We start from the raw sequence: 576,716 nt of genomic DNA, 5'->3' as shown, positions 1-576,716 counted from the left end.
ACGGGCTCTCAAGAGTCATCTCCACCACAGCAGTTCAGAAGCATCAATTCTTCTGTGCTCAGCTTTCTTTATAGTCCAACTCTCACATCCATACATGACTACCGGAAAAACCATAGCCTTGACTAGACGGACCTTTGTTGGTAAAGTAATGTCTCTGCTTTTTAATATGCTGTCTAGGTTGGTCATAACTTTCCTTCCAAGGTGTAATCTTTTAATTTCATGGCTGCAATCACCAGCTGCAGTGATTTTGGAGCCCAAAAAAAGTAAAGTCCTATCACTTCATGGCAAATAGATGGGGAAACAGTGGAAACAGGGCTTTTGTATAGTCACTCCAAATCTACAGTTCTCTAGACATAGCGTTAGTCGCTCAGTCCTGTCTGACTCTTTGCAACCCCGTGGACTGTAGCCTGCCAGGCTCCTCTGTCCATAGGATTCTCCAGGCAAGAATACTGGAGTGGGTAGCCATTCCCTTCTTCAAGAGATCTTCCTCAACCAGGGATTGAACCCGGGTCTCCTTCATCACAGGCAGATTCTTTTCCGCCTGAGCCACCAGGGAAACCCACAGTTCTCTAGGGCTTTTGATAAATACCTGACAGTAGAGAGTTCAAGGTCCCTCTCTCAAACTCTGTCCCGTCCACTCTGGTCTTCCCCTGTCCACTTCTATCTCAGAACATTTTCCTTCACCTTTCCCATTGTTTGGACTATTCTTTGCCTATCTTTGCCTAGATTTACATGGCTGGCTTTTTCTCATCTTTCAGGGTTCAGCTAAAATGCCATCTCTTTAGAGGTGTCTCTCTTAACAACCATATCTGATGTTATATCCAGAGTGTCTCAGTCTGTACTGGGTGTATGGATCACCTGGAGATCTTGTTACAGTGGAGACTATCAGTGGTTCCGGGATGTGCACTGAAGTTCTGCCTTTCAAGGAGTCGCCCAGGAGATATAAACCTGATATTTACAAGACACTTTGAATAGCAGCCAACTTCTCCTTCTCTGTCACATCATTTGTTTCATTTTCTTCATGTTATATCTCACTATTCGAAATTATATATATATATATACATATGTATATGTTTGTATATTGGATTGTTTGTTGATTGTTTACTAAATGTAAATTCTATGAGAGCAGGGACTTTGACAAGTTGGTTCAACTTTGTATTCCCAGCACTTAACACAGTACCTGGCACATCTGTGGATGCTCTTTCAATGTTGCTGGATGAATGATATTATTCAAGATTCACCGATTTCTTTATCTCTTCAGTGTCCATGTATCAACTACTTCAGTGACTGTTTATTTACACACCAGGAACTAGATTATAAATGGAAAAAAGGCAGTGCTTCTCAGGTACCAGTAAGTGAACTGTTAGTTACTGGTCCAAACTGAGATAAGAAACTTGAACTAGAATGTAAATCTGATCTGTCACTAAGGACAATGTTTAGTTAGGATAACATTTTCTTTTCTTTATAGCAAGACTTTACTGATGAAGCAAGCAATGAGTTGTTTTCCCTTCTGGGGCAAGTTCCTCTTCTCATCCTAGTAACTGTCAGAATTGGCACCTGGTGGTAGGACACATTTTGAGTAGTATTGATATAGAGGAGAGAAATATATAGTATGTTATAGAAAACATATGATTTTTCCATCTTCAGAAAATTCATAGGCGGGTAGAAATATACATTTAAAGATAGAAGATTTTTAGTTACTTGTTGTAATAAACAATTGTGTGAGAGAACAGAGACTTGTGAGAGAGAATGAACACATTTTTAGGAGAAAGAATTGCCCAATTTAGGAGAAAATGGGCAATTGTGGAACAGAACAGAAAATTGTGAGAAAAAGGGATAATTATAGAAGAGAATGGAGAAGTGTGGGAGACAATGGGGAATTTTGTAAGTAAAGGAAGAATTGTGGGAGAAAAATAATTATTTGATAGAATAATGAGAGAAAGAACTCTGGGAGGGAGTGAAAGTTTGTGAACAAGAACAGAGAACTGTAGGAGAGACAAGAAATTTGGGGAAACAAGGCGTAATAGTTAAGTTTATGTGTCACTTTGTTGGGCTACAATGCTCAGTGTCACTCAAACATTATTCTGGATGCTTCTGTGAAGGTGGGTTGTGGAGGGATGATATTAACGTTAACATCAGTAGACTCTGAGTAAAGTATCAGTCAGTTCAGTCACCCAGTCATGTCCGACTCTTTGTGATCCCATGGACTGTAGCCCACCAGGCTCCTCCATCCATGGGGATTCTCCAGGCAAGAATACTGGAGTGGGTAGCCATGCCCTCCTCCAGGGGATCTTCCCAACCCAGGGATCGAACCCAGGTCTCCTGCATTGCAGGTGGATTCTTTACCAGCTGAGCTACCAAGGAAACCCCACATGCCACTGCTGCTGCTGCTGCTGCTGTCTTCAGTCGTGTCCAACTCTGTGTGACCCCATAGATGGCAGCCCACCAGGCTCCCCCATCCCTGGGATTCTCCAGGCAAGAACACTGGAGTAGGTTGCCATTTCCTTCTCCGCTAGGCATGGCCAAAAAAAAAAAAGAAGAATTTTGTCCTGGAAAAACAAGCATTATAGGCCAAGACCATGAAAAACTTTCAATATAACATCCAAGAAGCAGTGTAGATAATTGAACATCTAAGAGAAAATATCAGAAGACTTAGTCCATCCTTGCTTTTACTGCATGGTACTTAATATAATTGATTTGTCTTAATTCACAGACACACAAGTACACATGCACCCCTTTCAAGAAAATGTTCTTTAGAACCCCACTTTAGGAATACAACTTGGGCAAAATTACAGTTACTCAGTTTGTCTAGTTTTAATTTCCCAGCAGTAGTGATTAACTTTCACTGAAATAAAATAATGTTAGTCTGTGAAAAATAAGTCAAAGTTCATAATGGTTGTGATTGTTAACCTGTAAAATCTGATGAGTCTTTTGAATATCCTAGGATTGAATATCATGAGATTTTCTCATCTTAAAGTAGAGCACAGAATATAAGGATAAAGACAAACATAATTTTAAAGTCTTGTTTATAATAAATGCTATCATAAAGTTGGTTTTCATTTTACCTATCTACGAAGTTTTTTTCTTCTATCTAGGAATGAGAAAAAAAATGATTATGCACCCAAAACACTTCATTTCCAACAGTTTCGGGCTTAGAAATCCAGTTTATGATAAGAATCAGTCAGTTCAGCAGTCAAATATTCATGGACCATGAGAAATGGGAAAAAAAAAGAACCAAATATAGTTCTTGCCCTCTAGGAAGTTTCAGTTTTGTAGGATACAAAAGTAAATCATGTTGGCTATAGCTGCATGTATGAATGTGAACAAAATACTATGAGAATACAGGGGGAAAGGATGAAAAGTTAGATGGACTATTAGAAAACTTTACCCAGAAAAGGATAAGAAAGGTTTCTCAAAGAAAGTGATAGTAGAGGTAGACCTGGAACAATGGCTAAGACATGTAAAGGTTAAAAAAAAAGAAAGAAAAATTTCATAGCATTCAAGTTAAAAATATAGTATACACGAAGAACAAAGGTCGCTGGTACTGGCTAGTAGAATGACTCAGAGCGGGGGTGATAGTGTAGGTGCCATCTGACTACTGGGTTCAGATCTCAGAGGCCAGAGAGTTTGGGTTCTCTGTCACAGGCCCTGGGGTGCTAATGAAGATTTCGATGTGGAAATGTTGTTGTTTACTCGCTCAGTCATGTTGGACTCTTTACGACCCCATGAACTATAGCCCACCAAGCTCCTCTGTTCATGGGGTTCCCCAGGCGAGAATACTAGGGTGGGTTGCCATTTCCTTTTCCAGGGGATCTTCCCTACCTAGGGATCAAACCCGTGTCTCCTGCATTGGCAGGAGGATTCTTTACCGTTGACCCACCAGGGAAGCCCGATGACATCAATATAAACGACAAGAAGGAGAACAAGGAAGGTAGAACAGGACTCATGACTGAGTTTTTTGTGTGCAGGTTTGTTTTTTTTAGTGTGGCAGCTCATAGTGCCTCTAACAACCAGGGGGCGCCAGTGAGGCTCTGTAGGGAGGCAAAAAAGGACAAGAATTAGTAGAACAAATGAGTGAAAAGCGGAAGCAGGAGAAGGGGAGTTTGAGCATAATAGGTGACCTTGACTTTATCCCACCCTCTCTGGACCTGAGTTATTGTTTCCACTTGTAAAGTGACACCCTGGACTGAAGTATATATTAGTTTTCATTCAGGTTTACTAATTCTGCAGTGTTCTGTGGTATTTTAAATTATGAGCAGATGTGGGAAAGGAAGCCAATGGGGTTGAGGTAGGTGATATGTAATTGGAAAAACCAGTTCCTGAGCTAAGTGATGTGACCAGAAAAGCCCAGAAAAAGAAAGCTTTCTCAGGATAGGAGTAAGGAGGAGGTGGTGGTTGCCCTGGTGGAGGATCAGATCCACAGGGTCTTAATCCAGGGGACTTTGGAAACAAGTTTTGACTTAGAACATGTAAGTGGATTCCAAGACCACAAGGAACAGAAGAGCTGAGCACATCAGCTGCCTCCTTGCTCCTCATTGTAGGTCTCTCAACCTTAATGAACCTCCTGCTGACCTCACTCTCTCCTTCCTTCCTGCCCCTTCTGAATTCTGTGAGCAGGGTAGCACTGTTTCCTTCTACTCAGTTTTCCCAGGCTAGACATCCCTGTGGTTCTTGACTGCCTTCACATCCACACTCTCCGTAATCAGTCATAATCAGTGACTGTGAGGCCCTGTAGTTTCCGCCTCCTAAAGGTCTCTTGCATCTGTCCCCACTTCTCCACACCAATTGGCACTGTCATCACTAATGCACCAACACTTCCTCCCTGACTTGTTACAGCCGGCTTATGGCTGGCATCTTGACACTGGTCTCTCCCACACCATGCACCATACTGGTCCTATAGGCAGATCTGAGCATGTCTCTACTAACCTAAGCACAGTAACTTGCTTTTCGGTAGCCACCAGATGAAGTCCACACTCCTTGGTAGAGTCTGTAAAAGCACTTATTACCTGGTCCCAACCCTTCCCTCCAGCTTCCCACAACCCATCCATGCCATCCATGCACATACAGACATTCTGCCCTGTGTCTCCACACAGGACCTTCTCTCTCTGGGTTCTTTCTACTCTCTGATGCTGATCTGTTGTACAAGGCTCAGCCTGAACATCGCCTCCTCCAGAAACTTTCACCAAAGCTCCAAAAATCATTATAGCACTGCATTTTTGTGTGTCCTTTTGTCAGTTTACAACTTTTTAAAAAGCAAAAAACTAGTATTGTCCTTCCTTACTTGTCAATTCCATACTTTATGCTTCTCAAGGACATTCGCCATCTCTGACTGCAGTACTGCTGACCGTATAGCTGATGCTCAATGAATATTTGATTAAGATCAAATCCAGTTCACTTGTGTAAAATTCCTAGCAAGTGCCAGACATCATGTCAGAGTCAATAATGGAAGTTCAGCAAGAGTTCAGTGACTCCTAAAGCAGTAAATGCTTCAGAATATGATGAATCAGTCAGCCTTCATCATGATGGTTTACAAAAGGAAAAGCCTAACTCTGTTTGCTGTACTTAGTTTGTAACTCTGGGCATTTTTCCCCACACGTCGAAAAGTAGTTCTTGCATTCTGAATATATCCCTGACTTTAGTGAAGAGGCCAAAATTGAAGCAGCTGGAAAGAAGGGAAGAGATTAACCCATATCTTGGTCCCAAGATTACTGTTTCAGAAAAGAGGGCTGCCTGTTTGTTTGGGTTCTAGCAGCAGTGTACTATCTGTGGTGGGATAACAGGAACCTGCTCTTCGGGGGTCATACCCTGGATTAGTTTCCTTATGTGTATCCACATTGTTAGCCCAGATTCCTGTGCCTTCATATTTTAAATGCCAATTGGAAATTTTCAGTTGCCGAGTTTGTCTTTTATATCTACCCCTCACCAACATTTGCTCCATTTTTTCCTCAAAATGTGAACATGTTATATAATTTATTATTAATAGTATAGTTAGCATTGATTGAATGACTACTCTATGGCAGGAATTGTTTAAGCATAAAGCATACAGATGTTATTTGACAGTCACAAAAGCTTATAAGATAAGTACTATTAATTAACTAAGTGAAATTTGGAAAGAGGGCTAGTCCTTAGCTTACTTCACTTCAGTTCAGTTCAGTTGGTCAGTTGTGTCTGACTCTTTGCGATCCCATGGACTACAGCACGCCAGGCCTCCCTGTCCATCACCAAATCCCAGAATGTTCTCAAACTCATGCCCATTGAGTCAGTGATGCCATCCAACCATCTCATCCTTTGTCAGCCCCTTCTCCTCCCGCCTTCAATCTTTCCCAGCATCAGGGTCTTTTCCAATGAGAAGCTCTTCTCATCAGATGGCCAAAGTATTGGAGTTTCAGCTTCAACATCAGTCTTTCCAATGAACACCCAGGACTGATTTCCTTTAGGATGGACTGCTTTGAGCTCCTTTCAGTCCAAGGGACTCTCAAGAGTCTTCTCCAACACCGCAGTTCAAAAGCATCAATTCTTTGGCGCTCAGCTTTCTTCACCGTCCAACTCTCACATCCATACGTGACTACTGGGAAAACCATAGCCTTGACTAGACGGACCTTTGTTGGCAAAGTAATGTCTCTGCTTTTTAATGTGCTATCTAGGTTGATCATAACTTTCCTTCCAAGGAGTAAGTGTCTTTTAATTTCATGGCTGCAATCACCATCTGCAGTCATTTTGGAGTCCCCCAAAATAAAGTCTGACACTGTTTCCACTGTTTCTCCATCTATTTACCATGAAGTGATGGGACTGGATGCCATGATCTTTGTTTTCTGAATGTTGAGCTTTAAGCCAACTTTTTCACTTTCCTCTTTCACTTTCATCAAGAGGCTCCTTAGTTCTTCTTCACTTTCTGCCATAAGGGTGGTGTCATCTGCATATCTGAGGTTATTGATATTTCTCCTGGCAGTCTTGATTCCAGCTTGTGGTTCATTCAGCCATGTTTCTCAAGATGTACTCTGCATATAAGCTTACTTGGATGAGGCCAAAACGAAGAGCCCTATGCCCAGATGCCACTAACTCACAAGGTTATCCTGATGGCTCTTGAATGGCAAGTCCATTCCTTAAATTAAAATTTTATGTCACCCAGCCTTTAATACGTTTAACAAGTGTTGTCATTGCTTGTATCTTGCTTAAAATAAAAAGTGATTAGGAAGACCTCAACTCATTTATTACTACTAAGTTTTAAAATTCCATAATTCATTATTCTTATTTCCCAGCTAAATCTTATAGAATCATTCAATACATCCAAAGCTATACACAGACTCCACCTTTCCATCAAAAATCTGTAGTTTAGCATTATTATTAAAACCAACCTTTGAGTAATTATTAAATTCACGGGCCAAGCATTAGGTATGAGTGCAAGATGGTACATGAAATGCACAGTGATACTGGCAGTGATCATGAGTTTTAGTTAAAGGTGTTTTTGACCAAGTTCCAAGGTAATAAACTGGAGGATGTTATGGAAAGTGAGGGCCTACAGGACCCCAATGGGGACACAGGGAGGGGAGAGGTGGCTTCCTCCTCAGACACCATTTGTTGGAATCAACTCACTGTTCTCCAGAGGAAGATGCTGCCAGCACGTGGTCTCTTCTTATAAAGTATTTTCAATCTTGTTACTTAATATTAACAGTTAAATGTTTATTCAAGGAGGGGATATTTCAAAGGAACAAAATCTAGCCACAAAATACATACTAAAAATTGAAGCATGATTTTTCCCCATAAGCCTTATATAGAAAAATAAAATGAAATTTTAGTTAGGCAAGTCAGATAAAGTAGGTGAGGTAAGGTAAAATTAATCAGTTATAGTAACAATGATATTAACTGATGTTTAATTAGAAATAAAGATCACAGGTTTTACTCTTCTACATTCTCATTAGCCATCTTAATAAGATAAATGAGCTTATTGAAATAGTAAATTCAGAATATAGAGCAAGTGCTAAATCATAATCTTATAGTGCATATGATGAAAAAATTATATAATATATATTATATAAAATGAGAGGTATATAATTATATATTATAATACATATTATATGTTATATAAAATGAGATACCAGTATCCCATAAATTTGTGAAATGATAATCTTTAAAGAAATATTATTTAGGTCTTTAACTGGTTCTTTTTTCCTACTTATTAGTTATGTTAATGGAATAACCCCAAATAAAAAGTATGGGAGTTAGTAAAATTGATAAGTCAGGCTGATGATAATATGAGGTTGTGGGGAGGCTTCATTAGAATATAACAAAATACTACGGTCACCACAGAGGAAAACAGAGTTTTAAAAGAGGAAAGGTTCAAGTCTAAGTAAAAGCTCATCTGCACAAGCAATGTAAAAAGTTAAATGCAAATTCTGCATTCTTTTCCACATAAGACTGGCATGTCCAAGTTGAGAGCTCTTTAAAGTAGACTGTGCACTCCTACGAAGCAGTTTCTACAGAGCAGTCAAGGCTGAACCCAATCATTGAACCTGATCTCATATCTAAGCAGATAATGAGAAAACAGACTACATATACAGCTAGGAGGTTTTCCTCAGAATATGAAATATAACTTATTTATTTGTATAGTAAACAATAAAAGTAATGATGCCAGTTACCAAGGTGTCAGTGCCAAATATTGTCTCCAATATACTAGAGCCTAAGTTGCTGTTTCTGATATGATAGTTAGGAAGGAATGCATGGTCCATTACCCAAAAGCATCTACACATGAAAGTGGCATCATTAGGTTAAAACAGGGTTCCTCAGCCTTGCATTATTGACATTTGGGGCCAGATAACTCTTTGTTATGGAGTGGGGTGGAGGAGGGAGGAGGCTGTCCTGTGCATTGCAGGATGTTTAAGAGCATCCCTGGTCCCTACCTACCCATTCAATGCCATAAAACTATCTATCCCTGCCCACCCCCCCCACATTTGTAACAACTGAAAATAACTCCAGATATTTCCAAATGTTCTCTGGGGGAAAAATCACCCCTGATTGAGAACCACTGAGTTAAAAGATAATAGATTTGCACAGAGGGAAAAATCTCTTACTTCCATATGTATCTTAACCCAATGATGGCTTTTTTTGGTCACCTTTCTCATTATTCTGAAAATATTTTGTAATTATTAGAAACTTCTTGAAATTCCTTATTATACAGAAATATCAATTTCACTCTAATTTAACTATGAAGGATCACATTTGATTAAAAATGTACAACTTCTATTCTAGAAAGTGGGTGACTCTAAATGTAATTGAGATGCTAATTTTAAAAGTGTAGAGTTTTTTCTTACAAAAGATTTCCATAATCCGTGATTAAAGGTTTCATTTGGTTTCTTTCAAATGTGGCACAGCCAGATACATTATGCAAAAACCACTAAAAATGTATAAAGTAATGTATTTTAAATGGTTTTACAGTTTGCTATAGTAGATTTAGGTACTCTAGGTTTAGTAAATTTGTGACAATAAAGCAGAAAAATCAGGGTCAAAATTCAAAAGGGACATTGGCCCCCTACTACCTCTTGTTTTATTGCAGGTAAATGGAGCATATATGCGCCAAATGTATTTACATCTCTGATGATCTTTGGAAAGCTTTCTTATCTCTCCTTGCTATTCTTTGGAACTCTGCATTCATATGCTCACAGCTATTTGTAAGGCCTCCTCAGACAGCCATTTTGCTTTTTTGCATTTCTTTTCCATGGGGATGGTCTTGGTCCCTGTCTCCTGTACAATGTCACAAACCTCCATCCAGAGTTCATCAGGCACTCTATCTATCAGATCTAGACCCTTAAATCTATTTCTTACTTCCACTGTATAATCATAAGGGATTTGATTTAGGTCATTCCCTACTTTCTTCAATTTAAGTCTGAATTTGGCAATAAGGAGTTCATGATCTGAGCCACAGTCAGCTCCTGGTCTTGTTTTTGCTAACTGTATAGAGCTTCTCCATCTTTGGCTGCAAAGAATATAATCAATCTGATTTCAGTGTTGACCATCTGGTGATGTCCATGTGTAGAGTCTTCTCTTGTGTTGTTGGAAGAGGGTGTTTGCTATGACCAGCGCATTCTCTTGGCAAAACTTTATTAGCCTTTGCCCTGCTTCATTTCGTGCTCCAAGGCCAAATTTGCCTGTTACTCCAGGTGTTTCTTGACTTCCTACTTTTGCATTCCAGTCCCCTATAATGAAAAGGACATCTTTTTTGGGTGTTAGTTCTAAACGGTCTTGTAGGTCTTCATAGAACTGTTTAACTTCAGCTTCTTCAGCATTACTGGTTGGGGCATAGACTTGGATTACTGTAATATTGAATGGTTTGCCTTGGAAACGAACAGAAATCATTCTGTCGTTTTTAAGATTGCATCCAAGTACTGCATTTCTGACTCTTTTGTTGACCATGATGGCTACTCCATTTCTTCTAAGGGATTCCTACCCACAGTAGTAGATATAATGGTCAGGAAGCAACAGTTAGAACTGGATGTGGAACAACAGACTGGTTCCAAATAGGAAAAGGAGTGCGTCAAGGTTGTATATTGTCACCCTGCTTATTTAACTTATATGCAGAGTACATCATGAGGAAGCTGGGCTGGAAGAAGCACAAGCTGGAATCAAGATTGCCAGGAGAAATATCAATAACCTCAGATATGCAGATGACACCACCCTCATGGCAGAAAGTGAAGAGGAACTCAAAAGCCTCTTGATGAAAGTGAAAGAGGAGAGTGAAAAGGTTGGCTTGAAGCTCAACATTCAGAAAACAAAGATCATGGCATCTGGTCCCATCACTTCATGGGAAATAGATGGGGAAACAGTGGAAACAGTATCAGACTTTATTTTTTGGGGCTCCAAAATCACTGCAGATGCTGATTGCAGCCATGAAATTAAAAGACGCTTACTCCTTGGAAGGAAAGTGATGACCAACCTAGATAGCATATTAAAAAGCAGAGACATTTCTTTGCCAACCAAGGTCCGTCTAGTCAAGGCTATGGTTTTTCCCGTGCTCATGTATGGATGTGAGAGTTGGACTGTGAAGAAAGCTGATCACCGAAGAACTGATGCTTTTGAACTGTGGTGCTGGAGAAGACTCTTGAGAGTCCCTTGTACTGCAAGAAGATCCAACCTGTCCATTCTAAAGATCAATCCTGGGTGTTCATTGGAAGGACTGATGCTAAAGCTGAAACTGCAATACTTTGGCCATCTCATGCGACGAGTTGACTCACTGGAAAAGACTCTGATGCTGGGAAAGGTTGGGGGTGGGAGGAGACGGGGACGACAGAGAATGAGATGGCTGGATGGCATCACCGACTCGATGGACATGAGTTTGAGTGAACTCCGGGAGTTAGTGATGGACAGGGAGGCCTGGCGTGCTGTGATTCATGGGGTTGCAAAGAGTCGGACACGACTGAACGACTGAACTGAACTGATGAACTTTATAAAAGGCATCTTATGTGAGTCAAAAGACCAACTCATGTGTTTTCTTTTTGTGTGATCTCATATTTAATTCAGCCTCCAGAGTAGTACATCAATAGTTACGTGCTGAGAAACTGCTTTCCATTAGTGTTGTGGAGTATGAAAAGCACGGAGAAACCAATTTCTCTTTCCTGTCTCAGGAGACTCAGTGCCTTTTGTTATCGCTCAACTTTTTATCTGCATTCTCCAAACTCTAAACACCGGCAGTAATAGGACCATATTCTGAATGTTTGAAAGTGCTTTGTCATCATTACCACTGTTACTATTAAGTTATTAGGGTGCTATATGTGGAATTGCTGAAATGAGCACTGTATGAAGCAAGTTATATAAAAATGAGTCATCTGGAAGTTCATTACTTAAAATTTGCACATCAAAACAAACCCAAACTTTGTGTAAGATTTTGAGAAGTGTAAGAAAGTAAAGACAATATGTTGAGAGGCAAGAATTCTAGTATTTAATTCTGTTTTCTATTTGATTGAAATCTTCATCAAACTATTTAATCATTTATTTTTAGTACTTTCTATGTGATGTGTAACTTGTGGTGTCTTTCGATTTGGAGTGGAGTTACTGACAGTGTCTCATAATAGTTACTTGAGCTTTTGTCTTTCTATTCACCTGACAGGATCTATAAAAGTCAATTTATTTTCAATCATGTCATTTGGGGCCACACATCTACTTATTCCTTTTTGCTAATATCAAACAAATCTAAACATATGAGCGCATCAGCTCATAGTCAGGAATTTGCTTGATCCTGATATAAAAATCTTACTAGCTTAAGAAATTTCCCTTTTCATAGCATTTTAATATTTTTATATATTTGCTTTAAAACAATATGAAATAGTTACCTATGATACTTTATTGTAGAAAGGGAAATTTACTCAGTACAGTGTTCTCACAATTCCTTTAAAAAGAATATTGTTAGATGCTCGTTTGAAGTTATTAATGAAATATCCTTGGCTACTAATGGATCAATTTTAAGACTTTCTTTTATAAATCCTAAGATTAAAAAAGTGTTAATGTACTTGAGATTGACAAGAATACTATTTAAAATATCACATATACATATATGCTGCTGCTGCTGCTGCTGCTGCTAAGTCGCTTCAGTCGTGTCCGATTCTGTGTGACCCCATAGACGGCAGCCCACCAGGCTCCCCATCCCTGGGATTCTCCAGGCAAGAACATTGGAGTGGGTTGCCATTTCCTCCTCCAGTGCATGAAAGGAAAAATGAAAGTGAAGTTGCTCAGTTGTGTCCGACTCTTAGCGACCCCATGGACTGCAGCCTACCAGGCTCCTTGGTCCATGGGATTTTCCAGGCGAGAGTACTGGAGTGGGTTGCCATTGCCTTCTCCGATATACATAGATACTTATAGTTAAATCTGAGAAAGAGTTAGAAATATAGAAAACACTTTTCAAAATAATTACTGGGTTATAGAATAAATGAAACTATGATTATAATTTCCCTGGTAGCTCAGCTGGTAAAGAATCTGCCTGCAATGCAGGAGACCCTGCTTTGATTCCTGGGTCGGGAAGATCCCCTGGAAAAGGGATAGGCTAGCCACTCCAGTATTCTTGGGCTTCCCTGGTGGCTCAGCTGGTAAAAAATCCACCTGCAATGTGGGAGACCTGGGTTTGATCCCTGGGTTGGGAAGATCCCCTGGAGAAGGGAGCAGCTACCCACTCCACTATTCTGGCCTGGAGAATTCCATGGACTGTATAGTCCATGGGGTTGCAAAGAGTCGGACACAACTGAGTGACTTTCACTTTCATCCTTTCATTTTTCATGATTATAACTATTTTGAGAATTAATCATAATGATGCCACTGTACATCTACACTTCTTATGTCATGTGGCCAGAGCAGTACTCAGAGTAAAATTCATAGTCATAGATGTTTTCATTGTCAACTAAGAATAAAAATAAATGAGCTTATTAGTCAATTCAAGAGTTATAAAAAGAACAGCAAAACAAGTATAACAAATAGAAGAAGGACTTAATAAATGTAAATGAGATGGATAAGTCAGAAAACAGGAAGAAGAGAAAAAAAATTAAGAACATGATCTTTGAAAAAGATAACAAAACTTCTGGCAAGTTTAATGGAAAAATGAGAAGAAAATTAATGTATTCTGTATCAAATATGTAGGAAGCATAGTAACAAATATAGATATTTTATGGAAAATTTTCTATAAAGCTCAAGAGAGTTACTAGAAAATCTGAAAGAATGAATTTCTTTTCTTAGAAATTGTAAGGAACCTAAATTGATTCAGAAAAAAGTATGAAATCTTGAATAACTAACAATGGAAGAAATGGAAAGTTTTCAGAGAACTCCTTGTGCCAAATATGTATGTATGGTCCAGATTATTTACCTGTAATATTTTAATTTCTTATGCTTTTAAAGTCTTTCTATACATAGAAAACGTTGGAAATATTTCTGTGTTTTTCAAGATGGCAATATAATGACCAAAAAAGACTCTTCGAGAATGAGCACCAGAAAAGGAACTCACATGCTTTTCTTCTTATGAAAGTAAGTCTAAAAATCCAAGGGGAAAAGAAGCAAAGTCAGTTAATTTCAGTCCAGTCACTCAGTCATGTCTGACTCTTTGTGATCCCATGGACTGCAGCACGCCAGGCCTCCCTGTCCATCACCAACTCCCGCAGCTTGCTCAAACTCATGTCCCTCGTGTCAGTGATGCCATCCAACCATCTCATCCTCTGTCGGCCCCTTCTCCTCCCACCTTCAATCTTTCCCAGAATCAGGGTCTTTTCCAATGAGTCAGTTCTTCACATCAGGAGACCAAGGTATTGGAGTTTCAGCTTCAGCATCAGTCCTTCCAATGAATATTCAGGACTCATTTTCTTTTGGATGGACTGCTTGGATCTTCTTGCAGTCCAAGAGACTCTCAAGAGTCTTCTCCAACACCACAGTTCAAAAGCATCAATTATTTGGCATTCAGCTTTCTTTACAGTCCAACTCTCACATCCATACATGACTACTGGAAAAACCACAGCCTTGACTAGACAGACCTTTGTCGGCAAAATAATGTCTCTGCTTTTTAATATGCTGTCTAGGTTGGTCATAGCTTTTCTTCCAAGGAACAAGTGTCTTTTAATTTCGTGGCTACAGTCACCATCTACAGTGATTTTGGAGCCCAAGAAAATAAAGTTTGTCACTGTTTCCATTGTTTCCCCATCTATTTGCCATGAAGTGATGGGACTAGATGCCATGACCTTAGTTTGCTGAGTGTTGAGTTTTAAGCCAGCTTTTTCCCTCTCCTCTTTCACTTTCATCAAGAGGCTCTTTAGTTCCTCTTCGCTTTCTACCATAAGGGTGGTGTCATCTGCATATCTGAGGTTATTGATATTTCTCCCAGCAATCTTGATTCCAGCTTGTGCTTCCTCCAGCCCAGCATTTCACATGATGTACTCTGCATATAAGTTAAATAAGCAGGGTGATAATATACAGCCTTGACATACTCCTTTCCCAATTTGGAACCAGTCTATTGTTCCATGTCTGGTTCTAACTGTTGCTTCTTGACCTGCATACAGATTGCTCAGGAGGCAGGTCAGGTGGTCTGGTATTCCCATCTCTTGAAGAATTTTCCACAGTTTGTTCTGATCTACATGAAGGCTTTGGTGTAATCAATAAAGCAGAAGTAGGTGTTTTTCTGGAATTCTCTTGCTTTTTGTGTGATCCATCGGATATTGTCAATTTGATCTCTGGTTCCTCTGGCTTTTCTAAATCCAGCTTCAACATCTGGAACTTCATGTACTGTTGGAGCCTGGCTTGGAGAATTTTGAGCATTACTTTGCTAGCGTGTGAGAAGAGTGCAATTGTGTGGTAGATTGAACATTCTTTGGCATTGCCCTTCTTAGGGATTGGAATGAAAACTGACCTTTTCCAGTCCTGTGGCCACTGCTGAGTTTTCCAAATTTGCTGGCATATTGAGTGCAGCACTTTCACAGCATCAACTTTCAGGATTTGAAATAGCTCAACTGGAATTCCATCACCTCCACTAACTTTGTTTGTAGTGATGCTTCCTAAGGCCCTTAGTCACTGATGCTTCCTTACTTACTAAAGTAAGTTCAGTACCATGTTAAATATAATCAACTGAGTTTATCTAAGGATTGGATTAATGTGCAGAAATTTACTAGTATAATGCACCAAGTGGTAAAACCCCAATAATAGATGCTGAAAAGAGTTGATAAAATTCAACAATTATCATTAAAAGGAATTTTCTGTAAACTAGGAATAAAAAGGATACTTTTATCTCTATGGCAAAACAGGATCAACAGCTAAGTATTACTGTTGAAAAGTAAGAGAAAAATTTTAAATCATGTTTCCGTCCGTCCGTTCCGTCCGGTCGCTCAGTCGTGTCCGACTCTTTGCGACCCCGTGGACTGTAGCCTAACCAGGCTTCTCCGTCCATGGGATTCTCCAGGCAAGAATACTGGAGTGGGTTACCGTTTCCTTCTCCAGGGGATCTTCCCGACCCAGGGATCCAACCCGGGTCTCCCGCATTGGAGGCAGACGCAAATCATGTTTAGATGACATGAAATATAGGATTGCTTCCTGGAAAATGCAAGAGAATAGGAATAGACTAAATGAAAGGGGGGAACTAACAACTGACAATGTCTATGAGCACATAATTCATACCAAAAAAATTTGAGAAAAGTGAACACTTTGGCAGTAAAAGTGGCAGAGGATGAAATAAGCAATTTATTAAAAAAAAGAAATACAAATGGCCATTCAACATATAAAACTTAAGCTTTACTATGAAACAAAGAATTGCAAATCAAAGCAGTATTTATGTACTGCTGTAGCATTTGTTTTGCCAAGAGTTTTGAGCACTGTAATATCTGGTTGACTCACTGGAAAAGACTCTGATGCTGGGAAAGGTTGGGGGCGGGAGGAGAAGGGGACGACAGAGAATGAGATGGCTGGATGGCATCACCGACTCTGTGGACATGAGTTTGAGTGTACTCCGGGAGTTGGTGATGGACAGGGAGGCCTGGCGTGCTGTGATTCATGGGGTTGCGGAGAGTCGGACACGACTGAGCGACTGAACTGAACTGAACTGAATATCTGGTTCAGGATACTAGAAAATGAACACGTAAATACTGCAAAAAAATATGTACACTGACATATACTTTTGAAAGGAAATTAGCATGTATAAAAACCTTACATTTTTGCATAACTTTTAAAAACTTGAAGTATAGTTGATTTACAATATTTTATTAGTCTAGGTATACAGTATAGTGACTGTATTCAGTATTTCATTATTATACTCCATTAAAGTTATTATAAGATAATGGCTATAATTACATGTACTATACAATATATCTTTGTTGCTTATCTATTTTACACATATTAGTTTGTAAATTTTTTAATTGAAGTATAGTTGATTTACAGTATTAGTTTATTTTTATATAACGTTTAACTTCAAAATTTTAATTTTAATAATTTATACCAAAGATATTATTACAAATAAGCAAAAATTGTTAGCTTATAGAATATTTATTACATTTTATATTATAGTAAAAAAGAAAAGAAGAAATTACATTGAAGAGCGTATGACATTTCTATAAAATGAATGCAGTATTAAACCATCATTAAAAACTGTGTTAATAAAGAAGACTTAATGATGTGGAAGTACATTCAAAATAAACTGTTAAATTCAAGAAACAAGGTGACAAAGCCTAATAATAGTATAATCCCAGGTTTTTTTGAGACATAGTTCACAAGTCATTAAATTTAAGGTTGATCTGATACAATTTTATGCTACAATGTGATTACCACTATAGCATTAGCTAATACCTCTCTCTCATTATGTGCTGAGAATAATTAAGATCTAATATCTTAGCAGCTTTGAATTTTATAAGGCAGTATTGTTGACTATCATCACTATGCTGTGCATTAGATCTCTGGAACTTATTTATCTATTAGTTGCAACTTTGTACCCTTCAACATCTCCTTAATTCCCCCACCTCCTGATAACCGCCTTTCTACTCCCGGTTTTGTTTCTAGGAAGAAATGAATCTATATTTACACACACACACCCATACACAGTAAGACCCGAAACTAAGAAAGATATGTTCCAAATATTTAGAAAACATTACCAATGCTCATTGATGCTGGTGGAATTACAGGTGACTTCTACTTTTCTCTTTTGACTTCTCTATTATTTTCTATAGAGAACTTGTATTGCTCTTTTTTCTATCTTTAAAAAAATGATAAAATGAAGATTGCGAAATCATAATTCAAAAGAGAAGAGATTTTCTTCTCTTTTCTAATGAGTAACTTGACACTGACAAAACCTCAGCATTTTACTGTCTTTAATCTTCATCGAGCTTCCCTGGTGGCTCAGATGGTAAAGCATCTGCCTCCAATGCGGGAGACCTGGGTTCGATCCCTGGGTTGGGAAGATCTCCTGGAGAAGGAAACGGCAACCCACTCCAGTACTCTTGTCTGGAGAATCCCATGGACGGAGGAGCCTGGTAGGCTACAGTCCGTGGGGTCGCAAAGAGTCAGACACAACTGAGTGACTTCACTACTTAATCTTCATCACATAAGTGACTAAGTAAAAACAAAAGAGAGACATTTGATACTTTTATAGTTTTAAGGCTAAAAGAAAGCTGAATCAGATTTTTGTCTTTTAACTCAGCTTTGTTCCTTGATGCAAATAATTAACTTTGTTATAATCTCTATTTATTGTCTCCCCCATCCCCACCTGCCATGATGCTTTTATAAGGCATAACTAAGATAAGCTCATCTAGTCTGACTTTGTTTTCAGGGGTTAGTTCTGCAGGCCCTTCCCTCTAGGAAATTTCCATTTCCCCTAATAGTGAAATTGCTGGAATGACTGGGTTAACTTTTGGCCACGTCTCTCTCTGGTACAACTTTTCCCGACTCTGTGCCCTGGCAACCGAGGTGAAGTAGATGAAGAAAAGCTCCTTAAGTGGAGTTAGCTGACAGCAGTGGGTCCTCTATACTAAACTAGCACCCTAACCAGGAAGGGGAAGTGAGAAGTGTAGTTGTTGATATTTTTCTTGTTGTTTCTTTAAAAATCCAAATTTTCTCTTTAACAGTGGGGTCATCCAATCTGATTTTTCCATTCATGGTTTTTAAGCGACAAGGTAGAATTTGGGGACTGAACTCATGCAGAGGCTGCGTGGTAGAGAGGAAGGCCTGCTGGGGGCTTGATTGGCATTCGTAGAATGCCCACGAGGGGCCAGTTCTTCTCTACTCACTGCCGTAGTCCTCAGAGCATCTCAGATTTTGTTATAATGTCCGTTTTGACCAGTGATGACTCAAGACACAGTCCAGTTCAGCATGGTGGAGATAGGGCTCAGGTGTAAGTCATCCAGGCTGGTGAAGCGACACCCATTCCACTCCTGCGCCACCAGTGCCTTAAACACTGGATCCCTGGTTTTCTCGTATGTGAGATGATTATAACACAGCAATGCAGGGTGCTGTTTTGAGGATTAGAGGAATAGTCCAGCGAAGCTAGTTCATGGTGAAAGTGAAAGTTGCTCAGTTGTGTCCGACTCTTTGCAACCCCATGGACTATACAGTCCGTGGAATTCTCCAGGCCAGAATACTGGAGTGGGCAGCCTTTCCCTTCTCCAGGGGCTCTTCCCAACCTGAACCCAGGTCTCCCACATGGCAGGCGGATTCTTTAGCAACTGAGCTATCAGGGAAGCCCCAGTTCATGGTAGGTAGTTGCTAATTACTGTTGTATAACTGCATTGACCATCGTAGTCACTAGCCACGTATTTTTACATTACATTAACAAAAATTCAGTTTCTCAGCAGCAGTAGCCCCATTTCGGGTGCTCAACAGCCACCTGTGCCTAGTGGCTAGTACATTATATGTGATGTATGCATACTATACATTGCAGATATAGGACATTTCCATCATCACAGAATATTCCATTGGGGAGCACTGCTCCGTGTCATTAACTTTAATTTTACACAACTGCCAGGCCTTAGTGCTGACCAAAAGCATTCTCTTTGATTTGGAGGCTCTCCTGAATGTTTACCTGTGGAGGTGAGAGTCAGATGAAGCCAGTCTTAGAAGGGTGTCCTTTGTTCACCAGAGATAGAAAGGAGTGATGTTTGTTTCCTAAATTAAGATAGACTATCTATAAGCCAGATACTTCAGCCCTGAAAAGACAGAGAGTTCACATTGTAAAGCTCCAGAAAGGACTAATTCTTTCCACTGTGCATTTAACCAGGCAACAGAAGAAAGGGCCGGGGAGGATTCCAACTTCTGAGTCAGCAGAGAAAACATTCTTTGGAGGTAGAGTTTGGGAAGGACAGCTAATCTGTTTTCCAAACAGATTTTCATAAATAACTGACAGGAGATGGGCTGCTTCTATCAAAGTATTAACCCAAATGTTGGGGGTTAATCATTAAACCTTTTAGGTGGTGGCTTGCCTCTTTGTTTCATATTCTAATCCGGGTCACAGAATGGCTAAGGCAGCTTTAAGTGGAAGGTGGAGTTTTTCTTCTTCTTTCCCTCCCCTGCTTTTTCTGTTTGTAATATTCGATTCTGAAACTATGTTGTGGCCTCCTTTCCCTGGTGACAACTATTCATGTTGAACTGTGAATCAGGTATGGTCACCTTGGAAATTAAACATTGATAAAATTTTCTGTTGTCCAATTGACAAGTCTCTGATGTAAAGAACTCAGTATTTTTCTGGTTTTGCAGATGTATCAAGGCTTGAAAGGTGAATCCCTGAATGAGTTTGGGAAAAAACAATTAAGCCATATGATGACTGAGGCTAAACTTTTGGGAATATTTGGGGTCGAATATTTTATGTCTCTTTTCAGGTCATGCCAGTGGCATTAAGTATTAGGACTTACCAGGCCCTGTTTGGCACTTTTTGTCATCATATGCTGCTCTATCAAGGGCTCAGCAGCCACTTATGTGTTGTGACTGCTTATAGGACAGCACAAGTACAGAACATTTGCATCACTGCAGAATGGTGCTCAACGACACTGTTCTACATCATTAACTTTAATGTTACACAACTACCAGACCTCAGGGCTGGCCAAAGCCATTCTCTTTGCAAGAAAATGCTTTTAAAATGAAATTAGTTTTAGTATTAGGTCAGCTTCGGAGATATAGCCATCAGTGGAGCATCTGCATGTTCATTCTCAAACTTTATTTTCTACTAACTCTGTGCCTTCTTTAGTAATGGGCCCTTCTGCAGAGTTACCTTAAGCTTGAGTAAATTATTCCAAAGACCTCAATCTCTTGTTTTGTTAAAGTAATAATGGATTCAAATGGAAATTCTTAATAAAACCATTTTGCATGTAGTATTTATCATCTAGACTAAAAATCCAAACCAATGAATAAATATATGCAGCAAATGTGTGTTGCTTGATCTGGTAAGTCCCATATGAGAGATGAAGATGGGTTCAATTCACTTTCACCCATTTATTGAACACCTATTATATGTCAGGTACATGGACAGTTCAGTTCAGTCGCTCCATTGTGTCCGACTCTTTGCGACCCCTTGGACTGCAGCACGCCAGGCTACGCTGTCCATCGCCAACTCCCGGAGCTTGCTCAAACTCATGTCTATCAAGTCAGCGATGCCATCCAACCATCTCATCCTCTGTTGTCCTCTTCTCCTCCTGCCTTCAATCTTTCCCAGCATCAGGGTCTTTTCCAAGGAGTCAATTCTTCACATCAGGTGGCCAAAGTATTGGAGTTTCAGCTTCAGCATCAGTCCTTCCAATGAACATTCAGGACTGATTTAAGTCCGTCCAATGAATATTCAGGACTGATTCAGGTACATGCACAGCAGGCAGCTAAACTGCCAGGAACATTCTCATTAGTGTATTTTCCATATGTTTTCTTTTTCCTGAGTATTTACCACAGAGGGAAATTGCAGGTCATAGCATATACCTGTGATTAGCTTTAGCCACCTTTTCCTTACCGTCCTCTCTTAAGTTGTACATTTTGATTCCTTTTATGCATGAAGCTTATCTCTTTGAAATGTTTTGAATGCCCTAGTAAAAATGTGTTACATCCAACGCACAAGCTTTCAGTCCTTTAACACTTACCCAAGACAAGTGGTTCAGTTGGTGGAAGCACACTGACTGAAACTGCCCACCCTGGCCAGGCACCATAGTACCATTTGCAATTATTGTGACTTATTTTGCAATAGGAAGTCCTGGTAAGGAACACGAAACTAATAAGGAATCACCAACTGGAAGAGTTGGGGAAAGGTCAAAAGGACGCACCATGTGTCCTACTGCCTCCCAGAATCCTTCTCGCTGGCATCCATGTTGGATGAGCAATGTGTGTGCCACTAGAAAGCACTCTGAATCAGAATGACTGGCCAAAGAAAATCCGAAAGTGACTCTATCACCATAAAAGCAGAGACTTCAAGCTACGTGGCAGAGCAGTCCTCCTGGGTTTCCTTAACCTACTGCTCTCCGCCTGGGCGCCCTTTCCTAGTAGTCTCTTGCTTTGTCAGCTTGTGTGTCTCCTCGGACAATTCATTTCCAAGTGTTAGACAAGAGCCCCATTTTGGGCCCTGGAAGGGATCCTGTTTCTTGCAACAGTTCCATTGGCAAGATACTTAATCTAGAACTACATCAATCCTGTTCAAATCTAAATAGCTTGAGGCTTTGTTTTCTGACCAAAACTTAATTCATCACCAGCCAGCTCATGCTCTTGAGTTAAGGGGAAGCAACAAAAGGACAGGAGACCAGGTCAAATTATACCCAACACCTGAAAAACAACTTAGATTCATGCTCTGAGGAGAGCTGGCTAGCATCTTCAGTTTCATCTGCTACCCCGAGCTTACCATCCACATTCAAACTTGGGCAGACTTATCACCATCTCATTCTGTCGACAGGTCTTCCTTGTCTGAACAGTGTTTGTGTTGATCCCTGATCAATAATGATCTTTCTTGATTTTTAAACTTGCAGGCATGAAATCTTTCTACACTTTACCTCTTTAAGCAGGGAGAATGAAACTCTAGCTCATTTTCCCTAATATTTATGAAAGTCATTTTGAGGAAAAAGGATCTTAACATTATTCACTGAAATGAAGTTATTTATTTATTTAATTCATTAGGAGGGAATTTTATTTTAAAAGGTTTATCTTAAACTGCAAGGATGTGTATTAAACATCACAATTAAACATCCCAAAGGTGAAGCTATGTTGTCAAAACTCCGATTTCATCCACCCAGACATCTCAAATCCACCCTTTGTTGATCTCTTATAGCCCCATTTTTTGTTAAAGTTTCTTTTTCTTTTTTTAAACAAGAGAAAGTAGACAGATACATGTCAGTAAATGGTAACTGTCCATACTCACATAGAGACACAGTGTAATCTCTGAACCTAATATACAGAGAAAGGAGGACAAAAGCTAGGATACTGTATGCTACAACACTGGGGCCTAGCACCCTCCAGCTTCCATCAGAGCTAAGGGAGCAGAAGGTTTTCTTTTTTCCCAAAGAGAATGGTAGTGTTGATTCTGTAAAGGTTTTGTTGGGACAGGAAGAGATAAAAATGAATTTGAACAGAAAGGAGTACAGATTCTTTCCCACTGAATTCTGCTTAAAGTCTTTCCCCCAAAATAAGTTCTGAACCATACTATAAAGGAGAAAGTGAAATGAAAGTATTAGTCACTCAGTCGTGTCCAACTCTTTGTGACCCCTGTACTGTAGCCCACCAGGCTCCTCTGTCCATGGGATTCTCCAAGTAAGAACACTGGAGTGGGTTGCCATTCCCTTCTCCAGGGGATCTCCCTGACCCAGGGATTGAACCCGGGTATCCTGCATTGGAGGCGGATTCTTTACTGTCTGAGCCACCAGGGAAGGGCATAAAGGACAAAAGAGATCTCTAAAACAGGGAAACTGAGCACAAGGGGAGAGGAAAAAAAAGACTGCAACTTGCCCCCAGGGACTGGAGAAATTAAAAAAGGAAGGTTGGAATTCATCAATGTTCCATTAGTCATCTTTTCCTTCATCTTCTTCTCCTTCCTCCCCCTCATTATCATCTTGGTCACTTCATCCTCATCCTCTTCTTCATCAATATCTTCCAATCCTCTTCCTCTTGATCATCATCATCTTCTTCTTCTCCTTCCCCTTCCCCATCATCCATGACAGGAATCAAGTCATGGATTTGGTAAAATATCATCTTTGATGACCTCTCCTAACTCATCTGCATCAGAATGATCAGTAAACCAGGTGAAGAAGCTCTCTGGTCCCTCGTGCTATCTCTTCCTGCTGACTTCATTCTGTGTTGGACTTGAATTTTCAGTCATGAAGATTTAGATTTTATTTTTATTTCAACACCTCATTCTTTTGTTGTGTGAAGTTATCATGGATATACAGGGAGCCTATCCAAAGCCAGTTCTTCCTTCATCATGTTCAGAGAGTTGTTTAACTACAATGTACATTAGTTTAAAAAATCCAGCCTTTGAGCAAAAGAGCCGTTACTGACATCTGAGGTGTTCCCTCTGGGTTTCAGTCAATAAAAATAACTCAGACCCAGTGATGGCTTAACAGTTTGTCTACTGATGGGTAGGGAGGCTATAAGGGACTTGTGTTGAAATTGCATTTTGACAGTGAGCTCCTCTTTCCCTGAGACCTTACATTTATATAGCGTGGCTGTGAAAGAGGTACTGATGGAAATTATCACAGGCTAAAGTCCAGTGGTCATGTATGGATGTGAGAGTTGGACTGTGAAGAAAGCTGATCGCTGAAGAATTGATGCTTTTGAACTGTGGTGTTGGAGAACACTCTTGAGAGTCCCTTGGACTGCAAGGAGATCCAACCAGTCCATCCTAAAGGAGATCAGTTCTGGGTGTTCATTGGAAGGACTGATGCTCAAGCTGAAACTCCAATACTTTGGCCACCTCATGTGAAAAGTTGACTCACTGGAAAAGACTCTGATGCTGGGAGGGATTGGGGGTGGGAGGAGAAGGGGACGACAGAGAATGAGATGGCTGGATGGCATCACTGACTCCATGGACATGAGTTGGAGTGAACTCCGGGAGTTGGTGATGGACAGGGAGGCCTGGTGTGCTGCGATTCATGGGGTCGCAAAGAGTCGGACATGACTGAGCAACTGAACTGAACTGAACTGAAAGTCCCCCTAGATCATTACCTGGGGCCACTACTGTTTACATACATATACCAGTTCAGTTCAGTTGCTCAGTCGTGTCTGACTCTTTTGTGACCCCATGGACTGCAGCACGCCAGGCTTCCCTGTCCATCACCAACTCCCGGAGTTTACTCAAACTCGTGTCCATCAGGTCGGTGATGCCATCCAACCATCTCATCCTCTGTTGTCCCCTTCTCCTCCTGCTTCAATTTTTCCCAGCATCAGGGTCTTTTCAAATGAGTCAGTTCTTCGCATCAGGTGGCCGACGTATTGGAGTTTCAGCTTCAGCATCAGTACGTCTGTAAAATTGCATGAAAAAGCAGCATCATCGCAGCACTGTTTATAATAGCCAGGACATGGAAGCAACCTAGATGTCCATCTGCAGACGAATGGATAAGAAAGCTTTGGTACATATAGACAATGGAGTATTATTCAGCCATTAAAAAGAATACATTTGAATCAGTTCTAATGAGGTGGGTGAAACTGGAGCCTGTTATACAGAGTGAAGTAAGCCAGAAAGAAAAACACCAATACAGTATACTAACGCATATATATGGAATTTAGAAAGATGCAAATGATAACCCTGTATACGAGACAGCAAAAGAGACACAGATGTATAGAACAGTCTTTGGGACTCTGTGGGAGAGGGTGAGGGTGGGATGATTTGGGAGAATGGCATTGAAACACATATGTTGTCATATGTGAAACGAATCACTAGTTCAGGGTTGATGCATGTTACAGGATGCTCGGGGCTGGTGTGGGGGGATGACCCAGAGGGAGGATAAGGGGAGGAGGGAGGTGGGAGGGGGGTTCAGGAGGGGGAACTTATGTAAACCTGGGGCGAATTCATGTCAATATATGGCAAAGCCAACCAATATAATATTGTAAAATAATTTGCCTCCAAAAAAAAATTAAATAATTACTTAAAAAAAAAAGAAAAAGCAGCAATATATTGCAGGTCACAAGTGACATATCTGAAAGCTGTTCCTAGGTCTAAGATGTTCCAAATTGCCCAAACCAAATTGGGTAACATGGTTATCCACTGAGCGTCCTTAGGAAATGCTCTTCATGCTGTCTGTAGACCAACAGAGAGACTGGTGGTTAAACAGGTATTATGAAGTAAAAGAACTGACTACCTTTATAACAATCAGGCAAGGTGGGGACTTCCTTATTTTGAGTAATCAGGGGAAGGACTCCCTGAAGAGATGCCATGTAAGCTAAGACTGGATTAACAAAAAGGAACATGCAAGCGGAAAATTGTTCTAGGCAGGAGGAAATAGCCCTTGCAGGACACCCTGGATGGAGGGATGGGCCACACTCCCGCCAGGCAGCTTGAGTCCCAGCAGTACTGCTGTCAGAAGGCTGAGTGCTGAGGGCTGCCTAATGAACCAGGATGTGTTTAAGATGCAGTACAGGTGCTGGGCCCAATTCTCCATGCGCTGCCCTAAAGGTGGCTGCATCTTTACATGAGCAGGTGACCCCTCTGGGAGAAGGGACCACATGATGCGGTAGGTGAATGGGAGACACCAGTAGTTTGGCCAGTGGTTTAGGTTTTAAGCCTTTTGCCTTTCAGAGGTCTTTTGGCATCTATGTGGGACAGAATAAATCCTGGAAGGTAGCTGTTATGGGATGAATTGTGTCTCGTCAAAATTCATATGTTGAACTTACTAATGCCCAGTACCTCAGCATGTAACTGTATTTAGAGACATGGTCTTTAAAGAGGTAATCAATGTAAGGTACTATAGGACACCAATATGAATGGTGTCCTTATAAAAAGAGATTAGAACAAAGACTTGCACAGAGCAAAGACCAGGTGAAAACAGAAGAAGATAGCCATCCACAGGTCAAAGAAGGAGGCCTTAAAGAAATCAGTCCTATCCACTGGCTAATCTTGGACTTCTAGCCTCCAGAAGTGAGAGAAAATACAATTCCGTTGAAGCCACCCAGTTTGCAATATTTGTTACAGCAACCCTAACAGGAAATAAGTAGCCAATATCCTTTTCCAGGATAGCTTCGGGGATCCAGATCTTGGATATTTGCTGTTGATTTATGTGGTTTTTTGCCTCATTACTTATTCTATGGATAAAACAGAAAATTGAGAGATGCTGAGGTGCACTGGATGGAAAATGCAATGAGTAATTCACTGAAGATAGTAAAGTAATAAACAGAGTAATGAAGACTCTCAATTTCATCCCAGCTTTTACCCAGTCCTAACTACAGTATCTCTTATATCAAGCATGATCACCACCATGACACAGGGCTAGTGTCTCCTCTGCATGTTTGGGAACCTATGAGCGGCCTACCCTTGACCCAGTAGAACCTGGATGGACTCTGCAGGAGGGTGTTCCTTCTAGAGTGAGGTCCTGGCCGCCTCCATGCAGGACTTACGTCCAGTCACCATGACCCCATGCAGGCAGTGGGAGAGAAGGTCAGGGGTCCCAGAGGCAGAGGTGTGGGCCCGCAGAGAGGGGCAGGGTGTCTCCACCCACCTCCCGGGAGGACGGGTGGCATGGGTGGCAGCAGTCTCACTCACAGCCCACAGGGAGCAGACAGCTGGTTCATATGAAGAGCTGGTTCCCAGGCCACACTGGTGCCAACCTTGCCTGCTCCCCTGCCCACCTGACGTCACACAGAGCCGCCAGTAGACAGAGGAGTCGTCTGTGAGAGGACAGATGGGCACGTCGCTTCCCGACTTCCACACATTCCGAGGAGTAGCACCAGAGTAGCAGCGCCTAGAGCTCTGGACACCATGGGAGTGTATCCAGGCACTGAGACCGTCCTGTGGGTGGAATAGAGACTGGTGCCTGCCTCTCAGCTGGAGAAAGCTGAAGGCGAAGGCAGCTCGAGCCTGCATGAGAGAGAGAGGGCGGCTTTGCCAGCAGTCTGCCCTCGGATGGATGCTGGGGCCAAGTGGAGGCCACTGAAGGGAGCTGCGCGGGCCTGTGGGGCCCAAGATCCAAGTGCAGGGCCCAGGGAAGGCGGAGAGCGGGCAGGCAGGGCGAGGCGGAAGTCATCGTCTGTGCCAGGGGAAGGGCCAGTGCAGAGGTCGCCATACCTTCTCCGAAGGTCCCAGGTGCACTCTGGAGGGACAGGAGGGCCCGCCATGATGAGGCCACCAACAGGCAGAGGGTGCACGGGGAGCCCACCTGGGGAACCAAAGCTGGCCTCTTCCTCTCCTGCAGGTTCCTGCCCCTGCCCTGTCCCTTTTCCATCCTCAGTGAGCAGGAGTGGGGGAGCTCAGGGGCTATGGGCAGGAGGAGTGGAGCCTGGAGGGCAGAATGCATCCTGCACAGGCCAGCCCAGTGGGGAGGGAAGCTGGGTGTTAGAGGTGGGAAGACAGTTGATCTAGGTTTTCATCAGACTGGCCTGAGCTCTTCAACAGCCAGAAATGACACGCCAGCTCCATCAGTCCCTCCAGATGCTGCAGGGAGGAAACGAGAGAAAGAGCTGACAGAGCACCCAAGGCGATGGTGTGAGAAGCAGAAGACTCTTCTGCACCAGGCTCTCCTGAGGCTGCATGTGCTGCACTGCTGGGTGGGAGCCAGAGAAATTGGTAGCTACTAGCAGAAGCCTCCTGTGTAAGCTGCTATATAGGCCCTGAGATTTCAATGATGGATAAATCCAGGGCCCACAAAGGACGTTGCCAAGCAGCTGGCCCAGGGAGACATGGAAGGTGAATGAAATGTGACAGAACCAATTCTTTGGAAATCATTGCTTATAGATCTTGATATCAGGTGGTTTTCTTGCTCTTCCATGAGTTTTCTTAAAAGTAGAATGGATGATGCAAGTAAAAGACTTAAGGGGTAGAAAGTTCTGCTTTTATTAGATCAGGTTACATTAAGTTTTCTTGGGACTTTGAAGATAATAAACAGGTGTTTTCAAGGTTTTGTTGTAAAGTTTAGTCCAGATTTTTGAAAATATTTTCACAGGAAGTTTTAAATGTTGAAAGTATTATCTCAGCAAATTATGATGAAATTTTAGTTCATTTTCCAGGTCAGCTGAGAAAATTCTCCTCCTCCTTTACTCAAATAATATTTTTATAGGATAATTTACTGTTTATAGCAGAGAAGTAGAAGTGTAAGTCAAGCACAGTGTTCTCTTTCTGAGTAAACTGATGTAGGGCACAGAATGAATTTCTTCCTCTGTCTAATTAGGGATAAGCCTTGTGATCTAAGAAGGAACAGCATGCTCTTGTATCCATGGTAAGGGGATTAACAGTCTTGTGCTTGTAAAGTAGCAGCCCAGCTCCTATTCAGTCCTTTGATTTGAAGAAACAAGAGCCCGATTCTTCTCTGCCCAGTTGGCCCTGTCTGGTGCCATTGAAGAGAAATGGCAGTGGAGCCACTTCTTAGACAGTTACCTTCAGTCCAGGGCTCCCCACACTTTAGGAAAGGGACTGGACATTTCTATCTTTTTAGTGGTTTGCTGACAGAAGCAATTGTTTAAGTATTACTGTTTCTGACACAGTTTGACAAAATTATTATTCAAGTGAATATGAAGAATTCCATCACACCCATGTATATTTACAAATTTTGAAAATGTATGTTTTCTAATTAGCTGTGCTAGTGCAGTTTCACTCATTGTTTATTTTTATTGAAGTGTGATAGATCCCATTATGTGAGCTGCAAGTGTAAAACATAGTGACTTGATATTTGTGTGTATTGTGAAATGATCACCCCAATAAGTATGGTTAACATCTGTCACCAGACATTGTAATAAGATTTTTTTTCTTGTGATGAGAACTTTTAAAGATTTAGGTATTTCAGTTTCTTTATTACATCAAAACGTGCTTTAAAAGACACGTTTAGTTCAATAAGTGCTGTTGCCTGATTTTTCATTTCATGCAAACCCTAGAGGACATTCACTGTGGTCACTTTGGGAAGAAAGGCTGTGGGAGAAGTCATGCTGGTTGGACATGATGCATAAATGGAAGGAATTTGCATCTTTTGGTCGCTAAGTAAATTATCTCTTGAAATCTGTAAATCAGTCTTCATGTTACTTACTTTAGCACCAACTCTCTTTACACGTACAATTCCTCTTGGCTATTTCTGTCTGCGCCATATTCAGGAGTCTTCATATACTAGAGAGTCCTCTGTGTTACGTTGTCTGAATATTTGTGACTGGGGAACAAAGGTTTGGGGAAGAATCTCCCTCCTTTCCTTTATTCCTTTTCTATTATTGCTATGCTACCCTCAACTTAGTTTCTCTGTTACTCTGTTTTTGGGATAATGTAGAAACAGTGAATAAGACAGTGGAGCTCATTTCTCCATTCTGCTAGTTCATCCATCCGTCCATTCATTTCACAGCCCCTGATGGTCCACATGGACGGCTCTTTTGGAATACAGGTTTACACAGTGAAGGGTAGACCTGGGCCTTGGCCTCAGGCCCCAGGCCCGGAGAAGTCTTGTGTTGCTGATGGACAGCATGTCTGATAAGCTCCCAGGAGACATCAGATGATAAAATTTAAATGGCATTCAACGCTCAGTCTATGAAGTTCTCCTGTGGGTAAAAATTAGAACCCCTCCTGACAAAGACTGTGGACAAGCCACATGGAACTCAGAAGTCCTGCCCTCCCCACAATCATGGGTCAATTCTCAGATGGAGCGTGGAGATTGTGGGTAGATTCTGGCAACTTGGGAGTTTTGGCTCCCGTATTGGATTTAATCTTTGTTAGGCTCATACTGTGAACTTGATCTTCAAGAGTCTTTTAAAAAAAAGTTTATGTATTTTTTAATTGAAGGATAATTGCTTTACAGAATTGTTTTCTGTCAAACCTCAACTTGAATCAGGCATAACTATACACATGCCACCTCCCACTTGAACCTCCCTCCATCTTCCTCCCCATCCCACCCCTCTGGGTTGATACTGAGCTCCTGTTTGAGTTCATAATTCCCCTGAGTCATACAGCAAATTCCCATTGGCTACCTATTTTACTGGCGTAAAGCTGGCTTAAAACTCAATATTCAGAAAACTAAGATCATGGCATCCGGTCCCATCCCTCCATGGCAAATAGATGGGGAAACAATGGAAACAGTGACAGACTTTATTTTCTTAGGCACCAGAATCACTGGAGATGGTAACTGCAGCCAAGAAATTAAAAGACGCTTGCTCCTTGGAAGAAAAGCTATGACCAACCTAGACAGCATATTGAAAAGCAGAGACATTACTTTGCCGACAAAGGTCTGTCTAATCAAAGCTACAGTTTTTCCATTAGTCATGTATGGATGTGAGAGTTGGACTATAAAGAAAGCTGAGTGCCGAAGAATTGATGCTTTTGAACTGTAGTGTTGAAGAAGACTCTCAAGAGTCCCTTGGACTGCAAGGAGATCAAACTAGTCACCCTAACCCTAACCCTAACCCAAAGAAAGGGAATGCCAAAGAATGCTCAAACTACCGCACAATTGCACTCATCTCACACGCTAGTAAAGTCATGCTCAAAATTCTCCAAGCCAGGCTTCAGCAATATGTGAACCGTGAACTCCCAGATGTTCAAGCAGCTTTTAGAAAAGGCAGAGGCACCAGAGATCAAATTGCCAACATCCACTGGATCATGGAGAAAGCAAGAGAGTTCCAGAAAAACATCTATTTCTGCTTCATTGACTATGCCAAAGCCTTTGACTGTGTGGATCACAATAAACTGTGGAACATTCTGAAAGAGATGGGAATCCCAGACCACCTGACCTGCCTCTTGAGAAACCTGTATACAGGTCAGGAAGCAACAGTCAGAACTTTACATGGAACAACAGACTGGTTCCAAATAGGAAAAGGAGTGCGTCAAGGCTGTATATTGTCACCTTGCTTATTTAACTTATATGCAGAGTACATCATGAGGAATGCTGGGCTGGAAGAAGCACAAGCTGGAATCAGGATTGCCGGGAGAAATATCAATAATCTCAGATATGCAGATGACACTACCCTTATGGCAGAAAGTGAAGAGGAACTAAAAAGCCTCTTGATGAAAGTGAAAGAGGAGAGTGAAAAGGTTGGCTTGAAGCTCAACATTCAGAAAACAAAGATCATGGCATCTGGTCCCATCACTTCATGGGAAATAGATGGAAAAACAGTGGAAACAGTGTCAGACTTTATTTTCTGGGGCTCCAAAATCACTGCAGATGCTGATTGCAGCCATGAAATTAAAAGACGCTTACTCCTTGGAAGGAAAGTTATGATCAACCTTGATAATATATTAAAAAGCAGAGACATTACTTTGCCAACAAAGGTCCATCTAGTCAAGGCTATGGTTTTTCCCGTGGTCATGTATGGATGTGAGAGTTGGACTGTGAAGAAAGCTGATAGCCGAAGAATTGATGCTTTTGAACTGTGGTGTTGGAGAAGACTCTTGAGAGTCCCTTGTACCGCAAGGAGATCCAACCAGTGCATTCTAAGGGAGATCGATCCTGGGTGTTCATTGGAAGGACTGATGCTAAAGCTGAAACTGCAATACTTTGGCCACCTCATGCGACGAGTTGACTCACTGGAAAAGACTCTGATGCTGGGAAGGGTTGGGGGCAGGAGGAGAAGGGGACGACCGAGAATTAGATGGCTGGATGGCATTACCGACTCTGTGGACATGAGTTTGGGTGAACTCCGGGAGTTGGTGATGGACAGGGAGGCCTGGTGTGCTGTGATTCATGGGGTCGTGGAGAGTCGGACACGACTGAGGGACTGAACTGAACTGAACTGAAAGGAGATCAGTCCTTCCAATGGACTGATGCTGAAGTTGAAGCTCCAATACTTTGGCCACCTGATGTGAAGAGCTGACTCATTGGAAAAGACCCTGATGCTGGGAAAGATTGAAGGCAGGAGGAGAAGGGGACAACAGAGAATGAGACGGTTGGATGGCATCACCAACTCAATGCACATGAGTTTGAGGAAGCTCCAGGAGTTGCTGATGGACAGGGAGGCCTGACATGCAGTCCATGTGGTCGCAAGAGTCGGACACGACTCAGCGACTGAACTGAACTGAACTGACCTCTTTTACATATGGTAATGTAAGTTTCCCTATTACTGTCTCCATACATCTCATCCTCTCCAAGAGGGCGCTAAATGCCGTTGCAGTTGAAGTCTTCTCCCAACCCTACCTAACCATAGTGGCCCATCACTGTTAGCTCGTAGTGAGCATCTGTGAGTGAATGAAGGCTGCTTAACACCCTGGCTCTTAACCCAGGGGCCCATCTCCTGGGCTACAGTGGATGAGGAGACGGTGTCCCACCCCCACGTGCACCTGACTGCCCTGGGCGGATACTCCCTCGGTGGTGTACGTAGTGGGGATGGTCCCAGCAGGAGGAGCTCTCCCTGCCTGTGCTTTATCTCGTGCTGGGTCAGTGTCTTACCCCTGTGGGAACCAAGACAGTGGTTAGTTTCTCAAAGGATCTTCCAAACCAGGAGGCAACCCCAGCCCACTGGGGCATCTCCATCTTCACATGCAGCCTCTGCTTTGCAGCTGCCCCCAGGAGCAGGGGTGTGCTTTCCCCTGGCCCTTTCTCCACTACCTTGCTACTCTAGGAAGTAGGCTTACTCCATCCTCGGTCAACTGCTTCAATCCGAACAAGATGGAAACACATCTCTGTAATTCTATTTCTGTAGTTGTTATTCGTGGAGCACAAGCTTACTGGTGTGTTTGCTTAAAACCTTAGGCTTACTTTTTGTGGCCAAACCATCATGTAGGAGGAATACTTACATGTTCTTCTACTGAGGAAGACCCAAGCAGCTAAAACTAATCACCTATTTCCTCATATCAATTTTGGAGAAATGATGCTTCCTAAGACATAATAGATTGGGAGATATCCTAATAAATACTTGGTCCATTTGAGTATATAAGAGAAATACTATTAAAAAATTTTGCGTAATTATTAAGGCCACTCTTATACGGATGAACTCAATATCTTTCGGTTGAATTCAGCTAATTTTCAAAGTACATTTGTATTTGTTATGTGGTTATCAATGAAGCCAGTTAGAACTGTTACTTTTCCATTGCCTTCTTTTATTCTTAGAGATCATTTTACTATGCCCAGGTAGCTTTAAAAATCACTGCTTTGCTCCTCTGTTTCTATGAATATGTGTAAATTTCTCCTCTATTTCTTTTAGTATGTTTATGTGTTTGTGTAAATTTGACAAAGATATCTCTATCTATGTGTGTGTGTGTATATATATATATATATATACTTACAAAAGAGTTGCAAAGTACTACCGAACTCCTGTGTACCAGGGGCCCTCCACCTGGGGGGACTTCATCCTTCCATTGCTCCCAAGGATATGTGGAAATGTCTGGAGCATTTTGGTTTTCACAGTTGGATGTGCCACTGGCAAGAGTTATTTAGCTTAAAATGTTAACAGTCCTGAGGTTGAGAAGCTCTGCTCTATACCCGTTTCCTAATGGGTTAAGTCACCATGACAGATATATGAAAATTAAGAAATCAACGTGAATTCAATATTATTAAACTATGGAATTTTTTATTTCCCTTTTTAAAACCTGTGTCCTTTTTTTTCTGTTCCCAGAGCACCCCTTTTTAGTCTGACCCATTCTGGGACACCATCTGCAGCTTGCTCTGTTTTTCATGACCTTGGCACTTTAGAAGCGATTTCCTAGTGTCTCTCACCTGCATGTGGCACATACTACCTCCAGATAGCCCCTCCAGGTGGCGTGTGGAACCGCGGCGTGTCTTGGGGGCATGCCGATCTGGAGATGCCCTGGCTTTGAGCCGGTGGAGAGGATAGATAATCAGCGCGGTGCTGAGCTCAGGAGAGCCGCACATCAGGAGGAATTTCCCCAAAATGTCAACGGCAGCGTCACCGATGCTCAAAGGTCCCAATCCCTTTCTAGTAAGTGATGCAGAGTGAAATGCCTTGTCTCAAGTCTAGCAAAGGGCGGGTAGTAAAAACTTCAGAATAAAAGCTTGATTTATTGAGTTTCAGCCCAGGACATTTGCTGTGCAACAGTAACTGTCACCATTGAACATGTTGGCTTTAGCAAGGGTAGGAACAGTTTTAATGATTCGGAAATCTTTATTTCTGAGTAGATAACAGCTTTTCCTTTAATTTGCTGAGGTGCTGTGTTTAGCCAGAGTTGCATCTGGTGGAAACTCTGAATGAGGAGTTGGAATTCATGGGCAGGGGCAGTGGAGCTTCCTGGTGATGGGGCAGGAAGCGTTTGTGGCCCCAGTGTGTGGGTGGAGTTGTGTGCATCCCTTCCCCTGCCTTGTTTCTCTTCAAAGCATGCCTCCCCACCTGTCAGTGTGCACATTCATCTATGTGTTTACCTTCTGTCTCTGCCCTCTTAGAAAACGTACTCAGTGGGATGGAGAAGGGACTTTGCTCTGTATAGCTTATCTTCCGACTCTCTGAAAGGGAATATTTTGAAATTCATGTTTGAACGGTATTTAAAATGCTTCAGATGGAAGGAATAATACAGGCAAAGTGTCCAGATGACCCCTTACTTGGTTCTGGCCTCCTCTATTATGCCAGCTTGTTACTTTGTATTTACTTAATTGATACGAATGGCTTGTGCTGCCCATAATGTGCCACTCCCCATCTTTTTCATTTGACAGGGTAGTTTTGAGTTTGTACCTTAAAAAAAAATGTAATTCTAGGTCAGTAGTTTTCAACTAGGGGTCATTTCTATCCTTCAGGGAATGTTTGCCAGTGTCTGGAGACATGTTTGATTGTTTATTGTCCTGCTCATACCTAGTCCATAGAGGCCTGGTATGCTGCTAAACCTCCTGCAACCCACAGGGCGTCCACAGCATAGAATTCTTGGGCCCAAACCCAGCCGTGGAGGAAACCCTGGGCTCTTTCCTTCCTTAAATCTGTGGAATATCCGTCCCTTGGTAGCAATACCATATTGACTTTATCCCTTCCTCTTTTAGTGGACATTTTGTGCTTCCATTTCTCTCAGCGGACTAAGGGGGCTGGCAAGAACCGCCTCACCATCTGTGTGTGTGTGTTGGGTGGGGTGTGAGTGGGTGGAAGAGTGTTCCTCCTGGCCCTACTTCGTTCAAGGAAAAGCTTCTAAATGCCGCTTCAGAAGGGCTGGACCCATTGATGCCCACAGCACTGCCTGGGATTCCAATTCTCTGCATCCTTCCCAGTATTTGACATTAGTCACCTTTATGAGTTTTGCCAACCTGCAGATGTTAAACGAATAGCTCCTTTTAAAAATTCCATTGTCTGATTGTTATGTGCTCTGTGTTTCGTCATGTCTGACTTTTTGTCACTGCATGGACTGTCACCTGGCAGGCTTCTCTGTCCATGGGGATTCTCCAGGCAAGAAATCTGGAGTGGGTTGCCATGCCTTCCTCCAGGGGATCTTCCCAATTCAGGATTGAACCCAGGTCACCTGCATTGCAGGTGGATTCTTCAGCATCTGAGCCACCAGAGAAGCCAAAGAATACTGGGGTGGGTAGCCTATCCCTTCTCCAGAGCATCCTGCCAACCCATGAATCAAACCGGGGTCTCCAGTTAATAAGGCCCAAAACATGAGTCATTCGCATCACAAGCATTCTACAAATTGGGGGATGTTATTGTCTAGCACAGAGCATTTCATTCTCTTCACCTCTGTGACTTTGGAAATGGCATGTGTTGGGAGATCAGGCTTGACTGTTCCTTCCAGTAGAGGTCACTGTCCCTCAGTGGTCCTCCACCAGTGTCATTCTGCACCATACCCCCACCCCACCGGCAATATCTGGCAGTGACTGGAGACAGGTTTGATTTTCACAAAGTAGGTTATGTGCTGTCACCTAGAGGAGAGGTACCAGAAAGTGAGTGAAAGTCGCTCAGTCGTGTCCGACTCCTTGCGACTGCATGGACTGTAGCCTGCCAAGGCTCCTCTGTCCATGAAATTCTCCAGGCCAGAATACTGGAGTGGGTACCTGTTCCTTTCTCCAGCAGATCTTTCGAACCCAGGAATGGAACCCAGGTCTCCCGCATTGCAGGCAGGTTCTTTACCAACTGAGCCACCAGGAAAACCCAGAGGGGAGATACCAAGGTTTTTGCTAAAACCCTATGATGCCAAGGTCTGCACCCCACAGAGAACTGTCTGCTCCCAACAGAGCCAAGGTGGAGAAAACATACTGTGGATAAAATCCTAATATTTGAATCTTTGAAAGGAAGACAATGACAATCTTCATACTAATAATGAGACTTTTTATTATTATTTAAAAGAAGAGCAACCTTTAACCTCTATAAAGGTTATAGAGGGAAAAGCACACCTTCCTGAGAAGGGTCTTCTTGGGGGAAAAGGCAGCAAGGCGTGAAGGCTTGGGAATTAGCGGTGCCCCTTCAGTGTGGGCTCTGCAGGCTGGAGGGGTGGCTCGGGGGCTGGGCTGACATGCTGGCTGGGGTGGAGGGAGGTGGCTTGGCGATATATGTGACTCAGGCAGGGGTAGGGCAGGGCTCAGCTGGGTGAAAAGAACTGTGGGTGGGAGTTTCACGGGGAGGTGGTGGCCAGGCCCTGTCTCTCTGGACACAAGGGGGACATCAGGCTGCAGGAGGCCCAGGAGAGAGTGCTGGTCTGCTCCCATCTCTGCAGGGAGGCTCTGTGACTCTGCCCTGGGGGTTGGGGGTGGCAGATGGGGGGAGTAGGGGGGTGGGGGGTGCTGGCCTTGGAGCAGGGTGGGCTGCAGACAGGGAAGGCTCAGGCGGGGCCGGAGGTCTGGTTCTCAGACACTGTTGGACCCGCATTAGAAGCTACTTATCAGAGGCCCCGGCTTGGGCACAAAGGCAGGGACCACTCCGTTCCTCCACACGGGCTGGAAGGCTGACAGCCTGGGATCCGGGCTCTGCCTCCTTCTCTTGGTCTCAGAACAGTCAAACAAGCGAGGCTCGTCTAAGCTCCTTTTTCTTTCTGATGGGCCTCAGTCGGGTCTCACTGGCACAGAGGTCCGGTTGCTCCGGGCTGGGCAGACACGTGTAGAAGCTGCCGGTGCGCTCAGGGAGGGTGATCTGGATGGTCACCAGGCTCCGTCTGCGGCGGGGGTGGCGGCCGTTCCACGGGCGAGTCTTCCTGAAAGTCTTGCGGTGGCGGGAAAAGCGCAGCCCCATGAAGTGGTGGAGGAGCAGCCAGTTGGGAAAGCACCTCCAGGCCTGGGACACCAAGGCCCTGCGGGTCAGACTACGGTACAAGGCGGGCGAGTTGTCCTGGAGCCGGCTGCTGCGGGCCCGGGCCCGGCGGCTGCGGGCCCGGCGGCTGCGGGCCCGGGGCGAGCGGTGGACGGACAGGACTTGGCCTGGGTCCTGGCCCTGCGGGAGGCGGGCAGGCCAAGGCCGTGGGAGGGGCTGCGCGGCCTTGTCTGTGCCCAACCACCAGCCCAGGTACCTGCTCAGGAAGCTGCCCATGCTGGTCGGGCGGCGGGTGGGATCTTCGAGCTGCTTTGGCTTCTAGGCGTGCGAGGTCGGCAGACGTGAAGCTCAAGAGGCTCAGGCGACCGTTGGCGTTGGGCTGGCGCGTGTGGCGGTGGCACCTCGGGGTCCTCTGGACTCGGGGTCCTGTGCACGCTAGGACTGTGCCCCCCGACGCAGGACCTCAGCGGCTGCCCTTGGTCTCTGAGCAGAGTGGTTCCTCCAAGCTTCCTGCAGGCTCTGGGTCTTGGCTCTGGGCAGATCAGCCTAGGAGTGCCTGAAATCTTTGCGCTTTATATTTGAAGGGACAAAAATGAAACAGTGTACAAGTTTTTGTATTCTGTCTTTTGACGTGAAACAGCAACTGAAAAGATAATAATTGGGCAATGTGAAGATATAGAAACAAAGAGTAGCTTTTGGGCTCGGGACCTGGTAACAGTTTAGACTGTAATTCGGCTACATAGCAGAATCCCTTGACTCCCAGTTCCCTGAAAGATGTAGATTAAGGCCTGAAACACATTCCTAAATTGTTTTTACAGGAGGCTGATCCCCCAGCCCTCAGGGCTTCCTGGGTGTCTCTGGTAAAAAAAAAAAAAAATCTGCCTGCCAATGCAGGAGATGCCGGAAACCCAAGTTCGATCCCTGCATTGGGAAGGTCCCCTGCAGAAGGGAATGGCAAACCCCTCCAGTATTCTTGCCTGGGAAATCCCATGGACAGAGGATCCTGGTGGGGTGCAGCCCATGGTATCCCAGAATCAGACACGACTGAATGACTGAGCTGGCAAGAGCACAACTCCCTCCAGTTGAAGAAAACTGCAGATCACAAGAACGTAGATCCTAGACTGGTTGAAATTGAAAATTAATGATGCTTGAAACTTCACCTTGATGCCACCAATTCAAGAATTGTTCATGAGGTCATCATGCCCTGCTCCTTGAACACTATGAAACTCTTCACTACCCCCTCCAGAGTGGGTCACACAATCTTAAGGGCATTAGCCCACTGTGGCCCCCTCTGCCTGACAAAGCTGTAAAAGCTACTCTTGTATACTTCACCCAAAACTTTCTCTGTGTTTCTGTTCAGCACTGTTGAACAGAGACCAAATTTAGGCAACAAAAACATAATCTGTTCCAGGTCTCAAAAACTAGAGAAAATTGACAGAAGGACATTCTCTTTCATTATGTAAAAAAGAACACAATGCACTTGAATGCTCCTTTAAGGGAAAAGAGTGAAGTTCCTTGTATCCGTAGAGGCTGTGTTTCTTCTAGTGAAAGTGAAAGTCACTCAGTTGTGTCTGACTCTTTGCGACCCCATGAACTTATTCCATGGAATTCTCCAGGCAAGAATACTGGAATGGGTAGCCTTTCCCTTCTCCAGGGGCTCTTCCCAACCCAGGGATCAAACCCAGGTCTCCCACTTTGCAGGCGGATTCTTTACAAGCTGAGCCACAAGGAAGCCCATGAATATTGGAGTGGGTAGCCAATCCCTTCTCCAGCAGATCGAACTGGAGTCTCCTGCGTTGCAGGCAGATTCTTTACCAAGTGAGCTATGAGGGAATGGTTGCTGATGTCACTTTTGGAAATTTTATTCTTGAGAACTGGAGAAACCCATTCAGGGTTCATTTTTTAACCCTGACAATGTTGGTTTAATGTGAACTGTCCTGTGATTTTCTACCTTCATGGATTTCATGCATTCATATATAGATTGTATATAAACACCAATGCCATTTCTTTCTTGTGAAAGAAGAAATGATCCAGGTATACAGGATAGAGTGAGGCACATTTCCAGTTTACACTTGGAAGCTGATTCCTACAAAAACAGTGTTCAAAGCCTGCTTGCAAAGATTAGAGCACTTCAGTCCAGAGGTCTGTTTCTGGGCCAACCCCAATACTGGAGTAAGAGAAGAGCAGAGACAGTGGCCAAGAGAGGCAGCAAGTAGTGGATCAACAAATTTGTCTGGTTCTGAGAGGTGGAGGGCTGAATGAGGAGGACACGAGAAATTATTAGGGAAATTAGAGAAAGTATTAGGGAAGCCAGGCAAAGTGCTGAGGAAACGGATGCTGTCAGCTAACAAGTGATGGAGGTTGCAATTCTTGCTGCCTTCCACTGAGTCATTCCTTTTGTTTTTTGGGTTTGTTTTACTCTTGGTAAATTTGTTATTTAAGAAAGATCCCCAAGCCTATGATTTTGAAATAAAGGAAATTTCCTATATTATTTTATTGTTAATTGAGACAAGTCTTCATAATAGTAGAAATGGGTTAATTCATAGCTAAGATACCGCTTAAGATGGTCATAATACCAAAGTGGAATTACAGTGCAATTTGGTATTGTTTACTTATAATGTATTTTTTTTCTTCTCATCAACTGCAGAATTTTCCACGTCCTACTTTGCAATGTAACCCAGCGAGTGTCGTTCTGGTTTGTGGTTACCAATCCTTCAAGAAATCACACCCTTCCTGCTGTTGAGGTACAGTCAGCCATCAGGTAATCACTGTTAAGTATGCCTTCTCCTGGGAAATCAACTTGTTGATTAATTCAGCGGTTTTCATAGATTTTGAAGACTTCTCTCTCCGCTTCACAATGATTTGTTTATTAAGATGTCAGTGATTTTGCTGTAGTGGGCCAGAGGCCACCAGCATGGAGTGGGCAGAGGTTTGGGATGCTAGTTAACATCCTCCAGTGCCCAGGACAACACTTCCCAGTAAAGAACTGTTCAACCCCAAGTGTCAGTCATGCTGTGGTTGAGAAGCTCTGCTTTACACATTAGCTAAGAAGGTTTCATTCTGTCTTCTTTTGGCAAGAACACCTTGTAAGGCACTATTGTGTGATAGTTCATCAAATGCATTCTTGAGCCTGAATGCTCAGGTTTTGAATAGTCATTTTGCCTCTTGATAGCTATTAGAATACAGACAAATGACTTCCCCTCTTTTTGCTTTCCTCTTATCATCTATAAAACAGAAATAATTATGGTACGCTCCTCTGGGAGTTGTTGAGTAGATTAAATGCAAAGCATTTCGAGGGGCAAGTCATACCTTTGACTTTTATTTAGAAGTCCAGGAAACTATTCACATTTCTTGGGTTTCTAAGGACTTACCTTCTTGAGTTAATGTACAGTCCTTACCTTTAAAGCATACTTTTTGGGGTAAAAAAAAGGTAAAATCTTGCCTCTTATATAAATGAAAAATAAATGCTATCAAAGAATTTGGGCTTTACTGGTGGCTCAGGTGGTAAAGAATCCACCTGCAATGTGGGAGACCTGGGTTTGATCCCTGGGTTAGGAAGATTCCTTGAAGAAGGCAACGGCTACCCATTCCAGTATTCTGGCTTGGAGAATTCCATGGAATATATCCATGGGGTTGGAAAGAGTCAGACACCGCTGATTGACTTTCACTTTCATCAAAGATTTTATTATCTTATGAGTTAATGAGGGAACTAGTAAGATGTTAAACCAGTTTAATGGAGACTTCAAGGCAGCATGCAAATATAGGAATTGAAGATTTGTGGTGTTTATTTACTAAAAGATACGCCAGTCTATCCATTGGCAGTGCTCCACCAGACACAATTCACCTGATTTTCTGTGGACAAGAATCATTTACATTATATCAGTTTTCTCAAACTTAAAAATCTGAAAAATAGTTCAAAGACAGTAAAAGGTGGAAATTGTTCAGAAGGGTAGACTGGCCAGACACTCAGTCATATTTTTCACCCATTTGAAGTTTTACCCATTTTTTTTTCTGACAGTTCCCCTCCTCCTCTCCTTGGGATTAGAATAAACTTTCAAAAGTGAAATATATTCCTTTCTGCACAGAAGCAGAGGATGCAGTTTATATTTCAATTAGTGTGCAATTTATGTGTGTGAAAACTTCAGATCCCACACATGATTGGTGTTGGGCAAATTGATTTAGAAATCAAGAAAGATATACACATTTCTTGGGTTTCTAAGGATTTACCTTCTCGAGTTAATGTACAGGCCTTAGCTTTAAAACATAATTTTTATGGAAAGAGGGTAAAATCTTGACTCTCATATAAATGAAAAATAAATACTGTCAAAGACTTTGGGCTTCCCTTGTGGCACAGCTAGAGAATGAGTTACCAATATAATCTTGATCCTGAGAAAGAAAGATTGAAACAAAGTTCACTCTCCTTACAAAGGGATTTACAGGTTATTGAAATGCACATTTTTCTCTTTGCTGCTAAGTCACTTCAGTCGTGTCCGACTCTGTGCGACCTCACAGACGGCAGCCCACCAGGCTCCCCTGTCCCTGGGATTCTCCAGGCAAGAATACTGGAGTGGGTTGCCATTTCCTTCTCCAATGCATGAAAGTGAAAAGTGAAAGTGAAGTCAGTCAGTTGTGTTCAACTCGTAGTGACCCCATGGACTGCAGCCCACCAGGCTCCTCCGCCCATGGGATTTTCCAGGCAAGAGTACTAGAGTGGGGTGCCATTGCCTTCTCCGTTTTTCTCTTTATATCTAGTGAAAGAACTCATTTGCTCTTTGTAAAATGTTAGCATTTAAGGTTCAGTTCAGTTCAGTTCAGTCGCTCAGTCGTGTCCGACTCTCCACGACCCCATGAATCACAGCATGCCAGGCCTCCCTGTCCATCACCAACTCCCGGAGTTCACTCAAAGTCATGTCCACAGAGTCGGTGATGCCATCCAGCCATCTCATTCTCCGTCGTCCCCTTCTCCTCCCGCCCCCAACCTTTCCCAGCATCAGAGTCTTTTCCAGTGAGTCAACTCGCCGCATGAGGTGGCCAAAGTATTGCAGTTTCAGCTTTAGCATCAGTCCTTCCAATGAACACCCAGGATCGATCTCCCTTAGAATGGACTGGTTGGATCTCCTTGCGGTACAAGGGACTCTCAAGAGTCTTCTCCAACACCACAGTTCAAAAGCATCAATTCTTCGGCGATCAGCTTTCTTCACAGTCCAACTCTCACATCCATACATGATCAAGGGATTCGAATGCCAAATGTTTTTGTGCGAACAACCATCTGTTTCCCTTGCTGAAGTGAAGGCACTGCGGCTCTGTACCAGTGGAAAAAGGTTTAAGAAGAAGGTTTGAATTAAATTATTTCTGCACTTTGCCACTAAGAATACTGCTGAGAGCCAGTACTTAGGGAGTAAAAATTAGGAATATTGTATTTGTGAGAAAAGGGATTTTATTCAAGCCCTGTGATCAGGGAGGACTCAAGGAAAATGAGGACACTGTGGTTAAACTAGGCTTCAGTTATTGTGAGGAGGAATGAGTGCTTAGGGTGAAGGTCGAGGATGGAGATGAATATGTTCACAACAAAATGTCTGTTTCAAAGGCCCCAGTAGGAAGGGCTGTTTAGTGGATGATGGCCAGTAGAATGGGAATTTATGTCAGGGTATGGATAGGGCTCATCAGGAGTGTATGAAATTAAAGGAAACAATACCAGGAGGGCAGGACAGAGTGAAAAGAAAGATGATACATAGAAGGCAGCTAATAGGAATTTCAAGGCTGAAGAATCAATGTCATTGGGCAAAATGATACTGGTTCCACCTAATGCTTGCTTAATATTTTCTGGTTCACAAGGCATATTCTGATGCATCTTTGGCTTTTAGTATCAACACCAGTCATTTCTGAGTTATTATTGTTGTCCTTGCTTTATAAATGAGAAAACTGAGGCTCGGGGAGATTAATTGATTTTCCCAGGTCACCATGTGAGAAAAATAAAGAGTGATGACTTGAACGCAGGCACCCTGCCTTTGCATCGGTGATCCACACCTCCCCCCAACAGAGTATCCACACCTATGGAATTAGGTGAGGGATGAACGTTCAGTTCTAAGAGGTCTGTTTTTCATCTGTTATGAGGACCTGGCTTTATTCAAGGCCAATTTTGACTAGAAAGTATCCATGGTGATTGACGCCTCCTGGGGAGTTCAGTGGTGGATGGAGATACAGTTTGTATTGAACTAGAACTTCTGATCAGCCTGACTGCTAAGCAACAAAGTAGACAGAGTGAGAACACAGAGCAACTTTTCATTTTACTGTTATCTGTTGCTGGAGGGGCTCATCATTTATGGAAAGTTTTGTACTATCAAAATTAGGTTACAAAAAAAGAAATCCTTCCATCGTTTCATTAAAATTGCATTGATTGTCCTGTGCTGCAGATTACCTGGCTAGGATTCTCCTTCACATGAGTAATCAGGCGTCCTGTAGATTTTCATTGCTAAGGGTGGTCTTTCCTGACACCCTGGTACTGGTCTGCAGAGATTCTGAAGCTATTACTGTCTGGTTCAAGAAGTGCACCGTCCAGTACAGAACTCAGCAGCCTCACGTGGCTCTCAAGAACTCGAAATGTATCTAATCCAAGATTAGATATGCTCTGTCAAGTACACACCAAATTTCAAGGACTCTGCCCAGAATAAAATGTGAACAAACTTACTATTGATTACATGTTGAAATTATATTTTCTTGGATATATTGGGCAAATATATATTATATTAAAATCAATTTTGCCTATTACTATATTTTTAATGCAGTTCCTAGAAAATTTGACATCACAGATACTTTTGTGATGTCTTTACATTCCCTCCCTTTGGACGCTCTTCCCTTGAGTCCTGTGATTTTATATAGACCCATGTTCTTCACAGTGGCCTTTGAATCATCTCCCTGTATCAGAATCACCTGGAACACTTGTTGAACATGTAGGTTCCTTTGCTCTACAACAGAGCCACTAAAGTTCATTCTCTGAAGGAGATACATTCTTTTTTTTGAAACTTAGTTGATGTACAATTGAAAGAGATATGTCTTAACGAATATCCAGCTAATTCACTTTTTTGAGGGCTTCCAATTTAGCTACTTACATTTCGATTACCACTGATGGAGTTCATTTAGCTGAATTCTGGGGCACATGCAAGCTTTGCTGTCTAAATTATTGATATTACTTCCAGAGAGAATTTCTGACTGGTGAAAGAGTTACTAAGGTAGGGAGGAAACAAAACTTTCACAATGAAAGGAGAAAATAATCTTGTTTACAAGCACCTCTGATTCAGAGGGCAAGTGGAGAGAGTCCTCAGCTCTACTTTGATGCTTCTAAGCCTTCCCTTCTGACACCAAGGAAGAGGAATTCTATGAAGTGGGCATCACAGGGACACACACTGGTTTTCAAAAGCGTTGGTGCCCATGTGGGGCATGCAGGTTGTGTTTGGCCAAGTTTGTGTTTGAGTCAATGTTTCTGCTGAGAATTTCCACTTTCCATATGGTTCACGCTGGTTATTAGCAGAAGGTAATCATTTTAAATTTGTGGCTTTGCAATTTTTTTTCACAAATGATCAGTGAAATGCCATGGAATGAATGTGATCTATGTCGCTGAATTAAACTTAAGGATTAAGATCAAGTTGTAATTGCTTGATTTTCTGCTCTTGGCATGGCATGTAATGCTGAGAGACTTGATGCAAATTATTAATTTGTTTTCTTTTGCTTTCTAGAATATTAAGATATATTCTGTTGCAGCATTTCCATGCCTGTGTTTAATAGCTTTAAGGTTTATATTAATCCTGAAATGCTAGGATTCCGTGCTTTCCAGCAGTTGTAACCTTCATGAATTCACTTCATCCCCTTGTTTCCCAATTTCCTCACTAGTGTGCCGTGGTGTAGGTGGTGGAAGAATGGGCTTTGGAGATGGACTACTTGGATTCAAAGTATTTATTGGCTAGACTCTGCTCTTGGATGTAATGCATGAACTGTATGGCTCTCAGGAAGCACAGGCAATGAGTCAGGGAAGCCAAGCTGAAGAGAACATGGTTTGTGGTGCTGGAGTCAAGTTGGTTAAATGTTTCTTTACTATCTGTGCATAGATAACTTTGCTCAGGGGACAGTGAGCTGTATTAGAAAGAATTAATTTGTTGGAATCAAACGTTAATAGAGTAGCATTCTCGAAGGAGTGCCTGGCACATAGCAAGTGCTCAGTAAGTGTTATCTCTTAGTGTTATTTTGTTATCCTGCTGATGCTGGTCTTTCAGTTCATTTGTACTGGGATCAGCTATCTTCCTTCTGAGCAAACTCTCCAGTAATATAATAATTGGGCGTGCAGCATCATAATCTGTTGCTTGGGAGAAGTGACCCTGTTACTACAACCTTGCCTTCACAAATTTAGTTCATGTTCAAACCAGGAAAACAGATGGCCAAATCTCCTGTGTCAACCTGGAGAGCATCAATAATTAGCAAATAGAGACAGGACAGTCATGATAACCTTCTGAAGAGAAATTGATTTGTTAGGTTTTCCACTTGATATGGAAAAATTTGGGTTTCTCTTAGGAACAGCATTGCTTCAAAAGTGGGGAGAGGGTGCAGTTTGAAGTGGGAGGAGCTCTGATCTTTGTGATGAAAGTTTTGTCTGTTTGTCGAAAAGATAGAAGTTGCCCTCAAAAGCCTTTAGTGTTGAGGAAGACACAGATTTGTTCAAGAATGCCATCCACAGGTTAGATAGTAATGAACATAGTTTGTGTGATAGAACATCTGAAACCTAGAAGATCAGAGTGACCACGGGGTCATCTGAATCAGCCTTCTACTTCTACAGAGAAGAGTGCCAGTGTCATCTAAGACATGTGCATCTTTTAAGTTACCTTTGGGAAAATTCTCAAGTGAAGCTTTAACTCTTCTGTTGGCCATGTCAATAACAGCATTCCATTGATTGTTCAGAACCTCTGGGTGGAAAGTGTGCAGTCACTGTGGCCCAAACTAGGTGAACTGAAATACTAGCTATACCTGTTAGCTGAGTGAGGTTTGTTGCATCATCAGATTTCTCCATCTGTACGAGGGAGGTAATGTCTCACAGGGCCTCCATGAAGATTGGGTGAGAGAAATGTGTATCAAGTATAATATGTGCTAAATAAATAGTAAGTGTGATCCAAGATGAGCTTAACCCATTTCTGTGATGAAAGAATGCTGGAAAAGATTTTCCAGATATTGGCACATCCAGATATTGGCACAGTACTGCAGAAGCTTCTGCAATTCATTGGCCTATTGCTTGAGATTTTATTAGTTAACAAACACCTATTTTAAAAAGCCAGACGTCTTGTTAGGTCAGCTGTTTAGTGTCATGTGGTGAACTGGCTAATCAGCCTTCTCTCTGAAAAAACAATACCCTGATTCGTAGCATTTGCTGATTTCCTATCCACTCTGAAATTTCTGAATATTTAACAGTCTCCTCTTGCAAGCCTGAACCAGCGGCTTCAGCATGTCATCACAACTGCTGCCTCTTCGGGAAGTAAATTTGAGGAGATTGCTTCCTTTCTCTATTACCATCTAGTTGAGAATAGCAGTTTGTGAAATAAGAGGTTTGTGGAAGGAAAAGAGTTAGAAAAGTGATTTTTTTCTGTTAGAGAACGATTAGGAAGTTGGGTAGGTGGAAAGGCAAGCAAGACAAACTGCATATACTTGACACTGACATCTGTACTAGATCTGTGTCTAGCCCCAGGCTGGAAGTGGATATGTTAGCTCTTTGGTCAACTTTATGACGATGGTGATGATGGTGGTGGTGACAGTGATGGTGGATGATGGTGATGGCTTTAATGGTGGGGATGATGTGATAATGGTAATGATGATGAAGTTGATGATGTGATGTGTGTTTTAGTTGAAAGAACACTGAATCGATACTCTTGGTTTTGGGTCCCCGTCTTAGGCCCTAGCATTTATTGGCTGAGTGACTTGATGCGGTCACATACAGAAAATGAGGATCAGTTCAGTTCAGTCGCTCAGTCGTGTCCGACTCTCCGCGACCCCATGAATCACAGCACGCCAGGCCTCCCTGTCCATCACCAACTCCCGGAGTTCACTCAAACTCATGTCCACAGAGTCGGTGATGCCATCCAGCCATCTCATTCTCGGTCGTCCCCTTCTCCTCCCGCCCCCAACCTTTCCCAGCATCAGAGTCTTTTCCAGTGAGTCAACTCGTCGCATGAGGTGGCCAAAGTATTGCAGTTTCAGCTTTAGCATCAGTCCCTCCAATGAACACCCAGGATTGATCTCCTTTAGAATGGACTGGTTGGAGTCTTCTCCAACACCACAGTTCAAAAGCATCGATTCTTCGGCTATCAGCTTTCTTCACAGTCCCACTCTCACATCCATACATGACCACGGGAAAAACCATTGCCTTGACTAGACGGACCTTGGTTGGCAAAGTAATGTCTCTGCTTTTTAATATGCTATCAAGGTTGGTCATAACTTTCCTTCTAAGGAGCAAGCGTCTTTTAATTTCATGGCTGCAATCAGCATCTGCAGTGATTTTGGAGCCCAAAAAAATAAAGTCTGACACTGTTTCCACTGTTTTTCCATCTATTTCCCATGATGTGATTGGACCAGATGCCATGACCTTTGTTTTCTGAATGTTGAGCTTCAAGCCAACCTTTTCACTCTCCTCTTTCACTTTCATCAAGAGGATTTTGAGTTCCTCTTCACTTTCTGCCATAAGGGTAGTGTCATCTGCATATCTGAGGTTATTGATATTTCTCCCAGCAATCTTGATTCCAGCTTGTGCTTCTTCCAGCCCAGCGTTCCTCATGATGTACTCTGCATAGAAGTTAAATAAGCAAGGTGACAATATACAACCTTGATGTACACCTTTTCCTATTTGGAACCAGTCTGTTGTTCCATGTCCAGTTCTAACTGTTGCTTCCTGACCTGCATACAGGTTTCTCAAGAGGCAGGTCAGGTGGTCTGGGATTCCCATCTCTTTCAGAATGTTCCACAGTTTATTGTGATCGACACAGTCAAAGGCTTTGGCATAGTCAATGAGGCAGAAATAGATGTTTTTCTGAAACTCTCTTGCTTTCTCCATGATCCAGCAGATGTTGGCAATTTAATCTCTGGTTCCTCTGCCTTTTCTAAAACCTGCTTGAACATCTGGGAGTTCACGGTTTACATACTGCTGAAGCCTGGCTTGGAGAATTTTGAGCATGTCTTTACTAGCGTGTGAGATGAGTGCAATTGTGCGGTAGTTTGAGCATTCTTTGGCATTGCCTTTCTTTGGGATTGGAATGAAGACTGACCTCTTCCAGTCCTGTGGCCACTGCTGAGTTTTCCAAATCTGCTGGCATATTGAGTGCAGCACTTTTACAGCATCATCTTTCAAGACTTGAAATAGCTCAACTGGAATTCCATCACCTCCACTAGCTTTGTTCGTAGTGATGCTTTCTAAGGCCCACTTGACTTCACATTCCAAGATGTCTGGCTCTAGGTCAGTGATCACGTTATCGTGACTATCTTGGTCATGAAGACCTTTTTTGTACAGTTCTTCTGTGTATTCCTGCCACCTCTTCTTAATATCTTCTGCTTCTGTTAGGTCCATACCATTTCTGTCCTTTATCGAGCCCATCTTTGCATGAAGTGTTCCCTTAGAATCTCTAATTTTCTTGAAGAGGTCTCTTCTTTTTCCTATTCTGTTGTTTTCCTCTATTTCTTTGCATTGATCACTGAGGAAGGCTTTCATATCTCTCCTTGCTATTCTTTGGAACTCTGCATTCAGATGCTTATATCTTTCCTTTTCTCCTTTGCTTTTCACCTCTCTTCTTTTCACAGCTATTTGTAAGGCCTCCTCAGACAGCCATTTCGCTCTTCTGCAGTTCTTTTCCATGGGGATGGTCTTGGTCCCTGTCTCCTGTACAATGTCACGAACCTCCGTCCAGAGTTCATCAGGCACTCTATAAATCAGATCTAGTCCCTTAAATCTATTTCTCACTTCCACTGTATAATCATAAGGGATTTGATTTAGGTCATATCTGAATGGTCTGGTGGTTTTCCCTACTTTCTTCAATTTAAGTCTGAATTTAGCAATAAGGAGTTCATGATCTGAGCCACAGTCAGCTCCTGGTCTTGTTTTTGCTAACTGTATACAGCTTCTCCATCTTTGGCTGCAAAGAATATAATCAATCTGATTTCGGTGTTGACCATCTGGTGATGTCCATGTGTAGAGTCTTCTCTTGTGTTGTTGGAAGAAGGTGTTTGCTATGACCAGTGCGTTCTCTTGACAAAACTCTATTAGCCTTTGCCCTGCTTCATTTCGTGCTCCAAGGCCAAATTTGCCTGTTACTCCAGGTGTTTCTTGACTTCCTACTTTTGCATTCCAGTCCCCTATAATGAAAAGGAGATCTTTTTTGGGTGTTAGTTCTAAAAGGTCTTGTAGGTCTTCATAGAACCGATTAACTTTGGCTTCTTCAGCATTACTGGTTGGGGCATAGGCCTGGATTACTGTAATATTGAATGGTTTGCCTTGGAAACGAACAGAAATCATGGCGGCCGAGAGGAGCTACCCCACGTCCAACAGGCGGTGGCTGCGTGGGCACAGGAGGGCCGAGAGGAGCTACTCCGCGTTCAAGGTCAGGAGGGGCGGCCTTGAGGAGATACCCCTCGTCCAAGGTAAGGTATAGTGGCTGCACTTTGCTGGAGCGGCTGTGAAGAGATTTTCCACGACCAAGGTAAGAGAAACCCAAATAAGATGGTAGGTATTGCGAGGGGGCATCAGAGGGCAGACACACTGAAATCATAATCACAGGAAACTAGCCGATCTGATCACATGGACCACAGCCGAATGTGGTCCACTGGAGAAGGGAATGGCAAACCACTTCAGTATACTTGCCTTGAGAACCCCATGAACAGTAACAAAGGGCAAAATGATAGGATACTGAATGAGGAATTCCCCAGGTCGGTAGGTGCCCAGTATGCTACTGGAGCTCAGTGGAGAAATAACTATAGAAGGAATGAAGGGATGGAGCAAAAGCAAAACCAATACCCAGTTGTGGATGTGACCAGTGATAGAAGCAAGGTCCGGTGCTGTAAAGAGCAATATTGCATAGGAACCTGGAATGTGAGGTCCATGAATCAAGGCAAATTGGAAGTGGTCAAACAGGAGATGGCAAGAGTGAACGTCAACATTCTAGGAATCAGTGAATTAAAATGGACTGGAATGGGTGAATTTAACTCAGATGACCATTATATCTACTACTGTGGGCAGGAATCCCTTAGAAGAAATGGAGTAGCCATCATGGTCAACAAATGAGGATAGTATCTTCTTAAATAGTTATGCGATGGGAAGACAAAATTAGAGAATACATACAAGTGCTTTAGACACTGGGCAATGCTGTTTCAATGTAAAGAAGCATCACCATCAAAAAGCAGTTACAAACTGCTAACTCTATGCAAACTGGCATTTTGGGCTATAAAAGCAAAGTCACAGACACAGCACAATTTCACACTTGTATGTATATAATAGAATTGATTCATGAATCTTTTATATAAATGGACTGTTGTAATGTTGTTATCTTAGGAAGGGACCTTAAACAATGATCTGTATCCATTTTTCCAGATGCCAAGGCCCAGAGAGGTAAAAATATCTTATTCCATTCCTTTATTGACCATGCGTTCTGTGATAGGAACTCTAGAATGTATTGTGGAAGAGATGTACAGAGATAACATGGGTGGCCCTTGCCTGTAAGGAGATGATAATCTTGTAGTTGTAACAAAGCCAGGTCAAGGACTCAGGACACTGAACCCTAGCCAATGTTTATAGTTGACTAGTGAGTGAAGTGAGTGAAATTCGCTCAGTCGTGTCCAACTCTTTGTGACCCCATGGACTATACAGTCCATGGAATTCTCCAGGCCAGAATACTGGCGTGGGTCGCATTTCCCGTGGTGCAAGTCCACGACAGTTGACTAGAGTCACTAATAAATTCACTTGATTCTTTCTGGTTATATTTCTCTTCCCCCCCCCAAAAAATTTCTCTTCCCATAAGGTCAATAGTAAAGAAAAGTGTATTTGAGTTTCTATGAAGTTTTTCACAAGGCGCTGGGGCTCAGCCAGCGTTTTCACATCCTGAAACTTCACGTTCTTATAAAGTCTCAATCAAATGAGTGAACTGTCTTGAAAACAGAAATGTAAATGAACTGAGAAATGTTAGAGCTAATAATTGTTTTACTTTGCTGATCTTAAATGTACACACTCAATAGGAATCAAATATGTGTTTTGAGCAAAGTGTGGGAAGATGAAGTAAGTTCCAGGTCCACTCCTTTCACCAGTCTTGTCCCATCCTGAAGGACAAGTTCCTCTCCATGTTTGAGTCTCAGTTACTTCATTTGAAGAACAGAGATGATAATAAAATCTCCATAGTATTACAGTAGAAATTGGATAAGATGATGTATACAAAGCAGTCTTCTTTGTAATAGACACTAATTCTTATTGTTTCTGCTATCACATGACAGATAAAAAAGAGACCAGTTAGAAAGTAAGGGCACAAGTATTTAAACCAGATGTCCTTGATGCCAAAGCCCACCAGTCTCACGATGCTGCAATGCCCACTAAAATTGTTCCAGCAATTCTGCAGTTTTCCCAGGGCTAATCTACACTGATTAGATGACAGTTGCAATTCCCCAATCATCAACTCTGTCCCGTTTTGAAATATTTGTGTGTCCTTTGTTGTTTTTCTGGCTGTTCTTGATCCTTGCTTTTCAACCTTATCTTGTTTGAAGGGAGACAGAAATACTCTTTCTGGTTTTAGCTGCCACTAGTTTATCTTGAGCAAACTCTGCTCCTCAACACCCCCTTGCCACGTGGGCCACCCAATACAAGCAGACCTCCTTTTCTTGTGCTTCACTTTATTGCGTGTTTTTTACAAATTGAGGTTTTATGGGAGTTTTTTACAGATTGAAGTTTTATGGCATCCCGCATCAAGCAAGTCTATCAGCACCATTTTTCCAACAGCATTTGTTCACTTTGCGTCTCTGTGTCACATTTGGTAATTCTTGCAATGTGTCAGTCATTTTCATTATTTTTGTATTTGTTATGGTGATCTGTGATCAGTGATCTTTGATGTTACTGTTGGAATTTGGGGTGTGAGCTCCATAGACCATGCCCATATAAGATGGCAAACTTAATGGTGAATATTGTGTGTTCTGACTGCTCCACCAACCAGCTTTTACCCATCTCTCTCCCTCTCCTCAGGCCTTCTATTTCCTGAGACAAGAATATTGAAATCAGGCTAATTAATAACCCTACAGTGGCTTCTAAGTGTTCAAGTGAAAGAAAGAGTCATGTATCTCACTTTAAATCAAAAGCTAGAACTGATTGAGCTTAGTGAAGAAAGCATGTTGAGAGCTGAGACAGGCTGAAAGCTAGGCCTCTTAGACCAATCAGTTAGCCAAGTTGTGAATGTGAGGGAAAGGCTCTTGAAGGAAATAAATAATTCAGTGAATACACAAATGATAAGAAAGTGAAACAGCCTTATTGCAGATGTGGAGAAAGTTTCAGTGGTCTGGATAGAATATCAAACCAGCCACAGCATTCCCCTAAAACCAAAGCTTAATCCAAGTAAGGCCCTGATTCTAATTTGTGGAGGCTGAGAGAAGTGAGGAAGCTGCAGAAGAAAAGTCTGAAATTAGCAGAGGTTGGTTCATGAGGTCTGAGGACAGAAGCCATATGTGTAACATAAAAGTGCAAAGTGAAGGAACAAATGCTGATGTAGAATCTATAGCAAGTTCTCCAGAAGACCTAAGATAATTAATGATGGTGGCTATACTAAAGAACAGATTTTCAGTGTATATGCAACAATCTTTTATTGGAAGAACATGCCACCCAGGACTTCCATAACTAGAGAGGAGAAGGCAGTCCCTGCCTTCAAAGTTTCAGAGCACAGACTGACTTGTTAGTAACTAATTAACTGGTGACTCAAAGTTGAAGCTAGTGCTCATTTATCATTCTGAAAATTCCAAGGCCCTTAGAACAAAGCCTGCATAATAGCACATCTTTTTACAACATGGTTCACTGGATATTTTTTAAGCCTACTCTTGAGGCCTGCTGCTCAGGAAAAGATTCCTTTCAAAGTATTACTGCCCATTGACAATGCACCTGGTCACCCAAGAGCTCTGATGGAGATCTATAACAAGATTAATGTTGTTCTTATGGCTGTTAACACAGCATCCATTCTGCAGCCCATGGATCAAGGAGTAATTTAGACTTTCAAGTTCTGTTATTTAAGAAATACACTTCATCAGGCTATAGCTGCCATAGTGATTGCTCTGATGGATCTGGGTATAGTCAGTCAAAACCTTCTGGGAAGGAGTCACCATTTAGATGCCATTAAGAACATTCATGATTCATGGGAAGAAGTCCAAATATCAACATTCACAGGAATTTGGCAGTTGATTCCAATCATCAGGGATAACTTTGAGAGGTTCTTTGCTTAAGTGGAGGAAGCAGCTGCAGATGTGGTAGAAAAAGCAAGAGAACTAGAATTAAAAGGTGACAAAGGAGGCTTTGAAGAACTGCCTCACCATCTGTGTGTGTTTGTGGTGGGTGGGTGGAAGAGTGTTTCTGGTGGCCCTAGTATGTTCAAGGAAACACTACCAAATGCTGCTTTAGAAGGGCTGGACCCATTGATACTCACAGCACTGTCTTGGATTCCAATTCTATGCATCCTTCCCAACAAAGAGCCTCCAACAATCCATGGTTTTCTGTTAGTGAGCTAGAGGTACTTATAAGTGAATCACTCACATGCTTTTACTGGTAAATCAACATGTTGATTAATTAAATCCAATTTCGTAGACTTCGAATATGTTTCTTTCAGGCACCAAGTGGTAAAGGATTTCATTGGTCAGTTAATATTGGAGATTAGCATATATCAGTGGTGCTTAACCAGGGTTGAGTTTGCAGTGGACATTAGAGAAACTCTGCAGACATTTTTGGTTGTCAGTACTTGGGGCTATTACTGGCATCCAGTGAGTAGAGGCCAGGGATTATGCTAAACATCCTACAGTGCACAGGACAGCCTCCCATAATGTTACTGTTGGTATATTTATTGGGACCACATAAAATTAATGGAAAACAAACAATTTATCAAGAATAACCATTTAAGGAGAAGTGACATCAAAGGTGTCTTTATGATGTCTTCCTAGTCAATAAAATGGTATGGATTGTATTAGTTCAAGTTTTTTTGTGTGCCTTAGGAATGTTTTACAGTTGTTTTGGTTAACATTTTATGTTAAATTCATTGCAAGGTATTTTAGTTTTTTAGTTTGCATTGTAAGTAGGGTTCTTTCTTCCATTATGTCTTCTGTGATTTTATATGTCAAAGGAATTGACTTCTATAAATTAATATGGCACTCCACTAATTTTTTTTGTGATTTCCTTTATATTTTTTGATCTGACTTTATTGGCTACTACCAGAATTTAATTCAATTTAATATTTAGTATGCTAATAATAGTGTCATTAGTAGATATCCTTTCCACATTAGGCATACTATTTACTTTTGAGCTGATATTAATCTACTTTATTAGGCTAGGGAGTTCTTTCATTTCTGATTTATTTTTTAAAAAATAGTGATTTTGTCTAATGTGTTTTTGGAATCTCCAAATACATGTCCAAACTGAGACAAGGTGTTAGCATATTTTTTTTTAAATGTAGAAGCATTATAAGATGTTAAAAAGTGATGTCAAAGTTTGAGCCCAGCCTTGTGTTAAAGGGGCAGACTAGAATTTCTTAATATAGAAATGTAAGAAGAACATACCTGTTCATGATCTACCTCTTATGGGCTGCTTCCAGGTGACAGATTCTGAGAGTGGCAGGTTAGTCAGGGACCCTGATTAGGTCCAGTAATCCAGGCAGGTGAGCATCAGGCAGGAAGAATCAAATAATCCACAAGGGCATCTCTTTGTGGTGAAAACCACTCAGGAACTGGATGATGAGCTGATGGTATCAGGGGAATCTGGGGAACCAGCAGTGGTCTAGAGGAGCTCCAGTTACCTGCGGACACCTTAGGACAGCATCATGCCCATGCTTTGCTCCTGTAATTAGCTACGTATCTCTCTTTTTAAATTTTAGATATAACTGACTTTTTTTTTAAAAAAATTGAGACATAACTGACACTTGTTTAGTCCTCAGTGGGAGGCGTTAGGTGGTAGCTGGTGCATAAATAAGAAGGCCTCTCTTGGTAGGGACAGAGATCCATCCCAGGAAGGGCGTCTTAAAAAGAGAGAAGTTTCGAAACACCAGGAAACACTCTCACTAGCGAGTCTGTGGCGAGCCTTGGAACCTCAGAGGGCAACATACCTGGGAGGGAAAATAAGTAAATAATTAAAACCCACAGATTACATGCCCAGTGGTAACTCCCAGCGGAGAAGCAGCGCAGACGCCTGCATCCGCCACTAGCAAGCGGGGGCTGCGAAGGGAGGCATGGGCTGTATAGCTTAGAGTAAGGACCAGGCCTGAATGCCCCGAGGGCAATCTGAGGGAGCTAACTTGAGATAGCAAAGCAGACTGTGGGATAGCTACCCTGTGGAAAGGCAAAAAGCCCTAACCTAAGACACCACCAGAACCTCTCACAGAACAAAGGACTGAGCAGAGCTAGCCGGCTGCAGACGGCCCATCCCCTGCTGAGACAGGCAGAGGAGGGCAGCCAGAGCCGGAAAGGGGCAATCGCAGCCCCAGAGAGGCATCATCTACCAAACTGCAAGCAGGCTTCATTGCTAACCAAGACTTCTTGGGATTCTGGATGGTCGACATCCACCTGAGAAGGTGCGCCAGCTGTACATCCAGAAAACTGAGCGGGAGAGACCAGGGAGGTGATAAGTCGCAGCGACCGCACTCGCCAAACACCTGGTCACCTGAGCTGCTCAGACTGGGGAAGGGCACAAAACGCAGGCCCAACCAAGTCTGCGCCTTTGTGGAGTACCCGAGTACCTGAACCTGAGCGGCTTTGACCTGAGAAGTGCATGCAACCCAGGGCCCGCCTCTGACAGTTCCAGGCAGAGCAACCTAGAGCCTGAGCAGTATAGACAGGGAAAGCACACATGCAGTGAGTGGGGCAAACCCAGTGTGGCAGAGACATTGCGAGCACTCCCCACAGATGCCAGTGATATTTGTTTGCAGCGTTCCTCCCTCCCCACAGCACGACTGAACAAGTTAGCCTAAAAAAGTGTCGACCACCGCCCCCTTGTGTCAGGGCGGAAATTAGACACTGAAGAGACCAGCAAACAGAAGAAGCTAAAACAGAGGGAACCACCTTGGAAGTGACAGATGGAGAAGTCTTGAGGCTACTGCAAGAATAAGACTGAAAACCAAAGGCAGGAGGCTTAAGTCCAAATCCTGAGAACAGCAGAGAACTCCTGACTTCAGGGAATATTAATCGATAGGAGGTCATCAAATGCCTCCATACCTACACTGAACCAAGCACCACCCAAGGGTTCAACAAGTTCCAGAGCAAAACATACCATGCAAATTCTCCAGCAACACAGGAACATAGCCCTGAGCTTCAATATACAGGCTGCCCAAAGTCACTCCAAACCCATTGACTCATTACTGGACACTTCATTGCACTCCAGAGAGAAGAAATCCAGCTCCACCCACCAGAACACCAACACACCAACACAAGCTTCCCTAACCAGGAAACCTTGACAAGGCACCCGTCTAACCCCACCCACAGTGAGGAAACTCCACAATAAAGAGAACTCCACAAACTGCCAGAATACGTAAAGGCCACCCCAAACACAGCAATATAAGCAAGATAAAGAGGCAGAGAAATACCCAGCAGGTAAAGGAACAGGATAAATGCCCACCAACCCAAACAAAAGAGGAAGAGATAGGGAATCTACCTGATAAAGAATTCTGAATAATGATGGTAAAAACGATCCAAAATCTTGAAAACAAAATGGAGTTACAGATAAATAACCTGGAGACAAGGATTGAAAAGATGCAAGAAAGGTTTAACAAGGACCTAGAAGAAATAAAAAAGAGTCAATATATAATGAATAATGCAGTAAGTGAGATCAAAAACACTCTGGAGGGAACCAACAGTAGACTAACGGAGGCAGAAGATAGGATAAGTGAGCTAGAAGATAGAATGGTAGAAATAAATGAAACAGAGAGGAAAAAAGAAAAACTAATTAAAAGAAATGAGGACAATCTCAGAGACCTCTGGGACAATGTTAAATGCCCCAACATTCAAATCATAGGAGTCCCAGAAGAAGATGACAAAAAGAAAGACCACTTGAGGAGATAATAGTTGAAAATTTCCCTAAAATGGGGAAGGAAATAATCACCCAAGTCCAAGAAAGCCAGAGAGTCCCAAACAGGATAAACCCAAGGCAAAATACTCCAAGACACATAGTAATCAAATTAACAAAGATCAAACACAAAGAACAAATATTAAAAGCAGAAAGGGAAAAGCAACAAATAACACACAAGCGGATTCCCATAAGGATAACAGCTGATCTTTCAACAGAAACTCTTCAGGCCAGGAGGGAATGTCAGGACATACTTAAGGTGATGAAAGAAAATAACCTACTGCTCAGATTACTGTACCCAGCAAGGATCTCATTCAAATATGAAGGAGAAATCAAAAGCTTTACAGACAAGCAAAAGCTGAGAGAATTCAGCATCACCAAACCAGCTCTCCAACAAATGCTAAAGGACCTTCTCTAGACAGGAAACACAGAAAGGGTGTATAAACTCAAACCCAAAACAATAAAGTAAATGGCAACGGGATTATACTTATCAATAATTACCTTAAATGTAAATGGATTGAATGCCCCAACCAAAAGACAAAGGCTGGCTGAATGGATACAAAAACAAGACCCCTATATATGTTGTCTACAAGAGACCCACCTCAAAATGTGGGACACATACAGACTGAAAGTGAAGGGCTGGAAAAAGATATTCCACGCAAATAGAGACCAAAAGAAAGCAGGAGTAGCAATACTCATATCAGATAAAATAGACTTTAAAACAAAGGCTGGGAAAAGAGACAAAGAAGGACACTACATAATGATCAAAGGATCAATCCGAGAAGATATAACAATTATAAATATTTAAGCACCCAACATAGGAGCACCGTAATATGTAAGACAATTACTAACAAGTATGAAAGGGGAAATTAACAATAACAAAGTAATAGTGGGAGACTTTAATACCCCACTCACACCTATGGATAGATCAACTAAACAGAAAATTAACAAGGAAACACAAACATTAAATGATACAATAGACCAGTTAGACCTAATAGATATCTGTAGGACATTTCACCCCAAAACAATGAATTTCACCTTCTTCTCAAGCGCACATGGAACCTTCTCCTGGATAGATCACATCCTGGGCCATAAATCTAGCCTTGGTAAATTCAAAAAAATTTAAATCATTCCAAGCATCTTTTCTGACCACAATGCAATAAGACTAGATCTCAATTACAGGAGAAAAACTATTAAAAATGCCAACATATGGAGGCTGAACAATATGCTGCTGAATACCCAACAAATCATAGAAGAAATCAAAAAAGAAATAAAAATCTGCATAGAAACGAATGAAAATGAAAACAAAACAACCCAAAATCTGTGGGACACTGTTAAAGGAGTGCTAAGGGGAAGGTTCATAGCAATACAGGCACACCTCAAGAAACAAGAAAAAAGTCAACTAAATAACCTAACTCTACACCTAAAGCAACTAGAAAAGGAAGAAATGAAGAACCCCAGGGAAGGAAAGAAATCTTAAAAATTAGGGCAGAAATAAATACAAAAGAAACAAAAGAGACCATAGCAAAAATCAACAAAACCAAAAGCTGGTTCTTTAAGAGGGTAAATAAAATTGACAAACCACTAGCCAGACTCATCAAGAAACAAAGGGAGAAAAGCCAAATCAATAAAATTAGAAATGAAAATGGAGAGATCACAACCGACAACACAGAAATACAAAGGATCATAAGAGACTGCTGTTAGCAATTATATGCCAATAAAATGGACAACTTGGAAGAAATGGACAAGTTCTTAGAAAAGTACAACTTTCTAAAACTGAACCAGGAAGAAATAGAAAATTTTAACAGACCCATCACAAGCACGGAAATTGAAACTGTAATCAGAAATCTTCCAGCAAACAAAAGTCCAGGTCCAGACGGCTTCATAGCTGAATTCTACCAAAAATTTAGATAAGAGCTAACACCTATCCTACTCAAAGTCTTCCACAAAATTTCGGAGGAAGGTAAACTTCCAAACTCATTCTATGAGGCCATCATCACCCTAATACCAAAACCTGACAAAGATACCACCAAAAAAGAGAACTACAGACCAATATCACTGATGAATAGATGCAAAAGTCCTTAACAAAATTCTAGCAATCAGAATCCAACAGCACATTAAAAAGATCATACATCATGACCAAGTGGGTTTTATCCCAGGGATGCAAGGATTCTTCAATATCCAGAAATCAATCAATGTAATACACCACATTAACAAACTGAAAAATAAAAACCATATGATTATCTCAATAGATGCAGAGAAGCCTTTGACAAAATTCAACATCCATTTATGATAAAAACCCTCCAGAAGGCGGGAATATAAGGAACATACCTCAACATAATAAAAGCTATATACGACAAACCCACAGCAAACATTATCCTCAGTGGTGAAAAATTGAAAGCATTTCCCCTAAAATCAGGAACAAGACAAGGGTGCCCACTCTCACCACTACTATTCAAGATAGTTTTGGAAGTTTTGGCCACAGCAATCACAGCAGAAAAAGACATAAAAGGAATCCAAATTGTAAAAGAAGAAGTAAAATTCTCACTGTTTGCAGATGACATGATCCTCTACACAGAAAACCCTAAAGACTCTACCAGAAAATTACTGGAGTTAATCAATGAATATAGTAAAGTTTCAGGATATAAAATCAACACACAGAAATCCCTTGCATTCCTATACACTAATAATGAGAAAATAGAGAAATTAAGGAAAGTATTCTATTCACCATTGCAATGAAAAGAATAAAATAATTAGGAATATATCTACCTAAAGAAACAAAAGACCTATATATAGAAAACTATAAAACACTGGTGAAAGAAATCAGAGAGGACACTAATAGAAGGAGAAATATACTGTGTTCATGGATTGGAATAATTAATATATTGAAAATGAGTATACTACCCAAAGTAATCTATAGATTCAATGCAATCCCTATCAAGATACCAACGGTATTTTTCACAGAGCTAGAACAAATAATTTCACAATTTGTATGGAAATACAAAAAACCTCGAATAGCCAAAGCAATCTTGAGAAAGAAAAATGGAACTGGGGAAATCAACTTGCCAGACTTCAGGCTCTACTACAAAGCCACAGTCATCAAGACAGTATGGTACTGGCACAAAGACAGAAATATAGATCAATGGAACAAAATAGAAAGCCCAGAGATAAATCCACGCACCTGTGGACACCTTATCTTTGACAAAAGAGGCAAGAATATTCAATGGAGAAAAGATAATCTCTTTAACAAGTGGTGCTGGGAAAACTGGTCAGCCACTTGTAAAAGAATGAAGCTAGAACACTTTCTAACACCATACACAAAAATAAACTCAAAATGGATTAAAGATCTAAATGTAAGGCCAGAAACTATAAAATTCCTAGAGGAGAACGTAGGCAAAACACTCTCCGACATAAATCACAGCAGGATCCTCCATGACCCACCTCCCAGAATATTGGAAATAAAAGCAAAAATAAACAAGTGGGACCTAATTAAAATTAAAAGCTTCTGCACAGCAAAGGAAACTATAAGCAAGGTGAAAAGACAGCCTTCAGAATGGGAGAAAATAATAGCAAATGAAACAACTGACAAAGAATTAACAAAATATACAAGCAGCTCCTGCAGCTCAATTCCAGAAAAATAAACGACCCAATCAAAAAATGGGCCAAATAACTAAATAGACATTTCTCCAAAGAAGACATAAAGATGGCTAACAAACACACAAAAAAAATGCTCAACATCCCTCATAATCAGAGAAATGCAAATCAAAACCACAATGAGATACCATTTCACACCAGTCAGAATGGCTGCTATCCAAAAGTCTACATGCAATAAATGCTGGAGAAGGTGTGGAGAAAAGGGAAACCTCTTACACTGTTGGTGGGAATACAAACTAGTACAGCCACTATGGAGAAGAGTGTGGAGATTCCTTAAAAAACTACTGCCATATGATCCAGCAATCGCACTCCTGGGTATACACACCGAGGAAACCAGAATTGAAAGAAACACATGTACTCCAATGTTCATTGCAGCACTGTTTATAATAGTGAGGACATGGAAGCAACCTAGATGTCCATCTGCAGACAAATGGATAAGAAAGCTTTGGTACATATACACAATGGAGTATTACTCAGTCATTAAAAAGAATACATTTGAATCAGTTCTAATGAGGTGGATGAAACTGGAGCCTATTATACAGAGTGAAGTAAGCCAGAAAGAAAAACACCAATACAGTATACTAACGCATATATATGGAATTTAGAAAGATGGTAATGATAACCCTGTATACGAGACAGCAAAAGAGACACAGAACAGTCTTTTGGACTCTGTGGGAGAGGGTGAGGGTGGGATGATTTGGGAGAATGGCATTGAAACATGTATATTATCATATGTGAAACGAATCACCAGTCCAGGTTCGACGCATGAGGCAGGGTGCTTGGGGCTGTTGCACGGGGATGACCCGGAGGGAGGATAAGGAGAGGAGGGAGGTGGGAGGGGGGTTCAAAAAGGGGAACACTTGTACAGCCGGGGCGGATTCATGTCAATGTATGGCAAAACCAACCAATATAATATTGTAAAGTAATTAGCCTCCAATAAAAAAAAAGAATACATTTGAATCAGTTCTAATGAGGTGGATTCAGAAAACGAAGATCATGGCATCTGGTCCCATCACTTCATGGGAAATAGATGGGGAAACAGTGGAAACAGTGTCAGACTTTATTTTGGGGGGCTCCAAAATCACTGCAGATGCTGATTGCAGCCAGGAAATTAAAAGACGCTTACTCCTTGGAAGGAAAGTGATGACCAACCTAGATAGCATATTAAAAAGCAGAGACATTACTTTGCCAACGAAGGTCCGTCTAGTCAAGGCTATGGTTTTTCCTGATGTATGGATGTGAGAGTTGGACTGTGAAGAAAGCTGATCGCCGAAGAATTGATGCTTTTGAACTGTGGTGTTGGAGAAGACTCTTGAGAGTCCCTTGGACTGCAAGGAGATCCAACCAGTCCATTCTAAAGGAGATCATTCCTGGGTGTTCATTGGAAGGACTGATGCTAAAGCTGAAACTCCAATACTTTGGCCACCTCATGTGACGAGTTGACTCACTGGAAAAGAGTCATGCTGGGAGGAATTGGGGGTGGGAGGAGACGGGGACGACAGAGAATGAGATGGCTGGATGGCATCACCGACTCGATGGACATGAGTTTGAGTGAACTGCGGGAGTTGGTGATGGACAGGGAGGCCTGGCATGCTGTGATTCATGGGGTTGGAAAGAGTTGGACACGACTGAGCGACTGAACTGAACTGAACTGAATGAGGTGGATGAAACTGTAGCCTGTTATGCAGAGTGAATAAGCCAGAAAGAAAAACACCAATACAGTATACTAACGCATATATATGCAATTTAGAAAGATGATAACAATAACCCTGTATATGAGACAGCAAAAGAGACACAGATGTATAGAACAGTCTTTTGGACTCTGTGGGAGAGGGCAAAGGTGGGATGATTTGGGAGAATGGCATTGAAACATGTATATTATCATATGTGAAACGAATTGCCAGTCCAGGTTCTATGCATGATACAGGATGCTTCGGGCTGGTGCACTGTGATGACCCAGAGGGATGGGATGGGCAGGGAGGTGGGAGGGGGGTTCAACATGGGGAACACATGTACAGCCGGGGCGGATTCATGTCAATGTATGGCAAAACCAATACAATAATGTAAAGTAATTAGCCCCCCAATTAAAATTAAAAAAAAAAAAAAACTAAAGACAAAAAAATAAAAATAAAAAAAAAGAAGGCCTCTCTTTTTCAAGAGAGACTAATGGGATTCTCATTTCTAAAATGCAATGTAAATTAATCTTTGGGGTGGACAGAGGTATCCACCCTGAATAATGTGGGCAATTGTTCTGTAAAGCTGGACAAGCAACGTTTCTGTCAAACTTTTCTCTGCTCCCCGCCTGTGGGAGGTTAGCTAGATTCCAGAAGGCTGCCCTGAGGGTTTGCACAAGGACTGAGAAGGAGCAGGGGTTGGGGCCGAGAAGGGGACTCATTGTGTTCCTGAGTTCCTGAGTCCCTGAGTGCTCAGTGGCGTGGCAGCCAAAGCAGAGCCGTCCATGCCCACCAACAGGATCACTTCTGTCCCCTGCAGAGTGTCCCAGGGCCAGAGGCTCTCTCAACAGAAGCATTATAAATGGCAAGTTGTCTTAAGGGGCGACTTTCAAAGAGAACCTCAGTTACACTGAGGTGAGTTACATTTCCCAATTCAAAATGCCCTGTTATTGTCTCCACTCTGAGATTGAAACATAAACTATATCTCAAGTGATTTAGAGGGGAAAAGATTACCTTGTGCTTAATTGATGGCAAAATATTCACCAGTTTCTGTAGCTCTTTATGTTTGCCTAACTAAAGAACAATGAATGAGAAAATATTAAAAACAACTGACATCTCATTCTAGAATTGTTACAGAATGTAAATTAAAATCAGATTGGTAATTACCTAAAAGCAATCCACAGTACTGGAACTGCAATTAAACTGATAATTTATTTATCTTTTTTACATTTTATATGGTGGTTTTTTTTTTTAAACTTTTTATTTTGTATTGGAGTATAGCCAATTAACAATGTTGTGATAGTTTCAGGTGTACATCAAAGGGACTCAGCCATACAATTTAGAATGTTATAAACATCACTGAATGCAAGTAGACAAAACAAATGAGCAGGCTGTTTGTTGATAGGCTGGAACCCATAGTCTGGGAAAAGGAAAAGGTATCCTTTTACTCCATCAGCTTCCCTCTCTGGGTCTCACTGGTGCTTGGCACACAGGGGCTCAGGAGGCAGAAGCTCTCAGGGCAAACCAGAGCATAGGAAGGCGCAACTTTCAGTTCAGGTCCCTGAGTCCTGAGAAGCCTTAGTGCAATAACCATGTTTTCCAGTTTCTATATTTTGTGCTTTGATAGCTGAGGCCTTGATAATGCTAGAGGAATCGCCTCTGCCGGAGTTAGTCAGTTGCTAGAGAGAACAACAGGGAGCACACCTTTCATATGCAAACCAGCCAGTCAGACCCGAACTACTTTCTTTTTGGGGTTCTTACACTGTAAGTCACTATTCCTTTACCCTAATAACCCTAGGGCCACATACCAGACAACGGGGGAAAGCCTCAATGCCCAGAGCCTGCTGAAATTATCCAAAGTGGCCAATCCTAAGCCTGCTTATGTTGTCTTACCCATTCCTTCCCATGGAAACCACAACAGACGTTCTGTCCATGTATTCCCCTGCTCTCTCTGCCTCCTGACCACCCCTGGAGATTCCCCATGTGTCCCCACATGGTATGCCATGTCTCTTCTTTTTAGGTATTTGTGAGTATAATAAAATTCTTCCTCTATGATAGCCATTTCCATATCTGTGTGTTTTACCATACCTGATTAAAATAAAACCTGGGTACCCTTTAAACACTTAGCATCCACAGTGGACTAAGGCAGGGAGCTTGCAGGAGGCCTGCACCTGTGGAACCTGTAGGAGCTCAGAGATCCTGTGTAGAGTATGGTCCACAGAGCTCCAATCCAGTTCTCCAGTTGCTGAGTGACCTGGCAGGAAAGCACTTAACTTCACTGAGCTTTACTTTCTTCATCTAAAACATGGAGATGAGGGTCTGCCAGAGAGCCTTCTATGGGAGATAAACGAAGCACTCAGCAACTGTCGTAAATGTTAGTTCCCTTCCTGATCATTTCTCATAGCTGTTTGCCTTTATCTTTTTACTCCATTTAAAATATATTAACAAATTTCACACTTTAACTGGTATTTATTATTATCTGCTTTTATCCTTTTATAACAGTGCCTAAAAATAAAAATATAATGCAAACCACAGAGGTAATTTTAAAGTTTCTAGAAGTCGTACTAAAAAAGTTAAAAAAGAAACAAAACACAGGTGAACTTAATTTTAATACAGACAACACATGTGAATTTGTATGCTAAATTTTCATCAGGAATACTTGATTTGTATATTTTACACTTGAGTTGTATATTTTACACTTGAAAATGTATATAATATACCCAAGCTGTTCCAAACATATTAAAGTTTTCCAATAACTGAATTCTCAGTTCCTAAATTTAAATGACAATTGATTAAAATAAAATTTAAAATTCATTTCCTCACTTACAGTAGCCACATTTTAAGTGCTCAACAGACATACGTGACCTGTGGCTACCATATTGGACAGCCTAGTTTTATACCATTTGAAATATATTCTTAACAATCTTTTAACCATTGTTTATCATACTAATATATTGATCCCCATGTTCTTAAAGTAAATAACAATATTCTAATGTTCTATTTTTTCATTCTAGAATGCAACACATCATTTAAACTTGGTAAGATTTTTTTACCTTTAAAAATATTCCTACCATAGCCAAACCATCTTCTTCGAGTTGCTGCACCCTCAGACCTTTCAAATTGGATTGCATTCTGATGTACCAAGTGCAGCTGAAACACCATTAAACGGATTAGTGCCTGATCATATAGGATCACTCCAAAATAAGTTGGTAGCCTTATTCAGCCTACACTATTTAAACATGTTTCCTCACCTAAAATAAAGCCACTGGTAAAAATATGACAATCTGATGCAAAATGAGATAGAAACAAAGAATAGGAAGAAACTTATGCAATTAATGGAGCAGCAATTAATATTACTTTGAATAAAGGATTTATCTGGGGAGAAACATTTTAAAAATAATACAGTAAAATGAGTAACATTTCAGTGAGGGATCAGTGTTTATTCATTCTCATCTTGATCTGCAGGAAATACTAAAATCCCAAAATCCATTTGCATCAAAAGGAGAGAAGATGCTTATTTTGAGAGAAACAGATTCTTCCTATGGGAATTACATAGGAGTTGAAGACACATTCCTTTTTTGAGGCATAACCAGTTGAAATGTGTTTTTATTTTTAATGTAACATTTAAAATAAATTAGCATAAAAGTTGTAAGAAGAAATTTGATTTTCTTACATGCTCCCTATTTTTCCCTACAAATTATTCGTTGTCCATCATTCATGAACTTTCTGGCATTGCCATCCCAGAGCCTCCCAAGTGAGACACCACAGGATCATGGTTAACTTTGCCTTCTTCTCATTTGAAGAAGACTCCAGGTTCTTTTATTTTTATTTTTTGCTTTTATTTTTAAAATGCTTGTTAAAACTTGCTTTCTCTCTTTTGATTGCCACAGGCTCCCATCATCTCCCATGTAGATTAATCTTGTACTGTTGCCTGGGTTAACCTCAAAAAATAAAGCAACTGACCAATTATTTAGATGATATCATGCTATACCATTCTCTTGTTTAAAAATAACCAGTGTCTCAGAAGACTGCCTTCCATGTACCCTCTTAATCTTCAGTGGTCACCATTCTTCCGGCTTCTCCCCACAGCATATGCTCTCATGTTGGCCACATTGGGTTTTGGACACTTCCTTAACATCTGTTTCTGCACATGATTTTCCTTCAGTCTGGAATGCCCTTCTAATCCTCTTGGCAAATGCCTATTCATCCTTCAATACCCAACACAAATGTCCCATCCTTAGTGAAATCACTATACACTCCTCTGAACAGTCTATATCACACCCTCCTCTGTGGTCCCACAGTATTTTTAGAAACTCTTTTTCAAATCATATTTGCTGTATAATTCTAATTTACTGTGTGTTTCTCTCACTAGTCTTTGAATTCTGGGAGGCCAAGAATCGAGTTGTTATTCCTAGCACTTAGTGCCATGTCTGGCACATGATTGGCATTTAGTAAATGTTGAATCAAAAAATAAATCAATGAATGACAAAATACATGCATGTTGCTGGGTGACCAAATCATTTTCTTGCCTGACTAGCCTTTTGCTCTGTACAGTTGACCTTTGAATAACACAGAGGTTAGGGGTGCCAACCACCTCAAAGTTGAAAATCAGCATATTTAATTTTACAGTTGGTTTTCCTCATCCTTGGTTCCACATCCATAGATTCAACCAACAACGGATGGTATAGTACTGTAGTTTGTATTTACTTTTTTAAAAAACCCATGCATAAATCTGACTAAGTAGTATTGCTATTTAATATAAACATTATTTGTCAAGTCAGTTAGCAGAGGATTACCACATATTCAACACAACACAGGAAATAAATTTCTAGCAAAGTTTAAACTTCATGCCCTATCTTCCACATCAGTAATACAATCTATACACAGATATATGTATTAACAGAAAGTACTACTTATTCTAGTAGATGGAAATATGCGTAAAAATGAGAAGAGAAACTTATCGTACACTCAAAAAAGTCCAAGGAGGATCCAGCAATCCTACTTCTGGGTATATACTCAAAATAATTGAAAACAGCATCTTGAAAAGATATTTGTACACCCATGTTCATAGCAGCATTATTTACAATAGCCAAAAGGCAGCTGCCACAAATAGATGAAGAGATAAACAAAATGTGGTATATACAGCTGACCCTTAAACATCATGGGTTTGAATTGCACAGGTCCACTTATACATGGATTTTTTTCCCCTTAAGTAAATATTCCAGTACTACATAATCTGCAGCTGTGTGACTCCGCAGATACAGAGGAACTGCAGATATGGAGGGCTGGCTTTAAGGTACACTTGGATTCTCAATTTTGTAGATGGTTGGGGCTCCTGACCTCTGTGTTGTCTAAGGATTAACTGTACATACAATGGAATATTATTTCTCTTTAAAAGGAATGAAATTCTGACACATGTTACAATATGAATGAACCTTGAAACATTTTGCTCAATGAAATCATCCACTCATAAAAAGACAAATACTGTATGATTCCATTTAAATGAGGCACCCAATAGTCAAAATTCATAGAAACAGAAGTAAAATGTTCATTGCCAGGGGCTGGAGGGAGGGGAAAAATAAGTAGTTATTATTTAATAGGTACAGAGATATAAGGATGGATGGTGGTGATGGTCGTACAACAGTGTGAATGTAGTTAATACTACTGAACTGTACACTTAAAAAAAAGCTAACATGGTAAATTTCATGTTATGTGTATTTCACATTGAAAGAAAGAAGTAAGTCCAATGAGTCCCAAACCACTGTAACCAAGAGACTTCCCGGGGCTGTGCGATGTGGCCTGTGCTGACATGAAGCTGTCCCTTTAACTCCAGATGAGACCACAGGTCTGGCTCTCACCTGATTTATCTGCAGAATCTTCAAATTCCACGAGGAACGAGTACCCGTTGTTCCAGACATGAAGGCAGGTGGTCGGGTCATAAGAGATGGTGAGCGGCTGTAAGCCAGGATCGTAGACACTGTCCCTCCACCGGATGTTGATGGGCGACTGGCGCTCCCCCGCCGGGGCCAGGTCCACTTTCTCCCAGAGGGGGTGCACTAGGAGAAAGCACATCAGGGCTGTCATCGAGAGGCCCACTAGCTGGAATCCTCACTGCGGGGATCATATGGGCCTGCATAGGTGTGTCCTCTGAGTTCACCTCTTATGGGAGCCAGCTGTGAGGATTAGGCAGACATCCTGCAAAGCCTGGCCAGACGTTAGCATTGCTAAGGTCCCTGGAGTTCTGTCTGTCACATGCGTAGCTATGACACTGTAAGTTCAGGGGTACATGCACACTCTGTCTCACACGGCATCACCGGTGCTGATTTTTCTACCAGAGTCAAGAGCCAGGTCTTTGTGGCAAGTCCCTGATAAATCTCAGCAAATTTCTTATAACAAAGAGAGCTATGCACACGTGATGGACAGACTTCACGTGTATAATTCGGGTTGTCCAGGTGTCTGTCCTTTAGAAGCAGCATGGATGGGCAGAACCAAGACCAACAGGAAAACCAGACAAAATATGAATCGAGATAAATCATGAGCAGTGCCCCTCTGTCCCTCATCCCACTGCTGAGAACGAGCCTGAGGATTTGAGAAAGTGACAAGGCAGCTGCTGCCCAGTCAAACCCCTCTGTGCATGGCAAGGTCACTGGTACTCCACTTGTCAGAAGAAAAACAAGCTTGCCTCTGGTTTCCTCTTACACGGGAGATGGCTCTCTTCCTGAGATAGCTGCCCCAAGCGGATCCTACAAGTGGCCCGCAGTATAGACACAGAGCGGGCCAAGGCAGTTTCTAGACCAGTGGTTCTCACGGGAGGGGGCCATTGGCAATGTCTGGAGACACTTTGGCTTGTCCAGCTGGAGGAGGGTGCTACTGACATCTAGTGGGTAGAGGCCAGAGATGCAGCTAAACATCCTACACGGTAGCAGGACTGGCTTTCACAAGAATTCAGTTCAGTTCAGTCACTCAGTATTCAGTTCAGTTCAGTCACTCAGTCGTGTCCGACTCTTTGCGACCCCATGAGTCACAGCACGCCAGGCCTCCCTGTCCGTCACCAACTCCCGGAGTTCACCCAAACTCATGTCCATCGAGTTGGTGATGCCATCCAGCCATCTCATTCTCTGTCGTCCCCTTCTCCTGCCCCCAATCCCTCTCAGCATCAGTCTTTTCCAGTAAGTCAACTCGTCGCATGAGGTGGCCAAAGTATTGGAGTTTCAGCTTCAGCGTCAGTCCTTCCAATGAACACCCAGGACTAATCTCCTTTAGAATGGACTGGCTGGATCTCCTTGCAGTCCAAGGGCCTCTCAAGAGTCTTCTCCAACACCACAGTTCAAAAGCATCAATTCTTCGGCACTCAGCTTTCTTCACAGTCCAACTCTCACATCCATACATGACCACTGGAAAAACCATAGCCTTGACTAGACGGACCGTGGTTGGCAAAGTAATGTCTCTGTTTTTAATATGCTATCTAGGTTGGTCATAATTTTCCTTCCAAGGAGTAAGCGTCTTTCAATTTCATGGCTGCAGTCAGCATCCGCAGTGAATTTGGAGCCCCCAAAAAATAAAGTCTGACACTGTTTCCACTGTTTCCCCATCTATTTCCCATGAGTTGATGGGACCGGATGCCATGATCTTAGTTTTCTGAATGTTGAGCTTCAAGCCAACTTTTTCACTCTCCTCTTTCACTTTCATCAAGAGGCTTTTTAGTTCCTCTTCACTTTCTGCCGTAAGGGTGGTGTCATGTGCCTATCTGAGGTTATTGATATTTCTCCCGGCAATCTTGATTCCAGCTTGTGCTTCTTCCAGCCAAGCATTCCTCATGATGTACTCTGCATAGAAGGTAAATAATCACTGTTTAAAAAAAAACAAAAGGTGACTTCCCAAATAGGAGGGCCGGGTTCCATCCCAGGGTCGTGAAAATTGTCCACTTCATTTGCTCAGTTGTGTCCAACCGGCTTTCTTATCCATCACTAACTCCTGGGGCATGCTCAAACTCATGTCCACCGAGTCAGTGATGCTATCTAAGCGTTTTACCCAATGTCGTCCCTTTCTCCCCCTGTCTTGGGTCTTTCCCGGAACCAGAAAACTCTCCTGGAAAACCCATTCACGATTATGAGACCCTCACTGACCAAAGACCGATCAATCTTACTGACCAATCAACCTGACCTGCCCCCCTGAGAAATCTGTATGGAGGTCAAGAAGCAATGGTTAGAACGGAACATGGAACAACAGACTGGTTCCGAATCGGGACAGGAGAACATCAAGGCTGCATATTGTCACCCTGCTATTTTAACTTATATGCAGAGTGCATCATGAGGAATGCTGGGCTGGTTGAAGCACAGGCGGCAATCAAGATTACCAGGAGAAACATCAATAACCTCAGATATGCAGATGACACCACCCTTATGGCAGAAAGAGAAGAACTGAAGAGCCTCTTGATGAAAGTGAAAGAGGAGAGCCAAAAATTTGGCTTAAAACTCAACACTTGGCTACCTACTTTGGCCACCTGATGAGAAAAACTGACTCAGTGGAAAAGACCCTGATGCTGGGAAAGAGTGAAGGCTTGAGGAGAAGGGGACAGCAGAGAAGGAGATAGCTGGATGGCATCACCGACTCGAAGGCCATGAGTTTGAGTGAACTCCGGGAGTTGGTGATGGATAAGGGAGACTTGGTGTGCTGTGATTCATGGGGTCTCAAAGAGTCGGACACGACTCAGCGACCAAAGTGAACCATAGAAAGCTTCAGGAGTCTCAAAGAACCAGCTGAAATCAGTTATTTTCCAAGTTCTATTTTTCTGCACAACATTATTGGTCTTGTTTAGTCTCACAAGACCTCCAAAAATTAGCAGGTAAAAATTTTTTGCTTGGTTCTGGTTGACTTAGTCTGCACGGTAATGCCGGAGACTAAGATCAAGCAGAAGCAAGCTGAGGAGCATGGATACCGTGCGTGGGCACAGACCATTGAGACAAAGCGCACTCCTAATGCACTGAGGATGAGACAAAAAAAACACAGTAAGCACGGTGAAAAGGTTGTGGCAGATCTTTTCACGTTAGTGGACGAAGGCTCATTCTTCGAAATGCTATGTTTAAAGGAAATCTACGATAAATTCCAATAATAAGTTGAACACACTGCGCGCAGTGCATGCTGGTTATGCAAATGAACGCTGAGTCCCCGCCCCCGAGATTCTCGCCTCTCCCCGCAACGGCTCCCACGAAGCCCGCTTCCAGTCCATTGTCCCCAGGACCCTGGCTCCATGTTTTCTCCTCCTCGACACTCTGGGTCGGATTTCTTTTGAATAAGGCTTTTCTTGACGGCTTAAGATAATAATATATGGGCGATGCATTTGACACACAGAAAGCCTCACGGGATCCGGTGCAGGGAGAGGCGAGAATCTCGGGGGCGGGGACTCAGCGTTCATTTGCATAACCAGCATGCACTGCGCGCAGTGTGTTCAACGTATTATTGGAATTTATCGTAGATTTCCTTTAAACATAGCATTTTGAAGAATGAGCCTTCGTCCACTAACGTGAAATCATCTGCCACAACGTTTTCACCGTGTCTTACTGTTTTTTTTTTGTCTCATCCTCAGTGTATTAGGAGTGCGCTTCCTCTCAATAGTCCGCACCCACGCACGGCCTGGTATCCATGCTCCTCATCTTGGTTTTGCTTGATCTTAGTCTTCGGCATTACCGTGCAAACTAAGTCAACCAGAACCAAACAAAAAAACTTGACCCGCTAATTTTTGGAGGTCTCGTGAGACTAAACAAGACCAATAATGTTGTGTAGGCAAATAGAACTTGGAAAATAACTGAATTCGGCTGGTTCTTTTAGACTCCTGAAGCTTTCTATGGTTCAGTTCAGTTGCTCAGTCTTGTCTGATTCTTTGTGACCCCATGAATCACAGCACGCCAGCCCCCCTTGTCCATCACCAACTCCTGGAGTTCACTCAAACTCATGTCCATCGAGTTGGTGATGCCATCCAGCCATCTCCTTCTCTGTCGGATCCCCTTCTCCTCCCACCCCCAATCCCTCCCAGCATCAGACTCTTTTCCTTTGAGTCAACTCTTTGTATGAGGTGGCCAAAGTATTGGAGTTTCAGCTTCAGCATCAGTCCTTCCAATGAACACCCTGGACTGATCTCCTTTAGAATGGACTGGTTGGATCTCCTTGCAGTCCAAGGGACTCTAGAGTCTTCTCCAGCACCACAGTTCAAAATTATGTGGCCCCAAATATCAGTAATGCCAAAGTTGAGAAATCTTGGTCTAGAGCCAAAAGCAATAGGCAAACTCAAGGTATTCCCTTTTTTCTGCTCAGCTTTTCACATACTACAGATCATCTCTTCTCTAGAGAGGTTTGAACCCAATGTTTTGGGTTCTTTCCCTCGGTATAAAATAACTTCTGAAGAACAAGAACTTACTTGAGAGAAGGAGAACTTTCTGCTTCAGAAATCTAGAGTGAAAAATGGGGAAACTGGCACCATGTAATCATATTATTATTGGAGTGGAATGCAGATTCCTTGCAGGCAGGAGCCATGTCTTTCTCCCCCTTTATTGTGCCCTGTAGCTCCTAATTTGTTATTTAATCTGAACATGGATTATCCAAATGCTATTGTTGGGTTAAAAAGCTGTATTTGGTTAGTTTTTAGTTTGGTATTTTAAAGCTTCCAGAAACCCCCAGAACAGTCCTGATTCAGTCTTAAAGCTGACCGCCAGCAGAGACCTGAGATGCCCAGAGGGAGGCTGAGGCTTTGAGCATTCACACCCTTCAAAACCAGTTGGTGAGGGTCTGTTTCCCATGGAGACTAGGGAAGACAGGAATGATGAGCAGATGCCTAAGACGAGGCCCTGTTTCACCTTTAATCGGCCCCCACTTTGTTCAGGAAATGCCTAGAATCTGCTCCCTCACCCACACAAACAGCAGCCTGAGGAAACCAGGCCTGTTCCTTCAGTGGCTCTTTTATGGTCATAACACTCCTATCAGTTCACAGGTTTAGCTTCCAGGCTTTCCCCACTCACCTCCTCCTTTAGGAAACCAGGCTATCCCCCCACAACTATCAGGGAGCCCTTGGTCACTGTCCTCTTAGTGAAGCCAGCTTTTGCCCAGGATTTGTTTTGCTAAAGATAAATTCACATTTTTGTTCTCTTCTCTCTTCCTCCATTCTAACAAAGTACAAGTTAAAACGATTTCTTGGTAGTTGCTCAGACTTTCCCTCCAAGTAGGAAGGTGATTATATGCTCTAATGGAGCCTGTGTTTCCAGCTTCTTTTGTGGGGAAAATGAAATAAACAGAGCTAGTGATTCTGTCAACCAAGGTTTAAGGGGTGACACCATACTGTCATTAGGAAGTGTTCACTAATGTAATGTGCTAAGAGCAACACAATCCCTCCAGATTCCATAGTGAAGATGTGCTTGCCTTTAGTCCTCATGTAACTCACTGGTCTTGGCTTTGGTTTACTTTGTCCTTGTGTCACCTTCAGCTCCTGCCTCTGAGATGTCTGTCTTTCAGCATCATCCCTGCCTTAGCCCCTTAATTCCTATTCCTCCTCAGAAATCAATTTCCCCTCATTCAGTTCAGCTTTGGCTCCTATTTTTGGCTTCTCACCTCTTCAGCAAGTGTCACTTCCGTACCTCTCTGATTATCCTCTTAAACAATCCCCTCTTATTAATCACTGCATTCTGATCTTTTCCTTCAAAACTGTTTATTACACAGGTATAATGACAATTATATGCATGTATGCATACTTATTGGAGAAGGAAATAGCAACCCACTCCAGTGTTCTTGCCTGGAGAATCCCAGGGACAGGGGAGCCTGGTGGGCTGCCATCTATGGGGTCACACAGAGTCGGACACGACTGAAGTGACTTAGCAGCAGCAGCAGCATGCATACTTATCTGCTGCCCCTCTAGTTCCTCCCTGCTGCTGCTAAGTTGCTTCAGTCGTGTCTGACTCTGTGCAACCCCATAGACGGCAGCCCACCAGGCTCCCCCGTCCCTGGGATTCTCCAGGCAAAAACACTGGAGTGGGTTGCCATTTCCTTCTCCAATGCATGAAAGTGAAAAGTGAAAGTGAAGTCGCTCAGTCATGCCCGACTCTTAGCGACCCCATGGACTGCAGCCTACCAGGCTCCTCCGTCCATGGGATTTTCCAGGCAAGAGTACTGGAGTGGGTTACCATTGCCTTCTCCGAGTTCCCCTCTAGCTGGCTTTTAATCACTGCTTGTGGACTGAATGTACAAAATAAACACCATTCTGGGAAGGGTTTGACAGGACAACAGGCAGGAAGACTAGGGGCCCCCAAACGGAGGAAATAGGCTGCAAGTGTCAGACATTTTTTTCCTCTCTCTTAAGCAGCAGGAGGAAACAAACTATAAGAGATTTTTTTCCCTTCTCTATACGAAATTAAAAGGTGGTTTCCTTTAAAATTCTTTGTTGCCATGACAATACCTGGTTCCATCAGAACTTAACTTTTCTCAAACCTTGAGCTAACCAATGCGTTTTTCTTATGGAAATGTTTTTCTTAAGCTATGTTAATGAACAATGTATTTACCTTAGACTCCATTTTTATTCAGGTCTATTCTGTTTAAGACTCAGAACAGACTTGACAAACCAGTTTGTTTTACTCATGCAAATGTTCTCTTAAGCTGCATTAATGAGACTATGTATTTACTTGGAGACTTGCCTTTCTTCAAGATTCATGTCAGTCATTTTAGGGCCCAGGATGACTCATCTTGTGCTAATGTTATCTCAAAATGGATGTTGTGGGTGAGGGGTCTGATGCTACTCTCTGAGTTTTGAGACATTTCCTTTCTCTATTAGCAGCCTGCTAATAAGTATATAACTTCCTGCTAAAGACTAGCAGCGCGGCACTCTTTCTGCATCCTTCTGATGTCTCCATCAGAAGCTTTCTCTATCTCTCTTATGCGTTAATAAAACTTTATTACACAAAAGCTCCGAGTGGTCAAGTCACTGACCCCGGATTAAATTCTCCTCTGGAGGCCAAGAATCCTGGCGTCTTTCAAGGCTCAGCAACAACCTTTCAGGTTCATTCCTGTTTTACCTTTATTTCCTTTTACTCTACTGAGCACATTGTTTTTTCCTTAAGGATCTTTGAGGCTTATCTCTTCTTTGCCCAGCCCATGACCACCAGCCTAGTTTAGACCCCTACACCATATACTTTTCTTTCCTCGAGGAAAAGTCCTTTTGCTCACTTTTCCTGCTCTCTTACTACCCTCTACTATGTTTTGCCATGCATCAATTTTCCTAAATTGCCACCTTCATCATGTTGCTCCCATGTTAAAGGCTATGTGAAGTTCAAACTTCTGTGTCCAGGCACCAAGGTTTTCATATTAGGAACCCACCATGCCCATGTAATTTTATTTCTCATCCTTCCCAAACTCTGGTCTTGCCACGCTATTCCAGAACCTGGCCAGGTTACTCCCATTGGTCAGTCAGTGAGATGTGCTGCAAATGTAGGGTATAGGATACCCCACTGGGCTTTGAAGACTTACTCATGTAAACCACCTCACTAATAATTTTTATAGTGATTACATGTTACAGTCATGATATTCTGGATATACCGACTATATTATGCACATGAGTGCATGCTCAGTTGTGTCTCTTTGCGACACCATGGACTGAAGCCCACCATACACCTCTGTCCATGGAATTTTCCCGGTAAGAATACTGGAGTGGGTTGCCATTTCCTACTCCAGAGGGTTCTTTCCTGGGACCAAACCTGTATCTCTTGTGGCTCCTACATTGGCAGGCAGATTCTTTACCACTGTGCCACCTCAGAATTTGACCTGTTTCTTTACCCCTCACTTAGTGTGACTATTAAATCAGAAGAGTACATGTAGCTTGCATTATATATCTTTTGGACATTACTGCTCTATACCGTCATTAACCTCTTCTCCTGTACCTGTGATTTTGTGTTGACCATCCTCAACAAAGTCACATGAAAGGTCCCTGCGTATACCCTCACTGTGTTAGGGGAAGCACATTGATTGAAACTGCCCACCCTGGCCAGGCACCATAGTAACCATTTGCATGAGTTGTTTTATGACAGGAGATCCTGATAAGGAATACAGAACTAATAAGCCACCACCAACCAACCAGTACCTTGCCCTGTACTGTCCTTTTTCGTGAGATATGCTGTTTCCTTATCAAAATGAATGCCATCTTAGGGGGCCTTGGGCTACTGCAGTTGTTGCAGGAAAGGGGACCCCTTCCAGGGCCCAAAACTGGGCTCTTGTCTAACACTTGGAAAAGAATTGTCCAAGGAGACACACGCTGAGAAAGCAAGAGATTTTATTGAGAAGGGCACCCAGGTGGAGAGCAGTAGGGTAAGGGAACCCAGAACAGCTCTGCCGCGTGGCTCACAGTCTTGGGTTTTATGGTGGTGGGATTAGCTTCCGGGTGGTCTTTGGCCAATCGTTTTAATTCAGAGTCTTTCATGGTGGCACACGCATCGCTCAGCCAAGATGGATGCTAGTCAGAGGGATTCTGGGAAGTGGACGGACACCGGGTGTCTCCTTTCGACCTTTCTCGAACTCTTCTGGTTGGTTGGTGGTGGCTTATTAGTTCTGTATTCCTTATCAGAATCTCCTGTCATAAAACAACTCATGCAAATGGTTACTATGGTGCCTGGCCAGGGTGGGCAGTTTCAATCAATGTGCTTCCCCTAACAGTGAGGGTATACACAGGGACCTTTCATGTGACTTTGTTGAGGATGGTCAACACAAAATCACAGAATCACAAACTGCCTTGTTAGAGCATCAGGGCTGTAAGAGGCACTTTGACACTGAGCCCAGGTAACCACAGCATCACACGCAGTTACCACCACAGCAGACTAAGGCCCACGTTTCCTGGTGGTCACTTTAGGGCTATTTGCTAGTGCACTGTAGCTGCAGATACCCCTGAGGCTGTTAATTAAATCCAAAAGGTTCTTAATGCGTCCATTGTTTCTCAAGATGATTTGAAAGTTAATGGAAAACAATATAGTCTGGGTATCCCAGTCCATATTATCAGGGGAATAATGGAATTCTTTGTGAAGACACTGCAAAACAAGCTTTTCAATACTGTTCTCCAGGCTTTATTAGTGTTCTTCAAAATTAATTAGAGAAATAATAGAACAGTTTTCTAACATAGATCAGTTATAATATAGACCAGTCCTGTCAAATAGAAGTTTCTCTGCTAATGGAAATTTCCACATGTGCCATACAATCTGAATACATTATTTACATGTAAATACATACATGAGGCCAATAGCTACATTTTATACATTGCTATTCTATTTCAGTTTGTTTTAAAAATAACTGTTCCTCTTCTGTCTAAAACTAGGGAGATCAAGAATGTTAAGAATCAGTAGAATAGTAACAAATCTGTACCATTTCCATTCTTCTAGATGACATTCTTTATATTTCATTATATTAAAAATTAGTATTATTAAACCTATTTCCCAATGGTCTAAGATCTCATACCTAAATGTTTTTTATCAGACAAGAAGTTAGGCTAAATTTCACTCAATGATACATGAAATGTAATTGATTTTCTTTTCATTTTGGGTAATTGGTGCAGGCTTTTCTCTTTATTTTATCGTATTACCAGTCCGCAGGGTTAGGACTGTCAACATTTACTGTCTGTAACTGAGATCACAGCAAAGAGCAGTTTGAGTTGACACCAGTGCTGCCTGGGGATGACGGGGAGTGAAGGTAGAGCACAGGGCACAGGCCCAAGCGAAATGCTGCTTCTCAAGCTGCCATGCCCTCCTCCTTCAGTCAGTCCTTGCTGTGCTCCCCAGATCCTAACACGGTCAGACATCCGAGGGACGTGCTGAGCAGATGACATGATGATGGTGGTGATGACCTAACAACTGTGGTACTGGAGGCAGCTGCCAACACCAAGTTCTCACTGTGTGGCAGGCGCTCGCTAAGGACTTTGAACATTAACTAACCCCTAGTGGTCTTGGGTCACAAGTGTATTGGGCCTTCCTCTGGGGTACTGAGCTTCCAAAATCAATGAGTATTGTCTTCCTAACCAAATCATGAGGGACGAGGAAATCCAAACAGGACATGCTCAGTGGCCCAGGGCAGCAAAGACCAATATTCTCCTGGGTGAAACAAGGAGGGACAATGTAATATGTGAAAACCACAATCAAACAGTGAGTCTCACCTGTTTCTTCTAGTAAGTAACAAATGAGAACATTTCATCTGATGTGGGAAATTAACCAAAAGAAGTCCCCCTGGGACTTCCCTGGTGGTCCAGTGGCTAAGATCCTGCATTTCCAATTTCCAACTAGATCCCATATGCTGCTCAAAAAGGATCCCATGTGTTGCAACCAAAGATTCCGAGTGCTGCAAATAAAACCCAAATAAACAAATATAAATATAAAAAATGTTTATTAAAAAACAGAGAGAATCCCCCACCTACCTAAGCCACTACGTTTGGGGTTTTGTCAGCACTAAAAGGAGCAAACTATCCTAAAGACATGAGCATACTTGATTTACTTTCATCATTGTGTAAATACAAAAAGTAAATACTTTTCTGTAAATATAAACAAACAAGAAAATAGGGAACGCCCTCACACACAAGATTTAGTAACTAGATAAATATGACTACTTTTTTTCCATTTTTAGCCTTAGACCGCAAAGTGCCAGTGTTGAGAAGAAGCCATTCTGGGGAGGATGTGGGCTTGCTGGTAGGAAGCCACACCCAGCAACCAGAAATTTATTATGAATCAGGTCAGTTCAGTTTAATAACACAGTTAGTGATGGAAGAAACAAAATAAACTTACAATAAAAATATATTTATGAAGCAGTTTCAAGGCAATGGATTTCGCTAGATTGGCATTGCTCATAAATTCCTTTTTTAATGTGCAAATAAGGTCAGAGAGAATAAGCCCAAGGAAGAAAAGTTGAGAAACCTACAATCTGGAAGCAAACCAACATTGGAAAGCTGTGTGAATTCACTGTGAATGGTGGAAAATATAGAAATTAACTATTTGGCACATACACTTAACCAGTGCATTAAACTCATGTCTCCACCATCACACACATCATCCTCTCCTATCATCCCAGGGGCTCTGCGCCAGCGTCACGTTGCCTCCAGGGGACCTTTAGGGAGGTCTTGAGACAGTTAGGGATGCTATGCAACATCTGTAGCACACACTCCAGCCCCAGCAGCACAGGATGACTCACCCCCATGGCAGCAGTACCGTGGAGTCAGGGAAGACCATCTGCCACCTCACCTGATCTGGCGGGGTCCCAGAACACACATGGGCCAGTTGGTCAGCTCCAAGCAACTCTTCTGCAATTTCTAATGAGGGGTGGAATGTTCCAGAGTACATCATCATGATGTGTACCTCAGACTTAGGTCAGCTGTAGCTCAATAAAGTTAGGGGGGAAATTTCCCATATTTTAACAAACAGAGAAATAATGGTGTATTCTCCTCAAGGCATCTAATTCCAGTCTGGAATGCCACTGACATCAGAGCTGCACACACTCAACACACGTGACTCTTAGGAAACAACCAGGCTTCCGCTGTCCAGGCAGCCGTGTACTCACAGACTTGGTTCCGGGATTTTAAGTGCAGGTGTAGAGGCTGCAAGGCCTTGCAGGCATGGACCTCGGAATCTGGAACCTTCTCCAGTGTCTTGCATGGAGAGGCTTGAAGAATGGCCCTCAGGTGACTCATCATCGCCATCTTTAGCTTAAAATCTTGATCAGCTCCCCAGCAGCTTGCAGGAACCTAATAACCTAGAGGCAGGACAGAAGAGGCAAATCCATAAATAATAGAGGTCCCGATCATGTGGAAAACATCATTCAGATTGTTTCTATGGGGAAGGGGGAGGTAAATATGTAGGAGTGGAGTAAACCAGGAGGAGGGTGGTAGGATGAGGTCCGGAGGTAGTGGATGCTGTGTCAAGGAGACTTCTAGGCCATTGTAAAGGTTCTTTCTCAGCTAAGGCATTGTTGACATTTTTGACTAGATAAGTCTGTTGTAAAGAACTGGTCTTTGCACTGTAGCACGTTTAGAAGCATCCTTTGTCTCTACCTACTAGATATCAGTGGTACCCTCCATCCAACTGTGACAACCCAAAATATCCTCAGGCATTGCAGATGTCCCCTGGAGAACAGGAGTCACCTCTGATTGGGAACTACTGCTCTATGCAAAATAGGAACACAATGAGGTTTTTGGAGTAGAGGAGGAATTTAATCTGATCTACATTTTAAAAATGTCATTCAGGGTTCCCTATTGGAAAATGACCAGAATGGAAAAAAGCAGGGACCCCATTCAGGATAATCCAGGGGCTGCAACTGAGGATGCTGCAGTGGACATGGTGGGAAGTGGCTGGGCATTGGCTCCATCTTGGGGACATAGCCTGTAAGATGGGAAAGAAAGCAGTCAAGGAAGACTGGCAGATTACTGGCCTAAACAACTACAAGGATGGAGTTGCCATGAACTGAGATGGGAAGGCTGTGTGTAGAAAAGGTTTTGGGTAGGAAATACGTAGATCAGATTTGGGTATGTGGAGTTTGAAATGAAATTCCAATAATTCAAGTGAGAGAATACGGTAGAATAGTCTATGTCGTGGTAGAACGAGGATGAATCCCTGAACAGAGAAACAGAACCTGGTGCAGGAGCAGGCGAGGAGGGAAAGATGGTGCTCTTATTGCTAATCCTACTGGATTTGAGGTGCTGGGGCGGGGGCAGGCGAGAGGAAAGGTCTAGGGAGAGTTGGCAATGCAGCCCTCGTGCTCAGGAGATGTTGTGAGGCTAGAAGAAGGAAAATCCCCTCCCCCAGGGGTAACAGGCGTCATTTTGTTGTCTTTTTGTTTAATCACTAAGTCGCGTCTGACTCTTGTGACCCCATGGATTTCCAGGCAAGAATATTGGAGTCGGTTACCATTTCCTTCTCCACGGTATCTTCCTGAGCTAGGGATGGAACCCACGTCTCCTGAATTGCAGGCAGATTTGTTACAACTGAGTCACTAGGGAAGCCCAACAGGTGCCTGCTGCTGCTGCTAAGTCGCTTCAGTCATGTCCGACTCTGTTCGACCCTATAGTTGGCAGCCCACCAGGCTCCGCCGTCCTGGGATTCTCCAAGCAAGAACACTGGAGTGGGTTGCCATTTCCTTCTCTAATGCATGAAAGTAAAAAGTGAAAGTGAAGTTACTCAGTCCTGTACGACTCTTAGCGACCCCATGGACTGCTGCCTACCAGGCTCCTCTGTCCATGGGATTTTCCAGGCAAGAGTACTGGAGTGGGGTGCCATTGCCTTCTCCTCAACAGGTGCCTGCTCTGCTAAGTCACTTCAGTCGTGTCCGACTCTGTGTGACCCCATAGACGGATGCCCACCAGGCTCCGCCGTCCTGGGATTCTCCAGGCAAGAACACTGGAGTGGGTTGCCATTTCCTTCTCCAATGTGTGAAAGTGAAAAGTGAAAGTGAAGTCACTCAGTCATGTCCGACCCTTAGCAACCCCACGGACTGCAGCCCACCAGGCTCCTCCATCCGTGGGATTTTCTAGGCAAGAGTACTGGAGTGGCTTGCCATTGCCTTCTCCCAACAGGTGCCTAGAGACTAACAAAACGGAGTGAATAGGGAGGCGAGAGAGCAAGAACAGTCAAAGGTAATCAAGGAAGGAACAGAGCACAAAAGGTCAGGGGCCAGGAGGGTTCCAGGGAAATCCCAATAGAAAATTTAACTAATGCTAGGGCGTCCCTCGGAGAAGGCAATGGCAAACCACTCCAGTACTCTTGCCTGGAGAATCCCAGGGATGGAGGAGCCTGGTGGCCTGCCGTCTATGGGGTCGCACAGAGTCAGACACGACTGAAGCGACTTAGCAGCAGCAGCAGCAGGGCGTCCCTGGTGGCTCAGACGGTAAAGAATCAGCCTGCAATGCAGGAGACCTGGGTTCGATCCCTGGGTTGGGAAGATCCCTTGGAGGAAGGAATGGCAACCCAGTCCAGTATTCTTGCCTGGAGAATCCCCAAGGACAGAAGAGCCTGGTAGGCTGCAGTCCATGGGGTCGTAATGAGTCAGACACAACTGAGTGACTAAGCACAGCACAGGCTACAATACCTGTAACAATACAAGAGATTATTTATGTCAAGATATATGCTTCAGAAAGATCCTTATCAGAAAAATGTTTATGAATTTGCACCTAGAGTATAAACTGCAAAATTTAGCGTTAAAAGTAAACTAATACTCATTATTAAGTAGGCCACGGGTGAATCCTGGAATATATAAATGTACAGGATTCTCAAGCTGTATTTTGTTATACAGGCACAGGAAAGATGTGCTCATGACGTGGATGGACCCCAGGGAAGGTAAGCTTTCTGTGCTACATCCCCTTTGCTATCATTGATTATTTATATATGTTCTTAGATTTTATTTACACCTTCCTTATCTGCTGTTTTGCAGAGAGAAATCCATGAATGAAAACAGATTCCAAAAGCCTTTTAAAATAATTTGTAGATTATTTATTAAATGCCTTGGCTCTCGAACTCTGCCTGATTAAGCCATTTATACTTTGCAAAAAGAAAAAACCAAACTAAAGGTTATAATTACGTTGAAAACAAATTTCTTGATTCTTATCAAATGGACTGTTGACTTTTTGCCTTCTGATTTAGAAAGGAAGATAGCCTTTTCCAATTCCCTCAAATTTTAATTGTATGTTTCCTTATCTTGACTGAGAAAGATCTGCTTCCTTCTCTCACTCCTTTCAGAGTATGATCCCAATATGGGGTTATTAAAGGTTAAGTTTATAATTGTTTAGTGCACCGCAACTAATTGCTCCAGTGGAATTTCCCTCTTTCCATCAGATGTCCTCAATATTCATATTTAGTCAAAAGGAACTCAACTCTTATTGTACTCCAAGTATAAGTGGTGGCAGCCTTTTGCCTTGCTCCAGGAACATCAGGGCAGATGTGCACAAGCACAGCAATGGTGCTCTTGCTTCTTTCAGCCTTTAGATGAATTTTAGACCTGGTACTGAGTTTAAATTTCTGAGTAAAGTAGGAAAGCCTTAGAAAGTTGAAAGGTTTTCATTTCCAAAATACTCAGGAACAGTGTAGCTCTTTATTAGGGCCCAGAAGGGAGACTAAGCAGGGAGCGGGGAAAGCAGGAGATGAATGAACTTTGGTAAGCTGTGGACTTCAATGCAGGCTGAGAATAGAGACCGTTCTGAGGGATGTGCAGGGGCAGCTTATGGGTAGGGTGACAGCTTTCACCAGATTCCCGATTTCTCTCCATATTCCATCAAGAATTTTAAACAGCACAGTGGAGATGACCAGGTTGTCAGCAAAGGAAAAAGGGGAAGCAGAAAGCAATGTGGTTTACAGTGGTTGACAGAAAATGAATCCTACTCAACATACATGAACACATCTTTGTTATCTCCCCATGTTTTTCAAGTTTTTCAGCAAAAATAAACAAGAGAAAATTACATTAATAACAAGGACTTTCCATCATCCTTAGAGCAGTAGCTTTTACTTTATTTTTTGGCCTCCCTGCACGTTAGTTTCCAGACTAGGGATCGAACCCGTAGCCCCCTGCAATGGAGGCTTGGAGTTTTAACCACTGGACCACAAGAGAAGTCTGAGAGCAGTGGCTCTTAACTCATGCCACAAAGAATCACAGCCACCACCAACATGTGTATACTCTTCCCCTCTAGCTCCAGGACTGGACACAAAAGAAAAACAAAAGAAGAGCTGAGGAGTAGAGAAGGCTTAGATATGGCCACAAGACATAGCTGCTGATCCTCTGCTCTGCGGGTGGTTGTGAATCCGTCCATAGCCCTTGGCATAGTCAGGGAGAAGATCAACAATGCAGATATGACTGAATCCCAGTTTGCTAGGACTCGATCACTGAAACTGCAACCCCCTCACTTCCCAAACTCTCTTGGACACCTATTCTACTTTTAAATGCACAAAACTCTAAGGGGGGGGTGTAGTTTTCTGGCGACTCTCATAGCGGAGGAACAGGATTAGAGGAGGGAAGAAGTGATTTCCTGCTTCTTCCCCCTCCATCCTACAGAGCCCCGCCAGGACTGGCCATCTCTAGAGGGGCCAACAGCTGTCCCGGGTCCGAAGCCCACTGCAGCGCATGGTAATGTGTGAAGAGGATCCCTGCTCTCGCTGCTAGGTAACGCTCCCGTGCGCCCACGCTCCACTTAACCGCCCGACCTTATCCGAAGATTTCCCAGAGAGGAAACCCCCGTTTGACACTGGGAGGCGCGGGTCATGCGTGCGGCCATCTTGTCTACGCCCCCTTTCGCCTAGATACGCCCCTCACGCCGCAACACGTCATTTCGCTTATCCCACGTCACGGCCCCGCGCGCTCCGCCCACGTCCCGAGGAAGCCGGCAGTCCTCCCCCGCCCCCCCGTCCGCCCCCGGCCCCACTCCCCATGTTGGAGCCCGAAAGTCTTCTCCCCCCAGCCCTCCACCTGCTTTTCTCCCTGACTGTACCGCTGCTGCCATCGCTCCGGGCTTCCAGCCGCGGTAATGAGCCTGCGCGATAAGTTGGTTCCGCCTCTGGCCTCCGCCTGGACCCACCCTTCCTTGGAGCTGGACCATCTTTGGCGCACTCCCTAGAGCTTCAAAGCCACGCCCCCACGGACCATCCACGGCCACGTTCACGGTACGTCCTTACGCTGCGACTACACCAGGGCCCGCCTTTCTGTTACGTCACTTGCGTCTCGTACGCCACGCCTCACCACCGACACTGATCACAATCCTTTCACATTCTCTTTAACCTTCGGGTCATGTTTGTTGAGCTGACACCATGCCACTCCCTTTGTGCTTGTGTCTCTGCCTCCACTCTGATAGTTTATCTGCTATCTGCCTGAGCTCACACCCCGCGGGCTCGACCAACTCTGTCGCGCTTAGGAGCGACTATGCCACGCCCTTCACGTGTCGATTGAGTCCAACATTTTCCCATCAAGCCTCTGCGCACGCCCCTCCCGACGTGGCCGTCACTGACGCTCCTTCCCACGGTGTCCAGGCAGATCCCACAGTTTCTTGCCGCACCACATGATCCTGAGGTGTTCGTTGATCACACTAACTCCGCGCACGCGCGTTTCCTTGTATTTCGTCGTGGCCACTCCCTGGATTCCCAGGACAACCACTTCTGGTTACACTCTTGGTAGATCCACGCCCCCTGCTCTCCCCTTCTTGGCCGAGCCTGATCTTGAGAAGCCTCAGAGAAGCGGGCAGAGCTTACGAATTTCTGGATGAAATCGTCCAGGTCTCAGAGCTAGATGTTGGCGGCTTTTATAGGGTGAAACGAACTTGTCGGTTTCTGCTTCTCGCCTAAAAATAGGTTTGTTTCGTATTTCTCCGGGTTACAAACACCACAACTCCAAGAGCAGAAACCGGGTAGGAAAGGACCAACTGAAACTATGTTCCTACCAGCTCACCAACTGAGTTTAAATAGCGGGCTGCATGGATTAAGCACACTCCTCTACTTCCTAATGTCTCCTTCGACGACTGTTTAAGGTACCTAGTGCCCTCCTGCTGTGTAGAGCCTGTGAAGATAACAGCACACTTAGATTTCTGCTTGTGGACCCATTCTTGGAGAGGTCTTTACTGTCTCGATTAACAATTCTGGGTCCACAGAGACCAGCTTTTTTTTTTTTCTTCTTCCTGTCCAGAAATCTTTGGGCACTTCTAGGGGAAGGGCACTTTCCATTAGCCATTCAGTTATTCATGTACTGAAATCATATTTATGGAGTACTATGTTCCAGTGCCAAGAGAGACTTCAAAGAGCTTATAGCCTGAGGTTTCCCAGCTCGGGTTTGGATGGGATAAGAATTGAAGAGAAAATTAGCTAAGATGTGGTAAGGGAGGTGGTTACAGGTGGAAAAGGACTTGGTAAATGCCTCTCTTTTTAAAAGTGAGGTTTAATTGACATATTACAATATATTGGTCTCAGGGGTACACATAATGATTCAGTATTGATACAATTGTGAAATGATCACCACAGTATATCTAGTAAACATCCACACATAGTTACAAATTTTTTCTTGTGATGAGACCTTTTAAGAGTCACTCTCTTTGCAACTTGCAGATATACAACATAATATTGTTAACTGTAGTCACCTTTCTGTACATTACATCCCTATGGCTTATTTATTTTATAAATAAGTTTGTAGCTTTTCATTCAGTTGAATTCAGTTGCTCAGTCCTGTCTCTTTGTAACCCCATGGACTGCAGCACACCAGGCTTTCCTGTCCATCACCAACTCCAGGAGCTTGCTGGAACTCACGTCGAGTCCGTGATGCCATCCAACCATCTCATCCTCTGTCATTCACTTCTCCTGCCTTCACTCTTTCCCAGCATCAGGGTCTTTTCCAGTGAGTCAATTCTTTGCATCAGGTGGCCAAAGTATTGGAGCTTCAGCTTCAGCACAGTCCTTCCAGTGAATATTCAGGACTGATTGGATCTCCTTGCAGTCCAAGGGACTCTCAAGGGTCTTCTCCAACACCACAGTTCAAAAGCAGCATTTTTTATGGTCCAACTGTTACAGCCATACATGACTGCTGGAAAAACCATAGCTTTGATTAGACAGACCTAATGTCTCTGCTTTTTAATATACTGTCTAGGTTGGTCATAGCTTTTCTTTCAAGGAGCAAGCCTCTTTTAATTTCATGGCTGCAGTCACCATCTGCAGTGATTTTGGAGCCCCCCCAAAATAAAATCTCTCACTGTTTTCATTGTTTCCCTGTTTGCCATGAAGTGATGGGATTGGATGCCATGATCTTAGTTTTTTGAATATTGAGCTTTAAGCCAGCTTTTCCCCCTTTCCTCTTTCACTTTTATCAAGAGGCTCTTTAGTTCCTTTTTGCTTTCTGCCATAAGGGCGGTGTCACCTGCACATCTGAGATTATTGATATTTGTCCTGGCAATCTTGATTCCAGCTTGTGCTTCATCCAGCCCAGCATTTCTCATGATGTACTCTGCATAGAAGTTAAATAAGCAGGGTGACAACATACAGCCTTGACGCACTTCTTTCCCAACCAGTCTGTTGGAACCAGTCTGTTCCGTGTCCAGTTCTAACTGTTGCTTCTTGACCTGCATACAGATTTCTCAGAAGGTAGGGGAGGTGGTCTGGTATTCCCGTCTCTTGAAGAATTTTCCACAGTTTGTTGTGATCCACACAGTCAAAGGCTTTGGTGTAGTCAATAAAGTAGAAGTAGATGTTTTTCTGGAATTCTCTTGCTTTTTCTGTAACCCAGCAGATGTTGGTAATTTGATCTCTGGTTCCTCTGCCTTTTCTGAATCAAACTTGGAACATCTGGAAGTTTTCGGTTCATGTACTGTTGAAGCCTAACTTGGAGTACTTTCACTCATTTTACCCACCCCTGCCTTTGGCAACCCCCAATCTGTTCTCTGAAGAAGGAAATGGCAACCCACTCCAGTACTCTTGCTTGGAAAATCCCATGGACGGAGGAGCCTGGTAGGCTGCAGTCCATGGGATCGCTAGGAGTCGGACACGACTGAGCGACTTCACTTTCACTTTCATGCATTGGAGAAGGAAATGGCAACCCACTCCAGTGTTCTTGCCTGGAGAATCCCAGGGACGAGGGAGCCTGCTGGGCTGCTGTCTGTGGGGTCGCACAGAGTCGGACACGACTGAAGTGACTTGGCAGCACTTGGCAGCAATCTGTTCTCTGAATCTGTGAGTTCAGGTTTGTGTGTGTGTGTTTTTAGATTCCATGGATAAGTGAGATCTTAAGGTATTTGTTTCCTCTGTCTGGCTTATTTCATTTAGCATAATGCCCTGCAGGTTCATTTGTTTGTTTTTGAGATGCACAGTTTTTCTTGATGTTTAGTCCCAAGGGAAATCCGAATTCCTCATTATAATGGTGTTATGAACTAAGAAGGAAGCAAGTGTCTTAAAGAATTTCATACAGATCCCCTCAATGTAAACTGTTGCCACAGTAACAAAGCACAGTTCATTTAATCAATTCTGTGAGCCACCCACACTTTCCTGTTTATTTGAGATCCCAGACTCTTAATGGTATGGCTTAGTCAGGGCAGCGTTAAGATCATTATTCCCCACGATGGCAAGTAAGTTTCAACTCACATGTCGACTGACTAAATAACTGCATTGGAGTTTTGTGATTGAGTCCAGGCTTAGAAGTAAAACGTTCTATAATTAGCAATGTCTTTTGTGGGTTCAAGATGGATGAGTGGTTGCAAAAACTTATCTGGCATCACCGATTTGCAGTAATAGAGGTCTTACATGCATGTCTTTTAGGCAGTCTTCAAAAACATTTCTTACTGTAAGTTTTTGATGATTTCATACAGTAGAAAGATCAAGATCATTGTCACTGGCCACAACTTAAGGGCAAAAACTTTGATCTTTTGATTACTTCATGTGCTTTGTGTATCAACCAGAATGAGCGTAGCTTCAGTTCAGTTCAGTTCAGTTCAGTCACTCAGGTGTGTCTGACTCTTTGCGACCCCATGAACCACAGCACGCCAGGCCTCCCTGTCCATCACCAACTCCCAGAGTTCACTCAAACTCATGTCCATCGAGTCGGTGATGCCATCCAGCCATCTCATTCTCTGCCGTCCCCGTCTCCTCCTACCCCCAATCCCTCCTAGCATCAGACTCTTTTCCAGTGAGTCAACTCGTCGCATGAGGTGGCCAAAGTATTGGAGTTTCAGCTTTAGCATCAGTCCTTCCAATGAACACCCAGGATTGATCTCTTTTAGAATGGACTGGTTGGATTTCCTTGCAGTCCAAGGGACTCTCAAGAGTCTTCTCCAGCACCACAGTTCAAAAGCATCAATTCTTCGGCGATCAGCTTTCTTCACAGTCCAACTCTCACATCCATACATGACCACGGGAAAAACCATAGCCTTGACTAGACGGACCTTGGTTGGCAAAGTAATGTCTCTGCTTTTTAATATGCTATCTAGGCTGGTCATAACTTTCCTTCCAAGGAGCAAGTGTCTTTTAATTTCATGGTGCAGTCAGCATCTGAAGTGATTTTGGAGCCCCAAAAAATAAAGACTGACACTGTTTCCACTGTTTCCTCATCTATTTCCCATGAAGTGATGGGACCAGATGCCATGATCTTAGTTTTCTGAATGTTGAGCTTCAAGCCAACCTTTTCACTCTCCTCTTTCACTTTCATCAAGAGGCTTTTGAGTTCCTCTTCACTTTCTGCCATGAGGGTGGTGTCATCTGCATATCTGAGGTTATTGATATTTCTTTCTCCCGGCAATCTTGATTCCAGCTTGTGCTTCTTCCAGCCCAGCGTTCCTCATGATGTACTCTGCATATAAGTTAAATAAGCAGGGTGTAGCTTAAGCTTCTGTTATGAAAATGAGAGCATCTAACCTAAAAGATATAGGGCCCCTCTACCTCTCTGTGTGTGTATACTCGGTCACTTACTTGGGTCCAACTCTTTGCAGCTCCATGGACTGTAGCCCACCAGGCTTCTCTGTCCATGGAATTTTCTAGGCAAGAATACTGGAATGGGTTGCCATTTCCTGCTCCAGGGGATCGTCCCAGCTCAGGGGTAGAACCCACGTCTCTTGCGTCTCTTGCATTGGCAAGTGGATTCTTTGCCTCTGTGCCGCTTGGGAAGCCCTCTACCTCTTTATGGAGGTTGGTAACAGCCGAATCTAGTGGCAGGGCTAAATGTGATCGGGTAACACTAACTGGCAGTCACATGCAAGATTTAAGGATGGAAAATAGTACTCCATAGAGCGTGGTTACAGTAATTTTTACCCAGAAAAAAATACCATGACTTGTTGAAACCATGAGAAAACTCTTAATACAATACTCAAGCAGCGTTGGAAATGTCAGTAAAATCTTGTTTTTATTGCATAAGACTCATTTTTTAAAAATTCTTATTTAAAAAATTTTATTTATTTTCATTGAAGTGTAATTGGTTTACAATAGTGTGTTAGTTTCAGATGTACAGCAAAGTGATTCAGTTATATATATATATGTTTTTCATATTATTTTCCTTTATAGGTTATTATAAAATACTGAATATAGTTCTCTGGAATAGCAGTAAATCCTTGTTGCTTATCCATCCCCTCTCTTCTTTGGTAGCCATAAATTTCTATGTCTATGAGTAGTTTTGTTTTATTTAAAGATTCATTTGTAATATATTTTAGATTCTACATAAAAGTGATATCATATCATGTTTGTCTTTCTCTGTCTCACTTCACATAGTATGATAGTCTATAGGTCCATCCATGTTGCTGCAAATGACTTTATTTCATTCTTTTTTATGGTTAATATCCCATTGTGTATCTATACTACATCGTCTTAAGCCAGTTGCCTGTTGATGGGCATTCAGGTTGCTTCCATGTCTTGGCTATTGTAAATAGTGCTGCTCTGAAAAGTAGGAAGTCAAGAAACACCTGGAGTAACGGGCAAATTTGGCCTTGGAGCACGGAATGAAGCAGGGCAAAGGCTAATAGAGTTCTGTCAAGAGAACGCACTGGTCATAGCAAACACCCTCTTTCAACAACACAAGAGAAGACTCTACACATGGACATCACCAGATGGTCAACACCGAAATCAGATTGATTATATTCTTTGCAGCCAAAGATGGAGAAGCTGTATACAGTTAGCAAAAACAAGACCAGGAGCTGACTGTGGCTCAGATCATGAACTCCTTATTGCGAAGTTCAGACTTAAATTGAAGAAAGTAGGGAAAACCACTAGACCATTCAGATATGACCTCAATCAAATCCCTTATGATTATACAGTGGAAGTGAGAAATAGATTTAAGGGACTAGATCTGATAGATAGAGTGCCTGATGAACTCTGGACGGAGGTTCGTGACATTGTACAGGAGACAGGGACCAAGACCATCCCCATGGAAAAGAAATGCAAAAGAGCGAAATGGCTGTCTGAGGAGGCCTTACAAATAGCTGTGAAAAGAAGAGAGGCGAAAAGCAAAGGAGAAAAGGAAAGATATAAGCATCTGAATGCAGAGTTCCAAAGAATAGCAAGGAGAGATATGAAAGCCTTCCTCAGTGATCAATGCAAAGAAATAGAGGAAAACAACAGAATAGGAAAAACAAGAGACCTCTTCAAGAAAATTAGAGATTCCAAGGGAACATTTCATGCAAAGATGGGCTCGATAAAGGACAGAAATGGTATGGACCTAACAGAAGCAGAAGATATTAAGAAGAGGTGGCAAGAATACACAGAAGAACTGTACAAAAAAGATCTTCCCGACCAAGATAGTCACGATAACGTGATCACTGACCTAGAGCCAGACATCTTGGAATGTGAAGTCAGGTGGGCCTTAGAAAGCATCACTACTAACAAAGCTAGTGGAGGTGATGGAATTCCAGCTGAGCTATTTCAAGTCTTGAAAGATGATGCTGTGAAAGTGCTGCACTCAATATGCCAGCAGATTTGGAAAACTCAGCAGTGGCCACAGGACTGGAAGAGGTCAGTCTTCATTCCAATCCCAAAGAAAGGCAATGCCAAAGAATGCTCAAACTACCGGACAATTGCCCTCATCTCACACGCTAGCAAAGTCATGCTCAAAATTCTCCAAGCCAGGCTTCAGCAATATGTAAACCGTGAACTCCCAGATGTTCAAGCAGGTTTTAGAAAAGGCAGAGGCACCAGAGATCAAATTGCCAACATCCGCTGGATCATGGAGAAAGCAAGAGAGTTTCAGAAAAACATCTATTTCTGCTTCATTGACTATGCCAAAGCCTTTGACTGTGTGGATCACAATAAACTGTGGAACATTCTGAAAGAGATGGGAATCCCAGACCACCTGACCTGCCTCTTGAGAAACCTGTATTCAGGTCAGGAAGCAACAGTTAGAACTGGACATGGAACAACAGACTGGTTCCAAATAGGAAAAGGTGTACGTCAAGGTTGTATATTGTCACCTTGCTTATTTAACTTCTATGCAGAGTACATCATGAGGAACGCTGGGCTGGAAGAAGCACAAGCTGGAATCAAGATTGCTGGGAGAAATATCAATAACCTCAGATATGCAGATGACACTACCCTTATGGCAGAAAGTGAAGAGGAACTCAAAAGCCTCTTGATGAAAGTGAAAGAGGAGAGTGAAAAGGTTGGTTTGAAGCTCAACATTCAGAAAACAAAGATCATGGCATCTGGTCCCATCACTTCATGGGAAATAGATGGAAAAACAGTGGAAACAGTGTCAGACTTTGTTTTTTTGGGCTCCAAAATCACTGCAGATGCTGATTGCAGCCATGAAATTAAAAGACGCTTACTCCTTGGAAGGAAAGTTATGACCAACCTTGATAGTATATTAAAAAGCAGAGACATTACTTTGCCAACCAAGGTCCGTCTAGTCAAGGCAATGGTTTTTCCCGTGGTCATGTATGGATGTGAGAGTTGGACTGTGAAGAAGGCTGATTGCCGAAGAATCGATGCTTTTGAACTGTGGTGTTGGAGAAGACTCTTGAGAGTCCCTTATACTGCAAGGAGATCCAACCAGTCCATTCTAAAGGAGATCAATCCTGGATGTTCATTGGAGGGACTGATGCTAAAGCTGAAACTCCAATACTTTGGCCACCTCATGCGACGAGTTGACTCACTGGAAAAGACTCTGATGCTGGGAAAGGTTGGGGGCGGGAGGAGAAGGGGACGACGGAGAATGAGATGGCTGGATGGCATCACCGACTCTGTGGACATGAGTTTGAGTGAACTCCGGGAGTTGGTGATGGACAGGGAGGCCTGGCGTGCTGTGATTCATGGGGTCGCGGAGAGTCGGACACGACTGAGCGACTGAACTGAACTGAACTGAACTGAATATTGGGGTTCATGTATCTTTTCAAATTAGAGTTTTCATCTTTCTTTTTTCTTTAGTTTTCTTAAGGAATCTGCATCCTGTTTTCCATAGTAGCTGCAACAATTTACATTCTACGTGGGACTCATTTGAATGTATTGGTCTTCATGGACAAGATGAGACACTCAGTCACATATGCATTATGTTTATGAAAGTGTTCTTTAAATTGCTACCTTAGGAATATAAAATTGGCAGAATTATACTCACTTAGTTTGTCTGAATTAATCTTTATTTCTAAAGATTAGTGATTAACTTTCTCTGAAGCTGAAAATTGTTACCCTGTGGGGGTGAAAAGGTAAGGTTCATAAAGTTACAGTTGTTGATTAACCTACAAAATTTGACTAGCCTTCGAATATTGTAGCTTTGGATTTTTTGTCTCATCTAAAGAGGTCATAAGGTATGGGAGTGGAGACAGAAGTTTTCCAAAGCCCAGGATTCCTGATTTGTCAAAGTACTGGGAATTGTCTTTCTCTGGTGGAGATGATCAAAAAAATTGCAGTGTACTTCATGATACTTCATTTCCATGGTCTTAAGTGCCTTCGAATGCCTATTTATGATTGAAGTAAGTTAGTTCAGTTTTATTATCAAATATTCATGGGTCATGAGAAATGCAAATGGAACCAAATATAATCCCTGCCCTCCAGGAACTTAAAATTTGAAGGATCCAGAAGCAAATCATGTTGGCAATAAATCCATATGCAAATGTGAACAAAATGCTGTGGAAACACAGGAGAGAGAATGAAAAGTTAGCAGAGTGGACAAGTCCACAACAAACAACAGCTAAGAATCTATAACAAAAAGAAAAGATTTCTCAAAGGAGGTGATCATTGAGATAGACCTGTAATGGTGGTTAAAATATTTAAAGATACAAAATGAAAGCTCACAGTATTCAGGTTATTCTAGGTTTGCAAATTACCCGATTGTGACAGTGAAGCAGAGCAGTCAGTGAAAATTCCATAGCTGCATTAGTCCTCCATACTGCATCCTGCTTTATCGCAGGTCAGCAGAGCATACATATCCCCCACATGCATTTACAGCTCTGATGAACTTTGAAAGGCATCTTATGTGAGTCAAAAGACCAACTCATGTGTTTTTTGTGCGTGTGATCTCATATTTAATTCATTCTCCAGATCAGTAGTTACTGAAACTGCTTTCCAGTAGTGTTGTGGAGTATGAAAAAGCACGGAGAAATCAATTTCTCTTTCCTGTCTCAGGAGACTCAGTGCCTTTTGTATTGCTCATGGCAATAGTAGTCTCAACTTTTTATCTGCATTCTTGAAATTCTAAACATTGCCAGTAATAGGGCCATATTCAGAATGTCTGAAACCACTTTAGTTGTCATCATTACCACTGTTACTGATAAATTATTAAGCTCCTGTTTGTAAAATTGCTGAAATGAGCATTGTATGGAACAAGTTTGATATGAGAGGTTTAATACTTACAATTGTGCATGAAAATAAAGACTTAAGTATGTGCAAGATTTTGAAAAGTGGAAGAAAAAGCCCCATTATGTTGAGAGTCAAGAACAATAGCATCTAGTTCTGGGTTCACCACTTTTACTGAACTCTCAAGCCTTTTGGTTGTTTAAATCTTTTTTAGTACATTTCAACTGATCCAGACCTTGTAAGGAAGAGTCTTCATGTTTTAAGTCAAGTTATTGACAGTATCTCATTTTATCATTAAATGTTTTATTTTTCTATTCATCTTACAGGACCTATAAAAGGCAATATTTTTAATCATTTTGTTTTTGGCTGCTGTTTCTTTTGCTAATACTTTTCTAATTTTCTAATACTTTTCTAAATACTAGGATATAGAAAATTTAAAACTGTAATTGCTAGACTATTTAGAAAATAGAATGAGATCGCTGTACATTTGTACTTGTTATGTCATGTGGCAAGAACAATATTCCAAGGAAAATTCATAGTCACAAGTATTTTCATATTAACTGGGAAAGATTAAAAATAAATAAGCCTATTAGCCAGTTCAAGAGTTATAAAAAGAACAAGAAAACCAGTATGATGGCGAGAGTAAAGAATAACTGTAAAGCTGGATGAATCAGGAAGCAGAGGAATTAAAAATTAAATGCAAGGTCTTCTTTGATTAACCAACAAAAAGAGTAGGTAAATCTCTGGAAAGAACAGTGGAAAAATGAGGAAAAAATTAATATGTAACTGGGAAATATAAAGGGAATATAACAATGAATGGAGTATTTTATGAGATATATATTGTATACAGTCTATGAGAAGACTGGAAAATCTTAATGAAATGAATGCTTCTGTTGGATATTGTAAACAGTAAAAAGGGAAAGAAATAAGAAACCTGCAATTAATGACATTAAAAGAAAGTTTTAAAATTAAGAACTCTTCCTCTAAAATATATATAGTCCAGATTCTTCAACTCTGAATATTTAATTTCTTCTGCAATTTTCAAGTATTTGTAAATGTAGATAATGTTACAAATCGTTCTGTACCATTTTTCAAGGTGGTGCTGTAAGGACTGGAAAAATGAATCAGCACTTGAATAGGAACCTAAATGGTATTCTATGAAAATGGATTTTAAAAGCTAAGGAAAACAAACACAGCAAGTAAGTCCAGAAGCAGGTTAGAAGTAATCAAGCTAAGCTTATCTAAGGATTGGATCAACCTAAAGAAATTTTTTAATATAACATGCCAAGTGGTAAAAATTCTAGGATCGTATTAAGAGATATTGAAAAGGCAGGTGATAAAGCTCAATGTCAGTTATTGACAAAAGGAAGTTTTCAGTAAGTTAGGAATAAAAGGTGCTTTTACCTTACGATATATCAAATTTAAAGTGACTCACTGGGGGATTCCCTGGCTGTCCAGTAGTTGAGACTCCGTGCTTTCATTGTCGAGGGCATGGGTTCAATCCCTGGTCAGGGAACTAAGATGCCACAAGCCACACTGCACAGCCAAAATAAATAATTATATTTAAAAAAGTGAAATGACTCACCAGGCCCTGTGGGGAGCAGCATTCCCGTTAGGGTGAGGAAGACACGGGCCCGTGTGATTCCCACTGTGATGCTGCCCTGTTCTCACGGGGCCACTACAATGAGATCAAACGACAATAGCGTCACAAGAGAACACACAAGAAGATCCAAGGCTAAGGAACATGTGTTTCAACTATTAAAATATATTCACACTGGTCATCCGTATGTGTGGTATTATCGGTATTTTGTACTTTTCTCTTTTTGCTTCTCTTTATGTTCTGTACAGAACTTCTGTTGCCCTTTTCTCTGTTGATTTTTAAAATGAGGCAACAAACATTGAGAAATCATAATTCAAAAGAGAAGAGAGTTTCTTCTCTTTTCAAAGGAATGGCTTAAATACATTTCACTGTTTTACTGTCTGCAGTCCTCGTAAGTAAAAGCAAAAGAGATACTTGATATTTTTATGAAGTCTTAAGGCTAAAGTGAAGTGAAGTGAAGTCGCTCAGTCGTGTCCGACTCTTTGCGACCCCATGGACTGTAGTCTATCAGGCTCCTCCGTCCATGGGATTCTCCAGGCAATCGTACTGGAGTGGGTTGCCATTTCCTTCTCCAGGGTATCTTCCCGACCCGGGGATCGAACCCGGATCTCCCTCATTGTAGACAGACACTTTACCGTCTGAGCTAAAGCAAGTCTAAATCAGATTCCTATCTCTCCAAGGCTTTACTATATGCAAATAATGAGTTTTGTTACAATCTCTTATCTATTCCCTGCCACTCTCCTCCCCGCAGGATGCCGATATCTGGTCTAACATTTCCTAAGATAAGCTCATCTAGTCTAACTTTGTTTTCAGGGGTTAGTTCTGCAGGCCCTTCCTTCTAGGAAATCTTCATTTCCCCTAATAGTGAAATTGCTGGAATGACTGGGTTAACTTTTGGCCACGTCTCTCTCTGGTACAACTTTTCCCGACTCTGTGCCCTGGCAACCGAGGTGAAGTAGATGAAGAAGAGCTCCTTAAGTGGAGTTAGCTGACAGCAGTGGGTCATCTATAATAAACTAGCACCCTAACCAGGAAGGGGAAATGAGAAGTGTAGTTGTTGATATTTTTCTTGTTGTTTCTTTAAAAATCCAAATTTTCTATTTCACAGTGGGGTCATCCAATCTGATTTTTCCATTCATGGTTTTTAAGCGACAAGGTAGAATTTGGGGACTGAACTCATGCAGAGGCTGCGTGGTGGAGAGGAAGGCCTGCTGGGGGCTTGATTGGCATTCGTAGAATGCCCACGAGGGGCCGGTTCTTCTCTACTCACTGCCGTAGTCCTCAGAGCATCTCAGATTTTGTTACAATGTCCGTTTTGACCAGTGATGACCCAAGACACAGTCCAGTTCAGCATGGTGGAGATAGGGCTCAGGTATAAGTCATCCAGGCTGGTGAAGCGACACCCATTCCACTCCTGCGCCACCAGTGCCTTAAACACTGGATCCCTGGTTTTCTCGTATGTGAGATGATTATAACACAGCAATGCAGGGTGCTGTTTTGAGGATTAGAGGAATAGTCCAGCGAAGCTAGTTCATGGTGAAAGTGAAAGTTGCTCAGTTGTGTCTGACTCTTTGCAACCCCATGGACTATACAGTCCGTGGAATTCTCCAGACCAGAATACTGGAGTGGGCAGCCTTTCCCTTCTCCAGGGGCTCTTCCCAACCCAGGGATTGAACCCAGGTCTCCCACATTGCAGGCGGATTCTTTAGCAACTGAGCTATCAGGGAAGCCCCAGTTCATGGTAGGTAGTTGCTAATTACTGTTGTATAACTGCACTGACCATCGTAGTCACTAGCCACATATTTTTACATTAAATTAACAAAAATTCAGTTTCTCAGCAGCAGTAGCCCCATTTTGGGTGCTCAACAGCCACCTGTGCCTAGTGGCTAGTACATTATATGTGATGTATGCATACTATACATTGCAGATATAGGACATTTCCATCATCACAGAATATTCCATTGGGGAGCACTGCTCCATGTCATTAACTTTAATTTTACACAACTGCCAGACCTTAGTGCTGACCAAAAGCATTCTCTTTGATTTGGAGGCTCTCCTGAATGTTTACCTGTGGAGGTGAGAGTCAGATGAAGCCAGTCTTAGAAGGGTGTCCTTTGTTCACCAGAGATAGAAAGGAGTGATGTTTGTTTCCTAAATTAAGATAGACTATCTATAAGCCAGATACTTCAGCCCTGAAAAGACAGAGAGTTCACATTGTAAACCTCCAGAAAGGACTAATTCTTTCCACTGTGCATTTAACCAGACAACAGAAGAAAGGGCCGGGGAGGATTCCAACTTCTGAGTCAGGAGAGAAAACATTCTTTGGAGGTAGAGTTTGGGAAGGACAGCTAATCTGTTTTCCAAACAGATTTTCATAAATAACTGACAGGAGATGGGCTGCTTCTATCAAAGTATTAACCCAAATGATGGGGGTTAATCATTAAACCTTTTAGGTGGTGGCTTGCCTCTTTGTTTCATATTCTAATCCGGGTCACAGAATGGCTAAGACAGCTTTAAGTGAAGGGTGAATTTTTTTTCCCTCCGTTTGCCTTGTGTTTTCCACTCTGAAAGAATGTTGTGGCTGCTCTTTTTTCTAGTAACTGCTATTCGTGCTGATCTCTGTCAACCAGGTATGTAAGCCTTGAAACTTCAAAATAGATTAACAGTTTTCTGAATGATTGACAAGTCTCTGACTGAAAGACTTCTTTATTTTTCTAAATCTGCTGATGTGTTGTGGCTTGAAACTTGAGCCTGTGAATGTTTTATGAGTTTGAAAAAAAAATTTCAACCATCTAAGATGATTGCAGTTAAACTTTCAGAAGTTTTGGGGACAGTTTAATTGCAATCTGTTTTCTGTTGATTTGAGAAAAAAAAAAGTGAAAGTCGCTCAATCGTGTCCGACTCTTTGCGACCCCATGGCCTGTACAGTCCGTGGAATTCTCTAGGCCAGAATACTGGAGTGGGTAGCCTTTCCCTTCTCCAGGGGATCTTCCCAACCCAGGGATCAAATCCAGGTCTCCCGCATTGCAGGTGGATTCTTTATCAGCTGAGCCACCAGGGAAGCTCAGGAATACTGGAGTGGGTAGCCTATCCCTTCTCCAGAGGATCTTCTTAACCTAGGAATTGAACCAGGGTCTATTGATTTGAGTTGCATTAAATATTAGGATTTATCAGGCTCCATTTTGACGGATTTTATCATCATGTACTGCTCTCTTTTTTCTCTCTGGCAGATGCAGAAAATGCTTTTAAAGTGAGACTTAGTATCAGAACAGCCCTGGGAGATAAAGCCGTAAGTGCAGATCCTGCATGTTCCTTTAAAATTTTGTTTGCTAATAACACTGCTTTCTCTGATAATGAGCCTCTGTGCATAGTTATCTTAAACTTGCACAAACTACTTCTAAAGATGTCAAATCTGATATTTTCTTAAAGCAAAAAGATTTGTAGTAAAATAGAAATTGTTAATAAAGTGATTTTGCCTGAAGTATTTAATCTACGGTGTATGCTGGAAAATATGCAAAGTTCTGTACTACCCAAAACAGGCCTGGTTTGGGCTCTGCTCCTCACCGTGGTGGTCATTCGAATTTTGTCAGTCACTTTTCTCATCATTGAAAAGAGCATGTTTCATCCACGTAAGATCTTTCATGGCACAAAATGTTCCACTTCTATGGTCACTTGTTTTCAGTTATCAAATATCAAGATAGCAGCATGAAATATATGTTTATGAAATTTAACTTAAAAAAACACTCATGGGGCTGTGGTAGCTATAGGAACAGTGAAGCTGCTGTTGCTGTTCAGTTGCTTCAGTCGCGTCTGACTCTGTGCGACCCCATAGACAGCAGCCCACCAGACTCCCCCGCCCCTGGGATTCTCCAGGCAAGAACACTGGAGTGGGTTGCCATTGTCTTCTCCAGTGCATGAAAGTGAAAAGTGAAAGTGAAGTCACTCAGTCGTGTCCGACTCTGTGCGACCCCATAGACGGCAGCCCACCAGGCTCCCCCGCCCCTGGGATTCTGCAGGCAAGAACACTGGAGTGGGGTGCCATTGCCTTCTCCGATAGGAACAGTAAAGACGCTCGAATTAATGAGATGGAGTTGTGTCATTCTAGTTTCAGTTTGCCAGTGTGGTCTGTGAAAATTTTCCCCAATAGAAGGTAAGAGTAAGATGCCTCAGGCTAGAGATGATAAAAAGAAATGCTGAAGAAACTTGGACATATTCGGTTTGCAAGGCAATCCACCATTTTGTTCACTCAGTGAGTAATAATCATTCTAACACCAGCATTCCTTGAGAACTTAGCTTACTTTCTACCTGGGACCCTTCTAATCACTTTGCCCACATTAGTTCATTTAGCTCTCACAATAACCTTTTGAGGAAGATGACATGGGTATTCCTATTCTCATTAGGTGGATGAGAAAACAGAGGTGCAAAGACAATAAGTGACCTACTTATGATCTCAAGTCAGCAGGGGGTAGTGGTCAGGTTTGATGGCCGAATCCACCATCTCGGCTAGTGCGTAGGATTGCTTTTCCCAGAATCCTCTGAGGGCAGGCACCACGCTGGATGCTTGGGATGCGGTACAGCTAAAACCAGACTTATTCTTGCCCCTTGGGGAGCTTATAGTCATGGGATTGGTTGCATATCCAATGAACCAAATGCAAGTGTGCAATCTTGACATGCATTTCAGGAAAGAGAAGTCCACAGGGACTTTGGCCTCATTAGAGGCCACGGGACCTGGCATTTACTGTGAGGTCTAAAACACTAGCAGAAGTGAACCTGGGGAATACAAGGAAAGAGGGTGAAGGGACTAGCACATGCAAAGGCTTATTACAAGGGAGGAACATGGGAAGAGTGAAGGGTGGAAGGATGGCCAAGGTGTTTGGAACTGGAGCAGTGAAGAGGAGCATCGCATGAAATAAGCTTCGAGAGAAAGGAGGGGTCAGGCCAAAGAATGTATGGATTGTGTTGAGTTTTGGTATTATTTCTAAAGCAAGTGGGAGTTCTGTGGAAAGGGTGTCATGACAGAATGTGTGTTTGTAAGACACTTTGGCCACAGAGTAGAGGACAGACTCAAAGAGACTAGAGTAGACAGAAGGAACCAGTTGGGAGGTGATTGGAGCAGTACGGGTGAGAGATGATGGCCATTTGGAGTCCGGTGTGTTGATGGAGAGAGGGGCAGTGGAAGGATTTGAGAGCCATGGGGTGGGATGACAAGGGAGGGAAGAGGATAGGTCCAGGATGAGCAACTAGATGGATGATGGCCCCTTTATGACTCCGGGAACTGAGAATAGATAAGAAAACCATGGCTTTTGGACTTACTGAGTCTGAGGCATTATTGAACTGGCTTGAGATACCCATTCCCTTGTCTCTTGCACTGAGGTGATGGTGACAGTGCTGATGAAGAAGGTGGAGGATGGCCAGAGGAGAGGCGCTGGCCTTGAGCTTTGTGATTCTTAAAGCCCTTGCAGAGGAGGGGGAACTTGCAAAGGAGGCAGAGGGACAGCAGGAAAACCAGGAGGATGCTGTGTCAGGAAAGGGAAGAGAGTGCTTTCAGATGAAGGGAGTGTTCAAGAGTGTTGAGTGCTGTTGAGGGGCCAGGCGAGGGGAGACTGAAAACTGCTCATTGTGTTGAGCAATGTGAAGATCATTGGTAATGTGAGAGAGCTGCCTTGTGGAGTGCAGGGACTGGAAGGCAGGTGGAGGAGGTTCAGTATTCGTGGTCAGTGACCAGGTGCAGACAGAAGGATGGGCAACTCCTTCAAGAAATTTGGTTGTGAAGGGCAGGAGAGAAACGACAGTTGGTAGAAGGAGGACTGAATAAAGCAATTTGGTTTTGTTATTTTAATGGGAAAGACTTAAGCATAGTTCAAAGTCAATGAACAGCCTCCAGTCAGCATTGACTGCACAGAGGGAAACTGATATAGTTTAGATGCAGAGAAGGGCCAAATGGAAGCATTCCTAATAGAGGTGGACGGAACAGCCTTTGACCGGAGGAGAAACACCACATGTGGCCCTTGGGGGAGGATGTGGATAAGGCATGTGCCTGTGGAAGAAGTTTTGTACTTGGTGTCAGGAGGGCAGGAGGTGGGACATGTGTCAGTGCATGACTTGAGATGTATCTATTGCTGAAGAAACAAGAGTGCCTAGTGGAAGTGAGGAATGAGGGAAAGCAGGGAGATGTGGGGGTGCGGTGAGGGCTGAAGGAAATGTGAAACAATCATTGTGAGCCATGCGGGAGAGAAAACTGATGGAGACCCCTAAGGGGATGCCAGGCAATTTGGGAGTAGGTCACCATGAATTGAGTTAAGCCATACTGTTTTGTGCTTGCACACCTAAAATATGTGGTCAGCTAGATTACACTCCTAAAATGGGTCAGCCACCTTAGTTTGCTAGGGCTGCTGTAATAGTACCACAGACTCGGTGGCTTAAACGATGGAAATTTGTTTCCTCTCATGCTGGAGGCTGGAAGTCCAAGATCAAGGTGTCAGCAGGGTTGATTCCTTTTGAGTTCTGTGAGGGAAGGATGTGTTCCAGACCCATCTCCTTGGCTTTTAGGTGGCTGTGTTCACATGTTTTCCCTCTGGGTCTGTGTCCAAATTTCCTGTTCTTACAATGACACCCATCATATTGGATTAGGACCCACCATAATGATATGATTTTAACCTAATCACCTGGGTAAAGACACTGTCTTCCATATATGGTTACATTTTGAGGTACTGGGGGTTAGGATTTTAATACACAAATTTCTTTGTGGGAGAATACAATTCAGCCCATCACACGCACATATGCTCAAGTTTTCAGCTAAGAAAATGAAAACTTGTACTGGTATTAATACAAGAAAGGAAGCTGAGATGGGGAGTCAGTTTATGAGGGAAGAGAGAAAGGATGAAAAGGAATCAACTGTTTACGTACAGGATGAGATGTCCAAATGCCCTGTTTGTTGACTGGTTACTAATACTGCAGATTTTGAAGAAGAGTATGCAGTGGGAAACACACCACGCTTGCAGTGATAGAATAACCAGGAGATTCTATCCTAAATGTTATAGTGACATGATTTATCATGGTCCCCAGTCTTTTTTTGTATAAGATGAAAGAGAGAGACAGACAGACACACACACCACCACCACTGTGGCCACAGTTGCAACCCAGTGGATCAGTTTTTATTCCATGCCTCTCTACTTTGCTTTCTCTGTGTTACTTCTCTTTCAGTATGCCTGGGATACAAATGAAGAGTATCTCTTCAAAGCAATGGTGGCTTTCTCCATGAGAAAAGTTCCCAACAGAGAAACAACTGAGTAAGTAAACAATGAAAAGTCTTAATTGATTGTTTGCAGTATTATTTGAGATAGAATTAATTCAGAACTCAATCTTGAAAATAATTTATTTAAATAAATTAATTAAATATAATTTTTAAGGGACCCACATTTTAACATTAAAAAAACCTTTATAATCTAGGTCAGCTTATAGTTTATATCATGTTCAAATAATGCTCTTCATTCAATAGGCACTATGGAGATAAATATAAAAATTTGTAGTTATATGTCATAAGCTTTCTACATTTCTGTTTTATGTATATTTTTCTTGTTGATACGATAGATAGATGGAAAGAAAAGAGTTCTGTCCTCATTGGTCTGCTCTGGCTGCCCTAACAAAATACCATAGATGGGGTGACTTAAACAATATAAATTTATTTCTAACCATTCTGGCAGCTGAGGGAGTTGAAGAATAAGATGCTGACAAGGTAGGTTTCAATCTGAGGCCTCTTCTTTCAGCTTGCAGGTGCCACCAAATCTTTGTGCGCTCACATGATCTCTTCTTGCTTGAAGGAGAACTGGCAGGGGAGAGAATGAGCACTCTGGAGTCTTTTTCTGGAGTCAGGAGGGGGGACATGTGTCAGTGCATGACTTGAGATGTATCTATTGCTGAAGAAACAAGAGTGCCTAGTGGAAGTGAGGAATAAGGGAAAGCAGGGAGATGTGGGGGTGCGGTGGGGGCTGAAGGAAATGTGAAACAATCATTGTGAGCCATGCGGGAGAGATGAGGGTGCTAATCCTTTCTATCAGTTAAATGACATCTCATTTAACTCTGATTGTCTCCTTATAGGCCCTGTCTCCAAATGCATTCACATTTAGGGTTAGAGCTTCAACATATGAATTTGGGGAGGAGGATAAATCCATAACACTCATTTTGAAAATAATTTACATATGTATAGGTTCATCGTACTGTTGGTATCTGTCATAGCACCTTGTTTATTTTCATAAAAGTTTGGCGTGCTGTGATTCATGGGGTCACAAAGAGTCGGACACGACTGAGCGACTGAACTGAACTGAACAGTTTTATATTTTTGTCTTTTCTTCTGGAGGAATCTTCCCTATTTGTGATGTTTCTCTTCATCTCTCTTTGTGATTAGGGTAACACTCCTGGTTTCTCTCTACCCTCTTCCTTCACTTTTCCCCTTGAGAGGTGAAATGACTGGACTGATCTGATTAATGGGCTGGAAGGGGAAGCTGGCGTGCTCTCAGCACACATTTTTCTGTGCTGCTCCTCACACTAAATACAGAATCAGGCCCTGCCTGGGTAGGCTCACACACCCTCATGGCTGTTTGTGCTGTCTGCAGCTATGGACTGTTTAGATTAGTAGGTACCAGATCCTAAGGTGTTGAATATCTTGCCTTTTACTCCAGTATGTGGTGATAGCTGGTTCAGTTCAGCTCTACCTGGGTCATTAGAGATGAATTTATCTCATTTCAGAATTTTTTTTACAATTCGGAAGGAAATGTACCTGCTGATGAAAGTTATATCCTCCAATGAAGTCTTCTGTTTTGGTCTGCTGTTTGCTTCTTCTTTTGTCTTCTGTTAAAAACCTAGCAAAGAGGGTTTCTATTTATTGTTCCTACTTAAAGCCACAATGTATTATGCGTGAGCTGTGAATATAAGGAATAAACAGAAGAGTAACATTTGGAGGAACAAACATACAATATATGGATTTTTGTGTTCACACACATATGTATTTTAAAATATGTAACATATTCACATGATTCAAAAAATTAAAAGAAGGGGGTGTAAGGTAAAAGAAAAATGCCGTAAGTGAACTCTACTCCTATTTTATAGATTTTTAGAAAAGATATATTTGCTTTTATCTTATGCCTTTAAACTGAAGCATTCTTTCTGAAATGATATTAATATCCTTTTTAAAATAAAAAAAGTAGAAGATTGCCTTCTAAAAAATCAAAAAGGAAAAATATAAGGAGGAAAGGGAACCCTAGTACTCTGTTGGTTGGGATGTAAATTGGTGCAGCTACTGTGGAAAACAGTATGGAGTTTCCTCAAAAAACTAAAAATATGTGTAAGGGCGTAAATGTATTTATTATGTTTGTGAACATTCATTCTATACAATTGCAGACCAAGGTTGCTCTTCTGTAATTTATGGGATATTATGTTTTAAAGACCATCTTGGAATACAATTAGAGAACTTAGTATTTTGATGTACTATGACCTATTTTAAGTTTAACATTTTACCTCTGTAAAAACTTTAAAGATGCTATTTTCAAAAAGTTAAAAAAAACCCCTAAAAATAGAATTACCATATGACCCAGCAGACCGTTCCTGGTTATATATCAGAAAAAAGAAACATGCTAATTCAAAAAGATACATATATCCCAATGTTCATAGCAATGTTATTTACATTAGCTAAGCTACAGAAGCAGCCTAAGTGCCCATCAACAGATGAACAGATATAGAAGATAGTGTATACACACACACAGAATACTACTCTGCCAGAAAAAAGAGTGAAATTTTACCATTTGCAACAATGTGGATGTACTTTGGAGGGTATTATGTTTAGTGAAATTAAGTCAGACACATACTGTATGTTATCACTTCTGTGTGAAATCTAAAAAATAAAGCAGACTTGTGAATATTACAAAAAGAAACAGACTCAGATATAGAGAACAATCTAGTGACTACCAAAGGGGGGAGGGAAGGGGGAAGGACAAGACAGGGGGCATGGGATTAAGAGGTAGAGTTTGCTGTGTGTAAAATAAATAAAATATAAGAATATATTGTATAGCACAGAAAATATAGCCAATATTTTATAACTGTAAATGGAGTATAGGCTTTAAAATTATGAATCAATATGTTGTACCCCTGAAATTTATATAATATTGTACATAAACTATACCTCAATTTAAAAAAAGAAAAACATAAGAAAAAAAGCCATTGGTCATCTCACAATGCTAAAACCCCTCAACTAGTCTCTTTTAATCTTACTGTTATTCTTAATCAGCAGAATTTATACATACTGTTTTTTATTATACTCTTACTTCCTCTGAGTGCAAAATTTCATCTTGTGACTATTTTAAATCATGCTTCCATTCTTAGGAAAAGTTAATTTAAATTCATAATATTTTAGATTAATTTTGAGAAATTCACTTTCGAAATGTTTTATTTTCCCAATCCTGCATCTTGTAGGAGTCTGTGAATATATGATCTGGCTTATTTGCTGAGATGTTTTAACTGGGTGCATAGGCCATATATAGTAGCTTTTGTTGCAAATATCAGTTGAAAAAAATTGAAAAGTGCACAACTAGATTGGGGTTCAACAAATTTTTCCTGGTAAATGCTCAGCTTGAGTCTCAGCAGTACTGCTGTCAGAAGGCTGAGTGATAAGGGCTGCCTAATGAATCAGGATGTGTTTAAGATGCAGTACAGGTGCTGCCCTAAAGGTGGCTGCATCTTTACATGAGCAGGTGGCCCTCTGGGAAAGGGGACCACACAACACAAGATGGATTGAAAACAACTTCCCAGTCAGACTGCCTCTCCCAAGTGTGACAGGTAACAGAAAAACACCAGTAGCTTGGCAAATGGATCAGATTTTAAATCTGCCTTTCAGAGGTCTTTTCATGCCAGTGTCAAGCAGATTGAATTCTAGAGGGGTGGGATGTATCCCTTTGAGGATGGCTTCAGGGATTCAAATTGTGAACATTTGCCAGTTTTTAAAAAATTATTTTTCCTATCAAATCATTGCTTATTCTATGGATTTTGCAGAAAACTTAGAGATACTGAGGTGTACTGGATGGAAAATGTAAAGAACAACTCACTAATGAGGGCTTCCCTTGTGGCTCAGTGGTAAAGAACCTGCCTGCCCTTGCCGGAGACCCTGAAGACACAGGTTCGATACCTGGGTCAGGAAGATCCGCTGGAGGAAAGCATGGCAACAAACTCCAGTATTCTTGTCTGCAGAATCCCATGAACAGAGGAGCCTGGAGGGCTGTAGTCCATGAGGTCACAAAGAGTCAGAGATGACTTAGCAACTCAACAGCAACTCACTAAATATAGCAATTAACAGGGTAATGAAGACTCTCAATTTCATCCCAGCTTTTACCCAGTCCTAACTACAGTATCTCTTATATCAAGCATGAACACCTCCATGACACAGGGCTAGTGTCTCCTCTGCATGTTTGGGAACCTATGAGCGGCCTACCCTTGACCCAGTAGAACCTGGATGGACTCTGCAGGAGGGTGTTCCTTCTAGAGTGAGGTCCTGGCCGCCTCCATGCAGGACTTACGTCCAGTCACCATGACCCCATGCAGGCAGTGGGAGAGAAGGTCAGGGGTCCCAGAGGCAGAGGTGTGGGCCCGCAGAGAGGGGCAGGGTGTCTCCACCCCCCTCCCGGGAGGACGGGTGGCATGGGTGACAGCAGTCTCACTCACAGCCCACAGGGAGCAGACAGCTGGGTCATGTGAAGAGCTGGTTCCCAGGCCACACTGGTGCCAATCTTGCCTGCTCCCCTGCCCACCTGACGTCACACAGAGCCGCCAGTAGACAGAGGAGTCGTCTGTGAGAGGAGAGATGGGCACGTCGCTCCCCGACTTCCGCACATTCTGAGGAGTAGCACCAGAGTAGCAGCGCCTAGAGCTCTGGACACCATGGGAGTGTGTCCAGGCACTGAGACCGTCCTGTGGGTGGAATAGAGACTGGTGCCTGCCTCTCAGCTGGAGAAAGCTGAAGGCGAAGGCAGCTCGAGCCTGCATGAGAGAGAGAGGGCGGCTTTGCCAGCAGTCTGCCCTCGGATGGATGCTGGGGCCAAGTGGAGGCCACTGAAGGGAGCTGCGCGGGCCTGTGGGGCCCAAGATCCAAGTGCAGGGCCCAGGGAAGGCGGAGAGTGGGCAGGCAGGGCGAGGCGGAAGTCATCGTCTGTGCCAGGGGAAGGGCCAGTGCAGAGGTCGCCATACCTTCTCCGAAGGCCCCAGGTGCACTCTGGAGGGACAGGAGGGCCCGCCACGATGAGGCCACCAACAGGCAGGGGGTGCACGGGGAGCCCACCTGGGGAACCAAAGCTGGCCTCTTCCTCTCCTGCAGGTCCCCGCCCCTGCCCTGTCCCTTTTCCATCCTCAGTGAGCAGGAGTGGGGGAGCTCAGGGGCTATGGGCGGGAGGAGTGGAGCCTGGAGGGCAGAATGCATCCTGCACAGGCCAGCCCAGTGGGGAGGGAAGCTGGGTGTTAGAGGTGGGAAGACAGTTGATCTAGGTTTTCATCAGACTGGCCTGAGCTCTTCAACAGCCAGAAATGACACGCCAGCTCCATCAGTCCCTCCAGATGCTGCAGGGAGGAAACGAGAGAAAGAGCTGACAGAGCACCCAAGGCGATGGTGTGAGAAGCAGAAGACTCTTCTGCACCAGGCTCTCCTGAGGCTGCATGTGCTGCACTGCTGGGTGGGAGCCAGAGAAATTGGTAGCTACTAGCAGAAGCCTCCTGTGTAAGCTGCTATATAGGCCCTGAGATTTCAATGATGGATAAATCCAGGGCCCACAAAGGACGTTGCCAAGCAGCTGGCCCAGGGAGACATGGAAGGTGAATGAAATGTGACGGAACCAATTCTTTGGAAATCATTGCTTATAGATCTTGATATCAGGTGGTTTTCTTGCTCTTCCATGAGTTTTCTTAAAAGTAGAATGGATGATGCAAGTAAAAGACTTAAGGGGTAGAAAGTTCTGCTTTTATTAGATCAGGTTACATTAAGTTTTCTTGGGACTTTGAAGATAATAAACAGGTGTTTTCAAGGTTTTGTTGTAAAGTTTAGTCCAGATTTTTGAAAATATTTTCACAGGAAGTTTTAAATGTTGAAAGTATTATCTCAGCAAATTATGATGAAATTTTAGTTCATTTTCCAGGTCAGCTGAGAAAATTCTCCTCCTCCTTTACTCAAATAATATTTTTATAGGATAATTTACTGTTTATAGCAGAGAAGTAGAAGTGTAAGTCAAGCACAGTGTTCTCTTTCTGAGTAAACTGATGTAGGGCACGGAATGAATTTCTTCCTCTGTCTAATTAGGGATAAGCCTTGTGATCTAAGAAGGAACAGTATGCTCTTATATCCATGGTAAGGGGATTAACAGTCTTGTGCTTGTAAAATAGCAGCCTAGCTCCTATTCAGTCCTTTGATTTGAAGAAACAAGAGCCTGATTCTTCTCTGCCCAGTTGGCCCTGTCTGGTGCCATTGAAGAGAAATGGCAGTGGAGCCACTTCTTAGACAGTTACCTTCAGTCCAGGGCTCCCCACACTTTAGGAAAGGGACTGGACATTTCTATCTTTTTAGTGGTTTGCTGACAGAAGCAATTGTTTAAGTATTACTGTTTCTGACACAGTTTGACAAAATTATTATTCAAGTGAATACGAAGAATTCCATCACACCCATGTATATTTACAAATTTTGAAAATGTATGTTTTCTAATTAGCTGTGCTAGTGCAGTTTCACTCATTGTTTATTTTTATTGAAGTGTAATAGATCCCATTTTGTGAACTGCAAGTGTAAAACATAGTGACTTGATATTTGTGTGTATTGTGAAATGATCACCCCAATAAGTATGGTTAACATCTGTCACCAGACATTGTAATAAGATTTTTTTTCTTGTGATGAGAACTTTTAAAGATTTAGGTATTTCAGTTTCTTTATTACATCAAAACATGCTTTAAAAGACACGTTTAGTTCAATAAGTGCTGTTGCCTGATTTTTCATTTCATGCAAACCCTAGAGGACATTCACTGTGGTCACTTTGGGAAGAAAGGCTGTGGGAGAAGTCATGCTGGTTGGACATGATGCATAAATGGAAGGAATTTGCATCTTTTGGTCGCTAAGTAAATTATCTCTTGAAATCTGTAAATCAGTCTTCATGTTACTTACTTTAGCACCAACTCTCTTTACACGTACAGTCCCTCTTGGCTATTTCTATCTGCGCCATATTCAGGAGTCTTCGTATACTAGAGAGTCCTCTGTGTTACGTTGTCTGAATATTTGTGACTGGGGAACAAAGGTTTGGGGAAGAATCTCCCTCCTTTCCTTTATTCCTTTTCTATTATTGCTATGCTACCCCCAACTTAGTTTCTCTGTTACTCTGTTTTTGGGATAATGTAGAAACAGTGAATAAGACAGTGGAGCTCATTTCTCCATTCTGCTAGTTCATCCATCCGTCCATTCATTTCACAGTCCCTGAGTGTCCACATGGACGGCTCTTTAGGAATACAGGTTTACACAGTGAAGGGTAGACCTGGGCCTTGGCCTCAGGCCCCAGGCCCGGAGAAGTCTTGAGTTGCTGATGGACAGCGTGTCTGATAGGCTCCCAGGAGACGTCATATGATAAAATTGAAAATCGTGTTCAACGCTTAGTCTATGAAATTCTCCTGTGGGTAAAAATTAGAACCCCTCCTGACAAAGACTGTGGACAAGCCACATGGAACTCAGAAGTCCTGCCCTCTCCACAATCCTGGGTCAATTCTCAGATGGAGCATGGAGATTGTGGGTAGATTCTGGCAACTTGGGAGTTTTGGCTCCCGTGTTGGATTTAATGTTTGTTAGGCTCACATTGTGAACTTGATCTTCAAGAGTCTTTTAAAAAATTTTTTATGTATTTTTTTAATTGAAGGATAATTGCTTTACAGAATTTAGTTGTTTTCTGTCAAACCTCAACTTGAATAAGGCATAACTATACACATGCCACCTCCCACTTGAACCTCCCTCCATCTTCCTCCCCATCCCACCCCTCTAGGTTGATACCAAGCTCCTGTTTGAGTTCATAATTCCCCCAAGTCATACAGCAAATTCCCATTGGCTCCCTATTTTCCTGGCTTAAAGCTGGCTTAAAACTGAACATTCAGAAAACTAAGATCATGGCATCTGGTCCCATCCCTCCATGGCAAATAGATGGAGAAACAATGGAAACAGTGACAGATTTTATTTTCTTTGGCTCCAGAATCACTGGAGATGGTGACTGCAGCCATGAAATTAAAAGACGCTTGCTCCTAAGCTATGACCAACCTAGACAGCATATTGAAAAGCAGAGACATTACTTTGCCAACAAAGGTCTGTCTAATCAAAGCTACAGTTTTTCCAGTAGTCATGTATGGATGTGAGAATTGGACTATAAAGAAAACTGAGTGCCGAATAATTGATGCTTTTGAACTGTGGTGTTGGAGAAGACTCTTGAGAGTCCCTTGGACTGTAAGGAGATCAAACTAGGCAGTCCTAAATGAGATCAGTCCTTCCAATAGATTGATGCTGAAGTTGAAGCTCCAATACTTTGGCCACCTGATGTGAAGAGCTGACTCATTGGAAAAGACCCTGATGCTGGGAAAGATTGAAGGCAGGAGGAGAAGGGGACAACAGAGAATGAGATGGTTGGATGGCATCACCGACTCAATGCACATGAGTTTGAGGAAGCTCTAGGAGTTGGTGATGGACAGGGAGGCCTGACATGCAGTCCATGTGGTCGCAAGAGTCGGACACGACTCAGCGACTGAACTGAACTGAACTGACCTCTTTTACATATGGTAATGTAAGTTTCCCTATTACTCTCTCCATACATCTCATCCTCTCCAAGAGGGCGCTAAATGCCCTTGCAGTTGAAGTCTTCTCCCCACCCTCCCTAACCATAGTGGCCCATCACTGTTAGCTCGTAGTGAGCATCTGTGAGTGAATGAAGGCTGCTTAACACCCTGGCTCTTAACCCGGGGGCCCATCTCCTGGGCTACAGTGGATGAGGAGACGGTGTCCCACCCCCACGTTCTCCCTCTTGTTGCACCTGACTGCCCTGGGCGGATACTCCCTCGGTGGTGTACGTAGTGGGGATGGTCCCAGCAGGAGGAGCTCTCCCTGCCTGTGCTTTATCTCGTGCTGGGTCAGTGTCTTACCCCTGTGGGAACCAAGACAGTGGTTAGTTTCTCAAAGGATCTTCCAAACCAGGAGGCAACCCCAGCCCACTGGGGCATCTCCATCTTCACATGCAGCCTCTGCTTTGCAGCTGCCCCCAGGAGCAGGGGTGTGCTTTCCCCTGGCCCTTTCTCCACTACCTTACTACTCTAGGAAGTAGGCTTACTCCATCCTTGGTCAACTGCTTCAATCCGAACAAGATGGAAACACATCTCTGTAATTCTATTTCTGTAGTTGTTATTCGTGGAGCACAAGCTTACTGGTGTGTTTGCTTAAAACCTTAGGCTTACTTTTTGTGGCCAAACCATCATGTAGGAGGAATACTTACATATTCTTCTATTGAGGAAGACCCAAGCAGCTAAAACTAATCACCTTTTTGCTCATATCAATTTTGGAGAAATGATGCTTCTTAAGACATAGTAGATTGGGAGATATCCTAATAAATACTTGGTCCATTTGAGTACATAAAAGAACTACTATTAAAAATTTTTTTCCATAATTATTAAGGCCACTCTTATACGGATGAACTCAATATCTTTTGGTTGAATTCAGCTAATTTTCAAAGTACATTTGTATTTGTTATGTGGTTATCAATGAAGCCAGTTAGAACTGTTACTTTTCCATTGCCTTCTTTTATTCTTAGAGATCATTTTACTATGCCCAGGTAGCTTTAAAAATCACTGCTTTGCTCCTCTGTTTCTATGAATATGTGTAAATTTCTCCTCTATTTCTTTTAGTATGTTTATGTGTTTGTGTAAATCTGAGAAAGATATCTCTATGTGTGTATATATATATATATATATATATATATATATATATATATATATGCATATATACTTATAAAAAAGTTGCAAAGTACTACCGAACTCCTGTGTACCAGGGGCCCTCCACCTGGGTAGACTTCATCCTTCCATTGCTCCCAAGGATATGTGGAAATGTCTGGAGCATTTTGGTTTTCACAGTTGGATGTGCCACTGGCAAGAGTTATTTAGCTTAAAATGTTAACAGTCCTGAGGTTGAGAAGCTCTGCTCTAGACCCGTTTCCTAATGGGTTAAGTCACCATGACAGATATATGAAAATTAAGAAATCAACGTGAATTCAATATTATTAAACTATGGAATTTTTTATTTCCCTTTTTAAAACCTGTGTCCTTTTTTTTCTGTTCCCAGAGCACCCCTTTTTAGTCTGACCCATTCTGGGACACCATCTGCAGCTTGCTCTGTTTTTCATGACCTTGGCACTTTAGAAGCGATTTCCTAGTGTCTCTCACCTGCATGTGGCACATACTACCTCCAGATAGCCCCTCCAGGTGGCGTGTGGAACCGCGGCGTGTCTTGGGGGCATGCCGATCTGGAGATGCCCTGGCTTTGAGCCGGTGGAGAGGATAGATAATCAGCGCGGTGCTGAGCTCAGGAGAGCCGCACATCAGGAGGAATTTCCCCAAAATGTCAACGGCAGCGTCACCGATGCTCAAAGGTCCCAATCCCTTTCTAGTAAGTGATGCAGAGTGAAATGCCTTGTCTCAAGTCTAGCAAAGGGCGGGTAGTAAAAACTTCAGAATAAAAGCTTGATTTATTGAGTTTCAGCCCAGGACATTTGCTGTGCAACAGTAACTGTCACCATTGAACATGTTGGCTTTAGCAAGGGTAGGAACAGTTTTAATGATTCGGAAATCTTTATTTCTGAGTAGATAACAGCTTTTCCTTTTATTTGCTGAGGTGCTGTGTTTAGCCAGAGTTGCATCTGGTGGAAACTCTGAATGAGGAGTTGGAATTCATGGGCAGGGGCAGTGGAGCTTCCTGGTGATGGGGCAGGAAGCGTTTGTGGCCCCAGTGTGTGGGTGGAGTTGTGTGCATCCCTTCCCCTGCCTTGTTTCTCTTCAAAGCATGCCTCCCCACCTGTCAGTGTGCACATTCATCTATGTGTTTACCTTCTGTCTCTGCCCTCTTAGAAAACGTACTCAGTGGGATGGAGAAGGGACTTTGCTCTGTATAGCTTATCTTCCGACTCTCTGAAGGGAAATATTTTGAAATTCATGTTTGAACGGTATTTAAAATGCTTCAGATGGAAGGAATAATACAGGCAAAGTGTCCAGATGACCCCTTACTTGGTTCTGGCCTCCTCTATTATGCCAGCTTGTTACTTTGTATTTACTTAATTGATACGAATGGCTTGTGCTGCCCATAATGTGCCACTCCCCATCTTTTTCATTTGACAGGGTAGTTTTGAGTTTGTACCTTAAAAAAAAATGTAATTCTAGGTCAGTAGTTTTCAACTAGGGGTCATTTCTATCCTTCAGGGAATGTTTGCCAGTGTCTGGAGACATGTTTGATTGTTATTACTGGAGGATGTCCTGCTCATACCTAGTCCATAGAGGCCTGGTATGCTGCTAAACCTCCTGCAACCCACAGGGCGTCCACAGCATAGAATTCTTGGGCCCAAACCCAGCCGTGGAGGAAACCCTGGGCTCTTTCCTTCCTTAAATCTGTGGAATATCCGTCCCTTGGTAGCAATACCATATTGACTTAATCCCTTCCTCTTTTAGTGGACATTTAGGTTCTTCCATTTCTCTCAGCAGACTAAGGGGGCTGGCAAGAACCGCCTCACCATCTGTGTGTGTGTGTTGGGTGGGGTGTGAGTGGGTGGAAGAGTGTTCCTCCTGGCCCTACTTCGTTCAAGGAAAAGCTTCTAAATGCCGCTTCAGAAGGGCTGGACCCATTGATACCCACAGCATTGCCTGGGATTCTAATTTTCTGCATCCTTCCAAGCATTTTATATTAGTCACATTTTTGATTTTTGCCAACCTGAAGATGATAAATGAGTAGCTCCTTTTTAAAAATTGCATTGTCTGATTGTTATGTGCTGTGTTCTTAGTCATGTCCGACCTTTTGCCACTGCATGGACTGTCACCCGCCAGGCTCCTCTGTCCGTGGGGATTCTCCAGGCAAGAAATCTAGATTGGGTTGCTATGCCTTCTCCTGGGGAACTTCCCGACCCAGGAATCGAAACGGGGTCTCCTGTTAATAAGGCCCCAAACATGAGTCATTCGCACCCTAAGCATTCTACAAATTGGGGGATATGTTATTGTCTAGCACAGAGCATTTCATTTTCTTCACCTCTGTGACTTTGGAAATGGCATGTGTTGGGAGACCAGGCTTGACTGTTCCTTCCAGTAGAGGTCACTGTCCCTCAGTGATTCTCCACCAGTGTTATTCTGCACCATACCCCCACCCCACCGGCAATATCTGGCAGTGGCTGGAGACAGGTTTGATTTTCACAAAGTAGGTTATGTGCTGTCACCTTGAGGAAAGGTACCAGAGAGTGAGTGAAAGTCGCTCTGTCATGTCCAATTCTCTGGGACCCCATGGACTGTAGCCTGCCAGGCTCCTCTGTCCATGGGGATTCTCCAGGCAAGAAATCTGGAGTGGGTTGACATGACTTCCTCCAGGGGATCTTCAGGGATTGAACCCAGGTCCCCTGCATTGCAGGCGGATTCTTTACCGTCTAAGCAACCAGAGAAGCCCAGGAATACTGGAGTGGGTAGCCCATCCCTTCTCCTGGGGCTCTTCCTAGTCCAGGAATCGAACCGGGGTCTCCTGATAATAAGGCCCAATGCATGAGTCATTTGTACACCAAGTATTCTACAAGTTGGGGGATACGTTATTGTCCAGCACACACCATATCATTTTCTTCAGCTCTGCTTTTAAAAATGGCATGTGTTGGGAGACCAGGCTTGACAGTTCCTGCCAGCAGAGGTCACTGTCCCTCAGTGGTTCTCCACCAGTGTCATTCTGCACCATCCCCCCCACCCCTCCTCCCCCAGCAATATCTGGCAGTGACTGGAGACAGGTTTGATTTTCACAAAGTAGGTTATGTGCTGTCACCTAGAGGAGAGGTACCAGAGAGTGAGTGAAAGTCGCTCAGTCGTGTCTGACTCCTTGCGACTGCATGGACTGTAGCCTGCCAGGCTCCTCGGTCCATGAAATTCTCCAGGCCAGAATACTGGAGTGGGTACCTGTTCCTTTCTCCAGCAGATCTTTCAAACCCAGGAACCGAACCCAGGTCTCCCGCATTGCAGGCAGGTTCTTTACCAACTGAGCCACCAGGAAAACCCAAAGGGGAGATACCAAGGTTTCTGCTAAAACCCTATGATGCCAAGGTCTGCACCCCACAGAGAACTGTCTGCTCCCAACAGAGCCAAGGTGGAGAAAACATACTGTGGATAAAATCCTAATATTTGAATCTTTGAAAGGAAGACAATGACAATCTTCATACTAATAATGAGACTTTTTATTATTATTTAAAAGAAGAGCAACCTTTAACCTCTATAAAGGTTATAGAGGGAAAAGCACACCTTCCTGAGAAGGGTCTTCTTGGGGGAAAAGGCAGCAAGGCATGAAGGCTTGGGAATTAGCGGTGCCCCTTCAGTGTGGGCTCTGCAGGCTGGAGGGGTGGCTCGGGGGCTGGGCTGACATGCTGGCTGGGGTGGAGGGAGGTGGCTTGGCGATATATGTGACTCAGGCAGGGGTAGGGCAGGGCTCAGCTGGGTGAAAAGAACTGTGGGTGGGAGTTTCATGGGGAGGTGGTGGCCAGGCCCTGTCTCTCTGGACACAAGGGGGACATCAGGCTGCAGGAGGCCCAGGAGAGAGTGCTGGTCTGCTCCCATCTCTGCAGGGAGGCTCTGTGACTCTGCCCTGGGGGTTGGGGGTGGCAGATGGGGGGAGTAGGGGGCTGGGGGTGCTGGCCTTGGAGCAGGGTGGGCTGCGGACAGGGAAGGCACAGGCAGGGCCGGAGGTCTGATTCTCAGACGCTGTTGGACCCGCAGCAAAAGCTGCTTCTCAGAGGCCCCGGCTTGGGCACAAAGGCAGGGACCACTCCGTTCCTCCACACGGGCTGGAAGGCCGACAGCCTGGGCTCTGGGCTCTGCCTCCTTCTCTTGGTCTCAGAACAGTCAATCAAATGAGGCTCGTCGAAGCTCCTTTTTCCTTTCTGGCATTGAATGAGGGGCCTCAGTTGGGTCTCATTGGCACAGAGGTCTGGTTGCTCCGGGCTGGGCAGACACGTGTAGAAGCTGCCGGTGCGCTCAGGGAGGGTGATCTGGATGGTCACCAGGCTCCGTCTGCGGCGGGGGTGGCGGCCGTTCCACGGGCGAGTCTTCCTGAAAGTCTTGCGGTGGCGGGAAAAGCGCAGCCCCATGAAGTGGTGGAGGAGCAGCCAGTTGGGAAAGCACCTCCAGGCCTGGGACACCAAGGCCCTGCGGGTCAGACTACGGTACAAGGCGGGCGAGTTGTCCTGGAGCCGGCTGCTGCGGGCCCGGGCCTGGCGGCTGCGGGCCCGGAGCGAGCGGTGGACGGACAGGACTTGGCCTGGGTCCTGGCCCTGCGGGAGGCGGGCAGGCCAAGGCCGTGGGAGGGGCTGCGCGGCCTTGTCTGTGCCCAACCACCAGCCCAGGTACCTGCTCAGGAAGCTGCCCATGCTGCTCAGGCGGCGGGTGGGATCTTCGAGCTGCTTTGGCTTCTAGGCGTGCGAGGTCGGCAGACGTGAAGCGCAAGAGGGTCTGGCGACCGTTGGCGTTGGGCTGGCGTGTGTGGCGGTGGCACCTCGAGGTCCTCTGGACTCGGGGTCCTGCGCACGCTAGGGCTGTGCCCCCGGACGCAGGACCTCAGCGGCTGCCCCTGGCCTCTGAGCAGAGTGGTTCCTCCAAGCTTCCTGCAGGCTCTGGGTCTTGGCTCTGGGCAGATCAGCCTAGGAGTGCCTGAAATCTTTGCGCTTTATATTTGAAGGGACAAAAATGAAACAGTGTACAAGTTTTTGTATTCTGTCTTTTGACGTGAAACAGCGACTGAAAAGATAATGATTGGGCAACGTGAAGATATAGAAACAAAGAATAGCTTTTGGGCTCGGGACCTGGTAACAGTTTAGACTGTAATTCGGCTACATAGCAGAATCCCTTGACTCCCTGTTCCCTGAAAGATGTAGATTAAGGCCTGAAACACATTCCTAAATTGTTTTTACAGGAGGCTGACCCCCCAGCCCTCAGGGCTTCCTGGGTGTCTCTGGTAAAAAAAAAAAAATCTGCCTGCCAGTGCAGGAGATGCCGGAAACCCAGGTTCGATCCCTGCATTGGGAAGGTCCCCTGCAGAAGGGAATGGCAAACCCCTCCAGTATTCTTGCCTGGGAAATCCCATGGACAGAGGATCCTGGTGGGGTGCAGCCCATGGTATCCCAGAATCAGACACGACTGAATGACTGAGCTGGCAAGAGCACAACTCCCTCCAGTTGAAGAAAACTGCAGATCACAAGAACGTAGATCCTAGACTGGTTGAAATTGAAAATTAATGATGCTTGAAACTTCACCTTGATGCCACCAATTCAAGAATTGTTCATGAGGTCATCATGCCCTGCTCCTTGAACACTATGAAACTCTCCACTACCCCCTCCAGAGTGGGTCACACAATCTTGAGGGCTTTAGCCCACTGTGGCCCCCTCTGCCTGACAAGCAGTAAAAGCTACTCTTGTATACTTCACCCAAAACTTTTCTCTGTGTTTCTGTTCGGCACGGTTGAACAGAGACGAAGTTCGGCAACAAAAACATAATCTTTCCAGGTCTTGAAACCTAGAGAAAATTGACAGAAGGGCATTCTCTTTCATTATGTAAAAAAGAACACAATGCACTTGAATGCTATTTTAAGGAAAAAGTGTGAATTTCCTTCTATCTGTAGAGGCTGTGTGTTTCTTCTAGAATGGTTGCTAATGTCACTTTTGGAAATTTTATTTTTAAGGACTGGAGAAAGTCATTCAGGATTTTTTTTTAACCCTGACAATGTTGGTATAGTGTGGACTCTCCTGTGATTTTCTACCTTCATACATTTCATCCATTCCTGTATAGATTGTCTCTAATCTAAACACCAATGCCATTTCTTTCTTGTGAAAGAAGAAATGATCCAGGTATACAGGGTAGAGTGAGGCACATTTCCAGTTTACACTTGGAAGCTGGTCCCTACAAAAACAGTGTTCAAAGCCTGCTTGCAAAGATTAGAGTACTTCAGTCCAGAGGTTTGTTTCTGGGCCGACCCCAATACTGGAGTAAGAGAAGGGCAGAGACAGTGGCCAAGAGAGGCAGCAAGTAGTGGATCAACAGATTTGTCTGGTTCTGAGAGGTGGAGGGCTGAATGAGGAGGACACTGGAAAGATCTCGATGAGGAAACAGAAAAGACTTCAGTATTAGGGAAGCCAGGCAAAGTGTTGAGGAAACGGATGCTGTCAGCTAACAAGTGATGGAAGTTGCAATTCCTGCCGCCTTCCACTGAGTCATTCCTTTTGTTTTTTGGGTTTGTTTTACTCTGGGTAAATTTGTTATTTAAGAAAGATCCCCAAGCCTATGATTTTGAAATAAAGGAAATTTCCTATATTATTTTATTGTTAATTGAGACAAGTCTTCATAATAGTAGAAATGTTAATTCATAACTAAGATACTGCTTAAGATGGTCATAATACCAAAGTGGAATTACAATGCAATTTGGTATTGTTTGCTTATAATGTATTTTTTTTCTTCTCATCAACTGCAGAATTTCCCACGTCCTACTTTGCAATGTAACCCAGCGAGTGTCGTTCTGGTTTGTGGTTACCGATCCTTCAAGAAATCACACCCTTCCTGCTGTTGAGGTACAGTCAGCCATCAGGTAATCACTGTTAAGTATGCCTTCTCCTGGGAAATCAACTTGTTGATTAATTCAGCGGTTTTCATAGATTTTGAAGACTTCTCTCTCCGCTTCACAATGATTTGTTTATTAAGATGTCAGTGATTTTGCTGTGGTGGGCCAGAGGCCACCAGCATGGAGTGGGCAGAGGTTTGGGATGCTAGTTAACATCCTCCAGTGCCCAGGACAGCACTTCCCAGCAAAGAACTGTTCAACCCCAAGTGTCAGTCATGCTGTGGTTGAGAAGCTCTGCTTTACACATTAGCTAAGAAGGTTTCATTCTGTCTTCTTTTGGCAAGAACACCTTGTAAGGCACTATTGTGTGATGGTTCATCACATGCATTCTTGAGCCTGAATGCTCAGGTTTTGAATAGTCGTTTTGCCTCTTGATAGCTATTAGAATACAGACAAATGACTTCCCCTCTTTTTGCTTTCCTCTTATCATCTATAAAACAGAAATAATTATGGTACGCTCCTCTGGGAGTTGTTGAGTAGATTAAATGCAAAGCATTTCGAGGGGCAAGTCATACCTTTGACTTTTATTTAGAAGTCCAGGAAACTATTCACATTTCTTGGGTTTCTAAGGACTTACCTTCTTGAGTTAATGTACAGTCCTTACCTTTATAACGTACTTTTTGGGGGTAAAAAGGTAAAATCTTGCCTCTTATATAAATGAAAAATAAATGCTATCAAAGAATTTGGGTTTCCTTTGTGGCTCAGCTGGAAGAATGAGTTCCCCAAATAATCTCAATCCTGAGAAAGAAAGATTGAAACAAAGTTCACTCTCCTTACAAAGGGATTTACAGGTTATTGAAATGCACATTTTTCTCATTATCTAGTGAAAGAACTCATTTGCTCTTTGTTAAATGTTAGCATTTAAGGCAATATGTGTTTAATCGAATGCCAAATGTTTTTGTGCCAACAACCATCTGTTTCCCTTGCTGAAGTGAAGGCATTGCGGCTCTGTACCAGTGGAAGATGGTTTAAGAAGGTTTGAATTAAATTGTTTCTGCACTTTGCCACTAAGAATACTGCTGAGAGCCACTACTTAGGGAGTAAAAATTAGGAATATTGTATTTGTGAGAAAAGGGATTTTATTCAAGCCCTGTGATCAGGGAGGACTACGGGGAAAATGAGGGCACTGTGGTTAAACCAGGCTTCAGATACTGTGAGGAGGAGTGAGTGCTTAGGGTGAAGGTCGAGAATGGAGATGAATATGTTCACAACAAAATGTCTGTTTCAAAGGCCCCAGTAGGAAGGGCTGTTTAGTGGATGATGGATAGTAGAATGGAAATTTATGTCAGGGTATGGATAGGGCTCATCAGGAGTGTATGAAATTAAAGGAAACAATACCAGGAGGGCAGGACAGAGTGAAAAGAAAGGAGATGATACATAGAAGGCAGCTAATAGGAATTTCAAGGCTGAAGAATCTATGTCATTGGGCAAGATGATACTGGTTCCACCTAATGCTTGCTTAATATTTTCTGGTTCACAGGGCATATTCTGATGCATCTTTGGCTTTTAGTATCAACACCAGTCATTTCTGAGTTATTATTGTTATCCTTGCTTTATAAATGAGAAAACTGAGGCTCGGGGAGATTAATTGATTTTCCCAGGTCACCATGTGAGAAAAATAAAGAGTGATGATTTGAACGCAGGCACCCTGCCTTTGCATCGGTGATCCACACCTCCCCCCAACAGAGTATCCACACCTATGGAATTAGGTGAGGGATAAAAGTTCAGTTCTAAGAGGTCTATTTTTCATCTGTTTTGAGGACCTGGCTTTATTCAAGGCCAGTTTTGACTAGAAAGTATCCATGGTGATTGACGCCTCCTGGGGAGTTCAGTGGTGGATGGAGATACAGTTTGTATTGAACTAGAACTTCTGATCAGCCTGACTGCTAAGCAACAAAGTAGACAGAGTGAGAACACAGAGCAGCTTTTCGTTTTACTGTTATCTGTTGCTGGAGGGGCTCATCATTTATGGAAAGTTTTGTACTATCAAAATTAGGTTACAAAAAAAGAAATCCTTCCATCGTTTCATTAAAATTGCATTGATTGTCCTGTGCTGCAGATTACCTGGCTAGGATTCTCCTTCACATGAATAATCAGGCGTCCTGTAGATTTTCATTTGCTAAGGGTGGTCTTTCCTGACACCTTGGTACTGGTCTGCAGAGACTCTGAAGTTATTACTGTCTGGTTCAAGAAGTGCACCGTCCAGTACAGAACTCAGCAGCCTCACGTGGCTCTCAAGAACTCGAAATGTATCTAATCCAAGATTAGATATGCTCTGTCAAGTACACACTGAATTTCAAGGACTCTGCCCAGAATAAAATGTGAACAAACTTACTATTGATTACATGTTGAAATTATATTTTCTTGGATATATTGGGCAAATATATATTATATTAAAGTCAGTTTTGCCTATTACTATTTTTTTAATGCAGCTCCTAGAAAATTTGACATCACCTAGGGTTCACATATTCTGGTTTTCAGTTCTGCTCTAGAGCTTGTTGAAATCAGCTCGTCTAGTGTAAATTCAGAAAAGGCCATACAGTATCTCCAAGAAATCGCACCTGATTTGCAAATTCCAGCTAGAAATTTAGTTTTGGTCAAATAAGTTTTTGCTACCATCCCCTCCCTAACGGTTACCACCACCCAAAATGCAGATTTTCCCCAGGGAACGTAATATATTTACCTTCGTGTTTTTCTAAACTTTTGGACTCCTAAAGCACCATTTACTTTAGTCATATGGAACTACTTGCAGGTGATGAAACAAATCATACTGTATACTGGGTCTCCAATTCCTGTGCTGACTACAGGTCTGAAGTGAGTACTTTGGGTCTGAAGTATTCTACTTGCCCCTCAAAGCACAGCTCAAAACTTGTCTTCCTAGGAAACCAGCTCTAAATTCTTACTGTGATGACACCTCTGCTGTATTCCCACTGTGCCCATTTTGAGCTCTTTCGTAGAACTTTTTGTACTGCACTGTGATTGTGGAGGGACTGGTGAGCTGTTGTTCTAGACTGTAAGCTACTTGGGTATTTTATTTTTTACCATTTGTATCTCTAGCACCTAGCAGAGGATCTGGTACTTAGTAAGTTTTCAGCAACTGTTTGTTGAATTGAATGGAAAAAAAGAAAACAGATCTAATTGATGGATTTGCAGCTCCTTCTGGCTTCATGTTTTCTTTCTGTTCCTGATTTTCTTTTATTCTTATGTTTATCACCCACTTTTTACATAGTAGTTTGTGTTCTCAGGCTGTTGGTGTTTATGTCAGCCACATAAATAGAGTTCCGTCATTTTAATCTAGACGCTGCCTCTCAGGAAATAAAATGTGGTGGGCAGAGCTCAAAACTCAGGACTTCCCTTGACTTCTAGAACATTCATGACAATGGAGGGCAGTACTGCATAGACCGAAGAAGGCAATGGCAAGCCACTCCAGTACTCTTGCCTAGAAAATCCCATGGATGGAGGAGCGTGGTAGGCTGCAGTCCGTGGGGTCGCTAAGCACGACTGAGCGACTTCACTTTCACTTTTCACCTTCACACATTGGAGAAGGAAATGGCAACCCACTCCAGTGTTCTTGCCTGGAGTATCCCAGGGAAGGGGGATCCTGGTGGGCTTCCGTCTATGGGGTCACACAGAGTCGGACACGACTGAAGTGACTTAGCAGCAGCAGCAGCAGTGCATAGACAACGCCTCTCTGGCAGCTAGCACCACCACTTACCAACAGAAAACCACAGCACGATTGCCCTCATCAGACTGTCTGTTCGACCAGAAGTCTTTTGCTGGGGCGATGCTCTGTTTACAGAGGGTGGTAATCCCGGGGACACGGGGCTCTGCCTTTGGTTTCTCATGTTTCTTCTCTCTTGTTGGTTCTTAATCATCCTTGTGTTTTAGAATGAATAGAAACCGGATCAACAATGCCTTCTTTTTGAATGACCAGACTCTGGAATTTGTAAGAATCCCTTCCACTCTTGCACCACCTCCTGACCCAACTGTGCCCATCTGGATTATTATATTTGGTGTGATATTCTGCATCGTCCTTGTGGCAACCATGCTACTGATTTTATCAGGAATCCAGCAACATAGAAGGTAAGATATTTATAAAGGGAGAGATTGAAAGAGCATTTTCCTGTTCCCTCATGACTTGGAAAAATAAGGAGAGGATTTTCCCCTACCTGAAGCGAATCCTTTATATTGTAAACTGAAAAAATGGGCAGTTTTCAAAATATCACTTATGCTTTTGTTTTTGGACACATTTTGGAGTCCAGAGTGCCTTACTTAACCATGACTACTTCTATCGCCATCTTTCTTTCTTTTCTACACCATGTGAATGTTTCACACCTAGAGTTGTTTTTAACATCTGGGTTATGACTTTTTACACTGGATATACAGAGCTCTTGCCTAGAAAATCCCATGGACAGAGGAGCCTGGTAGGCTGCAGTCCATGGGGTCGCTACGAGTTGGACACGACTGAGCGACTTCACTTTCACTTTTCACTTTCACACATTGGAGAAGGAAATGGCAACCCACTCCAGTGTTCCTGCCTGGAGAATCCCAGGGACGGGGGAGCCTGGTGGGCTTCCGTCTATGGGGTCACACAGAGTCGGACACGACTGAAGTGACTTAGCAGCAGCAGCAGCATACAGAGCTTAGCAGGCTTTTTGGATAGGCAGAGTTAATCTTTGGTTTTCACCCACCTCCGAATACTACTTCTTCCACCATTGTTTTCCTACCCTCCTTGGCCTGCCTATTCCAGTACCTATAGCCACCATCTTGTACCAGATACTTTTGTGATGTCTTTACATTCCCTTCCTTTGGACGCTCTTCCCTTGAGTCCTGTGATTTTATATAGACCCATGTTCTTCACAGTGGCCTTTGAATCATCTCCCTGTATCAGAATCACCTGGAACACTTGTTGAACATGTAGGTTCCTTTGCTCTACAACAGAGCCACTAAAGTTCATTCTCTGAAGGAGATACATTCTTTTTTTTGAAACTTAGTTGATGTACAATTGAAAGAGATATGTCTTAACGAATATCCAGCTAATTCACTTTTTTGAGGGCTTCCAATTTAGCTACTTACATTTCGATTACCACTGATGGAGTTCATTTAGCTGAATTCTGGGGCACATGCAAGCTTTGCTGTCTAAATTATTGATATTACTTCCAGAGAGAATTTCTGACTGGTGAAAGAGTTACTAAGGTAGGGAGGAAACAAAACTTTCACAATGAAAGGAGAAAATAATCTTGTTTACAAGCACCTCTGATTCAGAGGGCAAGTGGAGAGAGTCCTCAGCTCTACTTTGATGCTTCTAAACCTTCCCTTCTGACACCAAGGAAGAGGAATTCTATGAAGTGGGCATCACAGGGACACACACTGGTTTTCAAAAGCGTTGGTGCCCATGTGGGGCATGCAGGTTGTGTTTGGCCAAGTTTGTGTTTGAGTCAATGTTTCTGCTGAGAATTTCCACTTTCCATATGGTTCACGCTGGTTATTAGCAGAAGGTAATCATTTTAAATTTGTGGCTTTGCAATTTTTTTTCACAAATGATCAGTGAAATGCCATGGAATGAATGCGATCTATGTCTAGTCCCTGAATTAAACTTAAGGATTAAGATCAAGTTGTAATTGCTTGATTTTCTTGCTGTTGGCATGGCATGTAATGCTGAGAGACTTGATGCAAATTATTAATTTGTTTTCTTTTGCTTTCTAGAATATTAAGATATATTCTGTTGCGGTATTTCCATGCCTGTGTTTAATAGCTTTAAGGTTTATGTTAATCCTGAAATGCTAGGATTCCGTGCTTTCCAGCAGTTGTAACCTTCATGAATTCACTTCATCCCCTTGTTTCCCAATTTCCTCACTAGTGTGCCGTGGTGTAGGTGGTGGAAGAATGGGCTTTGGAGATGGACTACTTGGATTCAAAGTATTTATTGGCTAGACTCTGCTCTTGGATGTAATGCATGAACTGTATGGCTCTCAGGAAGCACAGGCAATGAGTCAGGGAAGCCAAGCTGAAGAGAACATGGTTTGTGGTGCTGGAGTCAAGTTGGTTAAATGTTTCTTTACTATCTGTGCATAGATAACTTTGCTCGGAGGACAGCGAGGTGTATTAGAAAGAATTTGTTGGAATCAAACGTTAATAGAGTAGCATTCTCGAAGGAGCGCCTGGCACATAGCAAGTGCTCAGTAAGTGTTATCTCTTCATTTCAGTTCAGTTCAGTTCAGTTCAGTCTCTCAGTCGTGTCCGACTCTCCGCTACCCCATGAATCACAGCACGCCAGGCCTCCCTGTCCTTCACCAACTCCCGGAGTTCACTTAGTGTTATTTTATTATCCTGCTGTTGCTGGTCTTTCAGTTCATTTGTACTGGGATCAGCTATCTTCCTTCTGAGCAAACTCTCCAGTAATATAATAATTGGGCGTGCAGCATCATAATCTGTTGCTTGGGAGAAGTGACCCTGTTACTACAACCTTGCCTTCACAAATTTAGTTCATGTTCAGACCAGGAAAACAGATGGCCAAACCTCCTGTGTCAACCTGGAGAGCATCAATAATTAGCAAATAGAGACAGGACAGTCATGATAACCTTCTGAAGAGAAATTGATTTGTTAGGTTTTCCACTTGATATGGAAAAATTTGGGTTTCTCTTAGGAACAGCATTGCTTCAAAAGTGGGGAGAGGGTGCAGTTTGAAGTGGGAGGAGCTCTGATCTTTGTGATGAAAGTTTTGTCTGTTTGTCGAAAAGATAGAAGTTGCCCTCAAAAGCCTTTAGTGTTGAGGAAGACACAGATTTGTTCAAGAATGCCATCCACAGGTTAGATAGTAATGAACATAGTTTGTGTGATAGAACATCTGAAACCTAGAAGATCAGAGTGACCACGGGGTCATCTGAATCAGCCTTCTACTTCTACAGAGAAGAGTGCCAGTGTCATCTAAGACATGTGCATCTTTTAAGTTACCTTTGGGAAAATTCTCAAGTGAAGCTTTAACTCTTCTGTTGGCCATGTCAATAACAGCATTCCATTGATTGTTCAGAACCTCTGGGTGGAAAGTGTGCAGTCACTGTGGCCCAAACTAGGTGAACTCAAATACTAGCTATACCTGTTAGCTGAGTGAGGTTTGTTGCATCATCAGATTTCTCCATCTGTACGAGGGAGGTAATGTCTCACAGGGCCTCCATGAAGATTGGGTGAGAGAACTGTGTATCAAGTATAATATGTGCTAAATAAATAGTAAGTGTGATCCAAGATGAGCTTAACCCATTTCTGTGATGAAAGAATGCTGGAAAAGATTTTCCAGATATTGGCACATCCAGATATTGGCACAGTACTGCAGAAGCTTCTGCAATTCATTGGCCTATTGCTTGAGATTTTATTAGTTAACAAACACCTATTTTAAAAAGCCAGACGTCTTGTTAGGTCAGCTGTTTAGTGTCATGTGGTGAACTGGCTAATCAGCCTTCTCTCTGAAAAAACAATACCCTGATTCGTAGCATTTGCTGATTTCCTATCCACTCTGAAATTTCTGAATATTTAACAGTCTCCTCTTGCAAGCCTGAACCAGCGGTTTCAGCATGTCATCACAACTGCTGCCTCTTCGGGAAGTAAATTTGAGGAGATTGCTTCCTTTCTCTATTACCATCTAGTTGAGAATAGCAGTTTGTGAAATAAGAGGTTTGTGGAAGGAAAAGAGTTAGAAAAGTGATTTTTTTCTGTTAGAGAACGATTAGGAAGTTGGGTAGGTGGAAAGGCAAGCAAGACAAACTGCATATACTTGACACTGACGTCTGTACTAGATCTGTGTCTAGCCCCAGGCTGGAAGTGGATATGTTAGCTCTTTGGTCAACTTTATGACGATGGTGATGATGGTGGTGGTGACAGTGATGGTGGATGATGGTGATGGCTTTAATGGTGGGGATGATGTGATGATGGTAACGATGATGAAGTTGATGATGTGATGTGTGTTTTAGTTGAAAGAACTAAATACTCTTGGTTTTGGGTCCCAGTCTTAGGCCCTAGCATTTATTGGCTGAGTGACTTGATGCGGTCACATACAGAAAATGAGGATAGTATCTTCTTAAATAGTTATGCGATGGGAAGACAAAATTAGAGAATACATACAAGTGCTTTAGACACTGGGCAATGCTGTTTCAATGTAAAGAAGCATCACCATCAAAAAGCAGTTACAAACTGCTAACTCTATGCAAACTGGCATTTTGGGCTATAAAAGCAAAGTCACAGACACAGCGCAGTTTCACACTTGTATGTATATAATAGAATTGATTCATGAATCTTTTATATAAATGGACTGTTGTAATGTTGTTATCTTAGGAAGGGACCTTAAACAATGATCTGTATCCATTTCTCCAGATGCCAAGCCCAGAGAGGTAAAAATATCTTATTCCATTCCTTTATTGACCATGCGTTCTGTGATTGGAACTCTAGAATGTATTGTGGAAGAGATGTACAGAGATAACATGGGTGGCCCTTGCCTGTAAGGAGATGATAATCTTGTAGTTGTAACAAAGCCAGGCCAAGGACTCAGTACATTGAACCCTAGCTAATGGTCACAGTTGAGTAGAGTCACTAGTAAATTCACTTGATTTCCTTCTGGTTTTATTTCTCTTCCTATAAGGTCAATAGTAAAGAAAAGTGAATTTGGGTTTGCATGAATTTTTTCAGACAGGATACTGGGGCTCAGCCAATGTTTTCACATACTAAAGCTTCACATTCTTATACAGTCTCAATCAAATGAGTGAACTGTCTTGAAAATAGAAATGTAAATGAACTGAGAAATGTTAGTGCTAATAATTGTTTTACTTTGCTGATCTTAAATGTACACACTCAATAGGAATCAAATATGTATTTTGAGGAAAGTGTGGGAAGATGAAGTAAGTTCCAGGTCCACTCCTTTCACCAGTCTTGTCTGTTCTGAAAGAAAAGTTGCTCTCCATGTTTGAGTCTCTGTTCTTTCAAAAGCAGATGATAATGAAATCTGAACAGTATTACAGTAGGAATTAGATAAGATGATGTATACAAAGCAGTGTTCTTTGTAATAGACACTAATTCTTCTTGTTTTTGCTATCACATGGCAGATAAAAAGAGACCTGCCTCCACACATAGTATTAGAATGTAACGGTACTAGTATTTAAACCAGATGTCATTGATGCCAAAGCCCACCAGTCTCACGATGCTGCAATGCCCACTAAAGTTGTTCCAGCAACGCTGTAGTTTCCCCAGGGCTCTTCTACACTGATTAGATGACAGTTGCAATTCCCCAATCATTAACTCTGGCCCATTTTGAAATCATATTTGTGTGTTCTTTGTTGTTTTTCCGGATGTTCTTGGGCCTTGGCTTTTCAACCTTATCTTGTTTGAAGGGAGACAGAAATACTCTTCTGGTTTTAGCTGCCACTAGTTTATCTTGAGCAAACTCAACACCGCTTTGCCTCGTGGGCCACCCAATACAAGCAGACCTCCTTTTCTTGTGCTTCACTTTATTTCGTGTTTTTTACAAATTGAGGTTTTATGGGAGTTTTTTACAGATTGAAGTTTTATGGCAGCCCGCATCAAGCAAGTCTATCAGCACCATTTTTCCAACAGCATTTGTTCACTTTGCGTCTCTGTGTCACATTTGGTAATTCTTGCAATGTGTCGGTCATTTTCATTATTTTTGTATTTGTTATGGTGATCTGTGATCAGTGATCTTTGATGTTACTGTTGGAATTTGGGGTGTGAGCTCCATAGACCATGCCCATATAAGATGGCAAACTTAATGGTGAATATTGTGTATTCTGACTGCTCCACCAACCAGCTTTTACCCATCTCTCTCCCTCTCCTCAGGCCTTCTATTTCCTGAGACAATCAGGCTAATTAATAACCCTACAGTGGCTTCTAAGTGTTCGAGTGAAAGAAAGAGTCATGTATCTCACTTTTAATCAAAAGCTAGAACTGATTGAGTTTAGTGAGGAAAGCATGTTGAGAGCTGAGACAGGCTGAAAGCTAGGCCTCTTAGACCAATCAGTTAGCCAAGTTGTGAATGTGAGGGAAAAGCTCTTGAAGGAAATAGAAAGTGCTAATTCAGTGAATACACAAATGATAAGAAAGTGAAATAGCTTTATTGCTGATGTGGAGAAAGTTTCAGTGGTCTGGATAGGTGTAACGGAAACAGAAAATCACCATATAATAATAATAATTGATTCTGAAGAGGCTTCTCAATGGATACTATCACTGAGTAGAAGTTGATTCAGTTCAGTTCAGTTCAATCGCTCAGTCGTGTCCGACTCTTTGGGACCCCATGAATCACAGCACACCAGGCCTCCCTGTCCATCACCAACTCCCGGAGTTCACTCAAACTCATGTCCATCGAGTCGGTGATGCCATCCAGCCATCTCATCCTCTGTCGTCCCCTTCTCCTCCTGCCCCCAATCCCTCCCGGCATCAGAGTCTTTTCCAGTGAAGTTGATTAGAGAATAGGATACTCACAAGGTCTCAACGTAACACTCCTATGAGCAATGTACTGATTATACAGAGATATTTGTATTTTGTAAAGAGAGAAATTTGGTGAATATCACCAACAATGACACAAAATGACAAGTGCCTCCAGATATGATGCACTGAGAAGATACATTTTTTAAAAACAAACTTCTCTGTTCTGTGTTCCTGCCCAACTCCATCACCATTTTTTTTTTAACCTGAATCTCTCAGGGGGAACTAGTCTGACACAAATTAAAAGACATTTTGTAAAAACAGTTGCACTGCTGCTGCTGCTGCTAAGTCACTTCAGTCGTGTTCGACTCTGTGCGACCCCATGGACAGCAGCCCACAAGCTTCCCCCATCCCTGGGATTCTCCAGGCAAGAACACTGGAATGGGTTGCCATTGCCTTCTCCAATGCATGAAAGTGAAAAGTGAAAGTGAAGTCGCTCAGTCGCGTCCGACTCTTAGCGACCCCATGGACTGCAGCCCACCAGGCTCCTCCGTTCATGGGATTTTCCAGGCAAGAGTACTGGAGTGGGGTGCCATCGCCTTCTCCATCAGCACAAAATAGACACTTCACCAGTGTGCTTAGAGCTGGATGGACAGACGTGAGTGTCTGGCTATTGAGAAGGACAGATAAATGGATATATCAATGAAAGCAGATCAATGACTGGCTGGCTGGATAATAAACTAATAGATGGATGGATGTGTGGGTGGATGGATAGATGATTAAAGAGTAACTGGGTGATGAAACAAACAATTGGATGGATGAATGCTCTACACAAAGTTACTCAGACAGTAAACCAAGGCAGATTTTGAATAGGATCTACCAGAAGAAAGAGAAAAAAGAGGGAAAGAAGGAAAAGAGGAAGGGAGGAGGGAAATACACACATGTGATGTTTCTTATATTTCTTGAAGAGTTATGTTTCCAAATGCATGGAGGAAAATACTCATTTTCATACCTTAGGAATTAGAAGTGGTATAGCTTTTTGCCAGGCTTCACTGATGGTTTATTAATTTCGAATAGGTGGAGTTCATAACATTCAAGTAGCATTCCAACACCATAGATGTCACTGTAATCACTTGAAACTATTTTGCCATTGTAGATGCTACTGTCAGAGGTCAAAATGTGCCATTATAGGCCCAATGCGGGGAATGAAAGTTGGTGGGTTGTAGTCCCAGAGAGGTAAGGACAGGCTGCTGTGTTTTTACTTCCTTAGGGTGAAGATACTCCACCGTCCATTCCAAGCATCAGCGATCAACAATCAGTGCCACTTTGGGTGGGCGTACGATTTCCTGTGATGAGAAGGTCCTCCAGCCAGGTGAAATCACCTACCAGAGGACTAGAATTCTTTGGCCTCTCCTCCTGTAGACATGGGTATCTTATCACTTTCCACGTTGTCCAAAGAGCAAAGACAGCTGACATTCTGTAACCATCGAGCACATCATGTCCATTCATAGTACCCAACGCTCGTTCAGTACCTATGTTCTGAGTGCCTATCATGCATTGGAAGAGACACAGTTCTTGTCCTAAAGTGAACAGAAAGAGCTCAATAAAAAAGAAAAACTCCAAAGTTCACTCATCCTTCTCTCCCTTTTTATGGATTTTAAAAGACAAAAGTGATGGTTCAGTAGGAATGATACCCTAGTAACAAATTTATATTTATAAATTATCATAAAAAATGCCTATGCTGTGCTGTGCTTAGTCACTCCATCATGTCCAATTCTTTGTGACCCCATAGACTATAACCTGCCAGGCTCCACTGTCCATGGGGATTCTCCAGGCAAGAATACTGGAGGGGATTGCCATGCCCTCCTGCAGAAGATCTTCCCAAACCAGGGATTGAACCCAGGTCTCCCGCATTGCAGGCAGATTCTTTACCATCTGAGCCACCAGGAAAGCCCTAGGTCATGCAATTTCTCCCTATATCACTCTTCATCAGGCTTGGAGTGAGTAATACTTCTTCACAACAATAAATAGGTTTTTAACATTCAAGTTTTACCCTGAAATTTGTGTATGTAAGTATGAAACCCATATTACAAAAATCTTAATGGATGGAGCATTCTGAAATAAGTAGCAATGCAATCAATGGTAGTCTTAGAAGTAATGACTGCTAGTGTTCATTTGCCAGTTTCTTCAATTAAAAAATGTTTTTTATGGAATTAGAAGAAAAATCGCAGAGGGCAGGACACTTGTAGATCATGGCAAGAAACCTTCCCTCTCTCAGTCACAAAGGGAAAATGATCCACCAGGCATCAAAAGGAATGGGAAAGAACGAAAAAGGAAGTAGATGAATGAGGACAAGTTTCTCTTCTTTAGAAGAAGGATTTCTTCATCAAAAAGATTCTGAGCGAAATTGCTGTGGATATGTATCAAAGTGGGAGGTGTGTTCATGGCAAAGTATGCACATATTATTCTTTTGTGACTTTAGATCCAGTTGTTCAGAGTCTCGACATTGTGGCCTTCACAAACTGCAGAGTCAGTAACTCGCTGGCTGACGGACATGATAAGAAGCTCAAAGGTTATCTAACAGTAATACAGCCCTTTGTCACATTTCGCAGTATGTCCTGTAATAAACTGATTCACTGCCCGTGCATTGCTCTAAGTATAATAAAACTTATCTTTCTGGATCATTCCTATTTGATGTTCTGCTAAAAACATGAATTCTTTTTCCTGAAAAATAAAATTGAGTGTTAGTGACTTCCGCTCTTCCTGCATCGTCAGGTGGGTCAGGAAGAGGATTTAAAAATAAAAGAAAGCAACCTGTGACTAAAACACCTGAAAGTAGCTCTTAGGAGCCTTCCAGTGGCTATTTGTCATAAATCCAGACAGAAAATGGGCAAAAGAGGTAATGAAAAAAGTACAGGCATACCTCAGAGATGTAGCAGGCTTCATTAGACTGCAATAAAGTGATCCACATGACGTTTTTGGTTTCCCAGGGCATTTAAAAGCTATGTTTACATTATACTGTAGACTGTGAACTGTGCAATAGCATTATGTCTTTAAAAAAATCACTGTACATACCTTAATTTAAAAATATTTTGGAGATAAAAAATGCTAACCATCATCTGAGCCTTCAGCGAATTATAACCTTTCTATTAGAGAAGGGTCTTGCCTTAATGCCAATAGCTGCTGACTGAACAGGGTGGTAGTTGCTGAAGGCTGGGTGGCTGTGGCAATTTTTGAAAATAAGACAGCAAAGTTTTCCACATTGATTGATTCTTCCTTTCATGAAGCATTTGTCTGTAACATGCAATGCTGTTTGGTATGATTTTTACCCATAATAGAACTGCTTTCAAAATTGCAGTTAATCCTTTCAAAGCTGCGTTATCAAAGTTTATGCAATATTTTAAATTCCTGGTTGACATTTCATCATCTTCACAGCAGTTTCACCAAGAGTAGATTCCATCTCAAGAAACCACTTTTTTGGCTCATCCATAAAAAGCAATTTATTATTCTGTTAAAGTTTTGTTACAGGATTGCAACAATTCAGTCACATTCTCAGGCTCCACTTTTAATTCTAGTTCTCTTGCTTTTTCTACCACATCTGCAGCTGCTTCCTCCACTTAAACCTTGAACCCCTCCAAGTTATCCCTGACGATTGGAATCAACTTTTTCCAAACTCCTGTGAATGTTGATATTTGGACTTCTTCCCATGAATCATGAATGTTCTAAATGGAATCTAGAATGGTGACTCCTTCCCAGAAGGTTTTGCCTGACTATGCCCAGATCCACCAGAGCAATCACTGTGGCAGCTATAGCCTGATGAAGTGTATTTCTTAAATAATATGACTTGAAAGTCTAAATTACTCCTTGATCCATGGGCTGCAGAATGGACGCTGTGTTAACAGCCATAAGAACAACATTAATCTTGTTATATATCTCCATCAGAGCTCTTGGGTGACCAGGTGCATTGTCAATGGGCAGTAATACTTTGAAAGGAATCTTCCTGAGCAGTAGGCCTCAAGAGTAGGCTTAAAAATATCCAGTGAACCATGTAAAAAGATGTACCATTATGCAGGCTTTGTTCTAAGGGCCTTGGAATTTTCAGAATGATAAATGAGCACTGGCTTCAACTTTGAGTCACCAGCTAATTAGCCACTAACAAGAAAGTCAGTCTGTGCTCTGAAATTTGAAGGCAGGGACTGACTTCTCCTCTCTAGCTATGGAAGTCCTGGGTGGCATGTTCTTCCAATAAAAGGCTGTTGCATCTACACTGAAAATCTGTTGTTTAGCATAGCCACCATCATTGATTATAGTTGTCATTATTTTGTAAACAAGAGCTCTCTCGTTCTCTCTTTTCTCTGCCTTCCTTCACCATGTTCTTTAAAGCACTTTGAAAATGAACTCTCATGTAGCACTGATAGACCTTGGTCATCACTGGGGCATCTTCATCACTTCGTCACCCACTGGAGACTCACTAAGGTTCTAAGGGATTCTCATAGTGGTGGGAGTCCATTCTGGTCACCACAGCAATGTCCACCATCCCAGCCATGTGATCTACTCAGGTCTGCCTCTTTGGAGTTTCCACAGATTTCTGGGACAAGAGAATCTTTGACAGGTCTGGAAGCCTCATGCCTAACATCGTGCCTCCATAGTGCCCCAACAACCTATGATAATCCTCAGAGAAACTCTTCTGCTCTCTGGTTGCCTAGAGGTACTCACATCTCTCTTCTCCACTTTCCTCTGTGATATCCAGCACAATTGGCTCAGCGTCTTGGCCTTTCACAAAAGACAGAAAGAATCTTTAAATTCAAGGATATATTTTTCCACACCCCAGGGAAATATTAAGGGACTGGTTACCACTTGGGTTGAGATATCAGGTTTTTCAAAGGGTCTGAGAATGAGTAACTTAAAATTTTATCCTGTTAAATTGAATTTTTTGAAATGACCTGGGATTATAGCTATGAATTGTAATTAGTAAAATGTGTTCTGAGTTCCAAAAACGTGACTTACAAATGAATGCAACTATTTTGTAATGAGTAGAGGCAAGGAATGATACCTACAGTTTATAATGATTACATCCTTCTACAAGTAATGTGAGTTTGCTTCTTGATATTTCATTTCAATCTGATTATACATTTCCCTCACATTCCTTCATGCAATTTGTGTGTGTGAATGTACATATGAATATATGTGTGTATACAGACATACTCATTTGTATAAATATATATATTCTTTCGTATATATATAATCCACGGAGACTTCTGATCTTGATACCATCTTTTCACTTCATCAACTTTTTATGATCCTTGACATTTATTTGAAAATACACAATGTCACCCATTTTTCCAATCATTCTAAGGTTCCTCTTCCCTTTCCTGATCTCCATGTTGGAACAGAAGACCATGCTTTCTCTTCCTAGATCTAGATCCCAATCATTCTTTTTATGTGCATTTAGGAAGAACAAAGGACCATCTGAAATGGAAGACACTGAAGATAAGTGTGAAAACGTGATCACAATTGAAAATGGCATCCCCTGTGATCCCCTGGACATGAAAGGAGGGCATATTAACGATACTTTTGTGACAGAAGATGAGCGGCTCACCCCTCTCTGAAGGGCTACTGTTTTGCTCCCTCCGTGAAACTCAACACTTGTGTCTGTGCAGTTGCTGAACATCACAATTTATCGAGGCAAGACTATATATTTTGTTTTCATCATTCTTCTTTTGTAAGAATTTTGAATGTGCATGAAATGAAAAGGCAATGAATTATACCCATGAAGACCATTGGGATCATAAGCTGCTGACTACTCAAAATATTCTAGACTATTTCCCTGACAACACAGTGTATAAGTGTAGTCATGTGGCATTTGCAGTTATTGATTTTAAAAATATATTAGTATTTAAGCATTTCTAGTCATAAAGTCAGGCCAGCATATATATATATATATATATATATATCACACTTTTGAAGACCTAAAAAAAATTTTTTTCCAGTGGAGAATGCCTATAATATGGTATCTAAATCATTGAAAGTGGATCCTTTTAAATATCATATCACTCTGTATATGACTAGATAAGGAAGAATAACAAATAATTACTGTAAATTGGATGGATAAAAATGGGAGTGTTGAAATACAATGTGGAACTTGATCCTGTTATCATACCAACAATTGCTTATATATTTTTTCTATCAGTCTCTAAAAGGGCAGCTCTGCAGTTTGTAAAAGTACAGTCTATGCTAACTTAATAAAATACTAATCATCTCTTTTTGATTAACTAACTGACTGTTGTCTGCAATTTGTTTACACACTGTGGGACACAGTAAGTCTAATTTTTATGCTATGTTTAATTTGCTCTCCAGTCCTAGAAATAAATTACTTTTGTTGTATGTATCCCTGCTTGAAGATTGTAGTTTTTAGACTTGATTTTACCCTCAGAGTGAGAGAAAATAATAGCAAATGAAACAACTGACAAAGGATTAATCTCTAAAATATACAAGCAGCTCATACAACTCAATACCAGAAAAACAAACAACCCAATCAAAAAGTGGGCAGAAGACCTAAACAAACATTTCTCCAAAGAAGACATCCGTTCCGTTCCGTCACTCAGTCGTGTCCGACTCTTTGCGACCCCGTAGACTGTAGCCTACCAGGCTTCTCTGTCCATGGGATTCTCCAGGCAAGAATACTGGAGTGGGTTACCATTTCCTTCTCCAGGGGATCTTATACAGATGGCTAATAAACACATGAAAAGATGCTCAACATCACTCATTATTAGAGAAATGCAAATCAAAATAACAATGAGGTATCACCTCACACTGGTCAGAATGGCTATCATCAAAAAATCTATAAACAATAAATGCTGGAGAGGGTGTGGAGAAAAGGGAACCCTCTTGCACTGTTGATGGGAATGTAAATTGATACAGCCACTATGGAGAACAGTGTGGAGATTCCTTAAAAAACTAGGAATAAAACTACCATATGACCCAGGAATCCCACTACTGGGCATATACCCTGAGAAAACCAGAATTGAAAAAGACACATGTAACCCAATGTTCATTACAGCTCAATTTACAATACCTAGGACATGGAAGCAACCTAGATGTCCATTGACATATGAATGGATAAAAATGTTGTGGTACATATACACAATGGAATATTACTCAGCCATTAAAAGGAGCACATTTGAGTCAGTTCTAATGAGGTGGATGAACCTAGAGCCTATTATACAGAGTGAAGTAACTCAGAAAGAGAAAAACAAATATCATATATTAATGCGTATATATGGAATCTAGAAAGATGGTACTGATGAACCTATTTGCAGGTAGCAATGAAGATGCAGACATAGAAAACAGACTTTTTCTGTGTGGACACAGTAGGAGGGAAAGAGACGAGTTGAAAGAGTAACATTGAAACATTTATATTACCATATGTAAAATAGATAGCCAGTGGGAATGTGCTGTATGATGCAGGGAACTCAAACCGGTGCTCTGTGACAACCTAGAGGGTGGGATGGGGTGGGAGGTGGGAAGGAGGTTCTACAGGGAGGGCACATATGTATAACTATGGCTGATTTATGTTGATGTATGGCAGAAACTAACACAATATTGTAAAGCAATTATCCTCCAATTAAAAGAATCATACTAATAGACTTGATTTTACTTCCAGATGGGTATCATTCTAAATTCTAATAATAATTATTATACATGTACTGGGGAAGATTGAGGGCAGGAGGAGAAGGGGACGACAGAGGATGAGATGGTTGGATGGCATCACCAACTCAATGGACATGGGTTTGGATGGACTCCCGGAGTTGGTGATGGACAGGGAGGCCTGGCGTGCTGCAGTTCACGGGGTTGCAAAGAGTTGGACACAACTGAGCAACTGAGCTGAACTGAACTGAATTGATAGAAAATTTGCAGCTCAGTCTCCCACTGCCATCACCAACAGTTGGTGTTATAGCAGTAGTCTCTAACTCGCTTCCCATATCCCTTTTTATTTTGAAGGCATGGGATGGACCAATTTGATAACTAGATCATTTTCTTCACTGTTTATTGTGAAGCTGAGGGGATTTGTTCCACTTGCAAAGGTCTGTTCCACTGAATATCCTTGCTGAGGAAGTTTTCTTTACTAGCAGAAATGCGCTGTAAAATTGACCATCAACATAACAGCAAAATAGAGCTTATGTCTCCTGCACTGGCTTTGACAAACATTGCGGGTAATTAGACAGCAGTCAATCATCAACCATACCTTTCATTTTAAAAATAATGATCCTGTAATGTCCCACAAAGGAACACATTGTGAGGTGATAGGTAGTGGAAATAAAATGTTGTAAATTGAGCAGAAATATGGCTGTCACTCTCGTCTCCCGGTCCTTAGCAAAAACTGTGATGAAATTGGAAAGACAGAAGCATGTGAAAACCAAGTCACTGCAGAAAAAATGAGCTGACATGGTGATATTTGGATTTGTTTCCCAGAAGAAATGTAAATGCAGGTCGATTTTGGGTTTTGGGGTGTAGTTTCATCTACCATATTTTCCATAAGGACTAAGCAATGCAAAACATCACTATATAAAAGAATGCAGTGGACTCTTGAATCTAGAATGATATATGATCAGATATTAATATCATCAAGTGAAGTATACACATTTTTCATCCCTGGATAAGGAACACGGAATAGGAGAGAACACAGGTGAAGAACCAAAAAGAGTGTAAAATCCCTCAAACTCCAGATTCCCAGTCCTTATTGCAAAAGTCAATGGGTCCCTTAACTTAGTATTTTACTTCCCATCTTGCACCTTGTTTTTTATTTATTTTTACTCTTTGAATTTTGCATCTTGTTTTCTTTCAGTTACATAAGCAGATGCATGGATGTTTTCTTTCCTTCTTTCCTACTAACCTTCCTTTGACCCTTCCTCCGTTCATTCCTCCATCCCTCTCTCCCTGCCTCAAGAATTTATTGAATGGAGACACTCTGTGTAAGATAAGATGCTAGGTTCAGGAAATATAAACAGAGAGAGGATTTCCTAGAAGGGATTTGTTCATTATTTATGACCAGATTCAGTTTATTGCTGAGAATACCATTCTTTTTAAGGAAATTTTAGTTTGAATGAAGGAATAATGTCTAGTTGTTATATAATGAGTTATTTTGCTCCTTATTTTCACAGCATTGTTTGAAACAAATTTTATATTAGTTATGGGCAGAGACTATGAACCAATTTATAAAGCACAGCATTAGTCTCATAACACATTAAGGAACAGTAGTAGGAGGCATATAATTGGTACAAGTCTTTATCATGGTACTGGACAGTAGGCGAGAGTTTGGCTAGTAAACAGATGACAACTGTGTCCCTGGATGTAATTTTTCCATAGTTACTCCTTGATGTTGCTTATACTTTTTTGAAAATTAGTAAACATATGACAGTAATATGGGCATGGGGATATGGGGTGTAGGATGGAGACATTTAATCAGATGCAGAGAAAGAGATTCTAGGGTTTTTTTTTTCCCAAGTGTCTGATGTCTTTTGGCCCAATCTGAAAGTAGATTCCAGAACAACATGGCTAGGTCATATCCAAGACCATTGGAAAGGGTGGCACAAGAGCTCCTGGGCATGGTGTAGAACCAAGGTGAGCACTAGCCACATGGGCAGGCAAGCCTAGAAGGTGCCATGGTCAAGTGTCTTGCTGCACTGAACAAGTGGCCCCTTTTGCAAAACTTAGCAAAAGTTCAGTTAAGACTCATGTGTTCATCACTCCTGGATTCCATCTGTCCTCCTCCACTATTAGTTCATCAGTTCAGTTCAGTTGCTCAGTCGTGTCCGACTCTTTGCGACCCCATGAATCAGAACGCCAGGCCTCCCTGTCTATCACCAACTCCCGGAGTTCACTCAAACTCATGTCCATCGAGTCATAGTCCACCATAATTAGTGAACTAATATGACAATAGTGTTTATATCAAGGTTGCATTTGTAAACTTAGGAGGTTGAACCAGATCAAATTGCTGCTATGAGGTCATTTTTGACCTACAAAAATGACAGTTAACCTATGTTTCAAGCTGTTAGTTCTCTAGTCAGTTCTTTGAAGTTTAGGAATGATGTTCCCCATGTAAATAGGTCATACATAGCAAGGCAGCCTTCAGGCCAGTTCACAGGAGCATATTAACCCATGGTGTAGCAGAAATATTGTATATTTATGTTGTAAAATATTAGATGACAAACTGTTGTAATGCCAGCAGTTTAATGAAAACAAACAAAAAGAAGACAGTGTAATAAAAACCAGCTTTGGTTGTGTTTTATTGTCAGTGCTTGAGGTAAAGCAGATTTTAATGGAAGAGTGAGGAAGTGCATGGAACTGGCAAAAGGAACTAAACTCTGAAGACCTTCAACAGTTGTTAATCCTGGCTGATTAAAAATTAGGTCTATATTTATTGTCTTGGCTTCACCAACACCCACATGCTCTCTAACTCTGTGCCTTCTGGGGTCCATTCCCATGCGTGTGTGCTAAGTTGCTTCAGTCGTGTCTGACTCTGTGAGACCCCATGGACTGTAGCCCACCAGGCTTCTCTGTCCATGGGCGTCTCCAAGCAAGAATACTGGAGTGGTTTGCCATGCCCTCCTCCAGGGGATCTTCCCGACCCAGGGATCGAACCTGTATCCCTTACATGTGTTTCCTGCTTTGGCAGGCAGGTTCTTTACCACTAGCGCCACCTGGGAAGCCCTCCATTCCCATAACGCTGAAGAAACTGTTCCCTCAAAGGTCACTAGTGAATTGCTGGTTGTCAGGGTCACAGTGTCTTGGGCCTCAACTTCCTGAATCTTTTTGACCCTTTTGACAGTGTAGGGTGCTCTGCTCCCCACCTTTTGACACTCTCCCTTCTTGACTTTTCTGTGATATGATCCTATCATTTTACTCATTCCCTCTCTCTAACCTTTTTTTTTTGGCCACCCTGTGCAGCATCCAGGATCTTACTTCCCAGCAATCAGGGATTGAATTTGTGCCCCCTGCATTGGAAACATGGAGTCTTAACCACTGGACCACCGGGGAAGTCCCTCTAACTGTTCTTAAAGAATCCAGAGAAGAAACTGAAAGGGAGATAAAGATACCAATGATGAAAAATTAAGAGATGTTGTGTCAAGTATGGTTTGAGCTCTCAGTAGTGAAAGAAAAGAGTTGCCTCTTGTGCATAATGAAGGTGGTGGAGAAAATGCTTGGACTGAATGGTTCTCTCTGCTGACCACCAATAGGTTGCTTGCTATTCAGAGAAAGCTGGGAATAAGAGATAAAATGTGCATTAAGTAGTCATTGTATATTAAATGATGAGTGCTTCACACAGTGCTGGAGAGAGAGCACCAAGGCTAAGAGAACACACTTTCATAATCTTGCAACTCCAAAATCCAAAACCCTCTAAAAACCGTTTGACAGCAACCCCTGACCCAGACAGATATAGTACTCTTTATGATCTATATTTATTGTACTCAATGGTCTTTATTTATTGTACTTAATATTATTGAATGCAGAAATAGTCAAGTATTTACTGATAGGATGCCCCAGATCTCACAGAGTATAGATTAATTCATGGTATATATGTACAGTATTACCTCTATTCCTGAGTCATTTTTAAAATATATTTGGCTGCATCGTCTTAGTTGCAGCATGTGGGGTTTTCCTTGCAGCATATAGGATCTTTTTAGTTGCAGCATGGGAACTCTTAGTTACAGCATGTGGGATCTAGTTCCCTGATCAGGGATTGAACCTGGACTCCCTGCATTGGGAGCACAGAGTCTTAGCCACTGGACCACCAGAGAAGTCCCTATATTGCCTGAGTTCTAATCCTAACACAACCATATAGTAAGTGGGTGGCCCCAGGTGAGTAGGGGTTCATAGAGAGGAAGCAGTCCAGTTATTTCCATTTGATGTAAATAGACTAGCTTTAAAAAGGAAATAATACTTGCCCTATCTGCCCAAAGAGCTATTGGAAGAACAGAATGAAATAAAGAATAAAAACAGCAGGATTAATAAAGAAAATGTGCACCGTGAATGCAATTTTTACTTATTAAAATTGATAGTGAAACTTTTCAACTTGAGGCCATAAAAAGTAATAAAGATTTATTTAAGGAAAATATTTTGCTGTATGAATAATTCATAAGTATACTGGCTTAATCTCAAAAGTAGATAGCCTGCCCGCCTAGGAAGACACAACTACACATAGATGAAATATGTATTTGAATTTTCAGCCCAGAGGTATTAATTAAAACCCACAAAACTCCGCTAGTGTAATTGCAAAGAAAAAAAAATCCAAGTCCGTACACATTAATTCTAACCACCATGATTCCTCATTTCCCCCCCATTGACTATAATCCTATATAACCCCTGAAGAGACAGACAGAGCAGCTTGTGGTAACTCAGCTAATTATTCCAGTAATAACTTTAATTCAATTAGGTAACGATGATTATGTTTTTAAATGATTTTTTTTATTCTGATTTATCATTGAACCAGTTGATATTTGTTGAATCAACTGGCTTACCTATTAATTCAGTTAAAAAATCTTATCTGACTGGATGGACAAGCTGTTTTGTTGGATTGACAAGTTAATTCACAGTAGAACTTTGTGCATCCAGTTAAATTCTGATGATACTCAGATTCTCCTATATCGAGGATTGGTACCTGTGACTTGTCTGCCAGGTATGTGGGAATGAGTCACCCATCCCTGTTTCTTCATTACTTGGGGCTGTTACTAGCAAAGACTCAAAGGTCCCAGGAAGACAGGGCCACAAGACAGCAGTAGAACAATTAATTCATGTGATAAGCCTTTTTGGTTTTTATTTAGCAGAATACCAGGTAATCTAACATGCTTTCTGAAGAACTAAAGAAAATTTAAATCTATAAATGCAAGAACTAAAATCTACTTGCTCACAAGTGACAGAGGCTTGCCAATGTTAATATCTTTGCCATCATTCCAAGGGTGACTGAGGCTCATATTAAATTCTCATCACATATTATAGTATTACCTGCTAGATTATCATCTGCTTAGCTATAAAGGGGAATACCAAGGTTCATTTTAGTAGTACAATGATTGCTGAAAACCTCAGGTACAGTTTCAAATACAGTGCTTTGACACAGCACATTCCAATAGATCAAGGGAAAAAAAACCATTTAGAAAACCTCCCAAAGGATTATACAGGTGTCTCTTGAGAATTGAGGGTGTGGGGGGCTAGAAATTGGGGTACCTGGCAATTTTTTGCAGAGTTTTGTATCATACTTTTTTATTTGTGTTGAGAATCCAAATAGATGCCTTACATATCTCTGTACTTCCTTTCATCACCTCCCTCCCAGAGCTATGTTTCTTTCCAGATAGATAGGCTATCCTGCTTAAGATTTAGTCATTGTAGATTTGCATAGCCATGTAAAAATTTTTCCCTAAACGAATCCTGTTTTCTTTTCTTTGTGAACTCGAGTAGTTTAATACTACTTTTTATAAAGAATATATAGGTTTTATTCACAAGGTTAATTTAATTCATGAATTTTTACTGCTTCATATTATTTTATTCAGAAGGAATTATTACTAGTCCTACTTAAGGAAAGTAGAAACAGCTGAGTGAATTTAAATATCTTGCCCCAAATCAAGCAGCATTTAAAAATGTTCACGTGTTGTTAGAGGGTTGAGCACTCATTCTTTTAGTTTTCATATTTTAACTATATTTTTCTACATTTAGCTCTATTCCGCTTATAAAGGACTTTGTCATCAATTCATCTTCCTAGAGTAACTTGAACGTGTCATCTATGCCATGCTAGATGTGTCCTCAGTGGAGGACAAGAGCTGGGATTGGCGTGCCAGAAACCCCACAACTGGGTAATGTGCAGGGTGGTTGCCAGGATTATTCTTGGTCCAAACTGAATACATTACCGTGGGTAGTGGCATACAGAGAAATCAGAATCTGAAACAGATTGAACATGTTTCACAACTGGAAAATTTTGAAACTGTGGATATTTTTGCTTCAGCATTTGTATAGCTCTTTGGATTGTTGGCCATTCCTGTGCTATGCTTGATTTCGGTCATTTTCTCTTTATACTTGGCTTGGGAGTAATGAAGGGCAAATTTTAGAGACTCTGGTAAAATTGCAATCAAAACTGCAAATTTCCTCATCCTATATGGAGTCAGATTTAAATGGAGGAAGGAAGCCTTGACATATCCTGTTAAAATGGAAAGCCAGGGAATTCCCTGATGGTCCAGTGGTGAGGACTCTGCGCTGTCACTGCCAAGGGCCTGAGTTCAATCCCTGGTTGGGGAACTAAAATCTCACAAACTACACAACACAGAAATAGCAAACACCCAAATGGAAAGTCAGACGATATCATTCCTTTGCTTAAACCTCTCTCCTCTCTACCCATCTCTTTCCGGGTAGAACCCAACCTCTCACGATCTACCCTCAGCCCCTGTATAAAGGTAAAAAGTAAAGTGAAGTTGCTCAGTCGTGTCCACCTCTTTGCAACCCCACAGACTGTAGCTTACCATGCTCCTCCGTCCATGGGATTCTCCAGGCAAGAGTACTGGAGTGGGTTGCCATTTCCTTCTCCAGAGGATCTTCCCAACCCAGGGATCAAACCCAGGTATCCTGGTATACCTCCTGATATTTTTTATTATAAACATTATCATGCATAAAGAAAGGTTGAAGAATAGTATAATGAACACCCACTTATCTACCACCTAGATCTAACCATTCAAAACTGAAATTATAAAGGGCTGGGAGGTCCTGAGAGGGTTGGTAATGAAAGAGAACCCACTGGGTCAGGCTGTTAAAGCTGTCATGGAGGATGGGCTAGGCTGCCTATGGAGCCAAGGTCCTCACACAGGGAGTGGGAGGTGGGGATGGGGAGGCGGGTGAGGAAGAAGCCACATCTGGACTGTGGTTGGGCTCTTTCCTAGGGCAGCATTTGGTTTCATTTGTTTGTTTGCCAGCTTTATAGAGATACATCAGTAACTGACATATAATGTTGTGTAAATTTAAGGTGTACAATGTGTTGATTTGATATAGATTGTAAAATGATGGCCACCATAGTGTTAACTAACACCTGCATTACATCACATAATTGCAATCTCCTTTTTTTGTGATAAGAACATTTAAGATTTACTCTCAGCAACTTGCAAGTATTTAGCATAGAGTCATTAATTATAATCACCATGTTTTACATTAACTCTCCAGAACTTGTCTTATAACCAGGAGTTTGTACCCTTTGACCAACATCTCCCATTTTTCCCACTCCCAGCCCCTGGCAACCACCCTGTACCCTCTGTTTTTCTGAACTCAACTTTTTTAGTTTCCACATATGTGAGATCATACAGTATTCATCTTTCTCTGTTTGACTTATTTTGCTTAGCATAATGCCCTCAAGGTCAATCCACATTGTCATGAATGGCAGAATATTTTTTCTCATGGCTAATAATAGTCTAATATGAATATGATATATATATAACACATACATAGCTATTTTATATATGTATATATATAACACATCTTTTTTCCAGCTTCAATATCTCAATTATATCCATGGAGATATAACTGACATATAACATGGTGTGAGTTTAAGGTATGCAATGTAATGATATTTTATATGTATATTCCCTTCCGTCGCTCAGTCGTGTCCGACTCTTTGCGACCCCATGGACTGTAGCCTACCAGGCTTCTCCGTCCATGGGATTCTCCAGGCAAGAATACTGGAGTGGGTTACCGTTTCCTTCTCCACTATATGTATATACTGCAAAATAATTACCACAATAAAGTTAGTTAACACACCTATCCCTCATATAGTTACAATTTTTCTTTTTGTGATGAGAACTTATAAAATCTACTCTCTTACCAGCTTTCAAATATACAATACAGTATTGTTAACTATAGTCACCATACTGTACGCTACATTTCCAGAACTTCTTCATCCATTCGTACACGGACAGACACTTAAGATGTTTCCATATCCTACCTATTGTGACTAATGCTGCAGTAGACACAGGAGTGCAGATATCTCTGAGAACCTGTTTTCATTTTCTTTGGATATATACCCAGAAGTGCGGTTGCTGGACCATATGGTAGTTGTGTTCTTTAATTTTTTGAGGAACCTCCATATTGATTTCCATAGTGGCTGTACCAATTTACATTCCCAGCAACAGTGAGCAAGGGTTCCTTTTCTTCATCCTCATCAGTACCACCTTTTGCCTTTTGATGATACCCATTTAAAAAGGTGTGAGGTGATATCTCATAGTGGTTTTGATTTGCATTTTCCTGATAGTTATGTTGAGAACCTTTTCATGTACCTGTTGGTCATTTGTATGTTTTTTTGGGGGGTGGGGAATGTCTTTTAGAAGAGAATGATGTGTTGTGTTTCCATTGTCATTTGTTTCAAGATTTTTTTCTATTTTTATTTATTTGACTTATTGGTTGTTCAGGAATGTGTTGTTTAGTTCCCACATATTTATGAATTTTCCATAAATTGAATTTATTTATGGAATAACAAATTCCATAAACTGTTATTGAATCGTAGTTTAATACCACTGTTCCTGGAAAAGATATGTTGGTATGATTTCCATCTTCTAAAGCTTGCCAAGACTTGTTATATGACCTGTCATATGATATATCCTGGAGAGTGATCCATGTGTGCTTGAGAAGAATGTGTATTCTGCTTCTGTTGGATGGAATGTTTTATATGTCTGTTTGGTTCACTTGATCTAAACTATGGTTCAAGTCTAATGTTTCCGTATTGATCTTCTGCCTGGATGATCTATCATTGCTGAAAGTGGGGTATTGAAGTCCCTACTATAATTACATTGTTGTCTCTTTCTTCAGATCTGTATTTGCTTAATATATTTAGATACTCCAGTGTTGGGTTCACATATATTTACAATTGTCATATCTTCTTGATTAATTGACTCTTATTATTATATAATGACCTTCTTTGTCTGTTATTACCATTTTTTACTTACAGTCAATTTTTTTCTAATATAATTGTAACCACCCTTACTCTCTTTTGGCTTCCACTTGAGTGACTTATTTCTTTTCATCTCTTTGTTTTGTGTGCCCTTGAAGCTGAAGTGCATCTCTTGTAGGCAGCATATAGTTGGGTCTTGTTTTTAGCTGTCTTTTGATTGGAGCATTCAATTTATTTACATTTAGAGTAATTATTGATAGGTAAAGACTTACTAATGCCATCTTTTTAATGGCCTCTTATTCATTGTTTTCTGTTTTGTAGTTCTCTTGTTCCTTTCTTCCACTCTTGCTGTATCCCATTATGAAGTGATCATTTTCCATGTGATATGCTTTGACTCCCTTCACTTTATCTTTTGTGAATCTACTGTAGGTTTTTGTTTTGTGGTTACCACGAGGCTCACATAAAACATCATATGGCTATAACAGAATATTTTACACTGATAGCAATTTAACTTTGATCACATGTAAAAAACTCTCTCCTTTTATGGTTTTGATGTCAGAATTTACATCTTTTTATATTGTGTATGCATAACCAAATTCTTGTAGTTATAGCTATTTTAACTAATTTTGTCCTTTAAACTTTATGCTAGAGTTAAGTATTAACACACCACCATATTACACTATTAGAGTATTCTAAATTCTTTACCAGTGTGTTATATATTATGCTACTAATTAGCACTCATACATTTCAGCTTGAGGAGTTCCTTTCAGCATTTCCAGTAAGACAGGTCTAGTGGTAATGAACTCCTTCAACTTTTGTTTGTTAGAGAATCTGTATCTCAACTCCATTTTTTCCTCTACTTTTTTCACCTCCATTTTTGAAGGACAGCTTTGCTAGTTACGGTATTCTTGGCTAATAGTTTTGTTTTTTTTTTTTCCTTTTAGCACGTTGAATACATCATCCCATTTTCTCTCCAAGCTTACAAGGTTTTTGCTGAAAAATATGGTTATACCCTTATTGGGGGGTTCCCTTGTACAAGAGAACATTTTTCTCCTTGCTGTTTAAAAAATTCTCTCTTTGGCTTTGATTTAGTTTTATTATCATGTGTCTTGGAAAAGACTGTTTGGGATTGAAATTTTGGGGGTGACCTATTAGCTTTGAGAACTTGGATGTCCAAATCTTTCCCCAGGTTTGGGAAGTTCTCAACCAATTTTTCTTTAAACAGTCTTTCTACCATTTTGCCCCTCTCTTCTCCTTCTGGAATTTCAATGATACAGACATTATTTCTCTTAATGGTGTCCCATTAGTCCCATAGGCATTCTTCATTCCCTTTATTTTTTGTTTTTCCCAGAGCTGCATTTGACTAGAGCTCTGATCATCCAGCTTTGACCTCTGTCAAGATCAAATTTAAACCCTCCTAAACCTTCCTCAGCCTATGAAACCTTCCAGAGACAAAGATTCAATAGTCTATGTGAGTGTTGACAACTGTCAAGCAATTCTCCCTTAGGACTAAACTTGAACTCTTGCCATCATGTCCTCTCAACCCATTTCCTTCTATCCTTTTCTTGGGAGAAACAGAACTGTCTGGATTATATCTCCTACACATTGACGTCAACAAATTTCAAGACAGAAGTACAGGATCATTTTCATCTATTTTTAAAAATTATAATTATCTTCTTCTTCTTCAATAATCTTACTGGCACTTTTGAACTGAACATCCCATGGAAAGAGACAGGAACTGAAATGGAAAACACCCTGGCAGGTTTACCCTGGTTCTCTTACTGGGTTGTATAGAGCTAGTTACTGATCATGCTGAGTGTTTAGAAGTAACAGTTTACACAAACGTAGATTGTGAACACTCCACAAGGTGATCTATAGTAAATGCTTTAAATGTTAGTTTCTCCCCTGTCATTTTAAACTCAGGCCTAATTATTTGTACTGATATTTTATTTTATTTTTTCCTGCTTTCTCCTATTTGTTATTGAGACTAGTGCAAATGCAGACATATAAATGTCTAAACAGGGTTAGTTATTGCTCAAATGTCTTAGCAGCTTTGCTATTGGGATTAGGCAATTTACTATTCTGCTTGGCCCTGATTGAGATGTAGGGAGGTGGAATCATGTGTGCATGATTCTTTAGAGTACTGTGTTCATAGCATTATCTATTAATACGTCAGGGTCCCTTAACCTCAGCACTTGACATAGGGGCCAAATAATTCTTGTTTGTAGGGGAGTTGTCCTAGGCATTGTACAATGTTTAGCAGCATCCCTGAGCTCTACCCACTAGGTGCAGTAGCACCCTCTTCCAAGTGGTGACAACTCCAAATGTTTCTAGGCATTGTCATGAGACGAAATCATCCTGGTTGAGAACGACTGTTCTCTATTACGGACATAGATTTGCTTTTAAGAGAACAAAATGACTGCCGTGCCATCTGAGGTTGTTGTCTGTGAATCTATGATCTCTAATTACTCTCCATTCCTGAACATTCTAACTATACTGAGAAAAACATAGCTTTTCACCAAAAGAGGTAGAGCACCAATGGTCTCCCTTCAGTGAAAATTGTGAAGATGAATGCAGTAAAAGGAGTGTAAGGAAGGAGCTGTGTTTGTAACTTGTGCAAATTTGCTGTCATCCTGGGACCATTTTTCCAGCTGTCCAGCTATACCTGTTATACTTCGTTATGCCTTGACTGTCCTTCTCGTCCATGCTTGCAACAGGAATTCTTTCAAAAAGCCCTTTCTAACCACAGTCTGGGCATGAATTTGAACTGCTGAGGTTCCAACCCCAGTTCCATTGCTTTCCGGCTTTGTGATCTCGATGGCATGCCTTTGATTTCCTCATTTAGAAAATATGGATGGTGCTATCACTTACCTCATGGGGCCATTGTGAGGATTAAATGCAAGGGCACATGAAAAGTAGCTGCATTCTGCCTGCCACATAATAAGCACTCATCAGAATTTGCATATTATTGTTTTTATTGTTAGCATTATTGTAGTATTGGTTTCTAAGATTCAGAGTCTCATCTTTGTAAAGCCTTTCTGGCTGACTCCTTGGGGTCATTCTGACCTCATATTTCTCTGAAATCATGAAAAGTCTTATATTCTTACAAATCAGAGTTTGTTCCATCATCTTTTATCTGTGTCTTCTGAGTAAAATTTCCCAACAACACAGGATGTAATGAGCCACAGTTTGTGTGTTCTACAGGATTTGCATTCTCTCATCCATCTCATTTATTGGATAAGTAGTTAACACTGTTGTTAACGCTGTTGTGGGGATCTATATCCCTGGAAAAAATTAGGTAGTCATTTGGGAAAATACCTTTTCTTTCCTATTAGGACTTTCTCCTCCTCTTGCCCACTCTATCGGTTATATCATATATAGTCACTGGGTAGAGACATCAAGATGATATTGACACTAATCTGGAAACTCCCTCCAGACCAAGGCACAATTCAGGAAGATCTCACAAGCTCTGTCTTCTGTCCTGATATTCATAAGAACCCACACTCATGGTTGGAGTGAAATCTCTACAGAAAATGTCCCAGAAATAGCGTGACCTAGATTAAGTATGTGAAAGGCATTCCCTCCTACTCTCTTAAGACACAGCCATGTTTAGCTAGAGGTCTACCATTTTCCAGCATGAATCAGATGTAAACCTTGATTAATCTAAGCCAGTTATGCTAGTCCTCTGAGAAAGCTTTCCTTAGTCCTAAAAAAAGTCATTAAAAAAAGAGAGATTCACAAGAAGAAACTATTCTTTTTCCATATTGTCATTTCTAGATGTGACACTTGAAATGAGTATAGCCATCCTGTGACCCCAAGGGGAGCTTTAATTGGAACAGAGGCCAATATGCCAAGGGTGCACAGTGGAAAGATGCAAGAAACCTGGGTCTTTGATGATATGAATAAGGCACTAAATTAACTAACTCTGGATTTAACACATCATAGTCTTTCATTTGCATGAAAGTTAATATGTTTTCCTTGTTGTTACTTCCCTGGTGGCTCAGATGGTAAAGCGTCTGTCTACAATGAGGGAGATCCGGGTTTGATCCCTGGGTCGGGAAGATACCCTGGAGAAGGAAATGGTACCCCACTCCAGTACTATTGCCTGGAAAATCCCATGGATGGAGGAGCCTGATAGACTACAGTCCATGGGGTCGCAAAGAGTTGGACACGACTCAGCGACTTCACTCACTTTACTAATATGTTTTCCTTGTTTAAAGCCAGTTGAGTAAGAGTGTCTTCATACTTGCAATCCAAGAGCAGCATAACTGAATAGATAATTTGGAAAGACCTTGGTGAAGTTATTGAGAAGTTGTATGGGTTAGCTTTTGCTACACAAAAAGCCACCCTAAAACTCCATGGCTTGAAATGGTAGTTTGTGATTCTATGGGCTGGTAAGTTTTTTCTGGGCTCACCTGAGAAGTTCTTCTGGTTTTAGTTGCTCTCACTGGTGCATCTGCAGTCATTTGCCAGGGAGGCTGGGGGCTGGCTGGTCTAGGATGACCTCAGCTTGGTTGTCTTATCTGCTCCATTGGTCCCTCTCTCTGCAGGACTTTAGGTCAGGCTGTTCACTTGGTAGCTACTCAGCCTTCAGAAAAAGAGAGAGAGAGAGAAAGAATGGAGTGGCCCACTTTCACTTCTATCACATTCTATTGGCCAAAGCAGGGAATAAGAAGGGAAGAAGGGAAATAGACTATATGTCTTGATGGGAGAAACTGCACAGTCACATTATAAAGGGTGTTGAAGAAGTAGTTTTGCAGTCTACTGCAAATATCTTGTAGTGAATATTTACAAAGCCCTCGCCCTGATTAGTTGAGCATCATGGTAAATAAATGGGTTAAAATGTGGCACCTCTACTTGTTAAACAGACTTGGGCTCTTTAGTTAACCTCTTTAAATCTTCATTCATGATCCTATTAGGTGGAAATCATCATGATTCCTTACCTACAGGGTAACAGTGAGGATTCAAGAAGATACTTCCTCTAAAGTGCTTAACACAGCCCCTGTCTTATAAATGTTAATCATGATTTGTAATCTGTAAAGACAGGCCTGTGTGCTATCTAGTTGATGCCCTAGCATTCTCTTTCCCTCTTTCTCATTTCCCCCATTCTCTTCTCCTCTCTTAGTTAAACAAAACTCTGAGTAATTTCTTACCTGTTCTTACCCTTTGCCCTATGGCTATTCTAGTCGGCAGCTGGATCACAGCATCTCCATATCTGTCAGAGGCTCGTGCCCCCAGTGAAGCTCTTTAGGATACTGGCTTGCCAATGCCTAATGCTCACTGATGGGTGCACTGGGGCCTGGCCTAAGGCCTTCCCTTGTCTTGGGCCTTGTTACTTCTGGGTTTTGATTACCAGCAGCTTCCTCTTTAGGAGAGTGCCAGGTTGAAATCTCAACTGAGTAATACGTGGAGATTTTGGCCCTCTCCTACCACTTCTCCAAGTTTTCCAAGGATTGTGTTACTTGTAGGCATAGATCTACACTACGAAAAATGTCTCTCAAGTGCCCCATGCTCCCAGACACCCTAGATCTTCCAGAAACATCGTATGGAAGAGTTGGAGCTGTCCCCAAATTTCAGGTTCATGTTGAATTTGTATGGGACTTGGGCATAAAGACTTCTTGGCCAAATAAATTCACAGAGGATTCTGAATCAGCGTTGAAAGAAGATCAAGCATCCCAGCAAGCTATAACTGACTCCTGCTCCCCAGCTAATTTTAGGGAAATTCCAGTTTTACAATAGGAGGGGCAAAAAAGCTTGTGACAATACCAATCAGAAAATCCAGGGGAAAGACTAAACAGAGAAAGACACTCTATGAGAGTTCCTCCAAGTGTATTCTCAAATTTTCAATATTCACAATTGCTTAGTGATTTTATTCTTGCACAAATCACTGAGGCTTTGCCTAACCTTATATAAAGCAATGTCAAAATATCAGGAATATCTGAGATCCAAAATTAACATCTTATAACATAATGGCATGATCCAAGTTCCAAGGTCCTAAGGCCTTGATTCTTTTCTGTGTGGAATCCAAATGAATATTATTAATATCTACCACATTCTGACTGTCCTAGAAAAAAATGCAAGGCTATCCTGGGATATATGTTATATACTTTCTGTTTCTAGGCATATTTCATCTGACATATTTCTCAGCCAAAGAAGATTCCTAATGAAACTGATGACAGGCCGGCAAACCTTGGGAGGGTCTTTAATGACAAAGAATGAGATAGTTGTAAAGCTCTTACCCAGCTGAGCTTCTAGCTTTTATGTATTTGTGGTGACATTTCATCAAAAGCCAAGATATTTTTATTTAAAAAATGGTAGATTTTGAAGTCTCAGAAAAGTTCTTATCATTTCAAGTGCTTGTATCCATGTGGACAAGAGATTGAAGCTTTTACCATCCAACTCTTGACTTTTAGACTGATCCTCCTTGAACCTCAGATGTTAGGCCCTTGAGGATTTATAATGTGATTTATCTACTCCACATCTCTCTGATCTGGCCAAGGTAACTAGCCCTGGCCAAGCCACACTGATGACCCAGACAAGATACATCCCTTAGAAGAGGAGGTAGGAAGGGTACAATGTCTCCAAGATAAACCTACTAGACTTCAAAAAGATGACTACTGTTGGACATTTCTAGCTGGATCAGAAAATATGGCTCTTATACTCAATCTACAGACTACAGTAGAGGTCAGTAGGGATGAAGGCTTATCCTAAGATATTTAGTTGGTGATGGACAGGGAAGCCTGGCATGCTCGAGTCCATGGGGTCGCAAAGAGTCAGACATGACTGAGCAACTGAACTGAACTGAGGAAATATTAACCGAAGTGTAAAGGTCTTCAGTCACCCTCAGATTCCAGCTGACAGGTAGGAGCTAGCTGCAAATGGAGTCTCCTATGCTTTGAATGCCCATCAGTGTTTCAGCATTGACCTGGACTAGGTCTAAGCTACTTGGCTTTGACTATGTGTCAGGTCAGCTGCCTTCTCTGCACCTGCACCTTGCTTCAACTCAACCATCCTGTGCTCCTGAGATGAGTCTACTCTTCTCTAAACCAGTTGAGAAATGTGATGCTCTGGTCAAGTTCCTAAAACTCCCTTTTATCACTTCCCTGCACAGTCCACAGATGGCTCCCCTAGGGAAGGTTATTTGAAGTAACTGTTTTCCTTCTTATTCCATCTCATTTTCCTCCTGATGTCTGGACTAAGTCATACTTGCCAGCACACTGGAATCCTGAATAAGTAAGACCCCTTCCTCTTTGTCTTAACAGAAAAGACTTATTTGACTAACCATCTCTAGATAACAACTCTCAAATTTTATATCTTCATCCCTGACTTCACTGCCAAACTGCAGGCTTGCATATCTAGTTGCCTTTTCAGCACCCTCACTTGGATTTCTCATGACCTCAACTAAACTCCTAGTCTTCCCTCCAAACCATTTTACCTGCAACCATCCCATTTAAATTGATGTCACTCATCCTTCTAGTTGTTTAGTCCAAAAGCCCTGGGATAATCCTTGACTCTCTCGATCTTTCACAGCCTATATCTAATTCCCCAGAGAATCCTGCTGGTTTGCTTTCAAATTGTATTCAAAATATAGCCACCTGTTCTCCATATTGCAGCCAGAGTGATTCTTTCATATATAAATGATATGGTGTCACTCCTCCGTTCAAACTCTACCATAGATTCCCATTTCACTTAGGATAAAGGTTCGAGTTTTGCTTCTAAGGCCCTAGATATAAGTTTATACTAGTGGCTCTACTGTTACCTGCTATTTTGTACAGTTTGGGTGTGGGAATAAATTTGGGTTGCATGACAAGCACTGTACTATCATAAATTCAGACAAATAATCAGTATAACCTTCAATGGAATCCACAGTTTAACTTTTACAACTTGAACTCTGTCTGTTGAAAACATTTGTCAATTTGGTTAATGAAGATTATCTTTGCTCTATCTGTAAGAAAAAGGGACAGCTATGCAACTAGAAATGTAAACAGGAAAGAGCTTTAGCTTTTCCTTTGGGTTAAAGAGTCAACTTATTGTTTATTTTAAGTAAAGTACTTATAAATTCATTTTGTGTGATAAATATGTGGTTGAAACCAATTGGATTAAAGGCAAATCATTCTTGATCATGTACAGTTTTAAATTCTGTCTGCTTTATATTCCTGATATCCTTTCTTATTTCTATTAGAAGCATTACTCTATCAATTTTAAGATAAGAAATTATGCAAAACATCCTTTTTGCTCTGACCAAAGTTATCCTCCCAACTTGGAGAACTAGAGGAAGTTTATGCTATAGCTATTTAGAGACCTCACCGTTTATTACTCAGTTGGAAGTGGATAGAAAGCTGAGCAGTAAGGGAAATATGGATCTCAAAGTCTATGCACTTTGCTCGAGCAGGATGAAGACCCACCCTCAGGTCCAAGCCTATGAAGAGGGAGCGTTCTAATTGAACTCCATGGTTATCTGGTTCTTGCTTAGTTCTCAGCATACAGCACATCAAACACAGGGAAGGAATTTGCAATGGGCAGGACCACTCAAAGTGCATTCTTCAAGAAGTGGCGCCGAATTCAGAGCCTGCAGAGACAGCAAAGTTAATAGCAATAAAGCTGTTTGGAGCCATTTAATGTGCAGCCCCAAAGATGTCATATTGTAGCCTAGTCAGTGAATCTGTCCAAGATGATGACACTGAGTCACCTGGAAAGAAAAAAAGGATGCATAAAATAATGTTCAGGCAACATTCTGATTAGGATGGAATATACTGTAGGAAAATACCTACCTTAAATGGTTAAAAATGCAAAACTAGTAAGAATCAGAGCAGTACCTTTTCATTTTGCCCACATGTGCATACTTATTCTCAGAATATGACAGTTTTCCTTCAGAACTCTTATGGTTGAATCTCCCATCTCCCTCACTTCTCAATGTCCTCTAATTATTCCATAGCTTTGCACACTTTGAGTGACTTTTATTCCTAGGCTCCTGGCATTTTTCTCTGTGTTCTCATGTATTCATTCATAGAACACGTACAATGTCCCTGTGAGAGCGCTATAATATTATTATAAGCTTTGAAATAAGGAAATTAAGTATGAGGGAAATATTAAGTATTATCTGCCCCAAGTCATACAGCTAATTAGTGGAAGAGTCAATCCGTTAAGCTACCCAAGTCTTCTAAATGACAGTCCTGTGACAGAGGAGAGCAGTCTTTGCTGGGTCTCCTTTCTCATGTATGCACTGTGCTTCAGATGACGTTATTTTAGTTTTACTTATTGCAGAATCTCATGGACAGAGGAGCCTGGTGGGTTACCCTTCCCATAGGGCCACAGAAAATCAGACCCAACTGAGCAGCTAACAGGTTTCTTGCTCTCACTCTCTTCTTTATTTTCCTCTGAATACTCTCTCTCTCTAAAATTGTGGGCCTCAGAAATTAGCACAATGCTCTGAATTGTTTTGTATCAAATACTTCTAGTAACAAAGACTTAAGTCCAGGACAGGTTTACCTTCTGGTGGCAGCCATGTTGGACTGGTAGCTCATGTTAAGCTTCTATTCAACCTAGCTTGACATGGTATCTACAGTAGCTCCCTGGCTGACCTCCTTGCTTCTGCTGTTCTCCCTCAGTGTCTGCTCTCTAACCAGCAGTGAGAGTGATCCTGTTAAAACATTTGCCGGATCACTTCTCTGCTGGAGGCCCTCCAATGTCTTCCCACATTTCTCAAGAGTAGAAGCCAAAGTCCTCCAATTGTGTTTAAGGCCCTCCTTACAGCTTCCTATCCATCTTCACCTCCTGCCACATTCCCCATGCACTTTGGGCTCCAGCCACAAAGGCCTCTGACGTTCTTGAGACCTTTGCACTTGCAGTTCACTCTGCCTACAACAGACTCCCCTCAGATATCCACGTGGCTTTCATCTCTTCCTTCAGGTCTTTGCTCAAATGTCATCCTCTCATCCCCACCCCATCATTTACCATCCTCCTTTTCTGCTTATTATAAAGCCATGGCATTTACCACCAGCTATTTGTTTCTTCCTGCTACCTCACCTCATATATTATCCATGGAACTTTTCTTGTCTTATTCATTAATGTGTATCCAGTATTTAGAATAGTGCCTTGCATATAGCACATAGCCAATAAATAATTGTTAAATCAAGATTCTTTTTTAAAAATTGAAGTGTAGTTGATTTACAATGTTGTGTTAGTTTCTAGTGTATAGCACAGTGATTCAGTTTTATACACACACACACACATATCTGGACTTCCCTGGTGGCTTAGATGGTAAAGAATTCACCTGCAGTGTGGGAGACCTGGGCTCAATCCCTGAGTCGGGAAGATCCCCTGGAGGAGGGCATGGCTACCCACTCCAGTATTCTTTCCTGGAGAATCCCCATGGACAGAGCAGCCTACTGGGCTGCAGTCCATGGGGTAGAAAAGAGTCAGACACAAGTGAGCAACTAAGCACAGCACGTGCGCATGCGCGCGCACGCACACACACACACACACACACACACACACACACACATATTCTTTTTCAGATTCTTTTTCATTATAGGTTATTTTAAGATATTGAATATACTTCCCTATACTTCCCTATACAATACATCCTTGTTGCTTATCCATTTTATATATGTAACTCAAGACTTTTGTTGTCTTCAACATGAACTGTTGTTGATCAGAGGACTGCTTAATTCTGTGCTATGTGGTTCTTTTGGGGACATTTAGATCTAGTTGTAGAACTTCACATTTTGTTAAATCTCTTATTGAAATGGAAAATACAAAGGTAATGAGGCAGGCAGCATCTCATTTGTTCCTAGTGAATCCCTAGATATATATTTGAGATTAAAGATATATATATTTTCCAAGTACAAACCACATTCTAAAAAATGATATTTTATAGTTTTGTCAGGTGTCACAATCAAACTCGCCCTCTATCCTTTTGAAAAGCAGAGCAAGTTTCCTCAATCTCCATTCTACTATTTTTCTAGTTCTTCATTCTTTAACAAAGAGTCTGTTCATCTGGCAAGTTGTTTTTCTGGTCCCATCCTCTGGGTCTTTAGTGGATTCTTTCCATTCTCAGAGTGGGCTGAGAGAGCACTTCTGGGGAGCTAGCAGAACATGAGTATCTTCTCAGTAGGAAGTCAACAAAAATGTCAATATTTAGTCACTGCTTACAGTTGGCCATTGCGAGCTAGTTTTCCTACATAATTATTGTGAGAAAATTCTCCCATTTCCCTCACTCCTCAAAATTTCCTGGCTACCAGAATTTTCCTGCCTCAGTGTTATCTTAGGCTCCTTCTTCATCTATTTTTAGCTTTCTGATTTCATATCCTACTTTCTCTGTTTCAATTCGATTGCATTCACCTGACTTTCTGCCTCAATGTGTTGAAGTTGGACTACTCCCATTTTTTTTTTTCTGAATCTGAGAGCTTCATTCAGGAAGCAACCTGAGTAGACTTGTATTTCAGCTTTTGTTAAAGTGACATCCGCCTCTTTGTGCAGAGCCTCACACACTGCCCCCTTTGCTCTTGATCGATTTTTCTCTTAATGCTGTGAGAAGCAACTGGATCGCAGCTTCCTTGAATGTGGGAGGAGTTTGACTGAAACTGCATTGATCCCTGCCAGCTCACTTTGTTTTAACCTTCTTCATCATAATTGCTTAAATGTGTCAATTACTTTACGTCTTAGAAAGATGATGTCTTTTGATTCATATCAAGGGTAGTAAGAATCCACCTCTTTTTGATGTGACCGAACCAGACCCGTCATCATCCTCGAAGGTTCACGTCCCTGTGCTGCTCAATCTGTACCTGCGTCTTTGCTGTTAGACTATTGACAGCGCCTGAGGCCTATACTGCACGCGCAAACGGCATACTGTCATATCCTGGCTCTGCCATTTTCTGTGTGAGTGAGGTTTGGACATTTATTTACGTTCTCTGAGCCTCAGTTTCATAATCTGTATAATGGCAATAAAAATGTTTGCCTCTAGGTTTGCTTCAATGAGATATTATAATGCAAAGCACTTTAAACAGTTACTTATTATTCTTTGCTCTTCAACAATAATATGTACAATGTTAGAATAAGGGGAAGTAGTGGAAAGTTTGCTTTAAAGGCCTAGTTACTGCCATTTCACCTGGACCTGGAAGACTTGTTTTTCTGGGTGAAGAAGTGTTTTCCCTGTGTGAAAGTTTCATAATCACAGCCAAGCAGTCCCACAAGCCCCGCCATTTAAAGCGGCTCGTCTCTTTTATCTGTAACACTTTTATCTATAGCCTGGGAATGAGGATACTGGTCCAACTCCGGATATTCTGCAGGATAACCACTGAAATCTCTCTGGATTCGATGCCATGACTGGACATGGACACTATCTGAATTTCATACCCTGTGGTGGCATTCTGATTTCCTTGTGAGCTTGACTGAGTTTTGAACAGGTAAGTGAAAGGGATGGAGGCAAACAGTGATCATCTGAGAGAGAAAAAAAAGACCCTTTTAAAGATTTTCCAAGTTAAATCAGGAGAGTCAACTTGTGGAGTGAAGGGTAGTTTTATAATTCAAAAAAATGGCCCTGGAAATGAAAATTTACCAGAAAAAAAAAATGAATTCTATAAAGACAAGGGCAAAGTTGTTTACTTAGGAAAGGAAAGTATTATCCAAGTGGAGAGTTTTTGTGAATGTGAGCTTCAAATAAAAAGGAAGGAGAGATAAGTGATTATTAATGGACTTGTCTGTAAAACATCTAAGTCTCCAACATTAGCCCTAAGATTCCTAATACAAGAGTTCATTGGTCACTGTAAAATCCTAATATCTTCAGTGTATCTTTAACAGATTTTAAAGAACATATTAACCAAATGTACAAGTTTTGATTTGGCTATAAAAATGCGAGAAGAGCTGTGATTCTCTAGGATTAATGAATAACATTTGTTTATTTGATTTGCTGTAAGAAATCATTCTAAAATCTGTTTACATATCTGGCTTCTCCAGGATGAATTTTATGTTGGTTCAGCAGATTGTTTACAGTTTTTTCTTCTTCTTCCTTTTTTTTTTCATCTTCCCTGCTCAGTGCCCAACCCAAGGTCAAAGGCTGATAGAGAGAAAATCTCATGAGGAGGTTTTACTCTAGGGAAGTTGTTCAGTGGATGGGATCTTGGCGTACAGAGAAAGATGACAGGCTTTTTCTGGCTCCTTCTCAGCCTTGTTGCTCTAACTGCTGCTCAATCCACCACTGAAGAACAGGCCAAGACATTTTTGGAGAAGTTTAACCATGAAGCCGAAGACCTGTCTTATCAAAGTTCACTTGCTTCTTGGAACTATAACACCAATATTACCGATGAGAATGTCCAAAAGATGGTGAGTCCTCATGGCTACAGAGGGGTATTGGTTGCTTCTTAAAAATCAGCTTACTGCCCAGGAAACTGAAAAGGGAAATCAAACAAATACTCTGAGCTGTGAGATTGGATGTTTGCCTCAGTATTTCTGATTCTGGAGTCCCAGATGACTGAAAAATTGACCTTTGAGTTTATTTGAAAAAATGTTACAAAATAATTCACTGGTCTCAGTCCAGATTCTTGGAAACCAGTGAACATGCTTTAGAAATTTGCCACCATAATTCTTGTCATAGTCAGGCTTTCAAAGCATGTCACAGAAATGCCATAAGTTATTCAGTTAATAATTTCCTCAAGCCTACAATGTCAACAGGAATATCTAAAGACTCGATACAAATCATCTATTAACTGAAAAAATATGCAGCTGGAGGCTTAGTGAAAGAACTCGCTAGTAATTAAGATTACCAGGGGTCGGGTGAGGCTAGACTTGGAAATTCCTTCCTTAATTGTCATGGAGTTCTGAGGGACTTCCAGAGCATACGGGATCCACAGAGCCCGCCAAGAAAACCCGTAATCAAACCAGTTCTGACAAATCTCAGAATGCTCTAGGAAAGCAAGATGTACTATTTGACAAGTGCACGGATTTAGGAAGTTTCTTCCCTCACATATCTCAAAGCAGTGCTGGAAATGGAGTGACATTATTTAAGCAAAGCTTTTGTGACACTTGTCCAGCAATGCATTCTTTCAAAAACGTAGTTCAAATCTTATTTTTTCAAATAGTGGGTTACAGGGTTAAGTTAAATCACTGCCACTCACTGGACAGATTCTATATTCTGGACAGATTCAGTCTGAGATCTGCTGCTTCATATGAATTCCCCAGGAGATCCCCCCCACCCTCAGTTTTTCTAAAGCTTTAATAAATCCAGGAGATTTTGACAGCTCAGTGTTGTCATAGGAGACCATTTTTTTTCCTTGTCCCATATTTTGGTCTTACCTTTCTTCATCTCTTCCTGGTTACTTTTTGCTCACGTTTTATTTGATCTTGATGTGCACTGTGCATTTGTTTTCATTCTCAGTCAAATGGTCCATAGGTGGTATTGAAGGTAGACCAGCATTGTGCCTAAGAGCTCTGGAGTCAAACTGCCGAGGTCCAAATCCTGGCTCCACCAGTTTCTACCTGGGTGAACTTGAGCTACGTAATGAACATTTCTGTGCCTTAGTTTTTCTGCCTGTGAAAAGCCACCTAATACTCATATTTGCTTCATAGGGTTGCTGTGACAACAGTTAATACACAAAACCACCAGAATTGTGCTCAATGCTTGTGAGCCTGGGAGAACAATACGGTACCATTGCTGGGAATGTGAGAGGGAATTCTGATTGCTGAAAAAATGTGTAACAGTTCTGTTCAGTGCCCAGATACTGAGAAGGCATTTTACAGAAGGAGATGTGGCGACGTTTGTTGAAATCATCTCTGGATCATTAAGTGCTATCACTTTTGAATTGCACTGGTTGATTAGAGGAAAGGCAAAAATGAAAGGGCATAAGTCCACGAAGGGTAGTCAAAGTGCAGACAGTATGGGCCCTTTAAAGAAAAGTGAAAACATGCAAATACAAGAAGCAAGCAGGGGACCCAGTATCTCCTTCCTCCTGCAGCGGTGAAGGGCAAGTTAGCGCATTAGTGCATCTGTGTGGATTTACCTGGGGAGGAGGCAATAGACAGGGAGGACATTGGCTCATATGTTCTCTTATAACATTTATTGAGATCCCCTAATGAAATGGGAACTGCAGTTGGTACTACAAGAGGTACCAAGGTGAATAGGAAGCTGAGATAATGGTCCACTGCTGATGGTCATGCTTATAGAAAGAATTGGAGAAATGAGAATGTTTTCCAAGAAAAGAGCCACTGGAGTGTTTGACGGGGATGTGAGAGAGTTAGAAGGGAAAACAGAATTAGCTCTACAAAGCCTAAATCAAAAAGAAAAAAAAAAACATGAGTCTGAGATGGAAGAAGAAAGGATAGAATGTTCCCAGTTGTATTGGCCAACTCTCTTCATATTAGAAAGGTGAAAGCTCAAAAGAGATAAATTTACAATAAATAGGACAAGGTGCTGTTTCTATTACAGGTAGTAAAACTGTTAAGACTTGTAAATCTAGAAAATTCTTTAATCTGAAAAAGTGAAACATTGAAAACTATAAGTAGGTTTTGGAAATATTTAAGCGAATATAAGGACTGTAGATCCACTGTGGGTGAGACATGCATTTATGAACCCAGTTCTTTACTTTCCTCAGTATCAATGCCCAAGGCTGTCACTTTGCAGTGCCCTCTCACTGAAGGTGACATGACTACGTCCTTTGCCATGTGACTTACTTTGACCAATGGGTTGTTAGCAGATGTCTTACAAGTAGAGGCGTGGAAGGACTTGAACGATGGGACTTTTCCTTTGCACCTTTGCCTTTGCCATGAGGACATGCCTGGATTGACCAGGTAAAGAATGAGAGATGTGTGGAATAGTTGTCCTGGCAGAAACTAATCCCCCAGGGTTTTAAGAAGATCCAGCCAAGATTAGCAGAGTTGCCTGGCAACACTCAGTGATTCTAGGCACACAAACAATGAACACTTATGCAGTTGAGATTTTGGGTTGTCTGTTTTGTAGTAATAGATAACTAATATAGAAAGAGAAATTTGGGCTGTATGACATGTGTATGTTCATATCCTATCATGGTCACATTGTTGAGGGCAATCTGTCATTTCATAATTATCCCTTGGTATAACATTCAGAGTCAGAATATTGGGCTTATCAGCCAATCGACCTAGTGTGGCAATTCTTAGATCAAGTCATGAGAATAGTTTAAAATAATAGAGGGCACTAGAATTTGATCAGTATAGTGTCCCCCAAAGCTCCCTGTTTAGGAGAGGTCCATCAGATAGATATAAGGAAAAAAACTTTGTTCAAAACAGATTTCCACATAGTTCAGAAATTCAATGAAAATTAATTACCAGACACTTGCTTTAGAGCAAATACAATTTCTCATGTTTGAGATCAAACATTCACTGTTTAAACTGTAATTCTCTTCTCAGTAAAATGACATTACTTTTTTGCATTTATTGTTGGTTTGATTTTTGCAAGAGTCCTTTGTAAGTCAAAGGATTTTTTTTTTTTTCCCGCAAAGTCAGAAGCTCTTTGGCAACATGGGAGGTCCCTGGACAATTTTTTTTTCCCTGGAAGAGAGTGAAAGGATCCTGCCATTGGCAGGGGCATCCTGGTTCTCTGTTTCAGTGTTTGGCAGTAGCTACTACAGCTGCCCGCAGCTCCTGCGGACACAACTGTGAAAGGAGCATTGAAGACTGTCCTGTTGGAGCCCCAGAGGTCTCAGAACACTTCATGAATATTTCTTGTTGAGTTATCAGAAGCTGTGAAGAGACAGCAGAAGGCCCACACTTACCCTTTGGGTGGTCAGGGCCCCTAGAGTCCTTGGGCACACCTGCTTCCTAGACCTTTTCCTCTGTCTTTAGGGTGGGGGGCACAGTGAACCCAGAGCAGGGTCATTTTAAACTGCTATTCTGTACCCAAGGAGAGAACGTAGAGTTCAACCCTGTCTGCAATGAGTCTATCCCACACTCCCCAAGATATGTAAGTACCTACACATAGTTACAGGGGTGGGGAAAGGTCAGTGTGATGCAGATATGATGGAATTCAGGAAATCTGATGCTATCCTGATTCTGCTAAGCTGGCTGTGATGCCTTGGGCAAGTCACTTACTTTTTATCTCATAAATGTAAGATAGTAGATGGGCCCAGTCAAGATTTTTCAGCGGATAACTGCAGTGAGTGGATAAGTTCCACATGTGGAGGATTAACAGGAGTCAAGTGCATTGAAGGCATTGTTCATACTAGTTTTCCTTTGTCATGAAAACTTGATAATGCCCCAGTTGAGTGATGTAATTTGGTAAAATTGAACTTGAGCAATTCAAAATGACATGTTTCATGCCATCCAGATTTGACACACTCATTGATCTGAGCACTCTGACAGGACACCAGGTGGCCACCAGCTACACCCAGGGAGGGCAGCCTAGTAGTCAGGTAACTGGGCAAAAGAGAAAACATTTAATTTTGGCTAAATCCTTTTTTTTTGGAGCAGTTCCATGGAGGTTTCAGATCTAGTTATAGGACCTAGGGAATAAAGTGGGTTTTCTTTTTCTTTACTTTTACTATTGAGGGCTTTTATAACAACAGCTTTATTGAGACATAATTGTGTGCTAAGTCGCTTCAGTCATGTCCAACTCTTTGTGACTCCATGGACTGTAGCCTGCCAGGCTCCTCTGTCCATGGGATTCTCCAGGCAAGAACACTGGAGTGGGTTGCCATTCCCTTCTCCAGAGGATCTTCCTGACCCAGGGATCGAACCTGTGTCTCTTACATCTCCTGCATTGGCATTGACAGGTAGGTTCTTTACCACTAGCACCACCTGGGTTATGTACCATAAAATTCACCAATTTAAAGTATACAATTCAATGCTTTTTAGTATATTTACAGAATTATGCAACTATCATCACTATCTCATCTTAGAACATTTTCATCACTCCAAAAAGAAAGCGTATGCTTATTAGCAATCACTCTTCTTCCCCTAACCCCCCAGCTCTCAGCAACCACTAATCTACTTTCTGTCTATAGATTTGCCTGTTCTGGACATTTCATATAAATGGAATTATACACTAGGTGGTCTTTTGTGATTGGCTTCTTTCACTTTGCATACCGTAGCATGTATCATTATTTTGTCCCATTTTACTGCCAAATAGTATTCCATTATATGGATTTTACTTTACTTTTCATTGTAAAAATTTTCAAGCACATATACAAGAAGAAAGACTAATATGTTGACTCTCATACCCATCACCCAGCTTCAGCAATTATCAACACTTCGGCCAATCTTGTTTTATTTTTCTACCCAACGCCATGTTTACTGGATTATTTTGAAGGAATAAGTATATGTTTTATGTAATAAATGTTTCCTCTTGTAGCTCTCAATGTAAGAATTTTTAAATAACCTTAATAGCAGTTTCATGTCAAAGACTTAACAATAATTCCTCAATATAATCAACTACCTAGGCAATATACGACTGTATCCTAATATCTCATTTAAAAAATTCAGCTGGTTTGTTTTAATCAGGATCTAACAAAGTCTTGATCATTTTGGCAGATGTACTTTAAGTCTCAGTCTATAGAGCCCTTCCTCATGTTTTTTTTTTTTTGTAATTTATTTGCAGAAAAATTGAGTTGTTGCTCCTAGAGAAACTCCCATATTCTGGATTGGCTGATTGTGTTCCCATAATGTTGCTTAACATGCTCTTTTGACCCTTGTATTTTCTACAAATGTATAGATCTGGTACAGAGGTCAGCACACTTTTTTCTGTAAAAGGCCAAGTAATAAATATTTCAGGCTTTTTGAGCCCTACAGTCCCTATTCAACCCTGCCATTGTAGACCAGTCAACTCTGCCATTGTAACACAAAAACAGGCATAGACAATACATAAATAGGTGTGAATATGAAAACTTTATTTATAAAAACAGATGGTAGGCAGAGTCCTGCTCTAGAGACTTGATCAAAATCAGGTTTCCCCTGTGAGGTTTTTTAATAGGTGTGGAAATTGAATTTATACTACTAGCAGGGTGCAGGAATATTGAGCCAAAAAATTAACCAAAAATTAATTCAGGTTCCTAGAGCTCTGGAAAAAAGAAGCAAATTAAAAAATCTGTAGGGACCCTTTTTTGATCCAAAGCTCAAGGCATTTCTACTTTATGCAATAGAAACAAATAAATTTAAGACAGACCAAAAATTAAATAGGAAAAGCAAGTCAAGTTTTTATAAGAAAATATAGGTGACTTTTGGTTCAGTTCAGTTCAGTTCAGTTCAGTCGCTCAGTCGTGTCCGACTCTCCGCGACCCCATGAATCACAGCACGCCAGGCCTCCCTGTCCATCACCAACTCCCGGAGTACACTCAAACTCATGTCCACAGAGTCGGTGATGCCATCCAGCCATCTCATTCTCCGTCGTCCCCTTCTCCTCCCGCCCCCAACCTTTCCCAGCATCAGAGTCTTTTCCAGTGAGTCAACTCGTCTCATGAGGTGGCCAAAGTATTGGAGTTTCAGCTTTAGCATCAGTCCCTCCAATGAACATCCAGGATTGATCTCCTTTAGAATGGACTGGTTGGATCTCCTTGCAGTATAAGGGACTCTCAAGAGTCTTCTCCAACACCACAGTTCAAAAGCATCGATTCTTCGGCGATCAGCTTTCTTCACAGTCCAACTCTCACATCCATACATGACCACGGGAAAAACCATTGCCTTGACTAGACGGACCTTGGTCGGCAAAGTAATGTCTCTGCTTTTTAATATAGGAATGGTTTATTAAGTGAGTCTTGGTTGGGAATGCTTTATTAAGTGAGTTTTAATTGATAATGGTTTATTAAATAAAAGACAAAAAGATCAATCTATAAGGGAAAAGACTGAGCAAATAAATTTCATTAGAATTAAAAACAAACTTTTGTGCATCAAAAGACATCATAAACACATACACACACAAGACAAGAAGCAGAGCTTGAGAAAACATTTTGATACATATAATTAACAAAAGATTGACAACCAAGATATATAAAGAAATTTTACTAAATGATAAAGACAAAAATTCACTGAAAAATGGGGGAAAGATATGAGCAACAAATGCATAGAAGAAGAAATTCAAATAAATAAATATATATATATATATACCTCATATATATGTTTAACCTGACTAATAATCAGGAAAACATTATTTTAATAGTGAAACACCAAATTGACATAAAATCATATTTGCCAAAATATGATATCTGTAGAAGTTGAAACTTGTTTTAACACATCAGTTCCACTTCCAAGAATTCCACCTGGAGAAGCTCGCCTGTGTACTCAAGAAACTTTATATATTTGCAGGCTTCAATTAAATATTAGCAATTTTATATGATTTAACCTAATACAAGGATGTATATGGTTAAAAAAAACAGTGTTACTTAAAGACAGGAAACGTTCGTAGATGAGAAATTATTAAATAAATTTGAATTTGGTCATATACTTAAATATTATACAGCAGTTAAGATGAATAAGGAATATATACTTGAAAAGCTGGAAAAAATAAGTAATGCTAAGTGAGAAAAGCAGAGAGATTTTCTTTTTTTCTCAACTTTATTGAGATTTAACTGACATATAACATTGTGTAAGTTTAAGGTGTACAAACTGTTGATTCGATACACTGATATATTGCAAAATGATTACCATGGTAGCAGTAGTCTTAACTAACACCTGCATTACATCACATGATTACCATTTGAGAACATTTAAGATGTATTCTTTTAGCAACTTTTGAGTATATAATATGATATTATTGACTCTAAACACTAAATAAATATGTCTGAAGCAACTATTATAAAGTGTTAACATTTTAAAAACCTGAGTAGAGGTTTTTGTGACATTTTCTCTGTTATTTGTACTATATTTTTATTATGAAATATATCAAATATATATCTGGTGAGCCACTTTCTGGCAGGACCCAATTTCAGGAGTGAGTTTTTTTTTTCCCTATGAACTAAAATTAAAAAAAAATGTTTGAAAGCCACATTGCTTCCTCCCATCTGGAAAAATAAAAAATTAAATTTTGATTCTCAAGACAAAGCAATGGAATCCATATTCTTATAATTTAGATTCCTTACTTTGTTGAATAGAATAAATGTTTTTAAAAATATGCACGTATCTGGGCCTATTTGAAAAGTAATCAAGGCAGTTTTCATCTTTAAATCTGATGTGGTTTTGAGAGCTATGTCTGGATACTGGGCCAACACGTGGGGCCTTAGGGTGGAGGATTCCCTGGGAACTTGTTGGGCACCAAGTCATTGCCTAGATGTTAAGATTCCTTTCAGTTTTTCATCTTCTGTCTTCAGGAGACTCTCATACCTACAGGGAAATAAGTGGTTTAGAGACTGCTGAAAGAATAGCCTAGGAGCTGATAGTGAGGCATAGAAAAAAGGAAGATGAAATTTTAATTTTTGCATTTCAAATAACTTCTCACAAAAGCATTTTAATTGTTTAAATAAAACTATCATAATTTGGGTAGAGACCACAAGACCTATGACTTAAGATGAAGCTCATATGAAAACATGTAAAAGCGTAATGAGATCATATTTAACTTGCATATTATTAGGGCCAAAAAGAACAGGATATCTTTTGGAATGGAAGGAAATGGCAAGCTGCTTCAGTATTCTTGCCTGGAGAATCCCACGGACAGAGTAGCCTAGTGGGCTATACAGTCCATGTGGTCGCAAAGAGTTGAACACGACTAAGCCACCTCATGCGAAGAGTGGACTCACTGGAAAAGACTCTGATGCTGGGAGGGATTGGGGGCAGGAGGAGAAGGGGACGACAGAGAATGAGATGGCTGGATGGCATCACCGACTCGATGGACATGAGTTTGAGTGAAGTCTGGGAGTTGGTGATGGACAGGGAGGCCTGGCGTGCTGTGATTTATGGGGTTGCAAAGAGTCGGACACGACTGAGCGACTGAACTGAACTGACTGAACTGAAGCAACTAACAGACAAACAGAGTGTAATTTAGGATTTTATATTTTCAGTCCTTGAAATGACAAAGGATCTCTCAATAGGATGAGAATATGGTATCCACTACAGTTATACATAGCGGGTCAGAGAGGGTTTTAACTTCCTGTGATTGTACTGAGTAATGTGTATCTTGACCCCAAGCCCCCATCAATGACTGCAGAAACGTTTGCTATGTTAATTGCTGGTTTTCTGTCTTTGTACAGAGGCAGTATGGGATGCTGTTTATTTGACCTGTAATAGTTCTTTTTGAACCCTGTAGCTATGTGAGTAACTGTATATGCTTCAATTCATTCATCATTCAAGTCCAAAAATTACATATAGCTGTCAAGCATTATCCAAGTGACTTGGTTGGTATGTATGAACTGACTTTGATTCTCTGTGTAACTGCTTAGCTGTCAGTTTTATTTAGGCATAGGAACCTTATAGTATGAATATGGAATAAATTGTAAATAAGATTAAAAAGAACAGCTTGAGATGGAACAGTGTATCCTCAGGGGCCAAAATTCAAGACAACATAATGTTTTTGTGATACAAAGTATAGCACTTCTAGTATGATAATGATAAATAAAACAGTTATCTTCAAAGTTCCCACAGACATTATCATTTTTAAAAATGTTTTAAGACTGAGGCCTTTTGGGGATTCTGGGTTGTCTCCCAGGGAGACTGAAAATAAAAGAATGCTCTTAATCTGGGATCAAATTTTACCAGAAATTTTGCTGTAAATCATCCTGGATTGGATGAAAAAGGGTAGGGGCTGAGAGGTGGGTGGTGGGTTATGTAAATGAATCTGTGCTGTAGACCAGACTCCTCTTTCCACAGCTCATTCCTTCTCATTCAGGCATGGTACAAAGAAGACTAGAATATGTTGAATCCCATCTACAGCCAGTGGTTAAGAGCACTGAGCTTTAGAGGCAAACATATCTGTGTTGATGCCCTGATTCTTCCAGTTACCAGCTGTGTGACCTAGTCAAAATTACTTATCTGCTCTGTGCCTCATTTCCCTCATTTGTGAATTGGACACAATCACAACTACCTCACAAGATCGTGCAGATTCATTGAGCACTAGTTCCTAAGGGGTTGTGTGTGCTCAATAAAGAGAAATCATTTTCCGTTTCACTGTGACTGTTCTGATCATCTCTGCATGATCCATTGCTGTACCTTTCATGAACCACTTTCATCAGGTCACACACCTGCTTGCAACCCCTAAGTGACTCCCTAGATTCACAGGATAAAAGTACAATTTCTTAATCTAGAAAATGCAGTCAAGCCTGGAGTCCTGCTTTGGAATCTCTACTATTTATCTATTGTGTAAAAGATTACCACAAAAGATTATCTATTGAGTAAAAGATTACCAGATTAAAACAACACACATTTATTATCTCCGGGCATAGTTTAGCTGGATCTGCTTCTGAGTCTTACAAGATTACAGTCAAGGTCCTGGCTAGAGCTGTGGTCTCATCTGTGACTTGACTAGGGATGAATCCACTTCCAAGCTAATGTGGTTAGTGGTAGCATTCAGATCCTCGTATGCTCCTTAGGATGTCAGTCAGAGGCCATCTTGAATTCCCTACCATGTGGCCCTAGCCATGGGATAGCTCACAACATAGCATCTTGCTGCATCACCATTAGCAAGGGAGATTCTTCTAACAAGATAAAAATGATAGCCTTGGAAATTCCTTGGCTGTCCAGTGGTTAGGGCTCTGTGCTTCCCCTGCAGGAGGGAACGAGTTTGATCTCTGGTTAGGGAACTAAGATCCCACAAGCTGTGTGGCTAAAAACAAACAAACAAAACAATCTTATCTAACATAAACATGTATATCGTTCATTTCTGCTGTGTTCTCCTTGTTAGAAGTGAGTCATAGGTCCTGCTCACACTCAAGGGAAGGGAAACATGAGGGTATACCACCAGGAAGTAAGGGTCATGGGAACCATCCTAGAGCCTGCCCACATCAGGATCCAGGATTCAGATACTGGCAATTAGTTGCCAGCTCTACTGTTTATTTTTCTTAGCCCCTTTCTTCACATACGAAAAATGGAAATATAGTAATTTTCTATCTCTTGGGATTGTTAAGAAAATCAAATGAGGTAAATTATTTTGCAAAGTACTGTACAGCAATCTATTTTCTGCCTACTTTAAGATCTGTCTTAAGTTCCGCCTCCTCCAGGAGTCCTTGCCAAATCTGGTCCCTATAACAGGAACTGCTTGGCCCCACTCATAGTTTATATGGAATCATAGGCTTTTATGTTTCAGTAATGAAACATTCATGATGCATATCTTATCTGCTTGATAAAACAATAAGCAGCTTAATGACAAGGACTTTTTTTTCTATAAGTGATAAAGTAGCTACCATTTTTTAGTGCTTAGGATGTATCAGGGACTCTGAGAGGCATTTTATTATTTGTTAAATTTTCTTGTCCTTTCAACAACCCTTTGAGGTGAGTTCTACTATTACTCTCATTTTATGGATAAGGTAACATGACTCAGGCTAAGTAATTTGCTCCAGGTCACACAGCTAGTTAGAGGTGTCTGACTCGAGGAATGGAGTTCTTACGTGCCTCATATGCTACGTCTTTTTTATAGTCTAGAGAAGTACAGTGTAGAAAGTGGTTGCTTGTTTTAGCCTTTGATAAATGGAAGTGAGCTTGTACACTGAGAGAAGACTGCACTGGATACATATGGAGAAGTCAAGAGAGGGGGCAAGTGAACCCTGGTATCACTACCTGCTTCTTGGTTTCTCTGGTGGGTGGATAATCACCGTGGCTACCAAATGGCCATGTTCAGGGCAGTCTTGAACTGGGGATCAAAATTCAAGATCAGAATCTCTGGCAAATCCCAGTACTATGAAGTTTCCTGCAAACTGGTTATTTCTCGTGGTTCCCATCACCAGGAGAAGCTGTATTCTCAGGAAATCCACTCTGAGCTCTGCTGGGCTTTCCCTTTAAAGCGTTTATCATTGGATCCTTGAGCGACTCACCCACGACACAGTGCTAAGGCCATACATTCCAGGACCCCACAACATTCTGTGAGAATTCACTTCAAGTTCTGGTGACAGGACCCTTGGGAAAACGAAGCAAAAGGCCAGGAAGAGAGAGTGACCAAGAGTGGCTTGGTCACGCTTAACCTAAACCTTGACCTTCAGCAAAGTAGAGAATTAAATAACTCAGGAAATATTAGATGTTCCACCAGATGTTCTTTGGCCTGTATCTTCTGTCTATTTGAACAGTCCCATTCTAACTTCAGCTTCATTTTTTTGTTGTCATTTCAGAATGAAGCCAGGGCCAAATGGTCTGCCTTTTATGAAGAACAGTCCCGGATGGCCAAAACTTACTCACTCGAAGAAATTCAGAATCTCACACTCAGGCGTCAATTGAAGGCCCTTCAGCAGAGTGGGACCTCAGTGCTCTCGGCAGAGAAGAGCAAACGAGTACGTGACATGCTAGCACTGACCCCAAGAGTGGAAATACTGGGGAAATCTTAAACATTAATATCACTCAGGGCTGCTTACTTTATCTGCAAACCTAGCAATGCTCGCAATAGAAAGTGCTGTGCCTTGGTGGGGTGGTCACATAATTTATCCTCCAAATTGGGATCCTTTGAGAGTGAAGGGGGATGCTGGAATGTTAGGACACATTGTTAAACTAGGGTTGTCAGGGCTCTGCAGTCCATAGATACAGTGACAGAGGTCGCCTTCCTTAGGACCAGGCACTTAGTCCACGTCTGTGGTTCTCAACTGCGAGTGATTTTGCCCACCAGGGCCGTTTGACAATGTCTGGAGATATTTTTGGTTGTCACAACTGTTGAAGGGTGTTATTGGCCTCTAGTGAGGAGGGATGTTGCTAAACACTCTGCAAAGCACAAGGAAGCCCCCAGTGACAGTTGTCTGGTCTAAAATATCAGCAGTCCAAGGTTTGAGAAGCCCGATATGTCATCTCATCCTCCCCCACCCTTTCATTCTTGACTGTCTTCTGCAACTTCTTTAAAATGTGGCTAAACCACCCCAGCTCAGACTACTTTAGGGATAGGCGAGTCACTTCTTTCTAAAACATCATTTCCATATGTGGGTCCCTCTAAGTAATGGCAAGACTCTTCCTCCATTGAGCATAAAGCGATTTACCTCCACTTTCTACCACCTTCTGGAGCCAAATGGCTGTCTCCTATAATAGTCTTCAAATAAAGGAAGGCAGATTTTTTTTTTTTTTAACTATTTGAGGCTTTTTTCTGTAGCCTAAAATATCCTTCCATCTGTTGATTTTTTTCTTATACGATGGTTTCAAGTTCCCTAAGCAGTCCTGGTTGCTGGCTTCATATTGTCAGTATCCTTGGACTGAATGCAGCCCTCCAGGTGGGTTCATGTCTGCATGAAAGTGAGCAGGGGTATGATCCTGCTTTTCCAAGACATAGCTCTAATGTACCCCCTCTCTGAAGCCATTCCTGAATTTCCAACCACTCCTCCATACTGCCACATCACTTTTTGGTGACAGCTGTAGCATCTGTCACTCTGTTATGAAATCAATGATTTCATGACTCACTGTAGCATGTTTGTGGGGTTCTTAAAGACCAGTGACTTGTTCACGTCCTAATTATCTGAGTGTAGGACATAGTAGATTTTCAGTAAATGTGCACTCAGTGAAGCCTGAATGGGACAAGGAATGCACTACCCTGTGCATGTGTAGGTGAGAAGCATTCTTGGGATTTTGGTAGATCTGTTTTTTATTTCCAGTCACTCCACATGTATTTATCATATGCTTATAAGGGCAGTCTGTACTAGTTGATGATGGGAAAGTTTAGCTGAGATATTCCAACGCTACATAAAAGAAGATACTTGGCCAAGAAGATATGAACTTCTTGAGGCATAAAAAATTGCATGATTGAAAAGACATCTCTGCATTACCATTCTCTTTTGTATATCTTCCATTTTTAATGTTGTTTATTATCTTTGATTTGTAGTTGACCACAATTCTAAATAAAATGAGCACCATCTACAGCACGGGGAAAGTTTTGGACCCAGATACACAGGAGTGCTTGGCACTTGAACCAGGTGGGCTATTCATCTTGAGCAGTGATTATAAAATTTACTTTTTTTTATTCCAAGCTTTAAAAATGAGATTAACATCAGATGATGATGTTGTGCCTTTCAGATGGACAATCCAAAAAGGGAAAAATTCCAAATGTATGTGTTTTAGCACACGGATGCTCTTTTAAGTTTTAACAAAACTTCACTATAAATCCTGTCACACTCAAGTGGTTTAATTAAGTTAGTAGTTCAATGATCTCAGTGGTTTATTTTCTCTGCAGAATTATTTTGAAGCTCTTATAAGGGTGAGGACACAAAATGGATTAAAGATCTAAACGTAAGACCAGAAACTATAAAACTCCTAGAGGAAAACATAGGCAAAACACTCTCCAACATAAATCACAGCAGGATCCTCTATGACGCACCTCCCAGAGTAATGGAAATAAAAGCAAAAATAAACAAATGGGACCTAATTAAATTTAAAAGCTTTTGCACAACGAAGGAAACTATAAGCAAGATGAAAAGACAGCCTTCAGAATGGGAGAAAATAATAACAAACGAAGCAACTGACAAAAAATCAATCTCCAAAATATACAAGCAACTCCTGCAGCTCAATTCCAGAAAAATAAATGACCCAATCAAAAAATGGGCCAAAGAGCTAAACAGATATTTCTCCAAAGAAGACATACAGATGGCTAACAAACACATGAAAAGATGCTCAACATCACTCATTATCAGAGAAATGCAAATCAAAACCACAATGAGGTACCATCTCACGCCAGTCAGAATGGCTGCTATCCAAAAGTCTACATGCAATAAATGCTGGAGAGGGTGTGGAGAAAAGGAAACCCTCTTACACTGTTGGTGGGAATGCAAACTAGTACAGCCACTATGGAGAACAGTGTGGAGATTCCTCAAAAAACTGGAAATAGAACTGCCATATGATCCAGCAATTGCACTCCTGGGCATACACACCGAGGAAACCAGAATTGAAATAGATGCATGTACCCCAATGTTCATTGCAGCACTATTTACAATAGCCAGGACATGGAAGCAACCTAGATGTCCATCAGCAGACAAATGGATAAGAAAACTGTAGTATATTTACACAATGGAATATTACTCAGCCATTAAAAAGAATACATTTGAATCAGTTCGAATGAGGTGGATGAAACTGGAGCCTATCATACAGAGTGAAGTAAGCCAGAAAGGAAAACACCAAAACAGTATACTAACGCATATATGTGGAATTTAGAAAGATGGTAATGATGACCCAATATGTGAGACAGCAAAAGAGACACAGATGTAAAGAACAGACTTTTGGACCCTGTGGGAGAAGGCGAGGGTGGGATGATTTGAGAGAATGGCATTGAAACGTGTATATTATCATATGGGAAATGGATCGCCAGTCCAGGTTCGATGCATGAGGCAGGGTGCTCAGGGCTGGTGCACTGGGATGACCCTGAGGGATGGGATAGGGAGGGAGGTGGGAGGGGTTTCAGGGTAGGGAACACATGTACACCCATGGTGGATTCATGTCAATGTATGGCAAAACCACTACAATTTTGTAAAGTAATTAGCCTCCAACTAAAATAAATAAATTTATATAAAAAAATAAGGGTGAGGACATGAATGAATCATGAGATTTCATTGAACAACTTTATGACCTTGATATTTGCCAGCCTTTCAATTCTTTACAAATGAAAATTTCTTAAAATGCATGTTTATTTCCATTTGGGTGCTTTGTGATAATAGGTTTGGATGACATAATGGAAAACAGCAGAGACTACAATCGGAGGCTCTGGGCTTGGGAAGGCTGGAGGGCTGAGGTCGGCAAGCAACTAAGGCCATTGTATGAAGAGTATGTGGTCCTGGAAAATGAGATGGCGAGAGCCAATAGTAAGTTTGCTGCGCTGTGGCGGTTCTGAAGCTCCCTATAGGGCTGTAGGGCTATTTCTCATGAATTACCAAGCCTGCCCTTTGATATAAGGGGTATCCCTAAATTAATCACCTGCTGAACAATTCAGGTTACATGTCTCCAAGAGGAGACCACTAGGGAATAAGGAAAGGTGAATTGACATTCTACAGTTTAAAGGGCTTGAGAGCGAGACCAGGCCTTAAACAAATCAGTAGTTTGGGAAGGGCTCAGGCTCCTGAGGGTTCCTAAGGTAGTCTGAGGATGGACAGATTCTATTTACCAGAAAGGATGAGAGACAGAGACACCGTCTGTCCTTTAAACTCCCATCTGGCCACAGTTCATTCTCGAAGGTCATTTGTGTGATTACCTCAGAGTGGTGTCCCATAAAGAAACAAATCAGAGTACTTTAGGCTGGAAACTGTGGTCATCAAAATCTTAACATGGGGAGGAATTTCTGTACCTCTCAAGTTATCCTCCTGCCTGAATAATGAGCTCAAGCCGTGGCATTGTGAATAAGTTTATGTTTTGGTCATTTACTGCCTCCCGGGGTTGAGGAAGGGAAAACATTTTTCATCTGTTCTTTCTGTGTTCCACTGCCGCTTAAACTCATATTCTCAAGCCAGAGGCAAACTGGAGACTGGAACCCATTGTCACATCCTTCCATCCAGATATTTACTTCTGTCCTCATCTTCCTGATCATTCATTGCCAATAAGCATGTAAAAATTAAAATTACTAAAATACATTTACCAAGTTTATTAGTTGTTATCCTGACCCAAGCTTGTGTTTCTTGATAGCGAGACATGGGCTGTGTATATTAGGATTTGCCAACAAACACAGGCCCACTGTGGCCGTGTCCAACATGGGTTGGGTTACAGTTGAAAATATAAGGTCCTAAACAAAATGAGAATTTAAAGACCCAATCACATGTTTTAAAGGTAAGGATGCTAACTGACCCATGGAGAGAGTAGAGACCTGGGGTTAGACTAGGAGTGCGCCTCTCACCCTCACCAGCTGTGTGACCTCGGACGAATCCTTGAATCAGCCAAGAGCCAGCTGTTACCCAGCACCACAGGGATTGTAATACTGACCATCTTGTAGAGTTTTTGTGCTCATTAGATGAGATAATGAATTAAATTTCAGACACATTAGCTAGTGTTATTCATTTGTATCCCTTTGAGTTGAAGGCCAATAAAAAATGTGACAGGTCTTTGGATTTTTTTTTTTTAACCTCCCAGGAGGGCTTGTCTATGTATACTGTGCTTTGTCTCTTTCTTTCCAGATGTTCTCATTTTCTTCTTTTTAAAACAGATTATGAGGACTACGGGGACTATTGGAGAGGGGATTATGAGGTGACTGGGGCAGGGGACTATGACTACAGCCGTGACCAGTTGATGAAAGATGTGGAACGTACCTTTGCAGAGGTAACGAGACACAGAAGTTCACATATTGTATGATTTCATTTATATTAAATGTGCATAATCAGCCAAACTATAGAGAAAGAAATCAGTTCAGTGATCACCTGGGGCTGGAGGTGGGAATGCAGTTGACTGCAGATGGGTACAAGAAAACTTTTGGGAATATTGGAAATGTTCTAAAACTGAGCAGTAGTGATGGTTGTTCAATAGTATACTTTTATTAAAACTCACAAAACTGTATACTTTAAAATGGGTAGATTTTATGATATGTAAATGATACTTCAATTTAAAAATGAAGGAAGTAGGTAGCATCTTAAAATGAATATATGTATTTTTTGCACCTGCCTTCCAACTGGGGCTTCCAAAGTGGTGCTAATGGTAAAGAACCTGCCTGCCAATGCAGGAGACATAAGAGATACGGGTTTGATCTCTGAGTCGGGAAGATCCCCCAGAGGAGGGCATGGCAGCCCACTCCAGTATTCTTGCCTAGAGAATCCCATGGACAGGGGAGCCTGGCGGGCTACAGTCCATGGGGTCACAGAGTCAGACACGATTGAAGCGACTGAGCACGCACACCTTCCACATGCTGTTTGTATCCCTCCAGATGTGTTCACTGCTTTATGCAGTGGAACTAGTCATCATCTGTATCTGGTAAGAAGGAATGCTTTCAAACTCTTTAGAATATTTCAGAGGAGAAGAAATTAGAATTTAGGGTAATTCTACTGTCTAAAGAAGCCCCTATTTTTAGTGTTGGGGATTGGAAATTGGAATAGGCTATTCTTGGTCTTAAACTGTCTTCCTGGGCTTTTCAGATTAAACCATTATATGAACAACTTCATGCTTATGTGAGGGCAAAGTTGATGGATACCTACCCTTCCTATATCAATCCTACTGGATGCCTCCCTGCCCATTTGCTTGGTAAGAAACTCGGGGAATTCTTTGTCTACTTTGCTCTTTGATATTTCCACCAATAAGGTTGTTATTTTGGGGTGAGGCCCAACTTTTGAAAAATCCTGTGAATGAAGTTAGTAACATTATAGAAATCATATTTTGAAAGCACTGTCTTCACCAGAACAGTCATTTAAAATTGTCCTCTATTACATTACTTTATACACAGAGAGTTGTTTTGTTTGGCCTCAATCCATAGATAAAGGGGTTGTTTAAGATCACCAGAGAATGAGTGAAAATGGGGAAAATAAGTTTTTGTTTCATGTTTTAAGATCCTCGGGTTAATTTTTATTTTTTAATTTTTTTGGCTGTTCTGGGTCTTCCTTGCTGTGCGCGGGCTTTCTCTAGTTGCTGCGTGCAGGCTTCCTTTAGTCATGCTGCGTGGGCTTCTCTTGTTACAGGGCATGGGCTCTGGGCACATGGGCTTCAGTAACTAAACTCATGAGCTCTAGAGCGTGGGCCCAGTAGTTGGGGCACACAGGCTTAGTTGCCCTATGGCATGTGGAGTCTTCCTAAACCAGGCACCAAATCGTCCCCTCCACTGGAAGATGGATTTTTAACCACTGGACCGCCAGGGAGGTCTGAAATTAAACTGTATTATTCAACTTGATTGGCTGACCCTTGAGGTGAGATTTCAGCATCATGTTGTCAGAGGAAAGAAGCTGAGTTGGTTGGCAGTGGTCAGGGGTGAGAGAACAGCTATCTAGAATTAAGGTATAGCCCGAGTGAAAGCTTTATAAGTTGATTGTTCAACTGCAACAATATCTTTTGCTGCAAAGTACTTGGTTTGGAATCATATGGGTAATCAATGAAATCCTCCTCATGAAGAAAGCTGCCTAGCTTAAGAGGAGAAGCAGTCTTCAGAGAACTCCGGATCCTGCTGTAGAGCTTTAGTAGACCAGGCAAGACCTGGGGCTCTTTACTGAACTCCCTTTATTCCTCACCAGAGAGTGATCACCCTCCCTCCCCTCTCCCTCACCCTCAAAGCCTAGGCCAAAGAAAATATCTGTGTTTGGAAAGTTTATGTCCTGCATACACAGCAGGCCTACTACAGGCAAGCTAAGTTGCTAGTAGCTGATTCTCTACAGGCAAACCTCTTTCTTAGCAGGAGGGAATCTGGACAAAGCAGCAGTGGAGACTTTTTCCTCTAAAGCAATATATAAATACTCTCTACAATGTCTTTGTCAGGCATTCTTTGGTAATTCATTTTCTGCTTAAACCTGTCTGGAGTGAGGTGGCTCTTGCTTCCTTCCAAAATAGACTCATCTATCACTGCTGCTGCTGCTAAGTCGCTTCAGTCGTGTCCGACTCTGTGCGACCCCATAGACGGCAGCCCACCAGGCTCCCCCGCCCCTGGGATTCTCCAGGCAAGAACACTGGAGTAGGTTGCCATTTCCTTCTCCGATGCATAAAAGTGAAAAGTGAAAGTGAAGTCGCTCAGTCGTGTCCGACTCTTAGCGACCCCATGGACTGCAGCCTACCAGGCTCCTCCGCCCATGGGATTTTCCAGGCAAGAGTACTGGAGTGGGGTGCCATCGCCTTCTCTGCATCTATCACTACATTGTACCAATTATAAGAAAGTCTTACATTATGTGGAGGTGAACCAACACCCCTCTCATGCCTTCCATTCATTCTGCCTAATTCTGTGCTCTGAGGTTACCCAGAGTATATCCACTCTTCTTCCACAAGATGGCCTTCTAGAGGTTTGTAAACAACCATTGTCAAGATACAACATAGTTCCTGGCACAAGAGTATGTACTCAGTATATTTTACTATTATTCTTGTCATCATGTGTACACTATTTTCTTCTTTTATGTTAAATATCCTACAGAGACTTTCAACCATTCTTTAAAAATCTCACTTTTCTACTTGTTCTCTTTTAGACAAGCAAATAAATAAAATAAAACTTTACTGATGTCTCTCTTCAAATATCATGCTTGGAACTGAGCAGTTACTCCAGATGAGGTTTGACCAACCTAGAATAAAGATGGTGCTGTGACTTCCTTTGTTCTCGACACTGTAATTCTATTCGTTTACCTTAAGGTGACATTTGCATTTTGGAAGCCACGTCATACTGTTTGTTGGATCCCTTTCGGTCTTTTACATGTGAGCTGTGTTTCAGCCTGATGTCATATATCACATAGTTCTATAATAGCTATTTCTTTACAGTTGAAGCATAGGACTTTATATCTATCGCTATTGAATTTTATCTTTTAAAACATGAATTTGTTGGCATATTCTTCAGGTAGTTATTTTGCTCCATTCCTTTGGTGCCAGAATTCTGGTCCTGCTGTTACATTGATTTTTTTTTCCCAGATCCATTTTCTCTTTTAGGGTTTCTGGCCTTGGAATCCAGTTTAACATTTGTTTGAGACGTTTGGAAAGTCACCCAGTTAAGTAGATTACTATAGTATAGTAATAAAAGTGGAACTTAGTTACTAGTTATTAGCAGAGTTTCCTGAATGATCATCCTTTATGCACTCACTTTTCTTTTCCATTATAGTTTATTACAGGATCTTGAATATAATTTCCCGTGCTATACAGTAGGACCTTGTTGTTTATCCATTCTATATATAAAAGCTTGCATCTGTTAACCCCAAACTCCTAATCCATCCTTCCCCCACTCCCTCTTCCCCTTAGCAACAGCAAATCTGTCTATATACTCTCTCTTAAATTCAATATCATAGATTACTAACAGTTTAATTTGTAGTATTTTGTCCCATGGATGAGGGACTTTATAAACCTATTTCTAATCTATAGTAGCTATGATGTCCTATATATTTAATACATTGTGCCTTTGAATTGTGATTTGAAATGAAAGAAACAGGGATGATGCCCTAATGAGCTTTGCCTCACCACATCACCTCTTGCCATTTTAACCTTTTAGAGGAGACAGTAAAAGAAGGGAATGTTAAAAATATAAAATAAGAGAAGAGGAAAAGAGGTAGTGAAAAGGAAGTGCAGAAACTATTGAGTTGGCCAAAAAGTTCATTCATTTTTTTCTGTACCATCACTTTTTGGCCAACCCAATAAATTAGATCTAGAATACTCTATGGCTTGTTTACCAGTCCCACCTCATGTGCTATGTAAAATCATGTCTATACTTCTACTATCTTTATCACATATTAACAAATCTTTTTTTAAATAGGTGATATGTGGGGGAGATTTTGGACCAATCTGTACTCTTTGACAGTCCCCTTTGAACACAAACCAAGCATAGATGTTACTGAAGAAATGGAGAACCAGGTAGGAAGAAGACACCTTGAAAACTGAGTCCTCAACCTCATTCCTTTTCATGCTGCCTTTCTCTCCTTATGTTATAAAGTCATGTAAATGAGCAAAGTTTCAAGCTACTTTAATTCTATTTCTTATGTAGGTGTCTTTTCATAGAAAAGTAGTTTACAATGACAGTGACATCAAGTACCTAGAATAAGTATGGCATTGATCTTGCTGAGAGTAACTAAAAGTAGAGATGACCTGGTTTTCCATTAAGCAATAAGATGTGGAATTGTGAACTTATAATTCTCTCTAGAGTTAGTCATTGCTATGTAGTCAGTAACCTCTATGAATAGGGGAAAAAAAGGATATCTTTAGGAGATTTTTTCAGATTAAAAATCATTATTGTTAAAGATATCGTAAGAGTCTGCAATGGTTTGCAAATAAACTTTTTGTTACTATCTTGGAATAATTGTTTTAATTCTCTGTGTTCCCTTCCATTGATGGAAGCATATTATAGTTGTAATTATGTGTTTTTCTTTATTGAGCTAATACTCTACAATTCTGGGTAGAATCTGTAATCATACATCTATTAGCTGTGTAAAATTTTTCCAAATCGTTGCACTGTGATTTACGTTAGTATTTATGCATTGCTTGTGAACAGTTTTAAATCTGTAAGCAACTATGCAATGAACACCTTCACTTGCATAACATATTCCTGAGATAAGTCCACAGCAGAATGAAAACATGAAGCTTCAGGAGCTCCCAAACTCCTGCAGCTGTTCTAGCCCCATTTTGCAATTGAGTAGCAGCAGGGGCTCATTTTTATGTACCTCCATAGCCTGTCTATGGTGTTTTCACACCCGCCATCTCTCCTAATGTTATGTTTACAACAAATCTATGGGACTATCAGGGCAGGTATTATGATAGTTCCATGTCGTAGATGAGGAAACTGAGGCTTGGGTAAATGATTCCTCCGAAGTCACAGTCAATCAGTGGCAATTAGGGTTGGAACACAGAATTTGCAGTCTGGTTTTCTACCCATTCATTCTTCGTTCAACAGATATTAACTGTGCTTGCCAGCCTACACTCTTTTGGTATACATTCATTTTCCTTAAGAATACCATAGTCACCAATAGCAATATTGTCTGATGTTAAGCCTTTAAAGATAAGAAAGCAATCCATACTGTCTCTTATACCCAGTTTCATATTTTCAAGGCAGACATGGGAGAAGAAGTTAACTTGACTGTTTTTTAAGATCAGAGGAAGTTTTCTGTGTCACTAAAAAGTGGTTCATTAACTATCTGCCAATTATACAAATTTAGCTTGACTGATGTATGGGCCTTATCTCCAAAGAAGTCTTGGTCAGCTCCAGGGACACTGGTTCCCAGAAAAATTTGCTGAATGGCAGACACCTTCAGCTGCCCTTCTGCAGTTCCAGAATATTCTGAAAGTTTAGGTTCCGATACAGACTATGAAGCCAAGGCCCAGCTACCCATTGGCTGCTGGGTCACTTGTGGGCCTTTTTGACTTCATGTTTGCTTCATTGTTTGTGTCTTTCTCTGACACAAACACTAATAATCCCCAGCCTAATACTGGGGCCTTGTTCACTGAACGAACTTAATCAAGAGTTGTTGTCTTGAGTTGAACAATTTTTAGCAAAAAGAAGGTCATTACTACTTGTCTTTATACCTGGAGCATAAAGAATAAAGGCCAAAAAATTCATACATAATCACAGTCTACTCCTGACATTTGAATGCACTTCTTCATTAAAATTATGCTATATAAGAGTTTTACATATTTTATCTTCTCACTATTATTTTAAAAAATCAATAAAAATTCTTTATAAATCCAATTTATTTAGGTTTTCTATTCCACAAAGGCATTGTTATTTATTTAGCCATTCTACAGGCTGTTTCCACTTTTCCCTCTATTCAAAATCATTTTGTAACACTTATACAATTTGTCAAATATATTTTAATTGAAAAATAGTAATAAAAATAATTTAAAATGTAATTCTTTGACCTAAATTCTGAGAATTTCCTAGGTTAGTTCCCTAGAGACTGGATTACTGAGACAAAGAGTATAAACACTGTGAAGGCTGCCTGTATATGTTGCCAAATTGCCTTTCAGAAAGGCTGTGCCTTTGTACATACCCAACAAAAGGAATGCTGTGATTTTAATGCTACAATTAAATGCTGTTCTTTTTTATCCCCCAGTCCTGGGATGCAGAAAGGATATTCAAGGAGGCTGAGAAGTTCTTTGTGTCTATCAGCCTTCCTTACATGACTCAAGGATTCTGGGACAACTCCATGCTGACTGAGCCAGGCGATGGCCGGAAGGTGGTCTGCCACCCCACAGCGTGGGACTTGGGGAAGGGTGACTTCAGGTAGTGAGACTGACATTCACACTGCCAGTACTCAAACGGGAGACAATGGAGGGATGAGGAGGAGTTTGGATTCCTTGTCTGCTTCTCTGAGCACTGAAGAGAGGAGTGAATTTTCCTTGAATAGAAGCTGGGAGTCCATGAGACCACATCTGGGTTTCTGAGGAAAAGGGGATTGTCATCAGGCCCTCAACTCCACCTTTAGACAGTTCACCTCGTCTGAAATAATATGCATTCATTAGAGTTTCATGGTCACAAGTATGGTGGTGTCCCCGTTAGGAAAGGTTTGGTGCAAAGATTTATGGAAGATGAAATAGATGAATCAGACACTAATCCCCCCTCCCCGTTTCTTTCTTCTGAGTGAACTAGGACAGGTGGATAGAAAATCTGGTATGTATCAGAGGAGAAACACAGAGAGTACTTAAATCGTTTCTTTAGGCTTTGCAAATCTCTGTTGCAACTACTCATCTCTGCCCTTGTGGCGTGAAAGCAACCAGAGACAATACAGAAACAAGTGGCTGGGGCTGTGTCACAGTAAAGTCTAATTTATCACAAGTGGCCAGCTGCAGGCCAGAGCTTACTGACTCCAGTACTAGGGTAAGGTTGAAAAATGAGGAAGTGAATATAAGCTTCCTAGCATAGGATCTTACACACAGCAGACATTAAGTAAGTACCTGTTCTTATAATTGTGTCAAAGAGAATAGAGAAAAACCAAAGTTAGAAAAAGAGGTCATATTGGGTGTATTAAGGAGACGGGGTTTGTTCCTGAGCAGTGGGAGTCCTTAAAGGGTATTTATCAGGGGGATGGTGTGCTCAGAGTAGTGGGAAAATGACAACACCTACTGAAATATGACCCCTCCGCTCCCCTACCTGAAACTGCTCTTGCCTCATCGAAAAGGACTGGTGTCTAATTGCCAGATGCAGTCTTTGGGCCACAGCGGCATGAGACAGTGTTGGGTGGTTGTCTTCGGCGCGTTGTTTTCGCTAGTGTCTGCACTGTCCTCCCTTCCGGACTTCTTTGACTTCTCCCTCTGTCTCCGTTTCCTCTCTCCACCCTGTGTGTCCTGGGACCTCCTGGGCTTTGTCCTTGGCCCTCTTTCCTTGCCATCCTTCACTGGCTTCGTGGGCCATCACATCCGCTCCCCTACTTACATGCTAATGGTTCCCAAAGGTCAATTTCTAGCCCCCGCTTTTTTTACTGCTTCTCTCTGCTAGCGGTCCCAAACTGCTGGCTGTGTTCCCATTCTTTTCTCAAGCCATCCTCACTGAGCACTTCTAGGAAGGTCAGTCTCTTGTCCCTTCCTGCCATCCACCTGGCAAACTGCTGTGCTTTAATCAAGGTCCAGATTGCTCATTGCATCTTGAGTCATGCCATTCCTGGTGCTTCTAGAAGACTAAGCCTGCACTTACTCCTCATTATGGCCAAGGCCATGTCTGCTGATCACTTGTAGAGTACTTGCCTCAGAGGTTTTGTAGTAGAAAACTCTGTTTGTCTTCCTTTCTATCAGTCTGTGAGGAGGAAAGGATTCAGCCCTGCCCATCGCTTTATATTGAGCACCTAGAACAGTTTCTAGAACATATAAGGTAGGTCCTCAAGATTCATTGCTCAATAAATCTTGGAAATGTGATCCATGCTATAGAAATCCCATATTACAATGACTACATGAAATTCAGTGAGGTTCACATTAATCTTGCCCATTTTTGTTCAGGATCAAGATGTGCACGAAGGTCACAATGGATGACTTCCTGACAGCCCATCATGAGATGGGACACATCCAGTATGACATGGCATATGCTGCACAACCCTACCTGCTCAGAAATGGAGCTAATGAAGGTTTCCATGAAGCTGTTGGGGAAATCATGTCACTGTCTGCAGCTACACCTCACTATTTGAAAGCACTTGGTCTTCTGGCACCTGATTTTTATGAAGACAATGGTATGCGCATTTTTCTCATGGCTTCTTTTGGGTATTCTTTAGTCTGACATGGGAAAAAGGTATTTATTGTCATGCATAGGATATATTTAATTTTTGCCATATAAAATATAATGTATTTATGGGTAACTGGGAATTGCTTCCGGTTTAAAAAAGCAGTATATAACGTAACATGCCAACTTTTGTTTTTGTGTCTTTGAGAAGAGGTAACTAAGTGAATGATCTTGGGCCTCTAAGAATCATCTAGCAGAAAACTTTTATTTTATTTTACTTGTTGTTGTTGTTTAGTCGCTCAGTCATGTCCAACTCTTTGCAGCCCCATGGACTGTAGCCCACCAGGCTCCTCTGTGCATGGAATTTTCTAGGCAAGAATACTGGAGTGGGTTGCTGTTTTCTTCTCCAGAGGATCTTCCCCACCCAGGGACTGAACCTGTATCTTCTGCATTGGCAGGGGGATTTTTTTTTTTTATCACTCAGCTACCAAGGAAACCCAGAAGATTTTTAAAAAGACATTAAAACAGACCCACAGAACTGAAATGGCTTATCCAAGGTCACCTAGCTAATTAGTGTCAGAGTTCAGATTGAATTCCCCCAGTTCTAGGTAAAAACTTCAAAGATGGAGCTGGAAAAGATTCTAAAAATCACTTTGTAGAGGAAGCAAGCTGAAGGCATGAGAGGGAAAATAACTAGCCCAAGGTCAAAAAGCAGCATGGCAGAACCAGAACCAAATACCTAATCTACAACTTTTCCCATAATATTATGGGAATATTATGGGAATTGTTAAGGAGCAGGTGGTAGAATACGAAGACTGGAAGAGACTGAAACATTTTTTTTTTCATCTAGCTGAAGCATGAATTTGCCCCATAACATCCCCTCAGAATCAGTCTATCCTTCAGCATCTTTGTTCGAGGCAGCCTTTTTCTCTTTGGATGGCCTGGACTTGATTGAACCCAACAAATATTCACAAGATCCAGATTTTTTTTCTGTGAGGATTCTTTCTTGTAAAAGGACACTTAGAGCCAAATATGCTCTTCTTTCCCATGTTTTTCTCTCCCCTCATTTTAGCCATTTGGGACATAAACGTCAGCTCTGCTGACTGATACATTTAGTCCATGAGGTCAAGGTCATAAGCTCCATCTTTGTGTGGACAGTTCACTTTGCCTTGACTTCTGACTCCAGACCTTGATGATCTCACAAGTACCTGGGAGTAGGTCACTGTAAAGCCATCATCGTGTCAAAAAAGCGTAAGCACAGACCCAGTAGGTAATAGACAAGTAGCAGTATCCTCCCAGAAGTGAGCAACAAAGAAAGGGGTTTCACAATAACCACACCTGTTGCCTAATTTTAAATTATCATTCTCCAGTCAATTCACAGAAAAGTGTTTTATCATTTTTTAATATTCCTTGACAGCAGGCAAAGATGATTGAATCACTGGTTTGAAAAACTCCTGCTTCTTTCCTTGGCTCTGCTCCTGATCTGTGAATTATATTTGACAAAATATAGTCCTTCATTCCTTCTTTTCCTCTTTCTTTCTCCCTCTCTTCCTCTCTTTTTCCAAAAGTGTTTACTGAGCACTTAGTACGTGTAAATCATTTTTAAAGACACTAGAGATACAGGGCTTCCCTGGTGGCTCAGAGGTTAAAGCGTCTGCCTCCAATGCGGGAGACCCTGGTTCGATCCCTGGGTCGGGAAGATCCCCTGGAGAAGGAAACGGTAACCCACTCCAGTATTCTTGCCTGGAGAATCCCATGGACAGAGAAGCCTGGTAGGCTACAGTCCACGGGGTCGCAAAGAGTCGGACACAACTGAGCGATGGAAGGGAAGGGAAGGGAGAGAGATACAGTGATGTGCCAAGTAGATAATAGCCCCCTGGTTACCATCCAGTAAGCTGCATTTATGCAATAGATATGAGTTCCACTGCCCTTTTACACCACCGCTGCTGCTGCTGCTGCTAAGTCGCTTCAGTTGTGTCCTACTCTGTGCGACCCCATGGACAGCAGCCCACTAGGCTCCTCTGTCCACGGGATCCTCTAGGCAAGAATACCGGAATGGGTTACCATTTCCTTCTCCACTTACACCACTAATAAAGGATAAATGAAATAACATAATTTGTTAAAGCGTTTTAAACTCTGGTAAGGAAGATATTTGTAAGGCCTGAGGAAGCCTTACAAATAGCTGTGAAAAGAAGAAAAGCGAAAAGCAAAGGAGAAAAGGAAAGATATACCCGTTTGATTGCAGAATTCCAAAGAATAGCAAGGAGAGATAAGAAAGCCTTCCTCAGTGATCAGTGCAAAGAAATAGAAGAAAACAATAGAATGGGAAAGACTAGAGATCTCTTCAAGAAAATTAGAGATACCAAGGGAACATTTCATGCAAAGATGGCTCAATAAAGGACAGAAATGGTATGGACCTAACAGAAGCAGAAGATATTAAGAAGAGGTGGCAAGAATACACAGAAGAACTGTACAAAAAAGATCTTCATGACCCAGATAATCACGATGGTGTGATCACTCACCTAGAGCCAGACATCCTGGAATGTGAAGTCAAGTGGGCATTAGGAAGTATCACTACGAACAAAGCTAGTGGAGGTGATGGAATTCCAGTTAAGCTATTTCAAATCCTGAAAGATGATGCTGTGAAAGTGCTGCACTCAATATGCCAGCAAATTTGGAAAACTCAGCAGCGGCCACAGAACTGGAAAAGGTCAGTCTTCATTCCAATCCTAAATAAAGGCAACGCCAAAGAATGCTCAAACTACTGCACAACTGCACTCATCTCACACGCTAGTAAAGTCATGCTCAAAATTCTCCAAGCCAGGCTTCAGCAATACGTGAACTGTGAACCCCCAGATGTTTAAGCTGGTTTTAGAAAAGGCAGAGGAACCAGAGATGAAATTGCCAACATCCGCTGGATCATTGAAAAAGCAAGAGATTTCCAGAAAAAAGTCTACTTCTGCTTTATTGACTATGCCAAAGCCTTTGACTGTGTGGATCACAAGAAACTGTGGAAAATTCTGAAAGAGATGGGAATACCAGACCACCTGACCTGCCTCTTGAGAAACCTGTATGCAGGTCAGGAAGCAACAGTCAGAACTGGACATGGAACAACAGACTGGTTCCAAATAGGAAAAGGAGTACATCAAGGTTGTATATTGTCACCCTGCTTATTTAACTTATACGCAGAGTACATCATGAGAAATGCTGGGCTGAAAGAAGCACAAGCTGGAATCAAGATTGTGGGAGAAATATCAATAACCTCAGATATGCAGATAACACCACCCTCATGGCAGAAAGTGAAGACGAACTAAAGAGCCTCTTGATGAAAGTGAAAGAGGAGAGTGAAAAAGTTGGCTTGAAGCTCAACATTCAGAAAACAAAGATCATGGCATCCGGTCCCATCACTTTCTGGCAAATAGATGGGAAACAGTGGAAACAGTGTCAGACTTTATTTTTTTGGACTCCAAAATCACTGCAGATGGTGACTGCAGCCATGAAATTAAAAGACGCTTACTCCTTGGAAGGAAAGTTATGACCAACCTGGACAGCATATTAAAAAGCAGAGACATTACTTTGTCAACAAAGGTCTATCTAGTCAAACCTATGGTTTTTCCAGTGGTCATGTATAGATGTGAGACCTGGACTATAAAGAAAGCTGATCGCCGAAGAATTGATGCTTTTGAACTGTGGTGTTGGAGAAGACTCTTGAGAGTCCTTTGGACTGCAAGAAGATCCAACCAGTCCATCCTAATGGAGATCATTCCTGAGTGTCCATTGGAGGGACTAATGTTGAAGCTGAAACTCCAATACTTTGGCCACCTGATGCGAAGAGCTGACTCATTTGAAGAGACTCTGATTCTGGGAAAGATTGAAGGCAGGAGGAGAAGGGGACAACAGAGTTTGAGTGGTTGGATGGCATCACCGACTCAATGGACATGGGTTTTGGTGAACTCTGGGAATTGGTGATGGACCGGGAGGCCTGGCATGCTGCGGTCCATGGTGTTGCAGAGTTGGACACAACTGAGTGACTCAACTGAACTGAACTGAAGGAAGATATCAGTAAATTTAAAGTTCATGGTACTTCTGATTATTCACTGTATAATCAGAGGAGGGAGGCTGTTTTTTCTTTGTTTTTTTTCCCTCCCTGGTTTACTGGCTTTTGGCCACATCTGTTTAATATCCATTTATTTAGCAAAGACTCACACAGGGCCTCATGTAGCAGACACCAGTTTAGGTAAACAGTCTTGAATGAGACATTGGCAGTCACTGCCTTCATGGAGCTTACAAGAATAAACAGTGTGACTAGGAAAGCGGATGAAATAGCCCTACTTAGCTCTGACAAGAGGTAGTTAAGGAAGGCAAGTGAAACTAATGCAAAAAAGAGGGCTAACCTATTCTAGCCAAGGCTTCACCCTACTCCAAAGCCCTCAGCTGAGAAAATGAATAAATACATATTATTATGTCCACTGTCAATATTTCTCATGTGATCATGCTTATAGTAAGTATATCTTGAGGAATAATATCTTGAGATTAGCAAATTATTGAACAAAAAATGTCTACTGTCATCCTCATCTTATTATTTATCCTTTCCCATTTTCCTTTCAGAAACAGAAATAAACTTCCTGCTCAAACAAGCACTTACAATTGTTGGAACTCTACCGTTTACTTACATGTTAGAAAAGTGGAGGTGGATGGTCTTTAAGGGTGAAATTCCCAAAGAGCAGTGGATGAAAAAGTGGTGGGAGATGAAGTAAGTCAGTGAATATGCACGCAATCAGTAAAATGTTTTCTCATGAGTTTGCTGTTTATTTAAAAGCATCTAATTGACCTATATAGATACACACACACACTCACATTAACTACTTGCTTTTTTGTCTCCATTTGTGTGCCTTCTTCTCAGATAACATTTCCTTGGCTTTGTCCACCCCCTCAAAAGCAGGGTCAAGTGACGAAATTTCTCATGCTCTGTCTTATTACATGTTGAGGCACCCGTTAAACTCTGATATTATTTAAGAAGTAATCAATGTGTCCCTTTTCATTTTTTGTCCATTCTTTGAAACAAAAATTGATAACCCCATATTTTAGGTAAAGCACCAGGGATCCAAGACTGATCGTTTGCACCAGGGATCTGAGGCTGACCGTTGTTGATGTTCTCTTTGACTTCCAAGAGCTTTTAGTTTATGGAAGGATGTGGAAAATGAAACCACTGCAATGTGTTGAATTGTGATGGAGGCTGTGAGGATCTGTGAGCATCAAAGGGGAGATCCAAAGCCCTGGCCAGTGAGTCAGATGAGGAGAGGCATCCAAGCTGAGGGTTGAGAACAGTGTAGAAGTTAACCAGGGGAACATAGAAGCGAAGGGAGAGAATTCCAAGCAAGTGAGAGCCTGACACATTTGGGCAGCAGATGGTGATGCGTTTCAATAGTTTCAGTGCCACGTCGTTCATCACTATATCCCAAGCACTTTGCACAGGGCCTGGCTCAGACAAGTATGAAATAATGATGAAAGTACTACTGAAGAAGAGGGAAGGAAGAAAAGAGATCTCCCCACCATATTAGTCAGACTCCTGTTAATGGTTTCTCTTTATCTTTCCTTTTTGGAATGAAGATCTACAATTATAACATTTAGCCCCACGTCCATAAGTTGAAGTCAGTGCCACTATTCTGCTGAGATTCTTTCTGTTGACATAAATCCTCCTTGGGAGGAAGGAGACAGCATCTCTAATAACTGTCTCTAGTATTTAAGTATTACCAAAATTATGTCTATCATGATCCCACAGTCAGAAAGGACAAATGTATTCAAACAATGCCAAATACATGGTTTTTGTACCTTTTTATCCTGATTAAATTTTTGACCCCTTTTACAGAGGTACATGGAATCAGGTCCTTAAAATGATTCATTGTACTCTGTTCATGTGATAAGTCCACATGAAGTCTTTTCTTAGCATTGGGCGTTGTGGCTGGCCCTGGAACTATAAAGATGACCAGAACACAGCCCTGCCTGCTAGGTGCTCGAGTCTACAGGGCAAGAAGGAGCTGTATGTAAATAATTACAAAACAGAGAGAGAAATGGCAAAGGAGGCAGAGCTAGAGAAGGCCTAGAGAGCTGGAGGGCTTGCTATGGTGGCAGGTGCTTGGGGTCAGGGTCAGGACTCACAGATGAGGGGGCATTTGAGCTGGCCTTGAAGAATCAGTGAGGTTACAATTTTAGAAAATTCTGCCTACCAGGAGCCCATAAAATATGGTTCAGGAGAGGAATTTTTAGGACTTTCACTGTATGATTTTGGTCACATAATACACTTTATTAAATTGGTGTTTTGATGATACAGCTGTTTTTCAATGGTATAGACTGGCTGAAGTAACAAAAAACAGAGATGATTTTTATTCTGTAATTCTTTACACTGTTTCAATTTCACCTGACCACAAATTCCAATAGAAATGCCATTGACTGATGGCACTGCACAATGGCACCATCTATACTTTCTCTCAAAGAGCGACCCACAGCTAATATACCTTCTTTTTCCTCCAAAGGAGAGAGATAGTCGGAGTGGTGGAGCCTCTGCCCCATGATGAGACATACTGTGATCCCGCGTGTCTGTTCCATGTGGCTGAAGATTACTCATTCATCCGGTAAGTGACAGTTTTCTTCTGTTTCACTTCTAGAATTTGTAGACAAACTGACAACTTCAATTTCTCTATCTCCATTCACCTCCCCCTTAGAACCTCAAAATAGATGATCAGTTTCAATTCTATGTAACTGAACATGATGTATTGAGTTCAACAAAAGTTATATGAGATCGTTTTTTCCACGAACAGGGAATTTATAGTCTCCTTGGGAGCAGTAGAAATGTTTTTGTTTGTCTCCTTGTTACTGGCAGAGTTCAGGGTGATTATAATAGAGCATTTTTAACTTGAAGTCCCAAAATCTATGTTCTTCACCTATTAGCTCCAGATCTTGAATTTGTTGAGTCTCGGTTTCTTTATTTGTAAAGTAGAAATAATATTGTTGATTTGCCAAAAGGATTGATTGGCATCAGTTATGTGAAAAGGCTATAAATCGGTCAAACACAATACAAATGTGAGCTCACATTTAACAAGATAATGCTGCCTTTTTATCAGCTGATACATAAATTTGCAAGTATGATGAGTCTATAGGGTTTGTGTTTGGGTCTTTCTTGAGTGAAAAGAGGTTTAACTGATACTTCTTTGGTTGCTGGGGCCTCAAAATTTAAATATAGGTCCCAATCTATGACTTTACCACAGAAACTACACATGAGACAACTCTTTTTTTTTTCTCTCTTTTACAGGTATTACACAAGGACCATTTATCAATTCCAGTTTCATGAAGCCCTTTGTAAAACAGCTAAACATGAAGGTGCCCTGTTCAAATGTGATATCTCAAATTCCACTGAAGCTGGGCAGAGGCTGCTGTAAGAGATACTTCAAAAATATTGAACCTTTCATCCTATTTAATGTTACTCATTTCCATGCCTGGGTTTGAATTTGATTTATTTGTTCCAAAAAAGAAAATCTGGGAACTCAAAGTGTCTTCATCCATGAATTAAATGTTTGTTTTGTGATCACACAGGAACCTGGATCCTGTGATTGCTAGACAGGCCACCTCCTCGCCCCGTGCCATAACTATAGAGCTCTCTTTGTAGTAACCAGGGGGAAGAGAGATTGAAAGATGAATACCTCTTTTACCATGCCTTCTTGTCTTATTTGCCAGGAGCAAACTTAGTCAAACCAAAGAGGAGTAACCATAGATTGTACGTGTAAACAGATGTACATCTGGAGTCCTTCCAAAGGCCCTGAACCCACCTCCCCCCGCATTTTTTTTTTTTTATGTAGCCAAATGCTGCGCCTTGGAAAATCAGAGCCCTGGACCTTAGCGTTGGAAAGTATTGTGGGCATAAAGACTATGGATGTAAAACCCCTACTCAACTACTTTGAGCCCTTGTTTGCCTGGCTGAAAGAGCAGAACAGGGATTCATTCGTGGGATGGAGCACGGAATGGACTCCATGTGAGTAAATGGCATTGACACATTTCGAATGGCCTTTTTCTGCTTCCCCAGTCCTCACTGGCCCTAGTCTCATGGGACTTACACAGTTGAGTGTGTTCTCCCTCTACTTACCCCCTGTACTGTGGTGGCAGATGCCATTTTCTCTGGGAGGAAAGACATTTGTTGAGCACCTACTGTGTACCTGACACAGTGAAAACGTCCCCCCTCTTGTTTTCAATCTGCTTTACTAGCCCCACATTTAAAATAAAAGAGTCTAACAGTTTCCAGCCCACTGTATGTGAATCCTGCTCTTCAAAGGCAAATACATTTAACAGTTTTAATGCAATCCCCTCTTCTTTCTGGCAGTTACATTCATATTTCTAAACAGTTTGTTTATATCATCATTTCCCCATTGCTCAGTTTTAGACATGCACTTCTGCCTACTCTTCTGCCTCCGTTTCCCATTCTCCCAATGAAATGTAACTTAATTTTTAGTAAAGAAATTGCCAACATTTGCATCATTATACCTGCAGAATCGAGTAATATACTATTTTATATCTTTTTTAATGTAGCCTTTTGTTTGTCCTGAAATTTCTATTGTCTCATTTTTTTGCATGCCTAATTTGCTGTCTGTGCTATATTCTTCTTCTCCAACTATTTCAACGTATCTATTCTTTTCAGTCTCATTTTTTTCCTAAAGAACTCCCTCTTAGAGTCCTCCTGTCTCAATCTGGACCACAGTTTCCATCCTGAGTCATCCCTTTGCTGCTGTCCTGGGTTGAATCCACTCCTTCCTGGATGCCATGTCTTCTTTCATGAATTACCTCCCGTTTTGCTGCAGCACGGCCTCCAAGTGACTTTCTAAGCAAGAGCTCATGGGGTAGGAGCATCACCTGTTCCCCTAAGTGGCTATAACCAGACCTAGACTTTCATTTTCCTTGTTTTCAGTCCAGTATCTTCTTCCCACCCCCTGCTGTACCTGAATCCCAGGCCTCTCCTGGATTCTCTGGGGGGTCTCTACTGCTTGTGTGTACACATTACACCATGACTTCTTGACCCTTGAGAAAGCATTTACCACTCCTCCATAACTTCTCATTTCCAAAGGAGTGTTTATACCTTTAAAAAATTCCTTTACTATCACTTTAGTGGGATCTTGGGAAAGGAAGGAAATAAACACACATGGTCAATCTGCTGTCTGTAACAACAGTCTGTTATTTCTCTTTAATCAGATTCTGACCAAAGCATCAAAGTGAGGATAAGCCTAAAATCAGCTCTTGGAAAAAATGCTGTGAGTATTCTAGATAGCACATCTATGACTTTTCAATGCATTTCCTTATTTAGGGCAAAACAAGCCCATTTCAGTGCAGTTGAAAAGATGAAAGGGCACATGGTTCTCTTAAAAAGCCCTAGATTCTGGCCTCTGGCATTTGAGTTGTTTTTTTCAGTAATACATTTCTTATTGAATTGGCTATGCCTCTGTTTTCCTTGTGACTCTGAAGGTATTATGAAGATCAGTGAGAAAACATCTAAAGTATCAAATGACTACCCTCCCAATTCACTCTAATCACAATTACTTGTATTTTTTAAAAATATAATTTATTTGGCTGTGCTGGGTCTCAGTTGTGACGTGTGGGATCTTTAGCTGCAGCATGCACACTCTTAGCTGTGGCACGTGGGATCCAGTTCCTTGACCAGAAATTGAACCCAGGCCCTCTGCTTTGGGAGCCACTTAGCCACTGGATCACCAGGGAAGTCCCCATTACTTGTATTTGAGGAAGAGGACATGTTTATGTTTTTAGAGACTGCTTTTAGAAGTATCGTAGGCAGTTTGGCTTTGTTTTGTCTTAGTCAATCATCTAGGTACTAGAAGCTTGTTTTAATCTTAGACCCCAGGCTTGGACCTGTTTAATCAGAATCTGCACTTTAACAGCCCCCCAGGTGATTTGTAGACACAATAAAGACTGGGAAACAACCATTTAGACCACTGTTTCTTAAGCCTGGCTGCACACTGGAGTCATTCAGGATGTTTTTTAAAATATTAATGCTTCAGTCCCATTCCCAGAGATTCTGACTTACTGCTCTGAGGTGTGGCATCAAAACCCACTCCAGTATTCTTTCCTGGAGAATTCCATGGACAGAGGAGCCTGGCGGGCTACAATCCATAGGGTCTCAAAGAGTTGGACATCACTGAAGCGACTTAGCACGCATGCATCTGGCATCAAGTAATCAAAGTTCCCCAGGTGATTTTGATTACAGCACAGTTGGAGAGCCACTGAGGCAGAGATGCATTTCTGGACAACAAAAAGTTTTACAGAAAATCAGATTATTTACACCTTCATGTGAATGCCTTTAATCAGCTATTGCTTTCTCCTAAACACCTGTCTCAGGTTATCCAGTTTGAAGCAATTTGTTTCGAGGGAAAAAGGAGAGGAGAGGGTTGCCCCAGGCAGATGGAGATCAAAGGCATGGATGGAAGTGTGGCACCCAGGAGGCTTTGCAGGATTAGAGAGCAACCTGGCATTATTGGATAAAACAGTCCAAGGTGCTACAGAAAATTGTTCTTTTCACTGGATAGAGTCAAAGATGGCATTTCTACCTCCATGCTTTTCTTGGGAAGTTAACTATTGTCCAAGGCTCCACAGTAGTTGTAGTGTAATTTTCATGTATAAGCGAAACATCTAAACATAAATAACATGTCGTTGTTGTTGTTTAGTCACTAAGTGATGTCCAGTTATTTGCAACCCCATGGACTGTAGCCTCCAGGCTCCTCTGTCCATGGGATTCTCCAGGCAAGAATACTGGGGTGGGTTGCCATTCTCTTCTCCAGGGGATCTTCCCAACCTAGGAATCAAACCTGGTCTCCTGCATTGGCAGGCAGATTTATTACCACTGAGCACCCAAGCAAGCCCACAGTAGGAGTAAAAAATGAAGATTTAAGAAACAAGTATAAAATGGAGGTGTATCACTTCTCAAACTCTGAAAGTTCAAGTTCCTATTAGCAATCATTGTCTCTGGGGTTATTTCTCCTTCTGTCCTATTTTATTAGCTCTTCCTTGGACTGATAAAATTTAATTTTAATTTAAAGTGTCCAGTAGATCAGGATTCTTTTCACTTATCTTCTTTTTTCTTGACATGTTTTTTCCCATGTTCTCTTTCCATGCAGTGAGGGATTAGTAAATAGTCTTCAGAGGGGTTGATGGTGTAATATTCTGAGGCTCATTCACAGAGCAACAGGCTGCTTTGATGAGAGTGGAGTTATACTTTTAGCCAGAATAACTGTCCAGTTCAAGCTACTTCATAGCAAAGTCCACCTGGATCTTTGATACTATATTGAGAACTTGCTGCTGCTGCTGCTAAGTCGCTTCAGTCATGTCCGACTCTGTGCGACCCCATAGATGGAAGCCCACCAGGCTCCCCCGTCCCTGGGATTCTCCAGGCAAGAACAGTGGAGTGGGTTGCCATTTCTTTCTCCAAATGCATGAAAGTGAAAAGTGAAAGTGAAGGCGCTCAGTCGTGTCTGACTCTTCGCGACCCCATGGACTGTAGCCTACCAGGCTCCTCCGTCCATGGGATTTTCCAGGCAAGAGTACTGGAGTGGGGTGCCATTGCCTTCTCCGATATTGAGAACTTAGCCTTTACTTTTTTAATATAGAAATAATAACCAGAATATTAGTGGCCATGTTCAGTTCAGTCGCTCAGTCGTGTCCGACTCTTTGAGACCCCATGGACTGCAGAATGCCAGGCTTCCCTGTACATCACCAACTCCTGGAGCTTGCTCAAACTCATGTTCATTGAGTTGGTGATGCCATCCAACCATCTCATCCTCTGTTTTCCCCTTCTCGTGCCTTCAATCTTTCCCAGCATCAGGGTCTTTTCCAATGAGTCAGTTCTTCTCATCAGGTGGCCAAAGTATTGGAGTTTCAGCATCAGTCCTTCCAGTGAATATTCAGGGCTGATTTCCTTTAGGATGGACTGGTTGGATCTCCTTGCAGTCCAAGGGAATCTCAAGAGTCTTCTCTAACACCACAGCGATATTAATATTATTATTATTACTATTAAAGCAACTTTCCCAATAAATGAGTGGTATCAAGCTGGACTCAATGTAGCAATCCTTTGAAATCTTTTTTTAAAACAGCTAAAATTTTCTTTTGAAAATGTAACATTTTCAAATTATAGTTGATTTAAAATGTGTTTGTTTCAGAGGCCCAGAATCTGTTCAGTTATACACATACATATATATATTTTTCAGATTATTTTCCCTTATAGGTTATTACAAAATACTGAGTATAGTTCTCTGTGCTATACAGTATGTCCTTATATATGGTAGTGTCTGATAATCCTAAATTCCTAAGGTTTTCCTCCCCCCTTTTCCCCTATGGTATTCTTAATTAGGTTTGTTTTCTATGTCTGTGGGTCTATTTGTTTTATAAATAAGTTTATTTGTATCATTTTTTTAGATTCCACATATAAGCAATACCTTACGATATTTATCTTTGTCTGGCTTGCTTCACTTAGTACGATAATGTCCTATAATTGTTTTTCCTAAAAGGGGAAAGAGATGCAAGCTTTGTTCTATTCATGATCTCTACTGCCATCTAGTGGAGGAAAGGGTGAATTATTTTTCTCTTTGAACAGGTTTTTCCTGGACTACACAAATTTTATACAAGCCATTAGTTTAGCACTGGAAACCAAGAATTACCTTGTTTGCAAAAAGCTATTTTTTCCTTTAAACTTGAAGTTTCTTTTTCTTTTACACCTACACATGTCTGAGAACTTACTATAAAAATAGTAAAAGGTCAGCATACTTGTCTACAGTATATGGATGTTTTAACCAAAACCAATGGCACATTTAACTCCCATCTATAAACCTGCCCTAGGGTGCTTATTTCAGCTTATTTTAAGTTAAATTCAAAGGACCAGTGAGCCCTGTGGTTCTTAAAGCGTTGGTGCTGGACCAGCAGCGTTAGCACCACGTGGGAGCTTGTTAGATATGCAGAATTCCAGTCTTCTCTGAGGTTTGGGCCCAGGATTCAGTGATTTGACAAGCCTCCAGGTGATGTCAGTGCACACTCAAGTTGGAGATCACTGACCTTATGCAGAGCTAGAATCTTTGGCATATTATACAATTTAAAATTAACACATGTCAGGAAGTCCCTGGTGGTCCAGTGGTTAGAACTCTGAACTCTCTCTGCTGAGGGTGTGTATTCAATCCCTGGACTGGGAACTAAGATCTCACAAGATGCATGGCATGGCCAAAAAGAAAAGCTTGTGGAATATCAGGTTTTAATGACTCCATGATCTCTACTGAGCAGTGTTTTTGTTGTGAATTTGCAGTATGAATGGAATGACAACGAAATGTACTTGTTCCGGTCATCTGTGGCATATGCCATGAGAAAGTATTTTTTAAAACACAGAAATGAGACCATTCCTTTTGGGTGAGTTGATGTGCTGTGCTCTCAATCAGTATTTCCCTTCCTCTTGGATCAGAAAGTTTTATGCTTCAACTTTTATTCACGTGAAATTGAGAAAAACCTCCTAACAACTATTAAGCCTCATTGCTGGCCTGGAATTAGGGCCACCTTTTTTTAGGAATGCTTGTGACTTATTTGACTTGTAGATGGAAGAGCTTTGTTATTATTAAATGGCCCTCTCCTCACTTCTTCCCCCCTCACCTTCTCTCCTCTCCCTTTCTTTTCCCCAAATGTTCTCATTCACCCTCAGCACTGAAAACAAAAGGCAGAAATCTCTGCTTTCATGCTTGCATTCTAATGTATCTGTTTTGTGTGTGTGTGTGTGTTATAGACAGTCAGCAAAATATATAAATGAAATATAGTAGAATTTGATGGTGATAAGTGCTAGGGAGAACAGTTCAACAGGAAATGGGCAAGGGAGTGCTTGCTGGTTGTTTGTGTGTGTGTGTGTGCATAGGGTTCCATTTTAACTAAAATGGTCAAGGAAGACCTTGTTAGTATTTGAACAAATGGCTGAAACAGGAGACAGAGTCGGAGGTGCAGACCATGGGGAAAAATGTTGCAGCTTGAAAAATAGCAAGTAGAAAGATCCTGAGGAACAAGCATCCTTCACCTATTGAAGGAACAGCAAAGAGGCCAGTGTGGCTGGAGCAGAGTGAGCTAATAGAAGACAAATAGGATGCGGTCAGGGGCAGACTGGGCCATGGGGGTGGTAAGGTGAGAAGAAAGTTTGTGTGCGCCTCCAAAGCCATTCTAAGGCCATTGGCTTTGCTTCTTCATGAGAAACGCTCTGAACCATGTGATCTGCCTTGGGTTTTTTTGTCTTGTTTTTTTAGTAAACATTCGTTGTTTTATTTCTTTTTGGCTGCACTGGGCCTTCATTGCTGCGCGTGGGCTTTCTCTAGTTGTGGCAGGTAGGGGGCTACTCTTCGTTGTTGTGCACAGGCTTCTTATTGTGGAGGCTTCTTGCAGAGCACAGTCTCTAGGCACAAGGCATGTGGGCTTAGTGGTTGGGGCTGGCTGGCTCTAGGGCACAGGCTCAATAGTTGTGGGTCACAGGCTTAGTTGCTCTGTGGCATGTGGAATCCTCCTGGACCAGGGATCGGACCCCTGTCCCCTGCATTGGCAGACAGATTCTTAGCCACTGTACCACCAGGGAAGTCCCCACCTTGCATTTTATTAGGGTCAGTCTCATCAGCTGTGAGAGCATAGTCTTGTCACATCCTACTATAAACTCCACTCCTCACCCTTACCTGTGGGGGCAACATGACGAGTTTTGCCAGGAGGGGCCTGGTTGGAAGATATCAGGGCACCACCTCCGTTCATGGAAGGGAGTCATCGTTGCCCGCCATGTTGTTTTATCACAATCCTGGGTCACCAGTGATTCCTTGCTGATTCTTCTGCTGCTTTGTTTGAAATATTTCTAACACTGAAAAAAAACTGGTTCTTATGTGGTAGCAGAACCAATCATGCCAAGACTTGCTCTCACACCTTAGGGAATTCAGTTCGTGTGCTTTGGGCAGTGTCAAGGTTATTGGGACAGTTACATCCTTCCATGACGGGCCCTGCTCCAGGGCTCTCCACTTTACCCTGTGACTGTCCCCCCATCTCCAGCAGAAGAAGTCTTCATGCTCTTCACAGTGTCCTCTGTGCCACCAGGGAAAATATTTCTTTTGTTTCTCCACAGGGAAGAGAACGTGTGGGTGAGTGACAGGAAACCAAGAATCTCCTTCAAGTTCTTTGTCACATCACCTAACAATGTGTCTGACATCATTCCTAGAACTGAAGTTGAAAATGCCATCAGGTGATATTTTACTTTCAAATGTAGGATAGAAGGGTGAGGGGGTCCCAATGCAACAACAATAGTAACGAATGATTTGTGTGTTCCTAAAGGTGCCAGGCACTGTTCTGAGTCATTGGCATGTTTTTCCTTATCTTAAAAACTTGGGTTTTAATTCCAAAAGGATCGCATAGCAAGGGGATTGCCTTCGTTGGGTTTCTCCAGATGCAGGTCCTTAGACAAGGATTTAAAAGTAAGTAGTTTATTTGGGAAGTCACCTGAGGAAGAATGGATTGAGGAGTGTGGACAGGAGACAGAATAGAAGGAAGGTAACATGACATGTTATGAGCAAGTTACCACTGTGGGCAGCTAGAACTCCATTCTGCTGGGAATTCTGGGAGATGGTGTGGAACATGCACCTGAATTGTCCCATCAGAGCTGGGGTATTTATTCACCACTTCCCATCAGTCACTGGTTGAGAACTGCGTACAGGGGACAGTAATTCCCCAGCCTTACTGGCCTGCGGATAGGGCTGAATCTTGTAGCCTGAGAATGCTCTCAGGCAAAGGCAGCAGGTCCCGGCTGAAGGAAGTCTAACCAGCACGCCCGGAAAATGGTAAATGCAGAGGGTACATGGGCAGGTGTCGCCATCATTGCTGTAGGGACTTTGATGCAGAATTCATTTAACCAAAGTCTGAAACAAGGCAGGCAGGGACAGGATTCCTTAGATACTAAATAAGTAAGTGTTAGTTGCTCAGTCGTGTCCGACTCTTTGCGACCCCATGGACTGTAGCCCACCAGGCTGGATAGATGTTGATGTTTCCCCTTGTCATTAAAAACAGAAAAAAAGAGAAGGAAAAAAGGCTTAATATACCATTGCTATGGGAAATGCTACTAGGTGGCTCTCTTGAGCTGCTTGTCGTCTTTAGAAGCAGAACCAAGACTTGCTGGGCAGAGTTGGCCTAGAAAATCTGGCTTGGTGGGGTTTACAACCCAAGCACACCCAGACTCACTGGCTGCCTCCACAAGACTTGTCTTAGGGGAAAGTGCTAGCTGAGATTATCACAAAGGAGCCCAGCACTCCTGCAAGCTCTGGGGAGTCCTCAAGCTTCCTATTTCCAGAGTGACGAGACTCTTTCAGGTGGAGGTTGCTGCGTGGATCTCTCTCTCTCTCTGGCTGGACTCTGACTTCCTGACCTGTACTGTATTCAATGGCAGGAGAATGGGATGCCAGACACTTTGATTTTCGATCTGGAATGCTGAACATTTCACTGTTTTTTGTTTTAAAAATAACCTTCATCCTTTTTTCCTGTATGAAATTCGGCCATATCCCAGTCCAGTGCTGGAGAATTTGGCAAAGGCTCCTTCTCTGTGTTCCTCCCCAGAGCTGCCATTTGTTAGGATGTCAACACCTTTTATTTGGAAAATGCAGCTGTTGAGACTTGTGTATAGGGCCTGATTCATTTGTAGAAGAGGTTGATCCGATTGTTCTTTTCCATTATTTGATATAAAGTCATTGTAGACATACCTCGACAGAAGGGAAATTCTTAGCAAACATGCGACTTCGCCTTTACAACACAGTAGTCACAAACGAACAAATGCCAGCCACCTGCACATTTCCACACTTGCAACCTCATTTTCCAGTGAAGCTGTTTCCAAACCTAATCTAGATCACACGGTATGAAAGAGGTATGATTGTTAAAACTCAAATCGGTCAGTGAAGCTGGTTATTGCCTTTGATGTCATTGCTTCTTTGGATAAGCCTTGTCAAACCCTTTTGGAGACAGTGATATAGGCAGTAAGTAACTGCACTGTTTTCTTTTGCCTGAGTGTTTTGCTTTTGGGAACAGGCTGTCCCGGGACCGTATCAATGATGCCTTCCAACTGGACGACAACAGCCTGGAGTTTCTGGGGGTTCAGCCGACGCTGAGACCCCCTTATGAGCCACCTGTCACCATATGGCTGATTATCTTTGGGGTTGTGATGGGAGTGGTAGTGATTGGCATTGTTGTGCTCATCTTCACTGGGATCAGAGATCGAAGGAAGTAAGTGACCTTTCTTGGACTTATTTATCCTAAAACAGAACAGTTTCAGGAAAACTAAGTGGAAAATTTGCAGTAAGTGGTAGGTTGTACAAGCCAATTACATATGTGGACAGTTCCACAGCTAAATATTCTTGTGCACCCCCTTGAAGTTTACCAGATTTCATCAGCACTTCGCCACCCTAGCAGGCCCCACCATACAGGAGATCTCCAGCCTGGGGTTTACTACCGGTATGCCCCAGTAAACTCCATCCTGGCCACAGCATCATTTCCCTACTGCTAAAAAGCACTCCAAGCTCTGCAGTGGTGAGTGGGCTCAGGGGATTATCCTTACTGAGGAGTCCTCCTTGGTCTAGAAGTGATCCTAGAGAATGCATTAGTGATGGATTTGAACTGTGAAATCGTTCAAGAATGAGCTCTGAGATTTGCTCCAAACTGCTATGCTTGAATCCTCTGCATCCCTTCTCCCATGGCCTGGACGCCTTACCCCTCAGTTCATGGGTCAGGCACCCTCTAAATTGTTCTCGAGTTGAAGATCCAAGTACACTGCGGATTTAAATCACCAGAGGCCTGATGTATAGTTGTGCCCTGACGCTAGATTTGTTTTCTGATCTTGAGACAGCATTTACTTTTGTTGGGCTTGTGTAATTGAGGTTAATCATATTTTATAACACCTAACAAAACTCTTTGCACACATTAGGTTGTTTAAATGTATTCTTTAATTTTTATATGCACTAGTCTGTTTTGCTCAATTTTCTTCACTATATTGTTTCCACAAATAACTTCATTTTAAAAATTAGGCAATGACAAAAATATATTCATATAGTAAAAATGTTTTAAATACAAAAGGATACATAGAGTTTCCCTGTCACTCTTTGCTTCCAAGTTCCCTTCCTAAAGCCGACAAAAATGGTCAGTTTAAAAAAATTTATTTGACTGTATAGTTGATTGACAATGTTGTGTTAATTTCAGGTATACAGCAAAGTAATTCAGTTATACATATACATGTATCTATTCTTTTTCAGACCCTTTTCCCGTAGAGATTATTAGAGTACAGAGTTCCCTGTGCTATACAGTGGGTCCTTGTTGGTTATCTATTTTATATATAGTGATGTGTATCTGTTAATCCTCAAGTCCTTATTTATCCCTCCCCTCCCTTTCCCCTTTGGTAACCATAAGTCTGTGACTGTTTCTGAAAAATGATCAGTTTTTTGGAGACCCAGTGGATCCGAATCTGCATTTCAGTAAGGCCCTTAGGTGACTCATACGCACATTTCAGTTTGAGAAGTGCTCTTCTACATAGTACAGGTTTGAATGTGAGATAGTGTTCCGAAGTTCATTCATCAAAGAAATTCTTTTTGGGTTCCTCCTTCACCCTATACACTGCATCAGTAGAAACTGCACAGAAAAATAGGACTGCTTATGTATTTCTTACATTAATGTACTCAGCAACTGTATAATATATAACTATGCAATTATGTTCATAAGACAGAGATTCAGAGAGGCCAAGAAGCTAGTCAGTAACACATGAAGATATGCGCTTGGTTTCTAAAGCTGGTTGTTGTAGTAAAATGTGGGCCTATCCTGACCTTCATACTTTGGAAATTGGTAATTTAGTAGGGAAGTTTTTTATAATGAAGTGATTGGCTAAATGACCACTGAGTTCCTAAAAATAATAATAATGGTTAATATTTATTGGGGATTATATGCCAGATACTGTGAGTACTCTGCCAGCATTATTTCACTGAGTTTACATATTTGCCATCATTTTATGAATAGTTAGACTGAGGCACAGAGGCCCCCAGTCTCAGACTTCAGAGCTCATACCCTAACCAGTCTCCTACTCTGCCAACCATCGTGCCAACTGATCATCGGGCTAAAGAAGTGAATTCAATGCACTCTGGGTGCCCATAGTCCATTAAAAGGGGACTGGTATGCAAATGAGTACAGGTGGTAAGATGCTGAGATGGAAAAGATACCTGGGCCATTGGAGTCCAAGGGAGGCCGTGTCACTCTAAGATCATGATATTAAGGTGAGTTCACTTTATTTAACAGGAAAAATCAAGCAAGCAGTGAAGAAAATCCTTATGGCTCTGTGGACTTGAATAAAGGAGAAAATAATTCAGGATTCCAAAATACTGATGATGTTCAGACTTCGCTTTAGAAAATTCTTTTTGATTTCCTCTTGAGATGATTTTATTGTATGTAAGTATTAATTTCACAGTACAGAACATAGGCAATTATAAGAATGTCATTAAATGTCAAAGCTCTGGCTCTGTTCAGGAAAAGCTGTCCAAAGAGGGCATGCCTGAGAAGAGGGCATCTTCCCTTGCCTCACTTTTAGTACCTGTTTCTGCCTCAGCACTTGACTTCCGTTTCCTTAAAGAGATGTTTCTGTTTGAGAATAGAGACAGTATGTCTTTGGCCTCACAGGCTGTTCAGGGGTAATGGCAATTTCCGTTGTGTTGCTGGAGATGGAAAAAAAAGGATACATGGTGGGAGCAAGTATGTGGAATCTGGACGGATGGCTCTTAAGGACGTGCCTGTGAATGGATAGAGCTGCGAGGTGGAGCCCAGCATGCGCTGTTCACTTGGGTTTAATTCAGGTGTGAAGGAGGACATGCTCTCTTCACGTTAACTGAATCTAAGTACTCTAGTGATTACCCCCAGTCATGATTGGACCAGAACATGCCTTCTTCAGAGTGACAGGGCGACAGAAGAGAGAAGAATCCAGAGAGCCATTGGAGGACGTTGCCTTTTTGCTTTCAAGCTGCTTGGCCACCGTCTCCTGACAATATCACACTAGCCCCAGAGGCCTGCATGAACCCCCTCCCGAGCTGCCATGATAGAAACTTGCTCCCGTTGCTCTCTAACTGTGAAGTGCACGGGGACCCCAACTGAATGCCACTTCTGAAGTGGGCTCCCAATCTCTTGAATCTTCTGTATTTGCCCATGATGTTTGAGTAGTGCTGAGCACAAAGCTCACAAAGACAATAAATACTTGATTTACACACTCCTGTGGTCTCGTGTGTACTTCTGTGCTCGGCCTTCCATGGATTCTCTCTGCTTTTCACTTCCAGGGACAAAGCTGCCTGGGTCTCCCGACCTCCCACATGTCTTGAAATGCATCCCAATATGTTCAGTTCCTTTATTCTATAAAGTGATTATGTTCAATAAAATCAGTTGAAAAGAGTTGTGTTAAGAACATCTACACTATTAGGTTAGGAGCCAAACTTGGTAATGCTTTTACAAATCTCAGAGCCCCTAGCCCAGTTCTGAGCACAGAATCCAATACAGACCTGAAAACTGGTATAAAATAGATTAGGTAGATTAAAATATCCAAACTCTACTTATCAGCTCACTTTGCGTGCTGACCAGCATACTGTAGAGTAACTCAGTCAAGTAAGAAGAACTAGCAGCTTGTGCCCAAAAGACTGGAACTTCCTGCTTGCTTTTAGGAAAGGGCTTTTAAAGGCAGCATTAGAGGTGAGGGTTGTAGGGCGCCTGATCAGCTTGTGGACATTCTTCTGATCGGCTGATGGTGAGGTAGCTTGGATGGTATTTCAAGAGTCAGCATCATCAACCTTCTGGTTGTAACCGGTCTGGGGTCTATGTGCTGGTGGTCAGGATGCAGTTAAGTTCTTCCACCTGGTAGGGATTTTAGTATCTGCCAAACAGCTCAAGGACATGGCTCAGGATATAATCTGTAACTCTTGAGGAGGAACTAAAGTTCCTTTACTTTGCTTTATGGCTAAACTATGATCATTGTCTTGATTGCCTGTTTTTCTTTGTTTCTGCATTTTCTCTTTTCTCTTATGAAATTTGCTCTTTAGAATGCAGGGAAGGTCTAGGAAGCTAAAGATTTTCTACAAACAAGAGGCAGGGTGATGAGAAAAGGGGGTCTGTCCCCAGGAGGGTCCCATAGAGTCCTGCTCAGTTTCATCTTTAGAAGATCAAGTATAGAAAAATAAGGAGAAGAAAGAAAAACACCCTTCGCTGGGGGTGGGGGAGGGGACCAGGAAGACCTAGTTTGGGCATGAGAAGTCTTTCTCAGGGGGCATTAAGTTTGTGGTGCAAGTCTCTGGTGGATGGAATAAGAGCCGCAAAGACTGGCACCCACTCCTGACAATGGGCCTGTTGAGGGGGAAGGGCTGTGTTATTTGTTCCTTTTCTCTTGGGGAGGAAGGAACCTGGTACACAGTACCTGCTAAATAAATGCGCACTGAACATATAAATGCCCTAGTGGTTATTTCAAAAGTTCCATGAGATTTGTGTGCCTCTGTTAAGAAAAAAAAGGAACAAATAACCAAGAACAATCATTCACAATAGCTGAGGGGGAGTGGAATGAGGAAGGGTGTGAACATCTCTTAAGGGAGATTGTTCTATCTAGAAAACAGTAGTGTCTTTTCACTGTAATAGAGCCCTTCACAGAACCTTTCTCTCTCCCTTCTTGATATTACAGACATGACAATGACAGACTCCAAAATGATGCAAACCTAAGGGTTCAGCAGCAGGCCGTGATGGTGGACATTCCCAGGAACAGTTTGAAAGCTACAGTCAGTCAGTTCAGTTCAGTTCAGTCGCTCAGTCGTGTCCGACTCTCCGCGACCCCATGAATCACAGCATGCCAGGCCTCCCTGTCCATCACCAACTCCCAGAGTTCACTCAAACTCATGTCCACAGGATCGGTGATGCCATCCAGCCATCTCATTCTCTGTCATCCCCTTCTCCTCCCGCCCCCAATCCTTCCCAGCATCAGAGTCTTTTCCAGTGAGTCAACTCGTCGCATGAGGTGGCCAAAGTATTGCAGTTTCAGCTTTAGCATCAGTCCTTCCAATGAACACCCAGGATTGATCTCCTTCAGAATGGACTGGTTGGATCTCCTTGCTACAGTACCTTTTAGTAATAGTCATGAGAAGCTAAAATAGGACTCCTGTCCTTCTGTGTCAAGATAGAAGATGGAAAGAGAAGGTTCAGTTATCAAACTAGCCAGAAGTCCCCGGGCTCCAGACTCGAGGATTTTATACGGTTACAGTAGGCCTCTCTTATCCCCAGTTTCACTTTTGATGGTTTCAGTTACCTGCGGTCAACCACTGTAAGAAAATATTTAGTAGAAAATTTCAGAAATAAACAATTCCTAAGTTTTAAAGTGATGAAATCTCGTGACATCAGCTCTGCTCCCCCAGGACGCGAATTGTCCCTTTGTCTGGTGTGTCCCACCAGTCACTTAGTGGCCATAGTTATCAGATCTGCTGTCACAGTTTCACAGTGCTGTGTTCAAGTGACACTTGTTTTACTTAGTCCTGGCCCCAAAGTGCCAGAGGAGTGATGCTGGTGATTCGGAAATGCCGGAGAGAAGCCCTAAAGTTTTAGTTTCCTTTAAGCGAAAGGGTGAAAGTTCTCAATATGGAAAGAAAAAAATGAATGCCGAGGTGGCTGAGATCTACGGTAACAAGGAATCTTTTATCAGTGAAACTGTGAAGAAAGAAGAAATTCATACTAGTTTTGCTGTCTCACATCAAACTGCAAAAGTTACAGCCATAGTGCATTAAGTGCTTAGTTAAGATGGAAAAGGCATTAAATTTGTACAGTTAGATATTTTGACAGAGAGACCACACTCACATAACTTTTATTACAGTATATTATAATCGTTCAATTTTATTATTAGTTATTTCTGTTAGCCTCTTACTGTGCCTAACTTATAAATTAAACTTGATCAAAGGTATGTATTATAGGAAAACCATTATATATGAGGTTTGGTATTATCCTTGGTTTCAGGTATCCACTGGGGGTCTTGGAATGTATCCCCTGCAAATAAGGGCAGAATACTAGAGAAAGCAACAATCTGATACAAGACCATGGTTATAATTGAGTTGAAATTGATAATAGTTTGAGCATAAGGAAAAAGGCATCAAGTTTTACCTTAGCATCTTTGAAAGTTGTCTCTGTGACATACAGTTAACATATTATTGAATAATGTTGTTTAACTTCAGTTGTATATTTGTGTACATGATGACATAAATCCATTGCTTTGATTTGGATATCAGATGAGAACTGTATCATTTGAACTGAATTATGGAACACTTAATGGTGCCTACCACATAATGAGGTCCCGTAGGGCAGTTTGGAATGACTGCACAGAAATATCTGGGAGGTTATTAAAAATACAAATTCTCAGGTTGCATTCAGACCTGCTGTACCAGAATCTCGGGTAGTTCCTAATGAACCTGTGTTTTCATAAACTCTCCATTTGATTCTCATACATGCTAAAGACTGAAACCATTGAGACAGGAAGGCAGGTGTCACCATTTCTATACTTGTTAATAGCATATTTAATTATCATGATAGTGGTGATATTAAGAAAACAACAAATATCCAAGAAGTAATTTTTCGTTTCTGCTCAATCTTTACACATAATATATATCCTCTCTATTTTGCAATCAGAAAATGTGCTTCTGCTATAGGCTGGGAGGTGTCACACTAAGAGAAGCATAAACAAAATTACTAACTTGACCTAAATATCAAGGGAATCTTTTGTTTCCTACCTTGGTTTTTCCTAGATAACAGAACACAGAAACAGCACACAGAATACCATTAAGAAAAACTAGCTAAATTATAACATCTGTGCTATGTTACTTTCCTTAAAAAGAATGAAAATGTTGGCCAACATTTATACTCATTCTCATCAGATCTTCTCATTTCTTCTTCAAGGCTTGTCTTTTTCCCGAAGTGGTTCAATGGTCGATAGGAGCTGCTGAAATGTGGGACGCTTTTCTGGAAGCTAGATAAAAGAAAAACCCAATGGTTTAGTTTATGAGGGTTCTGATTTAAAATAAACTATGTAAAATATTTATACCTCAGTTCTAAAACTAGCAATTCTTAAAATGTGGAAATGCTATAGACATTTCTTCTAAAGAGAAAACAAACAGAGCCCTAAGAATTGGGAAAGAAAAATAAGAGTATCTTTATTTGCGTGAGATACAACTGCATACCTTGAAAAACCAAGAGAATTAATGATAGAACAAACCCAAATAACAAAGGAATTCATCAGGAGAACAGTATATAAAATTAACCGACAAAATCAATAGTCTTCCTATATATATACAATAACCAATTAGAAGATATACTGGAAGAGAAAACTCCATTTACAATAGCAACAAACCCCAATAAAATACTAAAAAAGTACCCCCCCAAATGAGGAAAACTTTAAAATGCTGCTGAAAAACACAAATGTAGAATTGAGCACATAGAAAATAACATTGATTGTCTTTGAATAGGACACATCAAAACGTAGAGATGATGAACCTCCCAAGTTAGAATACAAACTCTTCCAAATATCAACAAGCCTGTTTTAAGCTGAACTGATTGATTATCTAGTTTGTGGATTTTAAACATGCAAAATAGCTAAGAAAACTATTCAGAAAGAGTCAGACACAACTTAGCAACTAAACCGCCACCAAGAGAAAAGGAAGTAGGTCTGACTTACAGGTGTCTGTTTCTGAGTGGGGAAATAAAATTATGACTACAAAAAGTGATAAAGGGTTTTGTGGAAAGTGGACACTGGGAAAAGAGTTTTGCGCATGGTCAAGATTGACTAAGTTTAAAATAAAATTTAACTGTAAATGAATTTAAAAGTAAGCTGGGCTTCTCAGCTGGTGCAGTGGTAAAGAATCCTCCTGCCAATACAGGAGGCGCAGAAGACACGGTTCGATCCCTGGGTGGGGAGGATTCCCTGGAGAAGGAAATGGTCACCCACTCCAGTATTCTTGCCTGGAAAATTCCATGGGCAGAAAGGAGCTTGGCAGGCTACAGTCCATGGGTTCACAAAGAGTCGGACGTGACGTAGCAACTAAGCAGAGCATAGCCATAACTAAGACTCGACACAGCCAGAAAGAAATATGAACAAAATTGTTGGCACCTACAGTGCCAGTACTCTTGCCTAGAAAATCCCATGGATGGAGAAGCCTGGTAGGCTGCAGTCCAAGGGGTCGCTATGAGTCAGACATGACTGAGCGCCTTCACTTTCACTTTTCACTTTCACACATTGGAGAAGGAAATGGCAACCCACTCCAGTGTTCTTGCCTGGAGAATCCCAGGGACAGGGGAACCTGGTGGGCTGCCGTCTGTGGGGTCACACAGAGTCGGACACGACTGAAGTGACTTAGCAGCAGCAGCAACAGTGCTGATTTCAGATCACAAACACCTGAGAGCAGGGGCACAGGGCCATTGTCACCTGCTCCGTAGCAAGTGTGCGCATGCTCAGTCGCTCCAGTCCTGTCCGACTCTTTTGTGACCCCCACGGACTGCAGCCCGCCAGGCTCCTCTGCCCATGGGATTCTCCAGGCAAGAATACTGCAGTGGGTTGCCATTGCCTTCTGCAGGGGATCTTCCAGATTCAAGGACTGAATCACATCTCCTGTGTCTCCTGTATCGCAGGCCAACTCTTCACCCCTGAGCCACCTGGAAAGGCCCTGGAGCAAGCGCCTCCGCTCAGAAGCGCTCCTTCCGGTGCTGACGCAACACCCAGCCGGCTGCGCCCGAGCGCCTGCCCGCCGCCCGCCCCGCGGGGCACTTGCCTCGTGCCAGCAGCTGTACATGATGCGGTAGACGGTGTCCGACGCCAGCTGGGGCCGGTAGAGCCGGTGGCCCTGGGAGACCTTCACGACCACCTGCGAGTTGTCGTACAAGTCGTAGGGCTGCTTCCCCAGGCTGAACACTTCCCACATCAGGATCCCTGCCCCGCGACGAGGAAAGAGAGCCAACGTCAGAATGCACCGTTTGTCACGTGAGCGTCACGCGCCGCGGCGGGAAGGCTCTGGGTCAGAGCCTGGGTCCCTGGGGGCGGAGTCCCAGCAAGAAGGGCACGTTAGGGAGGACAGACTGGGCTAGCCCTTCTGGAGTCCCGGCTCTCTTATTCCTGCTCCCTGAGGCCCCGACGCCCATTCTCGCTGGGAAACGGGAGGCGGCCTGGGTCGCCGCAGGGGGAGGTCCCTGGGGCCAGGGCCCCTGGGCTGCTTCAGAGGCGGCGGCCCCGTCGACGCCATAGTGACAGCCCCAGCTTCAACCCTTAGAGCGAGGCCTGGAAGTCCCCGCCCTTTCTCTCTGCCTTGGCAATCATTTCCTGGCACACACATTACCTTTGGGTGGAATTTTAAGATAAAGACATGGACAACTTTCTGGCGTTTCTATTGCCTCAGTCCTCTGGAACAGTGGTTCTCCACCTTCTTGGCACCAGGGACCCGTTTCGTTTTCGTGGAAGATAATTTTTCCCCGGGACAGGAGAGGGGGCAGGATGGTTTGGGGATGTTTCAAACGGATTACATTGATCATGTACTGTATTTCTAAGCTGATGCTGCCACTGATCTGACAGGAGGCACCAGGTCTCTGCCCTGGAGGTTGGGGACCTTTGTTCTAGAATACTTTGTGGGTCAGATGTCCTTTTGAGAATCTGCTTAAAACCATTGGCTTCCCCTCAAGACAGTGAATGCACAGAATTTTCTGACTCATTTTCTGGAAGTTCACAGAGTGTTTTCTGGAAGTATCCAGAGTATAGTGGACTCCAGATTAAGGAACCGAGCTCTGGTCATGGTGGGCAAGAGGGTGGCGTCTGGGGCCAGTCAGACATGGCTTTTGGGGCACAGGTTTGCCACTTACAGGGTAGGCAAGCTTCTTAGCCCTTCTCAGTTCTGCTTCCCCGTCTGTAATATGTGGATATTTGCATGTCACAAAGTTGTCATGAGGATTGAATAGGGTGAAACACTCAGAGCACTTAAAGGACACTGGGGACACTTTAAGCTCTCTAAATGGTGGCCATTGTTCTGTCATACTAGCCACGCCAGAGAATTCCAGCAGTCAACCAACTTCAAAACCTTGGAAAACCAGATATGTGTAAGAAGGGAGAAAACTGTTCTAGAACTATAACTGAAGTACTAACTTCAAAACTTCTTTGACTTTTAGGGCTACAGATTTTATGTAAAATATTTATAGTCAGGCATTATTACACTTTGTGGGGACTGTGTGTGTGTGTGTTTTAAACGTTCTAAAAGAACCATCCCAAAATTTGTTGACTCCTTCACAACTCTCTCCTTGGAAGTGGGTCCACTTCTCGAAGGAAGTGGGCTCCTCTTTGAGAATTGCTTTCAGAGGTTCTGGTTTATTTTGAGTATCCTTACTGGGGTCAGATTATTTAAGAATGAATTTCATTTTTGGAAACAGCCAGAAAATATTTGCAGCCAAATTCTGGCACATAAAAGATAAGCAATTGACCTAGGTAATACAATTTTTGGTCAAAAAGCAGTTGTGACTATTACGGATTCTGATTTTTTTTTCTGAGTAAGAAATTTTTATTAACTTGAAAACAAACTATTTGCAGAGTGTTATGGGTATGCAAATTAACCTGATTAATTGCCCTTTACACTCCAGAAATATCTTTGTACTGTATTCAGTCAGGGCTCTGGGGCTACCTTTAAGGGGCAAAGTAGTGGCTTGGCTGCCTGGGGTCTAAACTGCTTCTTGGCCTACTGGAGACATTCTGATTTCATCTATTTGTACACTGGGACTTTGACTAAGATATATTTTAAATAAAATAATTTTCTGATAGTTGGAGTGGGGTGGGCCTGGATTCTTATTTTTTAAATATCTTTTATAAGGCATATGAATTGATACAAAGAGATTGAAACTAATTTTGACAACTTCATCAGCACAAAATGACATCAAGTATTCACTAAAATGCTCTTGGTGGTTTTTCCTTTTCTGTATATTTCTTGGAACGTTTTTTTAAAATGAACAATACCACTTTTATAAAAGGAAGAATTATTTTTAAAAATTATCACATAGAAAAATAAATGGCTAACTAAATTTTCCTTTCTTCAGACAGTCTCAGTTGTCATGTAGAAAGTCAAATTGTACTTATGGACTAAGACAGGCATGAAATAGTTCTCAGTTGTATTTAATATATTCCATAACCTTATGATAATTTGGAATACTTATCCTGGGCCCATCTGACAGTGATTTTAAACAAGCCTGACATTCCTGCCGATGTGGAAAAATACCAGAATATCTACAGAATCACAATTTAAGAATTATCTCTTGTTTTCTAATTGCTGCTGCTGTTTATTCACTAAGTCGTGTCCAACTCTTTGCGACCCCATGGACTGTAGCCCGCTAGGCTCCTCTGTCCAAGGGATTTCCCAGGAAAGAATATTGGATTGGGTTGCCATTTCCTCACCCAGGGATCAAACCTGTGTCTCCTGTTTGGCAGGCAGATTCTTTACCACTGAGCCACTAGGGAAGCAATTTTGTAATTATGTTTATTTACTTAATTTCAATGCAGATCTTTTAATAAAATAGGGAAGGCCACACAGTAAGTTTGCTAGGTTTGAGGGTCATGCAGTCTCTGTGGCAGTTACTGCTGCAAGCACAAAATCAACCACAGACAATACATAAACCATATGTACAGAAGACACAGCAGCACTCCAATAAAACTTCCCTTATAGAAACAGGCCACTGGAATTGGTTCTGTGTCATGGTTTGCTGACCCTTGATCTAAGTGATGAATTTTAACAAAGACACTAGCTGAAATTGGGATGGGCCAAAGAAAGTGCTAACTCATGTTTGGTGTTTACACCAGGCATGCCCCCCCCCCCCAAATTGGTCAACTCAGAATAATGGTTATCATACCACTTTGATGCGGAAAGCTGATGACTCCGTTTTAACCCCTTTAGCGTTTTATACCGCATGCAAACTGGATTTTAGTTTTCAGTGACTCCTTTTTGAAAACTTAAAATCTTCAATGCAAAAAGCTTTTAGCCCTTTTGATTTTTATGAGGAGGTGTTAACAACACGCCAATTATACATTAAGTGGCAGACATCCTAACACCGACCCAAGAAAGGGTCACCATCATCGTCTTCAATCCCTTGCTTATCTCTGGGTATACAGGTAATTTTGTAAGTGCTCAGAGGGTTTGCTGAAAATGGATGTTGCTGCTATGTGGTTTCCTGTTGTGGAAGCCAGCTTGTGAAATGGGTCTCGTGTGGCCACATTCTTACCGAACGCCCATACGTCTGACTTGCTGCTGTATTTGAAGTAGTGAAACACCTCTGGGGCTGACCACTTGACTGGAAACTTTGTTCCTACGGAACTGACATACTGGTCATCAAGAACATACCTGCAGGGGAAAACATCAACACAGCCCTTATACCACTTTACTGTATCAAGTGGGAAGCCCTCTGCTGGCCGATGCAGGGCTTGTAGCCATCCGGTTTCAGCCAAGGGCCTCGATTTTCTGGATCTTTCAGTTTTTGAGCTTAGCTAGAGGCTGCTTAGGAGGGCTTCCCTGGTGGCTCAGAGGTTAAAGCGTCTGCCTCCAATGCGGGAGACCTGGGTTCGATCCCTGGGTCGGGAAGATCCCCTGGAGAAGGAAATGGTAACTCATTCCAGTATTCCTGCCTGGAGAATCCCATGGATGGAGAAGCCTATAGTCCATGGGGTCGCAAAGAGTCAGACACGACTGAGCGACGGAATGGAACAGAGAGGCTGCTTATGACTTGTAAGCATTTTTAAAAACTGATATCTAGTTTTGAAAATACCAAAATCTGAATGCAAAGTATTTGGTAAATATAAAATATTTTTAAAAAACACATAAAAGTGAAATCAATCTGAATCCCACCCCAAGGATAGTCATGCTACCACTTAAGATACATTTTTGCTAGTACTTTCTAATCTTTTTCTATATATAATTTGAACAAAATTGAGTTTTGTTGTACTGAGGTTTGCTTTCATTTTTCCTTTAACGACATATCAAGAACATTTCCCCCATGGTTACATTTTCTTCTGCAGCATCATGTTTAATGGCTGAATAGTCTTCCCTCTTATGGACTAATGTAATTTGTTTAACTGTGTAAGTTGCTTCTAATCTGCTGTTGTAAGCAATGATGGACAATATCTTATGAAGATATCAAGATGATAAAAATATATGTTCAAGGGTATGCAATACACTTTTGTTTATATTATTTAGGGGTTCCAGAAAAGGAGCAGCTTTTCATAATGAATTTTGAAGAAAACTTAAAAAAACACACACAGGTCTCCCTATGGTGTTTTTAGGGACATGTTTGCTAAATATAGGGCTGGCTTTGATCAACTGTTCAGATCTCTTTGAAACTATATTATCCCTCCTCAGAATTGCATGTGTTTGTGTTGAATTGGCACAACTTTAGAGCTGTATTTTGTCTCAATGGCAGGGACATCTGCTTGCCCTCTAGACTCAGTTGTGGGCATTTTGAGGGCAGGGATTAACCCATTTACATCAGTATCTCCCACAGGGCCTAGGCATTAGGCATTCAATAAATGTTTGTTGAATGGAAAGGCTACCAGATATGTCTTCATTTCCTGTATAAAACCATGAAAATTGGCTCTGAGGCTTAAATAGTAAGAGGATTCAGAATTCAGGAAATGGAAGATTCTTCTTAAACTGCTATCACAGTCAAACTAATTTTTCAAATCCTAAAGTGTTGCTAGAATGCCAAGAAAATCTGAGTCTATTGCCTTGCCTGATGCTACAGAAAATTTAATAAATGACAAGAAAAATTTTCCTAGTGTTAATGCTGTGCCCATTTGAGCATATAATATTAAGAAAAAACCAGAACAGGCTAAAGGAGCCATCATACACACACAGAAACGCATACATTCTCTCCCCCCCACTGCGAATCAAGGCTTTTTAAACTTTTCTTGTTTTCTTCCTGGCTGTAACAGGTTATATATGAATATTTAGGATCTTTTGTGGATTTATTTACATTTAGAAAATATTTATCAAGGTTTTGAAAGAATTAAGAGAGCCTTGGGATAATTTCTGAAGAACAATCCTATTTTTATCAGTGAAGAAATGAGTGTTCAGAGGTAGTGTGAGTGAAGAGATCCAGGTTTCTAAGCCCCCAATTGAGAGCATGTTTTGTATCCCCGTTTAGATGTGAATGGAAATCCCTCTCTCATTGGTTGCCCTTTTGGAACTGGCTTACCTTGTCATCCCAAAGTCAGAAACCTTCACAGAGAGATCACTGTCTACCAAGCAGTTCCGAGCAGCCTTTAGAGGAAAAACAAAATTACCAATAGTGAAAATGACCAAGGATCCCCTGACATCAAAATCACATATTTTCCTTCTCTTTGGGACAACTGTCAACAAAATCTAAGATATCACAACCCCAAATGCTGTATTTAAAAGGAAATATCTAGAGTATAGATCTTGTCTTTTTTCCTTTGCAGTTTTCAATCTTTCAAAATGAAAATGTGCTCACAGAAGTATTTTCCCTCAAGCATCCATCCTTGTCAAACAGTATGAGAGGTATTAGACGTGAAACACAGAACCTGAGCTCATCAACAAGAAGGGAAAAATCCCGTCTAGGGGTTCCCTCTCCATTACTAGGACCCTATATGTTAACAGGCGCTTTGAAGATGTAAATACAGCACTGAGAATCCGGAATGCACTGGCCTAGCGTGTGTGGCACGTTTGCTGTTTAGCACCAGAAAAATCTCTAAAGATCAATCAATACCAGTGCAAATCAAGCAGAATACTCTCCACATCCACCCTGACTCAAAGATGCACGCATTTCATTTCTTGTATTTTCAGTTATCATATTAAATGATCGCTTTAGCACTAAATCCTTCCTGGAGTAAAGGTTGCTGCTGCTGCTGCTAAGTCACTTCAGTCGTGTCCGACCCTGTGTGACCCCATAGACAGAAGCCCACCAGGGTCCCCTGTCCCTGGGATCCTCCAGACAAGAACACTGGAGTGGGTTGCCATTTCCTTCTCCAATGCATGAAAGTGAAAAGTGAAAGTCAAGTCGCTCAGTCGTGTCTGACTCTTAGCGACCCCATGGACTGCAGCCTACCAGGCTCCTCCATCCATGGGATTTTCCAGGCAAGAGTAGTGGAGTGGCTTGCCATTGCCTTCTCTGGGAGTAAGGGTTAGCTTGGGTTAAATGGTTCTGGGAAACACTAAATTGACCAAAGTCTTTGCATCTGTTTTCCATTATACCACGACCTAACTACATAGACCTTGATGGCTTCTTTAGAAATTCTTTCTATACTTGAAGTGTTTTATTTTGAACTGTGATTTTTATCACAAAAGTGTCATGTGTTTAAGCAAATGAGCAAAATACTGGTTGGTCAAAAAGTTCTTTTGGGTTTTTTGTAGCATCCTATGGAAAAACCCAGATGAACTTTTTGGCCAATGCAATGTAAGTGAAGATGTTCTCTTTGCCGTCCCTCTCAATGGCCCCATTGCTGGAGACGGGAGCTAGAGATGGCTTTCTTTCCTTACCAAGTCCCGATGTATGAATTGGTGGCTCTCTAAGAAGGCCATGCCTTCACAAACATCATAGCACATTTCTAAGAGCTGGGAGGGTTCAAGTCTTTTTCCATGACACTTCAGGTAACTCAGTAAGCAGCCATTGGTTATATATTCAGTCACTATGTATATAGGGTATCTCTTTGAACACACTCCGTAGAATTTCACCAACTTTGGATGGTTGAGTTTCCTGGAAACAACAGATATTCAAAGTTCAATACTGAATTTCCATACTCCATTTTCCAGATGTCCTGAAAAAGAATCACTGTCAGATTTTTGTTTGTTTTAATTTCTGCCCTTATACTGGAACAGAAGAGAGGGGAAAGTTTAGGATCTGATTCTGGGAGCATTAGCCTTTGGAGGCAGAAAAATGCTGCCTCCTATTGGACACTGACAACCTCAGCATCCATTAAGCTGCTTTGGGTGCTTGTTCAACTTTCCTGCAGAGAATCAGGGAAGCAGTAGTCTGTCTATTACCTCAGAAATCCTGCTTAGTCTTGTAGCATCTTGAGAACTTCTATGACTGATTTGGAGGAAGCTATATCCTAAGAGCAGTCACTTCCATTTTAAAGCATCTAACTGATGTCTAAACATTTCATTAAAAAAAAAAAGAATATGAAGGTAAAATGAAAACAGTTGTCATATTAGAGAAATGAGATTAGTTGTGATTTTCCTTTCTTTTAAAAAAGCTTCATTTTGACTTATTATGATGTCAAATTTTGTTAACAGATTTAGAAAATAATAACTGCATCACATGGGCTTCCCAGGTGACTCAGTGGTAAAGAGATCCTCCTGCCAAGCAGGAAACATGGATTCCATCCCTGGGTCAGGAAGATCCCCTGGAGGAGGGCATGGCAACCCACTCCAGTTTTCTTGCCTGGAGAATTCCATGGACAGAGGAGTCTGCTGGCCTACAGTCCAAAAGAGTCACAAAAGAGTCACAAAAGAGTTGGCCATGACTTAGCAACTAAACAACAACCACCACCACATGACATAGCACTTCTAGTAGGTCCTCACAGCTACTATGATGTTCATCAATTACTCCTTATGTAATTGACCTACTTTTATCAATTAACAGGATGATTCTTTTTTTTTTCTTTTCCATTATGGTTTATTACAGGATATAGAATATAATTCCCTGTGCTACACAGTAGGACCTTGTTGTTTATCCATTCTATATATAATAATTTGCATTTTGCATCCCAAATTCCCACTCCATCCCTCCCACTTCCCCTCCCCCCGGCAACCACAAGTCTGTTCTCTATGTCTGTGAGTCTGTTTCTTTTTCACAGAGTAGTTCATTTTAGATTCCACATATAAGTGATATCATATGATATTTGTCTTTTTGTGTCTTCACTTAATATGCTTATATCTAGGTTTATCCATATTGCTGCAAATGACATTTTTCATTTTTTATGGCTAATATTCCATTATATGTTCTATGATATGTGGACTCTTGATTCAGGCCTTACAGATGTTAGGGACAGTCCTGTTAGCATGAATGTCCTCTCATGGTGAGGGCTAAACAACAATTCCTCAGAAGAAACTTACATCATGGTCTGGGCCTCCTGGAAGAATTCGTCTTCTGACATGGAGCCCTCCTTGATCATCTTAACAGCAACATCATACTGCCCCTTCCACTTTCCCAGATGGACTACTCCAAACTGGCCACTTCCCAGCTCCTTCAACAGGGTAATCTCTTCACGTTTCAGTTCCCAGATTCCTAATAAAGCAAGACAGGCACTCTTCAGGATAAGAATAGAAGGGTTTGAGGCTAACAGCTTCTCAAGTGACTTCCTCTCCAGTGAGACTTTAATATTGACAACATGAAGAACAGCAAGACTTTTTTTTAAAAAAAGTTGCTCACTTAAAAAGAAAGCTGTTAGTTATGTGATCTTATGACCTGTTAAACACATGACAATGCCACCAGAACAGTATTGTTCCTGAAGTAGCTACAATTAGTGACAAGAAAGATTAGAGTTAAAAAACCTTTACCAACCAGAGGTATGTTGGAAAGACATAATGTGTTTGGTGCTCTTAACTTGGTGAAATAACATTCCATTTTCTTATAAAACAAATTAAACTCTGATTTGGGAGGGTGTCTTTATTATAAATTTACTGGGGGAAAAAAAAGGAAGACAGGAAGCAGATCCCCGTTCAGATAGTGCCAGGGAGGGCCTCAGCTCTAACATATTCATTATTTTTCTTGAACAAACTAAAATCTTTTCTATCCTCACAACCTAATTTTGTAATCTCCCTAGCATACCAAAAAGTTGGATCCACTGCCTGTCCTTTCTTATTCTGGGAGTCTGTGCCTGATCATGGGGCTAGTTTGCAACCTTGTGTACTTATGATAATGACACTCTCCCAGATCAGAGTTTAATTTGCTTTATAAGAAAATGTAATGTTATTTTACCAAGCTAAGGGTACTAAGCACACTAAACATTCTTTACCGCTGAGCCACCAGATATATAATATATAAAAGTGTATGTATATATACATATAAATATATATTTTTTTAAACCAAAAAAGATAGGAGTTTAAGAGCACAAGGGCATGTCCATACCGCTTCCCAAGGACACAGAGATGGGAACCTTATTGGCCTTGGTTGACACAGGGTGGCGGAGTCTTGTGATCATGCCTGCAATGAAATCAGCAACATTATCATCACATAATCATATTGTATCACATCGCATTACATTACACTGGTTCACATCTCTGCTTCTGCTGTTTCTGGAGGAGCTGAAAAAGCACGGAGTTCAGGATGTTCTCATGCAGAAAGAGAATCTATTCTGACCATATTCGTCCTGTAAAATTAATTTGCTGGACTTGACTAATTAGTTCTCTATAAAGCAAAAGTTAAAAATGTAAAACTACTTTATGTGATTTTTAAAAATCTCATCAAAATTAGTTTCTTGATAGAATCTGTTTTAAAATTTTTCCCATTTTTGCTAACTTTTTTCTTTTTTGTTTATTGTGTTATTAACTAGCCATCTGGAAAAGGCAATGGCACCCCACTCCAGTACTCTTACCTGGAAAATCCCATGGACGGAGGAGCCTGGTAGGCTGCGGTCCATGGGGTCACTAAGAGTTGGACATGACTAAGCGACTTCATTTTCCCTTTTCACTTTCATGCATTGCAGAAGGAAATGGCAACCCACTCCAGAATTCTTGCCTGGAGAATCCCAGGGACGGGGGAGCCTGGTGGGCTGCCGTCTATAGGGTTGCACAGAGTCGGACACAACTGGAGCGACTTAGCAGCAGCAGCAGCTAGCCACCAACTATATTTTAAATTGAAGTACAGTGGATTTACAATACTATATTAGTTTTGGGTGTACAACCTAGTGATTCAATATTTTTATAGATTATACTCCATTTAAAGGTATTAGAAAATAATGGATGTATTTCCCTGTGCTGTATAATATATCCTTATAACTTGTTTATTTTATACATAGTAGTTTGTGTTGCTTAATCCCCTACCCTTGTCTTGCCCCTTCCCCCTCTCTCCCCCAGTAACCACTAGTTTGTTCTCTATATCTGTGATTATGGTTAGTTATTTTCATACATTTGTTTTATGTTTTAGATTCCACACATGTGATAATAAAGTATTTGCTTTTCTTTGTATGACATTTCACTGAACATAAACCTTCTAGTCCACCGACTTGTTGCAAATGATAGAATTTCATTCTCTTTTATGACTGAGTAACATTCCATTGTATATATGTACCACATCTTCTTTATCTGTTCATCTGTTGATGGATACTTAGGTTGCTTCCTTATCTCGGCTATTGTAAATAATGCGTCTTTGAACATGGGGTTCATATATCTTTTCAAGTGAATGTTTTTATTTTCTTTGGATATATACCCAGGAATGGAATTCCTGGATCATATAGCAATTTCTGTATATATATTTCAGCAGTCAATCAGGCAAGATTAAGAAGAGTGATAGTACCCAGGGTCAGTGAGAATGAAGTGTTGCCCTTGGTGGGAGTGTACATTTCTGAAAAGCATTTGACAGTGCCTCAATTTTAAATGTTCTTAACCATTATCTCAAATTCTTTTAGGGAGTTTGGCTACAGAAACACCCATATAGGTGCACAAAGCTATATTTACTGAAACAGCCAGTATATGGGAAAATATTGTATATACTCCAACTGCTTATCAGTGTAGGATTAGGTGAAAAATTATGGAGTAATTCTACACTAGAATTCTCTTTTAACAGAACAGACTCAACTGTATGTGTGTGCATGGAAAGACCTCTAAGATGCTGAGTAAAGAAAGTAAGCTGAACAGTAGTATGTGTAGAATGATCTCATCTCTGTAAACATATAATGTGTATACATACACACACGTATAATATATATACATATATAATGAATGTTAGTATCAGCGTAGAAAAAATTCTTTCAGAATAGACACTGACTTGTTCATGGAGGTTATGTCTCCAGTGATGCACATTTCTATATTATTTGAATTTTGCAATCATCTTCTATAGGCAGGAAAAAACCCTGCAAATATTTTAAAAGGGAATCTCTACTTCTAAGTCACCGAACTCACTCAGCTTCATTTTTTTCTGGCATTGTAGAGTGTATAATGTTATATTCCAGGAAATGTAGGTTAAAAACCACACAGCAGGGCTTCCCTGGTGACTCAGTGGTAAAGAATCCACCTGTCAATTCTGGAGACACAAGTTCGATCCTTGATCCAGGAGGATCCCACATGTCGCAGAGCAAGTAAGCCTGTGCCCCACAATTACTGAGCCTGTGCTCTAGAGCCCAGGAGCCACAACTGCTGAGCCCAAGTGCCACAACTACTGAAGCCCGTACACCCTAGAGCCCATGCTCCACAACAAGAGAAGTCACTGCAGTGAGCAGCCCACACACTGCAACTAGAGAAAGCCAGTGCAGCAACAAAGACCCAGCACAGCCAAAAATAAATGAATAAGTAAAATTGTGTTTGTATATATATATGCACATATACACAAAACCCCATACAGCAGGCATAGGCTTGTGAGCATTTTTCCCTACTTTCCTGGTTCCTTATATAATTGAGAGTATTGGGGGAGGGGGAGGGATAAATTAGGAGTTTGAGTTTAGCAGATACTCACTACTCTATGTAAAACAAACCAGGTCCTACTGTATAGCACAGAGAACTATATTCAGTATCTTATAATAGCCTAAAATGGGAAGAATCTGAACAAGAATGTACATACATATTTATATATATATAAAACTGAATCACTTTGCTGTACACCTGAAACACTGTAAATCAACTATTCTTCAGTTTTAAAAAAGAGAATTTGGAGGGTCAGTAATGTCCAAGAAAATTTATATTTATCAACATAAGAGAAAAACTGAACCAAATTACCTGCTGAATTGTGTTGATGATAGTGAATAAGCTTTGGAATGGAATCAAAACAGTAGTTTTCTGCCAGGTACAATTTGTTCTCAGCATTTGTATGCACATGGTAATGTTTAACAGTTCCTTTTTTATCACTAGTAAGGAAGAAAGAATGTTAGAATATTTTAAGTCAACAACTGAAGCTTGATTAAAGAGTGATTAAATCATTATCCTAGGTACATTTGCACATTTTGGAGAGGGAAGTCAGAGATGGTTTCTCAGTCTCGACATCCGGTGTTTTTTCTGGAGGTATACGTGACAGCCCATAATTATGTAAGAGAGCGCCTCTCTGAACTCAGCGGACCCTTTGTGCTCATGCAGAATTCACCTATCATAAAATTCCCCCTTTCTGGACGGTTCTTCCCTTAGTAAGTATAAAGCAGCCATCTTCCTTTGATGATTGAGAGATCATTATTCTGAAATATCAATTCTCTTTTAGGATAATAATGGAGCTTAAAATGTGGGAAGAAATGGTCATTAGGCTGTGGGTGGAGGCTCTTTTGGGAGTGGACTGTACAGGATGGGGTGGGTGGGAACAGCCTTTAATTCCTCTTGTTGAACTTGCACCTTTTCCACATAAAACGCCCTTTTTCTTTTGCTCTACTTGTAGAAAATAGTGGTGAATCGATGCATGTTGATTTAGGCTAACCAGTAATGATGTGCCTGTCTTAGATTTTAGAGTATGGCACGGCAGTCCAGGCTTCCTTGGTGGCTCAGACAGTAAAGAATCCACCTGCAATGCAGGAGATGCAGGAGACAAGGGTTCAGTCCCTGGGTTGGGAACATCCCCTGGAGAAAGGAATGGCTACCACTCCAGTACTCTGGAGAATTCTATGAACAAAGGAGTCTGGCATGCTACAGTCCATGGAGTTGCAAACAGTAGGACATGACTAAGTGCGTGCATGTACACACACACACACAGAGCAGTCTAGAACTGGGTTTTGAGTAGAGTTGTGTTGCTGGCTAGCTACCTCATCCAGTTGTTACAAAGTTCAGATGAGATTATGTACATATCAGTTTGCACTATACTTCAGTCAGTCAGTTCAGTCACTCAGTCGTGTCCGACTCTTTGCGACCCCATGAATCACAGCACGTCAGGCCTCCCTGTCCATCACCAACTCCCGGAGTTCACTCAAACTCATGTCCACAGAGTCGGTGATGCCATCCAGCCATCTCATTCTCTGTCGTCCCCTTCTCCTCCCACCCCCAATCCCTCCCAGCATCAGACTCTTTTCCAGTGTTGGCACATAAGAAACTATTAATATATTCTTGTTGCTGTAATACCACCCTTACTAGAATTGTAATTATAAGAAGAGAAACGCTGCTTTCTTGTTGCAAATGGCTCTTCGGCTCTTGGTCTTGAATCAAATTCAGCCCACTGCTGGTATTTCATAAAAGAAGCCTTCTGTAGTCATTCACTGGGATTCTCATCTGCTTGCTGATTTTTTTTCTCCCTGGCCACCTTCAAAAATGAATCTGGTGTCAAGAAACTTAACTGAGAGGACTTTTGACATCAGATTTGGCTGAAACTGGAGGGCCTGAGGGCCACAGAGATTTTGATATTCAGTGATCCAAGCCTTCTCTGCGTTCTTGCTGGGTTGGCTTTAGTCACCACCCACATTTGCAACCTTGGACATGAGGTGCACCGGGAGTGTGGCTTCTAGCATTGAAAGATGCCATGCGGATGTTTATGGTACATGCTGTTATCTCAAATTAGAGGTGGGCACTCTGTGAAAACATTCCTGAAATAAAATAACTTTTACATTAATTATTTTAAAAATACGAGACAGGGCATATCGAGAAACCACCAAGGCCCTCCAGTCATTCAAGGTCATTCAATCCAACCGTTAAGAAAGGGTCGCATATGTAGACATTTTTAAAAAATGGTTCTAATGAAGATCTGACCAGATTTCAGTGAAGACACAGGGGTATGGTTGAGAGAACATGAACATGAACTCAGCTATTGAAGGTCTGGCTTCAAGTCGGTCATTTATTAGTTTTGAGGGTGGGTCTTTGTAAGCTCTGTTTGAACCACAATCCTCTCATTTTAAGCTCTGTTTGAACCACAATCCTCTCATGTAAAATGGTGCAAGTAAAAACAGCTTTCCTGTTTGCTTCACAGGATGTTTAGAAGGAACAAAAAGGCTAACAACCAATGGGAAAGTGGCTTATAAAACTCTGGAGGGGGATCCTGATGTTGATGACAACTTGCTTGAGATGACCGTGGGGGCCTTATATACACCTAAGTGTTGGGATGGAAGTAGTGAGGCAGCTCATATTACTTTTTCCAAACAACAACAATAATAGTAAACACTTATTACTATGTGCCAGGCACTGTTCTGATCCAATATGTGAATTAACCCATTTCATCCATAGAACATAATAATTGTTATTATGTCCACTTTTCAAATGAGGAACTTGAAGCACAGAAATTAAGTAACTTGCTTAATGTCATAATGTTTTAGAATGGCAGAGTCAGGATTTGGACTCAGAGGTGCAGCTTTACACTAGAACTCTTAACCCCACCAACAGGACAGCATCCTAGAAAGAAGCCATCGGCAAAACACTGCTACACTGAATCAACCTCCTGCTCCCACTGGAAAGACTTACTAAAAACCAGACGTTGAGGTAGGTTTCTCAGTTCAGCTGGTGGCTAGAACCAACAGTGTAGAGGCGCCATTGCTATTTTTCTCTCTTTCTAGGCTCAGGATGAATCAAGGGGGAATAATGCAGGATTCCTTTAACAAGCATTTCCTGAGGCAGTCCGTATACTGGGCAATACTCTGCTGCCTGCAATGGGTAGGATCGAATCACCTAGAAAACAGCCTCTTGAAAGTAGTGGGGGTGGGGGAAGGCAACTACAAATGGTCACATTCAACAGAAATACTTTGATTCCAAATTCCAGAGTTGAAAGATGGGGTCTTATTGCGAAATGTGACCGAATGACCAGGATAGTCAAAGAACATACACAAAAAGATAAAAAAAGAAATCCACATCGTACTTACTTCATAGCCTTACTAAATAAGGACACTGTGTACATTCCCGCCTGGCTGGAGTTTCTAACCATAAATGCTCCTTCCTTCCCCTAAATAGAAAGGCAAATGTGGAAGGGACAGAAAACATTTTCATTATTCTTGAAAATGACTTGTGCTAGGTGGTAGGAAAATAGATCTTTTAGATCCACTTTAAATGTCATTGACAGCACAGATTGCCCACTAGTTGGCACAGAAAGAACTCCCAGTTTAGCTTCCCTCTTTCTCTCATTCATTGTCTTTATAGATTTACCCTATGTGCCTCAACTCTTCCTCTCCAGGTAATTTTTAACGTGTGATACTTTCCCCTGTGTGGTGTTTGTGCAAACCTAACATTTTAATCTTTCAGAAATAAAATTTAAAGCCAGCTATCCAGATGGTAAAGAATCTGCTTGCAATGCAGGAGACCTGAGTTTGATCCCTGGGTCAGAAAGATCCCCTGGAGAAGGAAATGGCAACCCACTCCAGTATTCTTGTCTGGAGAATTCCATGGATAGACCCTAGGGTCGCAAAGAGTCAGACATGACTGAGCGACTAACACTTCTACCACCATATCATGCCCTTGGAACGTTTTAGAAAACCAAAGATGCAGAACAAATCATTTGTTAAATTTATGCTCAACTTGCCTTGCTTAATGTGCTGATTCTAAGCAAGTTTATATTGAGACAAAGTGGATTTTAAAACTGTGAATGTGAAAAAATACTGAGTTAGATAGTGGTCACCACCTTCTCACTATTACCCCTCAAAAGAAATAATTGTGTGCTGTATTAGGTTGAACTATAGCAAAGTGTCATTTTTGTAGGTCAAAAGAGTTTTCCATTGGTAAGTCCATTACCAGCTAGTAACAAAATCCGATAGATTTACTCCCCATTACATCTCCTGTACTCTGGTTTAGGTGCTAATGGTTTTTGTGACAGAATTGAAGTATGAGGTACAGATGGCCCCCAGTAAGTCTTCTCTTTGTATATTCCTGCTCTGGGCAGTCCCCTCCCACGTTGACTCTGGGCTGGGTCATGTGATTTGCTTTGGCCAGTGGGACATTAGGCAACATGAATAATTACTTGCCCTGAACTGTGAGGCTTGGCCTTTTCAGCCACTACCTTGAGATCACCATGCTGTGAGGAAGCCCAAGTTAGCCACATGGAGATGGAACAGGGCACCCACCCTGGTTGACTACCCCAGCTAACCCCACTCTTAGTCAGTCCACCAGCTAAAGTCAGCCACATGAGTGAACCAAGCAAAACCTGCAGAAAAACTGCTGGCCCAACTGCCTCACAGAATGATGAAGAATCATATATCTTGTTTCCAGCCACTGAATTTTTGAATGGTTTCTTATAGAGCAAAGGGAATAGAGGAAGGCTAGATGTGAAGGGCCTGAACAATTAACACTATGATGTCTGGATTGTATAATTAACAATAGGGTTTCTGTGAGCAGTGCATTACCCTCTGAGCCCAACAACAGAAAGACATTCTTAGAAGCTATTTTAAAGATGAAACTACTTACCTTTTGTCTCAGTAACTGCTCAGATTGTGACCTGGAGATGTTACCTGCAAACCAGCTGCAATAGAAAAGAATTCCATTTTGAGAATGAATTGGTTTTAATTGCATAACTTATGACTTAACTTTGTCATCTGTAAAATGAGGCATTGACTTAGATCAGGGGTTTCCAAACTTGGCTGCTGAAGAGAATCACTTGAAGAACTATTTAAAAAACTCAGATTCCTGAGTCTCTGCCACCCAGTTGTGATTCTGGGGGTGAGGCCTACGTATCTTTCCTGATTGTTTCCCCAAGGCACACCTCTCACCCTGCTGTGGAATCTAGAAATGATGGAGACAGAGACTGTCTGTATGGTCACAGCTGGGCTTTCTGAATCAAAGGAAGCCTTCCAATTCATCTAAATACTAAAGACTAAAATCCATGATGAGAGGTTCATTCCCATTGGTTTAAATCTTTGTCAGTTGTTAAAATACAGTTATCTTTGGATAATTTTTGTGCTAGTCTCTCTCAGTCATTTTTATCTTAGTTTGAATGATTCCAGCAGGTGCCTTCTGGAGGGTAAATGTAGGGGAAGTAGAGGTGGTGACATGTACTTTGAAAAAGCTTTCACTACACTTGTAGCCAGTGAAACAATAACAGAACTCATACAAAAACAAAGCTAGTAATATGTGTTCTCCTAGTGTCCACTGCCATAAGGGTAGTGTCATCTGCATATCTGAAGTTATTGATATTTCTCCCAGGAATCTTGATTCCAGCCTGTGCTTCTTCCAGCCCAGCGTTCCTCATGATGTACTCTGCATATAAGTTAAATAAGCAAGGTGACAATATACAGCCTTGACGCACTCCTTTTCCTATTTGGAACCAGTCTGTTGTTCCATGTACAGTTCTGACTGTTGCTTCCTGACCTGCATACAGGTTTCTCAAGAGGCAGGTCAGGTGGTCTGGTATTCCCATCTCTTTCAGAATTTTCCACAGTTGATTGTGATCCACACAGTCAAAGGCTTTGAAGAGGAACTAAAAAGCCTCTTGATGAAAGAGGAGAGTGAAAAGGTTGGCTTGAAGCTCAGCATTCAGAAAACAAAGATCATGGCATCTGGTCCCATCACTTCATGGGAAATAGATGGAAAAACAGTGGAAACAGTGTCAGACTTTATTTTTTTGGGCTCCAAAATCACTGCAGATGCTGATTGCAGCCATGAAATTAAAAGACGCTTACTCCTTGGAAGGAAAGTTATGACCAACCTTGATAGTATATTAAAAAGCAGAGACATTACTTTGCCAACCAAGGTCCGTCTAGTCAAGGCTATGGTTTTTCCCGTGGTCATGTATGGATGTGAGAGTTGGACTGTGAAGAAAGCTGAGTACCGAGGAATTGTTGTTTTTGAAGTGTGGTGTTGGAGAAGACTCTTGAGAGTCCCTTGTACTGCAAGGAGATCCAACCAGTCTAAAGGAGATCAATCCTGGGTGTTCATTGGAAGGACTGATGCTAAAGCTGAAACTGCAATACTTTGGCCACCTCATGCGACGAGTTGACTCACTGGAAAAGACTCTGATGCTGGGAGGGATTGTGGGTGGGAGGAGACGGGGACGACAGAGAATGAGATGGCTGGATGGCATCACCAACTCAATGGACATGAGTTTGAGTGAACTCTGGGAGTTGGTGATGGACAGGGAGGCCTGGCGTGCTGTGATTCATGGGGTCGCAGAGAGTTGGACACGACTGAGCGACTGAACTGAACTGAGTGTCCACTGACTTAGTCACTGTCAGAAAGCAGGTGTCTGAGAGATGCAGTGTGCCTTATTATTCCCACTTCTCCTTAATGCCAACCTCTAAGTCCCTGGTGGCTCAGATGGTAAAGAATCTGCCTGAATTGCGGGAGACCTGGGTTCAGTCCCCAGGTCAAGACAATCCCCTGGAGAAGGGAATGGCAACCCACTCCAGTATTCTTGCCTGGGAAATTCCCTGGACAGAGGAGCCTGGCAGGCTATAGTCCATGGGCTCACAAAGAGTCAGACAGGACTGAACAACTACACTACAGCTAAGTCCAGGAGATGATTATTTGTGCCTAATTGTTGTCCAATGATAGAATCTTAGATTTTGGAAAGGACCTTAACAGCCACTTAAGACCACTCTGTCTCTGTGTAATTGAGGTGATCACACGTTCTTACTTGCCCAGAGGAGTCCACTTTATGTCTGTATGGTCCTATGTCTTTGTCCTATGTCCAGGTGTAACATTGAACAGTACATTCTTCCTCTTCTTAAAGTATCCTAGTTTGGATGTTCAATGATAAGGTCACCCTTGAAATGGGAATCTCCCAACATAAAAATGCTCTGATATTCAAGGCTCAGTTGTGCTACTATGTGAAATCACTGCATCATAACTAACTTCAAAATTGGACTCAAAGCTAATAAGAGCCTTCAAAAATCATCCTGATGAGGGCCTCCAGGAAAGAAATAATCAGCAGAAATGTCATAGGCTGTATATATGAAGACAAAGCAAAATGAAGGGATGGGGGTCAGCTGTGTAATAAATCCCAAGAATTTGTGCAGCCAATTTAGATCCTCTAGATTGAGGGGAAGTGTATTGATGAGGATGAAGGAGGAGAGTGAAAAAGCTGGTTTACAACTCAGCATTCAAAACACTAAGATCATGGCATCTGGTTCCATCACTTCATGACATGTAGAAGGGGAAAAAGTGGAAGCAGTGACCGATTTTATTTTTTTGGGCTCCAAAATCACTGCTGACAGTAAATGCAGCCATTCAATTAAAAGATGCTTGCTCCTTGGAAGAAAAGCTATGACAAACTTAGACAGTGTATTTAAAAGCAGGGGTATCACTTTTCCTACAAAAGTCTGTCTAGTCAAAGCTGTGGTTTTTCCATTAGTCATGTACAGATGTGAGAGTCGGACCCTAAAGAGGGCTGAACGCCAAAGAATTGATGCTTTCAAATTGTGGTGTGGGAGAAGACTCTTGAGAGTCACTTGGACGGCAAGGAGATCAAAACCAGTCGATCCTAAAGGAAATTAACCCTGAATATTCATTAGAAGGACTGATGCTGAAGCTGAAGCTCTAGTACTTTGGCCACCTGATGTGAAGAGCCAACTCACTGGAAAAGACCCTGATGCTGGGAAAAATTTGAAGGCAAAAGCAAAAGGGGATGGCAGAGGATAAAATGATTGGAAGGCATCACTGACTTAATGGAGATGAGTTTGAGCAAACTCCAGGAGATAGTGAAGGACAGGGGAGCCTGGCATGCTGCAGTCCATGGAGTCGCAAAGAGTAGGACATGACTTAGCAACTGAACAACATTTTCATTAGTAACAGCCCAGTTTATTGTCACCCATCCTCCAGTTTCATGGCCCAGAACCTCACAGGAGTTTCTCCATGTAAATACAGCCTTTTCAGAAGAATAGAATAGAAACATCTATGTCTAGTTTTAGAGGAACACAGAGGACTTTCAAAACTCACTCATAATCATCAAGGTTTTCCTCTTCTTCAGATGAACTTGACTCAGGGGAGCCCCTTAAGAAGAGAGGAAACATGATTAATACACACACACATACATACACACACAACACCAAGAAATAATCCAAGTGCCTCACAGTGCCATGTCAAATGCCACCCTGCTTTTATCCACATGAATAAAATCTGCACTGTTAGATTTCCGTTTTTTGCACTTGGGAAGGGGTCAGCAAAGTGAAGAGAAGGTTGCTCACAAGTTGAGCTCATGCCCAGTCTCATGAGACATTGGCTCCTAGATACAGAAGGATCCCAGGAATGTAGATTTCTTTAACTCTGTCAGAAGAACAGACTCATGAAATAGATGAAATGCTTCAGGGACAGCTGTGATATGAAGTTAGAGAAAATCTTGGCTAGTGTATAGAGGTATTCTCAAAGAGGAATTACTCTTACTATGTTGTTTTCCCTCTGGCTTACATGCCTGAGCCAGGTAGGTTCGTGTTCATGCTGACACCTGTGTATATCATGTATAATGGGTAGGAAATATCAGTGTGACCTCGGAAGTTATCCATTCAGACCACTTTCAGGGTTTAAAGAAGCAAATTTCATGTATTTGTTTGTTTTATAGTCACCTTAAAATTAAAGGCTAGTTGCAAAATTTTTACACCTGTGGTTAGTTTTCCTGCAGATGAAAGAAATCTTGACTGTAACAGAATATCTGAAGTTGATTTACCATGACATCTTTGAGGTGTTGTGATTTACATTTCTTTCCCTTTGATTACTGCATGCCAAATCTTCACTGCTACAAAAAAGAGAGATATAGTTCATAAATTTATATTTATTTATAAATGTTAAATGACAAAAGTAATTGTTTGGATATGTTTTAGCTTTATTTAATATTGTGACCCATATATGTCACTTGGTTTGGAAATTGAAGCTAATGAGGCATTTTCACATTTTCATCCTTGCAGTGACCCCACTAAAAAGCAGTCATTTGATAGGATGCCTAAACAAAAGAGGGTTTTTAATAATGGCTCATAATAACCCCAAACAATAGAAAACTTGGATTAACAAATCATCCTGACTGGGTTTGCTCTGGGTTTCTTGTATGTGTGCAAGCATTCTGTCATTAATATATTTTAATATAAGTTATTTTCCTCTTTGCTGTTATGCCTGCAAAGGGAAGTCCTGAAAATACTGAACCTTTTAACTCCATGTGTACACACACAGATCTGCAGGGTTCTCTTCATCCTCTCCACCCATCATTTTATCTCTTTTACTTGGTGTGTGAAGCAGCCCATGAGGAAGTGCCGACTTCTCCAAGTCCAAAGGCTGTTTTAGTTGGAAGGTAGGACCTATTTCCTGTTTGCCTTCACAACCCAGGCTCTTTTTCAAAACCACACTTCAGAGTGACAAGCTTCCTTAACAAGGAAGTGCTCCTCTGGCTGCAGTTCAAGGAAAGTCTGGAAAGCCCCAGCTTCCCAAAGAGCCTTGCTCACTAGCAAAGCTTTTTCCCTTCAGCTCTTCATAAGAAAGCTCTTATTAATTTGCCTCCAATAAAAAATAAATTAACTACAAAAAAAAAAAAAATAAAGAGGAAAGAGATTACCAAAAAAAAAAAAAAAAAAAGAAAGCTCTTATTTTAAAATACCAAGCAATTTATTTAGCCTTTTTGTGGTTTTTAAGAACATGTAGAGCATGTCCATCAGTTGGGCATCACTTAGGTTTATCCACATGATGGAATACAATATAGACATTCACAATAATCAGGTAGCTTACACAACAATGGGAATGTAATGAACACTACTGAACTCTACACTGCAAAATGACAAAGGTGGTAAATTTTGTGCTGTTTTACCACAGCTAAAACATTAAAAAATTAAAAATGTAGTATATTCTCATAGGAAAAATGTCCCAGATGTGCAGTGAAAAGTGCAAGTGGCAAAGAAGACTATAAGTGAAGGTGTGCATCCCGAGAAGGCAGCCACAGCCTCGTTTGAATACTCGTCATTGGCCAGTGATGCCAAAGCACGTTGCAAAAACCTACCCACTCTAAAGGTTCTCTCAGATAAAGGATATATTTTAAAGATTCGGTGTTCTGGAATGTGGGGTTATTTGGAGGAAGAAGGAAAGAAAGGAAAGGGAATAAAGTGCTCAAGTATTGTACACATCATTAGATTCAATCATCTAAATGGCAAGTCTGTGGTGCTGAGTCCCAGTGGGGCCACCACTATTCTGGGCTTCTGGCTCAGGCACTGAGTATTTTCTGAGAGGGCAGCCCTGTCTCAGCTATGGCCTGTGCAGGCCGTGCTGAGGATCAGCTCCGAGGCAGTGGGGTAATGTCTACTTGACGTGCTGTGCAGCTGGACTGAAAGCTGGGACTTACCTTTTCGGTTTTCTTACTTGCCACCAGTCAGGGAAGTCTTCTTTTGGAATATACTTCATGTTGATGTTTGACTGGGAGCCATAGTTTTTCTTGGAATCACTGTCATACTGGGCTAGAGTGGTACTTGAAGATGGTTCATCTACTTTGAGAATAGGAACTGCTCTAGGAATCTTCAGCTTTGGAAGACAAGAGAGTCAAGTACATCACAGTGAGGCACAGATTCATGAGCTGGGAACTGACAATCAGAGTATATCAGCTCTTAAATTAAAAAAAGTAGGAAAGAAAGGGGCAGTAACTAGTAGTCACAAGACATGAAGCAACTGGAACTCTCACACTTTCTTGGTTGGAGTATGAAGTGCATGACCATACTGGAAAGTTGTTTGCACATATCCTAGGACCCAGAAAGTCAATATATACGCCCAATAGTGAAACCAAAAGACATATAAAAGAATGTTCCATAGCAGAATGATTTCAATTAGGTAAAAACTGGAAATGACTTAAATGTCCAATAATAACCTTATTGTGGCTGTAGTCAGCTAAATCATGCCCTTTCCCCAAAGATGTTTATGTCCCAGTCCCTGCAACCTGTGAGTATGTCACCTTACATAGTAAAACATAGTTTGCAGATATGATTAAGTTAAGGATCTTGAAATGTGGTGGTTATCCTGTATTACTGGGACGAGCCAGATATAATCACAAGGGCACAAGTGAGATGCAAGAAGGTCAGAGATTAGGGAGCAGGTATAAAGATGGAAGCAAAGATCAGAGAGGAAAGCAGATGCTACCAATCTGGCCCTAAAGATGGAAAAAGGGGCCAGGAGCCCAGGAGCCAGGGAATGTAGGCAGCCCCCAGAAACTAGAAAAAGTAAGTAAATAGATTTTCCATAAAGCCTCCTAAAGGAATACACTATGTAGACCCGATTCTAGACTTCTGACTTTAGAACTATGAGAGAAGAACTTTGTGTTGCTTTAAGCCACTAAATTTGTGGTAATTTGTTATAGCAGCAATAAGAAACTCATACAGCATTATATTCACACAGTGGAATTCTGTACAGCAATTGAGGATAAACTGCAACCACATACTAAGCTATGAGTGAATCTCATGAGAAGATAGGCAATAAACAACTACATACTTTATAATTCCATCTATGTAAAGATCAAAGCTAGGCAAATAAGCTGTGATATTATGTCAGCCTAGTGATTACTTTTGGTGGGATGTAGTGACCCAAAGGGAAGATGAGGGTGGTCCTGCGGTTCTGAGATGTTCTGTTTCTTAATCTGAGTGTGGGTTATACAGATATGTTTGGTTTGTGAAAATTCATGAATTTGTCCACTTAGGACTTGTATACTTGTCTATGTGCATGTTATACTTCATTAAAAATTCATATAGATATATAATCTGAATTTAATTTTTTCACATATTTTACTTTTTTCCAGGGATTGACATCCTAGACATTTTAGCTATGCTGTTTATGAGCTGTGAGGTGCTTCTTTCCAAAGATAAATGCAGTAGAAATTTCCCTAAACAGAAATCTAAACAGAATGACTAGAGAGCAGATTTTAATTTTCCTCAGCTCAGTAAAACAAGTCCTCTACTGAATGGTCTGGTGAAAATAAGCAGAGGAAAACATGCTTTTCACAGTATCCTCTATGATCCCTGATCACTTACGGAAGCTTATAATCAAAACAGACTTGGGAACCCTTGGCCACTGATTTGCCCAACTGATCATTTTCAACACATTTCACAAAGAATTCCTCACCAGAGACTGGATGCCTCGTTTGGACTCCTAAATTTTCCTCTGCTCTTAGATTTGTTTAAAATAAACTTTACTGGAGCACAACTTATATACCACATAACACCCTTTGTGATATTCACTCTTTGTAAGTATAGGATTCAGTGACTTTTAGCAAATATACTTTAGATAGAAAGAGAGAGTAAGTATGCATGAATGTGTGTAGGTGAAAATAATTACCCAAGCCACCGCAGAGCTGATGGGTGGATGGAGATGCTCCCTTCATTTCAGGTGAGCTTCCAGAAAACTACTGGGAGCCCATGTTATATGTCTCATGGCATTTGAGGAGGCTGACACCTACCAGGGAAGCCTAAAAGCAGGAAGTTATGGCTTTGAACCCAAGAAAGCAGAGCAGAAGGATAGCCTGCACTGTGAACTTGAGCCACATACAATTTTACTAAGCAGAGAGATAAAGGCTCTGTTTTCCTGTAGGCCAACTCCACCCTTGAGAGAGGATTAGCTGGAAGCCATCTTGAAAGGAACTCCGCTCAAAATGAGTGAATGGACCCAGTAAAAAGTTGGAGGGGTAGAAACTGAAGAGCTAAGGTCCAGACACTTGCTCTGTCATAAAACTACACCCCAGGGGGAGACCCATGAAAGTCTCCCATATGATGAAGAGTCAGTGTTAGAAAACAGTCTCACCCAGAAGCCACCACTACCAAATCATGATGGGGCCAGCCGCATATGACCCTCTTTTTCATTAGACCTTTTCTTCCTGATCCTCGATCCTGAAAGGGTCAGAAATCTTAGCCTCTCCATGACCTCTTCCCCAAAGCAGGCTGCCCTCTGATGCAGACTTGAGCTAAGGGAAGGGGGTGAGTTTTAACTTGAAATGGTGTTTGGAGTCATATGATTATAATATTGGATGGATCACTTTAGAGGCTGTTCTCATGACTACTAGTAATTGGGAAATTTTATTTCATCTGAGGTGACTGGAAAACTATGGAATCTCCAGATTCCATTTAGGAACAGAGAAGAAAGCACACTGAGTGGCTTTGAAAAGATAATGGAGGGAAAGAATTATATTCTGCTTGTGTTCTGTGGTGTCCCATTCCTTTCCCAGGGCACTTACATGAGGCAGACTTAGCCATGCTGGTGGTAGAGGAGGAAAGGCAGCCAATAACAGCTGCCTGTTATATGTCATACCATCTTAAGGACTTCTCCGTCATACACCATTTTTTGCATTTACAGGTTAGAAATAGGCTTGGTTATCAAATGCAAAAATATAACATGATAAAATGGTTCTATGTTTGAATTTATTATTTGCTACTGCCATGGCTATTGGCGATAGCTCACGTCTTCTCTCTCTTGCTGGGCATTCTGAATGAAGTCCATGTATTCTAGTCTTGAATTTGGCAACTCTCGGTTTATTTAATATATCCTGACTGTGAAAAAAAATTGAAATGTTGACTTACCACTCTGTCTGGGAATATGGGAATGCTGTGTTTTTCTTCTTTGGGTGCAGTGTGCAGATCAGCATCTGAAGAGTAAAACCAAGTAATATCAGAAGAAAATTTTAATAAAACAAAATAAAACACCCAATGTTATGAATCAAAAGAGTGAACTAGTTAGTGTGAGCAATATTCCAGGTTACATGGACTGAGACACAACATCTGGAGTGATTATGTTGCTCTCCTGTATGATATCCAGCTCAAATACCACTTCACCATTGATTATCAGTATCTTCCCAAGCAGATAAGAAATTCAAGTTGCTCTAAATTCTATAAGCTGTTAATTTATACCACATTGCCACCTGGTATTTGAATAATAGATATCTAATCTCATTGGGTAGTGTCAGTGACCCTAGGATTCAGAATCCGTGTCTGGTTCTTCTTTGATTGGCTCATACACAATGCATATAAATAGCTGATTTACAAGTGAACAAATCTATCCTAAACTTTTCCCTCTCCCTGTTCTTAGTATAATTGTTGGTTTTTCCTTCTACTTACACATGTAGATAGATATCCAGGCTGTGAGTGTGAAACCAGTATATGCCTTTTAAGTGGGGTTGCCATATGGTTTATTTACCCAGCTGGAACATTTCTGACAGTGATAGGTAGGCTTTTAATAATTATGCCAGGTCCCCAGCTGAAGAATGAGACTGTCTCAAACAAACTTGGGAGTATGGTCAACTTATTTTAGGCCATGTACTTTGGAAAGATGCCCAACTATTTCCTTCCTTGTAGATGTGCCTGTGGGCTGCCCTGTAGCTCACAGAGGAGGAGGTTGAGGGAGTAAATTACACTTAGGCAGATAGACAATATCACAACTGCCTGTGAGCCTAACTCCTCTACTAAATTCTGTAGTTTTCCTCTGGGTGCAGAGAGCCTGTGGCACCCAGGACACATGGCAGGTGCCATGCAGACAGAGGCCAGGAAGATGATCCCAGGGCAGTGCTCTCTCTGGCCTGTTTTCTTGCTCTTTCTCAGGGAGGTAGGGTGAGGTCAGAGCTGGAATCTGGCCTGCTGAGTAATAATGCCAACCACAGACAGAAACACTGGGGTTAATGATTAATGTTACAAGGAAACATTACTCTCTGGCCTTCACACTGGAGGGAAGATCCATGCACAGTACATTCTGTAAAGTTCATTGAATCATTATCATTCATGAGTGTAAAGGGCAATATGATCTAATTAAGATCAGTAAATATTCATTGTGTAGTTTCATTGAGATGGGAAACGCAATGAATATTTAGTCACTGATTCTGCTCTAAAATTACAAGTAGTAACATTAACATGATTCTCAGTGAATTTGAATAATATTTCATGTCCCTGTTTGTTCTACAGTTCTTGAAGTTGTTATCATGCAGCTGATCTCATGTAATTCTTTAAAGTAGTTATAATCTAAGCATATTTTGTCCAGGTTGGTAAAACTGTTACCAAAACAAGTTCTCCTTTTTATTTATCAACAACTTAATGTTGTTAAACAATGAAAACTTCTAAAATATATGATTGTTTCATGTAAGTATCCAGGTGATAGAACGGGACTCCACAGGGCACAAGCAGAAAACAGCATAATTCTTTCCCTCCATTAGGCCTTCAAAGCCACTCAGTGGGCTTCCTGTCCCTGGATAAAGTCTCGGACAGACAGATTTCCCTAGAAATATAACTCTGGATAGAATCTGTGCATAAAGCAAACCCTACACTACCTTCTCTGTTGTTATGAGGACATCAACAAACATGCAGAATGGCAAGTCATTTTAAATTTATCTTTGAAAATTTGGCCATCCATCATTTTGGTATCTGTGGTAATACTTATATTTTATCCTTTGACATATTTTTTAAAAGAATGTTGGTGTTTTTAGTTTATGATGTTAGTTTATGAACCGTGGTGATGTATGTTCACCACATTCTCCTCTTTTGGAGTTTATCTTAAACCAGGAAGAATTTTGGAAGGAAATAAACAGCTCCTTTCTTGATATATGATTTCCCTTTAAAAACATTTCTCATGACGTGAATGAATGGCAGATGTTCGTGTTGTTATTATTTTATGGAACATGACTCAGCTGACTCTGGAATTATGTTTCATTTGTCAGATAGCATGTTCAAGTCTGGGTATACACGATGCCGACCAATCTGGCACATTTTGTTTTCCCGAACTGGCGAGCTGTTCTGGCATTTTTGGCCAGTTCTGGCCAGTTTTGCCTAAAGGGCATTGTACCCAGGGTCCAGCCCAACAGAGGAGTCACATTACATGCTTCCCAGAGAGTACATCCTGGGGCCGCTTTGCAACTCTGCTGGCAGCACAGGAACTTCCCGTCCACGAAGAACCCACTGTGGTACTTGATCAGCAGGTGGGGGTTGCCCCTTATCTCTAGGGAGCAGGCAGGAAGAAAACACAGCATGAGCAAATGTTGACCCAAGAGAAGAAGCACATTCAGTAAGTGCTGTCATCATAAAACAATGAAAACCTCATTTTGCCAGCAACCAGCCTAAGAGCAAATGCTTCCTAAAGGATGTAAGTCTTTCACTCACAAGTTGAAAAGCCGAAGAGAAAAGTCTAGCCATGTTTACAGTGAGAACGCACAATAACTTACATCAGTCTTTAAAAAATACCAACTAGAAAATGCATATACACATCAGCTTGGTGTTAGGATTTTAGAGTAGGACTAGACCTTAACAAGAAGAAAAGAAATTTCCAATAAACATATACTCCCCCTTCCACCTTTTATTTTGAAACATTTCAACTGTACAGAAAAGTTGCTAGAATAGTGAAGGAAATGTCCATATAGCGTCACACAGATTCACCAATTTTTAACTGTTTGTCACATTTGTTTTTTCTTAGTCTCTCTTTTTACATACATACATATTATTATTAAAATTTTATCATTATTTTGTTTAACCATTTGAGAATAAGTTGCAGATATCATGACCTAAATAATGTTACCCATTAATACTTTAGGATGTAACTTCTGTTAACAAGGACATTCCCTTACATAACCATAATACAATGATCAATTCAAGAAATTTAACACTGATACCATACTAGTACTTAATATACATTTTGTATTTAAAATTTTTCCAGTTTTTCCAATAATACCCTTTGTTATCATTCCCTTTTTTTTCTGATCAAGGATCCAATCTAGAATCATACATGGCATTTAGTTATCTAATTTTTCTTGATCTAGAACAGTTCCTTGTCCCTTCTTTGTCTTTTGTGACTTTTGACCTGTTTACACAAAGGATTAGATGGGAATATAATACTAAGGAATATGGGATTACTTTTCTAGGAGTATGTGTATATTTTTTTAAAATGTGGGAATAGGGCAATGTTGAATGCAAAGAAATGAAGTTCCAATATTGGAGTATAATACTGTGTCTGCAACAAATTCACCTCTCTCAAAATGCAGCAGAGAAACCTACAAGGTCTTAGTAGAGAACAGTTCAAGAAGAGTCTCCAGGTAGGGAGGGCTGGTCTAGGTGTGACTTAAACTCCTTCCTTCTTGATTTTATATTCATCTTGAGGATTCCTTATTTTGATACCAGGAGAACAATGCTCCTTCTTTACAACTCTGACTCCAGGAAGTGTCTGGGAATAATAAATCTATTTTGCTGGATCATTGGGAGGAGATGAACCAATGTATGTAAAGCATCCGGCATAATGTGTGATTCAGAGGAGGTGCTCAGTGAACAGTGGGCTTTAATGATATCATTTCCTTAGTTTAACTCAACTTAGCTAAAAAATTTGGCATTATAAAGCTTTACTAAATGTTAATGGGAATTAAAGGGAAATTATTACAGAAGTCACAAAAAGCAAAAGAAGTTAGGATTACAAAACACTAGTTCTTGACCTTAGTCCTTAATGGTCCTTGCAGAGATGCTGTTACTTCCTATTACATGAATTTAGCTTCCTGGGTAACTAATTGTTTTCCAATAAAGTCCAGAAGTCCACAGTGCAATACTCCTGCCATCTAATAATGACAGTAAGAGAAACTCATATATTACTGTGTGTATAGGACTTCACATTTACATATTTTCCCTCACTTGCACCATTTCATTTAACCTACTCAACAAACTTGAGGGGAGCTATTATTGCTACCATGGCTCTTACAGAGTCAGGTAAGCTGAGGTTCAGAGAAATGGTGTCGCCTGATCAAGTTCACTATCTAGCACATTTGAGACTCAGACCCAAGCTCACTCTACTATATTCCAGTGCTCACATGCCCACTTCCCTGCCAAACTCCCTTCAGTTTTAATTTTTGGAAAGAAAGGAACACTTTATTCACATCTGGTCAGAGCCATGGTAGCTGACACTCCTGAATCAGCGCAAACCCAATGTAGGTTGCTGCTGCTGCTGCTGCTAAGTTGCTTCAGTCGTGTCTGACTCTGTGCAACCCCATAGACAGCAGCCAACCAGGCTCCCCTGTCCCTGGGATTGTCCAGGCAAGAACACTGGAGTGGGTTGCCATTTCCTTCTCCAATGTGTGAAAGTGAAAAGTGAAAGTGAGGTCGCTCAGTCATGTCCGACTGAGTGACCCCATGGACTGCAGCCTACCAGGCTTCTCCATCCGTGGGATTTTCTAGGCAAGAGTACTGGAGTGGCTTGCCATTGCCTTCTCTGCAATGTAGGTTACCACCTGGGAAATTTCATGTCTCCGATGTCCACCTCAGTTCATAATGCCTGAGCCAAATAAGAGACACAAAAACGTTGGGACAGGGGTGGGGGGTGGGGGGTGTCTGTTTTCCTGTGGCATATTGGTTGACCACCCTGACAGCTGATCTCACCCATCAGCTAGATGCTGTCTTCCAGCCTCCTTCTCACACAGAGATGGCCATGAGACACAGTTTTGGCCAATGAGACACAAGCAAGAGTTTGCAGAGAAAGGTTTCTGGGAAAGCTCAGAGCCTTTCTGGGAGCCGCTAAGGGTAGCAGAGCAGAACTCTAGAAGGAGCCATTGTTCCTGCTGACTTCATTGAGCTGCTGCACCAGCCCTGGGCTTGTTTACTTCTGGATTTGGAAGAGGAACAAACATGTATTTGTTTGAGCAGCTGTGTGGTGTCTTTTTACCTGCATCCCAAAGCATCACTAACTGATGCAAAGGGCTTACTGTGCACAGGGCAGCCCTAGTGATAGGGGCTCTCTCAGTGTAGAGAGGCTACGAGAGTCACTTCTGCTTCTCTCTGCTCTCCTTTTATATTCCGTTTGCCTTCACATGAGCTGCCCAGGCAGAGAAGGCAATGGCAACCCACTCCAGTACTCTTGCCTGGAAAATCCCATGGACAGAGGAGCCTGGTAGGCTGCAGTCCATGGGGTCGCGAAGAGTCGGGTACAACTGAGCGACTTCACTTTCATTTTTCACTTTAATGCACTGGAGAAGGAAATGGCAACCTACTCCAGTGTTCTTGCCTGGAGAATCCCAGGGACTGGGGAGCCTGGTGGGTTGCTGTCTATGGGGTCACACAGAGTTGGACATGACTGAAGCGACTTAGCAGCAGCAGCAGAGCTGCTCAGGGCCCACCCAAACCTGCCTAGCATATATAGTTCCAGAAAGACCCACACAGGACCCTAGTGCATGACAGATAGCTCCACAGTGAGTGTTTACATAGCAGCTGCCCCTGGCAAATCCCCACAAAGAAGACTGGATAGGAAGCAGCATCTTAGACTTCCTCCTGAAGGCCCCGCGTTAACACAGTGGCTTGTGTTTGAGTGTCAGACACTTTACTGTATCTATGAGTCATATATTTGTAGCTTGTGACTGCTCCAGGGGAAAAAAGAAAAGAAAACTGATCTCCTATTTTACAGGTCAGGAAACTGAGACCCAGAGGTGTTAGATGGTTTTGTAGATGACACAGCAAAGCAGACCTGTCTGACTCTAAGAAGGATGCCCTTTTCACTTCAGTGAGCTGGTGGCAGGTAGAAGGTGGCTTTTCTCCTCCCTGGACCTCCTATCCTACGTAATAGCATGCTAAACCCTTTCACATGAAGGGAAAAGTAAGCTCAGAGTGAAAAAGGATGTATTTGCATCAAAACAGAGTAGGTGGATGTCTAAGTGTTGTAATTTGAGGTGTAGTGAAAAAGAACCTGAATCTAAAATTTAAATGAAATAAAAATCATCCCCCTCTGGGAGCTTAATATCTGAAATTCTACCAATAGAGCCACTCGTTCGAGTTAAGTATTGTCCTTACACCTTTACCCCCCTTTAAAATAAAAATATCATAGGGAGAAACATCATAGTGCCAAGTTACTATTAATTTTCTCTCTTCTGCCAAAGGATGTTACCAGGGCAGCCTAAGAATCACTAAATAAATGTTTCATCAAATTCCCAGTTTTGCCTGTACTGTTAAAAAGTTGGATTTAGGTAATTGAGTTATATGTTCTTTGTAATTAGGTATTTGACGTTGGCCATATCTGTTTAACTTCACTTATCCAGAAAACAGAATAATATTACTTCTTGCAATAGAGTTGTCAAGAGGATTACCTAAGAGAGTGTTTTACAGCTATTCGACGTAGTAGCTGGCAAACGATAAATACTTTGTAAGTGTTAGACATAGATTTCTATAAACATCCCAAGTACAGTAGCTACAGGAGCTGCCATAGCCCCATGAGGACCTCGACTTTGCTCTGATAAAGGCAAGTACAGTGGGTGGAGAGCAGGTGGCCTGACTTCCTCCCAGCTGCTGGAAGGCACAGCGCACAACGGCCAGCTCTGTGCTGTCAGGCAGGAAAGGGAATCAGATGCCCAGGCTTCCTCTTGGTGACAAAGAGAATGCAAAACGAGGGTTAGTGCAGGGCGTTCTCTGAGGCTGGTAGGAAAATCAACAGATTCTCTCTTGGCAGTAGGCCCTTTTATTGCGCCATCTTTCTCCACCAAGTCTCAGAGAACTCAGTCAGCAACTCCGTTTTATGACTTTAAAAAGTACCTTTTTGTAATGCTTTCAACCACTGACTTCGGCTCTCTTCATTTGATGCATACACATAGAGAAGCCCATCTTTATAGACAATCTGGAAAGGAAAATATTTGGTGCATTTCTATGTAACTGTGTTATAATTCACTCTGGTGCAACTACAAAATTTTTGTTATTCAAAAGAAACATTGAGTTTTATTATATGATATACATTAGCTCTGAATTAGATTTTAAAAATTTAGTTATTTTTATCCTCTACCCCTCAATATATTTTATCTTTACACTTCAGAAAACCACAGCAATGATGCATCTAGCAGCAAATACGGAGGTCTCAGCAGGAATGCCCCGAGCCATGGAGAATTATAAAAGTATAAGACCTTAGACATTACAGATGTCTTAGGAGTATTCTGGTCCACCCACCAACTCACCGCATGACTATTTTTGTAGCCTACTGCAAAGTGTTTATCTGCTCTATTCTGGAAAATATCTTCAGGGATGGGATGTCCTTTACTTTTGTTATGCCATCCTGGTCAATTTCCTTTCTTTCTGATCATTATATAGCTCATGCTTATGTTGAGTTAAAATGTGACTCCCTTTGGTCATGTGCCACCTTGGGAGTCCCCACTATAAACAGTTTTCTATTTTTTAAGACACTTGGTGAGATGTGTGAACATTCTAATGTTTTGCCCAGATCCTTCTCTAGTTTAGTCAGCTTTTGTGGGTAAACAATACATTGCATTTATGCTCTTTTCTAGATAGTTTAACATTTTTATTCCCTTTCAACTCTACAAAAATATATGATTATGCTCACTGCAAATAAGGAAACAAACTAAGAGGTTGAGAATATTTGTGGGGCATCAAAGCCAGTGTACTTTAGTATTCTGTACCCTGGTGATACTCATTTTGAAGCTTCTGCCGTGAGCACATAACTCCCCCGGTTTCTCCCACCTGAGTAATGTTCTTTATTTTTTTAAAGTTGGAAGTATGGGTTATTCACTGACTGGATTATTTTATTTTATTTCATTTTTGGCCACTGCTCCCTCAATACTAGCACAGGGTAATCTGACCATTGGAAGGACAGTCCGTCTGTCTTTAGAGCAGATAGATAAATATTCCTAATATAATAAAAGTAGGGAAGCTGATAGATCAAGCCATTTCCACCTGTACTGTAGGCACAGCCTTCACAGCAGGCCAGTGTTTGAAATACTTGAGGGTAAAATTCTAACTCCTTAGCATGCCAGGCAGTGCCATTCATGATATGGCCTGGCCCACCTTTCCAGACTCATCTGTCACTCTTTCACTGGGCTGCTTAATTCTAAGCACCATCTGGATCTCTCTAAACATGCCATACTGTTCCACTTACCAGTGCCTTGACAGCTGCTATTTCTTTGGCTTTGCTGCCCTCCTCTTTTTGCTGGGCTAAATCCCATTGTTTTTCCCAACCCAAGTGTCACTTCCAACAGGAAGTCTCCCTGACCTCTTGGAGTGAGGAGTACAGCTTCTGCTTTCTGGACACCATGGGTACGCTGCCATTTTCATCTTCAGTTCAGTTCAGTTCAGTCGCTCAGTCGTGTCCGACTCTCCACGACCCCATGAATCACAGCATGCCAGGCCTCCCTGTCCATCACCAACTCCCGGAGTTCACTCAAACTCATGTCCACAGAGTCGGTGATGCCATCCAGCCATCTCATTCTCGGTCGTCCCCTTCTCCTCCCGCCCCCAACCTTTCCCAGCATCAGAGTCTTTTCCAGTGAGTCAACTCGTCGCATGAGGTGGCCAAAGTATTGCAGTTTCAGCTTTAGCGTCAGTCCTTCCAATGAACACCCAGGATTGATTTCCTTTAGAATGGACTGGTTGGATCTCCTTGCAGTCCAAGGGACTCTCAAGAGTCTTCTCCAACACCACAGTTCAAAAGCATCAATTCTTCGGCCATCAGCTTTCTTCACAGTCCAACTCTCACATCCATACATGACCACGGGAAAAACCATAGCCTTGACTAGACGGACCTTGGTTGGCAAAGTAATGTCTCTGCTTTTTAATATACTATCAAGGTTGGTCATAACTTTCCTTCCAAGGAGTAAGCGTCTTTTAATTTCATGGCTGCAATCAGCATCTGCAGTGATCTTGGAGCCCGAAAAAATAAAGTCTGACACTGTTTCCACTGTTTTTCCATCTATTTCCCATGAAGTGATGGGACCAGATGCCATGATCTTTGTTTTCTGAGTGTTGAGCTTCAAGCCAACCTTTTCACTCTCCTCTTTCACTTTCATCAAGAGGCTTTTGAGTTCCTCTTCACTTTCTGCCATAAGGGTGGTGTCATCTGCATATCTGAAGTTATTGATATTTCTCCCGGCAATCTTGATTCCAGCTTGTGCTTCTTCCAGCCCAGCGTTCCTCATGATGTACTCTGCATATAAGTTAAATAAGCAAGGTGACAATATACAGCCTTGACGTACTCCTTTTCCTATTTGGAACCAGTCTGTTGTTCCATGTCCAGTTCTGACTGTTGCTTCCTGACCTGCATACAGGTTTCTCAAGAGGCAGGTCAGGTGGTCTGGTATTCCCATCTCTTTCAGAATTTTCCACACTTTGCTGTGATCCACACAGTCAAAGGCTTTGGCATAGAAAATGAAGCAGAAATAGATGTTTTTCTGGAACTCTCTTTCTTTCTCCATGATCCAGTGGATGTTAGCTATTTGATCTCTGGTGCCTCTGCCTTTTCTAAAACCTGCTTGAACATCTGGGAGTTCACGGTTCACATACTGCTGAAGCCTGGCTTGGAGAATTTTGAGCATGACTTTACTAGCGTGTGAGATGAGTGCAATTGTGCAGTAGTTTGAGCATTCTTTGGCATTGCCTTTCTTTGGGATTGGAATGAAGACTGACCTTTTCCAGTCCTGTGGCCACTGCTGAGTTTTCCAAATTTGCTGGCATATTGAGTGCAGCACTTTCACAGCATCATCTTTCAAGATTTGAAATAGCTCAACTGGAATTCCATCACCTCCACTAGCTTTGTTCATTGTGATGCTTTCTAAGGCCCACTTGACTTCACATTCCAAGATGTCTGGCTCTAGGTCAGTGATCATGTTATTGTGACTATCTTGGTTGTGAAGATCTTTTTTGTACAGTTCTTCTGTGTATTCTTGCCACCTCTTCTTAATATCTTCTGCTTCTGTTAGGTCCATAGCATTTCTGTCCTTTATCTTAATGCTCTGTAAATGCCTTGGGGACAGGGATAGCATTTTATTCCTGACAGTGTGCCTAGTACCTTGCAATGTTATGGAAATGCTCTGCAACTTTGGATAAAAGAGATCATCAGACCCCAAGGCAAGTCAGACCACTGAGGCTTACACACTCATCTATCTTTCTCTCCCTCTAGCGAAGGGAGTTTGGTGGATCGAATTTTAGTAAACTGCCCAACTCCCATCTGGGGATGTTAGATTCAGAGAGCGAGGTTGAGAATGCTGTCTATGGTTACATAAATATAAGCACATGCCATCGTCTTAATGAAACATTTTGCAATGTCTTTATTTATCCCCCCAGTACTGAGTTCATAGTAGAAAATACTAAAAGAACACCAGCCATCCAATGGAATGTTACCTTTCCCCTTACCTGAAATGGGTACTGTCTCTCCACAGGGGTCTGCTCCTCAAGATTAACTTTCTCCACACATCTGATTTTCTTAATCTCAATTGATCCTTTTCTGCTGCCTCTTTTCTGAATTAAAAGGAAAATATAAGATGCCTCATGTGAATACAGTGGTGTACAAAGAAATGCATAAAGTTAAGGTTATGCTTAGAAGGGAATTTGTGAGATGACATGAGCATGTGAAAATCATTCCAGTTATTCCATAATAGTAAAAATTCAATGACAACATAATATATTTTTTGAGTGTGGACATAAACTTAATTAAATTCCCCCAAAGCAAGTCTTTAAGCAGCACTTAATTATTTGATAATCTTGAAACACATTTCAAATCACCTACCATATGGTTAATCTACTCAGTAACATCAAGGTTTAACTCCACAATGCATTTTCATTTTTCAATTTTATGACAGTATTTCAGTATTTCTACCATGATAGATTTCTCAGCTGCATATAAATACTCTTATTTCCACCCAGGAGACGCCAATAGCAAACTGTCTTCCACCTTCAGTGATGACAACCAACCAAAAATGGTCCCAGCCATTGCTGAGTGTCCTTTAGGGGGCTAAATCACCCTCAGTTGAGAATCACTCTTCTAAAGTTACACTTTCCCTTAGTAAAGTTAACCAGTGTTTGAAAAATCCTTTATCTTGAATTATGGGCTTCACTGGTGGCTCAGATGGTAAAGAATCTGCCTGCAATGCAGGAGACCTGGGTTCGATCCCTGGGTAGGAAAGATCCCCTGCAGGAGAAAATGGCTACACACTCCAGTACTCTTGCCTGGAAAATTCCATGGACAGAGGAGCCTGGTGGGCTACAGTCCATGGGGTCGCAAAGAGTCAGACACGACTGAATGACTAACACTGGTATCTTGAATTAATTATAACTTGGTTAAGAAAAGACAATGGGATAAGAGAGTACAAGTTGGTTTTTACTGTGTAAGCTGAGAAATCTGTTTCCTTATATTAAGCACTTTGCTGCTGCTGCTAAGTCGCTTCAGTCATGTCTGACTCTTTATGACCCCATAGACGGCAGCCCACCAGGCTCCCCTGTCCCTGGGATTCTCCAGGCAAGAACACTGGAGTGGGTTGCCATTTCCTTCACCAATGCATGATAGTGAAAAGTGAAAGTGGAGTTGCTCAGTCGTGTCTGACTCTTCGTGACCCCATGGATTGCAGCCTACCAGGCTCCTCTGTCATGGGATTTTCTAGGCAAGAGTACTGGAGTGGGGTGCCATTGCCTTCTCCAATTAAGCACTTTATGGAGACTTAAAAATAAGTAGTATAAAACAATGGAATAAATAAGAGTCTTACCATTTTGTCATATTCATAGTAGGAGAGGTTTGTTTTGGTTAAAACAAAAAGCCGCTCTTTGTAATTATTGGGTGACATTTTCTTCTTTTGCTGTGACCTTTTGAGAAGAAGTTCTTCTAGAATGGATTTTGTGTCCATACTGTCGTCCTAAATAAAAGAAAGTGATTAAAATGAATGTTAGCAGTATCTGGCTAGGTTCTCTTTTAGCTTTTATAATTTTTATTCAACTATTTCTCATTAAGGTATAGTATTGTTGTTCAGTCATAAGTCATGTCCGACTCTTTGCGACCCCATGGACTCCAGCACACCAGGCTTGCCTGTCCTTTCATTATCTTCCAGAGTTTGCTCAGATTCATGTCCTCTGAGTCGGTGATGCTATCTAACCGTCTCAACCTCTGCTGCCCTCTTAATTTTAAAAAATTAGATTTAGAACTACAGTGGAAAATGCAACGAAGCATGCTCTTAAATGCACACATACCTGCACTTTTTCCCTACTGCCTTGGCTGTGACTTGTATAAATATGTTGATTTTTTTAATATCATTTTTATGTGTGCTCATCCCCCACTTTGGATCAGACATTCACCATCTTCACACTACCCTCCAGGCCACCACATCAAAATTCTCCTTTTTCCTTAAGTATTCTATGGACATTTGTTGAATTGAATTGAACATCAGTTCAGGAATATCATCCAACTTTTAAAAATTTCAACTCCTGACAGTTCACCATGTTTGAAATAACTGATCAACTGAAATTTCCCTCCACTAATGGGGTCAATTGTTGGACCAAATTATCCAAATTACTGTGAGACTCTGGTATTGTTGGTAAATGACACCACAACCCCTGAACATGATCTTTAGCATAAAGGACATGGGTATAATTTTCACTATTTCTGAGCATTAAACTTTTTCAAAAGTTATCAAGAGAGATGTAAAAGAACTGAAAGAGTCAGTGCTTCATAAACTAAAAATACTCTTGCTTTTTCTTCCAGAACTGCATAAAACATTAAAAGTTAAGCTATTTATGGAAAATGAATGCATTCATTTTCTGATTCTACTGACATTGTTGCTTCAACACTCTGATACCAGGTCTGGTAATGGAAAGGAATGCTAAGTAGTCAGTCACAAGAGAACAACTTCCTTATGTTCTTCTTTGCTTTGTGAAATTACATGGTTCTTAGCAGTCAGATGCCCAATCATTACTATCTTTCTTTGTTTACTGATAATCTGAAGGTAATTAACTTTACTCACCTTAATTTCGATAGAGCCGAAGAAGTGTGCTTCTACGTCTTTAACTCTAAAGGTCTAGGCAAAAAGTCACTCCTCTGAGGCACCCACTCATATTCCTTCTGGCTATGCCAGGGTCATGCATTAAAAAGAAGGTATTTGCATCCAATTCATCACTTGATCAGGAAGCAGCCACACAGACATTGCTCTGTCTGGATGGAGGCAGATGCCAAGTGAACCCATCCAATCACTAACGGGCACAGCCCTGGAGTATCATGGGAGTGGAAGAAAGGGAGACTGAGAAACTCAGCTTGACATTGAATAAACTATCTCACGCCCAGACAGCTTCCCTCCTGACATAGGCCACACCACTCGAAAAATGGGAATCAAGCAACTCAGCTTTCATCATTTATTATATATGAATCAGGTGATTATTTATGAATCCCTCTAACGTTCTCCAAGGGTATTGCTTTTCTCTTAGGCAGAAGTAGTAATCTTATCCATTAAATATAGTAAAGTCTTTGTCGCTTTTTACTTTGAATATTGTTTTATCTGGAAGAAAAGTATAATTCCTTTGAGTGCTATTCTCCATGGTTACTGGTTTGTTTGCCTTGGACTCAAAAATGAGGCAGAGATTGGGGTGCAGTAAACCCAGCCAGATCTTGGAAGGCCCGGATCACATCTTCCTTTCACCTTTGCCTCCATGATAAACTCTACACACACGCCTGTTCAGATAAGATTATTTTCTACACCTATAGCCTATGGCTGGAAGAGAATTCAATTGAAAGACTTATTGAAACTATGAAGGGTCTGCTGCTGCTACTGCTAAGTCACTTCAGTCGTGTCCGACTCTGTGTGACCCCATAGACGGAAGCCCACCAGGCTCCCCTGTCCCTGGGATTCTCCAGGCAAGAACACTGGAGTGGGCTGCCATTTCCTTCTCCAATGAAGGGTCTACTTTTTGCTAATTAAAGTCCGCTTTGGAGGAGCCATATCATACTGGACAGAGGTGTAGGGAACTTTTGCCTTTTAAATTTCTCCATGGAAAAAATTAACTAACAAAGCAGAAAGAGAACACTGTGAAAACTCCTGTCAAAGGTCTTTTATATCCACACCTGAAACATTCTTCCTCAAAGCAGAGTGGTAGTTAAATAGATCTGGTGGTTAGTTGAATCCAAAGTTAATGTTGCAACATTTATTTCAGATGCTGAATCAATGTGTAAAATTAAGAGTACTGTTTTAGGGAATTCCCTAGTGGTCTAGTGGTTAAGATTCCATGTTCTCACTGATGGGGACCAGAGTTCAATTCCTGATCAGGGAAATAACATCCCACAAACTCAAAAAAAAAAAAAGGCACTGTTTTAAAAATGCAAATTCCAATCTCCAGGGTAGTGCACAGCCCTTCCTGGTACTACATGTGATACTCATGCTTTTCTGTTTATAGAATTTGCACATTCGTCACATGAAAGATGGTTTCTTGGGGAATTTTACCTAAAAAAATTAGCATGATGAACCACAGAAGCCATTGACAAATGAAATTCACAAAGTCTCTTCTGTATATTGAAGGGAAGAAGGACATTGACTAGAAAGGAAGATACCAAGTCCTCCAGAACATTTTCTAATACAACTCCAAGAATTTATACACATTGTTGCATCTGATGGAATATAATTTGTCAAATTTTAACAAAAATGTTTATTCCAAATCCTAACCTTTGTGGATTTTTTGGATTTCATTTTTAAAATCATATGGATATGTGTTTATTCACAAAACCAAGAAGTACAGACAAGCAAAAGGAAACTTAACATTTTGGTGAATATACCTCTAGATTTTTTTTCAAATTACATAGGCAGTTGTTTCTTTTCACAAAAATGAGTTCACATGCTGTACATACGTGTCTGTAATCCATGGTTCTTATGTCATAATCACCCAGAGCCACCTGCTTTTGATGTCCTTCAAAATTCCACTCCCTAAGCTGGACTCTGAGCATATTAACAAACTTAAAGGACCCTGTTTGGATGACTCACACTTTTTTCACCTCCCTATCACTTTCTTCTGAGATAAAACCTAATTCCTGATCAAGTTTGAACCAGACTTTCTCCTTCTGTTTTCTTCTGTCCCTTCCTTGTACTTCCCTCTTTTTTGAGATTAGCATAGATTTTAAATTGGAGGCATTTCTATGGTGAGGACTGATTTTTAGAAATAGAACGTCTCCCATCTTGTATTAGCACAATAAGTCAACAGGGCTCTGGGACCACTATTGACTCAGCTACCTCTCCAGTGACTAGCAAACTCAGGTCTGCCTACCCACATTTAAGGAAAATTCATTTGGGAAGGTTTACAAAGAAACTAAGCAATAAAATTCGATCTAAAGCTAGAAACCAGAACTCTATTTCCATAGAGAAGCTGGTGGGATTTGGCTGGATACTTGTATATCAGTACCTACATAGAATGCTGCTACGTCACTTCAGTCATGTCCGACTCTGTGCGACCCCAGAGACAGCAGCCCACCAGGCTCCCGCGTCCCTGGGATTCTCCAGGCAAGAACACTGGAGTGGTTTGCCATTTCCTTCTCCCATGCATGAAAGTGAAAGTGAAGTCGCTCAGTTGTGTCCGACTCCTAGCGATCCCATGGACTGCAGCCTACCAGACTCCTCCGTCCATGGGATTTTCCAGGCAAGAGTACTGGAGTGGGTTGCCATTTCCTTCTCCAATAGATGCATCAATTTGCTTACCAAATAGTTCAGGCTGCCTATTTCCATAAACACATGAAACTAGGAAGATTAAAGTGCAAGGGAGGCAGAAAAGAAAAGCTGGAAGAAATCAGTATTTCTGTAAGGAAGTCAGCAATCATGTGTAACCTTTAATGCATAAAAGGTGCATGCTGAATTAACCAGACATATATATGCTGCTGCTGCTGCTAAGTCGCTTCAGTCGTGTCCGACTCTGTGCGACCCCATAGATGGCCTCCTACCGGGCTCCCCATCCCTGGGATTCTCCAGGCAAGAACACTGGAGTGGGTTGCCGTTTCCTTCTCCAAGACATATATATATATGCATATATATATAAAAAATTTATATGCATATTGTTTTCAGATTCTTTTCCCTTAGAGGTTATTACACAATATTCAGTAGAGTTCCCTGTGCTATACAGTAGGTCCTTGTTGGTTATCTATTTCATATATATTAGTGTAATCTGTTAATCCCAAACCCATAATGTATCCCTCCCCTCTCCTTTCCCCCTTTGGTAGCCATGAGTTTGTTTTCTGTGTATATGCACAGCCCATATTCTTGACCATAACACTGATGGTAGAGAAGAACATGCCAGCTGTGTAATCCTCCTAATCAGAGAACACTCTAACCTAAATGTAGGGAGGTAGCTACAGGGTATCCAAGGTGGTAGAAACCCTGGAAGTCATTTTTCAGAAGGAACACTGAGCCCCAACAGCTTAGGTGACTTAGCCAGAATCGCAGCAGTGTGACCTGAGAGACACAGCCCAGGGAGCCAGATGACTGGTGTCATGCCTGGGACACTGCCCACCCCTTCATGGCAATAAATACACTAAAACATCTATGTGTTCAGCTAAACATATGACAGCCTTGCTTAAGCATTCCATATGGTAGAACTCGGCATCAATTTCAGTCTTGCCAGACCCACACAAGGGACCTTTTATTGGAAATATCAGAAAGATGTGACCCATTAAGTAATCTTTGAGCAGGAACCTCCAAAGCACTGTTAAACAGCAAAACTCTAGCCCACATTTTGAAAATGGGTAAGAACATACAACCACAGAAGTTGGAATAAATTCTAAGTGGTGCCAAAGTGGAGCAGGAAGCAGGAAAGGAAGGGAGAAAGGTATGTACAGTTAAAAGGGGCCGTCGGATAGTTCCTGAAACCAATGTGTACATTTCCTGACTGGCTCAGGATGGTGCCTTTAAAGCTTTAGTTTTTAGAATTGAGAGGTGAGGGTAGCAGTTCCTTACCCCTTTATTTGATTTAGTTATCCTCTTTTACTTTACATGTCATTTACCTAAAGATTTTGATAGGGGTCAGGATATTAAAATAATACCTAGCATGGGAAAGCAGTGGAGGAGGGAGGGCGGGAAGGAAAGGGAAGATGCTCCAAGTGCAGACTGGGACCCAAAATGGCTAGATCTGTGACAAACTTGATCTTCCACTATTTGCCCAAGGCCAGGTCTGCTTATCTTCCTGCTAAATAACTGAAAAAAAAATATGATGGTAAGGTAAACGGGAACAGAAAGCTTAACTGAGAATCAGGTAAACTAATTGAAAAATATAACTCTTAAGACACTGGCCTGAGATGAATACTGGCCTCATAGAAACTACGTATCTTACCACTGTGCCACCTGGGAAGCACCCCGCAGAACCTGCCAGGTCCCCATTTCATGTGACATTTTGCAGGCAAGAGAAAGTTACAACTGATCTTGGCATGACATGGAAAGAAAACCTTTAATAGTGACACTTGAATCCAGCATTTTGAAACACCATACTTTGGTTGCTCCAAAACGAATTTTTCAAAACTACACACTTTGTGAAGCCATTTTTAGACAAAGAAGATGAGAATGCCAGTGTCTTTCCTGTTGGAGCTAATACTTGCTTTAGGCGTGAAATTGGTCTTCAGTGCCTCATAGAGCTTTGCTAAACCCTTCCTTCTTCTCAGCAACCTCTTTCCTTCTGCTCCCTCCCCTCTGCCCAGGACACCCTTCTGGGTACCTTCCTTAGGAGAAAAGCAAAAAGTGCTAAATCCACATCCTAATACCTCATGCTGAATTTGTTTAACACGTTACACTGCTAAGGATACAGGTTGATGTGGACAAAAGCACCAGGCTTTGGTGGGTTCAAATCCTTGCCCTCTCTCTATGCAATGTGGCATGTTACTTAACCCTGCTAAACCTCAGCTTCCCTATCTGTAAAGGGAGTAAAACAATAACTGCCTCAAAGGGTTATGAGGAGTCGAGAGAAAACGGCAGTATGATGCCTAGCACCCTAGTAGGTGTTCCAGAAACCTGTACCCCTTCCTCTCATCACTCTGTAGGTGAAATTTTTTAAAAAGATCATAGTGAAGTTTAAAAACTGGAGACAGTAAGATGACCTTCAACATAAATTTCAAGCCTCACCCCTCTTCCCCCAGCGCCCCTCCCACCCCCCCAGGGATAAGATGTGTTGGGAAGAAGATTCCCCATGCCTTCTCTAGTCAACTCGCACCTGCTCTGTGAGTCTGTTATAAGCTTTCAGTCCTGGGACTGGTTACCTTAAAATCAGACTGACCGTGTATTTGTGCCACCAGATTTCTAACAAATCAATACTTGGATGTTATTCAAAGTGTCGTCCATGGACAGGTAGCATGAACATACCCTGGGAGCTTGTTTTAAGTTCACACTCTTAGATCTCACCCCAGCCCCAGTACATCAGAATCTGCATTTTAGCAAGATCCCCAGATGACTTATGTGCACAAGATAGTTTGAAAAACACTGACCTAGACTACATTATAGTTGTCCAACTTCTTAAATCCAATGAAACCATCGTGGTCCATGAGAATTTTCAAAATTCTATGAATTTGGCTGCAGCTGTGTGGTTAACCTCCCTCCCATCTTCTACCTCCGTCTAAAATATCCCAGACCCCTGACTTAGGGAGACTTCAGGAAGGTAAGAACAAATATTCATAGCTAAAATAACATCAAAAAACACAGATAAATAAAAGGCTTGACTAACATTTCTTTTATCTTTTCAGTAGTTATAAAGCCAGTGTGAAAAGTCATGGAAGGACCTATAAAGGAAAAGAATCCGAAAAACTACATATATATATATGTGTGTGTGTGTGTATATACATATATATGTGTGTGTGTGTGTGTGTGTATCTGAATCATTTTACTGTACACCTGAAACCAATACAACACTGTAAATTAACTGTAGTTCAGTTAAAAAAAATAAATAAAAGAAGAAAAAAAAGTCCTGGAAAGGCAATGGCTAAAGAATAGTATGGAGAAACTCAGCAGAGGAAACGACACAAAACCAGATCAAGCCAATGGTGATGTACACACAACCTGACAGTTTCCATGAACAAGATGTTGAGCTCGGAGGGAATTTCCAGTGAATTTCCTATAGCAGGCCCCTGAATGACATGGTCCCACCAAAGAGCCCCATCAATATCACATTCATAATTCTGCAGTATTTTTCTTAAAGCGCTCCCCTCCACCACCCCCCGTCTGTGAACTTCAAGGTCTATAACACCCAGATGCAAACCTATTTTGTAGCCACTTGCCGCTTACACGCACCATTTTGGCTGGTCCTGCTGCCCAGGGCCACGGCTGTGAGGTTGCTCTGCTCTTGCAGGAACACAGCCCCAGCTGTCCTCCTTCCAGCAGCAGCAAATTGTCTCACATTTTCCCAGCTGCCAAGTCAGAAATGGCCACATTACTCAGTGCCCCCCAAACGTTTATTGTCCTGCAAGGCCTTGCACAATCCCACAGGAAACCACGCTCAACACTTAGCCAACACTTGTTGACCTGATTGAGAGCAACAAAAATGGAGACAAAAGCATATTTCATACAGGTTCCAACTTTGATAACTACAGCTCCTGCTTTTCCCAGGCAGCTCTCGGGTACATGTGATAACCTGTCTTTGTTTGGAGAGCTCTGTGCTGGAAAGGACGAGAAAATATCTCGGCCAAAGCCTGCTTGTGACGCTGACTTCTCTCACATGAGTCAGGAAACCATGAGGTAATGCCAAAATGTGCAGAGAATAAGCAATGAAAACTCTGCTCAAGAATGGACCCAGGGAGGCTACAGAGGGTATGAGAGAGCCAGATGGTCAAGTGACCAAAAAGAAGCCCATTTCCACAGCTTAAGAAATCCAGAAATGGAATAGAGATGGGTTTGGCTAATGTACCATGCACCAAGAGTGCAATGAAAGAATGTGATTATCACTTGACTGATTTATGACCATCACTCTAATGGTTTCTGACATCGCAACATTTAAATTTTATTTTTTATTAAAAATTTTTATTGCAGTATTATTGATTTACAATGTTGTGTTAGTTTCAGGTGTACAGGAGAGAGGAAGGGGGAGACTGGAGAGAGGAGACAGGAATCAGAGAGGAGACAGGAGAATATTGCCTGAATATGGCAATAAAGAGAATTTAAAAGGAAAATGGTTTATAATAATAATATTTGCAGTGTGCAAATGCCTAGGCATGGCAGCACTAGAAGACATAATGAAGTCAGATGTTTTCGCCTATTGAAAGTTGGTTGTCTCCTCTCCTCAGTTATACATACATATATATATTCTTTTTCCAATTATTCTCCATTATGGTTTATTATAGGATATTGAGTAGAGTTCTCTGTGCTACACAGTGGGTCCTTGTTGTTTATCTATTTTATATATAGTAGTGTGTATCTATTAATCCCAAACTCCTAATTTCCCCCTCCCTGCCTCCCTTTTGGGAACCGTAAGATTATTTTCTGCGTCTGTGAGTCACAGCATCATGGCTTTACTCATCTTACTGTCTTCTCCTGTGCACACTGACTGTATGTAACCAGTAAGAAATCTAATGATTCATTTTAGGCTCAGCTATGGACAGCTGGTTCCAAATTTGGAAAGAAGTATGTCAAGGCTGTATATTGTCACCCTGCTTATTTAACTTATATGCAGAGTACATCATGAGGAACGCTGGGCTGGATGAAGCACAAGCTGGAATCAGGATTGCCGGGAGAAATATCAATAACCTCAGATATGCAGATGACACCACCCTTATGGCAGAAAGAGAACAACTAAAGAGCCTCTTGATAAAAATGAAAGAGGAGAGGGAAAAAGCTGGCTTAAAACTCAACATTCAAAAAATGAAGATCATGGTATCCGGTCCCATCACTTCATGGCAAATAGACCGGGAAAACAATGGAAACAGTGACAGATTTTATTTTCTTGGGCTCCAAATCACTGCAGATGGTGACTGCAGCCATGAAATAAAAAGAAATTTTCTCCTTGGAAAAAAAGCTATGACCAACCTAGACAGCACATTAAAAAGCAGAGACATTATTTTGCCAACACAGGTCTGTCTAGTCAAAACTGTGGTTTTTCCAGTAGTCGTGTATGGATGTGAGAGTTGGATTATAAAGAGAGCTGAGTGCCGAAGAATTGATGCTTTTGAACTGTGGTGTTGGAGAAGACTCTTGATAGTCCCTTGGACTGCAAGGAGGTCCAACCAGTCCATCCTAAAGGAGATCAGTCCTGAATATTCACTGGAAGGACTGATGCTGAAGCTGAAACTCCAATACTTTGGCCACTTGATGCGAAAAACTGACTCATTGGAAAAGACCCTGATGCTGGGAAAGATTGAAGGCGGGAGGAGAAGGGGAGGACAGAGGATGAGATGGTTGAATGGCATCACCAACTGGATGGACATGAATTTGAGCAAGCTCTGGGAGTTGGTGATGGACAGGGAGGCCTGGCATGCTGCAGTCTTTTGAGAACCTGTCTATTAAGCATTCTGTTAGGAGCTAGAGATGCAGCGGTAAACAGAACAGAGACAGGCCAAACCTTCAGGGGACTTATGTCTCATGGAGGAAGGACCACAGTAAAGTTTTAATTACAGTAGAATGTCTGAAAAATATCTGTTTGAAACTGGAATTTAGGGAATGACAGAGTCCTTTAGAACAATTTAAAATAAGAGAACTTAACGCCCTGACATCAGCAAAGAAGTCACTGATGGACTCCACACAGTTCTCCATCCTCTAGCAATCAAGTTGGCAGTCATTTGAGAAACCGAGGGTGAAGCCAGGTGACTGTGGCAAAGCAACTTAGCCAAATAAATTAATTCTACCCTCTGCTAATTCACTTCTATTCCCATATGGTAATTTGTATTTACTCTGCTGTTTAAACATGGTAGCATGGTTGAAGATCAATTCTAGAATAAAAAGTCAATTTAGGGGAGGGAAGGAGGAAGTGGCAGAGCTGTGGAAATCCTAGGCACAATCTCTTGGGATTCTCATCCCTTTTAGAGGGCTTGGAACACTCAAGGGCAGCTGGGAGGAGTGCTTTCCTCTGAGTCAAATGTTCCAGATTTATTTCTTTATTCTATTCATTCACTTCCTTTGCCACTTTTCCTGAACCTTTCGTGGGCTCTGTATTTTCCATGTCTTTAGTCCAATTCTAACTTGTTGTGGCAACCTGCTATTTCCATTACATGATTTGATTTGCTTAAATTATGGTCTGTGTTGTCATCTCTAGCCAGGGAGACCCATAGGAATTTCCTCTTAGCTTCTCTTCATGAGCTTTTAGCAGGCAACAAGCTTGTGGGGTGATTTGACTTCATGATGTAAACAAGCTTGTTCAGTTGGGAACAGTAGTCCTCACATTTTTACAAGAAAGAACCTGATAGGATCCATTATGTATGTGTGTGTATGTGTGTGTATGTGTGTGTATGTGTGTGTGTGTGAGAGAGACAGAGGGAGGGAGGGAGGGAGGAAGGGGAAAGAGGGAGACAGTCTGTCTTTCTTCTGGCTTCTGACTGACCTCTAGTTTTCTCTTTAAAAAATTCCTTTGACTCGTGGCTTTAAACACCATCTGTATGCTTATGGTTCCAAATTTCAGCCAGGCTCTCTCCCCTGAATTCCAGACTTGTATTTGACTCTTAGTTTGTCCATATATACTTGGAATATCTAATAACTATTTCAAACTTAACATGTGCAAAGCTGACCTCCCAACTAACCCCTCAAGCCAGCTCCTCCTACAAGGCTTGCCTTCTCAGCTAATATCAACTTTAACCTTCCAGTTGCTCAAGCCAAAGAATGTGGAATCACCCTTGACTTTTACCCTTCCTTCACAGCCAGCATCTGATCCATCATGAAATATGGTTAGCCATATTTTCAAAATATATCCCACATTGGCCACTTTTCACCAGCTCTACTGCTACCTACTGGTCTAAGTTGCCACATATCTGTCACCTGGAGTATTGCGCTTGTCTCCTGCATGCTCTCCCTGCTTCTGCACTTGTTGCCTGCTATCCTCCACCAACTAGCCAAAATGATGCTTTCACATGTACGTCAAAGCCCACCACTCCTCCTGTCTGAACTTTTCAGTGGTCCCCCATCTTCTGGTCCCCTAATGCCATCTCTAACATCTTATGATTTTTCTACCTTACATTGCCACTCCTACAATATTCTGAGCACCACCCACCCCAGGGTCTATTTGCACAGGCTGTTTCTTTTGCTTGCCAAACCATCACAGACATCTGCGTGGTTCATTTCCTCATGTCCAGGTTCCATGTCAAAAGGCATCTTGCTAATGAGCCCTACTTAGACCATCTTGTTAATACTACACCTTGCTCCACCCAGCACTCCCAGCCTCCCTTACTCTGCTCACTTTATCTTTTTTTCATAGCACCTAATGTGTTAAACGGAGAAGGCAATGGCACCCCCACTCCAGTACTCCTGCCTGGAAGATCCCATGGACGGGGGAGCCTGGTAGGCTACAGTCCATGGGGTCGCTAAGAGTCGGACACGACTGAGCGACTTCACTTTCACTTTTCGCTTCATGCATTGGAGAAGGAAATGGCAACCCACTCCACTGTTCTTGCCTGGAGAATCCCAGGGACGGGGGAGCCTGGTGGGCTGCCGTCTATGGGGTCGCACGGAGTTGGACACGACTGAAGCAACTTAGCAGCAGCAGCAGTAGCAATATGTTAAAACCAGCTACATAATTTACTTATCTGTCTCTCTTCCCTGAAGAGTAAGCCCACAAGAGCTCTGATAGCTTCTCTCTGTAGCCTGAGCTTTTTCCACAAGAATCTCTTCACAGGGACCATCACTCCATCACCTCTGGCTCTTATGCCTCCTGGTGTTAAGATAATGTACCTGGAGGTTGGGTTCTGATGTGAATAGTTTACACTTACTGGAATCAAAGATGAATGTGTTATCTCTTCTGAGAATGCTTGTATATTAAACCTCAGGTTCAGTGGTGGAACAAATAACCTATTTTTCCTCATGAAAGGAGATGGTGAGTGGAGGGGGAGGGTTAGGGTGGACATCTCTGGGGATTTTTTTTTTTTTTTGCAGGATCTTGGTTCCCTGACCAGGGATCAAACCTGAGCCCTCGGCAGTGATAGCACTGAGTCCAAACCAATGGACCACCAGGGAATTCCTTGTTGTGTAGTTTTGTTGTGCCCTTTCCTGCCATCAGTGAAATATTTACATAGACTGTTGGCATTTTATCAATTTCACTCCCTATTTTTTAGTGGAAGGTAAGGACTTGGGGTCTAGATGGAGTTGGCAAGCCTGTTTTTGGAAGCAAGATTTATTGGAGCATAGCCACAGTCATTTGTTCATGTATTGGGTGAGGCTGCTCTCCTCCAATGGCAGAGTTGAGTTGTGACAGAGGCCATGTGCCCGCAGTCTCTAATATTTACTATCTGGCCTACATAGAAAAAATTTGCCAACTCATGCTCTAGAAAAATCCTGCCAGCTGTGGAAGTGCCCTAGAAGCTTGGAATTTAGCTCAACAGCTCAATTCACTACATCTTCACTAAATTGTATAGTGTATGAGGTGCCGGAGTTGGAAGCAAAAGAAGTTGGCAAAGGGGAGATCTTTATGGAACTTCCAACTACGATTCCCACTTTGATTCAAATTATTTATTTTTCCGAAAATTTTATCGTGAATAATTTCAAAATACATACAGTTTTTAAAAAACCAATACATCGCTAGATTCTATATTTACATTTTACTGTATTTGTTTTGACATCTATTTATCAACCCTCTATCCAGCTGTCAATCCACCTTATTGGTATTACTCCTGCTGCTATTACCTGGGTTCAATCCCTGGGTTGGGAAGATACCCTGGAGAAGGGAATGGCTGCCCACTCCCAATATTCTGGCCTGGAGAAGTCCATGGACTTCTCATGGAGTCGCAAAGAGTCAGACACTACTGAGCAACTTTCATTTTCACTTTTTCCCCACCACTACCGTTACTGTTATTTTTTGCTGCATTTAAAGTAAGTTGCAAACATTAGCAAACTTTATCTGTAAACACTTCAGATTATGTAACTCTTCAGTTACATAATTAATTATGTAACTGAATAAGTAATTCAAGTTGGCCTTTTATTTTAACTCCAACACTGTAATCTTGAAAGCAGCCTTCATTTGGCCAGAAGACACGGCATTATACGACCTGAAAACTGAGAAAGGTTTTCAGGATAACTGAGTAAAGTATCAGGGGAATCATTCACCTAAATTTCTCCATTTCCTTGGTTCAGAGATGAATCAGCCTTTCAGGATTAAGAATGTTTTGCCTGTGGTGAATTCTAGGAAAGTTCTGTGGCTGAGAAGAGAGGGTCATAAGCTGTTCCTTTCTGGCACACTGCCAGAAACCCATGGGAAAGGCAGTTATGAGCTTCAGTGGTTGATCATGTGTAGCGTCCAAGTCAGAGCCCTGGCTAATGGACCAGACTGTGTCCATGCAGATTGCTCTCACGAGGGTGGAAATGGGAGTCAAGGGTACACATCTTTCCTGGATATTTTTAAATATCCTCGACCACGAGCATATCTATGTTCTTCATAAACAAATGCTTACAAAATAATCAGTCCCTGACTTGGAGCCATTTCCTGGAGTCAGAGAGTCTGAATCCCTAATATGGAATATTCTAGAGATATTTGTCATTTAATGAACTGCAGAGACTGTGCTTTAAGGCAAATTACCAAAACCTGACCAATCTTGAAAAAAAGATTTTTTTTAAGAAATATTTTTTCAGTTGACTGCTTGAAGGAGAAAAAATGGCAAATGATGAAATATCTAAGATGTCCATGTATTTCTATAAGGTATATTTTTGAGAAGCGTTTTGAATGAAAAAGGAAAAATGATCGCATAAAATACGTTGATAATGTGGGTGTCCTCAAAGATAGATAATGGTGCTATCTGGAATCATTTAGCAACTGATGGCATATCTACACACTCATATATCCAGCTGCCCGCTCAGCATCGCTGACTGGATGGCAAATAACGGTGTGAGAAGTGCTCACAGCTCCATGTACGAAGTCACATTTCTCATTTCAAAAGGCGGCCCTGTTACAGTGAAATGTTACATGCTGCATATTTCATTTGTAAATATTTGTGACCCCCCTCCCGCGCCCCCGCCACCGCCGCCACGCTTGTTTTTCCTCATTTTAAGTCTTCTAGCTTTTCAGGTCTTTTTTTTTTTCTGTGCAACAGCCTACAAGTAGACTTCTCTGCCTTGCCCTGACAATGCACACCTTTGAATTAGCTTCTCCCTGCGACTGCCTTCTCAAAGTTAAGAAAGAAAGGAAGCTCTTCTGCCTTCCTCAGAGGTGGAGGGGATTTTGAGTCCCAGGGGAAGCTTGGAAAATGCGGTAAACTGAAGGCATCCTCAGGAGTATGGCAAGTCCAATATGGAAGCATGTAAAAATGTAGAGCGCATCCATCTTCTCCTGTTTTCTTGTATCAGGAAGCCATCCTTCTCAATGTCACGTGTAACTGAAGAAACTTTAGAGATTACTGCTCTGCCCAGTGGGACACAACATTTCATCTCTCAAGTCTAATTTAATACATTTTTTATCTTACTGGATGGCTGCTTGCCTTGGTAGTAACATTTAGATGAACAGATTTGCTTTCTGAAAGGGTAAATATTTGTAGAAGTCTTTCTTTACTCCAGAGAGCTTTGAAAATCCACCACATCTCTTTTCTTGCATCAAAGCATATTTTTCAGTTATCTATCATCATGAAACAAATAATCTGGAAACTGAGTGGCTTGAAACAACCATGTTTATCTGCTCACAAGTCTGTGGGTCTGGAAGTTGGGAAGAACGCAGTTAAGTGTTCATGTCATAGACATACGGAGTCAGCAATGGCAGCTGGGCCTGAAATAGCCACTTCTCAGATGGCTAATCTATATATCTGGCGCCACAGTGTCCTTGGCCCCTGTCTCCTTCCTCACATGGCGTTTCTTCTTCCAAGACCACTCCTCCACGTGGCGTGGGAGAATGCTGGTCTCAGAGTCATCACTCCTTTTACAAGGCAACTGACTTCCAGAAGGCAGGAAGCAGAAGCTGCCAGGCTACTTCAGAGCCACACTTAGAACTGGCACTATCCCTTCCAGTGTGTTCCATCGGTCAAAGCAGCCACAGGCCCTGCCTAGACTTAGGAGGAACAGAAGTAAACTCCACTTGTGGTGGTGGGGTGTGTCAAGGTCACACTAAAGAAGAAGATGTGTATGTGGGAGATACTGTTGGAACCATCTTAGGAAAATAGAGTCTTCCAAAGGAGGAGAACCAATGACTGATCAACAGTGTGTAATCGTGATAACAACGTGTAGCCGTCATGCTTACCAGGTCAAGCATCTCATCCAGATTTGACAGGACAGACAGGCAAGCTTTCCTAGAGGGAGTGATGTGGAAACTGAGAGCTGAAAGATGAATGGCAATGAGCCAGATCAAGGAGAAAGAAAGTTCCAGGCAGAGGCACAGCAAGTAGACACAAGAGTAAATGCACTTCGAGAGCCCTAAAAAGTTCAGCATAAAAAGGAAAGAGGGGCCACTTCTGTGTGTGTATGTTTATCCTTGAGCAAGTATCAGCATGCTGAGGGTGAGGCTGGGTTAAAGACATCACAGGATTTTCTCTTGAGGGCAAGGAAGCTTTTAGGTGGTTGGTTTATTTCCCTGCGACTTGGAGAATGGTTTGACTACCAGAGAAGATGGATGGTGGGAAGCCCTGGATATATTTAAGAGATAATAGGAGCAGAATCCACAGGATTTCAAGGTGGACAAATGATGTCTTGGGTTTTAGGCTCAGGCAATTGGCTACACGTTGAACTATTTGGTGGGGAATGCAGAAGTATTCGGAGAAAGCAGTGGCAACCCACTCCAGTACTCTTGCCTGGAAAACCCCATGGATGGAGGAGCCTGGTGGGCTGCAGTCCATGGGGTTGCTAAGTCGGACACGACTGAGCGACTTCACATTCACTTTTCGTTTTCATGCATTGGAGAAGGAAATGGCAACCCACTCCAGTGTTCTTGCCTGGAGGATCCCAGGGACATGGGAGCCTGGTGGGCTGCCGTCTGTGGGGTCACACAGAGTCGGACACGGCTGAAATGACTTAGCAGCAGCAGCAGCAGAAGTATTTACCAAGGACTGCCAAGTGCCAGACAGAGTCCCTGCTTTTGTTTTCTTTGGAGACAGTTGCAAAGGTTAAGTATAATGAAGATGAGCAGCAAGATTATTTCATGGCACTTTTAATGTTCTTGTATATTATCTCATTTAGCTTTGACTCATTGAAGTAAGATGGTGATTTGAGCCTTGCTGACGCTGACATATAAGTAATCTGGGAAAAGCCTTTCCTCTACATGACTGTTAGAGCAGGTCCCTAAACTAGGCCTGCAGCCAAGTGTAGCCCACTATCTTGTTTTTAGAGCCTGTGAGCTTAACAATGGTTTTTACACTTTTAAATGCTTGAAATAAAAAATAAAGAGAGGAGTAACACTTCATGATAAGTGAAAATTCCATGAACTTCAAATGTCAGCAGCCATAATTCAAGTTTGTTGAAACACAGCCACACCCACTTATTTTACATGCTGTCTCTGGCTGGCTTGTTGCTACAAAGGCCAACTGCCTCAGCCACCTCAGAGAACATGTGCAAAGTCAAAAATATTTACTATCTGGCACCTTCCTTCTTCAAAAGCAGGCAATGAGCTTTCTGCTGTTTACAGAATAGAAATCCGTAGAGGCTTCTGCAACTCCACATCGCCCTGTAAAGGGCGAACAGCCAGCAACTTATTGATGTAAGCAATAATTAAGCAGTGCTTAGGGCCTGCCCACTGTATAATCATAAGGGATTTGATTTAGGTCATATCTGAATGGTCTAGTGGTTTTCCCTACTTTCTTCAATTTAAGTCTGAATTTGGCAATAAGGAGTTCATGATCTGAGCCACAGTCAGCTCCCGGTCTTGTTTTTGCTGACTGTATAGAGCTTCTCCATCTTTGGCTGCAAAGAATATAATCAGTCTGATTTCGGTGTTGACCATCTGGTGATGTCCATGTGTAGTCTTCTCTTGTGTTGTTGAAAGAGGGTGTTTGCTATGACCAGTGCATTCTCCTGACAAAACTCTATTAGCCTTTGCCCTGCTTCATTCCGTACCCTAAGGACAAATTTGCCTGTTACTGCAGGTGTTTCTTGACTTCCTACTTTTGCATTCCAGTCCCCTATAATGAAAAGGACATCTTTTTTGGGTGTTAGTTCTAAAAGGTCTTGTAGGTCTTCATAGAACCGTTCAACTTCAGCTTCTTAAGCATTACTGGTTGGGGCATAGGCTTGGATTACCGTGATATTGAATGGTTTGCCTTGGAAACAAACAGAGATCATTCTGTTATTTTTTTGAGACTGTATCCAAATACTGCATTTCGGACTCTTTTGTTGACCATGATGGCTACTCCATTTCTTCTAAGGGATTCCTGCCCACAGTAGTAGATATAATGGTCATCTGAGTTAAATTCACCCATTCCAGTTCATTTTAGTTCGCTGATCCCTAGAATGTCCACTCTTGCCATCTCCTGTTTGACCACTTCCAATTTGCCTTGATTCATGGACCTAACATTCCAGGTTCCTATACAATGTTGCTCTTTACAGCATTGGACCTTGCTTCTATCACCAGTCACATCCACAACTGGGTATTGTTTTCGCTTTGGCTCCATCCCTTCATTCTTTCTGAATTTATTTCTCCACTGATCTCCAGTAGCATATTGGGCACCTACCGACCTGGGGAGTTTCTCTTTCAGTATCCTATCATTTTGCTTTTTCATGCTGTTCATGGGGTTCTCAAGGCAAGAATACTGAAGTGGTTTGCCATTCCCTTCCCCAGTGGACCACATTCTGTCAGACCTCTCCACCATGACCCATCCGTCTTGGGTGGCCCCACACAGCATGGCTTAGTTTCATTGAGTTAGACAAGGCTGTGGTCCGTGTGATCAGATTGGCTAGTTTTCTGTGATTATGGTTTCAGTGTGTCTGCCCTCTGATGCCCTCTTGCAACACCTACCATCTTACTTGGGTTTCTCTAACCTTGGACATGGGGTATCTCTTCACAGCTGCTCCAGCAAAGCACAGCCGCTGCTCCTTACCTTGGACGAAGGGTATCTCCTCACGGCTGCCCCTCCTGACCTTGAACGTGGAGTAGCTCCTCTCGGCCCTCCTGCGAACTTCAAGCTGGTTCAAGCTGGTTTTAGAAAAGGCAGAGGAACCAGAGATCAAATTGCCAACATCCACTGGATCATCAAAAAAGCAAGAGAGTTCCAGAAAAACATCTATTTCTGCTTTATTGACTATGCCAAAGCCTTTGACTGTGTGGATCACAATAAACTGGAAAATTCTGAAAGAGATGGGAATACCTGACCTGCCTCTTGAGAAACCTGTATGCAGGTCAGGAAGCAACAGTTAGAACTGGACATGGAACAACAGACTGGTTCCAAATAGGAAAAGGAGTACGTCAAAGCTGTATATTGTCACCCTGCTTATTTAACTTATATGCAGAGTACATCATGAGGAATGCTGGGCTGGAAGAAGCACAAGCTGGAATCAAGATTGTGGGAGAAATATCAATAACCTCAGATATGCAGATGACACCACCCTTATGGCAGAAAGTGAAGAGGAACTATTTTTCCTTGAGGAAAGTGAAAGAGGAGAGTGAAAAAGTTGGCTTAAAATCTCAACATTCAGAAAACGAAGATCATGGCATCTGATCCCATCACTTCATGGGAAATGGATGGGGAAACAGTGGAAACAGTGTCAGACTTTATTTTGGGGGGCTCCAAAATCACTGCAGATGGTGACTGCACCCATGGAATTAAAAGATGCTTGCTCCTTGGAAGGAAAGTTATGACCAACCTAGATAGCATATTAAAAAGCAGAGACATTACTTTGCCAACAAAGGTCCGTCTAGTCAAGGCTATGGTGTTTCCAGTGGTCATGTATGGATGTGAGAGTTGGACTGTGAAGAAAGCTGAGCGCTGAAGAATTGATGCTTTTGAACTGTGGTGTTGGAGAAGACTCTTGAGAGTCCCTTGGACTGCAAGGAGATCCAACCAGTCCATCCTAAAGGAGATCAGTCCTGGGTGTTCACTAGAAGGACTGATGCTAAAGCTGAAACTCCAATACTTTGGCCACGTCATGCAAAGAGTTGACTTATTGGAAAAGACCCTGATGCTGGGAGGGATTGGGGGCAGGAGGAGATGGGGACGGTAGAGGATGAGTTGGCTGGATGGCATCACCGACTCGATGGACATGAGTTTGAGTGAACTCCTGGAGTTGGTGATGGACAGGGAGGCCTGGCGTGCTGCGATTCATGGGGTCGCGAAGAGTCAGACACGACTGAGCGACTGAACTGAACTAGGGCCTGCCCAGCTCCTTTAATTCTCATCACAACCCCATCAGCTTGTATTGTTTTATCATCACCACGCCCGTTTTACAATGGAGGCACTCGAGGCACAGAGAGGCTGAGCTACCTGCCCAAGGTCACACAAGGCCCAAGAAGCGATGGAGGTAGCCGACTCTAGCAAAGACAAATTTTCCGAGGAGGTCCAGTTGGGACCTTGGCCTGAACACAGCACCTGCTAGGCCCATCCACTCCTCCTAGGGCCCAGGGCGCCTCTCTCCCAGTGACATTTCCCCGCCCGCCCATCACAAGAGCAGCCGAACAGGCTGGGGCGGAGCTGGGGCGGAGCTGGGGCGGAGCGAGGAGATCTGCGCGGCGGCGGACTGTCAATCAAGGAGTATCACCCTTGCCCAGGGCCTCTGAGACCCGTGGACTCCCGCTTCCAGCCTCCCTGAGGCCACTGGCAGCGAAGCGCTGAGTCACGGTGAGGCAGCCGCGGGGCGCCCTCCGAGCCCGCCCTCTCCACGCCCCCTGCCGCCGCCGCCGCCGCCGCCGCCGCCGCACGGGCTGCTGTAGCCGCCCTTCACCGGGCTCGAGTACCTGACGCCAGCTGGGCCGGGTGGGGCGGACCCTGCCCTCTCTGGCCGGCTTTAGACGCCCAGGGGAGTCTCCTAAGGGAGATGGCCAGTGATGCTTAAGTAGTCCTCTGCAGTTTGGTGCAAGTCGCAGACGACTTTTCTTTCTGCAGAGCACTAAGATCTGGTAAGTACCTCGTCAGTGGTGCACGTGCATAGAACTTAATTGGAGGTGTCTGGAAAAATCCAGAAATAGTCCAAATTGGGGGCGGGGGGTGGACGTAAAATACTTTCTAGATGTTCATAGGTGGAGGATTGAGTTAACTAAAGGTGGCACCCCAGGGGAGGACACATTTAGGGTGAGCCTTGATTGGCTGAAGGGTTTTGCCGCGCAGAGTGCTCTGAGTAGCAGCAGCTCACATTCTCAGAACACTGACTACACTTTGCAGAATCTACACTGTTTTATGACTCCTATTCACAGGTGGAAAGCCTGAGGAACAGGGAGGTTTAGCATTTGGCCTCAGAATCCACAGCTGATAAGTGGTGAACGTGGGATGCAGACCCAGACTGTGAAGAGTCTGTGCTTCTTGCGAAAATATCTATCTCGGTTTGAGTGGGAAACTTTGAAGGAATGGATTATATGTCATTTGCAGAAGAGCTTTAGGGATTGCGTGTATTGTCTGCAAGCATTTGAAGTGGAAAATGGACTAATTATACTTGTTTTGTGATATGCTCTGGAGTAGACTTTAGACTCACAAAGAGGAAGCACTTTTGAATTGGGGGTCCTGAGTAGAATACAGATTGCATGGTCATGTGCTCTTCCGTGCTCTGGAAGACTTCAGAGAAAGCTTCAAAGATTTCTTGCCACTTAAGTTGACCCTGAACTTCAGGGATAGATGAGTCTTTGAATTTGATGACCCTCAAAGATCCCTTTCAGTGCCAAGATCCTTGCACATTCAGATAAGAGATACCCAGATCTCTCTTAGCTCGTGGTAACAGCTCCCTTCTGGGGCAACAAGGGGTAGAGGTAGGGGCAGAGATTTCAATCATGTAAAGCAGGTAAAGTGCTCATTAGAGGTTCTAAGTAAATGCCCAGCAGCTGTATTACTAACTGTGGTCAACGGTAGTCCTAGGCCTACACCAGATAACCATTGTAAATCATTAGTAGGGTACTGGGAACCTCCTTAGCACTCACAGGCATCCGCTATCATTAGTGATGTTTGAAAGCATCTAGCCCAGGTCTTGTGCGGAGTAAGCAATTAAAAAATTATAGCTGTTAATATTGGGCTGGCCAAAATGTCCCAAAAGTTCATTTGGGTTTTTCTGTAACATCTTGCAGAAAACCCCAAATGAACTTTTTGGCCAGGCAATATTTGGGGCGGGGTGTGGGGTGAATTTCCTATCCTATATTGTATAGTACGTGGGTGGTCGGTCCCTCCTTGATGACTTCTCCGTTTTGTTGTCCCTTCTCTTACCCTGCATCCTCTACAGCTGAGTCTCAGAACACTTGCTTTTTAACCTTGGACACGATGTCATCCAAGAAGGTTACCCTCTCAGTGCTCAGCCGGGAGCAGTCTGAAGGAGTTGGAGCGCGAGTGCGCAGAAGCATCGGAAGACCCGAGGTATGCTGGTTGAGTGGCTGTTTCATGCTTTTTTTTTTTTTGCAGAAGGGACTGGTGGGACCCTGAGGGTAAGCTTGGGAAGAGAGGGCATTAGACAATCATGAGCTGCCCTGTGGGGCACCTTAGGAACCAACTCTAAACTTAGCAATTGGGGTCTCCTGGAGACCAGCCCCACCCCAAAGGGATTTCTGTACTGTGGATCCAGTCATCCTGACTGAAACGTCTGTGCCCCTCTCCGAACACCCACATCCTGAGTTGATTTGTCAGCCTCCACACACATGCCCAGACATACCTGCTAGATCCCCTAGGTTTACATGCCCACCAGTCAAAGCACCAGGGACAGATGCTGGGGCCCAATCCCAAATTCCTAGGAGAGAGAATCCCGTTGCCTCGTCTTGGGTCAGTTCTCTACCCTGGGGAAGTCAGCCATTTGCCAGGCATTTTGAGTTCTTAGAGAGATGGCTGAGACCAGACTCTTTGGACCTCTTGGTGGGGGGCTAAATGGGGGCTTCCCTCAGAGAAAGTGATTGTAGGTCAGGCAGACTTCTTTCAACATTAGAGAGCAGTTTTATTTGAAAACTTTGGGAGACATGGGACTTGGAGAAAAGAAAATCTTATGTGCAAAAATAGGAAATGGTGATTCTAATCCATGGAATACAGTGCTCAGCTCCAGATTCCAAAAGCAGAATTCTTTTTATTGAGGTATAATTGACATATAATATTAGTTTCAGGTGAACAACACAATGCTTCAGTATTTGTATATATTGCAAAATGATCACAAGTCTAGTTAACATCTGTCACCATACTATTTTTTTTTTGTCATGAGAACTTTTAAGATCTATGCTCTTCAGTTCAGTTCAGTCGCTCAGTCGTGTCTGACTCTTTGCGACCCCATGAATCACAGCACGCCAGGCCTCCCTGTCCATCACCAACTCCAGGAGTTCACTCAAACTCATGTCCATCGAGTCGGTGATGCCATCCAGCCATCTCATCCTCTGTCGTCCCCTTCTCCTCCTGTCCCCAATCCCTCCCAGCATCAGAGTCTTTTTCAGTGAGTCAGCTCTTCACATGAGGTGGCCAAAGTATTGCAGTTTCAGCTTTAACATCAGTCCTTCCAATGAACACCCAGGACTGATCTCCTTTAGAATGGATTGGTTGGATCTCCTTGCAGTCCAAGGGACTCTCAACAGTCTTCTCCAACACCACAGTTCAAAAGCATCAATTCTTCAGCGCTCAGCTTTCTTCACAGTCCAACTCTCACATCCATACATGACCACTGGAAACACCATAGCCTTGACTAGACGGACCTTTGTTGGCAAAGTAATGTCTCTGCTTTTTAATATGCTATCTAGGTTGGTCATAACTTTCCTTCCAAGGAGTAAGCATCTTTTAATTTCATGGCTGCAATCAGCATCTGCAGCCATTGCCTTAGACCTGGCCTTTGTTGTTGCCCAGACTGTTGAAAAGTGAAAGTGAATGTGGCTCAGTTGTGTCCGACTCTTTGTGACCCCATAGACTATACAGTCCATGGAATTCTCCAGGCCAGAATACTGGAGTGGGTAGCCTTTCCCTTCTTCAGGGGATCTTCCCAACCCAGGGATCGAACCCAGGTCTCCCACATTGCAGGCGTATTCTTTACCAGTTGAGCCACCAGGGAAGCCCAAGAATACTGTAGTGGGTAGCCCATCCCTTCTCTAGTGGATCTTCCTGACCCAGGAATTGAACTGGGGGTCTTCTGCATTGCAGGCTAATTCTTTACCAACTGAGCTAGACTGTTGAAAGCACCTTCTAAATATTCTTTGCCTCCCATCTCTTCCTTTTCCAGACCATCTTCTGCATACATGCTAGAATGGTCTTTCTCAATCATCTCAACCTGATTAAAGCCATTGCCTTCAGGATAAAGCCCAAACTCCTTTATGATTTGACCTCTGTCCTCAGCCCATCTCTCATCATAGTTCCATGTGCATTGTTTGCTTCACAAGAGTAGTTTCCTCACAGGTTTTCAATCTTACCAAGCTGCTTTTCTGCTCTTTTATTTAGAATATTCCTCCTTCTCCTGCTGCTTCTTGATTAACTTCTACATATATGTCCTTCAAGGCTTAGCTCAAGTGACACCTCCCTGGTTGAACCTACCCTAATGTCTCCCCATTCTCCTATATGTTAACTTCCTCCAGAGCTTTATCATCATAGCACAGTAATTGATGTTCTAGTGTGTTCCCCTATGAGATTATGAATCTTTTTGGACTGTATCTTGTTTGTGCTTGACTACTTAGATCTTAGACGATCATGAATCATTTGTCCACTTCTCATAAAATGTCAACTCTTTAATTTAGTGACTGTGTGTGTGTAAGGAGTTCTTTCCTGAAAGCATTTCGTATTGCAAAAAATTGCTTATTAGCCAAGTTGTTTTTAATGAGATTCATTAGATCTGTTTATGAATGTAGCCCCAAGTAGTGTGACTTAAAAGGCACATCTAATCTGCTGGGTTTTATTTTTATTTCAGTTAAAAAATCTGGATCCATTTTTACTATTTGATGAATTTAAAGGCGGTAGACCAGGTGGATTTCCTGATCACCCACACCGAGGTTTTGAAACAGTAAGTAAAACAATTTGACTGCAAAAGTGTGTATTTTAAAATTTACATCTGTTCTTAAAATTAATACTCTCTTCTAATAGAAAATTCAAATTTAGAAGCAATAAATAATAGGCCAAAGTTAATCTATAAGTTCCTGGCTATAGACTGGCTGTTAGTAGAATTTTATTAATACTATCTGTTTTATATTGTCCATGCAATTCTCCAGGCAAGAATACTGGAGTGAGTTGCCATTCCCTTCTCCAGGGAATCTTCCCAACACATGTATTGCAGGGAAAATGTAGGGACAGTTCCTAACAAAGTTTAGTCACCTCCTCCCTGAGGAAAACAGACCAGGGCTTAGTGAATGAATAAATATTTATTGGTGTGTGGTGACATGAAGCCATGGTTCAGGTCATCTTTTGTATGTTAGAGTGTGCGTGTGTGTGTAGGGAGAGAGGACAGAGGCAGAGGGAGGGATGCTAAGGAAGAATGAGCCATGACCGCTGCTGGAGAGTGAAAGTCACTCAGTCGTGCCTGACTCTTTGCGACCCCATGGACTATACAGTTCCATGGAATTCTTCAGGCCAGAATACTGGAGTGGGTAGCCCTTCCCTTCTCCAGGGGATCTTCCCAATCCAGGGATTGAACCAGGTCTCCCACATTGCAGGCAGAATCTTTACCAGCTGAGCCACCAGGGAAGCTTACATCTAGGATGTTGTCTAGTTAAGGAGGTGAAAGATGAACAGGCAAAGAGTTAACCACTGCAGTGTGAAAACAGAATAAACCTAGAAGCTTCTGAAAACAGTATGAAGGATTAAGATCATTGGATGGATTTCCCTTCTTCACTTAGCCATTTGCCTTCCACTTCTCTTCTCTGTGATCACTTCAAGGCCACTGTGCCTTGCTTTACAGGAGTAATGGAAACCATGCCTTCCTCCTCCCCTACGTGCATGCTGAGTTCTGACCCAGATCCCAGAGCAGGTCTCCCTACTGTGCTCTTATGTTTCTGGTATCAAGACATTCTCAACACCCCATCCCACAGCTCCAGCTACCATTTTACTAATCCTTCAAGATCTTTTCAAATCTCACCATCTCCTTCATATCTTCCAGACAGTCCCAAGAGGATACCCTTTCTCCTTCATTTGGCCTCCATAGTATTAGATTTTTTCTAGTCTTGTACATGTAAGATCTTTATGGTGGCCTTGATCATATTCCACTTGTATTAAAACGAATTTTCTGAACCTCCCCTCCTGCACCCAACAGGATTGGAAGTTTCTTTATCTCATATCATCCTGCTCATCTCCATGTTTTCCTGGTGGAGATTCTGTCTTGCTTGGCTGAATTTAATTGAATAATAAAAAGAGGTGGATTTTGCTGAAGATGATAAATACATTAAATAAAATGACTGATGAAACACATCACTTTCTTATCCATTATGGAAAGGAGATTTAATTTCCTTTCTAAATGACGGTTTATAAGTCCTAAGGTGCTCAATGTTAAACTACTCTGGGAAAGGGTTCAGTGGTAGAATATTGGTATTTGACTCTTCTGAGTAAGAATTTTCCATAAAAGTGTATTTGTTATTACAGGCAGTCCTCGTCATCTGTGGATTCTGGATCGGCGAACTCACCTACTCACTAAATTTATTTATAACTGTGGTGCTCGCACCATCATTTGTGGGTATGCATGGGCTCCCATCTGAGGGTGAACAAGACAACGCTCTGCCTTCTTGCTTCAACTCTCTTACGGCAAACAAGTGTCCTTCCTGAGGCCAATTTAGTGCCACATTTTGTGCTTTTTGTTGCTGACCTTGCTGTTTTAAATGCCCCCAGGCATAGTGAAGTGCTGTTCAGTGTTGCTAAGCGCAAGATGGCTGTAAGGTGCCTTTTGGAGAAAGTACGTGTTGGAGAAGCTTCCTTAGGCCTGAGATGTAGTGCTGTTGGCCCTGAGTTCAGTGTTAATCAGTCAACAATGTATAGTCAATAAGGTGTCTTTAAACAGAGGCACACATAACAGAAGGTTATGTATTGATTCTTGGTTATGACTGGAGGCTTGCGGGAACCTAACCTTGTATTTCCCCCGGAGCAGTGGTTCAGTGTTGGCTCACTCTGTGATCATGGCAACTTAATAGAACATCAATTTAGTTCAGTTCAGTTGCTCAGTCGTGTCTGACTGTGACCCCATGGACTGCAGCATTCCAGGCCTCCCTGTCCATTGCCAACTCCCAGAGTTTACTCAAACTCATGTCCATTGAGTCAGTGATGCCATCCAACCATCTCATCCTCTATCATCCCCTTCTCCTCCTGCCCTCAATCTTTCCCAGCATCAGGGTCTTTTCCAGTGAGTCAGTTCTTCGTATCAGGTGGCCAAAGTGTTGGAGTTTCAGCTTCAGCATCTGTCCTTCCAGTGAATATTCAGGACTGATTTCCTTTAGTATTGACTGATTGGATCTCCTTACAGTCCAGGGGACTCTCAAGAGTCTTCTCCAACACCACAGTTCAAAAGCATCGATTCTTTGGCACTTAGCTTTCTTTACAGTCCAACTCTCACATCCATGCATGACCACGGGAAAAAGTGTAGCTTTGACTAGACGGACTTTTGTTGACAAAGTAATGCCTCTGCTTTTTAATATGCTGTCTAGGTTGGTCATACCTTTTCTTCCAAGGAGCAAGCGTCTTTTAATTTCATGGCTGCAGTCACCATCTGCAGTGATTTTGGAGCCCAAGAAAACAGTCTCTCACTGGTTCCCACTGTTTCCCCATCTATTTACCATGAAGTGATGGGACCAGATGCCATGATCTTAGTTTTCTGAATGTTGAGTTTTAAGCCAACTTTTTCACTCTCCTCTTTCACTTTCATCAAGAGGCTCTTTAGTTCCTCTTCACTTTCTGCCATAATGGTGGTGTCATCTGCATATCTGAGGTTATTGATATTTCTCCTGGCAATCGTGATTCCAGCTTGTGCTGCATCCAGCCCAACATTTCTCATGATGTACTCTGCATGTATTTTTTTTTATGAAAAAGATTCATTTATGTAACACATCTACGGTTTACAGAGGGCTTTCATTTACACAATCTTCTTTTACTCTCAGAACTATTTGCAAAGTAGAACACTTGTCACATTTCACAAGTAAGGAACTGCTACCTAAAAACAATGCTGTCACCTGTGGCCATACTTCGTTTGTGGGTTTTGGGGACACCACCTTCTTCAGCCATTTTTTCCCTCCTCCTCTCTTTTTTCTCTCTTGGGAAAGTCTTTTTCTGTGGTGAAAGTGAAAGTGTTAAGTCGCTCAGTCATGTCTGACTCAAGTGACCCCATGGAAATCTCCAGGTGAGAACCTGGAGTGAGTATCTTCCCCTTAAAATAAATGCTAATGGGCCTTTCCTCTTCTCCTGCTGCTACCCTCTCATTAGGTGGCCTCATCCACTCTCATGTTTAGCCATCACACGTAACTGACAGCTGCCAAATCTACAATGCAGAGTCTGGAATCCTCTGTGGAGCACTTGACCTATACACACAACTTCTGCCTCGTAGCCAAGGCCTGCAGAGGCAGCCGGTAGGGACTGTGAGGAGGGAGGAGGCTGGTGTTTAGCTGAGGGACAGGACTGCAAAAGCCACTGGAGCTCAGAGGTGTGCGAATCCTAAATACTCGGCATGATTTTCCAGCATGTTGATTTTTGATTCCTAAGCTAACTCTTTTCTACATGGTCCTAATCTCACATTGCTTCAATTCTTTCTTTGAAAGTGAGAGAAGTTTAAAATATGAATCTGAACAATATAAGAATCTTGTATGAGCCAAGTATTATCAGTCTAATTCTACCATTCACTCACTCACCTGATTTGTTCAAACATTTATTGAGCGCTTTTCAATTGCCAGGAGTGGCACAAGGCGCTGGGCTTAACAATGATTAAGAAAAGTCCCTCAAGGAGCTCACAGTCTAATGGTAAACTACTGAGTAAACTGAGGCACAGAGCGATAATGACTTACCCGATGAAGTAGAAAGAGTGAGGTGCTCGGGAACATGGGACTAGAGCTGGAGAGAGGGCAGGGGACCAGTGACTCATCATAAATAAACCCCTCTGGTTGAAGAGCAAGGCTGCGTACAGAAACATATTACAAAATCTTGCAAAAAAGGTTGAAGTAGTTTCCAGCTGTCACCATGACTGAATTCATGTCTTGCAAGGAATTCAGTCATGAGCTGATGGCATTTCTACACTTGTCCCTAAAGCCTGGGGCACGTCATCAGTCTGCTTGGATACAGTGACTCTGTAGGGAGCCTGAAGTCCAATTTTAGCACTGGGAAATCATTGAAATACTTGCATTAAATCCACAAACTTTAACTGCACACACATTTATGTATTTCTACATGTAAGAAGTTAGGGAAAAAACTCTCCTCTAACGAGTCGGACATGACTGAGCGACTGAACTGAACCGAACCCTCATTCAGAGGATTCTAATAAGTTATAGATACCATGGAAATTAGAGAATATGTCTGTTACTTTCCATATTTAAATTATTTTGGCTGTACAAGGGTGAACAGTCTCACTCAGACATGTTTCACAAGTGATCTAGACATACAAATATGTACAAAGATGTCACGTCAGTTTCGTGCACACACCCATCCACGCAGACATGAACCCGTGTAAGGCAACTTCTTTTGTGATGACATGTGTTACAGGTGGCAAAGGGCAGAGTCCACGAGGAGCTGTCCACCCAGCCTGCCCATCTGTTTGAGTGATATTCATGTCATTCAGTAATTTCTGTAGGCAAGATGACTGCTTCACTGGCAAAAAAGCAGTGAATAATTATAAAAAGAGCTGTTTTCAAATGCAGAAACCGTCATTATCCAGGAATCTAAGGAGCGAAGTGCTTGGAGGCACTCCTGGCCTTCTTGCGGCTACCAAGAATCAGAAAATGGCAGGGATGATTTATTGCTCTGAGGACCTTCACCCACACAGGAGTCCAAGAGACTCAGTGCATGGTACCTCAAACACCATCCGTTGGTCACTTCAAGCACTTCTTCACTTTGCTGTGGAGGATTTTCTTCTTTATTAGGTTGAGGGTGCTCCAGAGGGTTGCTTTTGGATGAAGAGGTCCCTATACTGTCTGGCATTTTTTTACTTGAGTGGGAACCCTGCTCCACTTCACATAAACGTCAGTGGATCCTTTGGTGCTCCTGATATGTACTGTGATTGAATCCTTTCTGGCAGCTGGAACATCCAGTCTGGCTTCTGCCGGTGCTTTAACTGTAATTACAATCTGTTCATGGAGGACTTGGATGCTGTGAATGTCTCGATAGGTCACATATGCTAGTCTTTCATTTTCTTTGTCATCTGTTAACTCAGACAATTGCTGAGCACAATCCTTCATTAACTAATCTAGGGCATCTTCCATCACTGATAAGTCATTCAGCTCCTCCTGCAGCTTCTTCTGTTGGGGCACTGCTCCAAAATTGCTAAGATCAGATCCTATCCATCGAATACGGTTCTTAGACTTCTTTTCAACCAGGTCAGTTACATCTGAGACGTTGGTGATGTCATACACTCTGTTTGCCTACTCCCAGTTTTGTTGCAAACTTGTTTAAGTCAAGAATGCCCCCAGGAGCAGATCTGACAAGATCCATAAATTTTCGAGTTACATAAACCAGTGATACATCAAAACGAGGTCTCTTCACTTTTAGTGCTTTTCTCATGGACACATACTGTACATTATCTTTTAAATTAATCCTTATTTTTGATGGCAGCAGGCCCTCCGTGTTGATGGGGTTGCGGCAGCGGCGGCACACTGTCTCCTCCACCGGGTCCATAAGCAGGCTGGGCAGCTTCCGCGCCGGCTGCTGCTGACTCATGCTGCCCGGCCGGTCACTCCTCGCCTCTTACCCCCAAGAGCTCTCCTGCCTTCTCCCACTCCGCTTGGGCGCTGCCCCCCTCAACACAACACATGGGGCCCCGGGGGGTAAGGGAGTGGGGGTGGTGCGGACCGGGCACGACCCTGGGAGGTGGGATGCAGGTGGGCTAAAGAGCGCCATGACCAGTGCACCTCAGGACGCCAGGCCTGCCATCTTCCCACATCTGTACTCTGCAGAAATAGAATATCACTACTGTGAATAACTAGAATCAACTGTTTCCCTCAAGAGTTTCCCCCAAGAGTGTAGGTAACCCAAGTTTCAGCTTTTAATATGAACTTAACAGAGAAGGCAATGGCAAGCCACTCCAGTACTCTTGCCTAGAAAATCCCATGGACGGAGGAGCCTGATAGGCTGCAGTCCATGGGGCTGTGAAGAGTCGGATGCGACTGAGCGACTTCACTTTCAATTTTCACTTTCACACATTGGAGAAGGCAATGGCAACCCACTCCAGTGTTCTTGCCTGGAGAATCCCAGGGACGGGGGAGCCTGGTGGGCTGCCCTCTATGGGGTCGCACAGAGTCGGACACGACTGAAGTGACTTAGCAAAAAATCTACAGGGAATTCCATGGCAGTCTGGTGGTTAGGACTCCATGCTTCCACTGCAGGAATAGATAAGTTCATTTGTGTCATATTTTAGATTCCACGTAAAAGTGATATCATATGGTATTCGTCCTCTTCCTGACTGACTTAGTATGATGATCTCTAGTTGATCTGTGTTGCTGCAAAAATTGCATTATTCCATTCCTTTTTTATTGCTGAGTAGTATTCCATTGTGCATTTTTATATATGTGTGTGTGTGTGTATACCACATCTTCTTTATTCAAGAAATATAACTGTGAGCCAAGAGCACAAACCTGATTTTATTGAGTTAATGGCTATTTTCTAAAATTTAACTCTTCACTTTGGATAGTGAGGTATTTTTTGTTAAAAACTTGCAGAAAACATTAGGAAGAAGGAAGACCCTGGAGGAAAAGGCACAACTGGTGGTCCCGAGACAAAGGGGAAAATGTATGCAGTATTTCCTGCCTGGAGTTTGTACTCTGGGAAGCATTGTTTTGAAAAGGCTTGTGGTAAAGGGTGGAATGATTTTCCAGTTACCTATTTCTGGTCTGGCCTGATATCTTGATTTGTTTAGGGCAACTCTAAATGGTCAGAAACAAAGAACCATCAGAAAAAATGCACAGCACTCTTCCTTTTTAATCCACACCCTGCCCAGGTTTAGTTTCGCCTGAAAGAGAAGTACTTCAAGTTCACACACCATTGATGAACCCTTCACCTGCCCTGAGAAGAAACACATTTTGTGCCTTTTAAATTCGTCCTTTAAATTATAGCCTTGGGACTTTTCAGGTTTTAGCACTGAAAGACCTGTGTTCCTGGGAACCCTTTGGTCCTGGAGAAACCAGTGCTGTTGGTCACTCCTGCTTCAGTTGAAGGATGGTTAGGAGTAACTGTCCTGCCTGCTTCTCAGGGCTGTTTTAGGATGGTCTGGTCCATTCTTTCCTTAGCTGGGCTTAGAAATGTTTTATCAAGTTTTTCACTACAAGCCTCAACAGGTTCTTTGATCTTGTTCAGGAGAACAGACCTGCTGTATTTCCAGGGGTGTGCCCATCAGAAAAGCCACACTTATGTTTACTGGTTGGCAGCCAGTGGCGTTTGCATGCAACCTCTGAACAATATCCTGAGAGGAAGGGTAGGGTTCTGGTGATTCATACGTAAAACTTACAGCTGGATCCAAACCTGTCTCCCACGCAACCTGTTTTTACTAACTCATTGTACTTTCAAACCCAAAGCATACCATTGTTGAATCAAAGCTGGAAAAAAAAAGTTTAGTTGAATTCAAAATCTATTCTGGAAAGAAAAAAAAAATAGGAAAACTAGGAAACAAGGATATTTTCTGAACATCAGAAAGACTATTGTTCAAGGAACATCCTCTGTCATCTCTTAACATGGAGGTATTGAGAAGTTCCTGACACTGTGAGAAAAAAGATGAGAATGTCTACCAGCACTGTCGTGATTGAATATGGTTCTGGAAGCTTTGAGGCCATTAAATAAGAGTTATACCTATTGGAAAGGAGGAGGAAACAAATTCTTGTGGGTACTATGCTACTAAAGGAAACCCCATGGTGGCTGCATCCAGCTTTGGGTGGTGATGTGACTGGAGGAGGAAATTATGGTCACAGCTCAGCACGTGGATGGATGTTAGTACATACGTTTACTTGGCATGAATTGAGGGTGACACTAATAGATTATAGAAAGGATACGAAAGTCTCCCTCATTCCAAGGATACCCCTTGGCACCGCTGAAGGAGTCTTTTGGGCCTAGAAAAGAAAACAACAGTCTCAAAGGCCCTTGCTGAATCACCTAACTTCGGAGAAAACAAAACAGAACTTTAGGTCCCACCCTGATGCTCCAGACCAGTTGCATCTATCTGGTACTTATCACCCCCTGTCCAGAAACCTTCCACCCCCTACACCTGCCCTGAAGACTTATCACCCCCTGCCCGGAAACTTCCCACTCCCTACACCTGCCCAAAAGACTTATCATCCACTGCCCAACTACAAATGCCATCTCAACTAAAGAATACCCAAACCATCCTGCCTGATTAACGTTTTCCTTATCGCTTCCACAAACCTCCCTATAAATATGAAGCCTCCCTGATCCCTCTCTGCGCTCAGCCTGGTCGTTAGGCCCACTGTCGCCCCCTCCTTGCATGAATAAAGGTAACCTACTTCTGTTGAGGTCGTCTTTCTTTTTTCTGCCTCAGCCTGAACTATGCCTTACAACCGCCATGCTAAGAACATCAACCAAAAGTGTCTTACTTAAATGGCCAGATAGGTACTTCCCTGGTGGTCCAGTGGTTAAGACTCCACCTTCCAATGCAGGGTGCACAGGTTCATACCCTGTTTGGGGAACTGAGGTCCCACATGCCACGTGGTACAGACAAAGAGAAAAAAAAAAGTAAATGGCTGGATAGAAAATAACTGTGAAAGTCACCCACTTTCCTGCACACAGGCAATAACTAGATATAATGTGGGGGAATCCTATTCATAATAACAATAAGAGCCCCATATAATTCCAGGGCAAAAACATATTCTCCTTTAACCCAGTTACCTTAGTTATAGGAATCTAATAATTTCCTGAAAAAAAAAAAAAAGCCCAATGTGAGAACAGTGGCTTGTTATACAAGTGTTTCTTCCAGTGCAATATTGAAAAGTTAAAAATATATATATATATATATATATATAAAAGATGCTTTGGAATAATAATAAAAAAAAAGGAACGAAGTATCTAAAATAAAGGGGAGTGATTATATATGTGGAGATTATATATCAGAAAATTATTACATACCTGGAAATTGGAATATTATACAACATTGTAAAAGCAGATATTATATATAATTTAAATTTTCATGAATCATGATCTGTTTAAATGGAGGTTTATCACCCTTGGTACTACTGATATTTTGGGTGGATCATTCTTTGTTGTTGGAGGGAGGGGGAGCTGTGCATTTTTGGATGTTTAGCCACATCCCCATCCTCTTCTCAACAGATACCTCCAGTGGTGACAACAAAACATGTTTCTAGATACTGCCAACTGTCTGCTTTGGGCAGGGGGGCCTCCACATTGTCCCCAGTTGAGAATTAGTGGTTTACTTGGATGTGTCCATACCGTAACATACAACCCAGCTATTAGAAGAATGCCACAGCTTGATGGGTCCTGATAAAGAATAATCTCTGTGATAGCTGGAAAGCGGCAGAGGCGAAGTACAAAATTGTTACGGCATAATATAGGATTTGGATAAAGAGCAAAGACTATGCCTTTATTCTTTTTTAAAAAATGGTTTATTATTTACCTTGTGGAAGATGGATTATTTGAATAGATGGTGACTTCCACAGACTACACTGATGCGAAGAAAACAAAATCACAAAATTCACATAGCAATAGTAGAAGAAGACAGTTGTTAGAAAATGAGCATATAATGACAGATACAAATGTACATTCACAAAGCTTTTCTGGAAAATTTAGTGACTTTTATATATTCCCAAGCTTCCCAGCTTTCAGAAAAACATCTATTTCTGCTTCATTGACTATGCCAAAGCCTTTGACTGTGTGGATCACAATAAACTGTGGAACATTCTGAAAGAGATGGGAATACCAGACCACCTGACCTGCCTCTTGAGAAACCTGTATGCAGGTCAGGAAGCAACAGTCAGAACTGTACATGGAACAACCGACTGGTTCCAAATAGGAAAAGGAGTACGTCAAGGCTGTATATTGTCACCTTGCTTATTTAACTTCTATGCAGAGTACATCATGAGGAACGCTGGGCTGGAAGAAGCACAAGCTGGAATCAAGATTGCCAGGAGAAATATTGATAACCTCAGATATGCAGATGACACCACCCTTATGGCAGAAAGTGAAGAGGAACTCAAAAGCCTCTTGATGAAAGTGAAAGAGGAGAGTGAAAAGGTTGGCTTGAAGCTCAACATTCAGAAAACAAAGATCATGGCATCTGGTCCCATCACTTCATGGGAATTGGATGGGGAAACAGTGGAAACAGTGTCAGACTTTATTTTTTTGGGCTCCAAAATCACTGCAGATGCTGATTGCAGCCATGAAATTAAAAGACGCTTACTCCTTGGAAGGAAAGTTATGACCAACCTTGATAGTATATTAAAAAGCAGAGACATTACTTTGCCAACCAAGGTCCGTCTAGTCAAGGCTATGGTTTTTCCCGTGGTCATGTATGGATGTGAGAGTTGGACTGTGAAGAAAGCTGATGGCCGAAGAATTGATGCTTTTGAACTGTGGTGCTGGAGAAGACTCTTGAGAGTTCCTTGGACTGCAAGGAGATCCAACCAGTCCATTCTAAAGGAGATCAATCCTGGGTGTTCATTGGAAGGACTGATGCTAAAGCTGAAACTCCAATACTATGACCACCTCATGCGACAAGTTGACTCACTGGAAAAGACTCTGATGTTGGGAAGAATTGGGGGCAGGAGGAGAAGGGCATCCAACAGAGAAGGAGATGGCTGGATGGCATCACCGACTCGATGGACATGAGTTTGAGTGAACTCCGGGAGTTGGTGATGGACAGGCAGAAAGTGATTCAGGCGTGCTGTGATTCATGGGGTCGCAAAGAGTCGGACATGACTGAGCAACTGAACTGAACTGAAGCTTCCCAGGTGGCTCAGAAGTAAAGAATCCTGCCAATGCAAGAGACCCAGGTTCAATCCTTGGGTCAGGAAGATCTCCTGGAGAAGGAAATGACAACCCACTCCAGTATCTTGCCTGGGAAATCCCATGGACAGAGGAGCCTGGTAGGCTACAGTCTATGGGGTCGCAAAGAATCGGACACAACTTAGTGATTAAGCAGCAGCAGCAGCAGTATATCCATAAGATTGTACAGGTATCACCACTGACTCCAGCTGTTTTCACTACCCCGCAGAAGACAGCCCTTACCCATTTATAGTCACTCCTCATTACCACTTCCCCAAACCTCTGGCAACCACACTGTGTTTCTATGAATTTGCCTATTCTAGACACTTCATATAAAAGGAATCAATACAGTACGTGGTCTTTTGTGACTAGCTTCTTTCACTCAGCATAATGTTTTCAAAGTTCATCTATTGTAGTCCATATCAGAACCTTATTCTTTTTAATGGCTGACTAATAGTCCATTATATGGCTATGTCACATTTTGTTTATCCACTCATCTCCTGATGGACAACATAGAAGTGGTTTCCACTTATACTTTGATTCTTGAGTATGCCTAGATTATCTCTGAAAGAATAACCAAGAAGCTGGTAATGTACTTCCGGAGAAGGTTCCTGGTAGGGAGAGTGGGAGAGAATTTTCATTCTGATCCTCTTTTTCTCTTTGTGCCATTAGAATTTTGAACCATGTGTATTAGTTATTTCAAATATTGATATTTTTGAAAGTCCCTGTTCACTTGCTGTATTCGAAGATTAAACAGTGCTCTTATGGTTAGTTAAGGACCTAATGCTCACTTGCTGTGGAGAAGGCAATGGCAAGCCACTCCAGTACTCTTGCCTAGAAAATCCCATGGATGGAGGAGCCTGGTAGGCTGCAGTCCATGGGGTCGTGAAGGGTCGGACACGACTGAGCGACTTCACTTTCACTTTTCACTTTCACACATTGGAGAAGGAAATGGCAACCCACTCCAGTGTTCTTGCCTGGAGAATCCCAGGGACGAGGGAGCCTGGTGGGCTGCCGTCTGTGGGGTCACACAGAGTCGGACACGACTGAAGTGACTTAGCATCAGTAGCAGCAGCAGCTCACTTGCTGTCTGGGAACTCTTGTGGGTCTGCCCCTGCCACATAAAATCAACCTGGTTTGTGTTCTATTCTTGTCAATCAGATAAGCTAATAATATATGCCAGAGTGGAAGGGAGGGTGTGATCTTAGAGCAGCTTTTCCTAGGAAATATTTGTGTACCATTAGAGGTGCCATGAAATTTAAAATAGGGGTTCAAATTAAAAAACAACTTTCTCCTCTACAGTATGTTCCCTGTCCAAAAGGAAATTTAAATTGTGTGTTTATGTGCACATGATAACACACAAATGAGTTTAGAAGTTGGGGCAGAGGACTTCCAGTTTGCAAGAAAGTGAGAAAATACTTAAGGAGGAACAAGAGTGGCCCAGTGCCTGAAGTTTCATGTTCGGGGGGAGAAGCTAGCATTTCTAACAGGTCTGGGAGGGCGTCAGGAAAAGTTTGGCCATTTAGTAAAACTGTAAGGGATAAGTTAGATGACTGTCTGGACAGCAGAGGGAAAAGTACAGGGCATAGTATGGGGATAAACTGAAACCAGGGATTAGTTTAGGTAGAAATAAAAATTGGATGTGTAGGTCAGGGCACGATCTAAAGCTGTAGGTTGGGCCATCATTGGAGAAGGTCTTCAAAGCCAAACTGGATCTCTAGTTATGAATGAAAGGCCAATATTTATATCCTGACACTCCCAGGTTAATGCAGTCATTTTGAAATTAGAGCCATCTTAAGTCTAAAAGTCTGGTTTTTAGACTGTGCCAGTGGTTCTCAAACTAGGGGTGATTTTGCTTACCCGGAGTCTTGTGTCAATTTCTGGAGACCATGCTAGTCATACCAACTGGATGGTGCTACTGCCATCTAGTGGGTAGAAGCTGGGAATGCCGCTGAATATCCTGCAGTGCCCACAACAGTTTGCCAGCATAGTTCGTATGAGGGAAAGTGGCAGTTTAATGGAAGTGTTCTTCAAAAGTAGTCCAAATAAATTCCCAACAAATTTCCCCATCTGCCCCACTCCTACCCAATTACAGTTATAGACAGAAACCATTCATGTCTGAAAGACTACATTCCTAGAGTTCGTAAGTAGACAAATTCAAGGGGATGTAATAAAGACTATTATACATTAAACATTCTTTTATTTTACCAAATATAAAATAATGCTTCTTCATTGAGACTAAAAATAAGTCTAGAATAAATTAGCATAGACCATTATAGGACAAAAAGCTTTTTCCAAATGTTCAACACTAGAGCAAAGAAAGATTCTTCGAAGTTATCCATCAGTAGCCTCCAAATGAAATGCCTGACCACACAAGATTAAACACATAGGAAATTTGTCATGTAATAATATTGCTGCGAAGTCGCTTCAGTCGTGTCCGACTCTGTGCGACCCCATAGACGGCAGCTCACCAGGCTCCCCCGTCCCTGGGATTCTCCAGGCAAAAACACTGGAGTGGGTTGCCATTGCCTTCTCCAATGTAATAATATTAGGTACATGTTTTATGAGAAGCTTCATATGCTTTCTCTACATTACCTCTCAACCTCCCAGCAACCCTGAAAGCAGGAATTGTTAGCTCCCCATTTTACAGATGAGGAAACAGAAGCCAAAGAAATGGTGACTTGTCAAGCTCACACACAGTCCATACAAGGCAGGTGGGCTCATCTAATCCAGGCCCATACCTGTTCCCTCTTCCATGCTGCTACTTCTGGAACAGAGTTTCCATTCTGTACCTCTGCTAGTGGTTCTGTACAGTGACACATTAATACCATTAGAAGTAAGACTGCACGGGTGACACAGATCCTCAAACTGACTGCCTCATACTCCTCTGTCACTTAGTGTTGGACCCAGTGCTTTCATGGTTCAGGGACCTGATTTTCCTGCCTGTAAGTGCAAAGTAATACTCTCACTTCTCTGAACTTCGGGTATAATGAGGAAGTAGATTGGGTTGGTTGACTGTCTGGATACTCGGCCAGTCATTTAACTTCTTGTAGCAACGAGGAGATGTTCATGATCTAGGAATAACGTGATAGTTAGCAAAACGGTGCTTTAGTTGTTTATGACCTTTTACTACAACCTAAAGACTCTCTTCCTCATCCTGTACGCTGTTTTGTCCCAGCCACACCAGCTTTTTGCCAATATTTCAGACTTTTAAAAAAATTTATTTATTTTTAATTGAAGGATAATTGCTTTACAGTATTGTGTTGGCTTCTGCCAAACATCAACATGACCGATATGTCCGTCTTTTAAAGACTAGCTGGGGAGGACCTCCTCCGTGAATTACTCCCCTGTTCCTCTAGATTCCTCATCGTCAACATTGATCTTTCTTCTCTCTCCAGTGGGCTAATCGTGCTTCTGCGCAGCATATGTTTCTCTAAGCTGCCTGTTCGGTAGTGTTTCCCTGCTGGAATTGCCAGTTGCTCCCTGAAAGTAGGGAAGGGATAATCATTGTGTTCTTTCTGGGTGCTTTCTAACTTCCCATTAATGAGTTTGTGATGACATTTTCTCTTCTGCAGGCTGCAATGAAATAAAAAGAGAAAGAGATTTTAAAATATTTCAAAACTAAAAGTTTATTTAGTAAGACGAAAGACCAAATCCCTCTATCAGACCCCCTTATTATAAAATGTTTTATTGCTTCTTGAAGGCCAAAATCGTGAGAACTGTGTCCCAGTAGCATCAAGTGCAATGATCACATTCACAGGGAGTTTCAGAAATTAAATCCTTACAATGAATTGAATTCGGAATAATAAGAAATCACCCATCAAAAAGTGTCAGCTGCTTAATTAAATATTATAATGAAACTTTAACAAAATATTAAGAGGGAAATTGACAGGATTCCCTTAAATCTGTCTCTGTAAGAGCCTTGTGCACCCAGGCCTGCCTAGGACCATGTGTGTGGTGGAGTGTTTTCAGGCCCTTCTTTCTTCGGTGTCGGCCTTAACAACTTTGAACTGGAGGCTGCTGGCAGAAAAACTCCCTTCTACCCCACAACTCAGGCCCTCCCTTAATGACTAGAGAGCAGCCTGCTATGTGGACATGTGATCTTTGAGCAGAGACAATGTGCTCAGGCTAGAAAACAGTCTTAGTTACCAGTGGATCTTTTCACAACACATCTCTGGTTTGGTGAGAACTGATTTTAGAAAAACCGCACACATCACAAGGATCAGCAGAGGGCACTGTTAAGCAGCAATGCTTTGAACTACCCACTTTACCGGCTGGGTGCAGACACCATGCTTTTATATGTGGGAAACTGGGGTCATCCTAGAAGCTGGCACACCATTCCCGTGAGCCCCTTTCAGTATAACATGGGAGATGAAACAGTGGATGTGAATGCCTTGACTACAGTTTTACAGAATGGAGGCGACATCAATTAAGAGGTTGGCAAGACGATGGCATGGGGAGCCTAGGGTGCTTTGTCTGAAGAGATTCCCCCAGAGAGTTGAGTGGGGTTTGAAGAGGAAAGGTGTTTCTGAATCTGGGCTCCTCGAAGCAGCTGGAAGATTCTCAGAGAGTTTGCAGTTCAACCTGAGTAGATTTGGGAATGGGATCATCATAGAACATCGGCGTGCATGTCTGAAATTTGATTCAGAGTGAAAGGAAAATTGGTGGATTTGGGAGACTTACAAATGGGAGCAACAGAAAAATAGAAAAGGAAAATTGCTCTCAAGTCAGTTATGGGAGCAGTGGCTACTCTGGCAGCTCCCATCAGCTCTCCTCCAAGGCAGGCACGATGCTTTCAACACCTCCATTAGTGCTGAGATGACGCCAGCATTTGTGGGACACCGTGGGAGAGTGAAATGGTTTTATTCCCAGAGACAGAAAATGTGAAATCCTTGGTCTGCTACTATTAATTGTGTAACCCTAATCACACTAAGCCACAGTGTTTTCATCAGTAACATGTAGGTAATACATTCGCAGGATCATATGCTTTGTGAATGCCAAAATACAAATAAAAGATGCTGCCCATCCTTCCTTCCACAAATCTTCAGTGTCAGCTATGTGTTCTAACCTTTAGGACGTGTCATTTTCTTAGGGAAGGCAGACAATGAATGAACAACCAAATGGTTATATAATATATAATTATTATATGTTAATTATATGGTGCCCTTCATGGAAAAGCTAGGAAGAAGAAATGATCAGAATAGAAGGATTGAGACTAGATTGACCAGTTAGATTGGCTGGTTGGGGGGTGGCCTCTCTTAAGGAGTGACATTTAAACGGAGGCCTGAACAAAGTGAGGATGCAAACCATGAGAATATTGAGGGAAATACATTCCTGGGAGGTCAAGAGAGGATTCAACGAACAGGATGTTGGCTCGAGGAAACGTGGCAAACGTGTTGATTCTAGAACTTATTGAATACTTGTGTGTTTTGCACTCATCACTTGGGTTAGTCCTCACCACACTTGGTGAGCTCATGGCCTAGGTCTCTGTTGTAAAGGAAGAAACCGAGCCTCGGAGAAGTTAAGGATTTCATCCCACATCACACACCTAGTGAATAACTAACAAAGCCCAGATTCTACCCAGGGTCTCAGTACCTGAGTGGTTCTTGAGGCAGGGCCGTGCCAGCAGAGGGCAGTGTTGGCAGGATCCCAGAAGCACTGGCGCCTCCGGGGTTGTAATAGGAAATTTCAAGGCAGGACCCAGCGGAGCTTTTAAAGGTTTGGGTTTGCCCCTTGGCTGAATACCTAAACAGTGTCGCTCATCTTTTCCTCTTTTGTGCAACGACCTTTTGGCACTTGTGAAGGTGTTTTTGTGAGTTTGGGACTGGATGAGCCAACTAAGGGGTGGTGTGCAATTTCCAGGTTTGTCAGTGATTGCTCAAGAAATTAAAACATTTTTGTAAAATAACTCAGGTCCTGAATTATATGGATTCAAACATTCTGTTTCTGTCCTTGAAAATCAGCTAGCCGCCTCAGTTACGCAAGATGTTCCTTGCCGGCCTCTCTCATCAGCCATGACCTTAACCCATGTTTTTGTTTTGTTTTTCTCTTTTTCTTACTCAGCTACCAGTAGGGAATATAAAAGCACCATTTTAGGGCAAATGGAAATTAAAACAGAGTTTAATCTAGAATATAAACTTTTTCTTTTAAAGAATACATTTTGCATCTGTAGCAGTGAATGAAGTTATGATACTCTCCTTCCTAAATACCATCCAGAAAGAAACAGCAAACTATTTGGTGCTGTAGTTCTTCGGAATTAATTTATAATTCCTTGAGGTACACCTTCTCTAAGCTTCATATTGCAGGTGACGCTTTTCTTTCATTACTATTGTGGGTTTTTTGTCTTTCCCTTTGCAAATACAAACACAAACAAACAAGAACTGACAAGGAAGCATAAATATTTAGTAAAAAACCCGTAGAAAGTTTAGGATCAGAAGGAGGAAATGACGCAGCAGGACCAGGATGCACCTCAAGTCCTTTAAGAAAACACCTGTTTCAAATTACAGATTTCTTTCTTAATTAGACATACACAATTCTTGAGTTTAAACATAACACTCCCAATTCCATCAACCACCCACGGCAATTCTCCAGGTGTTCACGATTATGTAATGTCCTAAAAAATCATCTGGATTGTGTCAATTCTCAAAGTACTGCCTGAGCTTTTTTAAAAAAATCCTCCACAGAGGTTACTTTATCATCTAGTGTAGCGGTTACAACACTTAGCAAAAGTAAATAAATAAAAGATAGTAAAGTTTCCTCGGTTTCTGATTTTTATTTCCCCAAAGGCTAGAAGTGTGTTTTTTGCTTTAAGTAGTAAAAGGTAGGCATTATGGACTCAGTAAAGTGTCATTGCCTAGACTTCTCTAATTTTACATGATTTAGGATAGGCGAAATGCTGTTTACTTTGGTATCACCAGAGAAAAGAGGACATGCTTCCCTGGTGGCTCAGCTGGTAAAGAATCCGCCTGCACTGCGGGAGACCTCAGTTTGATCCCTGGGTTGGGAAGATCCCCTGGAGAAGGGAAAGGCTACCCACTCCAGTATTTTGACCTGGAGAATTCCATGGACTGTATAGTCCATGGGGTCACAAAAAGTCAGACATGACTGAGTGACTTTCACACTCACACCACAAAAGTAAAGAAAATGGGGAGATAACGGTCTTTTCATTCTTTTAGAAACAGTGTTGGAATTGCTCTCTAAAATAAAATTTGGAAAAAAACCAAAAAAACTCTTTAGATATCCATGTAAATTTTCATCTTTAAATGAGTCATGCTTCCCACAATTTACTTTTGAAAGTTGCCTGACATATTTTTAGATGCTTAACAACTTCAAAGCTCCTAGATTTGGATAATTAAAAAATCTTGCAGGACGGAAAGAACATAATTTGAAAGAGACTCCTTTGAGAACCCAAAGGGGAGCTTCAGTGCAAGCAGAAAGAAAATTGCCTTTATTATGCAGTTATTTTAATTAAAAATGCATGCATAACAGGAAAAGGAAAGCAATTCTAGACACCACACCATGTAGTTGGGCTGGTTGTTTGAAATTTGGAAGCTTTTTATTTGTCCTTTGAAATTTTTAAGCTTGTATGGAGTCCTAAGTGTCTAAGTCTTATTTTGATATGAGTACCCTCTATGGCTTCCCTGGTGGCTCAGAGGGTAAAGCATCTGCCTGCAATATGGGAGACCCGGGTTTGATCCCTGGGTTGGGAAGACCCCCTGGAGAAGGAAATGGCAACCCACTCCAGTATTCTTGCCTGGAGAATCCCATGGACAGAGCAGCCTGTTAGGCTACAGTCCACGGGGTTGCAAAGAGTAGGACATGACTGAGCGACTTCACTTCACTTCACCCTCTATAATAATTCCAGATCTTTTCCACCTAGTAACAGATTAAAGTCAGAGCTACCTGTGTTGTCCTCACATCTAATAGGGAGTTATTCTTCTGATTCTTAGTGTTTTGCTTTGTGTCTCACTGCCTTCCTGTTCAGCCCCAGGTTATCTACACAAGGAACCAGTATTCAACGGCATCTATGTAGAATAAAGCATATCATTACTTCCATTCACTGATTAGTGGCAGCACCTTTTTATTTCCTCCAAATAAAAATAGTCTCCATTGTAAAAAAAAAGTACTCATTGCAGAAAACTCAGACTATCAGAAAAGAAAGTAGATAATAAAATATACCTGCAACTCCACCCTTTGGAGATGATCTTTAATCGCATTTTGGTGCATGTCCATCTGGGCACTTACAGGCATACACAGAATGACTGGGTATAGTTTTATTTAAATAAACCCATTTCAGTGCATCTTTGCATTTGATCCCTTTAACTATAATTGCTGTTCTGTAGCCTGCTTTTCTGATTAATATTTCATTTGTCTGTGACTGTGAATAAAGATCTGTATTACTTTTTAACAGTTGCATAATAATATTCTCTTGTATGGCTGTACCATCATTTATCCGAGAGGAATATCAACCACCTCAGATATGCTGATGATATCACTCTAATGACAGAAAGTGAAGAGGAACTAAAGAGTCTCTTGATGAGAGTGAAAGAGGAGAGTGAAAAGGCTGGCTTAAAACTCAACATTCAGAAAACTAAGATCATGGTATCTGGTCCTATCACTTCATGACAAATAGATGGGGAAAAAGTGGAAACAGTGACAGATTTTCTTTTCTTGGGCTCCAAAATCACTGCTGACAGTGACTGCAGTCATGAAATTAAAAGACGCTTGCTTCTTGGAAGAAAAACTGACAAACCTAGACAGCATATTAAAAAGCAGAGACATTACTTTGCCGACAAAGGTTCATATAGTCAAAGCTCTGGTTTTTCCAATAGTCATGTATGTATGTGAGAGTTGCCCATAAAGAGGACTGAGCACCAAAGAATTGATGCTTTCAAGTTGTGGTGGTGGAGAAGACTCTTGAGAGTCCCTTGGACAACAGAGAGATCAAACCAGTCAATCCTAAAGGAAACCAACCCTGAATATTCATCAGAAGGACTGATGCTGAAGCTGAAGCTTCAATGCTTTGGCCTCCTTATGCAAAGAGCCAACTCATTGGAAAAGACCCTGATGGTGGGAAAGATTGAAGGCAGGAGGAGAAGGGTGACAGAGGATGAGATGGTTGGATGGCATCACCAACTCAATTGGACATGAGTTTGAGCAAACTCTGGGAGATGGTGAAGGACAGGGAAGTCTGGCGTGCTGCAGTCTATGGGGTGGTGGGGAGTCAGACATGACTTAACAACTGAACAACAACAAGAACCCTGTTAACCCATCATCCAGATTGTTGCTGGTTTTTTGCTACCATAATAAACATTGCAAGATAGATATGTGCAGACATTTTGTATTCTTGTTATCTGCTTAGATTAAAATCTTTAAAGTATAGTTTTTAAATTCTTAATCCATTTGGAACACATTTCTGTACTGGAGTGGGAAGATCTCCAAGGGATCTTCCCAACCCAGGGATCAAACCCAGGTCTCCTACATTGCAGGTGGATTCTTTACCAACTGAGCTATCAGGGAATCCCTTTCTGTACATAGTGGGGGCTTACTCTCTTTTTGCTGAGAAGTAAAATACTGCCTCCTCAGACAGCCATTTTGCTTTTTTGCATTTCTTTTCCATGGGGAAGGACTTTTCCATTGGAAGGACTGATGCTAAAGCTGAAACTCCAATACTTTGGCCACCTCATGCGACGAGTTGACTCACTGGAAAAGACTCTGATGCTGGGAAAGGTTGGGGGCGGGAGGAGACGGGAACGACAGAGAATGAGATGGCTAGATGGCATCACCAACTCTGTGGACATGAGTTTGAGTGAACTCAGGGAGTTGGTGATGGACAGGGAGGCCTGGTGTGCCGTGATTCATGGGGTCGAAAAGAGCCGGTCACGACTGAGCGACTGAACTGAACTGAAAATACTGCCTGCTGTATTCATAAACAAAGGATGTCACAGTCATCAGGATTGTGGCTATCTCTGCTGGTGAGCTGGTGAACCCTGAGGAAACTCAAGAAGTAAAGAATATATGCCATCTAGCAGCCATCGGGGGCTTCCCAGGTGGCTCAGTGGTAAAGAACCCACCTGCCAATGCAGGAGATGCATGTTGGATGCCTGGATCGGGAAGATCACCTGGAGAAGGAAATGACAACCTACTCCAGTATTCTTGCTTGGGAAATCCCATGGACAGAGGAGTCTGATGGGCTACAGTCCATGTGATTGCAAGAGTCAGACGCGACTTAATGACTAAACCACTACCACCACCAGCAGCCATCAGACTGCAGCCACTCCCTATGGTGAGCCCTGAGGAAACTCAGGATAAGAAAACATAGGATACTGGCCCCAAATAGCTGAGGTGCATATCAAAGGAATAATTTCAGTGAACTTAGACTCTTGCATCTTCCCATACACAGAAAAGCACTAAATTCCTTAACTTGAGATATCTAGTTTTCTTTGATTAACAGTTATCTTTTGTTCCTACTACCTGCCCTTTGTTGTACAGCTCCTATAACTAGCTCCCCCTTTGCTGCCTCAGAGCAGTTCTCTCAGGGTTCCTTGAGATGCTCCTTCCCAGGCTGGAAGTCCTAAAAATGTCCGCCAAATAAAACATAACTCTCAACTTTTAGCTTGTGAATATTTTTTTTAGTTGACATTTCATATGGTCAGTCTCTTGTTTCAACAATACGATTTATTGGAAAATGCATCCCGTGGCGCCATGATTTGAAACTGCTGTGATGATATGTTAATTTCTCCTACAGATGAGTCTCCTTTATTCCTGTCAGTGTTGCATTGTTGCCATTATGATTGTAAGTTCCCCAGCAGGGGTTTTAGACTTAAAGTCTAATCAGAGTTCTCCCGAGAAATAGAACCAATTGCATACACTAAGACCATGTAAGAGGAGATTTATTATAGGAATTGGCTCACATGATTAAGGAAGGTGAGCAAATCTCACAGTCTGCCATCTACAAGCTGGCCCTGGTCCAAGGGACTGACTGCTGATCTAAGTCCCAGAATTTGAAGACTGAGAACCTGGAGTTTTGATGTCTGAGGGCAGGAGAAGATAGGCATCTCAGCTGAATAAGAGAGAGCGTGAATTCACCCTCCTTCCACCATTTTGTTGTTTGAGGCCTCAAAGCATTGGGTGTACCCACCCACACTGGTGATGGTGGATCATGTATCTTCAGTCTGCTGAGTCAAATGCTAATCTCATCCAGAAGCACCTTCACAGATGCTCCCGGACATAATGTTTTACCTACTATCTGAGCATCCCTTAGCCCAGTCAAGTTGACGACATAAAATTCACCACCACAGTCTAGATCCTCTAGTTTCTGTAGCCATCTGCCTGTCACCTGCTGAGATAAAGGTCACTGCCAAGGCAGTCCTGTACGCAGTATATACCCCAATGGCATTGTTCTGCAGGATGACACATGTAGTAAGTGCTCTACAAATACTTGTTTTCAAGATCCAGCACTCGATAAAATGTACTCCAGAAGAGCTGGGTTTATTAGAAGGCTGCAGTGTAAGCTTTCAACAGCATGACAGTAGCAGGTCTTAAATTGCCCTTAACTGGGGGTATGAAGAGACAGAATAAATAATGGTCTGTTTTCCCAGCCTGGATTCTGAACCATTTCAGATGAAAGAGTAAGAAAGATAGGTAGCAGACAAAAATAGGGCTTTATTTCCAATAAAGATGATCCTGTCAAGTGAGGCTTATGCCTGCAGGCAGCTGGGCTTCCGAATACCACACCTGAAACTGAGGCAAACTGTGTTCCGATCTCACTGGATGTGCTTGAGCTGGCCCTTCTCATAGAGGCAAAGAGCGAAAGAGGACCCTGGCCTTCTGTGGGCAGGCTGATTCCCAAAGAGGAAGGGGAGAGCAGGGTTCAGTATAGTAGAACCGTTTAAGTCAACCAATCAGATCAAGCTCTTCCCTTCCAACCTTGGAGGGGTGGGTGAGCTGCAGCAAGAATTGAGGAGTGTTAAGTCCATGGGGTCACAAAGAGTTGGACACCACTGAGTGACTGAACTGAATTGCATATTAATGGAGTACCCTCCGTGAGGAGGGAGATACATCACAAAGGGCAGTGGAGGTTTTCCCTAACACTTTGTGGAAGGTCTTGCCCTGCTGATGGAGCAGGGATTGCATGATAAAGGAAGCCAAGATCATGGTTGAACTAAACATGCGTTAAGTGCTGTACTTGGTTTTATTTTGTGGCCCCTTCTTGTCTTTCTAGGCTTATCTCTTGCCATTCCTGTTCCTTGAACGAGAGATGATCTCCCTTACTTCTTGATCTTCATGTATGCCTGGAACACACTCCTGGCCCATCTTCACTGTTATCTTTTTTGTCTGGCTTATTCCCATCCCTCCTTAGGCTTCACTTCCTCTGAGAAGCTTTATCTGGCACCCAAATGTGAGCTAAATCCTTCCTGTGCTCCTCACAGTAAATCCTTCCAATGAATATTCAGGACTGATTTCCTTTAGGATTGACTGGTTTGATTTCCTTGCAGTCCAAGAGACTCTCAAGAGTCTTCTCCAACACCACAGTTCAAAAGCATCAATTCTTCGGCGCTCAGCCTTCCTTATGGCCCAACTCTCACATCCATACATGACTACTGGTAAAACCACAGCTTTGACTCTACGGATCTTTGTTGGTATATTGATATCTCTGCTTTTTAATACATCGTCTAAGTTTGTCGTAGCTTTTCTTCCAAGGAGCAAGTGTTTTTTAATTTCATGGCTGCAGTCACCATCTGCAGTGATTTTGGAGCCCAAGAAAATAAAGTCTGTCACTGTTTCCATTGTTTCCCCATCTATTTGCCATGAAGTGATGGGACCATTTGCCATGATCTTAGTGTTTTGAATGTTGAGCTTTAAGCCAACTTTTTCACTGTCCTCTTTCACTTTCATCATGAGGCTCTTTAGTTCCTCTTTGCTTTCTGCCCTAAGGGTGGTATCATCTGCATATCTGAGGTTATTGATATTTCTCCCAGCAGTCTTGATTCCAGCTTGTGCTTCATCTATCCCGACATTTCACATGATGTACTCTGTGTATAAGTTAAATAAGCAAGGTGACAGTATACAGCTTTGACATACTCCTTTCCCAATTTGAAACCAGCCCATTGTTCCATGTCTGGTTCTGACTGTTGCTTCTTGATGTGCATACAGATTTCTCAGGAGGCAGGTCAGGTGGTCTGGTATTCCTATCTCTTGAAGAATTTCCCACAGTTTGTTGTGATCCACACAGTCAAAGGTTTTAGCATAGTCAATGAAGCAGAAGCAAAAAGAATTTTCTTGCTTTTTTTTATGATCTAACGGATGTTGGAAATTTGATCTCTTGATTCCTCTGCCTTTTCTAAATCCAGCTTGAACATCTGGAAGTTCTCGGTTTATGTACTGTTGAGGATTAGGTCTACTTTTTATTCCTTGCTGCTGCTGCTGCTAAGTCGCTTCAGTCATGTCCGACTCTGTGCAACCCCATAGATGGCAGCCCACCAGGCTCCCCCGTCCCTGGGATTCTCCAGGCAAGAACAATGGAGTGGGTTGCCATATCCTTCTCCAATGCATGAGAGTGAAAAGTGAAAGTGAAGTCACTCAGTCGTGTCCGACTCTTCACAACCCTATGGACTGCAGCCTACCAGACTCCCCTGTCCATGGGATTCTCCAGGCAAGAGTACTAGAGTGGGGTGCCATTGCCTTTTCCGTTTTATGCCTTAGGATAAAGCAAAACATAGACTACAAGAAAACCTGGCCTAGATATGTATAATGGGTTCTTACATGAAGGAGGAAATAATTTTTGTGTAAAATAGTGGTGTCTGATGTATATGCTAAGAACTTTATAAATATTTTTCTTCTCTTACCTCTTGGGTATATTTTTTTGTTTTTCTTCTTAAAATGTAGTATTTTTACTCGGTTTCTTTCTGTAGTTTTAGAGAGTTGTGATTTGTTGGTAAAAAGTATTAGCTGTTTTTAAGTACTGATTCAAATTTGCTGTATTTTGTGGACTGGGTCTTTGAGCAAAAATTAGATCTGGCTTACATAATTACAAGATATGTTGGGATTTTAATTGCAGACTACATTTTTGGTTTCGTTTGTTTAAATAATGGTTAAAGAGAATTTTGAAATAAAATTTCCAAGATTAAAAGGATAAACACATTAAACTGTAAAAGAAGCATTGGCGTAGCTATAATATGAAAACTTTGTCCAGTAATGCAAATGATCAGAGTTGTCATCTATAAGCCAGAAACGGAGCCATGCGTGGTTTGCAGATAAACATGGTTTGGCGGACACTTTTCAGAACTGTTGAGGCTCATTGGTATTTCTTGTTGGCATTATAGGTGCATTTCATAAGTGTGTACAAAATAAGCAAAATGTAAAGTTGAATCTAAATAGAGTTGTACAGAGAGGGCCCCAACCTCAACATACACGTGTCGTTTTAAGCTTTTAGTATTAAATCATGTATTTCAAATGTTACCATGTCCTTGGGGTAGTTTAAAATTCTTTCTAAGTAGTTGGTGTCTTTTTCATCTTTGTTGGTTAGGATAATCACAGTAGTTTTTTATTTTTTTATTTTTTATTTATTTATTTTTTTTAGGTAATTATTTTTTATTGGAGGCAAATTATTTTACAATATTATATTGGTTGGTTTTGCCATACATTGATATGAATTTGCCCCGGGTTTACATAAGTTCCCCCTCCTGAACCCCCCTCCCACCTCCCTCCTCCCTCTGGGTCATCCCCGCATGCCAGCCCCGAACATCCTATAACATGCATTGACCCTAAACTAGTGATTCGTTTCACATATGACAACATACATGTTTCAATGCCATTCTCCCAAATCATCCCACCCTCACCCTCTCCCATAGAGTCCCAAAGACTGTTCTATACATCTGTGTCTCTTTTGCTGTCTCGTATACAGGGTTATCATTTGCATCTTTCTAAATTCCATATATATGTGTTAGTATACTGTATTGGTGTTTTTCTTTCTGGCTTACTTCACTCTGTATAATAGGCTCCAGTTTCATCCACCTCATTAGAACTGATTCAAATGTATTCTTTTTAATGGCTGAATAATACTCCATTGTGTATATGTACCAAAGCTTTCTTATCCATTCGTCTGCAGATGGACATCTAGGTTGCTTCCATGTCCTGGCTATTATAAACAGTGCTGCAATGAACATTGGAGTACACGTGTCTCTTTCAACACAGTAGTTTTTTAAATAAGAATTTTAGAGGTGTTTGATTTTTTTCCTTTTAGTGAAATCATGAACAAAGAAGGACTTGATTTTCTTGTGCAGTTTAAAATTGGTGCCATCTCGTTTTGCCCAGCGATACCATGATTGCAGAGGCTCCCAGGAAGGTTTTGCTCTCTACACAAAATGCCTACCATAGATGGCTGCCAATATCCAGGTTTATTTATCAAGATCAGTGTTATCAAGTGAAACTTTCTATAAAGATGGAAATGCTTTATCATCTGCACTGTCCTACTATGGTGGCCATTAGTAGGGCTGTTGTACAACCCGAACTGTGACTAGTACAGTTGAGGATCTGAATCTTACATTTTGTTTAATTTTAATTACTTTAAACTTAGCCACTTGTGGCTAGTGGCTCCCCTGATGGACAATTCAGAATTTCAGCTTGGACAGCGCTTTTAGATTTAATACAGACACGCCTCTAGAAAAGTCAAGTTGAATTTCTGTGAAATCATTTGACATATCTTGCCAGCATTTACTGAACAATTTTGTGAGTGTGTATGCCTGGTCCTCTGGATTTCTCCAGTCAGCTTGTAGAGGAAGGTGTGGAGGTCTGATATCTGTCTCCCACACACCTCTGTCAGAGTGGTCTCGGTAACAGGGTTCCTGCTGTCTCAGTAGGAGCTTCCTCTCTTCACCCTGAGCTCTGGAGCCCCTCTCACCCAGCCAGGGGCTCTGCTTGCTCAGGGCTGCTTCTGCCTGGAGGAAGGGGCTCCCAGTTGAAAATCTCTCAAAGGTGTTGGCTGGCCTAGCAGGGCCCTGTCAACTGAGGTCCATCCCCTCAGCTCACCTGGCAAGTTTTCCTAAACACATTTTTAATGGAAAAAGTGAACAACTCTTCACAGCTCTCCAACACCTATTTTTTCTTCTGTTCCCCCCGAAAGGTATCTTATCTCCTGGAAGGGGGCAGCATGGCCCATGAAGACTTCTGCGGACACACTGGTCAGCTGAACCCAGGAGACCTGCAGGTATGGCCAGGACGAGGAATGGCTGATGATTCCATAGTCTTTGGCTGTTGCTGATGACCCCACCCACGTCTGGTACCTTCTCGCGTTCCTGCTCTGTCTGTTATGTCCTGGACTTCTCCCTTCCTATGGCTCCTTGCACTCCACCTGGAAACTTGTGCAGGGCCCTTGTGTTCTTCTCTCATGCTTCCCTAAACCCCCCACAGTCATTTTTTAGCTCTCACATAAGTCTTTTTATTATGTTTCTCAAAAGAGTAATCACGAGTCACTGCCTCAGCTTCCTTCTTTTCCACCCTATCCTCCACTCATTGAAGTCAGGGTTGGCCTCTCAACACTGCCCCCAAACCTTTCCTGAAGCTGTCCAGGTCCTGGTCACTCACAATGACCCAGTTGCCACATTCCCTGCTCCAGTTTCTGTCTTCATCTTTCTAGATCTCTCTGCTGTCTTTGAGACAGTTTTCTATCTTCCAGTTCATTTTCAGGGTAGGTATTATCACTTAAGAATATGACCCAAACCCTGGCACCATACTAGCCCTGTTGGACACATGTTATAGTTAAAGTTCCCAGGGAGCGCTTGGGTCATTTTGGTCAGTTTTTATAAGCCTGGACTCTATATCAGGTACTTTCTGGGATTATTTACATATTTTGTGGGATGACAGCTGCAAATATTTGAATTGTGGCATTTCAGTGAACACAAGATTGAAAGTGAAAGTCGTTCAGTCCTGTCCGACTCTTTGTGACCCCATTGACTGTACAGTCCTTGGAGTTTTCCGGGCCAGAATACTGGAGTGGATAGCTCTTTCCCTTCTCCAGCAGATCTTCCCAACCTAGGAACAGAACTGCGGTCTCCTGCATTGCAGGAGGATTCTTTACCAACTGAGCTATCAGGGAATTAGATGTGAGAGTTGGAGTATAAAGAAAGCTGAGCACCAAAGAACTGAGGCTTTTGAACTGTGGTGTTGGAGAAGACTCTTGACAGTCCCCTGGACTGCAAGGAGATCCAACCAGTCAATCCTAAAGAAAATCAGTCCTGAATATTCACTGGAAGGACTGATGCTGAAGCTATAATTCCAATACTTTGGCCACCTGATGCGAAGAACTGACTCGTTGGAAAAGACCCTGATGCTGGGAAAGACTGAAGGCAGGAGGAGAAGGGGATGACAGAGGATGAGGTGGTTGGATGGCATCACTGATGTGATGGACATGAGTTTGAGTAGACTCTGGGAGTTGGTGATGGACAGGGAAGCCTGGCGTGCTGCAGTCCATGGGGTCGGAAAGAGTTGGACACGACTGAGCGACTGAACTGAACTGAGATTGAAAGGCAGAAAAGCAAAAGGGCAAAGAGTCATGGCCCAAAAGTCAACAGTAACATCTCACCAGAGCAGAACGTAAAGTGTAGCTCTGACTGGTTGTGACCCCAGAAGTGGGTTCTTCCACTCTCCATGCAGGAGTTCTAATGTGCCTTGGCATGGATCCCAGCAGGATTGAGCCTCAGGTGCCCACAGATGCAACCTGCTCATTAACCCCCTTTTTGGCTTTCTCTCTTGTCTGGCTCTTCCTTTCTTTCTGCAACACTTTCCAGATGAACTCCCTGCACTGGAGACTGATCCTGTCTTAGGATCTTCTGCAGGAGAAGCCAAGCTGAGACAGACAGGAGACCTACCTGTTGTTTTCTAGCTCTTCATTTCCAGATCCTAAGCTTGGCATCTGGGGCTGGCCCGTCATATGCTCCTACTAACTAAGAAGGAAATGAAGGCATGCAAGATCTGCACAGCAGTGGAGGCAGTAACTTTCTCCAGGTAGTGAGGACTCCATTAACAGAGTCGAGCCAACTGACTCAAGTCAGCTGTCTGGGGTGTGGTGGAGTCTGTGGGCCTCCACATGTACCACGCGCCCGTCCTCCATCCTGCCCCAGGCAACGGCCCTCTGCCCAGGGCAGGACCTCTCCCAAGGTGGTGCTCCCTCCTGTAGCGTGGCCCACACTTGAGGGTTTGTTGATGTGAGGATAGAAGAGCCTCCATCTGGGACAATTCTAAAGTTTCATTCAATTCCAGAGCTCCCTGCTGGATCAGCTGAGGCCTCCACTGTAGCTGCATTGGTGATTTGGCTTCTCTTCGTGCCCCTTCCTGCTTTTCTCACTGATTAAGATGCATCTCCTGAGATCCCTCCCCAGTTTACCCTCTGCCTGCAACTTCCCATCTCAGAGGGCAACCTGAGACTCAGAGATGCCAGAGGGGGGGTTCTTCCCCCTCTGTGAATGCCCGAGCTGATGCTTTGATTTCACACTCGGAGGCATGGGATGCGTTTGGAAAACCAGAAAGGGCCCCAGCAGTTGTCACTGTCATTTTGTTATTCCTCATGGTGCCTGGGAACTTGGAAAGCAGCACTTGTAAGGCTTAGTTACTGGGGTGTAATCATCCCACCTTCTGGCTCATTACAGGCCAGGTCACACTTCCTTCTTGTCGCTCTGGTATTTGCAGTGGATGACCGCAGGCCAGGGTATTGTGCATGCCGAGATGCCTTGCTCAGAGGAGCCAGTCCATGGCCTACAACTGTGGGTTAATTTGAGGAGCTCACAGAAGATGGTGAAGCCTCAGTACCAGGAACTGAAAAGTGACGAAATCCCTAAACCCAGTCAAGATGGCGTGACTGTTGCTGTTATTTCTGGAGAAGCCCTGGGAATCAAGGTAAGCCATGCCATGGGGTGTTTGTGAGAGCTGAGGTGCGTTGTGACACGAGACTGGACCACTCTGGGTCTTCAACTCTCACAGAGTTTTTCACAGTCCCCATCTCATGGGATGGACTTGCTTCAGAGGTATCAGAATAAGTGCACTCTACAGGCAAATTTGGCCTTGGAGCACGGAATGAAGCAGGGCAAAGGCTGATAGAGTTTTGTCAAGAGAATGCACTGGTCATAGCAAACACCCTCTTCCAACAACACAAGAGAAGACTCTACACATGGACATCACCAGATGGTCAACACTAAAATCAGATTGATTATATTCTTTGCAGCCAAAGATGGGGAAGCTGTATACAGTTAGCAAAAACAAGACCAGGAGCTGACTGTGGCTCAGATCATGAACTCCTTATTGCCAAATTTAGACTTAAATAGAAGAAAGTAGGGAAAACCACTAGACCATTCAGATATGACCTAAATCAAATCCCTTATTATTATACAGTGGAAGTGAGAAATAGATTTAAGGGACTAGATCTGATGAACTCTGGACGGAGGTTCGTGACATTGTACAGGAGACAGGGACCAAGACCATCCCCATGGAAAAGAAATGCAAAAAAGCAAAATGGCTGTCTGAGGAGGCCTTACAAGTAGCTGTGACAAGAAGCGAAAAGCAAAGGAGAAAAGGAAAGATATAAGCATCTGAATGCAGAGTTCCAAAGAATAGCAAGGAGAGATAAGAAAGCCTTCCTCAGCGATCAGTGCAAAGAAATAGAGGAAAACAACAGACTAGAAAAAACAAGAGATCTCTTCAAGAAAATTAGAGATTCCAAGGGAACATTTCATGCAAAGATGGGCTCGATAAAGGACAGAAATGGTGTGGACCTAACAGAAGCAGAAGATATTAAGAAGAGGTGGCAAGAATACACAGAAGAACTGTACAAAAAAGATCTTCACGACCAAGATAGTCATGATAACATGATCACTGACCTAGAGCCAGACATCTTGGAATGTGAGGTCAAGTGGGCCTTAGAAAGCATCACTACGAACAAAGCTAGTGGAGGTGATGGAATTCCAGTTGAGCTATTTCAAATCTTGAAAGATGATGCTGTGAAAGTGCTGCACTCAATATGCCAGCAAATTTGGAAAACTCAGCAGTGTCCACAGGACTGGAAAAGGTCAGTCTTCATTCCAATCCCAAAGAAAGGGAATGCTAAAGAATGCTCAAACTACCGCACAATTGCACTCATCTCATACGCTAGTAAAGTCATGCTCAAAATTCTCCAAGCCAGGCTTCAGCAGTATGTAAACCGTGAACTCCCAGATGTTCAAGCAGGTTTTAGAAAAGGCAGAGGCACCAGAGATCAAATTACCAACATCTGCTGGATCATGGAGAAAGCAAGAGAGTTCCAGAAAAACATCTATTTCTGCTTCATTGACTATGCCAAAGCCTTTGACTGTGTGGATCACAATAAACTGTGGAACATTCTGAAAGAGATGGGAATACTAGACCACCTGACCTGCCTCTTGAGAAACCTGTATGCAGGTCAGGAAGCAATAGTCAGAACTGGACATGGAACAACAGACTGGTTCCAAATAGGAAAAGGAGTACGTCAAGGCTGTATATTGTCACCTTGCTTATTTAACTTATATGCAGAGTACATCATGAGGAATGCTGGGCTGGAAGAAGCACAAGCTGGAATCAGGATTGCTGGGAGAAATATCAATAAGCTCAGATATGCAGATGACACCACCCTTATGGCAAAAAGTGAAGAGGAACTCAAAAGCCTCTTGATGAAAGTGAAAGAGGAGAGTGAAAAGGTTGGCTTGAAGCTCAACATTCAGAAAACAAAGATCATGGCATCTGGTCCCATCACTTCATGGGAAATAGATGGGGAAACAGTGGAAACAGTGTCAGACTTTATTTTTGGGGACTCCAAAATCACTGCAGATGCTGATTGCAGCCATGAAATTAAGACACTTATTCCTTGGAAGGAAAGTTATGAGCAACCTAGATAGTATATTAAAAAGCAGAGACATTACTTTGCCAACCAAGGTCCATCTAGTCAAGGCTATGGTTTTTCCCGTGGTCATGTATGGATGTGAGAGTTGGACTGTGAAGAAAGCTGATGGCCGAAGAATCAATGCTTTTCAACTGTGGTGCTGGAGAAGACTCTTGAGAGTCCCTTGGACTGCAGGGAGATCCAACCAGTCCATTCTAGAGGAGCTCAATCCTGGGTGTTCATTGGAAGGACTGATGCTAAAGCTGAAATTGCAATACTTTGGCCACCTCATGCGACGAGTTGACTCACTGGAAAAGACTCTGATGCTGGGAAAGGTTGGGGGCGGGAGAAGATGGGGACGACAGAGAATGAGATGGCTGGATGGCATCACCGACTCTGTGGACATGAGTTTGAGTGAACTCCGGGAGTTGGTTTTGGACAGGGAGGCCTGGTGTGCTGTGATTCATGGGGTCGCAGAGAGTTGGACACGACTGAGCGACTGAACCAAACCAAACCGAAGGGAACCTGGAAGTTTTTCACCGTGTGCTAACCCTTAGAGTTAGGGAAATTATAGGAAAGCAAGCTCATGTAAAAAATTTAATGAAGCAGTTTTCAAGATTCATCTTAATATGTGTGCAGATTGGGTCTGCTTCCTTTCATTTATAGTATAGTCTTAGATTAGAACAGTGCGTTTCAGAAACAAAATCCAAAACTGACTCTACTCCCTGAAGATATATTTAAATTATTTGTGCTCAACTTAGTAAGGGCGATATATTGCTATATCATAGAAAGGGTTTTTTTTTAATTGACTTGAACATTTATTTAATCCATTTATGTCTTCTTGTTGTTGTTCAGTCCCTCAGTTGTGTCCGGCTCTTTGTGACCCGATGGACTGCAGTACGCCAGGCTTCCCTGTCCTTCACCATCTCCCGGAGTTTGCTCAAACTCATGTCCATTGAGTTGGTGATGCCACCCAACTCAGCTCATCCTCTGTCATCTCCTTCTCCTCCTGTGAAGCCCTTTATGTCTTATACTTTCTTCTTACCTGATACTTTATATTTCGCTTCTGGGTCCCACCTTTTAATAGAATAAGATCAATTTCAGCTAAATTTATGGACAGAGGTCAGTACTGAAAGGGTATGGTCAGGACTGTGTTAGTCACATACCTGCTTCCGGGGTGCCTGGGTTCCTAGATACTGAGCTGGTCGTGTGGTCTCTTAGGTGAGGTTTCTTAGAGGCAGACCCAGAGGTGCGCACTCCTCTGGCAGTGGTTTTAAAGAGAGTGTCCCTTGGGGAACAGAAACAGGAACCTGGACAGGAAAGAGAAGGTAGCCAAACAAGGGTGTCATCTCAGGCAGAGTCCCAAAGAGGACTAGGACTCGGGAGGATAAGTCTGCCCCACCCCAGGCAAGGGAGCTGGGCTTTCGTGCTCCCTTTCCCCAAGTTATTATGTATGGCCATTGGTTTGGGGTGGGTGGCACAGAAATGGTTTAAAAGGATGGAAAGGGAGACCTGGGAGGGGCTGAGACCTCCAGTTCCCCACTTGCTACCTGTTGTCTACTTTTGGTTGTCTGTTAACCTGTTCAGTGGCATCAACACATGGGGACCCACTTTACAATTCTTTGTGCAACCAGCCTTAAAGCTATTTTAAATGCTATTTAAATAAATTTAAATTTTGTTTATATGCACCCACAGGGATGGTGACTGGGCAGTGGGATGCATCTTGTGGTTAGCATGTTGGTCATGATTATTAGTGAGGAATTACTGGTTTTTATATTTCCTGCACTGCAACCGCAGTTCTTTCCTGTCCTGTGTCCTTGCCTTGTTTCCAGTGCAAATAGAAGTGATTGAGGAAAAGCATATCAAACTTCACTCCCTATTAAGCATTGATAACTGACTGCCGTCTGTGCCCTGGCAGGCCTCTGGCTTCACTTTGCAGATGAAAAAGTTGCCCTTCATTGTGTTTCTGTGATCCATTCATACGTTGCCAAGCACTGGGCAACACCCTTCTCACCTGTGCATCCAGGGTTTCCTTCTCAGCTCTGAGAGAGGTCTTACAGGTACAAGGCAGAGAACATGGAGGGTCTCAGAGAGCCGAGCCGGCGCGGAGGAGGGGCCCTTCACTCCATTTCCCATGGCAGTTTTCATTCTGTGTCTTCAGGATTCCAGGGATGGGCCTTCTGGGGGTCCTGAGGCCAATGGCAAAGGTCAAAGGATTGCCCTCTCTGTTTCAACCAAAGCACAAGGCTCTGCCCAGTCATGTGTATTGGAATTGTCTTTAAGATTTCTCTTACCAAAAAAGTGGAGCTATCTGCAGCTGAAAAGAGAAATTGGACAACTGATTTAATGGATAATCAAAGCTAGCAACATCATGAATCGTTAGCGTTAACAACTGTTTTTCATTTACAGAAAATATAATGCAGTTTTAACGTCAGAGCTGGGTCCAGTTACAGGCAGAAGGACATTTTAAAGCACTTCCAAGCAGCAGACCGCCTGGTCTTGCAATCCCAACCAAGAATTAGAGACCAGAAGTAATGTTTTAATTTAGTGAAATAATGTCTTGGTAGCTGCTGGCCTCTTTTTCCCTTTGTCAAGTAAAATCTCTGAAGTGAATTATGTTCTCCTAAATAAGTGATCAATCTTTATTATGAGAACATTTGAATAAAGGAGTCTTGAAAGCCTGGGCAGCATTCATTTGGACTCTGAGAGGCAGCATGGTGCTATGGTTAGTGGCGTGGACTCTGGAGACATAGATGACCTGGATTAGAATCCCCACCATGAACCAGCTTTGTGGCTTACGGCAAACCACTGAACTTCTCTGTGCTCCATTGTTCTCATCTGTAACACATGGTTGCTGTGAGGACTAAGTGATTTTTTAATACTCAAAAATTTAATGCTGAAAAGTTTAAAAGTGAGTTTTAATACTCGAAGTTGTCAAAATGGCATCAGATGTGTTGTAAGCACCACGTAAATGGTAGCTGTTTTATTATTATTTTGATTACTTTGTGTTAACCTGGGCAGAAGCTTGGCTGAGATTTCTGTGTGTGGTCTATGCTAAAAGGACTTGCTGGGATTTGGGAAACGTCTTTAACCTGCTCTGAGGAAAAGACACTAGTGTGAATCCTTGTACACACAGAAGGCTCTTGACCAATTCATTCTGGGTCTAATAAGAAATGTAGTTTTGCACACCTGAAGCCTTAGTATCTGCTTACAAAAGAATGATTGGATCTTTAAAATCCTAGATCTACCATAAAAACAAACTGAAGGTTGTTTTGCATCAGGAAGATAATTTTAAGTTAAATCATGAGATGAGGCTGAGAACATAACTTTCAAGACACTGATATGCTTATAACCAACCAAGAGTCACCAACAGTTCCCTTCCCAACAACTTAAATATCTAGAAAATGGAATTAGTGACCATTCCAGTGCTTCTCCAGTTTTAATATTCACCTGGGTTTCTCGGGGCTCTTGTTAAAATGCAGATTCTGATTCAGCAGAGCTGGATGATACCTGAGAATCTCCATTACTAACTGGTTCCCAGGTGATGCTGATGCTGTGGTCTGGGGACCATGGTTTGTAACATGTGTAACACCCCTGAGATCCAAGACACAGGAGTTTACTTATCACAAGGGACGATTTGGTTAGGTGCCTATAGACGATGTTATGGTCCAGCTCTGTGGCTTTTGGCAAATCTTTTAACCTTTCTGGACTTCAGTTCCCACAGCCACAGAAGCCGTGAGGGAGTCGATTGCAGAATGCTGGAAGCTTTTGCAAGCAGTACGACTGACCTTGTCATAATCCCAAAGGTAGATGTGTCCCTGTTTTCCCTGTTACATGTGTCTGAGCATTTCTTCAGCTCTTGAGAAGCCATGGCCAATTTTGAGGAAGATTCTGCCAGGAAAGAATCATCTAAAGTGAAGGCTGAAAGGGGGAAAAGATAAAAATGGGATACTTTGAATAGTTTCTGTCACTTTTGGAAGGTCAAAAATCACATGTTTATTTCATGAGAGTATGAAATTCTCCAAACTCCATTCCATCTGTATCAGGCAGCCAATCAGGAATATTTATTGCCAGTTCTCTCTGGAACATGATTCTTTCCCCAACAAATGCCTCTTCTTGCCTCCTGCTGTTTAAAATTCTGTTGTGTCAGAAGCAAACGTTAAGGAGGCCTCAGCCCCACCAGGGCCAGAAAAAGGTGATCTGGAGCCAGGCTACTGAGTTCAAGGCCAGTTCCACCACTGACTGCCTTTAGTGAAGTCATGTAAGCTTGCTGGGCCTCAGTTTTCTCATCTGTAAAATGGAGATCGTTATAATGACCCAGAGGGTCCTTGGGAGGATTAACTTGGTTAATACGGGTAAAAAACTTAAACCAATCCCTGGTGTAGAGTAAGGCCTCTAGAAGTGGTTGCTGCTTTTACTTCTTTGCAGAAGCTTTGTGCAGCATTCACATGGCCTACAGACATAACAAGAAGAAGCTTCCTTCTGATGAGCAGACTGTATTCATGTATTGGATAACCAAAACTTTAAAAAATTCACTTTCCAAAAGAATTTGCTAAACATCTCATGTAATTTGCTCAAATCTTATTACCACTGTGCCCCCAGCACCTGAAACAGTGCCTGATAAGTACAAGGCAATCAGTAAATATTTGCTGGGGGCAGAAGTGAAATTAAAATGTAAATGAATGCTGGATTGCGAGAAATAAGGGTAAAGTAGTAAGATCGACAATGTAGGGATTAAGAATGACTGCAGTAAGCTTAATTCAAGCTAACTAAAAAGCTGAGAGAACAATAAAATTAGCTAAATTCTAGTTTCCAATGAAATAAACTATTTAAGGAGTTCGGAAGCAGGGAAGTAGAAACCAGATTGATTTTTTTCCCTTTAAATATGAATTTTGGGCTGTTCTGCAAGACAAAGATTGTTTCCTGCAGGTTTCTTAAATTCAAGCAGTGACAGTGACCAATGAGCAGAGGTTTGGAGGTTCATGGTTCCCTTTGGGGGTCCACAGACAGGTGTCTCATTGTCTGCAGTAATCTCTCTCCTGTGTGTTTCAGGGCATGACTTGACATGGAGTTGTGATGTACTTACTGGCTTTCAGTGCGTCCCTGTGGGCTCTCTGCCTTCTGGGCCCCAGTTTAGCCCTGGCCAGCACTGGGAGACCTCATGTCCCTTGGGCCAAAAAACAGCATGCTCACTAATTAGCCCATGTTATGGGCTGGCACGTGATCTGTAACCAAGCCTGTGATTGTCACCTCTGATTCAAAGAGCTGAGGGTGTCCCCAGGCTGTGGCAGTCTGCTGGTGACCACACATGCCTTTTCCTAGACCAGAACTAGAGAGAAACCGCTGCCCCCTACTTGCCAGCTTTTGTTTTCATCTGGGAAACTCCAAGGGCACAAAGTTATTTGCAACACTTTATCATCAATCTAGAATTTCATCAGTCTCCCCTCTACCTTAATTTGATTGAAAAATATGTAGTTTATATAGCTTTTGAGGAAATAATTTTATAGCTTGTCCAAATGTCAGTGGGTTTTGGGCAATAACACTGGGCAGTAGACTTAGAACATTTTTACATTGTTTCCATTTAGCTCTTTTAGGGGAAATGTGAATTTTTAAAAATTGGATTGGCAGTGTGAAATAGATCTTGCCGACTTCAGAGTTGGCACCAGATTTTCGGCTCGCCTCCCCCCTAGCCTTTCTGAGCTACCTTCTGTTCCCTTGGTGATGGGGGGAAAGCTGCCCCCCTCCCACAGGAGGCCTCTCTTTCTTTCCCAAGCCCAGAACAACAACTTCTCAAGGCAGCGTTTAAAAATCAATAAATCTTGTAAGCAGGTAGCACAGGAACTCTTCTTTTTTTCTTTGAAGTATTACAGCAAGTTCATGAATCTAGTTTGAGAAAGAAGACTGGCTAGTCTCCCAGTAGGGGAGGTTGCAAGTGGGGCGGTGGGTTTCTGACAAAGGGATCTGGGTAACAGGGTCCAGCTGGCCCAGAGCAAACAGGGAAAACAACACTTGCTCAGAAAGGACTCCTCTCTTCCAAAGGCCTCTCTGTTAATTGATTTTATTTCGAAATCAGCAGAGCACTCTGTGATAGACTTAAAAACTGGACATTTAGAAAAACATTCCCTTTGGGTTGGAGGGAGATTAAGGATGAACCTGAGACTTTTCTCAGTATGTCTTTTTATTTTTAATTTTGAAATATGTAAATATTTACATATTTAAAACAAGTTAAACCGGAAGGAAAAAAAAAAGAAAAAATCCAAACCTTAAAACCAAGCAGAAACAAATGAAGAACCTAAAAATCTGTGTAAACATCTCAGCCCACACAGAGAAAATGCTTATTTTGAGGGTTTTTAAGCAGTTTTCTGGGTGTACAGTTTGAGTGGGATATATTCTAAAGGCAAAAACATAAAGTTGTAAGCTTCATTTTGTATTTGTATTGTTAATGTTGGCATTACAGTTTTAAAATGGTTTTGTACATATTAAGAAATAAACAAATGAGTAAGTTTGTTAACATTTTTAGGAATTAGGATTTTTCAGTATAAGAAAAATAGGTACAAATATAAAAGAACTCATAAAAATACTGTGATATTCAACTTTATATTAAATACTAAATATTTTTAAATGGATGGCCATTATCTCTAAGAGGCAATTTATGGAAACCTAATATAATTTGATCATTGTAGGCATTTAAGATTTTTAATGATGTGGTTTTGTCTTACTTTCTGACAACAGTTTCCTTTTCCTCTGGGTTTTATTTCCATTGCTTTTTCTTTTATGGTCCATGTTTAATTAGACGCTATGAGGAATGCTTTTTTAAAAAGTTCTTCCTAACAAATTCACAAGCACCTAAATAAATTCAGGCTGAATTTTCGTTTTCAGATCTTAAATAAATATTTTAATGAGTGAGTGTGGGGAGAGAGGAAAGGAAATATCACACCAGGCAGAGAGCCTCCTGGTCTCCCTTTGACACAGGACAAGGGGGGAAACAGAGCAGTTCAAGGAAAAGTTACTGGCAAGTGTGAAGTCCTATAGAAATGTGGAGAGAATTTTACCATTTCCGTCATCACTGAGGTCCAACCCCGGTCTCCTCTACTTTAGTGAAGCCTTCTTAGCTGCCATAGGTCTATGCAGCCATCGTGCCTTCATCATTCAGGGGATTTTTGGACTGACTGTTATCATTTAATTCACAGGTCCCATTTCTTTTTGAGTTCTGTTCATTCAGTCATCAGGCACCTGCTGTTTGTACAGTACACAGTGCCCTGAGCTATGATGTGAATAAGATACAGCGGGTCCTCAAATAAGGTCACAGTCTAGCAGGGGGGAGAAACGGGCCAACATCAGAAGTAGCATGTGATACAAGAAATGCTAAAACAACAATGTGTAAAACCTCCATGGTAGTCTGGAGGACAGAGAAGTAATTTTGCTTGTGTGGATGGAGAGAAAAAAGGAAAGAAAAGCGAGAGGGTAGGGGTCCTGTCTTTTAACGGCTTATAGAAAAGACTGGGATGCTAGGGGTGCACTGGTTTTTTGGGGGAATCTTGATGCAAGGCTGCATAGGCAACCAGAAGCAGCCAGATCCTGGTGGAGTTGCAACAGGGCCAAGAGGAGACGATGTGAAATATTGGGAGAAAGGAAACGCAAACCCAAGACCCGGATTTTACCTGAGGTTGACCTTGGTTGTATACATATTCCTGCATCCCTCCCTCTCAGGGTTTTTCAGTAGCATAGTTTGAGGGCAAGGTCAGGTGGGGTGCTGTGTGCAGCCCTGTCTCATCTCACATTTCACAAAGCCCTTCATTCTGTAGGACCTGCCCCATCACAGGCCCAAGCAGATGACCAGCCTTGTTGCACAGACAAGTGCAAATCTTGGTTCTGATTGAGTGTTGAGACCAGGCACAGTTAGGTCTGTTAATCTTGTTTGGTGAATAGGAAGACACCAGAGAGCTTGTCCTGAGTTGGCAGCCGTAGCTGGCATTTCACTTGCAGTTAGGAATGTTCAAATAAACAGTGGCCAGGATCTGTTCACATCAGCTCTACAGAAGGCTGCTCTTGCCCAGGGCAGCCCATTCACCCCAGAAATACCATTCTTGGTGCACACGAAGGGTGCCAGATGTTCTTATTCCTTTAAGATGTCCCTGCCAACCTAGTCACTTAGAACATTCTGGTGGTGTCAACAAGCTCTCTTCTGCCAATAAATGAATTATGAATAAGTGTACTTTTAAACCAAAAGTTATTTCCTGAACCATCCATACATTGTTGGCCATTACTAATGAGGGTTACAAATTAGGAAGGGATTTAGGCTAAGGGCATAATGAAAGCTCTAAAAAGCAAGGTATCACCTTCAGTAAAGGTGAGCCGACACTTTCCCTGTCATTAGAATCATTTCTTTGGCTGTCAAGGCTTGTCCTTTTGGGATATAAGAAGTCTTTTCCCAGAACACAGTACAGAGTTTTTCTAACCACAGTGAAGGAAACCAGGACAGCTTCAGAGGTTCTTGCCTATTGCATTAAAAACTGAGTTCTTGTGGGTTTAAATGAAGTGGATATTGGTATTTTGAAACCTGGTACTGGCATATATAAAGCTATACCATTGAGAGCTACAAACACCATACTTAATTTTGACCAAAGCACAAATCCTTGGGATCATGTGGCTTTCGAACAGTTTGAGCAAAGTCACACTAAAATGTGATGAGTAAATTCGGTGTCAGGTAGAATTCTGATTACTTGAAGCTTCGCTAAGGATTCTCCTGTGGTCGGGTATAGATACTCCAAGAAAAGTAAGAATTAAAAATGTTCAGCTTTAATGGGCTGTAAATCATGGATGGGGATGACTCTGTAAAAGAGGAGCATGTGTGGTCTTCAAGCCAGAGGGAATCCTTTTCACCATTCATTGCAGACCATGGGCTATTGCACATACTCTTAATAAAACAAGATAAGGAAACTGTCAGATCCCACCATTCCTGGAAGGACTCCTGTATTGGTCATTGGGAAATTAGGAGGGATTTTTCAGGAAGGTATTTATGCCACCATAGTTCAGTGTGGTACTGGGGGCCATCTTTGTGTAAGACCCTGTAAAGATGTGAGGGAAAAAGAGGAAAAATTTCAGGGAGCTGGAAGGGCACGGTGGAAGGTCAGACATATTCACTGCTAACATGAGTATACTCTGCTGGGTCACCAGGCTAGTACACATGGCGGGTTTATGGGAAGGCAGAACAGACAGGAGACTCGGCCCAGCCTGGAAGGAACAGAAACAGCAGGCCTGAATTCTGGAGCCAACTAGCCTGGCAAAGAAGGATGGAAAGAACCTAGACAGTCCGAAGGAGATAGCATGAGTGAAAGTAGTGCTATTCACAGGCGTCAGCATCCAGTGGAATAACGAGGCTTTGAGGAGGCCTTCAAAACTTATGCCCATTGTTTTAAGCATGAAAATGGTCAGTCATTTTTATCATGTGAAGCTTTTCTTGTAACGTGGTAATTTCTCTCTCTCTCTTTTTAACTTGTCAGTGTCATTCTCTAATGTCTTTAATTATGAATGTATCAAAGATGTTTCACCTGGCATAATTGCTCTTCTGCCCCCTCTGCCTTTACTCTCCCTCTGCATAATCAAAACCAAAACAGTACAAAATTTCAAAGATACAGTACATTCACATCACTGTCTGTGGGAGCCATCCACGTGGAGACTGGAGGGGTTCCATTTGGAACACAGCATGGATTGAGTAAGCTCCAGGTTCAATAAAGAATAAAATAATGTTAATTTCCTTCTTTTTCATGAAACCTTAAGCCCCTCATGAGGCCCCCTTGCTCTCTTTGCTTCCATGTAGATGATTATTTTTTAACATTATGGAAGGAAACCATGATGGCCCCAAATTTTCTTTCCTGGTCCAACTATGAATAGCAATTGGAAAATTTTAAATGCTTCATTTGGAAGGAAACCATTTTGAAACCCAGAACAAGGCCCTTCTTTCCCACCACTTCAGACCCCTGCCTCTGGCCAGTTTGCCTCACATGCATGGCTATGGCTGCTCAGCTTGTCAGGAGTCAGTACCCATCTACATCTTTGTCTGCCTTGGAGACTTTTGAGTGTCTCTGAGTAACTGTGGGCATTTGACTGGTGGATTTTCTCAGCATCAGGTACTGATTTAAGGCCATCTGTTACTGATTAGTCCAAAAGAAGTTTTGAGTGAGAGTTCCTGGTGACTGTGATTAAATGTTTTCATAGGTTTTAACTGACAAGAGTCCATCAGCCAGACAAAGCAGCAGAGAGGACTTAGAATTGGGCAGAAGTCAGATGTAGGGAGTTGAGGTGCAGGAAAAGACCAGAAGATCATCCTCCTTCCCATCCCAACCTCGGAATGAATTGCAAGGTAGACTCGGAGAAGTCGGCTGGATGGAGGTCCAAATAGCACCTTTGTGCATGTGTGTGTGCTCAGTCGCTTCAGTCGTGTCCAACTTTTTGCGACCCCATGGACTGTAGCCTGCCAGGCTCCACTGTCCATGGGATTCTCCAGGCAAGAATACTGAAGTGGGTTGCCATGCCCTCCTCCACGGAATCTTTCCGACCCAGAGATTGAACCTGGATCTCCTGCATTGCAGGTAGATTCTTTACCACTGAGCCACCAGGGAAACCCAGTACCATCTTTATTACTAGTCAGATCTGGAGAAGAGCAAGTGACTTGTGTCTGAGACCTTGGGGGCTTCCTACTACTTCCCCACTTTGTTACACGTGTCTAGGCAGAGCTGGATAGTCACAGACATCCTTCTCAGAGGCAGACTTATTATCTCATGGCAGAAAGAGAGAGAGAGGAAAGAAAAAAGGAAAAGCCCAGAAGGGTGTGAGCTGAGCATGTGTACTTCCTCAAGTTACCCTCATCAAGAGGGTACCATCCTTCCCCCTCCCCTCCACCCCCAGGGATGAGTAAGGAGGGCAAAGAGCAGCTGGCAGTTGCCTCCTGGGGACATCAGGGAAGGGTCTGGAGGCTCCCACCATATTCCCCAGTGTTTCATTCTATTAGCCTATTGGATTTGACACTTACCAATGAGTGCCCCCTCAGGGAAGGAGAGGAGAAGTTTATCAGCCTGGACCTCCTCCCACCAAAACAAGCTTCCGCTGTCTGGGATAAGCTGGGCTAACCAGAAAGTTTTGAAATGGGCACAGAGAGTCTTTTCTTAACATTAGGTCACATCACATATTCTAGGCTGCACATTGACTCCGTATCTTATTTCCCTGTCGAAAATATATGCAGCCAGGTTGAGTGGTGTGTGAGAAGCCCGAGTGATAGCATAAGAAATATCTAGATGTTAAAATATCCCAAATTTGAACAGATTCCATTATCAAATCTCTAAGAAGAAAGTCAGATTCTGATCTAAAACTCCTTGCCTTTATAAAACAAATCAAAATAAATTATAATTAAAAATTCCCTTATAAATAAAATCCCAAAGGCTTTTCACCCAATTTAAATTCTGCTCTGCTTTTGTAGAACATGGATTTTCTTTTTCTTTATAAGCACAGTTGCCTGGGTTGCCCTCCTGGACTTGATGTGGCTCCATCAGGACTGCTAAACTTAAATTCATTCTATCCGGTTCTCATTTGTCTTAAAAAATATCCCTAAAACAATAGGACGTACTGTAATACCAGTCCTGGTTCCATGAGACCTCGTCGCACAAGCAAATCTCCAAGCTTTAGAGCAGTTACATCTGCAGAAAATTGATGTATGTGATCAGGCCAGAGCATCAGCATAGTTGGGAGAATGAAGCCATGTATCCATAGTCTTCCATTCTTTGAGGTGAGACATTTGTGCCTTCTTGAGAAGTCAGATGCTTGTGTTGGTGGCAACTCTGGACAGCAGCTCTTAAGAACATCCTCCAGCCAACTGTTGAAGTCAGAGAAGAATATGAAAAGGTAATCCTCTAACCAGTACATAGAAAAATGTCTTTTCTAATAATCTACAACTTTACACTCTGTAAGTTGACAAAAGTCAGGATGTTGGATATTATCAAGTGCTGGCAAGGATAGGAGGAAACAGAAACTCATGTATGGTGGGTGAGTGTAACTATTCCTTGTGGAAGAATGTTAATTATTTGACTGAGAGCCACTGGGGTGATGGGGTTGGACCAGGGAATGATGGAGCAAAAATACAAAATAAGAGGAGTTTTCATGGGTTTGTGTGATCATGTGCCGTGACCACTTGCGTTACATGTGCCCACAGTGCGGGTGTGGTGGGGTGTATGATAGGGAGAGAGAGAAGGAGAGATGGATTGATTTGTGTCCAGCAACAGCTTTCAGCTTGTTTAGTGTAGGTGCTCTCCTGTGTGGGTGATTTAGGGATTCTAGGATGTCCTCACTCATGCCAAAACACCTCGGCTACATTATCTAAACTACACCATTAGAGAGTCAATCCTTTGACAGTATGATATGGAGTCAAGCAAACCTGGGTCTGCCTTTCAGTTCCATTGTTTGATACCCCTGTGATCTCAGGAAAATTTACTTTTGCACCTTCATTTCCTCATCTGCCAAATAGGGGCATTAAGATGTAGTCATTGAATTATTTGCATGGTATATAATGTGCCTAACCACAGAAAGAGTAATTCATAAATATTTGTTCCCCTTTCCCTTATCCGTCTCACTTTCTGTTCTCACATTCCCTTTTTATCATTAGGCTTTACAGACAGCAAATCTCTAGACCTTCTTGGGATGAGGAATGAAAATGGCTGACATCTTTTTCAGGCTTAAAAGGCACTATATTCAAAGTCAGAGCTGTCCAATAAAAATATAATGGAAGCCACATGTCATTTAAGATTTTCAGTAGACTCACTCATAAAGGAAAAATAAGTAGCTGAAGTTAATTTTGGTAATATACTTTAGTCAGTTATGTCAAATATTGCCATTTCAATATATAACTAATATAAAATTATAATGAGATTTTTGTTGTGCTATGTCTTTGAAATCCCAGTTTGTCTTTTTTTTTTTTTTTAAACAGAGCACATCTTGATTCCTACTCACATTTCCTGTGCTCAGTAGCCACATGTGGGTGGTGGCAACAGTGCTGCGCAGTGAGGCTCTGAGTATTTTACATGTATTAGTTATTCTTCCTCCTGATTTTACCTGGGTTCTCTGGAAAACAGAGCCTAAGGCAGGTCTCATGTGCAGACCCAGGGCGGTGGGAGTGAGGGAGACAGGAAGCAAAACAGATGCTTGGTGACACAGGAGGCCTGTTCAGAAAACTGTAGCTCAGAACTTTCTAATGAAGGAAGAAAGAGGAAGAATTTTTCCATCATCTAACATCTTTCATCCCCCTTTGGCCAAAGTCTGCCCCAGGGATACTAATTCCCTGCCCTTCCAGACTGTCCCCAGGCCCTTCCGGTAGCCTCTGAGGAGGCCATGCACCCCATCCAGCAGCTTGGATCTTCATTCCAGTCTAGATGTGGAGGTCTGTCAGGCCAGACTCTCTAGCTACTGTAGTTCCCACCCCTGTGGGGGCAATGGAAGCCATTCAGAACTTGACAGTCAACCAGGAGGGGCTGAGGTAGCTGGAGGTGTCAACACTGGCAGCAGCCATGGCACCCAGGGGCATCTCCATAAGTGGCCAAGGCCTCAGAAGCCAGTGAAGCTGAGGGACTCTGAGGAGACACATAAAATATGTCCAGTCAAATTCTCATAACAGCCTGATGAGAGAAGGACCCAGGGCATCATGAGATGGTCAACTCGCCCAGGGTTATACATCTAGGGAGTGACAGAACTGGCCTTCTAACTGGATGTCTGGCTCCCAACCTTGTGCTCTTAACCACGGACTTAATAGATCCTTAGCAATTCAGCACAACCCAACAGAAATCAGATTTTCTGCTGAGAGTGGGTTTCTTTTCCATGGGAACTTTAAAGACAGAGTGCATAAGAGGAGAGATGGATGTTAAAGAGGGAATTCTTGACCCATCCCTCATCTTGCTAAGGAGCTAACCACTTGCTCCTCACCCAGGAATTACGAACAATCCCCTGCCCTGGACGGGGGATAAGTACTGACCCCTTCCCTAGGTCTCTGGCCCTTCAGCAGCCTTGTCAACTCTTCAGGTTCTCAGAACTATTGCTGAATAGTAGGGAACTTCCTCTCTCCTTGTTTCTGGGTAGATGGGAGGCCCTATTTGATACTTTGGAGCCTTTGGAGACTTTTTTTATTCAGATGGGTTGGCGTGGTAAGTTTGGGGGTTGATCAAGGAAGAGACAGGTTCCTGAGAGGTTATCATGAGGTATTAAGATGTGAATGAAGTTCTTAGGGAAGCATGAGTCTAGAATTCCTGACAATATGAGATGCTTTTCAGACCAGGTAAGACCTGCTCTTCCTATGGTGTCTGGCACTTGGGTTTGAGTCATAATGTCTGGCAGCAATAGATACGATAGAGCGGCTGTCCACCTCCATCACGTTGCAGATGAGGATGCAGTAATTCAACTGGGCAAAAGTCATATGGCTCAATATGGAAGGAACCTAGACCCAAACTCAGGTCTGCTCCATTTTATTTGCACAGTAGGTCTGCCTTTATCACACCCTTCAGCCCTTGTACATAAACTTGCTGAGTGTGTGTCTCTCCAGTTTGGGGATGCCTTCGCTCATTTTCATGGAGGAAAGCTTCAGAATGAGCCTCCATCTTCTATCTCCACCAAAAGGGTATCTTCAGGCACTTGTCTTCAGACACTGCGATTATGTCAGAACATCTTGCAGGCGATTATGTGGGAGAAGCCCTGTGCCATAATTAATTCCCCCTTAGACCTAAAATCAAAGCTTCATATCCACACTGTGGTCTGTCTCCAGAACTCTATGAAATCGTATGTTTGCCAGATAGTTTCCCATGTCGATGTACTTTCTTATAAGAACTCTTAAAGCCTCTTTGTAAATACCAAGTGTAACTAATAGAGATTAAAAGCATTATAAAGCTCTGTCAGGGATATCCTAGCATCGATTAATAGATTTGCTGACTTAGCCTTGAAAAACATTACCCATGGATGGGAGATAAACAATAGGAAGTTTCCCTGTTGGCATAGTTAGGGGCCATTTGTGATTTTATTGTACTGTAGCTTTTGTAGGATTATGGATGGATTATTCATCTAAGAGATGGGCATTTGTTCTTTCTGTTTTTTATTTTCCAAAATATTTTAGAATGTCTGTAACCCAATTTTGTGCAAAGATGCTGACTCAAAGAGTGAAGAAATCAAAGTCTGCTTTCACAATGAACATGTCTCTGATTAAATTTTGGGACCATGAGTCCTGTCAGCATCTTTATTCCCTTCCTCTTTAGCTCTTCTCGCCTCATGACCCCTCCCCCAAACACAAGGTAAGAAGGGGAGGGACTCGACTGTTCCTGCTAATGAAAATGCTTCTTGAAAAAGGATGCTCTTGATACTAGACTGTAGAATAACTTGGATATATTCACAAAGGCTGCTCAGCTGGACAGCTTGATGGTCGAGATTTTCTGTAATCCTGTATTATTGATAAAAATTAAAAATGTGGTCTGACCCTCTCTAACTATCACCCTATACAGAGTCATTGGCATTTTGCCCATGAGTTCCTTGTCTTCTCTTTGGGTAACACTTCATGTATATGTCAAAATGTAATTAAGGGTTTTAATGCTCCCCACAATACCTTTGGCACTAAGGATGGGAACTAATCTTTCCCACTCCTTATCAGAATTCTTTAAAATAATGAAGAATTCTGAAATCAGAGTGCTTTGGGTTGGAGACAGAAGACTTACCCTTTGGTTGAAGAGCATCAGCCAGTTCTCAACAATAAGAGTTGGAATTTGGCTTTAAAGAATGGGTAAATCTACTTTTCATTTCCTCAAAGCATGCTGTCTCCTGACGAAAGAGGAAGGCATGGTTCTCCCACAGGGGCCGTGGATCTGGCAGTGAGTTTCTTGAGTTGTATGGAGGTGTAAGTGGTGGAGAGAACAGATCTATGCTGGTGGGTTTTCTCTCTAGTGCAAAGCCCTGTGAGAGCAGGAGTGTCGTGGCAGGAAGATGAGATGGGGAAGCCCCATGGGTGATGGGCTAGATGATGCCCAGAACTCCTGTGGAGTAGATCGTCCTCTCATAGTTGAAGCCTCTGAGCTAGTCCACCAGTAAAGTTTTTTCCACTGAGGCTCTTATTTTTTGTGACTGGCAGGAAAAGAACCTGCCTGAAATAGATCAAGTGTATGTGCAAACTTCGTGATAAAGAAGATGGTCATCTGTTGGGGAAAACAGAAGAATAAGTCAACGGGGACAACTGATTAAGCATTCATAGAAAGAAACTAGTTTGGCGTCTGATCTCACACCTCACAGGAAAATAAATGTGACATAGATCAAAGGATTAAATATTAAAAAAATTTTGAACTGGAAAGATACAGGCAAACATTTCATGTGACCTTTGCATGGGGAAAGACTTTCTAAGATTAAAAGCATTGCAAGGAAAAGATTGGTAGATCTGACCCATGTCAGAAGTGCCATAAAAAAGCCAAAAACAAACTGGGTGAGTTTTACAACTAACTGTATTAAGGGTGAATAGCCTTCATTTATTTTTTAAAAAACTGTCTCAGATAAACTGATAAGAGAAGCACCAAACTCCCTTGACCCCACACCCTGCAACTCTATTTTTTCAGAGATTTCCAGGTTTTTTTCCCTTTTCTTTTTATGTTGCAGCAATTAATCCTTCCCTTCTATTTTTGAAGAAGGATGTATTGGGGAAAAAATTTAAATGTGTAACAATAGGGAATTTGATGGAATGAGTTAACTTTCTAACAATAGGAGATTAGATGAATGGGGAAAAAAGCCAATATTTAGAGCACATAATTAGTTAGAAAATTGCCCTGTGGTATAGTGTAATTACAGAGACCAGAAAAACCAACAACTAGCAGTAGACAAGAGTGAAGTCGCTCAGTTGTATCCGACTCTTTGCGATCCCATGGACTGTAGCGTACCAGGCTCCTCCATCCATGGAATTTTCTAGACAAGAGTACTGGAATGGGTTACCATTTCCTTCTCCAGAGGATCTTCCCGACCCAGGGATCGAACCCAGTTCTCCCACATTGCAGGCAGACACTTTATCGTCTGAGCCACCAGGGAAGCAGTAGACAAGTTTGGGGAAGTAGCTATTCAGTCACATTACTGTGTTGACCAGCTCACTTTTGGCCACATTGCATTTGGCCATAAACTTGTAGATATATCAAGAGCCGTATTAAAATGTCTAGACCTTTAGACCTAATATTTCACTGAGAATGGAAAAAAATAGAAATGTGGTAAAAATTTTATGTACAAAGGTATCCATCAAAAGTTAGCAATGATGCCAAAAAAACAAATGCTGAACATTAGGGTGATGATCCAACATGAGAGTGAGGTATATATACACTGGTTCTTTCCTTTATAAAATACTGAAAATTTGCACTTGTTACTCTAGAGTAACTTGCATAAGCAGCATCTAGTAAGATTGAGAATTCAAGTGCTTTTCCTAAAAAAATAATCACTCCATCATCAAAGGTTTCAAAATAGTTCTCAAAAAGATGTGAAAACACTTGTTGCAGCTCTGACACTTGACAAATTGCTGCCCCTTGGTTTTAGGGAAGGCCAGCATGGCAGTAGAATGAGTAGCGTGCAGGGCTAGATGGGTGGTAGTTATTTGTGAAAGGAGCAGTGGCGACATGAGCACTATTTCATCTTCTTTACCTCACTTATACATAGCAAGCAACATAGCAGGCACCTTTCTTTTTCTTGGGAAGACATACTAAGCCACATGGCTTCCATGTGGAAGTAATTTCATCTCCTAATTAAGATCACATTTACGAATAAAAGCAGAGGAAGGAAACCATCTTAACACGGGTATCATACCAAAAGCCAGGGGAAGCGGGAGGTCTTTGAAGGCTGGAATATGAAGGTAGTTGAGGTTCCGAAGGAAGTGGTTTTGTAGACCATGCTTTGTCTTGGTTATTTTGTGATCATTATTGGAGTGGTGTCTTAGGCTCATTTAGGGTTTAATTCCGACGTATTTATAGAGAAAGAGAGACAAGGCTTGTCTGGATTTGGTGGCACCCCTGTTGTTAGTGGTTAGCCAGAATTTACCCTTAACATCTCATAAAGAGTTCTGTTATTTCACTTCTAGAAGCTTTGCCTTCATGATATTTGAACTGTAAGATTTTAAGCTATTGGGCTTTTAAAATACAGATGGAAACCTTTAAAGATAAGTTTCCCAAATGCTTTAAACAGACAATTAAATAATGAAAGGCGAAAGAGGAACCATGTGGGATTTTAGTACCTGTGCAGGCTAAAGAGAGCAAAAGGATGATGACAATAATTTATTTCTCTGATGGAATTTAGGTGCATTAGTTTGGTTCATGCTGAAACAGATTTATGGAGAAATGTTTTAGGTTGCCTTGATCCAGTTAATTTTAATCCTATGGAAATAGATTGAGAGCAAAAAAGAAGAATGATTTGTGTAAATAAATTTTCATTCTATTTTGAGGGTCTAGTAATAGTTTAGTACTGCATATGAAAATAAAACAGAACACAAGAGTATGCTGAATGGCAATATTTCTTTATGGTTGCAAATCAGCAGTGTGTGTGATGGAAAAATTAAGTCCAGATTTGCTCAAAGTGTATTGGAGGCTGGTGTTACCATCCTTGAGTTAAATGAAGAGAAATTACATTTGGTATTTCAACAGAGCTGCCATAGAAGATCAAAGTTTTAAGAAGCAAAACCTATCTGCTTTTCAAAAACTCTGTGTGCGTGTGTGTATATATTTATCCATATATATATATGCATACACAGTTTCATAGGAACAGCTTTCAAATTGAGTTTTATCGCAGTATGGATTAATTTAAATAGAATAAGGTACAAACAGGTTTTGGGTAGTTGATTATTCAAGATGTGTTATGTTGAAACTGTCAATAATCTGATTTTCAGTACAAAGAGACTAGAATCAGAATCCTGTTTTAAGCTGTAGGTGTTGTAAAAAAACAAAAAACCTTCAAAATGAATTTAAAACTTCCCTGTAGCCCTTTTCATACTGTGAGGTTGTAGGATATATTTGTGGCTTTTCTAATGGCTCTCATTGGTGATTTTTGTAAGTTTGTACATTAATACTTAAGTACAGAATTCTGTGTCTACGTGTGCATATGCATATCTGTGTCCTTGCAGTATTAGAGAGAGAGGGGCTACTATTTGGAGAGGCAGTATGGATTAGGTTGAAAAGCTAGAGGCAGGAAGAAGAGAAGAGCTAACCAGGAGGGCCAAATTGATGACTGAGGTTCGGGGCAAGGATAGCATGAGTTAGCCAGTGGCACTCCACACAATCCCCACAGCCCCAGTGGCTCTCCCTTGCCCCAGCCACCTTCTCACTTCTTTACAGCTCTAGTCTGAGAAATCAGAACAGAATTTTAAAAAAATTAAAAAGTGGGGGAAAAAACATTAACTTTCTGACTCAGAATTTCAGAACCAGAAATACATTTCAACATCAGTGAAGTCTCAACATCAGATTTTCAGATGGAGTGAACTAAGCCCAGAAGAAGATAAAGGCGTTGCTAGTCACCAGGAAAAGCAATACCAGCATCAAAGCCTCCAGGATGACGTCTGTGCATACATTTTGGGAGACTTCTAGTAAAAGTTAAACCAGGAGCCTCTTTGTGATTCATGTCTTCGCTGTTGGCAGGGATACTGCCTTGGCCAGGAGGCAGAGATCAGAAAAGATGCTTGAACCAGAGATTCTTTTTTCTGAAAGAGAGTAAAATATTGCCTCAGAAGAGGAGTCATCTGATACTAAGTGAAGTTTTCCCTTGATCTTTTTAGGAGTAATTTTAGAAGTCTTCATTAGGCAAAACCAGATCCTTTCCAGATGGTGGCTTACACACCTCATGATGCTAGAGGATCAGATCTGTGTCCCGCGGGTGCTGCCCTGTTTCATGTGTGTTCCAAGTTCCTCAGATTGATTGGGGATCTTTGGCCTTAGGTCACCCTTGATGTCACAGGTCTTTCTTCTTTCATTTATGTTCTCACAGGGGAATTCATCTTTCCAGTCTTTGAAGCTGTATGGATGCAGCTTGACCTCCTTAGCCACGTAAAAGCACCTACCAGACCACTGAAAGCTTCAATTCATGGGACTTTTTCAGGGAATAATTTTCTGATAGCATTATTTACAATTCTCTATTCCAAAACTTAATGACCAGACATACACTTGGGCCATACCTAATCACCTGTCTTGAAGAGAGGCATTTTGCTACATGTTGGTAAAGATATTGATGAATATGCTATGTATACTATAAATAAATTTATTATTATACATGAGATTTTTCATAATGAAACATCATTTGGTAAATTTTATTGAACACCTACTATGTGACAGGCCCTGTGCATTGGCTCCGGGTGAAAAGGGCAGATATATGGCCATGTCCTCGTGGAGTTGACATAGTGCAAAATGATGCCCTTATTAAGGATGGTAAAGGGCTCTGGATTCTATCCTGTGGTCTATTTACACATCTGTGTTTCTATTGAGTGTAAGTATTTGTTAAAAATACAACACATACACAGAAAAGTACACAAATCATGTGTACGACTCAGACGATTTTCACCGAGTGAACTCATCCATGAAACCAAGAGACCAAATATTGCCAGGCTCCAGAAGCCCCCTTTTAAACGTCATTCAGTTCCTAACCATCCCAGGGTAACCACTTTTCTGATTTCTGATACCATAGACTAGTTTTCCCTTGTTTCGAACTTTATAGAAATGGAAGCATATGTTTTATGTATTTATCTATTTGGCTGTGCCAAGTCTTAGTTGCTACATGTGGGATCTTTAGTTGCAGGATGTGGGCTCTTGTTCCCCGACCTGGGACCGAACCTGGGCTCCCTGCATGAGGAGCTGGAGTCTTAGCCACTGGACTGCAAGGGAAGTCCCCAGAAGCTTATGTTATATGATCTGTGTCTGTTTTTGTTTGTTCAGTACTATGTTTGTGAGATTCATCTGAGTTGTTGCATATAGTTGGGTTTATTCATTCTCCTTCCTGTGTCATAGTCCCTTGTATATTTTTATTTATTTATCTTTTCTATCATTAAAAACATTGGGAATATTTCCAGCTTGGGCTATCACCGACATTGTCACTGTCAAGATTTGAGTACATGTCTTTCGGCGAACATTTCTGTTGGGGATACACCTGTTGAGTTGGAATGCTGAGATTATTTATATGTCCATCCGTAGTACATACTGCCAAGCAGTTTTCTCAAGTGTTTATATCAAGTGACAGTCCCACCAGCAACGTATAAAAGTTCCGATTACTCCACATCCTTGCCAAATTTGGCATTATGTACTTTTTCATCTTTGTGTGTTTTTTAACTTAAAAAAATAAGAACAGAACCACTGGGACTTTGTGACAAACAATGAAACATCATAAAGTCTATGGCAACAGTGATAATCCCTTGGATTTGGGGCTGTGTCAGTGATTCAGAATGGCAGTATATTGAATTACAAACTGCTGAACTGTTGATGGAATCAAAGCCACTGTTTATAATGAGAAATCCTGCAAAGGTTGGCCTTTCTTACATTTTGAGTTGTGACTTTTTTAGACCAGCAACGTTGTACCACCTTTTAATGCAAGAGAGCCAAATTAGAACAAATATTTACAGGCTGTGCTCTTTGAATTTCAAAATAGACATAGCTTTACTGAGACCTGGAAAAGAAACATAGATTTGGTATGCGTTAACCTACCATATTCAGGAGAAGACAAGAAGTGAGAAGGTTGAAGAAGCTGTCGGCCATTGAACTGTTGACATCAGATCATATTTGAGAAATAGCTGTAGGGAGGCAGCTGTCGTGCTAAAATAGCTTGTCAACAATATTGTCAATCTAGGAGGAGGGTGAACTTTTAGACTGAGACCTTCAGGAGGTGGGTATATTGGTAGCCCATCATACCCACTTTAATAGCATCTCCCAAGAGGGAGTTGTAAATATAATGGATCCAGGCCCTAGACCCATGACAGTAGGGACCAGCTCAAGTGAAGATGAACCTTATTCTTGGAAAAATGCTGATGATTTCCTTTTTCTTTTCAGTCCAAGATTTACACTTACACACCAACCTTATATTTGGACTTTAAATTGGACCAAGGAGCGAAGCATGTGCAATCTATCCCTAAAGGTATGATGGATTCTGGGGTTCAGTAATCATTTCAGGGTGAAAAAACCATAAGGGCTGCTTTGTCTGGAATGGTTTGTTTCTGAACCTCAACACAAAGTTCTGTGAGCCTGTGTATGTTTAATTATGTTTAAATGAGCAAATAGTGCTTGAACTTTTCAAGTTAAGAAAATCAGGAGGAATTCATAGAATGTTAGGGCCAGTCCGTTGGGGCCACCCCTCATTTAATTGGTGTGAACACTGAGACCCAACAGATTCATTACTTGCTCAAGGCCATGTAAGGACTTGCTGGACACTGCAGGACGTTTACCCAGGTCTCTTGACTTCCCAGCCACTTTTGACTCACAATTCCTGGAGGCAATCCAACCTGTGTTACTTATGAACAAGTGCATTCTTGATTGAGATACAGCTTTTGTTATGGAGGATTTACTTGTAAGTCACCATTTAAATCCAAAGAACAATTGGAAAACTCCCAAGTATTTAAAGCCAGTTTTATTTTTTAAAAGGGCCACCCCTGAAGTCATTAGGTACAGTATTAACCTTGGACCCATTCTTTTCTTTTTTGTTTTTTTCCATTCTGGCTACTTTTAAGTTCAGAAAGGCTTTTTACATGAATGCAATTAAACATGTGCCTACCTTCATACATACTTTTTATAACAGTACGTGTAACAGCACATGTGCTTTAAGTTTTAATGCCGTGGGTTTTTTCTTTTATTTTTTGAATTTGCTTCCCTCACAACCCTTTCCCCTGCCTCTCATCTACCCATAGGAGTATCCTCTCTGTATCCTAGATAGGGAGCAGTTCAGAGATAATCCTTGAATAAGATCTTTAAGTATTTTTCTCAACACTTCTGTACACATGTATGTACATGTAAATGTACACAAATATAGGGTTTTGTCCTTGTTTTACTAAAATGAAATCATAAATAAATTTTTGCATATTGCTTTTTGACGGAACCTCATGGAAATTCCTCAGGATCTGCTCCTTTGGCTTTGAACCCATTCTGCTCCTTTGGCTTTGAACCCATTCTATGCCATGGGTTGACCACAATGCATTTAGGTCTTCCCTCTCAGCAGGTGCTCCCCTTGTTTCTAGTGCTTAGCTACTGCACACTGGTCTGCAGTGAACATCCTCGTACCCATGTACTTCCTTAGGGGGGTTGTTTTGTTATGATAGGTTTCCAGGGATGATCACAAGGCCTATGCATGTTTAATTTTAAAAGTCTGGCAGATTGCAACCCAGAAAGGCAGTCCTGCGTTCCAACAGCAGTATATGAGACAGCAGTTTCTCCATGACCCTACCAATACTCAATGTGTGTGAAAGTGTTAGTCACTCAGTCATGTCCAACTCTTTGTGACCCCATGGACTGTAGCCCACCAGGCTCCTCTGTCTAGGATTGTCCAGGTGAGAATACTGGAGTGGGCTGCCATTTCCTCCTCCAGGGGATCTTCCCGACCCAGAAATCAAACCTGGGTCTTCCGCATTGCAAGTGTATTATTTACCATCTGAGCCACCAAGGAAGCCCCCGTGGTTCATGTTAATTTTGATTCTGTACTTCACCACTTCTCTATATATTGCCTCGTAAGAGAATATGTATCTGTCAGTTTACAAAGCCATACCTCTAGATTATTTTGTCATTATGGATTTTAAACAGAGTTGTTTCAAAGACGTTGTGGGACACATACAAGAACAAGTAGCTTAGAAATGCATGTTTATCATTGGGTCACTGTAAACTCACTTTAAACAAGTCTGTTACAAACCTAGTTAGGATGCAGAAAAACGTGTCTTTTGCAGTATGTCACTTTCAGTTATACTGTGTTCTCCACTTGCCCCCACCATACACTCATCCATGCTTTCATTGTGTTAGCTGACAAATTTAAAGTTTGAGCCTTCCCTGTCCAATTCCAGGCAAACAATTTAGGCATTATAAAGCAGCACTTCTTATTTAATAGTTCTGGCTGCCTGTAATCCAACATAAAAGTGAAAGTCACTCAGTCGTGTCTGACTCTTTGCAACCCCATGGACTATACAGTCCATGGGATTCTCCAAGCCAGAATACTGAAGTGCGTAGCCTTTCCCTTTTCTAGGGGATCTTCCCAACCCAGGGATCGAACCCAGATCTCCTGCATTGCAGGCAGACTCTTTAATCCAACATATTGGTTAGTAAAGTTATACTGTATAAATTTTAATATCAAATCATTCAAGTCAGGGTCACCTTTTGTCTTTTTAAACCACCTTCCTAAATCAAATTCCATTATAAAATCCAAGGACTGTCTAAATTTATTTTATTTGAGAGCTGTGTTTCATCAAATATTCCTTGAAAGTGTAGCACATTGTCTGGGTCCTCATCATGTTTTGTTTATAATATTTTGATTGTTTTGTTACTCATGGTAAAGGGATTTGACATGGATATCTGGGTTATGTTTGGCTTTTGTCATAAGCTTTGCAATCTCACTAATTTAATGTTGACTTTGTTGTAGTGTTACCAAACTAAAGGATAGAAATATAGGCATGCACTGCTGCCATCCCACTTCTGACACCAGGAAAATGCTTATGTCCTGAGGGACATCCAGTAAAGGGAGACTGGTAACATTTCTCATGAATCAGATGAGGTTTTATCTGACTTCCTTCCCGCAAATAGTATTGGAATCAATTTTTACCATCTCTTTACTTCCTTTGGGCAAGGCACGTTTCTGTAGAGTTGTGCTAATCTTGCAGAAAACAGATATTGCATGCAGTGATGATTTGGAAGGCAGTTAATATCATGAATTGAGCTAGATGGTGCATCTCTTATAAAAATCCAATTTGTCGAATCTCTGACAGTACCAGATTCTTCTCAAATTAGCCATACATTTTCCATGTTAGTTCTTGGCTAAAATAAGTAGTTATGTTTTTTGTTTTTGTTTTGGTTTTTTTTTACAGTGACTTTTACCATCTCTTGCAACGCAGTGTGATTTCCCTTGCTATAAACTGATGTCCAGATAACACTCAATCATTCATTGAGAAGGTCATAAATCTATATTTCTAGGAAAATATCAATCTTTTCCAAGAATCTTGTGCCTTCTGGTCCTCCTGTCCCCTTTGTCTTCTAACTAACTGCATCACAATTGGGCCCTCAGTAGCCACTCTGTTTATTTTTTCCATCTTCCTTCACAGTATCCCTGCTACTTGATGTTTAAAAGCATGATCTGCAATGTTAAAACTGGAGGATTGTTATGGTATAGAAAAACTTCATTTTGTAAGCCCTCTTTGCTTCCCTCAACTTTTAGCTTTTCTTTAGAGTATATGTGATTCTTCAGACTGGAAATGCAATGGGCTTCTTCCTTTGGTAGTGCTAGCTCTTAGTGGACCAGAGGGGGCTCTCTGATGGCTTTTGTCTCAACTCCTTAGATATTCTTTTGTGGAATCTGTGGAAATGAACTGGAAGGGTTGGTCCTAATAGATTGAGGCCAGAAATCACTTTTTCCTCGCTGGCCAACCCTCCACCATCTCTTTTGCTATATTGGTGTGGCGACGCTCAGAAGGGACATCTTGGTTGCTGTTCATCTCTTTATGACTCACCATTTCTATTGCGGTCAGGACTGTACTCAGGAATGTGCGTAAGCACACGTACGATGGATGCTTCCCCTAGTAGTCCTAGCTTGGGAAACATCCTGGGAAACTACTCTGGCAAATCAAACAAAGGTCTTGGTGGTAAGGAACTAGAAATCAATCTGGGATGCCATCAGGTCTACCCCTGGTGCATCTCCACCCCGCCTCAGTGGTAGAACCGGGAGGGACGAATAAGGCACCTATGTTGGTAAGGGACGGACTAAGTCTGACCAAGGAAGGAAAGCTTCGGTGGAGAGTCTGTCTACACCCCCATCTAGAGCAGGGAAGGATGCTTCCGGTGGAAAAAAGCCACAGCCGTGGATGCTGTTTTTTTTCTCTTTTACAGATTGGAGGTAGCAGTTTCAGAACCACTTCTTTAAAATGTATTTTAAAAACTGGAACAAGTTTGATCCCCAGAATTCAAAAAGACATACCTGATCTTCTTCTGTGATACTGAATGGCCACAGTATCCTTTGGAAGATGGAGAATGCTGACCTGTTGAAGGATCTCAATTATTACTGTTTTACAACTAGACGGGGCTTCCCTCATAGCTCAGCCGGTAAAGAGTCTGCCTGCAGTGCAGGAGACCCGGGTTCAATTCCTGGGTAGGGAAGATCCCCTGGAGAAGGAAATGGCAACCCACTCCAGTATTCTTGCCTGGAGAATCCCATGGACAGAGGAACCTGGCAGGTTACAGTCTATGGGGTTGCCGGAGTCAGACACAACTGAGTGACTAAACACATATATACATAAGTCAACAAATTTTCTTAAGAGAACATACAGCTTATCCTGTTATTCTGTAATAGCAGAATAATGGCTGCACAAAGATGTCCACATCCTAATCCTGGAACCTTTGAGTGTGTTACCTTACATGGTACAGGGGATGTTACAGCTGTGATTAAATTAAGGATCTTGAGATGGGGAGATTGGCCTAGGTAATCCAGGTGGGCTGATGTAATCATAAGGATATGTATAAATGAAAGAGGAAGATGGGAGTCAGAGTGAGAGAAAGATGTGACTATCGAAGCAGAAACAACTAAAACTGGTTAGAGCCTACTAGGCCTAAGATGGTGGAAGATTTGACTTGCACTAGACCGTGAGCTTCATTACATGTTCATTAGCATATCAGCATATGCTAACTGACACACACAGGTGCTGTGACAGCTCAGAGGCTAACCATAAAAGGCCAAAAAGTGGGTGGTGGCCCAATCCTGGAAATCCCTTCCTCTTCCCCAAAATAGCTTGAATAATCCTCCCAACTCATTAGTGTATGAAGTTGCTGCTGCTAAGTCACTTCAGTCGTGTCCAACTCTGTGTGACCCCATAGACGGAAGCCCACCAGGCTCCCCCGTCCCTGGGATTCTCCAGGCAAGAACACTGGAGTGGGTTGCCATTTCCTTCTCCAATGTGTGAAAGTGAAAAGTGAAAGTGAAGTCGCTCAGTCGTGTCCGACCCTTAGCGACCCCATGGACTGCAGCCCACCAGGCTGCTCCATCCATGGGATTTTCTAGGCAAGAGTACTGGAGTGGCCTGCCATTTACCCAGCCCATAAAAACTAACCACACCTTACCCCAGGGCCTCTCTCACCTTCTGTAAGGGCCCACAGTCTGTCAAGGAGTGTGTATCTCCCTGAATAAATCTGCTTTCACTCTGCTTCAGCTCCCTCCTGAATTCCTTCCTGCTGGAAGCCAAGGGACTCACCAGAGATCTGGGATGTGACCATTCTCTCACACCCTCTTCTCCTGCAAGAAAATCATATTCTCTGGGTATAGAAAATTGACTGGAAGCAACCAGTTAGAGGCTGTTTCTCTCACCTATATGATTTTATCTGCAAAAGAGAAGAAAGAAATGAAATAAATATGTCAATATATACGTTCCTTGTTTCATCCTTTGTGCTCTTCTGAACATTAATCTTCTGAAGATTAAAACGTTGAAAATAAAAATGCATCTCTAAAGTTGAGAGGGAAAGGGATTAACAAACAATGCCGTCATGACGAGGGCACATCAAACAAATCCAAACTGAGGGGCATTCTACAAAATAACAAGTCTGAGAGTAGCATTGAAACATATACACTACCATATGTAAAACAGAGAGCCAGTGGGAATGTGCCGTATGACACAAGGAGCTCAAATCCAGTGCTCTGTGATGACCTAGAGGGTGGGATGGGGTGGGAGGTGAGAACGAGGTTCAAGAGGGAGGGGACGCATGTATACCTATGGCTGGTTCATGGTGATGTTTGGCAGAAACCATCACAATATTGTAAAGCAATTATCCTCCAATTAAAAATAAAATAATTAAAAACCAAAATAATAAGTCTGTACTTTTAATGAAGAAAAAGACTGAAGAACCATTTCAGATGAAAGGAGATTAGAAGTGACAACTAAATGCCACACATGAACCTGAATTCCATCCTGGTCTAGACATGTATTTTTCTTTTTGCCCTAAAATGCTTTACTGACACAATTGAGTGAGTGAGTGAAGTTGCTCAGTCGTGTCCAACTCTTTGCGACCCCATGGGCTGTAGCCCTCCAGGCTCCTCTGTCCGTGGGATTTTCCAGGCAAGAATACTGGAGTGGGTTGCCATTTCCTTCTCCAATTGGCTCAATTTAAATGTCTGTACGTAGCTTATAGTATTACATTAATGGTCATAATTTTTTCACTGATATTCTATCAATGTCATCATTTTTATAAGTGTACTCAGCTTATATTGGAAAATACTCTTGTTTTTAGGAAATACTTGCTGAAAATTACTTCAGAGTAAAGGGATATCATGTCTGCAAGTTTACTCTCAAGTATTTCAGAAAAAAAAAGGACGATGTGTATTTCTAGAGAGATTAGTTTAGCATATGTGAAATCAGGTTAGCTTTTAGAGAATCTGGGTGAGTGGCATATGGTAAATCTCTACTATTTTGGTAGCTTTTCTGTGTCTGAAGTTATTTCAAAGTAATAGTGAAGTGAAGTGAAAGTCACTCAGTCATGTCCAACTCTGCAACCCCATGGACTATACAGTCCATGGAATTCTCCAGGCCAGAATACTGGAATGGGTAGCCGTTCCCTTCTCCAGGGGACCTCCCCAACCCAGGATCAAACCCCAGTCTCCCACACTGCAGGCGGATTCTTTACTAACTGAGCCACCAGGGAAGCCCTCAAAGTAATAATTAGCGAATAGTGTGGTGAAATGAGGAGGGAGAGAGAAATATCCAGTGGGTCTGCCTGCTGTCCAGGAGGCCAGGAGTGGGGTCCATGGTGAATGAGCTGCCTGCCCAAGCTGAGTGCCACAGTATCTAGGCGGAGGCTCTTAGGAACCAACACTGCTTTGGGATGTGGCATCCGGTGTGACCCACAGTTTGGGGAGAGGTTCCTGCTCTCCTTAGCCCGGTTGCCTTCTCCCCTTCCCAACCCAGAGCTAACCTTTGTCATGGTTTTGGCATGTCACCAGGCCATATTTTCCTACTTTCTCTACATGTACATGAATAAGCAGCTGTTGGAAAGCTCATTGAAATGAACTTAAGGCTGAGGGAGGAGGAAAATGAGCTGGGTTAAGGCAAGGAACATAGGCCAAGAAAAGTTCTCACTAGGGATGTTTGCAGGAATTGGGAACCTCCCTGGAAATGAGAGCAAATGCCACAGAGAATGATTTACGTGTTTAAAAGAAAAGTTTTACACGTCATCTGTTGGACTGTATGTAGGAGGTCTGTCTTAAATGTGTTTCCGATTAAACCAAGCAACGGGTCCAGGGATAAAATGTGACCTTCCTCCCAACTCCTGTTCTGTGTCATAGCCTCAGGGTGGGAGGGAGAGCCCTTCCCAGCTGTGAAGGGCCAGTGGCTTGGAGACTGTCTTTTCAAGGCCTGTGACCTCTGACAGCAAAATGTCAGGACGTATCCATTTCTGGTGCAGTACAGAAAAGTGAGAGGAGAGACAGGAAGGACCTGGAAATCTCACAAGAGAACTCTTTGCTGACATTGCAGCCACGCGTTCTGGGAAAGAAACTCACTCAGAAGGACAATGCAGATAGTGGAGTGCAGTTGATTACACCAGCAGGCCCAAGGCAGAGTCTTCTCTTAGCCAAGGATCCTGACCAGTTTTTGTGAAAACCTTATATTACTCTAAATGTACTTGCTCAAACCCACCTCCCCAGATTCCTTGAAACTAGTCTGGACAAGGTGAAAGAGAGATACGATCAAAGTTAACCCATGATTCATGTGTCACAAGACTAGATAAACAGTGGACATTTATCAATAGGCCTGTGGTCATATCCCAATAAACATAATGGAGTTTACCACTTTGTTCTGTTACAGAGATAATTAGCATATTCTTTTAGGCAACAGAGAGTCCAAGTACAAGTCCTGAGGCTCTTTTATCCGGGGGTCCCGTTTTCCATTGCTATGCCGCTTCTATAGACACGGGGCACAAAGTTCAGAGTCCATTGAGAGGGTGACTGTGCATGTAGCCTAATGTTCGCAGCCTGGGCCAAGACGGAGTCCAGCTCTGTCTGTTTCCTCCTTCAATATAATCCTGCTCTTAGCAAAGATGGAATTCCAAGAAAATGTGGTAGTTTGTAAACATATATAAGCATTCACACAGTTTGACTGTTGTTTTGCTATAGCTTTAAGAAACAAATGCTTAGTGGCTATTAAACAAGGTTTAATAGAAGTGCAGGTAGACAACATGTTAAAAACAAGGAAAAAAAGGAAATTACCCCCTATTTCTATTTTATTCCCTCTGTACCTTCTAACCAGTAACATGAGTTGTGTTAGTAGTGGTGAAGGTGAACTCTATCATAATAGAAGACTTGTGCAAGGAACAAAAATAGGTGAATGCACATAGTACATTGACTTGGCCATTTGGTCCTTCTGGATAAAAGATTTAAAAAGATGAAAAGAAAACAGACCAAGGCGATTATGTGTGGACTGATTTTCTGCTTGGAGGATGAGGAGGAATGAAGCAAAGGAGGTGGAGGAGAAATGATACTGGAACAATCACAACAATTCCAAATAAAAACCCACTTGAGCAATCGAGGCCTTTGATTCTGTCAAACTCAGAAACCATTAATTTTTTTATACCTTTCAACCATGAGCAGAGGATCTATTATGTCAGTCACAACACGTTCTTGCAATGGAATGCTTTGCAGGCTTTCTCAAGGATGGGTTATTTCTCTATGTTTTGACATGGAAAGGTATCCAAAATAGAATACCGAGTTCTAGTTTTTAAGCAAATAATAAATAGTGCATAAAAGAAAAAAAGGAACTTCCCTGGTGGTCCAGTGATCAAGTCTCCTGGCTTCCAGTGCAGGGGGCATAGGTTCAATCCCTGGTCAGAGAAGATCCCACATGCTGCATGGTGCATCCCCACTGCCCGCCCCCCCCCAAAAAAAAGGAGAAAAAAACAAACTGAAAGCATAAATAAAAAATTGTTAATGATATTTATGCACTGGGGACGGCTAGCATGTGTTTCCAGCATCTAGCATGAACCTCCCTCTTCCGTATTGCACACAGCATGAAGATCCATGACCTTGTCTTTCTCTTCTGTCTCCACTCACAACCAGTTCACGTGAGTGGTAGCTGGTCTCTAGATGATGGGAGGTCAAGTTCAGAAGACTGAGCCAGTGGTTCAGTAAGGAAACAAAAGTGCAAGTGTGCTCTGAGCAGATAGATTTACTTCCAGGGCCCTTAAACACATTCTAGTCAAATCTTGGGGAGGAAAAACTGTGAAAGAGGGGGATGAAAAAATACCATCCAGCATCCACCTGAGTGTCTGTTTTTGTCTTGCCATCCTTTAGGTTTTCTGAACCAGACTCAGTTTATGTTAAGTTGGACCAGTCATGCCTTACTGTGTGGGCCCCTCTTGCACATTTTAACCCACCTGGCAGCACAGCCGCATCCCTAGTGTCTACTCTGTCCTCTATAATTCTTCCATGCCTGCCTTGAGTCAATAAGCACATTGACTCTCCCACAGACCTCAGTCTGGATCCTGCCCTTGTACCTTGGACACAACCCTGCATTCCCTGCGCGAATCTTCTTTTTCACCAAAGACACACGGAGTGGTGTCCTGATTCTGTTTTGAGCCAGCCCCTCCTACGTTCATGTCCCTCAGTGGCACTGAAGGATCTCCTCTGGGCCACAGGGACAGTACATAAACATCTGTGGAAATCCAATGCCGGTGCCAGGAGGGCAGATAGTGGGTCGTCTGTGTTTCTGAGTTCTTGGCCCATGGGTCACAGTGGGAATCTGGCCAATGCTATGTATCCTCTTCGCAGAAAAGCTTATCCACTTGAAAAATTCTGTGGACAATTCCAAGGAGCGCACAAGCCATCTGAAACCCATTCATACCCCCAAAGATTATGCCTCTCCACATCCCTGGAACTGATGCTCTGTTTTAGGACAGAAAAGAGAGTGTTCACTGGAAACTAAAATGCAACTAAGTAAAGAAAAGCACATTTCTAGCACTCTTTTTACACTTAAAACTGCTTGGAGGTCCAAGGAACTGAAGATAAGCTAAACTGGTGAGTTGTAGTTATTAGCATGATGTTCTACCTGGAAGGAACAGCTTGTTTATTAGTACAGCTGTTGGCATATAGATACACAGTAAGTAGCATACTGTCTCGGAGAAGGCAATGGCAAGCCACTCCAGTACTCTTGCCTAGAAAATCCCATGGACAGCGGAGCCTGGTAGGCTGCAGTCCATGGGGTCGCTACAAGTCAGACATGACTGAGCAACTTCACTTTCACACATTGGAGAAGGAAATGGCAACCCACTCCAGTGTTCTTGCCTGGAGAATCCCAGGGACGGGGGAGCCTGGCGGGCTGGCATCTGTGGGGTCACACAGAGTTGGACACGACTGAAGTGACTTAGCAGCAGTAGCAGCAGCATACTGTCTGCTTGGGCGGTTCTTAAACATTTGGTAACGAATCATTTAGAATTAGCTCTGTGTGGTATGTACATGTGGGAGTGTGTGTGTTCTAAGCAGTTTATAGAACTTAAATCTAAAAAAATATATGTATCTAAAAGATTTGATCTCCAAATTTCATTTATATCTGTTATAGAAGCTTTTATGTTTATACTTCATATGGAGATATTGTTAAATGTTTGATACCGTTATCCCTTTGTTGCTTTGGGCATTATGGAAACTAACCTTTTAATGTCACTGGTCCCTTTTCAGGGTGGACAAGCTTCATTTATACCATATCTGGAAATGTGTATATTGGTAAGTGATGAGTCTGTTGCTTTGGGTTCAATTGCAATATAATTTAAACTACTGCCAGGAAGGAATGGTAAGATGAAACCTTTCGTGTAATTGAATCCTTTGCCTCCTCTTGTCCGGCACTAGCCCTCTCTACACTGTGGTACATGGTGGTATCCCCAGGGCAGGGCACTTCTCAGCTTCCAGCATGTTCAGTGAGGGGAAGAATAACAGCGCCAGTCATGACAGAAGCCATTTTGCTGTAACCTGTGGGCAAATGTCAGGCCCAGCCGTGATTGTGTGGGCTGACACCTTGCTAAGTTGTTGGCAACCCCCATACTGATAAAGGGGCTTCCCAGGTGGCACTAGTGGTAAAGAACCCACATGCCAATGCAGGAGATATGAGAGATGTGGGTTCAATCCCTGGGTCGGGAAGATCCTGGGAGGTAGAAGAAGGTGAATTTGCTGTCCCAGGTGTTTCTGAGAAGTCTCAAAGTGGAGCCTTTCCTTCAGTTTCCTGGAGGGATTATATTCAAGCTGTCCACGTGAATGTGCTCTTGGTAAGGCATCCTTTCTTGTCTGCCTTCCCTTTCCTGTCTAACTTTCCCACTGCCTAGACTGCTGTTTCCTGGGACTGCCTCCCAGATAAACTCCTTGAACTCAAATATACACCTCAGGCTGAGATTCTGGGAAAAGCTACAGTAAGAGAACTAGCCTCCTTTCTCCCACTCTGTGCTCTTCATGGACAGGATAGGTGGTGTGGATGGGGGTGGTGGGAATAGAGCAGACCGTCTGACACTCCAAGATGCAAGCCAGGAATCCCATTTCTGAGACCCTCTTTGGTTGGGGGCTCTCCACCCCAACCTGCAGCGCAGCCTCCTCGGCAATGAACTTGTTGTCCTGACATAACTATCTCCTTGGACAACGACTCCCAGCCCCAGACATCTGACTTCCTGGTACACTCTGCTCAACACACCCAGAGCCATTTAAACTATTCTTTATATTCTCCAAAATGGGAGTTATCATTGCCTGAATTTAATCTTCTGGAAAATAATGGTAACCCAGAGCTTGTGTGTTTTGATTTTATATCATAGAAATGGGCTTAGTTCCTCTATTACCAATTAGCATTTCAATTATGGTTCAGAAGCAAAATTCATTTCTTTTGGCACTTGAGAAAGTGTGAAAACGATCTAGTAGTAGTATCACAAGTCCATTGGCATACACATTAAACTGTATTAACCATCTGGAAGGGATGAAGCATCATTTGTTTTTTATGATCTTTCGAAAATCTTGGTTTCCACATAATATATACTTTCTACAAATGGAGAGTAATAGCCATTTTTTTAAATGGAGGTAGCACCCCTGACTTAGCATTTCAAGAGAGATAAAATAATATGCACAAATGGAAAGTAATAAAGAAAACACATGGATTCAGAGCAGTTTGGACACCAGAAATGTGTAGAATGTGAAGGGACAGGGGCAGTAGATTTTCTCCAAAGGACCAGGTAGCAAGTATTTTCGTCATTGCAGGCCATACAGTTTCTGTTACAGTGACTCGTTCCTGCCTTTGTGGCACAGAAGTAGTCACAGGTGACACATAAAAGATCAGGGTGGTTGTTCCAATGAAACTTGAGCCATGGCCAGTGAAATCAGAATTTTATACATGTTTCATGTGTCACGAACTACTCCTCTTGGGATTTTCCCCAGCCATTTAAAAATGTAAAAACCTTTCTTAGCTTGTGGGCTCTACAAAAGCTTACATTTGGTTCTGGTTTTCCGGGCAAGGAAAAGTTTTTTCTCTACCATTCTAGGTTCTCTTTTTGGCTGGGCTATGAGTTAAATCTACATAAGACAGATTAACAGTAGAAAAACAAGCTTAATTACATATGTACAGGAGTCCCATAATATATGAGACCCAAAGGCAAGTTGGGCAGACGCCATCCTGAGCTAAAGAATGAAACAGAGACCTGGGGCTTTAAAGGCGAAGAGGGTGATTCACAGGATGATAAGAGCAGATGTGGGGTCATGAGATATTTGCCATGCCATGCACATGGGTCATTCAGATAAATAGTTATCTCTGGTGATAGTTCTTTGTACCAGGCTCCTTATGTGAATTCTTTTAGGTAGGAATCTTTGGGGCCTTGATTGTCTTCAGCTGAAAACAATCCACATACCAAAGTGGCACATCTTGGAGAGGCTCTGAATCCGTTCAGTTTAAATGGCACTGTAGAGGTTGAAGGGGAGAAAGATGAACAGATAATCTTCAAAACCTATTTCAGCCAGTCGGTACAACCTTGTTTCCTGACTGACCTTTAGTCCAAGAGTTTAACAAGTGAAAAGAGTTCAGTGGTTTGAGGGATAAGAAAGACTTACACACACCCACTTGTTTTTCTCGAGATGAGGCAGGATTTTCCTGAGTCATCTCTACTCATTGGCCCTGTCACCTCTCATGACCATGAGCCACAAGTGCAAAACATCTGGCAGGAAATGGGGTCACAGTCTGTAGTGCTGGAGCAAACTTGCATCTGTCCAGGGTAATGGGGACCATGGAGAGAATGTAGCGCATGAAACTGCCCTCCTGGGAGTCTGCTTCAGCCAATGAGGAACTGGCCAGATGACCTCATTTAAATTTTATCTCCTTCCCTTCATCCCTTCCTCCCCTGAATGGAGATGGTAATGAGAAAAACAAAAGGGCAAGAACAAATCACTAGAGAAAAAGAAACAACAAAGCAGAAATAATGTGTACTGACCTATAAAATCTAGAGAGAATCCCGAAACTGCTCTCTGACTTTATTGCCTCAATTTTATCTTGACTATAAAACCAGGATGGCACCAGCCAACCACAGATGGCAGGAACTGATAAGCAAGTAATTGTCTTTTTCAAGATGTCAGGTACCTCCATTCTATTGGAATAGATGTTATAAATATGTACTTAACGTATGGGGCTGGAATATATAGACTGCAGTTTGGCTGGAGAAAGTAGTCTGGGGAATTCCATAGATGGAGATTTAAGAGGACTATTAAAAATATTAATTGATACAGGAAGTACTTAAAAGATGGACATCAGTAAATTTAGTTTGAGAACAGATGGAGTTTGAACGATAGAAAATGCTGGACATTAACTAGTTGTCTAAGTTAGATTCTTTTTCTTGAGTATTTTATTTTTAATTAGAGGATAATTGCTTTACACTGTTGTGTTAGTTTCTGCTGTACAACAAAATGAATCAGCTATATGTATACATGTATCCCTCTCCACCTCCCAATCCCACCTCTTCAGGTCATCAGAGAGCACCAAGCTGAGGTCCCTTCATTATACAGCAGCTTCCCACTGGCTATCTATTTTATGCATGATAGTCTATATATGTCAGTGTTACTCTCTCAAGTTGTGCCAACCTCTCCATCCCCCTGTGTCCACGAGTCTGTTTTCTATGTTTCTGTCTCTATTCCTGCCCTGCAAATAGGTTTATCAGTACCATTTTTCTAGATTACATATTTCTTTTTCTGACTTACTTCACTTTGTATGACAGAGTCTAGGTTCATTCACATCACTATAAATGACCCAATTTCATTCATTTTATGGCTAAGTAAGATTCCACTGTATATATGTACCACAATTTCTTATCTGTTCTTCTGTCAGTGGACGTCTAGGTATTTTTAAGTTCATAGTGAGTACTTCCCTGGTGGTCCAGTGGTTAAGAATCCACCTGCCAATGCAGGGGACATGGGTTCTCTCCCTGATCTGGGAAGATTCCACATGCCGTGGGGCAATAAGCCCACATGCCACAACTACTGAGGTGATACTCTAGAGCCCAAGAGCCACAGCCACTGAGCCTATGTGCTACAATTACTGAAGCGCTTGAGCCGAGAGCCTGAGCTCTGCAACAAGGAGCTGCCACAATGAGAAGCCCGCATACCGCAACTAGAGTAGCCCTGCTGGCTGCAGCTAAAGGAAGCCCGTGGGCAGCAACAAAGACTCAGAGCAGCCACAAATAAATCAATAACTTTTCAAACAAATTTAAAAAGTGAAGTTCATGGTGAGTATGGTGAAGCCATATGCTGCTGCTGCTAAGTCGCTTCAGTCGTGTCTGACTCTGTGTGACCCCAAAGACAGCAGCCCACCAGGCTCCCCTGTCCCTGGGATTCTCCAGGCAAGAACACTGGAGTGGGTTGCCATTTCCTTCTCCAATGCATGGATGCATGCTAAGTCGCTTCAGTCATGTCTGACTCTGTGCGACCCAATCAACGGCAGCCCACCAGGCTCCTCCATCCATGGGATTCTTTAGGCAAGAATACTGGGGGTGGGTTGCCATTTCCTCCTCCGGATGAAGCCATATAATTGCCCGCTAATACTCTGAGGCTTCCCTGATAGCTCAGTTGATAAAGAATCTGCCTGCAATGCAGGAGACCCCAGTTTGATTCCTGGATCAGGAAGATCCAGTGGAGAAGGGATAGGCTACCCACTCGAGCATTCTTGGGCTTCCCTTGTGGCTCAGCTGGTAAAGAATCCTCCTGCAATGCAGGATACCTGGGTTCGATCCCTGGGTTGGAAAGATGCCCTGGAGAAGGGAAAGGCTACGCACATGGGGTCACAAAGAGTCGGATACGACTGAGCAACTTTCACACAACACCCTGAAGAAGTGATGGAATTAGCAGACCTAAAATAACACAAATAGAATTAGTACTTCCTTATTTAAGAGTATATTTGAAATGTTTTATGATTTTCTGGGATCTTCTTATTTTTTGATACATTGTGTTCTTTTCAAGTCTTCCAGGCTGACTGTTGAATAGTAGCTTTAAAAATGGTGCAGGAGAGAGACCTTTGATATTAGTCTGTTACTGAGTCAACAAGTATTTTAACCAGCCCTCAGCTGAAATCTTCTGTGGTATATTATTTTTAAAAAAATTAAAACAACATGATCAGAAAACCAGCAGATCCCTAGGATACAAGTACTGAACCTCTTCCCTGCAGCTGAAATGAAAATGACATTACACATTAACGCAGAGATCAACATGGTAGAGGAGTTAATATCCTGTGTGCCTGAAGCTTGGGACAGTTTGTCAGCTTGGATGCCAGTCCTCTAGAAGAAGTATCAGGTATACTGTTGAGACTTAGAAAATATATTTAGAAATCTAAAAATATTTGTTTGTGGTTATTGAGATGACAACTAACTGGTTTATGTGGGTAGTAAAATGTTTCACAGTTATTTAAATAAGTAGTAATTCATGTTCACTATGTGCTCTGCCCTTTGCTTTTGGTTCTGGAGGGTATGAAAAAGTTCGACACAGCCCATGAATCTCAATAAAGGGCAGGTGTGATTCTGAGACACCTGAAGGCAGTGTTTTCTAATCGGTTTATGCCAGTTGTACCAGTGATTGCAGTTATGCGATTTAATTGAATGATATTTAAATTAACAAAATAAGTGTGAAAAGAGTTCATATTTCTAGAGCAACTAAAGTCAAATGCTTTGTAAAAGTGAATTGTTAAAGAAAACCCCTTGAGTTAGTATGGCAGAGATGACAGTAAAAGATTGGGGGAAGCTGATAATCTAGCAGGATTTCAGTGGTGCATTATGGGTATGCTTCAATACAATCTAGTTTATAAAAATTGGCAGATGGATTCACATTTACAGCTTGAAGTATTGGCATATAAAATTGATGATACCAAAATCTGTGATAGAAGTACCAGAATGTATGGATCAGAGAGTAAATGGGATAGCAGTTTTTGTAAAGAAAAGAAAAAGGAAATCTGGTGTATGGGGAGAAGTTTCACAGCAGTTATTCACACACTGACTTTAAAGTATGTTTGAAAGTATTTTGCCCTTTCATGACTGTTAAGGCAAACAAAAATATTTGCAATTCAATTGTTTTCCATTAAATTTTCCTTAACTGCACTATTAGATTTAACATTCTTGGCGAAGCTTCGCAATGGAAACTATTTATTATCTGATTTGGCCTGATTTATAATTGAAAGTAGTCAGAACCAATAGAATGTATTTTCTTTGAGACTTATTTTAGGTTCAGGAGATAACCAGGTGGATGAAACAGCATAGAAATGACACGAAGATACAATCAGTCTTTGCTTTCTGTGATCCTGTTTTAAACATTTCATAAAATAATACAGAAGCTAAGGTACATTTAGAATGATTAATCTGAAAAACCCAACCTTCTAGTGTCTATAAGAAAGGTTTGCCTTATGGTGGAACATTTCAAATAACCTCTTCAAAATCAACACTGTGATTCCTCTCCTAGATCATCAAGTAGAATGGCAGAATTGCATTTGGTATAAAATTAGAATGAACACTCTTAGGGAAATATGAACTGTCTGTTTCTAAATTAAGATTTTGTTACAGACCAATGAACTGCAGTCAAGCAAGCTACCCTGATAGGAGGTGCAGAGAAATCCCAGTTCAGCATTTTTTTGAAAGCTGTCTCTTGCCAGCTCATTCCATTAAAACATAGCGAAAGGGGCTTTATAAACTGTTTTGGTCTCTCTATCATAAAACATCCTACATGATAAAATTAGGGGCTAGGGGCAGACCATATGGGTAATGGGTGTTACATACGAATTTGTTGAAGATAACAACATGGTTCATTGCTCACAGAGAATCTCAGTACAGCACACTTAATAAAAGGCTGTTCCATTATCACAGTGAAAAGTATTACCCTTCTCTAAATGAGATTATTCTTAGACTCCGAGATGTCTCTTTTATTGCCACATCCTTGCATGAGTAGAAAATCAATGGAGTTTATCATTCACTGCTATGACAACTGTTAACCTAAATCTTTGGTGGAGAAGAAGCCTTTAGTGATATGATGGGGCTGGCTCTTGGCAGCTCACAGGATTTGGTTGTGTACATCTTCCCTGACCTCAGATTGGTAGCTTGAAACTGGTCACAGTAGGAGCATTTACACACATCAGGTTGGTTCTTCCCCTTGTCCTTGAAAGCCAGTTGGTAAACATTAACTAGCACACCACTGCCTCTGAGACAGAAGTTCTTTTCTTTTCAGTTTTTGGCTGCGCTGGGTCTTCATTGCTGCGAGTTGGCTTTCTCTAGTTATGGCGAGCTGGAGCTTCTCTTCATTGAGATGCTCAGGCTTCTCATTGCAGTGACTTTGCCTGTTGTGGAGCGTGGGCTCTAGGTGCAGGGGCTTCAGTAGTTGCAGCTCAGGGACTCTAGAGTGCGGGCTTCAGTGGTCATGGTGCTTGGAGTTAGTTGCCTCATGTGGGATCTTCCTGGACCAGGGATCGAACCTGTGTCCCCTGCATTGGCAGGCAGATTGAGACAGAGATTCTTAAACTTTTTTGTTCCATGAATCCTTTTGAGATTTGCCAAAGCCCCACCTCTGAACCATGTTTTTTTTTTTAATTCAATGAAGTCATTAAATGGCTCAAAGAACAAGTCTATGATATAGTTCCATGTATGCTTCTCTGATGACATTTGTAATGACATCCAGAAGCAGATTTAAATTAGGTTAAGTAGTGATTAACATAAATGGATTTTTAGATCTCTGCAATGCTAGTGAGGTAAGAAAATATCTATAATTTCTACTGGAGACAAAGTCATTGGTCCAGCTAATACGGCTATGATTTTTTTGGGGGGGCTACATTCATCACTGAAAGAAAGGCCACATTTCAGGTAGGTGTTTGTGAAAGTAAAGATGTCATTTGTTTCCCATGCAAGCCCGTGACTGCTTTGAATTCTCTCCAGGGACCCCTTGGGAATACATTGACTCTGGGTTAAGAAGGCCTCTCTTAGAATCCTCTTTCATATTTGCCAGCATCACAGTGAACCTTTCTGCTTCATATAGGTTATCTCCAAAGTGGAGGTAAAAGGGAGGACTTCTCTAGAAAATATGGCTATTGTTGAACTCTAGCCAGTATTCACAAAATTCACAAATAATGTTTCTGTTTATATGGTAATTCCTCAAGCTCTTGTTTTCACTTAAATAAGCACTTCCACCTTGATTATTCAGCTATAGCTCTATCATGTCAGGTGAATGCCTTTATTTATAGCCCAGAATGTCATGTAGGTGGGTCCCCCAGACAGCATGCTTGAAATCTTCCCTCTGTTGTCCATGCACATGTCTTTCTCATCCCTACCTCTCAAACCCACCCGTTTTTCTCTGTTCACTCTCCAAGATCAGACTGGAATTCATTTCCAGTTAGACTGTTAGAATAAACTCCTAACAGCTCATTCAGTCTTGCCTCCTCCAATTTATTCTGTGCTCTGCTTTCAATTATTTCTCCAAAACACAGATCTAACCATTTCAAACACATATCCTTTCCTCAGAGTATATTTCCTTGATCTGAAGCCAGTCTTCATTGCCATCATTCCTCCCAAAAGAATGTTCCAGAAATGATAGAAGATTCCCCATTCCCCCAGGCATGCCCTGCATATTCCCAGCCCCTCACAGTCTATCCTCTTCTCTAGAAGGCCCTTCATCCTTGTTTTGCCTTCTGTTGGTCTATCTGATCCTGCATAATTCTACAGTCCCTATTCTCTCATTGAACTTTGTTTTTCCCTTTCTTATTGCCTTTAACACACAATTGCATTTTGTATATTTCATCTGTGAGCTTCAATATAGAAGGGATGGAAATATACCTGAACTTGCTGGGCTTCCCAGGTGCCTCAGTGGTAAAGAATGTGCCTGCCGGTGAGGGAGACCTAGAAGATGCAGGTTCAATCCCTGGGTCGGGAAGATCCCTTGGAGGAGGAAATGGTAACCTATTCCAGCATTCTTGCCTGGAAAATTCCATGGACAGAGAAGCCTGGCGGACTACAGTTTATGGGATTGCAAAGAGTCAGACATGACTAAGCGACTAACACACACACACACGTAACTTTGTTCTGTATTTGTAAATGTGTTATTATATTTTCATAATTTAAAAAAGAAAAAAATCTTCGGTTTATAATTGACCCAAGGAAACACTCTCATTAGCATATGATGCCAAGGACTTTGCTTATTAATTAAGCTATTAGGCGTAACATTAAAAGTGTAAGTAGAAACACAATATAGGATTCATCTCCTTTTCTACATTGGGAAACAAGCCAGTTTTGGACTTTAATAATTGCAAATACCATCAACCAAGAGATTTAAGGAGATTCCTATGTCTGTTATTTCTGAACTTGGAATTAATATTGTGATGCCATGTAGTTAACCAAATTTGTAATCATATGAGAAATGTACCATCATGAGGACTAAATTAAGTGGGTCATCTTTTTTATAGGACCTGATGATGCACAGCAAAAAATAGAACCTCATCACACAGCCGTGCTGGGAGAAGGTGACAGTGTCCACGTGGAGAACAAGGTAGAATTAAAAATATTTCCTTTTTCAAAAATTTTTTTTGTTTTAAAAAATTCTAGTGTAATTTTAAAGGTTACTTTCCATTAAGTTATTATAAAATTTTGGCTATATTCCCCATATTGTACACTACATTCTTGAGCCTATCTCAAGAACACACCCAATGGTTTGTATCTCCTAATCCCTCATCCCTATATTACCCCTCCCCTATCCCTGGTGACCACTAGTTGTTTTCTGTATCTGTGAGTCTGCTTTTTTTGTTATATTCACTAGTTGATTGTATTTTTAAGATTCTACATTAAGTATTATCATATAGTATCTCTCTCTGTCTGACTTACGTCAATTAACATAATGCTGTCTAAGTCCATCCATGTTGATACAAATAGCAAACTTCCATTTTTTATGGCTGAGTAATATTGCATTGTATATATGTACCACATTGTCTTTATTCATTAATCTGTTGATGGACACTTAAATTGCTTTAATCTTTTTAACTTGTACTTTCTACTAGTTTCCAGTTTCCAAAATAATGCCCAAATCTCCTGTGTACCTGGATAATTTTTTCTCTTCCTCAGGGAAAGAAACTGTGCCACAAGTTTATCAACCAGTTTCATTAACTTCAGTTATTTCTAGTGGTTTATTTTAAGGTATTATACCGATTCCTCATCTTTAGGGATCATCAAAAGTCCAAATTGTTTACCCCTGGAAATTTGAATCTGACGCAACAGCTCTCCTTGTCTCTTACTTTTTCTTTCTTTATACACTTGATTGATTTTTATCTTTAGCATAAGTGAAAATAGATCAGCACTCTAGGGGTATAAATGTAGATCTCCATACATAGTCCCATGGAGCCCTTTGAAATTCGGCCCCATGTCAAACTGAAAAGAATATATGCTTTATCTCATAGTCCTTTTGTGTTGAATCCTTGCTTTGTAAGTAAAGTTTCTGATTGAAAATATTTTTAATCTTTGTTGACAGATTTCTTCCTCATGTTCCTTCTTTTATTCCTTTGGACAAGTCACTCACAAGTCATCTTGTGAACCTACGAGGCCCATATGGCTGCTTTGTGCCATTCTAATAAGGAAAATTGAGGAGACAGTTGTGCAAAAGCTCCTGCAAAGTTGAATTTTGAAAAGTAGGGATTAAAACTGTGTCAGCATTGCAGGTGACTGGCAGAGAGGCCATCTGACTGACCGCCAGCCCTCCGACCCTGGCATGGTAGAATTCAGTGGGTGTGAGGAAGGCTGCCTTTGCTGACTGCTCCCCTATTGCTCCTTTAATTCTCTGTGGCACTTGCAGGAGCAGTGAAGTAAAGGGAAGCAGAGGCCCGTGAGCTCTAGAGGAAATGCGTATCTCAAGGTCTGTGCTCACTGTTATTAGGTTAAACTGTCTGAAACTGCCATGTCTGACCTACAAAAATGGCGATTTCGTTTGTTTCTACCCAATGCACGAAAGAGGCATGGAAGCTATATATAAGCCAGAGACCCTCCTGACACCACGTTAGTGTGTAACATTACCTGGTTTAACTTGACAGCCTCAGGCCTCCCTGTGATGGAGCACAGGGCACACTGCAGGTGATCAGGATTTGGAAGCTGAAGCAGAATAGCAGAATGAAGATGTGAGGCAGCCAGAAATAGGGAGGCAGTGGGATGGAAAAGAGTCAGCTGAAGCCATCAGTTCCATGACCCAGGGGCATCGTTCTTTTACATGCCCTTCTGTAATTTTGACTGTATGTAAGTGTAGCTTGAGCCATCAGGACATTAGGAAGAGCTCTTAGTTCCAAAAATTAGCCTTTACATGAGCGTGTATCACTTACATCCAGGAAGAGTAGAAAGTCCCCCTTAGACACCACAGGAAGAGCCTGTGATGGTGTGAATCTTGGCTTTGCCACTCATTAGCGATGTGACTTTGGACACTGTTCTCACCCTCCCTGGGCTTTAATAAGTTTTTTTGTCTGCAGATTTGAAATAATGATGCCAGCCGCACGGGGCTGTCAGACTATGTGTGATTATGCAGGTCAAGACATAATAGCATGGGGATCAGTAATTTATTCCCAGTAGACCAGATGCAAACTTTTCCTAAAGTTTCATTGAATCCCAGTCACACCCATTCATTTCCATTTGTCTGTAGATGCTTTCATACCACAGGCAAGTGGTTGTGACAGAGACTGGGGGGCCCACAAAGCCTGAAATCTTTACTCTCTGGCTCTTTACAAGGACAGCTTTGCTTATCCCTGATCTAGTACACAGTGGGTGTCCAGTGATGATAGCTGGAAAGTTCACTGACCTAAACACTTGATGTGACAGGTGGTCATGCCGCATACATGTTACTTAATGAGGATTCATCCCTTAGGCCCTCAGGTTTAGGACACATATTTTTATGCAGCTAGAAAAAGGCCTCAAAGGACTCTTATTCAATTGGGGTCCAGGCCAGAGGTGTCTTCACTCAGGCCTAGGCGTAGCCTGAGGATGAAAGAATGACCTGTGCCTTGGCGGTTCTCCGCTGTTCCCCCGTGCATGGAGTTGTGGGCAGGAATGAGGTGCTGATAGGTAGTCCCTGGATTTCCTCTGTTTTGCTCTTCCTGCTCTTCTTCTGCCTCTAATTCTGTGTCTTCACCCTCATGCCTGTCTCCCTGGTGGCCCAGGCGTCTGGGTGGGTTTCTCCCGAATGGCCAGTCCTTGGGCAGGTGAGGAGGGCAGGGAAGAGTTGATGTAGACCACATCTTGGACCAGCACATTTTAGGCCACAGGGAACTCTGTCTTTTTCACTCAGAGTGTGGATTATCTTTTAGACTGTACCCTAAAGTCTTCCAGGAGGGGAGGCAACTGCAGGGGGCTTGGTGTATACTGAAAAGTTGTTAAGCCAGACTCCTTGACTTCTGAGAAGAAGCCCAAACCCCAGCATTGACTTCAAAATGGCCTTAACTTTTATGTTGTTCTTAGAGATGGAGCTCAAACCCGGGCTACTCTGGACGTTTAAGCCTGGACTGGAATGGCCACCCTGGAACAGCCTGTGTTCTGAGCATTCAGGCTCCCTGTGCTGCTTTGGCAGCAAGGTACCACAGTTAGTATCCTGGCTGCAGAGATGGCTCCCTAATCAGGAGCACATGGATTTGATGTGAAGGCTTGGTCTCACCTTTAAACTCATGTTTGTACTAGTGTTCTATTGAGAAAATCTTAAGCCTTGTGGGTTAACAGACTTACTTGTAGTTTGTCAATGTAGACAATCAATTCCTCTTTGACTGCCATTGAAACAATACTTGAGAGTAATGGTACTCTTTAACAAATTTGTCTTTCAATTTTTATTTTAATTAAATGTTGCTGCTGCTGCTGCTGCTGAGTCACTTCAGTCGTGTCCGACTCTGTGTGACCCCTTAGACGGAAGCCCACCAGGCTCCCCCGTCCCTGGGATTCTCCAGGCAAGAACACTGGAGTGGGTTGCCATTTCCTTCTCCAATGTGTGAAAGTGAAAAGTGAAAGTGAAGTCACTCAGTCGTGTCCGACCCTTAGCGATCCCACGGACTGCAGCCTACCAGGCTCCTCCATCCGTGGGATTTTCTAGGCGAGAGTACTGGAGTGGCTTGCCATTGCCTTCTCCAAATTAAATGTTAATCTGTATTAATTTAATGTATTCCCCGTGAATGGTGCCAGTTAAAGAGTACCGTTTAAAGTTAGAGACAACTTTTTGCTGATGTATAAAAATTCATAGTAAAATAAACCATTAGTCTTCAAAAACTGGTAACAGTTCATTGTTTTCACTTTCACTTGACCTAAGAAGTATAAACAATGAAATCAAGTAAGAATAATTGCATGCGATCAAGTCCTGTTAAATCTCACTTTCAGGTAATGTTTTTCAGGTAATATTTCACTATAATAAATATTCCTGAAGCAAAAGCATGCCTTTAGATTCATTCTCAGAGTCCAAGAGCCATCTCAAGCTTTGTATTGAATATTTCTGATCAATCAAACAAACTCTGAATGCACATTCACAGTGTAGAAGTTATCACCATCTTAGATGAATCTTAGGGCTTCATCTGGGCTTCGATCAGTCTTGTCAGTATCAGTGGAACTCAAGACATATCTTGGCAATTTTTATGGAATAACAGAGCATTTTGTAAAAGTGAATTGTTACATAAACCCAGAAGGTCCTGACTCAAAACTAAACTCTGAGAAGGTGTGCCAAAGTGAAAGACCTGTTCTGGACCCCCAAAAATCATGCGGTAGGTTGGGGCAGCTACCCATGAAGCAGTAGGTGGACTTCTGTTACCTTTGTATGAGAGTCTTTTCGTCAGACCCCAATAGGGCACTGACTTAGATCCACACAGGGACTCATGATCTTCCATAGGTCTTTCCTTCTCCTTGCTTTGACCAGTCTTCTCATTTGATATTGTATCCAAGGTTGCCTTGCCATAGACGAGAACTTTTCAAGATAGCAGCAATTGGGACTTGCAGCCACAAGAGCACTCTAGTGAAAATTCAGAAAGATCATCAGTTTTCACCAAAGAAGGTTAGGTAAAGGGAAGAAAAAGGATGCACTTAAGGAAAAATAAAAAGACCCAAAACATCTGGCTTAGGTTAGAGGACAAGGGTCCATGCATAGGTTAATTTTGTGAAAAAGTAATTCAGGGGAGCTTGGACCAGCCTGCTGCTTTCTGAAATGGAAAGCCCAATACCCAGACAACTCAACACCCAGCAGTTGGATCATTTTTCATTTCAGACCAAACACTAGTGTCCTTTTATCCTACTGTCTGACTTATAAATGAAAGTCATCATTTGATTTGACTAATGTCAAAAGGGGCAAAACTTGAATTTTGAGCACTTTGTTATTATTCCAAACTGTGTAAACTGTAGGACACATTTGTCACTCACAAAAGACGTATCTGAATTAAGAAACTTACACTCTGAGGAGTCATAAACCCGTGACACAAGGAGGTTGGCCTTTTCTTTCCTTTTTTCTTATGACCCCTGATCCTTTTTCCCCTGTTTCCTGAACCTAGAAGTCAAGTGCTTATCTCCTCTAAAAACAAACACGTCAAAACAGTTTTTAGTGATACCCTCCTTCAGATTAAAGTATAAATGATGTAATACCAGTGATCAAAACTATTTATAAGATACTTTTCTTGAATGTGTCATTTGATTCACACTGAAATTTCAACCCTCCAAAGCCCTTAGTGAATAAATCTTTTTGGATAACTGCATGCTTTTTTTAAAGTTGAATTTTTTAGTCACTTAAACATGACATTGAATAAGAAAACATTTAAGTTGAATAAGAAACCTTCCCCTTTCTTGTGGACTCTTGGGCTACTGCATAATACTATACACAATTTAACTTATTCATAACCTTGGGTCATCAGCATGTAAAAATATTGATTACTATCCTGAGCTATAAAGTATGATGATGGCTCCTACAGTAAGTGGTCCTAGACTAGTTTTTAAGCTTCTATGTCTGTTTTTCATAGTTTTTTTTTTTTTGGTTTGTTTTTAATTTCCATAATTGATGTTAAGCTATCCATTTCCTTGTACTGCTGTATAGTGGTGCTTTCCTGTCTTCTAGCTTTGACTCTCATGGATCTGATGACCACAAAGCCTAACTATTAACATTGTATACAGTGTCAGAGTAAGTGGGAATTGAATGAGGGTCTCTGCTGAGGTTAAAACACTAATCTCTGGAAGATGGGTTTTATGACATCTATTTTTGAAATTTGAATTAGCTGAAGCCTTTTTAGTTTAGTCTTTTGTTTTTAAACTCTTGACTCAGGACTTCTTTATTGCATGCTTGAAATATGCCCCAGTATGCAGTGGGTTTTTTTTTAACCTCCTAAAATATAACAGTTTCAATTACTTGCCATATATCTGTTTTTAAAAGGCAAAGGACATTTACTTCACTCCCCAAAATGTCATTTACTTTTCTGTCAAATGTCATTGAATTTTCAATTTTGTTTGGAGGATATTGCTTTACAATGTTACAGTGGCCTCTGCCTTCAGTTCAGTTCAGTTCAGTCGCTCAGTCGTGTCCGACTCTCTGCGACCCCATGAATCACAGCACGCCCTGTCCATCACCAACTCCCGGAGTTCACTCAAACTCATGTCCATCGAGTCGGTGATACCATCCAGCCATCTCATTCTCTGTCCCCTTCTCCTCCTGCCCCCAATCTCTCCCAGCATTAGAGTCTTTTCCAGTGAGTCAGCTCATAGCATGAGGTGGCCAAAGTATTGGAGTTTCAGTTTTAGCATCAGCCCTTCCAATGAACAGCCAGGACTGATCTCCTTTAGAATGGACTGGTTGGATCTCCTTGCAGTCCAATGGACTCTCAAGAGTCTTCTCTAGCACCACAGTTCATGGATGGACTGGTTGATCTCCTTGCAGTCCAATGAACTCTCAAGAGTCTTCTCCAACACCACAGTTCAAAAGCATCAATTCTTTGGCACTCAGCTTTCTTTATGGTCCACTTCTTGCATCCATACATGACTACTAGAAAAACCATAGCTTTAAGAATATTGGAGTGGGTTACCATTTCCTTCTCCAGGGGATCTTCCCGACCCAGGGATCAAACCTAGGTCTCCTGTGTTGCAGGCAGATTCTTTACTAACTGAGCCACCAGGAAAGCCCGACTAACACTTGACTAGTCAGGCCTTTGTTGGTGAAGTAATGTCTCTGCTTTTTAATATGCTGTCTAGGTTTGTCATAGCTTTTCTTCTAGGGAGCAAGCCATCTTTTAATTTCATGGCTTCAGTCACCACCTGCAGTGATTTTGGAGCCCAAGAAAATAAAGTCCATTATTTCCCCATCTATTTGCCATGAAGTGATGGGACTGGATGCCAGGATCTTAGTTTTTTGAATGTTGAGTTTTAAGCCAGCTTTTTCACTCTCTTCTTTCACTTTCATCATGAGGCTCTTTAGTTCTTCGCTTTCTGCCATAAGGGTGTTGTCATCTGCATATCTGAGGTTATTGATATTTCTCCTTTCAATCTTGATTCCAGCTTGTGTTTAATCCATCCCAGCATTTCTCATGATGTACTCTGCATACAAGTTAAATAAGCAGGGTGACAATATACAGCCTTGACATACTCCTTTCCAAATTTTGACCCAGTCTGTTGTTCCATGTCCAGTTCTAACTGTTGCTTCTTGACCTGCATACAGGTTTCTCAGGAGGCAGGTAAGGTGGTCTGGTATTCCCATCTCAGAATTTTCTGCAGTTTGTTGTGATCCATACAAAGGCTTTAGCATAGTCAATAAAGCAGAAGTAGATGTTTTTCAGGAATTCTGTTGCTTTTTCTATGATCCAATGGATGCTGGCAATTTGATCTCTGGTTCCTCTGCCTTTTCTAAATCCAGCTTGAACATCTGGAAATTCTCGGTTCATGTAATGTTGAAGCCTGTCTTGAGAATTTTGAGCATTATGTTACTAGCGTGTGAGATGAATGCAATTGTGCGGTAGTGTGAGCATTCTTTGGCATTGCCTTTCTTTGGGATTGGAATGAAAACTGACCTTTTCCAGTCCTGTGGCCACTGCTGAGTTTTCCAAATTTGCTGACATATTGAGTGCAGCACTTTCACGGCATCATCTTTCAGGATTTGAAATAGCTCCACTGGAATTCCATCACCTCCACTAGCTTTGTTCATAGTGATGCTTTCTAAGGCCCACTTGACTTCACATTCCAGGATGTCTGGCTCTAGGTGAGTGATCACAGCATCATGACTATCTTGGTCGTGAAGATCTTTTTTGTACAGTTCTTCTGTGTATTCTTGCCACCTCTTCTTAGTATCTTCTGCTTCTGTTAGGTCCATACCATTTCTGTCCTTTATCAAGCCCATCTTTGCATGAAGTGTTCCCTTGGTATCTCTAATTTTCTTGAAGAGATCTCTAGTCTTTCCCATTCTATTGTGTTCCTTTATTTCTTTGCATTGATCACTTAGGAAGGCTTTCTTATCGCTCTTTGCCGTTCTTTGTAACTCTGCATTCAGATGGATATATCTTTCCTTTTCTCCTTTGCCTTTTGCTTCTCTTCTTTTCTCAGCTATTTGTAAGGCCTCCTCAGACAACCATTTAGCATTTTTGCATTTCTTCTTCTTGGTCTTTACCTTACATCATCACAAATCAGTCACAATTATGTATGTATATATCCCCTCCCTCTTGAGCCTCCCCCCGACCCCCATCCCACCCCTCTAGGTTGTCACAGGCTGGGCTCCCTATGTTATATAGCAACTCCCCACTAGTTATCTGTTATACACATGATAGTGTATATATGTGAATGCTAGTTTCTCAGTTTTTCCTAGCCTCTCCTCCTGCTTTGTCCACAGGTCTGTTCTCTACATCTGGTTCTCTATTTCTTCTCTCTAAATAGCTTACTCTGTTGATTTTTAGCTGAGTTCACATTAGTATATTTTGACAGCAAATAGGGAGTAAATTAAGACTTTCACAGAAATCATTTGGCCATATTTATCTTATCACATGTGTGGTGGGAGGTTCTTCTGCTGGTTTCTCTGGCATGATTGTGTCAGAAGACATCAACAATAGGAGGGCTCTCTGGAAGTATTACAGCACCCTAATGATGTATAGAAAATCTCCCTAACGATGTATAGAAATGTGTATCTTTCCCTGCATCCACACTAATATTGGATTTAATAATTAATTTTTTTCAGTTTCAGGGATAAAAAAACTTCATCTTAATTCTAAACAAAAACAACAGTATCCTTTTGGAAAGAAATTTGCCTGAGCAGATGTCCCCGGGATGTTTTTATAAGGTTCCATTTAGTGCAGTATTTCTGGGGCATATTTTTTACTAATAGTAATGTTGAAAGTAATAAAATGTTCCTTTTGGATTTGCATGAATAATTTTCCATTCTCAAGATTAAAATTTTAGTAGGAAATTATAAGCCCTATAATAAGCCAAGTTATTTATATAGTTTGTCATAAAGATGTTTCTAATTAAAGAAAAATCTTAGTTTAAATTCTCCTTTATTCGAGTAGGTTATCATTTTGGTGGTTGGGATGTATTCTTGAGTTTTGATTGCCACCAAGCATCTTAAAGAATGAGCATTTCCCTATTGCACATTGCACAGAAAATATTTCTGGAATTTATCTTTAGAATTAAGGACATTTTCCATTTGGCTAGAAAGTCAGCTCCAAACCATTCCTAATCAGATAGTCAAAAATAAATCTATTTAATGTTTGTTGCTTTCTTCCTTGCCTTTAGGACCCTGAGAGAAGCCACTTTGTCCTAATTGCTGGGGAGCCATTAAAAGAACCAGTTGTCCAGCATGGTAAGCCACAAATGATGGCGATTTTCTTGGTTGGTTTTCATTTCTTTGAAAGCAGAGTACATCTATAGCATCACTGGGAAGAACAGCTGGATTTTTGTCCTCTATCCACAAAGTTGAGGATTTTGTTTCATTTCTCTATTGTCAAAGAAAATATGCGCGTGGTATTTATTTCTATATTCATGCTCTCTTTCTTTTCAGGAAAACATTTCTTGAGTATCCATCCTGTGTAGGACATGGAGGTTTGAACTTTGGGGGGACCAAAAACAGTATTTTTTATGTTGTGTCAAGAGAGTTTCAACTTAAAAGATTTTATGGTCTACTGGGGAGTTGAATATCATTTTTATCTTTACCAAAAATAGATTTCTTTGGTTTTCTTTTTGGCTATACCACACAGCTTGTGGGATCTTAGTTCCCAGTGACTGAACCTGGGTCCATGGCAGTGAACGTACTGAGTCCTAACCACTGGACCACCAGGGAATTCCCATAACAGTGATTTCAATATTGTCCTTATAGTTGATTGTCTTATTAGTGAAAAATAGGATCCTCTTAGGAATATTTCTTTGGAAGTTTCTAAAATATTTGAATCAATCTTAGTTAATTGGAAAAAAATATAGGGAATTCCCTGGTGCCAGTGGTTAGGACTCTGCACTTTCACTGCTGAGGACTCGCGTTCAACCCCCGGTCGCGGAACTAAAATACCACAAGCCATGCAGCGTGGCCAAAAACAAAAACAAAAAAACAACCAAACCAAATAAATAAATAAAGACATAAGAAGATAAGCAACGAGGGCTTAGTGTATAGCACAGGAAACTATATTCGATATTCTATAATAGACCATGATGGAAAAGAATGTAAAAAAGAATATATGTGTATGTGTGTATATATATCACTGAATCCCTTTGCTATACAGCAGAAATTAACACAAAATTGTAAATAAGCTATACTTTAATACAACAAAACAAATAGAGATAACTGGTATAGTAGAAATAGGACTGTACTTGGAGGCAGAAAATCCTGAAATAGGTACTCATAATAGTCACTTCAGTTCTTTGTCTTGATTTCTTCAAAATGTCGTTGTTTGATTAAATGAGGAACATCTAAAAGCACCTAGAGCTCAATCTATTATTTAGATGAATGCCACAAAGCATAGTGTACATCCACTTACCTAATTATTAAATTTAACATGCATTAAAATCCCATTATGTTACCTTGCCTTGGCTAATGATACACACAGTGATTTCAGAAAAAAAAAAAAAAGACCCAACTGGTCATAAATTTAAAGAAAACTGATTATTTTTAAAATATTCATTTTTGTTCTATTAGTAATTTAAGAGGCAAGCATTTAATTTTATCCCACCTAGCCCATAGCATTTGACCTGGATTTTGCAGGCTTCTGATTTCCACTGCAAAGGTTCATGGTTCTCATTTTCTTTTATCTTGATTGAACAGCCCTGAAATAGTTTGTTCTTCTGGAAGAAGCCTGCAGACAAATTGAGTAGAATCACCATCTTTATTAATAGTAGCTAGAATTTAGGTGGGAAAAGAATGTGTGGGATGGAAATCTTTTAAGTTAAGCAATGTCCCCTGCATCAGTGATGAAAACCAAGAATTCGACTACAATAGGTGACAGGCCAAAGGAGTGGGACCACCTGTAGCCACCCTCCATTCACCTCCCATGAATCCTCTCCGAGGCTTGGAACTTGGGGATACTGGGTGTGCTGGCATGCACAAACTTAGATTAATCAAACAACATAGAGATGGCCCCTGAAATCTCAGTTAATGAGAGGCAAAGCAGTCTACTTGTTTATTTTCTTTCGTTACCTTTTTCAAACCCAGAAAATTTCCTTTTACCTGGGCATGTTTGAAGACCACCACAACCATCTCTTAACTATTTGGGAACCAGTACTAGTTGATGAGGAAAACAGAATCCAGATGTTCCACTTCTTTACATAACAAATACTTGGGTAGCATTGTCTGCTAAGAGGTTGGTTGGCCACATAGCTGGATTCACACTCGAGCTGTTCAGTTCCAGTCCCCCAGCGTTCTGCCTCTCCCTGTGCCTGGTTGCCCCTTCTCTGTCCTGTGGCTTCTGTGAGAGAAAGTAATTGCTAGTGGTGGAGCTGGGATTTGAACCCTAGTCTCCTAAACCCTTGTCTTGTGCGTCTTTTGCATCTCCACTATAGGAAGTTTCTCCATAATGAGAAATTAAACTCACACCATTTTTATTACAGTAGAGGGAGGGAGTTCAAAGACTTAATTAGAGAAGAGATGAAATGTGTAGGTTAAAAGAGGTTTGATAGGATTATACATAACTAGCAAATAATTTTCTTGTTCATAACCCTTACATGTATTAAAAAACATGCTTTCTGGGGGATATAGTGTACAATATGGTGACTATAGTCAATAACACTGTACTGCATATTTGGCAGTTGCTAAGAGAATAGCTCTTAAAAGTTCTCATCTTAAGAAAAAAATTCTGTTATTGTGTGTGCTAATAGATAATAACTAGCCACTCCAGTACTCTTGCCTAGAAAATCCCATGGATGGAGGAGCCTGGTAGGCTGTAGTCCGTGGGGTCGCTAAGGGTCGGACACGACTGAGCGACTTCACTTTCACTTTTCATTTTCACACATTGGAGAAGGAAATGGCAACCCACTCCAGTGTTCTTGCCTGGAGAATCCCAGGGATGGGGGAGCCTGGTGGGCTTCCGTCTAAGGGGTCACACAGAGTCGGACACGACTGAAGTGACTTAGCAGCAGCAGCAGACTTATTGTGATCATTTCCCAATGTATGCAAATACCAAATAAGTATGTTGTACTGGAAACTTATATAATGCTGCATGTGAGTTATACCTGAATTTCAGAAAAATAATTTAGTTATATACTATCCGCCCCCCCCCCCACCAAAAGGGCTTCCCAATTGACACTAGTGGTAAAGAACCCACTTGCTAATGCAGGAGATGTAAGAGATGCAGATTTGATCCCTGAGTTGGGAAGATCCCCTGGAGGAGGGCATGGCAACCCACTCCAGTATCCTTGCCTGGAGAATTCCATGGACAGAGGAGCCTGGTGGGCTACAGTCCATAAGGCTGTAAGGCGTCGGACACGACTGAGTGACTTAGCATGCACACATTCCCCGCTACCACCCCCAAAAAAGAAAAACAAAAACATGCACTTTCTGGTTTCAGTTTTCTTCTTAAGGATTTGAGATGAGCTTCCTTACCTTGGCTTTGGAGGGCTCACGCTTCCAGTGATTACCTTGATTCTCAAAGTGTGGTCCTTGAACCAGCAGCATCAGCATCACCGGAGAGATAAAAATGCAGAGTTTCAGACCTCATTCCAGATCTTCTGGTTCAGAATCTGCATTTTAATAAGATTCCCAGGTGATTCACGTGCACATTATGATTTGAGAAGCACAGCAGAATACCCTAGAGAAGTGTCAAAATGGAAGCCCAGAAGTGTACTGTTTGTACAGAAAAGGAATTGGGGGAGGAGAGAGGTGCTTCACAAGTCCCATCTCTAGCAAAATTGTGATGTGCAGAAAGTCACTCCTTAGCCCAGTACCTGCTCTCATTTTCTGAGTTCCATTTCCCTTTCTTTTCTGTATCCTTTAAAAAGTTGACTTTTCCAGGATGCCCTCTAGAATTTATTACTTATTTTGCATATGCGGGCTCTCTCACTTTTCCTACCTGATATAGTCCACATCTCCAGATGAAATTTCTCTCGTTAGCTCCAGAACCCTGTTTCCAACAATGTACCGAGCACTTCTGCCAGGAAGCTGTCTGATTGTCTCTAGTGCCTTCATGCCAGAATATCCAGAACTGAGCTCCTTGCTCTACCCACAGCGTCCTGTGTCTCGTGTCTCAGATATCCTTAAACAATTCCACCATCAACTCAGCCTCCCAGGCCAGACATCTCTACCCTGATGCCAAAGGTGTCTTCTCCAAACTGCACATCAGATCACATTGCTGTCTACTTAACTCTTCGGTGATTGCTGATCACCTGCGGAATTATGTCCAAACGTCTTCTGAGAGATCGAGTTCAAAACACAGAGTGGTCTGGCCTCTTCCTCCTTATTAGATCCTGTCCCCCTTTGTTTCCCGCTTCGAGCCTTCCTTCCAGCACTGTGCCCCATTGTCACTGCCTCCCGTATGCTGCTCCTGAAAACACCTTTGCCCCATGTCTGCCTGTTTGGACATCACCATGTTTATGAATTCTGTCCTGGGCTCCTCCTCCTCCCCTTTCTGTGTTAATTCTTTGAATTTTCCATACTTTTGTCATTCTGTTTATCACACTACTTTGTAATAATTTGTTTTCACATCTGTCTGTGTGATAGACTTGAGGTCCTTGAGGGGAGAGCGTCTGTCATTCAGCTTTATGTCTCTAGCTCCCAGCGCCATGTTCATTATTCAATAAGTGTGCAATAAATGCTGGATAAATAAGTCATTAAATGAATGAATTTAGGTGCCTGCTACCTGTTTTCCCTTTCTCTTGCCATCCTGTACCTTGCAGTCTCTCAAAAGGCCTCAATATCATCAAGGCATGTGATATTGAATCTTCCTTCTCAAGTGCTAAACCAAAGTGAATCCCAAATCTGTGCTGATATGCTAACAGTAATTAAGAAGTTTGACTGTGTTATTCCCTCTAAGTACTAACTTATGTTTTAATCTGGGTTTCTCAGAGAAAAGCCTCTTAGATGAAGCACTTTGTAAAAGGCTCCTGATGAAACGTCTGCATGCTCGGGAAGAGATATACTGAATGGACACAATCTGTCAGCTTCTTTCAAGACACTGCCAATGCCATATAAGAGCTGGCCCTGTTTATCCAACAGATGTTGGAGGTGACACAGTCTAAGACAATACCCTTTTGCTCCTACAGTATGTGAAGAGAGGGAAAGAGACAGACATTTTGCCTCTTGGTTGATGAGAAGAGGACTTCTACACCTTTAGCAAAAGCCAAATTCAAACCTAGGAATTAGACAAACTGTGACCCATGGGCCAAATCTGCCCACTACATGTTTTTGTAAATAAAGTTTTATTGGAACACGCCATCCCTAGTCACTTGTATATTGTCTATGACTGCTTTTGTGCTTCAACAGAAGAGTTGAGTGGTTGAGACAGACACGGTTTGACCCACAAAATCTAAAATATATACTATCTGGCTTAAGTGTACTGACCCCTGGAGAATCCAAAATGTGATGTCTTCTTGACTTGAAAATTTTGTAATTTAGTGTCTGTCAGGTGCTACCAATTTTAAGAAATGACTTGGACCCCTCACATAAGGACATGGCCTCATATACTGTGCACATACCAACACTGTGACGAGATTTGCCATTTTTAAAAAATCAGTTCAGTTCTTGATATCAGTCAATTCAATTATATACAACTGACAACAACAATAAATCTTAAAAGTTCTCTTCACAAGAAAAAAAATTCTGTAACTATGGATGGTGACAGATGTTAAGTAACCTAATATAGCAATCATTTCCCAATATATACAAATATCAAATCATTATACTGTGCACCTGAAACTAATATAATGTTGTGTGTCTATTATATTTCCATAAAAAAGATAAAGAGGATAAAGAGAAGTAACAACTACAAAAATAGTTACAATAGAACCAAACCTGCCGCTGCTGCTGAGTCACTTCAGTCATGTCCGACTCTGTGTGACCCCATAGACGGAAGCCCACCAGGCTCCCCCGTCCCTGGGATTCTCCACCTGAGAATGTTTCAAATACAAACATTGTCATTGCTGATGACAGCCTGGAGTGGATGAGTGAGATATAATTGCATTTGTTTATCTGAAGTTTGTTCTTTATAATCATAAACAATCCTAATCAAGAAACTTGTACTACAGTCCTCAGGGATCCGGTGCTGTGAAAATAACCTTGTTCAGATATGCCTGAGTTTGTTTCTAGAAGTACAGAAATACGTACCGTTTTCACAGTAGAAAAAAATGTTCTCATCACCTGGAACTTTCTGAACATCTCTTTTCTGCTCTAGGTCCGTTTGTGATGAACACAGATGAAGAGATTTCTCAGGCCATTCTTGATTTCAGAAATGCGAAAAATGGCTTTGAAAGAGCCAAAACCTGGAAATCAAAGATAGGAAACTAGTGATAAGCATAAGGGCAGCTCTGACTGCCTTCTAGAATGTTGCCTTTTGTGACATCCACCCATTTAGTGTGTGCAGTTTCCAAGGCTGGCTTCGCCTTGGAAAGAATTCCACACTCAAGCAATAACATGTTTTTTTTTTTTTTAATGTAGCACCGTGTGTAAAATATTTCTTGGCCCAAGCAAATAAACCTAATTGTTGCTTCTCTAAAAATCAGTGGTCTTCATTTCAACCTAAATTACTAATCTTCTGTTAAAAACATTTTTGTATATGTTTACCTTTCCACAGATGTGTGCCTATTTTGTCATCGCTGTGCCTGTGTGTTTTTTAAAGCATATTTGATTACTTTCTGTGTGTCTCACTGATACAGGTGTGTGAGCATCTGAGGTCTCTTTCTGAGCAGTGCAGTTTCCATGACTGTGCTGGGGTTGGTTTCATGTTACAGGTTATCTGCATTAAAGTAACAGCAGTTCTGAGCGTTTCAGTCAGTTTTCAAAACTGCCCCGCTATTGGTAGGGACACGACAGGATTACGGCCAAGACTTCCCTGCCTTTTCTGCCAAAATCTGTGTCAGATTTAAGACACATGCTCCTGCAAGCTTCCATGAGGGTTGTGAAAAAAGTTTGAATCCACAATTGGGTCCCAGCCTTCTGTAGCTGCAAACACTGGTGGCTGCACCACCTCCTTATAAAACAACTTGAACCTGGGCATAGGGTAGAAAGATTTTTTATTTTTTAAATTTGCTGGACATGAAATGGATTTAGAGTGCTTTCTCATTTCAAGTAGAAGACATGTCCACTTCCTGATTATTTTTGGAGCATGAGAACATTTACAATTTTTTTCATCTCTCTCCCCCTTCCATAAGATTGCACAGAAACGCACCTTGACTAATTGATTTTGATCACAACTGATTACTTGTTTTTCCCTGTGAACTCTTGGGGTTTCGAACTTTCCTTCTGGAGAATGCCTTTTGAACCAGTTTGCTCTAGCTGCCTGATGTCAACTGCTTGGTAATCAGTGGATACTGAATACAGAATATTCAGAATGTACAGACAGTGGGCAGTGGTGAATATTTTCATGATGTCTTCTCTGCAGTTGGTGCAGGGCTCCAGTTACGAACGTGGACCAGTGAAGGTAGGTGAGCTCAATTTTTCATGTGATGCAAATGTTTAAGTTGGCTTATACAGAGGATGCTTTCTTTGCCCCCATTGTTTTTGAGATAATAGAAAAATGCAGAACACTACTAATAGTGGGTAGGATATGTCCTGTACTTGTTAATGAGTATTCTGTTTCTTAAGCTTATTCAGATTCTTGCCGTGAGTTTTTTAAAATGCTTAGGGTAGGAGGCTTTTGGAAATGTAATAGGACATGAATGGTCATTATGGAATCTTTTCAGATAGGAAAGTTTTCCATCAACTGTATGTGCAGATGGCACAGTAATTTTTTTTATTGGAGTATAGTTATTTACAATGTTGCGTTAATTTCTACTGTACCACAGTGATTTTTCTAAGGAAGCATTGATTTGTTTTTATGACACAGATAACTTTATGGGCTGCTTATTTTCAGGTCATCTGTGAACAGCAAACGTTCCTTTTTTTTAGTTTAGTTAGTTAATTTCTTCTGTAAATAAAAAATTGCCATGCTTTCTGCAGACTCCAAATTACCCTTTCTACCACGTAAAAAAATCTTTTTGTGGAAGTCGTTTTGGTCCTTTGCTTTTTGAAATGTGTGTAAAACTCAGTCATAATCAAATATTGGATTCTATCAGTAGGCATCAAATAGAACCCAATGAATTGAGAGTAATACAAAAAAATTAACTGGGAGGTGACTAACTGAGCATGATTTCACCCAGTTTTATGCATTTCACAGTTTATATTGTTCTCAGCTTTTGATTTTGAAAATGGTTACGATATAATTGATTTGACCCAAGTGGTGCTAAATCATTATTGATTTAAGAATCTCTGGCCGTGAACAATCACCATGGACTTGAGTTTCTGTAGCTGTTGTTAGGACGTGCGTTTTCAGTAAGGGTGATATCGCCCCCAACAGGGGAAAATTGTCCTTGGAGGTGAAAATGTCTTACTCTTATATATAAAGCACAGATGTACATACAGTAGAGAAAGACACACCGTATTTCTGGGAAGATTGACCTCTGTGTTAGAGGTAGAGAGCCACCTTGCCCAGCAAGCAACACCTTTCCAACTTTCCAAATTCCAAATGGACACGAGAGGGATCACAGTCGTTCAGCTCCACTTCAGTGCCACCAGCCTGGAGTTGGGATCTCAGTGGCAGATTGCAGGTAAACTGGAATCCCATTTTGAGCCTCAGAGACAGGAGATAAAATGAGACTTGTTTGAAGGACGTAAGGCTTTTCAGGCTGTTCAGCTGTTTTTAAGTCCACAAAACTCAGGAATCCTTTAGGTAAGTTTGGTTTATGGAGGTTCCTACCCACCTCCCAGCCCCACATGGGGTTTTAAAATATTTTCATTTTACTTTGAAACTTCAGTTGCCTTGCAATATAAGAGGAGAATGAACAGTTGGAAAGAAGTCATATTCTTTAGGTTGTTCAGCTCTTTTAAACAGCAAAGACACAAAGAATTCTTCAGTTGTCCTGGGCATAGTGAGGTTTTAAATGTTTCAGGGACTTCCCTGGTGGTCCAGTGGTTAGGACTCAGTGTTGTTACTGCCAAGGGCCCAAGTTCAATCCCTGGTCAGGGAACTAAGATCCCACAAGCCATGTGACATGGCCAAAAAAAGTTTCAGATTTACTGCCAGCAGTTTTATTTATTGTATTAAACAGTTTATTTAATAGGGCACTGGAGGAAAGCAGTTGAATTTGAATGTGATAGAAAATACGTCTTTACCCAGGGAACATGCAGTGTTACATGCTTAGTGATACCATTAGCAATTTTTTTTCATATATATCCAGATTGCCTTCAAAAAGGGAAGCTCTGTATAGTGAGCTTAGATCCACCCAACACCTAGCTCAATTAAATCTTTCTGATGTGAAGAAAAGACGTGCATACAGTTACACAGAAGTTTGGGCACAGATGTAAGTGGTTGGTGAAGGCTCAGGAGGTACATTGTACTGGTTATTATACTTTTTCTTTTCCTCCATAATTTTCTCTTAAGAGAAAAATCCAAGAAGAAATATGTTTCTTAATGTTCTTGTTTAAATCAAAATTTACCATGAAAGCATATTCAGGGTGGTAATGGTTTGGACACTGGAATATGAATGTACTTTGTGCTTGTTGAGATAAAACTGTTTCATTTATTATAAGATGTGTCCAGGGTCTTCCTTGGTGGCCGGTCCATGAGTGTGATCTCTAACCTTCCTCTCTTCTGACTGCCTCTTTTTCTGAAAGGTTGCCCTTCACCCAGTCTTCACTTTCTAGTCTTGAACATTCTGCTGTTTTTTCAGCTTAGACTAGCAGAGCCTGTAGTACAGTTATACAAGTCTGTGAATATTCCTTTCCCTGCAGTAACTGCAAACGGCTGCCAGTATCCCTGACAGTTCTGCTCCCTGCCATTTGAGTATGAGGCCTCCTGATTTCATTAGTCTTGCCGCTTGGACTTAGCTGTTTGGGGTCAGTAGTGCCTGGAATTTGTGAACTGAGAAAAATCTGTTGGAAAGTCTCAACTCAAATCTACTGTTTAGCTGGTAAGTTTTTCAATCTGAGCAGAGTATGTTTTCTTCTAGAAATAAGATTAACCCAATCCCTCTTTCTCACTCACTAGTATAATCAGAGTAACCATCTAGATATGGGATTTATTCCTATGTCTGTTTTCTCCAGCTTTTATATATGTTGTGGTAGTCACATACAGTTGCATAGGGCATGCAGTGCACAACTCTAGGACCCTCTATCCACCTGGTCTCATATCTGTATATGATAACCTTGGGTACAGTAGTGTACACTCTGTGGGCTTTTGATTAATAAATATCTGTAACCTCAGTGTCCGGTCATTTGCATCGATCTTCTGACCAGTACTATTTCTAGTATATTTGATAAGCATTTCTTGCCACCAGGAATCTTGGCACCCCCTTAAGTCACTAAGGGAAGCCATCTGCCATAAATCTTTTCAAAGTCACGGAGGCAGACATACCAATAGAAGTGACAAAGGGTTCATTCCGGGTCCTGGTAGGTTTGGCTAACTCTTTTCTGACAAAATTGGTTTCCTTCTCCCCTATGCTACCTTCCAGCCCCCTCTTTCATAACCTCACTGGCAGGAGAATATTGTGGAGTGGTGGAGTCATTCAGACTCTGCCTAAGACTGGAACAAGTCCAAGATCCACAGGAATGTAGGACACCTCTAACTTCCATGAGAAGCCACGTGGCTCGCAAATTTATAACCTTGTGTCACTTGTCTTCCCCTGAAATTATCTCTAGAGGTAATTGAATAACAAAGACTGAGGTTCACCTTCCATATTTAACTCCAGGAAGCATACTGGCCCTCACTGCCCTCAGTAGGTCATACGCAAGGAAGTTCCTTGACTTTGCTGCTAGTCAGATGGCCCAGTGAGCTCATGTCCGGTTTTCTTTCAGGCATAGTCCTTGGCACAAAGGACATTTGAGATGTTTTCCATTAATTTCTTCTTCATTTATGACCATATAGGTAAATGTATTGAATTACATGCTTCTATATACAGAGGTCTTCTCTCCTAGTCAGTCACTTTTAACTGGTGGTGAAACCTTTATATCACTTGAGCCTGTTATTGCTATTCAGGATACAGTAGAACCCCTGTATCTTACAGCATGAATATAGTACTTCCATGTATGACTTATTTTTTTATTTAAAAAAAAATCTGACTTGGACTTGTGGATTAACGTTTAGTATAGACCCTTAAAAGCTCTGGAAAAAATCACATGAAAGCTGCATGTTGAGTGAATTTGATTAAGGAACCGCTCTTGGGACAAGCTTATAAAGACAGTTTGTGGAATGAAAATGTAGTATTTGGACACGTGTGTGCTTCCTTGTAGAGTGTAACGTAGGGTGCTCTGGAACTCCCAGGCACATTTATGGTAACCACAGTGGCCTAGAGATACTCAAGAAAGAGGGACACAAGTGACAGTAACATTGTTTCCAGGCACATTTCTAAGCTTAGCTCTTTCCCACCACTTGAGATAAGGAGAGATGGTGGGAAACTATCCACAGTTGGGACTATGATTGAGATGAGGTGAGATGAGACATTTGTTCTTTGCTTGCTTTTATGGTGAGAAGTCCTTTTTTCTCTCTCCCTTACCACTAGTTCTAATGGTCTCTACCAAGATACTAAGATGTTATAAAGCAAAGATACTCTGAGGGCCCCCTGCATCATGAACGTCTTGACAGGTGGTGATGTTCTATTCCCAAAGGCTCTCCCTTGCCTCTCCTTAGAACTTTCCAGTATTTGACAGTTCATTTGTTTATTTATTGAGCATCTACTATGTCGAATACAGCAGGAAATAAAGCAGTGTTTCAGCTCTCATGGAACTTACATTCCAAGTGTGGCAGGTGGAGGCAGGCAATATGCAAACCTGGAACATGTCAGGGGTGAAGAGGGCCATGAAGAAAATCAAGAAGGGAGCAGACACAGAGGGATGGGTTGGGGGAGACTTCTCTGATTTCATTTGTGTAGACCTCTGGAGGAAATGAGGGGGCAGTGGTTGTGGTGAGGGAAGGGCATGGTCTTGCATGTTTAGGTATTAGCCAGGGGCCAGTGTGGCTGGAGTAGGGAGAGTGGAGGCCAGAACTGCAGCTTCTGAGCTTGGAGAAATAGCTTGGGCATATCACACAGAAAAGATGAGATGGTTGGATGGCATCACCGACTCAAATGGATGTGAGTTTGAACAAGCTCCGGGAGGTGGGAAGGGAAGTTTGGTGTGCTGCATCCATAGAGTCGTGAAGAGTCAGACATGACTTAGTGACTGGGCAACAACAACAATTACCTACAGTGTGGCTGCGTTCCAGTAAAACTTGATGGACACTGAAATTTGAATCATGTATCATTTCCATGCATCAGGAAATAGTCTTCTCATTTGTTGCAATCATTTAAAATTATAGGAAGGAATTCTTAGCTCACAGACCATACAAAAAGAGACTGCAGGCTGGATTTGGCCCACAGGTCATAGTTGGCAAAACCTGATCTGTGTCTATTTTATCTTCTTCATAGACTGTATCAGGACCTAACATTTTTTATTTGCTTGTGTATAGGGTAGGACACATCACTTCTGGTCACAACCTCTTTGACCCCCTGCCCCATCCAACTACCAGGGGCCAGAAAGTGCAAGCCTTCCCTGTGCTCAGAAGGTAGAAAGCTGGAACTCTTTAGTGATTAGTACTCATGACTAACCCACACAACTCTGGTCGGTTCTAAGTGTTTCTGAACATACCACTGAGATGGGAGGTGACTGTGGTTGGACACTGGGGTAGAATCGTGGAAGGAAGGAAGATACTTGGGTTTCTTTATGCTGCTCAGGAGGCTCCTTTTTCCTGGAAAAGGCAAGCTGTACATTCAGTTCAGTGAACATTTGTGGAATGTCCACCGTGTGCCAGGCACATGACTGGAAATGACATTTTTATAAAATAAAGATGTCTCAGTTATTTGCATGTCTTACCAGCAGCCAAGGAGCTCAACTTGGCCTGTGAGAAGGATAATTTTAGTGCCTGAAACCTTAGGTAATAATGAAAGTTTTAATGAGTCTCTTTCTGTCATTCATTGTCATCTAAATAATTACACCACTCCTATCTTTGAGAAAAGTATTGCTTTCCTAAAATCTAGGTTTGCCTGAAATTATTTCTGGAGAAAGAAAATGACATGTTGAATATTGCGATGGCAGAGATTTTGTTGCTTATAGTTCCATTCTGGAGGGAGTTGGCAAGAGTGTGATTTTGATTGAAGGAATTCCCTGAGTTCATCTGTATAAGAGACCCTCTGAAAAGAATTGTTCATAACTTGCTTCATAACTATCCTGTCACAGCAAGACTGGAGATCACTGGGCAGATCAGACAATGCAGAAGTTGTAGGTGAGGAAGAGGGAAGCTGTGGGTGCTGACGTGGGACCACTGCATTTTTAGGAGAAAGATGAAAATTAAGCATCCTGGGCTGACTGCCAGTTGCATGGCAAAGGGCTACCTAATAAAAAGGATGAGGTTTGGCATAAAGATCCTCTGTCCACCCAGCGGATTATGTTTTACTTAGGCTGACATATGGCTGTAGGAGTCACAATAATGCAATGTGACAATCCAGTCCAAATTTCAATGGTTCAAAACATTGATAACCAGCATTACTGTGGCTGAGCTGGGAGTCAGGATCAAGGCTGAAACCACAGGTTGAGTATGGGTCTGCCCCACGTAACTCTCATCTGCCTGGATCAGTGGGTCAGAAGGGACACATACTCGCAGTGATGGCAGAAATGTAGGAGAGCTGTGTAGTCACAAATGCATTTCAACACTCTGCTTACATCATGTCTTATAACATACCATTGGTCGAAGCAGGTCACGTGGCCCAACGTCAGGTGGACTGAGAAACATACTCTTCTCTTGGGGGAGACAGGTGGAGGCAGTGAAGTTGTTTTTAACAATAACCTAATTACCATAAAGGCTTCACATTGTTTCCTAAGATGTTGGGCCCTTCATCTTTGAGATCAGTGATAAAAGAGACTGTAACAGATCTTAGGGATATATTCTCCTGGGGTTATTCAGAGCATCCTTTTAGAGTTTTGCCACTCAAGCCCATCCCACACTAATTTTCCCCCACATGTCCTAAGCATAGATGCATCCAGTCGGAGCAGAGATGTTAGAATGGAGCATGAATTTAAAACATGTAAAGGGAAGCATACGCCCTTCCCTGCATGCTAGACAATTTGGCTGGGGAGAAACCATCCTGCAATACTCATCAAATTGGTGGATGAGGAGGTCCCAGACACCTTAGCCATCTAGTATCCCCTTAAAATACCCAGACTGCTATGCACACACACTCGCACAAATGTACACATACACACATTTATACTTTCTGTAAGTCTGTAGTTCCTTTCCTTAGTCTAAGTTTAATTAAACACCCTGGTTTCTCACATTTATACATTTAAATATAGAACTGCATGAGTCAAAGAACCACCAATAGTGTGAGGCCCCACCAATGGGCCAGGTTTCTAGATTTCAGAGCAGCAGGACCAGGCCTTCAGCTGGCTCTGTCTAAGTCATTATGAGCAAACGTGCATTCTCCTCCCTGCCTTCAGTTGGCATGGCCCACACTATTAGGTGTCATCTGTAATGGGGAAGGCTGGACTCTAATAACAAAGCACAAAGGTTTAAGAAGTGAGTGGTTTTTCCTTCACTCATTTGTAAAGACCTATGTAAGCCTGGGTAGATACCTGAAAATTGGCATTTCATCTGAAAATACCTCCCAGAAATATATATATATTAAAAAAAAAAAGATATTTACCATGCAAAAGTTTTTCTCTTTTAATTTTTATTTACTATGGTTGGAGTGGTCCTATCTTGCTCTTTTCAAACTCAACTCAAGTTGCTCAGGGAAATTAAGGCCCATGAAACACCTCTGAACCCCAACACAGGACCAGATGCCCCACCCCCAAGAAGGGAAGGAAAGGCAGCTAATGTTATCGAGTGCCTCCTCTGTATCTGATCCTTTCCTACTTATGACCCTCAGTAATCTCCACATTGGCTGTTTGAGGAGCTTTGCATTCTGAAATGAGGAAACCATGACTTAAGGAAATTAAATAATTCACCCTTAGTCAAATAGCTAAAAAGGAGCAGTGCCTGGATTCAAACCCAGCTTACTTTATGTTTTCAAAGTTACTCTATGGCAAAGATTATCGTTTTTCTCATTCAATGTGCTGTTCTGTGAATTTTAACACAGAGATTTCTGTGACCATCACCATAATCAGATACAGAAAAAATTCCTTCATGCTACTCTTCAGTCTATGCCCCAATCAACAATGCTGCAGAAGCTGAATTCAAATGGTTCTGTGAAGACCTACAAGACCTTCTAGAACCAACACCAAAAAAGATGTCCTTTTCATCATAGGGGACTGGAATGCAAAAGTAGGGAGTCAAGAGATACCTGGAGTAACAGGCAAGTTTGGCCTTGGAGTAAAAAATGAAGCAGGGCAAAGGCTAATAGAGTTTTGCCAAGAGAACACACTGGTCATAGCAAACACCCTCTTCTAACAACACAAGAGATGACTGTATACATGGATATCACCAGATGGTCAATAATGAAATGAGATTGATTATATTCTTTGCAGCCAAAGATGGAGAAGCTCTATACAGTCAGCAAAAACAAGACTGGGAGCTGACTGTGGCTCAGATCATCAGCTCCTTATTGCAAAATTCAGGCTTAAACTGAAGAAAGTATGGAAAACCACTGGCCATTCAGGTATGACCTAAATAAAATCCCTTATGATTATACAGTGGGGGTGATTAATAGATTCAAGGGATTAGATCTGGTAGACAGAATACCTGAAGAACTATGAATGGAAGTTCATAACATTGTATAGGAGGCAAGTGACTAAAACCATCCCGAAGAAAAAGAAATGCAAGGCGGCAAAGTGGTTGTCTGAGGAGACTTTACATATAGTTGAGAAAAGAACAGAAGCAAAAGGCAAAGGAGAAAAGGAAATATATACCCAACTGAATGCGAGTTCCAGAGAATACCGAGGAGATATAAGAAAGCCTTCCTAAGTGAACAATGCAAAGAAATAGAGGAAGACAATATAATGGGGAAGACTAGAGATCTCTTCAAGATAATTAGAGATACCAAGGGAACACGTCATGCAAAGATGGGCACAATAAAGGACAGAAATGGTATGGACCTAACAGAAGCAGAAGATATTAAGAAGAGGTGGCAAGAATACACAGCAGAACTATACAAAAAAGATCTTATGACCTGGATAACCAAGATGGTGTGGTCACTCACCTAGAGCCAGACATCCTGGAGTGTGAAATCAAGTGGGTCTTAGGAAGCGTAACTACAAACAAAGCTAGTGGAGGTGATGGAATTCCAGCTGAGCTATTTGAAATCCTAAAGGATGATGCTGTGAAAGTGCTGCACTCAATATGCCAGCAAATTTGGAAAACTCAGCAGTGGCCACAGGACTGGAAAAGGTCACGTTTCATTCCAATCCCAGAGAAAGGCAATACCAAATAATGTTCAAGCTACCATATAATTGCATTCATCTCACATGCTAGCAAAGTAATACTCAAAATTTCCTAAGCTAGGCTTCAACATTATGTGAACTGAGAACTTGCAGATGTCAAGCTGGATCTAGAAAAGGCAGAGGAACCAGAGATCAAATTGCCAACATCCGTTGGATCATAGAAAAAGCAAAGGAATTCCAGAAAAACATCTACTTCTGTTTATTGACTACATTAAAGCCTTTGACTATGTGTATCACAACAAACTGTTGAAAATTGGTAAAGAGATGGGAATACCAGACCACCTTACCTGCCTCCCGAGAAACTTGTGTGCAGGTCAAGAAGCAACAGTTGTAACTGGACATGGAACAATGGAGTGGGTCAAAATTTGGAAAGGAGTATGTCAAGCCTGTGTATTGTCACCCTGCTTATTTAACTTTTATGCAGAGTATATCATGCTAAATGCCAGGCTGGGTGAATCACAAGCTGAATCAAGATTGCTGAGAGAAATATCAACAACTTCATATATGCAGATGATACCACTCAAATGGCAGAAAGAGAAGAGGAACTCAAGAGCCTGTTGATGAAGTTGAAAGAGGAGAGTGAAAAAGCTGGCTTAAAACTCAACATTCAAAAAACTAAGATCATGGCATGCAGTCCCATTGCTTCCCAGCAAATAGATGGGGAAAAGTCGAAACAGTGACAGATTTTATTTTCTTGGGCTCCAAAATCACTCCAGATGGTGACTGCAGCCACGAAATTAAAAGATGCTTGCTCCTTGGAAGGAAAGCTATGACAAACCTAGACAGCATATTAAATAGCAGAAACATCACTTTGCCTAGAGAGGTCTGTATAGTCAAAGTTAATCGTTTTTCCAGTAGTCATGTATGGATGTGAGAGTTGGATCATAAAGAAGGCTGAGCACCAAAGAATTTATATTTTTGAACTGTGGTGTTGGAAAAGACTCTTGAGAGTCCGTTGGACTGCAAGGAGATCAAACCAGTCAATCCTAAAGGAAATCAACCTGAATATTCACTGGAAGGACCTACCCTAAAGCTGAAGCTCCAGTACTTTGGCCATCTGATGCAAAGAGCCAACTCATATGAAAAGACCCTGATGCTGGGAAAGTTCGAGGGCAGGAGGAGAAGGGGACGACAGAGGATGAGATGGTTGAATGGCATCACCGACTCGATGGACATGAGTTTGAGCAAATTCTTGGAGATAGTAAAGGACAGGGAATCCTGGTGTGCTGCAGCCCACGGGGTCACGAAGAGTCGGACACAAGTTAGCGACTGAACAACAACCCTTTCATAGTCATACACTCCTCCAAGCCTCTGGCAACCTCTGCTCTCTTCTCCATCACTATCATCCTGGATTTTTGAGAATATTATTAATGGAATCATACCGTCAGTAACCTTTGAGACTTGCTTCTTTCACTCCTAATGCCTTTGAGATCCATCCAAGTTGCTGTACATACCAGCCATTCATTCCTTTTTACGGCTAAGTCATATTCCATGGGATGGGTATAGCACAATTTGCCTAAGCAACTGTTCACATACTGAATGACATCCTGGTTGTTTCCAAGTTTTTTTTAGCTCTTTCAAAGAAAGCTAGTATAAACATTCATGTCAAGGTTTTTGGGTGAATCTACATTCTTGCTTCTCAAGGTTAAATTCCTAGGAGTGGGACTGCTGGGTCATATGACAAGTGTCTGTTGAACTTTGTAAGAAACTGCCAGCATTTTTTCCAGACTGTTCTACCACTCAAAGCTAATTATAAGCCATTCTCATCCATTGCCCTCCCCTCTCCAGTCAGCCATCTGTCCAGACCACAGAGTGGTTTCCAGTATCAGGCAAAGCTTCTTTTTAGGAGATGCAGTGTCCACTTGAGAGCTACAGGAGGCAAAGGCACACAACTTCAGTTTGGCCTCCTGAGTCTAACATGGCCTGGGCGGGTTCCTTGACAGGTTGCGGGAGTGAGAAAAGGGAAGGGGTGTGGGGGAACAGTATCTGTGGACAGCTGGGAACATAATGGTGCAACTTGGACTCCAAACCAGAGAAAAGTTTGTGGTTTGGGTTAAGCCTTAAACATCAAGCTAAAGATGAAATGCTTTTTCCAGTCAAACAGAAGTTTGCTGAGAGGTGAAAGGAGCATGGAATTATTTGTCTTGCAACCGGATCCACTTCCCTAAACCCACTGCAAAGGGAAATAAATAGCTGATGGTGGTTCCCTGAACTCCAGAGACCAATAGGCAGAGGACTGGTTCCCTAGGCAACACTTGTAAATCCCAGAGCAAATCCAGGGAAAGTCATGTGAAATGTGTTCCCTTCACAATGCACTCCGAAGCTTGTGGGGTTTGTGAATCTTCCAAATATACACATTCTCTCTTCCCCACCCCCGTATCACTAAACTTCCTGAAGACAAACTGCCAATACAGTTTGACAAAATAGCATCATCAGTTTTGAAAATGCTTAGAAACACAGACCCACAGTTCCTGAGAGATCCAGTGGGGAACATTGCAAAGCTGGTCTCCTTTTTCATACCTAGAACAGGAGGATTCCTAGGAGTATGGGATCCAAGAACAACGTTTGGCAACAGTTGGGCTCTGACAGCTCAGAGCCAGGAATGGAACTCAGCCGTGTACTCCCAAGCCATGCCCCTTCCTCTTGGCAACGTATTTATATTCTAATTTTTATTTTCCTTCAAATTGTTTCTAGACTGCCATGTGGAAGAATTAGAATTTACTATTCCCTGGTAAATTCCAGTAAGTTAAAGCAATGCTGTGTCATGCTAAGTCGCTTCAGTCGTGTCCGACTCTACAACCCTATTGACTGTAGCCCACCAGGCTCCTCTGTTCATGGGATTCTCCAGACAAGAATACTGAAGTGGGTAGCCATTCCATTGTCCAGAGCATCTTTCTGACCCAGGGATCCAACCTGTGTCTCTTAGGTCTCCTGGATTGGCAGGTGAGTTATTTACCACTAACGCCACCTGAGAAGCCCTAAAGCAGTACCTGTTACTTTTAATTCTGTTCTGGAGATAGGTTGTTTTGGCTCTTTGGGAACTGTAGCAATTTTTTCCCTTGTCATCTAGAATGGTCTCATATAAAACAGCTGATCCCCTTGTTTTAGCCTGGAAAACAGTTTTGTTGGTCTTCCATCTTGAAAAAGTCATTCAGATTGGGAAGTGGGCCACAAGCAATCCAGTGACTTGAGTTAAAAAAAAAAATAAAGGCTTAGAAAATCCAGTTCAGCAAGATACTCATCCCAATGTTTTGAAGCCAAGGTATAACTCAAAGGAGTTTAAAGAATAACATCTACCATTTATTCCCCACTCGGTGAACTTGTACAGAGCTCAGGCAATCACGCAGGCCTGCCTGTAAACCAGCATACACCATCCTCGAAATGAGTATTTCTCCTACAAATTGCTTGGGAAGATTTCTTAAAGAAACTTTATTTTGAGATAATTATAGAAAAGTTTCAAAGGTAACTTGGAGGATAGCCTGTGTATCTTTCACCCAGCTTCCCGTAAGACTAGCAACCAGTAGGGAAGTTTTTTAAAAATCCTCATGGCAAAGAGCTAACACCTATCCTACTCAAACTCTTCCAGAAAATTTCAGAGGAAGGTAGACTTCCAAACTCATTCTATGAGGCCACCATCACCGTAATACCAAAACCCTGATGAACATAGATGCAAAAATCCTTAACAAAATTCTAGCAAACAGAATCCAACAACATATTAAAAAGATCATACATTATGACCAAGTGGGCTTTATCCCAGGGATGGCAAAGATTCTTCAATATTCACAAATCAATCGATGTGATAAATCACATTAACAAATTGAAAGATAAAAACCATATGATTATCTCAATAGATGCAGAGAAAGCCTTTGACAAAATTCAACATCCACTTATGATAAAAAAAAAAAACCCTCCAGAAAGCAGGAATAGAAGGAACATACCTCAACATAATAAAAGCCATATATGATAAACCGACAGCAAACATTATCCTCAATGGTGAAAAACTGAAACCTTTTCCCCTGAAATCAGGAACAAGACAAGGGTGCCCACTCTCACCACTACTATTCAACATAGTTTTGGAAGTTTTAGCCACAGCAATCAGAGAAGTAAAAAAAAAAAAAGGAATCCAGATTGGAAAAGAAGTAAAACTCTCACTGTTTGCAGATGATATGATCCTCTACATAGAAGACCCTAAAGACTCCACCAGAAAATTACTAGAGCTAATCAATGAATATAGTAAAGTTGCAGGATATAAAATCAACACACAGAAATCCCTTGCATTCCTATACACTAACAATGAGAAAACAGAAAGAGAAATTCACCATTGCAATGAAAAGAATAAAATACTTGGGAATAAATCTACCTAAAGAAACAAAAGACCTATATATAGAAAACTATAAAACACTGATGAAAGAAATGAAAGATGACACAAATAGATGGAGAAATATACCATGTTCATGGATCGGAAGAATCAATATAGTGAAAGTGAGTATAATACCCAAAGCAATCTATAGATTCAATGCTACCAACGATATTTTTCAGAGAACTAGAACAAATAATATCACAATTTATATGGAAATACAAAAAACCTCGAATAGCCAAAGCAATCTTGAGAAAGAAGAATGGAACTGGAGGAATCCAGTTCCTGACTTCAGACTATACTATAAAGCAACAGTCATCAAGACAGTATGGTACTGGCACAAAGACAGAAATAGAGATCAATGAATAAAATAGAAAGCCCAGAGATAAATCAACGCACCTATGGACACCTTATTTTTGACAAAGGAGGCAAGAATATACAATGGAGAAAAGAAAATCTCTTTAACAAGTGGTGCTGGGAAAACTGGTCAAGAATGAAAGAATGGGAAATGAATGAAACTAGAATGAAACTAGAACACTTTCTAATGCCATACACAAAAATAAACTCAAAATGGATTAAAGATCTAAACATAAGACCAGAAACTAAAACTCCTAGAGGAAAACATAGGCGAAACACTCTCTGACATAAATCACAGCAGGATCCTCTATCACACACCTCCCAGAGTAATGGAAATAAAAGCAAAAATAAACAACTGGGACCTAATTAAGCTTAAAAACTTTTGCACAATGAAGGAAACTATAAGCAAGGTGAAAAGATAGCCTTCAGAATGGGAGAAAATAATAGCAAGGAAAGCAACTGACAAAGAATTAATCTCAAAAATATACAAGCAACTGCTGCAGCTCAATTCCAGAAAAATAAGTGACCCAATCAAAAAATGGGCCAAAGAACTAAACAGATATTTCTCCAAAGAAGAATACAGATGGCTAACAAACACATGAAAAGATGCTCAACATCACTCATTATCAGAGAAATGCAAATCAAAACCACAATGAGGTACCATCTCATGTCAGTCAGAATGGCTGCTATCCAAAAGTCTACAAACAATAAATGCTGGAGAGGGTGTGGAGAAAAGGGAACCCTCTTACACTGTTGGTGGGAGTGCAAAGTAGTACAGCCACTATGGAGAACAGTGTGGAGATTCCTTAAAAAACTGGAAACAGAACTGCCATACGACCCAGCAATCCCACTGCTGGGCATACACACCAAGGAAACCAGAATTGAAAGAGACACATGTACCCCAATGTTCATCGCAGCACTGTTTACAATAGCCAGGACATGGAAGCAACCTAGATGTCCATTGGCAGATGAATGGATAAGAAAGCTGTGGTACATACACAGGAAGTTTTGAGAAGCATTGCTTTATACAAAAGATGAAACAGACCACACAAAGCTGGACCTGATCACAATATTTGTCTAATGTGTGTGTATTATTACTCATAAATTCCTTCATCAGCTGTGCATTAAGTACTTACATAAAAAGATGAACCTGACCACATATTCTACCCTCAAGGAGAGCATAGCCTAATAAGGGAAATGTAATATCCTCATTAAAAATATAGTCTAAGTTAGGGATATCATAGAAAGCTTGATGGAAAAAGTGGCGGGCGATTTGGACCTGGAAGGAGGATACTCCGAGGAAAAGCCTTGAAAAATAAGTGATGCAGTTCGAATAAGTCAGTAATGTCAGGGTTAAGCTTTCTGTAGCATTTCTATTTATCCATACATTTAATAAATATTTAGCTCTTACTATTTTTTCTTTGTATAGCTTTTATTTTTATGCTAAGATACATGTTGATATATCCTGTTCATTTTCTTCCCAGTTTTTATTTAAATATATTTAAAAATATTTTTACAGTGTTGTGTTGGTTTCTACCATACAACAATGCAAATCAACCATAATTATAATATCCCTGCCTTCCTTCCCTAGCCTCCCTCTCCTGTCCCCATCCCATCCCTCCAAGTCATCACAGAGCTCCAGGCTGGGCTCCCTGTGCTACACAGGAACTTCTCATCAGCCATCCATCTTACACCTAATAGTGTGTATATATTGATGCTACTTTCTCTATTCATCCCACTCTCCCTCCCCCAACTGTGTCCACAAGTCTGTTCTCTACATTTGTGTCTCCATTCCTTCCATGCAAGTAGGTTCATCAGTACCATTTTTTCTAGATTCCACATATATGCATGAATATGCTATATTTATTTTTCTCTTTCTGACTTACTTCACTCTGTATAACAGGCCCTGTGTTCATGCACCTCACTAGAACTGACTCAAATTCGTTCTTTTTTAATGGCTGAGTAATATTCCATTGTATATATCTGCCACATCTTCTTTATCCATTCATCTATCAATGGGTATCTAGGTTGCTTCCATGTCCTGGCTATAGTAAATAGTGCTGCAGTGAATACTGAGGTACATGTGTCTTTTTCAATTATGGTTTCCTCAGAGTGTGTGCCCAGTAGTGGGGTTGCTGGGTCATATGGTAGATTTATTTCTAGTTTTTTAAGGAATCTCCATACTGTTTTCCATAATGGCTGTATCAGTTTACATTTCCACTGACAGTGTAGGAGAGTTCCTTTTTCTCCACACCCTCTCCAGCATTTATTGTTTGTAGATTTTTTGATGATGGCCATTCTGACTGGTATGAGGTGATACCTCACTGTAGTTTATATTTGCATTTCTCTAATGATTAGTGATGTTGAGCATATTTTCATGTGTTTATTGGTCATTTGTATGTCTTCTTTGGAGAAATGTCTGTTTAGGTCTTCTGCCTATTTTGTGATTGGGCTGTGTATTTTGCTAATATTGAGCTGTATGAGCTGCTTATATATTCTGGAGATTAATCCTTTGTCAGTTTCATTTGCAATTATTTTCTCCCATTCTGAGGGTTGTCTTTTAATCTTGTTGATTGTTTCCTTTGCTTTGCAAAAGCTTTTAAGTTTACTTAGGTCCCATTGGTTTATTTTTGTTTTTATTTCCATTACTCTAGGAAGTGGGTCAAAGAGGATCTTTCTGTGATGTATATCAAAGAGTGTACTGCCTATGTCTTCCTCTTTATTATTTTTAATTGAACTATAGTTGATTTATAATGTTGTATTAGTTTGAAGTGTACAGAAAAATGATTCAGTTATACATATACATGTCTATTCTTTTTCAGATTCTTCTCCCTAATAGGAAAAGAAAATATTGAGTAAAGTTCCCTGTGCTATACACTAGGTCCTTGTTGGTGTATGTGTATGTTAATCCCAACCTCCTAATTCATAGCTCTACCTATTGCTATGTGAATAAAACATATCATTACTCCAACAGTGGTTCTTAAGACACAGTGGGGAAGAGAAACATTAAGTAAGTAATGGCAAATAATTCTTTAGTGTCAGTGGTGGTAAGTGCTGAGGAAAAGGATGGGGAGCTAGGAATCCATGTGATTGAAGGACCACACCCAGGCAGGGGTGGGAGTTGTGGGGGAGGTTTCCATATGACGTAACACCTGGTTGAGAAAGGTTTAGCTAGACAGAGTGGAGGACATTCCCAGCAGAGGGAACAGTGGGGACTGAGACCAAAGCAAGAAGAAATGAACAAAAAAGCAAACCAATGAAATGGATGTCCAGTAATATCCCATTGTTCAAGTCTCCGATATTTTACATTGCCTCCCAAACTGGATACAAATAGCCTGGCCTTTAAGCTTCCAATCCTTCCTCTTTTTTGTTTTAAACCACTATACTGTTATACAAGTTACATACTATAAAATTTAACCGTTCACCTGTTTGAAGTAATTCAGTGGTGTTTAGTAAACTTACTGAGTGGTGCAGCCATCTCCATATAAGATCCTGTGGGTGTGAGTGTGTGTGTGTGTATGTTCTCAGTCACTCAATTGTATCTGACTCTTTGCAACCCCGTGGACTATGGCCCGCCAGCCTCCTCTGTCCACGGGATTTACCAGGCAAGAATACTAGTGTGTGTTGCCATGCCCTCCTCCAGGGGATCTTCCTGACTCAGGGATCCAACCTGAATTCTTGCATCTCTGGCACTGGCAGGCAGGTTCTTTACTGCTGCACCACCTGAGAAGCCCAAGATCCCTTGTGCCCCTTTATAACTAACCTGAATTCCCACTCCCAGCCCCAGAAAGCCAATAATCGATTTTCTATCTCTTGAGAAATCCTTAGGAGTGGAATTAGTTGATCACACCATGAGTTTAACTTTTTAAAGAATTGGTGAACTCTTTTCTAAAGTGAGAGCACCATTTTACAATCCCATCAGCAATGGATGAAGGTTCCCATTGCTGGGCATCCCCACTAACCTTTGGTGTTGTCTTCTTGACTGTGACCATCCTCTGTTCAGTTTGGTTCAGTCGCTCAGTTGTGTCTGACTCTTTGCAACCCCATGGACTGCAGCATGCCAGGCCTCCCTGTCCATCACCAACTCCTGGAGTTTACTCAAGCTCATGTCCATTGAGTCGGTGATGCCATCCAACCATCTCATCCTCTGTCATCCTCTTCTCCCACTTCAATCATTCCCAGCATCAGGGTCTTTTCCAATGAGTCAGTTCTTCACATCAGGTGGCCAAAGTATAGGAGTTTCAGCTTCAGCATCAGCCCTTCGAATGAATATTCAGGACTGATCTCCTTTAGAATGGACTGGTTGGATCTCCTTGCAGTCCAAGGGACTCTCAAGAGTCTTCTCCAACACCACAGTTCAAAAGCATCTATTCTTCAGTGCTCAGTGGCTGTTAAGTAGTGTCTCACCCCACCAACCTCTCTTCCCAATCTTACTTTCCAGCCCTCTCACTCTCAAGCCCACTCTTTACCCAACAAAAATGAACCTCCTGCTGTTTTTCCCAATGGGGCTCCTTGATGTCCCCAAATTATGCCTTTGGTAACTCTTTCAAGGCAATGGTTTTTCCCGTGGTCATGTATGGATGTGAGAGTTGGACTGTGAAGAAGGCTGACCGCCGAAGAATCGATGCTTTTGAACTGTGGTGTTGGAGAAGACTCTTGAGAGTCCCTTATACTGCAAGGAGATCCAACCAGTCCATTCTAGAGGAGATCAATCCTGGATGTTCATTGGAGGGACTGATGCTAAAGCTGAAATTGCAATACTTTGGCCACCTCATGCGACGAGTTGACTCACTGGAAAAGACTCTGATGCTGGGAAAGGTTGGGGGCGGGAGGAGAAGGGGACGACGGAGAATGAGATGGCTGGATGGCATCACCGACTCTGTGGACATGAGTTTGAGTGAACTCCGGGAGTTGGTGATGGACAGGGAGGCCTGGCGTGCTGTGATTCATGGGGTCGCGGAGAGTCGGACACGACTGAGCGACTGAACTGAACTGAACTGAACTCTTTGAATGTGTTCTTTGACTTGATATTTTTTGGAGGGAGAGGCATAGAAATTGAGAGCTCAAATTATTAGGAGTACAGAATGCTTTTGATTTCCCCATAACATGGACACTTGCAAATTCCTCCTCCAAACCTGGCCACCATACCTTTCCAAATATCTTGCCTGCTCTCTTAGTTACACTTGGCCTAGATGACTGCCTGGGTCTCAGCTGTGCAGATGTTCGTGCTTCCTTGGAGAGAACACCAGGTGAGGTCAGAAATTAAGGAAAACTGACTACCCTTCCTATCGTCTGCAGGAAGAAGTATGTATTGAAATAACAGTAAATCTTGTTACAAAGACCTTAAGTCTCAACTTAGAAACTGGGTTGTGGTAGCCAAGACATCAGAGAATGACTTTTTATTTAGGAGGGAAATGGCTAACTGTCTTGGATTAATGACCACAGACGCATAAAAAGATGCTGTTGTGACAAAAAGCAGCGATCTGGTAACACTTCCTCAATTCCTCTTGCTGAGTGCTTTCTGATTATTTTAGTTTTGATTAGCACTTCCATTAGAAAATAGGAAGAAATTATAAGCAACTTGGCAAGTATTTGGTAGTGAAAACCATTGAAATCCATAGTTTTAATATGTACTGGGGGCTATATTCACACTTTTTAATTTTAATGTTTGTCTTGTTCAAGCAGATAAAATGAACTATACAAAAATCCACCAATGCAGAAAACCTCTTAGAGTTAGTAGTCATTCTTGACCCTTTGTAAATATATGCCTACACTCTACCCTCGCAAAGAATTAGTTGTCAGCTTTCTGCTTATTCCGAATTTGTAGTACCTCCACTTGTAAGAGCAAAATAACTGTCTGCAATTTCTGAATTATTTCAAACTAGGTTTTAAATTATAAGGCTTGCTTAAATAACTTATACTTGAGTGAACACTTCATTTTTTATGATGAGGTAAGTTCTATGAGTCCTTCAGTGGCCTTAATTCAATCCAGAGATTTGATTATTGCCTCCTGAGCACTCATGGTTGGATAATTTGAAGATATTTCTCAGATTGAATTGAAACTTGTAAGAGCTATGAAGCCTTATCATTTTGAAATTGAAATTTGCCTCGATAAATAAAAATCCTCTCAGAGTACAATTTTTAAAGCATTTAAAAAGCTATTTGATTGTTTTCATTATTTTCATGGGGAAGCAGTCTTGTAACAAAATTTTATTCCACAGAGTGGATTGAATATGAAGTAGTTACAGTGTCTAACTAGAAGAGGGAATGAATAATCATGAAATAAGAAACTATTGAAAAATGAGCCTTAATAGCACATCACTGAATTTCAGAGTTGCTGGAGAGATTGGCAGTTATTCAATTTCATCCCCAGATTTCTTAGATGAAGCAGTTGCAGAATGCTCCTGAAATTCAGTGTCTATTCCCCAAACCCTATCTGTGCTCTTCAAGCTTCCTCCACCCCTTGCTCCCAGAAAACTGCCTTGAGACAACTTTCTCAAAGAAGCGAGAAACCATAGTCTCAATGAGTCCTGCAATCTTCAGACCTGGGTCATCTCTATGAGCCTCCTCTTTCAGACCTTCTGATTCATTCATCTTCTGTCTGCTTATCTCTGCAACTTACATCACACCAACCCCTCTAGGTCCCTGCTTTCCCTCCTACATATGTTCTTCTGCTCTGTTGCTCTTCCCCTTAGTTCATAAACATGTTCGAGATTCTCGCACCTTTGTTAAAACATGCACACATACACACATTCACATTCATATCTGGACTTCCAAGTAAAATGACCTTCTGCAGTCATGTTTTCAGATAGTTTACAGTCCATAGCCATGACTGATAAAAAGTTGATCACAGGATGGCACATATCTGTAGAAGGCAAATATTTGTAGAAATGGCACCAAAAACATGACGTTGAAGAGCTCAATATGTTATTTATCTTAAACCTATACTACATTATCTGTAAATTGTATCTCAAGAAAAAGAATTAAAAAAAATCCCATGAAACTGAAGCTGCAGAACTGATGGACTCTTCTGGAAGGTGGAGGCCATGAAGAGTTCAGCTCCAGTGGGTAATGGGCTCCTGGTGGCTTTAGGCAACCCTTGGCTTATGACTGTGCTACTTTAACCTCTCCTTCCATCTTCACAAATCCTCCTCTTCTGTGTCCATGTCTTCCCTCTTCTGACTTTTATAAGGATGTTTGTATTTAAGATTTACTCAAATAATCCAGGGTGACCTCATCTCAAGATCCTTAACTTTATTACATCTACAAAGATCCTTTTCCCCCAAAAAAGTCTTATTTGCAGGTTCTGGGGTTTAGGATGTGGACATGTCATTTAAATATTTGCCATTCAACCCACTACGATGTTGTCTTTAAATTATTATTTATTTCCAGGGGAAATAAGTCATTTCATTGATCATAAATGAACAGAAGGTGGATCAAAATTACTACTTGTCATTTTCCCTAGGCACTAGTGTCCCTTTGGATAATCTAAGTTTTAGTTCTATTTACATTTGTGAAAGTGAAAGTTGCTCAGTCGTGTCTGACTCTTTGCGACCCCATAGACTATACAGTCCATGGAATTCTCCAGGCCAGAACACTGGAGTGGGTAGCCTTTCCCTTCTCCAGGGAATCTTCCCAACCCAGGGATCGAACCCAGGTCTCCCGCATTACAGGCAAATTCTTTACCAGCTGAGCCACCAGGGAAGCCCAATTACATTTGTAAGTGCTAGCAAAAAAAAAAAAAATGCTTGTTATTAAGACAAAGTAGAAATTGAGTAACTTGCTTGTAAATCAGATTTTTTTGGTTTGTTTCACTTTAAGCGGGCATCTCGGTCAATGTTAGAACGATCTGAGCAGCAGATCAGGGCGGCTTCGGGTTTGGAGGAACTACTGCAGATCACACACTTCGAGGACTGGAAGCTATGGAGATGCCGACTGAAGCTCAAAAGTCTCACCAGCACAGACTCTCGCTCAGCATCCCATCGGTCTACCAGGTTTGCAGCCACTTTCTATGACATGGAGACACTCAAAGGTAGGTGTGTGCGTGTGGAGGCCAAGTCTTGCTCTTTATCAGATAGTAACAAATGTGCCAACTTCCACCAAAAGTTTGAGCAGGATAGGCATGTGGCAAGGAGAAGAAAAGGGGATCTTTGATTTCATAGCTTTGATTTAGTGGAGAATCCTGGTTTCCTGTGTTTACTCAGCAGAGAAATAGACTCAATATGATTTTGAGATCAAAATTCAATACCAAATAACACTTCACAATATAGAAATATATTAAACTCAGAGTTATGAGGGCAAAGCAAACCCAGAAAGACTGCTCTTAATAGAAAAAATAATTGAATTTACTTAAAAAAACAACTTGGGCATTCATTAAATAAGGAGCATTCTATGGCCAGACATACAGGGATGAAAACCAATAGATTAGCTATAGCTTTTTATGTCTTCAAAATTCTGTGATTTTTCAAAGTAAAAATGAAAAGCAGAATTTAGGAGCTGAGTTGGAATAATGCCTACTGGTATTACTAGGAGAATAATGGAGAGGACAATTCTCTAGACAAAAGAATCCAGATTCTGGACTAGAAAATAACATGATTTGAAATAAAAGATTGAAATCTTCCCTAGTAAGCTTTGCAGGTTCTTTATAAGAAAACCATTGTCTTGATGTACTGTCATATAATGAAAGAATCACTTGCCAAATACAGTTGTGGGGCCTCCAATTAGACGTTGAGCTTTTTTCTTTTTAAAAAATTTTTTTGGCCATGACAGACAGCATGTGGCACCTTACTGCCCCAAGCAGGGATGGAACCCATGTCCCCTGCAGTGGAAGTGCAGAGTCCTAACCACTGGACCAACAGGAAAGTCTAGCATCTCACTTTTTAATGACATGTCACAACACAAGAAGCCACTGTAGCATTGATGAGCTAACATTTTAGATTTGATTAACATACGATTACCTAGTATCGGATTTTAGCTATTGCATAATAATTCAAATTGCTCAGCCAAAATTATTCTTGCCTTTCTCTATAAAGTTATCTTTATTTTCTTCCATTTGTAAAAGGATGATGTTGAATGGGCCACTGTTGTTGGCTGTGGGAAAAGCTGTGCATAGGCAGGATAAATCCCTTGGCAGCACTGAGGCCCGGATGTGAAGAGGATGCTTGATGCGTATGTGTATGACTATGTCTAAAAGAGTTGAGATGGCTGGAACCATGGCCTAGAACCCAATTTAGCCAGAGGTCTGCAACTCTAGTTGTTTCTATGTGGTGAATTAACATGGACTTCATGAAAGTAAAGGGATGAGACCTCATCTGAAGATTCAGGGCTTTAACCAGATTACCTGCCTGAAGGCCTTAGGCAAGCCTGAAGCTACTCTGTGAAGATGGAGATAGAGAAGCAATTACCATAAAACTAAGACAAGGTAATTTTAAAAAGTTGTTGATGTGGAAATGAACATTTTCTAAGGCAGAAACCATAACATTAAACACATTTTTTTAAATCATAAATAATGCAGAATCTGCTAACTCTAAAATATCTATTATATGGCAGGGGGGATCGTCTAAAGTTAATTACTAAGAAGTAGCAGGTGGTAAAGAGCCTGCCTGCCAATGCAGGAGACATAAGAGACCCAGGTTCGATCCTTGGGTCGGGAAGATCTCCTGGAGAAGAAAATGGCAACCCACTCCAGTATTCTTGCCCAGAGAATCCCATGGACAGAGGAGCCTGGTGGGCTACAGTCCATAGGGTTGCACAGAGTTAGACATGACTGAAGCGACTTAGAACACACAGAAGTAACAAATAATGAAACCCATGTGGTATCCCAATGATATTCTTACAACTCTTCCTCATGTCCCGCAGGGTAATTCCCTGAGAAAGAGCAGCCCTGCGGGGCAGTAGTAAAGGAAGTGGAGATCCGAAGCCTTTACTCGGTGACAGTGCTCATAGTTCCACACAGTGTTCGACTCTCAAAACTTAGTTTTATAAAAAAGCAAATGGAAAGCAAGTTTAAGTGGAATTTTAAACAAGAAAGAGTTTTAAAAATTGATTGCTTGTTTTTTTCAGCGATTTATGATTAATAATAGTGATTTAAACAGTACCTAGTTGGATAATTTATTTCTCATGTTTACAGCTGTCAGGCTCTGTATTTAAATATTCATAATGAAAAATTTTAAATGGTTTGTTGGACTAAAAGATTTTCTTATGAAAAAGAAAAGTTTAGGTAAACTGTGTAGCGTGGGCAGTGCTTTTCAGGCAGCCAAACATACTTTGTGTTTTCAATGATTGAAGAAGCAACATATGAGGAAATTTGAGATTAAAGGGGGTGGAAAGGAGAAAAGCTGTGGGAAAGATGTCTTAAGGGAATAATTTAGAGACTAGCATCAGATATTGGAGAAGGAAATGGCAACCCACTCCAGTGTTCTTGCCTGGAGAATCCCAGGGACGGGGGGTCCTGGTGGGCTGCCGTCCATGGGGTCGCACAGAGTCGGACACAACTGATGTGACTTAGCAGCAGCAGCAGCAGCATCAGATCTGCAACACTAATATTTTATTTGTATCCTTCAGGTGGAGTTTTCTCTATCCCTTTGGGTGGAAACACATCCACATATACAGGAATTCAGAATGTGGGCAGAGACCAGTTAGATTTTTGAACGTAAGATAAAAACAGAGAAGACTTTATCTATTGCTGTGTAACACATTACCCCAAAACTTAGTTTCTTCAGACAGCATGTTTTGATCTCACAGTTTCCGTGGGTCAGCAGTGCAGACATGGGCTCGATTGGTGTCTCTCCTTCAGGGTCACTCTGGAGGCTTCAGTCAAGGTGTCAGCTTGGGCTGTAGGCACCATCTCACGGTTCAGTTAGGGCCGGATGTGCTTCTTAGAGGTTTACTTAGAGGTTGTTGGCAGGATTCAGTTCCAGACAGGCTGTTGGGCCGAGGATCCCACCTCCATTACCACCTGTTGGATGGAGGCCACCCTCACTTGACCACCACGTGGGCCTTTCTAACATGGTGACTCACTTCCTCTAAGGCTGAGGTTGAGAAGGCAAGAGAGGGTGCCTGCTAGCAAGACAGAGAGCAGTCTTTGTCCACTTCACCATGGCTGTGATATCCCACCGCTCTTGCCGTCTTTTCTTCATAGGAATTGGGGTTCTAAGTCCAGCAAACATGCAGAGGAGGGGATGACAGAAGGGTGTGAAGCCAGGAGGTGGGCCTGATTGCAGCTCAGATTAGAAGCTCCCAACCAGAGGGTTTTAACCACCCCTAGCCTATAATCGACTCAACAATTCCATGTCAAACCAAAAGGAAGTCTTTAAATGTTGCCAGTATCACAAATTTGAATCATTTCCCAGAAACAGTCACAGAAAGGCTATACAACATTATCAAAATCTAATTTTAAAAAATGAACTTTGAGAGAAAGCCAAGTGTATTTTACAGGAATGTATGTATCCTTTTTTTTTTTAAATTCCCCGAGGCTTGTTTCTTGTTTCCCACAAATTCGTTAGAATGGCCAGAAAATTGCTCCTTTCATCAAAATGAATCAGCTTATTTCATCATTTGATAGAAATGTCAGTATCAGACGTTTGCAAATGAGAACACTCATTTTTGAGTGTTGACTTGAGGAACACTTAAATTTTCATTCATATGTTTACCATATATAGTTACTTAAGCAACCAACAGAAATGTATTTCCTAATGATGCTAAAGCTGAAACTCCAATACTTTGGCTACCTCATGCAAAGAGTTGACTCACTGGAAAAGACTCTGATGCTGGGAGGGATTGGGGGCGGGAGGAGAAGGGGACGACAGAGAATGAGATGGGTGAATGGCATCACCAACTCGATGGACATGAGTTTGAGTGAACTCCAGGAGTTGGTGATGGACAGGGAGGCCTGGTATGCTGTGATTCATGGGGTTGCAAAGAGTCGGACACGACTGAGCAACTGAACTGAACTGAACTGAATGGTGCTAAAACCTACCCACACCTGACTTAAAGGAGAAGAAATACTCTCCAGCTATGTCCTGTAAGTTGCTTAATAAATAATGCTTATATGTTATTACTTTACATGCATCTATTTACTTCCTTATTAGCCAGCCTCTCCAGATGTACCCAATGTAGTTATATCCAGGACATGGTGTTTATGACTAGCAGAAAGTAGAATTAGTGGCTATGAAGGGATCATAAACATGGAAAGGAACACAGATTTGGATTGTAATTTTCCTGCCAACAATTCATGGTTAAAGCCAACCCCAGATACCCATCTTGTGAAATCAACAAGCTTGATACATACAGGAATGATGGTGTTGAGCAAACCCCGGTGCATGTAGGCATGTCAGGGCCATTTGTTCTGCTGACCCAATGTACTGCCTCTCTGCAGTTATAGACGAGGAATGGCAAAGGACACAGTGCAGCCCTCGAGAGACCTGTGTGGAGGTGGCCAGTGAGCTGGGGAGCAGCACGGACACATTCTTCAAGCCTCCCTGTGTGAACGTGTTCCGGTGTGGTGGCTGCTGCAATGAAGAAAGCCTCGTCTGTGTCAATACCAGCACATCGTACGTTTCCAAACAGGTAGGAGGACATGAGCCCTCTGTGGCCCTGATGCTGGTGGCATTGACAGCTACAGCTCAGCTGGTTGCCAAGCGCTGTCTCAGTGCCTTAGGTGCATCATATTTAACCCTGAAACAAGCTCAAAGGGTAGCTTATCATCTTATAGATGAGGACACAGAGAGTCAGAGAGGGGCTCCAGGTGTACCCGAGGTAGTTATATCTAGGACTGTCTCTCTGATGCTATGATGTCAAGGATCAGAAAATCATGTGGAAGCCACTAGGGCAGACATTTCAAGGAACAAAGATAGCCATACTGATTTGTGTTATTAATTAGGTACCATGTTGTTCAAATGAAGTGATTGAGAAGAGTTTGATGAAGGGAACTGGCAGGGTAGGGGAAGGAAGAAGGGCTGGCGGAGTACCCAGAGCTGCTAGAAAGGGGGCGCCGTTCCAACCCTTAGACTGAAGAGGCCAGAGGGTGGAGTGGTTATGGGAACCCAGAGAGGAAGTGGGGAAGAGGGCTGCAGGACTGGCTGGGTGAGGGGCAGCCACTGCCAACCCTTATCCTGGCAAGGAGAGGGGGCAGGGTGGGGGAGGTAAGGAGGCTTATAGATGTAGTCCATGGAGGTCAGCATCCTTGAACACTGCCCAGTGGGGAAGGAAGAAAAGAGGATGGCATCTCCAGAGGGACAGATGGAGAATATCTAGCACAGAAGACCTTTGGAAAGAATCCTCCTGTCCCCATGAAAGTAATAATTCTTCCCTCTTCATCTTATAAAACCTCTTTTGCTCAGTAGATACGTTTTTCTTTGTATTGCTACCATATTGTTGTAAAATGTATATGGCATGCATGCGTGCTTAGTCACTCAGTTGTGTCCAACTCTTTGCAACTCTATGGACTGTAGCCCACCAGGCTCCTCTGTCCATGGGATGCTCCGGGCAAGAATACTGAAGTGGGTTGCCATACCCTCCTCCAGGGGATCTTCCCAACCCAGGGATTGAACCTACCTCTCTTACGTCTCCTGCATCGGCTGGTGGGTTCTTTACCACCAGCGCCACCTGGGAAGCCATATATGGCATAGTGGAGCAGTTATAACAAACTTAGGAAAGAAAACATACTAAAAAGCTGTAAGTCAAACTACATTCCTTTTGGTTTGATGTTGCAAATCCCTCACACATATTGATATATTTATTGTCACATTTGCCTCTACAATCTAGTCTCATGATTGGGAAAAGAGGTACTGCAATAAAAATTATTATTATTCTGTAAAATATTATGAAAAAACTTGAACAAACTTTTTGGCCAACCTAATACATAACTTATCTTATTCGGAAGGAAAGAATGGAATGCTGATTTGTTTTGGTACTATGTTAACGTACCCTTAATTTTTTCCCCCATACCTCTTAAAATAGCCCTTAAAGTTTAGAGTTTCTTTTTCTAAATTCTTTTAGAGAATCTTGAAACTTGTAAAAATTCTGACCTCTACTGTTTGACAATCAGAGGGGAAAAAATGACATGACTATGGCTAAGCATCAACTGTCAGTAGAAACAAAGGTTGCGTAACGTAAGAGGCTTTAGTTCGTGACTTGTTATACCCTAGAGTATACTGAAAAATTTCGCAAGATGAAGTTCATGCAAAATAAACACTCTTAAAAACACTCTTGCTTAGACTTATGGTAGTACCATTACATATTGAAAGGTCAGGACAAACACAACTTTAATGGATTGTTTCCACTTAATAGATAATTGAATATTTTGACTGTTGTCCACAACAAATGAGTTTCCAAAAATATGCTTAAGTGTAAGTGTTCAGCAGTTTTTCTTTCCAAATATGCATATTTGAACATTGTAATAGTGTTTTCCAAAAAAACTTCTCATCCCAAAGTTATGGGCTGTTCAGTGAAATACCTCTTAGACGCTAAGTGAATAAATGAAGACTCTATGTAGCAAGGACTATGTGGAATGGTAATTGAATGGACAGGACATTAAAATCAAGTTCAAATTCACCTGTACATCAGAGAACCACTCTAGAATTAAAGTAATTGATACTCTTGACAAGTAAATTTTACCTGCTGAAATTCTATCTTGCAGCTCCTGGTCACAGCAGTTTCATTCCAAAAAGTAATAAGGCATGTTCTTGAGAGTATGCCCTCTGGCTATAGAGTAGACTGGGTTCAGATCCCCACCCTCCCAATCAACAGTTATGTGATCTTCAGTTCAGTTCAGTTCAGTCGCCCAGTCGTGTCCGACTCTTTGCGACCCCATGAATCACAGCACGCCAGGCCTCCCTGTCCATCACCAACTCCCGGAGTTCACTAAAACTCATGTCCATTGAGTCGGTGATGCCATCCAGCCATCTCATTCTCTGTCGTCCCCATCTCCTCCCGCCCCCAATCCCTCCCAGCATCAGAGTCTTTTCCAGTGAGTAAACTCGTCGCATGAGGTGGCCAAAGTATTGGAGTTTCAACTTCAGCGTCAGTCCTTCCAATGAACACCCAGGATTGATCTCCTCTAGAATGGACTGGTTGGATCTCCTTGCAGTCCAAGGGACTCTCAAGAGTCTTCTCCAACACCACAGTTCAAAAGCATCAATTCTTTGGCCTCTCTTTCTGTTTCTTCACCTGTAGAGTTGGGGGGTAATAAAACCAACCTATAATGTTGTTATAAGGGGTGAGTGAATTAATATAAAGGTACTTACAACAGGGGCTGGCATATGGAAACATAGAAAAAAGTGATAGTCATGCTACCTATAATTGTTTGGGCATGATGGCCTTGTGTCAGTCAGTGTTTACTCTGTAATGCTGAATAAACAACTCCCTAAAACTTAGTGGCTTCAAACAATAGTGACATCCTCATTCATGTATCTCAGTTCGTTCAGAGTTTAGGCTCAGTTGGGCTTGACGCCAAGCTGCAGGTTGAGTCCAGATCTGGTCCCCGTGTCTTTCGTCCCTTAGACCAGCAAGACTGCAGATTGTGCTCTTCTCATGGCTAGAGCAGACGCATGAGACAGCGAGCCCCAGAAAGCACGCATAGTTCAAGTCTATGCTTGTGCCAAAGCAAGTCACATGGCAAAGTCTAAAGTCAAGGAACAGGAAACTATATTCCTTTGGTGGAGACGGTGTGGGAAAGGATAAGTAAATTGTTTTGAACAGTTATCTCTTCACCATGGTTGCAAAGAAACTTCACAGCTGTAATTTCATTTAATCCTTACGATTTACACTCAGACTTAAAGCAGGAGCAGGGAACATGTTACAAGCTAACTATTTTACAAGGGTACTAGGGACACCAAGAAGTTAAGAGATTTGACCAAACTTAAATACTTGATAAAGTGATGTAAGGCCCTGGTCTTCTGATTTGCAGCCCAGCATTCTTTCTATCACACCAGCCCTCATCCTTATTAGTTCTATCTTAATGGACAACTTTGCTAAAGTCACAACCATAATGGACAAAGGCAAAAACGCAGACTGTAGATATGATTATTTTTTGGTCAAACAAACAAACAAACAAATATATGTATTATGGTTCTCGTTCTCTGCTCTAGCTATTTGAGATATCAGTGCCTTTGACATCAGTACCTGAATTAGTGCCTGTTAAAGTTGCCAACCATACAGGTTGTAAGTGCTTCCCAACGGCTCCCCGCCATCCATTCTCAATTATTAGAAGATCCATCCAGATCCCAGAAGAAGATCAGTAAGTCTTTCTTACACTTGCTACACTTGTTATGCCTTTCTTACATTAAGCTTGTTCTTGCCTTGCTGAAGCTGCGTGTGGAGAATCTGTCATTAATTACAGAGTCGTCTCTCTTGGTTCAAGCTCTTTCTCTTTTAGGTTCTAACCCATATCTGTGGGTAATAAGTGTTTGCCAAGTATATTTTTTACTAAAGGTGTTACTTGTATATTGCAGGATGTCAAAAAGCTTAGTGGCTGTGAATTCAGCATGTCAACTTGTGGGCACCTTTGTTCTCAATACACATAGTTTGATGCAGTTGTAAAACTCAACTCCGGCCTCAAATTTGGCATCTGTCCCCTCATTCCAGAACAAGCATTAGATAAAACAAATTTCAGGCTGTTTATATATTTAAGTCCCAAAGTTAGGAGGGAAAAAAATGCTCCTGGCATCACCGGAGAGTGGCACAGCTATCCGCTTCTGATTTGGGCATTTTTTTTAACCCCTCCTCTTAAGTTTACCAAATGGGACATTGTATTTTAAATGAAAATGACTTAATTTAACTAGACATTTTCTTGTGAGGATTTTGTGATTCTTTCTGAGACAAATTATGACACCCTAAAGTGGTCTGAAATAAAAGGTCAGAATCATTGATTTGGGAAAAAAGAACTTAATACAGAGAATCAAAGGGCAAATTACAACCGTTGAATAAAAATATAAAGTAATTAAGTTGGAGACTTTGATCTTGCAGAAGTAAAGGAGGAAATGCACTGTGTGAGTGGCTAGTGAAGGAGTCAGCCTTAAGCCAAGCAGACCCCTGTGCCTTTCTCAAGTAGAAGAGAAAGCTCATCGAAAAGGAACATTTACAAAATTTTCCTGCTGTCCTGGCCAGTGTTCTTATCTCCATTTTACAGACGATAATACTTAGGAGCAGTGTTAGAACACTATATACTTTCGGTAAATAAGCTTTGTTGACAGCTAATTTGCATAGTTTTTAACATCAATCCTCTTAAAAAGATTATAACTTTCCAAAATTACAGTTTCATTTCCAAAGGTTTCCACAGAGAATATTTGTAATTACAGAATTACCATCTAATAACATGTTCTTCATAAATATGAATTAAGCTCCTGAAAATCTTCACTGTTTTCTACTCAGAAATGTATTCAACATTTAAAAAAAATGTTCCAAAGGTATGATTACCTTTGAAAGCTTTAAAACGTGATTTATTGTCTTCTTTTCCTAGTTGCTCCCATTCCAAGAAGCTCTGTCCTGTTGACATGCTCTGGGATAGCAACAAATGTAAATGTGTTTTACAGGAGGAGAATCCACTTGCAGGAATAGAAGGTAATGATTACAGTGGTGAAATAACAATAGTAATAACAATAACAATAGCAACTAGTATTTATTGACACAGTTTAAAGCAATTGTGTCAACTTTATATATATATCAACTAATTTACTCCTCCCAACAATTCTATAATGTATGATTAACACCTCTTTTCCTCTTTTCTTTTTGCAATTACAAAATGGACACAACCAAGATGTCTAGTAATTTTTCTCCAGGTCACATAGCTAAGAGTGATAGAAGCAGTGAGATTCCAGAGCCTTTTGGTATAATTCTATAGTAAGTCCACTAATGCATCATTCTGCTTTTTAATCTTAAAGCCCCAAATGATTAGAGTGTCTCAAAGCAATGAATTTGAAAGGGGATGATAACCTTTAATGAAAGCTGCTTCAGAACTAAACACGAGTCAACCACATTTTACTAACTTTTTTGTATAAAAACCTCACAGGAACCTAAGGTAATTTTGGACTTAGTTTCTTTCAACTGTGTCTTGTGAAAACATGCCAATAATTCGAGAAAATGGTGAATAAGAGAAGACTTCTTCTGACACAAGGGTAAAGTAAAAGCAAAACACGGCTCTTGGACTCAGGGGAGTTGGGAAGCAGATGAGCTAGGCTCTCATCATTGCACATAACTCTTAACACTCTGATTTTTGATCACGAACATCTGCCTGAAAACAAATGCACTTTTTATTGATTTCCAAGGTAACTTGACATGATTCCACTGTAAAGATTGCAAGGACTCATGTGTTTTGAACCTTGCTTGTTTTTCCAACTGTGATCTACAAGCATGATTAGTAAGGAGTAAACTGTAAGGAAATCTGTCCCAGAAACTGTAAATAACAAGCTAACCTTATGCTTCTGTCTCTCAGCTTCCAAATGTTTTCATGAAAGCTCAGCCCAGGGTTTGATGGAACCTTAAAGTTCATGCAGTTTAAATGACCATGCATATCTTTTTGAAAATTGAAGTACAGTTGATTTACAATGCTTCAGGTGTACAGCAAAGTGCTTCAGTCATACACACACACACACACACACACACACACACACACATCCATATATATTCTTTTTCAAATTCTTTTCTGTTGTTACAAGATATTGAATATATTTCCCTGTGTTATACAGTAGGTCCTAGTGTTTTATCTGTTTTAGGTATGCTGCTGCTAAGTCACTTCAGTCGTGTCCGACTCTGTGTGACCCCATAGACGGAAGCCCACCAGGCTCCCCCGTCCCTGGGATTCTCCAGGCAAGAACACTGGAGTGGGTTGCCATTTCCTTCTCCAATGTGTGAAAGTGAAAAGTGAAAGTGAAGTTGCTCAGTCGTGTCCAACCTTTAGCGACCCCATGGACTGCAGCCTACCAGGCTCCTCTGTCCATGCGATTTTCTAGGCAAGAGTACTGGAGTGGCTTGCCATTGCCTTCTCCGATTTATGTATAGTAGTGTGTAAATGTTAATCCCAAAGAAGGTGAAAGTGAATTTGCTCAGTTGTGACCAACTCTTTGCGACCCCACAGACTGTAGCCTACCAGGCTCCTCCATCCATGGAATTTTCCAAGCAATAGTACTGGAGTGGGTTGCCATTTCCTTCCCCAGGGGATCTTCCCAATCCAGTGATCGAACCTGAGTCTCCCACATTGCAGACATTTTACCATCTGAGCCACCAGGGAAGCCCTTGTTAATCCCAGAAAGGTAACTGTCTTCTGTTTCTGTGAGTCTATTTCTGTTTTGTAAATGAGTTCATTTGTATCATTTTTTTAAGAATCCACAGATAAGTGATATTTCATATTTGTCTTTGTCCGACTTACTTCACTGAGTATGATCATCTCTAGGTCTATCCATGTTGCTGCAAATGGTATTATTTCATTCCTTTTTATGGCTGAGTAGTATTCCATTACCTGGAGAAGGAAACGGTAACCCACTCCAGTATTCTTGCCTGGAGAATCCCATGGACGGAGAAGCCTGGTAGGCTATAGTCCACGGGGTCGCAAAGAGTCGGACACGACTGAGCGACGGAACGGACGGACGGAGTATTCCATTATGTATATGTACACCATATTTAATCCATTCACCTATTGGTGGATATTTAGATTGCTTCCATTTCTTGGCTATTGCAAACAGTGCTAACATTGGGGTGCATATATCTTTTCAAATTATAGTTTTCACCATTTCCAGATATGTATCCAGGAGTGGAATTGCTGGGTTATCTGGTAACTCCATAAATGCCCATGTTGATTTTGAATGTCATGTACATCCTTCCCACCAAGTCTTCAGCTGTCCTCTGTTAGAATATACATCAGTCATGAGGAAACTTGCCAAACCCACTGAGGCATTCCAGTTGCACACTCTTGTTGCTAGTAAACTATATGTAACCTACCTATCTTTCTCTCTTTCTCTCTAGCACAGTGCTGTCCAATGGAGTTATAGTGAGAGTTACATATATAACTTATATTTTATAGTACTCTCATTAAACAGGTCAAAATAAGCAGATAAAATTATTTCTAATGTGTTTTACTTAATCTAAAATATTTTTTAAAAATACTCATTTCAGTTTGTAAGCAATATAAAATCCATCAATGATATATATCTTAATTCTTGTGCTAAGTCCTTGAAATCAAGTGTGTATTTTACACTTACAACACATCTCAATTCAAGCTTACCATTTCATGCTGAGTCTTGCCTGGAGCTATCATATTGGACATCCCAGCTCTACAGCATCAACTCCTTAGTTTAGGTTTACCCTCTAGAACCATGTCATACCAATCTAGTTCTTTCTCCATGTGACCCATTTTTAAACAGAAAGTTATTGTGTGGAATCTAAAAAGTGGTACAAATGAATTTATTTACAAAACAGAAATAGAGTCACAGGTATAGAAGACAAACTTATGGTTGCCAAGGGGGAAAGGTTCAGTTCAGTTCAGTTCAGTCGCTCAGTCGTGTCCAACTCTTTGCAACCCCATGGACTGCAATATGCCAGCTTCAGATTGGGATTAACAGATACACACTGAAAGTGAAAAGTGAGTGTTAGTTGCTCAGTTGTGTCCAATTCTTTGTGACCCAATGGACTGCAGTCCACCAGGCTCCTCTGTCCATGAGATTTTCCAGGCAAGAATACTGAAGTGGGTTGCCATTCCCTTCTCCAGGGGATCTTCCCAGCGCAGGGATTGAACCTAGGTCTCCCTCATTGCAGGCAGATTCTTTACCATCTGAGCCACCAAGGAAGTCCCAGATAAACACTACTATATATAAAAGAGATACACAACAAGAACCTACTGTATAGCGCAGGGAACTCTATGCAATACTCTGTAATGACTTATATGCAAAAAGAATCTAAAACAGAGTGGATATATGTATAACCAATTCACTTCACTGTATGTCTAAAACTAACACAATATTGTAGATCATCGATATCCCAATAAAAATAGGTTCCAAAAAGAAAGTTATTGTGGAAAACTGTATACATAGAACTTAGGGTTAAGGTTTCCCTGGTACACAGCTCCTGGGAGAGAGATTGGTATTCAGGAGTTTACTTGCAGGAATGCATTCAAAGGTGAAGGGGCAGGGGCAGGACTTGGCAGGGGGAGAAGTTGAACTGTATGGCAGTTGCTGAGAGGTGTTAGCCAAGCCTGTTGGGGGATGTCTCGAATTGAGACAGAGGGGCTGGGTCCTATGGATTGGTAACTGGATATGGGCTTTCTCTAGAGGGGATATAACCTTGGGGGAGCCAGCTTCTTTCTGCTGAAGGTAATTCCTGCAGAGGGACCTAGCTGGTATACATGTATTTTGAGAGTAGGGAAAGTAATGGAGAAAGAGAGGCGTGCTCTGAGCGGGGGAAAAATGAGTGCTCAGAGCTGGAAGGGAGAGAACCCAGCACAGCAGGGTGCTGGAAGACGTTCATCATGGTGAGGACATAGAGACAGGGGGCTGGGTAGATATGAGAGAGGAAGCCAGGGAGCTTCATGGGAGACCCTGTGAACCATGTCCCAGAGCTTGGATGTGATATTAAACACAAAACAAAACCACTCAACTAGTTCAAGTGGACAGTGACAGCACCAGTTAGGATTTCAACAAAATCAACCCAGTGACAGCGTACAAGAGAAGAGATTGGCTTGGGGCAGGCAAGGATGAAGGGAACCTTTTGGGAAGTTGTGGCAATGATGGAAGTGAGAGGCATGAGGTAGCCTAGATCACAATCATTTCTAATTTTCATCTCCCACAGTGCAGTTGACATGGGCCAAGTTCACGGTCAGTTCTCAAGTGGCCTCATCAAACTCATGACATGTACTGAGCTTCAGTTCAGTTCAGTTCAGTTGCTCAGTCGTGTCCGACTCTCCGCGACCCCATGAATCACAGCACGCCAGGCCTCCCTGTCCATCACCAACTCCCGGAGTTCACTCAAACTCATGTCCACAGAGTCGGTGATGCCATCCAGCCATCTCATTCTCCGTCGTCCCCTTCTCCTCCCGCCCCCAACCTTTCCCAGCATCAGAGTCATTTCCAGTGAGTCAACTCGTCGCATGAGGTGGCCAAAGTATTGCAGTTTCAGCTTTAGCATGTACTGAGCTTACTGTTCACTAAATACTTTTTCCCCCCATACATGTGCCTTTCTACAATGACTTCTCTTCCCTGAATGAGGACATGTGAGTTAGTGAATTGAAGTCCAATTTCATCTTGTTAGATTTAGGCCATTGCACTAAACTGTTTCCAAAAACAAAAACAGAAAATTAACAGTACCAAAAAAAGAAAAAAAAAGGTGTGTGTGGGGGTCCTGATTCTGGATTTTAACTCCTCCAGACACCCACAAATTCAAGAATTTACTTGGAAAAATTCTATCAGATTATTGATCAAAATGATAAATGGAACAAGGCTGAGGACCTAACACATTAGTATCCCATCATCAACTTCCCTAAGATTGAAATTCAAAGACAGTACTTCTGAGTATCGCCCTTAGCTAGTACTGCTTCACTCAGTTCTCCTATATCCTTTCTCTGTTAGTTTTATCTTGTCTGTAAGGATTGAGGTCGGCCATGGCCAACTACATTGCTGAAGTTCAGCAAATACCTGGTAGATTGTTTCCCTAAATCACCTCTCCAAGAATGGAGTTGGGCTGGCCTAAAGTGTTCTAAGAGAATCTCTACTGCCACCTAGTGATCCATGCAAATCTATTAAGAGCTTCTATCTAGTCTTATCTTGTTCCAAAGTGACATGCTTCACTGGGATATGCTTTACAAAGCTTACCTTTTTCCTCTTCATACAATTCAGAATGGCGTATCTCCAGATCTGGCCTTTCAACACCCATTCCACATGAGCCCTCAAAGATCATCAACCACAGAGCAGTTAAGACTATGAAACTGGACGACACAAGATTTTGAAACATCATTAATAGCCAGATGAAAATAAATGACTCTTGTTCCTTGAAAGGAAAGCTGTGAAAAACCTAGACAGCATATTAAAAAGCAAAAGCGAAGACATCACTTTGCTGACAAACATCCATATAGTCAAAGCTATGGTTTTTCCAGGAGTCATGTACAGATGTGAGCGTTGGACCATAAAGAAGGCTGAGTGCCAAAGAATTGATGCCTTCGATTTGTGGTGCTAGAAAAGACTCTTGAGAGTCCCTTGGACTGCAAGATCAAACTAGTCAATCCAGAAGGAAATCAACCCTGAATATTCACTCGAAGGACTGATGCTGAAGCTGAAGCTCCAATCCTATGGTCACCTGATGCGAACAGCCAACTCACTGGAAAAGACCAGATGCTGGGAAAGACTGAGGGGAGGATGAGAACGGGGTGACAGAGGATGAGGTGGTTGGATGGCATCACTGACTCGATGTACACGAATATGAACAAACTCTGGGAGATAGTAAAGTACACAACAGCCTGGCGTGCTGCAGTTCATGGAGTTGCAAAGAATGAGACAACTTAGCAACTGAACAACAACAACAATGACCAAATATTGGCAAAGTGGGAGAGAAGCAGGTTTGGGGAAGAAACTAAAGAGCTTTCCTCCAAGCCTTTCAAGAATACGAATGTGCCACTTTCAAATTCTTCTAAAGCTTCTGTCTCTTCCAATGAATTTCAACTTGATCAGAATTGGAGGGGGAATACTAATTATCCAACTGTTTTGTACATTTTCTAGAAATATCTGTTAGCTAAGTGTGTCAAAACCTTCTCAGCGCCTCCTCTCTGAGCCAACTGTATCTTCCAACAGATGTCTGTGGAATCAAAGTACATTGTCATGTTACATTTTTTATACTAGAGTTATGACCTGCAGTGAGGAAATACACCTACCCATAGCCTGGAAGGTCTCAGGTGTATTTCTACAATGTCATAGTATTTCTGTTCTCTCCTTTTATTCTGCACCTAAAACTGGGAAGTAGACTCATAGTCCTTTAGACATACTGTATTTTATGACATACTTGGTTTTGCAAGGTTGCTTTTTTCAACTAGTCACAACCTAGTTGTGACATCTTAAAAAATCTTAATCTTAAAACATCTTAAAAAAATCTACCAAAATATTCAGCTTACAACATTTTTATAAAAAACTAAAGAGAACATGTGAATTCTGTGTTAGTATTGTGAAATCAGAGGTGAAATCTCCTTCATTCTGGCAAAAATCTACAAAAAAGGAGACTGGGTGACTCCAAGCTACTTTCCAATGATGTAATGAATACAACCAACTTCAGCGAGCCCATTCTTCATGCTCCAGCTATTTGACCAACACTTTTCTGTTTTGGTTTAGATCACAGTCACCTCCAGGAACTGGCTCTCTGTGGTCAGCACATGAAGTTTGATGAAGATCGTTGTGAGTGTGTCTGTAAAACGCCATGTCCCAGAGATCTCATCCAGCACCCAGAAAACTGCAGCTGTATTGAGTGCAGAGAGAGTCTGGAGAGCTGCTGCCAGAAGCACAAAGTATTTCACGCAGACACCTGTAGGTGAGTGGCTTTTCACTTTTGCCTATATTTGACCCATTGACATTTAATGTAAATACTATTTAGATTCGGTGAGATTCCTTATTAAGCCAGTTTTATTCTTCAGCGCCAAGCCCCCTTTTTGATAATAAAACAGAGGTTTGGCAACTGAGTAAGTATATGGAGTGATGTTTAATTGTGAAATCAAGAAAATTCTGTCTGCTGTAGCTGGCTTATGGATCTTCAGCAAAAACTAAAGTTGAAGATATATACACAATTATTTCAGATCAGCTGACTCTTTAGCTCAGTCTCTCTCTTAATATAGATCGACATATGTTTATGTTTTCCTTTGAGGAAGGGGATGCCATTGGATTTATATAACAAGAAATTTACTGATGAATAGAATGCTTAGAAGTTAGCAGTTGTGCTTTAATAACCTGTGGGATAACCAGCCAGGATTTTATATTGACATCCTAAATATGAATCTGGAAAATTTACTCTGAAAATGAAATCAAATCAGAACAGAGTTTTTCCTTAGAATTTAGTCCTTGATTCTGAATTCTCATGTTTATCTTCTTTTGTAACAGCTGTGAGGACAGATGCCCCTTTCACCCCAGAACCTGTGCAAATGGAAAACCGGCATGTCCAAAGCATTGCCGCTTTCCAAAGGAGAAAAGGGCCACCCATGGGCTCCAGGATCGAGAAAATCCTTGAGTTAGCCTTGATCCCCAGTTCCCCATCCATGTCATTTAAACAGCATGCTGCTTTGCCAAGTTGCTGTCACTATTCCAGGTGTTAGGGAAAAAAATCCATTTTACATAGTACCATGGTGAATCCCGACCGACCTCCCATTAAACAACAGCTGAGGATTCCCTGGCTCACTGCCAGATGTCTTCTAACAGAAGATGCTCTGCACACCGGGGAATGGAGAGGAAGAAATTTCCCTTACCCTCTGCTCCCCCCTTTTTTTGGTGAGTGAAAAAGGTTTGATCATCATCGAGTGACAGGTACCATGTGATTAATTACTCAGAGCAGATGAGGCAATTTGCATAGTCTTTGAGTCCTTTGCTAATTGCAACTCTCTTGTGAACTATTTTGATTCTTTCTTATGCAGATCTTGATGTGTATGATCAGCACTGATTATCTGATTACTGTCCAACTTGTAGTTTTGAGTTTACCAAACTACTGTCTGTTGTTTTATATTTAAGTGTATTTAAAGAAAATAAACACATTTATTCAAGCCAGAGAATTTTGTGTGTTAATTAATATGCTGTAAATTTACTGCTATAAATTTTATGCTAAAGAAAAAATATTTTAAGGAGAGAAAGGAATTCAGAAGTGGGAGATGTAGGAGAGACATGAACACACTAAAACTAGATTCCAGTTTTGGGAAACCAAAGGAATAGCTCTCAAAAGGTTTAAGATTCTAAACGAGGTTGAATAAATGTGACTCAAAAATCAGCTGAACTTCAGCCTTTCCTTTGAGATTCAGATTACCTTGACTTGACCTCCAGTTGAACTTGACTTGAAGGAGGAGAGCCCACTGATGTCCCTGACATCTTTGGGGGTGTATGTTTCTTCCAGCCACCTCCAGCTCCAGGTTTCCGCATTTACTCAACTCTCTTCAATTCTCATAGCCATATGATTCTTCTCTCTGTTCCACCGCTACCCAGGAAGGAAGCACAAGCCTTTTTCCTTTGCTTTTTTTGCCCCAATACTCCCACAAATAACTTGTTGACGGCACAGACTTTACTGAAAAACTTGGTATAACAGAGGGAATTTAGCAGCTTTAGCAGAACTAAGGTGTTTAGCCAAATAACTTAAAAACTGAGGTTATCCCACGCTTCTTGCATAGGTAGGTAGATAGATGCACACACACACAATCTATTACAACATTTATTGCACACTTTCATAAATAGTTGTGTTCATGTTATCTCCCCACTACCCTGTGACCTCCTTACAATTGGAAATTGTGTCCTGATCAAACTTGTGTAAGCCAAGTTTCTCAGGGTGGTGCAGTGCAATAATAAGGAAATAGAGAACAATAAACAAGTATAGCAAACAATCCTTTTGTTTCTCCTGGAGCCTAATGATAGAATTGTTGGATCCTGGTTCAAATGCCTGTCCTTCCTCTCTCAGGGTTCCTAAGCAGTTCCTGAATTCTCCCATCCACGGCCTCATCATTTACTGGTGTCGGTCCAATCACTCCTCTCCTGTCACTGTTCCTCTTGTCCACAGTTCATGACCTTGATGTCAATGGGCCTTCTTTCTTCTGGGCATACTATTTGATTCTCAGGCTTCTGACAGGATTCACAGGTAACTTGGTTTCTTAACTATATTAGGATTCAGTTTCTTGCTTTGTCCCTTTATCCAGGTTCTACAACTCTCTCCGCAGTAGTATTCCCTTAAATTCCCTTGAGAGCTGGGGCAGCAGATGGTCCAGGGACACTGCACAATTAAAGGAGTCACTTTGCTCATCTTCACTGGAGAAAAAGAGAGGTAGAAGCTCAGAGAAGAAAAGATCTGACCTGAAGGATAGGCTCTGCCAATTAACTGCATTATGAGGCCAAGCAACCTCATGGCACCTCAGTTTCCTCTCGTGCTAAACAGGTAGATAATCTCATCTACCTGTATCTGAGAGTTGTTAATTCACTCCATAAATGAAAATAATTTGAAAAATACAGTGACCTTGACCCATTAAAGGGATTATTTCCCAAAAGAGAAACATGACTGTGAGCAAAATTCTTGGCTTATACTGGATTCCTGGATCTGCCCCAAATCAACTCAAACCACATTTTGGTTAGTGGCTCTGGCTTCCTAATTGCCATTTAGATGGAGATATTATAGGGAATTTTGGACAAAACTATGGGAGATCTGGCTTTCTACTTCAAAAACCCATCCCCCCTGCTTTCTCCCCAACTCTCCACAATAACCACCAAGAGACTTGCACTTGGATCTCTGAGACTGGGTCTGGGCTAGGGTGGAGCTGGTCCTTAGGGTGGAGGTGGGGGAGCTGGCCTTTTGCCTTATTAGAGTGCACTGGTCATTGTACAGGAATATTTGTCATACTAATAGCTTTGGAATGTGAGCTGCAATTTTTCAACTTGTAAAATTGTGTTGCAAAATAAAAATATGTGGGAAAGCCCAGAGAGCTTAAAGCAAACATGGTAAATGCCAGTGATGCACGATGCCCCTGATCATCTGAGCCACAGGGCCAGAAAATGCATTAACAGGACAGCACAGATCATAAATCTGTGACTACAGCAGTGTGGTGGGAGGCCCTTTGGAGATGGAAACAGATTAGACAGCATAATGTTCAGAGCTGGATGAGAGTAAAATACTGCCTGAGATACCTGATAAAGGAGATGACACAAATAATCCATTTTAAAGGCATTTAAGGAAAGGCTTGGATGAAAATTGAGCTTAATGGATTTGGTCATTTGCTCAACAAGAGATGGACTTTGTTTAATTTACTCCTAAAGTTTTGTGTTACTTTACATTACTTTACCAACAAAGACGTTTAGTCAAGGCTATGGTTTTTCCAGTAGTCATGCATGGACATGAGAGCTGGACTATAAAGAAAGCTGAGCGCCAAAGAATTGATACTTCTGAACTGTGGTGTTGGAGAAGACTCTTGAGAGTCCCTTGGACTGCAAGGAGATCCAACCAGTCCATTCTAAAGGAGATCGATCCTGGGTGTTCATTGGAAGGACTGATGCTGAAGCTGAAACTCCAATACTTTGGCCACCTGATGCGAAGAACCGACTCATTGGAAAAGACCTTGATGCTGGGAAAAAGTGAAGGCAGGAGGAAAATAGGATGACAGAGGATAAGATAGTTGGGTGGCATCACTGATGCGATGGGCAGGAGTTTGAGTAGGCTCCAGGAGTTGGTGATGGACAGGGAAGCCTGGCGTGTTGCAGTCCATGGGGTCACAAAGAGTCAGACACGACTGGGTGACTGAACTGAACTGAATGTTTTGTGTGGGAACAATATCTTGCATATAGTAGGTCCCTAATAATTATTTAGTTAATAGTGAAGTGTTGTATGGATTCTGTGACCAGTGAATGGAAACTCATCTACCACTGGAATGGCCAATATGAACTCTAATTCTCCAGGGCTCTCTCCAGACGGTTTTCATGATTCAGTATCTTACCTGAACTTCTTCATAGCATAGCCATCAACTTTCAAGAGAGCTTCCAACAGGACATGCCCCAGTGTATATGCATTTATTGAGCTTCTGCTATATCTCATTTACTGATGTCCCACTGGCCAAGCGAGTCACATGGTCAAGCACAGAGTTGATGTGGGAGGAGATTAGAAAAGGGTGCAAATATAGGAAAATGGTTCCCTGAAGGCTACCATGTAACAGTCTCCCACAGGGTTGGTTCCCGTCTCTAGCCACACATGCTGCTGCTGCTAAGTCACTTCAGTCGTGTCCGACTCTGTGTGACCCCATAGACGGAAGCCCACCAGGCTCCCCCGTCCCTGGGATTCTCCAGGCAAGAACACTGGAGTGGGTTGCCATTTCCTTCTCCAATGTGTGAAAGTGAAAAGTGAAAGTGAAGTCGCTCAGTCGTGTCCGACCCTTAGCGACCCCACAGACTGCAGCCTACCAGGCTCCTCCATCCATGGGATTTTCTAGGCAAGAGTACTGGAGTGGCTTGCCATTGCCTTCTCCGCTAGCCACACACAGAGACCTGTTAGTCTCCACTGTTCTACAAGAGCTGAACTCTGGTCAGTGTCTTCTGGTTTCCACACACAGAGCCCAGGACCTGTGTTGTCTTTGTTCCGATCACTGTTCTGCATTTTGATTCTGTTTCTGATACATGGAAATCTTGAGGATCTTCTTTTACCCACAGCTATAATGTGAATTCTCTCATTATGTCTCTTATTTTCTTTCTGAAGCACAGTGATAAGAGAGGAGTCTTAAAATATTAATTGAAAATGGCATCTTGGCTGTAAATCTGGCTCAGCATCAAGTCCTTTCCCCTTAGTAAGATCCTCTATCAGTCTGTTCCAGCCTTCCCTGGAAATGCCTTTCTCCTATATGAACCCTTCCCTTCTCTTCCCCTGTGGAGTTTTACAACAGCATTCACTGGCCAGTCAGCGCCTGTCTCTGTACCTTGGGCACGTTCTACTTGGAATAATCTTGCTCCCAGCAGTTGCATGAGCACTTTTTACTTCCACTGGAAGCCAGAAATACTCTGAACTCCCAGTATTTTTCTTGTATTTCTTTTGTGGTATTTATCACCTCCCACCTTTTATCATAGATATTTACATATTCCTTAACTGTTTTGGTTTCTTGGGGATAAAGCGCATGCCAATTTTTCCTTGCCATGTGCCATGCACATAGTGGATTCTCAATACAGATGCGTTGCCTTCCCACTCCAAAATTGCCCAAGAGCTCATTGACATACGAATTTGCAAAGGGTTGAATTTCAAGGGAAGGTGGCATCTACTTTTATTTTCTGCCTTCTACACTTACAGGTCATTTTATACTACCACTGGCACTGATTGCTCTCACATTCTATTATGTGCAATCAGAAGCCACTGCATGAAAGTAGTTTAGTCTAATTTATTGGTTTATACAAAAATTCTCTAAAGGCATGCCCTGATGCCATATATTTAGGCAGAACACTATAATTAGAATTATTCCTAGATTTACAGCTTCTTCATCCTGCTGCTACAACTTTTCTTGACTTTTAGAAAATAGCCTTTAATGGTGACCTTTGCTTAAGGTTTAACTGACTAAAAATGGAGTCTTAACCCATGTGAGATGGTGAAGCATGTACAGAACCATGATTTATTTGCCTTTTAATGTTAAGTGCCTAGATCAGAGATGAACATGATGTTCAATGTTTTCAGACTTTGTTGGAACTGTAAACTTTACTGGCACAGCCTGCAGGTTTCTCAACCCCCTCCTCCACAGAGACTTGGCAACAGCATGCCTTTATTAATACCTATTTATAAAGGTCAGCCTATCCTACAGCATTTAAAATACAAAGAACCTTTCAAGAAAAGTGGATTGCTTTTTACCATTGATGAAAAGTACATAAAAGCTGAAAAAGATGAAAAGTTTTAAAAACACTATGTTTAATATTCCTTGTGTTCCCCACAAAACCTTTTACAAAGTAGGCACTCGATAAATTGTTTGATGATCAAAATAGAAAATATTTATTCTTCTTTGAAAATAACTCAAGTTTTTTGAAGGAGTATTGATTGGCATCAGGATCTTAGAAGATTCACAGTAGAATTGCCATCACTTTGATGACAAAGGTCCATATAGTCAAAGCTGTGGTTTTTCCAGCAGTCATGTATGGATGTGAGAGTTGGACCATAAAGAAGGCTGAGTGCGGAAGAATTGATGCTTTTGAATTGTGGTGCTGGAGAAGACTCTTGAGAGTTCCTTGAACTGCAAGGAGATCAAACTAGCCAATCCTAAAGGAAATCAACCCTGAATATTCATTGGAAGGACTGATGCTGAAGCTCCAATCCTCTGACCACCTGATGCGAAGAGCCGACTCACTGGAAAAGATCCTGATGCTTGGAAAGATTGAAGGCAAAAGGAGAAGAGGGAGGCAGAGGATGAGACGGTTAGATAGCATTACTGACTCAATGGGCATGAATTTGAGCAAACTCCAGGAGATAGAGAACAGGGAAGCCTAGCGTGCTTCAGTCCATGGGGTCGCAAAGAGTCAGACACAACTTAGCGATTGAACAACAACATTGTAATAAGAACTATGGCAGTGGCAAGCCAGGAGATAAACAAATGAGGATTAACTTTCACTTATACGTTCCAGGATTTCTAGTTATTGTCTTGATTGTTGTTTCTTAGTGGCTAAGTCATGTCCGACTCTTTTGCAACCCCATGGACTGTAGCCCGCCAGGCTCCTGTGTTCATGAGATTTCCCAGGCAAGAATCTTGGAGTGGGTTGTCATTTCCTTCTCCAGGGGATCTTCCCAACCCAGGGATAGAACCCATGTCTCTGCAGTGACAGACCGATTCTTTACCACTGAGCCACCAGGGAAGCCTATTGTCTCACTACCTATTACAAACATGAAAAAGAAGACCAAAACGATGCTGTACCACCTGGTACTGTTGGTCTTATCTGGGAAACCAACTGCAAATTATTAAGCTTGCATTAAGTATCCTTTAGTCTTTCATAACTTTTATTCTCTGATGCTTCAATATAAACACAGAGCAGAATATCTATTCCCACTTGAGTCTTTCATTATTAAAGTTAAATCATTAATACATTTCAAAGTCTACAGCCAAAGTGTTCTATGAATTATATCAGTTCCCTGTACTTTTTTAAGGTACACCCCTTGGAATTTTTTCAATACATTCAGTCAGTCAGTTCAGTCACTCAGTCGTATCCGACTCTTTACAACCCCATGGACTGCAGCACGCCAGGCCTCCCTGTCCATCACCAACTCCCGGAGTTTACTCAAACTCATGTCCATCGAGTCGGTGATGCCATCCAACCATCTCATCCTCTGTCTTCCCCTTCTCCTCCTGCCTTCAATATTTCTCAGCATCAGGGTCTTTTCAAATGAGTCAGTTCTTCAATACATTCAATTGGGTATATATATGTGTCAGAAATTGTGCAGGCATTGAATAAATAAATTTATTAATACAACTAAAACTCCATTTCTAGTACCAGGAGCAGACCTTGCATCTGCTTACTAACAAGCAAATATAATGCCAATTTTCAGAAAGAAATCCATGCGAGATCCCAAGAAGACACAAGTCTCTAAGGATCAGGCTGAGGAAGAAGGCCAGGTGGAGGGGTGGGGTAGGAGGACAGGCAAACAATTTGAATATCACCTGATAAATGCTATACCAGCATACAGCGAAAGTACTGTCAAAATACAAAAGATGGAGGATTTAATTCCCTCTAGAGATTTGGGATGGAGAAGGAAGTGGCAACCCACTCCAGTGTTCTTGCCTGGAGAATCCCAGGGATGGGGGAGCCTGGTGGGCTTCCGTCTATGGGATCACACAGAGTCGGACACGACTGAAGTGACTTAGCAGCAGCAGCAGCAGCAGAGATTTGGGAAAGGAGGTGAAATCTTCAGGGATGAATAGCCTTTCTACAGGCTTAAAATGAGTGCTGGTAACGACGCTGGTGATGGTGCTCAGGAAGGCATTTCCTCGGGTGGGAACCAACGGTGAGGAGTGGATGGATGATCATCAGACTACTCCCACTGATTCATTAGCCTCTTGGCCAAGCACCACCATGGCCTGCTGAACCAGTCTGAGTGGGAGTTGCTATTTCAGGTCTCAGATTTTTTTTCTCCAGAGTGGAGGGTTGCCATATAAAATACAAGATGCCCAGTTAACTTTTGAATTTCAGATAAACGATGAATAACTTTTTAGTAAAGTCCCCTATATTTAGGACATACTTACATAAACATTGTATGTTTATCTGAAATTCAAATTATTAAAAACTTTGACTTTTTGTGTATTTTACTCACTACATCAGGCAGTCCTACCAGAGTGGTAAAAACCTGGCGGAGCTTCTGTAGCTGAGATGATAAACAACAAACAAAACGCAACCATGGCCCCAGCTTTCTGCAGCCATCCCAGCCCAAAGTCTGTCCAACTGGAAGCCAGAGAGAACAGGCATCCAGAAACGAGACACTGTATCTAGGCAACCACGGCGCGAACCATCCGCAAGATTCGGGTTAGACGTGCGGTGCATCCTGGGAGTGAGTTTTCTAAGTTCGGATTCGCCTCCAAAGGCCACGGGACTACAACTCCCAGGAGCGCCAATGGGTCGCTGCGAGGCACGCAGGGGAGTGCTGCTTTTACCAGGTTGAAGAGTCCTGGTGGGTTGTTTGTGTAGCAAGAGATCAAGGCCGATTTTTAGAGAATCGCAACACTAAGAATTCACATAAAAGGTTAAACCGAGCATTACTGCTTTCAATACAGAGAAAACAAGTCTTCCGGAACATCGTGGTGACACGTGTAGGCGCGCGCTGACGTTACATCGCACGCTGATGGGTGGGGAGTCGCTCCTGCGCGTGACTCCACTTCCTCTTTTTGATTGGCTGTCCTGTAGGTGCGGCGCTCGCGCGCGGACGCCCTTGATTGGTGCCTCGGAGCTGCTGGGTGGGACTCCGGCTGCAGCCGCGGGAGGTCCGGACACTGGCGGCCATGGGACTTGCCGGTAAGTACGCGTCTGACTTCCCGTCGCCGGTCCTCTCTCCATCTTCCAATTGGGACTGGGCTGTCCTCAGGGGAGCATAGCCGGTGATGGAGGGGGCGAAGCCGACCCAGCTTGAAGCTCGGAATTCGGGGTCGAGGGGCTCGGGAGTCGAGTGGGGCTGAGGGTGCGCTGAGGCGGCCGCACTGTAGCCGGTTCCCTGTCGGCTGAGGCGGGCGGGAGGAACGGCTCCGGGACCCTCGGCCTCGGTTTCCTGCTCACTTTCTGGCCGTCTTCCTCCCTTGGGTCCTGGCGAGACCCCGCCTGATCGCGGCGGGGTCGCTGACTGAGACGGAGTCATCTCTTCCTTGGCCCTGGCGCTCCCCAGCGACCTCAGAAAGTGAAGCCGGGACGGCGCCTAGGGGGTGGGTTGGAAACACCGTTTTCTTGACTCCAATCCTCCCCGCCCCCCGGGTCACTCTAAGGCTTTTCTGAAGTCTGCTGATAATGACTGTCCAGGGACTCATTGACTGTGGCTGTGGATTTTACGGCCATCTCGCATTTGCCACTTAAGTGGCTGAGTGGGAACCTTGGACAGATCGCTCAACTTGTCATTTGGAAAGTAAAAGAGTTGTTTCACTAGATCTCTAAGCTTCTCTTCAGCTCTAAAATCTTAAGATATTGTGCTTGCACCGTTTGTTGCGCTTTTACGCCATGAAGGTGTTAGGCGTGATACCCTGATAGGCAGATTGCTCATAGAACATTGCAGGTTAATGACAGAACTTTAAATGATTTTATTTGGTGCTTTACTCACTGTTTTCGTTATCATTCATCTTTTAAAATTGAATGGAACTGGAAATTCAGGTTTAAGTGAGAAACCACAGTAAGAAAACCTTATTGAAGCTACTTAACAGTACAAACTTATCTCTTGATTTGGTAATATTGAATCTTAATTAGTAAATTCAGCTCAACAAACACTTATTGAGTATTTCTGAGACTGTGTTTAAAATAAAGATGACTTTGTTGGAGAGAATAGACTTTGCACAAGCTGTTGCTTTGTATTTTCTGAGTTTTGGTGAATCAGAAACTCAGACCTTTAGAATGGCTTCCCATTGTATAGTTGAGTTTCTGGAGGCATGGAAATCTCATTTGTAAAAGCTGAGAATGAGTTTCACTTGCTTTCTCTTTAGCGTTAAAAGTCTAAGAATCTGTAGTCAAATTGAATATTTAGTGGGCATTTTGCACTGATGATCTCGGGGACCCCTCAGCTGAACATTTCCTGCTTCAGATGTAGAAAATGGCCCCAGGTCCAGCCCATCTCTAGTTTTTATCTTTAGATTCCAAACTAAAGAAAGGGTCATTAGTGGAGGGAAGATGTACATAACTGAAAGTTTTAAGAAATGAAAGGAATGGTTTGATTATCACCATTTTTGAATAAGGAAGGGGAAAGTGAGGTCTGGCATGTGCTACAAGTGATACTTTAAAAAGTTACTTTCAAAAGACAGGTCTTAAAGCGTCTGTCTATCACTGCGGGAGACCTGGATTCGATCCCTGGGTTGGGAAGATTCCTTGGAAATGGCAGCCCACTCCAGTACTCTTGCCTGGAAAATCCCATGGACGGAGGAGCCTGGTGCAGGCTACCGTCCATGGGGTGGCAAAGAGTCGGACATGACTGAGCGTTTTCACTTCACTTCACTTCACTCCGGATATATTTTAGTGTAAACTAAAATAATACTAGCGAACTTGATGGGATTTATTGAGTCAGTGGCTTAAGCTCTGAAGTGAGTTAGCAAGCCTTTTCTGTAAAGAGTTGCATGTCTAATTGTCTGGATAAACTGTTTGGTTAGTATGGCAAAGTATTATTATACAAAAATTATTTAAAATTATGTGTAGTGGTATTCTTAGATCAAAATTAAGATATGAGGACCGTTGCAGAGTCTAGTTTTGTTGTATGGCCCACAGTAAATGGTAAGCAAGTAAATGCTGTCAAATGCATGTTACATTGTATGTTTTATTTCTAGGGAGAGAGTTAACAGATTTACATAAACATTAAAACAATATGTATGTCTGGATTTCGAGTGTGGAATGCATTTTGTCTCTGAGCTGAGATCCTGTCTACTCTCTCTTTCAGGTACTAGAGGACACCTACCTTAACTGGGTTGCTCTAAGGACTAATGCCTAAACCATCTCAGCATGGCCTTTAGAGGAAGAGGTGGGCGTGGCCAGCCTTCCTCAGCATCACTCTCCCGTATCATCCCCGGAAGTCTTCACACATTTAGGACCTGTACCCATAATATATGCATGGTGTCGGACTTTTTCTACCCAAACATGGGAGGCGTGGAAAGTCACATTTACCAGCTCTCTCAGTGCCTGATTGAAAGAGGGCACAAGGTCATAATTGTCACCCATGCTTACGGAAATCGCAAAGGCATCCGTTACCTCACTAATGGCCTCAAAGTCTATTACTTGCCTCTGAAAGTCATGTACAACCAATCTACAGCCACGACCCTCTTTCACAGTCTGCCATTGCTCAGGTACATATTTGTTCGGGAGAGAGTCACGATAATTCATTCACATAGTTCCTTTTCTGCCATGGCCCATGATGCCCTCTTCCACGCCAAGACAATGGGCCTCCAGACAGTCTTCACGGACCATTCCCTTTTCGGATTTGCTGATGTCAGCTCGGTGCTTACAAACAAGCTTCTAACTGTGTCTCTTTGTGACACAAACCACATAATTTGTGTCTCTTACACTAGTAAGGAAAACACTGTGCTAAGAGCAGCACTGAATCCTGAAATAGTGTCCGTCATTCCTAATGCTGTAGATCCTACTGACTTCACTCCAGACCCATTTAGAAGGCATGATAGTATAATAACTATTGTTGTTGTCAGCAGACTTGTTTACAGAAAAGGTAATGAAATGATAGCTACAATTGTACTGCGCAGCCTTTTTTCCTTGTAGAAAGCTCTTGAATATCTGTGTTATAATGATTGTTGGGCTTCTCATTTTGTTTTACAGTTTTATAACTGCTTCTGTGTTAAATATAGTAAAGAAGGGTCTAATATGTTTTATACATCCTAAAGGAGAAATTTCTGGAACAGTGGTAAATACTATTCCTACCCTCACCCCCCACCTTTGATGTTTTAATAGTTGCTTAAAGGAAAAACAATAACCTGATGCTGTTTAATAGTTCAGGTCTGTTGAAAATTTCCCTACATATACAGTGAGAAGTACAGGGCCCAGCCCACCACATAATCCTTTTTTTTTTTCATTGCAGATATTTTGAAAGCTAAGAAAATCACAAGGGTGAAAACTAATATCCGCTGTAACCGTGTGATTCAGAGATGACCCTAATGAATGTTTTGATTTATAGTTTTCCTTTTGTTTTTAATTCATTTACTCAGAGTCATTGAGCTTGTTCTGCACATTGCCGTTCTGTAGCTTGCTTATTTCCTTTCAGTGTAGATAAGACAATAATGTATTGGCAGGTAAGTGATGAAGAAAGTGGGGTTAGATGGCCCAAAATCCTATCCTAGTTCCGTCCTGCTGTGTCTTCGATGACGAGCCACTTAACATCTCTGAGTCTCACTTTTTTCGTTTTGTGTGATTCGAGCAACAGTGGTAATCTTGTGAGGTTCAGTGGTGGTTCCTATAAAGTACTTGGGAAGGGTCTGCTGTGCTCAGAGAGGATGGTTTCAGTGCCTCTGCAGCATTTCACGGATACCACAGCCTCGCTGACTGAAAGTCTGAAGCAGTCCGGTTATTCAAAACATAAATGGTCTTCGGGATGGTATCGGAAAACCAATTGTCAGCAATCAAAATTGTCACTAAAAGTAGGGAATTGTTAAAAAGATAATATGTAACCACCCTTTTAAATATTTGAATTTACTCTAAATACTGTTACCATGCACTGAATTGCCGATAAGAAGATGTAGGCCTGTAGGCTTAAGAGTACTGGTCCATTGGTTTGAGCTGAATCATTTTTCTTGCACAGTCACTTTCAAGAAGCATGATTTACGGTCACCAGTTTGGGTCTCTTAATGTGTGACGAGAACCTAAAGGCATGTGAAGTAATGTACCTCTGGATTTTTCATTTGTTTTTGCTCTTACACAGTGGTTCAGGATACCCTCTGATCTGACAAGGACTTTTTCTATGTCTTGGCTGAATGTTTCAGACTGCTCAGCTTAGCTTCACAGAAACTCATTTTGTCCGTTTATGTGCTATTTAATTAGGTAAGCCAAATACAGTAACAAGTGCAGTTGGCATCAGACAGATTTGTGGAGAAATGCAGCTGATTCCTGGTAAGCATGCAGCTCAGCAGTGGGACCCAAAGTGTCCCAGTGCACTGGGGAGTGCAGATGCGGGCCTTGGTCAGTATGGTTTAGGAATGGAGAGTCTTAGTCTGCGGTGATCTGATAAACTGAGGTTGGTGAGGAAACCACTGAACTGCATTTTGAGGGGTGAAGGCAGTGGCATGCTTTCATTCTTTACTTGAAGAAGATGTGAATGGAGCAGCATTCTGTGTTCTGAATCCCTCTTGGGATGTTGGTGATGTGTTTATGCCTGTTTTTTTTTTTAGCAAATAATATACCCTGGTGACAGCCAGCTAAGAAAGCGTATGATGCATACATGGTCAAGGATCAGAGCAGAATTAACTTATCTGTCCAAAGATTGAACCTGGTACCTTTACCTCACTAATCATGGTATTTTAACCAGCTGAGCTAACCAACAGCAGGTATAGCCTTTCCTGTTCTCAGTTCAATAATTAAAAAAAAAATTTATCAAACCCTCTCCATTTGCCAGTAACATTCTAAGACAGACAGCCATATCTGTAGCCCCAAAGTGATTAGTTATATTAATGGCCTGTTAATTATTAATAAATTAATTTCTTTAGGAGGTGTTCATTTGGACCAGATATCAGAGGCCACTGGAACGTATTAAAGAGGATAAATCAAAGTTCCTACCTCCCAGGATTCCTGCCTGGCCTCTTTCCTCTTCTGTTGAGCCTGTTTTCCTCTTAAGCAGGGTTTCACAGTGCTCCTGTGCATGTGCAGGCATGCCCCACTCCTTGCTCTAGTGGTAATGACGACTTACATTTATATTCTGCAGTTGATAAAGCCTGTGCATGGTACAGTACCTCACTTGACCCTCCCAGCTGTAGTGTAGATGTTATCTGCATGTAACAAAGAAACTGAATCTCAGAGAGGGTAAGTAACTCACCCAGGTTACACAGTAAGTAATAGAGATGGCCAGCCTGAGTTGAGCTCTTCTCAAGTTAAGGTCTCCTGTTGCCTCTATCCTCAGCCCAGCTGTTATCCTAGGTATAGATTCAGAAAGTTCTTTAAAATACTGTTAGACTATGCTTTAGAAGAACTCTGAATCAGAAATTTTCTTGTCCATTTTGTGTGAATATGGCAATTGAAAGTCCTTTTGTGCGTTCATTGCGTTAGGCTCTTGGTAGACATAGCAGAGCATTTTTATTTGTGGGGAGCACTCAGTAAGTGTTAGCTGTTGTTAGGAATTCCGATTATTACTCTATATGTTATATTTTTTTTTCTCCATTTAAAGAATGGATTCTTAACCTTTGTATTAGAAGAAAGAGGGGAAGGAATTATAGGAGGCTGATTGTTAGAAGTCAGTAAAACATCCGGTTTATCTAGAAATCCAGTTGATAGGCTTGATAATACACTTGAAACAGATAACTAAGATTTTAATGAGGTTTTACAATTCATAAATGCCACACGTGATTTTGCTAATGCAGTCATATTTTGAAAATACTAGCAGAGTTTATTTAATCCTACTTTGAATTATTAAAATGAACCTTTATTATTTCTCCTACCATCTTTTTAATAATTAATCTTCCTATATTTGGGAAGATTGATTGAAGTGCAGTTCTTGTGTATGTGTCTGTGTGCATTTTTAAAGCTTTAATTGGTTTATTTTACATTTACTTTTGAGTGTGTGTGGTTTGTCATTGTTAATGAACTAAATTGTCAAACATCACTACTGCTGTCTCTTTTGTATAGCCACTTTTCAAACTAGTAGAGCATAATTTACTTTGCTGCTTTTTATTACCTGAGGTTGTATTTACATATTATGAGAAAGTATTGCATTAAAAGGAAAGAAAGGACCAAGATACACTCTTTTGTTCTATAGACTGTAATGATCTGGCACGTGAGGTCCTGCCACCTTCATCCACTGTCATTTGGGGCAAGTGAGCTATCACAGGTTTAGATGGACTATTCTTATAAATTTTGCTAATACCATAGTGTTCACTGAAAAATCCTGTGTACAAACTGCATTCTTAACAAAATGGAGGCAGCAGTTATGTTTTGCTGCTTAGCCCTTTCCTATAGTAGGAGGTAGAATCCCAGTTCAGTAGAATTTTATGGTTGAAAGAGACCTTGGACTTTAGGTACAGTGGTCTCTTCATCTTCTATATCAGGAAACTTTCCCATTGTCAAAGACCTTTCTCGTACAAAGGCTGGAACAAGACCCAGATCTCCAGTCAGCTCTCCTGTTCTGTAGAAAAATTTAACTGAAATGTTAGCTACCTGTAGTGCCTTTTTTAGTCACAGGCGTTGTGTAATCACAGGTGAATAACTTGAATACTATTGAAACAGAATAGTCCACGAACTGAGAGGGTAGAAGGTTAACGATGGGTGTCAGTGTATATACCTTCCAGAATTCTTGGGGGACCCCTGATAGTTTGTGAGCGATTCCACCATTCTAGGAAAGGGTTAAGGGAATTTGTTTCTCTGCTTATGTAAGCTAATACTTTTCAAAGTGAGTGGATTCTCAGTTCTGATAAAAATTTTAAGTTTAATTATTAACATCTCCAACATTCAACTTTATGTTTTCAGGGACCGATTTACTTAGTGGTATAATACCTGAACTCTGTCAGAAATATCCTGATTTAAAATTCATAATTGGAGGAGAGGGACCAAAGAGAATCATTTTGGAAGAAGTACGGGAAAGATACCAGCTCCATGACAGGTATTGATGGATTCCATATTGTCTTGGGTGAGAAAATAATCTTTTACCTAAATTTGGTTTTGGTTTCGTGCCTGCATTAAGTGGGCTGCTTCTGCTACATGTACTTGATAAAACAAAGTAATGCAAAGCCTATTTTTAAAAAATTATATAAATGGGAAACCCTAGATAGGGTATTCATAATTTTTTTGTTAGCCCAGTGTTATTTGACTTTAGGAGAAACTAGTTGGGGAACCCAAGAATGCACAAAAAAACAACTACTTTGATTGGAAGTGTTTGCAGATTCTTAAGCCACACTGAGTTGTGATTTAAATAGCATGGCCCAAATCATTTAAATTGTTCTGCACATACAGATTCAAACATTTCTCTTCCTTGTTAACTTAGATAACATGTGAGCTGTGTGCATGTGAAGCCTCAATTTAAGAGAGACATTTTCCTATTTAGAAATGATACTTTAACATTTACTTATCAAAGTGTATTAATATTTTCATGGAATGCAAACTAATTTTGGAGAGGATGAAATTTGATCTGTGACAAAGATTAGAAATACGTATAGCTCTATGAGTTTTAACCAGTTTAACCAACTCTGACTTTTAGATCAGAGTTGGGTGATACCAATCTTTTGAGATGGAAAATGTTAGAAGCTTATGAATGAAAAAAAAAAGCTTATGAATGGTATTTCTTTTTTACCTTGATTGTTACTCCCCTCTTCTCTTGTTTCAAAAATCAGAGTGCGTCTCTTGGGAGCCTTAGAACACAAGGATGTTAGAAATGTCTTAGTTCAAGGACATATTTTTCTTAATACTTCTCTTACGGAAGCATTCTGCATGGCAATTGTGGAAGCAGCCAGTTGTGGTTTACAGGTAAAAAGCTTGGAGGGCTTATTAAATTGTTGGGGTTTCTGCATGTGTATTTTGAAAAATAATCAGATGCAGTCTGCTATATTTTTTTAAGTTGGTTTTGCTTGTTTACCTGAGAGATGAATTCTGGTGGATCACATTTTTTTGTTTTGTTTTTCTTTTTAAGGTTGTAAGTACCAGGGTTGGTGGAATTCCTGAAGTACTTCCAGAAAACCTTATCATTTTATGTGAGCCTTCTGTAAAATCTTTGTGTGAGGGATTGGAAAAAGCTATTTTCCAACTGAAGTCAGGAGCATTGCCACCTCCAGAAAATATCCATAACATTGTAAAGACTTTCTACACTTGGAGGAACGTTGCAGAGAGAACTGAAAAAGTACGTCACGTGCTAGAGAAGGGTATTTGAAGATTGTGTCTGGAATTCTTACCTGATGTTTCACATACACATTTACTGCTTTTATATAGGTTTACCATTTCTGCTCTGTTGCTTAAATTTATGAAGTCTGTTTCCAAATGAGACTTCTCTTTGTATGTACTAGGCTAAGTTTCTAGTCAGATCATTGCCTTGACATCTGAAAAATAGTAATGCAGTATCTAGACCTTTCATTAAACTGGCCATATAAGAGTTACAGATTTTTCTAGAAGTTATAACAATTAGAGACAAAACTAATATTAAAATCTACTTTTAGACATTTTCTTGAGGCTGTTTATAATTCTAAAGCATATGGGTCTATTAGAAAATACCTGGTTTTGCTTAGCCCAGTTGAGGCAACTTTGTAACTTAGAAATACTTAATTGAGGCTACTGCCAAAACTTGTGTGGCTCTTGCTAGCTGCTGTTTTTTTTTTTTTTTAAATGAAAGGAGATTTTTGCATCTTTGGGCTGATGGGGAACATAGTAAGTTAGAGTTCCAAATGTACATGACAAATGTAAGTAGGATCACAAATGGAAAGCAGCAGTAGAGAATTTCCAAAAGGACAGGTGCAGGAAATAGGTTAATGTCCTTAGGTGGGAGAGTACAGTTGTGGGAAATGCCTCCTTATTTTGAGGTCAGTACTTCAGTTATTCTACTAAGTTTCGTCCTTGTTTAACTGCCTCTCTTTACTTCGTCTGCCTCCTGCCTCTTATTACAACCTAACAAGCTGAATGGAAATTCTGTGCTTCTTAGTATTTGGAAACTGTGCAGAAAGACAGTTGATTGGGAGCCTGGAGAAGATAGTGCTGGGCACTCTTCCTGTATTCAGGGGAGCAGCTAGTTTCTAGCCCAAAGTTGGGAGCTGGATAGAGCCGAGTAAGCAGAAAGGCTTTCTTGTGTTTTGTTTTTTAATATAATTGCTTTACAATGTTGTGTTAGTTTCTGCTATACAATAAAGTGATTCCGCTATATGCATACATATATCCACTCCCTCCCACCCAGCCCCTGTAGGTCATTAGAGTCTTAACTGGCTTCAATTGTAAATTCCCAAACATAAGCTGAGCCCATATTTGAATGGAAGTGCAACGAAACTCTCCAAAAATTGTCATATACATTTTTTCATTGAAACATGAGATATTTACATTAACAGACAGTTTTGACTGAAATAACCCTGAGATATTTTCTAGAAGTTAACTCCACCAGTGACTCCACCAGTTTGAAATAACTACATTTCCTTGTTTTCGTGTGGAAGTTGGGGCACAGCACTGAGTACTTGCTGGGAGTGCGTGGCAGAATTGTCTCAGGAGCCTTTTCAGGCTCTGTTCATTCTATTTTCCTGTGCCCCTGCCACTGCTGGATTCTCACAAGACCCTTTGCGGCGGGCGGGAGGGGGCGGAATTTGGGAGTGGTGGGCAGGGATATTTGGTTAGGTAGATTTTCTTAGTGAGGCCCACCCTGACTGAGAACCACAGCTCTAATTGTGCCTTACCTTTTTGATCAACATGTAAACCTCAGAAGTTTGCCCTATTATACATAACAAGTTCAGGGGCAAAGAATTATGGTGATAGTTTTTCAGCCTGTGTTAAAGGAGTGAATTAGGGTTTGATTTAAACCACAAGTTTTCCTTCAGTTATGCTTAAAGTAATAGTAGAACATCTGTATTGTTTTCAGTTTTACACTATGACGGTTTATAGTAGACATGCAAAGAAGAAAGTGAATCCTTATCGCTAATGGATTGTCAAGCCTGTCATTCTCTCCATAGTAGCAAAGTATTATTTTGTCACTTGAGATCATAAGTTAACTGACCTAGAAATAAAAGTGGACGTACGGGTGAGTTTCTAGTTGCTCTTTTAATTCTACCTGTTTCACACAGGATGTTTGATCCCTTTCCACTCCTTAGTTTAACTGCTATTTAGAAAAATTAATCAAATTAAATTGGCGTTTGTGCTGGAAACATACTTTATCAGTTATAATTCACCACTCAGTGTAATGCTTGACATTTGTTGTTCAGTTGCTAAGTCGTGTCTGCCACTTTGTGACCCTGTGGATTGCAGCATGCCAGGCTTCCCTGTCCTTCACTGTCTCCTGAAGTTGGTTTAAGTTCCTGTCCATTGAGTCAGTAATGCTATCTAACCATCTCCATTTCCTGGAGGAGGAAATGGCAAACCACTCCAGTGTTCTTGCCACGAGAACCCCATGAACAGTATGAAAATGCTCGACATAATACTAACTAAAATGTATTCCAAATGTCCTCAGGGTAGAGGAGCTAGACAAAAACAGCCCGTACCTTTAAGAGACCATTGATCTTTAGAACTTGCTCTGCACATCAGAACTTTCCTGAGGTCAAAACGAGATAGTTTACAGATCTGATAACATGAGAATGAGCACGAATAATGCCCAAGTGCAGTTAAAAAACACGAAGGCCGGCCCGTTTTATGTGTTTGAAGTAACTTCAGAGAGTTTTTTTTTTAATATTTCAGAGTTTATTGCTTAGCAGTTCTTTAAAAAAGCAAGCCATCTACTACCAGTTCTCAGCAGTGAACTTTATTTGCCAGCGTTTGGCCTGTCCCTTCTCCCCAAGTTTCCCCCATCCCTTTCCCCTCCTTTTATTTGGCATCCATGAAGTGTCTCTGTTTTCTCCTTGTGTGTACACAGCAACTCAGCCTCTCAAGGCTGTGGAGAGAAGAGCCTCTCTGAACCCATAGATTGTAACTCTCCGGTGGTAGTTGAACCAAGGAGTCCTAAAGGGCCAGTCCTGCTTTTGGAAGTCACTGCTGAATTAAATACAGCCTCGACAGAGGCGGCCCCCAGAGCCGTTCCAGCTTCTCAGGACTTTGGAATTCTCTTAGTTGGTTAAATATTGATGGGGATCCCCTAGGGCACAGCAGCCATGGTAGATTCGTCTGGGTGTCCCAGGGTAAATATGCCCCAGTGATTTGTCTAGAGGAGGCACTCCATAAGCGAATCAAATGGCAGTACTTAGTGTAAGCAGTTTCATTTGTCACATCCTTATTGTAACAACAGTGAAATGTAAGCACCTCCTGTTTACATCGCTAAAGCACTCCTGACCTGTGCAGGTCGTTGTTTTGTTGCAGCCTGCAACGTGCTCATTTTCGGTTCTCTCCCGCCAGGTGTACGACCGAGTGGCAGGAGAAGCTGTGTTACCCATGGACAAACGGCTGGACAGACTCATCTCTCACTGTGGCCCCGTGACAGGCTGCATTTTTGCTCTGTTGGCTGTGTTCAACTTTCTCTTCCTCATTTTCCTGAGATGGGTGACTCCAGATTCTTTCATTGATGTTGCAATAGATGCCACAGGGCCAAAGGGTGCCTGGACTCATCGATATCCTTATAGTAAAAGGGGGGCTGAGCATACTGAGCTGTCTAAAACAAGGTAGAAGAAAGCCTGAATTGTGAGATTTTCAATACTTGTAATAATTCTATTAAGACTATTGAAAATAATCTTGCTTTTTTTCTTTTTCATTTTAAACTTAATTTAGTAAGTTATGCTACCTCTATATCATTCAATGTTTTATTTTGAGGAAAGATAAACACTTATGCAATTCCTGAGTGTTGAAACTCCTTGCACTTATTAAAATTTAGGAGAGAGCATTGAAGCCACTCAGGTATGCAATTCTTCAGACTACTGAAATCACTCTAGCAGAGATGTTTTAACGTTATATTTTGGGAGCTTTGGGTGCCGAAGGGCCAAACGTTTCCTGGGCATTTTTTGGCCTGTTTTAAATGTTCTCCCATTAGACATTCACCAGATGTTTACATGTTTTCTTTAGGGAAGTACAACAACTCTATGAACTATTTTTTAAGTCATGTTCATACTCCGTTTATTAGACATTGAAGTCATGTTCGTAACTTATTGGGTACGCTCAGTAAGTGTTCCGTATAATCAGGTTTCTTGAGTAAAATGGGCTGTCAGCAGCCAGCCTGTTTGAAGCACCTGTCGTGTTGAACTAGATGCTTCCTGCGTTAGGAACAAGGGGATGCATTCATTGCTTGTTGATCCCTCAAATAAATGGCTCACTTCGTCATAGTCATATTTGACATGAAGTGGTAAGATAGCCACCATGCCAAAAATGCTGATGGTTTATAATGCCAGGAAAAAATTGCCTGCATACTCCGAGTTCTTCTCTGATCCTGTTGGATGCATTTTCCTAGGTCAGGCCTCCGTCTTCAGTTGTGTGTATGAAAATGCTTCTTGCTTTTTAAATACTAGGGACCGACCCCACTGTTGATGATAGTGCAGAGAAACCCTCCACGTCTCTCAGTGCATAATTTAGCCCTCTGTCAATGCCTTCGTGTTTTCCGAGCAGAATGTACGAGGTGTGCCATCTCAAAATCAGCTGCTACCCCGGATCTTTGATAGAAGTCACCTCCCTTCACTTGTGGCCTAGCTGATGCCTGATAAGTATTGTCAAGTGTGCAGAAGTCTTGACCCCAGAATGTTTTCTTTATAGCCAGTTGAGTCTGAAAATTTTACGAACACAGTCTCTTTGTGGATGGATGTTTTTAACTATAATCGTTGTTGCCCAGAGCCATGGGTTTTTAAACCCCAAATTATCCACATGGTGTGTCTTATTAATTCTTTGAACTCCTTATTAGAATAAATTTTTGTGATAAAGGACTGTGAATTCACAAGAATGAGGCACTGTGGACGTGCTAGTTAGACGCTGGCAGTATTGCGATTCTTTACATGATTTTTTTAAATGACAACATTCACAGAACTTTTAAAAAAGTATCTTAACATGTCTGTTGATCGGTTGACACTGATACATAAGAAATATATTTGTGTTTTAAAACACAAATGCAGGAGTATAGTTTTTAATATCTAGAAGTTAGGGGTTCTTTCGTTAAAGAAAAGCAGACTGACCCAAACCATTCAATCTCACTGGGATTTTTAGGCATAGAAACTGAATTATATAATTATATGAATTATATAAATATGAAATAAACAGTGCCAGTATTCATGATAAAGCGGGGAACTATATAACATTTGGTTTTATTCTGTTTATTAATTTTTAAAGGCATACTCCTGTTTTTTCTTGTTTTATTTTTTCTTAGCTTTTTTTTTCTTCAAAATTATCATTTAACTATTAAACTGCCATTTATTTCACATGAAAATAGGGTTTATCGTTCTTGCATGAAAAATATGTAAGTTGCATATTTTCCTTATTTTTTTCTTTAATAAGTGGAAGTAAATTTGCTTGTTCTAGTACATCTGAATTTTCAGGCTTCCTGAATACCTTAACTGTAACTGTCAGTGTTGCACTGGTCAATATGTGGAAACATATTGTTCTACCCTGCTACTTACATTTATTTGAAAGTGAACTTGCAGTGATAAGGAATATATGAAAAATATATTGTTTCTTTTGATGTTGCAAAAAGTAGCACATGTAAAACTGATTTATAAAAACATGCTACCTGTCCAAAAATAAAGACCAAAATGACATTTTGACATTTTTCTGAATTTGCCTTGTTTGAGAAACAGAGTATTATTAACTAGTTGAGCAATACTTCCCCCACCTACCTACCTCGCATGGTTTTTTTTTTTTTTAGTGCAAGCTGATGTTTTGCTTAGTCTGTTAGTGAAACAGGAGATATGGAAATATCCTTCAGTTGATTAATTACTCTGTCATCTTTTCTTTCTAGAATATTCTTTGTTTTAATCATGGAATAGCAAGTTCAATTGTGCCTTTGTTTCCTGATCCAAACAAGCCTGTATTTTTCACTTCACTAGAATTACTGTGTAAGACAAATGAATACTTCTGTAAACTATTGTGTATGTGAATTACATAATTATACTCTATATCTTGTAAGCTATTTTAAGAAAAATTGGAATTTTGACTTCATTTACCGAAACCGAGGGTACCATCAGTCCCTGCTTCACCTGCACCCTACTCACAGAACTGACCTTCCTACATACTTACCCTGGCCCCAGCTAGTGCTTATTCTAATCTTTACATCAAAGTCTCTACCTGATAGCTTATCAAAGGCGCTGTGAGGGGCGTGTCCCTGTGCTGTTTCCCTGGTAACTGATGAGCCACCCGACAGTTCCCCTGTAGCTGCCAATCTGCCCCTTCCCTTAGTAGCGAAACCTCCTATCTCCATGTCCTGCCATCCTGCTACCTGCTATCTACAGCACAAATTGGGGTGTCGCTCCAGGACCTTGCTTCAGATGTGTAAGATTCCCCCATCTATTAAACCATTGATGTCTCAATCACTGACTCTGGGTTCTTCGATCTTGAGGCTGGTCAGGTACAGGGCTTGGTGGGCCTATGGGGTGCGGCCCAGTGCCCAGCTTCTCCCACCTCCTTTGTTGGAAACAGTTCCCTACATTGATGTTCTTTTTTTTTTTTTAATATTTATTTACATAGTTATTTGACTGCTCCAGGTCTTAGCCATGTGGGATCTAGTTTGCTGACCAGGGATCAGACCTGGGCCCCTTGCACTGGGAACTCAGAATCTTAGCCAGTGGACCAGCAAGAAAGTCTCCAGTGATATGTTCTAATTTATATTACACCAAAACTTACTTTCAGCTCAGTCACGATATAGTAGGTCTGTGTTTAGTTTCACAAAGGTTTTTTACAGGCCTTTTTATCCTTCTCTGGATTCCCCAAAGATGTTAAATTGTATTATCCTGTGCTGGATTTTTAAAATATGAAATTTTGAAAATCAAAGCTCTACAGTAGATTTTGATTGGTATTCAACAATCCTTTGGGGAGTTGATTTTCCGTTATCCTTTACACTTGGCTGTGGCTCATTTATTCTCAGTGGGATGTGGCGGTGGTGATTTTGCCCCCTGGGGGACATCTGGCAATGCCTGGAGACATTTCTGGTTGTTCCAGCTGGATAAGAGTGGGGCATTGGCATCGCACACCAAAGAATTATCTGGTCCAAAATGTCAGTAGTGCTGAGGCTGAGAAACCCTGATGCTCTAGATGCTTTTGCCTTCTTTACAAGATACAGTGAGTTAACTCATCATTTCAGTAGCCTTTTACGCCCATCTCAAACGTACTGCTCAAATATAGTAAAGATAATCTCTTAAATAGTATAAAAGTTGAGCTTCTCATGACCAGCTTTTCTGGTATGTAAAATGAAAAGTACAGTCATGTTTTAGATGAAAAAATTAAGTTCAAAACAAGATCGAATAATGTTACGTATTACTAGATACATCACTGGGCCAACATGGGTAAATGATCGCTTTCTTCCAGAACAATTGGAGAAAGAAACATGAAAAGAACTAAAATGCTTGTGTTTATGTATTCTAATAGCTTGGCCAGGTAATCTAAGCTTGGTAAAGAAAACCTTGTATGTTAGTATCTGTCCTTGCAGATGGAAACCACACAAGTTCACACAAGTTTGTGATGGTGTGGAGATGCTACACTGAAATGGATATGTTATATATTGTGCCTTGGGGTTGATTGTCATGTCTTACTCTTTCACAGAGTATAGGAAGATAGTTCTTACATAGGGAGTCATTCTAATTTGTCCGAGTGCTAGGAGAAACTCCCATAGTTTTGCATCAAGCATTTATTAAATAAGGTTGATTTAGTTGTCTCCTATAATTTTATTTGGGTTTGTCTTTTCCAATAGGTTGTAGAAATTTAGAAAATCTAATATAGCCAAGAATGAAAGAGGAGACTTCGAGTTTCTGCATCTGTTTTTCCCAGGTGAGGTATATTAAACAAATCAACTTTACTTGTATTGGCCAGCTGATGCATGTTGAAGAGTTAGGGTTACAGGAGAATATTGTCCAGCGAGGGAAGATACTGATTGATAGAATCTTTGGATACCTCACCCGGAGATAGGGCTCATCCTTTTCATTATAAGTCCTCCGTGATTGACTATAGCCCACATTTTCGAGAAAGAAGCACCAGCTTTCCTGATGATAAGAAGTAAAGATCAGAAATGTTACTGGGGGCTTTGTCATGGATGAAGCTATTACAGCAAGTGGTCTGACGCTTCCAGTCTGGAGAGGCATCCAAGCTGGGCCTTTTATTAAATACTGTCTTAGAGTAAGTAGCCTTTCATAACTGGTCATAGTTTAGATTGGGGCTTTATAGCTTCAGAATGAAGAGAATATGGAAGCGTTCCAGGGGCTGGTACTTCCCACCAAAAGCACAGACTGTAATATTAATACTTCTTTTTTATGAACTTCAAATAACTTGCTTCATCCCCATGGGATCTGAGAGGCTTGTTCTATCTTTCCAATCCTGCCTTTCAATAGAACGTAGTAAAAACTGGAATTGAGGGGTAAAATCATTTTGGACTTGAATCCTGTTTGTTAAACAACACTGAGAAATGTAGGTCTAGAACTATTGGGTGTTTCTGGCTCGAAGGAAATTTCTTTCGTTCATTTAACATTGCCATGAGTGTCAGTGTATGCAGTCGCCAAATCACAGTTAGCTTAGAATCTACAAACTCAGTTCTCCGTAACAGGAGCACGGAGAGCTAGAAGGTTTAAAATAGATGTCATATGATGCCAATTATAACTCGGTGAAATTTTGCAGTCCCGAGAACCTATACAGAGTGTAAGCCAAAATGGAGGACGGTTCTGTTTCCTATGGCTTCAAAAACATTTTCATTACAATGTTTGCTACTTTTTTTTTCTTCAAGCTTTTAATTAAAGTGTTCTTGGCGCTCCTAACCCATTTCTATATCGTCAAAGGAAATAGAAAAGAAGCGGCTAGGATAGCAGAAGAGATCTTTGGTGAAATTTCAGGTAAAAAATACATGACTTTGTTCCCAATACTTTAAAAGAAACCTCCTAGATAATTCATATGAGTAGTATTTCTAGAAGACAAATTTTATTTATACTTTGGCTTTGAGTATTTTATTTATACTTTGGGTTATTTTAAAAAAATTATTATTTAAAGTAGCAAAGGGTGTTGACTGCACCAATTTGTGAAAGATTTTCAGCTTTTCTGCAAATTAGTAGTTTGATTAGCAGTTACTATTTAAGAAGTAAATAGAATAGTGGCTTTCTAAGAGTATTTTGAGAAACCTCATTTCTACTAACAGCAAAATTACTTTATAGGATTATTTTCTTAAATATTTTAATCAAATGTTAACAATACATTCTTTTTTTTTTTAGATTTTTTTTTAAAATTTGATTTTATTTTTAACAATACATTCTAACAAAATTTTCCCCAGGAAATGGACTGACCAGTAAATTTGATTTAAAGCAGCCATAGGTATGCTCTCATATATATATATATATGCACTGTCATTTGCAATTTGAATTGCTTAACCACTTGTCACTGTCAGGGGAAACCCCTTCACTGAATCCATTTATACCCAACACGGTGCAAAGCACAACAAACATTACAATACGAAATGCCAACCTTTGGGCAAAACATTTTAAAGTCTTATGCTTTGCAGAATTTAGTCTGTATTTCTTTCAAGAAGTGATGCACCTTAATTGTAGGGAGATGCTGCAAAAGTAAATGAATCAGATATTGTTACTGCTATGACTGCCACTTGATAAGAGGAGGATTTATTCATAAACAGTTCCTTATTTCGCTATGTATTTTTAGTGTTCGTAGGGGTTCCAGGGTTACCTCATTCTTTATCTAGTATCCATTTCATCTTGCATCCTGGATTCTCTTTTCAAAATAGACTTAACGTTGTGTGATTCCAATACACTAGACAACTTTAAGGACGCTAGGGAACAGCAGCCCTGTCCAAAGAGATAAGACCTCCAAAAACAAAGCCTCAGAATGCTTCAGTTAACGGGTGAAAATGAGAAGAATCTCGAAGTTTCAGAAAGTGTCAGAAGCCTTGGAGTGTGGAAAGAGATTTCTTTTGGGGATTATATTTGTCATACATTTCAGGGAGGTATGTTGCTTTGACTTGGTTTTTTTAAAAAAAAAAAAACACCTAAAAGTAACTTTAATTTCAAGTTAAGCATAATCTGAAAAGCTATTTTCTAATTTAATTTGTAAATCAAGTCAGGGGCTGTCTAAAGGTTTCCATCGCACAGTTTTGATGTTCTCATAGATACATCATCCTCACAGTTGAAATTCGGTAAAGCCGGACAGTCAATATCAGCAAGAGCGTGTTGAAAACATTTTTTCTTGGTGCTCGTGTGCATTATTTCTGCCTTTGTGGTCCTCAGTGAAGTACTCTCTTAAGAAAGGTTTATCGTAATCAAAACCTGGAGCAGTAATACAATTTTCAGAAATAGAACTCACTTATTTTTTAGCTCAAATTTCTTTACTTGTTGAAGCTCCTAGGATAATATTCATTTAATTTGCAAGTGGCATGGTGTTAACAAAAGTCAGAAACATGCTTTTTGATGATCACTAACAAGAAACAATGGATTGAATAGTGCCTGGTAATTTTGCAGTTTAATTTCCTTCCTTTATACATACATATATATGTGTGTGAGGGTGGTGCATTTACTTCTACACATTGCACACATATAGTATATCCAGATTTGGTAAATAAGGCCTTTTATAATGATGTAGGTGGTAATATGTGAGAAACAGTGGTTTTTACATGATTCCAACAGTTTTTTTTTTGCTTTGGACGCTGTTAATAGTCAGATACTATATATATTTAAAACTAGACATTTTAAAAAGCAAGAACAAAATTTTGTCAGAGTGTTTAACTCATACCAGAAATTGACTTTGCTGCTCATTGGTCAGACAAATGTTTGTTGGGAAAATATGTGACATTTAATCAGTAAGTCAGCTAATTGACTTACTAAAATCTCAGCCCAAGGTTGCCTTTCTTGACTCCAAGAGCGTATTCTGTTCCTGTAAATTATCGTCAGGGCTATCAAAAACAAGGAGAGGCAGTGAAAAACATCAGCCAGGACAGTGTTGAGCCTGCCAGAGATCCTAGCACTTTCAGATTCTGTGCCTAGCATCACATCCCTCATTTATTGTCAGTTTTTGGCTGTAAAATTTTTTGTAAGGTTTTTTTTTTTTAATATTCTGGAGTACATGATTCGATACTTTCTTTGTGGTTTAAACTATTCCATTGTAAATAAGTATCAGAATTGAGTTCAGCTGTGGGGTTGGCTGGCGGTTTTTAGTTTTTTCAGGCTTCTTTGTGTAATTTGTCAATAATAGATACATATTTTGGAGTTCGAAACATTGTTATTGACCCTTGATATTCTCATATCTCCAGCACTGGATGCCTCACCGGCCCCATCTTCAGCCCACAGATGTTTCTCTAGACAACATTCTCTCGCCTGAGGGACGTGTATGATTTTTCAACCTTTGCTAATTTGGCCAGAACTGAAGCTCTATATTTAGTACAGTAACTTGGTCATCAAACTTGATAAAAAATAAAGTGTAGATTCAGGTTGATAATTTGTTATTCACAACCCTTGGGCCAGACATGTTTCCGGATTCGGGCGTTCGGGGGATTCTGAAAAGGATTATGCAGTGTGTATACTGGATATTACTACAGCATTCCCAGCAGAGCCTGGAGCTGCCTCCTGCAGTCAAAGGTTTCAATATTGCTATAGTGAAAGTATCAATATTCACACTAAGCGAAAATACAAATTAAAAATAATCGGTTGTTAAACCTGAGTCATGACCGTGTTTTGCTGCCAAAGGATCTTGGATACAACTGGGGAAAGACTTGGTTTTCAGAATTTGGGGAATTTTACAGTTGCAGATAAGAGATAGTGGAATTACACCCTTGGAAAAAAGAATTCTCTTCTAAGTGTTTTGCCTAACATCAGTTGTCCTTCTTGTTTTTCTAAATTCAAAGGACTGACTGACCTTGATTTGATGGCCACGCCTCTGCCTGACTCATCACCCTGACTCCTTTTTCCTGTCCTTCCCGCGTCACTGGTTGTTTTCCTGCCTTCAGTCCATTCTTGCCCTGCCCTCCACCTCATCTTGTTCAGTGTTGGTGCTTGTCTCTGCAAGCCTCGGCCCACCCATCCTCTGAGTGGTTATGTATCACAGTGCCTGCTGGCTCTCCCACGTTGGGACTGATAGTCCTTGGCAGGGCTCTGCCACCCGACCTGTCATCTGCTCAACTCTCTTGACTCCTAATGGGTTCAAAGGAAGCTTCTTTCTGACTCACTACAGAACAATGTTCATTGATAGTAGTTCATCTCTTGACCAGAGCTGAGTGTTCCAGAGAGTGTGCATTTTAACTCAGTTGTATTATATTTTTGTTAACGGGGGGCATTTCTTATGTCTTTTCCAGTTACCTTTGTTTTCTTTATAATTTAATTCTATTAGGTTCTTATCTGTATTTTGATCCACATCCAAGATTCTTTTGAAATTTTCTTTTTTTGGTAAATGCTGTTGGAGAAGATATTCCTTCATATGATTTTGGAACTTGAATAGAAAGAATAAAATATTGCTCCATGGGCACTAGAGATGATAACCAGTCAGGCAATTTTTTTTTTTTAATAAACCAGTCATCTCAAATACTTGTTGAAATTAGGAAGGGTAAAATTGCAAAAATTTAATAATTGATTTTTATCTTGAATACCTGGAACTTGGACAACCGTATTCCATCTGAACCCATTTTGTTCTTGAAATCTATGGTTTTGGACATTGTCATTAAATTGTTATTCCAAGAGCCTGAGAAGCAGAGATATAAATCACACTCTGAGAAAAAGTCAAAGGGGGGAATGAAAAAGTACTTGAACATTTTCCATACACCTCATCAGGAACAAGTAAACATATTGGTAAAGTAAACTTATCTTCAAAATGTGCCCACGGCCCTGTGACACAGGAAGCTTGCCAAATAACTAAAAATAGACTGCCTCAGAAGCGAAGGGCTGATTCCTACTTCAGCATTCATTTATTTGGAGAGCTTAGATGCATATTTCCTGAAAGGAATGGAAAAACTCTCTAGCTGCCAAATAACTTCTATCCTCAATTTCTCACAATTAGCTCCAATTTGCAAAACAAGAATGATAAGAGCAAGAGACTGTGTTGGGAATCAGAATAGAAAAACAGAAGAGCCCACCATAGCAGAGTTTCTGGAAAAGGGTTTTTTGTGAATACCCTTCAAGGTCCTTTGAAGCAAGTGATGGGAAACAGTGACTGGAAAGGTGACTTCCCTGAGACTGGCTTTATTTCCAGTTGGGAAACCGAAATGACTTCCACACTGAAGGCAATCTGCTTGATTTATTTCATATGATTTACAGAGAGAAGAGGCATACAGCAATGCGTTCCCCACGAGTCAATCTGCCAGAAGGATGAGCAGGGTGGAAAAAGCACTAGCTTTTAAAACCAGATGAGGGTGTGTGCTCAATTCTTAAAACCTTGAATTTCAGTCCTGTTTCTGCCACTTAACCAGAAATAAGATCTGAAGTGGGGCAAAGGGGTTTTTTTGTACATTTGGACTGTTCCCTCCTGTCTTGAGAGCCTAGGGATGGAGTGTCCAGGAGGAAGCAAGTTTAGATCAGTTGGAGCCGGAAGTCTGTTTAGGCAGGTGACTCACCGAAGTGCCCCTGTGCTCCTCAGCTGGGAGTAAGAGAACTGGAGAGTGGTGAGCAGACAAGCCCAGGATCACTATTCTCTTTCCTCCAAGGATCACAAGGTGGCCTGCAGGCTTGCCTCGGCCTCGCCAGCCTAGGGGGGGCAGTGCGGGCATCGGAGGATACAGCATGGATGGGGGACAGGAGGAGAGGTGGCCAAGGCCAGTATGTAGGGCAGGGGCCTAGGAGGGAGCCCCAGTGCGGAGAGCTAGCATGGGAACCAGGAGCGAGACCCGTCATTGAGGCCCAGTGGGCAAGACTGGCCACCTTCCAGGCCCCTGGGGAGGTGGGTCCCCATCCTCCTTGCCTCTCCCCACGGGACCAGAGGAGCTGGCATGTCAAGAAGGAAGTGGGGACCTGTGTGAGAACGTGTTGCCCTTCTTGGGCGGAGAGACGGCCACCTCTTGTCGAGTGTGGGCAGAGGAGTGGGGATGACAGTTTAAATCAGGCTGAGCGGTAGACGGGCGGCTCTGAAATTGCTTTCTTACAGTAGGATATCAATACAGATAAGCGCACACACCATGGTGCTATTGACTCCAAACTCCCCAGGTGAGTCTGGCCCCTTTTGTGCTTTGTGGAGATGGACTCATGTGGCACATCCTCTTCTGTGTCTGGCTGCTTCAGCGTGACGTTTTGAGAGATGGTCCAGCCTGTGTGTATGGTGTGGGTCTTAGGGCCTGATGAGTAAGAGAAAGTTACTAGAAATAGGATGAAATCATGGTTAAGATGCCTGCTTCCTAGCAGGAAAGGGGACATCAAAGTCTGCTTGGAGGCAGGTTTCAGATAAGGCCATTTCATGTTGTTGTTCTAAGTTAATATTGCTGGAATTATTCTCATAATAGCAAGTTGCCATTTAAATCTTCGTTTTAAGCAAATACTTAAGAGTGCCTTCAGGTGACTCGGGTTGACTGGTTATTGTTAGGATACAAGAATAATCAAGCCACGGCTGTGGGTTTGCTTTTTACATTGGCCAGGGCACTGAGTTGCCATCCATAGGGGAAGACCACCCTGCCAACCCCAGTGCTTGTCCATCTCCGAGTGCAGTGAGGTGAGGGCGACATATCTTATATTGAATGAGATGGAGATGTAGTCAAGAAAAACCAAGGCTGACTCTTGAGGATTCTTTGCATACATTATCTCATTCCCAGCTTATGCAAATGATCAGTGTCCAAAGAGATTTAAAAATCCACTCATCAGCTTAACTGACTCAAGAACAAGCGGAGATAAAAACATATTTTCAGGTTAAATTTTTGGTCTATTTTTCTTATTAGGAAAAGCATTCTACATATCAGGAATATGCAGTTCACCAGTGCTTAGATAGATGAGATATAAATAGATACACTTTTTATTTTGGAACTAAAGTGGTACAAAGAATTCCCACTTCTCTTTGTCCAGCCTACATTCACATTTACCCAACTGTCCCATTAATAATCCTTGATATAGTTATATATCTGTAGAGAAATAGAGAACCAGGTGGGTCACCAGATCCCACATTCAGCCCATAGATATTTCTGTAAGCACTATCTTCATATATTGAAAATCACGTTTTCATACCAGTTGCTCTAATTGCTCCAATTTCAATACTACCTTATAGAGCCCATTCTAGCGAAAGGATCCAGTGCAGGCACCCACATTGTCTTTAGATGTTGTGTCCCATCAGCCTCCTTCAGTCTGGTTACCGGCCAATTATTTTTGAGAATGTCCCTCAGTTTGAGTTGGTTCTTGGTGTCCTCATAATTAGATACAGGCTATGCATTTTGAGTAGGAATGTTCCAAGCGACGCTATGTTCTTTTCACTGTGTTCCCTCCTGTAGTACATGACGTGGCTTGTCGCATTCCCTCAGATGGCACACTGGCAGTTGGTTCCATCACTTCTCAGGTTAACTTTGATCCCCCCAGGCAAGGTGGTGCCTACAGTTTTGTTCAGCTGTACACCTACCCTTGTTCCCTTGATAACTATATAATTATTCTGTGGGGAGAACATTTGAGGCCGATTTTATGATTTCTCCTACGTGTCTTAAGTTGGTGTTCTACTATGAGGAAGAGCTTCCTCTTCTCTCTATTAATATATTTTTATCAGTGAAGCCTTAGAGACTCCCATTTTTGCTTGGGTATAATCATGATTTATTTTCATGCTTAAATCGTCCTGTATTGGCCAGTGGAATCCCCTTCAAGGCACCTTCTGTACCTTTTGACATTCCCAGTCATTCATTGAGCACTTACTTTCTGACAAGATATTTGTAGCCCATCTTATATTTTTCCTGGCTTAGCCTTGGAATCAGCCATTTCTCCAAGGAGTCCTGGTTAGGTTTCCTCACAACACAGACAGTGCTAATCTGTCTGTCTGTCGAGATAGGTCTGTGTCTATCTATAGGTATAGATATATTGATATATCTGTAGAGAAATAGAGAACCAGATGGGTCACCAGATCCCACATTCAGCCCATAGATATTTCTGTAAGCACTGTCTTTTCATACATTGAAAATCACATTTTCATACCAACTGCTCTAATTGCTCCAATTTCAATACAACCCTGTAGAGCCCATTCTAGCTTTTTCCCTTTTCATAACCCAAAGGGTTAGAGAAAAATCTGGTGGGATTTTTTTTGTTGTTAAGGTTGCAGATATGGGAAAGTCTTGAGTTCTTAGCACCATCAGGATCACCTGGAAAAGGATGATAAGGTAGACTCTTTGTGTTAAATGCAAACTGCATGACATGCTCGACAATGTACCAAGAAAACAGTTATTTGAACAAAGGCCAAATTTTGAAAACTGGTATAGGTTTTCTTCCAAAACAAATGATTGCCTTTGGCATGTTTCATAGAAGGTTGCTTCTCAAATGCACATTTAAGCAGGTTAGTCTTGTTTCTTGACAAGCAATTACAAGAAAAATATATTTGTAAGGCAGTTCTGAGGTTGTTTCTCAGAGCCCTACCCTACTGTATGTACTTATTAATCATACATTTTCTTGAGCACCTAACATTGTGGATGTACTTTATCAGCCTACTTAGAGACCAAAAAAACCTGCTAAATACTAGATTACTGTTCCCCCACTTTACAGATCAGGAAATTGAGTTTCAAATGATTTTTGTAACTTGTGCAATTTGCCAGAGATAGTGGTTGAGGCAGGACTTGAACCTAGGCAGTGAAGCTCCACTGGCCCCATGCTTATCCATCACATTCAAACTGCCCACCATAAACTTTAGGAGAATTATGTCATCTGAACAACAATATTCTGCATAATGATAACAGATTGGCTTCATTACCAAAAGGAAAGAATTATCTAGGGGATTTCAAACAAAACCATTTTCTCTGATCCTTTAAGATTATCCTTTCTGGCATATAGGATATTGAGTCTTAGGGTAGAGGTGAAGGCAGGGTGGGAGGCAGGGGCAGAAAGAAAGTGGGAAAGTTCATGAACCAGCTTTGCCCTTCATTTTGCCTATTCGGAGTTGGATTCAGTCACTGGGCAGTATTTATTTGAATGAAGTGTATTCCTTACGAAAACTGTCCCCAAAGCCAGAGAGATGGTCTGTGCTCCCTGTCCACGCACAGCACCACACCCCTGTGTCACCTGAGAGTGACTGACCGGAACACCTGATACAGGTGCCAGCTCCCCACCTCTTCCCTCAGACCTCCTTTCCTCATGGTAGGAGGAAGAGTACTCCTGATCTTGACTCTGAGCTTGATGTGTATTTCAGATTGCTGGGCCGATCGGTCTCCACTTCATGAAGCGGCAGCTCAGGGGCGCCTACTGGCCCTGAAAACTTTAATTGCACAAGTAAGTAAATGAAAGACTCGGTCCTTTGTGCTTGTGCTATAATCAGGCATTATTCTTAATCAGCTTTAAAGGTAGCAGGGATCTTGCTGGCCCCACCTGGGTCCCAGCATGACCATTCTAGATGGATGTATTCTCTCCCAACTCACTGTTCCTCCTGCCTCTCCTTTCTTGGGGAACTGGCTGATTTTCTGCTCATTTCCATCCTTCCCCTTCTGGGTCTTTCTTTGCATTATAGAACGTTTCCCCAAGAGGCTCATGGAGGATCCTCTCAAACTTATGTTGCACTGACTCACCTTACTCTCTCCCATTGTGCCTTAATAATAGCAGCCTTGAAGTTGCATTTATCAGCTATTGCTCTGCAACAAAGTATCTTGAATCATAGTGGCTGAAAAGGACAAAGATTAGATTCTCATGGTGTCTAGAAGACCAAGGAGCAGCTTAGCTGGGTGGTTCTGGCTCCAAGTCTCTTGGCTCCAAATCTCTTAGAGCCAGAACCAAGGTGGTTCAGGCTGCAGAGTGTCAGCCAGGGCTGCAGTCATCTCACAGCTTGACCAGGGGAAGGATCTGGTTCTAACCTCACTTATGAGGTTGTTGGCCATTTTCAATGCCTTGACACATGGGCCTCACCTTGGGACTGCGTCACAAGATGGTAGCTGGCTTCTTCCATAGACATCATGAGAGACAGCCTAAGAAGGAAGTCTCGGTACATAGCCTATAGCCTATCTCCAACATCTGATTGCTTCTGCCATATTCTCTTCATTAGCTGGGAGTCTGTAAATCCTGCACACACCCAAGGCAAGTAGAGTATACAAGTGAGCCAATACTAGGGGGCAGGAGCCATCTTGATCACTGGGAGCCATCATAGATCTGGCTCACTACCTGATCCACTATTTCAAGAGCAAACATGAAATAGGTCAACAAGTGGGTAGATCTTACTCCTTAGGAAAAATTTATTCAAATCGTAGTTACTAAGGCTGTTTTATTTATGACTATCCCAGCACTGTGAATAGTAAGTATCTGTGAGACAGATGAAAGCATCCACAGTCCATTACTTTGTTTTAGAGTTTATGTGTGTACAGAGGAAGTAAGTCATTAGAGGTTTTTTCCCACATCCTAGGTACCACCAAAGCTGGCTTTCTTATTTTGAATTGAAACAGCTGGACACACTGCTCTTTTTTTCTGTGTGTGTGTGCCTTTTTTTTCTTTCTCCCTTGAATTGTGTTACTTCTTAAGAAAGTAGAGGCAAAAGGAAAACAGTACTGCTCAAGTTTTTCCTTCCAGTTTTATTGAGATATAATTGGCCAAGAGCACTGTATAAGTTTAAGGTGTGCAGCATAGTGATGTGACTTACATCATGGAATGACTACCACAGTAAGTTTAGTGAGCATCTGTTGTCTCACATAGATCCGGCACTGAAAACATTTTTTCCCTTGTGATGAGAACCTTTAGTATTTACTCTTAACTTTCATATATAACACGCAGCAGTGTTCATTCTATTCATCATGTTGAACATTACATCCCTAGTACTTATCCCTGGCAGTTTGCACCTTTTGACTCCCTCCATCCAGATCTCACCCCCACCCTCTCCTCTGGTAACCACAAATCTGATCTCTTTCTGTAAGTTCATTTGCGTTTGAAGTATAATTGACCTACAACACTATGTTAGTTCCTATTACACCACACAGTCATTTGCTCTTTCTATACATTTCAAAATAATTACCATGAGAGGTCTAGTTACCCTCTGTCACTAAAGCTATTACAGAATTATTGACTATATTTCCCATACTGTACGTTTCATCCCCATGACGCATTTCTTTTGTAACCGAAGGTTGGTACCTCTTAATCTATGTCATCTATTCTCTCCTCCTCCTCAGTCATTAAGCACTTAAAATGTTACTTGGTTGGAGTGTTTTTAATATGTGATGTATTTCCATAGCTTAAAAATTAAAATGATCGGAAACTCACTGGTGGTCTGGTGGTTGAGACTCTGCGCTGCCAGTGCATGGGGCGTGGGTTCGATCCCTGGTCAGGGGCTGGAGTCACACGTGCCACACAGACAAAAAAAGAAAAGGAAAATTAAAATGACAGAAAAGCATACACAGTGAAAAGTCGTGCGTTCCCTTCCTTCCTCCAATCTCCCCACCTCAATATTTTTATTAGTTTTTTGCGCATGTGTGCTCAGTCACTCAGACTGGTCCGACTCTGCGACCCCATGACCCCATGGACTGTAACCATCCTGTCCATGGAATTCTCCAGGCAAGAATACTAGTGGAGTGGGCTGCCATTTCCTACTCCAATTAGTAAATATACTTTTTCTTTTAGAACACTTTTAAAGAAGAGTTGCAAAGATAGTACACAGAGTCCCAGCATACCCTTCACCCAACTGTAAATAACCCTGGTAACTAGTCAAAAATAAGAAATGAGCATTAGTAGAGTACCACTAACTAAACTCGGAGAGGGCAATGGCAAGCCACTCCAGTACTCTTGCCTAGAAAATCACATGGACAGAGGAGCCTGGTGGGCTGCAGTCCATGGGGTCACTACTAGTCGGACACGACTGAGCGACTTCACTTTCACTTTTCACTTTCACACATTGGAGAAGGAAATGGCAACCCACTCCAGTGTTCTTGCCTGGAGAATCCCAGGGATGGGAGAGCCTGGTGGGCTGCCGTCTATGGGGTCGCACAGAGTTGGACACGACTGAAGTGACTTAGCAGCAGCAGCAACTAACTAAATTACAGACTACTGGTATGACACCAGTCTTCCCACTAAGCTCCTTTTTCTTTTCCAGGATCCAGTCCAGGCTATCACATTGCTTTTAGCACTTTATTTTTAACTGTACTTCAAAAGCATATTGGTTTCTATAGTGTCCTTCAAAATGTAAAGAGCATTCTTCATGGAGAATTTTTCAGCTTTTTCATAGCACATCCCCACTTATTTACCCTTATACATTGGTAAACATTGGATTATTCTATTTTCTACTCTGTTTTACATACAGATAGTTTGATGTGCTATGAGCAAAACATTAAACCAAAGGATTGGGAGCTTAATGATGATCACACTGGCTGTCACCAGCAGCTTGGAAACCTTAAATCTTATCAGTAATTTGAACTCTGCTCCTCCGTTTTCTCATGTGATTCACTGTAGCTCATCTTTGAGGCCCGTCCACTATTTCTTGTTCAATTGCTCAGTCGTGTCCTACTCTTGGCAACCCCATGGACTGCAGCACACCAGGCTTCCCTGTACACCACCAACTCACAGAACTTGCTCAAACTCATGTCCATTGAGTTGATGCCATCCAACCATCTCATCCTCTGTCGTCCCCTTATTCTCCTGCCCTCAATCTGTCCCAGCATCAGGGTCTTTTCTGATGAGTCAGCTCTTCACATCAGGTGGCCAAAGTATTGGAGTTTCAGCTTCAACATCAGTCCTTCCAATGAACACCCAGGACTGATCTCCTTTAGGATGGACTGGTTGGATCTCCTTGCAGTCCAGGGGACTCAAGAGTCTTCTCCAGCATTGTACAAGTCCAGGGATTCTGAGAGTTTGCACAGGATCAGTGTTTTGCCTAGCACACTGCTGCCACCTTGTGGACTTTTTTGGGCCAAGCTCCAGGGCTCGCGGGATTCTGGTTGCCCGACCAGGCATTGAACTGGGAGCGAGGTTGGAGGGGGCACTCGGCAGTGAAAGCATGGAGTCCCTAACCACTGGTCTGCCAGGAAATTTCTTGTGGACTACTTTTTAACATGCTGTAATTTTTATTTTCTTAAAATGAAAATATATATGGTAAAAGAAAAAGAAACCTCCTTGTAACAGTGGGCAGTCCCAGCTGCTGGCCACCGGAGGGATGCAGCCAGCACCATGGAGGTCTGATAAGAGGGGTGGGAACAGATTGGGCTTTGGGGTTCAGGATCATGCACTAGGTTTTGGAGGGTTTCAGTAGGTTGGTTACAAGGCAGGAAATCAAAAGCACAACTTGACTGGGTCCTGGCAGAACCTAAATGCTTTTACAGACTAACAGTGGTGATTATGGGTAAGCGGTAAGGGCTAATTTGTTAGAATCAAGACATGGGGATTTCCCTGGCAGTCCAGTGGCTGACTCCAGAGTGCTGAATGAACTTTTGCTGAATCAGTGAATCAGAGGCTCCTAGCCATGTTTCGATCTCCCTGGCCTTGGCCTCTACTCCTCTCTAGATGGTATCTGCAGTCCGTGAACACTTCACCAGCAAGACCCACAGCCTTGTTTTTGTTCTTACTGCTGACACAGCCTTTAACCCACTTCTCTCCAAATTGTAGGGCGTCAATGTGAACCTGGTAACAATTAACCGGGTCTCCTCTCTCCATGAGGCGTGCCTTGGCGGACATGTGGCCTGCGCTAAGGCCTTACTGGAGAACGGTGCCCACGTGAGTAGCAGCCCTGCCTGCAGCTTTGGTGCCTGGGACGGCTCCTAATCCCTAAAGGCCCATCACCTTCCAGAGTGCGTTTATCTGTGGTGGGGTGTGCAGGCCTGGCCCATCGGACACGTGTTCTTGGATGGTCAGGAAAATACTGCTGGTATATTCTTTTCTTCAGCCTCTTTAGTAGTATTAGTTTAGTCGCTAAGTTGTGTCCAGCTCTTGCAACCCCACAGACTGTAGCCTGTCAGGCTCCTCTCTCCATGGGGTTCTCCAGGCCAGAGTACTGGACTGAGTTGCCATTCCCTTCTCCAGGGGATCTTCCCAACCCAGGAATCGACACTGGGTCTCCTACATTGCAGACAGATTCCTTACCGACTGAGCTACGGCCTCTATGTCCCTGTGCAAATGTTCAGATGCGGTAATTCACAGAACTCATTCAAAACTGATATTAACTTGGAAAAAAAAAACAGCCTGAGTGAAAGTCATTTGAAAACTGATCTTGGAAAATTTATTTTAAAAACCTTTAAAAGAACACAAACCACTTTTAATTCAGCATTGTACACCCACAACGATTTTTATTGAGCAAAATTAGCAGAATAAATGAGCTTGTAATAAAGTAGTACTAGGGAAAAGCAGTACAAAGTGAACTTTATTTTAAAATTCTCTCCTTTTCAAGGAGTGACTGAGGGGCTGTATGTAGTACAGATATCAGAATAGAATTATGAATTTAATACTTGTGAAAATCTCAGTGACCTTTATTTAGTTACCAGATACTGATTTTTAAAAATTTTTATTGGAGGATATGATTTACAGTGTTGCATTAGCACCAGGTATTGTTTTGATGTTAATTTCATTTTTAAACTCGGCCCTTGTATTCTTTTCTTCGTGAACTGTAACATTTTTAAATGCTTAATGAAGATATGTCTTCGCGTTTTATATGGAAGTTGGGTTTCTACTTGTAGAACTGAATGTAACAGTCGTCCTTAGGCAAAATGATTTTCCTGATGCTACAGTGGTTGTGCATGTTCATTAGGTTGTGATTCTCTGAGGGCAAGGTTGGGTGGGGGCTGTTTGCTGTCAAGCTAGGTGACTGGAGTCATAGGTGGGAAATTGAGGAGCCTCTTGGAGGTTCTGTGGGGGACAAAGAAAGGAGAACACGTGGTCTCTTGTCTTTGGCAGTCTCATGATGGAACAGTCAGTAAATATTTTCTTATTTAACATTAAGATCAGAATAAGAGAGAAATAAGAGAAACTTGATTTAAAATTCCTCAAAATTGGCAGTTTCACAGGTACCTCGAGCTTGGTGCATCTGAAACTGTGCTTATCATGATCTTCCCTCTAGGACCAGCTCCTCCTCTTGGATTTGCAGCCCCAAACCTAAGGTCATTTTCATTCTTCCATCTCCCCATCTGATTAATCACAACATCCCAGGAATCCCTAGAATATATGAATTTACCTACACTTGTCCCTGTCCTTGTCTGTCTCTGCATCTTAGTATCTTATTTAGCTTTCCAATTCAATGGGGGCTATCCTAGCACTGTGGGGAAATATCTTGTTTCTGAAACAAGACAATTTAGGATCCCATTGACCACAAGCATTATATCCTTAGTTGTTGAGGCAAAATGGTTTGACATTCAACCCTCATTGTCCTATATTTCAATCTTATCAGAGTCTCCCCACTGAATGCCTTAATTCCAGAATGTTCTTTCCAATCTGTTGCTAATACTCAAATACTCCCAGCTGTGCTTGTTCTCACAGGCCTCTCAGATCCCTGGAAGGCACTGAGGTTGGTTAAAGACAGCATGGTGTTTTTTTTTTTTAACTTAATTTATTTATTTTAATTGGAGGCTAATTACTTTACAGTATTGTAGTGGGTTTTGCCATATATTGACATGAATCAGCCATGGATGTCCTCAGGGGTCATCCTAGTGCTCCAGCCCTGAGCACCCTGTCTCATGCATCGAACCTGGACTGGGGATCTGTTTCACATATGATAATATACATGTTTCAATGCTGTTCTCACATACCATCCCACCCTTGCCTTCTCCCACAGAGTCCAAAAGACTGTTCTTTACATCTGTGTAAAGACACCATGTTGGTGGCTATTTTCTTTGTGTATTTTGCCTAATCACAATCTCTTCCGGAGTCATTTTGGCATATGCAATTTGTGTGGATTATAATAGACTAGAAAGGAAATCTGTGGCAGGAAAGAACTGTGGGGGAATCACTGAGGAGATTTTTTTGTAAGCACAGATTCTGGGACCTTACGCTAGACGATTTCTGTAGTACTTTTCATTCCTGACATGTTTGTTCATGATTGGGAGGGGGAGTCAGCTCCATATGAATGGAAAGTGGAGATAATTGTTGTTGCAAATGTTTTTTGAATGCTTACTGGGCATCAGGCAATGTTCTAGGTGTTTCACATATAGGAACTCAGCTGATCCACCCAATAACCTCATGAGGTCATTTCTTTTATGGTCCTCATTTTACAGATAAGGAAACCCAGGCACTGGAGGTTACTATCCCAAGCAAGATCTCAGAGCACATAAAAGAGAGCCGGGATCTGAACACCAGCCGTAGTTGTTCCAGAGACTGTGTTCTACACCACAATATAGGACCACTCCGCAATAGCCAGGAGGCTCCTAAGAAGCTCTAGAGTACCTCTGAGTGCTTTTAAAAACTGTCCCCTTTTGCCCCACTTGTGATGGTGACAGTTGATAGACTACTGGTACCTAAAAAACACAATACTGTAAGGACATCGAGTTGTCTCACTCACTGACAAGCGTGGCACGTTTCCCCACGCAGGTCCATAGGGATGCACACTGGGAGATGGTGAGAAAGAAATAGCAAACTGTCTGGTTCTCTCTTTGCCCATCGGTAGGTCAATGGGGTGACAGTTCATGGAGCCACACCCCTCTTCAATGCTTGCTGCAGTGGCAGTGCCGCGTGTGTCAACGTGCTGCTGGAGTTTGGCGCCAAGGCCCAGCTCGAGGTGCACCTGGCCTCACCCATCCATGAGGCAGTAAAGAGAGGTAAATGAGGTATCACATCACACACAGAACATCGAGGGGCTCCCTTCGGTCTGCGTGAGTCAAGGGTAGAGTGTTCACCTTGCAAGGATCTCCCAGACCTTCTTCACCAGTAGACTAGGTGTGGCTTAATTAATCCTACAGCAGTAACTTCAATAGGAAATAACACTGGGGAATGACATAGCTTTTCTTAGAACTGGGAATGGCTGTGTGCCTCAGACGTCCTGTTTCCTGGGCTCAGTCTCTCAGTCGGCCTTACTTGAGGCTCTTTGCTGGTGTTTGGGTGGGAGCTGGTGGAGCACGGGTACGGGGGTAACTTCCATGAGTTGTGCTGTGTTTCTGTCTCGTCCTCACTAGAGAAGAACAGTTCATGTCCCAAAGCCCATAAAACATCAACCACAACCATAAAATTAATTATGAAAGTGTCTGAAAGCCTAGGCTAATCTTTTCTCTAATGGAAGATTAAAGGTGACTCTCCACAACAAGCAATATATTCTAGATGAGCTGATGGCTCTCAAGGTCATTAGTTCTTGAAAAAAAGTTTCAGCGTAAAAAACATGCCATTGGAAACCTTGAATGGACTCTAGATTTCTATATTCTCATAGAAATGATGGAAAGAGTAAAATTAAGGAATTAGAAAACGATGTGCAGAGACTTCCCTGGTGGTTAGTGACTGAGACTGAGCTCCTGGTGCCGATGGCCTGAGTTTAATCCCTGGTCAGGGAGCTAGATCCATGTGCCGCAACTAAAGATTCTGCATGCCACAACTAAGACCTGACTTAGCCAAATAGATACCTATGTGCATAGACTAGACGTGAACAAGAAGAGCCATCGAAAAGCCAACACCATTTGTCCGAGGTAACACCCAAAGAACAACATTTCTGTTAACCAGCAGTGGAGATGTTCTCTTATATTGAGATCAGAAATACAGTGGAGGGAGTTCACTGGTGGCATAGTGCTTAGGTGGAATCGGCTCTTTCACTGCTGGGGCCCGGGTTCAGTCCCTGGTCAGGAAACTGAGATCCTGCAAGCTGTGTAGTACAACCAAAGTTTTTTTTAAATTTTAGTTAAAGAAAGACAATGGAGAAGTTAGAACACTGTAGAATAGTGATATTTGCTGGTATAATGAGGATTAAAGTATTTCAAAAGACAGTAGTGAAAGGTGTGTCCTAGGTTGTTAAACCTGTCACTTGGTAAAATTATTATTTTTGCAGAGGATTACTATCAGTGATAGGGCTTCCCAGGTGGCACAGTGATAAAGAATCCTCTTGCAATGCTGGAGACTCAGTTTGATCCCTGGGTTGGGAAGAACCCCTGGAGAAGGAAGTGGCAACCCACTCCAGTATGCTTGCCTGGAAAATCCCATGGACAGAGGAGCCTGGTGGACTACAGTTTATGGGATTGCAAAGAGTCAGACATGACTGAGCGTACACACACTATAAAGGATATGAAATCCCCAAATCTCAATGCAAAATCTCTATGGTTTTGATGTCCTATACATTTGATAAACATTTCTTAATAATTGATGCTGATTATTTCCCAAACTTAAAGTAAGTCCTTTAATTAAGTTGTAGGGAAATAGTCTACTTTGGAAATGAAATAAAAGTGTTTAAAATGTTTTAAATTTTGATTTGAAGTAAAATTTAATCTATTTGCATTTCCATCCAAAAGTTCTAAAATGGATAAATATTGGGAATGGTTTGAATTAAGTAGTTAGTTCTGCAGTGTTTAGATGGTTATATAGGGGGTGCTTGTTATCTATGTGTGTGACATATATATATACACACACACATATATATATGCTTATCATAAACAATGAGTTTATGTGTCTAGGGCCCAATGTCCACAGAATAGAAGAACAAATAGCAAATTTATTATTCTAGATACTATATTAGTGCCAGTCATTTGACTTTTATATCATTTTAAAAAATCTTCCTGAGAATACTTAAATTTAACTCAAGCTAGGTTCAATTTATTCTGTAAAAAAAAAGGGACAGGGATTATTTTAAAATGTTTATTACATGCACTGTATTTACCAGGCAGTTTTAGGTCCTGATTAGATATTATTTCTGAATTCTTACAGCTTTAAACCTCTATGAACAAGTGGAGGGGGGCGGTCAGTCTGAGTTAGTACTTTGACAGATTAATGCTATAATCCGGGTATAAAATTACTTAGTTGAACAAATGGTTTTGAATTTGCAGAATCTTTATTTACAGGTTTTAATGCATAATTATGCTTAATTCAGAATTTGTGATAAATCAAGCAGGCTTGATGAAGCTTACTTTTATGTCATCTATAAAGAAAAGGTTGGTTAAGCTAAGTAACAATAAGATTTTTTTTAAGGAAACATTTAAACCTTCAAGAAAGAACAAACTGTAAAACTCCTATCAATACCTCAGAAACAATTGCTCCCAAAACAAATCATTCATATGCTTCAAATTAATCATGTCTCTCTATTAATGGGGCCAACTCTCGAAGGATATTGCGTGCTTATATAGTTCTTGTTAGCCACTAAACGTAGCCACAAAAAGTGCATTTGAATAGATTTTATACTTTAAACTTTTTATTAATTCTCATAGGAGTCTTCCAGGTTAACCAAAATAAGGAGGTGCATGGCATGGCCATCCACCCAATCTTACATGCATGGGCAAAGAAGAGGAGAGATTTGTAATGGAGAGGGATGGGTCAGGGCTGGGTCTTGGATCTGCTACTGCTGCTGCTAAGTCGTTTCAGTCGTGTCCGACTCTGTGCAACCCCATAGATGGCAGCCCACCAGGCTCTGCCATCCGTGGGATTCTCCAGGCAAGAACACTGGAGTGGGTTGCCATTTCCTTCTCCAATGCATGAAAATGAAAAGTGAAAGTGAAGTTGCTCAGTCGTGTCCTACTCTTCGCGACCCCATGGACTGCAGCCTACCAGGCTCCTCCATCCATGGGATTTTCCAGGCAAGAGTACTGGAGTGGGGTGCCGTTGCCTTCTCCACCTTGGATCTGAGCACTGGCTTTTCAGAGTAATAATAGCATGAGTCATATTTCTCCCTGGGTCTGTAGCCTCTGCCTGTAAACCAGGGACTTATTATAGAGAGTGATTTCATCTGTGTTCCTTGGAACCCTTGGTTTGGTTGGAGGTACCTCAAAGGCTGTGAGGAAGAATTTCAGTGGGGAATGCATGGGCATGCTCTTTTTTTAAATGGTTTTATTTTGGAGATTTCCCCCACTCCCAAATTTTTTTCTGCTACCAAAAAAAAAAAAATCTCAGTTGTTTTTAAAGCCTATTCCAGATAACCAATAATTCTGTGAATAGTTAAAATTTTCCTTACTTGAGTGAGGTTTTCTTGTGTTCTACCAGGTAATAGAGAGTGCATGGAGATTCTACTGGCAAATAACGTTAACATTGACCAAGAAGTGCCTCACCTCGGAACTCCCTTGTATGTGGCTTGCACCTACCAGAGGCTTGACTGTGTGAAGAAGCTTCTAGAATTAGGTAACTTCTAGTAGTCTTTTCATGAGAAGAACTGAATAATCTTGCTTTTCCATGGTTTCAGAGACAAAGTTCTTGTCAGGCTGGACAAAATTCTGACAGCATTTGATGTTTCAGTGCTTAAAATGGAACTTCAGAGATGAGTGTCTCTAGTTCTCAGTTGTGCTTCCTTTGATGTTGGCTCCATTTACCTGGTGTGATTCTCCTTGGTGGCCTCAAGGGATAGCAAGAGTCTCTTTCCCATAAATCCAAGGGGAAAACAACCAGTTGTATTTAACTGGCTCTTTTTGAGTCACATGCCCATCTCTGAACCAATCATGGTGGCCAAGGGAATACCCTGACCAGATTGGCTTAGGCCTAGATTTCAGTCTGCACAGCAGTGGTTGAGCTTTGCTGGAAACAGAGGAGCTGGGAATCACAGAAGATGGTTCCCCAGAGGGAAATCTAGTGTGGTTACCAGGAGGATCAGTTCAGTTCAGTTCTATCACTCAGGTGCGTCCGACTCTCTGCAACCCCGTGGACTGCAGCATGCCAGGCTTCCCTGTCCATCACCAACTCCCAGAGCTTGCTCAAACTCATGTCCATCGAGTTGCTGATGCCATCCAACCATCTCATCCTCTGTTGTCCCCTTCTCTTCCTGCCTTCCATCTTTCCCAGCATCAGGTTCTTTTCCAATGAGTCAGTTCTTCGCATCAGGTGGCCAAAGTATTGGAGCTTCAGCTTCAGCATCAGTCCTTCCAGTGAGTATTCAGGACTGATTTCCTTTAGGATGGACTGGTTGGATCTCCTTGCAGTCCAAGGGACTCTCAGGAGTCTTCTCCAGCACCACAGGTCAAAAGCATCAGTTCTCCAGCACTCAGCCTTCTTTATGGTCCAACTCTCACATCTGTACATGACTACTGGAGGAACCATAGCTTTGACTAGACAGACCTTTGTCGGCAAAGTAATGTCTCTGCTTTTTAATATGCTGTCTAGTTTTGTCATAGCTTTTCTCCCAAGGAGCAAGCGTCTTTTAATTTAGCAGACACTTCCCATAGAATACTTTAGATCAATCCAGCTAAATTATTTAGTCATTTTTAAATTCTCAAAGACATATACAGAAACAGAGAGTCCAAGGAAAATTAAAAGGTCTTGAAATTATTATTTGGTTAAAGATTCCCTAAACTTAACCACTGCCATAAAGGTACATATTACAGTAAGAACCTTTAAATAGGATTTTTTTTCTCTGAGATTGTTGTCTTTTTTTTTTTTAATCCCCTATCATTTGCCACTCCCTATATGAATTCATTAAACTTTTTTTTGATTCCAGTATCAATACTAAATATAAATCCCAGTATAAATACTAAATAAACTTAGCTTTGTCCTTTGCCCAAAAACAAAATTGCTACTAAAATGAGCTGCAAATATTTAATTTTGAATGTCACAAGTTCCTGTGGGAAAGCAAGTAAAGCATTTAAAATGACTAAAAATATCTTTTTTTTTAATTGACATCTTCATCTTTATTAGTTAATGACAAATGGTTTTTCACATAGTTGTGCCAACCTGAACTAGCTAATCTTATGTAAAGTTTTGCCAATAGTTTACTACTAAAAATTCATCTTTTATTTTTCAGCTTCTCAAACACACAGCAAGGCGTGCATATATGAAAATATGTAACTTAAAGTAATAAACAACTACCATTGCAACCCAACCCATGAAAACATATAAAACATTGCAAAGACAAGTCCCCCTTGCGACATCTCCCCAAAACTATACTTTCCCTCCTCCTTTGAAAAAGTTATTAACATCTTGTCCTTTACGGTAATGATTTCTTTCCTTTTCCCTTTAATTTTACCACCCAAATTCTCATTAATAATCAGAATTTTGTTATTAGATTGCATATTTTAAATTTTGTATAACAGGCATCATATAATATGTTTAATATTGCACCTGCCTTCTCTTGCTCAACTATATTTGTAAGATATGTTTATGTTATTACAAGTAGCTGTAGCTGTTCAGTTGCATCGCTGAGTAATACATAATGTCTATCATAGTGCAGTGTCTTTATCCATTCTACTATTGATGCTTCCCAGGTAGCGCTAGTGGTAAAGACCCACCCTGCCAATGCAGGAGACATAAGAGATGCAGGTTCAATCCCTGGGTCAGGGAGGTCCTCTGGAGAAGGACACAACTGAACGACCAATAAACATACACAATATCTGATACGAAGTGCTGGTCATAGGGTATGCAAATGTCTGTTCATTATGAGATATTGTGTGTGTGTGTGCCAGTCACTCAGTTGTGTCCAACGCTCTGACCCTATGGACTGTAGCCCCCCAGGCTCCTCTGTCCATGGGATTCTCCAGGCAAGAATACTGGAGTGGGTTGCCATTTCCTTCTCCAGGATAAAAATACCATTATTCAACACTTTTCTCATCAAAATATTTGGAAACAGTCTTAGTAGGCATTTCTAAAGGTTTAGGCTTCAGTCACATATCTTCAAAGATTTGTCAAATATGTCGTGGCATTTAAGATGTCTTTATGGACAGCTAGCATACTTCAGGCTCGTCGTGTTTCTCCACTAACGTGTAGTGTTAAATTGTGGTCATATGCTTTCTTAAGGAGCCAGTGTTAACCACGGTCAGTGGCTGGACACCCCTCTCCATGCTGCCGCCAAGCAGAACAGTGTGGAAATCATCCACCTGCTGATAGACTACGGGGCTAACCTCAAATGCAAAAATGCCCAGGGCCAAAGCGCACTTGATCTGGCAGCTCCAAAGAGCAGCGTAGAGCAGGCACTCCTGCTCCGGGAAGGTAAGAAGGACTGGGCATCCACTTCTCCACAAGCACATGTACTCTCTCTCCTTCCTGCCTCCCTGTAGACTCTCTTGCCTATTTCCTTTTCCTCTTTTTAATTGGGAGTGGCACATGGGAGGGGGCGAGTTCTAGCATTGCCAGACGGGATTTTGTCACTTATAACAAAGGGACATTTTCATACACCTGGTATGTGGCTTTGTTTGTGCATTAACAAGAAAAGAGAGAAATTTGTTTTCACCTTAAAAAGGTGGAACTGCCCCGTGTATCCTGGCATAAGCACATGATTGAGCAGACTGCTTTGTAATACTTGAAGGCAATTTCGGGGAATTGAGGAAAATTTGAGTTAGATATGGTCAAGTGGACACAGAGTGTGTCTTTCAGAAACTGGACTAAATGGTGAAGTTGTTTGCCTGTTCTCCAGCTCAGGGAGTCGGTGAATCTGTGCTCCCCGTTGCCCCTCGCCTATATGCACTGTGGGCTAATGAATCTCTAGATGCCGGAGGAGGGATGGCGGGCCTCTACAAGGCTTGATATCCCAGATTCTAGGGAGAACCATGCTGTGTCTCCATAAAAAGAGAACACTATCTGAGCCTCTCCCGAGCATTTGTATGCTCAGGAGACCATGAAAGTAATAGTAATTATTCAGCTTTCCATATGTAAGACAAAGAAACATTGATGCAGCTCACTGAATTCTCCAAACCTTAAAGCTATGAGAACTTTTTGGTAACTTGTGCTTTAACACAGCTTCAAATAGAAAAGCGAGGAGCACAAAGAGATGGGCTTTCAGAAGGTCACACAGCTACTAAAATGTAGGACTAGGATGCTAACTAAAAACTAAGATTCTAGCTTGCACTCTTATTATTACTATTATTGGAGTATTTTAGATTTTTGGCTTCCTTGGTGAGTCAGCTGGTAAAGAACCCACTTGCCAATGCAGGAGTCGCAGGAGGCTTGGATATGATCCCTGGGTCAGGAAGATTCCTTGGAGAAGGAAATAACAACCTGCTCCAGTATGCTTGCCTGGAAAATTCCATGAACAGAGGAGCCTGGTGGGCTACAGTCCATGGGGTCGCAAAGAGTCAGACATGACTGAGTGCATGCACATGTCGTTAATTTACACTGTCATGTTAGTTTCAGGTATATAGCAAAATGATTCTATATATATATATGGTTTATATATGTGTAAATATAGAGAGATGTAGATATATATGGGCTTCCCAGGTGGTGCTAGTGGTAAAGAACCCACCAGCCAGTGCAGGAGATACAAGAGACATGGGTTTGATCCCTGGGTCGGGAAGATCCCCTGGAGGAGGGCTTAGCAACCCACTCCAGTATTCTTGCCTGGAGAATCTCATGGACAGAGGAGCCTGGCGGGCTACCATCCAAAGGGTTGCAAAGAGTCTGCTGTGACTGAAGTGACTTAGCATGCATGTATATGTATATTCTTTTTCAGATTCTTTTCCGTTATTGGGTATTATAAAATCTTGAGTGTAGGTCTCTGGGCTATACATTACGTCCTTATTGTTTCTCTTGTTTTATATATACTAGTATGTATCTATTAACCCCACAGTCCTAATTTATCCCTCCCTTCCTTCCCCTTTGGTCACCATATTTCCAGTGTGCACTCTTAATGTTTTGATGCCACAGTCCTGAACCTTCTGAAACAGTTTCTAATGGGGAAGAGTTTAATTTCACTCACCAGATCCATTTTGTGAAACCACCCCCACATCTTGTATACCTTATACCTTCCAAGTGGGAGGCTTGAGTCTATAGTTTTAGTGCTTTTTAAGCTTCATGGTGCTTACAGATCACCTGGAAATCTCCTTAAAATGCAGATTCTGGTTCAGGAACTCTGGGGTGGGACCCCAAACTCTGTATGGCCACCACCTCCCAGGTGACACTGATGCTGCCAGTCTGAGGACACACTTTGAGTAAGACAGGTCTACATTATTTCCAGTAGTCCATGTCATTAATGGTTGTTCTTTGATTTGAGTCTCTACTAACAGCTCCCAGTTTGGAAATACCAGGTACTTAACAACTATTAGCTAAGAATATGGTTTATAGCCACTGTCACATTTCCTGTTTCCTTCCATCAAAGATGTTTCCAGGTCTGAGATTTATATTTCTTCTAAACAAGTTCCTTTACCTTCCATCTTCATAAATACAGCTGCTCACTCTAGAAGACTCAATACCAGCTATGTACCAGAGGTCACTCTGAAGAGCTTTAGTTGTGTGACAGGAGAGACACTTTGCATTCTAGCTTCCTAAGGTACTAAGGGGGATGGTCTGCTCCACCAGGTATCTTTCAGACACATGGGTGCTCCTTGGCAATATCAATCCAAGTGTTTTCTGGCTCTTGGCCTATATAGTCACCATTTCTCATGGGGTGCAAGACGCTGTGACAGTAGGATTTTCTTGGAAAGCTTCGTACAGTCCAGTAATTACATAGATCTATTTGCAGCAGTCTTTGTTGATACAGTAAGGAAGGGGAAATAACAGGGCATTACAAATGCCCCTGCATGCCAAAGATCCCAGCCAAACGCTCATTCAGCCTGTTCAACCGTGTTTTCGACCCTGGTTAATTTGCTTTCCTTCTCAACCGTGTTTTCGACCCTGGTTAATTTGCTTTCCTTCGGGACTCAAAGCCACAGGCACGACAACTCTTTGAGACCTCACAAGACTGAGGTGCAGGCTCTAATCAGTGGGTTGTATCCTTTCTCCAGCTCCTCTGTTGAGCTGGGATCCTTGTCAGAATGAAGGTCCCCCCTCTGAGTGTGAGTGGGGACCCAGCCAGTACCACCTCAGGGGCAGCTCAGGTCAGGAGGCCCCTGAGGCCTGCCTGTCAGGCCCTGCGCGTCTCCTGCCACCTCCTCTGTGACCGTGTGTCTTAATTCCTCCCGCAGGCCCTCCTGCTCTTGCACAGCTGTGCCGCCTGTGTGTCCGGAAGTGCTTGGGTCGCAACTGTCACAAGATCATCCACAAACTATACCTGCCAGACCCACTGGAAAAATTCCTCCTATACCAGTAGTCCCAACTATCTATAGGAAGATACTTGGAAATAATCAGGTGGTTGCTTGCTGTACCCAGGGTGCCTAGTGTAGATGCGCAACAGCTAGACTCCTGGTATCTTCACATGAGCTAAGCTAGTTAGAGCATAACACTGATGAACTGGAGTACGTGGGGAATGGAGACCCCTGATTAATTTAGCATTCTTTTTAACCAGGGCACAATCAGAAACCTTTTCATTTTTATTTCTCACTAAGAAATTTTAAAAAATTGTGAAGTAGAGTGAAACTAGTAGGCAGTTTTTCAAGATTCATGGTTCTCGATTATCTAATGGTTACCATTCTGAATAGCATGTAGACACGTAAATCTGGGTGAATAAAATTATGATGGATATAAGTCTTCCAAGATAGATTCTTGATTCAGTTATTTCCTCCTTCCCCTTTGTTTCCTTTCATGAATAAATCTGTGCTAAAATTTTATTTCCTTGTGTTTTATTTTATAAATAGAAAAGCCAAATACTTTAAAACATCACAGTTAATTGAAACTTGCAGTTATCAAGATCCTGGTTGATGTTGATTACACATGGGAATGATACTATTTTGAATGTATTGGGCTGGCCAAAAAGTTCATTTGGGTTTTCCCAGACAATGTTATAAAAACTCGAACAAACTTTTTGGCCAATTCACTATTAGGTTAAATATAGTTCATTATTAAAATTAATTTCACTTCTTTTTAAATGTGACTACAATCCAATTTTAAATTATACATGTGGCTAACATTACATTTCTGTTGATATTGTTCTAGACTTTTTCTGATTTTCATGACTCAGATATCAAATAAGTACTCATAGTTAACTATTTGGAGGATAAAGATTAAATTTTTATTTCGTATCAATTTAAAAACAAATATTGGTTTTTAGAAAATGTTAAAACATTTCAAATGATGGTATAAGATACTGGAATAAACTGTTCATGAATATGAAAGGGGAGCTCTTTTCTAAGGATACTATCAAAGAAACTTTAAAGAAAAATACTGATAAATTAAAATAGATATCATAGAATATGCATGAATTGGAGGCTCTCTATCTTCAGTGTGTTTGCCAGAGTGCCTTTTTTGGTCTGCTTGCATCTTGCTGAATGTCTAAAGTCTGTGTTAAGCCTCAGGATGTCCTAGGACGTTCAGTCTGTCTGTGGCCACAAGGAACTTGACAATCCTGCTGTTGCGTCCACTTTTGGAAATTTGGGACCATGAATTTCCTAAATCGTTTATGTGAACCTCCCAAATCTGGTAAGTGTGTGTGTCTGTGTGTGCGCATGTAGGGGGCGCTCTGCTCCTGTACTGAATCCCAAGAGATCCCTCACCCAAACTGATCATTCTGCATCCAGAATGGGTGTGGAACAAGTCCAGATCCCTGAGATCTCTGCATTGTGATGTTTGATAGTTCATGATTGGGCACGAGATAGTCTCTCTCTATTTTTTTTTTCACGAGATAGTCTTTGCATTCCCTTTGAGCCCTGCATTCCATCAAGCTAGAATTAGGCCCTGAGATGAATCATCTAGTTTATATGAGATTATATGGCTTGCTTTTGGGGGTTCTGACCACTAATATAAATTATTTCATTTTTTTCACAGGATGTGGAATGTTTTATTCCCAAAGTGGTGTGATTTCTTGCCATTTCAGTCAAATTTGAAGTGCTCTGCAGTAACTTCTCCATTCATTCATGCATTTTTTACTCAGCATCTGTTATGTGCCAGACACAGTTTGAGGCTATGAGAAAGAAAGATGGATGAGGTCCTTGCCCTTGAAAAGCATATTGGTGTCAGTGGAGGCAACAGGGAGTAAGCATACACATGTCATCACGACAGGAAACGATAAAAATAAAGGAAATTGTGGTAAAGAGCGATGATGAGAACCACTGTTTTAAGTAAGTTGATTAGGCAAGGTCCCTGGCTGAGTGACTGAATTTTGAAAGTATTCATGTGTGTATCTAATATTTATTATTTAGTTTTTGCTATTAAGGTTTTAGTGACTGTTTTCAGTGTACTTTTAGTACATCTTGATGGGTTTTTTTTTGTTTTTGTCTTTGCTTGATTTAATGTAGCAATCCTATTACAAAAGTGTTTTTTAATTGAAGTATACTTGATTTACAGTGTTGTGTTTGTTTCTGGTGTACCGCAGAGTGATCCAGTTTTACATATATATACCCATTGTTTTCCACTTTCTTTTCCATTATGGTTTACTACAGGATGTTGAATATAGTTCCCTGTGCTATATAGTGGGTCTTTGTCTATTTTGTATATAGTAATTTGTATCTGCTAATCCCAAACTCCTACTTTATCTGTGCCCCCTCTTTGGTAAACCGTAAGTTTGTTCTCTGCCCATGAGTCTGTTTCTGTTTGGTAAGTAAGTTCATTTGTCATATTTTAGATTCCCCATTTCAGTAATATCATATGGTACTTGTCTTTCTCTGTCTGACTTTGTTTAGTATGATAATCTGTAGGTCCACTGATGTTGCTGCAAATGGCATTATTTCATTCTTTTTTGTGACTGAGTAATATTCTATTGTGTATGTGTACCACATCTTTGTTATACATTTATCTGTTGATGAATATTTGGGTTGCTTTCGTGTCTTGGCTGTTGTGAATACTATTGCTGTGAACACTGGGGTGCATGTGTATTTTCAGATTAGAGTTTTCTTCAGATATGTGCCCAGGAGTGGCATTTCTGGATCATATGGCAACTCTTTTTAGTTTTTTAAGGAACCTACACACTGTTCTCCATGGTGGTGGCACTAATGTACATTCCCACCAACAGTGTAGTGGGGATCTTTTCTCCACACCCTCTCCAGCATTTGTTTTCTGTAGATTTTTTGATGATGGCCATTCTGACTTGTGTGAGGTGGTACTATTGTAGTTTTGATTTGCATTTCTCTAACAATTAGTGATGTTGAGCATCTTTTCATGTGCCTGTTGACCATCTGTGTATGTATTCTTTGGAGAAATGTCTATTTAGGATTTAGGTGTTCTGCTTATTTTTTGATTGGGTTGTTTGTATTTTTTGGTATTGAGCTGCATGAGCTGTTTGTTAATTTTGGAAATTAGGCCCTTGTCAGTTGCATCATTTGTGATTATTTTTTCCCAGTCCATAGGTTGTTTTTTTATTTTGTTTATGGTTTCCTTTGCTATGTAAAAGCTTATAAGTTTGCCTCGGTCTCATTTGTTTATTTTTGTTACAAATGTATTTTTTGATTCCTGTTCTCCCCACAAACTATTTTGTAATGATTTTCTAAGTTTCAAACTGTTTGAAATTATCCTTCAAAATGGTGGTTTCATATTTCTTAGCCCTTTCCATATTGTTGGATATTTAATTATTTATTTCTAATGTCTTGCTATTATAAATAATATGAGTGTGAACTTCATTTTGATAAATCTTAAAACAGTTGAAGTATTTCTTAGATTTTCAGAAGTGGTATTTCCTAAGAAAACTATTAAATAATATAAAATACTTGAAAATATCTACATAGTGAATCATTTTAAGGGAAAATTATTTCATAACCAAACAAATACCACATATTATCAGTTCAAATGCCGTCTGTCTCCCTACAGAGATATCTGATATATTCATCTGTATACCATGTGCCTATCATCTGTCTATCCATTCATCATTTATCTGACTGTATCCATCATCTGCCATGACCCATTATTTTAAAAACTAAGCTTGTATGTGTCACTTGAAGACGCAAATCTCAGCTCTCTGAAAAGCCCATAAATTATTTAAAAGGTTGGGCACATCATGCAACATCTCTAAGTTTTTGTTCATATTTTATTAAGGAACTGTTTCTCCCAAAGTAATTCTCCTCCCTGATATTTCTAACATTGCCATGTCAAACAAACCTGAGGTTTATAGATAATTCTTTTTTCAATAACAGTGCTCATTGCTGAGACGATTTTATGCGCTTCCTACATAGAGAACGGCTGACCTTTCAGAGACAGTGCCTGAAGTTGTCATGGTGAGGGCTGAATCATTGTTAGGGAAGGGCACTCTGTGCACTGAAGGACCTCTTGTTTACTCCCATCCCAACTCCTTGCCAGGGGCTACTCCTGCATGGACATTTGCATGTGAAATATCAGTACATCATCTCCTTTCTCTAGCAGAGTCTGTACCAGGACAAAGGCAGGGGTCAGACAGGGTCACGGTCACAATAGCAGCTTCATCTTTTAACGTGAGTGTAACCTGTAGAAAATTATATACTACCATTTAGTTTTCATTAACTAATTTCCTCTCTTGCCATTGTTGTGTCTTGAAAATCTTTCAGCTTGCAAAAAACTTGCAAGAATAATACAATGAATATTTGTCCATCTATCACTTCAATTTGTCAGTTGTTAAATAAGATTTGCCACATTTGCTTATGCCTGTTTGTATGTACATGTGAACATACGTATGTATATATACATATTTGTATGAATGTGTGTATACACACTTACATATATAAGTAGGCCCATGAATAATGAATACCTATACACATATTTTTAAAAATGAACCCTTTGTAAGTAAACTGAGTGTACGATTCTTCACCAGGGCTAGGATTAGGAGGAGGTGAGTGAGGCAAAAAATTTAAGGGGGCACCGAAAAATGTCATCAGGAGAAAAATTGTAGTGCAGTATTAAGAAAATTCAAATGTTAAGGGAAAAAGGTCCCCAGTGACCAAAATATCAAAAATTTTAGTAAATACAGGCTGTGGTTTGTTTTACAAACCTGCATAACTGTGTAATGAAAGCAATGTTCCCAGTCAGCCCAAGGTCCTGGGACATGGGGCTGCTGGGTTTATGAGGAATGACAGTGGCTTGTGAACAGAATGGGTAGTGCTGACTTTGCATATACTCAAGCAGTTTGACCATAGAGCTTATGTTAACTTTTACTTTAAAAAAAATTTTATTAGGCTGCCCCAGGTTTTAGTTGTGGCATGTGGGATCTTAGTTCCCTGACCAGAGATCAAACTTGGGCTCCCTGTATTGGGAGCACAGAGTCTTAACTACTGGACCACCAAGGAAGTCCCAAGTTTTTTTATTTGGTGCAAAATATGTACATTAGGGACATACGTTTCTCCCCTTGGATCACGCTTCCACAAGGCTCTGCATTGAGTACTTCAAGTAAGCATGTCCTAAGAACACAGCTTCTTTGACATAAGTGTGGGTGATGCAGTGATCACACGCAGGAAGTTTGACATTGATGCACTTGGAGTATCCGATATACATCTATATTTAAATTTCTGTAGTTGTGGCACTGATGTCTTTTATGCCTTTTCCTCCCTAATCAGGATCTAATCATCACATTTACTGATCAAGTCTCTTCATTCTCCTGTCATTTAGAAAGCCTCCCCTACCACTTTTGTGTTTTATGCCACCCCACTGGCATTTTTGAAGAGTTCAGCCTCATTGTTATGAAGACTCTCTCTCAGTTTTGATTTGCCCGATTGCTCAAGAATACTGCATTATGCTAGATTTTCAAAAAAACACATCCTTGTTTGAATCTTACTGCACTGATATGGAGTAAGAATGAGTGACAGCTTTCTAAAGTGACAACAGCAGCCAGCTCAGTGTGCAGAGCCAGTTAGGTGGGCACAAGTAAGATAGGACTTTTTTCAGGAAAAGCAGATCAGTCCCGAATGACCAGAGGAGAGGTGCGCCTTTTAGGTTTTAAAGGTTTTGTACTGGAAAACCTGCCGGCTGCAATGACAAGAGGTTTCAGTTCTGCGGCTGACTTTGATTGATTGAAGGTGACTTCCAAGTCTCCCTAAGGTGCCAGGAGGAAAGTCTTGGAATCCCATGAGTGATGTCAGCCACAGTTCTATAGGTGAGGGGTGGGGCAGAGTCAGTGGCCAGTGTCAGTGGTCTGCGTTTGATAAAGAATGATTATGGCCTTACTGCTGCTACAGGCCATAATTCTTTCTTCTTCCCTAACCTGGGCTGAGTTTCCTGAACATGCAGACAGACACAGAGACCGACTCAAAGCTGGTAGATTGTTTTGCTCTTGCGGCTTCTTGTAAGCCAAGCTGTTTCTCTTTAATGAAAGCTCATATACATGTAGTTCAACTTTCTCCACATGTGGATCCTTAACAATGCATCAACTTCCCTTGTAATATTTTTCTAATTCCTGACTAGAACTGTTAAACAGTTTTTAAAAAAAAAAAAACAAACAGTTCCCATCTTCTAGCGTCCACAGGTGTTGATCAGCATTATGAGAAGATAAAATGGTGATTAATTCCTTCCCAGATGCTAAGGCAACAACCTTCAAATCTTCTTTATTGTCGTTTTGGACAATCAAGTTAACTTTGAACATAGAGAAACCTTATCTTCTTGGAATTTAATGAAAAGTAAATAAAGAAGATTTACTATGAAGATTTTGCTCAGAGAATGGGATGCTTTCCAACTCTCCTGCTGCACTGTCTGTTTAACTCCTTGACAGCCAGTCTACACTGGGAGTAAATTTCTCCCTCTGCCAAATACAAGGTTCATTTTTCTTCAGATCTTTCCTGATACAGTAGTAAACAATGTATATATGCTTATGGCATTCTCAGTTAATTCTACAAATAGAGCTGGAGGGCAATTTCAGTTCAGTCGCTCAGTCGTGTCCAACTCTTTGTGACCCCATGAACTGCAGCACTCCAGGCCTCCCTGTCCATCACCAACTCCTGGAGTTCACTCAAAGTCATGTCCATTGAGTCGGTGATGCCATCCAACCATCTCATCCTCTGTCGTCCCCTTCTCCTCCTGCTCTCAATCTTTCCCAGCATCAGGGTCTTTTCAAATGAGTCAACTCTTCGCATCAGGTGGCCTAAGTATTGGAGTTTCAGCTTCAACATCAGTCCTTCCAATGAACACCCAGGACTGATCTCTTTAGGATGGACTGGTTGGATCTCCTTGCAGTCCAAGGGACTCTCAGGAGTCTTCTCCAACACCACAGTTCAAAAGCATCAATTCTTCGGCACTCAGCTTTCTTTATAGTCCAACTCTCACATCCATACATGACCACTGGAAAAACCATAGCCTTGACTAGACTTACCTTTGTTGACAAAGTAATGTCTGCTTTTTAATATGCTCTCTAGGTTGGTCATAACTTTCCTTCTAAGGAGTAAGTGTCTTTTAATTTTCTGGCTGCAATCACCATCTGCAGTGATTTTGGAGCCCCCCAGAATAAAGTCAGCCACTGTTTCCCCATCTATCTGCCATGAAGTGATGGGACTGGATGACATGATCTTCGTTTTCTGAATGTTGAGCTTTAAGCCAACTTTTTTTTTTCTGTCCTATTTTAATTTTTTTTTTTTATTTTACAATATTATATTGGTTGGTTTTGCCATACATTGACATGAATTCGCCCCAGGTGTACATGAGTTCCCCCTCCTGAACCCCCCCTCACCTCCCTCCTCCCTTAATCCTCCCTCTGGGTCATCCCCGCACACCAGCCCCGAGTATCCTGTAACATGTATTGACCCTAAACTGCTGATTCGCTTCACACATGACAACATACATGTTTCAACACTCTCCTTTTTCATTTTCATCAAGAGGCTCTTTAGTTCTTCACTTTCTGCTATAAGGGTGGTGTCATCTGCATATCTGAGGTTATTGATACTTCTCCCAGCAATCTTGATTCCAACTTGTACTGCTTCCAGCCCAGCATTTTGTGTGATGTGCTCTGCATATAAGTTAAATAAGCAGGGTGACAATATACAGCCTTGACGTACTCCTTTTCCTATTTGGAACCAGTCTGTTGTTCCATGTCCAGTTCTAACTGTTGCTTCCTGACCTGCATATAGGTTTCTCAAGAGGCAGGTCAGGTGGTCTGGTATTCCCGTCTCTTTCAGAATTGTCCACAGTTTGTTTTGATCCATACAGTCAAAGGCTTTGGCATAGTCAATAAAGCAGAAATAGATGTTTTTCTGGAACTCTCTTGCTTTTCTGATGATCCAGTGGACGTTGGCAATTTGATCTGTGGTTCCTCTGCCTTTTCTAAAACCAGCTTGAACATCTGGAAGTTCACTGTTCACGTATTGCTGAAGCCTAGCTTGGAGAATTTTGAGCATGACTTTACTAGCATGTGAGATGAGTGCAATTGTGCGGTAGTTTGAGCATTCTTTGGCATTTCCTTTCTTTGGGATTGGAATGGAAACTGACCCTTTCCAGTCCTGTGGGCACTGCTGAGTTTTCCAAATTTTCTGGCATGTTGAGTGCAGCACTTTCACAGCATCATCTTTCAAGATTTGAAAGAGCTCAACTGGAATTCCATCACCTCCACTAGCTTTGTTCGTAGTGATGTTTCCTAAGGCCCACTTGACTTCACATTCCAGGATGTCTGGCTCTAGGTGAATGGCAGTTTGGCAGTATTTAAATTTTAAGTGAACTAATTAATAATTGTAGATTCATATGCAGTTGCAAGAAATAATACAGAAGGGGCTCCTATAGTTTGGCCCAGTTTCCCCCAGTGATAACTTTGTGCAAAACTATAGTACAATATCATAACCAGGAAATCAATGTTGAGACCATCCATTGATCTCATTCGGGTTTCTCGTTTGACATGTACCCACTGCTGTGTGTCTTTAGTTCTGCAGAAAAGATCACATGCATATGAGCACAACTTGGACCCAGTGTGTCCACTCTTAGGAATCTCGCCTCTGGAAATAATTGCATACTGTCACTGAGCCAAATTTGGGTCCACTCAGTGTGGTAAAGTCTGTTGACACTGCATCGTGATGAAGGAACGTATAGCATTTATTACAGAATACCAAGCAAGGAGAATGGGCAGCTCATGCTCAGATGACCCAATCTCTCCAATGGCCCTTAGAGGAGGGGTTTTAAAGGCAGTGTGAGTGAGGGAGCTGCAGGTTGTGTGATGAGCTTGTGCACAGTTCTTGGATTAGTTGACATCATGATGATGTTTCAAGCATCATCAACCTTTGGGTTTTTACCAATTTGAGGTCTCCATGCTTGTGGTCATCAGTTTTCTTCTGGTGGGGGTCTGCTTCCTGTAAAAACAACTTAGGCATGTGTGTCAGACCTTTATATCTTTTAGGGAACTGAGAGTTCAGTTAGTTGCTATGTGGCAGATTTATAGTCTAAATTGTTACTATTTTCCCAGCCTAACAGCTATTCTTTGTTTCTGGTCTTCACTATTCCTACTTACTAATTCAGATTGGGGAGGCCTGGGAGAGTAAAGCAAAAAGCCTTTTACTTAAAAGAACAGGGACACAGAGGCTTGCGTTGGGCTCCAGTTCCCCCTTTTTCTTTAATAGTCCTCTGTCTTGAGGGGCACAGGTTCAGGACAAGAAAGGGAATACACTTTCGAATAGAGAGGTTAATCATAAACTTAGGGAACAGTTTAAGGGGGACTCAGTTTCAATACGTGCATGAAGCCATATGTAGAAATATGTGAAGTACAGTATTTTTGCAATAGTAAAAGAAAATTGTAACACTCTGCCTCCATCATTAGGGGAATAATGAAATATTTTTGGTGTAAAATACTTACGGAATGCTCTGCTGTAGTGAATAAAGGACAGAGCTATTGAGTTATTCTGCTGAAATGAAAAGATCCCCAAGACAAAATAAGTATAAAAAGTGTTTGTGTTAATATAATTACAGTCATGTGGGAAAGGTACAGCAATAAATGTGTATCCCCATGTATGCAGGAAAATGCATTTTAAAATATGCAGGACATTCCTCAGACTGTAAATGGTGGCTCCCACATGGGTCAACTGAGGCTTGGTGAATCTGAAACAGTAAGGCTGTATCTTTGACCTTAAAAATAATCGGTGATCACTGTGCAAGCAGACTATGCTTGAGACTAACTCAGAGCCTTCCCGAATGGGGAAGGAAAGTCCCTTTCTACTTGGAGAGGGAGTGGGAATCCAGGGGTGGCCATCAGCCTGAGCCGGCACCGAAGGGTATGGGGAAGCTGGGTGTATTTGAAAAGACACAGACAAAACCCCAAATGTTTTGTAAAGGCAAACAGGGAAACCTTCACACAGTAAAACTTTTTATAACTAATCATTGAAAGATAGCAGCTCACCACCAGGCCCCCCTGCTGCCCAGCAATCCATTTTTTCCCCAATAGCAACCCTGAATTATTTATTTAGAAGTTAAAATATAATGTGTGGAGGAGGGTGAGGCAGGACATTTAGTGCAACCCATGCAGTCAGAAGGTAGAGCTAGAGGTTCTTTCCAAACGTGCATTTTTGTAACATATAGACACATTTTCCCATAAGAAACTCCCAGAAAAATTGAAACCACATGTGCAGATGGTCAGGGCGTGCTGTGTAAGTTGCTGTGCAAGCAATTCAGCAGGGCTGCAGCAAAACCAGCTTTCTCAGCTCCTGGGTTCTGGGGCTTGTCTCAACAACAAGAAACCCCCAAACAACAAGTGGATCCAGCAGGCAAACAATGTTGCAGCAGACTAGCGGTCTCCTCCCCCCACCCTGTTCCCTGGGCTCTCCCAAAGTTACAGACTGTGAGTTTCCTTCCTGATAAACCTCAAGGCTTCCTCACTGATTGGTCTCAGTTTTGGAAAGGACGTGACATCAGCAACTTTGCAGACTTTAGGCTGGGGGGCTGTTGTGGGCTTTGGGCAGCCTCCAGCCTGTTAGGTAGAGCGTGTGTGCGTGCCTGTGTGTGTGTGTCCCCGTGTGCGCGTGTCTGTTTGACCACAGGTAGTACTCAGATTACCCTGCCTGTCCTGTTCTCTCCCATCTGACCAGGAGGGTGCCGCTCAGCCACTCACAGCCCTGGAATTTCCCAGGAGCCGGGGGAGCATGGAATTTGGACTTTCCTGAACAGCTGAAGTGGAGTGTGGAGCTTGCCCAGCCCAGGAGAGCACCATGGATGGTGAACCACCAGGCAGAAACAGCAGCAAGCCCCCGGACATCAGGCTCCTTTCCAACCCATTGATGGGGGGTGAGTTTAGGGGCTGTGTTGTCAGCCTGCTGGGGAGGTCTGTTAACATGCTTGGGTGGGGCGATTTCAGTGGCTTCATCTGAAATGTGGCCACGGGGTAGTTACTGGACAGATGTCCATGACTTGCTGGTATCTCTCCTTCACATGGTTGTTCCAAAATGTGTACACCTCTCTCTGCAGGGTCCTGTGGACCATGTCAAGTCACTGATCACAGTTTATTCCCCAGGAGAAATGCCAGCTGCAAAGACTTATTTATTGTGGGTCAAATATATTACTGATATTCCATTGGAGGTTTGAAAGTCACTTCTAAATAGGAACATCTTCACCACTAAAACGTTTATTAAAAGGTCTTAGGTATGTGGTGTTTGGGTGGGGCTGGGTTTATAAATGATGTTCAAAAATTGAGCCCTGATTGAGTCACTTTAAAAGGAGCCTTTTTTTTAAACCTTTGGAGCAGTGTCTTAGAGGTATGATTCTCTCCTGTCTCATGGTCTCTCTGTTAATGCATAGAGTCCTATACCTCTGGGAAACTGTCATTTCCTGTGAGCACTCAGCAGGTACCTTCTGACTGAAAGGATTCTGAAAAATGGGTCTAGAGATTAGAGGAGGCTGATTATATGATTATATTCAGCACCTTTGGAGGCTGCCCACACACTTGCTGGTCAAAGGGACAAAAAGCAGGGACCCTAAAGTCAACTAGGGCTTACTACTCTCCTTTTTAGGTGCTGAAGGGGGAAAACACACACACACAAAGAAATATAAAATGTCTTCCCTCTGGCTCATGGAGCAGACAGGACTGCTCAGGTTAGTCGTTCGTTTATCCACTTTGGCTCATAAAAGGAGCAGAGTCCTCAACAGCAAGTAGGATTTGGATCTGCCAAGGCAGACCTGGATTAAGCAGAGATACTGAGCGTGAACTTGGAGCAGTAGAAAGCAGAGTAGCACCATAAATAACTTTAAAAAATGAATTTGATAAATATATTTTTAAAACAGCAAACCGATCAATATGGGGAAGAATCAGTAATGTGGTTGACTTCTGCATGATGATTTTACAGCTGAGTTTATTTTCATTTCTACATGAGAGAGGGGCACCAGCCACTTTTCACTGTTCAGGGTTTCTAAAGGTCCTAATCCAGGAATTCCCTGGCAGTTCAGTGGTTAGGACTCCATGCTTCCACTGCAGGGGGCATAGGTTCAATCCCTGGTCAGGGAACTAAGATCCTGCATGCTGTGCCGCTGTGGCCAAAAATATAAATAAATAAAGGTCCTAATCCAACCCTGGTTGGGGCTGGCTGGCTAGGCGTGGGTGGGCAGGCACTATATATTTAGTGCAGTGTCACAACTGGACTATAGTGTTTTAAGGAGTCTAATGAGAACAGGTGTGGAGAGATGAAATCTGAAAATGAAGCTTCAGAAGCTGGGTGGAAGAGTTTAGCCTTCATGAGGCAGGGAACTGGGAGCCATTGATGGTTCTGGAGTGGAAGCTTGGCCATAATAAAGACTAAGTAAATTAATGTGGTAGCCATAGTCAGGATAGATTGTGGAGAATTTACGAGAAATTATTGTACTAATCCACTGCTTCTCAAACTCGTATACATCAGTATCACCTGGATGGATTGTTAAAATGCTGATGGCTGGGCTCCACCACCTCAGATACTAGGTCTGGGGTGGGACCTGGAAATCTGTATTTATAGCAAGCTCCTGGGTAATGCTGATGGTGCTGTTTGGGGACAGTACCTTGAGAACCACTGCATGAAGCTGATATCTGGATCAAGCTTCAGAAATGACAGAGAAAGGGAAAATATGACTTGTATTTTCAGAGGAAAGAGAAATCAAGCTCTGTTGCTTGATTTGCTCAGCTGGTAAAGAATCCACCTGCCATGCAGGAGACCCCAGTTCAATTCCTGGGCTGGGAAGATCCACTGGAGAAGGGATAGGCTACCCACTGTAATATTCTTGGGCTTTCCTAGTGGCTCACATGGTAAAGAATCCGCCTCCTATGCGGGAGACCTGGGTTTGATTCTCAGATTGGGAAGATCCCATGGAGGAGGGCATGGCAACCCACTCCAGTATTCTGGCCTGGAGAATCCCATGGACAGAGGAGCCTGGAGGGCTACAGTTCATGAGCTTGCAAAGAGTAGGACACGACGGAGCGACTAAGCACAGCACAAAGGAGAGAAGGCGGCCAGAACTGCAACGTTTTCCAAGCCTAGGGTAATGTCAGCTCAGAGGGCAAGATGAGAGAGAAGTCAGGAAGGGGAGCTGGCTTGGGGATCAGAGTGAGATAGGGAGGAGAAGGACTTGTGTTTGAACGCGAATGTGCCAATGGCCATGCCCAGGGCTCAGCATGAAGGTGCGGGACAGAGGCTAGGCAATGAATTCAGGTTGAGAATCAGGCCTCAGGCTGTTCTGCAGAGGGGCTGGGCTGAAATCCTGGAGGAGACATTGGCTGATGGCTGAGAGCCAAGGATGGAGCCCTGGGACAGACTTCCATTTGAGGACGGAGAACCAGTAAATTGGACAGAGAAGCAGGAAGAGACTCAGATGCTGTCATTTCACAGGGACTAAAGAAAGAGAAGTTTTCCAAGAAGCAGAAGTCACAAGGGTGGGCGCCAGGACCCCTCTGCTCGCCCAACTCCTCCTCTACATCTGACCCACAGACTACTGCACCTTTGAAGCCACTGCCCTCATGAAGCCCTCCCAGACTTTCTCCCAGCCCTTATCCAAATGGAGGCTCTCTCTCCCTACTGTGCATCAGCCCTGCCCCTAGGGCAGAATTTCACTGATAGCTGGATTGCATTTATTTATGCTTCAGAAGCCTTGACCTTGGTGAATGTGGAATGTGAAACACTCAGAATGTTGTTTCCAGGCCTTGGTGAGAAACTCAACTCAGGTGAAGCGAATCCCCTGGCACTGGACCAGGGCAGAGGTCAGTGGGGTGTGGTTGGCCTTGGGGAGCTTTGCTGCTCCCACCTGCACTGACAAGCTTTTCTTGGCCTTCTCCTCTGGAGGAAGGGAGGAAAGGATACACAGATGGCAACAAAGTATTTATGGAGATGGAATCCTTGACTCTTCTGCCCCCAGAGTGGGAATAGAATGTCTTTCTTTTCCCCTGAGAATAACCTTGTTATTGATCACATTGTATCATAAGCTAAAACATAAGCTAAAGTCCTAACCCCCTGGACCTCAGGATGTGACCTGATTAGAAACAGTCATTGCAGGTGTTATCAGTCAAGGCGAGGTCACAGTGGAGTAGGAGGGCCCCCGCATCCAGTGACTGATCCATGGAAGAAGAGCAGAGGAGGCAGAGGTTGTAAAGATGCATCTGATGAGCCAAGAAACAGCAAAGATGGACACCCAACACCAGAAGCTAGAAGAGGCGAGGAAGGACTTTTTCTCAGGGGGGATTTTTAGCTGTTGGGACACCTCAACAGGGGCAGTTTGTCTGGGGGAAACCTGCCTGATCAGACAGGACGGGTTGAGGGGTGAGGTCTCTATGGAGGAGGCAACCAGAGAGAGAGACAGGCAGGAGAGGCAGGGTGATGGAACTGGGAGAAAGAATTGCAGTAGATAGGACTGATGTGCCCAAGAGTTGCCTCGATGGGCCTTTGTATTTGTCTCTTTGCGACTGTGAGCCTCTGTTTCTTTCTCCTCTTTTGATTTGTCCTGCCATCTAACCAAGGCCCACAGTCACTGTAAACACAACACCCATATCCTCTCCAGTGAACCTACCCCATCACCGCCTGAAGACTGAAGGCATGTGCTCCCACTGTCTCTGAGCAATGCAGCCTTTCTTCCCCGCCTTGCCCTTGCAAAATGTTTCCCAGGAGGAACAGTGGATACTACTCCCAGCATTCACTGCGGGCTTTCAGAGCTTCATGAATAATAGCTCTTTTCAGAATGTACTAATTAGTACATTTTCAATCTCTTCTGAATAATGGAAATTTAAAAAATCATTCCAGAAATGGCAATAAAGATGAAATGGCAGCTTTCCTAATGTGCTGCAGGGTTTGATGGAGACTCAATTTAAAAGAAAGGTAAGTTGAATAGCACTAATTGGAGGACTTGTGGCATTGTTTCATGAGGAGAGCTCCTTGCCTCATGTCAACTACAAGCTACACTAGTGAATCTGTGGCACTGCCAGTGACCCCATTTGGCATCTACTTCTTGGCAGTAAAACCAACAGTTCTTAGCTGATAAAGTACTGGGGAAAAATTCTTAATATATACTGAGCATTTGGGTGATGTATTGTGTAGATATAATAGCCCTTGAGTTTCCAGGGGTCAGTGGAAAAGAGAATGTGACTGAGTTTTCCCTCCATCCATAGCCACCTCCTGTGAGCAGCATCCATGTTCTGGCAGGAATAGTCCCCTTTCCTGCTTATTTTACTTTTTTACAGTTGTCAGCAGGAAGGCGGGCAAAGCTGCTTTGGGGTTTAATTGCTCATGTGTTGAGCTTGTAGCTCATTGCCTGCTTGTGATGTGGGCTCTGGAAACATCTCCTGGATATCTCAGTGTTTTCAAGAGCTAAAGAGAGTGTTAGACCAATCCATGTTTCAAATTATAGCATTTGCTAAATGAACTATGCATAAAGTCCATGCTCTCGATGCTAGAAAAATGTCAACCTTTCACAATTTTAACTCTGTAGATAATCAAGTATTGAGAGACCAGCTGAGGCTCAAGTCTTTGTATATGTTTGAGATAACCTTTGGCTATACAAGAACCTAAGGTTTTCTTCTGGCCTGGAGTACTGGCATGCTCTGGTAGATTCACCTAATCCTAGTCTGAAAGGACTTTAACTTAGGAAGGGAATCTCATGTATAGCATGGCAGTATAGCATGGCGCAGCTGCTTTGGAAAGTAGTCTGGCAGTTTCTCAAAAGGCTAAACACTGGGTTACCATATTATACATCATTTCCATTCCTGGGTGTCTACCCAAGAGAATTGAAAACACATATCCGCTCAGAAATTGGTACATGAATGTTTAGAGCAAAATTATTAATAACAGCCTAGAAGTGGAAACAACACAAATGTCTATGAACTTTTTGGTCTATCTATACAAATATTGTTTGGCCATAAAAAAGGATGAAGTGCTGACACATACTCCAATGTGGCTGGACCTTGAAACATTATATTTGGTGAAAGAAGCCAGTCACAAAGGACCACAGATTGTAGGATTCCATTTGTGTGAAAAGTCCAAAAAAAATCCATAGAGACAGATAGTAGATCAATGGTTGCTAGGGGTTGGGGGAAGTGGAGATGAGGGAAATGATTGCTGATGGGCAAGGGGTTTCTTTTTGGGATATTGGAAATGTTCTAAAATTGATTGTGATGGTAGATGTACAACTCTGAAATCTACTGAAAACCACTGAATTGTATATTTGAAAGGGGTATATGAAAGTGATAAATCATTAAAGCTGGACAATACCCTGTGCTTCTTGAAGACACAGATAGTCTCCACTTTGTAAATATTGGGTTGACCAGAAAGTTCGTTTGGTTTTTTTGTGACATATGGAAAAACTAGAACAAAGTTTATGGTCAACCCAACAATACTATGTCCTAATGCATGGGTATAAAACCTCAGGTAGTTATTTTTTTTATGTACTTTTTTATTTTTCTTTTTTTATGTACTTCTTCAAGTACATAATTCTTTATTTATCCTAAGTAAAAGGAGTCATGCTTCCATGATGAATGCAAACCAAGTAAAGCCCATTTTGGTCTACACTTGATAAGATAATTGCATCACTTTTATGAAATCTAAACAGTTATAGTTTAGGACCCAAATTACTTGTCTGGCTGTCAACTCTGATTATCTGAGGTATTTTTAAGAAAGGTTGAGGGGTGTGGAAGTGATATTTCTTAGCAGCTGAGAACTTGGAAGGAAAAAAATGGCTTAATCCTCACAAACATGGTGATCCAACTACTTTTTGAGATTTTTCTCAGCCTGTGGCTCTTCTCACTCAACAGTTTGTATGATTGGTATTTTGCCTTTGAACCAACAGGGTAGAATGAGTTATCCTTTTAATTCTAATTCGGGGATCAGTCTTTCCGTATCTGCTGTCTGCACTGTATACACAAAGCCCTGGAAGCAGTAGTATTTCTCCTGAGAGCATTAGGACCCTCAAAGACTGGTGAAAGGACTCTAATTTTCTATTGAGCGTGAGTTTTCAGAAGCTAGGAAAAGTCATTTCCCTGAAGGTACCTCGGGCACAATTATGAGCCCAGAAGGGAAGCCTTGGATGGACGGTGTGGAGGCAGGTTCATTCAGCTTGCTCTTCTCTATTAAGAGCCTCGTCAGTCCATCCGGAAGAATGGTAATGTGCTCACTGGGACAAATTTTCCAGGACATTGATAGCTTCAGGTGGTAGGCCCATGTCAGCCAACACATGTTAAGTCCAAAGTGTTCTAGCCTCCTCCTTGATGGGCTGGTGTTGGCCAGGCTTTAGTAACTGCCTTCCTTCTCCAGGTCTTCAGACTTTTAGGAGATACCAGTTCATTGACAAAGCGTGACTGATATCAGACCGTCATGCCTCATTGGTGTGTAGTGTGTTTACTCAATGAGGCAGAGCCTGAGCTGTGGCAAGCGCAGACTAGCCACCTCATGTTCTGACTTCCTGCCTTTGTTCTAGAAACCAAATGCAGCTGGAGATGAGAAAAATTCAGGTCTATGCCAAATTCAGGGCACATCCAGTTGACAAGAGGGGGAAACATTTAATGTGTTGAGGTGCATTTTACAGACTTTTTCCCTAAGAAAGTGTATTCTTTGCATATGGTTAGAGAATACATTTGCTCATTTTTTAAAAGATTTTTTTTTCTGATGTGGACCATTTTTAAAGTCTTTATTGAATTTGTTTACAATATTGCTTCTGTTTTTCATGTTTTGGTTTTTTGGCCACGAGGCATGTGGGATGTTAGCTCCTTGACCAGGGACCGAACCTGTACCCCATTCATGGGAAAGCGAAGTCATAGCCACTGGACCACCAGGGAGGTTGCTGCTATTTTAAATAGCAGTGACTGTGGGGTATAATCAATACCCTCTAATTAGTGTTAGGGCGGGATAATCATAGTAGCTAGTAGAAGTTGAGCCACAGGTAAGTATATTGCTGTCCTGACTTTACAGAGAAGGGAACTGAAGCTAGGTTCTGCTCCAGAGACCTAGGTTCAGCTCACAAGAAGTCAAGTGGGTCTGAATTCACAGATTTCTCTTAATCACACTGGCACACTGTCTTTGTGGGTAAATCACATCCCTCTTGCAAGGTCAGACTGAAGTCTGATTTGTGCTTGATATTGGGAGAGGAGGTAATCTACAAATAGATAGGATTTTGTTTAGATTTGATTCCAAGCCTAATGGCGTATGTAATGACATGATTACTACTATTAGTATATGGCACTGTTTGCTGAGGTGCCAGAGTTTGTATTTCATGCAGGAAACTAGGCTGGCAAACACAGTTTAATGCACTAATGCTGCTAATTAGTGAAGCTCTCATTTAACTAAATGAATCATTTGCCTTTGAAACCAGTGTGTAAATTGAAGTACAATAATCTGTCATCCCAGTCCACCTCTTTGTCTTCAGTTTGAAAGCAGACTATAGTTATTTCTTTAGCTAGCTAGACATTTCAAATAAGTGAAGGGGGTTGGTTGCTTGACTCCAATGTTTCCCTCCAGTAAGACCAGTTAGGCTGTGATTGATGGGCAAGGATGAGCCTCTGGTCTGAAGTGCAATAGCAGGATGTAACTAACCTCTTCCTCCCTTTCCATACAGATATTGTATCTGATTGGTCTCCTGTGCATGAAGCAGCCATTCATGGACGTCTGCTGTCTTTGAGGAGCCTCATCAACCAGGTAGGTAACTTTTTTGGGAAAAAAATGATGCATATTAGGCAAGTTCTACTGCTCACCACACTGAGGAAAAGAAGTCATAGTCTGATCTTAGGATGGAAATTTCCTGTTTAGCAGAATGAGATGGATGCTGTCCTCCTTTATTTGGAGGCATAATACTAGAGTTTAGTACAATTTTATGCACAAAGTAGATTCTGTAGTATCTATTGAATGAATAGTTTTAGTGCACTCAAGTTGCTGTCACTTTATTCCATAGACTGTATCCTGGAAAATTATCATGTAAAGCAGTGGTTTTCAATTGGGGCAGTTTTGCCCCAAATGGAGACATTTGACGTTGGCTGGAGACATTTTTGGTTGTCATAGCTGGGAGCAAGAGTGAGAATGGGGTTGGGGTAGTGGTGATGTTGGCATCTAGTAGCTGGAGACCAAGGAAGTTATTAAACATCTGACACTGCACAGGATGACTCTCCACATTAAACAGTTATCCAGCCCCCAGTATCAGTAGTGCTGAGGTTGAAGACCCTTCATATAAAATAAATGCTTGAAAATGTCTTTTAAAATATGTCATCTTAAAATATCAAAGAAATGTTCAGTTCTGTTGAGTCCAGTGGAAATGGCTCTGCCACTTTGATATTAGTTTCTCTGCTCCTTCGATGGGATACTTTCAAGTACACATTAATTGGAATTTTGGTGGTTTGAAATTATTGGGAACTTAAGCAAAGGTGCTTTTAAGAAAGTGGTTTCAATCACCGTTCAAAATTCCAATAAAATTTTTGTTCATAGTGTTTGTCCTCTGAAGAGACAATATAGACCTTTTAAGTTAGGAGCTCTTGACCCTTTCATGGACCCCTTTGATAGTCTGGCAAAATCTAAGGACCCCTTCTCAGACTAATGTCTTAAATGCATAAAACACAATATGGAGGAACCCTATGAACTTCTTTATCAACACATTCAGTAAGAAGATTTAGTGGCGATTCTAATTATTACCATACTTTCTAAGTAGGATGAATGTATATTTGAGCTACTTTAGATATCTGCAATAATCAATGCAATTAAAAATATCTGCAATTCCTCTCAGTGATGTCCTATTACTACTGTGGTTTGTGGTCTAGATTCACAATTGAAGAACATGGTAAATTTCAGGTGTTAATTCTGGAAATATTAATAAATGTGCTTTGGAAAATTCCAATTTCACAGACCTATCTAGACCAAGAAATCCTTCTATAAGAAGATAATTTTTTAAAGATAAATTTCGGACTACTCTAAGTCACTATCTTAAGCTGTTTTTGGTAGCAGCGGCCTCTTAGAAATATAGATAGTAGCACATTACTCTAGCTAAATGAAGTTAAGGTGCTTCTCAAATAAACTGAAACATTTGCCTTAATTTGATAGGGTAAAAAATGATCATTGAAGCTTTTATATATAAAACTTACTAAATTGGACTGATACTCATTTATATTCAGTATTTATATGTTTACTGAACATCTCCTGGAATCATGTCTTTATCTAAGTTCTTTTGCATTATTTAAGCAAGTTATTTTCTTGGAACCTCAGTTTCTACCTTCAAAAAAATAAGTGTTCCAATGTGTGTGTGTGTGTGTGTGTGCTGAGTCTGTCCTGTTCAACTCCTTGTGACCCCATGGACTGTAGCCTGCCAGGCTCCCCTGTCCATGGAAGTTTCCAGGCAAGAATATGGAGTGAATTGCTATTTCCTTCTTCAGGGGATCTTCCTGACCCAGGGATCAAACCCATGTCTCTTGCATCTCCTGCATTGACAGGTGGATTCTTTACCACTACGCCACCTGAGAAGCTCCTAAGTGTTCCAATACCTACCTCCAGACTAATACCCCCAGTATTAGTCAGGTCTTGCTGTGTAAGCAAAAAGCCCAAACTCAGTAACAAAATACAATAAACATTTTATTTCTTGCCAATAAGATCTTGCATCAGCTGATTTGCACTGATCTTGGCTTCAAGCTGTGGGTTGGGTACAGCTCTCCTGCACTCATCTCCCATCCTTGTTTGACCAGTGGCTACCTGAGGAATTTTCTCACTTGGCAGAAGGCTGTGGCATAGCAGGGCAAGCCCAACCATGAGAGAAAACTTCTAATCTGCTTATGTTACATTTGCTAACATCCCATTGGTCAGAGCAAGTCAGATGGCCAAGTCCAAAGTCAAGGATCAAGGAAGTACATTTTGGCAACTATGAGGTCATGACAAGGGTCTGACTATATTATTACACTGTTACAGGAGAGTGAAGAATTGAGGCCCAAAATCCAGTCTTTTATGTTACCTTATTATATGAGTTTGAGAGAATTAACTGAGGTGACGTGTATCTGCTCTAGTTACTCTTCACAAATGAAGAGTACCTATTTTCTTATTACAATCTACATAGCGCTTCAGATAATCAAAGACCACTGAAAAAAAGTGCTGCTAAGCTAAACAAACATACTTCAGTAAGGGATATAAGACCAAACATTCAAATGTCTATAACAAAGAGAAAAGAAAATTATAAAAAATAATTCTCACTTGGTCCAAGAAGGGAGAAACTGAATCTGTAACTCATTATTCTTCACCATGACTTCACATTAAAATAATGTGAGATTTAAAAAAGAAAACAACAACTGGGCTTCACTCTAGATATTCTGATTTAGCCTAGGCCAGGCTTCATGCATTGGTATTTTTTAAGCTCCTGTAAAGTCACTATGTTGAGGATTTTTTTTAAAGGCCATTTTGCCAGTGGAGAACGAGGGAGGAAGACATTTGACATGAACGAGAAATAGTATGTGGAAAGGAACAAAAACATTGATAGGTTGGATTTCATTAAAGTTAAGGACTTGTTCATCAAAGGCAGCATTTTAAAAGCAATAAGGCAAGCCATATATGAGAAAATATTTGAGATATCTATCTATTTATGACTGCTGCTGCTGCTGCTAAGTCACTTCAGTCATGTCCGACTCTGTGCGACCCCATGGACAGCAGCCCACCAGGCTCCCCTGTCCCTGGGATTCGCCAGGCAAGAACAGTGGAGTGGGTTGCCATTTCCTTCTCCAATGCATGAAAGTGAAAAGTGAAAGTGAAGTCCCTCAGTCTTGCCCGACTCTTCGTGACCCCATGGACTGCAGCCTACCAGGCTCCTTCATCCATGGGATTTTCCAGGCAAGAGTACTAGAGTGGGGTGCCATTGCCTTCTCCCTATTTATGACTAAGAACTCTTATTCCTAGCCTAAAATCAATACACAAAAGACTGACAACAGAAAAATGAGCAAGAAACTTGGACTGGCAATTTTTAAAAAGATATCCAAGTGTTCAATAAATATATCAAATTGTGCTTATTAGTAAAATTAGTAAATGTGTAATTCAAATTACAAATAAATTATGGTACTCACTCCTCCCACTAGAAGGGTTAAATTTGGAAAGACAGATAATACAAAGTGTTGGCAAGAATGTGGAGCAACTGAAACTCATACATTGCAGGTGGGAGTGTAAATTTGTGCAAACCAATTTGGGAAATATTAAGGAATATCTATTAAAGCTACAAATATCTATACCCTACACCCAAACACTTTCATTTCTAGGTTTATATGCAACAGATATGTATACATGAGTTCATCAAAAAACATGTATGGGTATATTCATAGAAGCCTTATTCCTAATAGAAAAAAAAAATACCCTTGAAAACAACCTAAGTGAAAATGAAAGTGTTAGTTGCTCAGTTGTGACTGACTCTTTGCGATGCCATGGTCTATAGCCTGCCAGGCTCCTCTGTCCATGGAATTTTCCTGGCAAGAATGCTGGAGTGGGTTGCCATTCCCTTCTCCAGGGGATCTTCCTGACCCAGGGATTGAATCCAGGTCTCCTGCACTGCAGACCAATTCTTTACTGTCTGAGCCACTAAAGAAGCAGCCTTATTCATAACATAAAAAAAAAAACCCTTGAAAACAACCTAAGTGTCCATCAAAAGTAAGTGGATAAATATATTTTGGTATATTACTCAGTGAAACTCTATGCACCAATGAAAATATATGAATGAATGAGTTTGAAAAACAGATGTTAAGTCAGAGTCGCTGAACACACATACAAAAATACATTCTTCATGGTTCAATTAATAAAACATTCAAAACCAAAGAGAACTAGGATGCTAGAAGCCACTATTCTGAATGCCTTTGTGGATGTAATTTGGGTAGGATGTATGTGGGTTTCTGGTAATGTTTTTTTTTTTTCCTTTACCTGTATCGTGGTTATATAGTTAGATTGTCTTTGTGATAATTCACTGAGGTTTACACTAAGGATTTATGAACCTTTCTTTGTATCTGTTGCACTTCAATAGTAATTTATTTTTTAAAAAGCAAAGCAATTTGTTAGGCCAGCATAAAGCAATTAAGGCAACCTTGGACACTCTGTGACCCAAATTTAATGGTTCATATTAGCATCCCTTTGGGCTGGGGTTGCATGGGAAATCTTAAAAATACCAATGCCTGAATTCAGCTACCTTTGGTTGTATTGCAGTTGCTCTGGGATGCAGCTTGGGTATCAGGACTTTTGTTTTTTAAAGCTCCCCTGAAGATTGAATGCACAGTCCTATAAACCTTCCCAATAAAGTTCCACTGCATGCACAGGATGAGGACTGACTTTTTTGTTTCTTGAATAAAAACTCCTTATGCTGCTCCATGTAGTCTTTAAAGGATTGTCACTATCAGGGTGGAGACTAGGAAAGATCCTGGGCATTCTGAAATATCAGACCTTTAGGTTGTAGCAGGTTTCCCTGATAGCTCATTTGGTAAAGAATCCATCCGCCTGTAATGCAGGAGACCCCGATTCAATTCCTGGGTCGGGAAGATCTGCTGGAGAAGTGATAGGCTACCCACTCCTGTATTCTTGAGCTTCCCTTGTAGCTTAGCTGGTAAAAAATATGCCTGCAATGCAGGAGACCTGGGTTTGATCCCTGGGTTGGGATGATCCTCTGGAGAAGAGAAAGGCTACCCACTCCAGTATTTTGGCCTGGAGAATTCCATGGACTGTTTAGTCCATGGGGTCGCAAAGAGTCGGACACGACTGAGCGACTTTGGGCTTCCCTGATAGCTCAGTTGGTAAAAAATCCACTTGCAGTGCAGGAGACCCCAGTTTGATTCCTGGGTCAGGAAGATCTGCTGGAGAAGGGATATACTACCCACGCCAGTATTCTTGGGCTTCCCTTGTGGCTCAGCTGGTAAAGATGTAGCAGCTGATTCAAGGCTCAGTGATAAAGAATAAAAAGAAATCTCAAATGTTAACTGCCTAGAAATTACTGAGTACTAAACAATTTGCATACATCATTTTTAAAGTATTCATAACCAACCTGGTAGGGTAGGTGAAATTGTCCCCATTTTACAGATGGAAATTGAGGCTTTGAGAGAAAAGTAGCTGGCCCAAGGTCACACTGCTAATTAGGTGATGGTGCCAGCATTTGAACTCGGGGATCATTCTGCTATCCTCTCTCTGAGATTTCAGTCCTAGGTTTGAAATGAAGATAGTGGTACCATTCAGAGAATCAGGTCTAGCAGAAAAGGAGCTCTTTTCAGGAGAGTTTGGTTGGCAAAGGCTAAATTTATGTCATGAGCTGGGTCTCTGGGTGATTATGTCTTAGCAGGGAATTAGGAACATGTACTGGGGCTGGAGATTTAGATTTGAAAGCAATATGTAATATATAGAGGGTATTGAGAGAAAAGAAAAGGATTTGGGGGCAAATCCTTGAGGAAATGCCTGCATTAGGAGATGGAAGGTGGAGAAGGACAGAGTTAGTGAAAGAGACAGAGAAAAAGGCAGTCAGAGACTGGAGATAATTTCAGGTAGAAGTCTGTTTTAGAAGCCAGGGCACAGGTTCCACGGCGTCAGGATGAATATGTTGCAAATTCAGAGGTGGAAGGAGGTGGGGAACAGAGCAAGGCATACTGGATTCTGAAAGTCACTGGTGGTCTTTAAAAGCGGCATCAGCAGGATTCTGTTGGTAGGAAATGAGAGAAGGTATAAAAGTAGAGATAATGGGGATAGACTATTTTTGGAAAAAAAAGGGGAGGCCAGTGAGAGGATGAAGAGCGTTGAATGGATGCTTCTCAGAGGGTCAGGACTGAGGGCTGGGAAGACTTTGAAAGCAAGAAGAAAGTGTACCTGAAGAGGAGAGAGCAGGGGAACGCATGTGAGAAGGTAGATGAAAGAAAGTCATGGGGCCGGTGGGAGTACCGGGTGAGGTCATCGGCTATTGGACTGAGCTCATATATTTCTCCCACAGAGAAAGGAGCAGTGGCAGAAAAGAAGACTGGAGAAGTATAAAGAGACGTTAGGGGTGGAGAGGAGGGTAATGTAGGAAGCTCTCACATCAAATGGCTTTGACCTCCTTGGTAAAGTAGGGAGGACGTGATGTGTTTGGATGAACGTGAGTGAGATGGAGGTTTGTGATCTTCCTTTCTACTGAGTGTAGAGAAGGAGGTGATAACTGTGGACAGGATAGGCGATAAAGCCTAACCTTCTTGTGGTCGGTTGGTTGTCTGAGTAGGCCTATGATTTGGAGCTGGGACAGAAAGTTGCCAGGTACTAAGCACTGTGTCACCCATGGGTGCCCTGATACTGCACAGCCCCATGGAATCATCAGAACTTCTGACTATACGCTGAGATTAGGGGACAGACAATTGATGATAGAAAAAGGTCAGCTATTCAATCCATTTCTTTCTGAGAACTCACTGTAGACTGGACCCTCTCTGAAGTAATGGGTTAAAATTTATTTGATTCAGACTTGACAGTATTTCAGACAAACTGCCACGGTTCATTTAAAGTCAAAATTGCATATCTGTGATGAACTGTAAAGAGTCAGTCCTCAGTTTGCACAGGGAAGCTTAATTTAAAGGAACTTCTTTGTAATGTGAATATGTAATGAGTGGTGAACATTTTTGGAGTGTAAATAATTTCTTTTTGCTTTTTCATTTACCTGGATTTTTGTATAAGCACCTAAATGATTTTGAAATGACAGTAGTGGCTATAGGAGTATATTTGTAATAGAGGAACTCTTAATAAAGAATTCCTGTAAAGAATAGTCTTCTTTCATCTCATGATCTGCAGCACAGAGAAAAATGCAGTTAACATTTTGCTGTGAATTCCTGTGTATTCTACCAGGGTGTGGGGAAGAGACTGGACAAACAGAGAACACTGAGAGTGGGAAAAAAAACAGATTTGAGAGGAATGCCTCTAATAAAATAGTACCAACAGTAATGAAACAGAAGATGCTACACAGTGAAGCCCATGGGCAGTGCTTGTGAAGCGAATAAATGCTACAATTTACACTTTGCTCGAGTCGGGGGGTCAGTGAGCATTTGTTGCATACAGATGGGATTTGAGGTTGTGAAGGAAGGGAAGATAATAGCCCTGTCCCTCCCTGCAAACAGCAGAACTGGTATGGCCAAGTGCTGAAATGGATTTTCAAATTTCTCATTTACGAGCAGATTATTTTGAGTCTCTCAGAACCCCTTCCTAGACCCACCTTAAAAAAAAAAATCTCTGGGCTTGAGATCCTGTGAATGATGGGCTATATCAAAATGCAAGAGCTTGCCAGTCAGAGGGTAACAGCCCAAAGGACAGCATGACTAGGGGGCTGAAAAAAATGCCCACAAAAGTAGAAGAATGTGTGTTAGGGATGATGGTGAGTGAGATAATTTAATGGAATGATTTTAGGCAAATTTATTCCAGAAAAATTTATTTATTCTGGGCTTCCCTAGTGGCTCAGATGGTAAAGAATCTGCATGTAATGCAGGGGACCTGGCTTCGATCCCTGGGTTGGGAAGATTCCCTTGGAGAAGAGCATGGAAATCTACTCCAGTATTCTTGCCCGGAGAATCCCATGGACAGAGGAGTCTGTTGGATTACAGTCCATAGGGTCACACAGAGTCAGACTTGACTGCAGCAACTTAGCCTGCACGCATTCTGGGAAGAAAAGGTATAATATTGAGTTGACCAAAAAGTTCATTTGGGTTTTTCTGTGACATCTTACAGAAAAACCCAGATGAACTTTTTAACTAACCCAGTATTACCAAGATGTTGATTAAACTATCCATGCTCTTAATTGACATAAGCTAAGGAAAAGAACTTTTATTGTACCTGGTTTTTTCCTGTTAGGAATAGATTATATATTCCAAGATCAGGGGGTCTGTGGAGCCTCTCCTTGTTGATGTTCTGCTTGGATTAGGTTCAGGATCCATCTCCTGGAGAGCACACTTTCCAAGAGGTTGAAGAACCCCACGACCTTTCAGACACTTTCTTGCTTCTTTAGCTCAAGACTACTAGAGTGAGAATGTAATTGTCCCTTTGCCTCTCTGTCGAATGGAGGTTCACCTAGTGCTTTGGGCTGTCTTAGTCATGTTTTGCTGTGTAACAAAGTACCCTACAAATTAGTGGCTTAATGTAACAGACATGTATTCACAGTGTCTGTGGGGCAGGAATCTAGACACAATTTACCTGGGTCAGGGACTCTTATGAATCTGCAGTCACAAGAACGTATATCGGCTGCCCTGGTGGCTCAGTGTAAAGAACGCTTCTGTCAGTGCAGGAGATGAAGGTTTGATCCCTGGGTCAGTAAGATCCTCTGGAGAAGGAAGTGGCAACCCACTCCAGTATTCTTGCCTGGAGAATTCCGTGGACAGAGATGCCTGTTGGGCCACAGTGCATGGGGTCACAAAGAGTCAGACACGCCTGAGCACATAAGTGAGCCAGGTTAACTTTTAAAAGAATTGTGGATTCATGGCTGAGCCCACAGAACTGCCACATTGCGCTCCTTACTCTGCCCGTCTCCCCTCCTCCAGGGGTGGCCAGTGAACCTCATCACGGCGGATCGTGTGTCTCCGCTCCATGAAGCCTGTCTTGGAGGTCATCCCTCCTGTGCAAACATGTTATTGAGGCATGGAGCTCAGGTAAGTACAGCTCAAACCACATCTTAGACGCCACTACTGAAAAAAATGACTATTTATATCCCTTCTAAATACTTTCCAGCATTTTTTATTAGCCTGATTTGAAATATGAAGAGGGTTTTTCCCCTCCAAAGTATTATGTCCATCAAGCTTATTTACTTTAGCGGTAGATGAAATACTGCATTTTTAGCTAGAAAGTCATGGTCCGAGCCTATATTATTTTAGCTGTCACTGCTAATAAATAGCTGTTATATATCTGCCTTCATTCCTATGGCTGGAAGGTAGTGACATATTGTAGAAAACATACAACATTTGGCTCCATAAGACCTGAGTAATGGTCCCAGACCATCTCTACCATTTACTAACATTGGAAATTTGGACAAGCTACTTAGCCTGTGAACTTTAGAATATATATATGAAAAATAATGGGGAAAATAGCAAAAAAAGTTACATAGCATATTTTGTGGAATTGGGAGCATTGAGAGGGGTAGGGCGTGTGGTTATTTGGAGAATGGGAATCAGGGTGACATAATGAAATTACAGAGAAGGAAGTTACAAAATCATTGAACTTGAAAGTAGGGACCAGTACTTCTTCTATTAACTAACTCCCCTCTTGCTCAAAAGTGATGGGAAAATCTGATCAGAAGATTCTATATAGATTGCTCATCTTTTCTCAACCAGTCTGTCCTGAGCATTTATTATGTGTCTAACTCTAAATAAAGATTTTCAGGAACTTCTAAACTAAATGAGGAGACAAGCAGATAAACAGGTAAATGGCTGAATGTCACACTAAATGCGTCAGTAGATAAACCCTGAAATCTCAGTAGCCTCACAGAGTAAGTTTATTTCTTGTTCAACTCAGACTCCTATGTGGGAGTTGCCGGTTGGGTGGCTGTTTTCCAAGGGTGATTCAAGGACACAGGCTCCTTTAATCCTGTTTCTCCTCTGCCTTCAACAAGTGGCTCCCATGTGTGCTCTGTTCCAGATGGCTGGAAGAGGAAAAGACATGGAGGATTGTGAATGGAGACTTTTAAAAGGCCAGTCTTGGCAGTGACATATGTCACTTTTGCTCACATCCCATTGGCCAGAGTTCAGGCCATGTCTAACTGCCAGGAAGGTGGGAAAGTGTATGGCTTTGTACCCAGGAGAGAGGGATTGAGTTTGGTGAATGCATAATAGCTCAGCCACAGCAGGCAATTACAATACACTGTTTTTATCCATCAGTTTCTGCTGTGTAACAAACCCACCTGACTTAATGACTTCAGACAGTAGCCATTTCTTTATCTCACACTTCCTTGTGTTGTCTGGACAGCTCTCCTGGTCTGGCCTGCTTTGGCTAGCCTCAGCTGGGCTCATGGAGGCATTTGGTGTTAGCCAATAGGTGGGCTGTAGCAGACTGCTTCATGGTGACCGTGGCTGGGGCTGCTGGGAGGTCTGGGGAGGAAGAAAATCTCCCTGTGGTCTCTCATCCTCTAGCAGGCAGCCCAGGCCTGTTCACATGGTAGCAGGGATTCCGAGAGCAGTCAAAAGGGTGAGCTCTCTGCTTGCATCACACTTGTTAACTGTCCCATTGACCAAAAAGTGATTCATGTGGGCAAGCCCAGATTCCAGAATTGAAAAAATAGTCTCTGTCTTGTGATGGGAGGAGTCGCAGAGCCACATTACAAAGGAATGTGCATCCTGGGCACCGAGTCTGTGGCCATTTTTTGCTACCACGTGCTACCAAAATATAATAAGTATTACTAGTAAGAGGATTGTTGGGAACATGTGAAAATGTTCCTAACCTGTGTGTTTCTGATGGAGAGAGGGAGTGAAAAGATGCTTCCTGCAGGAAGTGACATCACAGTTGAAATCTATAGGACCTGTTGGAGTCACTCAGCTCATTGGCGGGTTGGGGAAAATGATGAACTTCCTACCCACTGGGAACAAGAAACGCAAAAGCCTCGAAGTGAAAGTGGGGCATTTTGTGTGATTTCAAGTCATTCCTTACAGCAGCAGGGTAGAGCAGGGGCCAGGGGTCAGAACAAAACAAGCTTGCTGTCCATGCCAAGAAAATGGACTTTGTCCTGAGGGCAGCTGAGAGCCATGATAAGTATATCCTCAGGTTTATATTTTGGTTAAGAAAACTTACCCCAAAGTTGGAAACAGAGCCAGGACTAAGCAGAGGCAAAAGAGGAGCCTGAGGGTGCAAACGTGAGACAGCTGCTCCGTCTCAGGGTTGCGCTGCACTTTTGTGATCCTGGAAGCGAGTGTCTCCTTCTGGTTTGCACCTGGGGCATCTTAAATTAAAACAAAATAATATATTCACAATTTTAAGAGGTTACTCTAACTGCTGTGCGGAAATTGGATTGGCGTGGGATGGGTCTAGGATAGAGTGTTTACAATAAGGTGATTAGTTTGTGACTTGTTCAACTTATCCTAACTAGTGTCCAAGTTCACGTTCCTGGGGGAGGGCATGGAGGAGACAAAATATTCAGAGACATTCTTGGGGCCTGACATCCCACACTTCATTCGGTTTTTCACAATAGCTTTGTGGCATTTGTTCTTTTTTGTCTCCATTTTGTAGCTGTGGAATTTAAGGCTCTGATAAGTGAAAAAACAGCTTACAAATCTTGGAACTTACATTAGAATTCAGGTTACTTCATTGCCTGCCTTTATCGTGGAGTTTTTCCTTACAGGTGAATGGTGTCACTATAGACTGGCACACTCCCTTGTTTAATGCTTGTGTCAGCGGCAGCCATGAGTGTGTGAATTTGCTTCTGCAATATGGAGCCAGTACCCAACCTGCGAGTGACCTGGCGTCCCCCATCCATGAAGCTGCTAAGAGAGGTAAATCTGTTGAGAATTGAAGTTTTCCACCCACTCCTTCAAGGAATATCTTATGATTGAAGAGGGAAAAGGAGGTATACAAAACACTTGTTCTCCATGTGGGATCCTGGGATCCGCACAGAACTAAAATGGTTCAGTTCAGTTCAGTTCAGTCACTCAGTCATGTCCGACTGTTTGCGACCCCATGAATCACAGCACGCCAGGCCTCCCTGTCCATCACTAACTCCCAGAGTTCACTCAAACTCATGTCCATCGAGTCGGTGATGCCATCCAGCCATCTCACTCTCTGTCGTCCCCTTCTCCTCCAGCCCCCAATCTTTCCCAGCATCAGAGTCTTTTCCAGTGAGTCCACTCTTCGCATGAGGTGGCCAACAAGATAAATGCAAAGGAGCAGTGTTTCAGTATGACATTCTAGACCAAGGGAGAATGATTCTGCTTTCACCCAACCTAGTTGGCCACACAGGGCCCTACTATGTTGGATTTGGCACCATCTCCTAAGCCTCTCCAGTGCCCACCGCTCTTACGGGAAGGTGGGCTGTTTCCTCCAGGGCCTGCTTTTGTGAGGTTGTAAGTTTCTTTCCCTGTTCCATGGCCCACTCTCTGTGCTGTCTTCTTCAGGCCCACCTTGTCCCTCTTCCATACCTCTTCCCAACTCTCACTTCGATTTCTGAACTCAGATTACAAAGCCACAAACTACTAAAAAAGGTGGATGGTTGCTGGTTGCCTACTGTGGCTAATAAACTCAAGTGGAGTTCCACCCACCCAGAGCTCCAGATGGCATCTTATGGAACATCCCGTTAACTGGTGACGGTGTGGAAGATCATTTGCTATTCTGAGTAAAGAACATAGCTTTTGGTCCCTAGTTAAGTCATTGGAAATTTTCAACACACAGAATATGGGCAAGGTGGTGTTTCCCTAGCTGTGAGAATCAGTGCTGTAACTGTTTTCTTCCACTTTGGGCTGCAGGCCACGTGGAGTGCATTGAGTCTCTTGCGGCTCACGGGGGCGACATCGACCAGAACATCCACCACCTGGGCACACCGTTGTATTTGGCTTGTGAAAACCTGCAGGTGGCCTGTGCCAGGAAACTTCTGGAGTCAGGTAAAACCAAAAGCACAACAGAGCAAGGGGAGTGAGTGAAAAGTACATTCAGAGTATTTGAAAGCTCTTTCTGTTGTAGCAGAGGAAAAAGTGTGGGCAATGGAGTTGGACAGGATCAGAGTTCTTCTGCTGGGGAATTATTTGAAACTGTTTCAACTTGAGTTCTCTCACTTGTAATAAGAATCATGATGACGATAATGTCCCTCCTCCCAGGACGGTCTTCAGTGATTATTAGTTTCTCCTTCCTCCCTTTCCCCTGCATCCCTTCCTCTGGCCATTGATATGACTAGTTCCAGCATAACTCCCACAGCTCCTGGGTTAGGGCTGGCCTTTGAATTTTAGGCCACCTTCAGCAGTTCTCTTTGATTTGGAAATAAACTTGCCTCAGTTTTAGTCCTTTCTTTTTCACCTTCCTGCTGTTGTCCAACCCCTTCAACACTTGGAATACCCCTTTTTCACATTTTAAGTTATTTGAGTCTTGGTTATCTTTAAAATTCAGGTAATCTTTCCCTCTGCTGAAGGTTTATTGTTCTCATTGCCTTCTACTCAATTGGCAGCCATTACCATGAACCAGGAGGAGGTTGGTTTTCTCTTGCCTTCCCTCTCTCTGTTCTCTCATCTTAGATGGATTTTAAGCTCCTAGTCGGGAAAGGGTCAGGTTTGGCATCCCTCCAAAAGCTAAAAACAATACAAGAACAATTCAGTTAACATTTGTTGACTGGACATAAATTCCCATTTTTCTCGAGAGACAGCAGCTCAGGCAAAGCTGTATATCCCCACACGTCCCAGTGGGAGCCAGTGTCTAGGCTGGGCTAAGGCTCTGTTGAGAGTGTAGGGATAGAATTGGGTGGGGATGGTCCTAGGAATCCACTTGACCCTCGAAGAGGATGGCTTTGCCACCTGCCCTGTGATCTTAGGATTGGCCACCCCAGTCTAGGCAATGTCGTCATAATTGGTTGCTCTTCACAGACCAGTTCACATGGTCTCAAGTCTCCAGTTTAAACTTCATCGCAGTTTCTGGGTGTGTGAATGTGGCAAATTGCCATAGATGAGATTTTGCCATCTAGCATCACTTCTGGTCTGTGCTGGCTAATATTTGGGCTCCAGTAATAATGAATGTGCAGCTTTCATACTGCCAGTGTTTTCCCTAAATCTGTCACAGCTATGTATGATGCTCAAAGGTGAGGTTTTTCAACCTCATCTGCCATATGGCTCATGTCATACTTTTAGTCATCTTGTCAAGTGGCCTTTTCCCCATATTATGAAATGGAATCATCTCCTGATGACTTGGAGAACTGCCGTGCCCGCTGTGGAGGCACAGCGCTTTTAGAAGGGGGTGCTTGCACTCTGCTCCTTGACTGACTCTGTTGTTCTCCTGACTGTTTAGGAGTGAATGTGAACCAGGGCCGGGGGCTGGACTCCCCTCTTCATGCAGTGGCCAGGGCATCCTGTGGGGAACTGGCCAGCCTGCTCCTGGACTTTGGAGCAGACACCCAGGCCAGGAATGCTGAAGGCAAACGACCCTTGGAACTGCTGCCTCCAGAGAGCCCCCTGAGGCAGCTCTTGGAGAGAGAAGGTGCTTCTCCTTTGCCTGAATCTAAGCCCTAATCTGTAGTAACTCCCACGGGCTCTAGCAGGAGGCAGGTACTTAGCCAAGTTCTGATTTTGCATCCTGTTAAACAGATCCCTGCCTTCCTCAAATGTGGGGAGCTGAGATAATTTAGTATTCAAGGTACAGTACTGGCTGCATAATAAACAACCATCCTGCTGTACAGCACAGTGACTCAGTTATACATCTATATTTGTTCCTTTTCATATTCTTTTCCATTGTGATTTATCACAGGATACTGAATATAGTTCCCTGTGCTGTACAGTAGGATCTTGTTGTTTATTCGTCCTATATATAATAGTTAGCATCTGCTAACCCTAAACTCCCAATCCAGCTCTCTTCCAACCTCCTTCCCCTTGACAAACACAAGTCTGTTCTCTGTGTCTGTGAGTCTGTTTCTGTTTTGTGGTTAAGTTCATTTGTGTCTTATTTTAGATTCCACGTATAAGTGATGTCATATGGTATTTGTAAGCCATGCTTTAGAGTGATGTGGCAGAAGCCACATACAAGCCCCAGTATGTCCTAATGCGAACTACTTGGCATTAGGCTTCTGGGATAGGAGGTAGGAATGCAACTCATTGAGCATTACACAGTATTGCTTTCATGATCCATGGCAAACTGAAGACATTTACTATTATAACTAAATCAACACTGAGCCCGTACACCTTCATAAATAAAAACTGACACTTCTGACCCAAACAACTAAACACTGGGGTTGAGTAGTGTGCAAGGAGGTAGAGGCACTTCCCTGGGTTGGGGGTGGGTTGGGAGTGAGGAGCAAGGACCCTTCAGATTGCATTCTTTTTTTGTGTGTGGATACAAATTTTATTTTTTAGTTTTTATTTTATTTTTAAAATTAATTTTTATTGGGGTATAGTTGCTAAAAATGTGTTAGAGTCTTAATTGTCCTGGGAGGTGGAGAGCAGCCAGCTGAGGACCTATTTATATGACTAGAGTATAGACTTCATTGAGTCTTAGAGGTTGTGGAAGTTTGAAGCAGGCTTCCCAACCAGGAGGATTCTGATGTCATGTCATCTGGTTATTTTCTCCCCACGTGCTGAGAATTAGGGTTTTGGGCCGAATTGTAAAGTAGCCCCTGAATCCTTCCTCCTACATCCTTCACCCCAGGGTACTTGAGGGTCATAGCCTGCCTTGGGCCCTCCCCCAAACAAGGAACAAACCAATAGAAACCCTTTATGTGAAGCAGTGGCGTAACCCCCAGGCAGTTGTGCTCACATTTTAATGATTTCTTGGTTTTAAAAAATTATATCTAGACAGGGCAGATTTCTTCAGCAGGCACAGATGATACAATGCATGGGGCCCACTGTCTTTTTAGGGGTCCACAGAAGTGTTTTAATTTCTTTTAAAATCAGAAGGAAAAAAATGACTCTAACTCAACCTGGATTATATTCATCTTTATACAGACACAGTTGTAAAATTACCAGCTGTAAAATATCTTTTTTTTCAATTGAGAAAGAGATCCACAAAGGTGTTAAGTGCCTCAGGCCCCCCTAAAGTCATTAAATCATATATGTAGACACACACATATTTGAAAGAGTTTCAAAAATATGACCACCCCCTCCCTCGCCAAAGCATCTGCTGCTGCTGCGTCACTTCAGTTGTGTCCGACTCTGAAAGCAGTGTTTATTCCTGACACACAATGACAACTAATAGGGACTCTCTCACCCCAGCACCACAGGAGCACCTTGAATGCACTTTGGTCTTAAAGCGTCAAGAGTGTTGATGCTTTAAAGAAAAAGAACTGATGATGCTTTTTAAAAAAAGAACTGGAGCCCCAAAGTAATATGCCCATCAATAAATATAGAATTAGCTGATTCATTATGGAGTAAAGCAATGCCCCCTGAATATTTGCAGGTGCCAACAAGTGGCTACAAAGCGCTAGTGAGTTTTCACCTCTATTTATATGGAATGAAGGCTCTAGTTACACAGTATCCCACTTGTAAATAGCAGATATTCAGTTTCCATCGGTAGTTACACTGAGTTTCCTCCAATGGCCTGCTTTGCCTAAGTCTCTTATCAGGCTTACTGTGATGTCTTGTTCTCTGTACTCGTTTATCAATACCTCCTACACTTGTCCCTGACATTGTATCTAGCACATGTGATTAGTCATGTCCTTCAACGAGCTTTAGTGAGATGAGGTTAAGTTCAGTTTCCCCACACTATGGTTTTTGCAGTTTGTTAGTAAGTGCTTTTAGTACACTGGGAAATCCTTCATTAATATATGCCTTGAGTACACTGAACATAATCTGGAAGGTGCCCTAAATTCCAACAGGGACCTTCTGAATGTGTGGTGAGGGCCTCATTGAAAATATTTCCTTTCTTTCTTTCCTTGTGTATGTGTCTAGTTCCACCTCTCCCTGTTTTCCATCACCTGAGAGTATGCAACCCAGTTTATCCTGTAGCTTGCAGTGATGCTCTAGGAAATTGAAGTCTAATCCAGCCTTTGTACCCTGCCCGACACACTGAATTGAATTTTAGAGACAGAGTTTTGGCTCAAGTAGAAAAGAATAGTTTTATTGCTTTGCCAGGCAAAGGGGGCCACAGTGGGCTACTGCCCTCAAAACTGTGTTCCCACCTAGAGGGAGTAGTGAGGAGTTTTACAGGAATGGTTCAAAGAGGGCGTGGTCAGCTCGTGGACATTCTTCTGATTGGTTGGTGCTGAGGTAAGTGTCTGGTTCCCACAGGTCTGGGGTCTAGTGCTTGTGGGCAGCACTCAGTTAACTTCTCCCACCTGGTGGGGGTTTCCGTATCTGTCAAACAGCTCAAATATATTATTCTGTGTATCCCTGGAGGGGGGACCAGGACCCTGCCCGAGGCTGCACTATTTATTGTTCCTCCTTTGTTTCAGGACCCCCTCCTTCCCTAACTAGCATCTGTTTGAACCTGCTCCTTGGAACTCAGGGAACGTCTTAGAAGCCTAATGAAGCCTATTTCCTGTAATCAAGAAATGGGGACACAGAAAGCCTTTTGTAAAAGCCCAGGAGCCCCACAGGGTCCTGCTTGGTATCAAAATCACAGGCCACTGTACCCTTTGAATTACATTCTCAATCCTGGCCACACAATACAATGACCTGGGGCGCATGCCTGTACAAAACCCAGATGCTCAGCCCACCTGATGATGGTTGTTGAAGCAACATCTAGGGAGTGGGGCCCAACATTCCACCAGCTCTACAAAGTCTGGTGTGAGGGCTACTGCTTTATGGGGTTCTTGAGGGTATGCATACATGCTTAGTGGCAAAGTCGTGTCCAACTCTGTGCGACCCCATGGACTGTAGCCAGTCAGGCTCCTCAGTCCATGGGATTCTCCAGGCAAGAATACTGGAGTGGGTTGCCATGTCCTCCTCCAGGGGATCTTCCCAACCCAGGGATCAAACCTAGGTCTCCTGCATTGCAGGTGGATTCTTTACCATCTGAGCCACCAGGAAAGCCCTGAAAGTGTCAGTCGCTTAGTCATGTACAACTCTTTGCAACCTCATAGACTAGTCCGTCAGGCTCTTTTGTCCATGGAATTCTCCAAAGCAAGAATACTGGAGTGGGTTGCCATTCCCTTCTCCAGGGGATCTTCCCTACCCAGGGATCGAACCCACATCTCCTGCATTGCAGGCAGATTCTTTACCACTGCGCCACCAGGGAAGCACCTCTTTAGGGTATACAGCTTTGCTTTTAAAAATGTTTTTAATAATCAAAAGAGAACTCCTGTTACTATTTAGTGCAGGAGTTGGGGCTGGGAAACAATTTCCCACTCTTTTACCCTATGATAGGCCTTCTCAAGCTCAGCACTATTTACATTTTGGGCCAGTTGGGGGCGGTTCTGTCCTACACACTGGACATGTTTAGCATCATCCCTGTCATCCACCCTCTAGATGCTAATAGCCCACCCCCCAAGTTGTAACAAACAAAAGTGTCTCCAGACAGTACCAAGGGTCCCTAGGGAGCAAAATACACCCCTCCCACCCCCTGCCCTGTTGAGAATTCCTATCTTAAGATGTAAACTCTTGGCAGGATCTGTGCAAGGTTTGTGCTAGTTCATTTTCCACTATAAGATGAAGCACTGGGATGGCTCTAAATGCAGAATATAAAAACAAACATGAGTTCAGATCACACTTACGTTTCACAGATAGCTCCTTATATTTGAATATCTTAAAATTGCAAAATTATAAAATTAGAGTATTTGCATCCAGAAATACGGACTTATTTTTTTTTTAAAGACAAGAAAGCCAGTAAACGTGGGTTTTCTTGTCATTGCTGGGGATTTCATAGCTTTGTAATTTCAAAATTAGCTTCCATTAGCCTCCATTGGTGAGACCAAGCTTTAAATTTTTTTTGTTTTAAATCAAAACCTAACAGCCTGATTTCAGTTAGATACCAGAAACCTTATTAAGCCCAGAACATGGTCTTAAGCAGTACCATATTATTTCTTGATAATAGTGTTAAATCTTTCATGCTTTCAACGAAGGAAAGGAAAAGGCTTGGATCAATGAACCCATGTGTGACTTGTCTTATCATCTTTCTCCAGGGCCCTCTTCTTTGATGCAGCTATGCCGCCTTAGAATCCGGAAGTGCTTTGGGATCCAGCAGCATCATAAGATCAATGAACTCAGCCTCCCTGAGGAGCTGAAACGGTTTCTCCTCCACATTTAAATGTGTCAGGGGAATGGCGACACAGACAACAAACGTTATTGAGTGTTGAGACCACTGGGATTTTCAAGTTAAGTCAGGTTTATAGAGTTCAGCTAAGTTTTTTTTTCATTGAGAGTTTTATTTGTAGCTTTGTACTAGGCTCTTTTGTGCTGTTGGTTGGAGGGTATGAAAATTTTTCTCCCCTGCCTGGAAGAGGGTGGCTAAGATATCCATGGTGTTGAATGTCTTACCTTGCCAAGCACTGAGCTGGGAACACTATGCTTCATCTAATCTAGTCCCCAGAGCAACCCCACCAGGTAGGCACTGTTCCTCCCCTCTTTGCTAGGTGACACCCTAAGACTTGGGGAGGTCAATTTGTTTAGTTACGCACAGTGAGGCTAGGCAGCCAGATTCAAGTGTAGGTTTTTTGATGCTAACCTGGGGACTTATGAGGGAGGCAGAATTTTCCAGTATCGCTATCCTAGCTCTGTCTCCACTTCGTGGGGAAATAAAAAAGTGTGACATTACTGTGACTACGTCTGACTTTATTTACTTTTTTTTTTTTTAAACCTTCCTTGTTCTTATTACAAGACCACTACTGCCTTAATACAGGAAAGTGGACAGTTCTTTTTCTTCAACCAAAATGTTCTTAATGTATCAGGCATATTCTAGAACTGTGCTGTTCAGTGCAGTGGCTACTGGCCCACTGGTTCTCAACCAGGGGTGGTTTTGCCCCTTAGAGAGGATATTTGGCAACATTCAGGGGGTGGGTACTCCTGGCTAGAAGCTAGGACTGTTGCTAAACATTGTACAGTACACAACACAGTCACCACAGCAAAGAATGATCAAGCCCCAAATGTCGATAGTGCCCAGGTTTAGAAACCCTACACTCACCATATGTGACTTTTGAAAAGTGTAAATTAGTTAAAATTTGACACAGTTAAAAATCCAGTTCTTCAGCATCATTAGACTCACTTTAGATGTTTAATAACCTCAAGTGGCTAGTGACTACCATATTGGACAGCACAGATATGTATAGATCATCACAGAAAGTTCTATTGCTCCGTTGTTGCAGAAATTCCTATTGGACAGCACTCTTCACATGCTCGACAAATGGATTTTAACTGCCTGTCCGTTTCTGATTTATATGAGACCTGTGATATAATTTAGCAATGATGACTAGTTTGTCTTCTCTCCAAGACATGAATTTGGGGCTCCATTGGATCAAGAGAAAATAAGAAAATATTGTACCCACTTAAGGCAAATCCTTACCTGTAAGATGACATATGGCCTAGATGATCTCTAAAGATATTTCCTATGTAATCTGTGATTCTAAACTCAATTTGGTATATGAAAAAACAACTCTAGACTATTATTCTAAAATGCCCAACTAGTTACCCAGAAGATGGCGCTGCTGCTACATGATCATTTAAGCAAAATGGTTACTGGTCATAAACTACCCATTGTAAAATGGTTTACAACACAGGCTCTGGAAATTTCCATGCAGGAGTGAAAACTTTGTAGTGATAAATTCCATTGACACTGTTTTCTTCTCTTCCAATATGCTCAAAAATTCAAATATGACTTTACATCCCCTCCCTGCTCCCTTTCCTTTTTTTTCCCCTTTTTGGTCTGATCGTGTTCACATTTTTAATTGCTCAGAATTTAGACAGAAAATGAGCACCAACACCATATCACTTGCTAATCCATTCAATTTCATTAATTAATTTATTCAGGACATATTTAGTCAGTGCCGGGTACCATTTTTGGCACCAGAGCAGCAACAGTGAAGGAAACGGGCAAAGATACAGCCTTTCCAGATCTTGCACTCTAGTCGGGGGAGTCATTTGCTAAGAAGTAAAGAGCTGTAGGCACTGGGCAATGATTTTCTTTTTGAAAACAGTAGTTTTTAAAAATATAGCCTGGTTTCTCATAAAAAATGTATTGGACAGACTCTTGCTTATGTTAATCTTCCCTCAGTCAAATCTTCTGAGCTTGACCCAGAACTGTACAAAATTACTAGAACTGCGTTTTTCTTCTCAGATCTTCCATCCAGTTAACCAATCTGCAAATCCATATAGTAGATGGTCATCTCCAGAAAGGGGGAAAATACCACTGCCACCTCCCTCATTACAATTTGGGAAAATTACAAATTATTTCACTTAGCGATGTTCAGAAAGAAGCTTCTATTTAAACAGACAGTCTATTTTTATGAGGCTAGATGTGGTTATATTTATAAGTGACATATACCTTTGAATGGCTGTATCATCACGATCTGGCTGGCACAGCCTCATAAATTCCATCATTAAAGCTGGTTCGGTGACATTTACTAGAACCCCACCTTCCTGAAGGAGGGATGTAAATTTTTAGCATCGTGATACCGTCTTTTAAAAATGTTAATTACTTTAAGAGTTCAGACTTCCCAATATATCATGTAGCCCACTCTCATATTGTTGCTTTACTCCACCCCCTTACTTTTATCCAGTAGTAACGCTGACCAGTTGGTACAGCACAGGCTATAATGAAAGAAGCAAGCGAGAAGAGGCCGGTGAAGGACGACTGCTTTGTTTCTATGTATATGTTGCAGCTGATTGACAGGGTTTGATACTCCTTGTTCCATTCTGGAGTGGTTAGTCATTCAGCAGTCACTTCAGCTCCAAAACAAAGGACCAAGATGTGGTCTGCTGCCTGACCTGGGGCATGGGGATGGGCACTTATAATCTGATGAGAGCCCAGCTTTAGGGCTTATGTAGATCAGCATCAAAATCAGCCAAACACCAGCTTGCATTTTGATGGCCTGCTAGGGCTAGGCCCCACTCTCCAGTGTTCTGTCTTACCTCCAACCTTCACAACTCTGTTATCCCCATTTTACAGATTGGGGTGCTGAGGGCATAAGGCATTTGCAAAACGTCACAGTTAACAGGCAAAACCAGAGTTTTCTGCAGAAGCCAGAGCTCCTTTTTTCTTTCATTTTGACCACATGGTATATGAGATCTTAATTCCCTGACCAGGGATCGAACCCATGACCCCTGCATTGGCAGCATGAAGTCTTCACCTCTGGACCACCAGAGAAGTCCAGTCAGAGTGCTTAATCATTATACTCTCTGCCTTCTGGGAAAGATAGAGGGCAGGAGGAGATGGTGGTGACAGAGGAAGAGATGGTTGGATGGCATCACTGCCTCAGTGGACATGAGTTTGAGCAAACTCCGGGAGGTGGTGAGGGACAGAAAAGCCTGGCTTGCTGCAGTCCATGGGGTTGCAAACAGTCAGACACAACTGAGCAACAACTGGCTTATGGGTCCTAAAGCCCCCTGCTTAGTTTCCCAGCATGCCTTGCAAGTGGAAATGGAGCCAAGTATGTCGGTACGTAGGTCAAAGGTCTTGGCATAAGGTCGGGCGGCTGTTCAAGGTTTAGATGAAGCCTGAGAGAACTGCCTCCAGGCCAGGGGAGCCAGCTTGGGAGGCCCCAAGCCTGCTGCCTCTTAAAGCAGTTGGGTGAGCCTCACTCTGTCAGTGACACTGGTGAGTACAGAACCACGCCTTACTGTGGGACCAAGCCCAGCATGGCAAATGAAGGTTTTTTTTTTGAACTGAAAGTATTTTGTACTGACTTTGTCAGTGATAGAGTCTTTATCTGTACTGGGCAGGGTGGAGGGGACGCTGTCTGGGCTTTGAACAAAAATCCTCCTGCTGCTCATTTGCGAGTTCTGTATGTTTGTTTCTTTCTGGCTGTATTAGTGCTCTATTGCTGCAAGACGAATTATCACCAACTTAGTGTTAACCCACGGAGAAGGCACTGGCAAGCCACTCCAGTACTCTTGCCTAGAAAATCCCATGGACGGAGAAGCCTGATAGGCTGCAGTCCATGGGGTCGCTACGAGTCAGACATGACTGAGCGACTTCACTTTCACTTTTCACTTTCACACATTGGAGAAGGAAATGGCAACCCACTCCAGTGTTCTTGCCTGGAGAATCCCAGGGACGGGGGAGCCTGGTGGGCTGCCGTCTATGGGGTCACACAGAGTCGGACACGACTGAAGTGACTTAGCAGCAGCAGCAGCAGTGTTAACCCAAGTTGGTGTGCCCAATGCACAGTGAGGCCAAAGAAACTGAAATGTTGGAGTTTGGAGCAGAGAAAGGTTTATCATGAGGTCTTGCAAGGAGAGGTGGCTCAGGCCCTAAAAAGCCGAAGGGTTTTGGCAAAGCCCTTTGAAAAGCCAGGTGAGGGAGGGGGGTCGCAGAGTGTGTGATCAGCTTGTGCACAGCTCTCTGGCTGATGGTGAGGTATCAGGGTGGTGTCACAGAGGTGAACTGTATCAGTCCTTAGGCTCCAGGGGGCCTGGGACTGTGTGCTCATGGTCACCAAGTAGTGGACATCTTCCATTTGGTAGACAAGGGGAAGTTTTTTTACATCTGCAACAGAACTCAGGAAGTGAGCATCAAATACTGTTATCTAGGTGCTTCAGAAAGGAGCTAAAGTAGAGGATATGGGGGAAGGCCTGTCCCAGGAAGGCCCCATAGGGTCCTGCTCCATTGCATTAGCGGCTTAAAGCAACATGAATTTGTTATTTCATAGTTTCTGTAGGTCAGAGGTCCAGGCATGGCATGAGTGCATTCTCTGCTCAGGGGCTCACAGAGTTGAACTCAAGGCATTGACCGAGGCTACAGTTCTCACCCAGGGCTCAGGGGGTCTCCCTTTGTGGGCAGAAATCAATTCTTTGCACTGTGGGACTCGGGTCCCTGTTTTCATGTGTGCTGGCTGTCAGCTCAGGACTGCTCTCAGGACCTAGAGACCACCCACGTTTCCCTGCCCAGTCATCCCCTCCATAGGAAGTTCATGACATGGATGCCGGTTCTCCTCCAGGACGGATGGAGTGCATCTCCCTGTGCTGCTAATTGTGACTAGCTGGAGCAAACTCCCTGCTTCTGAAGGGCCCGCATGATTGGGGCAGGCCCACCTGAACAGTCTCCTCATTTAGTACCTTCTATACACCTGCAGAATCTCTTCAAATGAGCACCTAGATTAGCATTTAATTGAATAACTAGCAGAAGGCGTGTGTATGCCAGGGGCCCAGAATCTTGGGGGCCATTTTAGAGTTCTGCCTACCACACCTGCTAATGGCTAATCACCATCAATGTTGCATCAAGTTTACCTTAAGTCTGACATATAATAACGGTTATTTTTGTTATGTTATCAAATACATATATAGTGCTTACACTCTGTTGGGCATGGCTCTTTAAGAATTTCACAAACATCAACTCATATAATACTTATAATAGACCTATGATATAAGTGTGTTACACATTTTACAGTAAGGAGACAACCACAGAGAAATCATGTAACTTCCCCCAGTTCATACAGGGCTGTCAGGAAGCATGTAATTTCTTTAATCAAGTCTAGATTGGCAAGTTTGGCAGTGAGGAAGGAAAGTCCAGGTGGGGCCAAGAAGTGGGACTTCTCAGCCTTGCCTTCGTTCCCTTTGGAGTCTGCTCAGTAAGTGCCAGGTGACTGGCATGCCTGCCTGGGGATGAGGTGACAGAGGACTGACTGCTCTCTCTCGAACTGGCCTTCGTGAAGCTTCTGTAAATTTAGGTATGTTGTGGACTAAAATCATATGTTGAAGTCTTAATCCCTGATGCAATAGTATCAGGAGGTGGTGGCTTTGGGAGGTGATTAGGTCATAAGTGTGGGGCTCTCGTGATGGAATCAGTGCCCTTATAAAGGTGACCCCAGAGTGCTCTTCATTTCCTCTACCATGGGAGGACACAGCGAGACGATGACCATCTGTGAGTCAGAAAGCTAGTCCCCACCAGACACCTCTTCCCATGATGCCTTGATCTGACATTCCCAGCCTCCAGAAGTGTAAGGAATAAATCCTTACTGTTTAAGCCACCTACTCTTTGCTGTTTTTGTTATGGCAGCTTGAATGGACCAAGACAAGGAAAGACAGTTTCAACTAGGCAGATGTTTTACAGGAGACTTCACTGAAGTTTCTAAAGGGGAACCAAGTAATATGCTTATAAAATGCAACTACGTTTGCTACTGGTCCCCCTTCTGGCCAGCTGCCCTCAGGCAGAAGACACTGGTCCTTCCCTCCCCTGACTTGCCTTCAGCACTTACCTGTGAGGTCTCCTCCATGTCCAGGAGCAGAAAGCCCAGAGAGGGGAAGGAGCCTCCAGGTCTGCCCCCTGCTCAAGTCCCACCTTCCATAATCCAGTTTCCAGTCTAATTCCTTGAGGATGTTACTGGGAGTGACCAGCCCCTGCTCCCCAAAGCGTGGATTTACTCTGCGGTCACAGGAGGGCTCTTGTATCAGACAGCCCGGCAGCCCCCAAAGGCCAGAGGCAGGATAAGAGGGTCTTAGGTTGGTTGTAACCTGGAGGCTTGTATTGGTGAAGCAGGAACAGGCTTCCAGGCCTTCCTGTGTCTTTCTCCAGTCCCACCCTTCAGAGTGTGGGGACAGGGGCCGGGTAAATGGAGTTCAGGTTTGGCTTCCACCATGGACTCACCTTGATGAGGAATATGGCAAGCATTCTTGGCATGGTCTCCTTGGCACAGAAAACGACCCTGCCCTCGTGCTGTACCTTCAAGGATGTGCTGGATGAGCACGTCCTCCTGTCATACACCCTCCAGGACCTTTCGACTCCTTCAAGTGTATAAATTCTCACTGATTTGCCAAAATTGATTTTCTCCCCTTTACTTTGCAAAATCCGTGGTGAGGCTGAAGCAAGTGAAATTGATTTCCACTCACTTTCCTCCCCACCCAAGGCCTTTGTTCACTCCAGGCGATAGGAGATTTTTTCAACTTTCGATGCCCTTTTGAAAAGCTTTTTCTTTTTTAAAGTACAGTGAAATCAGGTGGTTCTGCAGGCCTCTGTGGGCATTTTAAGGTGATGTTTTAAGTGTTTAAACTTCATTGGCTTAGAAGACACCTCTTTTAGAACAGACTTCTGTTGGAAGGTGCCTCTGCTGGATGCTTGAGTGTTTGCATTGGAAACGTTGACGTTGGTTGTCCTGACTGAGGCGCTCAGGTAGTCCTGTTTTTCCAGTGAAACAGGAAGAGTGAGTATGGGGAGGTGCCTCTGGAGGTCAGAAAGCAGAGAAGATGTGAACTGATTGTCTCTAAGAGTGCAACAGGGAACTGTACCAGACCGCTGTGTTAGCATACAGAGCAGAGAGCCGGGGACACGGAGCCCCCACCTGAGGTCTGCTGTCAGGACTGTTTCTCCTCCAGCCACACTCAGGGCTCAGGTGCAGCCGTGGTGTGGGGGCAGAGCTGGGAAAGAGGGACAAGGGAATTAAAGGGGGCACGCAGGGGTACGGTTGCTGTTTAAACTGGGCGAGGAGAGATAGGACAGGCTGGTGGGCAGTAAAGACGTGGTCGAACGGGTGGGTCGGAAGTCCCAGTGACCTTGGTGAGCCCAGGTGCTGTTGGCGTCCAGAGCACGTGGGTTAGAGCAAGAAGGGTTGACTGTTAAGAGGCGCGAAATCCAGATTTGGGAGATAGTTTGGTTATTGGAGATGACAGACTCTAAGAAAAAGTGAGTGCATTAAGTGGGTGGGTTAAGGGAAAAGATGATTGGAAGTGAAAGCAGCAAGGGACAGAGAAGTAAAGATGCAGAGAAGAAAAATTGCCAAGAACAATGACAACCATAAAAGATTAAGAGGAAGACAGAGAGCTAGGTCTGAAACTCAGACACTTGTTGAGGACCGTAACAGAGCAGCGGTGGGTTGCATCCTCTGACGATATTCATTTAAAAGGAGAGGTTTGAGGGAGGAGGAAGAGCAGTGGTCTAGAACAGAGATTGGCGAAGAACGATTAGCAGACCCCAACCCATCTTGCTTCCTGTTTTTGCAAGTAAAGTTTTACTGGAACACAGGGACACCCATTCATTTACATATTCTCTAGGTTTGCTTTGGCATTATGTTAAAATTGAGTAGCTGTGACGAAGACCATATGGCCTATGAAGCTTTAATTATTCACTATCTGGTCCTTTACAGGAAACAGTTTGCTGACCCCTGAACCAGAATTACCAGTAAAGAATATTAACCTCACACTGAAAAGTAAGCACAATTAATATCACGGTAACTTATCTCGCCATATACATGTCAAATTTTTCTGTTTAGGCTGGATCTTATCTTGGTCACCAGATCAAACATTTTGACTCAATAGGTTTTTTTTTTTTTCCCCCACAGTGACTTATCCCATTGAATGGTTGAAATGGCATAATGACCACTTTAACTTTGTACATGGATATGTTTTTCCATGTAAGCCAGAGCCAGTGTACATGACTGTAGTGTATGAAATGTATGAGGTAAATTTCAGCAGGGGTGCGAATCTAGATTGCCATTTATTCAAATGTTAACTGCATGCTATAGCACTACCTTATGGCTTATTAGGGAACTGAGTAGAGATGATAGTGGATCTTTCTTCCACAACCAGTATCCTGTTCTAAGAACAATTTCCTTGTTCCTTGCTGCTAGTTTTATGAATGGGAAACCATTCTACATGGCTTTGCCCAGTGTAATAAGACAAGAGTGCACAGCATTCCTAGAGTAGCCAATCTGAGTTTTGTTAGTGGTCGCTCACATTCCTTCTCTGGAAAATTTGAATCAAGAAACACAAAGACTCTGAGAAGGATCAACTGACTCAAGTATTGATGATTGATGGGGCACCACTTGTTCAGTCACTAAGTCGTTCGTGTCTGACTCTTTGCATCCTCATGGACTACAGTAAGCCAGGCTTCTTTTCCCTTCTCTATCTCCCAGAGTTTGCTCAAACTTATGTCCATTGAGTCAGTGATGCCATCCAACCATCTCATCCTCTGTCACCCCCTGCCCTCAATCTTTCCCAGCATCAGGGTCTTTTCCAGTGAGTCGGCTCTTCGCATCAGGTGGCCAAAGTATTGGAGCTTCAGTATCCTTCCAATGAATATTCAGGGTTGATTTCCTTTAGGATTGACTGGTTTGATCTCCTTGTAGTCCAAGGGACTCTCAAGAATCTTCTCCAGGACCACAGTTCAAAAGCATAAATTCTTTGGCACTCAGCCTTCTTTATGGACCAGCTCTCACATCTGTACATGACTAGTGGAAAAGCCATATACAATCTGTCACTGCTTCCACATTTTCCCCTTCTATTTGCAATGAAGTAATGGGACTGGATACCATGATCTTCATTTTTTGAATATTGAGTTTTAAGCCAGCTTTTTCACTTTTTCTTTCACCCTCATCAGAAGCCTCTTTAGTTCCTTGTGCTTCATCCAGCCCGGCATTTTGTGTGATGTACCCTGCATATAAGTTTAATAAGCAGGGTGACAATTTGCAGCCTTGATGTACTCCTTTTCCAATTTGGAACAAGTCCATTGTTCCATGTCTGGTTCTAATTGATGTTTCCTGACCTGCATACAGGTTTCTCAGGAGGCAGGTAAGGTGGTCTGGTATTCCATTTCTGGAAGAATTTTGAACAGTTTATTGTGATCCACACAGTCAGAGGCTTTAGCATAGTCAATGAAGCAAAAGTAGATGTTTTTCTGGAATTCTCTTGCTTTTTCTATAATCTCATGGATATTGGCAGTTTGATCTCTGGTTCCTCTGCCTTTTCTAAATCCAGCTTGTACACCTGGAATTTTTTGATTCACGAACTGCTGAAGCCTAGCTTGAAGGATTTTGAGCATTACCTTGCTAGCATGTGAGATGAGTGCAACTGCATGGTAGTTTGAACATTTCTTGGCATTGCCCATCTTTGGGACTGGAATGAAAACTGACCTTTTCTAGTCCTGTGGCCACTGCTGAGTTTCTAAATTTGCTGACATATTTAGTGCAGTACTTTCACAGCATCATCTTTTAGGATTTTAAATAGCTCAGTTGGAATTCCATCACCTAGCTTTGCTCATACTAATGCTTCCTAAGACCCCCTTGACTTCACATTCCAGAATGTCTAACAACTATTATGGTTCAGTTCAGTTCAGTTGCTCAGTCGTGTCCGACTCTTTGCGACCCCATGAATCACAGCACACCAGGCCTCCCTGTCCATCACCAACTCCCAGAGTTCACTCAAACTCATATCCATCAAGTTGGTGATGCCATCCAGCCATCTCATCCTCTGTCTTCCCCTTCTCCTCCCACCCCCAATCGCTCCCAGCATCAGAGTCTTTTCCAGTGAGTCAACTCGTCGCATGAGGTGGCCAAAGTATTGGAGTTTCAGCTTCAACATCAGTCCTTCCAATGAACACCCAGGATTGATCTCCTTTAGAATGGACCAGCTGGATCTCCTTTCAGTCCAAGGGACTCTCAAGAGTCTTCTGCAGCACCACAGTTCAAAACATCAATTCTTCAGCGATCAGCTTTCTTCACAGTCCAACTCTCACATCCATACATGACCACAGGAAAAACCATAGCCTTGACTAGACGGACCTTGGTTGGCAAAGTAATGTCTCTGCTTTTTAATATGCTATCTAGGTTGGTCATAACTTTCCTTCCAAGGAGTAAGTGTCTTTTAATTTCATGGCTGCAATCAGCATCCGCAGTGATTTTAGAGCCCCAAAAAATAAAGTCTGACACTGCTTCCACTGTTTCCCCATCTGTTTCCCATGAAGTGATGGGACCAGAAGCCATGATCTTTGTTTTCTGAATGTTGAGCTTCAAGCCAACCTTTTCACTCTCCTCTTTCACTTTCATCAAGAGGCTTTTGAGTTCCTCTTCACTCTCTGCCATAAGAGTGGTGTCATCTGCATACCTGAGGTTATTGATATTTCTCCCACCAATCTTGATTCGAGCTTGCGCTTCTTCCAGCCCAGCGTTCCTCATGATGTACTCTGCATAGAAGTTTTTTTTAAAATTTATTTTATTGGAGGCAAATTACCTTACATTAATATATTGGTTGGTTTTGCCATACATTGACATGAATTCGCCCCGGGTGTACATGTGTTCTCTTTCTTGAACCCCCCCTCCCACTTCCCTCTTCCCCATATCCTCCCTCCATGTCATCCCCGTGCACCAGCCCCAAGCATCCTGTATCATGCGTCGAACCTAGACTGGTCACTTATGATAATATACATGCTACAATGCCTGCATAGAAGTTAAATAAGCAGGGTGACAATATACAACCTTGACGTACTCCTTTTCCTGTTTGGAACTGTGGTGCTAGAGAAGACTGTTGAGAGTCCCTTGGACTGCAAGGAGATCGAACCAGTCCATTCTAAAGGAGATCAATCCTGGGTGTTCATTGGAGGGACTGATGCTAAAGCTGAAACTCCAATACTTTGGCCACCTCATGCGGCGAGTTGACTCACTGGAAAAGACTCTGATGCTGGGAAGGATTGGGGGCAGGAGGAGAATGGGACGACAGAGGATGAGATGGCTGGATGGCATCACCGACTCGATGAACATGAGTTTGAGTGAACTCCGGGAGTTGGTGATGGACAGGGAGGCCTGGCGTGCTGTGATTCATGGGGTCGCAAAGAGTCGGACATGACTGAGCGATTGAACTGAACTGAAAGCAAAAGTGTATTTGAGGTTCAGTGATTTAAGAAAAAGTTCTCTGGGACTGAAGGAATCTCCTATACTGCCTGATTAAGGATACACGTCTGCAAAAGTAAATGACGCACCAAAACTGCAGGCTCAAATCAGTTTAATTGATTTGTGTGTATCATTAGCCTATCTGTCATGTTTATGTTTTCAATTGTCAATAGAGACTTTGCCAATTAAGAGCTGTGTTACAAACACAACAGACAGAGGATGGAGAGTCCTATCATTAGTTTATATCATGTCGTGCTAGCCAAGAACTATTATGGTTATCTGGGTCGTTAAGACCTTTCTTGTATAGTTCAGTTCTTCTATGTATCCTTACCACCTCTTCTTAATCTCTTCTGCTTCTGCTTCTGTTAGGTCCTTGCCATTTCTGTCCTTTATCGAGCCCATCTTTGCATGAAATGTTCCCTTGGTATCTCCAATTTTCTTGAAGAGATCTCTAGTCTTTCCCATTCTGTTGTTTTCCTCTAGTTCTTTGCATTGTTCACTTATCTCTCCTTGCTATTCTCTGGAACTCTGCATTCAGTGGAACTCTGCATTCAGTGGGGTATATCGTTGCCTTTCTCCTTTGCCTTTCACTTCTCTTCTCAGCTATTTGTAAGGCCTCCTCAGACAGCTGCTTTGCCTTCTTGCCTGTCTTTTTCTTGGGGGTGGTTTTGGTCATCACTTCCTGCACATTGTTCTGGTTCCCTGTGATGGAAAGGACATCTTTTTTTTTTTTAATTATTTTTTTATTTATTTGGCTGCACTGTGTCTTAGTTGCTGCATGTGGGATCTAGTTCCCTGACCAGGGATTGAACCTGGGCTGCCTGAATCAGGAGCTCAGAGTCTTAACCACTGGACCACCAAGGACGTCCCAGGACATCTTTTTTGATGTTAGTTCTAGAAGGTGTTGTAGGTCTTCATAGAACCATTCAACTTTGGCTTCTTTGGCATCAGTGGTTGGGCATAGACTTGGATTACTGCGGTATTGAATAGTTTGTCTTGGAAATGAACAGATCATTCTGTTGTTTTTGAGATTGTACCCAAGTACTGCCTTTCGGACTCTTTTGTTCACTATCAGGGCTACTCCGTTTATTCTAAGGGATTCTTGCCCACAGTAGTAGATACAATAGTCATCTGAATTAAATCTGTCCATTCCCGTCCATTTCAGTTCACTGATTCCTAAGGTGTCAATGTTCACACTTGCCATCTCCTGCTTGATATTGGATATTTGGCTGCTCTCAGTATAGAGCAGCCTTTGAGGAAACGCTTTACCTGACTAGTGGAGGCAACATAATGACATTTTTGTTTTGTCTCCCTGAACATGGACAGTAGCTGTTTTCCAAAAAAAAAAGTTATTGAAGTGTAGTTGATTTGCAATATTGTCTTAAATTTCTGCTGTACAGAAAAGTAATTCAGTTATACATATTTTCTTTTTCATTATGGTTTATTACAGGGTATTTAATACAGTTCCCTTCCCTGTGCTAAAGAGTAAGACCTCATTGTTTACCCACTTCATGTGTAGTAGTTTGCATCAGCTAGTCCTAGACTCTCAGTCCTTCTCTCTGCCACCTCTTTCCCCTTTGGTAACTATTAGTTTGTTTTCTATGTCTGTGAGTTTCTTTTGTAAATAAGTTCACTTGTATCAGTACTGTTTTGGATCCCATGTATGAGTGATATCACTTGATATTTGTCTTTTTCTGTCTGATTTACTTCACTTAGTATGATAATCTCTAGGTCCGTGGTGTTACTTTATTCTATGGCTGAGTAATATTCCATTGTATATATGTGCCACTCCTCCTTTATCCATTCCCGTGTTGATGGACATTTAGGTTGCCTCCATGTCTTGGCTGTTGTGAAGAGTGCTGCTGTGAACATTGGGTGCATGTATCTTTTTGAGTTACAGTTTTGGACAGTAGTTTTTGATAGTGCTATGCTGGTAAACATTTAACATCCAGGTCTCCAGAAAAAAAACAAAAAAACCAAACGTGATTTGTAGTGTGTATCAGTTTCTGTGGTGTAAAGATGCCTATAGTGGCCAATTTCAGGCCTCCAAGTGAATGCCATTGAGTGCAGAGTGGGAAACAAAATGAGTTCAGTCAGCTCTTAGGAGACACCGCTGTCTTCTAGGAATGGTTAGATCACACACAGCAAGGCTGGCTGCTGTCAACCACTTCAGAAGAATGATGTGGAGGAGAGTTAAGAGAGATGTTTTGATGATGTCACTTTTAACTGTGGCTCATCTTAATGGCTTAAACATGAGCTGCCTCACTTGATGTAGATCCCTTTGACCACTCTAGGTAAATTGTATGTGACCTCTGATGACTTACATTTTTCACTGTGGCAGTACAGAATTGGAGAAAGAGCTTTGTATTGGAGTGTGGTTGGGGCACATTACGGGAAAAGATCTTGCTCCTATCTACAGTTCTTTCAAGGACTATTTAACTCATGGACAAAGCGTATGTCACCCAGCCCCTTCATGGCCTCCCCGGCAACTTATGAATAACATCCAGGGACCAGCCAACTCAAAAGCAAACATAGAGGGCTATGCATTTCACCTTTTGGCTGCTCTGTTCTCCCTCTGGAAGTTCAACTACTAGGACAAGGGATGGAAGACAGAAGCATGGTGTCAGCCAACTCACTGAGCCCAGAGCAACTGCAGAGTCTCCTCTGAAAGGACCTCACCACTTTGATACTTAAAAATGGAATGTGCAGAATGGTGACTATAGTCAACAGCCAGGGTTGTCTCTTTGAAAGTTGCTAAGAGAGCAGAGCTGAAAAGTTCTCATCACAAGAAAAACAATTATGACTAAGTGAGGTGATGTATGTTAGCTAGATTTAAAGTGTACATGTCACTATATATGTATCAAATTTTGTTGTACACTTTAATACAATGTTATATGTCAGTTTATCTCAGCAGAACTTGGAAAAATTAAAAATCAAGAAACCAGTTTCCTTGAAAGAAAAAAAATGACTTTTCCCTTATAATTCAGAAAGAGTACATGTACTTTGCATAGTGAAATCACAAACACTTTTGACTTCATTAATTCTTTATAATACAATTTGGAGAAGGTATTCCCCAACCGTAAAATCATATACAGAAGTTTGGAAAACACTGGTTTTCCAGATCCCACCTCATACCTGATGATTTAGAATCCCAATCAGGGTGGGGAGTAGAGAGGAAGGGTGGAGCATGCATTTAAAAACATTCCTACAATGATTCTGATGCAGTTGAAGATTTGGAAGTCACTGCTCTAGACCATGGAGGGACTTGGTTCTTGCTCAGCTAAGCAGCACTCAGTGTTAAGCTGTGTTTTCTAGATCAGCTGTCCACATGGGAGCCTAGAAAGACTGAAGCATTTATAGATGAATGTTGCCAGCTATAAGAAGCCAAAATATTAGGGAAACTGCTCATTGCCTTCAGACGCTGGAATAGCTGTCAGAAAGAGAAGCTCCTAGCCACTTGCAGCCCTTCATGGACTTCAGGTTTTGGTCTTCTAGTCAACGTAGATTAGGTGCATCGATTCCTGTTGTAGCCAACTGTCAGTCAACATCTCTGTCCCTTATGATAACTGACTTGAGTATAATCAGCAGGTGAACACACACTCTATCATTGTCCATCTTTCTTAGCTTCTCTGTATTGATTTCAGTCTCAGAGCTGAGCCAAAACAGCCTTGGACTCGAAGTGATTTTTCTTCTCTGCCTCTTTCTTCAATTCATTCATTCATTCGTTCATTAGATAATGTAGAAAGTCTGTTATGATCCAGAAATACTTCTATTAAAAAAATTGGACCAGAAACCCTGACCTCATGGAGTCCCCAAGCAAGAGAATGATAAAAAATAATGAAGGACAATCAATAAATATGTTAATATGATGAGCACAATAAGTAAAATACATATTATGTCAGATGGTGCTAAGTACCACAGAGATAAGGAAAGCAGACAAGGAGGAAGGAGAGTTGTGGTCAGAATTATTCACTGATGATGGCTGCTCAACAGGGTTTGATTGCTAAAGAAGACCCAGAGGAACTTCAGGGACAGTGCTTAAAAATCTGGTGTTTATTACAGGAAGAGAATCTCCACTAGAGGAAGAGCATTAACCTGAGAATATGTATCACAAGCCGGAGAAGGCAATGGCAAGCCACTCCAGTACTCTTGCCTAGAAAATCTCATGTACAGAGTAGCCTGGTGGGCTACAGTCCATGGGGTCGCTACTAGTCGGACACAACTGAGCGACTTCACTTTCACTTTTCACTTTCACACATTGGAGAAGGAAATGGCAACCCACTCCAGTGTTCTTGCCTGGAGAATCCCAGGGATGGCGGAGCCTGGTGGGCTGCCATCTATGGGGTCGCACAGAGTCGGACACGACTGAAGTGACTAGCCAGCCAGCCAGCCAGCCAGCCAGCCATGTATCACAAGCAGAGCTCCCTGGCACGAGATCTGGAAAAGCCAGGGGTGGGGGTCTGTTGTCCTCTATCTGTAAGGGTTATGGCACAACGCACTCTTGCTTTCTGATCAGGAGCCTAGATGTGTGCGTAACGCCTCTGGGAATCGGGAACCCAGAACGGAGTTTTGGCTGCAGTTACTCATATTTTGCTGGTTCCCTGTGCATAGTTCTGCTGTGTAACCATCCTTAACAGTGGAGACTTCTGAGGGTCTCACTCTGACCAGGCACAGATCGTTAATCTCCCTGTTGTCAATTAACAGTGCTGACAAGCTGGTACAGACCTCCTCAAAGTCCTCGAACCCATGGTCACACAGCACCATGATTAATTAATAGGTTTTGTGCCTTGAGCAGGGGTCAGTGCCATATACATGCATTTCTTATTTCAGCAGAACAGCTTAGGCCAATTCTAGGCATGCTGCATTTAACTCATATAGCACAGATTGCAATTCTTATTTTGAAATGAACTGTAGTTGCTTTTACATTTGTGTTAATTTCAGGTGTACAGCAAAGTGATTCACCTACATGTGTGTGTGTGTATTCTTTTTCCATATTCTTCTCCATTATAGGTTATTACAAAATGGATAAATTAGTTTGGGATTGACTTATACACACTACTATGTATATGGTAGATGAACAACACACACTGTATAGCACAGGGAACTCTAGTCAATATATTGTAATAACCTATAACAGATTGTAATTCTAAATATTAAGTCAGGGAAAGCTTAACTGAGAGGGTGACATTTCGGCCAAAATCTCAAGGGGGTGACACAACTAGCTATGTAGAAATCTGAAGACAGCTCCCCACACTGCTCCAGGCAGGAAAATCGGCAAGTGCAAAGGACCCTGAGGCAGGATCATATTCAGAGGAAAGCACGAGGGCCTATGAGGGCAAGGCTGAATGAATGTTGGGCAAAAGCTTAGTAGATGATCTCAAAGAGGTCAGAGAGGTAAGGAGCAGGTACTGGGTGGAAATCTGAGTCATGTGGCCTTTGAAATGTTTCTCGACTCTGCCTTGCTTTTCCCTTCATGTTGCAATGGACAATGTAAGTCCACGAGAACAGGAAGTCTTAATCTAGGATTCAAAGGATAGAATTCAAGAAGCCTATAAATAGACATTTTAAAATATCTGTAATTTCATTAACTTCTAACTGATGTCAGGCATTTCTTTCAGTTAAGGATTCAGGCATAGATATCTGTATGTGTCTGACTGAATCAATTTGCTATATACCTGAAACTAGCATAACACTGTAAATCAATTACACTCCAATATAAGATAAAAATACAAAAATCATATAAAAGATCAGCTTTAAAAGAAACATAAATTCAGGCAGAGTAGTATTCGCAGTACTTGTTATTTCTGCCTCCATAGATCTCATAGATTTTTTGTATCACACTGTAGTTGTTGCAAATATCCTGAACTATCTTTTTTGTTCCTCACTTCTTGGAAATTACTGTAGTTAGTAACCTGCTGCTAGATTATACACAACCATGATCTTCCTGTCTCTCGAATATTTTCATAACTGGAGTTGAACTCAGAAAGTTTTAAGGGAGTAGATTTGAAAGTTGCTAAGAGAGCGAGTTGACTCACTGGAAAAGACTGATGCTGGGAAAGGTTGGGGGCGGGAGGAGAAGGGGACGACGGAGAATGAGATGGCTGGATGGCATCACCGACTCTGTGGACATGAGTTTGAGTGAACTCCGGGAGTTGGTGATGGACAGGGAGGCCTGGCGTGCTGTGATTCATGGGGTCGCGGAGAGTCGGACACGACTGAGCGACTGAACTGAACTGAAGAGAGCGACTCTTGAAAGTTCTGATCACAAGCAAAGAAATTCTGTAACTATGTGTGATATGAGTGTTAACTAGATTTATTGTGGTGATCGTTTTGCAATATATACAAATATTGAAACATTATGTTGTATACCTGAAACTAATGTTCTATGTTAAGTGTGCCTTGATTAAAAATACAAGCCCAACAGCACCTCTACTGGAGCAAAACCAAACACACAGCTCTGGAGACTTCTGGTGTCTTTAAGGGAAGATTATCTTGGCCTTATAAAATGACCTGTGGAAGTTTAATTCCATTTGCAACAATGCACCTCAGTGGATTGACTTTTCAGCACTGGAAACTGTAACAACAAACAAAAGGATATACGTCATGTTGATTAGATAGGCACAAGATATGCCTCCAACCTTTATCAAAGACCAGTCCACAGTTCAATGTTTTGTTTCATTTTTGAAACTAAGCAACAATAGCTTTCACACAAAACTGCCTTTTACAAAATCTTTTAACTTGTATGTGTGTGTTGTATTGTTATTGTTTTTGACACTTAGGGCAATGACAGATGCACATAGGTTTCATGTCATAAATGGATTCATTTTCTTTATTTTTTAAGATTCATTGAGGTATACTTTACATATATTTAATAGAACTTTACTAGCTGCAAAAAAAAAAAAAAGAGCTCAGCAAGAACATTTCCTATTAGCTGTTCCAAGCAGATATGCAAGGTCTCCGGGATAACAGCTGGTATCTTGAGAAATTGAATTTTCCAGTGCCAGGTAAGGTTGATGAGGTATTAGCTCCTGAATGGAATATATCATATAAGATTTGACAAGCTTGAATTAATACCTAATGTTCTCGAAAGGGGTGGGAAATGATTGGAGAGCAATCAGGGGGCGTTCGTGAAGAGGCCACAGACAACGTGAAAGCAGATAAATACAAAAATGCACCCCATTAGCAGGTCAGGAATGAACTGGCATCAGGTGTGTTATTGCCCAGGGTAAAATGAAAGCTGAAGGAGATGTGTGAACACAGCGAGGAACCAACACCTCTGCTGATTTTCGCTTCTCAGGTAACCAGAGATTTGTTTCTAGGGCTATGCAGAAATGCTTTTGGCTGAAGGCTCCACTTAAAGAAAAAAGGCCTGCTCGGCCATACCCCCTGAGCTGAGAAATACACACCCCTCAGGGTCTGTTTCAGTTACTGATCTGGGTTCTAACCACAGCTGACAGTCAGCTGAATTCAGTGCTGACATCCAGCATCTAATCCGGCAGCCCTTTCTCCACTCTTTTCAATGTGGGAGAATCTTCTGGAGGTCTCTTTGGTTCATGGACTTCTTGGGCCTGTGGGTGTCCTCTCCTGTGGGGTAATTAGGCCCTTCCCAGGGGACATTTGACAATGTCTAGAGATATTTACTGGCAACTAGTGGGTAGAGGCTAAAGTGAAAAATGAAAGTTGCTCAGTCATGCCCAGCTCTTTGTGACCCCATGGACTGTAGCTCGCCATGCTTCTCTGTTCGTGGGATTTTCCAGGCAAGAATACTAGAGTGGGTTGCCATTTCCTTCGCTAGGGGAGTCTTTCCAACCCAGGGATCGAACCTGCAATTCCTGTGTCTCCTGCATTGCAGGCGGATTCTTTACCATCTGAGCCACCAGGGAGGCTAAAGTGAAAGTGAAGTCGCTCAGTCGTGTCAGACTCTCTGCGATCCCATGGACTGTAGTCTACCAGGCTTCTCTGTCCATGGGATTTTCCAGGCAAGAGTACTGGAGTGGGTTGCCATTCCCTTCTCCAGGGGATCTTCCTGACCCAGGGATCAAACCCAGGTCTCCTGCATTGCAGGCAGACGCTTTACCCTCTGAGCCACCAGGGAAGCCCACGGGAAGCTAAGGACACTGCTAAACATCCTACGATGTTCAGGATAGCCCCCAGGACAGAGAAACCTGGCCTAGAATGGGAGCAGTGCCAAGTGTGGGAAACCCTGGTGTGGAGGGCATGCAGAGAGTGCCTAGTAGTGTCAGCCCTGCAGAGAAGAGGGTCTCGATGGAGGAGCAAAGTGGCCCAGGTAAAGAAGGGAAGAAAAGGTACACTGTTTTGTCTGTTCTGACACATTTTCCAAACACGCCTCTGCTTTGGACTTAAAATTGTTTCATGCAAACTCCTCACTTTGTCCTGCTTTCATCTTTTCTGTGCATAAAAAGGGGCAGTTACAGTCAGGAAATGCTATAACAGGGCTCTGGTACCACCCAGAAAAGCACCCACACTTGGAACTCCTTTGTTCAATTATCTTTTCCTAAAATTTTGATCTATTGGATTGGCTAAAAACTTCGTTTGGGTTTTCCATTACATCTTACGGAAAAACCTGAATAAACTTTTTGGCCAACCCAGTATTATCACTGAATATTGGTCTATCATACATCAGTCATAATATGCTGTGTATACTGATGTCATCTGCCTAATTAATATTATTTTTAGCTCTCATCAAATAGGTTGAATGTAGTCATAACTCACATGGTAGAATTATTGGGTAGTAAATGGGTTTTCAAGTAATATTCCACCTCTTCCACCTCTGACCTAAAGTTGGAGTTCTAGGTGCTCTGATTTGTCCCATGGAAAGGAAAGGCCATGTTGGGACAATGAAGATGAAGGGAGAGAAGTAAGGAAGCACATTTTCAGAGGGTTATGGGAGATATATTGGGATTTAGACCAGACCTTCAGCAGATTGCAAAGTAGGGCAAGCATATAATAAGTAGCTGTCTTTAATCACCTCTTGTGGTCCCTTTTCCCACCACAGAATCCATGATCCATTTATGCAACCATCTTGGGGTCTACTGATTGCTAATTATTCCTGCTGTGATGTTTGTTAATGAAAGCCCCAGGTACTCTCTAGCAATGTATTTGGAGATTCTGGTAGACAGAAAAGTCCTCAAAACACAAAAGCATAGCTTCTAATGTTGTGTTTCGGTCGGTTGGAAGAACAGATATTGGAGCTCAGAGAGACACTGAGAGAATGCCTCAGTCACCACCACCACCTAGGGTGTCCACTGTTTCTGTCCTCCTAAGCAACTGAGCTTACTCTTGGCACCACACTCCTAAAGATCCATAAAGCTCCAGATGGCCTTCCCCCTTCCCATGGCTGTAAATGCCGTCTTTATACCAACAACTCCCAAATAAGAACTCAGAAGTGACCATCTGATGTGGCAATTATCAATACGTCCCTCAAATAGCAACTTGGCTTCTTTGAGTTTGAAGTTTGATCATAGTGGATTGGAAACAAATGGAAGGTGAGAAAGTGGAGATGGCTATTCTTTCAAGAAGAAACCATTGATGAAGTTCTGGAGAAGGGAAGATTTTGGCTGATCTTTTGAGGAAAATGCCTCTGGTATTTGGGTCATATTCACTTGGTCTACTTCTGATTTCACTTGCAGTCGAGCTGGACAGTTCCATGCAAATCTAGTCTCAGCTTGCACTTACAAAGCCCCATCCCAAGCACACGCCTTTCTGCCTTCTGCTTCAAGATCTCTTCTGACACCCTGGAGATGCAGTAGGCTTTTGTATGAGCACAGCCCAGAAATAAGAGGGAATTAACCCCAGGATCTACCCTCACTGTGAGGGATGGAAGCTAATGTATAGATGCTCCTACCTCCCATTTTGAGGGTGGTCACTTTTTTCTGCTTTTGTGGTGGAATGGTGTCCCCATTTCTCACAACAGTGACTTTGAAAAGGTGCCCTGATACTGGCTTTGCCTCCTTTCCTGTCCACTCTTCCTACTCACTTATTCATTCCTGATCTAAGCCAAATGCTTTTGCTGAGATCTTGTCATTAGCAGCACTGAGTGAATATTTGGCTCTGCAGCCTTGGCACTTCATTGTTTTACTATTGAATATCTTCTGTGGGTACCAAATCGGATATCAGCGCTTCTGAGCTCTCCCTTGTACTGCAGGAGCTTAAAGACTAGAAACTATATTGCCCAGATCCCTTGCCATGTGGGTTCCAGTTTCATTCTATTACTGAGATCACGGTTTTGAAAGCCATTATCTTTCCGTGGAACTTGGAGGCAGTGACAGGGACTGTAGATGAACACTTGAAAACTACTCACTTTAATAGTACAGGTATCTGATGTCATTGGTGCCTGTGACTTGGTCACCTGACCAAGTGTGCAACTGACCAATTGGTCAGTTCCTGTGACTTCTTTGCATTCTGATCAGTTTTCCTGACTTTCATTCTTAGAACCCTTTAGGAGTTGTGTAATCCTCTAATTCCCTATGGCAAATCCCTTCCTGTTCAAAATACCTAGAGTGCTTTCTGTTTTTGTGGCCAAACCGTGACTGATACACATATAATCTAATTTTGTTGTGAGAAAAGGTCTAAGAGTTAGATTTGCCAATGATGGTTAATAGGTGAAGGAAAGATAATATGAACCAGCTCAGACCGCAAAGCACAGGTATTTTTAGAGACGTGAGAACAATGAAGCAAGCACATTACATTAGAAGTCAAGGTGCAAATCATTTCAAGAGAAAGGGAATCCTTGGTGATGAATATTCTCTTCTAAGAGATGTCAGCCTGTATCAAGCTGATGGATATAAAACTGCAGGTTTTAAAGGCGTGGAATTGAAGCCTTCTATAAGTCGCTGCAAGTGAATGTAGAAGGAAGGATGAGCTGACCATGAATACCTCATAACATGCATGCAGTGGCTGTGTTACCTGAATTCTCACAGGCACTGATGCAGTGATGTTGGGGATTGTGTACTATGTGGTGCTGTGAAGTGGAAAGTACAATTTACTGCAAAAATTAAGAATTATAGGTGACACTGCAGCTCATAAATCTATCATATAATGCTTCCTTAATGGATGAGGAAGGTGGCATTTTTAAAGGTTTTTTGGGTTTTGAGGGGGTTTGGTTTTGGTTTTTAGCTCTTTGGCATGCTGGAGATTAGGATGAGATTTGGGGGGATAAAATAATTCTCTACTCATCTGAGTCCAGACGAGATCACATACATTCAAGGTGGTATGGCCATAGACCACATGAGTACAAAATGCCTGAGTCACGTAATAAATGAATGCCTAAGTGAATGTGTTCCCAGGGTTAACATTTTCTGTCTATCGCTTTTCTGCACTATTTGCCCAGAAATTTTGCACGAAATGTTTTAGCCAATGATCTTAATTTGTAGTCTATGATTTTGGTAAAATATTAATTGTAGTTTTAAATTTTAAAAAGACTCCAATAAAAAGCCATGTGGATTAGTCACAGTTCTCCAGAGAAACGGAATCAATAGGATGTGTATATGCATACATATTTAAAGAAATTGGCTCACTTGATAGTGTTGGCGAACCAGAGACCCAGGAGAGGTGATGATGTTGTTCCGGTTGGAGTCTGATGACTTGAGAACCAAGGGAGGTGATGGTGTAGTTCCAGTCCAAAGGCCTGCAGACTTGAGGCCCAGGAAGAGCTGATGTTTTAATTCAAGTCCAAAGGTAGGAGAAAGAAACCAGTCTCCCAGTTTGAAGGCAGTCAGATAGGAGAAGTTTTGTCTGGCTTGCAAGAGAGTCTTTGTTGTGTTAGGTCTTGAACTAACTGAATGAGACCCACTCAGGTTAGGCAGGCAATCTGCTGAACTCACTTTACCCATTTAAATGTTAATCTCATCCAGAAACACCCTCACAGACATACCCAGAGTAATTATTTTTAATATTTATTTATTTGGCTGTGTGGTGTCTTAGTTGCAGCCTGCGGGCTTTTTGTTGCCATTCAGGCTCTGTAGTTGTAGCCCACGGGCTCGGTTGCCCCATAACATGTGGGATTTTAGTTCCCTGACTGGAGAGTGAACCCTGCATTGGGTGTCCCCTGCATTGGAAGGCGGATTCTTAACCACTGGACCACCAGGAAAGTCCCCAGAATAATGTTTAATCAAATGCCTGGGCATCCTACCTGTGGCTCAGTCAAGTCAAAAAGCAACATTATCCGACACATCAATGTGAAAGGGAACACATGGTTTCCGGCTAAGAGCACCCAGAGTGGACCCATCTAGGCATCTAACACACATTTCCAAGCGCAAGCTCAGGAAGAGCTCCTGTTTTAGTTGCTAGGGCTACAGAGACAATGATCCTATTTTTGAGGATCCCCTAGTCCACTAAGAGGAACAGACAGGTTTTGGCAAACTGCAGTGCAACGTGGTAGAGGCAGGGATGTGCCAGATGGTGAGGGGGCTCCGACGAGGGGCCACAAGGGCGCTGGGGATGGGATTTTGGAAGAGCTGATAGCCAGTCTGTGTCTTAAAGCACAAGCAACATTTAGCTAGACAGAGGAGAGGCTGAAAAGGAAATGTGAAATGACAGAGACAAGAAAGAGAACAGCACAGTTAGGAAATGACAAATAGTTACCATGAGGATGCACCGAAAGAACCTACTTAAGCACCAATGGAATAACATCTCTGGGCACCGATACCTGACACTCAAGTAAATGTTAACCCATCTCTGCTTTCCCTCTTTTCCTTATTGTTGCTGTATATTCTTTGGGGGAGACAATACGATTTTCAAACGTCGGACAGTATTTGGATAAGCACTTCCATGTCATTCACTACACTTAAATCATTGCCTCCTTGTCAAAGCTGCACCTTAACAGATGTTTCCGGGTGAATTTATTCATCATATCAAGCATAGCCTTGCAACGTGGGATGCTTTTCAAAAGCCCCTTTTAGGTGAACAGATTGTGTTGCTGCTGAGGGAATTCACAGGAATGAGGCAGTCACTGTAATTCAAACAATTTCTCCTCATTTAAGAGCACCACTGTTTGTATTAGCGCTGACATGATCCATTTATGAAGCATCTTAGCACAGTTGTCTGAAATTTTTGGCTGTCAAATGGTCATCAGAACTGAATTGGCTCTAATTGCAAGCAAGATCCTTCTGATCTCTTTATCCAAAACCTTTACTGAACAGCCTCCGTGTTTGGGAGTTATGTGTGATTCTCCACCATGAGAAAAGTGGCCAACTTATTTATTTATTAAGCAGCACTACTCACATGCCTGCAACACTATGCTGGCTCTAAGAATACAGGGATAAATAAGATCTCCTCTCAAAGAGTTCTCAGTCTAGTAGTGGAGAAAGATACAGAAACAAGTGATTGCAGCAGGATGTGATTTAAACGACATATACTAAAATAATGACATATGGAGAAGGGCGTCCTTGCACTGGATTTTTAATGTAGAAAAGGTAGAAGGACGAAAGAAATACAAATACCGGGGACAGCATTATGCTAGAGAAGGGCTGTATGAAACAGTCTAGTCCAGTGAGAAAAGAAAAATGGACTTAGCATGATTGTGACATGGTGGGAAAGGGCAGGGGATGGTTCAGAAAGCCAGGCAAAGACCCAACCAGACCTAGATGGTATGTGTGTGTGTGCGTGAGACTCCTCTTAAAGTGTGAGCTAGATTAGCACCTTCCCTTTGACCTTCATATACCACATCAACACAGGGGGTGTGATATCTGCTTCATAAATATTGCATTTTCTCAAATACATCATTATAAGAAAGTAATGAATTCATTACGTCAAGGCTGCGTGTTGTCACCCTGCTTATTTAACTTATATGCAGAGTACATCATGAGGAACGCTGGGCTGGAAGAAGCACAAGCTGGAATCAAGACTGGTGGGAGAAATATCAATAACGTCAGAAATGCAGATGACACCACCCTTATGGCAGAAAGTGAAGGGGAACTATAAAGTCTCTTGATGAAAGTAAAAGAGGAGAATGAAAAAGTTGGCTTAAAGGTCAGCATTCAGAAAACTAAGATCATGGCATCTGGTCCCATCACTTCATGGGAAATAGATGGGGAAACAGTGGAAACTGTCAGACTTTATTTTTCTGGGCTCCAAAATCACTGCAGATGGTGATTGCAGCCATGAAATTAAAAGACGCTTACTCCTTGGAAGGAAAGTTATGACCAACCTAGATAGTGTATTAAAAAGCAGAGACATCACTTTGCCAACAAAGGTCCGTCTAGTCAAGGCTATGGTTTTTCCCGTGGTCATGTATGGATGTGAGAGTTGGACTGTGAAGAAAGCTGAGCGCCGAAGAATTGATGCTTTTGAACTGTGGTGTTGGAGAAGATTCTTGAGAGTCCCTTGGACTGCAAGGAGATCCAACCAGTCCATTCTAAAGGAGATCAGTCCTGGGTATTCATTGGAAGGACTGATGCTGAAGCTGAAACTCCAATACTTTGGCCACCTCATGCGAAGATTTGACTCATTGGAAAAGACCCTGATGCTGGGAAGGATTGGGGGCAGGAGGAGAAGGGGACGACAGAGGATGAGATGGCTGGATGGCATCACCAACTCGATGGACATGAGTTTGGGTAGACTCTGGGAATTGGTGATGGACAGGGAGGCCTGGCGTGCTGCAATTCATGGGGTCGCAGAGTCAGACATGATTGAGTGACTGAACTGAATGAATTCATTGCAGTTCAGTAAGGTGACAAGCTGTTCCTAACAACTTCTTGATAATCTGTCCAATTCCCAACTTCACTTTCACTATGCCTTCTCATTTTCTCTACTCAGAGACCAGCTACATGTTGAATGAAGCCCAGCTCAGCCTGTTTTCCCTGATGTCATTGAGAAGGCACGGTAGTGATCACTTGAATGGCCATGGGATGCTTCGGAGTTTTGGCCTTACTTTCTCGGGAATAGTGTGCAGAAGAGGACCACGATCTGACAGGCTACAGAAAGACGATGGCAGCAGTGGGATGGACGGTAGATGAGAAGGCAGGGACGAAACTGGAGGTGGAGAGACTACGAGATGATGGTCTCAATTCCTGAGAAATGCTGAGGTCCTGAATCAAGCCTAGAGCATCGAGTTGGAGAGGAGGAGATGGATATAAAAGAGGAAATGTTTTTTTAGCTTTATTGCGATATAATTGACATATAACGTATAAGTTTCAGGTGTACAATGTGATGATTTGGTACACATATATATTGCAAAATGATGATCACATCAGGCTAACACCTCCCTCACCTGTGTGTGTGTGTGTGTGTGTGCGCATGCATGGTGAGAACATTTAAGATCCACGCTCTTTTTTCAAGTATACACTACAGTATTAACCGTAGTCACCATGCTCTAAATTACATCTCAGAACTTCTTCACCTTAAAAGTGAAAGTTTTTACCCTTTGACCAATATCTCCTCATTTCCCCTTCCATTCAGCCCCCGGCAACCACCATTCTCCTCTCTGTTAGTGTGAGTTCGGCTTTTTATGATTCCACATACAAGTGATATCATCTGATATTTGTCTTTCTCTGCCTGATTGATATCACTTAGAATAATATGCTCCAGGTTTATCCATGTTGTTGGCAAGTGGCAGGATTTTCTTCTTTCTCATGGCTGAATAATATTCCTGTCTATCTCACCGTCTTTACCCATTTATCTGTTGAGAAACATCTGGATTGTTTCCATACCCTGGCTATCATGGGAATACAGATATCTCTTTGAGATTCTGATTTCATTTCCTTTGGAAGTGTGCCCACAGGTGGATTTGCTGGGACATATGGTAATTCTATTTTTAATTTTTTGAGATACCTCCATACTGTTTTCCAAGGTAGCTGCACGAGTTTACATTCCCATCAACCATGAACAAGGGTTCCCTTTTCTTCACATCCTTCTCAACTCTTGCCTCTGATCTTTTTCATGATGGTCATTCTAACATGTATGCAATGATATCTCATTGTGGTTTTCATTTGTATTTCCCTGATGATTAATGATGTTGAGCATCTTTTCATTTGCCTGTTGACCCAGTATATCTTCTTTGGAAAAATGTCTTTTCGGATCCCCTACCCATTTTTTCCCTGGTGGCTCAGAGGTTAAAGTGTCTGCCTCCAATGCGGGAGACCCGGGTTCGATCCCTGGGTCGGGAAGATCCCCTGGAGAAGGAAACGGTAACCCACTCCAGTATTCTTGCCTGGAGAATCCCATGGACGGAGAAGCCTGGTAGGCTACAGTCCACGGGGTCGCAAAGAGTCGGACACGACTGAGCGACCGAACGAACGCAACCCATTTTTTAACTACATTTTCTTTTTCTTTCTTTCTTTTTTTCTTTTGGGTTGTATGAACTCCTCATATATTTTGGATATTAGCCCCATATTCTTTAAAACAGAAATATTTATTTTTAAGGTAAGGCAGCAATTCTCAAATGTATTGGTGTCAGGAGTCATTCACAATCTTGAGAATAACTGAGGATTCCAGGGGCCTTGTGTGATGCAGATCCCTTGGCATATGGTGCTGGTGACAGAGCCAAAGCCAAGCAGGGCTACAGACAGATCCCAGGTGCATAGAGCTGTTCCCAGACTATAGCCTGGATCACAATCAGTGAGTCAATCACCAGGTCCAGGCCTGTCCTTTCAAAATGGCTCTCCATGTTCTTGGAACACACTGGACTCTCCTTTCTGGACCCTACAGCTACCACAAAGGCACTCTTGTTCGTGGATGGATACCATCTTGCTGACATCACTTGGTCTGAAAGAGAAAATATTACAGCAGTAGACGAGGCATGCCAGTGGAGGCCGGGCATGGGGAGACAAGGAGATGGAGAAGGCTAGGACAATATCCACTTTTCTGACTTGAGATCCTGTCCAGATGATGGTTCTGTAAATCAGAACAGGCTGATGGGAGAAGGAATTTTCTTTTACAGTAGTGGGATGGAGAGAAAGTGGAACAGAAGGCTTCTGAAAAACTAGCAGTTGGTTGGAGATTTGGCACCAAACGTCAGGAAGGTCTGAAGTAGGTCATGAGTTAGAGAGGGAGTGTGCAGGGTGAGATGAGAACAAGAAACAGAAGGATCCTTTGCTGATTTTGACTCATGTCCCTGATTTGGGAGGGTTCATTTCTCAATGAACTGGCTGCCTGTCTCTTTCTCCCCACTTCCTCCTCCTCCAGATGGTCTTTTGTAACCCCAAGGCTATAAATGCCACCATTATATCAATAACTCTAAAACATAAGGACTGAGAAGTGACCATCTGACTTGGCAATTACCATGACAGTAACCTAACAGTCACTGAGCTTCATTGAGTCTGAAATTTCATCATAATGAGTTGAAAACAAATGAGGGTGGGTTGAAATCAATTAGTAGATGAGGAAGTGGAGATGCCCAGTCTTTGAGGAAGAAACAAATAAGGGGAAAGGAAACTTTGGGCTGATGTCATAAGGAAGACACCTCTGGTACCTTACCTGTGTACTATTCTTTGGCCTATCACTGATTTCAGCTGTAGCTGAGCTGGACAGTTCCTTACAAATCTTGACTCCGCTTGCACTTACAAGGCCCCACCTCAAGCCCACCCCTCTCTGCATTCTGCTTCTATATCTCTTTTAACACCTTGGAAGCTGAATAAACCTTTGTACAAGCATAGCCCAGAAATATGAAGGAAGCCCCACCAGGGACTACCTTTCCTATGAGGGAAGGAAGCTAATGTATAAACCCTCCAACCTCCTCCTCTTCCCCTTCCTCTTTAGGATGGTCATTTTTTCTGATTTGTGGTAGAATGAAGCCTCCATTTCTCACAGCTGTGACTTTGATAAGGTGCCCCCACATTGGCTTTTCCTCCTTCCATGTCTCATTTTTCCCATTCCCTTATTCATCTTTTCTTGCCAGACAGCCCACCAGGACATACCAGGTGCTGTGCTATGCTTAGTCACTCAGTCATATCCGACTCTGCGACCCCATGGACTGTAGCCTGCCAGGCTCCTCTGTCCATGGGGATTCTCCAGGCAAGAATACTGGAGTGGGTAGCCTTTCCCTTCTCCTGGGGATCTTCCCAACCCAGGGGTCAAACCCAGGTCTCCCGCATTGCAGGCAGATTCTTTACCATCTGAGCCACCAGGGAAGCCCTGACCCTTATTCACCTCTCAAATAAGCTGTCTTGGTCTCTGATTTTGTGTGGTCCAACTGAGACATCCCCTCCCTCCTGAGTCCTGAACTTCATCCCATCCAAGCCAGACATCTGAGTTTCATCTCTTAACCACCTGGTTCATTGGTCCAGATGGAAGGGGATGATGAGTAATTTCAGAAGACATCTGAGCATCTGCCCATTGACGAGTAAAGGAGCTCATTCTTTTTCACAAGAGAAGAGTCAGGTCTAGTCAGTACTACATCCTGACTGGAGGGCCCTTCCTCCCAAAAGCCCTGACCCTATAATGACCCCATGAGCTCCCAAGAGCTCCTATTCCTAGACAGTCCCATCAGGGAGCTTCAGGTGCTATCTCAGGGAATCTACTTCAGGATCTGAAATATTGTTAATTCCTGGTTAATCTTCACCAGTTTTAGTAGTTTTGGCAGTAAAAGGCATTAATTTCCACAAATACCATATATTCCCTTGATTGCTTTTTTAAGTTCTATTTCTAAGGAAGGAAGATGAAGCGAGTTGACAATTTCAATTTGCAGTCCATGGGGTCGCTACTAGTCATACACGACTGAGCGACTTCACTTTCACTTTTCACTTTCACACACTGGAGAAGGAAATGGCAACCCGCTCCAGTGTTCTTGCCTGGAGAATCCCAGGGACAGCGGAGCCTGGTCGGCTGCTGTCTATGGGGTCGCACAGAGTCGGACACGACTGAAGCGACTTAGCAGCAGCAGCAGCAGGTCAGCTAGAACGTAAATCTAACAAGTAGTCACTCATTCTGTCTTGTTTTTGAGAAACATCTATTGTTTATTTTCTGTGCAAGATACTGTGCTGGCTATAAAAAAAGATGAACAGAACCGAGTCCCCACTTCAAGGAGCTAGTAGCCTCGTGGGTGTGTTTGAAATTTTACACAAGGCATGGGTGAGTCTGCATAATGCTTGTGTTTGTATGCTAAGTCACTTCAATCGTGTCTTCTCTGTGTGGCCCTGTGGACTGCATACAGACAGGTAAATGGGAGAAACCAAGTATGTAGGTTTTGTTTTAAACTCACTATTTATGTATAAGAATAAAAACAGCTCATGTTTATTGTGTGCTTACTATACCAAATGCTAGTCTAAGCATTTTACATGAATAATTTCATTTAACCCAAATCATATCAGTGGCAGGGTATTCAGTTCAGTTCAGTCACTCAGTCATGTCCGACTCTTTGCGACCCCATGGACTGCAGCACGCCAGGCTTCCCTGTCCATCACCAACTCCCAGAGCCTATGCAAACTCATGTCCAACACATTGGTGATGCCATCCAACCATCTCATCCTCTCTTGTCACCTTCTCCTCCTGCCGTCAATCTTTCCCAGCATCAGGGTCTTTTCCAATGAGTTGGTTCTTCACATCAGTTGGCCAAAGTATTGTTCATCATCAGTCCTTCCAATGAATATTCAGGACTGATTTCCTTTAGGATTAACTAGTTGGATGTATTACTAGTTCCATTATGTAAACGAGGAAACTGAGGACTGAGTGGTTGAGTATGTTGACAAAGTCACATACCAAGTAAATAAAAGAACTGAAATTGGATGTCAGGGTGACTCTCAGTTCAGTTCAGTTCAGTCACTCAGTCGTGTCCGACTCTCCACGACCCCATGAATCACAGCACGCCAGGCCTCCCTGTCCATCACCAACTCCCGGAGTTCACTCAAACTCATGTCCACAGAGTCGGTGATGCCATCCAGCCATCTCATCCTCTGTCGTCCCCTTCTCCTCCCTCCCCCAACCTTTCCCAGCATCAGAGTCTTTTCCAGTGAGTCAACTCGTCCCATGAGGTGGCCAAAGTATTGCAGTTTCAGCTTTAGCATCAGTCCTTCCAATGAACACCCAGGGTGACTCTAGAGCCCAAATATTTCACTGTAATATTACACTACCTGTCTTCCTACCTTTCTATAGCTCTTTCTCTTCTTTCTGTCCTACCTGTTCATCCATCTACGTACACATCCATTCATCCCTTGAAAAATCTATCCATCTATTCAATTACCCATTATTTTATTTCAATAGAGACATTAAAGACACAAAAAAGCTCCACGGGAAATAATTAGGTTGAATGAATCAGGGAAGTCTTCATGGTAGTTTAAATATGCGTATGATTTTGAAACATTGGGGTGAAGTGGAGAATAAGGGATATTTGCAGCCAAGATTAGGAAGGACAGATGTATGTGTGAAGTGGAGACATTTTTGTGGATTATAGTGATGCTGGTGATAAAGAAGAAATGATCTGATTGTCACAACCACACTGATAAGTATTGATAAAATGATAGTGCTAACAGAAACAGTGGAATTCTTTGCAAATGTAAGGTACTATTATAGGAAACAGCCCTAGGTCACCTCCTTTGTGTCATATATCTCCATGGCGAAGGACCATTAGGTTTTGAACCAGATGTTGACCAAGAAACTTAGTAACTGGCAATGTTGATTTAAGTGTGCCTGAGGCTTTAATTATATTTTGCTGTTTCTGCTTTTCTGGAAAAAATGTAGCTGTGGAGCATGGTTTGTTAATCTGTACACATGTGGACTGCAGCTGGGATTTAAATAAAGCCTGTTTCCCCCTGTTTCTTGCCAAAATGGAGCTGTAGCATCTTTTTGAGTCCAGTGAAAATATAAACAGGCTCCTCCCAGAAGGTGCTAGTTTGTAATGCCACACTCTGATGCCTTTCTCATTGTTTCCAAATGCCCCTCACATGACAAAAAGTCACCGGGAGCAGATTTCTTTCTTTCCTTTCAATCATAGAGTTCCAAGATCTCACTTCTCTCCTAGTCATTTTACAGCTCCAGAGTGAGGGAGTTTTTATTGTTCTGTCACATTCTTCAAGGCACTAGGTTTTGCATTTGCCCTGGGATCTCTATCAGTGTGACAGACCTGTGACTGTACATTTGGTGACCTGGCCTCACCAGAATACTCCTGTCTGCCGAGAAATTCTGTCCAAGCACATGAATTAACTGTGGTCAGATTTCCAACTGGTCAGTTTTTTCAGGTCACCTGGAGGACACCTGACATTTCTGGTCCTCAGCTTCACCATGAGGCTGCCACTCACCTTTAGGACCTAGAACGGTCCTAGTTGTGGGCTTCCCTGATGGCTCAGCAGACAAAGACTCTGCCTGGAATGTAGGAGGCATAAGAGATATGGGTTCAGTCCCTGGCTCAGGAAGGTCCTCTGGAAGAAGGATGGCAACCCACTCCAGTATTCTTGCCTGGAGAATCCCATGGACAGAGGAGCCTGGCAGGGTATAGTCTATGGGGTTGCCAAGAGTTGCACATAACTGGGCTACTGAGCATGCATGATCCTAGTAGCCTGCAGGAGGTTGAGGTAGAAAATGGGTTGAATCAATTGATTCATTTCTATTCTTTGGCAAGGATCCTGCCAGCATCAGCAGTTACAACCCATTTTAATGAAATTCTTAAGCCTTTGGATGGCTCCTTCCACTTGGCAGGTTTATGGTGACTGTCAACTGGTGCCAAAAAGAATTTTTCTTTTGGCATGAACTGTATGAAGTAGAGACTTACAACTTTTCTTCAACATCCTCTGCTCTGCGTGCACATAGTCAGACCACTCCCCAACATTCCTTGAGGTTCGTTGTAGCTGTGACCAGAGGAATGTAGACAGAACTAGGAAATGCCACATCCAGCCTGGCTCAGGAAAAGCCCCACTGTGGTCCTCCACACTCCTGCTCTGGTGGGCACCCCATGGAGGACACTTGGGGAGCTGTCCCTGGCAGACAGCTCAGCCACAAGACGAAAGGGGTCTGAGCCCTGAATCGCCGCTTTGAGAAAAGCCATGACTGTTGAGTACATTGAAATATTATCTGAGTGAGAAGTAAACTATTACTGTGGTCAACCACAAAATTTAGGGGTGTATCTGTTAAAGCAGCGGTTTCCCTGATCTCATTTCCGTTATGAGGGACAGTGTGTTACGGAGACTTGATAGATGCTGGGAGGGATCCTGCTAAAGGAGAAAGGAATTCCATGGCTAGGGAGCCCCCGTGAATGGCTCACCCACTCTCCTGTGTAGCAAGCAGTGCTACCTGGAGGTCTGGTCACAAATTCAAGTCCATGAGCCCTGCCTGTGAGCTGGGAGAGGCCTGGGAATGTGCACTGTGATTATTAGTGTCCATGAACTTGATGCAGGTACACCAAGAAGGCTGTTCTGAGATGTAGGGAGAACAAGCTCTCTCCAGGCGAAGGAGGTGTTTGTCAAATGAATAATTAAGTGGACAAGGAGTGGGAGAAGAGAGAGCAAAAGTGAGATTACAGTGAGGAGACATGAAAGGGAGGTACCCAGCTGGGCAGAGCCTCGCCCTGAGGCACGTTAGAAGGTGGGACGTCTGGTCACAGGTGGCTGCGGCTGACGGTGGAGTGGAGGCAGATGGAGTGTGCTCCTGAGCTTGCCAGCCCTAATTTCCCCAGGGAAGCCCTCTGTTTTGAGGAACCTGCTTTTTATCAGGCGTTTTATGTACATCCTGCTGTCATCATCCCCTAACAAGCTGCTCCTCTGCTAGAGGCATTTTCATGGCTAATGGCATCATTGACTTTTCTGAAGATTCTGGGGGCAACAGAAAAACACCGTGTAGACAGATAGATTGAAATCGGTTGCCACATGACAGCTTCCGTTCATTTGCTGCACAAATTTAATTTAAGCCACAAAGATGCGATCTCTCAGGTCCTGCAGCATCTTCATCTTGCTTTCCTGCCACCCAGGTAATAAGGAACCTGCCTGTGATTTGCTGAAATCAATGTCATTTTGTCCATTAGAAGGATGAAGGGAAACCCACCTAGGGCTCATCTGGTGCGAATGGCCAACCAGGGTCAGAGCCAAGGGGTTGAGCTGGCATCAGGAGCTAAGGGGTCAGGATGGAATGTATCTTAAGTGATGGGAACAGATGCCACTCAGAGACTAGAAGTGATAGAGACAGGTGACGGAGTGTGAAGGTGGAGAAGGGTGGACAGGGTGTGCCGGGGCACTGACCACTCCAGCAGGCTGCTTGTCTGCTGCTCTGGCTGCTCAGGGATCGTTGCACTGGATACCTCTCTCCAATCAGGCTGTCTTGAAGGTCTCATGTGTCTTCTACTAGTGTCATAGTAAGTTCCTTTCAAAAGAAATGAAATGCCTTTATGGCCAAAGGTCGCCAGTTGATGATTAATATTGTATCTTTAAGAGTTTGAGGTATACTGGTGTGTTAAGTCAGATTCCTCCAGGAACACCAATTAGAATTAATCTTTGCTTCTTAAAACATTAGGCAGGAAATAGTACCATTATAATATCCCATCTATTCGTTATAACAAGAGCTTCGATTTATGGACCACTCAGTGCGTGGCTCGTATCATGCAAAGTACTTTACATATGTTGCCTTATTCAATTCTGATAACAACCTTATTGAGACCAAGACCTTAACTGTCAGGTTAGAATCCAGGAGACTGAGTCTTAGAGAAGAAACATGTCCAAGGTCTCCAACCCACTAAGCAGCAGAGCCAGCTTTTGAACATACGCCTGAAGATCATTGTTTCAGCATCAATCTATTTCTTAAAAAATTACATCATGCTAAGTGAAATTAGCCAGACAGGGAAAGACAAATACTGTATGACCTCTTATATGTGGAATCTAAAGAAAAAAAACCAAAGTCTTAGAAATAGAGAGTAGAGGCGTGACTACCAGGGACTAGAGGGTGAGGCGAGATGGAGAGATGCAAAGGGAACAGGCTTCAGTTCCAAGATGGATAAGCCTGGAGCTCTAATGTACAGTGTGGTGACTCTGGTTAATGACACAGTATCATATACTTGAAATTTGCTAAGAGAGTAGACCTTAAGCCTTCTCCCCTCCACACACATACATGATAGTGATGTGAGCTGACAGATGTGTTAATTAACTTGATTGTGGTAATCCTTTCACCAAGTATATGGATGTCAAATCATCACATTGTACACTTTAAGTATATATAATTTCATCTGTCAGTTACACACGACTAAAGGTGAAAAAAAATGTAAGCGCTTTAACAACTCTTTTTCAGCTAACTTTGATCGAGGGAGATGTAATGAGCCTTTATGCATATCACGTCCTTTAATCTTCACAACAGCCCCATGGAGTAGGCATTCCGGTTTTCAGGCTGAGATGGAAGAAATGAGGGGTGGGGGCTCTGGGTGACTTGCCTGAGGTCACCCAGCTTTTAAGGAAGACAGAGCTGTGATCTGTTGATCCCAGGGGGTGCTCCCAACTCTTCTGTGCTGGCTGATCCATCAGTTAGGCTGTGGTTTGGAGCTCCCAGAGGCTGAGATCCAGTCTCCACTGTCCCAGCCTGTCAGCCTGCTATATGCACCATTGAGGGAGGGTATACTTTATTATTTAAAACTCCCATTTCTAAGTTGTTGGTACTCTGGACTTAGGAGGCTCCAGGGAGCTTGTGTGAGGGGCCTGGGAGATTAATTTCAGTGGAAATGCTGGCAGACGGACGTGAAATGGTGGACGCTTCAGAGATTTAAAATAAATCGCTGTGTGTGTGTTATTTCCTTCTCATATCACTCTTGGGGGTTGGCTAAAGGAAAGTTATCACATGTTTGCCTCAGCCCCAGTGCTGTCCCAAGGGTGATAAAAAGCCTTGTCTGAACTGGGGCCAGGTACTTGCCTGAAAAAGGAAGTCAGCCGTGCGTAGAAATACATACACAGCTGGTGTCAAATGGGGAACTGTTTAATCTGTCTTTTGAATGGATTAACAGTTGGCTTTAAGAAGGCGCTTCTGACTTTTGGCTCCTCAGAGCGGGCGGAGACATAATGAGCATGAGGACCAAGCGGGGAGTAGTAGGAAAACAAACAAAAAAAAAGCCGTAAGATGATTTTCACGAGACTCAGACTTCCTCATGTCAAAATGGGGTGGAAAAAATCACCCACGTAGGACCCTTTCTATCAGTGTTGAAAAGTAATTGCTTTCAAAAGCAGCATGCCATAGACCTGGGCTTTCGCATACGGTGGCTACTAGCCCCGGGTTGCCAGGGAATGTGTGAAATGTGGCTAGTTCAAACTAAGATATGCTGTCAGGCTAGAAGACACACCAGATTTTGAAGACTTAGTAGGAAGAAAGAGAGCCAGAGAGCTCCTTGATCATTTAATTATCTGCTGATGGACTTCCCTGGTGGCTTAGTTGGTAAAGCGTCTGCCTACAATGCGGGAGATCTGGGTTCAATCCCTGGGTTGGGAAGATCTCCTGGAGAAGGAAATGGCAACCCACTCCAGTATTCTTGCCTGGAGAATCCCATGGACAGAGGAGCCTGATTGGCTACAGTCCATGGGGTCGCAAAGAGTCGGACATGACTGAGTGACTTCACTTTCACTTTACCTGCCAACAAGATATTTTGAATCTATTACATTAAATAAAGTGTGTTTTTAAAATGAATTCTGCCTTTTTTACGTTTTAAAATTAGATTACTAGAAAATTTGAAATTACATATGTGGCTTTTTGCATTTTATTTTTATGGGAAGGCAGTGGTCTAGATTCTGGGCTTTGTATCCAATGACACTGGACTAAAAGCATCTCTGGCACTTACTTGCTGTGGAACTCTGGCAGGAGAACACCTTTCTGAACTTCAGTTTCCACTTATGTGAAATGGCCAACTACTGCCCGTTTTAAGATCATTATGATGGTAAATTAACAAGCATTGTGAAAGTAGCTGGCAAAATGACCCACACTAGATAAACACTAGTTTTCTTCTTCCCTTCCTTCTTGCCACATATTTTTTAAAACTTGAGGGAAATGATTTTGAGTTTTGAGTCCTATATTCTGGCAGACTGCCATTCAAGTGTAAAGAAAAATAAAGACCTCTTGGCTATTCAGAGATTCTTTTTGGATAGTTAGAGATTTTTGGATATTCAGAGGCACTTTGAAAGTGTTACTTAAAGTTGAATGCCAACAGAATGAAAATGTAAATAGAACATAAGAGTAACAGTGGTAAGCAGAAAACCAGAAAAAACTATTGACAACTGTACAAATAATAGAAACAAAACTAAAATGATAATAATACTAACAGTATAATCCAGTATCTAAAATTCTAGATATTAAAAAGGAGATTGAAAGGAGAGGGAAGTGAGATTTCTGCCTTGTTCAAGAGGAGGATTTAGGTACTGATGGCCTTTCAATACAACTAAAATACTAGCATTTAAAATATACTTCGGTTAAGAATGTAAGACTATCAAGTAGCAAAATAGAAAAATGATGACTAGTTCCAGTTTCCTAGAGGCAAATTAAGTGGAACAAAAGGGAATCAACACAGTAGGCAGGAAGTAAAAAGAAGAAATGAGAAGTCACGATAAATAGGAAAAATGAAATAAGGCATGAATAAATTCAAGATTATTAATAACATCAAATATATAAGTTAATACAACTTTCAAAAAAAGGAAAAACTGATGAATAAATAAAAAATTCAGCTGTATTCTGTTTTATAAGAAATAACCTTGAAATAACATAAAAAAATGAAAAAGTAAATGATGGAAAAGATACATGATGAAATGCTAAAAAGAAAGGGCAGAAATAGTAATATGAAAAAAAAGTGAAAGTAGTAAAAAAGAAAAAGAGTTCATATTGAAAATAGATATATTTCTTTAAGAAGATATAACAGCTATGAACAACAGAATTTTGATGTAAAGGAGAATAGACAAATTTCCAAACATATTGGTAGAATTTAATATAGCTTCTCAGAAACTGATATCAAAAACACAAAGCATTCGTGTATAGAGCTTTTAATTGTACATTTATGAAGCTTCAGTTCAGTTGCTCAGTCGTGTCCAACTCTTTGCAACCCCAGGGACTGCAGCACACCAGGCCTCCCTGTCCATCACCAACTCTTGGAGTTTACTCAAACTCATGTCCATTGAGTTGGTGATGCCATCCAACCATCTCATCCTCTGTCTTCCCCTTCTTCTCCCATCTTCAATCTTCCCCAGCATCAGGGTCTTTTCAAATGACTCAGCTCTTCGCATCAGGTGGCCAAAGTATTAGAGTTTCAGCATCAGTCCTTCCAATGAACATTCAGGACTGATCTCCTTTTGGATGGACTGGTGGGATCTCCTTGCAGTCCAAGGGATTCCCAAGAGTCTTCTCCAACACCACAGTTCAAAAGCATCAATTCTTCGGCACTCAGCTTTCTTTATAGTCCAACTCCCACATTCATACATGACCTGGAAAAACCATAGCCTTGACTAGATGGACCTTTGTTGGCAAAGTAATATCTCTGCTTTTTAACATGCTGTCTATGCTGGTCATAGCTTTCCTGCCAAGGAGTAAGCGTCTTTTAATTTCATGGCTGCAGTCACCATCTGCAGTGATTTTGGAGCCCAGAAAAATAAAGTCTGACAGTTTCCACTGTTTCCCCATCTATTTGCCATGAAGTGATGGGACTGGATGACATGATCTTACTTTTCTGAATGTTGAGCTATAAGCCAACTTTTTCACTCTACTCTTTTACTTTCATCAAGAGGTGCTTTAGTTCTTCTTCACTTTCTGCCATAAGGGTGGTGTCATCTGCATATCTGAGGTTATTGATATTTCTCCCAGCAATCTTGATTCCAGGTTGTGCTTCTTCCAGCCCAGCGTTCCTCATGATGTACTTTGCATATAAGCAGGGTGACAATATACAGCCTTGACGTACTGCTTTTCCTATCTGGAGCCAGTCTGTTGTTCCATGTCCAGTTCTAACTGTTGCTTCCCGACCTGCATACAAATTTCTCAAGAGGCAGGTCAGGTGGTCTGGTATTTCCATCTCTTTCAGAATTTTCCATGGTTTGCTGTGATCCACATAGTCGAAGACATTGGCATAGTCAATAAAGCAGAAATAGATGTTTTTTTAAAAATAGATGTTTTTCTGGAACTCTCTTGCTTTTTCGATCATCCAGCAGATGTTGGCAATTTGATCTCTGGTTCCTCTGCCTTTTCTAAAACCAGCTTGAACATCTGGAAGTTCACAGTTCATGTATTGTTGAAGCCTAACTTGCAGAATTTTGAGCATTACTTTACTAGTGTGTGAGATGAATGTAAGCTTATGAAGCTTAGCTTGATATTTTTGTTGTTTGTTTTACATATCACTATTTAGATACTTTAAAAAGTTATTTATTTAGCTTTGGATGTACTGGATCTTTGTTGCTGTGTGCAGGCTTTCTCTAGTTGTGGCTGCAGGCTTCTCATTGTGGTGGCCTCTCATTGCAGAGCACGGGCTCTCGGTCGTGTGGGCTTCAGCAGTTGTGGCTTGCAGGCTCAGTAGTACATGGGCTAAGTTGCTCTGCAGCATGTGGAATCTTCCTGAACCAGGGAATGAACCTGTGTCCCCTGCATTGGCAGGCAGACTCCCAATCACTGGACCACCAAGAAAGTCCCAGATACGGCTTTTTATAGCAACAGACTGAAGATAATATTATTCCATACATGTATGGTAACAAATTTTCCAAAGCAGAAAACACAGGCCATATTTTTTGGATCACAATGTAGTAAAATTAGAAATTAGTGACAAAATAAAAGCCAGAAGTAACCCAAATTACTCTTGGAATGAAGAGGAAAAGAAAGAAAATTTTAAGGTCAATCAAGGTCAGTGAGAGCTGTATAGAAAACAAAATGTAGAGTACAGCGAAAAAATGCTTGAAGAAAAAATACAGTTATAAATATATTTCCCAGAGAAAGCCGTCAAGCTCAGATAGCTTACATGCATATTGTATAACAATATGAAAGGCTTCTAAATTCATATTTTTGAGGCTAATATATTGATAGAAAAATCAGAAAACTATCACACGCATGCATGCTCGTGCCAATCTCACCTTGGAGCCCCTATGCAGAAGTCCTAAGTAAATTTAGTATTTGAAATCCAGCAGTCTATTCAATCAGTATTACATAATGATCATGCAGGGTTTATTCAAGGAATGCAAGAATGGTTTAGAATTTTGATATTTATATGCTATTTATGACAGAAATGGATTAAAGGAGTCAAACTTAGTAATCATCTCATGCATGCTGAAAACAATCACTTGATGATTAAATTTAAGACTGATTTCTCCTATGCTTACTAGAGAAATGTAAGAAGCATTTTTATTAAATCCAGGAGGAATATAAAACGCTCATTTTCACTGCTGTACTTCAAAACCAGGATGACAGGGAAAAGACACTAGAGGCACTAGAGGAGAGAAGAGAGAAAAGTGTCTTTTCCTGAAGATAACACTGATTATCTGTTTTGAAAATCCAAAAGGTTTCTCTTAAAAGTGGTCAAAACTGTTAATGATATTCATATAATTAAGGAGATATAAAAATAGAAACATTAAGTCTTTTTACATTAGTAACCTATTTTAAAATGAATTTTAAAAAGATTATATTCAGAATATCAGCAATAACATACACATTAAAAAAAACAAGAGTAGACCTAATACAGTTCGTAAGGTTTCTTTCCAATTTGCATGACTTTCTTGAATAAAATAAATTATTACTGAAAGATGTTAAATAATATCTGAAAAATGCAGTTACGTCATGTTTCTGCATGATAAAACTCAGTGTTGTAAAAATATAAGGTTTTGTCAGATTCATTTATAAAGTCAGGGCTCTTCAACTCAAAATTCTAACATGAATTTTGGAAGGAAGTTAACAATCCAACTCTAAAATTCAGATAAAAGCAAAAATGTATTAAAAAGAACCAAGAGAGTCTAATAAAGAAAAAACGAGGAAAACTTGCCACATCAGAAATGAAATATTTTAATAAATACTCTATGAGGCCACAGGACTTCAAATAAAACCTATAGTACTTAAAAACTAAGAAAAGTGAACTAATAGAAGGGAAAAGGAATTTAGAATCTGGTGCATGTTAATTTGTAATTAATTCACAGCATTGTATTTTGTATCTTTATTTAAATTATTTAATAAGAAATAAATTGTAGTTGGAGTCAAGATCTAAATGTAAAATCAAAATTATGAAAGTATTAGAAAAGACTTAGAATTTAAATGAGATAGAATAATCTCCAACTTTATTGTTATTTAAATGGAAAAAGAGAAATCACAGCATAATACATGTCGTGTGTCATGTCAAATTAGAAAAAATTATCTAGCCAAAGAACCAGAAGGATCCATAGCAAAATGCTAAAGAGTGGTTACTTGTAGAAGCCACTTAAATGTCCAGCAAGAGAAAAATGTTAAATAAATTAGGAAAATTCCTTAAAGCAGTATTATTCAGCCACAAAATGAGTTAAGAGTATCTATATTTACTTACACGGAATGACCTCCGGATCATTTTGTTAGTTGAATTAAAAAGGCACATCACCAGGCAATATGTGTATATATACATGTGTTTATATTTATAATTAAAGCCATAGAAAAACTAATACAAGATAGAAGGACTGGAATGATGATATATAACAATTTGTCAGGAGTGATGACCTTTAGGGAGAAGGCAATGATTTGGGTATTTTGCTGGTTAACTCTTTTTTTTTTAATTGAAGGATAGTTGACTTACAATATTGTGTTAGTTTCAGGTGTACAGCAAAGTGATTCAGTTATATATATATATATATATATATATATATATATATATATATATATATATATATTCATTTTTCAGATTATTTTCCATTATAGGTTATTATAAGATATTGACTATTGTTCCCTGTGTTACAAGTAAATCTTTGTTGTTTATCTAGTCTAAACACAGCAGTGTATATCTGTTAATCCCATGCTCCTAATTTATCCTTGTCCCCCTCTTTCCCCTTTGGTAATCGTAAGTTTGTTTTCTATGTCTGTGATTCTATTTTTGTTTTGTAACTAGATTGATTTATATTACTTTTTAGATTCCACATGTTAGTGATATCATATAATATCTGTCTTTGTTCGATATCACTTAGTATGATATTCTACATGTCCAACCATATTGTGACAAATGGCAATATTTCATTCTTTTTTTCAATGGATGAGTAGTATTGTATTGTACTTAAGCACCACATCTTCTTTATCCATTCATCTGTTGATGGACATTTCGGTGGCTTCCGTGTCTTGCCTATTATAAATAGTGCTGTATTGAACATTGGGGTGCATGTATTTTGCTGGGTAACTCTTCCAACATTGTCCAGTATAACTTCCTGTGATGAGGGAACTGTGCTGTGTCTGTGCTGTCCTTTTCAGTAGCCACTAGCTGTTGGGCACTTAAAATATGGCTAGTGTGACCGAGGAAATGAATCTTTACATTTTGCTTAGTTTTAATTTAAATACCCACATATGACTGGTGATTACTGTGTTGGACAATGCAGCTCTATATACTTTTGTGTTGTTTGGAAAAAGCTTGCTGCTGCTGCTGCTAAGTCACTTCAGTCGTGTCCGACTCTGTGTGACCCCATAGATGGCAGCCCACCAGGCTCCCCCGTCCCTGGGATTCTCCAGGCAAGAACACTGGAGTGGGTTGCCATTTCCTTCTCCCATGTGTGAAAGTGGAAAGTGAAAAGTGAAAGTGAAGTCGCTCAGTCATGTCCGACTCTTCGCGACCCCATGGACTGAAGCCTACCAGGCTCCTCCGCCCATGGGATTTTCCAGGCAAGAGTACTGGAGTGGGGTGCCATCACCTTCTCTGGAAAAAGCTTAATTTTTAATAATAACAATGCTGACCTGTATTATGGCTTAGGTCATGCTGTGATGACAAACTGCCCTAAAAAAATAAGAAAGAATAAAAGAAAGAAACTATGACTTAACAAATGCTTATGTTCATCATGGTTGACTGATGGGCTATGATCCATGTCCTGTCATCCTAGGACCCAGACTGATGAAGCCTATACCTGAAGCTTCACCGGCCACCATGGCAAGAGGAAAGGGAGACAGATGGTCTCATGGTAGCAGTATAAAGCCTTTCTCCTGAAAGAAATGAACACATATCCCTTTTTTAATTTCAATGGCCAAAGAGAGTCCCATGGCCACCCTGAGTCGAAAGTGGTGGGAAAATAGAGACAGAGCATGTGCCCAGAGAGGGGAAAATTAACATACATACAGCCCAATATCTACCACATTTGTAAAATATTCTTTTTAATGACGTAAGGATGAAGAAAAAGTCAAATGAGAAAACTGGAGCTCAGACCTCTATGGTAATGCTCATCAAAGCTACCAACGGTATTTTTCACAGAGCTAGAACAAATAATTTCCCAATTTGTATGGAAATACAAAAAACCTCGAATAGCCAAAGCAATCTTGAGAAAGAAGAATGGAACTGGGGGAATCAACCTGCCTGACTTAAGGCTCTACTACAAAGTCACAGTCATCAAGACAGTATGGTACTGGCACAAAGACAGAAATATAGATCAATGGAACAAAACAGAAAGCCCAGAGATAAATCCACGCACCTATGGACACCTTATCTTTAACAAAGGAGGCAAGAATATACAATGGAGAAAAGACAATCTCTTTAACAAGTGGTGCTGGGAAAACTGGTCAACCACTTGTAAAAGAATGAAACTAGAACACTCCCTAACACCATACACAAAAATAAACTCAAAATGGATTAAAGATCTAAATGTAAGACCAGAAACTACAAAACTCCTAGAGGAAAACATAGGCAAAACACTCTCTGACATAAATCACAGCAGGATCCTCCATGACCCACCTCCCAGAGTAATGGAAATAAAAGCAAAAATAAACAAATGGGACCCAATTACAATTAAAAGCTTTTGCACAATGAAGGAAACTATAAGCAAGGTGAAAAGACAGCCTTCAGAATGGGAGAAAATAATAGCAAATGAAGCAACTGACAAAGAATTAATCTCAAAAATATGCAAGCAACGCCTGAAGCTCAATTCCAGAAAAATAAACGATGCAATAAAAAAAAAGGGCCAAAGAACTAAACAGACATTTCTCCAAAGAAGACATAAAGATGGCTAACAAACACATGAAAAGATGCTCAACATCCCTCACAATCAGAGAAATGCAAATCAAAACCACAATGAGGTACCATTTCACACCAGTCAGAATGGCTGCTATCCAAAAGTCTACAAACAATGAATGCTGGAGAGGGTGTGGAGAAAAGGGAACCCTCTTACACTGTTGGTGGGAATGCAAACTAGTACAGCCACTATGGAGAACAGTGTGGAGATTCCTCAAAAAACTGGAAATAGAACTGCCATATGACCCAGCTATCCCACTGCTGGGCATACACACCAAGGAAACCAGAATTGAAAGAGACACATGTACTCCAATGTTCATCGCAGCACTGTTTATAATAGCCAGGACATGGAAGCAACCTAAATGTCCATCAGCAGATGAATGGATAAGAAAGCTGTGGGACATTACATGGAATATTACTCAGCCATTAAAAAGAATACATTTGAATCAGTTCTAATGAGGTGGATGAAACTGGAGCCTATTATACAGAGTGAAGTAAGCCAGAAAGAAAAACACCAATACAGTATACTAACGCATATATATGGAATTTAGAAAGATGGTAATGATAACCCTGTATGCGAGACAGCAAAAGAGACACAGATGTATAGAACAGCCTTTTGGACTCTGTGGGAGAGGGCGAGGGTGGGATGATTTGGGAGAATGGCATTGAAACATGTATATTATCATATGGGAAATGGATCGCCAGTCCAGGTTCGATGCATGATACAATTAAATAAATTTATATTAAAAAACAAAGCTTAATCAATATTGAAAAGTTACTCACCTACACCCTCCCTCATTTGAGTAAAAAACATTCTTCATTTATAGAACCAGATAACTTAGAATATACTGAAAAAGTAGGTTGTTGCTTTCTACAGCTATTTTGGCTGAATACATGGTGAAATATTTCAGTAGGATTTAGCATTTGTTATTGGGTAAAGTATTCAGGCTGATACTGAATACATATCTGTTTTTTCCAAATAGTCATTTATTTCAAGAAAATATACCAATTACTGATATTACTATGGTTAATTATATTTCTACAGTGGTTTACACATGTCTTCTAGTAATATAGTGTATGAATTTGATGGCATCTGGAAAATTGATAGAAGTGAGAATTTACTTCTCATTTCCACTCTTCAGTGACTGCAAATGAAAGCACTGTGATATAAGAGAGTTATAAAACACTTGCTGGAATACATGTGAAGGTCAATGAGGCAGGAATTCAGGCCACACCAACTCTAAACAATGAATCTCTGGGTCCTTCTAAGAACTGGTTTTGCTTAGTCTGTGCAGATTTGAGTCTGATAAGGAGCTAATATGGGTGGTGAGACCCATTTTATCCTACAAAACCTTACTTTCTCTTGTTGGAGTCTTGGCATGAGTGGGAGAATGAATTGAGTTGCTCTGAATACATTACTGACTATCCTATAGAGAAGTGGTAGAAAAGGAGCATCGAGTTTTATCAGTGATTGCTTCCTGCATCTGTCTAGAACCCAGCACAATGCCCAGCCTGACTAAATCCTAAACTCACTCAGTGATACCATTTAAGTCTCCTTAATACTACTTTCAGTTCAGTTCAGTTCAGTTCAGTTCAGTCGCTCAGTCATGTCCGACTCTGCGATCCCATGAATCACAGCACGCCAGGCCTCCCTGTCCATCACCAACTCTCAGAGTTCACTCAAACTCATGTCCATCGAGTCAGTGATGCCATCCAGCCATCTCATCCTCTGTCGTCCCCTTCTCCTCCTGCCCCCAATCCCTCCCAGCATCAGAGTCTTTTCCAGTGAGTCAACTCATCGCATGAGGTGGCCAAAGTATTGGAGTTTCAACTTTAGCATCAGTCTTTCCAATGAACACCCAGGATTGATCTCCTTTAGAATGGACTGGTTGGATCTCCTTGCAGTGCAAGGGACTCTCAAGAGTCTTCTCCAGCACCACAGTTCAAAAGCATGAATTCTTTGGTGATCAGCTCTCACATCCATACATGACCACGGGGAAAACCATAGCCTTGACTAGATGGACCTTGGTTGGCAAAGTAATGTCTCTGCTTTTTAATATGCTATCTAGGTTGGTCATAACTTTCCTTCCAAGGAGTAAACGTCTTTTAATTTCATGGCTGCAATCAGCATCTGCAGTGATATTGGAACCCCCCAAAAATAAAGTCTGACACTGCTTCCACTGTTTCCCCATCTATTTCCCATGAAGTGATGGGACCAGAAGCCATGATATTTGTTTTCTGAATGTTGAGCTTCAAGCCAACCTTTTCACTCTCCTCTTTCACTTTCATCAAGAGGCTTTTGAGTTCCTCTTCACTTTCTGCCATAAGGGTGGTGTCATCTGCATATCTGAGGTTATTGATATTTCTCCCGGCAATCTTGATTCCAACTTGTGCTTCTTCCAGCCCAGTGTTCCTCATGATGTACTCTGCATAGAAGTTAAAGAAGCAGGGTGACAATATACAGCCTTGACATATTCCTTTTCCTATTTGGAACCAGTCTGTTGTTCCATGTCCAGTTCTAACTGTTGCTTCCTGACCTGCATACAGGTTTCTCAAGAGGCAGGTCAGGTGGTCTGGTATTCCCATCTCTTTCAGAATCTTCCACAGTTTATTGTGATCCACACAGTCAAAAGCTTTGGCATAGTCAATGAAGCAGAAATACTACTTTAGGCACTCTGTTTATCAGATCTAATCCCTTGACTCTATTTGCCATTTCCACTGTATAATCATAAGGGATTTGATTTAGGTCATACCTGAATGGTCTGGTGGTTTTCCCTACTTTCTTCAATTTAAGTCTGAATTTTGCAATGAGGAGTTTATGATCTGAGCCACAGTCAGCTCCTGGTCTTGTTTTTGCTGACTGTATAGAGCTTCTCAAAAAATACAATCAATCTGATTTCGGGATTGACCATCTGGTGATGTCCATGTGTAGAGCTGTCTCTTGTGTTGTTGGAAGAGGGTGTTTGCTATGACCAGTGCATTCTCTTGGCAAAACTCTGTTAGCTTTTACCCTACTTCAGTTTGTACTCCAAGGCCAAAGTTGCCTGTTACTCCAGGTATCTCTTGACTCCCTACTTTTGCATTCCAGTCCCCTATAATGAAAAGGACATCTTTATTGGGTGTTAGTTCTAGAACGTCTTGTATGTCTTTATAGAACCATTCAACTTCAGCTTTTTCAGCATTATTGGTTGTCTGAGGAGGTCTTACAAATAGCTGAGAAAAGAAGAAAAGCGAAAGGCAAAGGAGAAAAGAAAAGGAAAGATATACTCATTTGAATGCAGAGTTCCAAAGAATAGCAAGAAGAGATAAGAAAGCCTTCCTCAGTGATCAATGCAAAGAAATAGAGGAAAACAATAGAATGGGGAAGACTAGAAATCTCTTCAAGAAAATTAGAGATACCAAGGGAACATTTCATGCAAAGATGAGTTCAATAAAGGACAGAAATGGTATGGATCTAACAGAAGCCCAAGACATTAAGAAGAAGTGGCAAGAATACACAGAAGAACTCTGCAAAAAAGATCTTCATGACCCAGATAACCACGATGGTGTGATCACTCACCTAGAGCCAGACATCCTGGATTCGAAGTCAAGTGGGCCGTAGGAAACATCACTATGAACAAAGCTAGTGGAGGTGATGGAATTCCAGTTGAGCTATTTCAAATCCTAAAAGATGATGGTGTGAAAGTGCTGCACTCAATATGCCAGCAAATTTGGAAAACTCAGCAGTGGCCATAGGACTGGAAAAGGTCAGTTTTCATTCCAATCCCAAAGAAATGCAATGCCAAAGAATGCTCAAACTACTGCACAATTGCACTCATCTCACACACTAGCAAAGTAATGCTCAAAATTCTCCAAGTGAGTCTTCAACAGTACGTAAACCAAGAACTTCCAGATGTTCAAGCTAGTTTTAGAAAAGGCAGAGGAACCAGAGAACAAATTGCCAACATCCGCTAGATCATCAAGAAAGCAAGAGAGTTCCAGAAAAATATCTATTTCTGCTTTATTGACTATTGCAAAGCCTTTTACTGTGTGGATCACAGGGAACTGTGGAAAATTCTGAAAGAGGTGGGAATACCAGACCACCTGACCTGCTTCCTGAGAAATCTGTATGCGGGTCAAGAAGCAACAGTTAGAACTGGACATGGAACAATAGGCTGGTTCCAAATCGGGAAAGGAGTACGTCAAGGCTGTATATTGTCACCCTGCTTATTATATGCAGAGTACATCATGAGAAATGCCAGGCTGGATGAAGCACAAGCTGGAATCAAGATTTCTGGGAGAGATATCAATAACTTCAGATATGCAGATGACACCACCCTTATGACAGAAAGTGAAGAAGAACTAAAGCACCTCTTGATGAAAGTGAAAGAGTAGAGTGAAAAAGTTGGCTTAAAACTCAACATTCAGAAAACAAGATCATGGCATCTGGTCCCATCATTTCATGGCAAATAGATGGAGAAACAATGGAAACAATGAGACACGTTTATTTTTTTCTTGGGCTTCAAAATCACTGCAGATGGTGACTGTAGCCATGAAATTAAAAGACACTTGCTCCTTGGAAGAATAGCTATGATCAACCTAGATATCATATTAAAAGGCAGAGACATTACTTTGCCAACAAAGGTCCATCAAAGCTATGGTTTTTCCAGTAGTCATGTATGGATATGAGAGTTGGACTATAAAGAAAGCTGAGTGCCGAAGAATTGATGCTTTTGAACTGTGGTGTTGGAGAAGACTCTTGAGAGTCCCTTGGACAGCAAGGAGATCCAACCAGTCCATCCTAAAGAAAATCAGCCCTGAATATTCATTGGAAGGACTGATGCTGAAGCTGAAACTCCAATACTTTGGCCACCTGATGCGAATAACTGACTCATTTGAAAAGACCCTGATGCTGGGAAAGATTGAAGGTGGAGAAGGGGACAACAGAGGATGAGATGGTTGGATGGCAGCACTGACTGGATGGACATGGGTTTGAGTAAGCTCCAAGAGCTGGTGATGGACAGGGAAGCCTGGTGTGCTGCAGTCCATGGGGTTGCAGAGTCAGACACAACTGAGCGACTAAACTGAACTGAATACTACTTGAAATTCAGTGTGTTTCAAACTGATGTCAAAGTACTTACCCCTTTGAACAGCAGTGAGTTACCGAAAGGAGCGAGATGAAGCCACTGAATGAACACACCAAGGATATCCCTGCACTCGACCAAAGTCAGTTTTATTCAGATTGTTGCCACAAGAAATACTACCTGTCAGAGGACCATGGGCATCTCAGTAAGAGGAATCTGGGAAGGTCTCCTTATAGGAGAGGTCTCCAACCTCCAGGCTGCAGACCCGTACCTCCTGTCAGATCAATGGCAGCATTAGATGAGAATTTAAGTGCATGATAAATATAATGCACTTGAAACCCCGAAACAATGCCCTCACCCCCCAATCTGTGGGAAAATCGTCTTCCATGAAGTCGGTCCCCTTTGCCGAAAAGGTTGGGGACTGCTGCCTTGGAAGGCTTTCATTTGAGCTAAATATTCTAAGGAGGATTTAAGAAACCAGGCCCTCTTCTAACTTTCTTGTTGTTACTGAGCTGGAATGATCTGGAAAAGTGAAAGTGGAGTCGCTCAGTCGTGTCCGACTCTTTGTGACCCCATGGACTGTAGCCTACCAGGCTCCTCCATCCATGGGATTCTCCAGGCAAGAGTACTGGAGTGGGTTGCCATTTCCTTCTCCAGGGGATCTTTCTGACCCAGGGATCGAACCTGGGTCTCCTGAATTGTAGGCAGACACTTTACCGTCTGAGCCACCAGAGTTGGGTACTTTAATAGTATTTGTCTAGGAGGCAGGAAGGTTAAAACCAGGCTTGAGTGGTTATTGGTAAGGCAGCAGCAGGTACTCGGGTTGACCCTAAGAGAAGGGTACTTCATCATTTTTGCAGTTGTGGATTGGCCCCGTTTCAGTCATGATCACAGCGTGACCTTGTCAGGGCATTTTCTGTCAGCTTTGCTTATGGTCAGTTGAGAACAGTAGGGTTGGCTCCAGTAGGGCTGCTTTTGTTTTCTTTTTTAAACAAATATACATATATGTTTTTTATTTGGCTTCCCCAGTCTTAGCTGCAGCATGGCATGTGGGATCTTTCATTGCGACTCACAGATGTTTTAGTTGCAGCTCCCAGGCTTAGTTGCTCCACGCCATGTGGAATCTTAGTTCCCTGACCAGGACGGCTTTAGGACTTGCCCTTAGTCTCCTGTATTTCCTTACTCCATTAGACTGAATTTCAGTAGAATTTCAAAGAAAGAATGAGCTATCAAGGTTTTTGGAGGAAAGAGGAAACTTGAGCTCTTGCTTTAGTGTTGTAGGATGTGATAAGACTTCAGGGGGAGAACAAGTGTAAACAAAGAACCCCAAAGAGACAACTATTCAAGTCTAGAAGTGAACTGACCGATCAGATGAGCACTGGCACTCCCCTGACCACTGCCTGTACACGCATGGAAAAGGAATGTAGTGATTGCTCAATCATGTCTGACTCTTTGTGACCTCACAAGCTATACAGTCCATGGAATTCTCCAGGCCAGAATACTGGAGTGGGTAGCCGTTCCCTTCTCCAGGGGATCTTCCCAACCCAGGGATTGAACCCAGGTCTCCTGCATTGCAGGTGGATTTTTTTTTCACCAGCTGAGCCACAAGGGAAGCCCTAAAAAGATGAGAAGACGTTACCTAAACAAAGGAAGTGAGCAGGTTTGGGGAGGAGGAGCTTTTCAGGAAGAGGGAAGAGTGCTAAAGAGATCCAGTGGAAGGGAGCACAGGATTCAATAGTGAAGGGAATGCATTAAGGCTGGCAAGAAAGGCAGGGACTAGAAAACAACCCCACAGGGGCAGATTTGGGAATTTAGCCTAACAGTAATGGAAAGCTATGAAAGAAGTGTAACCCGGGAGTGACATGATCTCATTTACTTTTTGAAAGATCACTTTGGTTGCTGAGGTATTAGTATAATTGGGATAGAATGTGGGACAAATAAGTCCTAGCATTTTTCCATCTTTGTCAAGGTGCCATACAATACAAATTGACTCTCTCATTTGTTCCATTAAAATCAATGACTTTGTTTAGGCAAAGTGGCTCCTGGACCTCATCCCAGAGAGAGGTTAGAAGGGTTCTTCATAAAATTCTAAATTTTCTAAATGAAAATTAGAGAGTAGCCAAGAGGATTGATTTTGGGGTAAGCCAACAGTTCTTGGTGGCACTGCTCCAAGGCAAAGAAGGGCCATTAGGCTGGGTTTAGAAGACTGTGGCCATGAGTAAGAGGGTGCCATTTTTTTTCCAATGATGACTCATTGTGGAAATGAGATTGATAAAATAAATAGTTTTTTTTCCTTGTATGAAAGCTAAAAAGACACAACCCTTTCCAGCCCTCTCTCTAATTACTCAGATTTGGATCTCATCTGGAGGTGCACTTTGAGGCTATGTCATATGTCAGAACATTGGATTCTCTCATTTAGCAGCTTTAGAGGCCTGATAGCGCATAGCCTTTATAGGAAAACAAAATTAAGGTAAAAGTGAGATCAGATTGACACTAAGTCGTAGAATCTTGGAAATTCTGAAGACAGGAAATTAAATGACAAGAAGAAATTTAGCTTGCTCTTTAAAGTTGGCATGTTTGTTTTAAAAAATTAAGAATTTTAGAGACATTCAAAGATGGACTGTGGATTGCTGATTTTGCTAGTTACTTAGGGTTTGGGCCCTGGTTTGTCTTTATACCCTAGGGAGTCCATGCTTTGATTTCCAGAATGAAGGACTTATGAGGGGAACTTCAGTGGCACCAAAGTTGTGTGCAGGCTAAAATGTCACGTAATTGTTAGGAGAGCACATTTTTAGGAAGTTGAATTGTGCAAGTATAAATCGTGTTAATTGTTGACAGAAGTTTTAAAAGTTTCCCAAATTCAGCCCTGTTGACATTTGGGGCTAGAAAATTCTTTGTTGTGGGGCCTGTTCTGTGCATTGCTGGATGTCTAGCAGCATCACTGGCCTCTACCCACTGGATGCCAATAGCCAACAGTACCCTCCACAAATAGTGACAAATAAAAATGTCTCCAGATATTGCAAATGTTCAGGTGCCACATCACCCTGGGGTGACAACTAATGTGTTAGATACTATCTAAACACTGTTTTTGAAATGACCGCTGGACAGATTTTTAAACTGTTTGTTATTTTAAAAATTGTGCCCCATTAGAAGATTGCCTTTTTATAAATAGGTTCAGACCTCCACACCAGGCCAAGGGGAAGACATTTGGATGTGTTATCCTGTGGTTTCCATCATGGCTGAAGCTGTGAAATGTCAGAGGTATTAGTTGGATTTTAGAAAATCATTCACCGGTCTCTGATGAGGGTGAGAGAATCTAAAAGGGGTGTGTGTGTGTGTTAGTGTTAGAAAATGAGAATGTGAGGGAGGGCCTCAGGATCTAGTTTTGGAAGAGCTTGGAAAGGTCTCAGAATTCAATGTATTTTATGCATGTGACAGAGCATGAAAAAATATTCATTGAATGAAATATTCATCAAAGTCAAGTTTGCTTTTTCTATTTACCTTTAGCTATTAGAGCAGGGATTGAGAAATACTGTGGATTATCAGGATGAAGGTCTGCTGACTTGGGTCACATGTGGTTGTGTTTAAGAACACGTAGGAAGGGCCAAATAAAACTTGTGACCACAAACAAGTGATAAAGGAAATGGAGAGGATGATTTTAGAGTTGACTTTCACTTAAAGAATTATTGGGATATGAAATGAGGAACTCGGCTCCCTAGAGAAATAGCTGAAGTCACCAAGCATCAAGTAATTTGAAATAGGGAGGGATGAGTCACAGCATATCTTAGGAGAGTTTGTCTAGCTCTGAAATACTGATGGGAAGATTAGTCCAGAAAGTTAATGAGATACATGTTGCCAAATCACCAAAGAGAGCCAACCATAAAAATGGAGAACACAAATAACCCATTCTCTAAAGGAGACTGGAACACCCAAGTGCAGATAACTCTGCAAAGTGCTAGCATGGAATCATATTCTCATGCCTGGAAGGGCCCTGTAGTGGGTGAGGGTGTGAGCTCTTAAAACAGACTGCTGCTGCTGCTGCTAAGTCACTTCAGTCGTGTCCGACCCTGTGCGACCCCATAGATGGCAGCCCACCAAGCTCCCCCGTCCCTGGGATTCTCCAGGCAAGAACACTGGAGTGGGTTGCCATTTCCTTCTCCAGTGCATGAAAGTGAAAAGTGAAAGTGAAGTCGCTCAGTCGTGTCCGACTCTTAGCGACCCCATGGACTGCAGCCTACCAGGTTCCTCTGTCCATGGGATTTTCTAGGTAAGAGTACTGGAGTGGGTTGCCATTGCCTTCTCCATTAAAACAGACTGGATGAGGTCAAATCCCAGCTCTACCACTTACTAGATGTATAGCCTTGAGTACAATACTTACTTTCTCTGTGGCTCAGTGTCTTCATTTATAAAATGGGAAGAATAATAGCAGTACCTACCTTATAGTGTTGTTGTGTGAATTAAATAAGTTAAACCATGCAGAAGAGTTACAACTGTTTTGTTCTATTTAGAAAATGTTAGCTTTAATTCTGCATAGGAAATGTTGACTATTATTAATCAAGGCTCAAGGGGACTATGACTTGTTCATAATCAGCAATCTAGGTGGGTACAAAGCTAGGCCTTGGACTCTCAGTTCATAGCATTTATTTTTATGTCAGGGTTTTCTCTTCCACGTAATGTACCTCTATACATATATGAGTTGAGGAAGGTAAGAGATAAACCTGGAAGCAATAATAGCAAAACACGATTGTTTAGGATTTTTATATCACTTTTGCGTTGTGTTCAGTCGCTAAGTCATGTCCTACTCTTTGTGACCCCATAGATTGCATCACACCAGGCTCCCCTGTCCTTCACTATCTGCTGAAGTTTGCTCAAATTCATGTCCATTGAGTTGGTGGTGCTATCTAACCAGCTCATCCTCTGCTGTCCCCTTCTCCTTTTGCCTTCAGTCTTTCCCAGTGTTCACTTTTATAGCACTATTATATTGGAATCTCAAAACAACTTTACAGGATAAGGTTAAAATGTCTCCATTTTATAGATACACAATAGAAAAGCTAAGCAATTTGCCTTAGATGGCAGAACTGATAAGTAGAACTGTAATTCAAAACCAGGGATTCGGAGTCCTGTTCTGTGCCTTTTTGTTTGCATTCCACTCACCAGCTATGAATATGGGAGGAAGCACAGTAGGAACATAAGTGGGCTTCTAGGAAGCGTGGTGGAACAGAGGATTTTCAGGGCAGTGAAACTACTCTGTATGATTCTATAATAAAGGATACATGTCATTCAGTTCAATTCAGTTCAGTTCAGTTCAGTTCAGTGGCTCAGTTGTGTCAGACTCTCCACGACCCCATGAATCACAGCACGCCAGGCCTCCCTGTCCATCACCAACTCCCGGAGTTCACTCAAGCTTATGTCCACAGAGTCAGTGATGCCATCCAGCCATCTCATTCTCTGTCGTCCCCTTCTCCTCCTGCCCCCAACCTTTCCCACCATCAGAGTCTTTTCCAGTGAGTCAACTCGTCGCATGAGGTGGCCAAAGTATTGGAGTTTCAGCTTTAGCATCAGTCCTTCCAATGAACACCCAGGATTGATCTCCTTTAGAATGGACTGGTTGGATCTCCTTGCAGTCCAAGGGACTCTCAAGAGTCTTCTCCAGCACCACAGTTCAAAAGCATCAATTCTTCGGCACTCAGCTTTCTTCACAGTCCAACTCTCACATCCATACATGACCACGGGAAAAACCATAGCCTTGACTAGACAGACCTTGGTTGGCAAAGTAATGTCTCTGCTTTTTAATATACTATCAAGGTTGGTCATAACTTTCCTTCCAAGGAGTAAGCGTCTTTTAATTTCATGGCTGCAATAAGCATCTGCAGTGATTTTGGAGCCCAAAAAATAAAGTCTGACACTGTTTCCACTGTTTTTCCATCTATTTCCCATGAAGTGATGGGACCAGAGGTCATGATCTTAGTTTTCTGAATGTTGAGCTTCAAGCCAACCTTTTCACACGTCCAAACCCATAGAATGTCCAACACCAAGAGTGAAGCCTCATGTAAACTATGGATTTGGGTGATCATAATGTGTCACTGTAGTTTCATCACTTGTAACAAATGTACCAATCGGGTGGAGGTATTGGTAATGGGGGAGTCAGTGCATGTGTAGGGGTGGGGGATATATGAGAAATCTCTGTACCTTCTGTTCTATTTTTCTGTGGACCTAAAACACCTCTTTAAAAAAAGTATTAGAAATCACAATATAAATTATAACAGATTATATGATAAAATATTCCATAATGAAATATATATGTATATTTTAACCTTTTCTAATGCATCATGATCTCTTTTCTTCCTACCCTCTGCATGTAACCTTCTTGTGGCATTTGACATGTTCTATTTTAATTGTCTCTTTGGACTTTGAAAAATGGGTAGTTTCATCAGGCAATGAAACCTGGGCAGAAGGCCTTGGCAAAATCAGAGATTATTAATATTTAACATGTATTAAACATTATTGCTCTGTAGATGCTATAAATTGGCCTTGCTAGAGTTACAGTTTCTACCAGTGAAACAGGTTTAAATTTTATCCTTGGAGCCAACATTTCGGAAAGGATCCTTCACCCTTTCTGAATTGGAAAACCAAAAAGCTCTTTAGAGACATGTCTGCTCTCCCCAGCTTCTTCATCCTCTCCCCAACCTAAGGGCATCTCTGATTCTCAGTGAAGGTACATTGGGGTGTATCTGCAGTCTGGGCTCACAGTGAGTCCTCTTGCTCCTCTGAGGCCCTGCCTTTCCTACTCCCTAGGGCTCATTTGTATCTTTGTGATCAGTAGGAATGGCCCAAGAGTTCACGAATGGGGCATGTAATTACATTGGCTATGGCTTATCTGAACACATCTTTAACAGTAATAAAATACTCTGTTTGATCAAGAAAAGAAAGATTTATCTGGGAGACTCACTCTAGGTCCTTCAGATCAACCTCAGTGGGGAAGGAAATAAACTGAAAGGATTCCAACTACAAATGTCCCAGATCTTCAGGGCAATTTAATAATATAAACCAAACTAAGGATTTGGGCTTTCTTAAATGAAAACACTTTGGAGATTATAGAAATAGCCTATAATTATATGGAAATTGCTGTTCGAATCATAATTATTTTCTCCATTAATTTTCAGGTCCATGGTGACATCTGAAAGAAGCTATTTTAGTCCATTAAGCATCATAAGTGATTATGGTTTCTTTTTAATATAAATGAGAGTAGATGAAAATGGAAAAGAGGCTTTTACTTCAGTTTGTGTATATGACATACTGAGACAACGTTCACCTATAAATAACTTAGTAAGCGTAAGTAGAAATCTTATTCCCAAGCATAGCTAGAAATAGCTCCATTCATGTTCCCAAATATAAAATGATCTAGAATATAAACTTCAATACTTGTTTTACTTTTTGTTGCCTTTACATGTTTTTTTTTTTTTTTGGCAGATTTTCTCATTTTGCTAAGACTTGAAGGCTTACGTGTACTGGTCTAACTTATCTATATAATTCTAACTTCCAGGTAATAGGGGTCTTCCTATCCACGCTCTGCCAACCTTACATCTGGCAGGACCTTCTGTTACTATCATAGGAGGCAAAGGAGACTGAGTCAGAGAATAAAGCTCTAGACCAGTGGTTTTCAGCCAGGAGTGATTTTACTGCATCCTGCTTCCCCAGGGGATATGTGTAATGTCTAAAGATATTTTTGGTTGTCACAACTGGAGAGGTGGGGTGTTACTGGCTCTGGTGGGTAGAGATCAGAGATACTGCTAAATGTCCCATAGTGCACAGGGCAGACCCCTGCAGTGAAGAATTATCCAGCCCCAAATCTCAGTAATGGCACAGTGCAAAAACTCTGATCTAGAATCATGGTTATAGGTTTTTCACATGCAAAAAATTAAGATTATAGTACTATCTATCATTCCCTCTATCACTGGCCTGATAGAGGGAAGCAAGAATCTGCTCACCCAGTTCTGGTGGTCCCTCCATCAAGGGGCATTGAAGCAATAGATAGAAGAATCCCTCTAGGTCTTACAGACATCATAAGTGTGTCCATGTGTCTTGAAGAGAATATGGAGATGATACACTTAATTTTGTCAAACGCTTTTTCTGCATCTATTGAGATGATCATGTGGTTTTGGACTTTTCTTTTGTTAATTTGGTCTATTACATTGACTGATGTGCATATGTTGAACCATCCTTGTGAATTTGGGTTGACTCCCACTTGGTCATGGTATATGACCTTCTTTATGTGTTGTTGGATTCGGTTTGCTAATACTTTGTTGAGAATGTCTGCATCTATATTCATCAAAGATACTGGCCTGCAGTTTTCTTTTTTTGGGTGATGGTGGCTCCATGAATGTCTTTGGGAATATCCCCTACTCTTCAATCTTTTGGAAGAGTTTAAAAGGATGGGTATAGGTTCTTTGTATGTTTGACAGAATTCTCCTGTAAAGCTATCTGGTCCTAGACTTTTGACTGCAGAGGGTTTTTTTTTTTTTTTTTTTTTTTTACTACAGATTCTATTTCACTTCTAGTGATTGGTCTGTTCAAATTAACTATTTTTAAAAATTTATTTTTTTATGATTTTTTTTTGTATTTCTGTGATATCAGTTGAAATGTCTCTTTTTTATTTTTTGGACCACATCATGCAGTGGGATCTTTATTTAGTTCCTTGGCCAGGGATTGAATCTGGCTGTGCCCCTTGCAGTGAAAGCATGGAGACCTAACCACTGAACCACCAGGGATTTCTTATTTTCCCGGCATTTCTTATTTTATTTGGGTTCTCTCTCTTTTCTTCTTACTGAGCCTGGCCTGAGGTTTGTCAGTGTTGTTTTCCCTGTCAAAGAACCAACTCTTGGTTTTATTGATGTTTTTCTATTGTTTCTTTCAATCTCTATTTATTTCCTCCCTGGTCTTTATTATTTCCTTCCTTCTGCTGACTTTAGGTTTTGTGTAATGGTACACTTAAGATCTTGGAGCGGGGTAGGCTTTCTGTTTGTGTCATCCAAACATACTCTTGTGGGGTCTTCAAGGCTGTGGTCAGCTTTGTCATTAAGAACATTAATGAGAAGAAGACAGAGGAGCACATGGGCATCAGCTTTCATGGAAGCTCCAAACCTTGGCAGGTACATACATAAGCAAGTTGACAGTTGCAGTGAATTGAGGCTGGGTGGCCGACTGGAAAACTGTATGCAGAATCTGGCATGTAGGTTCTTTACTTGCAGTATTGGGAATCAGTGTATCACTTAACATGAGATCCTCAACTGAGAAATCCAAGAGAGGAATAAGTCAAAACAACTTGGATATGTGAGGTTGTCTAATATTTGGAAGCTTGTGTGGGAAGAGTGGTAGGCTGGGCTAAATCCTGTGGATAACAGAGAGCAGATTCAATGCCTCCATTTTGGTTCTCCATCTTCTGTGGGAATACAATACTGCTTATTTTGCTTTTCCTAGTCTTGCCCTAGGGGTCTGTCAATTTACCATGCCCCCAGAGGTCTCCTTGTTCTTGCCAGCATTATAATCCTTTTTGAAAGTGAAAGTCACTCAGGCGTTTCTGACTCTTTATGACCCCATGGATTGTACAGTCCATAGAATTCTCCAGGTCAGAATACTGCAGTGGGTAGCTGTTCCTTCTCCAGGGGCTTTTCCCAACCCAGGGATCGAAATCAGGTCTCCCACACTGCAGGCAGATTCTTTCCTTACTATATCAGAATCTGCAGTTTAATAAAACCATGGTCATTTGTATGCAGTGCCTTCAGGGTTTATAATCTTGGCCCAAATCAGGACTGCATTTGTGAATGCAGCTTAACTATACAGTAACAAACCAATAAGCAGTTGTTATTTTGAACCCAAACCTTTCCAAAGTTATCATATCTCGTTGACTGCACCATGGTGGTAAAGGCCAACAATGCGTTGCTGGACATGAGAGAAAGCTGATGAACTGTGTGGTAGTTTTAAGAAGATACTACTTCCTTTTTGCAAAGTTCAAACCAAAAGAGAAAAAGAGAATGGGGTCAGAAATTTTACCTAGGTGTCATCTTAAGGGGCTACTTCTCAGGGCATGGCCTATTTTGTCTCAACGATCTTTGAAACTACAGAAAATGGTAGAAGGGTAAATACTCTCACTTTTATTGTTGATGATTTGCGATGCATCAAAGGAGACTGACTTTGATAAACTAAACCATACTTCCTGAGATTATTTCAGTTTTTCAGAGAGAGCTTCCTTGATACACTGAGGTTTAATATTGAGCTACAAAGTACTATGGTATGGTGTATATCGTGTTTAATTCTCCAGAATCCATTCCATTCCAGCCAATGAGTCTCCAAGGCAATCACAGAAATTCCATCTCTCTTGACAGTAATGTAGTTCAGGGCTGGGCAGGCATAAGCCATTTTGGACCAAAGAGAGATGCTAGGAGAGACTAGCCAAGGACAGAAGAAAGGAGCTTCCTCAGTATTAGAAGTGACCTAGGAGAAGCGTCCCCTCATTTGAGAAACATGAGCGAGGGTGTGTGGGGTGCAGGTTACTACCTGTAGCCATCCGGTAACTATGAAGGGAACATGCTTTAGGATGAAGTCAACCCTAGAGGCTTGAGAAGAAACTAGTTCTTTTTTTTTTTTATCTTTTTACAAATTTCAAATCCACAGAGGGAAGAAACAGAAAGAATTCAAGTCCCTAATGTCACTATTGAATCCCTGAAGATAACCCTGTTTCTTGACTTCCTGTAGCATGTGTTATTATGTGATCTCCCTGCCTAAGTTGTCAGTTTGATGTGACGTTCATTGCTGCCCACAGCCATAAACATCCTCCCTGATAAAATCACTGGCAAGAATCCTCTCTTCATGGCGAGCACGGCACAACGGCATAATTAGCATGGATTCACAATCGTCATTTCTGAAGTGATGCTATTTAAAATCAGAGGCACTTATCCCAGGTGAAAGAATACAATTTTCACCAACTCTAATGAGATTCAACAATTACAGCAGAGTAATTTTGAAAACAGATGTCATGATACTCCCATCTTGTGCAAAGCTTATTTTAGTATTTTTATTGGCAATTCTTCACAAGGTGCTCAAGGCTGCTGTCGCTGTAATTGATAAGACTGATTGCATCATGAAGAACATTAACATTCTAATTTCATTTCAACTTTTAGACCATATGTATTGAGTAGACTCTATGGGAAGCTCTCATTATTTTCACTTAAGCTCCAAACAGGACTCAGTTTTCCATTTTATTATCTCTACCCTTAACCATTCACAGTACCACATGTCTTAACATGTATAAAATTTGCATCTCAGGGAAGAAAGTGATTTTAGAATCTTGGCAAGCTGGTAACAGATTATATCTGTTAGGGCTGGAAATGAAAGTCTATTCCTAAAAATGAAAGTCATTATTCCTAAAAAAGAGTCAGCGAGTCACATTTTTGAAGCTAATACATAATATTCTCATCAAGTATTAGTGTTCATCATTCCCGACATGTTAGTTCTTTTCCCTCAGCTATCCCTTCCTTGTTTTCTCTGCTAATTCAAATCTTAACTATCCCCTGATTTTTAAGACTTAGTTCAAGTAGAATTTCTTTAAACCTTCTCTGAGTCACATCATAGACTGGAGGATAGCAGGGGCCATATTGACAAAACTGGGTCCTCAATTTCAGCACTCAGCAGCAGAGAGCAATTAGACAATCAATATTGTATAATCCTAGTTCACCCTGCCTTCTGAGCCTTAGTATTCTCATCTGTGAAATGGGAAAATTGAAAGTATATAACTCAAAAAGTTGTTATGAGGATGAAATGAGATAATCCAAATAATGTCTTAATCCAGTGCCTAGCACATGGAGAATGTTCAATAAAAGTTGTTATAGTTTTCATATAATATTTCAATGAGCAGAGATAAATATACTTAGGAGAGGGTACAGAATTCTCTCTATATATTGCCCTAACTTTGCTTATTAAAAAATTCTGTGTTTTATTCCCTTGGTTCAACGTAGGCTCTCAGTTTCATATATAATGATGGAAAGTTTTGCTTAATCAAATAATTTGCAGTGCAAGTGTACCTACGTGAAAAGCAGACAGGATTTTGTCCTGGAAGGTTTGATCACTGGAGCCCTTTGCACCAAATTAATTCGGTTTGCATTTAAGGCCCTTCAGCATCTGTTCCGAAGAAGGCAATGGCAAGCCACTCCAGTACTCTTGCCTAGAAAATCCCATGGATGGAGGAGCCTGGTAGGCTGCAGTCCATGGGGTCGCTAAGGGTCAGACACAACTGAGCAACTTCACTTTCACTTTTCACTTTCATACATTGGAGAAGAAAATGGCAATCTACTCCAGTGTTCTTGCCTGGAGAGTCCCAGGGACAGGGAGCCTGGTGGGCTTCCGTCTATGGGGTCACACAGAGTTGGACACGACTGAAGTGACTTAACAGCAGCAGCAGCAGCAGCAGCAGCAGTTAAAAAATAACTGTTTTACTGATGTGGACATCTTACATATATATGCATATGTAGAATCAAGAGTCATAAGTGACAACCAGCCTCTGAATTTCCTTTGAGATTTGAAGTAGCAGGAAGAGTCCATTCAACAAATGGACAAGTGGATACCAACTGTCTATTGCTTAAAGGGCATGGTGTAACTCTTTGGCAGCTGTGGGAAGGAGAAAGAGGACATGCAAAAAAACAGCAAGTTTTCATAAATGAATGCTTCATGGGTTGTATAGGGAAAGTAGTTTATATTAGAGGCAGAAACAGTTGTCTTTCAAGATAAATGAGGACCAGTTAACATCCCAAATTTATTTTCATTGTGTAGTTGCCTCAAGTTAATATCCTCTCTCATTTCTGAATTATCCTTTTGGGAGAACACAGAATAGTGGCTGCAGTCCAAACTATGAAATTTAGGTATGAATTCTGGCTTCACCACTAACTCCCTGGGTGACCTTGGGCAACTCATTTAACTTATAACTTTTCATTTTTCCTTAGCACCATTTTTTTTTTTCAACAAAGGGGACTATGTTATCTCTTCCATTATCCAGTTTTGTACATAAGGGGCTAAACTTGTAGCTTCTCCCATTAAAACCCATTTTTTGCTTTTGTTTCAGGAAGACTTTTTAGGTAACTAATTCCATTGTAAGCCTTAGTCAATTAACCACTGTTGGAAATTCTATTAATATTCAGAAAAAATGAATACTACTACTCAACAATTCTTTCCATTATTTTCAGTTACATCAGTTAAAGTAATAAGCAAAATTAGAGATCATCCAGGAAGTTATCCAGTATTTCTAAAAATTGTTTGACTAGAGTGTTCATTTCTTGTGGAACACATCTGGAATGAATTTAGGGGGAAACACAAGCTGGTGTATTAATAGTATTTACCAAGCAAGTGGTCACAATAAAGATGAAAGATGTGAGTGGAGTTACTTAGCCAACTCTTGCTACTGTTTTTTGTTACAAATGAGATAACATATGCAGAAAGCTTTGGAAATTCTAAGGCCCTGTGTATAAAGAAAACAGGAGAAGTTTTGTCATAATGGATCTGATAAAATAGAACATGTGGATTAAAAAAAAATCCTGTCAAAGAAAATACAACAAAGAAATTTAAAGGCAATCAATAAAACAAGAAAAAAAATATTTGCAATACACATCAGAAAGAGCTAATTTCCCTAGGTAGAAATTGGTCATGCAAAGCCGTAAGAAAAGACCAACTATCCAATAGAAAAATTGTCAGAGGTCACAAAGAGTTAATCAGTTCATAGAAAATAAAGGATAATCAGTTTTGTTCCTAGTTAAGAGAATGAATATAAAACAAATCAGTCACCATTTCCCACCTGTTAGGTTGGCACACGATTTTATGGTACCCAGTTTTGGTGTGGTATGAGGAAACGGACACTTGGGACAATATCTTTTGAAGACAATTTATTAGTTTCTGTCAAGACTGCAAAGTTCCATGACATTTAACCCAATAATCCCTTTCCTAGGAATTTGTCTTAATATACATTTACATATATATATATATATATATATATATATATATATATACAAAGCCATATATTTGAGACTATTTATTGTAGCATGGTTTAACAGTAAGAGGCTGAAAAAGAAAACCTCACCATCTGTCACTGGGGACTGGATAAAATACATTATGGGACACCTGTATAGTGGCAAACTGTGCAGGCAAGACAAAAATAGATCATTGGAGTGATCTCTATGAGGCATTATTAATTAGAAACAGCATTTAGTGGCATTGAAATATGTATATTATCATATGTGAAATGAGTCGCCAGTCCAGGTTCGATGCATGATACAGGATGCTAGGGGCTGGTGCACTGGGATGATCCAGAGGGATAGTATGGGGAGGGCGGTGGGAGGGGGGTTCAAGATGGGGAATACATGTACACCCGGGGCAGATTCATGTCAATGTATGGCAAAACCAATACAATAATGTAAAGTAATTAGCCTCCAATTAAAATAAATAAATTTAAAAAAAATAAAAAAGGAACAAAAGCCTAAAAAAATAAAATAAAATGACAGTGACTTTTCAAAAAAAGAGAAACAGCATTTAGATTGGCTGAGACCAAGACATTTCAACCAAGTGCAATGTGTGGACCTTATTTGAAACCTTAAATCAAATCAACTTTAAAAGTGCAATTATGAGCCATTTGGGGAAATTTGGACACTGGATATTTTGATGATGCGAAATAGTTATTGTTTTTAGGTTTGATAATGATGCTGAGGTTTTATTTAAAGAAGAGCCCTTAAATTACAGACATGCATAATGAAACATTCTGGACGAAATGATATGGTGTTTGGGATTTGCTTAATAATAATCTGTGGGCTGTAAAGGCTATGGTTTTTCCCGTGGTCATGTATGGATGTGAGAGTTGGAAGGCTGATCGCTAAAGAATTGATGCTTTTGAACTGTGGTGTTGGAGAAGACTCTTGAGAGTCCCTTGGACTGCAAGGAGATCCAACCAGTCAATTCTAAAGGAGATCAGTCCTGGGTGTTCATTGGAAGGACTGATGTTGAAGCTGAAACTCCAATACTTTGGCCACCTCATGCGATGAGTTGACTCACTGGAAAAGACTGATGCTGGGAAGGATTGGGGGCGGGAGGAGAAGGGGATGACAGAGAATGAGATGGTTGGATGGCATCACCGACTCGATGGACATGAGTTTGAGTGAACTCCAGGAGTTGGTGATGGACAGGGAGGCCTGGCGTGCTGTGATTCATGGGGTCGCAAAGAGTCGGACATGACTGAGTGACTGAACTGAACTGAATCTGTGGGCTGTGAAGATGAACAGTCTGTTAATCTGTGGGAAGGAAGGAGTGGATGGATGGCAAGACTGACTCTGTGGATGGATGATAGAAACACGGAGTTTAGTGAAAAGAACCGTACAGAGATACTATTCTTCTGCTACTTGAGTGCCTGAGATTTTCCCTAAGAGAAAACCAAAACTGTAAGTTAAAAGCGAAACATTTAACTAAAAAATTAAAAGCTAAATAAAACAAAAATGAAAAAGCACAGTGGGTAATACAAGTGTATTAATCTGACAACAAATCTGCATGGAAAACTTCCGGGGAAAAGCCCTGCTGCTGATGGTTTCCTTCTTGGGAGGGCTGATGGCAGCCTAAGATAGAAGGAATACTTACTTTCCATTATTTTAATAACTGTTTGAAACAAAGAATAAAAAGGAAGTGTTATACAAATATTAAGCCTCCTACTATAAATAATGTATGCCACAGTTAAATCCAAATAAGGGAATGTACTCAGCAGGGCTATCCACTGATTAGCACATTTATTAATTCAGGTCCTGCTTAGACTTCTACTAACATGGTAATTATTTTAATTAAAGTCTTCAGTTTTCTTGCAATCGTTTAGTACTTGGTAGAATAGGGTGATATATTATATATATAATTATATCTATTTATATATAATTAAATATCAATATAACATACATTTAATTAAAATACATTTTTTATATGTAGGCATACCTCAGAGATATTATGGGCTTGCTTCCAGACCACTTCAGTACAGCAAGTCACATGAATTTTTTGGCTCCCCAGAGCATATAAAAGTGATGTTAACACTCTACTATAGTTTACTAAGTATGCAATAGAATTAAGTCTAAAAAAGCCATGTACATTAAACATAATGCTGTTGGAGAAATGGTGCCCATAGACTTGCTTGATGCGGAATTCAATTTGTACAAAACACAGTATCTGTAAAGTGCAATAAAACAAGGTATGCCTGTGTTGGATATATATTTAATTAATATATATATAACTAAATCTGCAGGTTTGATTTAATTCATTAAACATTTATAGGAATGTTATCAGTTTTTCAAATAGAAATACAATGGACATTCATTGTCTAGATTTTCCCATATTTGCTTCATCTGTTTTGTCTGAAGTATTTTAAAGTAACTTACAGACATGTTACAACTCACCCCTAAATAGCACAATATGCATCTCCCAGCTGTGTCCAGTCTATGAATAAACCCCTCAGAAGGATTCTTCATTTCTGTTATGGTATTTTTTTTTTATCTCTAGCATTTCTTTTTATTCCATTTAGGATTTCCATCTCTCTGTTGTACATTGCTCATCTATTTTCTTTCCCATCTCTTCTTGCATGTTCTTTTGCCCATGTGAGACCTTAGGATATTCATCAGAGTTGTTTTAAATGGGTTGATAATTCCAAAATTCCTGCTGTATCTGGTTCCGATGCTTGCTCTGTCTCTTCCAATTGTGGGTTTTTTTTTTTTTTTTTGCCTTTTAGTATACATTTGTTATTTTTTCTTGATAGCCAGACAGGGTGTATGGGTAAAAGGAACTGATATCCACAAGCCTTTAGCAAAGCGGTGATAAGGGGTGTCAGAAGGGGTGATGGAGAGTTAGCCTTCAGTTAACCAGATCCAACAGCACCATCCTGTCCTCCCCAGTGATGGAAGCGGGGCGTGTTCAGAGCAGTGGGAGGAGAAATTTCTCCAGATGGATCGGGAAGGATCTGGTTCAGGCTCTTTCCCATCCCCCTCTCCTTTCCACCCACTGGGGGATCCATGATCATCTCCCCCACCTCCGTAGCTCCACACCAAGGCTGTTCTCACCAGCTGCTGTGGATGACAAATGAGGCAAAAGACAAATGAGGCAAATAAATAAATAAAAATTATTTATCTTAATTGGAGGCTACTTTACTTTACAATATTGTAGTGGTTTTTGCCATACATTGACATGAATCAACCATGGGTGTACATGTGTCCCCCATCCTGAACCCCCCTCCCACCTCCCTCCCCATCCCCTCCCTCACCTTACGGGACAGCATGGCTAGAGTGGGCTGGGGTTGGGTACTCCGCTTCCTCTGGGTCACTTAGGCTCTGGTGAAATAGTTTCATCTGAGGGTAGACTGTGTTAAGAATGCTCTGCTGTCTATCAAAATGGTTCCTTTCCCCTGCCTCCCATCAGAAGCACAAAGGGATTTTTCTCTGCTACTTACAACTGACATCCTGTTCGAGCTCCTGGAGTTAGAACTCATAAAAGTGTGGGGGCCCTGCTATGACCGGGTCCACTAGGAACCTGAGTTTTGTCCACTTTGAGCTGACAGCAGTTCCTCAATTACAGTTCAGGCTCGCATGGAAGCTGTAGCTCTTGAACTTATGCTCTGGTAAGCTGTGATTCTCTATTTGACTGTCTGTCTCTCCAGTTTGCTATTTGCAGGGGATCTGTGGCTCAGCGGTAGAGAATCTGCCTGCTAATGCAGGGCGACCCAGGTTCGATCCCTGGGTCGGGAAGATCCCCTGGAGAAGGGAATGGCAACCCACTCCAGTATTCCTGTCTGGAGAATCCCGTGGACAGAGGAGCCTGGCGGGCATGGGGTTGCGAAATATTCAGATATGATTTAGCTACTCAACAACAACAACTACTCTCCAGTTTGGGGGCACAGCAGTTTGCCTTGTGACCTCATTTCTTTTATGAATCTAAGAAGAATTGTTGGTTTTTTATTTATTTATTTTAGCTCTGCTTGGTTTTCATTGCTGCATGTGGGCTTTTCTCTAGTTGCCGTGAGCGGGGGCTACTCTTCATTGAGGTGCTTGGGCTTCTCATTGTGGTGGCGTCTCTTGTTGCAGAGCATGGGCTCTAGGGCACGCAGGCTTCGGTAGTTATGGCTTGCAGGCCCTAGAGTGTGGGCTCAGTAGCTGTGGTACACAGGCTTAGTTGCTCCGAGGCATGTGGGATCTTCCTGGACTAGGGATCAAACCCATGTCCCCTCCATTGGCAGGCAGATTCCCATCCTCTGTGCCACCAGGGAAATCCCAGAGTTGTTAACTTTTTTTGGTTTGTTCAGTTTTATACTTGTTGTTAGAATAGATTGCTGACTTCCAAGCTCCTTATACATGGATCCAGGAACTGGAGGTACCATCCCTACCCCCCACCCCCAACACTGGCCTGTCGAAACCCCCATAGTGAATTACTGGATAGCACTAGTTGGTTCCCTCCAGGTTTTCTGCTACTGGGAATTGGTGGCTCTCCCTCCGTGCACACAGCCCCAGTGTCCCACAGGATGGCCAGGTGTTATCAGTACAGGCATCCCACTACACAGGACTTGTTTCTCACTTTTCAGAGTCCAGGATTCCTCTGCTTGCCAGGCCACTCAGGAAAGGGAGTTCCTTTTTTGTAACACCCCCTACCCCTGCCTTAATGCAGACCACGAGTTCCGGCCTACTCTGTGCAAAGAAAGCCATTCCAGTACTCTTGCCTGGAGAATCCCATGGATGGAGGAGCCTGGTAGGCTGCAGTCCGTGGGGTCGCTAGGGGTTGGACATGACTGAGAGACTTCACTTTCACTTTTCACTTTCACACATTGGAGAAGGAAATGGCAACCCACTCCAGTGTTCTTGCCTGGAGGATCCCAGGGACGGGGGAGCCTGGTGGGCTTCCGTCTATGGGGTCACACAGAGTCGGACACGACTGAAGTGACTTAGCAGCAGCAGCAGCTGTGCAAAGATTGTTGACATTTATCCAAAGCCTTTGGTGATCAGTGGAACCCAGCATGAACCTCTGCTTGCAACCATAATTTCATAAGGGTTCCAGTTCCTGGACGTGTTCAGGTTTTACCTTGTGGGGTCATTTTACTTGTCCTGCTATGCCCTATATTTTCCGTAAACTGGAAGTCAGATCTTCAGGCTGTAATTCACATGAAGCATTTCTTGGGAGGAGTATTTCATAACTATGATGTATATTTCCTACCACATCACCTCAGGGGCCTCATAAGGTCTGATTGTTTACTATTAGTGAAAATGCTGATTGATCACTGGGTTAAAGTGATGACAGCCTGATCTTGGTCTTGTTACATTTTCCTCCTGGCATGCAGTGTGTAATCTCTGGGTGACTCTCTGATACCATGTGATTATCCAATTCCCCATCAACAATTTACCTAATGAATTTAACATCTGTGGATAATCTTTGCCCTAATGAAGGACTGCATAAGACGCTACTGATTGGTGGTTTTCTAATCCTATCACTCGTTCTACATTTTTCAGCTGCCATCTACTTTGAGGAAGAGCCTTCTCACAAGCTGTGTCAATTTGGTTACTCTGAAATATAATTCTTCTTGAAAACTGGGATAAATGTTTCTTTTTCTTCAGTACATATTCTAGGGTAAAGAGTAGGTGGAATAATCCCCTCCAATGATGGCACATGAGTATTTGTTCTTGATTTCTTGTTACAGACTCACGGATTGAATACAGTTAGTGAATTTCAATTAATAATAGTCACATAGGTATTTTTGGAAGGCATGTGATTTTTCATTATTGCAGCAGAGATTTATAAACTTGCCAGCTAATTTTTTTGAGACTTTTATTTTTTTATTTAAAAAAATTTTTTTTATTGGAGGCTAATTATTTTACAATATTATATTGGTTGGTTTTGCCATACATTGACATGAATCTGCCCTGGGTGTACATGAGTTCCCCTTCCTGATGGAAATGCCAGCTAATTTTGATTGGAATATTATGATAATTAGTTAGCCTTCTTTAAGTATAAATCCTTATTATATTATTTGATTCTTAAACAGCCCTGCATTTGGACAGTGGAACTCCTTCGAGCAACCTTTTTTTGATTCAATCCCGATAGTCTTTGAGTCCTTCCCTGCTTTTTGGCTCATCAGGTCGTCTCCATGTTCACTGAGAATTTTCCATATCCCATACTTGGAAACAGCTGTTTCTCCAAAAGACCTCTGCTTCATTTTAGTAGTTAATGGTACGTAGGAATCATTTTCGGAGAAGGCAATGGCAAGCCACTCCAGTACTCTTGCCTAGAAAATCCCATGGACAGAGGAGCCTGGTAGGCTGCAGTCCGTGGGGTCGCTAAGGGTCGGACACGACTGAGCGACTTCACTTTCACTTTCACACATTGGAGAAGGAAATGGCAACCCACTCCAGTGTTCTTGCCTGGAGAATCCCAGGGACGGGGAGCCTGGTGGGCTTCTGTCTATGGGGTCACACAGAGTCGGACACGACTGAAGTGACGCAGCAGCAGCAGCAGCAGGAATCATTTTGGAGCATGTCACTGTTTCCAAGTGCCATAGGCAGACAGGCTTAAAACACACACACACACACACACACACACACACACACACACACGTTTGTATTGAGTTTTTCCAGCACATGCACGCATGTGCTCACACACACACACACACACACACACACACACACACACACAATGAGTTTGTATTGAGTTTTCCAAGCATTCTTACTTATTTGGTTTTATACTTAGGGGTCTTTTCTCTATACTGAAAAATCATGGATTCTGTCATTATTTACTTTACTCTTTAATATGCAGAAATGATTTTTAAATGGACAATACAGTAATACCACTAACCATAAAACTGTTGAATACCATTTAAGATTTTTTTTTGCATTTCTTTTTTCCTTGTAATATATGCTCTAAGGATGCAAAGTCAAAATGCTTTGTTTTAGAGCCAATGAAATAATAACCTTCTCTGGTTATATTGCCAATTTGATAAGTTCACTTGTTTCAGTTTGTTTTCAGTATTAGGAAATTTTTTCTTTTGAAAGTCTGAATTTTTTCTTATTTTAATTGCAGAGGACACCATTAATTTTCATGGACTTGAGTTCTTAGGCAACTCTAAAATAGTTAACATCCCCCAGTGGACCACTACATAGAACTTCTAATTCTTGAATTTTTCAGTTGGTTCTCCAGTCTCTACGTAATGGCATCTGTGTAAACTTTTATATTAATTATACAGTTAAAGGGCTTCAATTACAGGTACTTACTGAGTTCAGATAATTACCTGAAATTATTTCCTGTATTTACACCCCTTTTAATGTCTTCCCCACAAATTCCAGCTATTTATATTTATATATGCTTTAAGGGTCTTCTGCCTGCAATGCAGGAGACCTGGGCTCGATCCCTGCCTCAGGAAGACCCCCTGGAGAAGGAAATGGCAAGCCACTCCAGTACTCTTGCCTAGAAAATCCCATGGACAGAGAAGCCTGGTAGACTACAGTCCATGGGATCGCAAAGAGTCGGATACGACTGAGCGACTTCACTTTCACTTTAAGAGTCTTAAAACTGATGGTAGAATACCAACTGGAAGGTCGGTCATAGGATTCAAAGAGAGAATGGAACGAAAGGCCTCTGGATGTGTCTCATTCTATAGAGAAGTCTTCTCATTGTCAGGAGTGTTTTTTTTTTTTTTTTCAGCTGCTGCACACTCACATGGCTGGGAACATTCTTTTGAGCTGGATCCATCTTGATTGGTTTGTTTCCCATGCCTGACTAGTCATGAAATATTTTTGTATCATTCCTGCTTGGAGGCATAGGATTTCATTTCCCAAGTCAATCCCTGTCCATGTTGGACTCACTTTCAAATAAAGATAAGCAAGAACAAACTTCTTCATGATTAAAAACTTCACAAGGAGTCTTCTGAGCAAATATGAACTGATTGACTTTAGTTCATATAATTTTATCCAAGAAGATTAAATATAGTTGTTTTCTAGCACAAACTAATTAGCTTCTCCCTTGTGTCCACTGATAGAACACACATTTTGCTTTCATAAAGACAACACAGTTTTCATGGTAATGTGCCTCTGGCTCTGGGAAAGAGTAAGGAAAGCTGCTGTTGAAAAATTGATTGCCTTCTGTTCTCTCTTTAGATTATAGAGTAAAATACCGAAGGTTTTCTTGCAACATGCAATTTGAATGTACTTTACCTTTGAAGAACTAAGGTAGAAAAGACCAAAGAAAGAAATCAATTATTAAAATCCCTATAGAAAATAAAGAAAAACAAGAAAACAAGAAATGCAAATGACAAATAAGTACATTATTAGTGGTTAAGCGCTATGAATGAAATTTATGCAGTGATGAAGAATTTTCTATCAAAAAATGTGATTTTTTTTCACCCTGACATACAATACTTGGTAGTGATAAGGGTGTGGTAAAATCATCACTTACAAAATAGATGTTGGGAGTCCACATTTGTCATCCTTTCTGGAGGGCAGATTGGAAATATGCATCAAAAAGCTAGATACTCAATTCCCAAGGATATATCCTTAGGATATAATTGGAGTGTAAGTGCACATTTATGGGAAACAATATTCATTGTAGCACTATTTATTTTGACAAAGAATTAGAAATAAAAGAGATGTAAAGACAAACTGGTTATGTGAATTATGGTCATCGATACAGTGACAGCCTATGTAGCTTTTAAAAATTTTGAAAGAACATATGATAGCATAGGAGATTTTCAGTTGAACTAAGTGAAAAAAGGAAGATGCTATAAATTATGGTAGCAATTTTGTAAACAAAAAGCAAAAAACAACCCCCACTTTCCCTCATACTTATATATGTATATATGAATTATTGGAAGGAAATAGACTAATATGCAAAAATAATACAATTTTCTTTGTTATGACTTTAGTATTTTCCAGTTTTTTAAACATAAAGATACATTCCTCTATAAAAAATAAATTGAAGATGGCTTCAAAAACACGCATTAGAATAAGCGTCTATACCTTTACCTTCCAATCAATTCCTTCCAAAATATATACAGAGAACAAAATTTACAGTCAAAACCTTACAAAGAAACTAGGAAAGACTCACTTTTTACCAGGTCTCTGGAAAACAATGATTAGGCACAAAAATATTAGTCAAAGTTGAGAGAGGACTTCATAGGGCACGGCAACTTTTCTTCATGGAGACTGGTGCAGAGTTACTGGAAATGAGAGATGAAGGTTCTGAGAACCAGAGCAGGGCAGGGGTGAGGTGTGAGTGGGCTTTAGCAAGATTGACTGATGAACATAATTTGTTTAAGCCTTTATTTGGTGGTCTGTAGTTTGTAGTTGAATCTAAACAGATACAATGATATAAACAAACAATGTAAGTAACTGGGTTAAAAATCATGGACACAGTCCCAAAACTGGGAGAATTTTCTCTCATCTCCCAGAAAATTGTTCAGAGATATTATTCCATTTTCATTTAAAAATTTAAAATAATTATATTTTAAATAGTTGAGATATCTCCTGGCAGAGGAAATGGCAACCCACTTCAGTACTCTTGCCTGGAGAATCCCACGGACAGAGGAGCTTGTGGGCTACAGTCCATGGGGTCTCAGAGTTGGACATGACTGAGCCACTGAGCACACAGTGTGCCCAGACACTCAAGTACATTGTGTATTTAGTGTTTCTTGAAGATGTTATTGTTGTTCAGCTGCTCAGTCGTGTCTGACTCTTTGCAACCCCATGGACTGCAGCGTGCCAGGTTTCCTTGTCCTTCACCAACTCCCGGAGCTTCCTCAAACTCATGTCCATTGATACCATCCAACCATCTTGTCCTCTGTTGTCCTCTTCTCCTTCTGCTTTTGATCTTTCCCAGCATGCTTGAAGATGAGGAAGGCTTAATGAGAGATAAGCGGAAATTGTTGGGTCAGGTTTCCTAGAATTTAAAAAAATATATTTTATTGTAGTAAGGATACAACATGAGATCTATCCTCTTAACACATATCAAGTGCACAATATGTTATCATTGACCATAGGTACAATGTTGTATAGCAAATCTCTAGAGTTCATTCATCTTACTTAACAAACTTTATGCCTGTTGATCAATAACTTACCATTTCTCCCTCCCTCCAACCTCCCTCCAAAGACCATTCCAGTCTTTGATTTTATGAATTTGATGATTTTAATTGTCTCAGTAATGTATGGAATGTATGGAATCATACAGTACTTTCTGTATCTGGCTTATTTTCACTGAGCATAATGTCCTCATGGTCTTCCATGTTGTCACATATTGCAGAATTTCCTTCTTTTTTTAGGCTGTTAAAAGATAACTGAGGCACATTAAATTTTTGAAGACTTGAGTAAACAAAGCAGTGTCAAAAGTGAAAGTGGTTAGGGGCACTCCACCAACAGGAGCTAAAGCAAAGGGTTTTACAGAGCAGATGTGGAAGTAAAGGAAGGAAATTACTTGATTTGATTGGTTTGGGAAAGCCTGGTTGGCTATTTGTGATTGGTACTAATTTTTGAGTTCTTAACCTTCCTTGAGGCATTTCTAGGAATTAACTCTGGCTTAGATTTCAGTCTGCTTATGTAGGCTGCCAAGGCATTACAGCCACCTCAATTTAATGCCTCTTTGTTTAATTACTGTAACAAGGCTGACTATGTGCCTATCACATTTTCTTAATGCAATAATCTGTCGATGGACATTTATGTTGTCTCTGTATCTTTGTTGTTCACTTGCTAAGTTGTGCCTGACTCTTTGTGACCCCGTGGACTGTAGCCCACCAGGCTCCTCTGTCCATGGGGTTTACAGGCAAGAATACTGGAGTGGGTTACCATTTCCTCCTCCAGGGGAACTTCCCAACCCAGGGATCAAACCAACATCTTCTCCATTGGCAGGTGGATTCTTTATCACTGAGCCACCAGGGAAGCCCCTTCTATATCTTAGCTATTATGAATAGTGCTGCAATGAACATGAAAGTGCTAAAACTTTCTTTGAGATCCTCATTTCAATTCTTTTGGATAAATACCCAGAAGTGGGATTGCTGGGTCAATTTTAATTATTGGACGAACCTCCATACTGTTTTCCATAGAGGCTCTACCATTTTGTATTCCCACTAACAGTGTGAATGGGTTCCAGTTTCCTAGGAAAGCTTTTTATTTTTTTAAGTGGGAGTTGACTCAGGAGGCCAGTGCCCTTTTCTTGTCCTGTTTTTTCCTTCCTTCTTGACCTACTCTTTGACTTATCAATATGGATGGTAATTGTAACTTACAATTGTTGATATTCAAACATTGAGAAAACTCTTGAATTACTAGAATGACTGAAACTGGTTATGATGGCATATTTCTATGCATACTGATAGATTTTTTGAGGACATTTTACTTAATGTTTTTACATTGGTATTTGAAGATATTTAGCCAAAGTTTTCTAGTGCTTTCTTTTTTACATTTCATTTTCTTTATTTTTGGCTGTGCTGGGTCTTGCTGCTGCACAGGCTTTTTCTCTAGTTGCGGCCAGTGGGGACTTCTCTCTAGTTGTGCTGCATGGCTTCTCTTTGCAGTGGTTTCTCTTGTTGCGAAGCACGAACTTTAGGGCACACGGACTTCAGTAGTTGCCGCTCTTAAGCTCTAGAGCACAGGCTTAGTAGTTGTGGCTCACAGGCTTATTTGCTCTGTGGCGTGTGGATCCAGGAAGATTCCTGGATCAAGGATCGAACTTGTGTTCAATTGACAGGCACATTCTTTACCACTGAGCCACCGTGGAAGCCCTAGTGCTTTCTTTTTCAGCAGTTGGGATGACTATTTTATCCTTATCTGGTAACTGCAGTCTGATCTTACCTTGGTGAGCTCCTTTCCCCCAAGCAATAAGATTGTAGAAAGGTTCTCTAACGTGGTTCTCTATCCTTTTCTTCCACCTCAGTGAGAAAGAGACTCAGGGTAATCAATCAAATTAATCTGTCCTTCTGACCACAGTGACTGTAGGCCAGTATATGACCCTGATAAGCCAATCATCCTCTTCCTAAGGTTCAGCGTATTGACACTGCTTCCTCAGCAACGTGGGAGGAGAGACAATAAATCCAGAAAGCAAACAGAAGCAGAGATGAAAAGTGATAGGTGGATAGAGATCAATCCTTGGTGATAGTTCAACCAAGGATCCAGTCATTCTTGATCTAACCATTAAGTGTTCAATTATATTATCCACAAATTCTCCAGGTTGCATAAACTAATTAGAATTTGGTTTTCTCATTTGTGACCAAAAGAATCCTGATAAATAGACTTGATGTACATTCGTTGGAACAGATTAAAAATATTATGGCAGATGCATGCAGTAGAGAATTGTTGACCTTTTAGAAAGGATATTATCGATCTATATTAATTGATATGGAAAGATGCTAATGACACATTATTGAGTGAAAATCATCAGTATTTGAAATGTGATTCTATTGAAGTAAAATAACGTATATATGTATATACAATCATCCTTAGGATCCATGAGGGATTGGTTCCAGGAGCCCTACCCCGTTACCTCACATATACCAAAATCCATGTACCTTATATAAAATGGAGGGTACAGCTGGCCTTCCATATCCCTGGATTTCACATCTGTGGATTCAACCAAGAGTGGGTAGACATTTTTCTGGTTGTTTGAATCCACGGTTGTGAAACCTGCAAATTCAGAGGGCTAACTGCATATTAACTGGGGAAAAAAATCCATTTGTAAGTATGGACTGCATGGTTCAAATCCATCTTGTTCAAGGATCAACTGTATATGTGTATGTGTATATATATACAATTTTTAATTTTCAATGAGAAAGTGTTAACAAAAAAAGAAGAAAAAATAAGAACTCATTTGAGAAGCTTGGTGAAGCAGGCCAAAAATGACTTGTTGAGTTTTGTTCCTCCATGTAATTTTACTTAAGACGGAATAGTGGGAACTTTAGGAATTAAGTCTAGGTGATAAATTGTTAAAAAAAATGTAGTCTGGGAGCTGAATTTGTTGTTTGTCTATAAAAAGAAAGCTGTGTCACTCAGGCATGAGTTTAGTGCATCTCTCTAAACAGAAATGAGAAGAGTGAGATGGACTACAGGGGAAGAAGGAAGAAGAAGTACACAAAATCAGGCAAGTCCTGAGGACAGTTCTCTGGTTAGCACAGGAGGTAGGCTCCTTCTGATAGGGTTGCCTTTAAGTTTTGTGTTACTGATGACAGAAAGATGCTTTCAAACAAGGTTGGCATGGATTAAGATGCTAGCGAGCCCAGGGTCATTCAGAGGATGCACTCATGTTCTTCTGCTCAGTGGCCATTAATAGTTCCATTAATAGTTGTCATCTGACCTCTGTCGAGGCCATAACTAAATAAGCATTTGTACCTGGACAGTTTGTGATCACTCTCCCTCTTTATCACCCTGTGAAGAGGTTAGTTTCGCATGTGAAATGTGAGCTGATAAGGTGGCCACTATAATGGAACGGGGAATTCTCTTTTTGGAACTTAGGGTCAGGATGACCAAAAGCCAGATGAGCCCTTAAGGGTTGGAGGTAGTCTGTTAGCAGAGGCTGGGAGCAAGACTGAGAAATCCCTCTTCAGAGGGACCCTAATGATGGGTCTTCATTTGGGTCCTGCTATCAAACTATCCTTTTATTTTTAGTTTTTTAAAAATTATTATTGCCAGCATTACAGGAAAGTCCAGTGTAAAGGCATCACCTGGTTTGTGTTATGCTGATAAGAGATACAGAAGAGGGTATATCCCTCATTTGTGAGGCAGAGAGTGATGGGACCTAGTGTTCCCTGGTGAGAAGGTCAAGTGAGAAAGCTGTCACCTGGCAAGGACAGCAGTGTCCTGCAGAGCTGGGGCCCGACTGACACTGCTCTGCTGCGGAGTGAGGGTGAAGGTGTGCAGCAGGTTGACCGTGTAACAAGGATGTAGGAGAGGAAAATACTCACCAGCACGCGTGAGGTGCTCCCTGGGACCTCTCAGAAGGCCAGAGGGAGACCGTTGATGATAAAGATATATAGGTGAATGAGCCCAATAGTTCCACATGGGGTGTGTGTGTGTGTGTGTGTGTGTCTACCATGAGAGGCAAAGTAGAAGGGAAATTGAGAGCAAGCAATTTGGAAGGACGTTTAAATGTTCCAACTAATTAACTGGTGTGACTTCAACTGGTTTTTAATTTCTTCTTTGTGCTTTTCTCATGTTTGACTTTTCTTTTTAAATAATGAAAATATATTGTTAAAATATTTTTACAGGGCTGAAAAAGGAGCCGAGTTCCCAGGTTAGCTCATTTATAGCAGCTCTTAGTAGGAATTACATTTACTATTTCAGATTTAATTTTGGAATGGACTTAACTTAGCCTTTGGAAAATATTCCTCACAATGTAGAAAAATCAGTGAACTCTTTTGTGAGACAAGGGTCTAAATTTTCTCCTTCCTATTCAACAGCTACATGACCTCAGATGAGTTTCTTTACTTCTTGAAACTATTTCCTTATCAGTAAAGTCGTCGTGTATGCATGCTCAGTCACTCAGTTGTGTCTGACTCTTTGTGACCCCATGGACTGTAGCCCACCAGATTCCTCTGTCCATGGAATTTCCCAGGCAAGAATACTGGAGTGAGTTGCTATTTCCTCCTCTAGGGGATCTTCTCGACCCAGGGATCAAACCCATGTCTCCTGCATTGGCAGGTGAATTCTTTAACACTGAGTCACCTGGGAAGCTCTTACCAGTAAAAGAGAATGGTAATTTCCACCCAATGGAATGGTAGTAAGATCTAATTGAATTGTATGCACATGCTATGAGTTATTATGAAAATGTAAGGTTTTATTAGTGTTATTATTATTGTTGCTACTTGTACTGAAATTATGATGATGTCAAGTTTCAGGGAAATAATTTGCTTTCCCAATTGGATATCTGGTTGCTAACAATGATAAAAAGGCTTAATATAAGCTGTCAAAAGAAAGCAAATAAAACTTAGGTCAAAAAAGAGGAATTGGATTTGTGAACTGGAATTTAATATGTAATGCATGAAATGCCTTACAGAGATGACTTAGAGCACTCAATAAAACCTGTTGGTTGGTTGATTTGATTTAGAACAGCAAAATCCATGAAAATAAACACTGACCCATCTACCCAGGAAGGGCTTTGCAAATCAAATAGCTTTTGGTCAACAGGCCTGATGACAGACAATATGAGAAATTCAATTTGCTCCACATCTATTTTCATATATTGGCTTGGAATATTCTGGCTTTTTTGGGGAGTCTGCAGCAGAAATTGAGTGTTTCATCTGCAAGTTGAAAGTTTGAGTCAGTTTAGTGAGCAAAGAAATATAAGCTGTATCATTGCTTAGGAAGATAATGTGAGGCATAAGTGGTACACATGGGTGAGGCCTAAATGGAATACTGTGATCCCAGATACATTTATTCTGGTCAAATGTTCTAAAAACGATTTTCAATACTCTTTTTAAAATACGGCAGACACCAGAACTCTGATAGCCCAGTAAAAAGACGCAGAGTTCAATAAAATGTGGGCAAAAGACTTGAACAGACGTTTCAGTAAGGGTGATATATGAGGGGTCAATAAGCACATGAAAAAGTTTTCAACATTATCAGTCAACAACAAAATGCTAATTAAATACCATTTTTAAATGTGTGAGGTGTTCTTTGGAACCTCTGAGATGGTCTCAGGAAATACTGCTACTCACTTAAAATTAAAGACATTGACCATACTCAACATGTGTTGGCAAGGAGGTGCAAGAACTGAATTCTCTTGTGCAGTACAGGTGGAAATGTGAAATGGTACAAACACTTGGGATCAGTTTCCTTTTCTTCTTTATTCTTTCTTTTAAAAAAATATTTATATGGCTGTGCCAGGTTTCAGTTGCTGCATGCAGGATCTTTAGTTGCAGCATGTGGGATCTCGTTCCCTAACCAGGGATTGAACCTAGGCCCCCTGCATTGGCAGCACGAAGTCCTAGCCACTGGATCACCAGGGAGGAAACCCCTTCTTTACTTAAACAGTTAAACATTCTCCTTTTGTCCCAGCAATTCTACTTCTAGGTATTTACCCATAAGGAGTGAAAATGTATCTTCAACAGAGTAGAGTTGAACCAACTCAGAGCTAGGTCCCAGCCTTGACTCTGGGTGGGGTGGCTCATTGGATTCTGTCATCTTTCTGTGCTCTACCTTTTACAAGGATTGGTGAGATTAGGTGGTTTCTCAGTTTCCTTAAAAACTCTATTTACAAGAGTCTGTGAAATAGTCCTTTGTGATATGGCTCTTACTTTCAAAGCCTCAGAAGCTCTGCTCCCCTGGCACCAGCATGTGTAAGGACTCAGATGGCATGAAGTCCAAAAGGTTTGGTAGCTCTTCAGAAATTGTCCTGTTTTCAGAGGAAAATTCTTCCCTGTCTCCTCCCCATCAGGGCTCAAAGCAACGAAACAGAGGTGTGTTAGCATATCTGGGGAGAAGGAAATGGCAACCCACTCCAGTATTCTTGCCTAGAGAATCCCGTGGACAGAGGAGCCTGGTGGGCTGCCATCCATGGGGTTGCACAGAGTTGGACACAACTGAAGCAACTTAGCACGCATGCATGCATTGGAGAAAGAAATGGCAACCCACTCCAGTGTTCTTGCCTGGAGAATCCCAGGGACAGAGGAACCTGGTGGGCTGCCATCTATGGGGTCGCACAGAGTCGGACACGACTGAATTGACTTAGCACCTGCAACAGCAGCATATCTGGAAGTTGCTCTGATCTTGTGTCTGAATACATTAAGGAATCCATTCACCCACAAGTATTGATTAAACACCTGCTGCATATAAGGTATCGTGTTAGGAACTGGCTTTGAGGGAATACACGGCCATGAATAAAACACAATTTTATGTCCTCACAGAAATGCTTATGCAATTAGAATATACATAAAAATATGACTGTAACAGACATGGCACAGGCGAGACATACAAAAAACGCCATGAGTCAGAAGGGATTGAGTGATTTGTTCTGACCAGGGAAAGCATCATGAAGGAATTTCTCATGGAGAACAGGGCATAGGAGCTGGGTTTTAATGTGTTGAGTGGATTGAGAAGGAGCAGACAGAGGAAACTGCATGTAATATGCCATTCCATGGTCTATTCTGGGATGGTGGAGAACTGGACACCACTGGATGGAACATAGCTAGAGCATGGTAGAGGGAGAAGAGATTCAGGTCAAGTAAAAAAAGCCTTGGTGTGCAAGAGTAAGATGTTTGGGTTTTATTTTAGAAACATTTAGGCCCCTCTTCTTGATATTGTTGTTGTTTATTTTTTTAAACAGTTTTATTTATTGTCATGGGCTCTTTGTTGTGGTGTGAGGGCTTCCCTAGTTTCAGTGCACAGGCTTAGTAGTTGTGGCTCGTGGGCTCAATTAACCTGTGGCATGAGGAATCTTTGTTCCCCACCCAGAGATTTAACCCATGTCTCCTGCATTTGAAGGCAGATTCTTAACCACTGGACCACCAGAGAAGTCCCTAGGACCTGCTTTCTATTGACAATGTTCCAAAGTGGGATCAGCATACTATAGTCCATGGGTCAAATCTGGCCTGTGGCCTATCTTTGTACAGCTTGTAGGCTAAGAGTGATTTCTTACATTTTTGAATAGTTGAAAAAATCAGAAGAAGAATAATATTTCATGACAGGTGAAAATGGTTTGAAATTCACTTTCCAGTGTCCATAAATACAATTTTATTAGAACACATTTCAGGGTCTATAAATGCAGTGACCATAAATACAGCCACACTAATTTATTTATATATGGTTGTTTCATGCTACAACAACAGAGCTGAATAGTTGTGACAGAGGCAGTGTGGACCACAAAACCTGAAATATTTACAATCTGGCTTTTCACCAACACAAGTTTGCCAGCCCCTGGCTTAGATAATAAAAATCTTTAACCTGTTGAAGAACTTCATTTGCTTTTATTGACCACTGTAAATGGGAAAAAAAGCCACAACTCTTTAGCTATCTGGCCCCTTTTATTTTCTACTCATTCACGTTTCATGAAAACCCAGTATGCTGTATTAAAAATTCTTTACAGCCGAAATCACGATGTTCCATGGCAAGGTTTCCCTAAGATGCAAGTTTCAACAGGAAAGCCCTAAAAGTAGTCCACACTGCAGACAAATACTGGAGTAACTATAATACATGACATTATAGTCTGTGACTAACAGTCACAAAACATGTAGGCAGCATGATAGTGAACATATATGAGCACTCAGTGAGTTTATCCAAGGACAGAACTGGTGAAGTGTGGTGCGGAGTGCTTTCCTCCTGGCGTTTGAGCACAGACTCTTTCTTTCCTAGTCAGTGCCTGCGAAACTTAGTGGCAACCAAGTGCAGGGCTTCCCTAGTGGCTCATATGGTAAAGAATCCACCTGCAATATGGGAGACCTGGGGCTCAATCCTTGAGTTAGGAAGATCCCCTGGAGGAGGGCATGGCAACCCTCTCCAGTATTCTTGCCTGGAGAACCCCATGGACAGAGGAGCCTGGCAGGCTGCAGTTCATGGGGTCGCAGAGTTGAACACGACTGAGCAGCTAAGCACAGCACAGGTGCAGGGCAGTATTTGAGAAGGTTATTTTTCTCCTGGGAAATGAAGAGTTTGGAATAATAAGAGGCTATGTGTTCATCATTTAAGTGACTCTTATAAAATAAGGGAGTAAGTCTGCCACTTTTACTGGCTTCCTACAGTATCCTAAGAAAAACTAGAAAGTGTTCCTTATCTTCTGGATTAAAAAAAAAATCAGAGAAAAACCTAAGAATCATGAAAAAACCCTTAGGGTTAGGAATTCTCTTTTCTTTGGCCCTCCTGTAGTACCTTGCAACAGCAACAGTATCACCATCATCATTGTCATTATTATCATCATTATAGCCATTGTTTCTTGAGAATAGAAGCTTTTCATCCATTATGACTATTAGTATGATCCATGGTCTTAAAATTTGAGTATATTGTAGATGAGGGAACTGAAGCTTAGAACCTTGACTTGCCTGACACAGCAGAGCTGGTAAAGGGTAGGACTGGATTTGAACTGTGATCTACGTGTGTCACAGTCCGTGCTGTTTTTTCACTATTGTTTTGTTTAGTCACTAAGTCGTGTCTGAATCTTTGTGACCCTGTGGACTACAGCCCATCAGGCTCCTCCATCCATGGGATTTCCCATGCAAGAATACTGAAGGGAGTTGCCATTTCCTTCTCCAGGGGATCTTTCCAATCTGGGATCAGACTGGCATCTCCTGCATTGGCAGGTGGATTCTTTACCACTGAGCAACCAGGCAAGCCCCCTTTTCACTACAGATTTTCACTAAATTAATTTTTAAAATTACATTAAAACACACACACAATTGGCCAATGTTAGCTTTATTCACGTTGTTGTGTACCAGGTCTCTAGAACTTTTTCATCTCATAAGATTGAAACTCTATACCCACTGAACACCAGCTCCCATTTCTCCCTTCTGGAATCCCCTGGAAACCACTATTCTGTTTCTATGAGTTTGACTGCTTTAGATACTTCATATATGTGGAATCATACGTATTTGTTTTTTACAAGTTGCTTATTTCACTTACCATAATGTCCTCAAAGTTCATCTTGGTAGCACATGACAGGAGGGTGAATAATATTCCACTGTATGTATCTAAAGTAGTCAAACTCATAGAAACAGAAAGGAGAACAGTAACAGTGGAATGATTAATAATGCTAAACTGTATACTTAAAATGTTTAAGCTCATAAATTGTGTATTCTACCACAATTAGACATTTTAATTAAAAAACACTCCCTAAAGTCAGGAACAAGACAAGGGTGCCCACTCTCACCACTACTATTCAATATAGTTTTGGAAGTTTTAGCCACAGCAATCAGAGAAGTAAAAGAAATAAAGGGAATCCATA

At 41.7% G+C, this 576,716-nt stretch overlaps 10 protein-coding genes, 1 non-coding gene and 1 pseudogene across 35 annotated transcripts; 7 read left to right on the top strand and 5 right to left on the bottom strand.

Moving 5' to 3' along the window:
• Nucleotides 1-37,258: 37,258 nt before the first annotated feature.
• On the bottom strand, nucleotides 37,259-85,924 carry LOC129564375 (carbonic anhydrase 5B, mitochondrial-like). 8 transcript variants are annotated; one of them, XR_016036972.1, is made up of 5 exons: nucleotides 85,742-85,893; nucleotides 80,836-81,027; nucleotides 69,138-69,335; nucleotides 55,459-55,704; nucleotides 37,259-42,962 (listed from the first exon to the last, which is right to left on the bottom strand). XR_016036972.1 is itself a non-coding variant. In XM_055438316.2 (4 exons), exons 2-4 carry the CDS (start codon nucleotides 80,972-80,974, stop codon nucleotides 42,871-42,873), a joined length of 429 nt encoding a protein of 142 aa, XP_055294291.2. In that variant the 5' UTR covers nucleotides 80,975-81,027; nucleotides 85,829-85,924; the 3' UTR covers nucleotides 37,259-42,870. The 8 variants fall into 8 exon arrangements, 7 of the variants coding, with proteins under 7 accessions (XP_055294291.2, XP_055294289.2, XP_055294290.2 ...); XM_055438316.2 differs by lacking the exon at nucleotides 55,459-55,704 and having other exon boundaries at nucleotides 85,829-85,924; XM_055438314.2 differs by lacking the exon at nucleotides 55,459-55,704.
• A 133-nt stretch (nucleotides 85,925-86,057) lies between these two features.
• On the top strand, nucleotides 86,058-137,812 carry CLTRN (collectrin, amino acid transport regulator). Its single transcript, XM_088834015.1, has 7 exons — nucleotides 86,058-86,268; nucleotides 86,422-86,565; nucleotides 100,311-100,369; nucleotides 104,284-104,369; nucleotides 120,848-120,961; nucleotides 124,883-125,077; nucleotides 136,869-137,812. Exons 1-7 carry the CDS (start codon nucleotides 86,058-86,060, stop codon nucleotides 137,023-137,025), a joined length of 966 nt encoding a protein of 321 aa, XP_088690141.1. The 3' UTR covers nucleotides 137,026-137,812.
• On the bottom strand, nucleotides 118,083-120,158 carry POM121L12 (POM121 transmembrane nucleoporin like 12). The gene is made up of 3 exons (XM_088833969.1): nucleotides 120,148-120,158; nucleotides 118,880-119,048; nucleotides 118,083-118,796 (listed from the first exon to the last, which is right to left on the bottom strand). Exons 1-3 carry the CDS (start codon nucleotides 120,156-120,158, stop codon nucleotides 118,083-118,085), a joined length of 894 nt encoding a protein of 297 aa, XP_088690095.1.
• Nucleotides 137,813-160,514: 22,702 nt separating the features above from the next.
• ACE2 (angiotensin converting enzyme 2) lies at nucleotides 160,515-207,401 on the top strand. Of its 2 annotated transcripts, none has more exons than XM_055438166.2 (19): nucleotides 160,515-160,735; nucleotides 161,495-161,651; nucleotides 173,531-173,689; nucleotides 175,213-175,303; nucleotides 177,035-177,178; nucleotides 178,507-178,619; nucleotides 179,426-179,531; nucleotides 182,710-182,807; nucleotides 184,997-185,166; nucleotides 186,873-187,099; nucleotides 191,698-191,842; nucleotides 193,623-193,721; nucleotides 194,399-194,521; nucleotides 194,943-195,115; nucleotides 196,324-196,382; nucleotides 200,429-200,529; nucleotides 202,253-202,369; nucleotides 204,196-204,390; nucleotides 206,443-207,401. In XM_055438166.2, the coding sequence occupies exons 2-19, from the start codon at nucleotides 161,649-161,651 to the stop codon at nucleotides 206,549-206,551; spliced, it is 2,232 nt and encodes a 743-aa protein (XP_055294141.1). In that variant the 5' UTR covers nucleotides 160,515-160,735; nucleotides 161,495-161,648; the 3' UTR covers nucleotides 206,552-207,401. The 2 variants fall into 2 exon arrangements, with proteins under 2 accessions (XP_055294141.1, XP_055294140.1); XM_055438165.2 differs by having other exon boundaries at nucleotides 161,365-161,651.
• Nucleotides 207,402-210,000: 2,599 nt separating this feature from the next.
• BMX (BMX non-receptor tyrosine kinase) lies at nucleotides 210,001-258,275 on the bottom strand. 4 transcript variants are annotated; one of them, XM_055438169.2, is made up of 20 exons: nucleotides 258,121-258,272; nucleotides 251,851-252,091; nucleotides 250,603-250,749; nucleotides 249,257-249,361; nucleotides 245,660-245,741; nucleotides 240,993-241,112; nucleotides 238,715-238,779; nucleotides 235,507-235,682; nucleotides 233,854-233,922; nucleotides 233,130-233,183; nucleotides 229,665-229,719; nucleotides 228,134-228,213; nucleotides 225,096-225,223; nucleotides 222,295-222,369; nucleotides 221,280-221,451; nucleotides 219,702-219,918; nucleotides 218,401-218,465; nucleotides 216,436-216,554; nucleotides 212,964-213,121; nucleotides 210,001-211,168 (listed from the first exon to the last, which is right to left on the bottom strand). In XM_055438169.2, exons 3-20 carry the CDS (start codon nucleotides 250,738-250,740, stop codon nucleotides 211,094-211,096), a joined length of 1,953 nt encoding a protein of 650 aa, XP_055294144.1. In that variant the 5' UTR covers nucleotides 250,741-250,749; nucleotides 251,851-252,091; nucleotides 258,121-258,272; the 3' UTR covers nucleotides 210,001-211,093. The 4 variants fall into 4 exon arrangements, with proteins under 4 accessions (XP_055294144.1, XP_055294142.1, XP_055294143.1 ...); XM_055438167.2 differs by lacking the exon at nucleotides 251,851-252,091 and having other exon boundaries at nucleotides 258,121-258,275; XM_055438168.2 differs by lacking the exon at nucleotides 251,851-252,091 and having other exon boundaries at nucleotides 233,854-233,919; nucleotides 258,121-258,275.
• On the top strand, nucleotides 213,035-364,768 carry PIR (pirin). Of its 5 annotated transcripts, XM_055438186.2 has the most exons (11): nucleotides 213,036-213,172; nucleotides 268,929-270,973; nucleotides 272,278-272,408; nucleotides 274,912-275,004; nucleotides 302,236-302,319; nucleotides 304,797-305,003; nucleotides 329,043-329,127; nucleotides 339,880-339,924; nucleotides 349,130-349,212; nucleotides 358,404-358,470; nucleotides 364,475-364,763. In XM_055438186.2, the coding sequence occupies exons 3-11, from the start codon at nucleotides 272,316-272,318 to the stop codon at nucleotides 364,585-364,587; spliced, it is 870 nt and encodes a 289-aa protein (XP_055294161.1). In that variant the 5' UTR covers nucleotides 213,036-213,172; nucleotides 268,929-270,973; nucleotides 272,278-272,315; the 3' UTR covers nucleotides 364,588-364,763. The 5 variants fall into 5 exon arrangements, with proteins under 5 accessions (XP_055294157.1, XP_055294159.1, XP_055294162.1 ...); XM_055438182.2 differs by lacking the exon at nucleotides 268,929-270,973 and having other exon boundaries at nucleotides 213,035-213,172; nucleotides 364,475-364,764; XM_055438184.2 differs by lacking the exons at nucleotides 268,929-270,973; nucleotides 364,475-364,763 and adding an exon at nucleotides 363,151-364,456 and having other exon boundaries at nucleotides 213,035-213,172.
• LOC148773227 (transcription factor E2F6 pseudogene) lies at nucleotides 279,882-280,878 on the bottom strand (annotated as a pseudogene).
• A 150-nt stretch (nucleotides 364,769-364,918) lies between the features above and the next one.
• Nucleotides 364,919-405,163, top strand: VEGFD (vascular endothelial growth factor D). The gene is made up of 7 exons (XM_055438174.2): nucleotides 364,919-365,719; nucleotides 387,278-387,488; nucleotides 391,833-392,023; nucleotides 395,545-395,693; nucleotides 396,915-397,015; nucleotides 403,753-403,948; nucleotides 404,512-405,163. The coding sequence occupies exons 1-7, from the start codon at nucleotides 365,630-365,632 to the stop codon at nucleotides 404,636-404,638; spliced, it is 1,065 nt and encodes a 354-aa protein (XP_055294149.1). The 5' UTR covers nucleotides 364,919-365,629; the 3' UTR covers nucleotides 404,639-405,163.
• A 7,854-nt stretch (nucleotides 405,164-413,017) lies between these two features.
• On the top strand, nucleotides 413,018-424,848 carry PIGA (phosphatidylinositol glycan anchor biosynthesis class A). 4 transcript variants are annotated; one of them, XR_008687466.2, is made up of 7 exons: nucleotides 413,018-413,100; nucleotides 415,208-415,987; nucleotides 419,941-420,073; nucleotides 420,801-420,933; nucleotides 421,097-421,303; nucleotides 423,014-423,172; nucleotides 424,474-424,613. XR_008687466.2 is itself a non-coding variant. In XM_055438173.2 (6 exons), the coding sequence occupies exons 2-6, from the start codon at nucleotides 415,270-415,272 to the stop codon at nucleotides 424,738-424,740; spliced, it is 1,458 nt and encodes a 485-aa protein (XP_055294148.1). In that variant the 5' UTR covers nucleotides 413,018-413,100; nucleotides 415,208-415,269; the 3' UTR covers nucleotides 424,741-424,848. The 4 variants fall into 4 exon arrangements, 3 of the variants coding, with proteins under 3 accessions (XP_055294148.1, XP_088690349.1, XP_088690350.1); XM_055438173.2 differs by lacking the exon at nucleotides 423,014-423,172 and having other exon boundaries at nucleotides 424,474-424,848; XM_088834223.1 differs by lacking the exon at nucleotides 423,014-423,172 and having other exon boundaries at nucleotides 413,060-413,100; nucleotides 415,208-415,288; nucleotides 424,474-424,848.
• Nucleotides 424,797-455,788, top strand: ASB11 (ankyrin repeat and SOCS box containing 11). Of its 5 annotated transcripts, none has more exons than XM_055438178.2 (9): nucleotides 424,797-427,136; nucleotides 428,951-429,027; nucleotides 429,974-430,079; nucleotides 438,520-438,599; nucleotides 442,896-443,003; nucleotides 445,879-446,029; nucleotides 449,376-449,510; nucleotides 452,109-452,300; nucleotides 455,207-455,788. In XM_055438178.2, the coding sequence occupies exons 2-9, from the start codon at nucleotides 428,986-428,988 to the stop codon at nucleotides 455,329-455,331; spliced, it is 939 nt and encodes a 312-aa protein (XP_055294153.2). In that variant the 5' UTR covers nucleotides 424,797-427,136; nucleotides 428,951-428,985; the 3' UTR covers nucleotides 455,332-455,788. The 5 variants fall into 5 exon arrangements, with proteins under 5 accessions (XP_055294153.2, XP_055294152.2, XP_055294151.2 ...); XM_055438177.2 differs by having other exon boundaries at nucleotides 424,798-427,103; XM_055438179.2 differs by lacking the exons at nucleotides 424,797-427,136; nucleotides 428,951-429,027 and adding an exon at nucleotides 430,976-431,194 and having other exon boundaries at nucleotides 430,005-430,079.
• Nucleotides 455,789-455,929: 141 nt separating this feature from the next.
• ASB9 (ankyrin repeat and SOCS box containing 9) lies at nucleotides 455,930-494,038 on the top strand. 3 transcript variants are annotated; one of them, XM_055438188.2, is made up of 8 exons: nucleotides 455,930-457,234; nucleotides 466,055-466,250; nucleotides 474,012-474,091; nucleotides 482,911-483,018; nucleotides 485,694-485,844; nucleotides 486,811-486,945; nucleotides 488,333-488,521; nucleotides 493,092-494,038. In XM_055438188.2, the coding sequence occupies exons 2-8, from the start codon at nucleotides 466,175-466,177 to the stop codon at nucleotides 493,214-493,216; spliced, it is 864 nt and encodes a 287-aa protein (XP_055294163.2). In that variant the 5' UTR covers nucleotides 455,930-457,234; nucleotides 466,055-466,174; the 3' UTR covers nucleotides 493,217-494,038. The 3 variants fall into 3 exon arrangements, with proteins under 3 accessions (XP_055294163.2, XP_055294166.2, XP_088690352.1); XM_055438191.2 differs by lacking the exon at nucleotides 455,930-457,234 and adding an exon at nucleotides 458,607-465,943; XM_088834226.1 differs by lacking the exon at nucleotides 455,930-457,234 and having other exon boundaries at nucleotides 458,607-466,250.
• An 11,466-nt stretch (nucleotides 494,039-505,504) lies between these two features.
• TRNAR-CCU (transfer RNA arginine (anticodon CCU)) lies at nucleotides 505,505-505,577 on the bottom strand. The gene has a single exon. It is a non-coding gene; the product is annotated as a tRNA-Arg (tRNA).
• Between the last annotated feature and the right edge of the window lie 71,139 nt (nucleotides 505,578-576,716).

The sequence above is a fragment of the Moschus berezovskii genome, chromosome X (genome assembly GCF_049115385.1).
Source record: "Moschus berezovskii isolate FMDL1 chromosome X, NW_MosBer_1.0, whole genome shotgun sequence".
In the NCBI taxonomy this organism is placed as follows: domain Eukaryota; kingdom Metazoa; phylum Chordata; class Mammalia; order Artiodactyla; family Moschidae; genus Moschus; species Moschus berezovskii.
Note: the sequence above shows the minus strand (reverse complement) of the source record. Positions and strands in the feature narration are given on the sequence as shown.

Coding starts and splice junctions, on each gene's coding strand:
- VEGFD (XM_055438174.2), top strand. CDS start 365,630: ATGTACAGACAGTGGGCAGTGGTGAATATTTTCATGATGTCTTCTCTG. Junction 365,720..387,277: donor ACGAACGTGGACCAGTGAAG/GTAGGTGAGCTC, acceptor TTTCACTTTAAG/CGGGCATCTCGGTCAATGTT. Junction 387,489..391,832: donor TGACATGGAGACACTCAAAG/GTAGGTGTGTGC, acceptor GCCTCTCTGCAG/TTATAGACGAGGAATGGCAA.
- PIGA (XM_055438173.2), top strand. CDS start 415,270: ATGGCCTTTAGAGGAAGAGGTGGGCGTGGCCAGCCTTCCTCAGCATCA. Junction 420,074..420,800: donor AGATACCAGCTCCATGACAG/GTATTGATGGAT, acceptor TTCAAAAATCAG/AGTGCGTCTCTTGGGAGCCT. Junction 420,934..421,096: donor CAGCCAGTTGTGGTTTACAG/GTAAAAAGCTTG, acceptor TTTCTTTTTAAG/GTTGTAAGTACCAGGGTTGG.
- ACE2 (XM_055438165.2), top strand. CDS start 161,466: ATGACAGGCTTTTTCTGGCTCCTTCTCAGCCTTGTTGCTCTAACTGCT. Junction 191,843..193,622: donor AAAAAGTGGTGGGAGATGAA/GTAAGTCAGTGA, acceptor TTTCCTCCAAAG/GAGAGAGATAGTCGGAGTGG. Junction 202,370..204,195: donor GAAGTTGAAAATGCCATCAG/GTGATATTTTAC, acceptor TTTTGGGAACAG/GCTGTCCCGGGACCGTATCA.
- ASB11 (XM_055438176.2), top strand. CDS start 429,899: ATGGAGGACGGTTCTGTTTCCTATGGCTTCAAAAACATTTTCATTACA. Junction 430,080..438,519: donor GATCTTTGGTGAAATTTCAG/GTAAAAAATACA, acceptor TGTGTATTTCAG/ATTGCTGGGCCGATCGGTCT. Junction 446,030..449,375: donor CCATGAGGCAGTAAAGAGAG/GTAAATGAGGTA, acceptor GTGTTCTACCAG/GTAATAGAGAGTGCATGGAG.
- CLTRN (XM_088834015.1), top strand. CDS start 86,058: ATGCCACTCCCTTTGTGCTTGTGTCTCTGCCTCCACTCTGATAGTTTA. Junction 104,370..120,847: donor CCCAACAGAGAAACAACTGA/GTAAGTAAACAA, acceptor CATCAACTGCAG/AATTTCCCACGTCCTACTTT. Junction 120,962..124,882: donor GAGGTACAGTCAGCCATCAG/GTAATCACTGTT, acceptor CTTGTGTTTTAG/AATGAATAGAAACCGGATCA.
- ASB9 (XM_055438188.2), top strand. CDS start 466,175: ATGGATGGTGAACCACCAGGCAGAAACAGCAGCAAGCCCCCGGACATC. Junction 474,092..482,910: donor TGAGGAGCCTCATCAACCAG/GTAGGTAACTTT, acceptor CCCCTCCTCCAG/GGGTGGCCAGTGAACCTCAT. Junction 488,522..493,091: donor GCAGCTCTTGGAGAGAGAAG/GTGCTTCTCCTT, acceptor ATCTTTCTCCAG/GGCCCTCTTCTTTGATGCAG.
- PIR (XM_055438182.2), top strand. Junction 302,320..304,796: donor TGAACCCAGGAGACCTGCAG/GTATGGCCAGGA, acceptor TGGTATTTGCAG/TGGATGACCGCAGGCCAGGG. Junction 339,925..349,129: donor ATCTGGAAATGTGTATATTG/GTAAGTGATGAG, acceptor TCTTTTTTATAG/GACCTGATGATGCACAGCAA.
- BMX (XM_055438167.2), bottom strand. Junction 249,362..250,602: donor ACTATGAATATGACAAAATG/GTAAGACTCTTA, acceptor CTTTTAATTCAG/AAAAGAGGCAGCAGAAAAGG. Junction 245,742..249,256: donor AGAGACAGTACCCATTTCAG/GTAAGGGGAAAG, acceptor TTTCCTTTCCAG/ATTGTCTATAAAGATGGGCT.
- LOC129564375 (XM_088834217.1), bottom strand. CDS start 37,935: ATGGGCAGCTTCCTGAGCAGGTACCTGGGCTGGTGGTTGGGCACAGAC.
- POM121L12 (XM_088833969.1), bottom strand. Junction 118,797..118,879: donor CGAGTCCAGAGGACCTCGAG/GTGCCACCGCCA, acceptor TCGCACGCCTAG/AAGCCAAAGCAGCTCGAAGA.